Source organism: Oryctolagus cuniculus, chromosome 12, assembly GCF_964237555.1.
Source record: "Oryctolagus cuniculus chromosome 12, mOryCun1.1, whole genome shotgun sequence".
Lineage (NCBI taxonomy): Eukaryota > Metazoa > Chordata > Mammalia > Lagomorpha > Leporidae > Oryctolagus > Oryctolagus cuniculus.
The window spans coordinates 74,743,072-75,285,463 of record NC_091443.1 but is presented as its reverse complement, the minus strand read 5'-3'; the positions used below and the strand labels follow the sequence as shown (position 1 = coordinate 75,285,463).

At 45.0% G+C, this 542,392-nt stretch overlaps 7 protein-coding genes across 27 annotated transcripts in view; 6 read left to right on the top strand and 1 right to left on the bottom strand.

The window, feature by feature from the left end:
* The window catches only part of ATOSA (atos homolog A), a 144,914-nt gene extending 96,246 nt beyond the window's left edge, over nt 1-48,668 (top strand). For 9 of the 12 annotated variants that reach the window (XM_070054212.1, XM_051822367.2, XM_070054210.1 and 6 more), the window contains 11 exons: nt 10,473-10,657; nt 11,960-12,162; nt 12,444-12,569; nt 13,649-15,482; nt 19,415-19,528; nt 24,351-24,430; nt 25,495-25,603; nt 35,114-35,272; nt 43,104-43,172; nt 45,630-45,829; nt 47,695-48,668. In XM_070054212.1, coding sequence (XP_069910313.1) covers nt 10,473-10,657; nt 11,960-12,162; nt 12,444-12,569; nt 13,649-15,482; nt 19,415-19,528; nt 24,351-24,430; nt 25,495-25,603; nt 35,114-35,272; nt 43,104-43,172; nt 45,630-45,829; nt 47,695-47,848 — 3,233 coding nt within the window. In that variant the 3' untranslated portion in view covers nt 47,849-48,668. Of the gene's footprint in view, nt 1-10,472; nt 10,658-11,959; nt 12,163-12,443; nt 12,570-13,648; nt 15,483-19,414; nt 19,529-24,350; nt 24,431-25,494; nt 25,604-35,113; nt 35,273-43,103; nt 43,268-45,629; nt 45,830-47,694 lie in introns of all 12 variants that reach the window. The other 3 variants (XR_011380911.1, XR_011380910.1, XR_001794986.3) reach the window with 1 other exon arrangement.
* A 7,658-nt stretch (nt 48,669-56,326) lies between these two features.
* On the top strand, nt 56,327-72,484 carry ARPP19 (cAMP regulated phosphoprotein 19). Of its 5 annotated transcripts, XM_070054213.1 has the most exons (5): nt 56,569-56,621; nt 56,849-56,903; nt 59,573-59,817; nt 67,541-67,663; nt 71,179-72,484. In XM_070054213.1, exons 3-5 carry the CDS (start codon nt 59,674-59,676, stop codon nt 71,347-71,349), a joined length of 438 nt encoding a protein of 145 aa, XP_069910314.1. In that variant the 5' UTR covers nt 56,569-56,621; nt 56,849-56,903; nt 59,573-59,673; the 3' UTR covers nt 71,350-72,484. The 5 variants fall into 5 exon arrangements, with proteins under 5 accessions (XP_069910316.1, XP_051678330.1, XP_069910314.1 ...); XM_070054215.1 differs by lacking the exons at nt 56,569-56,621; nt 59,573-59,817 and adding an exon at nt 56,327-56,542; XM_051822370.2 differs by lacking the exon at nt 59,573-59,817 and having other exon boundaries at nt 56,529-56,621.
* Nucleotides 72,485-82,207: 9,723 nt separating this feature from the next.
* MYO5A (myosin VA) lies at nt 82,208-298,400 on the top strand. 4 transcript variants are annotated; one of them, XM_008268986.4, is made up of 41 exons: nt 82,208-82,429; nt 145,854-145,964; nt 155,040-155,211; nt 156,812-156,956; nt 170,172-170,328; nt 175,791-175,934; nt 178,891-178,972; nt 179,591-179,698; nt 182,062-182,168; nt 187,685-187,950; nt 188,662-188,743; nt 192,430-192,570; nt 195,989-196,114; nt 199,124-199,207; nt 206,394-206,555; nt 207,847-207,944; nt 209,874-209,960; nt 210,050-210,158; nt 213,902-214,113; nt 215,001-215,157; nt 222,231-222,470; nt 223,522-223,770; nt 231,515-231,608; nt 236,211-236,359; nt 240,906-241,019; nt 250,687-250,830; nt 251,070-251,123; nt 252,262-252,489; nt 258,107-258,207; nt 261,419-261,499; nt 263,372-263,570; nt 265,718-265,792; nt 267,562-267,655; nt 274,965-275,111; nt 276,915-277,069; nt 282,792-282,881; nt 284,489-284,639; nt 287,593-287,875; nt 289,343-289,517; nt 291,816-291,896; nt 292,167-298,400. In XM_008268986.4, the coding sequence occupies exons 1-41, from the start codon at nt 82,403-82,405 to the stop codon at nt 292,317-292,319; spliced, it is 5,634 nt and encodes a 1,877-aa protein (XP_008267208.3). In that variant the 5' UTR covers nt 82,208-82,402; the 3' UTR covers nt 292,320-298,400. The 4 variants fall into 4 exon arrangements, with proteins under 4 accessions (XP_008267208.3, XP_051678328.2, XP_008267211.3 ...); XM_051822368.2 differs by lacking the exon at nt 261,419-261,499 and having other exon boundaries at nt 82,257-82,429; XM_008268989.4 differs by lacking the exon at nt 265,718-265,792 and having other exon boundaries at nt 82,257-82,429.
* A 12,403-nt stretch (nt 298,401-310,803) lies between these two features.
* Nucleotides 310,804-406,020, top strand: MYO5C (myosin VC). The gene is made up of 41 exons (XM_008268992.4): nt 310,804-311,061; nt 322,382-322,492; nt 326,717-326,882; nt 327,307-327,451; nt 330,822-330,978; nt 332,704-332,847; nt 334,361-334,442; nt 336,212-336,319; nt 340,333-340,439; nt 344,218-344,483; nt 348,461-348,542; nt 351,203-351,343; nt 353,568-353,693; nt 355,792-355,875; nt 358,489-358,623; nt 359,034-359,131; nt 360,742-360,828; nt 361,322-361,433; nt 362,176-362,387; nt 367,184-367,349; nt 367,649-367,795; nt 368,640-368,804; nt 369,980-370,073; nt 372,882-372,945; nt 373,568-373,748; nt 376,414-376,507; nt 376,798-376,861; nt 376,943-377,023; nt 378,025-378,205; nt 380,180-380,273; nt 381,439-381,502; nt 383,321-383,489; nt 388,587-388,674; nt 390,518-390,616; nt 392,104-392,258; nt 394,968-395,057; nt 397,279-397,429; nt 398,166-398,448; nt 401,094-401,268; nt 401,790-401,870; nt 404,735-406,020. Exons 1-41 carry the CDS (start codon nt 311,035-311,037, stop codon nt 404,885-404,887), a joined length of 5,229 nt encoding a protein of 1,742 aa, XP_008267214.3. The 5' UTR covers nt 310,804-311,034; the 3' UTR covers nt 404,888-406,020.
* Nucleotides 406,021-415,042: 9,022 nt separating this feature from the next.
* Nucleotides 415,043-448,029, top strand: GNB5 (G protein subunit beta 5; the record flags this gene model as incomplete). The annotated part of the gene is given in 10 exon segments (NM_001082170.1): nt 415,043-415,154; nt 427,978-428,114; nt 431,841-431,882; nt 433,801-433,877; nt 436,188-436,320; nt 439,220-439,363; nt 441,394-441,485; nt 444,373-444,421; nt 446,965-447,061; nt 447,861-448,029. Coding segments are annotated over 10 exon segments (1,052 nt in total), but the record flags the coding sequence as incomplete, so codon positions are not given.
* A 9,565-nt stretch (nt 448,030-457,594) lies between these two features.
* Nucleotides 457,595-460,487, top strand: BCL2L10 (BCL2 like 10). The gene is made up of 2 exons (XM_008268994.4): nt 457,595-458,114; nt 459,813-460,487. The coding sequence occupies exons 1-2, from the start codon at nt 457,686-457,688 to the stop codon at nt 459,945-459,947; spliced, it is 564 nt and encodes a 187-aa protein (XP_008267216.3). The 5' UTR covers nt 457,595-457,685; the 3' UTR covers nt 459,948-460,487.
* Nucleotides 460,488-516,949: 56,462 nt separating this feature from the next.
* Nucleotides 516,950-542,392, bottom strand: part of MAPK6 (mitogen-activated protein kinase 6) — a 94,236-nt gene continuing 68,793 nt past the window's right edge. For all 3 annotated transcript variants that reach the window (XM_051822001.2, XM_051821999.2, XM_002717751.5), the window contains exons 2-6: nt 534,473-535,659; nt 532,647-532,791; nt 524,631-524,795; nt 520,551-520,752; nt 516,950-519,296 (exon numbers count right to left, since the gene is read on the bottom strand). In XM_051822001.2, the coding sequence (XP_051677961.1) occupies nt 518,195-519,296; nt 520,551-520,752; nt 524,631-524,795; nt 532,647-532,791; nt 534,473-535,027 (2,169 nt within the window). In that variant the 5' untranslated portion in view covers nt 535,028-535,659 and the 3' untranslated portion in view covers nt 516,950-518,194. The remainder of the gene's footprint in view (nt 519,297-520,550; nt 520,753-524,630; nt 524,796-532,646; nt 532,792-534,472; nt 535,660-542,392) is intronic.

The following is a 542,392-nucleotide window of genomic DNA, read 5'->3' as shown; positions in this document are numbered from 1 at the left end:
AATTCTCAAAGCAGAAATACATAATACATGTACTTTAGGTTAGAACTTATAAATGAGAAACCAGAAATATTTCCATTATTGTGAAATTTAATCTACCAGTAGATATACTTACAAATCCACAAAATGTTGATATTATTAATAAAGAATGGGTGGATTGGTATAACTATAGAGCTACTCACCTACTACTAAGTTTTACCTGACTTGCGTTGATTTGTCCTTTCCTTTTCTTTTTTTTTTTTTTAAAGTTAAGGTCTGACTTATTAAGATGGTACTGTATACTTATTTCACATACCTAATTCACTCCTGCACACTCGAGTGGGATTAAATGATGCAGAAACATGCCTAAATCCATAATCCTACTTTTATATCACCTTCTTTTTTTTACCTTTTATTTAATGAATATGGATTTCCAAAGTACAGCTTATGGACTACATTGGCTTCCCCCCACCCCCCCAATGACTTCCCTCCCACCCACAACCCTCCCCTTTCCCGCTCTCTCTCCCCTTCCATTCATATCACGATCCATTTTCAATTTTCTATATATACAGAAGATCAGTTTAGTATACATTAAGTAAAGATTTCAACAGTTTGCACCCACATGGAAACACAAAGTGAAAAATACTGTTTGAGTACTCATTATAGCATTAAATCTCAATGTACAGCACATTAAGGACAGAGATCCTACATGAGGAGTAAGTGCACAGTGACTCCTGTTGTTGACTTAACAAATTGACACTCTTGTTTGCGGCATCAGTAATCTCCCTATGCTCCAGTGATGAGTTTCCAAGGCTAGGGAAGCCTTTTGAGTTCTCCAACTCTTCTCTTATTTAGACAAGGTCATAGTCAAAGTGGAAGTTCTCTCCTCCCTTCAGAGAAATGTCCTTTCCTTTTCCATGGTCCCTTTTGTGATCATTGTCCAATGTTTTGGAGAATGTTGGCTGAAGTAATCAGTACAGTCTGTCCATAGACCAGAGTGAAACTCACCCAAGCAGAGGTGAAATTCTAATAACCTTAAAATTGTCTGCCAGCAGTAACCATTCATAGCCTAGGTGGCTTACATAAGTTCTGCAGAAGAGTACAAAGCAAGTGAAAGATCATTGTGGAAGGGAATTGGAAGAGCCTCTTTTGTGTAAAAGATAGTCAGGAAATCTCTTCAGAGAGCTTTGGATTTGGTGGAAGGGAGAAGTGGAAAGCATGGTGAGCCACAGCAAAAGGTGGGAAATGAATAGAGCACCATATAGACACCAATTTGGCTGGAACTGAAGAACTATGTAGGGATCAGTAAAAGATGAGTTCAAGAAGCAAAGGCAAAGTCAATTAATTAATAAGAGTCTTGAACTCATTCAGTTCTGTTTAACTCCAGAAAACAGCGTTCATATCAAAGTCTGAAATGTACAGTGAGTGTAGCTTGCTCTATCTATTGGCCCTGGCCCTAATGTTAGGCTTAAGAGCTTAACCCTGGTTTCAGTAGGCAGCTAGAGTGCAAGTAAATAAGCAAACAACAAAACAACTTTAAGCTGAGAAAATTTTGATAGAATGGCTTTTCAGGAAGATTAATCGACATTAGAGTACAAGATAGAAACAAAGGAGCCTGGAGTCCTAGACAATGGCTAGGAAACTGCTGTAGTAAATCAGGAATAAAATAATAAGAATCTAACTAACTTTACTGTTTTGAAGATAAAATGGAGAGGTTTATTACAAGAAAATGTAAAAGAACGAATGAATAGGATTTTAGTGACTGACTTTTAGGATCTTAAAGAGAATCCCCTGCCTCCATCCAATAGACTTAGAAGAGGAAGCATTTTGAACTTCTTTTCTTCTAGTTTTGGAATTCAAGAATAATTCTATATGAGTGATGATCTCATTTATTTAATACTTGTTTTTCTAGAAAGGGCCATTGTGATACATGAATGGCTGTTGTGCTGAGAGGACTTCAAGAGAGTAGGCCTTTGTACTTACCCATTTATAATCTTCAGAATAAGTGACAGTGTATGTCACATCTGTTTAGTCTTCCATTATCACCATGTACTGAGCTCACTACTGTCAAGATTACCAATGATTTTCTTATTGTTAAATCCAGTGGCCACTTCTTTGTTTATATTTTATTAACCTTCACCAGTGTTTGAGACCATGGACCATGCCCTACTTTTTTTTTTTTTTTTAAGATTTTATTTATTGAGAGGCAGAGTTATAGACAGAGAAGGAGAGACAGATCTTCCAACTGCTGGTTCACTCCCCAAATGGCTGCAATGGCCAGAGCTGAACTGATTTGAAGGCAAGAGCCAGGAGCTTCCTCCACATCTCCCACATCCGTGCGGGGGTCCCAAGCAATTGGGCCATCTTCCATTGCTTTCCCAGTGCACTAGCTTAGAGCTGGATCAGAAGAGGAGCAGCTAAGACATGGACTGGTGCCCATATGGGATGCTGGCACTGCAGGCAGAGGCTTAGCCTTCTACACCACCACACTGGCCCCCACATGCCCTACTTCTTTTTTTTTTAGGATTTATTTTATTTATTTGAAAGACAGAGTTATAGAGAGAGGTAGAGACAGAGAGAGAGGTCTTCCATCTGCTGGTTTACTCTCCAGATGGCCGCAACAGGTGGAGCTGTACCGATCTGAAGCCAGGAGCCAGGAGTTTCTTTTGTGTCTCCCACGTGGGTGCAGGGGCCCAAGGACTTGGGCCACCTTCTACTGCTTTCCCAGGCCATGCAGAGAGCTGGATCGGAAGAGGAGCAGCCAGGACTACAACTGGCGCCCACATATGGGATGCCAGTGCTTCAGGCCAGGGCTTTAACCTGCTGTGCCACAGAGCTGGCCCCAACACATGCCCTACTTCTTAAAATGATTTTTTTTCTTGTGGCTTCCATTGTATCATACTTCACAGCTACTCTTGCTGGCTAATCTTATTCTGCCAGATCCTGCTTTTTGGAGGGTCCCAGTGCTCTGCCATGAATTCCTCAATCTTCATTTAGCTATATATTCCTTCATACAACACTGTCCAAATGCCAGTTATCGGGCCAGCATTGTAGCACAGCAAGTAAAGCCTCTGCCTGCAATGCCAGCATCCTATATAGGCACACTGGTTCAAGTCCTGGCTGCTCCATTTCTAATCCAGCTTCCTGCTGATGTGCCTGGGAAAACAACAGAGGATGACCCAAGTCACTGGGCCCCTGAGCCCATATGGAAGACCAGGAAGAGACTTCTGGTTTCTATCTGGCCCAATCCTGGCCGTTGTGGCCATTTGGGGAGTGAGCCAATGAAGGAAGATTTCCTCTCTCTCTCTCTCTCTTTCAAATAAATAAAATAAATCTTAAAAAAATGCCATTAGTCTACAAAACTATACCCTCACCGTGAACAACTATAGTAACCTAACTAGTAAGCTACTATGATTCTTTTCCCCCTATTTTTGTTGACAAAGTACCCATGCTGATCATCTTACAATCTAAATAAAATTATATCATTTCTCTAAGATCTTGCAATATTTTTCTCTTGCAATATTTTTCCTTTGCAGTTAGGATAAAATCTAAACATATCACTTTCATGTCAGCCTTTTTTTTTTTTCCCTTTTTTTTTCCAATATAGGCACAACACTTAACACTCTTGTTTTCCTTATTAATCAGTTTTTGGTTTTTTTCGGGCAACACTAGAATATTTACTGTAAGTCTAAATACCTAGGAAAAGTGCCTACCACATGCTAGTTTTACAGTATTTGCTGAATGAATGAAATACTAGCACCTACATGCTGGTTGTCTTAATTGAGAGCCTAATTCTTTGAGCATCATCTTATTAATTGATTGTTAATATCTATTCTCAATAGCTTTGATTCATATCCATATATTTATTTCACATATTATCAGTATGACTGTATTCTAATTCTTACCTAACATTTTAAGTGTATTTTTAAAACAAAAATAGAAAATAAAGGTTTCAAATTGATGAGTTCCAATTTCTGAACTCCAGAACCAGTATACTGTTAGCTGTGTGTGTCTTAATAAATGCCTACATTAAGTAAACAAAATGTGACCTACTTTAAAAGAAATAGTAGTGGTTATAAGAAGTAATAATTATTTAAAATACAAAACTGGGCAATGCTTTTATTCAAACATTTTTTTGAGTTAGTTGCTGTTCTTAGTCTAAAATCAAAGAATAGTTATTTATAATTTAGTGTGTGTGTATGTGTGTGTGTTTGCTTTACAGGACTGATAATATTTTATTTTGTGTCTCCACATGTGTATGTACATGTGATCCCAGACACATGTTCATATACTTTTTTAAACATTGTGTTTTCACTTACATTTTAGACATCTCTCTTTGTGATAAAAAGATCTAATCATGAGTTAGACATAACTGTATCACAGTATATTTGATTAGACCCATATTACTGGACATTTAGATTGATTATAATTTTTTTTTACAGATGTGTTTACTTGAAAGCCAGAGTGACAGAGAAAGAGGGAGAAAAAAAAGAGGAAGAGATCTTGATTCTACTGATTCACTCCCCAAATGGCCGCAATAGCCAGAACTGGGCCATGCCAAAGCCAGGAGCCAGGTCTTCTACATGAGTGACAGGGGTCCAAATACTTGGGCCATTTTTCTGCTGCTTGCCCAGCTGCAATAACAGGGTGCTGGATTGGAAGTGGAGCAGCCAGACCTCAAACCTGCATTCCAGTGTGGGATGCCAGCTTAACCTGCTGTACCACTCACTCCCAAAAATAACATGTTTAGAGGAGCTTCTGTCGCTCCCCCTCTTCGTGGAGGAGCAACACAGGACCCTGCGCTGTTCTTTCGTCTGCTCGGCCCCCCCCGGGTTCGCTGCTGGTTCTTCCCGGGTTGGCTACTATCCCTTCCACCTCCGTGGAAGGGCAGTTCCCCCTGGCCGCATTCCCCACTTCCGCAGGGGAGCGGCACACCGCCGGCCGGTTCTCTCGGGGGCTGCACGGGTTCCCTCAGCTAGATGTTCCTGGTGCATGCCGTCTCTCTCCTCCTTTATAGTCCTCCTCCGCCAATCCTAACTCGGCTGCCCACACGCCGAGTACGCTGCTCTCCAATCAGGAGCAAGTCCTACAGTTTATTGGTTGAACTAGAGGCAGCTGGGTAGAAGCTGTTTTCTCCTCTCCCAGCGCCATATTGTAGGAGAGCAGATGCATAGAATAAGTCTTAATTCCAGTAACTTAGTCTAGTCCGAGCTGCTCCCCACAAGCTTCCTTGTTTTTTTTTTTTTAAATATTTATTTATTTATTTGAGAATCAAAATTAGAGAGAGGGAGAGATAGATCTTCCAATGATGTACTACCTAGATGGCTGCAATGGCCAGGGCTGAAGCCAGGAGCTAGGAGCTTCTTCCAGGTCTCTCACATGGGTAGCAGGGGCCATCTTCTGCTGTTTTTCCTAGGCCATTAGCAGGGAGCTGGATTGGAAGTGAAGCAGTCAGGACTCAAACCAGTTCCTGTATGGGATGCTGGCATTGCAAAGTGGGGCTTTATCCACTATGCCACAGTGCCAGCCCCTAAAGGAACTTTCTTATTAGTACTCCCTCAGATTGTTCCCAGGCTTCTTTTTTTCGTTTTATTACATGATGTAAGAGGCCCGGACTCTTTCTATGACCTTTCAAGGCTTCAGGAATCAGTATCACTCTCTCTGCTCCATCCTCTGTCTCCCCTACCCCCAGTAAGTTTTTAGCTAGGCTTTGGTAAACAATGTTTAGAGAAAAAATATATATTATTAATGGTATGGTTAGAGGCCTGCAGTTGGACCAAGGTGAGGATGCAGATATGGTCAGCCAACTGAGTATGGTGGTAAAAGGTTCTGGATTTGGATCTAAAAGAATTATAGATTGTTACAAAGTAAATTTCACAGTTTTTAAGATTGTTTAATAATAATGAAAAGTTTGGATGATATTTGAAAAGAGTAAAAGCTATATTATGTGTACAAAGAAATATTTGAGATGATGGATATGCCAGTTACATAGATCTGATCTTTAGACATTGTGCACATGTATTGAAACATCATGGGATCGGTGCTGTGGCATAGCAGGTAAAGCCACTGCCTGCAATGCCAGTATCCTATATGGGCACTGGTTCAAAACCCGGCTGCTCCACTTCCGATCTGACTCTCTGCTATGGCCTAGGAAAGCAGTGGAAGATGGCCCAGTGCTTGGGCCTGTGCACCCACATAGGAGACATGGAGGAAGCTCCTGGCTCCTGAATTCAGAATGGCCTAGCTCCGGTCATTATGGCCCTTAGGCTTGAGCCACTGGATGGAAAACCTTCTCTCTCTGCCTTTGCCTCTGCCCCTCTGTAACTCTACCTTTCAAGTAAATAAATAAATCTTTAAAAAAAAAAAAAAAAAAGATGATAAGCTTAAATCTGAGTGATTTCTTTAAAAAAAAAAATCATAGTGTACTCCATAAGTATGTTCAATTATGTGTCAATTAGATGTACAAAATATATATTTACATATATTTTAACAACCAAATAGTATGAACCTAGGTTTGTTTGGTGTGAGTATATTTTCCTAAGATAATGCTGCAAGGTTGATGATAAATATCTCTGAATAGAAATTGAGTTATTTTTACTTTTTATTTGTAGTCTGAATTTTATGCATTTATCAGTAAATGTGTTATGTTTAATTAGAAAAGAAATTCAAATTTTTGTAATCATATTTTTGAAGTTTTATTTTCTCTCTGCAATAGTCTATTTAGACTGACATAAGATACTGTAGACATGAGTGTTTTAAAGGACTGAAATGTATTTCTCACAGTTCTGAAGGCTGGAATTTCAAGATCCAGGTGCCAGCATGGTCAGGTCCTGATAAAAGCTTTATTTCTGGCTTGCAGGCAAATGGCCACTTTGTGGCCTAGAAAGAGATAATGAGCTAGAGATCTCTTTTTCATCTTTTAAAACTGATTTTACTATTGGCTATAAGGCTATGACTTTATTTATCTTTTTTTTTAATTACCTTCTGAAAGCCCTATCCCCAAATAGTCAGATTAGGGCATTACGGTAGCAATATAGGAATTTTAGGGGAATGCAATTCAGGACATAGCACTCAATAATTCTTACTCTTAAACTAGTGAATGCTTTTTGCTTTTGACAGATGCCTTCTGTAATCTCATAAAAATAATTTAGTTATTAATCAAGGTGCTTTTGATTACAAATTCTCAAATTATATTTGAAAAGCTTAAGGGAATTGATTAATAGGAATACAGAGTTCTCGCCCAGTAGACCTCCTGAAGGACTGAAACATTGTCAGGAATCAGGCAACTATTTTTTCTGGCTGTCTGTGGCCATAGATTCTCTAGTTTCTATTCAACCTCTAGCTTGTTTCATTCTGTTCTTTGCATCCTGTGGGCGTTGCATAGCTTCTGAGTATACATTGCCTCAGGTCAAGTCATAGCAGGTAGTGGTCAACTGACATCCCTGTATCCTAATTTCAGTGTACTGGGAAGGAACCTTTGACTCAGCTTGGGTCGGGTGCCCACTTTGAATCAGTTGGCTCTGGTGGGTTGAGAAAGATGGCCGTACCATTTAAAGAAAGTTGTCACTATTCACTGTTGGCATTGGGGACAGTATAACTGTGTGATCTTTCAAGTAAGCAGATAGATGTTTTCATTTTACAGAGGAAAACATTAAGTGATTTTGCTTTAGAAACAGTTTACTACTATAGAAACCTTCCTTACCACCATCCTCCACCACATATTCCTACCTATGATTTTAAGTTCAGAACTTTCCCCATATATTACATTGATACCGTAACTTTTGGGACCCAAGAATAATTAAATTACATCTTAGCCATTTGCTGATCATACATTAAGTCCTGTGCAGTGACTTAGTGTGTTCTTCCCTAGCACTTCCTAAGAAAAGTTGAGAACCTTTATTTACGTAAGCTTGAATGATGCTAAGGTCATTATGAGTTGTCTGGGTGCTCAGCAGCCATAACCAAACTGATAGATCCCTAAATGTGTCTTGTATCAAGGACCCCTAGTTGAGCTAAAAACTTAACAAACCCCCACTATAGGATTTTTACTTTTAGAATGCAGAAAAGATCATAACAATGTAAACATACTACTGATTCAATGATGTTTTATATGAATCTATATTTTAGTAATCTCAGTAATATCTATAGATAAAAAAAATTAGTATCACCTATACATGAGATATTACTTAGATGACATCTTGGCATTCTGCAGTTTAGAAGCCACTGCTCTGCTACAATTCTTAGCTCTCTGGGATTACAGCTCCACTTCTGTGCTGGTAGAACAAGGCGAGCCCAGAGAATCTCTTGGGAGCTGAAATCATGCTGTATAGCCTATGACAAGCCTGAACTACCCTTGAAAACCTACTGTGAAAAAGAATTGAGTCAGTTATTTTCTTATACCTTTTGCCTGCCTCTTTATGAAGGATGCTATGATTTAACTCAGTGAAGCCAGGAAACCCTTGATTTATGACCTAAGTTTGTTGCTGGAGAAGAGTGGAGACCCTCCTTTCTCTTTTTTCCAATTGGAACATTATAAATAAGGATTCTGTTCCTGGAAATGAATTCTGTGTCCTAAGAATAACTAAAATGTGCTGTTAAAATATAAGGGAGTTTCAAAAAGTTTGAAAAATACACACTGTCTTTTCATTCCATTTTTTAAAAAGATTATTTATTTATTTGAAAGTCTGAGTTACACAGAGAGAGAAGGAGAGGCAGAGAGAGAGGTCCTCCATCTGCTGGTTCATTCCCCAGTTGGCCGCAGCGGCCAGAGCTGCGCCAATCTGAAGCCAGGAGCCGGGAGCTTCTGCCAGGTCTCCCACTCAGATACAGGGGCCCAAGGACCTGGACCATTTTCTACTGCTTTCTCAGGCCATAGCAGAGAGCTGGATCAGAAGTGGAGCAGCTGGGACTCAAAATGGCGCCCACATGGGATGCCAGCACAGCAAATGGCAGCTTTACCCACTACACCACAGCGCCGGCCCCTCATTCCATTTTCACATAGTTTTTGAAGCTCACATGTTATGTGTCAAATATATATTTTCATTTATAGTTTTCCAAACATAAAATGTATAAAAATGTATTTTATAGCCCTAATGAAAGATAGAATGAATGGTATTTAATAGTACAGATTTGGGAATCAATCTGTCTTGAGTCAAATCCCAGCTTTGCTACTTAGCTGGATGATCTTGGGAAAGTTACTTAACCTCTATATGAATCAGTTATCTACAAAACAGAAGTGGTAGTCCTCCCCTTGTTTTAGAGCTGCTCTGAGGATTAAATGAGTTGATGTATAGAAAGTACTTGGAGCTGGTATTGCTTGACAATGATAAGTTACTATTTAAATGTTGGTTGTTGTTTTAGATAAACTTTTATAATTGTCTTACAATAACAGTTCAGTACAGTTTTCTCCCAAGGCTGCTCCTTTTCCTGATAAGCCTTCCTGAGGCTAGAAATAGGTATTCGTCATGTGCTTCAAGGATGTTGATAATCTGGCTCCAGTCTCTTCTTTTGTAAGCTTTAGCCACACAAATTCTCTGTTCAGTTTTTGCTTTTTCTCCACTCATTCCATGATTCACTGTTCTTTTTGTTTGGAAAATCATCTCTAATTCTTAGATTTTGATATTAGCAACTATATGTGTTCCAACTTTGTTCCTTTATTCCCTAATACTATGTAGCAAACATTTGAGATATTTGTTTCTTAATTGTTGGAGATAACAACTTTTTCAGGATTGCATCACAAATTGAATTTTGTGTGCACATTCGTGTACAAATATTCAACTTATATAGCAGGTTAAAATTTTTTAAAATTAAGTTAAAAATGAGACCGCTTGTGAGAAATTTTGAAATTATCACAACTAAGTGAAAATATTCACAGGTTAGATTGTTTCAAACCATGTAATAAACAGAATGTCTTGCTCCATGATTGCAAAACATGTCTCCGGCTGGATAATTGGAGCATTTCTCCCTCTGACACTATTACTGTCACAGAGCAAAGGCTGAGAGGACCCTGTGGCTGTGAAGGTCCACATCACAAAATTAGTTCTTCAAGAGCAAAGAACTGGTTGAAGAAGGCTGAGAGGAGAGATAGCCAGAAACATGCAGTTGGGTCTGCATCTTTTTCCCAATATGTAACAGCAATAAAGCATTTTAGCTAAAAATACAACATAAGACATTTTAACCTTTTGACTGTTAATTTTTGCACAAAAAATCGCTGTTCCTGACATCCAAAAATAAAATTATAGGATGACAGATTGCTAAATATTTAGTATTTTAACTAAAATTTTCATAAAGATAGTTTTATACCCCAATTTAAACAGTTCTGTTTAACTGGAATTATTCACCATTTCACTTCTCAATACTTTGTGAATCAAGGCTCTGCTCTTGTATTATTTCATTTTTATTCTCTCTTTAGTGAACATATAACTATGGAATACGGCAGCTATTTTAAGAGTACATTAAAGTGGGGACCCTTCTTTGCTTTTTTTTTTTAATACCAGATACTCTAGATGAATATTTTGAATACGATGCAGAGGAGTTCTTGGTCTCTTTGGCCTTGCTAATAACAGAAGGACGAACACCTGAATGTTCTGTAAAAGGTCGAACGGAAAGTTTCCATTGCCCTCCAGCACAGTCTTGTTACCTAGTAACTACGAAACATGAATGTAGTGACAAGCTGGCCCAGGTGAGCATTGTTGTGTTGCATGCTTTTTCTTTATCTTTTATATAAACTAGTTTAAATTCTGTCATCACTTTCATTATATCATAATTATAATTTTCACATTTAAATATAAAATTCATTGTAACTGTACAGAAAAACAGTCCTAATCCCAGACCATAAACATAACACTAGGTTTTAATCAAAGCTGTTGAAGGGAAAGCCAAGTAGCTTTGTTGATCAGCTGGGAGGGGCAGCAAATTTTTTTTTTTTTTTTTTTTTTTTTTTGACAGGCAGAGTGGACAGTGAGAGAGAGAGAGAGAGAGAGAGAAAGGTCTTCCTTTTGCCGTTGGTTCACCCTCCAATGGCCGCCGCGGCCGGCACACTGCGCTGATCCGATGGCAGGAGCCAGGTACTTATCCTGGTCTCCCATGGGGTGCAGGGCCCAAGCACTTGGGCCATCCTCCACTGCACTCCCTGGCCACAGCAGAGAGCTGGCCTGGAAGAGGTGCAACCGGGACAGAATCCGGCGCCCCGACCGGGACTAGAACCTGGTGTGCCGGCACTGCAGGGTGGAGGATTAGCCTAGTGAGCCATGGCGCCGGCCCAAGGGGCAGCAAATTTCATACCCTATCTTTAACTTTCTTTGCTGCTGTGACTTAGTATTCTTTACTTTTAGAATCTGAGCCCTGGCTTATCCTCTGTGTGTCCTTATTCACTTAGTAAATAGATAGTATGATTATATTTCCCATGTTGACCAATTTCCCTCTTGTATTCTTTACTTTTTTTTTTTTTTAAATGGGAAGATAACTTTTTACTGTCATGTTTTTGTATGATCCTGTCAAAAATATTTTGGTAGTAGCATATTATTTGCTTTAAGATTTTTTTCTTCTAGTTATTAGTTTCTCAAATGTAGTCCAAAATATTAACTTTTAAAATTCTTGTCTAGTTTGAACATTTAATGATAGTTCATTTTAATTTTCAGATTTAAGAATTAATCATCTCTATGAAATTTGCAGACTGGGTAAGGCCAGGCCAACTCAGAGCGTATCAGACATTATATATGACAGTTCTTATCTACTAGACAGTGCAAAGGTATCCTCCTCTAGCAAACTGAATCATAAATGTCAATACTAAGCCCTGTACTCTAGAGCTCACTCATATCACTACATTATTTAATGAAGAAACCTGAAGAGCCAAACCTAAGCAAAATTCTGTGATAGATGACTCATTTCTCATGTAGGTGTCAGCTTTACAATTATGATTTTCAAATTTAAATACAAAATTAGAGAGTTAATGAGACATTTTGCTTATATTCATTTTCTCCAGTGTCGCCAAGCCAGACGAACCAGGTCTGAAGTCACATTGTTGTGGAAGAACAACCTTCCGATCATGGTGGAAGTGATGTTACTGCCAGACTGCTGCTACAGTGATGATGGTCCCAGCACAGAAGGAATCGACCTAAATGATCCTGCAATTAAGCAGGATGCATTACTGTTAGAAAGATGGGTCTTGGAACCAGTTCCTCGGCAGTAAGTTGTTGACCTTAGTTTGAAGTTGTTCCTGGTAAATCAAGTTTTCTATTACTTCCTATAAATTATTTTAATAATATATCATCTCTCTGAGTTCCCCTGTTTATATAGTAAAATTGAGATATTTATTATTTAGTAATTGTGACTTTAAGTGACATTGGTAAGTGCATTTCTGTGTTTTTGAAAGCACTCATCCTGAGTGATGTGTTTGTTTCAGCTTCTGCCTTTATAAAATTCAGCCATTTTGTATTTGCTGACATATGCTTTGTTACTTCTCTTAGGAGTGGTGATCGATTTATTGAAGAGAAGACTCTCCTGTTGGCTGTCCGCTCATTTGTGTTTTTTTCTCAGTTAAGTGCTTGGCTTAGTGTTTCTCATGGTGCTATCCCACGAAACATTCTCTACAGGTATGTCCAGGGCAAGAAAAGCACAGTGTATTTTCACGCACATTGGTTAGTTATTGAATGATAACATACCTTCTAAATGGTTTATTTTCTTCATGTCTAAATATAATTGGATAAAATTTACTGAGATATTTTTGTAAAACAAGATTGAGAGATTTAGATTGGTACAATATAAATTTTGCTTGTTAGGTTAAATTTGGTCAGGAATAGTGTTCAGAAAACTTAATCTTCCTGTAAAGAACCAAGAATGAACTTGATGCTGCCATATCATAAATTGGAAATGTTTTCTGGAATGCCAAATTTCTATAATGCTAGTCTTAACTTTCAATATCTTGAAATATATAAAAACATACATGATTATTAACAACTAGCTGTCTCTTCAGGCAGGTGGCAGTGGGATTGTGTCTCTTAGAATTAGCTGAATTTGTTTACTTACTAGTAAATATGAAGTCCTTTTTGTTGATAAATATTTTTAAACTATAACATTCTTGAAGGTTCATATATTTTTTTAAAGATTTCTTTATTTATTCGAAAGTCAGAGTTACACAGAGAGAGGAGAGGCTGAGAGAGAGAGAGGTCTTCCATCCAATGGTTCACTCCCCAATTGGCCGCAATAGCTGGAGCTGTGCCAATCTGAAGCCAGGAGCTTCTTCCAGGTCTCCCACGCTGGTGCAGGGGCCCAAGCACTTAGGCCGTCTTCTACTGCTTTCCCAGGCCATAGCAGAAAGCTGGATCAGAAGTGGAGCAGCCGGGTCTTGAACCAGCGCTCATATGGGATGCCGGCACTTCAAGCCAGGGCGTTAACCCGCTGTGCCTCAGCACCAGCCCAAATGTTCATATTCTTAATACTGCTTAAGTGGTCTCATGTCCTTAAAAAGGTCATCTTGTCCAAGTACCCTATTGGGCCATTTACACTGGTTTTATTAGAGTGCTATTCATGGTAAAGTGGCTGAAAGTAATCCTTAGTAGTAATTAACATAAACAAAACTGGCAATTACTGTTTTACATTTTAAAATAATACACACTTATAAAGATATAATTTTTATAATCTATTGATTTCAGTATTTTTTGTGTGACTCTAGAATCAGTGCTGCTGATGTAGACCTACAGTGGAATTTTTCAGAGACTCCAATTGAACATGTGTTTCCTGTTCCCAATGTTTCCCATAATGTGGCCTTGAAAGTCAGTGTTCAATCCTTGCCCAGACAATCTAATTACCCAGTTTTGAGCTGTAGTATTCACACTAATATTGGCCTTTATGAGAAAAGAATTCAAGAACTTGAACTTAAAACCCATCAGCACCACGGTTCTAATGAAGGAGAACAATGTAGTACAAGCAGTTCACAGCATCCGTGTAGCAAACAAACTTGGACCATGGCACCTGAAAGTGTATTACATGTTAAAAATGGCACAACTCCAGAATATACTTCAGCTATCAAAAATGTCAAACTGTGTCCAGGCACTGGCAATAAATCTGACTATGGGACATCGCAGGCCAATATTCTGGGCTTTAGCGGTTTAGGAGATATAAAGTCACATGAAACATCAGGGAGAACTTTAAAGTCATTTTCAATGATTGATTCCAGCATCTCTAGCAGGCAGAGTTCCTGGAATTCAGTTGGTGAGACTAACCCTTTAATAGGCTCTTTAATTCAAGATCGACAAGAAGTTATTGCAAGAATTGCTCAGCATTTGATTCATTGTGATCCAAGCACTTCACACGGTTCTGGACATCCATTTAATATTCAAGAATCTAGTTCACTTAATTCAAAACTTTTCCTGGCTTCACAAGAAAATGAAAATGTGAGAAAATGTAAAGAAGCTTTCTCCATTTCTTTTGGTAGTCCAGAGTTTACCTCCTCAGAAGACAAGGAGAGGAAAATTCATGGAAAACCGGAAATTCCTCTAAGTGAAACTTACATTTCTAATAGAATTTATTCTCGTCAGTCTGTTGGAGAGACTAATCCTTTGATAGGCTGTTTACTGCAGGAACGGCAAGATGTGATTGCAAGAATTGCTCATCATTTGGAACATATTGATCCAACATCACATATCCCCCGACAGTCCTTCAACATACACAATTCCAATTTGAGACCTTCTAAAGTGTTTAGGAGTTCATATGAAGACAAAAACTTGTTGAGGAAAATTAAAGGTGAGGCCTCTGTTTCCATTTCTCATACAAAATTTTCCTTGTCAGGAGATAACAGTGATGGAAAAAGTTCAGTACCTGATAAATCTCTTAATTCTTTTAAATGCAATAGTAAAGAAAAGTTTTCTTTGAAGCCTCAAATAAGAAATCAGTGTCAGAACAATCCTAGCGAATTCATCCAAAGTGCATATGAAGAGACAAAGAACAAAGATGATAGTTTATTGACTTTCTCAAATATATCTACTTGCAAAGAAAATAACATAGATTTGATAAGCGGATTGGAAAACAAACTATCTAAGTCTCAATTTAAGGAACAAGAAATTGGCGATAGAATTGGTAAACAGTATTCAAATTGCAACAGTATTAACAAACAGATCTGCACAAATAAATACAAGGAAAAACTAATAAAAAGTGAGAATTATAATCCGGAAGCTTTTGACAATCTCCAACCTGATAATTCAAAAACTGACTCAAAAGTTAAAGTTACTATGTTGGAAACGTCAGAATATTTGAACAACTATGAAAATAAGTGCTCAAATAAAGATTCAAAAAGACCTAAAACGTGTGAACAAAATACCCAACTTAATAGCATCGAAAATTATCTCAACAATGATAATGAAGGTTTTAAATGTAAAAAACTAGACCAACTGAAAGATGAACAGGATAAAAAAGATCCAACTGATGAAAAATCTCAGACCTCTTCTCAGAGAAAAAGTATAAAGGACTCTGTCTCTACATGTGAACAACTGAAAAATACAGAGGTGTTGGTAAGTAACAACTGTCAAACAGTATTTGATATTTCAGATATAATTCTCAAGTGTTCAGTATGCTTTGAATTTTGTTCACAGGAGATGTAAATAGAAAAGCCCAAAGTGCCCGTTATGTATAGAACACAATCTGATATGATAAATCTACAGAACTATAAACATCCTTGCAAATATTCCACTCTCATAAGAGCAAATCTTGTTATTAGAATGAATAAGGTGATGTGATTTTAAAAAATAGTGTTATCTTTTTTCTTTTTAATTGGTAAACATTAGTAATTTTTTCATTATCTGTTAGGTCTGTCATTTAGATCTTTGAAGTCTGGTTTCCTCCTTCCCCTTCCTGTCTATAGGTGTATTATTCTTTCTTCTCAGAAGCACCCAGGTTCTTAATATTTAGTCTTTGGATTCAGGAGAATGAATGCTGTCTAATATGCATAAACAATATGTTGATTTTTCTATGTTCTGTGTATATTGCTTTCTTCAATATCACATGATTATAGAACATTTAATTCTGATATTTCACCATGGGACATGTATGACAGTTATGAGGAAACTAGGACTCAGAGAATAACTGAAATACTAGCAGCTTTACAAGTCCTTAGTGGCTTAACTGGCCCCCAGGCCCTTCACTTGATTTGCAGTCCTAGGTTTCTTCTGCTTCATAATAATCAGACAAATTTGTAGATCATACAAGTCCTTGTTTCATTTGAGTTCTTCCTGTTGTCCTTTGTTTATTTAAGTACTTATGAATAATTGCTGGAAAGTAAGTAGGAATCAGAAATTAAACTTTTGTTAACTTAATGTACTGTTTGTTAGCAGCTCTGGCCTAGTATAAGTAGAGTGCCCATAGTGTTAAGCTTTGGGTTAGTTAATGATTTCATAGACCTTTGATGTACTATATAAAGAAAAGATAATTTTCATTTTAATCAACTGACTTCTAACTTCTAGGACTTATTATTAGGATCAAATTTCCTTTATTTCTCTAAACAAGTATACATTTCGATTTTATGGAAGTCTAATTTTTTTTTAAAGATTTTATTTTTATTTGAGAGGTAGAGTTATAGACAGTGAGAGGAAGAGACAAAGAAAAAGGTCTTCCATCCACTGGTTTGCTCCCCAAATGGCCACAATGACTGGAGCTGTGCTAATACAGCGCCAGGAGCCAGGAGCTGCTTCCAGGTCTCCCACTTGGATGCAGGGGCCCAAAGACCTGGGCCATCTTCCAGTGCCTTCCCAGGCTAAAGCAGAGAGCTGGATCGGAAGAGGAGCAGCTGAGACTAGAACCGGCACCTATGTGAAATGCTGGCACCACAAGCAGAGGATTAACCTACTGCGCCACAGTCCCAGCCCCAGCCCCAGCCGACTAGTTTTTAACTGCCTTGAATCCAAATCTGAATGACCTTGATTGATCATCTTTACTCCCTCTGATTGGTTTTTATATATATTTATATATTAATATAAATATATCTTTATATATATATGTGTGTGTGTGTGTGTATATATATATATATATATTATTTCCAGTTCATTTTTTACAGTATTTTTGGGCCAGACCAAAGTTAGGAGCCTGGAATTCACCTACATCTACACGTGGATGGCAGAAACCAAATTACTTGAGCCGTCATCTGCTACCTCCCGGAGTGCACATTAGAAGAATCCTGTATTGGAAGTAGAGGAGCCTGACTTGAACCCAGGCACTATGATAGGGGTTGTGAGTGTCCCAGGCAGTTTTAACCACTGAACTAAATGCCTATCCCCCATGTTTCCAGTTTTTATCTACCTATCTGGCTCTAAGATAAGCAGTTTAATCAAATGATAGTTACTAATTTCTTAAAATTATAATTGTCCCAAAAACCTACCATGATCATAAGATTATATTAACTCTTGGGATGGGTGTTGTGGCATAGTGGATTAAGCTGCTGCCAGGAGAAATACATCTCATATTGGAGTGTCAGTTTAAATCCTAGCTAATCCACTTCCAATCCAGCTTCCTGCTAATGTACCTGAGAAGCAGCAGGTGATGGCTCATTTGCTTGAGTTCCTGCCATGTATGTGCAAGACCCACATGAAGTTCCAGGCTCCTGGCTATAGTTTGGCTCAGCCCAGGCTGATGACAGACATTTGGAAAGTAAACCAACAGATGGAAATTACCTCTCTGTCTCTGTCTCTTTGTCTCTGACACTCTGCCTTTCAAAAAATAGATATGTAGATGATAGCTAGATAAATAAATTATTATCTCTCTATCTTTTTAAGAAAGAATATATTAGCTTTTCATGATCCATTCTGATGTTAATAGGGATCTGACCATGTTATTTTTTTTTCTCCCCCCACCCAGAAACCTTTTATTTAGGGTATACAAACCTCATGCATCTCATAAACACAAATTTAGGAACATAGTGATTCTTTCCACCCTACCTGCCCTCCCACCCTTCTCCTTCTTCCTCCCTCTCCTATTCCCATTCTTATGGCCATGTTATTTTTCAAGCCATTAAGATTCTTTTTTGTGTGCGTGCTTATTTAAAGTATTTCATATGCCATTTTTACTGTATGCCTCTATTTACACATGTTGGCTTACTTAATCATCTTATGATTCTATCAAGTTACTTCAACTAATGTCAATTTACAAATGAGAACTTAGGCTAGAGAGGTTAAATAAATTGCACAAGGTCTCACAGCTAGTCAGTGGAGCCAAGATTCAAATTATTGCTTTCCAATTTTTACTCATGTGTTTTGTTTGAATTTCTGATGTTAGGATATACGTTTGCTCAATTCCTTCTTTTTTTTTTTTTTTTTTTTTTTTTTAAAGGACTTATTTGTTTTGGGGGCTAGCACTGTGCTGTAGTAGGTTAAGCCTCCACTTGTAGACCCAGCATCCCATTGGGCTCTGGTTCATGTCCTAGCTGCTCTTCTTCCTATCCAGCTGTCTGCTAATGGCCTAGGAAAGCAGCAGAAGATGGCTCAAGTGCTTGGGTCCCTGCACCCATACAGGAGACCCAGAAGAAGCTCCAGGCTCCTGGCTTCACATCCTCCCAGCTGCAGCTGTTGTGGCCACGTGGGGATTGAACCAGCCAATGGAAGACCATTCGCTCTCTGTCTGTAACTCTGTCTCTCAAATAAATAAATAAATAATTTTTAAAAATTTTATTTATTTGGGAATCAGAGTTACAGAGAGGGAGTTAGAAGTCAGAGTTAGAGAGGAGATACAAAGAGAGATCTTCCATCTGCTGGTTTATTCCCCAACCCAAATGGCTGCAACAGCCTGGGGCTGGGCCCATCCAAAGCCAGGAGCCAGGAGCTTCTTCTGGGTCTCCCATATGGGTGCAGGGGCCCAAGCATTTAAGCCATCCTGTGCTGCTTTCCCAGGTGCACTAGCAGGGAGCTAATTCAGAAGTGGAGCAGCTGGGACTGGAACTGGTGCCCATATGGATGCCAGTGCAGCTTTACTTACTATGCTATAATGCTGGCCCTTAATTTGCTCAATTCTTAAGACTTAGTTTATTTCCTATATCATGAACCCCCCCCCCCAATACATAATGCTGTGATTGGATTTTATATAAATTTGATTTGCAGTATTAGATTTCTTTATCAGGCCCTATCAAGTTGTATGCTCTGAAATCATAAATGATTTTAACATAGCTTTGTATTTTAGAATATTATACTAATTTTTCTATCTGTGAGTGGTTTTTATTCAAATTAAAGTAAGGTATTAGCTTATTAAATGCTTCAGAAAAACTTAGATATTATTTTCTACTTAGAATTATTTATGTGTGTGGATATAGACATCAGATACAGGTATGTATCTTTAGCTTCACCACCAGGGATGCATTACCCCAGAATGTATTAGACATTAGGAATAAGTAATGTAAAAAACTGCACAAATCCTTTAATGGTATTTGAGTATTACCATTAAAATAGAATTCCTTTCCTAACAGAGGACTACAGTGAAACATTCAAGTGTCTGGCAAAAACACAATTTTCATTCATTGGATGGAACTTCAACCAGAGCCTTTCATCCTCGAACTGGATTGCCTCTCCTTTCAAGTCCTGTAAGCATTTTCTTTTATCTCATGCTTAGAACTTGCAAGCCTCTGAAATATTTACAGATAATTTTATTCAAATTTTAGTTGAAAATACCTAAGTATCTTTAAAATAAATTTCCAATTGAAAAATACTTTATAGCATATTTAATGGCTAGGTGGTAATATGGAAGATAAGTAAAAATTGAATAAAAATGAAGTTTGTTCTATTAGGGATATGAAATTTCTCAAATTCTTTAGCCAGTTCTTTTAATTGTTATAAAACCTAAAAAGAAAAAAGAAGTACCTGGTTTCAAGTAGATTATATATAAATAGATTGTTATCTTAGTAAGTACTGACACCACCAAGTGGATCACTTGGGAAAAATAATTCATGACTTTTTTACTTGGAACTCATCTACTTAATCATCTTATTTCTATACAGATGAATATCCCTACTCCGTTTTTGCAAATAGATTTATAGATCTGAGTGCAGTGATTAAAAGTATCACTTTGGAGTCACACTGACTTCACTCTAGTTTGTGACATTAGATAGGTGATATAATTTCTTTGTAGCCTTGGTTTCCTTGTCTGTAAGTAAGGATGTTAATATCTACCTTAGTGTTCAGCCAATGATAAGTGTTATTCCTGGCACACAGAGAGCACTCACTGAATAATTGGAATGACTGCCTTTTCAGTTAAACATGAGGTAAGCAGTCAGTATCACTGCAGAACTAGAAACCTGATATTTTGTTACTAACATAAGGTAGTTTGTTGATGAGTGTTTTAGTATATTCAAAAAGTATAATGCCTAGAGTGTATTCCAAAAACAGTTACTGGGGCAGGTGCTGTGGCACAGTGGGTTATGGCACCAGCATCCCATATGGGCCCTAGTTTGACTCCTAGCTGCTCTGCTTCTGATCCAGGCCCCCGCTAATGCACCTAGGAAAGCAGCAGAGGATGGCTCAAGGGAGACCCAGAAGAGGCTCCAGACTCCTGGCCTCCGTCTGGCCCAGCCCTGACCATTGCAGCCATTTGGGGAGTGAACCAGTAAATGAAAGATCTTTGTCTCTCCCTCTCTCTCTCTATAATTCTGACTTTCAAATAAATAAATAAATCTTTAAAAAAAATAAGAGATCTGGAACTTAAAATTAAAAATTGGACCATGGCTGTTTATCTTAGAGAAATTAAATTCTAAACAATTTAAAACAACTCCAAATGTTTGTTTTACCTATGAGATCTTTAATCAGGAGAAAATTTATCAGCATTGAGCTGGCATAAAAACCACTATATACTTCTGGTCATTATTGAATACATTATTGATATTTCTGGACTGAATTGATACAGGAAGACCCATCTTTTTTCCCAAACATAGAAATTCTAAATGAAATATAACAACTTCTAATACATAAGAATAGCATAATAACAAGAAACATAAGTCCTGGAGTATGAATTTGGGGGAAAATTATGTCCCTTTAGGCCAGGGGTGGGAAATGTCTGGCCCATGAGTTATATAAGGCCAATGAAGTCATGTGGTTTGGTCCTGCCAAGGCAATTGCAGGAAGGACTTGAAATTCAGTAAATCAATAGCAGGCTGGTTTTTAAGCTGATAATTTTGTTTGGCCAATATATGATGTTGTAAATATCCAAATGTCCATTGGCAGAACAAAGATTCACTGCTAGACTATCTGAATCCAATGCAGTACTAGGGTTGAATGCCTTTGTTGGCATAAGAGACAAGGCTGCAAGTCTTGAAATCTGAAAGTGGACTCCTCGAGAAGCCAGAAATGGGGAGGACTGGCCTTCCATAAATTGAAGAAGAGAAAAAGATCCCCCCTGTTAACTCAAGCATGCATCAGTGAGGTATGGGAGGGGTAGGGAGGAGAAGCCCCCCCCAAAGAATTGGACTTAAACCCAAGACACCCTGGTAGGGTTTTGAATTTATGCTACCTCTGTGTTTAAAGACATCTAGCTAATAAATGGCATAAAAACTAAATTGGAACCCATGAAATAAATTCAGTACCAGCAGAAGAAATATGAAACTATTCCACATCTGTAATCCAGGACACCAAGGGTGTATTTTCATAGAAAATACCTCTTGCTAAAGATAATATCAGAGGGAGGCTTGCACTATGGTACAGCAGATTAAACTACTGACAGCAGCACTGACGTCTCATATGGGCACCTGTTCAAGTACTAGCTGCTCCGCTTCTGACCCAGCTCCCTGCTAATGTGCCTGGGAAAACAGTGGAAGATGGCCCTTGGGCCCCTGTACCCACATGGAAGACCTGGAAGAAGCCCTGGCTCTTGGCTTTGTCCTGGCTCAGCCCTGGCCATTGAGGCCATTTGGGGAGTGACCCAGTAGATGGAAGACCTCTCTCTCTCTCTGCCTCTGCCTCTCTGTAATTCTGCCTTTCAAATAAATAAATAAATCTGTAAAGAATAATAGGGGCTGGTGCTGTGGTGCAGCAGGTTAAAGTCCCAGCCTACAGCTCTGGCATCCCCTACTGGGGCACCGGTTTAAGTCCTGGGAAAACAGCAGAGGATGGCTGAAGTCCTTGGGCCCCTGCACCCATGTAGGAGGCCTGGAAGAAGCTTTTCACTCCTGGCTTTGGATCGGCCCAGTTCCATCCATTTCAACGATTTGAGGAGTGAACCAGTGGATGGAAGACCTCTCTATCCATCTCTCCTTCTCTCTGTAACTCTGCCTCTCTAATTAATTAATTTTTTTTTTTTTTTTTTTTGGACAGGCAGAGTGGACAGTGAGAGAGAGAGACAGAGACAGAAAGGTCTTCCTTTTACCGTTGGTTCACCCTCCAATGGCCGCCGCGGCCGGCGCACCGCGCTGATCCAAAGCCAGGAGCCAGGTGCTTCTCCTGGTCTCCCATGGGGTGCAGGGCCCAAGCACTTGGGCCATCCTCCACTGCACTCCCGGGCCACAGCAGAGGGGTTGCCTTGGAAGAGGGGCAACCAGGACAGAATCTGGCACCCCGACCGGGACTAGAACCCAGGGTGCCTGCGCTGCAGGCAGAGGATTAGCCTATTGAGCCATGGCACCGGCCTAATTAATTAACTTTTAAAAATAATAATTTTGTTTAAAATGTTCTGAGAAATACATAAAGTCAAAAATGGGGACTTAGATGAAGAAACATTTATTTGAGAAAAGGATTAAATAGAAATTCTAGATATGAAAATGACTTATTTGAAGTACACATACATACACATACATACACACATACATACATACATATACATGCAGGTGGGTTATACAGTGGACTAGAATCAGTCAAGTAGAGATTTAGTGAATGGGTAGAGAATTTTTAAGAAAGCATTTGAAGTATTTCATAGAGAGAAATAAAGATGGTAAGATGTGAAAGAGCTATGGAGGACAAAATAATATTTTTAATACATCTAGTTCCAAAGTTCCAAAAACATGCATTTTTTATGAACTATTTTCCATGAACTTTATAAGAGCTCCAATTATTCATGAATTTTAACATTTTTGCATGAAAATAAATCTACCTTTTTTAAAAAGATTTATTTATTTATTTGAAAGTCAGAATTACAGAGAGAGGAGAGGCAGAGAGTCTTCCATCCGATGGTTCACTTCCCAATTGGACGCAATTGCCAGAGCTGTGCCGATCTGAAGCCAGGAGCTTCCTCTGGGTCTCCCATGTGGGTGCAGGGGCCCAAGGACTTGGGCCATTTTCTACTGCTATCCCAGGCCATAGCAGAAAGCTGAATCGAAAGAGGAGCAGCCAGAACTCGAACCGGCACCCATTTGGGATGCCAGCGCTTCAGGCCAGGGCTTTAACCTGCTGCGCCATAGCGCCGGCCCATAAATCTACCTTTTAATTCCATTTTCCCCATAAACTTTTTGAAGTACCTTCACATTTAATATTGATTCTAGAAACAAAGCTTACTTACATGTTGTATATCGTTTTACCTTTAATTCACATTTGAGTCTTTTATTTTCAGGATGTTTTGAGTTAAGTGGTAGTTTTATTATTTTTTTTAAGTTTTTAAGTTTTTTATTCAGTGAGAGGAATGCACAGGAAAGTGAGGGCTTTAATTAGGGAAGAGGGAGAAGTCTAGAAGCTAAGTTGGGTCCATACCAGGCAGAGGGCAGAACAGGAGCGAGCCACGTGGAGCAAGCTTATGGTTATGAGCAGCCACAGGTGGCTGAGCACAGCAGCAATGCAAAGGCAGAGAGCAGGCCCTGAGCCACGTGAATGAAGCAAGCAACCAGGCAGGAAAGCAGAGTGGGCAGCCCAGCCGGGCAACAAGGGAAGGATCCACCAAATTCCAGGCCTTTTATTTACTCCCAAAGTGGGCATGGTTACATAGTCTGATTGGCAGGTGAGTGTACAGGTGGGGTAGTTTGTTTTAAATGCAGTTTTATATACAATTGTGAGAGCCTTAGCATTCTTGGAAATGTTGCAGTGGTTGCGATGGGACAGTTCTGGCAGGACCCCAGGTTCCTATCTGTGTTTAATTCCTTTTTTTCCCTTTTTAAAGATATGAATTGTGCTCTTTCTCCCCTCACAATAAAGAAGTACATAAAGCTTAAAAAATTACTTGCTTATTTAGAAAGAGTCCATATAATATTTTATTTTGGGAAAAAGTGGCTCTGCTTCCAAAACGTTGAAACCTAGTAAAAATGCTTTTATCAACCATCTATATTTTTACTAGTTAATAAAATGAGAACATAAAGAGAAATGTGTAATAATTAGTATTTTAGGTAAGTTGTTTGGAGGGGAATAACATATACTTAACTTTCATTTGGAACATGTTTCAGCAATTCAAGTAAAAATTGCAATCTTTAATGCTACAAATGATTATTTTGTCCTTAGGTTCCTCAAAGGAAAACACAATCAGGTTACTTTGATCTGGATTCTTCATTACCACATCTGAAAAGCTTATCATCTAGAAGGTATTTAGCTTTAAATTGTTTTTTGTATATAAAATGGAATTTCCAAAAATGCTGGTTTTTCACAATAAATAATTGTCACTCTAACATTCAAAATTGTAGTATGACTCTTGATTTTCTGTATGATATTATATACATATAGTTATTCAAGATGAGAAAGGAAGAAATTAAGACCATGAGTATCAACTGTGTATTGGTTATCATGATACACAAATGGATTGATTTTAGTATTTAATATTTAAGTGAATTTTCTGTTTCTGGTCATTAAACTCTACCTCTTATTCTTTTGCAAAAACAAAAAAACCAACCCAAACAAACAAACAAAAAAAGACAAGCCTTGACAGTTTCTTGCACATTGGAAAACAGTACCCTGATTGTATTCTTCAGTTACATAATCTTCTGAGATCAGGTGTGTTCAGGGTGGTATGACTGTAGACAGTTATATAATCTTCCTTTCTAATCTCATTTTCAACTGAAAGTGGGGATTGATACAGAAGCCTGCATTATTATGCAAATGTTTCTAGTAACTATGAGCATATTATAAATTTCACCTTGTAACCTTTTAGAATGATTTTTATGTATATACAATATATGTGCTTTATCAAATAACATTACAGATTATAAAATATAATAATTTTAAACTTGAAATTTTTTACTTTAAAATTTGATGACATTAATTTTATTATGGTTAGGTTGGGAGACATTGTTTGAATTTTCCTAATTTAATTTTGTGCAAAAGTAAATTAGGTAACAGACATTTGGCCTGGTGGTTGGGACACCTGCATCCCATGTGAGAGTGCCTGGGTTAAAATCTCAGAGGCACTCCTGATTCTAGCTTCCTACTAATGTAGACCCTGAGAGGCATCAGGGAATGGTTCAGATAGCTAGGGCTCTGCCAGCCATGTTTGAAACCAGTTTTAAGTTCCCAGACTCAGCTATGCAGGCCTTTGGGTAGTGAATCGGTAGATGAGAGATTTCTCTCTGTCTCTCAAAAAATAAGAACAAACAAAAGTGGGTGAGAAAGTATTATGGTTAATGTGTTGTTTTGCTGATTTGTTTTTTAATAGTCCTCAACCATGTTTAAACATTGAAGATGATCCAGATATTCATGAAAAGCCGTTTTTGAGTTCTAGTGCCCCACCTATAACAAGTCTTAGTCTTCTTGGAAATTTTGAGGTAATATGTTTTGACGCTATTTTATGATTTGAAATTTCTTAATTTCACCTGTGTCTAGGGTGTCATTTATGTCTTTAACTTTGTAAAATGGAATAAATATATTGTCTTTTTCCAAAACCTTGAAATTCTTTTTTCTTTTTTATTTTTGTGACAAGGGAAGTTGGAGCAATAGTTGATAGTGGTATCATAGAATTGGATTATCTATTAAAAGAGATAGAGTGCTTGGGTGAAATCACGTGGGATAGAGTTATCTGACTCCATAGCCAGGAAGTTAGAATTGACCATATCTTCTATGGGTGAAATTGTCTCTAGGACTCCATGAAAAGTTATGGTGGACTAATAGTAGTAGTTCCTTCATGACAAAGGAGGTTGATATGAAAAATTGAATTATTCTCTGTGTTCTGTTTGTAACTTTTCCATAAAGCTAAAATCTATTCTATAATCTTACTTCTAAAAATCAACTGATTGGCCAGCGTCGTGCCTCAATAGGCTAATCCTCTGCCTGTGGCGCCGGCACACTGGGTTCTAGTCCCGGTTGGGGTGCCAGATTCTGTCCTAGTTGCTCCTTTTCCAGTCCACTTCTCTGCTGTGGCCTGGGAGTGCAGTGGAGGATAGCCCAAGTGCTTGGGCCCTGTACCCGCATGGGAGACCAGGAGGAAGCACCTGGTTCCTGGCTTTGGATCAGCATGGTGCACCAGCTGCAGCGGCCATTGGAGGGTGAACCAATGGCAAAGGAAGACCTTTCTCTCTGTCTCTCTCTCTCACTGTCCACACTGCCTGTCAAAAAAATTTTTTTAAAAATCAACTGATAAAGATCTTAGATACATGTACTCCTTATTTAATATGAGTATTTCTACTTGGGATCAGTTGTGTCATTAATTCAGTTGTCTTTAGTTAAGAGTCAGGTTAACTTTAAACATGAATCTGTAAATAATATTTTAAAATTGATTTTAATTGGTGAAGTTCTTAGGAGAAAATAATTGAAATTTTGAATTTTTATTAATAATAAAAAGGAGTATTGTAGCACAGTGGATTAAGCTGCTGCTTAGGACATTTGTATCTCATATTGAAACTAGAATTAAGTCCTAACTACTTGGCTTCCAATCCTACTTCCTACTAATGCTTCTGAAAAGCAGTACCTGATGGTCCAAATACTTGGGTCCCTGCTACCCACATTGGAGTCCCATACAAATTTCTGACTTCGGACTGGCCCAGCCCTCATTGTTGTAGCCATTTGGGTAGTGAATCAGCAGATGGAAGATACCTCTCTCTCTCTGCCTTCCTTGCTGTCACTCTGCCTTTCAAATAAATAAATATTTATACATTAAAATAAATAATAAAAAATTGTCTTTTAATATATTAATAGTATGTTTATAGCTATTTTAATATTGAGGGTATCTTTCAAAGTTTTAATAGAAATAAAAAGGTATTTTGTGATAAATTTATCCCTCTTCCATGTCACCTTCAAGGTATCAAGTCAGATGTTTTAAACTATCATAGAATTAAAATTGCATAGGCCATTATAAGGACCAGGTGCTAAGCAACCTTTCTACTACAAGAAATTTAAGAGGTAAAAAGAGCAGTCCGATGTGTGAAAACCCTACAAAAAGGAAAGATGGTTAAATGATTGGTATATTGTTTTCAGAGGATTCTGTTTATGCAGATATGCATACATTTTTCAAGCGACTTAAGAAATTCAGAATTCTGAGACTATCCGTTTCATACATCCACTTATTTGTAAAGATTTGTTTATTTAAAAAACAGCATGACAGAGGAGAGACACAGAAAGACATCTTCTACCTACTGGTTCCCCTAATGGCTGGGGTTGGTTCAGGCGAAAGCCAGAAGCCAAGAACTCCATCAAGATTCCCATATGGATGGCAGGAACCCAAGTATATTTACCATCACCCACTGCCTTCCCAGGTGCATTAGCAGGAATCTTGATCAGGAGTGAAGTAGTCGGAACTCAAACTGGCACTCTTAATATGGGATGTAGGCATCCCAGTCAGCAGCTTAACTTGCTGTGCCACAGCACCCACCCCAAACATCCATCTTTTCATGAAGTTGATACTCTGCAATAATTACCATTGATATCTGCTTTACTTAGTGAAATTTTTTTCAATTTTTTTTAACTTTTATTTAATGAGTATAAATTTCCAAAGTACAGAATATTGATTACAATGGCTTCCCCCTCATAATGTCCCTCCAACCCACAACCCTCCCCTTATCCACTCCCTCTCCCCTTCCATTCACATCAAGATTCATTTTCGATTCTCTTTATATACAGAAGATCAGTTTAGCATACATTAAGTAAAGATTTCAACAGTTTGCTCCCACACAGAAACATAAAGTGAAAAATACTGTTTGAGTACTAGTTATAGCATTAACTCTCAATGTACAGCACACTAAGGACAAAGATCCTACATGAGGAGTAAGTGCACAGTGACTCCTGTTGTTGACTTAACAAATTGACACTCTTGTTTATGGCATCAGTAATCACCCTAGGCTCTTGTCATGAGCTGCCAAGGCTATGGAAGCCCCCTGAGTTCACTGACTCTGATCATTTTTAGACAAGGCCATGGTCAAAGTGGAAGTTCTCTCCTCCCTTCAGAGAAAGGTACCTCCTTCTTTGATGACCCATTCTTTCCACTGGGATCTCACTCACGGAGATCTTTCATTTAGGTTTTTTTTCCCCCAGAGTGTCTTGGCTTTCCATGCCTGAAATACTCTCATGGGCATTTCAGCCAGATCCACATGCCTTAAGGGCTGATTATGAGGCCAGAGTGCTGTTAGGACATTTGCCATTCTATGGGTCTGCTGTGTATCTCACTTCCCATGTTGGATCATTCTCTCCCTTTTTGATTCTATCAGCTAGTATTTGCAGACACTATTCTTGTTTATGTGATCCCTTTGGTTCTTAGTCCTATCATTATGATCAGTTGTGAACAGAAATTGATCACTGGGACTAGTGAGATGGCATTGGTACATGCCACCTTGATGGGATTGAATTCGAATCCCCTGGTATGTTTCTAACTCTACCATTTGAGGTAAGTCAGCTTGAGCATGTCCCGAATTGCACATCTCTTCCCTCTCTCATTCCCACTCTTATATTTAACAGGGATCACTTTTCAGTTAAGTTTCAGCACTTAAGAAGAATTGTGTATTGATTACAGTATTCAACCAAAAGTATTAAGTAGAACAAACAAAAAAAATACGAAGAGGGATAACATATTAAGCTGCTCATCAACAGTCAGGGTGAGGGCTGATCAAGTCACCGTTTCTCATAGTGTTCATTTCACTTTAACAGGTTTCCTTTTTGGTGCTCAGTTAGTTGTCACCTATCAAGGAGAACAAGTGGTATTTGTCCCTTTGGGATTGGCTTATTTCACTCAACATGATGTTTTCCAAATTCCTAACAGGAATCACTTTTCAGCTAAAATTTAAACACCTAAGAATAATTGTGTGTTAATTACAGAGTTCAACCAATGGTACTAGAACAAAAAAAATACTAAAATGGATAAAGTATTACATTGTACATCAACCGTCAGGACAAGAGCTGATCAAGTCACTGTTTCTCATAGTGTCCATTTCACTTCAACAAGTTTCCCCTTTGGTGCTCAGTTAGTTGTCGCCAATCAGGGAGAACATATGATATTTGTCCCTTTGGGACTGGCTTAATTACTTAGTGAATTTGACACCCTCTGGCTGTTTAAAAGGGGGGATGGTATTCTCGCTCCCCCCTTTCTCCCTCTGTAACTCTGACATTCAAATAAATAAAAAGTCTTTACAAAATAATTAAAGAGGGGCTGGCACTGTGGCATAGTGGGTTAAAGCACCAGCCTGCAGTACCGGCAATCCCATATAGGGCCAGCTGTTCAACTTCCAATCCAGCTCCCTGCTAATGCACCTGGGAAAGGAGCAGAGGATGGCCCAAGTCCTTGGGCCCCTGCACCCATGTAGGAGACCTAGAAGAAGATCCTGGTTCTTGGCTTTGGATCAGCTCAGCTCCAGCTGTTGGAGCCATTTGTGGAGTGAACCAATAGATGAAAGACCTTTTTCTCTTTGTCTCTACCTCTCTCTCTAACTCTGTTTTTAAAATAAATAAAAATAAATCTTTACAATAATAATAATAATAAAATAAAGAGAGGCCAGTGTTGTGGTGTAGCTAGTAAAGTCACTGCCTGCAATGCCAGTATCCCGTATGGGTGCCAGCTCATGTCTCAGCTGTTCCACTTCCTATCCAGCTCCCTGCTAATGTCCTGGGAAAAGCAATGGAACATAGCCCAAGTATTTGAGCCCTTGCCACCCAGAAGACCTGGAAAAAGCTCCTGGCTCCTGGCTTCAGCCTGGCCCAGTTCTGGCTACTGTGGCCATCTGAGGAATGAACCAGCGGACAGAAGATTTTTCTCTGGCTCTCCCCATCTACCTGTAACTTTGATTTTCAAATAAGTAAATAGATCTTAAACAAACAAAAAAAAGCAAGGGGGTGGAGGATGGACTTTAATTATTAACTTGGCATATTGGTCTTGTTTCATGAAACAGGGAAAAGTCTTAGTCCTATAATGTTGTTAAGGATAATCTTGATATTTTGGTGTTATTTGTGCAGCCTTAGATAATTTCTATAAATAAAATGACCAAGAATAATAGCCAAGTAAAAGGCTGTCCATCTGATTTCTGTGGCTAATTAGTCATCTTTTATTGCCACAATTTAGAGTTTTCTACTATAAAACCTGTCATATCTATTCCTGTGATTCCCTTCTTCTGTCAGTTCAGTCCAGTATAATATTGTCAATAATCAGAAATGAGTTATTTTTCCCATATTAGGGAATTGCACTGTCACTATAAAATATCTTGTATTTGCTAGAGTTTTATATAAATGGACTTATATTTTCTCTTGGAACACTGGTTTGGTGGCTTCTTTCACTCACCATCATTATTTTGAGATTATCCATGTTGTCCTGTGTATTAGATTCTACAAAATATTCCTTTTTATTATTGTTGTGCAGATATGCAACAATCTGTTCGTTCACCTGATTCTAGAAATTTAGGCTGTCTCTCTTTCTTGGCTAGCAAAAATAAACTACAGCTAAATTCATGTATTAATTTTTGTGTGGACATAAATTTTCATTTTGAAAAGAATATAAAGTCTGTGTAGGGGCCAGTGCTGTGGCGTAGTAGGTAAAGCCACCACCTGCAGTGCCCATATCCCATATGGGCTCCATTTGAGTCACAGCTGCTCCACTTATGATCTAGCTCCCACTTGTGTACCTGAGAAAGCAGCAGAGAATGGCCCAGGGCCCAAGTCTTTGGGCCCCTGCACCCATATGGGAGACCCAGAAGAAGCTCCTGGCTCCTGACTTAGGCCTGGCCCAGCCCTAGCCATTGCTGTGATCTGGGGAGTGAATCAGTGGATGGAAGATCTCTGTATCTCTCTGCCTCTGCTTCTTCTTTCTCTTTCAAATAAATAAATAACTCTAAAAAAAATCTGAGTAGTAGGGTAGTTGTATATATAACTCTTCAAGAAACTACCCAGGGGGAGGCACTGTGGCATAGCAGGTAAAGCGGCAGCCTGCAGTACGGGCATCCCGTATGGGCACTGGTTTGAGTTCCAGCTGCTCCTCTTCCCATCCAGCTCTCTGCTGTAGTCTGGTAAAGCAGTAGAAGACAGTCCAAGACCTTGAGCCCCTATACCTGTGTGGGAGACCTGGAAGAAACTCCGGGATCCTGGCTTCAGATTGGCTGTTGTGGCCAGTTGGGGAGTGAACCAGTGAATGGAAGATCAATCAATCTCCCCCCTCTCCCCCCTCTCCCCCCTCTCCCCCTCTCTCCCTCTGCCTCTCCCTCTCCCCCTTCTCCTTCTCCTCCTCCTCCTTTCGCTGTGTAACTCTGACTTTCAAATAAATAAATAAATCTTAAAAAAAAAAAAAAAACTACCAAACTATTTTCCAAAGTGGCTGTGCCATATTTTAATTGGTACAAGCATTGTGTGACAGTTCAAGCTCCTCTACATCCTGGCCACTGTTTGTAATAGGCAGTCGTTTTCATTTTAATTATTATGGTTTTAATTTGTATTTGCCTAATGAATAATCACCTTGAACCTCTTTTTCAGTGCTTCTTGCCATATAGGCATATATGTTTTCCAACTATTTTCTTCAAGACTGAAGTTTGGCTTTACGTTTTTGGAACACTGTGTTTTGAAGAACAAAAGATTTTAACTTTTCTGAGGTCTAATTTATTATTTTCTTTCGTGTATCTTGCTTTTGATGTTGTGTTTTGAAAAATCCTTGCCTAGGCCTAGTCTTTTTTACTTTGGCACTATTGATATTTTTGCTAGACAATTATTTATTACAAGGGGGCTGTCTGCATCCCAGAATGTTGAGCAGAATCTTAGACCTTAACTTACTTGATCCCAACAGTAGTATACTCTTGATGAGCAAGCAAAGAATGTTTCCAAACATTGCCCTGTGTCCCCTAGTTGAGAACCACTGGCCTAACCCAAGGTCACAAAGGTTTTCTTTTAAAAGTTTGTATTTTTTTTAAATTTTTTAAAGGTTTTATTGTTTGAGAGATGGAGTTACAAGAGAGGGAGAGGCAAAGAGAAAGGTCCTCCATTTGCCGGTTCACTCTCCAAATAGCTGCAACAGCCAGAGCTGAGCTGACCCGAAGCCAGCAGCCCAAGAGCTTCTTCCGGGTCTCCCATGCGAGTGCAGTGGCTCAAGCACATAGGGCATCTTCTACTGCTTTTCGAGGTCATAGCAGAGAGCTGGATGAGAAGAGGAGAAGCTGAAATGTGAACTAGTGCCCATATAGGAAGCTGGCGCCAAAGGTTTAGCCTACTACACTACAGCACTGGCCCCTAGAAGTTTTTTTCACGTGTAGATATGTGATCTATTTTAATCTTTGTATATGATATGAGATGTGTGGTCAAGGTTCATTTTTATGCATATAGATGTCTAATTCGTGGAGACCAATTTGTGGGAAATTGATATTTGAAGTTGTTAAGCCTACCAATCCATCAAGTTTATTCATTTACATATTCTTTTATTTATTTCATAAGTTTTTTAAAGATTTATTTTTATTTGTTTGAAAAGCAGAGTTAGAGAGAGAGAGAAAGATCTTCCATTTGCTGGTTCACTCCCCAAATGGCTGCAATGGCCAAGGCTGGGAGCCTTGAGCTTCTTTTGGGTCTCCCACATGAGTGCAGAGACCCAACTTGGGCCATCTTCCACTGTTCTTCAAAGACGCATTAGCTGGGAGATGGATTATGACTGGAGCAGCCAGGAGTCGAACTGGCACCCATATGAGATGCTGGGATTGCAGGCTGTGGTGTTACCTGCTATGTCACAACGCTGGCACCTTTCATCAGTTTTTTTATAGTTTTCAGGATACAGAATTTTGGCATACTTTCATAAAGTTATACATGAGCATTTCATGTTTTCTGATGTTATTATAAATCATACATATAAATTAATTCCCTGTTCATTGCTAGTATATTCAAATATGAGTTGTATGCATGTGTAACACCTGTGATCTTGCTTAGCTCACTTGATCTTGTTAAAGATTCTGTGCACTTTTTTTTTTTTAATGTGGACAATCATATCAATTACAAATAGGGACAGTTTTATTTGTTATCCATCTGCCTTTTGTTTCCTTTTCTTGCCACTTTACAGTGAGTAGGGCCTAGCATGTACTCTGTCCTAATGTATTAAATTCAAAAAGCTCTAAATTATCTTAGATAAAGTTAGCAACTATTATTAATTGTTCATTTTATCCACAAGCATTTCTCTATTTGCTTTTCCTAGGAAAATTTTTTCTGTATTTAGAATAGGTTTCTTATTTAAGAAACATTTTGTGATCACCCTACTATATGTTGTGCTATATGCTTGGAATATGATGCTAAATGATGAAGTTCCTGCCTTAGGTTTATAGTCTATTGGAGAAGAAGGAAATAGAAATAATTTATAAACCCAAGTCCTCAGTACTTACACATCTGCTGTTTTCTGCTAAAGGAATTGGGGAAAGCTTTACTGAGAAATGGTCAGAAAAGATATGCAGGAATTTGCCAAGTGAAATTATACATGACATGGGAAATAGCAAGAGATTTCTGAAAGAGGGAACCACCATATGCAAAGCTGCATGTGTAAAAGTAGTGAAAAGATCGGGTGGCGTTGAAATGCATGACCTGGAACTGGATCATGGGGCTCTGTGCATTTAAGGAGGTGATGAGGAGGTAAGGTGGAGTAGAGTAGCACTTAGATGCCTTGCTGTGGAGCTTTGACTTTATTCTACAGAAAACAGGAAAACAATATTTTTAAGCTGGTGAATGATATAAGACTTTTTTTTTTTTTTAAATAAAAGACTGTGATAGTAGTACAAAGAATTCACTAGGGAGTGACAGACTATAATTAGATTTTGCATTTGTTTGGATGAGGATCGACCTTGGTTAGTGGTGGTAGGGATAAAGAAGACTCCTTGAGACTGAGGGTAAAATCAGCAGGGTATAGATTGGATTGGTTGTAGTGCAGGAAGGGAATAATAGAAGGCTGGTTGTAATACAGGTCATTGGTCTTAGCTTTTTGACCAGATTTTAGTACAGCTGATGCATCACTGTTTCCAATTTAGATTGTACAGACCATTAGAATCATGAGTTTGTAGTGTTTCTATTCAAATAATTACTAGAGGAATGCTATTCACATTTCATAATATATACAGGTATGTGTTGAAAGCTTCTGAGGGTTTAAAGTGTTTCTCATATCTGGAAAGTCTTAACTATTGAAATGTGACTGGGCTAATGAAGGATGGATTAGGAACTTCTCTATTGTTTGTATTTCTGTACTCTTAAGGTTTTTCTAGTGCACATTTATCCTTTCTAAAATTAAGCAGTACAACACAGGTCACTGCAACTACATTTTTAAAAGAAGCAGTTATTTTTCAGCTAAGGTTCCAAGTGCTTGGCTTCCTCTTTTTATGGAACTTTGGCATGTTACCTGTTAAATTCCAAGGGCTTTTCTATGCCTAGCATCATGAATAGGCACTGTGAGAAAGAAACACCAGGTCATATTTTTAATTTACATACAGATATAAAAATAACATATTAAACAGTTAGGTCTAACCAGTGGTGCAGTTCTAAGAGAGAAATTGGAATTTCACTTGGAATAGTGTGGTTGAAGATTGATAGGAGATGGGGGTTGATGTCTAGATGAACACGATGTGAGGGCAATCTGGCTGCAGCATCTGTCACCCCATTGATCACCAGGATTGATTCGGCTGATCTGGCTGGCTAGGCGGGTGTCCCCTTCCTACTCCACCACTCCTCCATATGCGTCCCTCCTGAAAGCTGTGCACTTGTTTGAAGAGGACGATCTTGCCCACTAGAGGAGGACCGGTCTTCGGTCAAGGGTATACGAGTAGCTGCACTCCCTTGCTAGAACCTCCAAACAAGCTCTCAAGATAGATGAACAAATATATTAATTTTTCTAATTGCTTTTTTTTAACATTTATTTCTTCTAGGAATCTGTCTTGAACTATCGTTTAGATCCTCTCGGCATTGTTGATGGTTTTACTGCTGAGGTTGGGGCAAGTGGTGTTTTCTGCCCCACACATTTGACTCTTCCAGTTGAAGTGTCATTCTACAGTGTTTCGGATGATAATGCTCCCTCTCCTTATATGGCAAGTATTTTTAAAATTGTCTTTTTCTGCCAAAATGAACCTACTTAATGACAAATGTCTTTAAGTGTTTTTGTGCAATGCCTAAAAGTATAAAGTATTCCCTGAGGGAAAATTGTAAGCTGAATACAGAGTAATATATCAAAATAATACCTCACAACTTCTTTCTAAAGTAGCTCAAATATCAGATTACCCCTTTTGCATTTGAGAATGGTGCTTAAAATTTACTTGTTTCTATGTGATTCAGAAAAAAAAAATAAAAATTGATTAGTGAGTTTCAGTCTTGTGGCACAGTGGGTTAAGCTGCCATCTACAGCACCAGCATCACATATGGGCACCAATTCAAGTCCCAGCTGCTCTACTTCTAAACCAGCTCCCTGAGGATGCACCTGGGAAAGCAGTGGAAGATAGCCCAAGTAATTTGGGCCCCTAGACTCACGAGGGAGACCCAGATGAAGTTCTTGACTACTGCCTTTGGCCTGGCCCAGCCATGGCCATTGCGGCCATTTGAATGGGAGTGAACCAGCAGATGGAAGATAACTCTTTTCCTCCCTCCCTTTCTCCCTCCCTCCCTCTCTCTTTCTCCCTTCTGTAACTCTGACTTTCAAATAAGTAAATAAATAAGTCTTAGAAAATTGATTATTGACACCATAATTTCATTTTACTGCTTTCATGCAAATTCTTGAGAGCTTTCTGTGCACTCTCATCATACAAGGGTTGCCTTCCAATGTGACCCTTATCCCAGTGGAGTTTAGGTAAGAGTTTGTTGGCCTAAGGCTCATATAAGGGCTTCCTACTCCCCTTTTTCCTGTGTGGTTTTCAGATCTTTCCTGTCTAATCCTAAAGTTCTTTTAGAATACCACAGTTTCTGGGGCTGTTGTTGTGGTGTAGTGGGTAAAGCTGCTGCCTGCAATGCAGGCATCCCATTTGGGTACAGGTTCATGTCCTGGCTGCTCCACTTGCAATCCAGCTCCCAGTTACTGGGCTGGAAAAAGCAGCTGAAGATGACCCAAGTACTTGGACCCCTACCACCTACGTGGGAGACCTGGATAAAGCTTCTGGTATTAGCCTGGCCCAGCACTGGCCATTGCTGCCTCCTGGGGAGAGAACCAGCAATGGAAGATCTCTCTTTCTCTGTTACTCTTTTTTTTTTTTTTATAAGAACTTTTCTTTTATGATTTTGTTTATTTGAAAGAGTTACAGAGAGTTGAAAGAGACAGAGAGAAAGGTCTTTCATCCATTGGTTCACTACCCAGATGGCCACAATGGCTGGAGCTGCGCCAATCTGAAGCCAGGAGCCAGGAGCTTCTTCCAGGTCTCCCACGTAGGTGCAGGGGCCCAAGGACTTAGGCCATCTCCTACTGCTTTCCTAGGCCATAGCAGAGAGTTGGATCAGAAGAGGAGCAGCCAGGACTCAAACCAGCACCCATATGGGATGCCGGTGCCCATATGGGATGTCGGCACTTTAGTCCAAGGCTTTAACCCTCTGCGCCACAGCACCAGCCTCTCTGTGTAACTCTTATAATAAATAAATAAATCTTAAAACAAAGCAGAATAAATGAATCCTAACTCTTTCTGACTCAAGCCAATGTCTTAGTAGAAAGTTAAAGAGCTAAGAAGAATTAGAGTACAGCTTTGAACATTAAGATCAGTCCTATGATTTCACTTTTCCAGTGTTTTATTCCAATGTATTATAGGTAAAATAAGCCTTCAAATGGCAAAATGATATAGAATTCTGGTGTATGATTAGTATCACAAAATTTCCAAAAAGCAAAGAATAAGTGACTAGCAATGGAAGTCTATAAAAAGTTTACAGTGGTAGTATCATATTTGAAATCAAAAGTGAGTTTTTATGTTAGGCCTTACACTGGGAAATACAAATCACTATAGACATGGTTTTCTAACTTGTAACCTGGTCCAACTGGTTCCACTGCCATGCCTTCTAGGTTTTAGCAACAGTATCTTTTGTAATTAATAAAAACTGAGAACAGAGACTTCTGCATAATGAGGAGAGGGACAACAGAGAGGAAGAGAAACTACTTTTTAGGGACTTAAATATGGCCTCCTTGTTATTGGCCCAATTTTCTCAAGTAAGATTATTTAAATTTTCTCCAGTTTAAAGGTGAAACTTTTGAGTCAAGAACTTTGTCAGTTTCAGTTTGATAGGAAAAGAAAATTGATGTCTACTCATTTTTTCAAAGTTTTCTCAAATATATATGTATAGAGGATAATCCTGAAAATACCCAACATTGGTTATTATCAAATAATAACAGAACCTCCCCTCCCCCCGAAACTTACCTAAGTATCTCATTTACCAGCTGTTATTTATATGTTGTAGAAAGATGGCCCTACTTTTCCAGTATGCTTTTGGAAAAATTACTGCTAATTTTTGACAGTTAATAAAGTAGAAATTGCTACTAACATAAGTTAAGTACTAGAATAAATGCCTATCATACTGGGATACTTACAATACTAGAAATCAGCTATAAAGACACCAATATTTCTTTTCTAGGATACCTTGAAGTCTCATCAGTTTCACATTTTCTGTTGGCACATAGTAAAATGGGATAGAAAGTTAAAATCTTGAACACTATAATCTCATTTTTTTTAAAGATTTCATCTATTTATTTGAGAGGTAGAGTTACAGAGAGAGGAAGAAGCAGAGAGAGAGAGAGGTCTTCCATCCACTGGTTTACTCCCCAAATGGCCACAATGCCCGGAGCTGGGCCTATCAGAAGCCAGAAACCAAGAGCTTCTTCTTGGTCTTCCATGTGGGTGCAAGGGCCCAAGCACTTGGGCCATCTTCTACTGCTTTCCAAGGCTATAAGCAGAGAGCTGGATTGGAAGAGGAGCAGCCAGGACAGGAACAAGCACTTATGTGGTATGCTGGCACCACAGGCAGAGGCCGACTACACCAGAGCGCTGGCCCTGTTCTGTCATTTCTCAACAGAATCCCTGGTGACCATTAGGGTGATTTAGAAATAGGATAAAAAAGTGATTTGGCTTAAAGTCAGCCTAAGTAATTATCTTTGAGAGAAATTCATAAGAAAGAGGTAATTTGAACTGTGTATGAAAAAGCAACACATTAATTTTAAAAAAATTATCGATATTTAAAAAAATAAAGTATTAGGGATATAAAGTATGTTGTCACTATATTTATAAAGTATATGGATACATACAAATGATCACCAAATTTGAATAAGTATTGGAAAGGATATAAATGAGGTTAGTGTTTTGAGTTCATTTATCCTTTTAAGACTCTCTGACTTCCTTTTCTCTGATAATATTCTTTAATCAACTATCTCTATCCCTTATTTTTTTGCTAAGTCACTTTACTTATTAGAAATAAGTTCCCTTTGTGAATGGCCTTGTCCAAATCTCTTTAGGGAGGGTGGGGAGGGAGAGAGGGAGAGAGGTCTCCCACGTGCATGGCAGGGGCCCAAGTATTTGAGCCATCTTCTGCTACTTTCCTGAATGAGAAGTGGGGGCTGGATTGGAAGTGGAGCAACCAGGACTCAGACCACGCCCAGATGTGAGATGGTGGGCATTGCAAGCAATGAGCCACAGTGCCAACTCTGCAGTCCAGATCTTAGACCACAAATATTTTCTCCTGTAAATTAATATAATTACTTTTGTTCTTCAGGAAATATTTTTTATCTTTGGGTAGGTTAGTCTGTTTTCAAAGGACTTACTATGTTTTATAAGATAATATATACCATGGGCCGGTGCCGCGGCTCAGTAGGCTAATCTTCCACCTAGCGGCGCCGGCACACCGGGTTCTAGTCCCGGTAGGGGCACCGGATTCTGTCCCGGTTGCCCCTCTTCCAGGCCAGCCCTCTGCTGTGGCCAGGGAGTGCAGTGGAGGATGGCCCAGGTGCTTGGGCCCTGCACCCCATGGGAGACCAGGATAAGTAACCTGGCTCCTGCCATCGGATCAGCGTGGTGCGCCGGCCGCAGCATGCCGGTCGCAGCGGCCATTGGAGGGTGAACCAATGGCAAAGGAAGACCTTTCTCTCTGTCTCTCTCTCTCTCACTGTCCACTCTGCCTGTCAAAAGAAAAAAAAAAAAAAGGAAAGATAATATATACCATGGATCAGCAGAACTGAAACACAAAACTCCTTTTTATTACTCTAATAGTAACCTATTGCTCTATTGGTAACTTTGAGACTTTGCATCACAAATTATACAAATGAGTAACAAAGGTAAAGTTCTAGCACAAAAAATTCTATCTTGTGGTGTAAAGGTGGTATAGAACTTTTCATCAAGTAATTCCTTCAAGATTGACTCAGAGCCATGTAATTTCTCAGTTCAGAATGAATAGTAAAAATGTTTTGCAGTTGTTTTATGACAAGATTTAGCTGTTTAGAAGCTATTATATGGTGAAACCAGGCAAAATAGCTAAAGCAGATATGTCAATAGCAAATTTAGGCTGTGACATGTAGTTTTTCATACTATCAGGGCCATGTATGGTTTCCATTTCTAATGAACCAAATCAAGATCGACTTCTTTCAGGTTTCTACTTATTTTTTGCATATTCTATATTCAATAATTTGAGGAGTTTTAATATAAAAATGTGAGTAAAATTAGTTTATCTTATCCTTATTCTTCTATCCTAAAATGCAAGAAGAAAATACATTGCTACTTTTTGTGTTAAACACTACAGCTCTTTGTAGCTATAATTATTAACATGCTGATCAATTAAAATAGTGAAATTATGAAAATAAGAAATATCAAATGCAATATTAGTAAATTCTAAAAATTTCTTAATCCTTTTCTAAAATTTCTAACTTTCAAATGCTATTACCTTGTTTAGAAATTGTTTTAAAGTGCTGACTTAAAAGTTTTCCAGAACTGCACATTTATTCTTTATAAGTTGTTTTAGTTACTACTATTGTGTTCTGAAATCAGTCAGAAAATTTTATGTATTAAAGGAAATAAATGACCGGTGCCACGGCTCGCTTAGCTAATCCTCCACCTGTGGCGCTGTTACCCCCCGGGTTCTAGTCCCGGTTGGGGCCGCCGGTCCTGTCCCGGTTGCTCCTCTTCCAGTCCAGCTCTCTGTTGTGGCCAGGGAGTACAGTGGAGGATGGCCCAAGTGCTTGGGCCCTGCACCCCATGGGAGACCAGGATAAGTACCTGGCTCCTGCCTTCGGATCAGCGCGGTGCGCTGGTCGCGGCGGCCATTGGAGGGTGAACCAATGGCAAAAGGAAGACCTTTCTGTCTCTGTCTCTCTCTCTCACTGTCCACTCTGCCTGTCAAAAAAAAAAAAAAAGAAAGAAACTCGAGAAATGTCACTTGATGGGATAGTCCTGTTTTCTATTTACTTTTTTTTTTTTTTTAATTTTTTTTTATTTTTTGACAGGCAGAGTGGACAGTGAGAGAGAGAGACAGAGAGAAAGGTCTTCCTTTGCCGTTGGTTCACCCTCCAATGGCCGCCGCTGCAGCTGGCGCACCGCGCTGATCCGATGGCAGGAGCCAGGATCCAGGTGCTTTTCCTGGTCTCCCATGGGGTGCAAGGCCCAAGCACCTGGGCCATCCTCCACTGCACTCCCTGGCCATAGCAGAGAGCTGGCCTGGAAGAGGGGCAACCGGGACAGAATCCGGCGCCCCGACCGGGACTAGAACCCGGTGTGCCGGCGCCGCAAGGTGGAGGATTAGCCTATTGAGCCACGGCGCCGGCCTTCTATTTACTTTTATATAGATTGGCATGTAAATGTGTAATGATGGCATCATGTCATGTAGAGCATGCAGTTGTTCTACTTAACTGTTTAGGAAAAAAAGTATTAGTCTAGTTAAAGCAAACGAATCACTTTTTTTTTTTTAAAGATTTATTTATTTGAAATTCAGAGTTACACAGAGGAGAGGCAGAGTGAGAGAGAGAGAGAGAGAGAGAGAGAGAGAGAGAGGGAGAGAGAGGTCCTCCATCCACTGGTTCACTCCCCAGATGGCCGCAATGGCCAGAGCTGCACTGATCTGAAGCCAGGAGCCAGGAGTTTCTTCCAGGTCTCCTGTGCAGATGCAGGATCCCAAATAGCCATCCTCCACTGCTTCCCAGGCCACAGCAGAGAGCTGGATCGTAAGTGGAGCAGCCCGGACTTGAACCAGTGCCCATATGGGTTGCCGGCACCCCAGGGCAGGGCGCCAACCCGCTTTGCCACAGTGCCAGCCCCACGAATCACTGTTTTTTAAAGCTATTTGAAAATTACTAGCTGTAGTCATATGGTTATCTGGATTATTAAGATGCTTTCACACATTCAGTTTGAACTTACCTGGTATTAATTTATACTTAATTTATATTATTTGGACTTCTGCAGTATTTAGAGCATCCGCCTCAAAAAAAAAAAAAAAACCCACTTCACATACTAGAGCAGTCTCTTTCAAACTCTGATGTACATATATCATCTGGGGAGCCTTGTTAAAATATAGATTTGACTTGGTCGATCTAGGGAGAGACCAGACTTTCTGCATTTCTTATCAGTTCACAAGTGCTGCTGGTCTGAGCACCATTTTTTTAGTCTCAGAATAACTTGAGGATGCCAGTACCCTTTAGACAACTCTGTTGCAGTGACCCTAATTTAGCTTTAACATTAACTCAAACCTTAGCCCTTGAATCTATTGTGTTCTGATTTAAAATAAGTTTGGATTCTTAGATTCCTTAACTTACAGGTAAGTGGCCAAAAAAAGCAATACCTTAATAAGATTGTGACTAAGGTACAACATGATATGTGATTATTTATGAAGAAATACTAATTCTTAGAAAGTTGGGTTTTGTGGCCAGCACCACGGCTCACTGGGCTAATCCTCCGCCTGCGGGGCCGGTACCCCAGGTTCTAGTTCCGGTTGAGGTGCCGGTTCTGTCCCGGCTGCTCCTCTGCCAGTCCGACTCTATACTGTGGCCTGGGAAGGCAGTGGAGGATGGCCCAAGTGCTTGGGCTCTGCACCCGCATGGGAGACCAGGAGGAAGCACCTGGCTCTTGACTTTGGATCGGCACAGCACGTAGCGGCCATTTTGGGGGTGAACCAATGTAAGGAAGACCTTTTTCTCTGTCTCTCTCTCTCTCAAAAAAGAAAAAAAAGAAAAGAAAAAGAAAGTTGGATTTTGTAGCCTTTGTATAGAGCAAACCAGTCTTAAAAGTTTCTGATTGAACGGCAAAAGGAAGACCTTTCTCTCTCTCTCTCTCTCTCTCTCTCTCACTATCCACTCTGCTTGTCAAAAAAAAAAAAAAAAAAGAAAGAAAAAAAAAGTTTCTGATTGAAACTTCATTTTCTGTGTTGTCTCAAATGTCTGTTCTATAAAGTAATTCCCAGGTAGGGATCCTAAATTCTCAAATTTCCTTTCTGCTTTGTTTCCTGTCTCTAGTCAGAAATTCAGAGATATAATTTACTTCAGCTCCCTGACTGAAGAATTAACTTTGTTTTTGGCCACAACTTAGATCCTTCCACACTTGTGACTTTTTCTATATCCAAAGAGCAATGAATTGTTTGGCTTATTCATTCTCCCTTTCTTCCAAGCGACATGGGAATAATCCTATAATGTCCTTTTTTTTCTTTTAATTAGGGAACTTCTTATACCTTACTAGAAATTTTAAGCAGTGTGGCCACTGATATTATGTATTGTTTATTGCAACTTCTCTAGGACAAACAGTGAGTTGTTTTCTTAGAGGCAAAACCCTTACTATTTCATACTCATAGAAGGTATCTTTGTTAACTTCAACTTTTTATCCATAGAGATAGAATTATGAAATTTTAATAAATGTATGATTTATCCTTATTTTAGTCTTTTATATACATTATGCATCAGTTTGTACTCAATTTCTCTTCTTTTATTTCAAGGGTGTGATTACTTTAGAGTCCCTTGGTAAAAGGGGTTATCGAGTACCTCCTTCAGGAACAATACAAGTGGTATGTGTTTTATAGTCTACAATTGCAATAATCATTCTCTCACATACATATAGAACTTAGCCCTTTCTCCTGCTACTGCTGCTGCACCAACTTTGGTAAGTAACAGTGGGCCTGCAGCTTGGTTTGGAGTTTCCCTGCTCTGCCCCAGAAGTGACCATTTGGGGACCTCCATAAAAGGAAAGCATTAATAAGCTGATCAAGGTGAATGTTACAGAAAAATAATATATTACTATTTGCATAACTTAAATGAGCTCTTTCCAGTTTAATTAGAGCCTAACATTACTGTTTCCTTCTATTTAATAAATTAAGGCAGATTGAGATTGATATATTTAAAAGGGAAACCTGAATATTATTATTGCTTTGGCAGGAATACTAGAAAAAATATTATCCGTTGTGCAATATTTCCCAAATGTGATCTGATGAGATGATCATGTAAAACACAAATGTAACCTGACAAATGTCAGGGCAGAGAAGGCATCATTCCTTTTGATCTAGGCATTAATCTCATTTTGGCTCGGGAGAATTCTTCTAGCCCATAGCAGTTATTCTTGTAACTTGATATCAAGGCCAGTATGCAGTTGAATTCATATCCAGGTTTGACCCAGTATAATCCTGCAAGCCCACAAGTTTATCGAAGTTTGCAGACTGAAAGGAATCTCGCAGAGTGGAAAGGATCATAGCTGAGGCTTATTCTTTGCATTTAGTATAATTTCTAGTTCAACAAGCCTTTTTTTATTGTAATTGTAATTGTAATTAATTTATTGGAAAACAAAGGAAAGAGAGGCAGCCTGCGCACTCCCCAAAAGGCCACAACAACTCAAGCCTGAGTCAGGAACCTGTTACTCAATCTGGGTCTCCCATGGGTACTAGCAACCCAATCACTTGAGCCATCATCACACCATTCAGGGTCTGCACCAGCAGGAAACTGGAGTCAAGAGCCAGAGACAAGCATCAAACCCAACTACTCTTATATGAGACATGAGTATTGCAACTGGTGTGCCAGCTAGCAGGCCAAATATCAGACACCCAGCATGTCTTTTTATGAAGTTTAGCCTCAGTGTGTATCACCATTGTTCTAATACGACAAATAATCTGTACATTTGTTTATTTCATATTTTACCAGACTGAAACATGATACTGTACAATCAGTACACATATGTATATATTGTAATATATATATTTAATAAGAGTCACTGCACATTAATATATTAGTTTTATGTTGAATGGTTTGCTTGAACTAAAATAATAATCTTCTGTTCACTTGCCCCTGGCTGTCTGGCTCATGAGAAAGCATAGGTCATTGGAAAGCTAACTGTCTATTGTCATAATAATGAGACATAAACCCAGAGGTAGCACATTGAGCTTTTGTTTGGAGACTGTGATGTTAAAAGTTAATTTGAGTATGTCTTTCATTCTTTATATAGTTTAATAATTTATGAACGTGGTTTGAACTCCTGGCATGCTTGTTGTTGTGGTTTTTGAATGTATTAGCCTTAATCTTAAGACTCACTAGATTGCAAAAATTGGATCATAATATTGATATATTTCTTATTTCGATTCAGTGAGTGATGTCCAGTGCCACGGATGAGCTTCTGAAAGCACGGGCACCAAGTTACCTATTGATGTGTTGGTAATTTGGTTAAAGTTAGATCAGCAGCTTGGGGTTTAATTTAAAAATTAGTGCTTTTTAAAATAATGTTCCTTCATTTATTCATAGCCAAGTATTAATTGAATTCAATTCAGTGTTCATTAAGGATACATATTTTGCTCTAAGATGATATGTTTAAAAATGAAATCCTCACATTACTGCAGATTTTGAAATGATTATCAAGTGAGGACATGAGTACTTTGGCTCTAATAACAGTGAGCTTAATTTTCTAAACTTGGAAAAATTTCCAAATATGAAAAAAATCTCTTCTTTGAACACCTACTTTTAATTTTACAATAAACATATGTACCTAAAGCACCAAGAATTCTGGTTTATTGAACTGTTTTATTTAGAAAGTTCTGTTTACCCACAATTAAAATGTGAGGGAAAATGAAAACTCTATCTTGAGAATTTTGCAGCTGATACTCTTTAGCAAAGCTGATAATAACAATGTCAAATAATTGAACTGAAATAGCTTAACCCAAAAAAGGTGTATTTTGCTTAAGCTTGCAGAATTATTTCTTAAAAATCTGAATAAGGAATAAAAGTTATATATTGCTTTTAATATGAAATTGCTGACCAAAAATTTTGATTTGTTACAGGATTTTTTATTGTGATATAAAAACTTATATGGAATGTTTTTAAAAATATTTTTCAAAATTTTGAAATTTTGCTTATCTATGATACTGAATTATATCCAGTGAGATTCACTTGTTATTAAAAAGCCTACTTAATTATTGGTATGGTAAATTCTCATTCATGTCAACAAATCGCTGTTTTTAAAGTATAATTCTCTATTCTTTCTTCAGACCTTATTTAATCCTAATAAGACTGTGGTGAAGATGTTTGTTGTGATATATGACTTGAGAGATATGCCAGCCAATCATCAGACATTCCTACGACAAAGAACTTTTTCTGTTCCTGTTAAACAAGAAATGAAGAGAAATATTAATAAAGAGAACATCCGACATACCGAAGAACGGTTATTACGCTACCTCATACATCTGAGGTAATACTTCAAATTAATATGAAAATGTTATTTTAGGACAGCTCTATATAAATTTGTTTGTTTAAAAAAAAGAAGTGTGGCCGGAGCCGCGGCTCAATAGGCTAATCCTCCGCCTGCGGTGCCAGCACCCCAGGTTCTAGTCCCGGTTGGGGCACCGGATTCTGTCCCGGTTGCCCCTCTTCCAGGCCAGCTCTCTGCTGTGGCCCGGGAGTGCAGTGGAGGATGGCCCAAGTGCTTGGGCCCTGCACCCGCATGGGAGACCAGGAGAAGCACGTGGCTCCTGGCTTCAGATCGGCGTAGCTCTGGCCGTAGCAACTATTTGGGGGGTGAACCAACGGAAAGGAAGACCTCTCTCTCTGTCTCTCTCTCTCTCACTGTCTAACTCTGTCAAATAAAAAAAAAAATAAAAAATAACAAAATATGTATATACACAGTTAGCCACCAGATCTTTCAGTTGGTTTAGGAAAAAAATCTACGAACTTGGAATTTTTTCTTCTATGTTGAGGGAAAAACAAGAGAAATTAGTGTTACAAGGTAAACTGGTTTATCTGCCGGTAAATGTGTGCAAGTAAAGACTCCATCCTGGCCGTTGCCTCGGCTCACTAGGCTAATCCTCCGCCTTGTGGCGCCGGCACACCGGGTTCTAGTCCCGGTCGGGGCACCGGATTCTGTCCCGGTTGCCCCTCTTCCAGGTCAGCTCTCTGCTGTGGCCAGGGAGTGCAGTGGAGGATGGCCCAAGTGCTTGGGCCCTGCACCCCATGGGAGACCAGGATAAGTACCTGGCTCCTGCCATCGGATCAGCGTGGTGCACTGGCCACAGCGCGCCGGCCGCGGCGGCCATTGGAGGGTGAACCAACGGCAAAGGAAGACCTTTCTCTCTCTCTCACTGTCCACTCTGCCTGTCAAAAAAAAAAAAAAGAAAAAAAAAAAAGACTCCATCCTGCAGATAGTGGCAGGGGATAAAAAGAGTTTCATGTACAGTTGTGGTAGCCATTTTCATTTCATTGCTGACTTTTCTCTTGACTTTGGATAATGGTCTGGTTTTATTTTGATAGCTGCTGCTACTGCTGATAGCGATTCTTTCTCATCCTGTTATTATAATCAAGACTTGATTATGGCCGGCACCGTGGCTCACTAGGCTAATCCCCCACCTGCGGCGCCGGCATACCGGGTTCTAGTCCCAATCGGGGCACCGGATTCTGTCCCGGTTGCCCCTTTTCCAGGCCAGCTCTCTGCTGTGGCCCGGGAGTGCAGTGGAGGATGGCCCAAGTGCTTGGGCCCTGCACTCTTTGGGAGACCAGGAGAAGCACCTGGCTCCTGCCTTCGGATCAGTGCGGTATGCCGGCCGCAGTGGCCATTGGGGGGGTGAACCAACGGAAAAAAGGAAGACCTTTCTCTCTGTCTCTCTCTCTCACTGTCCACTCTGTCTGTCAAAAAATAAAAAAATTAAAAAAAAAAGACTTGATTATGTCGTATGATGAAATTTTTTTTAACGTGTGTAATCCATTTTAACTACTCCAGATGATCAGGGGCTAAACTGTGCAAAATGGGTCAGTCCCTGCTGGAATCACAGAGCCCATAGTGTGATTGGCTGATGGACCTGCAGATGAGGAAAGATTCATGTGCTATGAAGTCAGGCCTTAGAAGGAAGCTTGTACCTGAGACCCAGGCTTACTGGAAGGTGCATTACAGGCAGTGTAAGAGTGAAAAGGAATATGAAGTATTTAGCAAGTAGCCAACTGAATTAGAAGTTAGTGTTCACCTAATACTGTGTAAGATTAATTCTACCTTCTTTCAAATTTTGAATTACTTAGATTTGTTTATTTTAAGGACTAATTTCACAAATGACTCTTCTTTTTGTTTAGGTTCCAGAGTTCTAAATCTGGAAAGATCTACCTCCACAGAGATGTACGGCTCCTGTTCTCTAGAAAGTCAATGGAGGTTGATAGCGGTGCTGCGTATGAACTCAAATCTTACACTGAATCACCAACAAACCCTCAGTTTTCACCAAGATGTTGATAAGGAGTGACGGTTCAAAGTGTTGGCTCAGTACCTAAGTTTGAAAGTAAAAATTAGCATAGAATGGAGTGTACCAAATTAACAGGAGAGTGGATCCTCTCCCGTTTTCCTGGACCAGTTTTTAGCAGAAGATTCCTGAAATGAGATCTACATATTCCAAGTAGACTGGAAACACTCATGTCCTAATCCTTTTTGTACTGTTGAAACCACTTCATTGGACATGTTGCGATAGCAAACCCCCCTGTTAGATTAGTGTTTACACATTTTCTCTCTCAGTTATTTAATATTTAATGTTTTCCTTAATACTCAAGTGATGTTTGTCTCTAGTGTTCTAATGTAGCACAAATTCTATGTAAAATCATACTATGTATTTTTGACATTAATGTTGAAATATGAAATATATGCACAAGTCTTTAATTTTGTGTGATGTGTTTTAAGTGCTATTCATTTTAAGTTATTGAAAATGAGAATGAAATGTTGAGCTTCTTTAAGATTAACGCACTATGCAAGCATGTGTACTTTTTATATCTCTCAAGTTTAGTTTTTATAACACCATCCAGGTTGCTATCTCACGTGCTGAATTGGCAGTGCAGTGTGGATTAAGCTGCTTCACATTCCTCTTGTAAGTCAGATCCTCATGCCACTCATATGCCTCAAGGATTCCTCATCCCCAAAGCAGTTCTATTTTTCCTCACTCTTATAGAGGCTTTACATTTAACTGCTGTCCCTTGCTAGATAATTTTCTCAAATTGTTAAAAGAATATGTACTTTGAAAACAAATTAGTATTTATATTGTAAATATATGCAAAAACCTGAGAAATGTGTATCTGACTTTTATTTTCAGATGAGTCATGTATATTGGGTGAATTAGCCACCAGGAGGTTTCCATTACAGCTCTAAAGCTGCCAAGATGAGAGGGAAGATGTCTTGGGTCTTGTCCTAGTTATCACTTCCTTGTTAAAGATCATTTGGCAACTTGGAACACCACCAAGCAGGGGCACTAGCCTGCGTACATCAAAGTCTTCCTTCCAGCATCATTAGAACAGAGTGGTTTTAGTTTTATATCTTCGCACCAGGACAAAGGGCAATAGCACATAAGATAACAAGGCAAAAATATTGAGAATGCTGATAGAAATCTATGACTATAAGTTATAAAATGCATACCACATAACTAGGCCAAACCCAGCAGACCTGGGTGTCTAGAACCAGGTAAGCAGCCAGAATTGGGGTAGGGGATGATCTTGACTTTAGGACCCAACTAATGGATAGACTACATCTGGTTAGGTGATGATTGTGTGGCTGCAGGCTGTGAAGTGGCAAGCAGAAGCCTCTAATAAATTGTTTAAAAAATCCCAGTGAAAAGATTATTTGTATTCCTAAGAAGAAATTGTTTTCTGTGGTGTAAATTTATGAAGATTTACTGTTAATCTTAAGCCTTCATGGGACAAACCTAAGAGGACTCAGAGGTTTGGATTATATATAGACTTAGCTCTATTGGTATCCAAAGAAAGTGCCGGGGATCCTCTAACCATTCTAGCACTATTGATTGAGAAAATGGAGTGAGCATCTCTAGTATGCCTACTCATCTTAAATTCTGTAATCTAACGCTTATTTCAGTACATCACTTCTTAAAAATATGGCAAAAGTCAAAATTGATCATTTTAAAGTGGAATACACCAACTCGTGTTTTATGTCAGCTTCTTGTTACTTTACCTTAAATACTGAGAAAAGCTAGTTAGTAAGGAAAAAGGTTAATTCAGCCTACAGTTTCAGAGGGTCACAGTCCAAGGTCTGGTAGCCCCATTATTCTTGTATCTGATGAGAGTGGGTAATGGTAGAATGTGTTCAGAGAGAAGATCGTATCGCAAGCCAGGAAGCAGAGAGGGGGAGAGAGGAAGCATGCTCAGCTTATATAGCCAACACTTTCGTGAGAACTACCTTCTGAGGGCATACTCCACTGCCAAGGCCTTCCACTAGCTCTAACGAGTAGACTACTGGATCTCCTAAGCCTACCTCCTGGAGGCCATAGATAGATCCCACTAGGCCTGCCTCCTAGAGGTCATAAATAGATCAAATCTCCACCCTTAATTCATCAACTGTTATCAATAATGTAATCAATAATGTAAGACTTTGAAGTGTAAATATAGCATAACCTTGGGGAGCCAAATCCTTTTCAAACCATAGCATAGTTAAAACATCTAAAGTGTTTTTAGATTTCAAAACTGCTATTGATTCCTTGACTTCTTTGGTAAAGTCTACAAAACTAAAATAGTGGCAGTGTAATTGTGCAGGTGTTTTTTTGCATTTATACCACACTGCATTCGTTCCAGAATTCATTCTAGTATGTGGTCTCCTAACCTTTCTGAGCATTAAAAAAATTTGTTTGAAGAATTTGATTGAAGCACCTGGTGCATCTTTGTGCTTTTCCTGGCAAGTGTACTCAGTGGAAGCATGCTGATGGTCTCTCAAGTTTGTAGGACCTTTTTTGGTCTCTGTTTTTCCCGTGTAGGTATAGTCACCCAGTGCCTTTCTGCTCTTATCACACATATCTTCTATGTTTGTCCCTAGATTACACTATAAGGACTTTGTCACTATATTATAATCACAGTTAAGTGTTGACATTCAGATACTGGCAAACATAATGCACCTTGGAAGGCAGGAGAAGATGCCCCAAGTCCTTGGGCCCCTGCCACCCATGTAGAAGACCAGGATAATGTTCGTGGCTCCCAGCTTTGACCAGGCCCAGACCTGGCTGTTGTGGCTAGTCGGGGAGTTAACCAGCAGACAGAAGTTCTCTGTCTCTCCTTCTCTGTTGCTCTGGCTTTCAAATAAATCTGTTAAAAAGATACTAGCAAAAAACCAACATTTCTGCCTTTGGGAGGTAGATAAGAGAGATCTCACTGCAAGCAGACCCACTTGGCAGTTTCACAGATGAGTAAATTGAGTCATAGCTAATAACGCCTTTTAAAAAGGAACTGTCACAGGTAATCTACAGAAAGCCTATGGAGATTTTCTTATCAGAAGTTAATGCTGACATTTGTTAGGAGAATGAAGAAAATATTAACATAGTAAATGAGAACTAGCTGGAAGGTACTCAGCAGGGTGCTCCCCTCTCCTGCCATTTTTCACCCACCAGAAATGAGGATAAAAGAAGGGGCATATTTCTCCTTCAAAGACTTCATCTTTGGGGTCACCATTCTTTCCTAATTTTGTGAAGAAAGTGCTAATTTTTAAAAAGTATATAATATTGCTGTTACACAAATATTTAACAGTAAATGTGACCCCTCTTCAAGTCTGCCATTCCAGCTCCCACTTTACAGGGGTTGTCCCCTAAAAATTGGTATATGACACAATGTGGTCTAGACCTGGAGCACAGAAACAGTCGAGATGGAAGTTAAGACTCCCTATGTGCCAATGGAGTCAGCCCTTTCCACTCCATCACAGATTATCTGAGAAATGTGGCTAAACTGTGGACTCTTGGGGGAAGAAGAGACAATACAAGCACCTGCTGTGTGCAAGGCATTGTAGGCAGCTTGTTTTTTAATCCATACTTCAGAAAGCGTATGAATATACTGCAGTTAACCAAGACTTGAACCTTGCCCAAGGTAACACTGAGAGTAGAAGAGCTAAGATCCAAATTAGTTTAAAGCTTACTTTTTTATGTTCTACTGGCATTTTGCCTCCTTTTTTCCCATTTTTTCCACCAGAAATATACTTTTCATCAATATTCTTAAAAAACAAAGTTAATAATTTGTTGTATGATAAGTGGGAAATACAATAAGACAATGCCTATTGATCATTGGAAGTATTGTAGGGGGAGGGAGGAATGACTTAGAATTTCAGAAAGAAATGAAACAAACTTTGGAAAGGAATGTCCTAAATGAGGGGTGGGGAACATCAGGCCTGTGGCCAATATGAGACCCAGGAAATCATTTGGTCTGACCATGGTCCCGCAGGCAGCACCTGAAATAAAATGAAGTCGATAATTTTGAATGGCCCACAAATGATATTATAAGTATCCAAATGGCCTTTGGCAGAAAAAAATTCTCCATCCCTGTCCTAAAACTCAGAGGCTATTCAAGTTAGTATACTGTCAAGAGGAATGCTGGGACTGGTGCTGTCACATAGCGGGTAAAGTTGCCACCTGCAATGCTGACTTCCCATAGAGGAAGTTCAAGTAAAGGCTGCTCCACTTCCGATCCAGCTCTCTGCTATGGTCTGGGAAAGCAGTAGAAGATGGCCCAAGTTCTTGGACCCCTGCACCCATGTGGGAGACCCAGAAGAAGCTCCTGGCTCCTGGCTTCAGATCAGTGCATCTCTGGCCATTGCAGCCAACTGAGGAGTGAACCAGTGGATGGAAGACTCTTTCTCTCTCTCTCTGCCTCTCTGCCTCTTTGCCTCTTTCTCTCTCTCTCTGGGTAACTCTGATTTTCAAATAAGTAAATCTTTAAAAAAAAAAAAACCATTAAGGTGCATGGTTTATGATGATGCAGATGGTATTGCTAAAGGGGGATGGCTTCCTAGACAGGTCTCCATAATGGGGCATTGCCATGGGTAAATTCTCTATTTGACCAAACTCTGCCTCCCAGAAATTCAAACTTGCCCTCATGTGAATGTCACTTTTTCAGAAGCAAGTTTTTCCTTTTTTCCTTAAATTGATTTTTATGTATTTGAAAGGCACAGAGACAGATACACAGAGAAGAGAGAAAGAGAAAGAGATCTTCCCAAATGGCAGCAACAGCCAGGGCTGGGCCAGGCTGAAGCCAGAAGCCAGGACTCCCATATGGGTGGCAAGGGCTCAAGTACTTGGGCCATCCATCTTCTCAGATGCACTAGCAGGAAGCTGTTTTGGAAGCCAGGACTTAAACCACCACTCTGAGATGCCAACAGCAAGCGTAGCTTAACCCATTATGACACAACACCAGCAGGAGCAAATTTTTCTTTATCCAAGTTCACAAATATCGTTTATGCACCTGAATGCCAATTTATTAATAAAAACATAATTGTCAGATGCTACAATTAGCTTAGTTCCTCTCTCTCCTCTCTCTAGTTCTACATAAAGAAGCAGCAAATTTTCTGAAGGTTACTTTGTGAGTATGCAATGACAATACTATAAAAAGGTCATGGAAAATGGGTTTAAAGGTTTAAGTTTATTTTGGTGCAGATAATTTTAAGACTGATTTTATTTGAAAGACTGAGTTACAGAGAGAGGTAGAGAGAGAGACAGAGGCCTTCCATCTGCTGGTTCACTCCCCAAATGGCCGCAGCTGCCGGAGCTGAGCCAATCTAAAGCCAGGAGCCAGGAGCTTCCTCTGGGTCTCCCGCACTTGGGCTATCCTCTGCTGCTTTCTCAGGCACACTAGTAGGGAGCTGGATTGGAAGTGGAGCAGCCAGAATTTGAAGCCATAACCTGTATGGGATGCTGGCTCTGAGGGCCAGGACTTCACCCGCTATGCCACAGCGCCAACCACCACCCATTTTTTTTTCTTTTAAAGATTTATTTATTTATTTGAAAGAGTTACACAGAGAGGGATGGAGAGAGAGAGAGAGAGAGAGAGAGAGAGAGAGGTCTTTCATCCGATGGTTCACTCCCCAATTGGCCGCAATGGCTGGAGCTGCACTGATCTGAAGCCAGGAGTTTCTTCCGGGTCTCCCACGTGAGTGCAGGGGCCCAAGAACTTGAGCCATCTTCTACTGCTTTCCCAGACCATAGCAGAGAGCTGGATTGGAAGTGGAACAGCTGGGACTCCAACCTGCGCCCATATGGGATGTCAGCACCGCCGGTGTGGCTTTACCTGCTATGTCACAGTGCTGGCCCCCATGGTTTTTTAATAGCATGCATTTTCTGTGTATTATGAAAAAATACCAAAAGAAATGTATACTTTCCATTCTACTTTTTCACAAACTTTTTCAAGTATGTATTGCCTTTATGAAGTCTCTCAGCTAGTCCAGTTTGAGACATCCTTCATGGAAGATTTTTGTCAAAGAGGTAACCTCTTGATCCCTCTTATTTTAAATATGTCCTTGGCTAACAGACTCCTTCCTCCCTTTCTCCAAAAAGAGTTCAATATAACTCTTACTTTTCAAGTTGCAATCTCAGTACAATTCTTCCTGAGATTTTACACCCTGGTTGAGTTGTGTTGGTTGTTGGTTTCCAAAATTCGTTATCCAGACATTTGTGCTCTTTTGATTGCTTCCCTACTCTCCAGAATTTCATTCATTATCTGTGATTTTTTTTTACCAATTTAATTATTAGAGGGCGATCTTATTTCCAAGTTTCTGAGGGACACTTCATTGAAACCACCACGTATTGCTGGTAGTTACTCAGATGTCAAGTAGAAAGTATTAAATGTAAAGAAACTCAGCAACAACAATCCAGCCAAGAAATGGGCCAAGAATCTGAACAGGAAATTTTTCAAAGCTTGCAATTCAAATGGCCAAAACACACATGAGAAAATGCTCAGGATCACTAGCCATTGAGGAAATGCAAATGAAAACCTCACCAAGGTTTTATCTCACCTATCAGAACAGCTGTCATGCAAAAACGAATAACCAATAAGTGCTGGCAAGGATGTGGGGAAAAAGGTACCATAATACACGGTTGGTGGGAATGTAAACTAGTAAAATCAGTATGGAATAAAGTACGGAGATTCCTCCGAAATCTGAAAATAGATCTACCATATCACCCAGCCATCCCACTCCTGGGAATTTACCCAAACAAAATGAAACAAGCATATGAAAGAGTCATCTATACTCCCATGTTTATTGCAGCTCAATTTACAATAGCTAAGCTATGGAATCAACCTAGATGTCCATCAACTGATGACTGGATTAAGAAAATGAGATATATATCCACTATGGAATAATACTCAGCCATAAAAAGAATGAAATCCTATCTTTTGCAACAAAATGGATGCAACTGGAAACCATTATGCTTAGTGAAATAAGCTAGTCCCAAAAAAGAGAAATACATATTTTCCCTGATTTTTTTGGTAATTAATATACAGAGTACAACAATGTATGTGAGATTTGATTACTGTTTACAGCCCTTTTCTATATTCTTGAGGTTTTCCTACTTTCTACTTGTTGAATTCTTTAAGTGGAAAGTTAAACTTGCGATTATAAAGTAAACTGAAAGTATGCCATTGTAAAAATTGTGAGAAAAGAAAAGAAGGGGTGGGTGGGTGGGAGTGTGGGCAGGAGGGAGGATAAGGTGGGAAGGGCTAGAGAGAGAGAGAGAGAGAGAAAGGTTTTCGATCTGCTGGTTTGCTCCTCAAATGGCTGCAGCTACCCGAGTTGGGCCTATCCCAAGCCAGGGCCAGGAGCTTCTTTCAGGTCTCCCACTTGGGTCCAAGCACTTGGGCCATCTTCCACTGTTTTCCCAGGCCATAAGCAGAAAGCTGGATCAGAGAGGAGCAGAAGAAGAGCAGCTGGGACAGGAACCAGCACCACAGATGTAGGCTTAGACTACTATGCCACACCGGCCCCAGTATTATCCTTTTTTTTTTTTTTTTTGACAGGCAGAGTTAGGGAAAGAGAGAGAGACAGAGAGAAAGGTCTTCCTTCCTTTGGTTCATCCCCCAAATGGCCGCTCCTGGTCTCCCATGCGGGTGCAGGGCCCAAACACTTGGGCCATCCTCCATTGCCTTCCTGGGCCACAGCAGAGGGCTGGACTGGAAGAGGAGAAACCGGGACAGAATCTGGCGCCCTAACTGGGTCTAGAACCCAGCGCCGCATGTGGAGGATTAGCTTAGTGAGCCGCATATTATCCTTTTAAATCTGTATGTGTGATATACATGAAATTTGTTCACCTTAAATAAAAATTTTTTAAAACAAAAGTCATAGGATTTGGCAATTTAAAATCATTGGAGGAGCTGGATGCTAGCAGTTTCGGTAAAGTTATGGGAGGGGCAGAGCTGGCATCCCATATGGACGCTGGGTTCTAGTCCCGGCTGCTCCTCTTCCAGTCCAGCTCTCTGCTGTGGCCCGGGAGTGCAGTGGAGGATGGCCAAAGTGTTTGGGCCCTGCACCCGCATGGGGGACCAGGAGAAGCACCTGGCTCCTGACTTCGGGTCGGCATAGCTCCTACCGTGGTGGCCATTTGGGGGGGTGAACCAACGGAAGGAAGACCTTTCGCTCTATTTGTCAAAAAAAAAAAAAAAAGTTATGGGAGGGGTAGACAAAAGAATGAAAGTTGAATTCCTTTGTGAGGTATTTATTGAATAAATAGGAAATGCCGAGGCCTCACAGTGTAATTTAAGTAAGCACAGAGGAGCTCCCTGCCTGGGTAGGGTTTATCTGAGCTGGAATGGTGACATTTAACGTAGTCACAGTTATTGTCACGTTGTGGAAGAACCCGAGATACAACAGCCTTCAAGAGCTGACCCAGCGCAGAGGCTTGGAAAGCAGTTTGTCCGGAGACAGTGTCCTAGAGTTGGGCGTGTGCAGGATGCACGAAGTTAATTACGCAAAGGAGAACTGGGCGAGATTTGTGGAGGGAGGCAGCCCGAGAACCTTGCGTGGCTGCCGGGCACGGGGCGAGTAGGGTAAGAGGACTACGCGAGCCTGAGGAAGTGGAAATAGGTAAGGTCCCGGAAGAGCGCGGGGAGAAGCGGCACGCAAGGGCGGGGAGAGGCGGCTCCACTTGGAACTACCATTCCCAGGGAGCACTCGGCACCACGGGACGGAAGTGAGGTAAGGCGCGAGCCGCGACCTTTGAAGGGAAAAAGGAAGTGCTTAGGCGTCTGAAAGCCGGACGAGCGGGGTTAGGCAGGTAGGGGCGCGGCGCGCGAGCGACGGGCGGGCATCGGTGGGCCGCAGCCGCCGCAGCCGGGCGCCTTGAGCTCGGTGTCGTCATAAGGCGGCGGCCATTTTCGCGGGCGGAGGCGGCCCCCGACGGGCGCCGGGAGAGCGGGGGCGGGCGTCGGGCGGGCCTAAGGCGGCGGCCGGGCGGCCTCGGCCACCCGGTAATCGCGTCTTTTCCCGGCGTCTCGTCTGCAGAGAGAGCAGCATGTCCGCGGAAGTCCCCGAGACAGCCTCCGCGGAGGAGCAGAAGGTGAGTGCGCGCGGGGAGCGGGCCCGGCCTGGCGGGCGGCCTGCTCTGGCGGCGTGCGGTCCCGCGGAGCCGGGAGCCTCGGCCGGAAGGCGGGGCACCCCGGGAGTCGGCCTTCCGCAGTCCCCGGTAATGCGCCGGAGCGTGCTCGCTTCACACGCGCTGCCCCTCTCCCCGAAGGTCTGGGTGCGTCGCGTGTGCCCCGGAGCCCAAGTTCTGCGGGCTTCACTTGCCCTGGCAAGTTTTATCCGCCCCGCCCCGATCGCTCCCAGCTTCTGGTGAAGCGTGCGCTTAACCCTAAAGGCTGTCCCGCGTGGGGGGCCGTGGCGGAGACCTGGATTGCAATTGCTTCCAGAGTAGCCGTACGTACTTCCTACCCTGGTTGTGAGGCCTACCCGGGCCGAGGGAGTGCTCAAGAATGTGAGCGGCGGGATTCGCAGGGTTGATGGACGACGAAAAATCGAGAAGTAGGAATCTTCAAAAGTGGGGCTGCCTTCGTGGCTCAGACTTTTTTCGGAAACGTTAGGAGTGTTTTGTAAACTCAATTTCTGATGTAGGGGTGGGGTGTATGCCAGAAAAGATCAATATGGTTCAAATTACGAACACAACTCCCTTGTGTTTATGGAGGCTCGTGCTTGCCCCTTGCACCATGATTATTTTTGCTGCTGTCCTGGACTTACGGCTGGTTGGGAAACGAGGGAGGTCCCTGATTTTCTTCCCTTAATTGTTTCTGGGGAGTTAGCAACAGTTTTTCTTAAAAATGGCCCCGCCTTACCATAAAGCGGATTTGAAAAGGTTTCTGCCCAATGTTGCAACCACGTTCCCAGTCAGATTGGAAATTGGGTAGGTGTCTGTTCCAATCCATATGGTATTAACCATACTAACTTTGCCCAAGTCGGATGGTGTAAAACTGAAGAAAAGGAAACAGTAATATAAATAGTAGACCAAGAACTACGTTAGTTGGGGGATTTTACAGGGAAGATTATTGAATGCTTTTCTCATTTTACACACAAAAAAAGTTAGTCTAAGGTAACAATCTTAACTAATATTACATCTCATTTTATTGTAAAATGCTTGTTTTAGTGTTCCTTATTAATGAAATAATGAAAGCCTTGACTGTGGTGTCTTACAAATTGGAATCACACTCAGTGTGGACACCTGGTGCACAGTAGCATGCTTTATAATCTTTGTAAGATTTGTTAGTATGTTGCCAAAATGTGAAGTGTTGATTTCTAGAGTGTAAATGCTTTTACTAGAACAGCCTAATTGAGGATATCCTGAGTGATTTCCTTTTAATGAGTGTCTGTATTAAACATTTATTTCAGATCTTCTGGCTTCAGCTGCTGTCGTTAATACCTAACCAAAATGTGTTAGGAATATAATGTCCCTTCTTAAATTCAGGATTGGCTGGAGATGTTAAGTGCCTGTAGCATGGATACTGTTCCTGAACGTGAGGAAAATGTGCAGAGTCACTCCTCTCTTCCTATGAGCCAAATCACCTGTTTCTTCTGTTTGGAAGAACAGTTTAGATGACCTAAAAAAATTGGGTTATTGTCTCTTCACCCAGTTGACCTTTCAATTAAAGCCAGAAAATTGAACTAAAAATACTTGTATAGTTTTATGGTAGGTTTCACTTACTGCCTCTGAAATATTAAGGTAAATAACTGGGCTCTGCATGGAGTAACAACCAAGACATTTCTGTCTTGTGCATTGTATGCACCTATGTTAAAAGATATGAATACTACTTTTATTGGGATATTAGTTAGATATACAAACAAAAATACAAGTATAAACTATCTTGACATTTAAATTCTGCTAAAACTAATAATAAATACAAAGCCAGTTTAAATTTTTAGTGCAATGTATTTTGCTGAAACCAGATTTCCAAAATATGTTGTAGCAATTGTTAAGCTGCAGGGGCTTTTTGAGTATGGTAAATTAATGCCCTTCATTTCTTTTTTTACAAAATTTTTTTTAAGAATTTATTTGAAAGAGTTACAGAAGAAGAGGGAGAGACAAAAAGATTGATCTTCCATTCACTGGTTCATTCAGTAGATGGCCTCAGGGATCAGGGCTGAGTCAGGCCGAAGTCAGGAGCTTCATTCGGTCTCCTACATGGGTGCAGGGGCCCAAGCATTTGGGCCATCCTCTACTGCTTTCCCAGGCCATTAGCGGAGAACTGGATTGGAAGTGGAGCAGCTGGGATACGAACCGGCACCCATATAGGATGCCATACCTGCTATGCCACAATGCAGCTGGCCACACCCCACCCCACCCCCATTTTTAATAACACTAGCAAAGAGAGGCGTATGCACTCTGCTGTGGGTGAGAAGAAGCACATGGGAACTTAAAAAGATCATTCTAATTTCATTCCTGGCAGTTTGAGCCCATGGCCCCTGAGTTATGTGTATCTTTTTTCCCCCTACACCTGGTACAGTGCTTGACATTGTTCATAAATTGTTGAATTCATTTTCCTCAGAACTTTTCCACTGAAACCATTGTCAAAGAAATACTCCAGTGTAAGTGGCAATGTTGGTAATTAAGGAGGATTAGACAGTGGAAATACAGTATCAAAACCTTAACTTAAACCCAATCAAGACTTAACAAAAGTGGAGGAGTTGTGTCTATAATCATGTCTGTTGTGACTTTATTTTTTTTTTTTAATTTCACAGTTAGAAAGGTCGTCCTTCCGTTGGTTCACCCTCTAAATGGCCACTATGGCCAGAGTACGCTGATCCGAAGCCAGGAGCCAGGAGCTTCTTCCTGGTCTCCCATGCGGATGCAGGGCCCAAGCACTTGGGCCATCCTCCACTGCACTCACAGGCCACAGCAGAGAGCTGGACTGGAAGAGGAGCAACCAGGAGTAGAACCCGGCGCCCATATGGGATGCTGGCGCCGCAGGCAGAGGATTAACCAAGTGAACCACAGCACCGGCCCCGACTTTATTTTTTTAAAGATCTCAGTAGCAGATTTTATAGAGGTTATAAGGTTAATCAAGCTAAGATATTTTGGAAAGGGTAGAATAGATATTTCTGTTAAAACATACACTTGGTGACTTTGTGAGTGGTAGAAGAAGAATAGAACTTTTATTTAAATCTTAGTCTCTTTTAATTTTTAGAAGCAGAGAGAGAGAGAGAAAGAGCATGTGTGCATGCTCCCAGTGATTGTTCACGTCCCAGATGTCTGTAGCAGTCTTGTCTGGACCAGGTCTGAAGCTGAGAGCTGTCAAAGCAATCCAGATGCCCCATGTCAGTGTCAGGAATCACTTGAGCCACTACTGCTGCCTCCTGGGGAATGCATGCAAGGAAGATGGAGTCAGGAGATAGAGGTGGGGATTGAACCCAGGTACTGCAAAGTTGGATGCAGGCATCTTAACTGCTAGGTCAAATGTCTACCTCAGAACTGTTAAGTTACAGAGCAGGCATTTGGTACAGTGGTTGAATTGCCATTTGGAGTACCTACATCTCATATCAGAGTGTCTCAGTTTGGATTTCAGCTCTGCTTCTGGTTCCAGCTTCCTGCTGGTACATACCCTGAGGGGCAGCAGGTGATAGACCAAAACTTGGCAGACCTGGATTTAGTGATGGATTCCTGGCTTTGCTTTGGCCCAACCTTAGCTGTTTGTGAGCATTTGGGGAATGAAACAAATGAAAAATCTTCATCTGTCTTTGCCTCTGTTTCTCTGCTTTTCAAAAAATATTTTACAGGCATGCACTGTATAAAGATGCTTTGGTTAATGACTGGCTGCATATATGATTTTATCTTCTAGTGACATCCTCACCATCTTAGATTGTGTCAGAACACTTGGGATATTAATACGATGAAAAAAATCACCTAAAAGTCCATTTCTCAGACTTAATGATGTATCCCATCATTAAGCAATACATAACTATCCTTCCACATATCATCAGTATAGCTATAAGTTGTTTCCCTATGTATCCAATATATTAAAAATTGTGATTACTGTTGATTTTTTTTTTCTGGGACTGTTTTGAAACTACCTTTGTTTGCTAAAAGACTCAGTGTTTTCTCTTAATATTTTTAATGTCAAGGTTTGAAAAATACTTATTTTGCAAGACAGAGGAATGGACAGACAGGCATAATGCCATCTGCTGGTTTAGTCCCCAAGTGTCTGTTGTTGGAGCTGGGCTAGGCTGATTCCAGGAGTTTGGAATTTAATCCAGGTCTCCTGTCTGGGTGGTAGGGAGGGACCCAAGTTGCCTCTCTGGGTGTGCATTAGCAGGAAGCTGGGAATTCAGAGCTAAGCTGGCACTCCAACCCAAGCACTCCGATATGAGATACGGGTGTACTAAATGGTGTCTTAACTGCTGTGCCAAACACCTGCCCAGTGTTTTCTATTTCTGGTTGGAGTGAGCAGGAAATGTAGTTTGGTCTGGTACAACCTCTGCTTCTTAATAATCAAGTTAGAAATAAACCTCAGAGAAGTTCTAAAATGTTTGTTGGCTCTTAGAATTTTGTTGTACAACAGAAGCATTCCTGAGCCTTTGTGTATTATAATATCAAATGTCCCAAAGATCTGATGATGACCTATCAGTTGTATAAGCTTGCTTTTTTTTTTTTTTTTTTTTAAGATTTATTTATTTATTTGAAGAGAGAGAGAGGGTCTTCCATTCACTGGTTCACTCCCCAATTGGCTGGCCAGAGCTGTGCCAATCTGAAGCCAGGAGCCCAGCGCTTCTTCTGGGTTTTCCACGTGGTTACAGAGGCCCAAGGACTTGGGCCATCTTTCAGTGCTTTCACAGGCCATAGCAGAGAGCTGGATTGGAAGTGGAACAGCCGGGACTCAAACTGGTGCCCCTGTGGGATGCTGGCACTGAAGGTGGTGGCTTTACCCATTATGCCACAGCACCGGCCCCTAAACTTTTTTAACTTTAGGGAAATAAATGAAGTACATTGTATTTATTTATCCAGTGGACTTTCAGTGAACACTCATTAGTTGCCAGGTACTGGGCAAGCAGCAAGGACTTAAGACAACAGTGATTTTCCAGAGAGGTTAATACAGTATTGTTACCTTCCTGGCAATACCCCCAAAAAGATTTGTTGGCTTTCATTAATCCTTTCAACTTACTCATCAGTGAACATACTGCTGAACAGAGAGGAGAATTTGCTTACAGTGGTTAGGTTTTTATTGCTGATGTTGTATAACTTTTGCTGGAGGCTGAAGAATGGTAGCTGTCATTCAGATATAAATAACAGCAATCTATAGTGGACTACAGAATAATCCTTAATTAGTTGAATATCTGTGTATTTACAGCAGACCTGGGCTTCAGAAAGGTAATGAAGTTCATTTTTTAAAATCTGTTAATTGAATTTTTCCACAAAGCTTTAAAATCCCTTTGTATAATTCACGAAAATGCACATGCTTAACACTGATCAGTGTTAAACCATGTGCTGGATAATAGAATACAAAGAAGAACCTTTTTGGTTGTATGCACTTAAGAGAATACTGTTAAAAATACTGTTCTTTTGGGTTTTTTGTTTCTTGGTTTTTACTTTTAAATTTTTTATAAGGTTTATTTATTTTGAAAGAGTTGTAGAGAGAGATCTTTGATCCACTGGTTCACTCCCCAGATGGTCGCAGCTGCCAGCTCTGGGCCAGGCTGAAGCCAGGAGATAGGAGCTTCCTCCGTGTCTCCCACGTGGGTGGCAGGGGCCAAAGCACTTTGGGCCATCTTCTGCTGCTTGTCTCAGGCCATTAGCAGAGACCTGGAACAGAAGTGGAGCAGCTAGGACACGAACTGGTACCCATATGAGATGACAGCGTCACAGGTGGTGGCTTTACCTGCTGTATCACAACACTGGCCTATGAGGGGCCGGTACTGTAGCCACTTGGGGAGTGAACCAGTGGATGGAAGATCTGTCTCTAACTTTGCCTTTCAAATAAATGAAATAAAATCTTTAAAAATGAAACAAGGAAAGAATTCAGTGTAGATGAAATTTCTGCAGGCGAATAAGCACAAAGCAAGGTGTAATGAGAAAACACTGAGAACACTAAAGGGGAGCAAAGCACACTACACAACATCCCACAAGAGAAACAAAGTGTTTGTTTTGAAAATGGAAATTTAAGTGACATGAAAGCAGTATAGGAACTGGCATTGTGACACAGAAGGTTAAGCTGCCACCTAAGATGCAGGTATCCCATGTGAGCACCAGTTGGAGTCCTAGTCCCTGCTAATGCGCCTGGGAAAGCAGTGGAAGGTGGCGCAAATGCCTGGGCCCCTGCATGCTTGTTGGAGACCTAGGAGAAGCTCCAGGCTCCTGGCTTCAGATCAGCACAGCTCCAGCTGTTACAGCCATTTGGGGAGTGAACCAACGGATGGAAGACCTCTTTCTCCTCTCTCTGTGTGTCTCCCTTTCAAATAAATACATGCACATAAACCAGTTTCTTTGTTTACTATTTCCTTCTGTATCTGAAACGTTTTTCCTGATTTATTTTCATTCTAGCTGAAGTAAATGTTTAAGACTTTCTTTGTCCGGAAGCAAGGAATCAAACCAAATTCTGGTTCCTATTTTGCATTTTTATACATGACTACATGGATAAATTGCTTATTTTACTTGTTTTTCCGTGTTCTTTTGGGAGATGGGAACAGAAACTATTTTGTACATTTCAAGCAGAAAGAAATGTGATTTAGGAAATTAGGTAACAAATTCTTAGAAGGATAGAGGAACAAGAGAGGAGAAGGTGATGTTTCCAGAGGTGAATGATCGTAGAAAGCCTTTGATTCTTCAGATATGGGCAATGCTTTCTTGTCATTTGTTTTTTTAAAAATGTTATTTGAGAGACACAGAGATAGATTTTTCCATCTGCTGGTTCATTCTCCAGATGGCTGCAATGCCCAGGGCAAAACTGAAATCAGAGCTGGGGACTCCATCTGGGTATCCTGGGAAGAACTCACGTACTAGAGCCATCACCACTGCCTTCCAGGGAGCACATTAACAGGCAGCTGAATAGAAAGTGGAGCCTGGACTTGAGCTCATGAGTCTCCATATGGATGTGGTCTTAGCACAGTGTCATAATGACTGTGCCAAATGTCTCTACTCAGTTCTTTTTTTGGTTTGTTTTTAAAGATTTATTTATTTCTTTATTTATTTAGAAAGGCAGAGTTAGAGAGAGGTATTCCATCTGCTGGTTCACTGCCCAAGTGGCTGCAAAGGCCAGAACTGTACTGAACTAAAGCCAGGAGCCTGGAACTTCTGGGTCTCCCACGTGGGTGCAGGGGCCCAAGGACTTGGGCCATCTTCCACTGCTTTCTCAGGCACATTAGCAGGGAGCTGGAGCAACCGGGACTTGAACCAGCTCCCATATGGGATGCTGGCACTGGAAGCCTGCTATGCCACAGCACCATCCAGTTTTTTTTTTAATTTGGTGGTATTGTCATTGGCAGAACCTAGCAGGAACTCAGTGTGGGAAATGTAGTTTCAGCCTCTAGCTGTTGTGATTTAGGAAAGCATTTAGCAAAGGTTGAGTGTGGGCTGAATGCCAGCAGACACAGACTACCACCCAACCTGGATAGGCAGATCTGTAGGTATATCAAGATGTTAGTTAATACCCAGGTATTTGAATGTACTTATCAAGAAGGTCCTAAAACATGCTGGTGCTGTGGCACAACAGATTAAAGCCCCAGCCTGCGGTACCAGCATTCCAGCAGAGGATGGCGCAAGCCTTGGGGCCCTACACCCACAAGGGAGACCTGGAGAATGCTCCTGGCTTCAGATAGGCGTAGCTCTGGCCGTTGTGGCCATTTGGGAAGTGAACCAGCCAGTGGAAGACCTCTCTCTCCCTCCCTCCTGTCTCTATCTGTCTCTTTAACTCTGCCTTTCGAATAAGAGAAATCTTGAAAGCAATTACTGGCAGAATAATGTCTCTTAACTCTTGACTCAACACACATAGTTGAATTTTTGTGTATGTCAAGTGAGTGAATGATACGATCAATGTATGTAAAGAGACAGATATATGAAACTGCAACATAAATGTGGAAAGAATACTTGAAGCAGAAAAGAACTTACACATAAAAAGAGATCAGCCATAGCTCTTGGTCCCCAAATCCTCTAAGACTGAAAATGAGATGCATGGGGCAGGCGTTTGGTTTGCCTCTGTCCCATGTTGGATTCTGGCTTCAGCTTTTTTTTTTTATTTAATGAACATAAATTTCCAAAGTACAGCTTATGGATTACAATAGCTTCCCTCTCCCCTTCCATTCACATCAAGATTAATTTTCGATTATCTTTATATACAGAAGATCAATTTAGCATATATTAAGTAGAGATTTCAACAGTTTGCACCCACACAGAAACACAAAGTGTAAAATACTATTTGAGTACTAGTTATAGCATTAAACACCTAAGAGTAATTGTGTATTAATTACAGAGTTCAACCAATAGTTTTAAGTAGAACATAAAAAATACTAAAAGGGTAAAGTATTAAGTTCTTTTTGTTTTTTTTTGTTTGTTTGTTTCATTTGTTATAGTTTTTTTTAATTTAATAAATGTGAATTTACAAAGTGCAACTTTTGTATTGTTGTGGTTCCCCCCACCCAACCTCCCTCCCTCCCATGGCCCTCCCCTCTCCCACTCCCTCTCCCATCCCGCCCTTCATCGAGTTTCATTTTCAATTACCTTCATATACTGAAGATCAACTTAGTATATACTAAGCAAGGATTTCAACAGACTGCACCCACACAACCGCACAAGGTATAGGGTATTGTTCGACTAGTAGTGTTGTTTTTAAGTTTCATAGTAGAACACATTAAGGACAGAGATCCTACGTGGGGAGCATGTACCCAGTGACTCCATTGTTGATTTAACAATTGGCACTCTTGCTTATGATGTCAGCAATCACCCGAGACTCTTGCTATGAGCTGTCTAGGCTATGGAAGCCCCTTGAGTTCACCGACTCTGAACTTGTTTAGTCAAGGCCGTATCACAGTGGAGGTTCCTTCCTCCCTTCAGAGAAAGGTGCCTCTCTCCTTGATGGCCTGTTCCTTCTGCTGGGGTCTTGTTCACCAGAATCTTTCATTTAGATTGTTTATTCTGGCTTCAGCTCTTGATTCCTGCTTTCTACCTCCAGACCCTGGGAGGCCACCAGTGGTGGCTTAAGTAGTTGGGTCCAAACCACCCACGTGAAAGACTTGGATTGAGTTCCAGCTTCTGATTCCATTCCTGCTCAGCCAAGCCCTGGCCTTTGCTGGCATCTGGGGGAGTAGACCAGAGTCTGCCTCTTTCTGCTTCTCAAATAAATACATAAATATTTTAATTTTAGTATATGTGCTGCCGAAGCGAGCACAGCATAAATATTTTTAAAATGAGCTGTCGCAACACATGGGGAAAGCTTAAGATGAATAAAGTATTGACAGTATATGTATGAATATAATTTTGAGAAACATCTGTAAAAATTGTACAAAATTTTTTCAATTCCTAGATAATATGCTGCATGAAACAGTTAGTTTGACATTTGTAGATTTAGCAATCTTGTTTTTTGACTATTCATAAATAACCTGGAAAAAATGAAGATATGCAGAGAAGTATAATTTTACAGATCTCATAAGCAGAAAATAGGCCCATTAGCTAGAAAGTGTGTCTTACCAGCTGCCCAGCCTAGCCCTCACAGGAAAGCTTTGTTTTTCTTGATTTATTCTTTGTTTTGTAGTACTTAACATAAAGTAATAATACTGCTTCCCTGTACAATATGACCCTTTGACAGAAACTAAACTAAATCAAGATTGGTGTCAAAAGTGAATAAGCTTGGCCATTGCCGCGGCTCACTAGGCTAATCCTCCGCCTTGCGGCGCCGGCACACCGGGTTTTAGTCCCGGTTGGGAAGCCGGATTCTGTCCCGGTTGCCCCTCTTCCAGGCCAGCTCTCTGCTGTGGCCAGGGAGTGCAGTGGAGGATGGCCCAAGTGCTTGGGCCCTGCACCCTATGGGATACCTGGCTCCTGCCATTGGATCAGCGCGATGCGCCGGCTGCGGCGGCCATTGGAGGGTGAACCAACGGCAAGGGAAGACCTTTCTCTCTGTCTCTCTCTCTCACTGTCCACTCTGCCTGTCCAAAAAAAAAAAAAGTGAATAAGCTTAAGATATTTACATTCTTGTCAGAAAATAGAATTTTGCTGTATTAAAGAATGGGATCTTTGACATGAACAGAAATTGTCATTCTAAACAGAAGATTAGGCAATAAAATACACATATATGAGGACTTAAGGAGCTTCAAATCATGTGTAACTTCGAATAAACAGGTAATCAGATCTTTCAGATTTTAACAGTGCTAGAATAATTATCTAAATATAGGCAAAGAGCTGAAGAGTTCCATAGAAGGTGACTAACTATAAATATGTCATACATGACTGGAAAGTAATGGCAAGCAAGACTCCAGAGCTGAGCTATCTTGATATTTTTATCCAGTGTGTGGGGTGTTACACATGCATCACAGCTATAATAGAGCTATCACATGGATCATTTGAAACAAGACAGAGATGACTTAAAGGCTTCTGTGCTGGGTTTCTCAGTCAGATGCTGTGTTTCTTGGTACTTGACCAGTAGAATCAGTATCCAGTTGGTAAAAGGTGAATTATTTTAAATAGCTAATTGTAACGGAGAAGTAATTTATTTAAAATTATTTCAGGAAATGGAAGATAAAGTGACTAGTCCAGAGAAAGCTGAAGAAGCAAAATTAAAAGCAAGGTATCCTCATCTGGGACAAAAGCCCGGAGGTTCAGATTTCTTAAGGAAACGATTGCAGAAAGGGGTAAGTTGTCACATGTAATCTCAAATACTTAAGCCCTGTGAACTTGATTACCATCAGGGATTGTAAAACAAGTGTGTGGCTGTATAGATCTGTGCCTTTGTGTGTATGCGTATAATTTTTTTTCAATACTTTACACTGTTCATTTCATAAATGTCTGTAGGAATCTGTAATTCTTTAACAGTTAATTAAAAGCTATTTTAAGCATGTAGGTAGGATGAAATGCTACTTATGAAAGAGAATTATTTATTGACTGAGATTCCAAGTCATACTTATCCTTAAGTTGAATGCCTTAGAAATACTAGTATTTGCTGCTTTCAAGAATGTGAATGTGCTAGCTGTAATCATATAGGAATTATTTTCCCAAATCAAATCCAAAAAGAACTAATTATTTTTAAAGTGGAAAAAAAAGAGTGGGTAGTGTTTTTCTCTTATATGAAAGAATGACATTCACAGTTTTGAAATCATGAGATGACAGGGAGAAATGATAACAAAAATAAAATGTAAAGCCTATGTGCTGTTGTGACATGTAATGCAGAGGGAAAATATTACAAAAACGAAAGTTAAAATTTATAATGCATAAAAGAGAACTTCAAAATATACAAGAACACAGTGCTCTCGGATGCAGGATTTTATATTAAAAAATACCTGTGGAGGTTGAAATTGAGTGACACTGATGCGTTCTTTATTGTGTTTAAACATTTAAAATTACTACTTCTACTTTCAGAAGGGGTATGGAGCAGAATTTACAAAAAGGTTCACTTTCTCTGAGTAATCTTTTATGAAATATCTAAGGGTATAAGTCAATATGAAGAAACATTTTTAAGTTTGGAGATTTTTTATAGCTTTAAGTATAATTAAAAGCAATAACACTAATCAACAGCAAAGAAATGGTTAAATTAATTGTGGTAAGTCAGTATTTGGTAGTTTTAAATATTTTTGGAGTTAGAAAGGTCATAAGGGATAAGTAGAAAAAGCAGAATGAAAATTTAATTTTGGGTCTAGCTATGCAAATATAAATGTACCAGTTATGAAATAAATTATATAATCTTTATTAAATTACTGGATTTCTGATTTGATTATTAGTGTTTACAAAACTATTTCTCTTTGCTATTTGTATTATACCAGAATGTCAGTAAATCCTTTTATAGGATTGAAATAAAATTTTGAGTTTTTTAAAAATATGAACTATAGGGTCCTATGTTTATGTTTTCTTTTATCAGAATAGTTAGCAAGCTTGACAAATTACCTCAGAATCTTTAGTTTTGTTGTCATCTGAGAGGGTTGGATTATATAGTATTGTATTTGTGGAATTGGTGAAGTCCCAGGGCAGCTGCTATCAAGGCAGCTGTAAATACCATTATTAAGTGTAACCTCTAAATTTTGAGGGAAGAAGACTTTTATAAGATCACCATCTAGATGAGCTAGAAAATGTTTTGTTAATTCTTAAATATCTTCACTAAGAAATTGAACAAAATTTAGACATTGACAATTGTAGTCTCTTATCTGTGAATCTCAATATGAGAAACATTAATCTAGTTCAGTACTCTACCTAAAAGCATTGAGTTTTCTCTCTGACATCTTTGTCATGTTGTCTTTATTCATCTCTCTGTGCAGATTCCCTGCCTTTTGTAGTGATTTGTTTCTTTTTAGGGAAATTGTAATTGTCAAACATTAGTTTTAGTTTTTTCTCAGGCCACACTAAGTGGATTTAATTCCTTTTGCCTAAGCAGAGTAGTCTAATCTGCAGTTAAATGAGATCCCCTTTTCATGAACTTTTGCTTACTTGTCATCAGAAACTTGAATGTATTACATCGGGGAATCTGCCTGAAATTTGTACTGTGTTAACTCTCTCACTTTGTGCTTTTGTCAGATTGCTTTGCTCTCCAGAGGCTACTGAACTCAGAAGCAGCTCCTTAATATAATACAGTGCATCAAAAGTTCTTAGATTTTTTTTTTCCTCTACCCATTTTAAAATGCAGAAATGAAGCTGCAGTAAGCCTACAAAGAACCAGATCCAAGTTTCCTTGCTACTGCTTTGTATGGCACACATACAGTGACGTAATAAAATGATTTTTTAAAAAGATTTATTTTTATGAAAGAGTTCGAGAAAGAGAAAGATCTTCCATCTGCTCACTCACTCCCCAGATGGCTGCAATGGCTGGGGCTGCGCCAGGCTGAAGCCAGAAGCCAGGTGCCAGGAGCTTCATCTTGGTCTTCCACATAGGTGGCAGAGGCCCAAGCACTTGAGCCATCTTCTGTTGCTTTCGGAGGTGCATCAGCATGGTGCTGGATTGGAAGTCGAGCAGTTAGGAATTGAACTGGCGCCCTTGTGAGATGTTGGCCACAATGCCAGCCTGAAATCTATCTTTAGGACCTTTAGTTTATCAAAAATAGTCCCAAAGGAAGCAGCCAATGAGATGTTTTCCCCAGGCCACTTGATCTTATACTGAGCTGTGAGTTCCCAGCTGCTCCATGTAGCCACATGAGGTACCTCTGAAGATGCGGACCCTTCCGCCTTTCACCTGGATCCTCATTTCATACCTGTTTCATTCACTTTTGCCAACCCAGACTGAGGGTAGTTTGCCCTCCTTTGAGCATACATAGCATCTGACAGACTTCGGACAATGTTACAGCAGTTGATTTACTTAACTGTTCATTGTGTCTTTCTCCAGCTCTGACACACCAGTGCCTTTTATATAGAAGTCAGTAAATGTGGGTTGGCTAATGTAGTTGGTATAAGTCAGAACCTGGGCAGATTTACCCGTTTTTACTCTGGAACTCAAATAGATTAACTAATAGGTTAATCTTTAGGTCTCATCAGTTTATGTTTCATTGACAAAGGTTATGTTAACCTTATCCTTCCAGATAAAAAGAACAGTTTTACTTATTCAGTGTCTTTGCATGAAATATAAAGGAGGTATAGGGCATCATTTTAAATGATAATTTCTATTGAGTTTATTTCTTAAAAGCACTTAGATTGCTATCTTTATTTTTACCCATTGCTTATGTTCAAACAAATATGTTTTAAATTCTTGAGAAAATGTTAATCCTAGTTGACAGAGTACTAACAACTAAAAATAATAGTTGTTTGTGGTACATGGTACATCCTAAATAAATGCAAGTTGGTGAATAAAGTGGTTTTATTTTCAATATGAGTGGAGCAAGAATTTCGATGTGGCTGTTTGATTTACTAAATGAAAAGTTTGTATTTTAATCTGAATCCAGGACTTTTTATTCCCAGACAGCTTGTTGTCAATCTTGAGGGTTCTGTTAGCACTAGAATGGTTCAAGCAAGCTTTAAGACAAGAATCTTGCCTGATTTCCCAGTTGTTGAGATGGTAGAACTTGATACAAAGATACAGATGTTTCATCTAATTAATATTCCTGTTTAATTTGATTTAGACTAGCTTATTTTATTCTGGCAGTGTGGAGTCACATCTGCATCTAGAAATCAGCATAATTGCATATGAAAGCTTTTAAACTCTAATCAGTTTTTTTTTTTTTTTAATTTACAGCAAAAATACTTTGATTCTGGGGATTACAACATGGCAAAAGCAAAAATGAAAAACAAGCAACTTCCTACTGCAGCCCCGGATAAAACGGAGGTCACTGGTGACCACATTCCCACTCCACAGGACCTTCCTCAACGGAAGCCATCCCTTGTTGCTAGCAAGCTGGCTGGCTGATTAAAAGAGTTGAACTGCATGAATCTTCTAATTCCCATTATTTCTCTTACTATGTTACCTATCCACTTCTTACTTCCTTTCATTCTCTGAGTCATTTGAGACTGACAGCTTTGCAGGTAGCGGTAGTGTGTGCTGCTGTTGTAAGGGAATATACATGTGTAGAGTTTTTGATTAGTTAAACAGTGCACTGATAAAGACATGATAGAGCAACGTAATCTACTTGAAAATAATTGTATATATTACCTAACTCCTAGTGTAGGTTCCAACAAGTAACAAGTTTTACAATTTTAATGGTTTGGCTTTACTTACTTCATCTTAATTATAGCATTGTATGTTACTCTTATTTAACATAACCTCTTGTATTGATTTTTTTCTGTATTTTCCTTTTGGATTTTGTAAAACAGAAGTTTAAGACCACAAGTTGTAAGAAAAGTTACATAATTCAAACACAACTAGATGGGACTCCAAAAAGATTTGTATTTCTGTGGTTGAACTTGAATGGCCTTAAACCTGTTTCAGCTTTAACAGTAGAATTTTACTTGGGCAATATTTGCCCATTCTGGTGTAACTTATGTGACTCTAGTGCTTAACAGCTGCCGTTGAAGCTACTGTTCTTACTCAGTTCTATAATGGTAGAATACCTTTTGTCGTTGAAGATGTGAATGACGTATGCATGTGCATTGACTGTTGAATTCACTTTTGTGCCATTTTTGTAAATATAATAGTTTTGCACAACCTTTCACAAATGTCTGTATTAATTTCACATATTAAAAGGTAGTCAGTGTGCCAACCAGAAGCACAAAAGTTACTACACAAATCCTTTCATTACAGCTTTTGTATGATAAGTTTATAATCTTGGGCTTACAGAATACCAAATTGAAGTCTGCTTAATCTGCCATAGACTTAAGCTTTTTTTTGTTTGTTTCTAATATCCATGACATTCAGTGGCCTTGTGCAAATACGGTATGTTGCTTAGGCATATCTTTGGTCCTATGCAGAACATTTCTTTTTGACTTTTCTGAAAATAACAGTTCACATAATTTATATGAACTTTTTAAATGTAGATACTTTTTACTTCCACAATTCACTTTGGGTATGTTAGAATAAAAGGCTTTCATGCTTGGCCTTCTGTCCACCCCTATTGTCTGGGTTTTTTTTGTTGTTTTGTTTTGTTTTGTTTTTGCTTCTTTGATTCAAATGGTATAGGGCTGTTCAATCTGTATGGAAGCATAGGTGGCTGTATCCTTACTCTTTAAGAAATTTGCTGTGCTGAATGCTGTATTTTATAACTCAATGACTTTTGCTGTCTCTTTTCTCAATTGCTAATTAATCACTCTTAGGATATATCCTGTATTGTTACTAATAACTGATAATTGTTTGAATATAATGAAACAAATAGTTGAAAACATTGGCCCAGGAACATATGTCAAGAAGAGCTAAATTCTGGTAAATAACTTAAGTAATTATGGTCAATTAAGAGGACAAGCTTACTGACAATTAGAATATTTTACATGACAAATTTATTCATATTAAAAATACATATTCTGTCCATGTCACTTTAGTAAGATGTCAGTTTTACATACAGCTTATGTATTTAGAACTTCAGTAGACTATTGGAACAGCATTTGCCACTCTTAGCTCTTCCCAGGAATTGTTATAATACTGTAGAATGATAATGAGGATTGGTAGCATGAGGTTTATACTGGTTTTCTCTTTATCTTTGACTTGGATTCAGGCATCTTTTCTGGATCTTGGCTCCAAATGCATACTTGCTTTTCTGTAATCCCAAATTACAGTAGATGGTGCCTTGAACACAGCTCCTAAAGGCTGATCACCTTCCTGCTTGACCCATGCCAAAAGGCAGAAAGCAGCAAAATCAATACTGTGTTCATTGTAATTTTAAAGATCAGTTCTGTATAAATATATTTGTAATGACAACAAGTAGGTTATCCTGCAATATATGTATTTCTAGGATCGACTCAAGAATTCTAAAATATTCCAGACTAGAATTCCTATTATATATCTGTGTTTTTATTTTGTCATGAGTAGTTACAAGTTACCATTAAATTCACACATGAGACAAGATGAGTCCATGTTATCACTGGCCATGATAGGATTCCTGACGTTTGCAACAAGTGACATGACATCTGCCTGGCTTTTACTTTGTAAAATGCAATGCTAATATTTAACCTACCTCAGAACTTGATGAGGCTCTGTGAAATGCTAAGTGCCCAAAATAAAATATTGTTGATTGTCTTTTTATTAAACGTAAATTTCCTCATTACAAACCAACCTGCCTTTTGTAAAGTCACAGTGCTTACAAACTCAGGATTTTCCAGTGGGAAAGACCTGTCATTAAGGATTTGTATGTATTAGATTTGTATCTAATTGCTGAGCCTCCACTGGTGCTTGGGATAGATAGAGAGGTTTTACATTTTCTAATTTTTTTTGTGTGTGTTGCCTCAAAAGTCAGTTTCTTTTAGACATTTTAATAAGCTATTTGATCAAAACTTGAGTGAAGATTGAGTAGATGAGTTTAATTGCCCATTTCTATGATTTCAAAACCGGAGCTTGAAAAAGTGGCTAATGTAATCATTGTCCTGTTTATCATAAGTTAATGTTAGAGTACACTGAAGTTGGAGACAAATACTTCGTGAAAACTGGCTAAAGTCAAATTATTTCATAAAGTACTTTTTTTTAGTATAGTTTTGAGAAACATTTCTTTCTTGAAGTTGAACTGGATTGGTTAAGGATTGGTGGGTCTTCATGATTTGGAAGTAGCATGTTTGCAGTTGACAAACTGCTCTAGGACCTTTTGCTGCCAACCTAAAAATATTTCTTAACTTTATCAAAGAAGGCCTGATATCGTCTCTACTTGCTATTCAACAGCTGAAATTAGTTCCTTTCCTTGATACAACAAAACAGTACCTCTGAATATTTATTGATGCTTTCCACAAAAGCGGATGCATTCTTGCTCAGTCCAAATCAGTGATGTTTTATGAACACTAAGATGTGATATCTACTCAAGTTGGGTTCTGAAGTCAGTGTGTGGTGGGGCAGAAGTAGGGAGCATTTATGGGAAGAGCACTTGTGATGATAACCAACGTATATTTTTCTGGTGCCCTTTTGTTTTTCCAACATCTAAAACTTCCACTTTGATTTTCTTCCTTTTACCTCATTTTGTTTCACTCCCCTTTCCACATACTCCTTTTGTGTTCCTGAAGCCTATTGTTGACTTTCATTAAATGGTGTTTAGGGCTGGTAAATTATCAGTCCTTAATACCCTTTCCCATATGCCACAATTGAGGACATAATCTAAACCACCATTCAGTTCTGGGTAATAGCTAATAGGAGTCACTGTCCCAACTCTAATTCAGCATGCACTGCCAGTCTTCCCCTGAATCTCTTCCCTGATTCCCCACCATACCTTGTAGTACTGGGGTCAAATCTCTGGTTGTTAGTCTAAGAATATAAAGCCACTGGTTTGAGTAATGTTTTAGTTTCAACCAGTGGTCATGATAGCCAATAATGTGTATGTCATTTATCAACGAAATAGCAGTTGGAAGGAAACATATTCCTTTAATATATGGCCTTACATCTATCACTACATCTCCAGCATTTGTGATGCAATAGTATTCTTCACCTGTATTAAAAGGGCAAAAAGTGAATGCTCATTTTGTGTACACATGTGTATAGAGTTGGCAGTTAATACTGAAATTTTTCAAATAGCCCCTCCAAAATTATACTTGTGAGATAAGAAAATAAATTGACCTAACGTTTATTGATTTAGTTTGCAATTTTGTCTTATTTAAATGTTAGTGTTATTTTCAGTTTGTGTTGGAAGTTGATCCCTTTAGATTTCAGCTATTATATGCAGAAATTGACTCTTAGAGTCTTAGATTCTGTTTTAATTTAAATGTGTTAATGAAGTCTCGCAGTCTTCTTTATTATTAAAGGCTTTATAATTACAGTAAAATTGAATGTAGACCGGGTCTTCTCCATCCCATATAAAACACTGGTACAAGTATTGTTGGGTGTAAAAAAATGAGAGACTGATGTCTTGCATTTTGAGAAGTTGAATGTGTATATAGCTTAATGCAAGGTAGAAATACTACATTCCTTAAAAGAGGTAGAAATAAAGTTCAGAAGTATAGAGGAATGAGTCAGTGTGGGGAATAAATGAATGGTAGATCTGGTAAGAACTTCAGAGGTGGGCGTAGATGGGGAAAGGGAGGAAGAAAGCATTCTAGATACGGGGAATGATAACTCAAAAAAGGCAAAGATTTGGGGGAAATACCTATATATGGAAGTTGAGTTGGAGAACATGGCATATGAAGGTACTCTTGATTTTTCTGTTTTTCTCCAGTAAGCCTCTTAAAGAATTTTTTTAATCTTTTTTTTTTTAATTGAGAGGCAGAGATTTTATCTGCTGGTTCACTCACCACAACTCCAGCTGGGTTACAACAAAGCCAAGAGCCTGGAACTCAATGTGCATCTACAACGTAGGGGGCAAGGACCCAGGTAATTGAGTGGTCATTACTATCTCCCAGGACTTGGATGCTTCTCTGCTTGTTTTTGAGCACGCTAACCTTTTAAGCATTTCTGTATCTTGCTTCCAAAGGCCCCTTTATTGCTCTGTTACCCTATGACTTAAGAAGTTAGGCTGATCACTTTGCTTTTGTTTTGCATGTATACAATTTTAATATTTCTAATAATTTTATCTGTAAATGTAGGTTGTCAGTTGTTGAGTGTGTAAATGACCACTATGAAGACCTGAGGCAGAGACCAGTGGGCAGCTTTCTGCCAGGCCATGCCTGAAGTTACAGAAGACTAACGTCTCATATCATCCTTATTTGTAAACCAATATCCATATTAGGAGGAAGCTGCAATCACCATGGGTGTAGCTGGTGAAAGATGTTTTTTAACTTGCAGACAGTTACCACCAATAAAAACACAGATGCCTGATTCAGACACCTGTATACACATTAAGTTTATGGCTCAAGTGTAGCTGCTAGTCCTGGTAATTTGAAATGGTCATGAGGGGACGTCAGAAAGTTAATGGATAATTCCTATATCCTTGAATTTCATTTTCCATGAGCTTTTTGAAGTTGCACAAGTTTATAACTTCTGGGTGTAGCCTGTCCTAATATTGCCAGCTGATTGTAATATACTGGTATTTACATTTTCATGAGAGATCTGTTCTACAAGTGTAAGAAGCAAAGGGAGGGAAAAGTTTTAAGATCGCAGCGTGGAGGGTAGCAGGGTGTGCAGAGAGGCTCGTGGGTTTGGAAGATTGTATACCTGATCATTTGGACAGCGCGACATTACTAGAGGAGGTGAGTTTGGGCATGGGGCAGAGGAAAATCAACAACAAGCATCCCAAGATAATGACTGGTGAGGACACTTGGAGAGATTCTCAGATGCATGAGAAATTTTGGTAGGAAGTTCTTTGTTTTGCTTTTAAATTAGGAAAAATTTAAAATATGGCAAAACAAAAAGTATGGAACAAAAATGAAAGATGCAAGGAAGGCAAGAGCTGGGATGGACCTCAGCCTTGGCATGTCTTTCAGAGTGAGCTGATGAGTTACGAGCGCTCAGGCGAGAAGGGACACTGGAGGAGAGTGCTCGCCGAATGACTACTCCTATCCATAGTGGGGGCAGGGGCTTGGGGGTGGGGGCAGTTATTTTCCAGGAGAATATGAATGGGAAAAAACAGGGTTGAGAAATGTGCAATTTTTTATTCATATTTTTTGTTTTTAGTTTTAAAAATTTTTCCATTTCTGTACTTTTGTAAAAGCATGTCTGTACATTAACCAAGATCATGGTGGCACAGCAGGTTAAGCCGTACTGGAGTGCAGGGTTCCAGGCCCAGCACCCCCACTTCCAGTCTAGCCTTCTGCTAATGCACATGAGAGGCAGCAGATACTGGTCGAACTTCTTGGGTTCCTACCATTGTGTGGGAGACCCTAAGGGAATTTCTGCTCCTGCCTTAAGGCTGGCCCAGTCCCAGCTATTGCAAGCATTTGGGGAGTGAACCAGTCGATGGAAGATACTCGTTCTCTCTCTCTCTCTCTCTCTCTCTCTCTCTTACTCTGCCTGTCAAGTAAATACAAATCTTTAAAAAATGTTATTTTTTAAATTTACTTGATTTGAGAAGCAGGCAGAGTGCCCATCTGCTGGTTCACTCCTCAAATGCCTGTAACAGCCAGGACTGGGCCAAGCCAAAATTAGGAGCCAGGAACTCGGTCTCCGGGTCTTCCACATGCTTGCCAGGGACCTAACAACTTGAGCCATCACCTGCTGCCTTCCAGGCTACACATTAGCAGGAAGCTAGAATTGGAAGTAGAGCTGGGACTGGAATCCAAGCACCCTAATCTGGGATGTGGGTGCCTTAAGCTGTGTTTTAACCACCAGGCTAAATGGCTGTCCCATGTTTTCTAGAAAACTAAAGGAGCAAATGCCATAACCAGGGAGCTGAACCATAGGGTAAGAAATAAGGAAAAGAATGGGAGAACTGCAAACAAATTCCAAATTCCCTTTTTCTTTTCTTTCTCCTTCCATTGTGTGTTTGATTTAGTAATATAAAGACAATGAAAAGCCAAAAATCACAAAATAACACCTCTGGCACCAAGTTTAGCTTCCTAGTGAGAGAACCACTAGAGCTATTTTGTGTTTTTATAGTACTCACCTCCATAGCTCTCAACAGTATTTTATACCACTGCTTCTTGATTTCTTAATTTTTGACCTAAGTTAATGGCTTTTCAGACTGATAACTAAGAATTTAGCTCGTAGCACTTCCTACCTCTTCCCCATTCTATCCTGTCACCACTTTGGATCCCTTTACAGGCTTCCTGTACAATGTTTAATAACTGACTTTTACTTTTATTATTCCATTAGCTGTGGACAGTATTTCTTGGTTCTCATACCAATAGTAATACCTGTTCCCTCCCCTGTGTCCTCCCACCCTCAGTTTTTGTCACCTGTGACTTTATAATTACATTTTCAAGGTTCATACTATTTGCATTCCATTATTTTATAATAGTACCCTCCCATGGGTTGATGTAGTTCACTGCAGAACACAGCTTACATCACAATTACATTTTGTAACTTTTAGTTTCTCCTGGCATTTCTCGTTTTTCCCCTTTATACTTTTGACTTCTGTTATATCTAATAGCATATCCACCAGCTATAGAGTCTTGTAGGAAACTCTCCTCCAGGGGCCACTTCCCTCCTGTGCTTCAATCTGCGCTTGTCGCCTTACCTAGTGCATAGCAGTCCTCTTGGGACTTGGCTGCTCTCCTGAATCAAATATGCTGAGTCTTAAAAAAAAAAGTTCATGGTGGATGGGTGTTTGTTGCAGTAGTTAAGTCACCATTTGGGAACCCCATATCCAATACTGGAGTGCATGGTTCTAGTCCCAGCTCCTCCATTTCTGATCCAGTTTCCTGCTGATGCACACCCTGCAAGTCAGCAGAAGATGGCTCAAGTCCTAGAATTCCTGTCTCCCCCATGTGGGAGACCCAAATTGAGTTCCAGGCTCTTGGCTTCAGCCTCACTTAGCCATGGTTGTTGCAGGCACGTGGGGAGTGAACCAGTAAATGGAAGTACTTGAGCCATCACCTGCTGCCTCACAGCATGCGCATTAGCAGGAAGGTGGGTTGGAAGCAGAGCTCACTAGAACCCAAGGATTCTGATATGTGAGGCATCCCAAGAGGCTTCTAAACTGCTGTGCCAAATACCTGCCCCATCTTCTCTGTTTAATTTTTATTCACATACTATCATGTTGAATTTTGTTCCCTTCCGAAAGTGTTGAAATCCTACACCTAGCAATTGTGAATATGACTTTATTTGGAAATACCATCCTTGCAGATGACCAAGTTAAGATGAAGTCATTAGGGTGAGCCCTGTTCCCTTATAAACAAGGGGAAATTTGCAAGCAGACTTGCACACACATGGTGAATGCCATGGGAAGGTGAAGGCAGACAGCGGGGGTGACACAGCAGAAGCCAAAGAATGCCAAATGTGTGAGATAGCCAAGAAATTGCTAGAAGCCAGGAGGGACAGGAAGGAAGGCATGAAATGGATTCTCTGGCAGACCTAAGAAGAACCAGCTGGCACTTTGCTCTGCAACTTTTAGGCTCTAGGGACATGGGACAGTACTTTGCTGTGGCAACCCTAGTGAGCTAATGGCTAGGTTACACTTAACCACCCTCCCCTCTGACTTTATAATTGTTAGTCTCCCTGATGAGAATGTAAGCACCCTGAGGGCAGGGAATTTTATCTGGTTTATATGTGAATATTCAGCATCAAACAACAGTATGTGACACATGATAGCTCTCAATATTAGTTGAAAAATAATATCCAAGAATATGGTACTTTGGAGGAAAGGGATTTCTCATGTAAATTTGGACACTGTTTTCATTTGAAAACAACCTAGGAGTAGACATTGGGTGCAGTGGTTAAAGATTCCAGTTGAGGGGCTGGTGTTGTAGTGCAGCAGGTTTATCTAAAAAGATTTATTTATTTGAAAGCCAGAGTTAGAGGGAGAGACAGATCTTTCATCCATTGACTCACTCCCCAGATGTCTGCAATGGCTAGGGCTATATGAGGTGAAAGCCAGGAGCTTCATCTGGGTCTCCTGCATGGATGGCAGAGGCCCAAGCACTTGAGCCATCTGCTGCTTTCCCAGGCACATTAGTGGGGAGCTGGATTGGAAGTGGAAGAGCTGGAATAAATCAGCACTCATAGGGGATGTCAGCTTTGCAGGCCATGACGACCCACTGTGTGACAACAGTGACCCCTAAAATAAACTGAAGCAAAAATATTAAAAAATGCCAGTTGATGGCCACATCTCATGTTGAAGTGCCTGAGTTCATTCGCATCCTGATTGCAGCTTCCTGCTAATGTGCACTCTGGGAGGTAGACAGTGATGCCTCAAGTAGTTGGCTCTCTGCCACTCATTTGGGTTGTCCGGGTTTTCAGATTCAGCCCCCAGCCCTGTTTCAGGCATTTGGGGTGTGAATTACTGGATGGGTGCTCTCAAATAAATGCAAATTTTAGGAAAGAAAAACCCATAGGGCTGACGCTGTGGTGTAGTAGGTTAAGTGTCTGCCTTGGCACCAGCATCCCATTTGGGCACTGGTTTGAGACCCAGCTGCTCCTCTTCTGATCCAGCTCTCTGTTTATGGCCTGGGAAGGTGGTAGAAGATGGCCTAAGTGCTTTTGCTCCTGCACCCTTGGTTTCTGTACCTAATGACAAGTGCTTGAGCTGAGTAGCTGTGTGCATGGTGGAGCATCTGGGCTTCTCACTTTTTTGAGTCTCTTCGTGAATGAACAAAGGTAAGGTCAAGGATAGCAAACCCTTCTCATAACCACTGTGTCCCTCTTAACTATTGTCCCAAATAGTTGAGTGATGAAATGCTCATATTCAGCAATTATAAGGGAATAACTACTTTCTCTTTTAGTGATAAAAAAAAAGTTCCAGCAGTAAGAAACATTCAAACCCACGAGGTTCAGTTTTTCAAGTTTTCTTTCCTCAGCATCTTCAGCATTTCTCAGCAGTCCAGAGGGAGGCGTTATCTGAAGGGTGAGAAATGAGGCAGGGTAGTGGCCACATAACAGTGCTTCTTTCTGTTCTGCTGGTCTTAACTGCATGTTTTCTCTCTATATGCATGGGTTTTAGAGCTGGAAGGATCAGAGACAACTCAGTGGGACTTTGGACTCTGTAGCCATTCCCTCTGGCTTGTCTGCAGTGAGCAGGAGGAGAGCTGAGTTGCAGGGAATGAGCACTGGCCCCTGTCACCTTCAGGGAATGGTTTTCCTTTAAACACACAGGCCCTGTCCTGAGAGCTGGTCATGATCGAAGTGGCACCGAATTCACACAACGGGCACTGGGCACCACTTAACAGCTCATAGACATGAGAGATGAACACTCAGGCTGGGACTGAACGCGGAAGATTATTTAATGAGGAGCAAGGGTGTAGGGGTGAAGACAGCATGGAGAGGGGGTTGGAAGTATCACATGCCTGTGCTTCATGTGCCAGGACAACGGTTAGGCTGAAGGCTATGACCTTTTAATACAGAGTTAAACTGCAGAGACACTTTACACGAAGTCCGCTGCCCTTTGCAAGCTTCAAGGGGTGCCATGAAACCGACAATCCCCAAATCTGCAAGGACAGGAGATGGGGCTGGGGGTTTTGAGGGGTTGTTGCGCCAGGCAAATGCACAGAACTAGATAAGAGGCGCCCAGGCTGTCTCATGGGGCGCCCCCTTTATAAGGCTCTCTTCATTTTCTGGAGGTCAGAACGGCCCCTACCCTCTGTGGACACCAGGTGTTCCGAGTGACCTTGCAGATCCTTCACCTCAAATCCCCGGGTTACTGCGGTTACCAAGGCTCTTCTGGAGTTTTAGGTTATTCTAACCTTTCGAGAAGACTTTCCCTGAATGCCAGCAGGCACAGGAGAAACAGCCTGGAGGCTGCCGGCCATTTACCTGGACACAGCGGCAAGCCCCTGCTGCTGCCGCCCCTCCCTGCGGGACTGGGCTCTTCTGCATCGTTCAGGGTTCGCTGCGGACGTACCGGGGTCCCGGGGAAGGTTTGGGGTTTCACTGGCTGGCAGGCTGAGGATGCTGGGTGCCCGCAACCGATGGGAGGCAGCGTGAGCCCGAGAGAGCCCGGAGCAGCCGCGGTGGCAGCGCTCGAGCGCAGCCTCCTCCCGCTCCCACAATGCACAGGGCGGCGGCGGCGGCGGCAGCATCGCGGGCCGCCGAGGTGGCTGCGGCGGCGGCGGCGACCCCGAGGACCCCGGGCACGCGGAGCGCTCGCAGCAGCTCGCGGCGAGCCCGGGAGTGATGGCGAGGCCCCCGCGGGCCGCCAGTGCCTGAGGCGCCGCGCCCCGCCCCGCCCCGCTCGGCGTGGCCCGCCCCGCCCGGCCCTGCCCCGCTCCGCTCCCTGCCGGCCGCTGCCCCGGCGCTTCCTAGTCGGCGCGGCCGGCAGCCCAGGCGAGGTGCGGCCTCGGCACAGGCGGGGGACGTCGGCGCGCAGGGCCCCGCCATGGCCGCGTCCGAGCTCTACACAAAGGTAACGCGCCCCGCGGGTCCGCGCCCTGGGGAGGGGCCACCAGGCCCGGGCCTCGGGCTGTCAGGCGGGGCGGAGGCGGGGGCGCCAGGGCCCGGCCGGCGCGGCCAGCATCGCCCGCTGGCGAGCGTTTCCAAACCCCTGGCGCTGCCCGCCCGTGGGCCGCAGCGGCACCTTCCTCTTTCCGGCGTTGACGTGAGGGAGGCCTGTCGCGGGGGTCGCCTGGCCCCCTGCCAGGCTGCTCGGGCTGGGGAGCGCGGGTTTCTGGGTGGAAACGGGGCCCAGGTGGGTTTCGCAGGGCGGGCCGAGGCCCGGGTTGCCTCTCCCTCCCCGCTCGGCTTGCGGAAGATGGTTGCTGGGGTTGATGCGATGGTCCCCTTCTTGGGGACGCTAGCTTAAAAGAACGTCTCTGTGTGGGTCTGCGGAGGTGCTTCGCAGCCCCGCGTTGGGCGGCTCGTCGGGTTTCACCTTTAGCGGCCCGGTTTCAGATGGCTGCCCTGGTGCGATGAGCCCTTGGGTAGGATGCTGCCGGCTAAGTGGGAGCTGATGCGAGAGCTGTCTTGGTCCACGGTCATTGTCGAGTTTGCAGCTTGCTTGGAATCCCTAGAGCCTCGTTAGGCTCCATGTCTTCACCTCCTGTGGGGCCAGCTTTTTCCTTCTGGGTTTTGATTAAGGGAAGTGGCAGCCTTTTCTTTCTTAACACTGACACCACTGTTCTCTGAGTCTGATCATCTCGAATTGGCATCTTTCGGAGAACTGTCCTGAAAATTTGTTTTGGGCAGTGTGTAGTGCCCTTGGTGGATGTTTGTAATTCTGGCATTTTATGCTGTAACTCATGTGTAAGTAGGTGTTTTGACAGTGATTGATTACCTAATTCGCGTTAACAGAATTGCCCCAACTTTTTGAGTTTGTATTTGCAACAGAGTCTCCATTAGGATCTAGGAATTGTTGCTTCCAAATGCGATGCAAGGATCTAGGAGTCATTGCTTCAGTTGTGACTCAAGGAAGCCCGGAATCCAAGTTCTTTTTTTTTTTTTTTTTATTTTATTTGAAAGGCAGAGTTACAGACAGTGAGAGGGAGAGAGAGGTCTTCCTCTTGTTGGTTCACTCCCCAAATGGCCGCAAAGGCCAGTGTTGCACTGATCTGAAACCAGGATGCATGCTCTTCATCCTGGTCTCCCACATGGGCTCAGGGCCCCAAGGAATTGGCCATTCTCCACTGCTTTTCCCAGGCCATAGCAGAGAGCTGGATTAGAAGTGGAGCAGCTGGGACTAGAACTGGCGACCGTGACCATATGAGATACCTGCACTGCAGACGGAGGATTAACCCACTGTGCCATGGTGCCGGGCCCAGGGGCTACAAGTTCTAACGCTTTATAAAGGGAAGAGGTCTGGACATCAGGACACCTGGATTCTGGTCCAGATCTTTTCGCTTACAGTGTGACTCTCGGCAAGTCACTTGACCCTCTGGTTCTGTTCCTCTTCTGTGGAAGGAGTTCATTGTACCTGCTCTGCAACCCTTCCATGAGTTTGTGAGGATCAAACTTAGAGGTTGTGAAAGCTTTTTTGTAACTTAAGGATTTCTCTGCAGATATGAAGTATATGATTGATTTCTTCAACTGAAATGAGCTGCTATGAGACATTCTCTGGGACTTTCTCTTTTAAGATTTATTTATATATTTGAAAGGCAGAGTCACAGAGAGAGAAAGTGGGGGGGGGGGAGAGAGAGGGAGAGATCTTCCATCCACTGATACACTCCCCACATGGCTACAAGGTTCAGGGCCCGCCCAGGCCAAAGCCAGGAGCCTGAAACTTTAAACAAGTCTCCCACGTGGATAACAGGGGTCCAAGTCCTAGGGCCATCCTCTGTTGCTTTCTCAGTCGCAATAGCACGGAGCTGGAAGTGGGGCAGCCAGAACTTGAACTGGCACTCATTTGAGAGGTAAGAGATAAGAAATCAGTCCAGGTCTTACCCATGGGTGGCAGGGACCAACTACTTGAACTACTGCCTCCGAGGGACTACATTGGCAAGAAGGTGAAATCAGGAACTGGACTTAAAAATTGAACCTAGGGAGCTGGTGCTGTGGTGTTGCAGGTTAAGCTTCTGCCTGCGTTGTCCACATCCAGTGTGGGTGCCGGTTCGTGTCCTGGCTGCTCCTCTTCTGATCCAGGTCTCTGCTAATGGCCTGGGAAAGCAGTGGAAGATGGCCCAAATGTTTGGGCCCCTGCACCCACGTGAGAGACCCAAAGGAAGCTCCTGGCTCCTGGCTTTGGATCTGCCCCGCTCCAGCCATTGTGGCCATCTGGGGATTGAACCAGTGGATAGAAGACCTGTCTCTGTCTCTCTCCCTCTCTCTGTCTGCACCTCAGCCTGTCAAATAAATAAATAAATCTTTTTTTAAAAAAATTGAACCCAGGCATTCCAACATGGATACTGGTGTCTTAACCACTAGACCAAATGCCCACTGCAAACAGGCCATCTTCAAATTACCTAACAATGAGCTGCTTAACTAGAAACTGATTGGATAATGAATTTTTGGGGGTTTAGATCTGATTTTTTAAAGATATTGTGATTTTTTTTAATTGTAAGGTTTTGTTCTTCAATCATACCTTTGTTACATTTGTTTTGTTATTTTTTATTGATTTTTTTAAAGGTGTATTTATTTACTTGAAGGTCAGAGTCACACAGAGAAGGAGGGGCAGAGAGAGAAGTCTTCCATCCACTGGTTCACTCCCCAATTGGCCACAATGGCCGGAGCTGCGCCAATCCGAAGCCAGAGGCCCGGAGCCTTCTTCGGGTCTCTCACACGGGTGCAGGGGCACAAGGACTTGGGCCATCTTCTACTGCTTTCCCAGGCCACAGCAGAGAGCTGGATTGGAAGTGGAGCATCTGGGACACAAGCCAGCCCCTATATGGGATGCTGGCACTGCAGGTGGCTGCTTTACCCACTATGCCACAGTGCTAGCCCTTGTTACATCTGTTTTAAAATTCACCTTTTATTAGCCAGCGTGTGGCATAGTGGGTAAAGCTGCCTCATACATCGCCAGCATCCCATGTGGGTACAGGTTTATGTCCTGGCTGCTCCACTTCCGATCCAGCTCCCTGCTAATGGCCTGGGAAAAATAATGGAAAATGGCCCAGGTGCTTGGACCATGAACATGGGAGACCCAGATAAAGTTCCTTGCTGTGGCTTCAGCTTGGCTCAGTCCTATGAACCAGTAGATGGAAGACCTCTGTCTAACTCTGACTTTCAAGTAAATAATCTTTTAAAAAATAAAATTCACTTTTTGTCATAAAGACAGGCTGGCATAGACATTAGATCTGAAGTTTGGGCTAAAGCTGCCTTATACACAATACACATATGCCCAATAGTATTCTGATCATTTAGTTTTCTCTTGGCTACTTCTTTTTGTGAATGGGCCTTAGATTAGTGACAGGCAGAGAGATTTATGGTGCATCCGGTCCTCTGCTTACTGTTGGGAGGTTCCAACAATGAATAAGACTCAGTCTTTTCCCTCAAGGGGTACAAATGTACCTTTTCTTCTTCTTCTCTTTCTACTTCCTTTATTTACTTCTTCGAAAGGCAGAGTTACAGAGAGATAGAGATATGAGAGAAATTTTCCATCAGCTGGTTCACTCCCCAGATGACTGCAATGGACTGGGCAGGCTGAAGCTGGGAGCCAGGAACTCCATATGGGTCTCCTGTGTGGGTGGCAAGGGGCCCAAGGACTTGGGCTGTCTTCACTGCTTTCTCTGATGTGTTAGCAGGGAGCTGGATTTGAAGTGGAGCAACTGGGACTGGAATCAGTGCTCATTTGGGATGCCAGCATCGCAGATGGTGGCTTAACCTGCTGTGCCACAACCCCAGTCCTAATACAGCATGCTTCTTATATCCTTCCTCATTTTGAGTTTCCAAGAGCGTAAATAACCCACTGTTGCCATAACAACAGATAGACAGCTGGTGTATTTGTTAGTAGATAGAGAACAGGTTGGGATGTGGGGAACGTTAGACTGACTCTAGAGATGAAAACTGGTATAGTAATTAGGGGAAGAGTGAAATGATTAGAAGTAGTATCAGTGGATAAACACAAGGATCTTTCTTTTGCAGAAGATAATAGACAAGGAAGTTCTGGGGTAAATTACAAGGAAAGATGTATTGGTAACATGCCATAATTACAGTATTCAACATTGTGGTTAAATCTGAAAAAAAAGTGCCCTTTAAAAAATGCCATTCAGTGCTTGCAGGCAGATTTTGATGTGTGATACAGATCAGCTCCTGTTAGAAGGGATGAGGGGCAAGACACTGTTCAATTCTTTCTTTCTTTCTATCTTTTTGCTAAAGTGGGAATGGTTGTGCCATAGCAATTTGGCAGGGCTTCCATTTTATAAAATTTTCCAGCAGTATAAACATTTAAAGAGCAATAGTTGGATTCCTGGAATATAACATTTCTGGAAATTAACATTTTGGTTAAAATATGTTTGTTGATTTTTATAAAACTAACAGCTTTATTGAGACACAATTCGCATATTGTACAATTCACCAATTCAAAATGTATGATTAAAAACAAAGGAGTGTCTGATTCAGTGGTTTTTAGTATAGTCCCAGAGTTGTGTATTGATTTGGTCTTAGGTCCACTTGCCTTGCTCCCCAAATAATTGAAAGCAGCTGTGATATCCCAGTGCTTCTGATTTGGAAAGTGCTTGCTTGTCTTGACTTGCTGGTGGATGATAACATCACCCGTAGGCTCTTTTCAGCAACTGCAGATGATGCTGCGTTTGTGGTGCATGGTTCATCAATTAGCTTGGGAAAGGATCCCCAGCACTGACACAATAAGCAACACGCTAGTTCTCCTCACATGAAGTTCCCGGCATCATGGGTAGCAACTGGATGACCTGATGGTGTTTAATTATGAGTCCCTGTGGGTGCTAAGATGCTGAGTAGTGTAACATTGCAAAAACAGTTGTTTGCAGAGCCCTGCAAACTTTCCTAAATGAAACAGAGCTATCAGGCCAGTGGATTGTATATTTAGGATCTTCTTTTTGCACCATATTTTCTATACCCACTGAAGCCACATGGCCTAGGTTTTTTTCCGCAATACTGTTAGTTTTGTATTCTGTGTCATTGTCCCTTCAGCTGTCAGTTTTGGCAATTCTAATATTTTCTTGTATCTCAGGCTGTTTTCAACATCCTAAAGCAGAACAGAAATCTCATGTCTGATCATGTGCCTTGATTTGGATTTGGCAAGCACAGGTCTCCTGGCATGCCTCTTTCATTTGTTTCCCCCTGATGTCCTGGGGCCTGTGAATGGCACTGCTACCCTCCTCGCCCCTCAGATGGGAAACTGCAGTATCCTTTCCTTTGTCTGTCACATTCCACCTTTCTAATTCACTTAATACCCAATTGGCAGTTCAGATTCTGAACCACTACCTGCATTTTGTTCTGTCTTACGGTAGTTTGTTTTATATGCATTGACTGTTTTCACAACACTGTAAGCCCCCTGAGGGAATACTTTGTTCATTTGCTCTAGAGCCTAACACAGTGTCTTAAACAGAATGAATATTTGTTGACTGAATTAACACTGAAACAGGAAAGGCGCAGATTGAAAATAATGGTTTGGTGGGTTCTAGTCCCAGTCAGGGCACCGGATTCTGTCCTGGTTGCCCTTCTTCCAGGCCAGCTCTCTGCTGTGGCCCATGAGGGCAGTGGAGGATGGCCCAAGTGCTTGGGCCCTGCACCCCATGGGAGACCAGGAGAGGCACCTGGCTCCTGGCTTTGGATCAGCGCGATGCACCGGCTGCAGCGCGCCAGCCGCGGCAGCCATTGGAGGGTGAACCAACGGCAAAAGGAAGACCTTTCTCTCTCTCTCTCTCTCTCACACTGTCCACTCTGCCTGTCAAAAAAAAAAAAAAAAAAAAGAAAAAAAAGAAAAAAAAAAGAAAAGAAAAAGAAAATAATGGTTTGGGATGCTTAGTCCACTTGTAGAAACAAATCTGAATAAGAAGTGGTTAAACAAGTAAACACATTTTTGGGCATGTTGAACAGGATGAGTAATAGGGAGGAGAGCTGGGAGCCAGGGAGACTGAGTAGACATGTGAAACCATGAGGTCTGTAGACTGAGGCACAGGCAGAAAATGTGGGAAAGAGGGGGACAAATCTGAGAGACACATCGCCTAGATGGGTTCATTCAAATTGGGAAAGAGAGGGAATAGGATAAAATAATGCTGGTTTCTCTGGTTGGAAACTGGAAATTAATTCCTATTTCATAATGATGTTTTACTGACTCTGGAACTTGAAACCTTGCTCAGAAATACTTAAGCTGCTTGAGTGATGCATAATGCCCAGGATTTCCCCTGGACGTGTGTACTTGCTCTTGAAGTTTGAAAGTTTCATGTATTGCCTGGTGCTTAAAAGATTACAAAGAAGTTCTAGTTCTAATCAGATTTGCAACTTCCAGATAAATAGTTTAAATCTTGGTGTTTTCAGCTTTGTAGTGTAAGAGAAACCTGCGGAAAGGTCTGTGACTGGGGTCTCGGGATAGAACCACAGTCTCAGAGGAGGGGCCGAGTGCGAATGGAGGGCGAGTGTGAGTGGAAAGAGGTCCTCTCCCTTACTTCTTTTTTAATAGTGGGATTTATTTATTTATTTGAAAGGCAGAGAGAGAGAGAGAGAGATCCATCTGCTAGTTCACTTCCCAAACGCTTGCAACAGCCAGGGCGGGAGGACTGGGCCAGGCTGAAATCAGGGGCCAGCTTCTGCTGCTTTCCTAGGCCATAGTAGAGAGCTGGATCAGAAGGAGCCAGGACATGAACTGGTGCCCATATGAGATTCCAGCACTGCAGGCAGAGGCTTAGCCCACTATATCACAGTTCTGGTCCCATAATTATGTTTTTTTTTTTTTTATTTGACAGGTAGAGTTATAGACAGAGAGAGAGACAGAAAGGTCTTCCTTCCATTGGTTCACTCACCAAATGGCTGCTACAGCCAGTGCTGTGCCGATCTGAAGCCAGGAGCCAGGTGCTTCTTCTGGTCTCCCATGCGAGTGCAGGGCCCAAGCATTTGGGCCATCCTCCACTGCCCTCCTGGGCCACAGCAGAGAGCTAGACTGGAAGAGGAGCAACCGGGACTAGAACCGGCACCCATATGGGATACTGGCACCACAGGTGGAAGATTAACCAAGTGAGCCATGGTGCCGGCCCTTTTTTTTTTTTTTTTTTTTCAAAAGATTGATTTTTATTTATTTGAAAGGCAGAATTACAGAGAGAAGTAGATCGGGGGGAGGGGGGGTTCCATCTGTTGGTTCACTCCCCAAATGACCACAATGGCCAGAGCTGAGCCGATCTGCAGCCAGGAGCTTCTTCCAGGTCTCCCACAAGGGTGCAGGGGCCCAAGCACTTGGGCCATCTTCTACTTTTCCAGGCCCTAGTAGAGAGCTGGTTCAGAAGTGGAGCAGCTGGGACTCGAACTGGCGCCTATATGGGATGCCGACACTATAGGCTGGGGCTTTAACCCACTGCGCCACAGCACCAGCCCCTGTAATTATGTTTTAATTTCAAAATAATGGCTGCAGACTTGATTGACATCAAGGGAGAAGTGCATTATATATCCCTAAATGTTTATGAGGACCTTCTGTCTACCTCCTTTGGCCTGGTATGCTCCTCTGACCAAAAATGTAAGCAAAATGCAAGACTAGAGGGAGATTGGATACACAGAAGACAAGTTTGTGTGTCCTCCATCCCTAAAAAAAAACCCTACATTCTCTATGTAGGAATCCTATGTGTGGGGGCATATACACAAACTAGAGAAATTCCAGAATACAAGAAATAGGATTATGAAAGCAGTGAAGAGACTATTGAAGGATTAAAAGGATAGAACACTTCAGTTCATAAAGATGAAAGCTGAAAAAATGGTGAAGTAGTTGACATCAGAATAATAGAAGTTTATAGCATAGGATACTTGTTAGTTTTTTTTTTTAATTTAAAGATTTATTTATTTATTTGAAAGGCAGACATACCGAGGGAGAAGGTGAGGGTTGGTGGGGAAGGGAGAGATATCTTCTATCCACTGGTTCATTCCCAAATGGCCCCAACAGCTGAGGCTGGGCCAGGCCAAAGCCAGGAACCAGGAGCTTCTTCTGGGTCTCCCACGTCGGTGCAGGGCTCCAAGTACTTGAGCCATCTTTTGCTGTTTTTCCCAGGCACATTAGCAGGGAGCTGGATGGGAATTGGAGCAGCCGGGACTTGAACCAGTGCCCCATACAGGATGCTGGCACTCCAGGCAGAGGCTTAACCTTCTTTGCCACAGTGCCAGCCCCTCCTTGTTAGATCTTAAATAAATGTATGCCATTTAAAATTAATTTCTACATTAAACATTAAGTTTTACATATTTGAAACTTATTACTTCAAGTTACGGTATCAACTGAGATGTGGTATGCAAATAGAGAGGTCCTGGTTAGCCATGCATGATAGTTCTGACACACCAACTTCAGCTCTCTTTGACAGTGTTAAAGTGTTTACCAAAAACAAAAAAACAAAAAAAAAACCAACCAACCAACCAACCACTTTACCAGCCAAGGAAGTTTTAATTGGAAGTAGCAGAAACCAAACTCAAAGCCAGAAAGGGTTTTCTCTGTTTCTAAGACCCCAAAGGCTAGGCGTGGCTGGATTCAAGGCTCAGATGTGGTGTTTTGGGGGTGCTCTGTCACTGACTCTCCTGTGCTGTCTGACATTAGTTTCATCCTTAGGACTGCCCTTTTTGGAGTGAAAAGGTGGTCAATATCACAGACCACATGATCTTTTCTTACAGCTCTGGGCCTGGAAGAAGAGAGGCTGACAGGGGAATTCTGGTTGCCCTTGTTAGGAGTCATGTGCCCTCTCCTTTCTGTGTGCCCTATAGGCAGAGGGGGAAGGACACTATGAGTCCTTGTAAGATGGCTCAGAGCTGTTCCCATCAGAAGGAATCACGCTGGGTAGATGCAGTGGAACAGCCGCCTACAGTTGATGATGCCCACTGTCACAGAGATGACAGTGATGCTGTTCGACTCCTCCTCCTCTGACCTTGGTGCAGATGGGAGAATTTTGCATGGCCACAAGGATGTTATGTATCTTTCTCCCAGAGAGTCATTGTGAATTAAAAAAAAAAAAAAAAAAAAAAAAAAAAAAAAACCAGCCATGAAGAATAATACAGGCAAATATTGTATGAGTAGCACATCAGAAATAGAGGATATGAAGAGTCCCTTTTATTCAATCTTAATTAATTAGGGGGTCATGACTTCTATGTCACCTTTGCTGCTGATCTTTCTGCCATATTTCTTCACCATTCTGTTTCCAAGTATTTTCTTCAGATTCTCACTTCCATACTTTATTCTCTTCTTCCTGTGATACACAATTTCTGACTCTCTCTTTCTGACTGTCTGAGTCATCCCTTGTTCATTACTGCACCTCCAAAGCCAGGAACCTCCTCCAGGTCTCTCACATGGTTGCAGGGGCCCAAGGACTTGGGCCATCTTCCACTGCTTTCCCAGGCCATAGCAGAGAGCTGGATCAGAAGTGGAGCAGCCGGGAATCAAACTGGAGCCCATATGGGATGCCAGCACTGCAGGCGGTGGCTTTACCTGCTACACCACAGTGCTGGCCCCTTATTGTTCTTTGTTATAAGCCCAACATGTGCACACACACACACACACACACCCCACACACAATGGAATTAGTCTACTATTGATTTCTTTAAGTCTTTTATCTATTATTTATAATGATAGTGATCTTTTAAATTATTTTCAATAATACTTAAAAACTTAATGTGTGTTTTGAAATTTTAAAAAATTTGTATGCTTTTAGGTAATCTTAAAAACATTTTTAATTGATATATAATTTATAAATTTATAGGGCATATTGTAATAATAATTAAATGTATAATGATCAAATTGTGAGGATTTTTTAATCATTACGATATTCATTGAAAATATTTTTAATGGCTGCATAATATTCCTTCACCCAGTTGTGCTGTTCAGCATTTTTCACTCCTAGAAGTAATTATTATGGTGAGCTTCCTTTGTACATAAAACTTTGCTTGTATTGGTCCATTTTAGTCAATTTTAAAATACACCTCTCCCTGGCAAGAATTGGCATATTTGTTTATGCAGTGTGGGGCATTCACATTCATTTCATTTTAAAAATAGCACTTTTTATGTACATTGCCTCAGGACCAGGTTGACCGGATGTCCTACTTTTAGGAGCTACTTTCTGCCATTCAGTGTCTTTATTCTGTTTTGAGAAATCCTCTTACAGTCAAATTTAAACTTTTGGAAGTCCAAACTGTTTTCTTTTTCTTGCCATTTTCATTGCTGTTGCTCTTCTTTGTTTTTCCCCTCCCTCCCTCCCTCCCTTTCTTTCCTTTTCCTTTTCCTTTTCCTTTTTCTTTTTGATAGAACATTGTTATTGCTCTTGTTCAGTGTTTCTCCTTGATCTTGAAAGAAACTAGGCCAGAGAGAATGATTCAGTTGGAAAGAATATTTAAGAGCGAAAAACTATGCAATTCTTGCCTTATAGTACAGATGATCGAATTTTAACTTAAAAATTACCCAACATGGGCTGGTGTTGCAATACTGCATCCCATGTTGGAATTCCAGTTCAAGTCTCAGCTGTTCCACTTCCAGTGCAGCTTCCTGCTGATGCACCTGGGAAGACAGTGGAGGATGGCCCAAGTAGCTGGGCCTCTGCCGCCCATAAGGGAGACCTGGATAGAGATCCAGGCTCCTGGCTTAGCCCTGGCTATTGTGGCTATCTGGAGAGTGAGCCAGTTGATGGAAGATATTCTCTCTCTCTTTCTCTTCCTTGCTGTCACTCTGCCTTTCAAATAAATAAATAAATACATCTTAAAAAAACATAATGAAAATTACCTTACAATTCATCATTTTATTGTGGGCAACATATCGTCCTGATCAGAACAAACTAAAAATTGTCCAGAGTAGCCTAGGGATACATTTGCTCTCAAGGGAAAGTTGAGAACCCTGGAGTCTTTCACTACTTGCTTTAAAACAATTAGAATGGAGTGAAATACACCCAGTGCTGAAGGCAGCACTCTAGAATGAAATCTTTGTAGTGCTCAGAAAGTATGTTGGGGTGTGTGACGCCTTCAGGTCATTGCTGTGTGCGGCAGTCTTTCCTGTGGACTTGGATCACAGTGGCAGCCACAGCCTGGGTGAGGGTTGTGTGCAGCCTTAGATGCTGACAGCATAGGTAATGGTTAAAACCTTATGCTCCCTGTTAACCTCTCTCCTAACACTCAGATGCTACATTGCAGTTGTTTGTTTTCCCAGTACTTCTCTGAGCCCCTTAAGGATGAGTGAAGATGTTTGTTTTGTTTTAGTAATATTTTTATTGAGGTATAATTCACAAAGAGTACAATTCATCAATAAAAAGTATGGAATTCAGTGTTTTTTTTTTTTTTTTTTGACTCACCATTTAGGCCAGTATTAGGTATCTGATAAGTACCAAGTCAAAGATGAAATGAGTGAATGGATGAAATGACATTAAAGTATCATTGGAAAATTTTCTTCATCTTTCTTGTTTTTAATACTTCAGCACTAAAATAATGGTATTTATTCATGAGTAACTTCATGACCTTCCTATCCTGCAAGCACAGCAGTCCCAGGGAAGAGAACCCTTGATTCTCCTGGTCAGTTTTTTTTTTAAAAAAGATTTATTTTTATTTATTTGAAAGAGTTACAGAGAGGTAGAAACACAGAGAGAAGTCTTCTATCCGCTGGTTCACTCCCTAAATGGCTGCAATGGCCGGAGCTGCACCGATCTGAAGCCAGGAGCTTCTTCCAGGTCTTCCAAATGGGTGCAGGGGCCCAAGGACTTGGGCCATCCTCCACTGCCCTCCTGGGCCACAGCAGAGAGTTGGACTGGAAGAGGAGCAACCGGGACTAGAACCCGGTGTGCCGGTGCCACAGGCAGAGGATTAGCCTATTGAGCCGGTCCCTAGCATGCTTTTTTTAAAAAAAAATTATTTTAATTTGAAAGGCAGAGTTAGAGAGAGACAGAGAGAAATCTTTTTTATTTTAAAATTTATTTATTTTATTTGAAAGGCAGAGTTAGAGAGAGGCAGAGGCAGAAAGAGAGAGAGAGTCTTCCATCTGCTAGATTACTCTCCAGATGGCTGCAACAGCCGGAGCCGGTCCGATCCAAAACCAGGAGCCAGGAACATCTTCTGGGTCTCTCATGCAGGTGCAGGGGCCCAAGGACTTGGGCCATCTTCCACTGCTTTTCCAGGCCATAGCAAAGAGATGGATCAGAAGTGAAGCAGCCAGGATATGAAGAGAAATCTTGTATATCTGCTGGTTTGCTCCCCAAATGGCTGTAGCAAAAGTCAAAAGCCAGGAGCTTCTTCCTGGTCTCCCACAAGGAGGGCCCCAAAGACTTAGGCCATATTCTACCGCTTTCCCAGGCACATTAGGAGGAAGCTGGATCAGAAGTAGGGCAGCCAGGAATCAAACTGGCACCCATATGGGATGCTGGTGTTGCAGGAGGTGGCTTCACTTGCTATGGGATAATATTGGCCTCCCTACAAGGCTTTGAAAATGTAAATTTCTGCATCTTGCCTACAGAATCTGTCTCTTTCATTTGTTTAAAAGGCAGAGATCTTACATAAAAGGTTTCTTTTTTCTTTTTTTTTAAAGGAGGCAGAGAGACAGATTGGAAGAGATCTCTCATTCCCTGGTTCACTCCCCAAATACTTGCAACAGCCAGGGCTGGGTTAGACCAAACCAGGAGCTGGGAACTCAGTCTCGGTCTCCCACATAGGTGACAAGCCCAGACTCATCACCTTCCAGTGTGCATTAGCAGGTAGCTAGAATCAGGATCAGAGCTGGGAATAGAACCCAGACACTCTGATATTGGATTTTAGCATCCCTAGTAGCAACTTAATAGCTATGCCAAAAGCCCACCCCCAGAATCTACATTTTTAACCGGTTTCATAAAGGATCTAATGTAGTCTGTGGACTCCCACTCTAAGACACTGCACAGGCCTGTGTCTTGAGGGCATGTTCCAGTTTTCTTACTGTGTTTACCACACTTCCCTCTTGACCAAGATCCCCTCCCTAGGAAGTACTCAGTAAAAGTTAGTTGAACTGGGCTGTGTATTTAGTGGTGGTAGTGAGTCTTTTTAGGATTGTGAGATCATATTACCACAGACATATTGTCAGCCACATTTCTGGTTGTTCCCCTGACATGCTCCCCCTGCCCTACCCCAGCCCCTGACCGGATAGCCTTAAAGTCTCACTTTTAACAGAAAATGTCAAAAACCTGGTGCTTGGGAGTGACCCACTCAATCCTTTTGTATTATTAAAGACAACTGGAAAAACTGTCTCTCTTAGGAATATGTAATTGAGAGTCTGCTATGGCAAAAATGTTCCACTGCCTTTACTAATAATAGATGTGAAATAGTATAGGAAATGACTTGCAAAATTACTTGGGGAGCTATTTTCCTTTAAATATGCTATTAAAATAGTAAGAGTCCAGTGCAGCTTCTCAGGAAGTTTAGAAATACAAAAAAATTGTGTGTACTCTCACTGTTTGCAGAAAATCTTAACTTTTTATTATTATTTAAAAATTTTTTTATTCGAGAGGTAGAGTTACAGACAGACAGAAGGAGAGACACTGAGAGAAAGTTCTTCCATCTGCTGGTTCACTCCCCACATGGCCGCAACAGCCAGAGCTGAGCTGATCCAAAGCCAGGAGCCTGGAGCTTCCTCTGGTTCTCCCACGCTGGTACAGGGGCCCAAGCACTTAGACCATCTTCCACTGCTTTCCCAGGCCACAGCAGAGAGCTGGACTCTAAGAGGAGCAACCAGGACTAGAACCTGGTGCCCATATTGGGTGCCGGTGCCACAGGCAAAAGATTAACCAAGTGAGCCACGGCGCCGGCCCCTAAAGTATGTTTTTAATGGCTTCAAACTATTATATTCTATGGATTTGTCATGTTACTCTGCCATTCTTTTATGACCAATACTTTTAATTTCTTAACAGTTTATATTGAAAGTAAAGAGAACTGAAAGCTTTTTTGTATTCCTTTAAGAGGGAATTAGTTGTAGTTGTTAATGAATTTGTAGTTGTAAAACATCCCATTTTTCTGCAGTAACAGTATTGTCACAAAATCTTGGTGATTGTGATAATGATGTTAAGATTAATATAGTTAAAGCTTAGAGCACTAGGTCTGGCATGGTGGTGTAGCAGGTTAATCCTGTGATGCCAGCATCCCATGTGGGTGCCAGTTCAAGGTCTAGCTGCTACACTTCCCATCCAGCTCCCCGCTAATGGGTCTTGTAAGTGGCAGAAGATGACCCAAATGCTTAGGCCCCTGGAAGAAGCTCCAGGCTCCTGGCTTATGCCTGTCCCAGCCTTGGCCATTGTGGCCATTTGGGGAGTGAACCAATGGATGGAAGATAGTTTGTTTGCTCTGTCTCCCTCCCTCCCTCCCCCCTCCCTCTTCTTCTCTTTTCCTCTCTCTCCCTCTCCTCCTCCTCTCTCTCTAACTCTGCTTTTCAAATAAGTAAAAAAATCTTTAAAAAAGCTTACAACACTTAAAAAAAAAAAAGAACCACATAGGAATTTCAAAGTACTCAGCAATAAATCCTTAAATATATCTGTATATTTGGGATATCAAGGTGTGTCTGCCACAGCAGCTTACTAGAAGGGAATTCTTTAGACTACAGAGATGGGTCGATCAAGATTATTAATTGATGAACCAGGCAAATCAAGCTGTAGATTGGCTTTAATTGGAGAGAATAAAGGATCATTTCTTCTTCCAATATTTTGGAAGCCATGTGGCAGGATGAATTGTACTATAAGTCTCCACATTACTGTATCTGCCCACTCATAAGAGGCTATTCTTGACTAGTAAAAACCACTCAGGGGGTCATTGTTGTGTCCAAGAGGGTTAAACCATTGCCTGCAAAGCCAGCGTCCCATATGGGCATTGGTTCATGTCCTTGCTGCTTTACTTCCTATTCAGCTCCCTACTAATGGTGTGGGAAAAGCAGCTAAATATGCCCCAAGTGTTTGTGGGGAGACCTGGATGGAATTCCAAGCTCCTGGCTTTGGCCTGGCCCAGCATGTTTTGGCTATTTGGGGAGTGAACCAGTGGATGCAAGATCTCTTTCTTTTTTTTTTTCTTTCTTTTTTTTAATTTATTTTTTTGGACAGGCAGAGTGGACAGTGAGAGAGAGAGACTACCGTTGGTTCACTCCCCAATGGCCTCTGTGGCCGGTGCACCACGCTGAACCAAAGCCAGGAACCAGGTGCTTCTCCTGGTCTCCCATGTGGGTGCAGGGCCCAAGCACTTGGGCCATCCTCCACTGCACTCCCGGACCACAGCAAAGAGCTGGACTAGAAGAGGGGCAACGGGGACAGAATCCAGCGCCCCGACCGGGACTAGAACCCGGTGTGCTGGCACCGCATGCGGAGCATTAGCCTATTGAGCCGTGGTGCCGGCGGCAAGATCTCTTTCTAACTCTGCCTTTCAAGTACATAAATAAATGAAATAATTAACAAAAAAGATTTATTTATGTATTTGAAAGGCAGAGTTAAAGAGAGGCAGAGGCAGAGAGAGAGGTCTTTCATCCTTTTGTTCACTCCCCAGATGGCCTCAACTGCCAAAGCTAAAGCCAGGAGCCAGGAGCTTCTTCCAGGCAGGGGCCCAAAGATTTGGCCCATCTTCCACTGCTTTCCCAGGCACATTAGCAGGGAGCTGGATCAGAAATAGAGCAGCCGGGACTTGAACCGGCACCCATATGGATTGCTAGCACTGCATGTAGCAGCTTATTTGCTATGCCACTGTGTCAGCCCATATTCTTCTTCTTCTTCTTTTTTTTTTTTTTTTTTTTAAAAAAAAGCCATTCTGGATTCATCAAACTTCTGCATCCATATGTAATGGCAGAAAAGCCTGGTTGTTGAGAAGCTGTTGGCTTTAGAAATGGAAAGATTGACTTAGGCTAAAAGGAGGAGAAATAATGTAGGAGATTGAAGAGAATCACATTTAAGAGAAGAAATGTGAGAGACAGTCTCGGAGACACAAGACAGATCTTGAGAGCTCTGAAGAGGAGTCTTGTTGTTAATGCATGTCAGATCGGCTTCCTTGGTTTGCAGAGCCCATAATTAAATGTTTCTTGTAATGAGTTTACAACTGAGATGTGTCTGGGAAACTGCCAGAGGTTTTCAGGACCTGGTTCTTCATGAGATGTCCACTTCTCTTTGGACAGAGTTGGCATCTCGTGGAGCTCAAGAGTTTTCTGTGTCTGTGTGGAAAGCAGTGCCTTAGCCTCTGGAAAATTGAAATAGGACGTTTGGGACAGGTGCAAGTTGCTGCCTGTCCAGTTTGTCTTTTGGACCTGGGGCTGCCCCTAGAATATATTGAAGAAGAATCTGGACAAAATGTGTGGAGTGCAGCTTCCTTGGTTAGACTGAGGATTGGGATGTCTCATCTGAGTTCAGGAAAATCTGAGTAATGGGCACATTAAACAGAAAGACAGTACCTTTTTAACAAATCTGTAAGACTCAGTTGTTATTTGTGTCATCCTGAATATTAGAATTAGATCCTTAACATAATTGTTTAACCTTAAGAACAAAATTATTTTACAGTTAAGAATGTAGCCTATATTTTGATTTGAGTTGCTTATCTTCGGTTATTTTTAAGGGTTTTCTATGGTAACCATCATAGACTAATGAGAAATTTAATAATTCTGAATTGCCTCAATTGAGGCCAAATTAATTATTTAAAAATATATACAAATGGGGGGCCGGCACTTTGTCATATCAGAAAAGGTACCGCCCGCAGCACTGGCATCCCATGTGGGTGCTGATTTGACTCTCAGCTGCTCCTCTTCTGATCCAGCTCCCTGCTGATGTACCTGGGAGAGCAGTGGAAGATGGCTTAAGTCCTTGGGCCCCTGCACCCATGTGGGAGACCTGGAAGAAGCTCCTGGCTCCTGGCTTTAGATCAGCCCAGCCCTGGCCATTTGGCCATTTGGGGAGTGAACCAGGGATGGAAGATCTGTCTCTGTCTCTCTCTCTCTATGTAACTATACGTTTCAGATAAATTATCTATCTGTCTATCTATATATCTATCTTTGAATGAAAAAGCTGGATAAGTAGTTCATTATACATGAATCCAGCTTGACTATGGCTTCAGCTGGAGCCATCATTGCGCTGTAGCAGGTAAAGCCGTCGCCTGCAAAGAAGGCATCCCATATGGGTGCTGGTTCGAGACCTGGTTACTCCATTTCCATTCCAGCTCCCTGCTAATAACACCTGGGAAAGCAGCAGAAGATGGCCCAAGCACTTGGAGAGATCAAGAAGAAGGCACGTGGAGGATCTGGAAGAAGCTCCTGGCTTTGACCCAGTCCAAGCCACTGTGGCCATTTGGGGAGCGAACCAGCAGATGCAAGATCTCTCTCTATGTGTCTCTTCCTCTCTGTGTAACTTTGACTTTCAAATAAATAAATAAATCCTTTAAAAAAATGAAAAGAAAGAAAATGGCTTCAGCTTGGCAGCATTTAAGGTTTTATAATGAAACTGGATAGACTGAGTTTGTCGAGAAGGTGGTCTATAAGTAGACAAATGAAGTCTCAGCCTGAGCCCTAGGACTGCCTCTGTGGCTGCTTTTTACTTTAGGCAGCTTAACTCCTTCAATGGACAGTTGTCCTTTGATTTTCATTCTTCACTGCCTGAGCAGTGACATCAGATGCAGCTGGAGCTTAAGGCAGAAGGCTCATGTTAATTAATTCCAGCAAAACAAACACTGCTTCAAATAATTAATGCAATAGCAATCTTATTAAAAGACCTTAGAGCTCCCCCCGCTTTTTTCCAAGAAGCTAGAGAAGAATGGCACAGATTGTTCACTTGAGACCGTTTTAAGCTATTGATCTGCCTTACTGTCCTAGATGGTTCTGATTTCAACATGAATCATTCAGGTCAGGTAGTGACTTTCTCTTATTTCCTATTGAGGCTGCTCACTCTTTGCCTTTGGTGACAATTTTCAAAAGAGAAGAGCATGAACTTTGGCTTGTCAAAATCTAAAAATGGCCTCAGTTTTGTTGTTTTATTTACAGCTGTCATATTTTGGTTTGCATGTCGTTGACCCAGCAAGCAAACATTTGTGTATACAAATAGGGTGGCAAACGCCATCTGGGGTTGTCCGATGGACTATTGAAGGGAGGAGGAGGCTGTCTGTGTTTCCATCACTATTTTCTTCAGTTAATCACGCTGCCTGTCAGCTGACCTTGCTGTCATGCAGTTCATTTGGTTTTTTTCTTCGAAATAGTTAAAGAAAGATGCATTGTTGGACACAGATATTGAGAGTTAGGGAATGCAAGGTAGAGACATAAGTAATAAGAGCCTTTTCCTGTATGTGATCATCTTGGTTTTCCAACTCAACATGAGGACCCTGCCATTGAGAAAACTGGAAAGGAGTTTAATTCACATCTAATTTTAAAGATAGATGAAAAGAGACTAGGGACAAATTTATCTAAAACATATAGTTTGCAGTTTTTTAGTAGATAAAAAGGTATAAATCAGGACCAGTGTTGCGGCATAGCAGATTAAGCTATTGTCTATGATGTCAGCATTTCATGAGGGTACTGGTTTGTGTCCTGGCTTCTCCGCTTCTCATCCAGCTCCCTGCTGATGGCCTGAGAAAGCAGCAGAAGATCACCCAAGTGTTTGGGCCCCTGCCACCCAGGTGGAAGACCTGGAAGAAACTCCTGGCTCCTGGCTTCAGTCTGGTCCAGGCCCAGCTATTGCAGCCATCTAGGAAGTAAACCAGCAGAAGCAAGATTCTCTCTCTGTATCTGTGTGTGTGTGTGTGTGTGTGTGTCTTCTCTCTGTGTAATTCTGACTTTCAAATAAATAAATAATTTTTTAAAAAGGTATGACTCATTGAAAATATGCTCAGGTTATTATGTATGCTCAGGAGCTAAGTTTTCTGAGAGCATAATAATAACGATGTAAAGAAAATGAAAGTTTAAAAAGAAACAAAAAATAAAAAGTTGAGGAATTTGAGATTGGGGTCTTGGGAACAATTACCCAAATCTGTGTTACGAACTATGTGTGGGAAAAACAGGATTAATATCCCCTAGGTGAGAAGTAGGAGAGAACATGCCCAGTAACTCAGGGAACTGATGGCTCATCTACAAGTGTAGCCAGTGTGCTATAGAGGTAGCAAACTAAAAATAGATGGAACAGGAAATCAGGAAGAATTGGAACACATAGTACTTATACAGCTGTATCACTACATTTCTATTTTTATTGTTTATACATTATCTTCATGTTGTGGTGTCTTTTTTATAGTTTACTTTTGCTAGATTGATTGTAATTTTTTCTTAATTTTTTAAAGATTTATTTATTTATATGAAAATTAGAGTTACACAGAGAGAGAAGGAGAGTCAGAGAGAGAGAGAGAGAGAAGTCTTCCATCTGTTGGTTCACTCCTCAATTAGCCGCATCAGCAGGAGCTGCACCAATCCAAAGCCAGGAGCCAGAGCTTCTTCCAGGTCTCCCACATGGGTGCAGGGGCCAAAGGACTTGGGCCATCTTCTATGGCTTTCCCAGGCCATAGCAGAGAGCTGGATTGGAAGTGGAGCAGCCTGGACTCAAACCAGCGCCCATATGGGATGCCAGCACTGCAGACGGTGACTTTACCTGCTAAGCCATAACGCTGGCCCCTCTGAGTTTTTCTAAAGCTTACCAAAAATATCTATCTGGATTTTTTGACTCTAGGTTTTTGACAGATGTGCTTGCAATAGCTTTGCCACTTTGGGATTTGTGTGAATGAGATGTACTCTGAAAAAAAAGTAGAGGAAGACTATTTTCAGTGTGTGTTTGAGAGAGAGAGAGAGAGTGAGACAGAGAGAGAGCACTCTCATCCACTGATTCATTCCCTGAATGCCCATGTGGTTAGGGCTAAGCCAGGCCAAAGTCAGAAACAGAGACCTGAAGCCAGATCTCTCTCTCTCTTTTTTTTTTTAACTTTTATTTAATGAATATAAATTTCCAAAGTACGGCTTATGGATTACAATGGCTTCCCCCCATAACATCCCTCCCACCCGCAACCCTCCCCTTTCCCACTCCCTCTCCCCTTCCATTCACATGAGGATTCATTTTTGATTCTCTTTATATACAGAAGATCAGTTTAGCATACATTAAGTAAAGATTTCAACAGTTTGCTCCCACACAGAAACATAAAGTGAAAAATAATAGATGATTTTTTAAATGATGATGAAATCAGATCAGACCTATTGTCATGTTTAATCCCAGTGAGAGTCAAGTTGGGAATTGATAATTTCTTTTTTTCTTTTTTTTTTTTTTTTACAGAAGATCAGTTTAGTATACATTAAGTAAAGATTTCAACAGTTTGCACCCCCATAGAAACACAAAGTGAAAAATACTGTTTGAGTACTCGTTATAGCATTAAGCCTCAATGTACAGCACATTAAGGACAGAGATCCTACATGAGGAGTAAGTGCACAGTGACTCCTGTTGTTGACTTAACAAATTGACACTCCTGTTTATGGCATCAGTAATCTCCCTATGCTCCAGTCATGAGTTTCCAAGGCTATGGAAGCCCCTTGAGTTCTCCGACTCTTATCTTGTTTAGACAAGGTCATAGTCAAAGTGGAGGTTCTCTCCTCCCTTCAGAGAAAGGTACCTCCTTCTTTGAAGACCTGTTCTCTTATATGGGTGGCAGGAGTCCAACTACTTGAGCCATCAGCTGCTGTCTCCCAAGGTCTGTATTGGTAGGAAGCTAAAATCAGAAGCTGGAACCAGGAATTGAACCCAGGCACTGCATGGTGGGATGCAGGCATCTTAACCACTAGGCCAAATGCCCACCCAGAGTATTTTCAGTTTATAAAAAAGTAGGTTTCTGCATCTGAATGCCTAAATTATAAATATATGAAATGAGGGCCAGCGCCACGGCTCACTAGGCTAATCTTCCACCTTGCGGCGCCAGCACACGGGTTTCTAGTCCCGGCCGGGGCGCCGGATTCTGTCCCAGTTGCCCCTCTTCCAGGCCAGCTCTCTGCTGTGGCCAGGGAGTGCAGTGGAGGATGGCCCAAGTGCTTGGGCCCTGCACCCGCATGGGAGACCAGGATAAGTACCTGGCTCCTGCCATCGGATCAGCACAGTGCGCTGGCCGCAGCGCGCCAGCCATGGCGGCCATTGGAGGGTGAACCAACGGCAAAGGAAGACCTTTCTCTCTGTTTCTCTCTCACTGTCCACTTTGCTTGTCAAAAAATAATTAAAAAAAAAAATATATGAAATAAATAGAAAATACCAAGAATTATTGAAATAATAAAAAGTAATGAACAGGATTAAAAGCATGATCTCTATCATTAAGATTGAGCTTTTCCCTGGGTAACCATAGGCAAATTAGTGAATGTACCTACCTGATAGGGAAGCTGAGGTGGGGAAATGTATACGTGTGTGTATGTTTATAAAGCCCAGTACTTGGTCCAACATCATGGAGTCCATTCATATTAACATTTAGGATTGGCTTGTCTGTTTTAAATTATTTTTAAAAATTGGTTTATTTTTAAAAAACTGTAGCTCTAACCCTCCACTTATCATATCCTTAAAGCTTTTGGAAGATTTCAGGGTATCAGTTCTGTACATTAATAGTTTTCCCTTCATTCTAGCCAGGATTTGAATGGAGATACTGTCAGTTATCTATCTGCAGCTCAGCAGCTCAGCACCATCTGACATGGCTGTATCTTTCATTCTAATCCCATCATCAACATTTTCAACCTTTTAAAAAAATTTTTGCCTTGAAAGGGAAGCTGTACTAACTCAGGACTGTTAAAGCTTCTTTACCTAGTTATAATTAAGTAGCATCACTACTAACATTTTGTACATAATATAGATGTGTCATATTATGTTGGTGGAATTCCCAAAGCCAGTCCTATAGCCTTTTACCTGGCCACTATGAAGATTTGAAAGCCAAAAAATGCCTTTTTCTAACTTCACTTGTAGCGAAGCATAGGTGGATGGTTCAGTTCTGGCTAATAGGATGTAACTGGAAATCCTCTGGAGGGCCTTTACCAGGAAAAAAAAGTTTTATTCTCTGATAAAAGCAACAGAAAGATGGGAACAGTTTGAATGCATGCCCCCTTTTTTCTTCCAACCCTAAATGTGGTAGATGATGCATGGAGTTGTAGCAGCTGATTTGCCATCATTAAGCAACAGGCCTGAGTATGAAAAGCTAGAAAGGTTTTTTTTTTTTTTTTTTTGGACAGGCAGAGTGGACAGTGAGAGAGAGAGAGACAGAGAGAAAGGTCTTCCTTTGCCGTTGGTTCACCCTCCAATGGCCGCCGCGGCCAGCGCGCTGCGGCCGGCGCACCGCGCTGATCCGGTGGCAGGAGCCAGGAGCCAGGTGCTTTTCCTGGTCTCCCATGGGGTGCAGGGCCCAAGCACCTGGGCCATCCTCCACTGCACTCCCTGGCCACAGCAGAGGGCTGGCCTGGAAGAGGGGCAACCGGGACAGAATCCGGCGCCCTGACCGGGACTAGAACCCGGTGTGCCGGCGCCGCTAGGCGGAGGATTAGCCTAGTGAGCTGCGGCGCCGGCCTAGAAAGGTTTTTAAGCTAAGAAAAGAATCTGGGTTCTTAATGACATTAGTGACCCTGAGATAACCTTCTCTGGACTTCTTAAGTACACAATTAAATGCTTAATAGTTTAGTCTTTGAAGTCAGACTTTTCTGTTTCTTGTAGCTGAAAGCATTCAGCTTTAATGTGAATAAAGTATAAAATAGGATTTGTTCAATTCATACATTGTTATGTGTGCCTATAACAAGTATAGATAACACAGGAATATGATATAATGTGGAAGGTGAAAGATTAATTCTAATGATTCTTTGGACCTTGCAAAACACAAGTACTAACATCTAATAGCCCAGTCCTAGTCATAATTTCTGGGTTCTCTGCCTACTTCCTGAGTCCTGTACTTAGGGCTTTTTAAAGCCCTGCTTTCCTCAGGCTTAGAAACTTGAACATGTCAGACAAAGACTAAAGGTTCAATAATATGGGAAATGCTGGGTATGAGTAAGAGTGAGTGGGTGGAAGACTTCAATTAAAGGATGAGTGTTTAAAGACCATGCCAGTCTTCCTGCCAGGATTGTTCCTAGGATATCCTGAGTTTATTGTAGCTACGTGTGCTTGAATCTCAGTGACGGGAGAAGAAAATATGATATTAAATAGACAAGGGAGAAAAAGCACCAGTAGCAACCTTTAAAGACCTAGAAAAATTCATTGAAGAAACTTGAGGGTTCACTTTCCCTTCGTCTCCTAACCCTGATGTGAAGTTTGTGGTTAAGCCACACTGACTGCTTATTCCAGTCCTCTTGCCTTTTAGATTGTATAATGATATTAAGATGTTGTTACATTTTTGCATTTGGTGAGAAATTTTAAACTACAGTTAGATAAGGCAGGAAACACAGTTGAAAACTCACAGAGGGAGTTTTTACAAAAAAAGTAGTTAGAAAATTTGACCGTATCAGTAGATGAACATCATGACATTTTCCACAAATTTTATTATTTGCTGAGACTTAGAAGGCACTATCTCTTTTATATCTTTCTTTTTTAAAGATGATTTATTTATTTGAAAGGGAGAGTGACAGAGAGGAAGACACAGAGAAAGATCTTCCATCTGCTGGTTCACTCCCCAAATGTCTGCAACAGCTGGGGCTGGACTAGGCCAGAGCCAAGAGCTTGTAACTCCATCTGGGTCTCCCAAGTGAGTGGCAGGGGCCTAAGTGATTGGGCCATCTTCTGCTGTTTTCCCAGGCACACTAATAGGGAGCTAGATTAGAAGTGGAACCTTCAGGACTCGAATCGGCACTCTGATGGGATGCCAGTGTTGCAGGCTTCCTAACTAATGACCTAACCACTGTGTTCCCGTCCCTCTCCTTGCTTTAAAAAATATTCAAATTATCTGACAAGATTATTGAAATAGTTGCATATTTTCAAATATATTAATCATAGTTATTTAGAATTCTGTATTTGATCTTTCCAGTATCTGGGTCACCTGTGGATCCTTATCTGTTGTCTGTTTATTCGCTTGGGTCTTTTTTTGAAGTAAATCTTTTATTTCGAAAGAGCTTTAAATTTATAAAATAAATTGTGAAGTAGAACAAAGAATTCTCATATACCTATACCCCACATCCAGCTTCCCTATTTTTAATATTTTATATTAGTAATAAATATTTATCACAAGCAATAAGCCACACACAGCTTCCCCTATTATTAGTATCTCATATGGAACAGAATAAAGAGCCCAGAAATTAATCCTCAAATATATAGCCATCTGCTTTATGACAAAGGTACCAAGATTAGACATTGGAGAAAGGATAGTCTTTTCAATAAATTGTCCTGGCGCCAGCGCCGCAGCTCAATAGGCTAATTCTCCACCTGCGGTGCCGGCACACTGGATTCTAGTCCCGGTTGGGGCACTGAATTCTGTCCCGGTTGCTCCTCTTCCAGTCCAGGTCTCTGCTGTGGTCCAGGAGTGCAGTGGAGTATGGCCCAGGTCTTTGGGCCCTGCACCTGCATGGGAGACCAGGAGGAAGCACCTGGCTCCTGCCTTCGGATCAGCTCAGTGCACCGGCCATAGCAGCCACTTTGGGGGGGGTGAACCAAGAGAAGAAAGGAAGACCTTTCTCTTTGTCTCTCTCTCTTTCACTGTCTAATTTTGCCTGTCCAAAAAAAAAAAAAAAAATTTACTTTAGGTATGCTGCCAATCATTGTGCAAATGTGTAACCTTGTCTGTGTGCATGTCTATAGGTAAACTCCTACATGGCTTTCTTCTTTTCTTTTTTTCTTTTTTTTTTTTTTTTTTTTTTTGGACAGGCAGAGTTAGACAGTGAGAGAGAGACAGAGAGAAAGGTCTTCTTTCCATTGGTTCACTCCCCAAATGGCCACTACGGCTGGTGCGCTGCACCAATCCGAAGCCAGGAGCCAGGTGTTTCCTCCTGGTCTCCCATGCGAGTGCAGGGCCCAAGGACCTGAGCCATCCTCCACTGCACTCCCAGGCCACAGCAGAGAGCTGGACTGGAAGAGGAGCAACTGGGACAGAATCCGGCGCCCCAACTGGGACTAGAACCTGGGGTACCGGCACCGCAGGTGGAGGAATAGCCTAGTGAGCTGCGGTGCTGGCTGTGGCTTTCTATTTTTAAAATGGACTAATTTGTCCTAATATTTTTGAAATTTCATATTTTTGTTGGATGTTAGCTATTTAAATATATGCATTACCCTCTATACTTAACATTTGTGTTACTTTCTATACTCCTTTGTTAGCTTAGAAACCTAATCAGTCCCTCAGTTTCATATCTCTGCTCTTTTGTGCATATCTGTTATACAAAGTAAAAATTAATTTTCACTTGAATTCTTTTTATGACCTGTTTATAAAGAAGTTATTTTTTATAATAACGTTTCTTAGGGATAAATTTTAATTTGTTTAAAATTTTAAAATAACCAAACCTTAGCTATACATAATTTTCTACAACTAAATTTTCTATGTATTAGTAGTTACTCCTTTCAGACAAATTTAATTTCCCATTATAAATGTATTGGGTATATATTTTTCTAAAATACATAATATAGGGTATACTTTATTTTTATTTGGAAAATACAGAAGCTCTAGTGGAGAAAAGAAATCAAATAAAAAAAAATCTTCCAAAGATAACCACTGCTAATTTATGGATATATTTTTGGATATATATATATATAATGATTTTAGATATATTTTTGGATAATAATTTTGGATTCTGCTGTAGATATTATGCTGCATTTATCAGGACTTGTCAGCTCCCTCTTCCTGACTGCTGCAAAGTTACTCAGAATTTTGTCCGTTTAAAAAAGCTGTTTTACTCAAGGTAATTCCCTTGTCAAATGAGTGATTGATGCATGGATGTAAAGACCCAGCCCCCTTGTGCCAACTCGGGACAACTCTGAGGAACCTTCCAGTTTCACAGATCCTTGTGGGGTTGTTGGCTGAGGGCAGAGTTTTGTTCTCTTCCAACTATGTATTAATATTATTTAAACTTTTCAAGCATTGGGTCCTCAGTACTGCAATCAGTAGTTAAGCCCTTGTAGTCTACTGAGTCGTTGTTATGTAATGTTTGCCCATGTACAAAATTGCAGTCAAAATTTTTGGAGGATCTGCAGCCTTCATGATTGCAAAATAAACTCTCATTCTTTTCCTGTATTTTCATAGTTTCTTCTGCAATGGATACTTTTTGGAGGGAGGGTCTCCATAGATTATTATGCAACTTCTTTAATCCCTAGCCATTTTGTATAACTTGACATCCTTTCTCATGTTAGCTGCAAGTCTAGACCAGGTGTGGCAACCTGGCCATTCTGTGTCCAATTCATGAGACTTCGTCAGAGGAGGAAGCTCACTTCCTGTGGTTAGGCCCTGTGAATTTGAAGCCCAGGAGCTGTGCACATCTTGTCCAGCCATGTGACCCTGAGAGCAGAAAATACAGATATGCACAAAACAACAGATGAGAAACTGAGAGGGACTAGCTTTCTGGATCTGCTTCCAGTCTTGCCTGGCCCCCAGCATGTGAAATACCATCTTGTGCTTTTGGTCACATTGGATAAGAAAGTCTGAAAAGCTATTTCCACTTATAGGGCATGTTTTATTGATGATAAGTCATTAATGCTTTGTTTGGAGACTAAGGATGGCACCATGCAGTGATAAATATGTGTTTTCTTTACATACCTAAGGGAAGATGTGTGAGTCTGTGCTGCTGATTTGGTTTGGCCCTCCCTACCTCATTCTTTTCTCTTGTAGGTTGAACTGTTTTATTGAGGGATGTTAGAATGAGGGGCCAGGTAGTGAAGATTATGCTAATAGTTCACCTATGGGCTTTTAGTTGTTTTTTCTACCCTTCTCTGATACAAGCTAGAACAGTTTCATTATATTTGTATCTCAAATAATTATTATTAAATATAGCTTGTAGTTTTAGAGGAAAGGATATACTTTTGCCTGTATTTTTCCCATGGACTTCAGTTCTCCTGTATACTCCATGTAAGTAAATCAGCATTTAATGATGTCTTTGGAGACTGTGTAGCAGTGACTAGAATGCTCAGTATCTCTAGTGTTTGGAACTTGTTAGGAGTTTGCTTGTACTAAGGCTAATGTTGTGTGAGCATATACCAGTGCTTAAGAACACATTTTGAAATGAAAGAAATATTCTCCTTTCTTTGTTAATGTGCTAAGGGAAAGAGTGGCTACATAATTATTTTATAGCTCAGCAATTAATGATTCAAAGTATAATAAGTCTGATTTGCAATGCTTTATATATTTTTAAAGATCATTTTCCAGTCAGTTAATCTGTGACTCTAATTAAATTACTTTCAACTTCTGGCTCTGAGATATAATTTACCTTGGACCACCTTTTCTCTCTCTGCTTCCCAGAACATGTTAACTGATTGGAGTGTCAAGGCTCAAAGCCTTACTTACAACAGCCTGGAACAACCTTTCTTCCCTCAGACCTTGGTATCAACTCAGGGATTCTGTAAACTCTAATGCTCATCCCCATCAGCTTATAGTCCCTGTTGAGTCACAGTCTAAACACTAGTTCTGATTTTTCTTTGATGATTGAAGACATACAGAATTCTTTATTATGAAAAAATCTAAAGCATATACTAAGTAGAAAGAACTATGGTGGGATCCCGTGTACCCCCACCCTAATTTCAGCAATTATCAACTTGTTGCCAGTCTTATGTCATCTATACTCACCTTCTTTTGTCCTGTCATATTATTTTGGAGCAAATCCAGACTGACATTTTGTCGCAAATATTTTAGTGTATATCTGTGCAAAATAGAGTTACATAGCAGGCCTGACTGCTGTCCTTTGAAAGGCCTGTTTATAAGGTTGGTCATTGGGTGGTATCTGGGCACTTGGATTTGGGGAGAGTTCTCACTACACTGATTGGTAGTAGCTCTCTGTGCCTAAGTTTTGTGTATAAACCTTATGGTTTATGCTCATCACCGGCTTTTAAAAAAGACTTTTTAAAAAATGATTGATTTATTTATTTGAAAGTTAGAGTTAGAGAGAGAGAGAAGGGAGAGACAGAGAGCAAGAGATCTTCCATCCACTGGTTTCACTGGTTTACTTCCCAGATGAGCACAATGGCCAGCACTGGGCCAGGCCAAAGTCAGGAGCCAGGAGCTTCTTCCAGGACTCCCACCTGGGTGTCAGGGGCCCAAACACTTGGGCCATCTTCTGCTGCTTTTCCCAAGCCATTAGAAGGAAGCTGGATGGAAAGTGGAGCAGCCAGGACAGAAACTGGTGCCCATATGGGATGCTGGTGCCATGCGTAGCGGCGTAACCTGCTACGCCACAGTGCTAGTCCATGCCAGAGTGTGCCTGTGTTACCAGCTCCCAGTGAAAACTTTAGATACCAGATTTCTACTGAATTCTCAGATAGACAGCATTGCTAAAACTTATTACTGGCAAAGTTAAGCCCACAGCTATGTGACTTCATTGGGAGTGGACACTTGGAAGCTTGTACCTTGTTTTGTCTAGACTTTGCCTCATGTTCCTTTTCCCTTTGCTGGTTTTGCTGAGTCCTTATGTAGTAACAGTTTTTGGCCCTGAATACAATTGAATGCTGAGTCCTGTGAGCCCTCCTACCAAAACATCAAACGCAGGAGTGGCCTTGGGACCCCCTAGTACAGTATTTCTAACAGGTACTTAAAAAACAGATAAAATTATCATGCCAAGAAATGTTCATAATTTCTTAATATCAAATTAGTTTTTGCACTATAAGTTTTATCATAAATGTAATCTTTTTTATAGTTTGAATCAAGGTTCAGATATTGTAACTGGTTAATACTTTTTTTGTCTTTTTCTATAGATTTGTTCTTTTCCTTTTCTTTTTTTCCTTGAAATTTATTTTACTAAAGAAACCAGGTAATTTTTCTTGTAGAGTTTCCTGCAGTCTGATTTTTCTGTTTAAATTGCCATGATGGGTTTGGAGAGCAAGTAGGAGGTGGGACGGTTTGGGAGTGGGAGGGCGAGTGGTGGGGGGAAGAACTGCTATAATCCAAAAGCATACAGCTTTTTTTTTTATATTTATTAAATAAAAGCTTCCTTAAAAAAGGATATTTTATGTTATTATGAAAAAGTTGCCATGGTGTAGTGTTTTGTTTTGTTTTGTTTTTTTTTTTTTTCTTTTCATTTTGCCATGTTATAGTTTAATGTGTTGCTCTATAAATTGGTGGTTGGGCCTGGAGGCTTCTTGTGTGAGATTTTGAAAGCTCAGTACCTTCATGTGTCCTGAGGATATGCCTTACTTTCCATTTCATTAATGTTTGCCAAGTATTTGATATGTTTGGATGAAAGGGGCTTTAATAGTAAATAGCTTTGTTCTTATTAGTGTGAGACTAGATCTTCTGACACTTGGAGGCTGACTCATAGTTCCTGAGAGAATCCAATCAAAAGTGTTAGTGTTCATTACCTGCTTTTCAGGTACTAGCCCTGGCAGAGTTCCCTGAGCAAAACCTGACTTTAATTACCTAGGGTTGGAACAGTACCATGGTGATCAGATACATATGGTGATATAGGTGCAAGGGTAGGGTGTTGTTTTGTTCGGTCTGTCTGATTAATTTTTAAGACTCTAAAAGCTTAAACATAGAAAACGTCAGAACTCTAATGAAAACTCTAGGCCCCGACATGCATTAATTTGCTACACAGTAAAGTCTTTCAGTACCTCAAAAGCTAATTCTAATTAATAAGTTACTAAGTTCCTCTTAATTCAACTTTATACATATAATCAAATAACAAATGTCCAATATCGTTATTACAGGTCATCTTTGGAGGTGTGCCCTTTTGAAATGGCTGGGTGATTTGGCATTTGATAAACATTTGGAAAAATACTCATAACATGTTTATGAAGTTAAGTGTACAGTTAGGCACATTCACACTGTTTTGTAACTATCACAGTTGTCATCTACGGAACTTTCTAATCTTCTAAAACTGAAACTTTATATCCAACTCTCAATACCCTACCCTTCTGTCCTCACAGTCCCTGGCAACAGTTTTTACTTCATGTCTCTATAAATTTGACTACTATAGATACCTAGTGTAAATGGAATCATATAGGATTTGCCTCTCCATGACTGGCTGATCCAGCTTAGTGTAATATCATCAAAGTTCATTCTGTTGTAGCCTGTATCAGAATTTCTTTCCTTTGTGAGACTAAATGATACTCCTCTGTGAGGGTATGCCACATTTTATTTATTTGTCAATCCATCTGCTGACATGTGGGTTGCTTTCACTCTGCCTACTGAGAATTAATGCTTTTGTTAACACAGGTACAAGTACAAGGGTCTTTTTTGAGACCCTGTCTTAAATTCTTTTGGTTCTGTACTAATGTCATCGAGCCATTTTGAGTTTGCACATACAAAATGAAAGTCATAGTCTGTTGCAGGGTTAAAGTTTATTACAAGGCAGCTAAGTAAGGAGCCAGGATCAATACTTAAATTGGACTCCTTGAACAGCTTTTGCAACAGATACTTATTAGGAAGGAAAAAGGGGGTATAGAATAGGCATCAGACATGGCAGTTGATTGATTGACCAAAAAGGGGAGTTCTTGGTCTCTTCATATGTTCATGAAAACTGGCAATCTTAGAAGATTCAATGGATGGAGGTTTTTGGCTCAAAACATAGGTTTACCCAGCAGTCAACAGCACAGCATTATTATGTGTTGTCCATTGATTCTGATGAGTTTTAGCCAGCTTGGAAGATTTCAACAAAACTTCAAAACAAAAAATTAAAAAGTTTTGTTAATCCTTTTTTTTTTTTTTTTTTTTTTTTTTTTCGGTCCCAACCCCAGGAGCAGCCCCAGGTCTGAATTTTTTTTTTTTTTTTCCAGGTGGAGTTAGACAGTGAGAGACACAGAGAGAAAGGTCTTCCTTCTGTTTTCACTCTCCTAATGGCACTACAGCTGGCACTGCGCTAATCCGAAGCCAGGAGCCGGGTACTTCCTCCCAGTCTCCCATGTGGGTACAGGGACCCAAGCACTTGGGCCATCCTCCTCTGCCCTCCCAGGTCACAGCAGAGAGCTGGACTGGAGCAACCGGGACTAGAACCTGGGGTGCCAGCGCCACAGGCGGAGGATTAGCCAAGTGAGCCACAGCGCCAGCCTAATTCTTTGTTTCCTAACTTTGTAGGGTAGTTTCATCCAGAAAGGGGATTGCTAGGTCATATCATAATTCTTTCTCTCTGTCTCTCTCTCTTAAAGATTTATTTATTTATTTGAAAGGCAGAGCAACAGGAAGAGAGAGAGAGAAAGAGAGAGAGAGAGAAATCTTCAGTCTACTGGTTCACTTGGCCAAATGTCTCCAATAGCTAATTCTGGGCAAGGCCAAAGTCAGAAGCCAGGAACTCCATCCTGGTCTCCCAAATAAGTTGCAGGGGCCCACCTAAGTATCAGAGTAGCCTGGACCTGGACTGGCACTCCAATATGAGATGCAAGCGGTGGCTTTACCTGTTGCCCTACAGTGTCATTTTCCAAAAAACTATTATTTTCTGTTTTTTTTTTTATGTCAAGTATTCTAATGGGTAGCAAATGTTATCTCATTGTGGTTTTGATTTGCCTTTCCCTAATGATTATTGGAGTTGAGCATCTTTTCATGTGCTTATTGGTCATTTTAAGACATCTTTGTGGAAATGTCTGTGCAAATTCTTTGACAATTTTTAAGTCAGATTATTTCCTCCTATTCTGTAAGTTGCCTTTTCACTCTGTTGATTGTGTTCTTTGATGCACAGAAGGTTTAAATTTTCATGCAGTCCCGTTTATCTATTTTTTTTTCTTTTGTTGCCTATGCTTTTGGTGTCATATCCAGGAAATGTCATGAAGCTTTTCTGCTAAGTGTCTTACTGTTTTGGACCTTACATGTAGGTCTCTGTTATATTTTTAATTAATTTTGATGTGTGGTGTTAGGTAGGAGTCTATTTTTATGCCATGCAATTACACTTTTACTTTTTGGTTTAATAATACCTGAGCTTCCAACTAGAAGGTGAGGGAGAGCTCTGAAGTCAGTTACACTGTTGACAACTACTTGCTGTGGAAAGCTCTCCTTAATACTTCCAGCTGTGGGCAGTTGTTATGATCTACTTCATCCCTCCCAGAAGAATCTTTCTAAGTGTTAAAATAAGGGAAATGCTTTGGATCAGCTGAGCTCTGGCCGTTGTGGGCCATTTGGAGAGTGAGCCAGTAGATGGAAGATCTCTTTCTCTTTCTCTCTCTGCCTCTGCCTCTCTGTAACTCTACTTTTCAAATAAATAAATAAATCTTTAAAAAAAGTAAGGGAAATTGTTAAATATTTATTACCACATATTATTTATACTTTTTACTTTAGATTTATTATGAAACTTGAGAACTTTTATATTTGAAAACTTATGAGTTTTCAATATACATAAAGTAAATAAAATAGTAAAAAAGTCAAGCATGTAGCTTCAGCAAACAGCAGCCCTCTGCATATCTTGCTTCATCTTGTCCTTCTCCCAGCTTTTTTCTTTCTATGTTTTTTTTGAAAGATTTTATTTATTTGTTTGAGAGATAGAGTTACAGACAGAGAGAGGGAGAGACAGAGAGAAAGGTCTTCTATCCACTGGTGTACTCTCCAAATGGCCACAATGGCCAGAGTTGGGCTGATCTGAAGCCAGGAGCAGGAGCTAGGAGCTTCTTCTGGATCTCCCGTGCAGGTGCAGGGGCCCGAGGAATTGGGCCATCTTCCACTGTTTTCCCAGGCCATAGCAGAGAGCTGGATCAGAAGTGGAGCAGCTGGGACATGAACCAGCGCCCATATGGAATGCCGGCACTACAGGCAGCAGTTTTACCTGCTACACTACAGCACTGGCCCATGCCATTTTTTTTTTTAAGTTTTATTTATTTATTTGAAAGGCAGAGTTACGTAGAGGTGGGGAGTGGGTGGAGAAAGAGAAAGAGACAGAGCGAGGTCTTCCATCTGCTGGTTTACTCCCCAGATGGCTGCAGCAGCTGGAGCTGCACTGATCTGGGGACAGGAGCTTCTTCCAGGTCTCCCATGTGGGTGCAGAGGTCCAAGAACTTGGGCCATCTTCTACTGCTTTCCCAGGCCATAGCAGAGAGCTGGATCGGAAGTGGAGCAGCCAGGACTTGAACTGGTCCCCATAAGGGATGCTGGCACTGCAGGTGGCAGTTTTACTCAATATATCACAGCGCCGGCCCTGGCCCATGCTTTTTGAATCCTAGTAGATACTGTCTAACAGGAGCATCACCAAATCCATAGTCTTTTCCATTTTTTTTTCCTAGAGAATTTAATAGAGTTCGTTCAAGTGGAGGACGTCTTTGCTGAGAAGTGCTCAATACTTGAACTTGAAATGAGAGATAACCAGAGGCCTCATTCAAGATTAAAATGTTTTCTTCTAGCATTTGTGTTCCCTAATAATCTGGTACTGCTACAGGGTGGATGGCAGGTGGGTAAGTCATCTCAACAGGCTATTGGAAACAGAGCAGTATGGTAATGAGAAGAGAGGAGGAGGGGAGGGATGCTAGGAACTCTTGCTGTAGGTTCAGACTGCATCTTCACCAGTGCCTGAGATGAGGGTCAAAGAGAGTGCCAAACCAAAACCAGAAAAGAATCAAAGTGTAAAACCCACTCTGGAACACTGGTCCATATGTTCATTAGATAAATAGTTCTGGATTACATGACCTATTTCTCCTCTGACAGCTGAATTTTTACATAGGTAAAAATGCACTTCAGATGGGGGCTGGCACTGTGGTACAGCAGATTAAAGCCCTGGCCTGCAGTGCCGGCATCCCATATGGGCACCGTTTCTAGTCCTGGCTGTTCCTCTTCTGATCCAGCTCTCTACTGCAGCCTGGGAAAACAGTAGAAGATAGCCCAAGTCCTTGGGCCCCTGCACCCGTGAGGGAGACCCGGAAGAAGCTCCTGGCCCCTGGCTTTGGATTGGCACAGCTCCAGCCGTTGCGGCCATCTGGGGAATGAACCAGCAGATGGAAGATCTCTCTCTCTCTCTCTTTACCTCTCTCTGTAACTCTGTCTTTCAAATAAATAAAATAAATCTTAAAAAAAAAATGCACATCAGAGAATCTTCTGAAAATATATTTAAGAAGCATTCTTACATGACAAATAAGTACTGATTCATTACTTTCTTAAGAAGCCCACATCCCCACATCCCAGTGCTGACATTCCAAACTGAGTGCCCAAGGGCTATGAATGTCTTTGTTGAGGTCTTCTTCCTGGCTTAGAAGTACAGACAAATCTAGTGGGTTTGACAGTGGTAAAGTGTTTAGGTGTGGCCTTTGGCCTTTGGAATACCCATTCCTCTTAGCTTTTCAGTAGAAGAAAGGAAAGTGTAATGCCATTCTTTTTGGTAGCATCATACTTATTTTTCCTCTGTGTGTCATTTCCTTTCCTTTTATTTTCTCCTCTCTGGAAGAATGTTACCTAAGTGACTATTTGAAAAAAAAAAAAAAGTATGAAAAGCTTTTGTTTGTTTTCAACTGGAAAAGACTGATTTTCAGTATTTAGCAATGGATCCATTTTCCCTCAAAGTGTGAAAAAAATAAACCTACTGACTTAAAAACATGGCTTCTCCTAGAAGGTAACATTTGAGAATGAGGAGGTTTGAATAAGAAGGATGGAGTGTGTAATGGAGAGAGTGAAAACTGGGGCCAGGCATTCCTAGGTAAAATCCTGGCTCCACTCTGTCTCTGGCTATGCCATCTTGGCCAAATGACTTTTTTTTTTTTTTTAAGTAGGAAGTAAGACTATCTTTTTTTTTTTTAAATATTTATTTATTTACTTGAAAGTCAGTGAGTGTTACACAGAAAGAGAAAGAGAGGCAGAGAGAGAGAAAGGTCTTCCATCTGCTGGATCACTTCCCAGATGATTGCAACGGCTGTAGCTGTGCCAATCCAAAGCCAGGAGCCAGGAGTTTCTTCTGGGTCTCCCTCACGGGTGCAGGAATCCAAAGGCTTGGGCCATCCTCCACTGCTTTTCCAGGCCATAGCAGAGAATTGGATTGGAGGTGGAGCAGCTGGGTCTCAAACCGGCGCCCATATGGGATGCCAGCACTACAGGCGGCAGCATTACCCACTACACCACAGCACTGGCCCCTGCCAGATGACTTTGACACACCCAACTTCAGTTTCTCATCTGAAAAAAAAAAAAAAAAAAGATAATAATGCTTAGTGATAGTGTTGTCAGGACTGAAATGCACATGGCTCATTAGCCTCACTGACACTGATCAGGAAGAGAGGCCTGGAGCTGGCAGGCAGAGAGTAGATCTTGCCAGCACCCTCCTTGTTCCACGTGGATCCCAGTTTAACACAGAGCCTTGCTCATAAAAGGGACTCAGTAACTACATATTGAATTAGAACTTGACTTGAAATCAGGAAAAATATTGAAGAGGAATATGATTTAAGCAAGTTCAAGAAAGTGGAAAACAATTTGCCGTGGAAAGGTGGTTGAATTTTTTCTTCCTAATTGTATATGGTAATAATTAACAACTTAAAAATAATTTTATATAGTTGCTAATGTAAGGCTCTTCAAATCATTTCTAAGGTTCAGCCTAAAGAACTTACCATAGTGAGGTGGGTGTTTGGTATAGAGCTTAAGACGCCACTTGGGATCCCTGCATCCCATATCTGAGTGCCTGGGTTTAATTCATTGCTTCACTGTGTTTCCAATTTCCTGCCAGTGAGCACCATGGGAGGCAACAAATGATGACTCAAGCTCTTGGGTCCCTGCCACCCACATGGGAGACTTGGTTCCTGGCTTCTGCCTGGTCCAGCCCTACGTGTTGCAGGCATTTGGGGAATGAACCAGTAGATGGAAGATCTCCATGTCTGTCTGTCTGTATCTCTCTCTATGTGTCTACCTTTCAAATAAAATAAAGAACTTTAAAAAAGAATTTATATAGTATTTTCAAAGGAACAACATTCTGAACTGACATGTAGATTTGTTTGCTCTTAAAGGAAAAAATTAAGAAATTTAATTATTTGGAATTACCACAGTGCTAAAAATTAGGCAGTTGTCCTTTATTTTTTTTTCTTGCCTTTTCTATTAATCTATTAGGGCTTTTTCCTAAAAAAGTTTGCCTTTTTATGTTAAACCGTCCACCTAAATCTCATTCTTCTTCCTTGCTGTGATGTGTAACATTACATTAGCATAGAAGAGACAGATATGGTTAGTATCCAGATGAGAAGTTCCTTAACAAATCCAAAATAATTAAAAGATTTTTCTGATTTGTACTTTTATTCAACTTCAGTAACATTAGTCAATCTTACTAGGGTAAAAGTAAGATTTTCTAAAAAGAGACTTTGTTATTCTAGAATTCAGTATCTCATGATCTAATCAAAGGTCTCATGGAAAGATCAACTGACTTCTTTTAACCAGGCTGTTTAACTCATGTGACAGAAGATTTGAACTCTCCAGTAGTCTAATTGTTTTCTTAATTCCAACAGTGTTTCTGAATATGTTCTAGGTCGTTCCATACCCTAAAACATTTTTTGACATCAGAAATAATTCATCACCTGACATCTTTTTTCACATGGTGAACTCTTTATTCCTTTTTAAAGCTGAGTGTTCCGTTGTTTAAAGATCATTAGTAGCGAAGGGGTAATTTAAAATGGTAGAAACTTCAGTTGAAGATTGACTGGACATGAAACTCATTTACAGTGACTTAGGTATTTCCTAACTATGAAAAGTTCTGTAATTATTCAATTCTGCCTCTCTGCTTTTTTATGATTCAAAAAGCAGACAATTTATTCAATTAAAAAAGACAATATGGACCTCAAAGTGTTTGAAGCAAATAAATACATTCCTGCGTGTTCTGATTCTGTCTACAAAATTGTTTTGTTAATTTAAGAACATAAAGTATACTCTATATTCCTTGGGATTTCATATAATTTTCACTTTGGAATATTTAGATTTATAAAAATCATTTAAAGATTGAAACAGAGGTCAAGTTAGTCTTTTGCCCTGTGTTTTTCTGGTAATAAAAAGAAGTATGAGAGCAAAATGTTTTCCCACTGAATATTTACTCCACCCTCCTTAGCTACTGGAACAGATTCACACACTTTCTAAAAAAAGAGAAAGGGGTGTGTATTTGTTTTCTACCATAGCTACCAGCTAGTCAGAGCCTCTTGTGTTCTACTTCCTTGCATTCTAATCTGAGCATGCTTTTTAGGAAAAGGTAATATGTAAGCAAGGCACCCTTGTATAATGTTCATCTTGCTACAATGGCCATAGAATGTTGTTTGTATAGTCATTTAGTGAATGAATTTAATCCCTGTAATTTCTCCTAAACAAGCTGCATAGTTACCTTTTTTCTGGCTTGCTTGTCTTTTCAAAGGTGGTTGAAATGAGAGAGAGCAAGTGGCCTCCTTGGTGTCAGACCTCCCTAGAAGGCTTCCTGATTGGGAGGGGAGCTGCTTGCAGTTGCTTTGAGAAGGGATTAACCCTGCCAGAAGCAAGGATTTTGGTCATAATTATTCATTTCTGTAGTGTAACATCGGCTATATAAATCTGTTTTTCCAAATCACTGTGTTAGAATAACAGAAGTTCAAAAACCATAATAAGGGCTATGATAAGGATGTAGACACAGCCCATAAGCTAAGGAAAAGTTTGTCTAGTATGGAGATGAACCTTCAAATCCTTGCCATGCTTCTTTGAAAAATCTCATTTGCTCTGTCCCTAAAATCTTAGAGAGTGGGACACATGCTTTTCTACATTATGGGATTAGAGTGGACGGGGATAAAATATTCACTGCTCTCTATCTCACTGTCCACTCTGCCTGTCAAAAATAAAAAAAAATAAAAAAAAAAAAAAAGGGCCGGCGCCGTGGCTCAATAGGCTAATCCTCCACCTTGCGGCGCCGGCACACCGGGTTCTAGTCCCGGTCAGGGCGCCGGATTCTGTCCCGGTTGCCCCTCTTCCAGGCCAGCTCTCTGCTATGGCCAGGGAGTGCAGTGGAGGATGGCCCAGGTGCTTGGGCCCTGCACCCCATGGGAGACCAGGAAAAGCACCTGGCTCCTGGCTCCTGCCATCGGATCAGCGCGGTGCGCCGGCTGCAGCGGCGGCCATTGGAGGGTGAACCAACAGCAAAAGGAAGACCTTTCTCTCTCTGTCTCTCTATCTCACTGTCCACTCTGCCTGTCAAAAATAAAAAAAAAAAAATATTCACTGCTGAAAATGAGGTTTTCAGGAATGTCTAGGTCTGTCCTGGTTGCTAAAGGCCTTATATCCATATTTTTATGTTATTACGTCTCCAGTACTGTGCAGATTTCACTTTTTCCATTCCCTGTTCCCCAAACCTCTAAGGCATTGCCACCTTCAGTGTGTCATAAACAAATCCCTAGTGCCTGCCATACTCCTCGTTTCTTCTAAAGGTAGCTATATAACTATACTGCCCTCACCTAGGCCCCTTGCTGAGAAACCAAATTAACCAGCCACTCTGACTGGATTGAAGCCATGCTGACTGGATCAGGGGAGACCCAGACCACTGGACAGCTCGCTCACAAGCTAGCTAAGGGCCCTATGATGTGGCCTCATCTCATTAGTGCACAGAGGCAGATGTTCTGTTTGGAATTGAAGCTGAGGAGTATAGAACAGATAAACCAGAGAACAGTGGTATGGACGCATGGCAGGTAATGACCTGTTTAGCAGTGGAACATCAGAAAGGCCACGGATTGCTACTGCTGTGCTGCCTGGGCCTACCTTAGAATCAATAGTTTGCTTCGTTTTTCGCCTCTGTGAGATTGGTCTTCTCAGTTGCTTATCTTTTTGTTTACCCTGTAGTCTTTTTTTTTTTTTTTTTTTTTTTTTAAATTTAACAGTTAGAGAGAGAGACAGAGAGAAAGGTCTTCCTTCTGCTGGTTCACCCCCCAAATGGCCTCTATGGCCGGAGCTATGCTGATCTGAAGCCAGGAGCCAGGTGCTTCCTCCTTGTCTCCCATGTGGGTGCAGGCGCCCAAGCACTTGGGCCATCCTCTACTGCTTTCCCAGGCCATACCAGAGAGCTGGATCGGAAGAGGGCAGCCGGGACTAGAACCAGCACCCATAGGATGCCGGCGCCGCAGGTGGAGGATTAACCAAATGAGCCATGGCACTGGCTGCTTCTGTTTTCTTATACATGGGGAAAAACTACACTGACCCAAAATTCCTGTGTTTCAATGTATTCAACATGGAGTTGTTAGGGTATAGGTTGTGCTGACTCCTATTTTTCCCACCTCTGGGTGTCTGCTTCCTTTTTCAGGAGCAGCAAAAAACCCATGCCCACCACAAAACAATCACAAGGAATATGAATTTTACTCCACCCCAGTTCAGGGTTTCTTCCACATGATGCCATGAGAAAGGACAGGTGGAGTCTTACTCTGTGTGATCTCAGTCTGTGTCTTCTGTGCAGAAATCACTCCAACTCCTCTCTTTCTTGTGGTCACAAGAATATCAGAACTCTGCAGCTCCTTCCTCTTTATTATGCCTGAGTGCCCAAGTATCATGCTGAGTGAGCTATGTTCTTGCTGACTGGGTCATGTTCTTGTAACTACTGATTCACTGTATTCCGTTTCTGCTAACAAAATCTACAGAAAATACACCAACACACGTGACCATTTGGTAATAATTTTTACTTAATGAAAGCTCTAGCCAGTTCTTTCAACAGTTAAGTGTTTATTGAGTATCTGTTATGTGCCAGGCCTTTCATGATATGAACTTTGAGAATCTCTCTGGCTTCTTCTCATTTCTAACTACAGTGATTCTAAACTACTTGTTACTTTTCACATATATTTTATCCTGTTTTGTGTCTCTGTGGCTTTATTCGTTGGAACATGCATACTCCATTGCCTGGCTAACTCCTATTCATCCTTCTGTCTCCAGTCCTGGTACCCTCTCCTTCAGGAAGCCACTATGTGCACTTATTTCTTTGCCCAGGCTGGGTGAGGATTATCTCCACTGGGCTCTGACAGCACCTGTGTCTGCCTCATTCATGACACTTACTGTGTCATGTTGATGGTGCCTGTGTCCATCTCATCAGCAGGTCTTTGGAGGGAGGGACAACATCTTACACTTTTTTGTTTATGTAGTTCTTAGTGTATAGAATAGACTGCACAGACAAAAATTGCTTGTGAATCCAAAGAATCAGTGAGGGTATAAAGTTAAGTACAGTCTTATAGAATCTCTTAGGCAATCTGTGACTGAATTAAACACTTTTTCATTCTTAGAGACCATTTACTCAGACTGCCAACAAGGACAGCTCTAGCATCATACCGCAATGTGTCAGAGTTACAGCCCCACCACTTGGCTTTCAGTGTACCAGGGCTGGCTGGGATTTTGGTAATGTGAATAAATGTGCTTGAACATAATGCTAGTCCTAACCCCCAAAATCAGTTAGTAGACATTATTATGAAGACTCAATATGATGAACATATGCAGTGTGGTCTGATGCATGACCAAATACCATGGGTCCAGCAGAGCTGCCAGTACTCTAAGTAGATGAACATAAGGGAACCCACCCACTCTTACCCCAACTGCCATGCATATGCTAAAGTCCAGGAATTAGACCTGTACCTGGCAGAGTTGGTACTCGGTAAATCTTTGTTTAGAGAATGAATATACTTGGATAAATGGATTTAGCTGTCAGTAAAGGAAGCTATGGTTCGGCACTTTGTAGCTCTGTAGATTTTGATCATGCTGTAGGCACAACAAATGGCTGAAGCTAGGAGATCTTGCCAAGGAGTTTTCTTGTGGGCCTGCTCTTGTACCACCTGCTAATTCTGTTTAGGAAAAGAGAGTGGGAAACCAAGTTATTCAATAATGAACCAGATTTTTAGTTGTTTGTACTCAAAATCTGTACTGATTTTGCTTTCCTCTTTCTGTGTATTCAGCTGTACAAATAGGCTTGATTCTGGGGGGTGAAGGGAGCCAGAGAAGGCCTCAAGACTCAGGGCATCCTGGTTTTGGTGCGTGGTCTGGTCTGAGCCAGTTTTGCTCTTGGAGCTTTAGTGTCCTTGTGAATGAGGTGTTTAAAAACAGGTCTGTAAGTTCTCTTCTGATTCTGAGATTCATACTTTCTAAACACTGTGAGGTTTGAAGTAGGGGTTTTCCTAAGTTCTGCAGATGTTTCCTGGGTGTGTTAAAAGCTGAATATAAATAGATCAAATTGTAGATGACAGTGAGGTTCTTTGTGTTTTAGTTAGAGACTTTGTAGTTATTTGACAATCAGGTTTCCTTGGTGTTTAGTATTTGGTTCTGATATCTTCCTTCACATGTGAATAAGTAAATAGACATGCTGTACAAAATTAAAGGAACCAATTTCTTTTGAATTTTATTAATGTATAATTGACAAATAACAAGGGTGCAACATGATCCTGGGAGGAGATGTGGGGCTTGGGAGAAAGGGAATGGTATTGGTTAGAACAGTCACTTTCAGAGACCTCTTTACATAATCTTACTTTTATCACAGATACAAATAGCTGGCTTACTTTCCAGCTCTCTCCTACAGTGAAACAATTCTTACTCTTCAGGAGTGTACACACAAACTAGGAGAGAAGAATGAAGCTGCGCTGAGATAGAGGTCCAGGGCCAGTCCTCATTCTCTAGCTCTACTCTTGCTTTCCCAGAGAGGTTTTATAGGTATGATTCATTCATGCCTGAGAGAAATGATCACATGTCATGGACTTAACATTGTTCACAAAGAATGGAAACTGCAAATGATAATGGGAATTCTAAACCACTGTATTGTATGGATACATAAATACATACTATCTATATTAAATAGTAACAGGATCATATAATGATGATGTTTTGCTATTTTTGCATCATGGTTTATAATTAGTAGTATCTTTCCATATAGTACATGTAGATCTACCTGTTAGTATTCCTTTGTAGAGATAAATCACATTGAATTATGTATTAACATATTAATGTAGGTATACTAATTAACCTCTGTGTTCAGTTGGAATATTTTACAAATAATTCTGTAGAATTGTAAAACAATTCTTTTACAAACATCTTTTGGAATAATATTTATTTTTGAGTAACTCATGGGAAAATTGCTAGATATGGAACTTCTTTTTTTTTTAAAGATTTATTTATTTATTTGCAAGTCAGAGTTACACAAAGAGAGGAGAGGCAGAGAGAGAGAGAGAGAGAGAGAGAGAGAGAGAGAGATCTTCCATCTGATGGTTCACTCCCCAATTGGCCACAACAGCCAGAGCTGCGCCCATCCAAAGCCAGGAGCCAGGAGCTTCCTCTGGGTCTCCCACATGGGTGCAGGGGCCCAAGGACTTGGGCCATCTTCTACTGCTTTCCCAGGACATAGCAGAGAGCTGGATAGGAAGAGGAGCAGCTGGGACTTGAACCAGCGCCCATATGGGATGCTGGTGCTTCTGGCCAGGGCATTAACCTGCTGCACCACAGCGCCGGCCCCAAGATATGGAATTTCTGAGTCAAGTAGGTAAATATTTTAAAACTTTTTGTTTAATTATAAAATAATACTCATCAAGCAATGTAAAATATGGAAGTACATAAAGGAAAAAACTGAAAGTCACCTCCCATAGTTTGATATTCTTTACTGAAGTAATACATTTTTATGTTGTAGACAAAATTACCAAATTGCCTTCTAAAAAAGTTATTCCTTTGTATCCTGTCCCCAACATATGAAAATGCCCGATTATCCACTTTCTTTACAACACAAGTTATTTTCAGTCCTTTAAAGTTTTTTCAAATCTAATATGTAAAATTTTAGTGCTGTATTTTAAATTTGCATTTAATTATTAGTGAGATTGGATATCTTTTCTAATTTTTTTAGTAATGCACTAGTTGCCTGATTTTTTTCCTTTGCCTATTTGCTATTGAGTTTTTTTTTTTTTTCTTAAAACTTGTAAGAACTCTTTAAACACTAAGGGGATTCATTTTTTACAAATATATTTTTGGTCAATTTGTATTTTGTCTTTGTTTTGCCACACAGAAGTTTTAAATTTGCTTAAAATCTTTGAGGCTAGCCTTTCTTCCAAAAATAAGGCCTAGATCAATTTTTATAGCTGCTTTTCCCAGCTGAAATTCACCTAAAAAAATACTGTAAAGAAGGAGTGGGTGGAGGGGCTGCTCAGAAAACAGCAAGAAGGCCACAGTTTGCTGCTTCCATTCAGAAGCTAGCCAACAGGGTTTTTTTTTTTTTTTTTTTTGCTTAGGAGCTTCTCAATCACCTTCCTCCCAAGGCTCTTGTTTCCAGGACAGGAATCTTCCTTCATAAATGAGGCAACCCCACTTGAACATCCCTCCTGGACCCTGCACTCCAATGCTATCCCCTGTTGTTTAATATGAATGAAAGCATTATGTGTATAATAGATAACTCCTGTCTCCAGATAAAATGGAAATGACAGAATTGTGCACATCACTAGAAGGAGAACAACTAATCACAAGGAAGATTTGTACGAGATGTGCTTTTGATGATGATTAAAAGACTGCCCTTAGAACTAGGGCATTGGAAACATCTGGTCATTCATTGCCCTACTTAAAAACCCTTAGGTCTCTGCCTTCTGTAATGTAAAGGCCAAACTGCCTCCCGTAGCAGATGAGGTCTTTCACAATCTGCTGATAACCTTTTTTTTTTAATTATTATTTTCGAATAAATGCTAAGGTAAGCACTTCCACTCCATATGTAATTGTTGCATACATACTACTCACTCTAGATATTGTTAGTGGTGGTCCCTGCCCTTACAGGCCTTTGGACTATTTGGGAAGACAGATAATCCCAAATAAACAAAGCATTCCATAGTATGGTCAGGGAGAACTTTTCTGTGGAGAGATCTAAGCTGAGACCTGAAAACTGAGCGGGAACTAACCATAAGACGAGCGAGGCAGGGAGGGGAGGACGTTGTTAGGCAGAAGGTGGCCTTGCAATCACAAAGAGTTTGGCGTATCCTAGGAACAGAGAAGACTGGCACAGCGAGAGCTCAGGGAAAGGAGACAGCTCCCCAGTAAGATGGTTTTAAACCCAGGGCCAGGGGCAAAATCACACGGTACATGGTACATTGTACCATAAAGGAACTCAGATTAAGCACAATGAGATGCTTCAGTGTGAGGTTGGCATGTGGTAGGGGTGGTGACAATTTGAGTAGTCTTTAAGCTTTATCTACACAGAGACTCTCTGAGGTAGGTATTATAAACAACTAGTTTTATCGGTGAGGACCCTGAGGAAGGAAGTTGGGTGATTTGTTTAGGGTTACATAATTGGGAAATATTGGAGTCACTGATGTATCTGCCATCAAAGTTCGTGTTTTAATCTTGACTGCATATTCTGCACTAATTGGTTTACTTATAAGTAAGGAAATTGAAGTTTAGAGAAATGCTTTTGCCTCTCTGTAACTCTGCCTTTCAAATGAATAAATAAATTTTTTAAAAAGAAAAGATTTTTTAAAATAACCTTCAGTGAGTAACACAATGTGAGGCACTGTTCAAAAAATTTAGACTCTCCAATCTGCAAAGATAAAGAATGAACTTGTTATCTAGTGGTAGTTTGGAAAGTTAGGATGCACCTGAAGAGGACAACGTGGACCTACTCACTGTATAAAAAAAACTCAGGAACATCCTTTTAGGCTTCAAAGCAGTAATTACAAGTCAAGTAGAAGGAAGTACTCTTTACACAGTGGGTAGCCAATTATCCTAGACACAGACTGAAAAGAAAATAAGTTGAGAGTAGCATTTATGAACACTGTAGAGCAAGTTAGCAAAGCAGAGAACTTCTTTTGTGTTAAGCACACTAAAATACTTATGAATTTGTAGTATGAGCTTAAGTAAGTATTTAAGAAAATTAAGGAAAAACAAGTGTGGGGAAACTAATTCTTTGACATTTTATAATAAAAATTGAAAGCAGTTTTAGGTATGTTAACTATATTAAAATTATAGTTTTATATGCATTAAAATGTATATATAAACCCAAGAATACCTTTTTCTTATTAAAACAAGAAGCTCTCATAATAAAATTATATCCTTCATCCATCACTACAAGATAGAATGAAATTATTTGAGAAATCCATTTTGAGCTGCTGGAAGGGTATGGTCAGGTAATAGCCAGAATGGAGGGGAAAAGGCTGAGAGGCACAAGATTTTCTAGGACCTCTGCTTGCTTGTGCTGCATTTATCTTTCAAAATTCACTCTCAGCATTCACAGCTGAAGCAACTCTTGCTCAACAACAGATGTCCTGTATTTAGTTTGTAAGTTGTGATATTTTTTGCAACGTAAAACACACTGACAGTCACTTGTTGTCTTCCTGCTAGGACCCCCTGTGTCCTGTCAGTTCCTCTCAATCCTACTGAGAACTTGGGACCATCAGCTGGGGTAAACTGTTGATTCAGTCATACCATTTGCCTCCTGGTGGCTGTTGCAGTTGAGGGAAGCAGAGGGGAGGCTTGATTTCTCTAGGGGATTGGGAATTGCTGAGTCACAAGGTTTTCTAGTAATTATCTCACCATGACTGTGGTGCCAACATGGCTAGCCCATGGCTTGAATCAAACACCATTTAAAAAAAAAAAAAGATTTATTTATTTGCTTGAAAGTTAGAGTTACACAGAGAGAGAGGGAGAGGGAGAGGGAGAGAGAGAGAGACAGGTCTTCCATCACTGGTTCACTCCCCAGTTGGCTGCAATGGCTGGATCTGTGCTAATCCGAAGCTAGAAGCCAGAAGCTTCTTCTGGGTCTCCCAAGAAGGTCCAGTGGCTCAAGGACTTGGGCCATCTTCCACTGCTTTCCCAGGCACATTAGCAGGGAGCTGGATTGGAAGATGAGCAGCCAGGACTAGAACTGATGCCTATATGGGATGCTGGCATTGCAGATGGCGGCTTTACCCACTATGCCACAGTGCTGGCCCCAAACACCATTCTTCTGTGGTTGTCTTCCTTTAGGGTAACTTTTGGGGCATTTTCTTCCTTGCTACTGTCCTTTTTTGTTTTTTAAAAATTTATTTTATTTATTCAAAAGGCAGAATTACAGAGAGGGAAAGACAGAGAGAGGTCTTTCACCGGCTGGTTCACTCCCCAAATGGCCACAACAAAGAGAACTGGGCCAGGCCAAAGCTAGGAGCCAGGAGCTTCTTCTGGGTCTCCCATGTAGATGCAGGGACCCAAGCACTTGGGGCATCCTCCACTGCTTTCCCAGGTGCAGTAACGGGGAGCTGGATCAGAAGTAGAGCAGCTGGTACTTGAACCGGTGCCCGTATGAGATGCCGGCACTGCAGGCCTGGGCTTTAATCCACTGCCCGCCACAGCGCCAGCCTCTAGTTGTGCTTTCAATATAACAAAAAGCACTGAATTCTTATATTAGCATCCTAATCTGTTGTATATTCATTTTAATATATTAGTACTACAAAGTAGGAATTGTAGATTTTGTTCAAACAAGTTTTATGGGGTTTCTGTTGATCAAAAGTCTAGGTATAGGCAGAGGGATAGGTAGCATATAAAACGTAAATATGGATGTTTTACTAACTTTGAGGCCTTTCATGTCTATGCATGTTCTGTTCATCATCTTCAAAGCAATCCCCTGTTGTGAAATGCTGTTTCATTTGGGCAAGCCAGCCATGAATTTTAAGCTTGTGTGACGGGGCTGCTGTTTTTCACTTATGCTTATAGGTGATAGCTAATTAAACCCATTATGTCCCATCATCCTATATATAGGACATTTATAAAAACCTAAATTGTGCAATAAATATACCTCATATATAGTAACTTTGAAATCAGTATTGTGCTTTTAGATTTCTATTTTTTGGAGAAAAGTGCAGGCGAATGATTAGCGCATTCAAAAATATTTTTAAATTCATTGTGAAAATGGCATAACTATACTGTAGAAGTTAATTTTACTAAATGTTCAGCTACTCAAAAGATCATATTTGTAACTGATACGTATTACAAGAAATGTATTCATGAAAGTATTTCCTAAAACTAGATTGTCATTTTGTTTTGAGTAATGCACTAGTTCAAATGACCAGTTCTTAAATAGCTGTCCTGTAAATAGGACGCTGGGACAATGTATTGTGCATAGTAAAACAAGTACTGCCCTGCTGCCTTACAGACTGTTAACATGTTGCTACTTGGGTTATTTGTTGACAAGTTGTGACTTGGGAGCAAGGTAGTTCTACAAATTCTTGAAGTGCTAGAGAATCCACAGTCACACTGTTGTGGTTTTTGACGGTTGGCTCATTGGTTAAGTTATGACTTGTTGGTGCACTTTCCACCTAATGTATTCCAGGCCACATGCACCTTGAGGAAAAATAGAGTAAATAAGTGTCCTCTGAAACTGTCCTCCGCTATGCCACAAAATTGGCCCCAATACAGTATCAAACAGTATTGTTTACACATATATAAACCATCCTGTAAATAGGACATTGGGCAAATATGATACCTTTTCACATATTACACACAGTAAACAAATAAATGAATTTTAAGATCTGTTCAACAATTATTTTTGGTGGAAAGGAGCAAGGGAGGGAGAGTAGTGTGGAATGTATCACTATGTTCCTAAATCTGTATATATGAAATACATGAAATTTGTATACCTTAAATAAAATTTTAAAAAAGGAAAGGAGCAAAACACTTCAAACAAAGGGTTACATTACATTTTTGATGATATGTTGTCAGTTTTGTATAACATGGCTTATTTTGATATCGTCATTGTTCTTGCTGTTTGAGAATAATATCATGGCTTCTCATGTCAAATCTGGTATCATCTTGGACAGTAGTAACGTCCAGGGGTATTCATGCTTTCTTCCTTCTGGTGGTTTTCTATCACATAATTTTAAATATGCTAAGCAGATGTGTCTTTTGAAAACCAACAAATATGTGAGATCGTTCTTGTCTTTGTTCACAAATCTGTGAATAATTTATGCATTTCTGATATATATATCAATTATTTAAGTGAGCAAAAGCCAATACCATTTTTGATCTCTAATGGAAGTGGAATATTTGGAAACCAACCAAACATGCTTATCAACACCACATTGAAACTGTTTTAGGTACCCAATATTTTTGGTTGAGGCACACTGGTTCCATTCTTTGTTTTTCCATTGTTGAACTTTGTCAAGTAGTTCTCCTGTATCATAGTTTATTCCAATAATGACATATTTATTATCTAACCATTTTACAATGAGAATTTTGTCACTAGTTTTGAGTCTGTAATCACACAAACCTCTTGCTTGCTTTTTTCACCAGAATTACAGAGAGGGAGGGGGGAGGGGAAGGGAAGGGGAGGAAGAAGGAGATGGAGAGGGAGAGGAGTTTTTCCATCCACTGGTTCACTCCTCAGGTGGCTGATTCGAAGGTGCAGGGGCCCAAGGACTTGGGCCATCTTCTACTGCTTTCCCAGGCCACAGCAGAGATCTGGGTCGGAAGTGGAGCAGCCGGGATGTGAACTAGCGCTGATATGGGATGCCGGCACTGCAGGTGGCAGCTTTAGCAGCTATGCCACAGTGCTGGCCCTTAAATTATTCTTAATTCTGTTGTATAGCATTCTATTTACCATAGCATTCCTTCACATTTCAAATTTTTGGTTCCTAAAGACTTACAGATTCATGTACTCATTCACAAAACATCTCATGAGCATCTAACTCTGCTAAGCACTGGGCCTAGTTTGGGGGTGATGCCAGTGTATAAACATCAAATCATATCCTCAGGGGGGGTCCCACTATAGTTGGAGAGACAGATCTGTGAGGGGATTACAATAATAGAATGCAAGTGTGCATAGAGATAAAAACCAAATGTTTTGAAAGCTCTAAGCAGGACACCCTACCCTAACTTGTTGGCCAAAAAGCCTTTTCAGAGCTCACAAAATTTAAACTGAGTTTTAAAAACTAGATTTTTTATTTTCAAAATTCTGCCTTGTTTTAGAAAACTATCAGTTACTTTTAAACAAAATTTAAAGAGTAGATAAAAAGAGAAGAAAGGAAAATCTCAAATTAACTAGTCGGGATGCAGCTAAGAACAATATGTACCATAGTGATCTGCTTTATTTACTCAATTCTCCCATGTACATTATTTTTTTTTCACATTAGGAATGCATCATTTTTCTTTAAAGATTTATTTATTTATTTATTTGAAAGAGAGAAAGAAGGATCTTCCATCTACTGGTTCACTCCTCAGGTGGCTGCAACAACCAGGGATTGGCCAGGCTGAAGCCAGGAGCCTGAAGCTCCATCTGGGTCTCCCACGTGAGTGTGGGGGCCCAAGCACTTGGGCCATCTTCTACTGCTTTCCCAGGTACATTAGCAGGGAGCTGGATCGGAAGTGGAGCAGCCAGGACTAAACTGGTGCTCACATGGGATGCCAGCATTGCAGATGGAGGCTTTACCCATTGTGTCACAATGCCAGCCCCAAGAATGCATCTTACCCTTGATGGTGCTTTAGACTTGATGAAATAGGACACTCACTTATGTAATGGGTAATTATTTAGCATCTATTATAGACCACTTTGGTGAGCCTTGAGCATCTGTTCTGAACAGAACAGACATAGCCCCTGCCTTCAGGGTTTTTCTAATGAAGTAAAAGTATAGAGTTATGTAAGAAAATATAACAGGGGGCCTTAATTTAGCTGGAGAGGTCAGGGAAGGTTTTTCTAAGGAATAGATATTCAAGCTTGAGAGGTAAGGGTAAGCAGGAGTTAGTGAGAAAACTAGTGAACTAGGGGTTTCAAGCCAAGGAAAAGTCTTGAGACCCAGGGTAGTGTGGATGTTTAAGCAGCTAATGGAAAACTCCAGCAGATGGCCCTTGGTGGGGTGGAGAGCAAGGAATGTTATGAGATAAGTATGATTTTCCAATAGCTTCTGAAAACACGTGTTGAATAATGCAGAACTCTAGGGACATATATGAATGCTTCATCACAAATTATTAAGGGATTTTAAGCCAGGGTGAGAAATTATAGGATTTTTTCATTTCAAAAAGATCACTTGACTGACTGCTGATCTGAGAATGGGGGAAGGAAAGGTCCATGAAGAGCTGTTCTCAGCATCACAGTGATTGACAACCAGGTGGTGGCCATGGAGATGGAGAAAGGAGCACCGAATGTGACTATTTATTTCAGGTTGGACCTAGTGATGGGCTTGGTATGGGGGTGAAGGAGAGGGTAATACTAAGGGTGAGTATTCAGTTAGAGCAACTAATTAGCTGGGTAGAGCTCCTTGTCTAGTACTGTGATTGGAGTGCTACAGGAAGGACAAAACTCACATTTACAAGGAGATGGGACAAGAGTTCTGATTTAGACTTGTGAAATTGAAAATGCCATCCTGAGATATCTAATTAACAATCTTAGGCACTTAATGTGAGTCTGGGGTTCTGGATGTGGTAGAGTGAGCTACTGATGCCATCTCACTAGTCCAGGTGATCAATTTCTGTTCACAATTGATCATAATGATAGGACTAAGAGCCAAAGGGAGCACATAAACAAGACTAGTGTCTGCAAATACTAGCTGATAGAATAAAAAAGAGAGAGAATGATCCAACATGGGAAGCGAGATACACAGCAGACCCATAGAATGGCAGATGTCCTAAACAGCACTCTGGCCTCAGAATCAGCCCTTAAGGCACGCAGATCTGGCTGAAAAGCCCATGAGGGTATTACAGGCATGGAAAGCCAAAACACTCTGGCAAAAAAAAAAACAAAAAAAAAAAAAAAAAACACAACTACTAAAAAAGATCTCTGCGAGTGAGATCCCAGTGGAAAGAACAGGTCATCAAAGAAGGAGGTACCTTTCTCTGAAGGGAGGAGAGAACTTCCACTTTGACTATGACCTTGTCTAAATATGATCAGAATCAGTGAACTCAAAAGGCTTCCATAGCCTTGGCAACTCATGACAAGAGCCTAGGGTGATTACTGATGCCATAAACAAGAGTGTCAGTTTGTTAAGTCAACAACAGGAGTCACTGTGCACTTACTCCTCATGTAGGATCTCTGTCCTTAATGTGCTGTACATTGTGATTTAATGCTATAACTAGCACTCAAACAGTATTTTTCACTTTGTGTTACTATGTGGGTGCAAATTGTTAAAATCTTTACTTAATATATGCTAAATTGATCTTCTGTATATAAAGAGAATTCAAAATGAATCTTGATGTAAATGGAAGGGGGGAGGGAGAGGGAAAGGGGAGGGTTGCGGGTGGGAGGGAAGTTATGGGGGGAAATCCATTGTAATCCATAAGCTGTACTTTGGAAATTTATAATCATTAAATAAAAGTTAAAAAAAAGAAATTTGGAAAATACTGATATTTAAAGTCATGAGAGTAGGTGGGATATATTATAAAAACAAAAATAGCAAAAGCACTTTCTTTGTTAAAACTTCATTCTTTTTTTAAAGATTTATTTATTTGTTTGAAAGGCAGAGTTACAGAGAGGGAGGGAGGGAGGGAGAGAAAGAGAGAGAGAGAGGTCTTCCATCTGCTGGTTCACTCCCCAGTTGGCCTCAACAGCTGGAGCTGTGCTGATCTGAAGCCAGGAGCTAGAAGCTTCTTCCAGATCTCCCTTGCAGGTGCAGGGGCCCAAGGACTTGGGACAGCTTCTACTGCTTTCCCAGGCCATTGCAGAGAGCTGGATCAGAAGTGGAACAACCAGGATTTGAACTGGCGCCCATATGAGATGCTGGCACTGCAGGTGGAGGCTTTACCCACTTAGGCTACAGTGCTGGCCCCTATTCATTTGTTTTTATTTGAGGAGTAGAGAAAGAAAGAAAAAACAGAGATCTCACATCTACTGGTTCCCTCCCCAAATGCCTGCAGTGGCAAGGACTGAGCCAGGCTGAAGCCAGGAGCCAGGATTCAATATAGGTGTCCTATATGAAAGGCAGGGACCCAATTATTTGAGTCATTACATGCTGCCTCCCAGGGTGCACATTTGCAGGAGGCTAAAATTGGTAGTAGAGCCATGACTCAAACCCAGGCACTCCAGTATGGAATATGGTTATCCTAACTACTAGGCCAGATGTCTGCCCCAATAGTGCTTCCTATCATCATATTAATGAGAATAGGCAGTGGCTCTGAACTTCCTTCTGTGTGCTAAGCACTGCTCTGAGTATTTTACATGTATTAGTTGATTTGATCTTGATGACTGTGTGGTAGATACTATTGTTACCTGTATTGTAGATGAGGAAGCAGAGGAGCTACAGAGCTAGTAAGAAGCAAAACCTGGGGACTCTGGACCTAAAGCCCAAGTGTTGTTGTTTTTTTGTTTTGTTTTTTGTTTTTTGTTTTTTGATTTATTTGAAAGGCAGAGTTGAGAAAGAGAGAGAAAGATCTCCCATTCATTGGTTCACTCCCCAAATGGTCACAATGGCTGGGGCTGGTCCAGGCCCATGCCAGGAGCTTCATCTGGTCTCCCATGTGGGTGGCAAGCACTTGCACCATCTTCTGCTGCTTTCCCAGGCACATAAGCAGGGAGCTGGATAGAAGTGGAGCAGCCGGGACTTGAACTACTGTCCATATGGGATGCTGGCACTGCAGGCAGCAGCTTAATCTGCTGAGCCACAGTGCCAGCCCTAAAGCCTAAATTCTTTTTATTAGACAGTGAGAGAGAGACAGAAAAAGGTCTTCCTTCCATTGGTTCACCCCCACCCCCAAATGGCTGCTACAGCCAGCGCACTGTGCCGATCCAAAGCCAGGAGCCAGGTGCTTCCTCCTGGTCTCCCATGCGGGTGCAGGGCCCAAGCACTTGGGCCATCCTCCACTGCACTCCCAGACCACAGCAGAGAGTTGGACTGGAAGAAGAGTAACCAGGACAGAATCTGGAGCCCCAACCGGGACTAGAACCCAGGGTGCCAGCACCGCAGGTGGAGGATTAGCCAAGTGAGCCGCAGCGCCGGCCACTCATCACTAAATTGTTTATCAGGGTGATAGTCTATGGGTGAGGAAGACATCTATATACTGAGATCTGTACATATTTAATAGCACTCCTTTTTATACTTTTTTTCTAAACTGGGAGCAAGTATTGAAAGTGCTAGGAAAGTGTGAGTTGTTTTACATAATTGAGCCACTTTGGTCACAATCAAGAGAAAGTGATTCATTGGGGTTATATTTGCCTTATTCTTCCTTATATATCCTAAGCATTTTGAAGTCACAGTTCTTCCTGGGTTTGAATCCTGCTTCTGTAATTTGTTAGCTGAGGAGCCTTGGGCAAGTTATTTAACCTCTTTCAGACTTTTTATTGAATGAGGGACTTCTTTAGTAATTTTACAATTATAACACATGTTTTAAGACTTCTGTAGAAAGGACTGCATTCAAATCAAAGTCTTTTGATGAAGATAGTCAATGTTTCCTTTCTTTGTTGGTGATTATGTTTGACTCTTGATTATTTTATTTATGCAGAATTTTGTAATTTGTCCTCCAATGCCACCAGCTAATTGTAGATGGAAATAGTGAGTTTTCTTAATGTGCATGTTAACGCTGTTCTTTTAAAATGAGACCTAGTTCCAAAATTAGTCTTCACAGGAATATTGAAGACCTACAGTGTCTAAAAATATTCACTCCAAACTTCTGCCATCTCACATAGACTTGTAGAGAAATGAAATTATTCAAGTTTTACTTCTTATGGTGATAAACTTATCCATTAATTTGCAAGTTCTTGTTTTCTTCATAAATTTAGAATAATTTCAAGGCCTGCTGAAAACTGACTTAAACTTCATTTACTTTGAAGCCACACACATTTCATATTACGGACTGTGAAGGTAACTTGAAGAGTTATTAAGAAATTAAAAATCTAAGTCAACCATGTTTTGTTCATTTAGGGAAGCTTATGAAATAAACGGGAATCAGCAATGATTGTTTACAGCCCTTGTCTCTTCCTTTGAGGAACAGTGTGTTTTTTTTTTCTTCATACTATTTTTTCCTTCATACTATTTTTTTTTTTTTTGACAGGCAGAGTGGACAGTGAGAGAGAGAGAGAGAGAGAAAGGTCTTCCTTTGCCATTGGTTCACCCTCCAATGGTCGCCACGGCCGGCGTGCTGCGGCCAGCGCACCGCGCTGATCCGATGGCAGGAGCCAGGTGCTTTTCCTGGTCTCCCATGGGGTGCAGGGCCCAAGCACCTGGGCCATCCTCCACTGCACTCACTGGCCACAGCAGAGAGCTGGCCTGGAAGAGGGGCAACCAGGACAGAATCCGGCACCCCAACCAGGACTAGAACCCGGTGTGCCGGCGCCGCTAGGCGGAAGATTAGCCTAGTGAGCCGCGGCGCCGGCCTATTTCTTAAACACTTCTGCTTAGTGTAGGGTTAACTTGATGATCATTAAGTGAACTGAAAATAGATCTTTGTAAAAATTAAGAGTGGGAATGGGAGAGGGAGTAAGAAGATGGATTGGAGTGTGGGCGGGTGGGACGGTAGGGTAGAATCTGTATATATGAAATACATGAAACTTGTATAACTTAAATAAAATTAACAGGCTGATTCTTGCTATTACCCTCTCACCTCACGTTTGACAGATCCACATTCTGCGGTCAAAGTCAGTTGGAATGCGGTAGGGTGGATGCCAGACTGGTTGGGGTAGCTTTGATACATTGTCTTAGATGAGACATTTATAAATTTGACCTAGTGACATAGGCCAGTTTAATAGCTGCTTCCATTATGACCCCAAGAGGAGACAGCTGGTGGAAGGGAGGCAGAAACATTTCTTTGCTTCTGAGCAAGGAATTTGTGGTAGGGTTGGTGGTGGGGACTGAATCTTTGGGTAGTTTCCACTCTAAACACATGGATTATGAAGGGATGGAGATGAGGGGTTGTGTAGGGAGGAGATAAAAGGCTGTTTTTATCCATCTCTGCTCCCTGTTTGCCTGTTCTGTCACACCAACACGTCCCACCCAACTCAACTGTCAAATGCTTTCTGCATCTTTCTCTATTTCTGGAAATTACAGACACTTTCAAGAGATCTTGGGTTTGACAAAACCAGTAATTCTTTAGTCTACCCTCTTGGAGCATGTCTGAGGTCAAGAACATTCAAACAAAGTTTGTTGAGAAATGATTAGGGCACACCCTGTGTTAAGTGCTGAAGAGACAAAGATGAAAAAGATAGAGCCCTCCACCGAGGAACCTCACAGTCTCTGGATATGGGCACCCAAAGACATCATTTAGCAGGGGTAGGGAACCTATTTTTTGCCGAGGGCTATTTGGATATTTAAAATATCATTTGTGAGCCATACACAATTATCAACTTAAAAGTTAGCCTGCTACTACTGCTATTTATTGAAATTTGAGTTCCCGCCTGTGATTGCCTTGGCAGAGCCAGACCAAATGATTTTGTGTGTCGTACATGATCGGTGGGCTGCACATTCCCTGCCCCTGGCTTAGAGAGTTGAAGACTAGCAGGAGATTGTATGAGACAGTGGAGATATTGAGAATGGAGTTCATGTGTTTAGTTGAAGTCAGGAAAGGCTTCTTAGAGGAGGTGGCATTTACACAAACATACAAATAGGATTCTGCTAGCTGAAAAGGGAAGTGATTGTGTTCTAGAGGGAGGACATAGCTAAAGCAAAGACATAAAAGTGTAAAGCGTCATAAAATAGTTTGTGTAGGGAATAGCAGATCCATAGTTTGACATGACTGGAGACATCACTGGTGAGCAAAAATGGGGAGGAGGTTGGAAAATTCAAGTGTTAAAACTGTTCTATTTCTGAACCTAAGTATTGGGTGCTTGGGAGTTCATTGTGTCATTCTTTCATTTAACAAATATTTGTTATGTATACATGGGTACACACATATACTTCTGTATTTGCTTATACTTCTGTGTATGTCATATTTCATAGCAAATTTTAATAAATGAAATACTCAATTACTAGAAGTGATAATTTTCTAGATTTCCAAGTTTCTTTAATAACTTTTATTTCCTTGATCTGAGAAGCCATTATAGGGGTTGGCGTTATAGTGTGGCAGGTTAAGCCACTGCCTGTAGCACTGGCATCCCATATGGGTACCAGTTCAAATCGCGGCTGCTTCACTTTATTTTCTTTCCTACTTTCCTTTTTTTTTTTTAAAAAAAAAAAAAAGAAGATTATTTATTTGATAGGCAGAGTTACAGATAGAGAGATGGAGAGATAGAGACAGAGATCTTCCATCTACTGCTTCACTCCCCTGGATGGCCATCAAAGCTAGGACTAAGCCAGACTGAAGCCAGGTGCCAGGAGCTTCTTCTAGGTCTCCCACGTGGGTGCAGAGGGCCAAGCACTTGGGCCATTTTCTACTGCTTTCCCAGGCAATGAGTAGGGAGCTGGATTGAAAGTGGAACATTCAGGACTCGAACTGGTGCCCAAATGGGTGGCTGTGATGTATGCAAAGGCTTAACCTACTACGCCACAGCACCGTCCTGGCTTGCTCGCCTATGCTCCCCCCCACCTCTAGCTCTGCCTTTTAAATAAATAAATAAATTTTTAAAATTTATTATGTATCTTCAGAGTAGAAGTTTCTGAATTTTTTACAACTAAAATTATGCCATAAGAATTATGTGAATTGCTTAATAGCCACATGGATTATAGATATTATAGTCAGGTTTCAGAGGAGGGGATGATGATCATTCAGGATTTCTCATTTTAGTTCATATCAGAGGAACACCTAGTTTTTGTAAGATGTTTGTTTAAATTATCACACGAAGCATTCATTTTTTGCAAGCATTCACAATAGGATATCAAAAATGAACCAAGGCAGATTCCAAATCACTAGGCTGCTTGTGTTCTAAAAGGATTGCTAAGAAAGCTGTATACTTGTGCTGTATGAAAAGGGAATAATGTGCTAGTATGTGGAAATTTGGGGGAGAAGAGAGTTTTGTGCGTTGGATTCTTTAAGTTTCGAGACTGGTCGGTTTCCTCTGTCAGTGAGGTGAGATCAGTCTTGTTCCTGAAATGTCTGAGGCAACACGAACAGCTGCTTTACGTGTCCACGCCTCAGCGTTCCTTGACTGGTAAAATGCAAGTTAGCAAAACTTGCAGTGAGTCATCTGCATTCATCAAGAACGTCTGCAGGGTTGTCATCGCGGTGGGACAGAAAAAGACTTCGAATCCCTCCATATGCACGCAGCATGGGTGTAACCCCTGAGAAGGTTGGAGGGCTGTGCTGGGCTGCCCAGTACTGTTTGGTACCCTGCTGTGGTGTGTACCAGTGCAAGCTGATCCCCTGAACCTGCCTTTCCAGTGCCCTTCCCTTGACTGTCAGAATTACCTCATCTCGCCAGGCGGGCCTCAGTGATGTGTATTGTGGAAGGACAGATGGCTTTTATTTTCCTTGCAAACTATTATGCAACTTAAATTTGTGCTAGCATTATTTTCTCAGATTGCAACTATTATAAAATATAACTCAGCTCCATTTTGTCCTTTCATTTCAAATCAAATAGTTCATTTCAGTTGTCACAGATCTTTGGTATGGATTTTCACTTTATCTATTTTAAGCTTTTTTCTCACTTCTTCCTTCTGTGGTGTGTGTGTTTGTGTGTGTGTGTGTATGTGTTGCCTTTAATCACACAACCTCAAATCCCAAACCCTTATGTTTCCTTCTCTTACCAGTTCCTACATCACTTTTTACTCTTTCTTTGCTTATTACCTCAGGAATCTTTCTTCTCCAAGTCTCTGACTCATGTCCCATGTCAACCATGTTTTGTGGCCCTAAACTGCAGTATGGCTCCAGGGAAACTCCTGAGCCCAGCCTGTGGAATTTGCTTTGCTACCATTTATCCTGGTTTTCTTATCTCTTTCCCTCCCCTCCCCTCCCCTCCCCTCCCCTTCCCTTCCCTTCCCTCAGACTTAAACAAAATCAACATGTGCTACACACCAAATATGGGGAAGGAACTTGGCTAATCTTAGAAGGATTAAGAGATTGCTTTCAAAGAGAGTAGATAGTCTAATGTGAGGTAGATAAATCTATAAGTAACTAAAATAAGATCTGAAATTTCTTAAATGATATGTTTGAGAACTTTCACCAGATAGAGTATTGTGAGTGAAAAAGAAGGAATTAAGGGTGAGGTGTTGTGGTGCAGGGATTAAGCCACTGCCTATGACCCAGCAACCCATAATGGGCACCCGTTTGAGTTCTGGCTGCTCTACTTCCAATCTAGCTAACTACTAATGTGCCTAGGAAAGAAGCTGAGGATGGCCCAAGTGTTTGGGCCTCTGTACCCATGGGAAGACCCAGGTGGAGTTCTTGGCTCCTGGCATCTGCCTGGCCCACTCCTCACTCTTGCAGCCATATGAGGAATGAACCACCAGGTAGAAGATCTCCCTCTTTGCCTCTCCCTCTCTCTCTCTCTTTCTAATTCTACCTTTCAAATAAATAAACAAACTTTTTTTTTTTTTAAGAAGAAATGGGCAACATTACAAGAAAGTCTGATTCTTTAGCAGTGGTTGTGACAGAGCTGAGGTGCGGGATGGGATGGGGCTCCTTCTGTTGCCTTCTGAGGCTGTCTAGTCTTACTCGCTTAGGCCATGTTTATCTTTTCCTAACCGCTCTGTTGCTGAAGGCCTACAGCAAATGGAGGGGCAAGTGTCTACTCCTCTTTCTGGTTTCTACCTGATCCTCATTGTAGTGTCCCATGTGGTCAATGGGCCTTGTCTTCGGAAGTAGGAGGTAGGATAGAAGGGGCATATGGGGCTGAGATTTCTGTGTTAGAGCAGCCAAGGTATATACTCTCAGATTGACCCAATTCTGGGAGAGTTGTTTCTGCAGAGTCACAGATCCCATTTGTTAAGGTGGAAAAGAACTACACAAAGGCAATGGTAATAATAGGCTGGTTCCTGACCTGTTTCTCCTTAGTTGCTTTCCCAAGAGATAGAGCTAAGAAAAGGGGAAGTTGGTTATCAGGGTGGTTTATGGTGTTTAAATAGCATGCCACAGAAACTCTGAGGGCCTTAGCCTCAGCCTCTCTCTGCTTACCAGTAAGTGTTGCTAACACCTACCTTTCTTGAAATTTGGCCTTTGGTTAAGTACCTGCTCATTGTAAAATACTTGTGGAAGTCTGAGCTGGCACTTGCTATGATCACAAAAACACTTCTTGCTGTATTTAAAGTCCTATGTTTAGGCACAGGTTGGTGATACTTCTACAGACTCACTTGGACACATTTTGCTTTTTTGAATTTTCATCAGTCAAGGTAGTAGGTCATTTCATAGCTCTGAATATTTGCAATTATCTGTTTTTCCTGGAAGCAGTGAATACTTCCAGAGAAACTTACAAAAATATTGATTTTGTAAAGTGAGCTTCAGAGTAAGAGCAGTTGGTACATAAAAATGTGTCTTGAATGAGTAATATTTTAGTAATGTCTATAGATATTTCTCAGTTTATAGACTGTGTTCCTTGGGGGGGAGGCATAAAATAAATTTCCATAACATATTTGAGGTATGACATTAGAAATAATTTCTTAGAGAAAACAACATTCAGTAGTAATCTCACTTTGTACTGATATATATTAGTTTATGCTTTTCACAAAGTTTCTATAACTTGAAATAGACTAGATGACTATTATTGTCATCCCAATTTTACAGTTGTCTGGAATCAAGACTAAGACCAGATTAGAAGCCTCAGGTTCAAATCCTCAGTCTAGTTCAGTACTCTCGGCTGCTGACTGTTCAGATGACGGAGAAAAATGAGACAGTTGAGTGAGTTTTCTGCCATACTACTGATGCTCAATTTAAGGAGCTGACTTTTATTCTGAACTTCTTTCAACAAATACTTACCAAGTGTCAGCTGTGTGTCAGGGATTGTACAGGGCTGAACAACACAGACATGGGGTTTATGTTCTAGTGATGAAAGAGATAATAAATAAGTAAATAACAACAGAACAGTAAGTACTTTCAGAAGCAGTAAGAGCTGTGAAGAAAATAAAATAGAAAACAGTGGTGGTGACTGTGGCTAGAAAAGAAAGCTTGTCTGAAGAGATCTATATTTGAGCTAAAATCTAAATATTGTCAAAGAGGCAGGCATCAGAAGACCCGGGAGAAGTACACTGCGGGCAAAGGGGAAAGCACGGGCAAAGCTCTGGAGATAGGAAGGAGCCTGTGTTCCTAGAGAACTGAAACGAGGCCTATGGGAATGTGACTCCAGCTTCGAGATAGGAAGGGGAGGAAAGGACAGATCCTGAAGGTCCTTGTAGACTCTGGGAAGGGATTTGGGCATCACTCCAGTGATAAAGTATCCTTTATTTTATACAACGATGGTGATAGAAGATTATAGATTGCTTTTTAAATATCTTGCCTCTGGGGAATATGAGGCCTTTAACCTCCCTCAACTTATCTGACAGTTCTGTTAACAATTACTGGTTTTGTAATCTTTGCAAAACTAAAAGTTGATAACCCAATGGCAGTCCCTGAACATTTTTTGTTTAATTCTGTCAGCTGTGACATGTGGTAGTTTGGAAACCACTGCACTGTGTATCACAGCAGCCTCCTAACAGTACAATTTTCAAATCTTTGTGAGTGAAGACGTTAACATCCAGAACAGCAACGTGCTGAAATTTTTTTTTCTTTTTTTTTTTTTTGACAGGCAGAGTGGAGAGTGAGAGAGAGAAAGACAGAGAGGAAGGTCTTCCTTTTGCCGTTGGTTCACCCTCCAATGGCCGCCGCGGCCGGCGTGCTGCGGCCGGCGCACCGCGCTGATCCGATGGCAGGAGCCAGGAGCCAGGAGCCAGGTGCTTTTCCTGGTCTCCCATGGGGTGCAGGGCCCAAGCAGTTGGGCCATCCTCCACTGTACTCCCTGGCCATAGCAGAGAGCTGGCCTGGAAGAGGGGCAACCGGGACAGAATCCGGCGCCCCAACCGGGATTAGAACCCGGTGTGCCGGCGCCGTTAGGTGGAGGATTAGCCTAGTGAGCCTCGGCGCCGGCCCTGAAATGTTTTTCTTATAGGAGACATTTAGAATTCTGTTGAATCTCAGATCTTCCTCTACCTTCCTTCATCTGCTGTCTTTTTGCTCTCTTCCTCCCATCTTTGTCAGTTATTAGATCATATACATTTCTCTTTTTAAAGATTTATTTATTTATTTGAAAGTCAGAGTTACAGGAGAGAGAGGGAGAAACAGATATTCCATCCTCTGGTTCACTTCCCAGATGGCTGCAATGGCCGCAGCTGAACCAAACTGAAGCCAGGAACCAAGAACTTCCTCCAGGTCTCCCCATGTAGGTAGCAGGTTCCAAGTGCTTGGGCCACCTTCTGCTGCTTTTTCCAGGCCATTAGCAGGGAGCTGGATTGAAAGTAGAACAGCCAGGGGGCCAGCGCTGTGGCTCACTTGGCTAATCCTTTGCCTGTGGCGCTGGCATCCCATATGGGTGCTGGGTTCTACTCCCGGCTGCTCCTTTTCCAGTCCAGCTCTCTGCTGTGGCCTGGGAGGGCAGTGGAGGATGGCCCAAGTGTGTGGGTGCCTGTACGTGTGTGGGAGACCAGGAGGAAGCACCTGGCTCCTGGCTTCGGATTGGTGTAGCTCCGGCCGTGGCGGCCATTTTGGGGGATGAACCAACGACGAAAGGAAGACCTTTCTCTCTGTCTCTCTCTCTCTCTCACTGTCTAACTCTACCTGTCAAAAAAAAAAAAAAAAAGAAAAAAAGAAAAAAAAAAGTAGAATGGCCAGAACACAAACTGATCCCATTGTAGGCAGCAGCTTTACCCAGTATACCACAACACCGGCCCCTTAAATTTCTCTTTTACTTGCTTTACAAGCTCCCAGAATTTTTTTATGCCCAGTATTTACAATATCTGTCATATCACAGTTTGTTAGGAAGTAGCCTCCTGTGTAATATACTTAAATCTAAACATTCCTTATGCTCAAAGCTCCAAGTACATTAGCAACCTGGTCATTACTGAAAGTGACATCTAGAGGGGGAATTTATTTGAAATGAAGATGCAAGTAGGGTCCAGAGACTAGGCTCACTATGGCCCGTGTCAGCTGTGATTAAGACTTCCATTTGGCAAAAGATTCTAGCATGACCATGCAATCATCTGGTTTAAGTCCAGAGAGTATCTGGTTGAGGCTAAAGGTTTGCCACTTAGGAATCTCTGATACTTACCAGGCCCCTACCATAGTCTTGAGACTATGAAATCCAAGCATATTGCTGAGCAAACATGCCAACTTTACCATTTGCCACTCATCTTTATAAACTGGTGAGGTAGAGGCAAACCTTTGGCTCAGCAGTCAAGATGCTGTTTGCAGTACCTGTGTCCCATGTTGGAATGCCTGGTTTGAGTCCTGGCTCTACTTCCAATCCAGCTTCCAGCTAATACTCAACCTTGGTCACAGCAGTAATGGTAAATTTTTGAATCCCTGCCAGCCACCTGGGATTAGTTCCACAGGATCCTAACTTTGGCCTGGCCAAGCCCTGGCTGTTGCAGTCATTTGGGGGAGTGAATCAGCAGATGAAAGATGTCTCTCTCTCTTTCAAATATGGTGAAAATAAATAAGTTTAAGTTGTTTTTTTTTTTTTTTTTTTAAAGAATTAGAATTAACTATAGGTGCCAGTATTGTAGCATAGTGGGTTAGGCTGCTGCCTGCAATACCAGCATCCCATATGGGCACCAGTTCAAGTCCTGGCTGCTCCACTTTTGAGCCAGCTCTCTGCTAATGGCCTGGGAAAAGCAGAGGAGGATGGCCCAGGTACATGGGCCTCTGCCACCCAGGTGGGAGACCTGAATAAAGCTCTTAGCTCCTGGCTTCCTCTGGCCCAGCCCCTGCCATTGAGGCCATATGGGGAGTGAACCAGTGGATGGAAGCTATCTCTCTCGTTCTTGTTCTCTCTCTCTCTCTCTGTATGCCTCCTTCTCTCTAATTCTGACTTTCAGATAAGTAAATAAATCTTGAAAAATAATTAACTGTATTGTGAATTTTAAAAATAAGATAAAATGCTAAACAATATTTTTCAAATTTATTAGCAACAGAACTTTCTTCAAAGAAAATTCCAGATACCCAGTATATAACATAGCTGTGGGTCTAAGCCACAAGTCAACTCTTCTCTCTACCATAGTGGCTGCTGAGGGATATCTGAGAAATTAGCAAGGTTTTCAGGGCATCGGGTAAAAACCACAATAAAAAAATTCAAATTGTAAACCCTGCCATAAAAGATGGCTGTGCTGCAGAAACTAGCAGAGCCATCAAAGAAGAGCTTCAAACATAGATTTCATATATATATTTTAACCTAAAAGTATGCTTTTAGTGGCATTTCCTATTTAAAGCAGACTCAAGTTTTAACTGTAGCTATTTTTTCATAACTCAGGTTTTATATAATTTGGGATGATGGTGTTCCTGGGGCTAGAGTACTTTTTTCCTGCTAATTTAAAAAGTAGCTTTCATGTTGTCCAATTTTTTTTTTAAGTTAAAGTCATGATATATATCTTTGCAAAGTAGTTGACATATATATATATATTTTTGTCTTCTAGTTTGCCAGGGTTTGGATCCCTGATCCAGAGGAAGTTTGGAAGTCAGCAGAGCTGCTGAAAGATTACAAACCAGGAGACAAAGCCCTCCTGCTTCACCTCGAGGAAGGAAAGGTAAAAATTCCACCTTGATTTGCTGTCATTTGCTAAAAATAAAAATAATTCAAAAGTGTAAGTTACTGGGCTGACTTACCCCCAATTGGAAGGTAAATTTTGAACTCATCTAATATTTTTATTTATAAAAACAGCAAGCTTAAATTTTTGTCCTAATAGAGTTATCAGTGACACAGATTAATGAGAATAGCAGTACTCTAAAAATCTATTAGTTGGCCTATGAATTTCCTATGATTATCAGACATAGATACACTTCTAATCCTTCTAAAAAGATGTGCCTGTTTAATTGTATTTCTTTTGGACTAGCTGTAAAATCATTTTGGATTAGCCAAGAAGACATCATGTAAGGTGCTGGTCTAGTCAGGATCAGATCTTTGTGGCTATGGGTAGGAAACACTGTGCTAGTGACCAGAAAAGCTTGACCCTAACTGTGTCCCTGTCCCAACACTTTGTCTTCACTCACTGTATAAGTGGGTCTTTCTGGGTTCTTCTCGTTTCAGTGTCTGCACTGCCTGTGTCAGGGCATGTCACACTCTTTCCACTGAAACCTTTGTGACAATGATTTCCTTTAAAGAACATACAGTGTGTCCTGGAAAACTAGATATAAATACATGCAAAGCTAAGAAATAAAGAAGAGTTCAACACCATGATTCTGAATTTGTTAAGTGATTAGCTTCCAAATGAGTAACACTATCTTTATTTTTTTTTAAGATTTATTTATTTATTTGAAAAGCAGAGTTACAGAGGCAGTGACAGAGGGAAAGAGGTCTTCCACCTGCTAGTTCACTTCTCAAGTGGCCGCAATAGCTGGAGCTGGGCTGATCCAAAGTCAGGAACCAGGAGCTTCTTCCTGGTCTCCCAAGTGGGTGCAGGGACCTTAGGACTTGGGCGGTCTTTCACTGCTTTCCCAGGCTATAGCAGAAAGTTGGATCAGAAGTGGAGCAGCTGGAACTCAAACCAGCACCCAAAATGGGATGCTGGCTCTTCAGGCAGCGGCTTTACCCATTACACCACAGTGCCAGTCCCATAAATAACACTGTTTTAACTGTTAACATATGTTGAGTGCAACATACCAGGCAAAGTTCTAAGTGATTTATATGTTACAACTCATTTAATTCTCACAGCAACACTTTCAGGTGGGGATGTTATTCCCATTTTACAGATGAGGAAAGTGAGGCTCAATGAGTTTGAGTGACTTAATCAGGGTTATACAGGTATTAAAGACTGAAGCTATTATTTGAAGCCAGAAATTTGTCTTTATGGTCTGTACGCATAACCACTCCACTATACTACAGTAATAAGTTCTTTAGGATCCCAGCTGGGGAAAATACTATGGACTACTTGCTCTGTCAGGGAAGGCTTCAAGGAAGAGGGTGGCTTTTGGTCGGATCTTAAAATCAAGAAGGAATTTGGACTGACAAAGACAAAGGGGTAGACCCTGCAAGGATTGGGATATGTCATGGAGATACTGAATATATAACAATATGACTGGATTAGAGATGTAGAGACGTTTGTTCCAATTCAACAGATACACTTAAAGGTACTTGCACTGTACCAGGCTAAACGATGGCAAAAGGTATGATCTTATGATCTTTGACATCAATGTCAGGTAAGACATACAGATGGTACAGGATGTAATAAAAATGTAAATTAGAAATAAAGGTGGAGCAGAGGGATGAGTTGTCAGGGGCTGGTGAAGGTGAGACGTCCAGGAGGTACTGTCTGAAGAATGAGCAGAGGTGATGCAATTCAGACCTAGAAAAGCACATTCCAAGGCCAGGAGTGCACAGTCCTGTGTGCTTGGGTAACTACACATGTTCAGTGTGCTGTTGGCAGCCCAGCACCTGGGGAGTGGTGGTTTTAAAAAGTGGAATGTTGTCAGGTTTGTGTTTTAGAGAGGACTCCTTGGTGATAACCTGGAGAGCAAAGCTCAGAGGAGACAATTAGAAATAAGGCAGGGAAGAATTGGGCCAGATCAGGAGGGCCTTGGATGCCAAACTCAGAAATTAATTTACTCGCATTTTTTGTCATCTCCTGTGTTTATGTACAGTGTTAGGCCCTGTGGGCTATATTTTCTCATGTTAATTTTCTTTCTTTTTTAAAAAATTTTTCCCCAGAAACCTTTTATTTAAAGAATACAAACTTCATGCATTTCATAAATACAGCTTTAGGAATATAGTGATTCTTCCCACCCACACACCTACCCCTCTTCCTCCTCTCTCTCCTATTCCCATTCTTATTTTTTACTAAAATCTGTTTCAATTACCTTTTACACATATGATTAACTCTGTACTAATTTTCTCAGCAACCTTATGTGTTAGTAGGGGATAATTACCACTATTTTCCAGTTTGGAAGCCAGGGCTCAGAGACACTGAGTCATTTTGCCTGAGATCACCCAAACAGAAAGTAGTTTTTAGAGTTCAAAGTAGGATTTGAATGTAGGATTTTTAAAAACAATTTTGTGTTATTTTATTTTATTTATATTTTATTTGAGAGACAGAACTCCCATCTGCTAGTATACTCCTAACATGCCCCAGTGGTTGGAGATGAAGCTGGGAGCCAGGAGCCAGGAGCTCACTTGGGGTTTTCCTTGTGGGTGGCAGAAACCCAGTTACTTGAAGCATTACCACTTCTTCCCAGGATGTGCATTAGCAAGAGGCTGGAGTCAGGAATGGGTGCCAGATAGTGAACCCAGGTACCCCAATATTGCCTATGGGCATCTTAACCACTAGATTAAATGCCCATACCCTGAACATAGAATTTTTGACCCTAAAGCAAGTGCTTACTCTGTCTGACCACAGATTTTTCTGGATAGTTTAAAAAGTGAGTGGATATACATATGACAGCCACGCTAACTTTTTAGCTCTTTTTTTTTAAGAGATTTATTTATTTATTTGAAAGAGAGAGAGCAAGTGAGAGAGAGAGAGAGGGAGGAAGGGAAGAAGAGAGAGAGACAGAGAGAGAGAGAGAAAATCTTCTATTTGCTGATTCACTCCCTAAAAGGCCACAATGGCCGGAGCTAGACTGATCTTAAATCAGGGGCCAGGAGCTTCTTCCAAGTCTCCCATATGGGTGTAGAGGCCCTAGGACTTGGGCCATCTTCTACTGCTTTCCCAGGCACATTAGCAGGGAGCTGGATCGGAAGTGGAACAGCCGGGACTTGAACTGGCACCCGTATGGGATGCTGACACTGCAGGCAGTGGCTTTACCTGCTATGCCACAGTGCCAGCCCCGAGCTCTTTATTTTAAAATTGTTTTTCGTTTACTGTAGATTTGTGAAGGTAATGATATTCCCATCTCTGTGCTTCCCCTAATTCTAGCACCTTATTTAATGGTATAAAATAATCAAAATTAGGTCATTAATATTGGTGTAAGAATATTACTGGACTGTAGACTTTATTTGCATTTCATTTGTTTTTCTACTGCCTTGTTTTGTTTCCATCCCAGGTCATTGCAGTTTAATTGTAGTGTCTGTTTAGTGTCCTCCAATTTGTGATAGTCGTCAGTCTTTCTTTGTCTTTTATAACCTTGTCTCTTTTGAAGAGATGTTTCGGAGAATTTCTCTTCATGATGTTTTCTCATAATTAAAGATACTGCACTTTAGGAGAGAGCTCCCTAGATGATGTGACCCTCTCAATGTGTCACATCAAAGAATCTTTTTTTTTTTGACAGGCAGAGTGGACAGTGAGAGAGAGAGAGACAGAGAGAAAGGTCTTCCTTTTGCCGTTGGTTCACCCTCCAATGGCCGCCGTGGCTGGTGTGATGCGGCTGGCGCATCGTGCTGATCCGAAGGCAGGAGCCAGGTGCTTCTCCTGGTCTCCCATGGGGTGCAGGGCCCAAGCACTTGGGCCATCCTCCACTGTTCTCCCGGGCCACAGCAGAGAGCTGGCCTGGAAGAGGGGCAACCGGGACAGAATCCGGCGCCCCAACCGGGACTAGAACCTGGTGTGCCGGCGCTGCAAGGCGGAGGATTAGCCGCGGTGCTGGCCTACATCAAAGAATCTTTGATATCAGTATGTTTTGTTACTGTATGCCATGCCATCTACTGTAAGGTTACTATTTTTTCCTTTGTAATGAATGAATATCCCTGTTTTAGGGAGATGCCTTGAAGCCAAATGATATATCTTATTTTGCCTTGAGCTTTGCCCACTAAGTGTTCATTACTAGGTCTTGCCTCCAGTAGGTAGTACTATGATATTCAAAGGGTGAATCTCTAATTCCTTCTTCCTTCTCCATTTATTAATTGGAATTTATCTTTATGTCTTTCTCCCCCTCCCCATTGGATTCAGTTAGTATGTCATTATGGGGTCACAGACATTTATTTTATTCTTAATAACTCATTTTTTCACTCAGATTGTTCCAGCCTTGGCTATTGAGAACCCTCTTAGATTGGTTCCTTTGCCTTTTTGACATACTTTTATCTTTTTTTTTTTTTTTTAGCACTTCCTTACTTTCAGTTATCATATGACACTTTAGGCTTATCTTATATTTTTCCTTCCCTAACCCTGCCATCTTATTAGAAGGTGCTGTTTAGCAACCAAGATTTGGGTACTAGATATGCTCATTGCTATTGTTCTTACTATTGGGCTGGCACTGCCTATACGCTCTCTCAGCCTACAGAGCTATGAAATACAGATACACATGAGTATACAGATGCTAATATGAATGCATATGTAATTGTGTGTGTGTGTGTATTTTAACTACTAGTTCATAGTGACTCTTTTTTCTCCACACCAACAGCACATGGTTCATTTTACTATTATCCCTTTCTTAATTGTAACTTCACTCTTTGGCTTTTGTTATCTACAGTCTACTTGCTTATTTGTTACACTTGAGAAATTATTTCAGAATTACTAATCATACTCCTATAAAAATATATTTACCAACCAGAGTCTAGGTGTCTGTGTTTAATTGTATTCATCTTTTTTTTTTTGAAAAATCCAGAAATATATTATGTGCATTTAATAAAAGCAAATCTAGGAACAGGAAGCAAGTAAAAAGGATAGACATAATAAAATCTGTCAACTGTCCAAGGATTCTTCCCTTTTAGGAACTTTATTCTCTCAGAGTCCTAGATTAAATAGAGATATATTGCTTTGTATTAGAAGAGTGCATTTATTTAATGTGCTGTGATTTAGTGTGCTATCCCCATTCCCTGCCTAATTCCAAGAAGGAAATTTTCTTATGGAGGGTGTAGATGACACCCTCCCCACCATATTAGTGTCTTTAGTATCTGAACTCCAACTTCTTCCCTCACTTGCTACAGAAGAACCCCCTACTCTAATGAGGACCAAACAGAGAAGTATAGGTTGCTATTCTGCTATTCTGGAGTGATCCTGCTAACACCCCATGATGAAGTACATTACCAATTAATCCATGAAGATTCTGGACATTTCTAAAGATTCCACATTCCCTCAGGCTCATTGTCTTTCATGTCTAATGCTATATGAACATTACAGATGATAAGCATTAGAAATGAGCAAAAAAGGAGAATATACTGAGGAATATAAAAAAAAATACAAAAGCACTCAGCTGGGGGATGGCAAGGGAACAGACAACTGTGTGCTGATGGGGCCAGCACAAGGAGCAGTCCGCTCTGGGGATGGTTGTTACACTCTGATGCACAGGCAGAGGGACACACTGAGCCGCACATCATCAGTCTCTGTCTCCAGAGTAATTTGTTCTGCACTACCTGATTGCAATACATAATTAACCTCTGCAGATCTTCAATATAAATAAACTGGCTTAAAAAAAATAATAACTTGTCCCTCCTTACAATTGAATAGCATTATTTTTCCTTTTCATTGGTTCTGTATGGAAAAATAAACCAGTTTTTCCTCTTCTGCTCCCATACTACAGTCCGTACAGATGACTTCTGTGACCTCAGAAAATATGAGGGTTTCTCCCCAGCAGCAAGCAGGCAGTTAGTTCTGCAGCAAGCCCCAGTGGGCGTCCTCTAATTCCATTCAGTTCTGACACTGTCTACCTGGAGATGGCTTCACGTCTCCCAGCTCGCACACTCAGTCCATGAGGCTGGCCCCTACTCCCACTTTAGTGCCCATTGCAAGTCCCAGGTAGTTTTATCTGTGATTCTGACTGACCAGCTCTAAATGGGGATTCATATTATTTGCTTGAGTGACTCACAGAACTCAGGGAAACATTTGACACTTACTGCTTTTTTTTTTTTTTTTAAAGATTTTATTTATTTGAGAGGCACAGTTACAGCAGAGAGAGGGGGAGACAGAAAGAAAGGTCTTCCATCTGCTGGTTCACTCCTCAACAGCCAGAGCTGAGCTGATTCGGAGCCAAGAGCCCAGAGCTTATTCCAGGTCTCCACGTAGGTGAAGGGGCCCAAGCAATTGGGCCATCTTTTGCTTTCCCAGGCCATAGCAGAGAGCCTGGATTGGAAGAGGAGCAGCCAAGAATTGAACCAACACCCATATGGGATGCCAGCTCCGCAGGCAGAGGCTTAGCCTATTATGCCATAGCACCCAGCCCGAGATGTACTGCTTTATTATAGAGTCTATTACAAAGTATACAGATGAAGAAATGCATAGGGCAAGACACAGGAGAAGGAGCTCAGATCTTCCATGTCCTTTCTAGGCACACCACCCTCTAGGAACCTCTACTTGTTCAGCTATCTGGAAGCTCCCCAAACCTTATCTTTTTTTTTTTTTTTTTATGGAGACGTCACTTCATAGGTGTAATTGTTAATAGACTGGATGGAGAAACACAGCAAGGTCTCTTGGACTCAGCATTTGTCTTAGTGTCTCTGTGCAGCATTCCTCCCTTTAGGTATGGGGTACTGGGACTCCTCTGGAATACGGAGAGTGTCTTGACTTGCCTTGGGGAAGAAATTCTAGTTTGTATGACCTGGCTTGGGGAGTGAGTTATGAGCCAGGAACTGGGGATGAAAATAAAAACTACTCTCATAACATCATACTTGTCTTTTGTTATTTGCCCTTAATACATAGCTAACCGACTGTTTCCATGGTTGGCTCTGTTTTAAAGCAGTATGCCCAGGACTTGAAAGTGCATGGGACTTCTTAACTAAAGTGAAGCCTCAAAAGGCTAAGCACCTCATTAAAATTTAATGAAAACTATGCACTGTTTTTCCCAAAAAGTACACATCCGTGCACATTGAACATACATGGTGTTGGACATAATTTCAGCCTGTCTTCAGTCTGTCAGGGTTCAGGAGATCCCAGGTACTTAACACATTGTCTCATTGAATTTTTACCACAGCTTTTTGAGCTATTTCTGTTTTATATATATATATATATATATATAAAAATTATATATATATAAATTATATATATAAAACATATGTAACACATATATATGTATATAACACATATAACACACATATATGTATATAACATATATAAGTCATCTGTACGGACTATAGTATGGGAGCAGAAGAGGAAAAACTGGTTTATTTTTCCATACAGAACCAATGAAAAGGAAAAATAATGCTATTTAATTGTAAGGAGGGACAAGTTTTTTTTTTTTTAAAGCCAGTTTGTTTATATTGAAGATCTGCAGAGGTATATATATATATATATATATATTTAAAGATTTCGTTTATTTGAAAGGCAGAGTTACAGAGAGAGACAGGGAGAGATAGAGAGAAAGGTTTTTCCCTTATGCTAGTTCAATCCTCAAATGGCCACAACAGCCTGAGCTGGGCCAATCCAAAGCCAGGATCCAGGAGCTTCTTCTGTGTCTCCCATGCAGGTGCAGGGACCCATGCACTTGGGGGCCGTCTTCTACTGCTTTCCCAGGCCATTAGCAGAGAGCTGGATCAGAAGAGGGGCAGCTGGGACACGAACCAGTGCCCATATGGAACACAGGCACTGCAGGCAGAGGCTTAGCCTGCTACGGCAGTGTCAGCCCCTATACTTATTTTTACACATGAGGGATTTAGGTTTAATATCACACCCAAAGCCCCATAAAGTAGGTACCAATGTCAAGAATTGTACCTAAGTCTTTTTTTTTTTTTTTTTTTTTGACAGGCAGAGTGGATAGTGAAAGAGAGAGACAGAGAGAAAGGTCTTCCTTTTGCCGTTGGTTCACCCTCCAATGGCCGCCATGGCCAGCGTGCTGCGGCCGGTGCACCGCGCTGATCCGATGGCAGGAGCCAGGTGCTTCTCCTGGTCTCCCATGGGGTGCAGGGCCCAAACACCTGGGCCATCCTCCACTGCCTTCCCGGGCCACAGCAGAGAGCTGGCCTGGAAGAGGGGCAACCAGTAAAGAATCCGGCGCCCCGACCGGGACTAGAACCCTGTGTGCTGGCGCCGCTAGGTGGAGGATTAGCCTATTGAGCTGCGGCGCTGGCCCCTAAGTCAATTTGACCATAAAACCAAGCTTTTTTTTTTTTTTTTTTTTTTTTTTTTTAATTTATTTGAAAGAGTTACAGATAGAAGGAGAGACAGGGTTGGGGGAGAGATTGAGAGATCAAGAGATTGAAGTCTTTCATCCACTGGTTCACTCTCCAAATGGCAGCAATGGCAAGGGCTGGGCCAGGCCAAAACCAGGAGCCCAGATCTTCATCTGTGTCTCCCTCATGGGTGCAGGGGCCCAAGCATTTGGGCCATCCTCTGCTGCTTTCCCAGGTGCATTAACGGAGAGGTGGATTGGAAGTGAAACAGCTGGGACTGAAACCAAGGCCCATATGGGAAGCCAGTGTCACAGGTGGTGGCTTTATCTGCTACACCACAGTGCCAACCCCAGAACCAAGCTCTTGACCACTGTTTTATATTGCTTGTCACTTATCTTAGGTAAAGAAAGAAAGGAAAGCTCATTTAAAGATTGAAAACTTTTAGTCCAATTAGTAGGTAGAAAAGACCTAGTCTATGACTTCTCAAACTCTGTTAGCAAGCATTGTTAATACAAGTTGATGTGTCTCATGGAAAACTCTCTTTAATGTTTGCCATTTCCTTTAGTTTCTGTAATAGTAGAAGATGCCAGGAAAAGAATGTATTTAATCAGGAAGAGGAAATCAGCCTACTGAATGGACCTATTTCACATTCACTGTCATGATTTATCCAGAATTACATCTTGTGCATTTCCAGGATTTGGAATATCACCTAGATCCAAAGACCAAGGAGCTGCCTCACTTACGAAACCCTGACATACTTGTGGGTGAAAATGACCTCACGGCTCTCAGCTATCTTCATGAGCCTGCTGTGCTCCACAATCTCCGAGTCCGCTTTATTGATTCTAAGCTTATTTATACATACTGTGGTAAGTATGCCTTGCTGTTTGAGTGCACTCTAAGCTCTCCAGTGGACTCAGCCATGGGAATGTGGTACACGGGGCAAGCAGGTCCTCCAGAGTAATTTAAAAGATAGGCCAAGTTGCAGTTTAAGCTGAGTAAAGGTTGGAACTTATATAATTTTACTCAAAATAAGAAGAACTGGACCTGTCTTATAGATTCCCTCCCCCTCCATGGAAGTTGTACATCATACTCAGTGTCAGATTCACTAGTCATTTGCATCTCTTAAAATGCCTACTACCCAGTCAGCCTCCAAGGACTTATCTGTGGGGCAGGTACAAGAAGACTAGTGTTATCTTTTTCTCACATGCATAGACCGGCAGGACTGACTTCACTTTTGGGGACTCTCTTGCTTTCTCCTGCTGGCCTGTAGTCCTGCTTGTTGCACAGTTAGCTGCCAGCCACTCAGCCGGGGATGCCTCTATTCCACTGACAAACGAAGCATAAGCCCTCTGTGTACGTGTATATTCTGTTCCCCTTTCTTTCTTTTTTCTCTCTTTCTCTGTTTTAGTCTTGTTCTTTATTTTCTCCCCTGATCTCTTGTCTTCCTTCACTAATCACTGTCTCCTCTAAAGCTCAGATGTAGATTTCCATTCGTTTCCATCTAAGTACAATTGCTTTGTGTATCCAACTCGGTGCTTATTGTTTATTCATTACTCTTCTGTTTAGACAGGAGTAGCCACTTTGTTTTCTGAAAAGAATTTATATCCTTTATGTTCTTGATATTGTGTTGTCTTCTCCTCATTTTTTTTTCTCAATTTTCATCTTTTTCAGTTGATTTTTTTCTTGCACATGTTGCTTTCACAGTGATGCTTTCTCTGGCTGCATTATATAAATTAGAAATTCCTCCTCCTCCTCCTTATTATCTGTCTTCCTTGCCTGCTTTATTATTTTTTTTTGCTTTTTTCTTACTGTTATCTAACTTATGATATATATATATGCATGTGTATATACAATTGATATTATATATATATAATTGATATATGTATTTCCTTATTTGTCTTGTTAATTGTTTGAATTTTCCACTAGAATATAACAGGGGTGACAGTTTGTCTTTTTTATTTATTGTTGTGTAAACCTGACACTTAGACAAAACTTGAAACGTAGTTGGAACTGAATAAATATTTGTTGAACTTCATTAAATTATTATATACCTACTTTAAAATTTTTAGAAAATATAGAAAGTATAAAAAAGGAAAAACAATAACTTGTAATCAACCTCTAAAAAATTACTGGTATTATTTTGACTTGCACAAGCAGGAAGCTGGAGTCAGGAGCTGAATATCAAATATAGATATCAAATATATAGATATCAAATCCAAACCCTTTATTTTGGGACGCAGGTGTCTTAACCAATAGGCCAAAAACCCACCCTCTGGTCTCGTTTTTAAATGGTGTTTAACAGGTTCAGCAGTAAAGGCTGTGGTATATTTTGATCCTTGAATAACTTACTAGTTTATTATTTATTAAATTAAAATGAAGTTTTATGTTAACTGGCTCACTTTACCAGGTTTGAATGTCCATTAGAATCTCATCTGCTTTTTTTTCTTTCTTGGGTCCCTCCTCCAGGTATCGTCTTAGTAGCTATAAATCCCTATGAGCAGCTGCCCATTTATGGAGAAGATATTATTAATGCATACAGTGGTCAGAACATGGGTGATATGGACCCACATATCTTTGCAGTAGCTGAAGAAGCTTACAAGCAAATGGCCAGGTTAGTGGAAGCTGTCGTTGTTGTTTTGTGGCTCTTATTAGATGTGATTATTCCTTCTTTACTAAGTCATAGATATTTTAAAGTGAGTAGCCATGTGAATCAGTGCTGAATAAGCAGTCTTGAACAACTTGTTTCAGATAGTCTAAATTACTGTTAAATATTAAAATAATCCCACATTTATTAATGAACATATACTTTTTAACAAACTGCCTTTGGAATCTCTTCATGATCCTGTGACAAGGCAAGGACAGATGTTGTGTTTTACAGATGAGAGGGGCCGAGTTTAGTGGTAAGTCTCAGTGCTCTTTAGCTAGTGAGTTACAGACCAGAACTAAAGGCCAATAAGCTGGACGAAAACCTATTTGCATCCTAGACAATAAGCACTAAAGCAAAGTATGTGTTGTCATATTAGTGTTATTCCAAAGAGCATTCGTGATCATGAGCAGCACCTACAAAATGTGTCTGAGATTAACCACAGACCCTTGTGTTGTGATGGTAGAGAATGGGAGAGAAAAGTGCTTTCAAAACTAGATTATACCCATTTTATTCATTTGAAAGGCAGAGCTCAGACAAGAGACCTCTCATTGACTGTTGGTTCACTCCCCAAATTTATTTTTCTTCTTCTTTTTTTAAAATTAATTTTATTTATTTGAAAGACAGAGCTACAGAGAGAGGCAGAGACAGAGAGAGGTCTTCCATCCGCTGGTTCACTCCCTAGATGGCCACAACGGCAGGAGCTGAGTCAATTTGAAGTCAGGAGCTAGGAGATTCTTCCGGGTCTTCCCACATGGGTGCAGAGGTCCAAGGACTTGGGCCATCTTCTACTGCTTTCCCAGGCCACAGCATAGAGCTGGATCAGAAGAGGAGCAGCCGGGACTAGAACACCGCGGTACCCATATGGGATGCCGGTGCTTCAGGCCAGGGCTTTAACCCACTGCGCCACAGCGCTGCCCTCACACTCCCTAAATTTCTACAACAGAACTATGCCGTGCCCAAGCAAGAAGCCTAGAACTCCATCCAGTCCTCCCTCATGGATGGTAGGAACCCATGTGCTTCACCCATTATCTGCTGCCTCTCATTAACAGGAAGCTAGAATAGAGAGAAGAGCTAGGACTCCAGCCCAGGTGTTCTGATGTGAAATGCCCATGTCCCAGTAAGCATTCATCACTGCTTAAATGTCTAGCTCTAGATTATATTCTTAGTGTAAAATATGGTATAATATAATAAATACAGTGTAAAATTTTGAATGTATAGAAGAATAGTATATATTTAAATGTTTCTCCAGCTTACAAAATGGAACTTGGCCTATTATAAATATGATATAGGAAACCTTCAGGCAATTTATAAAGAGAAAACTAATAATGCAGAGGTTTTACTTTTTTTCCTCTTCAACTAAGAAGAGTATCTGTTTGTGTGAATGTGTATATATATATTTGTATAAACATAAGGCAGAATTTTAGAATTATTTCAATGACAGAGCCCACAGAAGTCATTGTGCCCTTTTTATAATAAAATTGTATAATACTAATCCTTTTAGTAGCAGCTAACAGTTATTATGTGTGCTCAATGCAAGGCATTGTTTAATGGCTTTTCATTTATTAACTATTTTTATCTTCAAAGCAACCTGTAGTTTGGCATTATTATTAATCTTCATTTTATGGATGAGAAAAAAGAGGCACAGAGAAGGTATGTAACTTTCCCAAGAACACATAAGTAGGAAGATTAGTCTTCATATTCAGTTAATCTGATACTAAAAACGAATGATATCAAATATAAAATGACTAAACATAGTTTAGCCTTATGTAATATACCGTAGTATTATACCAAATTCTGCTATATAATAGTACTCAGTATCCAGAGTTTAAGAAAAGTTACTTTTTAGCTTATATTAAGAAAATTGCATCAGTATAATTTTTCCCCTAAGTTGGAAAAGTCTACCAGTATTTGATTTGTACTGGAACATTGCACTACAGCTTGGCCATCACTCGGCATAACTTGAGAACCAGTGGGCAGAGAGAGAATCACAGGTTTCTGAATACTAAAAATCATCTCTGAAAAAATTTGTATTACTTTGAAAATACTGTTCTCAAGGTGTTTTGTTTTGTTTTGTTTTGTTTTTTTGACAGGCAGAGTGGATAGTGAGAGAGAGACAGAGAGAAAGGTCTTCCTTTTGCCGTTGGTTCACCCTCCAGTGGCCGCCACGGCTGGCGCTGCGGCCAGCGCACTGCGCTGATCCAAAGGCAGGAGCCAGGTGCTTCTCCTGGTCTCCCATGTGGGTGCATGGCCCAAGCACTTGGGCCATCCTCCACTGCCTTCCCGGGCCACAGCAGAGAGCTGGCCTGGAAGAGGGGCAACCGGGAAAGAATCCGGCGCCCCGACCGGACTAGAACCCAGTGTGCCAGCGCTGCTAGGTGGAGGATTAGCCTATTGAGCCGCGGCGCCGGCCTAAAGCTTGGCTCTTACAATCTTTGTTTCTGGTATCTTTGATTGGTATTAGATTTATTTGAATATTTCTGGCATTTTACTGTCAAGATTTAGTTTGGTTTCCTGTCATTCCTCTCCCCATTGCCTTTATGCCCTGTGACTTGGTCATTCAGTGTTAATTTCTTAACTGAAAACTTGTTTGTCTTTTTAACTTTGCTTTGTTTTTTTTAAGGCAGTTTTAAAATATGCTTCAACAACTTATGCTGTTTTATTTACCATTTATGAATAAATCTATACCCATAAAACTTACCACAGCAGCTAAGTAGACCAAATCTACTTACTCTAGTAGGTGGAAATCACGGCTGCAGAATCATTTTTTGCCTTATTTCAATTGCCAGTTAAAGATAACATCTTCCCAGATGTGAATTCTGATGTTTGACGTTACCACTGTTCCTAAGGCCTCTTCTTATATTCAGGGAAGGTACACTTCATCACTAAACCAATAGAGATCTGTAGAGCACATCCAAATGCCCTGCACTGTTCTGAACATAGGCATTAGCAGCGATCAAAGTAAGACAAAAATCCTTCCCCCTTACATGACGCACGATGAACAATAAAAATAAGTGAAACTGGTGTTGTGGCATAGTAGGTTAAGCCATCACCTGCTATATCAGATGCCATATCAGAGTGCCAGTTTGGGTCCAGGCTATTCTGCTTCCAATCCAGCTCCTTACTAATGGTCTGGGAAAGCAGAGGAAGATGGCCCAAGCACTTGGGTCCCTGCTACTCAAGAGGTAGACCAGGATGGAGTTCCTGGCTGCTGGCTTTGGCCTAGCCCCAGCCCTGGCTGTTGCAGCCTTTTGGGGAGTGAACCAGCAGATGAAAGATCTCTGTTACTGTCTCTACCTCTCTTTCACTCAGCCTTTCAAATAAATAAAATAAATGTTAAATAAATAAATAAAAATAAGTGAAATACAGTCTGTCACATGTCAGTGCTGTAGAGGGGACATTGCTTAATTGTTAATAAAATTGGAATACAAACTGTGTTTTGGTAGTGGTGTTATATCAATGTTACTTTTCTTGATTTTGATTATGGTAGATATATAAGAGTTGTAAGGCCCAGCTGTTAGTAGATCTTCTCTAAAAGATGTAGGAGTCATGGTCATCCTATTTTCAGCCCCTGCTCAAGTGTTTCACAAATATTAATTTAAGAGAAACATATTCATAAAACAAATATGCAATTGATAAGCCTGAATAAAGCATATATAGGAATCCATTTTTATTATTTTTATAATTTCCTGTAAGTTTGAAATCATGTCAAAAGTAGCTTACAAACAACTAAAAACAGTAGAGTACATGCGAAAAGTGTGGAAGTCAAGAGGTTAGTTAGGAGGCTTTTGTGTTCAAGCAAGAAATGATAATTTAGTTGAAGGGGATATTAGTGAAGATGGAAAGAGGTGGATGTGTTCTAGATATATTTTTAAGATAGAATTGGTGAAATTTGGAGTAGAAGTTTGGTGCGGTGGTTAAGACTCTACTTGAGACACCCACATCCTTCATCAGCTGCTTGCTAATACACACCTTGGGAGGCAGCAGGTGATGGCTCAAGTGCTTAGGTTGCTGCCTCCCATGTGGGAAAATGGATTGAATTCTGGGCTGCTTGCTTTGACCTGGCCCAGTCCTAGCTCTTGTGGGCATTTGGGGACTGAGACAGTGGATAGGAGCTCATTTGCTTTCTCCCCCTCTGTCTCTGCCTTTCAGACAAATAAAAAATTAAAAAGAGAAAAGAATTGGTGAAGTCTTGCTTACATGGGGTATGAGAAATGAAGGATGGTTAACGATGACACCAGGAATTTGGTCTGAACACCTAGTGGGTTGGTACTGAACTAGAGAATATTGTAGCAAAAGCAGGTTATATGTCTGTATGTGTGTGGAGGAGATGGGAAGGGGCTGGAGATCCCACTCTCAATTTTTAAGATTGGAATTGCATTTTAGACATATGTCCTCAAAGCAGAGCTGATACTAGGGACTCTTCTGAAACAGATACATGTTCTGTGACAGCTGCAGTAGCCAGGATCCTTAAGTCATGGCTGCTTTCTAAGCATGCTCCTTAGAGAACAATGCCCTCATAGTACTTTCACAGAATAGACTCCTAATTTTAATAATCCTTTTGACCTACCAGGAAGAAAAGCTCATTAGACTGCCTTGTCTGTTTTTCTTCTCATAGTCTTGTTTCACTTTCTTGTCAGTCATTTTCAATGCTGGGACTGATGATTCTCTCAAAGGGAAGTCATAATATTCTTTTCCTTAAAATGTCAGTTTTTAAATTTTTGTTTTCTTAAAATTAGGTAGTACAGGTAACTTTAATTTGCTGCATTTGTCTCTCCATTGTGAATGGTATGGTAAATCAATTTTACTGACTTAAGTTTGCTCATGGGTTACTGAAATAAGGTAGTTACATGAGGGGCCTCCAAAAAGCCCATGGAAAATAAAATTAAAATACGTTTATTTTGTTTATTTAAAAATTTATTTATTTATTTGAAAGAGTTACAGAGAGAGAGAGAGGCAGAGAGAGGGAGGGAGGGAGGGAGAGAGAGAGAGAACGCGAGTGAGCTCTTTGATTCACTGGTTCCCTCTCCAAACAGCTACAATGGGCAGGCCAAAACCAGGAGCCAGGAGCTTCATCTGGGTCTCCCATGTGGGTGAAGGGGCCCAAGTACTTAAGCCAAACACCGCTGTTTTTCCCAAGCTACTGGCAAGGGAGCTGGACCAAAGTGGAGGAGCTAGGACATGAACTGGTACCCATATGGGATGCTGGCGTCACAAGCAGTGGCTTTACCTGCCATGCCACAAAATCAGCCCCAAAGATAAGTTCATTTTGATACAAAAGTTTGATATCTATGTATTTTTTGTAATAGGTGTTTTCCACATACTTTTTGAAGATCTCTTTTATATAGTCAATCTTGGTATAGTACTAGTAACATTTCTTTAAAAAAAAAAAAAACTGTTTAATTCAGTGAGATAAATGCACAGGAAAGTGAGGGGTTTATTTAGGGGAGAAAGAAGTCTAGAAACTAAGTTGGATCCATACCAGGAAGAGAGCAGGCCAGGAACCACGTGGAGCAAGGTGTATGATTATGAGCAACCACAGGTAGCCTAGAACGGGCAGGAAAGCAAAGGCAGAGTGGAGGCCAAAAGGCTGCACACCCAAAGGCACGGGGCAACAAGGCCCATGGTATGCATTTGTTATCTTTCTGTTTAACGAAGACTAATGTGTCAGCATTAGATTCAGAGCTGTTTAAGCAAAGATAAGGAGCAGAGTGTAGACTTTCCCTGGAATCAGATGTGGGGTGTAACAAGCCAGCTTCTCTCTGCTACCCTAGTCATTAACCTTGGAAACTGTCTAACCTCTCTGTATTGTGTCTCACAAAGAGACTGCTACATCAGGAGTGAAAATTATATAAGGTGGCAAACACACAAGCCCTGAAAATACGGAACAGTATTTAAATACAAACTTTTCCTGTCATAGTCATCATCATATGGAATTGCATGTTTGCATTCTCTTCTTATCCTGTTTTATCATTCCTGACTTCATTTACTGCTAGCCCTTACCTTGGGGTACTCCCTGTTTCATTTGGTTACGTGTCTCTGACTGTTCCATTCTCTTGAGATTCCCTAGCCAATTAGAAGCTGGCCATTATAAATTAACATCTCTCCTGTTAGCAGTTGTGACTCAGCTGCTATGTGGTGCCGAGTATCCTCTTTGCACAAAAATACTTGAATCAATGCAATTCTACTTAATAAGAATTTTATAAATGGTATATAAAGATGAATTAATATATTTAATTACTGCCATGTTTAGATGCTGTGTATCAACATGATGTCAGGCTTGTTACCTCTGATCCTCATTGTATTCCTGGGAGCAGACAGTATCACTTCTGCTTTACAGAAGGGAAAACTGCAGAGAGTGACATGTTCAAGCCATGATGCCAATAAAAGGCATGTAGGAGCTGAGATTTGAAATCAGTTCTGAGACTCTAAGCCTTTTTTTCGTGTCATTTTGGTGGTTTATTTATTTATTTATTTATTTATTTATTTTTAAACCTTTAGTTGTTTGGCCCTAGTCTGACAGGCCTTCCCTTAATTAATATTGTCTAGTTTTGTTTCTGCACCTAAAAATTTATCTTTCTGTCTGTCTCTATATCTATGAGGCAGAGGGAGAGACATAGTCAAAAGTTTCCATCCACTGGTGTGGGGAGCAACTGGGAGCAACTCGGACTAGACTAAGTTACTGGAATTAAGACTTATTCTATGCATCTGCTCTCCCACAATATGGCGCTGGGAGAGGAGGAAACAGCTTCTACACAGCTGCCTCCAGTTCAACCAATAAACTGTAGGACCTGCTCCTGATTGGAGGAGAGCAGCGTACTCGGCGTGTGGGTAGCAGAGTTGGGATTGGTGGAAGAGGACTATAAAGGAGGAGACAACATGCACCAGGAACATCTATCTGAAGGAACACCTGTGCAGCCCCCGAGAGAGCCGGCCGGCAGCGTGCTGCTCCCCCGCGGAAGTGGGGAAAGTGGCAGGGGGAACCGCCCTTCCACGGAGGTGGAGGGACGGCAGCCAACCCGGGAAGAACCAGCAGCGAACCTGGGGAGGGCCGAGCAGACAGAAGAACAGTGCAGGGTCCTGTGTCGTTCCTCCATGAAGACGGGGAGCGACACACTGGTTTACTCCCCCAAATGCTTGCAGTGACTGGGGCCAGAAACCAGGGGCCAGAAAATAATACCAGTGTCCCATGTGGGTAGCAGGGACCCTCTTAACTTAAGCCATCACTGCCATCCTCCAAGATCTGCACTCTTAGGAAGCTAGAGCCTCGGGAGCCAGAGGCAGAACTCTGACAACACACTCTGTCATGGAATGCAGTCATTCCAACCTACATCTTTACCACTCGGCCCTCTATTTCTATATTTTTTATTCAGCCTAGGATATCATTCTCCATGCTTCTTTATCGACCCCATTTAAATGCATGCTTCTTTATCCCACTCATTATTTACTTTCAGACCACCCAGCTGACAGTAAAGGATTCATCTTTAGAATTCTTTATTATATGAGCTACTCATTTGGGACTTACTGAGTTCTATCCACTCCATGAGGTTGCAGTAGGAATGACATAGTGCATATTAAAGCACTCTAATGTGCAAAGTATGATTTCTGTTTGGCATCACTCTGTATTGTACATGCTTAGTACCAGTAGAACAGAAAACTCAGGTTGACATGACAGGCTTCTTACCAGGAACTGGGTGGTGTCAGTAAATGTTTCCAGAGGTCACTTGTTTTCATTTCTTTAATAGTTTCTCTGGCTTTCTAAAGCATAACTTTCCACCTTCTTTGATCATAAGTATTTACACTTCACAAATAAAACTGTGTATTGTAATTGTGAATTCATTGTCTGGTACCAACTTTAGAGTTTTAAGTTTTCTGTTCTTGGAAGCAGAAATCAGAGCAGAGCAGCTGGATTTTGATGAGTGGTAACACTGTAGAAAATCTTAGCATCTCTCTAATAAGAGAGAGAGGTATTATAATCTCAATGAATCCACACAGTAAAAACTCAGCTTTAGAAGAAAGCATTTTACTATATTAACTCAGTATTCTCTTTTTAATATGGGATCAAATAAAAGGATAAACAATTAAATTGATTACTTACCAAAAAAAAAAAAGTAAAAGTCTAGATTTTGTTTCACGTGAGTATGTTTGCTTATAAGCTAAAAATTTAGAGCTAGGTGCTTATACACTTTAACAAAGTACGTGGCAATACCCAGTGGGTGGTTATCAATGAGTTAACATCAATGTGGATGAAAATATTAAATTATGTCCTGTATTAGTCAGGTCTGAGGTAAGCATTACCTAGTGTCCTTGGTAATAACCTGGATATGAATTGAAAGTATGCGTATTACGTTACTAAGATGTGAGTAGTATTTGTATGACCATGATAAACTGGAGAGATTACATTTTTTAAAAGGGTAAAATTCAGAAGGGAAATGCATAAAATAATACAATAAAAAATTAAAACTTGATAGAGATCATAAAAGGAAGGACTGGATAGACCAAATACATAATGGGGATACTAATAACTGTAACAGGAAGATAGATTAAAGTGAAGCACCTCTCTCTCTTCGTCAACCCAGAGTGAGTATTCTGTTCTTCAGTGATTTGTTCTTGGAGTTTTAGGTTCTCTACATGCTTTAATTCCCATTCCCTTCTTCCCACATAGCCTAACTTTTCCAGATTATCATAAATTTGTTAAATCATGTGTCAGCTTCTCTAGAAAGCCTTTCCTAATATCTCCCCCTCACAGCAACTTCTGGGTCCTTGCGCTTCAGTGCTTTCATGGTATCCTGGGTAGATCTCCTTTCTAGCAGTTGCTCCCCAGTATATTTTTAAAATTATTTATTTATTATTTGAAAGGCAGAGAGAAAAAAAACAGATACAGCCCAACTGACAAAGGTATTCCATTCACTAGTTCACTCCCCAAATGCCCGAAACAGCTGGGGCTGGACTGATTCAAATCAGAAGCCATGAACTCGAGCCTGGTCTCCCACACGGGTGACAGGGACCTAAGTCCTTGAGCCTGCTCTTGCTGCCTCTCAGGATATGCATTAGCAGGAAGCTGGAACCAGAAGCAGAGTAGCTGGGACCTGAACCAGGCATTCTGATACGGGATGCAGGTGTCGTAAGCAGCATTTGAACTGCTGTACCTGTATTTTAACTTTGTACATTCTAGTCCCCTTCAATAGGCTTTCACCCTAGAGTCTTTTGTCTCCATAAAGTAGTCAGTGTGTTGTTCCTTATTACGGTTGTTGGATAAAAGAAGGGAGGGAGGGAGGGACTCAGGAAGGGAGAAAGAGAAAAAAGGAAGGAGTATTTTCAGTGGGACTTTGAGTGCACATTAGAGGCTCTGGGACAGCCATTGACTGAGTCAGCTCAGAGCTCATCTCTATTCCATATCACATAGTACTCAGTTTAGGAACACTGTATTGCCCTTTGAGGGACTCACCAATCTAGAAATGATAAAGTCTTTGGTCATGTGTCCACAGATTGCTTCAGTTTAACCTGTCCTTGGTGAAAGATGGAGGATCCCTGCTCCTTAGCTTGGTCTTTAAGCCCCTTGAGGTGCTATCTATGTCCCAAAAGTAGAAAAGAAGCCCAGGAGCACCCAAAGGACCTGTGATATATTCGTGATGTATTCATTCATCAAAATTTCAAGGAATAATAACTTATTATTTATATATAAGTAACATTCTGAAGCCTGCCCCTCACATAAATAGAAGGAAGTGAACTGTGGTGTTCACCTGAAACCATAAAATATTTATATGTGGTATTTTTTGCCTGCTTTCTTCCTATCTCTATCATATTCTTGTTTTTTGAGAAAAGCCAACATAAAGGGCTTTTATTACAATAATAAAACTTGAAACTCATATTTGGTACTAAGGGGAAGGAACAAGTTCTCTCACCAAATCACTGTATAAGATGACAAAAGAGTGAGAAGGGGCTCAGGGAGGAATAGCCAGGAAAATTTGAGATCAGCAGAGAGAGCCAAGCATCAAAGAAGAGGTGACACTGAAGCTATAGTGGCCAGCATCGTTTTCTTAAGAGGATTCTCTTGGATTTGTCATGATTGCTGGGCCTTTGTTGCATGTGAAGTCTACAAACAGCACCTTTGATTTTAAACTGTTGATTAAAGTTCTAAAAATTTAGGAAGTGTTGGACTTTGGATAATTATGATATTACTTAAGTCCTGACTATCCTTAGTAAAAACCACAGAATGGAAGAAAAAATAAATAAACTAAGTCACCAGAAGGTTTCAGTGATGTCTGCTAGTGTCCAACATTACAATGAAGTAGCCTAAAGTTTAAGGAGATGCTAGGATGCGGCTGGTGGAGACAGAAGCACTGCTCTCCCAACTTGAGTTTTGGAGTATGGCTTTTAATTTAATTTAGGAACATCTCTGAAGTTTGCTGTGGCTTTGCAGTGCAGCAGCAAGAATGTTTAATGTATAACAGGTAAATTTTTCATCCAGATAAAGATTCCTGCAAGCCCCGCCCCACCCTTACCAGTTCCTGTTCTAAAGTCCATCTATCACATGTTGTTGATACTTGACTGTGTACTCCCTTGCAAAGCTAGATTCCAAAAGCCTGAAACTGAATCTTCACCTCCAAATGAAAACAAAATCAACTGAATGACTTGAGGCTTTTGGCATATTGTTGAGGTAGCCACACACTTACATGGAGGAAGGGAAGAAGAAATGGAGGTGTCAGAAGCAAAGCTGAGTGACAGAACACGTTCAGTTAAAGTAGATGTTTGTGGAAAAAGTATAGTGGAATGGCAAGAAAAGCTCAATATGGATTCTTATTCACATGTCTGGAGGCCCTGAACCTCCATCCCCCACCCCCAGGGCAGATCTGTGAACAGGCAGCTAAGGAAGGTAACCATTTGTGTCATTCCATCTACGACAAGGACAAGAGTTGCATGTGGTGCTATGATGCCTGGGTGCACAGTGGCACTAGGGGTCATAGTCTATGGAAGGGGTCAGATTGGCTGTGACCCACACTCACCTGGGTAACCCCTTCTTTCCAGCCTTGGATCACCGCCTGCATTCCCAGGCTAAATATAAAGGGCTTGTTTCTGTCATAGGAGGAATAAGTCTTTGCATGTTCAGGCATCCCAGTGTAGTATACCACACAAGTCAGCCATGCTTTGGGAAGGCGGGTAGGTCTCCTGCACTCCCACACTGGTGATTGACACAGGCAAGTGGCACAGCAGATAAGATGGACTGAGAGCGGACTTGGCTCTCTCTTGTTTTTCCCCATGTGTGAGTCTTCTTCTCTTCTCTTCTCTTCTCTTCTCTTCTCTTCTCTTCTCTTCTCTTCTCTTCTCTTCTCTTCTCTTCTCTTCTCTTTTCGACAGGCAGAGTGGACAGTGAGAGAGAGAGACAGAGAGAAAGGTCTTCCTTTGCCATTGGTTCACCCTTTGCCATTGGTTCACCCTCCAATGGCCGCTGCAGCCGGCTCACCGCGCTGATCCGATGGCAGGAGCCAGGTACTTATCCTGGTCTCCCATGGGGTGCAGGGCCCAAGCACTTGGGCCATCCTCCACTGCACTCCCTGGCCACAGCAGAGAGCTGGCCTGGAAGAGGGGCAACTGGGACAGAATCCGGCGCCCTGACCGGGACTAGAACCCAGTGTGCTGGCGCCGCAAGGTGGAGGATTAGCCTAGTGAGCTGCGGCACCGGCTTTATCTTTTCTTATGCATTCCCCTTCTCCCTTCTGTTTGTCTTCTTGGGTTCCCCACTTCCATCTGTCTTCTGCTTTTGTCATTTCTTTTTTTGTTTCTTCCTGTGACCACATAGAATTTAAATATATGTTAAAGATTTTGTCGTACATATAAAGTTTCTATTTCCTGTTCTTAAGTTAAAAACAGGTTGTGGATTGTTTTATATTTTTGTCTTTGTAGCCCTCTATTGCTTTTGGTCACCTCTGATTCATCAGCCTTTCTCAATGTTGCCTTTCTGAATTAGAGCCATTCAAGACCATTTGAGTATCTTTAGATCTGGCCTATTCCAGTTATCCTTGACCTCAAGAATTCATTCTGACTTGAAGCATTGGCTGTGACCAACCCAACATCTGAAAAAAATCAAGTTACTTTGTCTTTCACAGTGCTTAGGAATTTGAGGGGAACTTAGATGCCATTTTGTATTTATTTATAAGATTTATTTATTTATTTGGAAGTCAGAGTTGCACAGAGAGGAAGAGAGAGACAGAAATCTTCCGTCCACTGGTTCACTCCCCAAATGGCCACAGGGGTGAGGAATGGGCCAGGCTAAAGCCAAGAGTCAGGACTTTCTTCTAGGTCCCCCATGTGGGTGCAGGGGCCCAAGGACTTGGGCCATCTTCTGCTTTCCCAGGGGCATTAGCAGGGGGCTAGATCTGAAGTAGAGCAGCCAGGACTTGAACTGGAACCTGTATGGGATGCCAGAATCATAGACAGCAGGTTTACCTTCTGCACCATAGCGCAAAACCCATGGCATTTAATATTAAAGATGAGAAAGCTCTGATCTAGAGTGGTCATGTAATTGTTCAAAGCCCTGAAACTAGTAAATGACAGAGTCATTGTGTGAATGTATTAGAGATGTAATATTAGTCAGTTTGGAGGCCTGAGAAGATTAGTGCATGGGTGCATACTCAGGGGGCCCTGTACTAACATGAATTGTGGCTTGATCTCTCTGAATGAAACCAGTCACAAATGGACTGTTTCTTCTATAGCAATGAAGACATTTAGTAGGAGCTAGAATTTGTGGGAGACACTACTTTACAGATTGTTTGCCAGTATGCAGTTTGAAACACTTCATGTGATTTTGTCATTTTAAGCCCAAAGAATATTCCTTTCTTTTCTGAGGTGGTTGACAATGTACTGTAAGATACCAGAGTACTTCTTTAGAAATAAAAGAATATGTCTGAGTTACAGACTTGCATAAAACTTCACTGTATTGTAGATTCATCCTTAGATGTGGTGCTTTTGATTTAATGTTTGGTATTGTCTTTTCCCTCTCTGTTCATTTTTAGTTTCTAAGTAGTTATTCTTATTGAGAAAAATCATTCTTTTGTTCCTTTCACATTGTTGCATCTTTGTACCAGCAGAACTCACTGTGCCTCACTGATGAGAATGGAAGGAAATAGTGTTAATCACATTGCAGAGTGTACAGCGCTGGCATTACTCTTCTTTGTTTTACAGAGATGAGCGAAATCAGTCCATCATCGTAAGTGGAGAGTCTGGGGCAGGAAAAACAGTCTCAGCTAAGTATGCCATGCGATACTTTGCAACTGTGAGTGGCTCTGCCAGTGAGGCCAATGTTGAAGAGAAGGTCCTAGCCTCCAACCCCATCATGGAGGTAAGAAAGCAGCATGCCCAGCCTTCTTACTGCATTCTCTTGTTAACAAACATAGTTAAAACAAACAAACAAACAAACAAACAAACTGGATGATGCAGCACATGTCAGAAAGTCTGCAGTCTCTCAGGCACTAAGATTGGGGAAATGCTTTTTTATGTGTTAGGAAAAATGAAAATTCAGTAAAATAGATATTTTGAGTAAAGCCCTACCAGAGGAGAATCAGTTAGTCCATAACTCTGCATTCTTCACCTACCAACTGAATTGTTGCAGGCAGTAGTACTTCATTTTCTGGAGTTTCTGTCTCCTAGTTAGTAGCCTTATATCCATTGTTCCTGGTATCATGAGTGCTTGTTGCTTATTTCCCATCAGTCTTGAGCTAATATTTATGCTCCTTCCAAAACATAGATTCACTGTGCCCAAGCATGAACAAGCTTCATATTCCTTTGCCCACATTTCATTTTCTGTGCTTAGTCCAACTCGTTTATTGTAAATTTAAGATTTCTCTGGATGTGAACTATAAACTGAACCTATGGTCTTTAGAAACATTTTTACTTCTGTTTCTGCCAAGCACATCACACAACTGTAGGCTAGCAGAAAAAATTCAAGAACTTTTTAAATTCCTGAGAGGGCAAAAACTTCATTGGTGTACTTTCAAAAGTTGAATACATATACAAAGTAGAAATGCCTATGCCAAAAAAATGGAAGCAGTTGTGTGAAAATCTGAAGATGGGAAGATTTGTAACTAGAGGACTATTTGTCTAATAATATGACTTTACAAATGTGATAGTTTTATAGGAAATCCCATTAAATAGAGAAAGTATGTTTAATTAGATGTCGAGAAATCAGGGCATGAAAAAACAAATTTTTGTTAAAAATGCAGATGAGTATTTTTTATTCCTGTCTTTTTTTCCCTTGTCAAGCCTTATTTGTCACCCAAAACACAGATGGAGTTAAAACTGGCCTGGTGCACCTGTGATACAAGTGGTTTTTGCAATAATCTATCCGGAGGTAATTGTGCCTGCTTTGCAGTGCTGTGTGTGACACTTCAAAACAGAGTGCTGTGACCCCTTGTCTACAGGGCTGCCCTTAACAGCAAGACGGCGATTCTTGGGATAAAAAGACAAGATAGAGAACTTGAGAGACTTTCTGGGTTGAGCATGCTATAGAAAGAAAACTAGAAACATTTCCTGAAATGGCATGGATAGGAAGGAACAGATGATTGTGGTGAAAGACAGTAGTGAAGATTTTTAAGCAAATTATTAAGATTTTAAAATAAATTAAATTACAGATATATCCCTGTTAATTATTGAAGCAGTTTTTGGTTTGGGGTCAGAAAAGAACAGGACTTTGTCTCCTACAATTGTTTGTACTGTTTTTGTTATAACATTGTTTTCTTGATATTTACCAGCAGTTCAGGCTATTCTACTCCCTAATATTAGAATATCCCAAAGGCCTAATTACAGTGGCATTAGGGAATCTCATCTCATCCTGGTCTGGACCATATAAAGGATTTGAAGTTGTTTTGAGGATAACTTAGGTCAGGAATGAATCTTCTAGAATATGTCAAAAGTCAAGTGAACTGTTTTATGACCTCTTTGAAAAAACAGTTTCATTGTTTTTTTCTTTTTAAAATTTTTATTTATTTAATTTGTTCAAACACGGAGAGATCCTAAGTAGCATCTTAATCACTATGCCAAATGCAGATTTGAACTGTGTTAGTAGGACTGATATTAAAAATTCGGAATGGCCACAGATAATTCATTACTACTTTTTATTGTGCAGTTATGAGGAATTTACTCTACTTGCTAGGATAAACAGAAAAAGATAAAGGGAGCAATTGTGCCTAGGTTCTTCTTTTCGTATTATCATATAATCCACGTATAGGAATTTGAATTAAGAAAAATTTGCTGAAGAGTTTGAAAACTGATTTTCAACAACTATAAAAGAGGACATCTCAATTTGAAAGACCAAAGTGGAATATGGGCCAAACAAGGATGACAAAAAATATAGTTCCTAGAAGAAAACAGAGGTAGAATATTGAGTATGTAGCTTAGAAAACTGGGAGCTTTAAACCTCCCTCAAGAGCATCTGCATATCAGAGCCTTTTGCTGGAGCGTCTGAGTCTCCAGCAATCTGCTGAAACTCTCATTGGGTGATGAGCATCCAACCAAGTTAATGAGAGAATCTGGCCATTAGGGGAATTTGCATATTATCTTTTAGAGAGGGAGCTTCTCCCCCTCAACATAGGCTCCTTTTGCAAAATATGAATGATGTATGAAAAGTTATTATTTTCACTCTATTTTCATCAAGTTTTCTTTTTCTCCTGGAAATTTTCATCATGAGATGGGGACAGAGAAGGTTCTTAGGGCATAGTGGATTGTAGTATTTTCTTTTTATCTTCAGTAACCACAGTTGAAGATTTTCAACCCTATTTAGTAAAGAAGAGTAACCCATGCAGCATTTCATTGAAATCAGTAGTAAGATCAAGATCACAAAACTTCCTTCCTTTCCATTTTCTTACTGTTTGATGAAAATAGCATTTGGGAGTCTGTTGTGAATTTAGCACTTGTAAAGCAAAAGTGACAATTAGGGAGAAGAGTCAAAAGAGAAAATTTTCTTTCTATATCATTTTCATGGTTTAGAATAATGATTTTTATTAAGATTTATTTATTTATTTATTTGAAAGGCAGAGTTACAGAGAAAGGGGAGGGAAGGAGGGAGAGAGAGAGAGAAAGAAAGAGAAAGAGAGAAAGAGAGAGGTCTACCATCCACTGGTTCACTCCTCACGTGGCCACAACGGCCAGGGCTGGGCCAGGCTGAAGCCAGGAGCCAGGAGCCAGGAGCTTCATCCAGGTCTCTCATGTAATAGGATCCTATGTACTAGGGCCATTTTCCTCTGCTTTCCCAGGCATATTATCAGAGAGCTGGATGGGAATCCAGCAGTCAGTACTTGAACTGGCACTCACATGGGAAGACAGTGTCACAAGCAGTGCTTAACCTGATGCACCACAATGCCGGCCCCAGAATACTGTGATTTGTTTAAATGTATTAATTATGACCTGCATGTTGTAACGCAGCATTTAAACAACCACTTGGTTTACCTGCATCCCATATTGGAGTGCAGGTTTGAGTTCCAGCTACTCAGCTTCTGATCCAGTTTCCAGCTAATGCACACTCTGGGAAGCAGCAAATGATGGCTCAAGTACTTGGGTCCTAGCTATCCACATAGAAGACATGGGTGGACTTCTGGGATCCTGCTTCAGCCTGATCCAGCTCTGGCTGTTGTGGGCATTTGGGGAACGAAGCAGCTCATGGAAGGTCTCTTTCTGTCTCTATCTTTCTGTATTTTAATAAAATGAAAATAAATAAATTTTTAAAATGTATTATGTATTTGAGACCAAGAGAGAGAAAACACAAACTAGCTTGTATCTGCTGGTTCACTCCCCAGATGCCTACCATGGCCCTCACGGGGGCAAAGATGGGAACTAGAAATCCATCTGGCTCTCTAATGTGGATGTCGGGAATCCAATTACTTGAGACATTCCTGCTGCCCTCCAAGGGTCTTCATTAGCAGGAAACTGGAGTCAGGAGTGGGAGCTAAGGATTGAACCCAGGCACTTGCTTCTTGTGGGATGCAGGTGATTTAACAGCTGGGACAAATGCCTGCCCCTGATTTTTTTTTTTTTTTTCTTCTAACGGACCCTAGAGCTCAGCCATCCTAGTCAATTTGTGATTGGGGTCACATCACTAATGCTTCTCAGAGACATGAATGATGGCAAGTTGCTAGTAGGGCCTCTTCTGATGCCCGGGTCTAGAGACTTCTGTTTCATTTGTTTCTGTTTTATTTGTTCTGTGTTTAAATACATTTTACCCAATGATGGAAAGACCTGCTTTAACCCTAGCCTGCTCACTGCCTTTTCTTGCAGGTTTAGTGTTGTTTGGCAAGTTGGCCACTCTGATTTCCAGTTTGAATAGCTGAGGGAGAGATGACATCTGGAAGGTGGGATGAGTGGGAAGGAGAAAGAGCTGTGGATCACCCCTTCCTCAGCTCGCTTGGTTACTGGCAGGAAAGTGCTTAGAACAGTGGCTAGCATGCAGTGAATATTCCTGTTGCTGCTACTTCTACTACATATTCTTTTGCTCTTAGACAGACTATATTGTATTGGGAGATAATTCCACATTTATAACTAATCTTTTCTAAAAGTCATAAAAATAGTGGGAATGTATGGAGACTTTTTGTTGTGCTTTTTGTAATATCAAGAAGGATAATACCCAAACCAACGTCTGCATAGTTAAATCATTTCAGGCTATGTTAGATCTCTATAATTTTGCTGGGAAGACAGCTTCCAATAATTCTTATTTTTCTTGAAAATAATTTAAAAATCTTTATCTAAAATATAGCAGTGTGTTCATTGCCAAAACAAAATAAGATGATATCTGCAATCTATTTTATAACACGAAAAAGACATTGTCTTTCATTAATCAAAGAATCTAGCATGTTGACTTTTGCGTTACTACTGCTTTTATTACTTAGATTTGTGTTGTTTTTTACCACTCTAGACAATTTTCACATCTTTCTCTCTGCTGCGGTTTCTATGTACTAACTCCAACACGGGCCTTGCTCTAGTGAAAGATTCTTATCTTACATGAAATTACTTTATTAATCTTTAATACATGTGTTGTGTGCTCTATTAACTACCCTTTGTTTTTGCTTTTCCTTAAAAGAAAAATTTATAGACGTATGTTACCTGAATCATAAGGAAGACATATGCCACTTTAATTTTTAAGGTTATATAAAAACCTCAGCAGAAAGTTATATTCTCTGAATCCTGCAGCAGATGTTTTGCAAGGTGGATATGACTATCAAAATTCAAAGCCAAATTTTACTTCCTCTGGTTTCAGAAAATGGCATTTAAATAGAGTGGGTAATACTAATATGTGTTAATAAGCAATTCCACTAGACACTTGTTGCCACAAGATCAGGTGATACAATCATCTGGCTCAAGAGATCCTGAATGCTAGAGTGACATTTCAGGAAAATATTAATATATGTTAACCATCTTACTTACATAAAACACTAAATTTTTCAAGAAATCAAACCTTTGATGTTAACCTAACAAGTCTGGTGTCCAGCCATTCTCTTTGTTGACATAAATGAGTATATTCAGGTACCCCAAATGGTGTATGAAAATCTCCTGTCTGCTGGACTCTGGTTTGCTGTTGCTGAAAATCATTTTTAGGAGACAAGCAAGACAAATTAGAACTATGGGAATATATCTGCGTAGTAGTACAGTGGGCAAAGCAAACACTTGTGCCTGTAGGGGCTAAGCTGGTTCTGTTCTTAAAAAAATCTGTTCTGAGGGGTTGTGTGCTGCTTTGCCCTCTCTCTTTCTGAACAAACTCTATAAACACCATGTCGTGAATTGCACTTCTAAAAGCTTGTTTTCTCCCTTGCTTCTTAGTCAATTGGAAATGCTAAAACAACCAGGAATGATAATAGCAGCCGTTTTGGGAAGTATATTGAGATTGGCTTTGACAAGAGGTATCGAATCATTGGTGCCAATATGAGAACTTACCTTCTAGAGAAGTCCAGAGTGGTATTCCAGGTAAGCCGGGCATGTACACATGTATACTTGCGGTAGCTTGCCATATAATTGCAGAGTTGCTGATTTGCATTTTGTTTCCATTTACTCTTGAGTATATTAGCACAATATTACTACTAACAACAGTTGGATTGAGCATGTAAAATAGTACCATTCAGAAGCACAGGACTGCCTCTTATACTAACAGTTTTTTGGACTAGACACTGATTTAATTGAATAATTTTGACATTTTCCTACAGATGCTTATTGAAACAATTAGTTAAGAAGAGATATTATTAGTGTAGTCTTGTCTCTCATGTTTTCCAAGTGATAGAAAAGGCATTCATCTATGCTTTCAGTGAGTTATGGTTTGAGCCCGGTTCAAGAAAAAATAATTATCCTTGTCCTCTTTTCTTCTTCTTTCTCTTCTCTTAGAATATGGTATTGTTTAAGCCAGCGCCGTGGCTCAATAGGCTAATCCTCCACCTTGCGGCGCCGGCACACCGGGTTCTAGTCCCGGTTGGGGCGCCGGATTCTGTCCCGGTTGCCCCTCTTCCAGGCCAGCTCTCTGCTATGGCCAGGGAGTGCAGTGGAGGATGGCCCAGGTGCTTGGGCCCTGCACCCCATGGGAGACCAGGAAAAGCACCTGGCTCCTGGCTCCTGCCATCGGATCAGCGCGGTGCGCCGGCTGCAGCGGCGGCCATTGGAGGGTGAACCAACGGCAAAGGAAGACCTTTCTCTCTCTGTCTCTCTCTCTTACTGTCCACTCTGCCTGTCAAAAAAAAAAAAAAAAAAAAAAAAGAATATGGTATTGTTTAGGTGAAGTAGTGAGGGTTAAAAAAGTCTTCACAATCTGGTCGCAAATTACTATCAAAAACTACACTCAGCTGATGCATCTGTGCAGCCATGGTCTCACAAATACTCTTAGTTCTTTTTCATAAAAATACCATACACTTACTGCACTAGTTGGGATATCTTTACACATTAACAAGTATACAAAGGGATTTATTATTTATCATTGGAAAACTCCCAGTGTGGGGCTCCTGGTGACACACAGCATGCCTCATGCTGTAAGATCTGGGGTTTCAGTAGCCTCTTAACCAGATGCCCACTGCACTGTGGTTCAAATACCCCTAGCAGTGCCATTAAGTGGGGTTCACAATATCCATTGCCCAAGTCTTTGTTTATGGTTTTGAAAGTGTCTTGAACATACTAAGTGTTGTGGGTTTGTGCAGACTGCCACTACCTTGGCATTAACTTTGGTGTTTTCCCCACCTCAAATATAATACTGGATTTATATAATGAGGCAATAGTCACTTCCACCCTTGTTTTAGTATCTAGGTACACATAGAGCAGTGTTATACTTCTATAGGTTTTTCTCTAAAGTATATAGCTTAGTAGCCAGAAAAAAAGAATGAGATGTGGTTAGATATAAGAGAAGATTGAATCCGAATAGTAGAGATTTGATTGCTTAGAGTAAAGATGAGTAGAGGGGTTGGCATTGTGTAGTGGGTAAAACTGACACCTGTGATGCCAGCATCCCACATGAGTCCCAGCTGCTCCACTTCTGCTCCAGCTTCCTGCTTATGTACCTGGAAAAGCAGCAGAAGATGGCCCAAGTACTTGGGCCCCTGCACCCACGTGCAAGACCAGGAAGAAGCTCCTGGCTCCTGCATTTGGCCTAATCCAGCTTTGGCCATTGAAGCCATCTGGGTTGTAAAGCAGCAAATGCAAGATTTTCTCTCTCTCTCTCTCTGCAACTCTTGAGTTTCAATTAAATGAATGAATGAATGAATGAATGAATGAAGCAGATAGGAAAAACTGTCCTTAGTTTGTCAGCCAAAGGCTATTAATGCTTAATACAATATGGTAAAACCTAATCTTTATTGTCTTGTCCAGAGATACTGAAGCAATTCTAGCTGTTCCTTAGTCCCCAGGGCTATAGACTATTATTGACGTTTGGTATGTCAAAATGAATCACCCAGTCAGAAAAAACAAACTTGATATTGTCCTTCATGTGTAAGAATGACCCCAGGGGCCGGCGCCGCGGTTCACTAGGCTAATCCTCCGCCTAGCGGCGCCAGCACACCGGGTTCTAGTCCCGGTCGGGGCGCCGGATTCTGTCCCGGTTGCCCCTCTTCCAGGTCAGCCCTCTGCTGTGGCCAGGGAGTGCAGTGGAGGATGGCCCAGGTGCTTGGGCCCTGCACCCGCATGGGAGACCAGGAAAAGCACCTGGCTCCTGGCTCCTGCTATCGGATCAGCGCGGTGTGCCGGCCGCAGCGCGCCAGCCACGGCGGCCATTGGAGGGTGAACCAACGGCAAAGGAAGACCTTTCTCTCTGTCTCTCTCTCTCACTGTCCACTCTGCCTGTCAAAAAATAAATAAATAAATAAATAAATAAATAAATAAATAAAAAAGAATGACCCCAGGACCTGTGCTGAGGCATAATAGGCTAAGCCTCCGCCTGCTGTGCTGGCATCCCATATAGGTGTCAGGTAGTGTCCCAGCTGCTCCTCTTCCAATCCAGCTTCCTGCTAATGTCCTGGGAGGGCAGTGGAAGATGGCCAAAGTCCTTGGTCCCCTGCACCTTTGTGGGAGGCCCAGAAGAAGCTCCTAGCTTCTGGCTTCAGATTGGTCCAGCTCTCATATTTGTGGCTATTTGGGGAGTGAACCAGTGGATGGAAGAGTTCTCTCTCTCTGTTTTCTGCTTCTCTCTGTAACTCTGTATTGCAAATAAATAATTTTATAAAAAATATTACTAATATTTTTCAGTGAATGTAACCAATACATACATATTTACACATATGCACACAGACTACAGTCATGAAGTTTAATTATCATAAATAATCATTAAGAACTTTGGGAAAGGACAATTTATTTCACCAAGTTAGATACTTAAATATTAAAATTTTATTTTATGATAGAATTTTCTGAGTTTTAAATTAAAATGCTATAATTGAAAACTCTTCTTATTTCAAAGGCAGAAGAGGAGAGAAACTATCATATCTTCTATCAACTTTGTGCCTCAGCAAATATACCTGAATTTAAAATGCTGCGATTAGGTATGAATTTGGGGTTAGATTTATTGTGCTAGTGTTGTTTTCTTTTAATTTCTGAGTTCCTAAACGCTGTGCAAAAGAAGTTTATCTCATACTGAAACACTTTTGGATGAAATGATACAAATCTCGCAGCTGGCTACAAAATAGCCATGAGGTAGGGAAGGAGTGAATGACTGTATAAATGGAACACATTTGGCCTTGAGGTGATACTCAAGGATGCGTGGTGGTACATAGAGTTGCATTATGCTAGTCTCTACTCTCGTGTGTACTGAACTTTGCCTTGATTAAAAGAAAAAAATAATCATAATGGAGTTTATTTCATAGAGACCAATAGGGTTTCTAATGAGGGAGTACAATGTCTGAGGAAATTGTCCTAACATGTAGATTAGAATTGATCCTTTAGAAAGGACCTATTCATTGCAACAGTTAAAATAAGTAAACTGTAAGCATTTCACTTCATTATTTAAGTTTGCATTTTATAGTAAAATATAATTGAAAGCTTAGACAGCCAAACTCTAGACCCTGTACATTTACCTGCGCTATTACTGGTTCTAAGAGTGGACATGATAGAAGTCAGTGGTTTTTCTTAGGCTGTAAAACTTTTATTTTCCTTTATTGTAGGAAATGCAAATAACTTTCATTATACCAATCAAGGAGGCAGCCCTGTGATAGAAGGAGTGGATGATGCAAAGGAGATGGCACACACAAGGCAGGCCTGCACGTTGCTGGGTAATGAAATGTTATTCTTCAGCTCTTACAAGCAGTGCTTTTTTGACTCAGGCACCCTTTCTTTGGAATGCTAGTTGGTTTGTGTTAAATGTGGGGTATTGCCGGGGGTTTAACCTTTCTTATACAACATGTTTAGATAGTAAATGGGCATAGCAATTCTTTTCAGGGCCATTGAATTGTTCTAAAATTAGATCACAGTGATGGTTGCATAACTTGGCAAATTTACTAAAAATTATTGAATTACATACTTAAAATGGGTTAATTTTATTGTACCCAATTACCCCTGAATAAAGCTGTTTTAAAAACAAATTATAGGCATCTGAAGAGGTAGAGTTAGCTGTAATTCTTTCCTTAAATGTTTACAGAAATCTGGAATCTAAAGCTAAATGAAATGTGTTCTTGTACAAGCTCATAAATGGCAGGAGGAAGTTTGTTGTTGTTCTTAGTTTTGGGGTCTTCTGCGGCTAGGAAATGTGGCTAAGATGACATGGTGGCCAAACATTCTATTTTATGTACTTCTGTTTTTAAAGTTTTATTTATTTATTTATTTATATATTTGAAAGACAGAGTTCCAGAGAGAGGTAGAGACAGAGGGAGGTCTTCCATCCACTGGTTCACTCCCCAGATGGCTGCAATGGCCAGAGCTGTGCTGATCTGAAGCCAGGAGCCAGGAGCTTTTTCTGGGTCTCCCACGTGGGTGCAGGGGCCCAAGGACTTGGGCCATCCATCTTCTGCTGCTTTCCCAGGCCATGGCAGAGAGCTGGATCAAAAGTGGAGTAGCCAGGTCTCAAACCGGCATCTGCAGATGGCAGCTTTATCTGCTATGCCCCAGCCCCTAGGCCAACATTTTTTTTTTTAATTTTTATTTATTTATTTATTTGAGAGAGAGAGTTACAGACTGAGGGAGAGACATAGAGAAAGGTCTCAGAGAGAATGGCCGCAAAAGCCAGAACTGGACTGATCTGAAGCCAGGAGCTTCTTCTGGGTCTCCCATGCAGGTTCAGGGGCCCAGGCACCATCTTCCACTACTTTTCCAGGCCATAGCAGAGAGCTGGATTGGAAGAGAAGCAGCCGGGACTAGAACTGGCACCCATATGGGATGCTGGTGCTGCAGGCGGAGGTTTAGCCCACTACCACAGCGCCGGCCCCCAGGCCAGCATTTTTGAAACAGCTCAGAAGTCACTGTCCTGTTTCTGGGATTTAAAAAATGTTGGGTCTACATGTGAATATATTAATCTTTGGAACTCTTTACAACTTCTAGAGAGTGGTTAATTATTATTTAAAAAAAAAATCTCAGAGTATAAATAAGTCTAAATACATACATTGTATTTGAGCAGTACTCTCAGATGAGTTAACTTAATTTGAAAGAATTGGTAACCACAATTGTGGTCCACAAGTACTGTGGCACTTATTGGAAATGCAGAATTTCAGCCCTATGGAATCAGAATCTTCATTTTAACAAGATCTACTGGTGATTCCTATGCATTTTCAAGTTTGAAAAACACTCCTTCTAGGCCTAAGTCTCTTTGTAAACAGATTAATTAAGAATTTGCAAAAACCATATTATCAGAGATTAGGAAAACATTCATTTTTTAAAAAATTCATTATAAGGTCAACTCCTAATTACCCTGTGTATTATAATTAGAAATAATTCTTCTGCTACTCTGGAACATTATTGAAAAATGAAGCCAAACTGAATGAATGCCAACACTCTCCAGCTTTCTTAGCTCACTTTATTCCTCAGGTGCTGTCCTAAGGCTCTGTGTGGATGCCTGGAGTATAACACCAACCTGAACACTTCTAATCATAGCATCTCTTTGACTTAACACTTGGTCTGTTGTTAGAAAAAGTAATTAAATAATCTGACTTTAAATAGCCTTATTGGACTACAATTTGCAATTGGAGTAGAGATAAATAGAGATATGATAGTGTTATAAATACTGAAGCTCAGTGTTTGGCAATGATGATGATCAGATCTCTGGCACTTACCATGTGTCACATACTGTATTAAGTGTAGTATGTGCATTATCTCATGTAATTTTCACAATCACCATTTAGAGTGGTAACTGGTATTCCCATATCTCAAATGAGGAAGTGGAAGCATAGAAGGGTGAAGTTACTTGTCCAGGTGAGATGGCTGGTATATAGCAGAGCAGGCCTCAAGCCCAGGTCTGTCTGTGATACTAAAGTTCTTAATGTGTTATTGTCAACAAAGATGAAAATGTTTTTAGCCATGGCACATTAAAACATGTCCAACATCTTGCAATAATTCAAGATTTGACAATAGACTTAAAATTCTCTGCTATAATTGTTTAGTTGATATTCTGAAATTAATCACCTGTTCATTTACTCTGTTGTTACAGGCATTAGTGAGTCTTATCAAATGGGAATTTTCCGAATACTTGCTGGTATCCTTCACTTAGGCAATGTTGGATTTGCCTCTCGAGATTCAGACAGCTGCACAATACCTGTACGTTCAGAAAAAGCTTACTTTTTTCAAATTTTTATAGAAGCTATATATTTTAACATTATTAATATTATCAGAGAGATAATTACCAAAGAGATATTTTTCAAAGTAAGATCTTAAACTGACAACAAAGAAAATGGAGTCTAACATCTGGTGCACATTGATTGTGTATGTTGGGGCTGTGGGAGCTGGGAAATTATCTATATAAAAATCAGGTTATTGAGTTTAGAAAGAAAGGCTCATTGGCCCATGGTACAGGTGCTAAGAATTGATAACTTTGTGTCTTCAGCTAAGAAAATGAATTATGCTTTAAAAGTTATTGATAAAACTTAACAGGGACTCTTGGAAAGAGAAACTAGATAGTTGGGAGGACTAAGAAACTGAATTAGTGTGGTAGATGTATTTGTCATCTATTAAAATTATGAATTTGTGTGTTATGAGACTTACAAGACAAATGATTGATAGATAGATAGATAGATTGATTTCCCATATGAGATGGCAGGTGCATAGCAGAGCCAGGCCTTAAGTCCAGGTCTGTCACACTCTATAAACCATGGTACTAAACTGCCTAATGTGTTAGCATCAAGAAAGGCACCCACACCTCCACACAAATAGACAAAATTAGTAGTTACGACATAAATAGCCCCACAAGATCAGACTCGTGGCAGTTAAAGCTATAAGGGGTGGTACCCCTGCTTAAATCCTTTGGGACTCCCTACTGTCGTCAGCAATCAACCAAACACCTTCCTGTACTTGTCCTCACGTGGAAAGGTCTCTGATTCCTATTTTTCACACTCAAGTCATTGACATGCCAAGCTACCTCTCCTCCTGCCTTTGTGTAGATTCTGCTAGGATAGACTACTTTTTTTCTGGCTAGCTCATATTCACTTCTGCCACACACATTTGGTAACATCTCTTCTTAGATACCCCTTCCTCTCCTTCTGCTTTCCAATATGGTAGTTCCAATCCCATTGTACTATAGGACTTTCCCTTTCTTATCTTTATTCCCTAGAATTTTGAGGTCTGAATAAATGGAGCTATACTATTCATTTTGGTATTATTTGTTCAGGAACACTAATATGGGATACAGACATCCCAAGCCACATCTTAACTGCTAGACCAATGCCCATTCCTGTGTTAGTGTTATTAAAAAGACCTAATTTAGATGGTTTTTATTCAGCTCACTCTTACTTTTCTTTTTATCATCTGTCTCTATAACTCCTCGTACAAAAACAGATTCCTTACTCTTACAAGAAAAAGATCTGTCTATTCCCTACCTTTCTGGATATAGTAGTTTTTTACTACCTTACATGTGTGAAATCTAATGTAATATCATTTATAATAAAAATGACTTTATGATTTGAGGAGAAACTATGCCATAAATGACTTATCAGTCAAAGGCCCAAGCACTAGGTGAGTTGGGAGTTTGCTTCGCAGAAACCTTGAGCATCTTGATTTCCCTTATGGACCATTCGTCATCTTCCTCAGACATAGATCCTCATTTTAGATTCATGATTCCCACATTCCAACCCTAGCCTGTTTTCCTTGTGGCACTCTTTTAAAAGGCAGAATGATGATTCTGGTTTAAACCTGAATTCTTTTGTAAAAACATCTTTGGTTTATTTATTTTCATTTTTTGGGAAAGACAGAGACAGACACCTAGAGAGCTCTCCCATCTACTGGTTCACTCCCAAAATGCATGCAGCAGATAGGGCTGATCCAGGCTGAAGCCAGGGGCCCAGAACTTTGTTCAGGTCTCCCACGTGGATAACAGGGACCCCAGTACTTGAGCCTTTACTGCTGCTTCCCAGGGTGTGCATTGAAAGCAGACCTGGGAGTCCTGCCAATATGAGACACAGTGGTGACTTCACAACTGTGCCAAATGTCTGCCCCAACCCTGAATTCTTGTGTGGAATATTATTAGCATTTTCTTTTCAACAGCTTTGTTGAAATTTAGATTTAAATTGTTTTTAGTATATAATTAAATGTTTTAATATATTCACATATGTAAGCATATCCATAGTTCAACTTAAAATGTTTTTATTACTTCATAAAGAAATCCTGTACCCTCACCTATTGATCTCTATGCCCCAGCCCTAACCAAAAATGATTCTATTTCCTGCCTCCATACATTCACCTGTTCTAGACATGCCATAAAAATTCAGTCAAATATTATGTGGTCTTTTGTGACTGGCTTCTTTCAAAATCCATCGATGGTATAGCATAAATAAGTACTTCATTCTTTTTATGGCTAAATACTAATAGACTAGTGTGTGTGTACGTGTGTGTATATATATAAGGGTACTTCAAAAAGTTCAGAGGTAGAAGGAATTAAAAGATTAATTTACTTTGATATAAAAATTTATTTTAAAGATTTATTTATTTATTTGAAAGTCAGAGTTACAGAGAGAGAGGAGGAGACACACACACACAGAGAGAGAGAGAGAGAGAGAGAGAGAGGTCTTCCATCTGATGGTTCACTCCCCAATTGGCCACAATGGCCAGAGCTGCGCTGACCCAAAGCCAGGAGCCAGAAGCTTCTTCTGGGTCTCCCATGTGGGTGCAGGGACCCAAGCACGTGGGCCATCTTCTACTGCTTTCCCAGACCATAGCAGAGAGCTGGATTGGAAGTGGAGCAGCCAGGTCTCAAACCGGCGTCCATATGGGATTAATTTAAAAAATTGATGTTGAACACATACTCAGGCAAGGCCCACAGAAGTTATCTTAGGGCATGCAGGGATATGTAAGTCATTCAAGAGATTCAGGTCCAAGAAGTGACACAAAGAAGTAACATGTTATTTGTTTCTTTTTTTTTTAACTTTTATTTAATAGATATAAATTTCCAAAGTACAGTTTATGGATTACAATGGCTTTTTCCTCCCCATAACTTCCCTCCCACCTGCAACCATCCCATCTCCCACTCCCTCTCCCATCCCGTTCACATCAAGATTCAGTTTCGATTATCTTTATATACAGAAGACCAATTTAGTATATATTAAGTAAAGATTTCATCAGTTTTCCCCCACACAGAACACAAAGTGCCAAATACTGTTTGAGCACTAGTCATATCATTAATTCATATTGAACTACACATTAAGGACAGAGATCCTACATGGGTAGTAAGTGCGCAGTGACTCCTGTTGTTGACTTAACAAATTGACACTCTTATTTAAGGCGTCAGCAATCTCCCCAGGCTCTAGTCATGAGTTGCCAAGGCCATGGAAGCCTCCTGAGCTTGCTGACTTTGATCTTATTTCGACAAGGCCATAGTCAAAGTGGAAGTTCTCTCCTCCCTTCAGAGAAAGGTACCTCCTTCTTTGATGACCCGTTCTTTCCACTGGGATCTCACTCATACAGATCTTTCATTTAGTTTTTTTTTTTTTTTTTTTTTCCTGAGTGTCTTGGCTTTCCATGTCTAAAATACTCTCATGGGCTTTTCAGTCAGATCTGAATGCCTTAAGGGCTGATTCTGAGGCCAGAGTGCTGTTTAGGACAACTACCATTCTATGAGTCTGCTGTGTATCCCGCTTCCCATGTTGGATCACTCTCTCCCTTTTTTATTCTATCAGTTGGTATTAGCAGACACTAGTCTTGTGTATGTGATCCCTTTGACTCTTAGACCTATCATTATGGTCTATTGTGACCTGAAATTGATCACTTGGACTAGTGAGGTGGCATTGGTACATGCAACCTTGATGAGATTATATTGGAATCCCCGGCACATTTCTAACTCCACCCTTGGGGCAAGTCAGCTTGAGCATGTCCCAAATTGTACATCCCCTCCCTCTCTTATTCCCACTCTTATATTTAACAGAGATCACTTTTCAGTTAACTTTAAACACCTAAGAATAATTGTATGTTAATTACATAGCTCAACCAATGGTATTAAGTAGAACAAACAAAAATACTGCAAGGGATATAGTATTAAATTGTACATTAACAGTGATGATAAGGGCTGATCAAGTCATTGTTTCTCATAGTGTCCATTTCACTTCATCAGGTTTCCTTTTTGATGGTTGGTTAGTTGTCACCTATCAGGGAGAACATATGATATTTGTCCCTCTGGGACTGGCTTATTTCACTCAGATGTTATTTGTTTCAAATCCTTCAGTGGCCTCTTGTGGCATGGCTCTGGAGAAAGACCAGTGGTGGTATAGCCTCTGTCTGTGTCAAGGCCTTCATCTGACACATTTTCTTCCTCACTCAGCCTCAGTTCCTCCTGTTGATGGTTTCCTTCTCATCACAGAAGGTTGTTCACCAGGACTTGCCATGATCTGGAAAACCCTTTCTTCTCTTTTTTACACAGTTAACACCTTCCATTCCTTCAGATCTCAATTCCATTTCTTAAGGCACTGTCTTCTGCCTCCCTACGTAAAGCACATTCCCTTCACATGAACTTAACAGAGTATCCTTCTTTGTGATATTTTACATTTTGGGAGCAATCATTTAGTTAGTATTCACCTCCCATGGTGATTGTAAACTCTGGGAGGGCAGCAACCACATGTGTTGTTTCCTGGCACAAAATAGGCACTCAGTGAATATTTGTAACTAGCTGACTGATTTTCTGATAGAATGAATGTGTCCTAAGAGAGGTAAATTTCTCTATGAAGAATCAAAGGAAACAGGAATTTTTTAAATGAGCTATAGAATACATTGCAAAATGCCATCTGTTTGCTGGTTTGATGGATAATTCTCATGATTATTATTGATCAGCTTTGGATGATCTTACTGTTTGTTACAACAAAGAAATTTCTAACTTTTATTTGTAGCCTGTCTTATTTTTCAGTATGTATTTATTTGAAAGACAAGTTTATAGAGAAGGAGAGACACACATCCACTGGTTCACTCCCCAACGTGGCCACAACAGCTGGGACTGTGCCAGGCCCAAGCCAGGAACCAGGAGCTTCTTCCAGTTCTCTCACATGGGTGATAGAGGCCAAAGTATTTTGGCCATCATCAGCTGATTTACCCATTGTATTAGCAGGGAGTTGGATTGAAAGTGGAGAGGGGCTGGCACTGTGGCATAGCAGGTAAAGCCACCACCTGCAGTGCCAGCATCCCTTATGGGCGCCGGTTCAGATTCTGGCTGCTCTACTTCTGATCCAGCTCTCTGGGCCTTGGGCCCCTGCACCTCTATTGAAAGACCTGGAGGAAGTTCCTGGCTCCTGACTTCAGATTGGCACAGCTCCAGCCATTGCAGCCAGCAGGGGAGTAAACCAGCAAATGGAAGACACCTCCCCCCCCCCCCCCGCCCGCCTCTTCTCTCTGTATGTAACTCTGAATTTCAAATAAATAAATAAATCTTTAAAGATAAAAAAATTGTGATCCTTTAAAAAAAGAGAAAGTGGAGCAGATGAATCTTGAACTGGCACTCATATGGGATGTCAGCATTGCAGGTGACTATTTAACCCACTGTGTCACCACACCAGCTCCTATTTGTAACTTCTTCGATAATATTTTTCAGGAAATTCTTATTGATTTGATCTTATCATAGGAAATAAACCATTCTGTTTTGGCAGCCCAAGCATGAGCCTCTCAGCATCTTCTGTGACCTCATGGGCGTGGACTATGAAGAGATGTGTCACTGGCTCTGCCATCGGAAGCTGGCCACTGCCACAGAGACATACATCAAACCCATCTCCAAGCTTCAGGCCACAAATGCCCGTGATGCTCTGGCCAAGCACATCTATGCCAAGCTCTTTAACTGGATTGTGGATCATGTCAATCAGGCTCTCCATTCTGCTGTCAAACAGCACTCTTTTATTGGCGTGCTAGACATTTACGGGTAAGTGTATTTGGCTTACTGTTATGCCAGAGTGCATTTCTTCCTACAGATTATCTAGTAATAAGAAGGAAAACCCCGACTGTGACAATTCAAGAGTACATTGATGATGGTGATATAATTACATATTACTTGAAACTTAGCAACAACAATAGCTCAAATCCTGAGCTAATTTACTAAGCTAGTGGGTGGAGTTAATTGATTTTTTGACTCATGTAGTAAATTATCACTGAATTTCTAAAAATCTGTTTCCATTTGCTAGTTTGCCTTTTCTAAGTCTCTTTGTCTAAAACCCTTCCTGTATACCGTGCTTCTCTGGAACCTAATTTTTCATTGTCTGCTTCTTTTTCAAAAGAACCTGTGAAATCCCTATTCTTACTTCCTTTTATGTGTGTAACACAGCCTGTGCATAAATTGCCAAGAGCAATGACTTCATGATTCGTTGTTCACCACTTAGAGATGAACTAGCTCTCAAAAAATCCTAGTGTTGAACATCCCTACATGCCAAGACCTTTAAAAGAATCTCTCTTCCCCTTGGCTGGTGCTCAGCTACTGGGTACATATTCCATGTTACTCACTTATAGACCTCTGTGTTCACTGATGTGGAAAAAAATCTCATTGTTGGTAAATTTCCCATTTGTTTCTTCCTAAAATGTACATTTTGGATATTTAAAAAAATCTATTCATTTTCTTCCCTGATTTTTGGTATTACAGATTTGAAACATTTGAGATAAATAGTTTTGAACAGTTTTGCATAAATTATGCAAATGAAAAGCTACAACAACAATTCAATATGGTAAGAATTTTCTTCCTTGAATAATATGCTGCTGTAAATTATTCTCTTTAATTCTTAGTCCTATTTAAAATCCTGGTTCCTGAAATGAAGTCCTGATTATAGTTATTATGTAGCATTTAAAACAACTAAAATGCTTAAAAACTGTTAATTAGTAAATAATGCAACATTAGAAAAATATTTTATTATCTAGGCAGAATTCAAGATCAATCCTGGATTGCTGTCCAAGAATAATGATAATTTGGGGCTGATAAGTTGTGTGAGCAAAGCAGGAAGTGTGTTAGGTAGCAGCTAAGGGAATATGAAGGTTTGAGCCCAGGAATATCCTTTAGCTTGTTATTCTGAAGCTCACTGTATGCGGACTGTCTTAACTCTTACTTGCTGTATTTGTAAAATGATACCTCAAAATCAGAACTTTATGTACTTTCTTTTCAACAGTCTGAACCATTCACTGAGACTATGGAAATGGGAATATTTTGAGAGTGGCTCTTGTGAACCAATAACGTCAGCATCTCTAGAAAATCATCATAGCATTGAGAGATTTGGAGGTGCTTAAAATAAAGGACAACAGGGGCAGCCATTGACTTAGCAGTTAAGACACTGGTTAAAATACCTGCAACCCCTGTCTGAGTACCTGGGTTCCATGCCCTTCTCCACTTCCTGCTAATGCAGACTCCGGAGGCTTAGGTAATTGGGTTTCTGCTACCCACACAGGATACCTGGACTGAGTTTTGGTTCCAGCTGTAGTCCCTGGCTATTGTGTATATTTGGGAAGTGAACTAGCTGGTGGGATATCTCTCTCTCTCTCTCTCTCTCTCTGCCTCTAATAAATAAAAATAAGGAAAAATAATACAGGGCAGGGCAACAACAGTTTGTAATGATGGCAGGCACAGACCCCAGAGATGAACTGCCTGGGTTGGAATCCCACTCTTTGTAGATTATTAGACCTGGGGCACATCAGTTGCTCTCTATAGGCTTTGCTTCATCTGTAAAAAGGAGAGAACACCTGCTGTCCATGGTTTTATGGATCAAGTGAGTTGAGGCCTGTATAGTGCTCATCACTTGCCAGGCACGGTTTCAGGTGTAAGATTAGGGGTGGTTATTAGTATCAAAGAAAGAATAGTAAAAAGAAGTCACCATGGGCATTAGAAGATCAAAGAGAAGGGAACTGGAGGGCAGCAAAGACCTCCTTAATGTCCTCATCTTATAGCAAGAAAGGTAAAAAAGTATGTCATTAGTGGATAAGCAAAAAAGGAGGTTTAAAGCTATTGTGTTGTTTTAAAATTAGTAAAAATCAAGAGAGGATCTGAAAGTAGAAATATTGGAAGGTTAGCAAAAGAGCAGAGGAGAGGCAGTGCATATGAATTTAGCCTCATCTACCTTATCATGAAATCATTAGATAATGTTTCAAATTGATAAATCAGAAATAAACTGATAAATATATCCCATAATTTCTTTATCCAGCCTTCTTTTGATGGGCATTTAGGTTGATTCCATGTCTTAGCTATTGTGAATTGAGCTGCAATAAACATTGAGGTGTAGATAGCTCTTTTATTTGCCAATTTAATTTCCCTTGGGTAAATTCCAAGAAGTAGGATGGCTGGGTTATGTGTGGTAGGGATATATTCAGGTTTCTGAGGACTCTCTAAACTGTCTTCCATAGTCTGTTTGCCTTCTAATTAAAAGAACAGAAGAAATTTGCTTTTTAATCAGCATGACATAAACATTCATACGAATGACCATTTTTTGACTGAAGTTTATTATAGCTGGTGAGACTGTAAGTACTGCAGATGAGCAAGGATGGCATGATAGAAAGTACAGAATCAAGTGGGGGTGTCCCAGGTGCATTAAGAGAGTATGTATCAGAAATCTCTTTGGTACCTCCGTTTCATGGAGCTAGGGATTCTAGAATATACATGTTTTCTGTCATAGCACAAAAGGCCAGTCTTCCCCCCCAAAATAGAAAGCTGTGTTAGAAAACCAGAAGAGACAAGTGAAGAAAGGTATGTGATGGAGCAGTGTGTGGGGAGCCAGGATTCCCTGGCATTGGAGGAGCCCAAGGCTTCAGATCTGATTGTTCTACCAACATAGAGGTGTCAGACAGTTTGGTCTGGAACAGTTCTGCATTGCTTCATTTTATTAAACTCATTCGGAAGAGATCCACTTAGTACTTGGGCCATCCTCCACTGCACTCCCTGGCCACAGCAGAGAGCTGGCCTGGAAGAGGGGCAACCGGGACAGAATCCAGCGCCCCGACCGGAACTAGAACCCGGTGTGCCACACCACAAAACACACCAAACACTGGAGTTAGAGGAAAGGTTTATTGTAGGGTGTGGGAAGCTTGATGGGCCAGGGGGAAAGGGTGAGAAGGTGAGAGAGAGGAGGAGAGCATAATAGAGAGAGAGCATGTGTTCAGGAACAGGTTCTGTTAAACCTTTGTGTAGGGGGGAGTGCGGGGCAGGTGGAGACTGGCAGGGAAAGAGGCATAGCGAATCCCATTAGGATGGGTGGAGCTGACACTGGTGGTTCGGCCATGGGGCCTAGAACCGGAGATGGGGGCCAGGGCCTAAGATGGCGAGTGAGGCATGGATGGTACCACATAGACTGTGCCATTTTACTAACAAGGTAGAAACCCCTAAGCATGAGCTGTAGCTGTTAACATCCACAAGGACTGGAAGTTGTGCTGCCAGCTGTGTGGGTTGGGACTGCAGCCTGAATCAGGGGCCATGGTTGATTGCCCCTCCCATCTTATCAGCTTAGCCCCCTTATTCATCTTCATAGCTCAGATCACACAGTCCTTGCTCAGGGAAACCTACCCTGACCACCTGTATCCAAACTAGATTAGAACTCTAGCTCCTGTTATTTTCCTTTAAAATTTTGTTACAGCTTGTAATTATATTCCTTGTGGTTATTTGATCTCTGTTTGATGCTCTCACTAGTCTCCAGACCCTCCAAGGGCAGTGGAGTCAGCTATGGACTTTGTGTACATAGCAGACAGCCAATATGTATTTTTGCTTAGAAGAGTGGATGGAGATGAGAAACAGCAGGGACAGTGGCTGAAGCCTTTAGCGTAACTAGCAATGGTTGGCAGTGGTTGCAGCTGCTTGCAGAATTGAATGTAGAATGCGGAAAAGTGAGCCACAGATTCTGACTGTGGAGAATAATCAAGACAGACACAAAAGACCAAGCATTATCTGGGACTGGTGAACTTCTGCACCACAGTCTGTTAGAATTATGTTGTCCTACTGAAAGCATTGTCCTGCACAGTTCAGTGGACTAGAGGGCATCCACTCTGCCTAGTTTTTCAGTGCCACCTTAGTAAGGCTTTCCTGTCCCTTTGTTAGCAGCCTGTGCAAAGTTAAGAAGCCAAAGTACACAGTGAAGTATTGGAAATATACATAATCAAGGGATCACAAAATGTTACATTTACATCTATTGAAATAATTTACATATCCCGATTTACTTGTTCACCAGGAACCTTGTGCAGCTGAGATTTCGCTCTGTGTGGTTTTTATTTACTTTCTCTGTGTGTAAATCATCCATCACCTCTGAGGCTGTTGTTGCTGGAAGCCATGGACTGTCTCAAATTATGTTGAATCCTCTTAGTATTTTACATAAATGCTGTTTCCTGACTACATTCTTTCTGAAAGTAGTCTAGTAATGGCTGCTTTTTTTCTTTTTCATTTCAGCATGTCTTCAAATTGGAACAAGAAGAATATATGAAGGAACAAATTCCATGGACACTGATAGATTTTTATGATAATCAACCCTGTATTAATCTTATAGAATCTAAACTGGGCATTCTAGATTTGCTAGATGAGGAATGTAAGGTAAGTATAATTTTCTACAGTACTTACTCTATCAAAATAGATATATCAAGGTCAAAAGATAAATGGGTTCAGGCAAAGATTTATTTGTATGACATGAGATGCCATTGTGGTAATAATAAGTAGGTGGTCACTCTGACCTTCATTCTGAAAGTTTGCCAAGTCCCAAGTGTTCTAATTACTAGTTAGCCTAGAAAAATATCCCTTCTTGGCTGATTCTAAATTACATGAAAAAATGACATTAGATAGAATTACTATCCCCACGTTTGTTATCAACTTGCTTATATTTAGTACTTTTTGTTCAATAATAGAATGTTTTTAAAGAAATGCAGGAAATAGGGGGCCAGTGTTGTGGCATAGCAGGTATAGCTGCTGCTTGCAATCCTGGCATCCCATATAGGCACCAATTTGTAGTCCCTGCTGCTCCACTCCCAATCCAGCTCCCTGCTGATGGCTTGGGAAAAGCAGTGGAAGCTAGAAGCCCCAGTGCTTGGGCCCCTGAACCCTGTGGAAGAGCTGGAAGAAACACCTGACTCCTGGCTTTGGCCTGACCCAGTGCTGGCAATTGCAGCCATCTGGAGAGTGAACCAGTGGGTAGAAGAAGCAGTGGGTAGAAGATTCTCTCTCTCTCTCTCTCTCTCTCTCTCTCTCTGCAACTCTACCTCTCAAATAATTAAATAAATTTTTAAATGTAGGAAACTGTGCAAAAAATATTTTGAGTAATAGTTCCAAATAGACATAATTGAAAAATTGACTAATTGTTCTTTATTACTGACATAAATGATAGAGATGGAATTTTAGCTTTAATATTTGAAGGTGCAACACATTGGAAATTTTTTTCTGCCAAGGGCCGTTTGAATATTCATAACATCATTCACAGGCCATACAAAATTATCCAATTAAAAATCAGCCTGCTGGGCCGGCACCGTGGTTCACCAGGTTAATCCTCCACCTGTGGTGCCAGCATCCCATATGGGCGCCGGGTTCTAGTCCCAGCTGCTCCTCTTCCAGTCCAGCTCTCTGCTGTGGCCCACAGGGGCAGTGGAGGATGGCCCAAGTCCATGGGCCCCTGCACCCACGTGGGAGGCCAGGAGGAAGCACCTGGCTCCTGGCTTCGGATTGGCACAGCTCCGGCCGTTGTGGCCATTTAGGGAGTGAACCAATGGAAGGAAGACCTTTCTCTCTGTCTCTCTCTCTCTCTCACTGTTTGTAATTCCATCTGTCAAATAAAAAAATTTTTTTAAAAATCAGCCTGCTATAGATTTGTTGAATTTCAAGTCCCACCTGCTGTTGCCTTGGCAGGGCCAGACCATATAATTTCATCGGCCTTCTATGCAGTGAGTTCCAGCTTACCACAGGTTGATACTCCTAAATATCCAGACTTCTTACAGCATAAAGAACCTGAGCTGATGGGAGCTGGCACTGTGTTTTAATGGGTAAAGCCTCTACCTGTGATGCTAACATCTCATATGGACACTGGCTTGAGACCCAGCATTCCATATGAGCACTGGTTTGAGAGCTGGCTGCTCCACTTCCTATCCAGCTCCCTGCTAATGTGCTTGGGAAACAACATAAGATTGCACAAGTGTTTGGGTACCTGTGCCCATGTGGGAGACCTAGAAGAAGTTCCTGGCTCGGGACTTCGGCCTGGCCCAACCCAAGCCCACTTAGAGAGTGAATCAGCAGATAGAAGATCTCTCTTTCTCTGTCTGTCTCTTTCTAAATAAATAAATAAATCTGGGCCGGCGCCGCGGCTCACTAGGCTAATCCTCCGCCTTGCGGCGCCGGCACACCGGGTTCTAGTCCCGGTCGGGGCGCCGGATTCTGTCCCGGTTGCCCCTCTTCCAGGCCAGCTCTCCGCTGTGGCCAGGGAGTGCAGTGGAGGATGGCCCAGGTGCTTGGGCCTTGCACCCGCATGGGAGACCAGGAAAAGCACCTGGCTCCTGGCTCCTGCCATCGGATCAGCGCGGTGCGCCGGCCGCTGCACGCCGGCCGTGGCGGCCATTGGAGGGTGAACCAACGGCAAAGGAAGACCTTTCTCTCTGTCTCTCTCTCTCACTGTCCACTCTGCCTGTTAAAAAATTTTTTAAAAAAATTAAAAAAAAATAAATAAATCTTTAAAAAAGGGGGGGGGGACCAGCGCCATGGTGTAATAGGTTAATCCTCTGTCTGCGGCACCCCATATGGGTACCAATTCTAGTCCCAGCTGCTCCTCTTCCAATCCAGCTCTCTGCTGTGGCCTGGGAAAGCAGTAGAATATGGCCCAAGGACCACATGCCAGATCTGGAAGAAGTTCCTGGCTCCTGGCTTCAGATCAGTGCAGCTCTGGCCATTGTGGCCACCTGGGGAGTAAACCAATGGACAGAAGACCTTTATCTCTCTCTCTCCCTCTCACTGTTTATAACTCTATCTCTCAAATAAATAAATAAAATCTTAAAAAAAAATAAAAAAATAAGAACCTGTACTGCACAGGTTCAATTGAAAGTAAAACAAAACAAAAATTGTCTACCACTTCTTACCTATCAAATATGTAAGCTTAAACTTGCATCCTTTCATTTGATAGCCCAGGTGAAGTATTCCTTATTTAAAATGCTTGGAACTAGAAGTGCTTCAGATTTTAAAACATTTCAGATTTCCATCTTAGGGATACTCAAACCATACTAAATTAATGTTGTACATATATTCTTGATGAAAGCCATGATTTTGTACAACATATTTTAGAGGAATTTGCAGAATTGTGAATACATACACAGGAATGGAACTGCTAGGAATTTAACCTATGAATAGATTTCTAAGAACATCCAAGATATGCATGAATAAGAAGAAAAATTTGGCAGCTATCATAATAACAAAAAACAGGAACTTAGCAGCCATAAATATGAAAGTGCTATTATTATTATTAAGAAGAAGGAGGAGGAGGAGGAAATACACAGAGTATATAGAATGGTCCCCTTCTTGTACATACCTTAAAAGACAGAAGGAGATAATGAAGTGGGAGGAAATGGTAAGAGGAGACTACTCTCCATTTTATACCTTTCTGAATTACAGAAATATTTCACAATGTGAATCACTGAACAAAATATTAAAAATATTAAAGCTGTACATGACAGTTGTAATATTTCATCTTTAACTTGTGGGCTTCTGTTATTTTAAAAGAAGATCAAATATTTCTTTGATGGTTTCTGGTATAGTTAGATTGAGCTGTGCAGAGATTGGGCTGAGTTGCCCATTGGGAAAGTCTTAGTTGTGGTCTTCATTAGTAATTAGTTTTAGACCTCTACAAGAGAAATGTGGGAGGAATAAATTTCTAAACTAAATATAGAAGTTGTTAAGTAAAGCTAAAAATTAATCTGTTGGCAGCTGACACTTGAGAAGTTTCTCAGTATTCACCTTATTTTCTTTCCTTGTTTCCTGAATGTAGATGCCTAAAGGTTCAGATGACACTTGGGCCCAGAAATTGTACAACACACATTTGAGCAAATGTGCACTCTTTGAAAAACCTCGTCTATCCAATAAAGCTTTCATCATCCAGCATTTTGCTGACAAAGTAAGGAAGCTTTATCTTTTTTCTTTTTGAATACTTAAGTTACTGAGGAGGAAAATCAGTAATCAAGAGGTATTATTTTATCCTTTGCTGATGCCTACATTCTGTCGACCCTATAAGGAAAGCAGTCTTCAGTGTCTGCTTGTTGGTTTTCTCTTCCTTTAACCTAACTTGAATTATATATGAATTAAATATGGGTTTATGATCTTCTGTCTATAAATTTGAAATCTAGGACATTAAAAACCCAAAGTCTTTTTATAAGTTATTTAGTGGCTAAACCTGATCTTTGATCTCAGCTAACTGTGGTGCTATATATAGTCTTTATTTATACAAGTTAGGTTGGTTATTTACTTCAGTCTAGAAATATTAATGTGTTGGTTACATGTAGCTGCCTTAAACTCTGCTGGAGGTATTAAAAAATGGTGTGTGTGCATACTGCAACTCTAAACACCTAAAAATTCTAAGTTCTAACGCACAGCATATTCTGAATCAAGAGATTCAGAATAGATGTGGACTTGTGTCATCCTTGGGGTTGATTCTCTGGGTCCCTCCCACAAGGCATGCTGAATTGGTAATTCACAAATTCTGTATTCTACTCAGAAAATCAGAACCATGAAATGAATTTATCTTGCGAGCAGGTTGTGGGATAAGTTTTGGAATAAGCTTCCCAGGGTCAACTTTGGGGATCGAGGACTTTCTGAGTCTACCTTCATCATTACCAGAAACTTCAGAATAACTGCAGGACCTCCTAAGTATTTTGTGCTACAGGCTGTGGAGCTCCCTGAGTAGCAGCTAACTGCTGGTGCTGTGGTTTGGGAAGAGGAACAATCCATTCTCACATAGTATGGTTTCACCAAATCCTGCGATATTTCTCTGCCTTCTACCTCTGTCTGTTTCAGACAGCCATTTGCTGTTTGTAATATTTTCTACTTTAATCCCTTCACTCTTTTTTTTTTTTTGAAAATTTTTTTAACTTTTATTTAATAAATATAAATTTCCAAAGTACAACTTTTGGTTTATAGCAGCTTTTTCCCCCCATAACCTCCCTCCCAACCGCAACCAACACATCTCCTGCTCCCTCTCATATTCCATTCACATCAAGATTCATTTTCACCTATCTTTATATACAGAAGATCAATTTAGTATATACTAAGTAAAGATCTCAACAGTTTGCACCCACACAGAAACACAAAGTATAAAGTACTGTTTGAGTACTAGTTATACCATTAATTCACATAGTACAACACATTAAGGACTGAGATCCTACATGGGGAGTAAGTGCACAGTGACTCCTGTTGATTTAACAATCACCCGAGGCTCTTGTCATGAGTCGCCAAGGCTAAGAAGCCTCTTGAGTTCGCCAACTCCGATCTTATTTAGACAAGGTCATAGTCAAAGGGGAAGTTCTCTCCTCCCTTCAGAGAAAGGTACCTCCTTCTTTGATGACCTGTTCTTTCCACTGGGAACTCACTCATAGAGATCTTTCATTTAGGTTTTTTGTTTTTGTTTTTGTTTTGCCAGAGTGTCTTGGCTTTCCATGCCTGAAATACTCTCATGGGCTTTTTAGCCGGATCCAAATGCCTTAAGGGTTGATTCTGAGGCCAGAGTGCTGTTTAGGACAACTGCCATTCTGAGTCTGCTGTGTATCCCACTTCCCATGTTGGATCATTCTCTCCTTTTTAATTCTATCAGTTGGTATTAGCAGACACTAGTCTTGTTTATGTGATCCCTTTGACTCTTAATCCTATCATTATGACCAATTATGAACTGAAACTGATCACTTGGACTAGTGAGATTGCATTGGTTCATGCCATCTTGATGGGATTGAATTGGAATCCTCTGGCATGTTTCTAACTCTACCATTAGGGGCAAGTCCAACTGAGCATGTGCTGAACTTACATCTCTTCCCTCTCTTATATTTAACAGAGATCACTTTTCAGTTAAATTTAAACACCTAAGAATACTAGCAGTCAGGGAAATGCAAATCAAAACCACAATGAGGTTTCACCTCACCCTGGTTAGAATAGCTCACATACAGAAATCTACCAACAACAGATGCAGGTGAGGATGTGGGGAAAAAGGGACATTAATCCACTGTTGGTGGAAATGCAAACTGGTAAAGCCACTATGGAAGTCAGTCTGGAGATTCCTCAGAAACCTGAATGTAACCCTACCACACAACCCATCCCACTCCTTGGAATTTACCCAAAGGAAATTAAATTGGCAAATAAAAGAGCTGTCTACACTTCAATGTTTATTGCAGCTCAATTCACAATAGCTAAGACATGGAATCAACCTAAATGCCCATCAACAGTAGACTGGATAGAGAAATTAGAATACTATACAGCAGTAAAAAAAATGAAATCTGGTCATTTGCAACAAAATGGAGGAATCTGGAAAACATCATGCTGAGTGAATTAAGCCAGTGCTAAAGTGACAAATATCATATGTTCTCCCTGATCGGTGAAAAGTAACCAAGCATCTAAAAGGAAACCTGTCGAAGTGAAATGGACACTATGAGAAACAGTAGCTTGATCAGCCCTTGTCTTGACTGTCGAGGAACAGTTTACTACTTTATTCTTTTCAGTATTTTTTTGTTCTACTTAATACTATTGGTTGAACTCTTTAATTAATCCCTTCACTCTTAAGAGGGAACACTCCTTTTGGAAAGTGAATTGGTTTAGAGATACAGTGCATTGGGTCAGCATTGGAGGAGCTCTCTCTGGCCACTGTGGGAGAATAGGGTTAGTGTCTTCTGACTCTGCTTACCCATGAATTGGGAGGATCTTTTAGTCCACACTCAATCAGCACCACCATTGTTTCCAAGGGAAACAATACTGGGAGTATCATCCTTTAGTATTAACATACTTACCCAGTTTCTCTGAAAAGACTAAACATACCACTTTGCTGAGAGGTGGTCATGGAGCCTGAGCCCAGTGAATATTTTTGTTGTTGACAGTGATATAATCTTTCGAAAAATTTTATTAAGGAGAGTTCTGTTTGTGTTTTCAGGTGGAATACCAGTGTGAAGGCTTTCTTGAGAAGAACAAAGACACTGTTTTTGAAGAACAAATTAAAGTTCTTAAATCAAGCAAGGTAACCATGGATGGACTACTTTAATTGGAATATATTTAATAAAATGTCAGTTACCTAAGCTTAGCATTTTAACAATAATAATGTCTTATCTAACAAAAACATAATTTTACTTTTAGTTTTAAAATTATCAAATACATTGCGGCGCCGGCATACCGGGTTCTAGTCCCGGTCGGGGCGCCGGATTCTGTCCCGGTTGCCCCTCTTCCAGGCCAGCTCTCTGCTATGGCCAGGGAGTGCAGTGGAGGATGGCCCAGGTGCTTGGGCCCTGCACCCCATGGGAGACCAGGAAAAGCACCTGGCTCCTGGCTCCTGCCATCGGATCAGCGCGGTGCGCCGGCTGCAGCGGCGGCCATTGGAGGGTGAACCAACGGCAAAGGAAGACCTTTCTCTCTCTGTCTCTCTCTCTCACTGTCCACTCTGCCTATCAAAAAAAAAAAAAATTATCAAATACATTACACGTACTGTATGTCAGGTCCTGTTCTAAATGACTTACAAATGGTAACTAATCTACTTCTTATAAGAAGGTATTACCATTTCTCTCGGGGTGTGCAGGAGGCACCTGAGGCACTGCAACCTCATGCCTCATGAGTTTCAAGTCAAATGAAAACCTAGGCTGTCTTGCTCAGTGTCTATGTCATTTACCACTCTGCAGTATTATCTTTCAGTCTTGCGTGAAAGTGTTGCCCCCGTGGTGGTTCTAGATTCTTGAGCCTTTGGAGAGACTGTGAGAGAAAATAGTCTATCTGCCATGTCACGTTCAAGGGCTATGCTAGAATCAGGGACTTCTGCACTGCATCCAGGCAGGGATTCGGTTCTAGGTTGTCTCCAAGTGCAGTTCCAGGTGTGGCCCAGACCACTTGGAAATTGTTTTCTTAGGCGGTATTATAACACTGCTTCCTAGTGCAAAAAGACTATTCCAGATGGCAAAGAACTGTGATGACTGTACTCCGTAGATTATTAAGTGGATCCCACCTTGACCCTTTGACCTTCAATCAGAAAGGATGGGGAGGGGTGTACAACTTATGTTCATTCTGCAGGGAGCAAGCCAGGGAGCCAGCTACTTGATTCAGCAAAATGAAAGTTCAAATATCCAGTAGAAAAGTAAAAATTAGGGGCTAATATCAAGGCACAGCAGGTTAAGCTGCCACTTAGGATGCCCACTTCCCATATTGGAGTGCTGGTTCAAGTCCTGGCTACTCCACTTCCAATCAAACTCTTGGTTAATGTGCCTGGAAAACAGCAGGTGATGGCTCAAGTACTTGAGTTGCTGCCATCCACAAGGTATACTCCGATGGAGTTCTTGGCTCCTGACTTCGGCCTGGCTTACCCCTAGCTATTGAGGCCATTTGAGGAGTGAACCAGAGGATGGGAGATAGCATGTGTACTCACTGTCTCTCTCTTTCTCTCACTCTGCCTTTCAAATAAATAAATCATTTTTAATTAATTTATTTTAAAGATTTATTTTATTTATTTGAAAGACAGTGTTACAGAGAGATGTAGAGCCAGAGAGAGAAAGAAAGAGAGGTCTTCCATTCCACTGGTTCACTCCCCAAATGACCGCAACAGCTGGAGCTGCACCAATCCAAAGCCAGGAGCCAGGAGCTTCTTCCAGGTCTGGCACATGGTTGCAGGGGCCCAAGGACTTGGGCTATCTTCTGCTTTCCCAGGCCGTAGCAGAGAGCTGGATCGGAAGTGGAGCAGCCGGGACTTGAACTGGCACCCATATGGGATGCCGGCACTGCAGGCTGGGACTTTAACCTGCTGTACCGCAGCGCCAGCCCCAAATAAATAAATCTTTTTTTTTTTAAAGTAAATGTTTGCTTATGAATTCTTCTTTATTCCTGACTAATTCTCTTTGTTTTTCTGGCTTATTGTGAAAGAATACTTCTATATGACATTTTCATATATGACTTTTGTTTTTAGAATTGAAAATTTTTATTTTCAGTTATTTTGATAGATATTATTATTTGATAATATCATTATTATATATAATAGCATTTGATTATTTGATAGATATTTGATAGTTATTTGATATTTTGATTGCATAAAAACGGAATCCAAGTTTCAGCCCTCAGAAAATGAGTCCAGATGTATAGAAAAAGTCAGTTTTTTCCCTTAACCTGTCAGGTGAACATTTTATGGCTTATAGGATTGATGTGTAAAAGAAAACTCTGATAGTGCCAGTCTCTAAGTATTGTTCAGTTGAAGTTCTCTATCGTTTTGACTTGCAGATAGTGATAGAAACCATGAAAAACTGGTGTATGTTACTCCTTTGCCCACTAATTTAAACAGAACATTAGCAAGCTCCCCTTCTCCAGGCATCCATCATCAGTTGTGTCTTTATTCTAACCTGACTGGCTACTGGGCCCTTGATCATCAGAAGGCAGCTTTGTGTTCTCAGGAATCCTGCATCAGTCTGTGTCCATTGCTGAGCCAGAGTGGGAAGTGTGTATTATTTACCTATCAAAGCTTGCAGGTAGGACTGGCGCCGCGGCTCACTAGGTTAATCCTCCGCCTTGCGGCGCTGGCACACCAGGTTCTAGTCCCGGTCAGGGCACTGGATTCTGTCCCGGTTGCCCCTCTTCCAGGCCAGCTCTCTGCTGTGGCCAGGGAGTGCAGTGGAGGATGGCCCAAGTGCTTGAGCCCTGCACCCCATGGGAGACCAGGATAAGCACCTGGCTCCTGCCATCTGATCAGCGCGGTGCGCCAGCCACGGCGGCCATTGGAGGGTGAACCAATGGCAAAAGGAAGACCTTTCTCTCTGTCTCTCTCTCTCTCACTGTCCACTCTGCCTGTAAAAAAAAAAAAAAAAAAAAAAAAGCTCAGTCTTAAGCAGTTCACAGCCTTGTCTTTAGAGAGACCAATCCAAAAAACAAGATGGATATCCAGACATATCTGTTTACTTATCTTTCTTGTTTACCTATCTATCTTTAAATAAGATTGCCCTCTCAGTCAGCAGGGAAATGGATATGTTTTTCAGAAAATGATTTAAGAAAACTAGAGATTTAGTATGGTGAACAAAACAAATGAGATAGACAGAGGTCCCTGTGCTTGTGGGGAGTTGAGCAATAACCTCTTAATCACATATTTAGATGTCATATCATACAGTAGTAAGTGCTATCAACAAAGTCAAGTGGAGGGGCCGGTGCTGTGGCAGAGCAGATAAAGCCGCTGCCTGCAATGCCAGCATCCCACATGGGTGCCGGTTGGAGTCCCAGCTGCTCCACTTCTGATCCAGCTCTCTGCTATGACCTGGGAAAGCAATGGAAGATGGCCCAAGTCCTTGGGCCTCTGCACCGTGTGGAAAACCCAGAAGAGGCTCCTGGCTCCTGGCTTCAGATCAGCACAGTTCTGGCCATTGCAGCTATTCGGAGTGTGAATCAGTGAATGGAAGACCTCTCTCTCTCTCTCTTTTTCTGCCTCTGCTTCTCTGTGGCTCTGCCTTCAAATAAATAAATAAATAAATAAATAAATATATTTTTAAGAAAAAAAACTTAATAAAAAGAAAGTAAAATGGGCCAGCATTGTGGCACAGGAGGTAGTGCCACCACCTGGGACAGTGGCATCCCATATGAGTGCTGGTTTGAGTCCTGGCTGCTCTACTTCCTGTGTAGCTCCCTGCTAATGAGCCTAAGAAGGCAGCAGAAGATGGCCCAAGTGTTTGAGACCCTACACCCATGTAGGAAACCCACGTGGAGACACAGATGGAGTTCTTGACTACTGCTTCAGCCTGGCCCAGTCCCACCCACTGCAGCTATTTGGAGAGTAAACCAGCAAATCAAAGATCTCTGTCTATCTGTCTGTCTGTCTCTGTGTGTGTGTGTGTGTGTGTGTGAGTGTGTGAGTGATTCTCTCTCAGTGTAACTCTGCCTTTCTAGTAAAGAAATAAGTCTTTTTTAAAAAATGAATTAAAAAGGTCCCAAGCAAGAGAGTGATTAAACTTGAGCAGAGGTGAGTTGCAGCATTAGGGTAAATCTGGGAAGGCTTCCCTGAGAAAGCTATATTTGGTCTGAAACCTGAGTAATGGGAAACACCAATCCCAAGGGAAGTGCAGGTTGGGAGAACTGAGACTCAATAAATGGTTTGTTCTTGAGCTGCAAAAGAAGGCCAACGTGAGCCTAGTAGGTGAATAGGGTGTGTAGGACAGGGGGGCCACCTCCTGGAGGGAATGCCTTGCAGACTTCACAGAGTGTGGATTTTGTTCCCGTGCAGTGGAGAGTCTAGAAGATTTTCAGGTGAGGAATGATCGCTGCTGAGTGGAGTTGATTTGTCGTGAGTAGAGACGAGCATTATGATCTCAAGGAAAGATGGTGGACTGAGATACTGAGGTTGTAGCAGTGGGGATGGCACATAGTTTGTGGATAGGGTCAGTGGTCTTGTTGATAGATTGGGTGTGGAGCAGGAAAGAAAGGCAGAAACTGAGGATGACTGCTGCGTATTTGCCTCGGGCACTGGATGGCTGGCAGTGCCATTTACTGGGTGAAGACTGGTAAAAGACCAGGCATTGGGGGAAAGATTCACAAGGTCAGCTACAGACATTTTGCTTGAGATGGCAAAAATAAGTGGACGTGTTATATAGAAAGTTAGAAATGCAAGTCAGCCTATCAGAGGAGAGCCAGAGCAGGTGGTGGATGTTTGGTAGTCTTGACAATTAGAGGGCGTTTGGAGCAACAAGACTAATAAGATTGCCTAGAGAGAACATGTAGATTAAAACAAATAGTAGATCTAAGCCAGTCTTTTGGCATTCCGTGTTTTAGAGACTGGCTAGAGGAGGGACCAGGGAAGAAGTCTGAGAAAAGTGGCCCGCGAGGAAGCAGGAACACTGCTTAAAGAAGATATTTTAAAGCAAATTCTGATACAATTTAAAATATACTTGTTTTTTGGGAGGGAGTGGGGAGTGGCGACAGGCATTTGATGCAGTCATTAAGCCGCTGCTTGGGACATGCTCTTCCCAAATCAGAGTGTCTGATTGAAGTTCAGGGTGTTCTGCTTCTTATTCACCTTCTGGGGAGGCAACAGGTGATAACTGAAGTACTTGGGTCCTTGCCACCCATATGGAAGTCCCAGACCCAGATTGAGTTCTTGGCTCCTGGCTTCAACTTGATCCAGCCTTGACTGGTTGGAAGATCTCTCGCTGTCGCTCTCGTTCTGGCTCTTGGTCTGGGTCTTCTCTGTCTCTCTTTCACATAAAATGGAAATAAGTTAATTTTTAAGAAAAAAAAATCAATGTACAGAATTTTAAATTTATAATCTCTATGAAGAGGAAGACATGTGCTTATCTTGTTTATTCCAAACTCCAGAAACTAATCCATTTTCTGGTAGATACTGTAGAATACTCAGTAAATTGTGTCACTTAACTGTTGAATGTGATATTGCAGCCCAGCTCTCTTAACCATTTCACACAGAAGAGAGAAAAACAAAGATTAGGCAATTGCCAGTTTAGAGCCAGCAATTTATGTGAGAATGATAAGATATCACAGATAAGATTATGGAGTACATTGCCTATTGCTGAATATCCTAGCATCTTTACTGCATGCTAAGTTTTCCGATCTGTTGGGAACTCTTATTTTTCTTCTTTTTAACACAGCTTTAATGATATAATACAATATAATTTTGAAACATTTATTTTATACTTTATAATAAGCAAAGCTAGAATATATTATTTATTCTGTGAAGCCAGGAATATACTTATGTGTAGCAAGCAACCATTGTTAGTACGTATATATGCCATGAATCATTTCCTAAATTACCCTTAGGGTTAATATGTATGTATGTAACAAATGAAATAGTATGGTTTTGTTTCTCAGTGAATGAACTCTCATAAGAAAATTGTTTGTTTGTTTGTTTTTGGAGACACTTTGTCATTTTTAGTTAACTAATTGGTAGTTATAAATATAAGGTGACTTATAAGAAAGATCAACTTCATTTATATGAGATGGGCACTGTTGTAAAGACACGAACGTATGTCAAGATGTTCCTGGGGATTAGTTTGAAGTCTTTTATTTCAGAAACTCTCCTAACCATATTGACTGGTGCCATCCTTGTTTAATATTCATTCAAAGCCTGGTAGAATGTCAACTTGATTATAGGATTTATGCAAATTACAAATCACTTGAAAACAAATATAAAAACTTACAGGATAAGGGCAGAGGTTTTTTTTTTACATATTTTTCTACAGTCTAAAATATTTTCATAAAATTATTGGTTCATAATTATTTAAAATCTTATAATACCGAAAAACATTATTTATGACACCCTGTGGAGATTTCCAGTGTTTTTTATTTTTAATTGGCATGTAGTAATTTATAAATCTTTATGGGGTATAATGTGATGTTTAATTTCATGTGTGTAGTACGTAATAATTAGATCAGGCTAATTGGCATCAGGCTTTATCCCTTCTTTATATTGGGGACATTTGTATTCTCTCTATTAGTGGTTTTCAGACATTTTATTACCTGCCCACTGTAGTGATCCCACAGTGCTGTACAACATTAGGAGTTATTCTACCCTGTGCCTATCCTGTCTCCAGCCTTCAGCCCCAACCATGCTGCCAGCCTGTGGTGACCACTGTGCTCCGCTTCTGTGTGTCAGCTGTTTAACTTGCACGTGTGGGTGAGAATAAACATTGCAGAATAAACATTGTGCGTGGTCTTTGTCTTTCTGTGCCTGATGTGTCAGTGCTACTTCCAAGTTGGTGCACAGCATTTGCGTGAGTGGGTAGACAAACGAAGCCGGTGAGTGGATGTTTGGCAAATGACTTACAAGTTTGGACCAGTGTTTTTCTCTACCTGATGATAAAACATTTTATGGAACTGAGGTAATAAGATAGGACTTTCAGTTAGAATGTTGCTTGTAAAATAATTCTGTTCAAAATCAGTAATGTGTTTAGAGTGGCTGTGTCCTGGAAATTTAGGTTTCCCAGTGAGTGTAATAGTTTTCCTCTTGTTTCCCTTAAACAGAGGTATCAAATTATTGCATTTTCCCACCTACATTTTTGTAGCAATTATCTCACTTTTCGCTCATATTTTTTGACTTTTAAACATAATGATTTCTGTAATGGGACTGTGACAGATTGCTTTAGGAAGAGTCTTTGTTGATTGGAAAAGCTTTGTAACATTTCTACTGTGAAGACTTACTTTTAAATTTGGGTTTAGAGTGTAATTTTTTTTAACTGTTTTTGGCTCAGTTTAAGATGCTCCCAGAACTATTTCAAGATGATGAGAAGGCCATCAGTCCAACCTCAGCCACCTCTTCAGGACGCATACCCCTCACCCGCACACCTGCCAAGCCCACCAAAGGTAGACCAGGCCAGATGGCAAAGGAGCACAAGAAAACAGTAGGGCACCAGGTGAGTTCGGAAACCCCTGCTGCCTCATTGCTTCCCTCTGCTTCTCCTGATGCCCCGGGTTTTCCTCCCTAAGCCTGCCAGCTGGGATCCTCAGGCAATGAGAGGTTAGAGCTTTTGTTGTGGGAGCATGAAACACTGGCCACTCGTAATTCTTTAGACCTGTGAATGCTTAGGCCTTTCGCAAAAGGAATTTTCCCACATCTTAATTCTTCTAGTGCACATCTTCTTTCTCATCCACTGCCATCTTTGTTTTGTTCTCTCAGCATTTGTCCAGAGCATCCGTTAGCTTGGTCTGTACAGGAGCAGCGCCCTCTCTCTTCTTGGATGTCTTGTGCTCTGTGGGGACTGGGGAACATTACCCACACGCTTACCACCTGAACAAGGGGTGGGGGCTCAGCATCAGTCGGCTTGTTTTCCTGTGTTTGGGACCCTGTGCCCACTGCAGACAGGAGCAGAGCCTGACACGGCTCGTCAGCCTCCAGGTCTGGTCCCATGTTCCTAGTAGTAAGTAATCCCTCTCTGCCTGTCTTCCCTCCTCCCACTTATTTCCCATACTCTTGTACATTATCTGCTTAAAAGTAGTATCTTGGGAAAAATTCCTGCCTTATGTGATACGGCCTTAATATTGTTGAACTAAGGTTATGGGGCCTGGCATTGTGGTGCAGTGGGTTAAGGTGCCACTTGTGATGCCTGCTCCTATATTGGAGTGCTGGTTTGAATCCTGGCTGTTCCACTTCCAAATCTAGCTTCCTGTTAATGGACCTAGGAAGGCAGCAGAAAATAGCCCAAGTACTTGGGACCCTCCCACCCACATGGGAGACCCAGATGGAGTTCCTAGCTCCAGACTTCAGGCTGGCCCATTTGGAGAATGAATGAATGGATGAATGATCTTTCTTTCTCCCTCTCTCTCCCTTTCTCTCCATTCCTCCTCCCTCATTCACTCTCCTTCTTCCTGCCCCTCTCTGTCTCCCTCTGTTGCTCTTTCAAAAAAAACTTTTAATGAGGTTATATTGTCACATACAGAAACCTTTTATAAAAGAGGAGTAGGGGGAAGAGTGGGATTACAGCAAATGTCTATTTAGCAGAATAAACATTTAAATGGTTTAGTCAAATTTTAACCAAAAATCCTACCATTCTCATTTAGTATCAGCTTCTCTTCTGAAGATGGGTCAAGTTCAGAGGTGGCAAAGTCATCTCCATTAGTTCTATGGGAAGAGAATTTTAAATTGTTGTGTATAATGTATGGCCATTGACAAAACTTTGATGCCCCTTCCTGCTCTTTTTCATGCAGTTCCGAAACTCCCTTCACCTGCTTATGGAGACCCTCAATGCCACTACCCCTCATTATGTGCGCTGTATTAAGCCTAATGACTTCAAGTTCCCATTCACGTAAGTATCTAACTACTAAACACAGAAGTCTCCGGATGTCATAAAGAGTGCCAAACTAACATAAAGGAAGAGGAGCAAAGAAATCCTAGTTAATAGGTTTTTTTTTTTCAGTTTCTTTTCCCATTTGAGAATATAGAATATGTGAACAAATTAGCAGGTAGCCGTCCAAGGATTTGAAAAGTTGAAGTCAGCTTAGCATTTCTAGTTCTTTTTTATTTTAAATTCACCTCTGTTCAAGGACTTTCTTGGCATTTTGATCATTTGGACATTAGTTAAAACCAGAGTCAGCTGGAGCATGCCGCTTTGACAAAGGCTTACCTGACACTTTTCAGCTCTTGAAACCATCTAAGTACTTTGGCTTTTACCAACCTCTGCTGCTGTAGTTACCACGTATGAGGGGAGAATGAATATTTCTGGAAGATTTTTTTCTAAAATGGAGTATCTATTTAATTTTAAAAGTAATAAAAGTGCATGTACACTGTAAAAACAGTTTCAAGAAATATACAATAGCATAAAAATACATGAGAAAGCATTCATCATACCCAGAGAGATCACTGTCACAGGTCCTTCCTCACCAACCAACATCCTTCTTTCCCTGGTCTACTTGGACACAGCTCGGGACAAGGGGAGGGGCTCCTGCTCTCATTGCTGTTTTGTCTTTGCTGTCAACTTGACAGACTGTGAACACTTTCCATATTGGCACATAAAAATCCACATCCTCCTTTTAATGGCTACAAAGTATCTCCTGGTATAGATGTTCTTTCAGCATTTATAGAAATTATAAACATTTTTCTTTTTTTTTCTTTTTTTTTAATTTGTTTGACAGGTAGAGTTATAAACAGTGAGAGACAGGGAGAGAGAGAGAGAGAGAGAGACAGACAGACAGACAGAGAGAAAGGTCTTCTTTCCATTGGTTCACTCCCCAAATGGCCGCCACAGCCAGTGAACTGCACTGCACCAATCCAAAGCCAGGAGCCAGGTGCTTCCTCCTGGTCTCCTATGCAGATGCAGGGGCCCAAGGACTTGGGCCATCCTCCACTGCCCTCCCGGGCCACAGAAAGCTGGATTGGAAGAGGAGCAACCAGGACTAGAACCGGGCGCTCATATGGGATACCGGTGCTGCAGGTGGAGGATTAACCAAGTAAGCCATGGCGCCGGCCCCATAAACATATTTTTCCAAAAACTTTAATTTTAGCTGCTGTTTGTCCAGCAGGGGTGGGGAATGTCCAGTCCCTGGCAAAATCACTTGATCTGGCTCTGCCAAGGCAGTCATGATGGGACTTGAAATTCAATAAATCCATAGCAGTCTAATTTTTAAGTTGGTAATTTTGTATGGCCCATGAGCTATGTTATGAATATCCGAATTGCCCTTGGCAAAAAAAAGGGTTCCCTACGCTCTTCCCTGAAATGAAAAAAATATTTAATTTAATTTAACACAAAATAATAATAGTTTTCATTGATGTAGATGCTGTAAGTGCCTAGTACAACAATTTAAAAAAAAATAACTGAATAGAGCATATCTAATTTGTCCTTCCTGTTAGAGAAGTTTCCAGGACATCCACTCCGTGTTCCAAGGGAGCTGTGTATGATGGCCTCAGGAATTCTAAGCACCTAAAGTCAGAAAAAGCAATGTAAAGAGCCTGGGCAAAGTGCAAGGGCATTTTCTTTTGCTTTTGTAATGGGCTCAGTGGACGCTCTCATAAGTTTGTGGTACTGTAGGGATCGTTACAGCTCTGTATTTTTGTCACTAATTGTCTTCTCTCAACTCTATTGCGGAGTTTTCTACTCTAATCACTGCTACAAGTTTTGAATGCTTTCCTTCCTGATTTGTCTCTTTGGCTATATAGGAACTCAGATTTTGATGGACTAGAGCAATTTGTGGCTACAGCAGGTTCTTTATGGATTATTGACTTTGGTTTTTATGTGTAGATTTGATGAGAAAAGAGCCGTGCAGCAACTGAGAGCATGTGGGGTCCTGGAGACCATTCGAATCAGCGCGGCGGGCTTCCCCTCCCGGTGAGTCTGATAGTGTTCAAACACAAGGGACCCTGATGGGAAAAGTTCACGGTTCTTCAAATAATCTGATAAGTTATTTCTTTTTATAGTTGGACTTACCAAGAATTTTTCAGCCGCTACCGTGTCCTAATGAAGCAAAAGGATGTACTGAGTGACAGAAAGCAAACATGCAAGAATGTATTAGAGAAACTGATACTGGTGAGAAAGATTTCCGCTTACCTCTATCTGTACGGATATTGGCAGTAACCATGTGGTTCTGACCTCTGAAAGCCCGGGAACCTCCATGTGAAATATTACCAATCCAGATGATGAGGGAGTGGGGACCCACTGTCTGGGAGGTCAGGCTCACTGTGGTCAGGATGCTGGAATCAGTGAGGAGAGGGAAACAGGACTGTGGGCCTGGGCCCAGACCACAGAGCTGGACGTTCTTGCAGAGTGTGATCATTGGCAGTGAAAATTTACCTAGGGCTTGCTTAGGGAAGACACCCGGCCAGGTGCTCTATGATGAAGAAAAAATAAGTGTTGTTCTCAGGTAACACAGTCTGCCTTGGCAAGGAACTCATTTCAAAGATAAATGTAATATACCTCAGTGTCCATATCAAATGCTGAGTGAGTGGGACAAGAAATCAGAAGAAGGGAAAGCCACTGCCAACTATGGAAAGGGAAAACAATTTCATGAAAGAGGTTTGTGTGGTGAGCAGGGTCCGTCTCCCGCAACATGGCGGGGCGCCCGGGAGACAAATAAGTACTGAGACTGTGGACTGAAACTAACTCTATGCGTCTGATCTCCCACCATATGGCGCTGAGAGAGAGTAAACAAAGCTTACACAGCTGCTTCATTAATTAGCTGATTCCTGACCCAACCCCTGTTTGGAAGAAAGCGGCATGCCCAGCATGCGGGCAGCAGAGCACGGATTGGTGGGAGAGGACTATAAAAGGGGGAGAGAGACAACATGCGAGGCGGCCCCCCTGAGAGAGTCGGTCTGAGAGCTCGCTGGTGCCGCTTCTCCGCGAAAGCGGGGGAGCGGCAGCAAATCCGGGAAGGGCCGGGGAAAGAAAACAGCGTCCGGTCTGGTGTCCTCCGCGAGCCGGGGAACGACAGTTTGTTTAGAGTCAGGCCTTGAATAATGGCCTAGATTACATTAAAATAATGGAAAGAGAGTCTGGCGGTGTGGTTTAGTGGGTAAAACCACTGCCTGTGGTGCCAGCATCCCACATGGACGTGGGTTCAAGACCCTGCTGCTCCACTTCCAATCCAGCTTCCTGCTATGGCCTGGGAAAGCAGTAGAAGATGGCCCAAGTCCTTGGGCCCCTGCACCTATGTGGGAGACCTGGAAGAAGCTCCTGATTCCTGGCTTCAGATCGGCTTAGCTCCAGCCGTTGCAGCCATCTGGGGAGTGAACCATCGGATGGAAGACCTCTCTCTCTGCTTCTGCCTCTCTGTAACTCTGCCTTTCAAATAAATAAATAAAATCTCCTCAAAAAAAAAAAAAAAAAAAAAAGGAAGGAAAATAATCTAGGAGGCAACCAGGTATGAATAAGTAGGAAAACAGAATTTGTTTATTTTTTGAATCTTTCTTTCTTTTTTTTTTTTTTTTTATCTGACAGGTAGAGTTATAGACAGTGAGAGAGAGAGAGAGACAGAAAGGTCTTCCTTCCGTTGGTTCACTCCCTAAATGGCTGCCACGACCAGCGCTGCTCCAATCCGAAGCCAGGAGCCAGGTGCTTCTTCGTGGTCTCCCACATAGGTGCAGGGGCCAAAGCATTTGGGCCATCCTCCGCTGCCCTCCCCGGCCACAGCAGAGAGCTGGACTGGAAGAGGAGCAACTGGGACTAGAACCCGGCGCCCATATGGGATGCTTTCGCCGCAGGCGGAGGATTAGCCAAATGAGCCACAGTGCCGTCCCCAGGATTTATTTTTAATCTAGTAAAGTAGTTTTTTGCAAGGAACATTTGTGTTTGGGAAGGAAGAGAACTGGTTATGAAATGTGGATTGGTATTAACAGAGTCTTGCATTCCAGGTTGAGGGGTTCTTTATGAAAATTACCTGCAGGGCTACTGCCCTATGCCTCTGAATTTCTGATTGAGTTTGTTTGAAGTGGGCCTAATGATTTGCATTTTTTAAGGTTTATTTTATTTATTTGAAAGGCAGTGTTATGGGGCGGGGGGGAGGAGATCTTCCAATCATCCATCTGCTGGTTTACTACGCACATTGTGGCACTATGGCTACAATGGCTAGGGCTGGGCCAGGCCAAAGATGGGCATCTAGAACTCCATCCAGGTCTCCCATGTGGTGGCAGGGACCCAAGCACCAGGGCCATCTTCCGCTGCTTTCTCAGGCATAAAAGCAGGGAGCTGGATCTGAAGCAGAGCAGCAGGGACTAGGAAACCCATATGAGATGCTGACATCACAGACAGCAGCTTAACCTGCTGCACCACTACGTGAGCCCTGACGATTTGCATTTCTAACAAGTTCACAGGCAAAGCTGGTGCTATCTAAGGACTGCAGTTTGAGAGCCACTGCTCTGGATCTTAGAGAATTTAAAGTTCATGAAAGATTTTTTAAAAAGTAATTTTTGTTTGTTTGACATTAGTCTGGATTACCTCACAGTGTTTGTTTGCAGTGTTATATTTGTATGGGAAAATCTAGAAATGATTAGGAAATGTAGGTTGGCATTTATAGTCTTAGATACCATCGAGTTGCTTAATTACTGACTATTAATTAAATGTGATACGTCTTCTTTGATAATGTCTTTTTTCTTTGAAAGAGCTAAGGTCACTTTCTTAGTCATGTTAAAAAATCTGGGGCTTTCTGAGTTTAGCTGAACCCTTTCCTAACCGGGGTTCAGATAGGAATGTGGAGATAGAGCGGAAAGTAGAGACAGCTGGCTTCCTTGCCAGATCACCCGAGGCCTGGATCAGGGCTTTGCAGGGAGGATTATGAAATGGAGGCAGGATTAATATGAGGTGCTCTGGGGAGAGCTGGGTGATGAAGGGATAGCTGCTTTCTAGCCAGGGTTTCTATGTAAACCTTATTGATTTAAATTAAAATTATTTTAGATGTATGTGGAGGTTTCCGATTTTCTGGTTTCATACACAAGATAGGAGAGACCGCTTACAGTGAAAAGTGCTTTTCTTTCCTTGTGTTTAGAATTTCAGAGTGCAGTAGTGAGTTTCACACATGAATTTCACTCTTCCTTTGATACAAGAGTAGTTGTATCTTACATGCTATAAGGTGAATCGTAACATAACACATCAGAAATATGTATGTCTATGTTTTCTGCTCAGCCTTGCTTATGATCAGAAGTCACTGACCAATGTAAGTGATTTTTTTTTGTGCAAAGAGTTTGAAATTTATAGGGTTTTATACATACTTATACAATTTTTATTTGTTTATTTGCATATACTGTTGATAAAGCCAAGACACAACTGTTTAGAAACTTAATTCTCAAGATGAATACCCAAGGACTTTTTTTTTTTTTTTAAACTTTTATTTCTGGTATGCTTCTTCCTGCCTTACTCTTCATCCTGGTATTTTTTCCCTTCAGCTTTCTCATGGATCATACAGCCTGATGTAACCCTTACAGCCTGGGCAGTCAGAGGGAGTGTCAGCATCTCCATTTCCTTGAGATGTTTAAAATACAAACAAGCAAATAATAGCTGCCTATAACCCACAACCAAGTTTTGGGCCTCAGATAATAATTCCAGGTAGAATTATTCTGGAAAATAACTCTTAAACTGCAGTTTTTCTTAAAATCCCTTCTATTTGCTCAACTTGCTTAGGATCAAAAATCTGCCTCCATTAGTTAATTGTGACATAGCCCAAATTTTAGCTAATAGATTCATCCCTTTACTGATTCTGCTTTTAGATATATTTTTTCTCTTCTTTAGTTCTCTTATATGGTCATTATTTCTGAGTATACAATTTCTTCCAAAAATAGGACAAGGACAAATACCAGTTTGGTAAGACAAAGATATTTTTCCGTGCTGGTCAAGTGGCCTATCTAGAAAAACTGCGGGCAGACAAACTGAGGGCTGCCTGCATCCGGATCCAGAAGACCATCCGGGGATGGCTGCTGAGGAAGAAGTACCTGCGCATGCGGAGGGCAGCTATCACTGTGCAGAGATATGTGCGGGGCTACCAGGCTCGATGGTAGGTTTCCTGGAGACCTCCACTCCAGCTCCCAGCCTCTAAGAGTAGGGTACCATCTGACTCTGTCCAACCTAAGACCGTGGTGTATGGCCACTGTACCTCAAGAGGCAGTATGTCCTCCCTTCTTATTTTGAGAGATACTGAATTAACTCATAAGACATTTAAATAGAATAAAATTTCACTTTGCCTAATGAAAGGTGCAGATTCATTCTCAAGAAAATTATAAATTGCTGCTGACTTAGGTCCTCAGAATTGTTTATACTTGCATGTGGTATTTGACAAAATTGTCTGTAAATTAAAATGACCATGGATATGAGCTAGTTAATAATGACTGTGAGGACTTTTGGGGCACAGTTAACTGGGATGGTCTGTAAGAGAATTATACTTCAGTATGATTATATACTAGGATAATTTTAATTTAGATGTGTAAGTAGAAATGAATTAAGGAAGAATTTAAACAGATTCAGGGAAAATGTGGTGCACTAGTGATGAGTATATCTAAGAAAGCTGGTGATGAAAAAGTGGGGGATTTCTGTGTATGTAAATCCTGTCTGCTCTATAAAAGGGACATAGCCTGAGTAATGAGCCTGTCCTAGAGAGAATGAACCTTTATGAGCTTCACTTTCCTAGTGTACAATCTGGCAGTGTGGGACATCCCACAACTCAGAGTTAGGGAAGGCTCAAATGAGGAAAACATCCAAAACCATTTGGAGAAACTATAAACTGGTATAAAAATATCAAGGTTGATTTAATAAATGGTACATTCTTAGAATAACAGTGGGAGTACTACTCATTTTTCTTAAGATAGTAACACTCTTGAGTTCCTATAAAATGTGTTATTTCCTTTTCCTGATGACTGACAATATGCCACTGTTCTCTCTGGCCAGCTATGCTAAGTTTCTGCGCAGAACCAGAGCAGCAACCATCGTTCAGAAGTACTGGCGCATGTATGTGGTTCGCAGGAGGTACAAGATTACACGAGCTGCCACTATCGTTCTACAGTCTTATTTGCGAGGCTACTTGGCTAGAAATAGGTATCACAAGGTGAGGCATTTGTTTTCAACTATGCTTTGTCATTCCATTAGTATTAATCAAATTTTACAGCTGAACAAGGTAACATAGGGGCTACTATGAATATAAGAGCTGCATGGAAACAAACAACAACTAAAATATGTTTTTAAGATACTAAATAATACCATATATTTATTTTTTAATTAATTTTTTAAGGAATACAAATTTCATAAGTACAACTTTAGGAATATAGTGATTCTTCCCACAATACCCACCCTCCCACCCACACTCCCATTCTCCTTCCTTTCCTCTTCCCATTCCCATTCTCCATTAGGATTCATTTTCAATTAACTTTGTACGCAGAAGACCAAGATTTCAACAGTTTGCACACACTCAAATAAAACTGAGAACTAGTTTTAAAGTTAACTCTATTATGAGTTAACTCATTGAGGACTGAGGTCCTGCATGGGGAGTTAGTGCACAGTGACTCCTGTTAATTTAACTATTAACACTCTTAGTATGATGACAGTGACCACCCAAGGCTCTTAACATGAGCTGCCTAAGCTGTGGAAGCCTTTGAATCCACAAACTCCATTAGTATTTAGACAAGGTCATAAGCAAACTGTAAGATCTCTCCTCCCTTTAGAGAAAAGTACATCCTTCTTTGATAGCCACTTCTTTCTGTTGGATTCTTATTCATAGAGAAATTCATGTAGAACATTTTTTGCCACAGTGTCTTGGCTTTCCATACTTGAAATGCTCTCATGGGCTTTGCAGCCAGACCAGGAAGCCTTAAGGGCTGATTCTGAGGTCAGAGTGTTACTTAAAGCAATTGTCATTCTATGAGTCTGCTGTATGGACTGCTTCCCATGTTGGAACATTCTCCCCTTTTTAATTCTATCTATTATTATTACCAGACACTTGATCTGATTTATATGATCACTTTAACACTTAATCCTTTATATATGTTTACTTTAACACTTAATATGATCACTTTAACAATTAAGGTGTCATTTTACCACCCAGCTTAATGGGATTTGGGGTCCTATGACAAGCTTTTACCCTAGTAAGTGAGTGAGTAGAAATCTATGCAGAACTATACAGCTTTACAGTTACAAATTTCCTCCTCCCTCACTTATTCCCACTCATTTTTTACTGAGATCCTCAATTGACTTTATACGCATATGATTAACTATGTTAGTAGAGAGCTCAACAAATAGTATGAAGAAGAAAATGAAAAAACAACATCAACAACAAGAAAATAAAACTGTCCCTCGACAGTCAAGACAAGGGCAGCACAAGTCATCCCTTCTGGAAGTGTCAGTTTCACTTCTACAGATTTCATTTTAGGTGCTCTATTAATTCTCATAGATCAGGGAAAACATATGGTATTTAGCCCTTTGGGACTGATTTATTTCACTAAGTATGATGTTTTCCAGATTAATCCAGTTTGTTGCAAATGACCAGTTTTCACTTTTTTTTTTACCACTGTATAGTATTCCATATAGTACATATCCTATAATTTCTTTACCCAGTCTTTGGTTAATGGGCATTTAGGTTGATTCCATGTCTTAGCTATTGTGAATTGAGCTGCAATAAACATGGAGGTGCAGATAACTCTTTTATTTACTGATTTCATTTCCCTTTGGTAAATTCCAGGAGTGGGATGGCTGGGTCATATAGTAGGTCTATTCAGATTTCTGAGATATCCCATACTGTCTTCCATAGTGGCTTTACCAATTTACAGTCCCACCAACAGTGGGACATCCTCGCCACCATTTGTTGTTTGTTGATTTCTGTATGAAAGCCATTCTAACCAGGGTGAGGTGAAATCTCATTGTGGTTTTGATTTACATTTCCCAGACGGCTAATGATCCTGAACACTTTTTCATGTGTCTGTTGGTCATTTGGATTTCCTCTTTTGAAAAATGTCTGTTTAAGTCCCTTGCTTATCTCTTAAATGGGTTGTTTTGTTGTTGTGGATTTTCTTGATCTCTTATATATTCTGGTTATTAATCCTTTATCAGTTGTATAGTTTTCAAATAATTTCTCCCATTCTGTCAGTTGTCTCTTCACTTTCCTGACTGTTTCTTTTGCAGTACAGAAACTTCTCAATTTGATGTATTCCCATTTGTTAATTTTGGCTTTAACTGGGGTCTTTTCCAAGAACTCTTTGTGCAAATATCATGCAGTTCTCTAATAATTTGATGGTGTTGGGTTGTAGATTTAGATCTTTAATCCATGTTGAGTGGATTTTTGTGTAAGGTGCATGGTAGGAGTCCTGCTTCATTCTTCTGCATGTGGAAATCCAGTTTTCCCAGCACCATTTGTTGAAGAGACTGTCCTTGCTCCAGGAATTGGTTTTAGCTCCTTTGTCAAATATAAGTTGGTTGTAGATGCTTGGATTGATTTCTGGCATTTCTGTTCTGTTCCGTTGGTCTATCCATTTGTTTTTGTAGCAGTACCAGGCTGTTTTGATTGTAACTGCCTTGTATGTCCTGAAATCTGATATTATGATGCCTCTGGCTTTGTTTTTGTTGTACAAGATTGCTTTAGCTATTCTAGGTCCCCTGTGTTTCCATTTGAATTTCAGCATCATTTTTTCTAGATCTGAGAAGAATGTCTTTGATATTTTGATTGTTTTCACATTGAATCTTCAAATTGCTTTTGGCAGAATGGACATTTTGATGATATTGATTCTTCTAATCCATGAACATGCAGTTTTTTCCATTTCTTTCTTTAATATTCTGTATTTCTCATCATAGAGATCTTTGACAACCCTGGTTAAATTTATTCCAAAATATTTCATTGTTTTTGTAGCTATTGTGAATGAGATTAATCTTAGGAGCCTTGGCATTGTCTGTGAATACAAAGGCTGTTGATTTTTATGTATTGATTTTATATCCTGCTACTTTACCAAACTGTTAAAGCCTTTTTTAATAGTCCTGGCATACAAGCCTCCCACAGCCACAAACACCCAACCCCCTGTTTGTTCTCCCCAACAGAGTCAGGATTCCTCACTTGGCTAGTTGCTGGGCTCTGACACCAGCTGGTGCAGCTGTTACATATAGCCAAAATGGCCCCTGCTCTATCAGCTTTTTACAGGATGCTGTTGTAAGGTGACCTGGGAGAGAGAAATGTGTCCCTCCTTTTTTTTTTTTTTTTTTTGTTCTCTAGTTTGGCAGGGACACTATCCCCCATTGGGCTCCAACTTGGGTTCCCTTTAGGCTCTTCCTGTGGCTTTATTGCCACTTGCTTTGGATGCTGCAGTCTGATCTCACCTCATTCCCCAGCACTGATGGGTATGCTCTCAGCTGCTGGGTTCCTGAGTTGTGGATGTCCATGCCCTACACATCGGTCCACTGTGTCCCTCTAATTTGTATAGAATTTCCTCTGCTGTTTTTTGTCTCTTACCTGAGACTGCACCCTGTCCATGTTTTTTAAACTGTCTTCTCCTAGACTAGAGCAGTAAGCGTCCTCCCTATTCTGCCATCTTGGAAGCCCAGTCAATAATTCCATTTATTTATTAACAAGAGAATGGAAAAGAAGATATACCATGTTTTCCCCTCTGGCTAGGAATCTGGAAAAAAAAAGAAAAAAACATATGTGTTAGTTTCCTATGACTTCTGTAATAAATAACCACAAACGTGGTGACTTAACAGATGCTTATTCTCTCCCAGTTCTGGAGGCCAAAAGTCCAGAAGCATCACTGGGCCAAAGTCAGAGTGTCTTCAGAGCTGCACTGCTTGTGCGGCCTCTAGAGGAGAATCTGCCTCTTTCAATTTCTAATGGCTGCCAGCATTTCCTTGTTGCTTGCACATCACTCCAGTCTCTGCCTCTGCCTTAACATCACCCTCCCTTCTGTGCGTCTCACTGCTCTTTTCCTGTCTGTCTCTTATTAGAGCAGTTACAATGGCATTCAGGTCCCACATGTGCACTCCAGTTTGATTTCCCCATCTCAAGGTCTTGTACCTGACCCTGTCTGTAGAGACCCTTTTCTAAGTAAGTTACATGGCAAATGGGTAGATGATTATTCCAAGAAGGAGGCGATCCTAGAAGAACTTACTATGAAGAGGAGGAAATAAATTAGATTATGAATGTGGTTCTCATTGTATTGATTAGAGCGTAATGCTCCAGAAGTTTCTGTCAAATAACTTGTATGTTTAACAGTAATAAACATGACCTTCTAGATGGTACATCAGCAGATTCATCTTAATCGTCCTCTGGGACAGTTGATGAAAGGATTTCACCTCTTGGATCTTCTTTAGGATGTGTTCCTGGTAAGTCAGGAGTAGAGTCTGCATGTTAGAGCTCTGTGGTGACACTGTAGAGGAACATTAATAGGGAGACTTGGGGTGAGGGGCGAGTCTTAGTCATGGGTAGAATGTGGATAATGACCTGAATTAATTAATTGGACATTTTACTTTGGAGTGATTTTATTCCAAAAAATTTTTGCAAAACTGGTGAGGGTTGAATAGCTGTGTTTTAAAGGAAATTTGAAGACAGTTACTCTAAGATCTTCTCTGTGTTTTGAAGAAAAGTTTGTGCTCGTGCCTCTTTTATAGTCTTGTTCTCTCTCTATGTAAGCATAAGGTTTCAACAGAAGGAAAAGCTTTAAACTTGGCTTTTCAGATACACTGAATTGTTACCTTCCTGTGTTCATCAGTACTCCCCTCAGGAAAATCTGAACTGGGGCTCCAGGCCATTGGCTTAGCAGTAGGAATCTGCCCAACTCAGACTCTCACTGTGACTAGACAGCGAGAGTGGCAGATTAGTGGCTTGTTCATCTATAGGCCAATAGCTACCCATCAGTGCTCTTTCTCACTGTGGTTCAAGTCCAAGGCTCCTTTTCATGGGGTTTGAAGATCTTAAATGGAAGTACTAGTATTCTTTCATTTCTCTGACTCACTGATGGAAATGAGATTAAAAATGGAAGCTCTGATTACAAGGTATTTCCATTTGGCTGAAATTAGAGAAATGGGCCAATGTCAGTAGTTACCAAAGAGAAGTAAGTGGAACAGAAAAGTTAACATGATAGCTTTGCCACTGTGGCTACTTGACTTTAAAGTCTGAAAGCCTTCAGCTTGCCACCCCTGAGTCTTATCCAGTTGTTCTGCAGTGATCCTGTCTTAAGACGAGGCCCTCACTCAGGATTGTGATGTTCTGCACGAGTTCAGATAGGATGCTGGCACTGCAAGCAGATGCTTTACTCACTACACCACAAGACCGGCCCTCCCCCCCAAAATATTTTAGAAATACTGAGGTTCAACATTATTTTATCAAAAGTAAGATTCATTTATTTCCCATGATTTTACTGATAGCTTTCCTTTTAAAGCCCCTGCCCACGACTCGCATTAGCAGATTCCTGCTGCTTTGGCAGATTCCTGCTGCATTTGCAACAGTAATGGGAAATCATACTAGAAAGGGATTCTTCAAATATGGCAAATAAGGATATCATTTTTTTGTGTGTTTCTGGAGGAAAAATTAATGAATCAGTAATAAGTTTTTTTTTTAAGATTTTATTTATTTATTTGAGAGGTAGAGTTACAGACAGTGAGAGGGAGAGACAGAGACAAAGATCTTCCGTCAATTGGTTCATTCCACAAATGGCCACAATGGCCGGAGCTGCACCCATCAGGAGCCAGGAGCTTCTTCTGGGTCTCCCACACAGGTGCAGAGGCCCAAGGACTTGGGCCATCCTCCACTGCTTTCTCAGGCCATAGCAGAGAGCTGGATTGGAAGAGGAGCAGCCGGGACTAGAACCTGCACCCATATGGGATGCCAGCGCTGCAGACGGAGGATTCACCTACTGCACCACTGCTCCAGCCCCAGTAATAAGTTTTTTACAGGCAGCTTACTGCTCTCACTCTGTCCTCATACACAGGCCTTACACACAGTGAGGTTTTATCAACAGTGAAGGTAATGGGGAAATCTGTTACTTTAAAAGTACATAATTTATGGGGTACCTACTTCTGCTAATTTTATGTTTATAGTTGCTGACAAATAATTTATTAGTCATCAGTAAGAGACCTAGTGTATTTCTTTCATTTTAGAGCTAGTGATAATCTGATGCCTTTTATTTTCCACATGTAAGCTGTGCCTGTAATCATACATATAACATGTGACTATAAACCAGTTTTATATGCTTCTAAATTCTACTTTTTGAAAATATTTATTTATTTATTTGAAAGGCAGAGTTATATATATAGAGAGAAAGACACAGAGAGAAAGTGAGACCTTCCATCTGCTGGTTTACTCCCCAGATGGCTGCAATGGCCGGGCTGGGCCAAAGCCAGGAGCCAGGAACTCTATCTGGGTCTACCACATGGGTGACAGGGATCCAAGTACTTGGACCACCTTCTGCTACCCTCTCAGGCACATTAACAGGGAGCCGGATCTGAAGTGGTGGAACAACCAAAACTTCAACCGGCCCGGTTATTAGGATGCTGACATCATAGGTGGTGATTTAACCTGCTGTGCCACAATGCTGGACCCTAAATTCTCCTTTCTAAATCATGTTTTAAAAATCTGTACATGGGGCTGGTGCCATGTGGCACCATGTGGCATGGTGGGTAAAGCCACTGCCTGCAATGCTGACATCCCATATGGGTGCCAGTTCAAATCCCAGCTGCTCCACTTCTGATATAGCTCTCTGCTTTAGCCTGGGAAAGCACTGGAAGATGTCCCAGGTCTTTGTGCCCCTGCACCCACATGGGAGACCTTGAGGAAGCTCCTGGCTTCAGATCAGTGCAGCTCCAGCCATTATGGCCATCTGGGGAGTAAACCAACGGATGGAAGACCTCTCTCTCTCTCTCTGCCTTTGTGACTCTGCTTTTCAAATAAATAAGTAAATCTTTAAAAAAATTACTTTAATGTAAATGAGCAGAAAACATGAGTTAAGCCATAACCTCAAAATAAGGGTAAAAGAGAAAGAATATCTAAAAAATAAAATAAAATAATGTACACCTCCGTATTTCTGTGATTGTTGACACGACTTTTGTGTCTTTCCCTTTAGGTGATATATGGATTCCGTCTGACAGGTTGATGGGGTTGAACTTCGAGACTAGTCCAGGGTCTGACATTATTTTCCATTACCCTGTCTGCAGATACTCCGTGAGCACAAAGCAGTCATCATTCAGAAGTGGGTCCGGGGCTGGCTGGCTCGCACACGCTACAAGAGGAGCATGCATGCCATTATCTACCTTCAGTGCTGCTTCCGGAGGATGATGGCCAAACGTGAGCTGAAGAAGCTCAAAATTGAGGCTCGCTCCGTGGAGCGCTATAAGAAGCTCCACATTGGCATGGAGAACAAGATCATGCAGCTGCAGCGCAAAGTAGATGAGCAGGTATGTTTTATAAAGGAGCACTTGATTCTACCCATTAGTCTTAGTGAAACATAAAATAATGACAGTAATGAACATCCAAATAATGATGAGCTTACATGTTAGAAGAAAATTGTGATGACTAAGGCATAAGTTATTTTTGAGAACACAGACAAGCTTACTAATGCTCCAAACATTTTTGATTGCCAGTCATATTGTACTTTATAGAACTCTTTGACCATTATCATTTATTTGCATATGGTAAAATGTTCATTTTGCAGATTAGTTATTCAGTATTGAAATGGCCAAACAAGCTGGAAAATGTCCATGTATGTCAGGAACTTGCAGTCTATTTGCAGAAAATTAGAATTTCATTGCTTAGACATGGTTTCCAAGCAATATTTTAGCATATGCAAATAATATAAAGGTAAGTAAGAATATATAAATGCTAAGGAACATAGAAAAATATGGATTAGAGTGAAATGGCATTTATCAGGAAATTTTTTTGAATGAGATAGGAGGCATTTTGAGGTGGTAAATTTACAAACCTGTAGATTTGTAAGAAACTGGTGACACTTTACACCATTTTTATCATTTTCATGCCTCATTTAGCTAGTACATGGTCTATTTTCAAAAGCAAATACGCATTCCCCTCTTTATGGATTAAGAATCAGGAAATTCAGGATTTATTATGTAACTCATTTTGTGATTATGAGAAAATCACATCTATGTTGCTCATCATGTAAATTAAAACATTGACTGCGCTATTCTCTCTTCTATTGGTGTCATTGAGAAGGCGTTGGTTTTGGTACTGTGAAGGTAGCTGAGAACTAATGTCCTCGTCCCCATCTACTCCTTACACAGAGGAAATGTGCTGTCATCTGGACCTCGTCCTGCAGCTCAGTGTTAGTTTTCATACAAAATATTGTGAATGTTTCAGCGTAGCAAATTTGGCTGGACACTCTTGTCATTGGTATGGTGATATAGCACAAATATGACGATGAGGCATGGTTTTTTCACTAAATACGTTGGAATATGTGCATATTTACTTACTATTACTTATGTCTGTTTGAAGAACAAAGACTACAAATGTCTCATGGAGAAACTGACCAATCTGGAAGGAATATACAACTCTGAGACTGAGAAACTACGAAGTGATTTAGAGCGTCTTCAGCTAAGTGAGGAGGAAGCCAAGGTTGCCACTGGACGTGTTCTTAGTCTGCAGGAAGAAATTGCCAAGCTCCGGAAAGACCTGGAACAGACTCAGTCAGAGAAAAAGTCCATTGAGGAACGTGCAGATAAATACAAACAAGAAACTGAACAGGTAGGAACTAAAGTCTGACTGCCATCTGTGTCTTCTGCAGAGGAAAGTTGCTATCATGTTGACTTGGCCCATGAGGTTTAGTGTTTGTTTTGAGGGAATAACATGGATTTTACTTGACTCAATGTTCTTTACTTGTGCTTTCCAAGCATTTCTCCCACTTGATCAACAAGGAAACTGCAAGGCTGTCAGTAGAAGCTTTTGACTCTAGTAAGAACAGAGTCAGAGCAGTATTTTAAGAATAGAATTAATGGCCAAATACCTGCCATCTTATTCTGATGTTTATTTATCTCATGGTTCTAGAGCAAGGATGAGGAACCTTTTTTCTGCCAAGGCCATTTGGATATTTATAACAACATTCGTGGGCATACCAACTTATTAACTTAAAAATTAGCCTGCTACAGGTGTTTTGAATTTCGAGTCCCACACCTGTGGTTACCTTGTCAGGGCCAGACCAAAGATTTTGCTGCCTATATGGCCCATGGGCCCAGTATTTCCCACCTCTGTTCTAAAGGCTGAGAAATAAGAGCAGTTGCACCATCCTCTGGTGAGGGCCTTTGAGACAAAGCAGGATTACCAGAGAGAGCGCACATTTACAGCAAAGACACCCCCCAATCATCTATTAATCCATGCATGTGAGGGTAGTGCCCTCATGATCCGACTGCCTCCCAAAGGTCCCACCTCCAAATGCCATTAACGTAGGAACTTGGGGACTAAATTTCCAACACATGGATTTTGGGATATGCATTCTAACGGTAACACTGACTATACAGTATTTTTCTTTAAAGAAGATCCAGATGACATGTAGGCTCCTTTTCCTTAAGATAAAGAAGTAAATGAAACAATGAGTTGTCAATACCTGATTGTATAGATCCTTCCAGAAACCTGAATTAAGGCTGTGTTAACTAGGCCAAGAAGGAGCAATCCAAATGTCTGCACAGCGGTCACACCCAAGAGCTACTATGCAGACAGAACCACCTCCCTCCTCTGGCAAAAAATCCAGAGTCCCATGAGTGCTGCAAACATGTATTAACCTGTATAAGAACCTCATTAGGTACAGATAATGCTAAGTTCTCAAGCTGTGATGGATGTGTATTGTTTAAATGTTTCTAAAAGTACATCTGTTTAGGGCTTACCAGAAAAAGGAATCAATTTTTAGAGATTCCACTGGGATTATGATCTTTAAGTGAAAGCAGATCTGTGTCAGCTGTAACTGCTGGGAGGAATCTTATGTGCCTTTCTATACTGGCTGCTGAATATTCGTGGTGGCGTATACAGTGAGGACCTCAGCAGGAGTTTATGGTTACAACAGAGAGCATAGTGTAGTCAGCAAAATTGCAAATCAGGGTCTGTATAAAACAATTCCTCATGTATCTCCAGGAGATCTGGACTCTGTGTATAGAAAAAGCAATGCCACCATGTAATATTGTCCTAACATAGCAAGCTTGTTCTGTCAAAATACAAACATAAATCCAAAAGGATGCTCTTGAGTGTTAAAGATTCTCCTCTCCATTAAATCTCCCTGGCCATGAAAACTTTGCAATTCCTTTTTTTTTAAGATTTTATTTATTTGAGAGGTAGAGTTACAGACAGTGAGAGGGAGAGACAGAGAGAAAGGCCTTCCTTCTGTTGGTTTACTCACCAAATGGCCACAATGGCCGGAGCTGCACTGATCCGAAGCAAGGACCCAGGAGCTTCTTGCTGGTCTCCCGTGCGGGTGCAGGGGCCCAAGGCACTTGGGCCATCCTCCACTGCTTTCCCAGGCCATAGCAGAGAGCTGGATTGGAAGAGGAGCAGCCGGGACTAGAACCTGCACCCATATGGGATGCCAGCGCCACAGGCAGAGGATTAACCTACTGTGCCCCGTCGCCGGCCCCCTCCATGTCCTTTGAATCAGTACAGTTTTTAACCCTGGTGGGAACAATTCCCCTTTCTTCTTCAAAGCCAAGTCCTTGATTTTGTCGTCTGATAGGCTAGTGAGCAGATTCAGATGTCTTTTTTCCTTTCATTTCATTATTTTCTGTAATTCACAGGGATAGCTGTAGGAACTGTCATTAACTCTTTGGATGAAGTATAGTAATAATGGACAAACGAAAATATTCCACTGTATGTCCAGCTTCATGGTCTGGACAGTGATGTTCGCTGTCATTCTGGTCAAGGAGCCTAGAAGTGACATAAGGGCTGTGGTTCTTAGCCAAGAGTGTATGTCAGAACATGCTGGAGAGATTTTAAAAAACTACCTACCCAAGCTCTGGGAATGGGCCACACAGGTATATTTTGAAAATGCACCACAGGTGATTTTTTAAGTAATTTTCTTTTTTTAAATTTTATATAATTTTTAGATTTTAACTTCAATTAATTTTTAAAAGATTCAGTGTGATTTGTAAATACAATTCCAAGAACGCGATGATATTTCCTTCCTCCCTCCCTCCTTATCCCTTTTTCCCTCCTTATCCCTCTCTCCCTCCCGCCCTTTTTCTATTCATTTATTTGTTTGTTTGTTTGTTTATTTATTTTGAAAGAGAAGTAGAGACGGAGAGAGGTCTTCCATCCACTGGTTCATTCCCCAAATGCTGCAATGGCCAGAACTGAGCCAATCCAAAGGCAGGAGCCAGGAGCTTCTTCCCATTCTCTCACTTGGGTACAGGGGCCCAATTACTTGGACATCCTCTGCTGCTTTCCCAGGCACATTAGCAGGAAGCTGGATTAGAAGTGGAGCAACCAGGACTCGAACCACCAATATGGGATTACAATGCCGCAGGCCAGGGCTTTAACCTGCTGCACAACAGTGGCAGCCCCATCACCTTCTTTCTTTCTCCTTTTTTTCATAGCATATTTTAAAATTATATTAAAGTAAAAAGGCTTACTGTGGCCAGCACCAAAGCTCACTTGGCTAATCCTCTGCCTGCGGCACCAACACCCCGGGTTCCAGTCACGGCCGGGGCACCAGTTTCTGTCCTGGTTGCTCCTCTTCCAGTCCAGCTTTCTGCTGTGGCCCGGGAAGGCAGTGGAGGATGGGCCAAGTGCTTGGGCCCTGCACCGGCATGGGAGACCAGGAGGAAGCACCTGGCTCCTGGCTTTGGATCGGCGCAGCGTGCCGGCTGCAACACACCGGCCGTGGTGGCCACTTTGGGGGTGAACCAACAGAAAAAGGAAGACCTTTCTCTCTGTCTCTCTCTCTCTCTCACTGTCTAACTCTGCCTGTCAAAAAAAAAAAAAAAAAAAAAAAAAGGCTTACTGCTTCACTGAATAAGAAGTTTAAGAAGTAAAAAGCAAAATGACACTAGTGAGAATATGGACATATATAAATAATAAATGAATGGAAAAATGACCATTTTACCCATATACAGTAAATCTTAAAGAAATCACAGATCATTAAAACTATAGTAGTATAATGATCGTAACCACTGGATTGACAAAATTATAAAACAAAATTTTAAAAAATTATATTTGCAACAATACTAAAGCACATAGACATTTCTTTCTTTTTTGTTTGTTTTTTAAATTTTAGCTCCCAGTTATAAGGGAGAACATGTGGTATTTGTCTTTCTGGGTTCACCTTATTTCACTCAGCATGATATGCAAAGTCATATCGATTTTGCTGGAAATGGTAGAATTTCATTTTTTTGTAGCTAAATAATATTCTGTTGTGTATGTATACCACATTTTCTTGTGTGTGTGTGTGTGTGTGTGTGTGTGTGTGTGTGTGAGATTTTAATTATTTGAAAGGTAGAATTACAGACAGAGGGAGAGACAGAGAGAAAGGTCTTTCACCACTGGTTCACTCCCCAAATGGCCACAACAGCTGGAACTGGACCTATCTGAATCCAGGAGCTTCTTCTGAGTCTCTTGGGTTCAAGGGCCCAAGAGCTGGATCAGAAGAGGAACAGCCTGGACACAAACCAGTGCCTATATGGAATGTTTGTGCTACAGGCAGAGGCTTAGCCAACTGCTCCACAGTGCTGTTCCCACCACATTTTCTTTATCCATTCATCTGATGATGGACACCTTGGTTCATTCCAAATTTTAGTTATTGTGAATAGCACTGCTATAAACATCATGATGTAGTTATCTCTTTGAAACGTTGTGCTAGAGTCTTTTGGTATATACCCAGTAGTGGGATTGCTGGATCATATGGCAAATCCATTTCTAGTTTTTTAAGAAATCACCATACCCACCAACAGTCTATAAGAGTTCCCCTTTTTATACATCCTCACTGGCATTTCTTACTCTCTGTGTTTTGGATTTTAGCCATTCTAACAGGGGTGATGTGATATCATATTGGTTTTGATTTGCATTTCCCTGATGGCTAGTAAATGTTGAGCATTTTTTCATATATTTTTGACCATTTATATTTCTTTTTTTAAAACTTTTATTTAATGAATATAAATTTCCAAAGTACAGCTTATGGATTACAATGGCTTCCCACCCCCATAGCTTCCCTCCCACCCACAACTCTCCCCTCTCCCACTCTCTCTCCCATTCCATTCACATCAAGATTCATTTTCAATTCTCTTTATATACAGAAGATCAATTTAGTATATATTAAGTAAAGATTTCAACAGTTTGCACCCACACAGAAACACAAAGTGTAAAATACTGTTTGAGTACTAGTCATAGCGTTAATTCACAATTTACAACACATTAAGGACAGAGATCCTACATGAGGAGTAAGTGCATAGTGACTCCTGTTGTTGACTTAACAAATTGACACTCTTGTTTATGACATCAGTAATCACCCTAGGCTCTTGTCATGAGTTGCCAAGGCTATGGAGGCCTTTTGAGTTCACCGACTCTAATCTTATTTTGACAAGGTCATAGTCAAAGTGGAAGTTCTCTCCTCCCTTCAGAGAAAGGTACCTCCTTCTTTGATGACGCGTTCTTTCCACTGGGATCTCACTCATACAGATCTTTCATTTAGTTTTTTTTTTTTTTTTTTTTCCTGAGTGTCTTGGCTTTCCATGTCTAAAATACTCTCATGGGCTCTTCAGCCAGATCCGAGTGCCTTAAGGGCTGATTCTGAGGCCAGAGTGCTGTTTAGGACATCTGCCATTCTATGAGTCTGCTGTGTATCCCGCTTCCCATGTTGGATCATTCTCTCCCTTTTTTTTTCTATCAGTTAGTATTTGCAGATACTAGTCTTGTGTATGTGATCCTTTTGACTCTTAATCCTATCATTATGATCAATTGTGAGCAGAAATTGATCATTTGGACTAGTGAAATTGCATTGGTACCTGCCACCTTGATGGGATTGAATTGGAATCCCCTGGCATGTTTCTAACTCTACCATTTGGGGCAAGTCCGATTGAGCATGTCCCAACTTGTACATCTCTTCCCTCTCTTATGCCCACTCTTATATTTATCAGGGATCACTTTTCAGTTAAATTTCAACACTTAAGAATAATTGTGGCCGGCGCCACGGCTCAGTAGGCTAATCCTCCGCCCTGCGGCGCCGGCACACCGGGTTCTAGTCCCGGTCAGGGCGCCGGATTCTGTCCCGGTTGCCCCTCTTCCAGGCCAGCTCTCTGCTGTAGCCAGGGAGTGCAGTGGAGGATGGCCCAGGTACTTGGGCCCTGCACCCCATGGGAGACCAGGATAGGTACCTGGCTCCTGCCATCGGATCAGCGCGGTGTGCCGGCCGCAGCGCGCTGGCCGTGGCGGCCATTGGAGGGTGAACCAACGGCAAAGGAAGACCTTTCTCTCTGTCTCTCTCTCTCACTGTCCACTCTGCCTGTCAAAAAAAAAAAAAAAAAAGAATAATTGTGTATTAATTACAGAGTTTGAGAATTGTCTGTTGAAGTCCTTTATGCATTTCTCAGCTGGATTGGTTGCTTTTTGGTTGCTGAGTTTTTAAAATTGCTTAATATTTGGGATATTAACCCTTTGTGGTTTGTAAGTATTTTTTCCCATTCTGTTGGATGTCTCTTCACTCTGTTGATCGTTTCCTTTGCTGTGCAAACGCTTCTGAGTTTGATATAGTCCCATTTGTTTAGTTTTGCTTTTGTTGCCTGTGCTTTGGGAGTTTTGTCTAAGAAGTCATCCCCCACACCAATGTCTTGGAGTATTTCCCTATGTTTTCTTCCAGCAACTTCATAATCTCAGGTCTTAAATTTATATCTTTGACCCATCTTGAGTTGATTTTTGTATAAGATGAGAGGTATGGATCTAATTTCATTCTACATCCGGTTTTGCCAGCACCATTTGTTGACAATCCTTAGTCCATGGTCTGGTCTGAGCACTTTGTCAAAACTCGGTTGGGGCCGGTGCCATGGCTCACTTGGTTAATCCTCTGCCTGCAGCGCCGGCAACCCATAAGGGCACTGGGTTCTAGTCCCGGCTGCTCCTCTTCCAGTCCAGCTCTCTGCTGTGGCCCAGGAGGCAGTGGAGGATAGCCCAAGTGCTTGGGCCCCTGTACCCGCATAGGAGACCAGGAAGAAGCTGGCTTCAGATCAATGCAGCGTCAGTCGTGGCGGTCATTTGAGGGGTGAACCAACGGAAGGAAGGCCTTTCTCTCTGTCTCTCTCTCTCTCTCACTGTCTATAACTCTACCTGTCAAATAAATAAATTAAAAAAAAAAAAAAAACAAACCTCAGTTGGTTGTGTGTACGCAGCACACCCTGACAGAGCAGTTTCCCTCACAGCCTGAAGAGAACTGGGCCTGTCCACTGAGTATGGATAAGGAGACTGGACCAGCCAAAGGGTCACTTTCGGAACTGACTGTTGCTATGGCACAAAGCTGTATCTGCTTTCCTGGTCCCAGAGGATCTCTCATTTCAGAGCCCTCTTTCCCTGTCTCTGAACCCCAACACAATGATGAGTTTCCCTGCCACCTTTCCCCTATTGTTAAAGCTCTTGCTTTGTGTGTTCCTTGAAATTATGCTCTGGAAAAGGAGATCCGATCTCACTCGTCAGAAGCACACATTTTATTCCAAAGGTGATCTGAGTAAATTATGTTCTGTGTAAAAGTTAACTTTGGTTTTGACATTTGTTTCCTAGGAATACTGATCCAACCAGAAAATAAAATGTAAGGAGTCATTACTGTAAAAAAAAAAAGTGATAAAATATATATACATAGCATAAAGTTTACCATTTTTTCCTATTTAAAATGGGCAGTTCTGTGGCATTAAGTATATTGGCATTATTGTAAAGTCACTGCTTATTTAAAGGGTAGACTTGTTTTCCATGTTGCAAAACCCTTAAAAGGAGATGAAAAGGAAATTCTGTTTCTCAAGACAAGTAGAAGGAAGTGTCATAGAAGATCTTTAGTGAATTTCAAAAATGATAAAGCACTCATGCTCTTCTTAACCTCCGTCATCTTTTCACTTGAATAACAGGTAAACATAAGCTTTGTGCTAGGTGTTAAGGTAAGAAGTTATTGCTTCAAAAATGAATGCTTACAAGGTGCTAGGCAATTGTTAAGTGTTCAGCATACAAAGAAAAATAAAACCCACCACCATTCTTGTCCTCTGGAAAATTTTAATCTATTTGGGAAGACAAAAAGGTAAATCATTTACATACAGGTACTATAAACTGGCATTTTAGGATCTTACAGTGGCCCACTGAAAAGACATCTAATTGGAAGGAGTTTCCTGGAAAGCTCTCTGGAGGGGTGACACTTGGGCCAGCTTTGGAAGATGACTAGACACAATGAGGCAAAGGCATGAGGCTCAGAAAAAAACAGGAGCAAGGAATGATTGCTGTATGGCCTTCACACACTTAGTGTGGCTTCCTCTGTTTTATTTTGTAGCTGGTATCAAGTCTGAAGGAAGAAAATACTTTGCTGAAGCAGGAAAAAGAGACCCTCAATCACCTTATTGTGGAGCAGGCTAAGGAGATGACAGGTAAGGCCCTTGGGGACCCAAGTTACTACACCCCAGTTAACCACACACCAATGTTTTATAAGTTACAACATTGTTTATCAGTGCCAGCACTGCTCAGAGCTCAAATGTTTTGAAATGCTGAGGCTGTCATCAGTACATTTACAAAGTTCCAAGAGGCCAGACTTCCAGATGTTTAGTTGGTGTACTTGTAAACTTGGTTTCTTTATGTGTAAATGTGAATTAATATTCAGTCAACATCAGAGTAATTTTTTAAAAATTAATTTGTTCTGCATGTGTGATTTTATCAGTTGTGGTTTATAGGATTCCCATTGATTTGGTAAGTTATTGAACTAATATGGCTATAGATGTGTGCATCTGTGTGGATTGATTGGTTGATTTTATTGAATCAGTGGGTTTATTCTAAGGTCAATCATTCTGTGTTATCAAACTGAAAAACTAACTCAATTTTTTTGAAAAAATAACAAACTGCTGGCGCCGTGGCTTAATAGGCTAATCCTCCACCTTGCGACGCCGGCACACCGGGTTCTAGTCCCGGTCGGGGCGCCGGATTCTTTCCCGGTTGCCCTTCTTCCAGGCCAGCTCTCTGCTATGGCCAGGGAGTGCAGTGGAGGATGACCCAAGTCCTTGGGCCCTGCACCCGCATGCGAGACCAGGAGAAGCACCTGGCTCCTGCCTTTGGATCAGCGCGATGCGCCGGCCGCGGCAGCCATTGGAGGGTGAACCAACGGCAAAAGGAAGACCTTTCTCTCTGTCTCTCTCTCTCACTGTCCACTCTGCCTGTCAAAGATTAAAAAAAAAAAAGAACAAACTAGATGTAGACATTTATTTTGTTTGCTATCTGTAAAGTTGATTTGAATGGTAATAATTTATAAAGAAATCACACGTACGAAGGATCTTCAAAAAGTTTGTGAGAATTAGTACTATAAAAAACTAACCATGAATTCCAAAAATTTTTACACAAAATAAACTTATCTTTTAATTCCATCTTTCCTGAATTTTGTGAATTATCCTCATATATTTAAATATAGCATAAGAAGACATATCTAAAAAACAGTAATTAGTGGTAGAAATAAAAGAGGGATTTGAATGAAGATATATAAGGAAATAATCATCAGAATGTCATTTTTATTGTGGTATTCAAAATAAAAAGCCGAAAATATTCTAAAGTTTTAAGATGTGGCATCAGAATAATGAAGGTGTGTTAGGAATAATGAGAACTCAGGGCCTGTGCTGTGGCGCAGCAGGTTAAAGCCCCCGTCCCGCAGTGCCAGCATCCCATATGGTTGCTGATTCGAGTCCCAGCTGCTCCACTTCCAATCCAATTCCCTGCTATGGCCTGAGAAAGCAGTAGAAGATGGGCAAGTCCTTGGGCCCTTGCACCTGTGTGGGAGACCTGGAAGAAGTTCCTGGCTCCTGGATTCGGATCTGCTCAGCTCTGGCCCTTGCAGCCATTTGGGGAGTGAACCAGTGGATGGGAGACCTCTCTGTCTCTACCTTTCTCTGTAACTCTGTCTTTCAGATAAATAAAATAAATCTTTTTAAAAATGAAAAGAATACAAATAATGAGCAACTTGAGAGAAAAAGGTAACTGTTTCTGAGGCAAATTAATGAGATCAATTGATAGAGTATTAGGGTTCTTCAGAGAAACAGAACCAATAAGGTATCTAGATTCAGATTTATGAGAGGGGCATTACAAAGGGATTGGCTTGTGTGATTATGGAAGCTGAGAAACCCCACAGTAGGCCATAGGCAAGGTTGAAGACAAGGAAAGGCAGGGGCATGATTCAATCCAAGTCAGAAGGCCTCAAAACTAGGGAAGCTGGTAGCTTAAATGTGAGGCCAGGGGGCCGGCACTGTGGCTCAGCAGGTTAACACCCTGACCTGAAGCGCTGTCCTCCCATATGGGCACCCATTCTAGTCCCAGCTGCTTCTCTTCCAATCTAGCTCTCTGCTATGGCCTCCTGAGAAAGCAGTGAAAGATGGCACAAGTCCTTGGGCCCTTGCACCCACTTGGGAGACCTGGAGGAAGCTCCTGACTCCTGGCTTCGGATCGGCACAGCTCCAGCTGTTGTGGCCAATTGGGGAGCGAACCATCGGATGGAAGACACTCTCTCTCTCTCTCTCTCTCTCTCTCTCTCTCTCTCTGCCTCTCCTCTCTCTGTGTAACTCTGACTTTCAAAGAAATCAATAAATCTTAAAAAAAAAAAAAAAAAAAGTGAGGCCAAAGGTCTGAGAGCCCAGGCGAGCCACAGGTGGGAGTTCCAGATTCCAAAAACCAGAGACTGGAGTTCTGATGTTCCCATGTCAAAAGGGTATTCCTACTCCACAGGGAACAAGAATACACCATTCCTCCACCTTTTTTTTTTTTTTTTTTTTGACAGGCAGAGTGGACAGTGAGAGAGAGAGACAGAGAGAGAAAGGTCTTCCTTTGCCGTTGGTTCACCCTCCAATGGCCGCCGCTGCAGCCGGCGCACCGCGCTGATCCGATGGCAGGAGCCAGGAGCCAGGTGCTTTTCCTGGTCTCCCATGGGGTGCAGGGCCCAAGCACTTGGGCCATCCTCCACTGCACTCCCTGGCCATAGCAGAGAGCTGGCCTGGAAGAGGGGCAACCGGGACAGAATCCGGCGCCCTGACCGGGACTAGAACCCGGTGTGCCGGCGCCGCAAGGTGGAGGATTAGCCTATTGAGCCACGGCGCCGGCCTCCTCCACCTTTTTGTACCAGCAAGACCCCAACCAACTGGATGGTGCCCACCTATGTTGTGGGTAGATCTTCCCTTCTCAGTCCTTAAACTCAATGCCATTCTCCTTCAGAAACACCCTTGCAGACGCACCCAATGATGCTTTAATCAGCTATCTAGGTATCCCTGAATCCAGTCCAAATCCACACCTGAAGTTAACCATCTCAAGTGTTGTATTGGGTGTCAAGATCTCAAGATGCAGGTGTTCTGAAAGCAGATCCAGACCAACAATTAGAAAATAAGAAATGAGCCTACAGGTACTCATTAGGACTGGGAACAGAATGCTCTGTGCTTTTCCCTACACTGCCCCTTTCCTTAACGACTAAGGAATAAGATGACGGAAAGAAGCCAGCAAAGGAAATTAAAAGAGGGGAGGAGAAAACAGGGTCACTAGAGATAAGGAAAGAAGGCTGTAGGTATATAAAATACAATGGAAGGATCCAGAATGACGAGACTACTTTTGGAAAAATTTTAATATTACTTGAAGTTGACCTCTAACAACAAAGAAATAACAATGCATTTGCCAAGGGAGATTTGTTGGTAGCGTTAGAGCAGCTCCTGCAAACTGGTGAGAATTAAAGGCAATATATAGAATGGTTTAGAGAGAAGGAATTCTGTTATTCATTTATTTATGTATTATGAAGCCCTACTCTAGAAAAGCACTGTGGTGGCCACTAGAGGGGAGTTCTGCCAGTTTGCAGCCCTGGCCTCATACAGCTGACCAACAAAGAAAGGGAGCTGCAGTAGAAGCGAGTGGAACAGATTAAAATTTAGCCTCAAAATGTCAGGGTTAAAATGGTGGTAGAAAGCTTAATATTATAAATGTGACTGGTTGGTTCACTGAGTTAAAATGAGACATGATTTTTAAAATCTGCCGTCAGGTGCTAATCTCCAGTATGCAGACTGTGGGCTAGGCAAGTACAAGCTACTGGTAACAGGAAGGGCAGAATGAGGTGGATCAATGCAAAGTCAGGTTCCTCCAGTAGCATATAGGAAGATGACCTAGAAGAAGCCAACACACAGATGTCTAGGCCTGAAGGTTTTATCAGGTTAAGTTAGGGGGAGTTTGCAGTGCTGGAAAGTTAAAAGACAGAACCACAGATCTTAGGAGAGGAGCAGAGAGAGACTGTGTAAAGCAGGACAGCTGAGTCCTCTGAAGTCAGTATACCTCTGAGAAATAGTTATGACTTTTTGAGTGAGTACACTGATTTGGGCAAAAGAATTTGGTGAATAGCCTAAAATACACTACCATTAGAGTAAAAAACATTAGAGTTTAGTTACAAGATGGTAACTAGTGGAAGTTTACCGAGGATATGCTGTACCAGTGTATAAACTAGTGGGATTAAAGCTGTAATACATGGAAGAACTCAGTAGATGATTATTGTTATTAATCATAAATTATTTCATTTTTTGGTCATTTAAATTTTTTTTTATTTTATTTAAGAAGCAGAGAGACAGGAGGGGCTCCCATCTACCAGTTCATTCCCTTAATGCCCCAAATGGCCCCAGGAACCCGGAACTTAAGCTAGGTCTCCCATGTGAGTGGTAGAAACCCAATAACTTGAGTCATCACTCCTGCTTCCCACAGTCTGCATTATCAGGAAGCTGGAATCAGGCACAGAATCTAAGTATCAAACCCAGGCACTCTAGTATGGAATATGAGCATCTTAGCGAGAATCTGAACTGCTAAGCTAAACACTTGACTCTGGTCATATTTTATCGTTGCCTGCATTCATTAAAAGACTGCATAGATCAGAGTGGTGCTAAAAGTTAAAATCTCATAGACACAGTCAGTGTAACTATTTACACTCTTAAACTCTATGGAACCATCTTTGGTATGCATATTCCTATTTTTTCTTTCAGAAACTATGGAGAAAAAGTTAGTAGAAGAAACAAAACAACTGGAACTTGATCTTAATGATGAAAGGTTGAGATATCAGAACCTTCTGAATGAATTCAGTCGCCTGGAAGAAAGATATGATGATCTGAAGGAGGAGATGACCCTGATGGTGGTGAGGATCGCTTTAAATAAATGAAAAATTTTAAGCATATACAAAAATGAAAATAACAGTCAGATGAACTTTCACAAACTCCATGTACCCATTACCCATTTCCAAAATGGTTAACATGGCTGCCCCTCCCATTCCTGCTCCTCATCCACCCCATCCAGTGGATAGGATTATCATAAAGTAAATCTCAGAAATCATATAACTTTATTCATAAGTACCTCAGTGAAGTAAAACACTGATGACTGGACTACAAAATAGAATAATGTCAATACAGCAGGATTTTATATGCTGAATGGCTTCTGTAAAATTTGCATATAAAGCAAATATTTATATAATTGAATATTTTCTCCCCTGGGTTTTATTATATTTTCAAAGATATATTCCTGGAATAATAAAATCCAGCCTCTATAACAAATGATCTTATCTATTTTAAGAACTATTCTGCATTTGCCAGTGTCTCTTTTTGTACTTGAAATAGTTCTGCACCCTCTCCCTGATCTACTTGTCCTGCTCTCAGGAAACAAAGTTCCCTAGCTCTCTGGTTCCCTACAGCTATCAGCCTTAAAGGTACCAGATGCTACAAATGGCCAGAAATGTTCTGAAATCTCTCTTATAAAAACCAAGATAATATCATATCTGTGGGGGTAGTATTTGCTTCGAATTTTGCTTTTCTCTAGATCTGCTGACAAAATTCTTTAGAATGTGATGCTTAAAAAGTCAAAAGAGATTATGTAACACAAAAAGAAATGTTCCCATCACCTTGCAGATAAGAAAATCTAGTTCAAAGAGGTTAAAAAGCTAATAAAAATCCCACATTGGGCCATTATTTCAAATCTCATTGCTCTACTTTGATTTATTTGTGACAAAGAAGAATCCAGAATAGGAGCAGGTCACCAGTATACCCATAAGTAACCAATCTGAAGGACCCTGTTGAGCCTTGTCTTCCTTGCTCTCCAGGCTCCACGTGGCCCCCTGGGAAACCTTTCCTCTTTCACATTCTGTCCTTCTCAGCTATCTCTAGAGTCATTTTCCTCTCCTTCAACATTCCTTACCCAGAGGTCCATTCTGCACTGTGTTTTTACTCACTGTATTTACTAGATAACCAGGCCAACAGTTACAGTTTACCTGTTTCAGTTATGCTAAGAACTAGGCTTTTATCCCACTGAAAGTTCCTTAGACAACTAGTCACTTGGGATGTTAATTAGTAAAATTGAAAAATGAATGATTTTGAGGTCTAATAAATGTGGTAATTTACCAAGTTAAGCAGAAACAGGTTTTTTTGCAGAATGTCTTGAATTCTTTAAGAGTGTGTACCTTGTGAATCTCAGAAAATAAGATGAGATAAGCATATGAGGTGTTTATGTCACTTTGGGAGCATATGCCAGAGACATCTGTGAAGTTACAAGGTGGCCATCTCTCCAGAAAAGACCCTGTAGTGATGGCCCTCCTCCAGCAGCCAGAACCGACTGCTCCTTCCTGCTAAACAGCGTCTTGCCTGCTGTTCACTCAGTTCCCAGCAGTGCTCTGGGGACCAATTAGCTGCTTGATTTTTTATTTCTCAACCCTTCGTGTTCTCCATTGTGTGCCTGTGACTCACTGTCATTCCTCTTGGGTCACAAATTGCTCAGAGGAAGGAAAAAGGGAAAATAATAGGGGAAGGAAGATCAGAGATGGCTTGCTTCCTACCAGCCCTTCAATAGGCCTCATTTCCCAATGAGGAAACTCCAGATGCAATCAGATCATACTCTTTGCTGAGAGTATTTACTGAAAATAAAATGTTGGGCCGGCGCCGCGGCTCACTAGGCTAATCCTCCGCCTTGCGGTGCCGGCACACCAGGTTCTAGTCCCGGTCGGGGACTATTAAAAAGCTAATAGTTGCCCCTCTTCCAGGCCAGCTCTCTGCTGTGGCCAGGGAGTGCAGTGGAGGATGGCCCAAGTCCTTGGGCCCTGCACCCTATGGGATACCAGGATAAGTACCTGGCTCCTGCCATTGGATCAGCGCGGTGCGCCGGCCGCAGAGGCCATTGGAGGGTGAACCAACGGCAAGGGAAGACCTTTCTCTCTGTCTCTCTCTCTCACTGTCCACTCTGCCTGTCAAAAAAAAAAAAAAAGAAAAGAAAAGAAAATGTTTGATTTTACAATTTGGGACAACTAAAAATATTCTTAAATATTTTAAATTTAAGTTTAAATGTTTTTAAATTTTTAATATTTTTCATTTAGGTTAACTTTAAAATATTAACAGCAATATATTATTTTAATATTTAATAGAACTTTACAGCTAACAGGTATTTGGCCAATATTTCTTTAACCCTGTTCTGCAAATGGAACTGTGTCTGTTGAAGAGCAGAGTTAATAAGGCATTTTGTAGTAGACTCTTCAAACGAATGGAGGAAACTCTAGGGAGAGGAACTGATAGACTGCAACAGGGGCTTCCCACAATCTGAGGGAATCTATATGACCATGAATGGAACAAAGACCACTGGTGATTTAATACTGTCACCAAGTAGCAGGATCTGGAGATATTGATCATAGTATAAGAGGTATTGTAGATTTTTTCTCCAAAGCATACAGCTGTACAGGGAGTATGGAGAGGGGCAGAGGCTATGAGGAAGAGACTGATCAGGAGTTAAGATGCTTCAAGCCAACCTTGAAAGGATAATGAGGCAAGGAAATCCAGACTTGTGAAGTGTTTAAAGACAAATTAATTCCAGAGTGAGGAAAGAATTCAGCATGTCAACAGTGGGGCCATTAGTCTTCACAAGAAGATAAAACAGTCTAGAAAATAAGGAATCATGGGAGAAATACAGATAAGGAGCAGAATACAGACAGTGAAATGCCGATCTTGAGGGAAAACATGGTGATTGCGTCAAATAACTATTCTTGTAATTGAATAACATGAGCAGGGAAGCAGAATCCTAAAATTCTGGAAAACTGAAAGATTATCAAGAAGGAAGTGATTGAGTTATTCCAGGGTCCTAAGAGTTACAGCAGCAGCATTTGACATTAAATGAGTGCTTGTTATATTCCAGACACTATACTAAACTTTACTTGCACACTCTTTTTAATCCTCACATAAACTTGAGAAGTTGCGTATTTTATACCTTTCTTGCCATTGGTGAAACTGAGGCCAGGAGCTGGGTAAGGACGAGTGGCAGAGCCGAGACGCCTACTGGTTCAGACCTTAAGCATCACCCTGTATCCAAAAGTTACATTAAGTAGCAAATAGCAGTTTTGCTTCAATTCATACCTTGTGGTAGTCATTGTTTCATAATAAATGCACATGGAAAAATAGGAATCTCATTTTTAATAAGCATATTAAAAATCTTTGAGCTAGTGTTTATGTGGACCTGTTTCTAATGAAGTATCCGGTGTATTAAATAAACTCCATCCCAATACAACTGTAAATGTGGTGAGAACTTTAATACGAAAGCCTGTGGAGGAAATCTGGGTGGGTATCTTTGACTTTTCATATGGTGATTTCTCCCTTTAGTGTACAACCCTGCTTCTGGATAGTTTCAGAAGTTTTGGGATTTGGGGCCAGGAGGAATCCCTAGATATTGGAGTACAGGTTGAACTGAACTGAGAGATTTTTAGCTGACCCTGAGTGAGTCTTCACTCTGTAAACCTGAATGTAGCAAAGAAACAGGCAAAGAAGCTCTTTGTGGCTTCTAGCTCTTTTTAGCAGCTAGGGAAGAGGTAAAGGAAGCGGATAGTTGGGAATGAGGCCTTTCTGACGCTCTCAGGCTCCGGAACCCTGTGAGATGCCCTGACAGGATCATGAGGCACCTCTTCTTCTAGGGGCACCCTAGGAGTGAGGGACACAAACCCAGCCTTTCTCTTCCTTCTTCCTTCAAATTATTTTCTGACCTTTCAGCTACAGAACAAAAGGGGCTGTAATTGCCTAACTTACCTATTCCCCATGAACTTTCTGAACACTGATTTCATGAATGCCCTGAATTAATAACCCAGGGGTCTTCATAGGATTCTTACAGCTTTCTTAACTCCCCTTTACTACCTGTCCTTCCACACTGTTCACTCCATAGATTTAGTTCATGCATAAAAGCTACAGAAATTATAGTTACCCAAAAGTTCATAAAATACATCGAATGACATGCATCATAATTTCACTACATAGTGATTGGGCACAAATGGTTTTTAAAATAGGGCGGAGGATGAGGGTTCACACAGGTAAGTGTTATTTGATAGCAACATTAAAGCCACTGCTAGGGTGCTGAGACATAATAGATGTGCTTTACTCCTCAGAACTAAAAACCTAAAGGGTTTTTAGCTGAAAATGCCAGGTGGTTTTCATTTGGGCATTTGACTTTTCAGCTGTCCCTGCTATCCCATGCTAGGTGCATGTTGCTGTTGCATTGAGGAGGTGGCCCTTTTGTGGCAATTTGGTCAAGACAACATGGAGCAGATCATTTGGGCATCAGTACAGTAGGTTTCAGGGTGGGGATTACAACCAAGTCAAGATGGGCACTGCCTTAGCTGTACCTAGTTTGATTATGTTGTATTAATTCTACCTGGGTTATTTGCCTTGCAGAATGTGCCTAAGCCTGGACACAAGAGAACAGACTCTACCCACAGCAGCAATGAGTCTGAATATACCTTTAGCTCTGAAATTGCAGAAACTGAAGACATCCCATTGCGGACAGAGGTACATGTTAGACATATATCACTACAAGTAGGATGTAACTCTGCTGTTGCTAAAAGGGTACATTTCCATTGCAGAATAGTCTAATTTTCCATAAACACAACATTTGTTTATTGTGTTTCTTTGTTCTTCTAAGTGACTTATGGCTGTCTAATGAGCTGTGCATATGCATAATTATTGCATATATTTTATCAATATACATTTTAATTGTATTTTAATGTAAATTTGATTATGAGATTTTCCTCTTGTAGTTTTCTTTCTATGCCTTAACATACTCTGTGTATTGAAAATATAGTCTATCAGGAATTTATTTCAGACTGAGGCAAATCATTTAAAAAGTTAAGTCCTTTGTCCTTGAATATTATAAATACTTGGTGCCTAAGAGTTTAGCAGAGCTGCTGTCTCAGTTTGATGTCAGTTTTTACCAATGTAATTTTTTTCTATAAAGATACATGGAAAATAGTTCAGAAATCCAAAGTACAGCTTATGGACTACATTGGCATCCCGCTCCCCGCCCCGATGACTTCCCTCCCACCCGCAACCCTCCCCTTTCCCGCTCTCTCTCCCCTTCCATTCATATCAAGATTCATTTTCAATTTTCTATATATACAGAAGATCAGTTTAGTATACATTAAGTAAAGATTTCAACAGTTTGCACCCCCATAGAAACACAAAGTGAAAAATACTGTTTGAGTACTCGTTATAGCATTAAGCCTCAATGTACAGCACATTAAGGACAGAGATCCTACATGAGGAATAAGTGCACAGTGACTCCTGTTGTTGACTTTACAAATTGACACTCCTGTTTATGGCATTAGTAATCTCCCTATGCTCCAGTCATGAGTTTCCAAGGCTATGGAAGCCTTTTGAGTTCTCCGACTCTTATCTTGTTTAGACAAGGTCATAGTCAAAGTGGAGGTTCTCTCCTCCCTTCAGAGAAAGGTACCTCCTTCTTTGAAGACCTGTTCAGAAAGTACAGTTAACTTTAGCTTATTCCCATCTAGTTCTCAGATCTTTATGAGTATGATATTAGTTTTAGTGATAGGTAATTCAGACACAGGCTGTTCCATTTTTATATTCTATTTTTTGAAAATGGCCACATTAGAAATAGACTGCTTCTGGCAGAACAGATGAAGAACACTGAGTGATTGTTATATTTCTTGTCTTAGTTTTACTTAAGAGAAGTTTCTGCCTACTCAGTCTATTAATTTTGAGGAAAATTGTCTTATGGTAGAAATATTGTATAGTTACAATCATGTATACAAGACTTATCTCCTCAGCAGCAGGTGAGTGTGTCTGGGAGTGTAAATCATGCCAAGCCTCTTAGAGCTAGGCCAAGAACTGGCTGTCTGTTCTGCCACTTTATGGTCAAAGCAAGTGACAGTGCCAGCCAGATTCAGGGAAGGAGAATAGATGTGAGGAAAGGCATGTGTATTGGGAGGAATCATTGGTGGTCAGCTTTGGCGATTACCACAAAGTTAGACATTGTCTATTTCAAAATTAGGACTTCGATATGAAAACCTTAGGATTGCATCCTGTTGGTCTTTGTGAAGTAGTTTCCAGTAACTGGAGGGATGTACATTTACAAACTGTACGAAAAAGAGATATAAACTAAGAATTATTCTGTAATAAACACAGGGCAAAGAAATCTCTCATTGATAGTTTTGACTGAGGTCATCACATCTTTAAACTAAAAAAATAATCTTATGACTTTACCTAATTTTTATTAGTAATGACATTTGTGAACATCTCTTTCAAGTTTTCTTCAGATTCTTACAGACTTGGAGAATAATCTTTTTGTTTCTAATTCTCATCTGTTTTCTGCTGAAATTATCTCAAGTTAACAGAGTGGGATTTTTTTTTAAAGATTTTATTTATTTATTTGACAGAATTACAGACAGTGAGAGAGAGGCAGAGAGAAAGGTCTTCCTTCCAACCCAAATGGCCACAACGGCCAGATCTGAACTGATCAGGAGCCAGGAGCCAGGTGCTTCTTCCTGGTCTCCCATGCCGATGCAGGTGCCCAAGCACTTTGGCCATCCCCTGCTGCTTTCCCAGGCCACAGGAGAGAACCAGACTGGAAGAGGAGCAACCGGGACCAGAACCGGCACCCATATGGGATGCTGGTGCCGCAGACAAAGGATTAACCTAGTGTGCCATGGTGCCAGCTTCCAGAGTGGGATATTTTTAAATTAATTTTATTTATTTGAGAGAGACAAGGAGAAAGACACAGATATCTCCCATCTGCTACTTTACTCCCCAAGTGCCCATAATAATGAGGTCTGGGTCAGATTGAAGCATTGAGCCAGGAACTCAAATCCAGGCCTCCCTTGTGTGTTACATGAACTCAACTAATCAAGCCATCACCTGCTGTTTCCCAGGATGGGCAGGAAGCAGGAATCAAGCAAGGACCCAGAACTTAAACCCAGACACTCATATGGGAGGCAAATATCACAAGTAAAGTCTCAACCAGCATACCAACTGCCTGCCCATTGAGTAGTAGCATTTCTCTCCTCTTTTGATAATGGAGTATGGATTGAACCCCACATGTTAGATCTTGACGTATTGTATATTGTCCTTCAAGGGCATGGATATAGCAGCAGTAGGTCATGCACCCAAATCAAATCATACCTGTGAACGGTCCCTTATGACTCACTCCATACATCTGAAATGTGGCTGCATTTGGTTACCAGTGCTGTCTTTATCATGGGACAGACTATAGTAACTCTTCTTCCCGAAGAAGAAGAGTCTATTACCTTAGCCTCAATCTTTCTGTGCCTCAGTTTCTTCAACTAGGAAGTAGAGATGCTGCTGCTGCCTTATGTTGCAGCCATATTTTCAGGACTAAATGAGTTATTTCCTAGAAAATATGTGGAGCAGTGTCTATTATGCACGTAGTAAGTGTTCTATACATAAATATTGTTGCTTGCTGTGATAAATAACTTTCTATGGATCACTCTTCAGTTCTGACTGGATGTGTTTAGGATCAGAAGGTATAAATCTGAGTAAGTCATAATAGGAAAAGAGAGATGGATTATCAGAGGGAAGTTGGGCAGGAAAGAGGTGCCAGGCAAAAACTGAATGGCTATGAATCTCTACTTCTATTACTTAGGACTTCCAGGTTTAGATTGCTTCCTGCAGCTACCTCTGTAATGGCCTGGTTTACAAATTACCCCTCAAAAACCTGGAGAAAATTTTCAACTTCTAAAATGTGATATTCCCAAATAACTCTTTAAAAACCTGTTTCCAGGAAAATAATAGACTCTTTCTTGTGTAAGGTTTTTTTGTTGTTAAAATAGGTATGACTGTTTCATAAATTTTTGGAACAGAATTCCTACCTTAATCATGTAGTAACAGCAAAATTTGGTATAGAAAAGGAATTAGGGGTAGGCATTTGGCATAGTGGTGAAGGCTTTGCTTGGGGCTCCCACATCCCATGTTCAAAGGCCTGACTTCAAGTCTTGGCTGTATTCCTGATTCCAGTTTCCAGCTAATGCATGCTCTGTGAGACAGCAAGTGATGGCTCAAGTACTTGGGTCTCTCACTTATGTGGGAGACCTGGACTGGGTTCTGGGATCCTGGCTTCGGCCTGGCCCAGTGGGAGTGAACCAGTAGGTGAGGGATTTCTCTCTTTCTCTGTCTCCCTTCCCCTCTTCTTCCCTCCCTCAAGCTCCCCTCCCCATCACCTCTCAAATAAATCAGTAAACCATGATTTTTACAAAGGAGTCAGTGTTTCCCTAGCTTTGCCAAGGCTGTGATTTATCGTTCTTGAGTCATGGTGGTGCCTCTGTTGCCAGTTCTGATTCGGAGCTCACCTGCCAGCCCGCCTGGCGGGGCAACCCTCCCACGTGTGCAGCATCTTTCCTGGGTTGGTTCTCCCTGCTTAGTCATGCCCCTTTCCTGACAGCCTTTTGTCGCTCCCCCTCTTTGTGGAGGAACGACACAGGATTCTGCGTTGTTCTTTCGTCTGCTCGGCCCTCCCCGGGTTTGCTGCTGGTTCTTCCCGGGTTGGCTACTATCCCTTCCACCTCCGTGGAAGGGCAGTTCCCCCTGGCCACATTCCCCACTTCCGCAGGGGAGTGGCACACCGCCGGCCGGCTCTCTCGGGGGCTGCACAGGTGTTCCCTCAGATGTTCCCCTTAGATGTTCCTGGTGCATGCCGTCTTTCTCCTCCTTTATAGTCCTCCTCTGCCAATCCCAACTCGGCTGCCCACACGCCGAGTACGCTGCTCTCCTCCAATCAGGAGCAAGTCCTACAGTTTATTGGCTGAACTGGAGGCAGCTGTGTAGAAGCTGTTTTCTTCTCTCCCAGCGCCATATTGTGGGAGAGCAGATGCATAGAATAAGTCTTAATTCCAGTAACTTAGTCTAGTCCGGGTTGCTCCCCACAGATCCCCCTTTCTTTTTATTTTTTGGCGTTGATACGCGCCTGTCTTCGGTGTCCCGCGGCACACACTCTGCTCTACTTGCTAGAGTTGCCACAGGTTCTTACAAGTCCTATCAATCAGGCAAACCGAATCCGGGTCCTCTCTTCGCCATGTTGTGAGGAGGTTTTTACGCGCTGATGCGTGCCTGTCTTCGGTGACCTGCGGCTCATACTCTGGTCGAGCCGCCTGCTGGTGCTTATCGCCCTAATCAGGCAGACCGAATCCAAGCTTTCTTATTGCCATATTGTGGGGAGGCCTATTGGTGTTGATTCGTGCCTGTCTTCGGTGACCTGCGGCTCATACTCTGGTCGAGCTGCCCGCTGGTGCTTACCGCCTTACTAATCAGGCAGACCGAATCCAAACCTTCTCATTGCCATATTGTGGGGAGGCCTATTGATGTTAATAACGTGCCTGTCTTCGGTGACCTGCGGCGCATAAGCTGCTAGCCGCCCGCAGGTGCTCATCACCTCACTAATCAGGCAGACCGAATCCAAGCCTTCTCATTGCAGTATTGTGGGGAGGCCTTTCTATTTCTCTATTTCTCTATCTCCGGGCATTCCTATTTCTCCTATTTTAATTCTATCTACCAGCATTCCTATTTCTCTCATTTTACTTCTAAACTTCTGTTTCTCTTATCCCCGCGGCTTCCCGCTCTCATTTTACTTCTAAACTTCTATTTCTCTTATCCCCGCAGCTTCCCGCTCTCATTTTACTTCTAAACTTCTGTTTCTCTTATCCCCGCGGCTTCCCGGCGCCTGCCCCGAGGCTGCTTCTTGGCGGCTTCCCGGCTGAGCCGCTTCAGCCCGCGCCTCTCTCATCTGTGCGGCTCGGCTTTGCGCACACACTCCGCGGTCTCGCACTTAGCCCAGCGTTCCCTATCTACTTGTGCCCCACACGCTCTCTCTGCGCACGGCAGCCTCCGCGAGTCACACAGTGTAGCTCACGTCTCCGCCACTAGCATTCAATCCAAGTTCCCCGGGCTAGCCTGGCGAATTCAACCCAGCTCACGTCTCCGCCCCACAATTTGGCTTCCCGTCCTTTGCTCCCCGGGCTAATCAGACGGATCCCAATCTGGCTTACGTTTCTGCTTCTGGTTTCAACTTTTCGCCCCCTATTCCCGGGCTAACTTGAGAATCCCAAAGTGGCTTTCGTCTCCGCCTCGGCCTGCCCCCCGCGGCTTCAATTTCCCTAACATTTTTCTCTACCCGGTATGTTTCCCCAAGCTTTCTTCCAACAATATTCCTCCCTCATTTCTCCTGGCCTCTCCCCACAGTCTGCATCCGAGTCTGTTTGTTCTAACTTTCACTTTCACTTTCGACCTTAGAGATTTCTCCCAGCTTCCCCCTGTAGTCCGTATCTGAGTCTATGCCTAGGCTTTCAATAGCTTCTTCCGGCACCTTTTTCGTCCGGCTTTTCCCTAGGCTGTTTGCTAGTCTCTCTCTCCGGTATTTTCCCATTTCTTCCCGTTTCTTCCCTCCTAAGTTTCCTTATCCGTCCTAGGTTTCCTATCCGAGTCACGGCACCATTATGTCGCTCCCCCTCTTTGTGGAGGAACGACACAGGATTCTGCGTTGTTCTTTCATCTGCTTGGCCCTCCCCGGGTTTGCTGCTGGTTCTTCCCGGGTTGGCTACTATCCCTTCCACCTCCATGGAAGGGCAGTTCCCCCTGGCCACATTCCCCACTTCCGCAGGGGAGCGGCACACCGCCGGCCGGCTCTCTCGGGGGCTGCACAGGTGTTCCCTCAGATGTTCCCCTTAGATGTTCCTGGTGCATGCCGTCTCTCTCCTCCTTTATAGTCCTCCTCTGCCAATCCCAACTCGGCTGCCCACACGCCGAGTACGCTGCTCTCCTCCAATCAGGAGCAAGTCCTACAGTTTATTGGCTGAACTGGAGGCAGCTGTGTAGAAGCTGTTTCCTCCTCTCCCAGCGCCATATTGTGGGAGAGCAGATGCATAGAATAAGTCTTAATTCCAGTAACTTAGTCTAGTCCGGGTTGCTCCCCACACCTTTGACTAAATACCCAGGTCAGCTTTTGTTCTCGAGCTTCCTCATACCTGTCTTATACCTTTCTCAGCTCTTGTTGGGAATATTCCAGAATGGCTGCCAGGCCTGCAGTGGGAATTTTGTGAATAAATTCTGGAATTTCTCAGGTGAGATACTGGTATTATTTTTTTAGGTCAGCTTCAAAGCTTCACTGTGAGAAAAGCCCTGGCTGACCATGTCCTTACTAAGGAAGGAAAGCAAAATCAAACCCCAAAAACACCTCTGAGCCAGATGGCGCAATCGTCCTCACCATGGTCTAGAGAGGACAAATGGTCTTTAATTAAATGTGTCATTAGGGACAAGAATGGTCTCCATCGAGAGCACTCTTAAATGATGGCCAATCTTTATCCTTCAGGTCATTTTGCATTTGTCAAATGTCATATTTTATATTCTTCCCGCTTCTATTTTAATATTCCTATCTATAGAATTTCATTCTTATCTAGCAATCAAGTAATTCTGTGTGGAGCATTATCTGATCTCTAACAAGTTACCCCATTCCATTTTAATAAGAGACTTTCTGGGGCCAGTGCCATGGCTCACTTGGTTAATCCTCCGCCTGTGGCGCCAGCATCCCATATGGGTGCCGGGTTCTATTCCCATCTGCTCCTCTTCCAGTCCAGCTCTCTGCTGTGGCCCAGAAGGGCAGTGGAGGATGGCCCAATTGTTTTGGCTTTGGGCTCCTGCACCCGCGTGGGAGACCAGGAAGAAGCACCTGGCTCCTGGCTTCGGATCGGCCATTTGAGGGGTGAACCAACGGAAGGAAGACCCATCTCTCTGTCTCTCTCACTGTCTAACTCTATCTGTCAAATAAATAAATAAATACAAGAATTTCTTTTAAGATGCCATTCAAAGCTCAAAGGAATGATTTCTAATTAACATTTTAGGTACTGTGAGTGAAATATATGTTCATTTGTTGGATGAAGGTTTCTATTATATAAAAAAAAAGACTAAATAGTTAACATTCAGGAACATATACTTCATTAATAAATGAACAAATATTAAAAATATGTAAGATGGAATGTATAAATTATAAGTAAGCTAAAATGTAAGTATTTGTGGGACAGAGAAATGATTTTTATGTAAATGAAATTATGTCGTATTTTCATGTTGAGGCAAGATATTATCTCTTTTCTGCTAGGTCAGGATAGACTTTATGGTAAAGGTGATATACTTACCATTTTCTTGCTATTGAGCCATACAAAGCAGACAGTAAGAAAAATCCAGGTATAGTTAGTTTGTGGGCAAATAACCTTGATGGCCTATAAATGCCCACTTACTAGTATAGTTGATTTGTCTTTTTTGTTTTGTTTTGCTTTAAGATTTGGAATAACACTGAACTTGGCACTACTCAGAATGCAAAAAAGACCAAAAGTGGCTAATGAATATAAAATTCCTGAAAATGAAAAATCATTCTATCCTATGAGAAGTCATAGAAATATAAATTAAAATAATAGTAAAATGCCACTGTTGGTCCAAAAGCTGAGCTAATTTTTTTTAATTGTAACAGTCTGCTGTTCCAGGCAATGTGGTAGTGGCTGATAGAAATGTAAATGGATTCAATTTAGAAATATGTATTTTGCCTAAATGTAACAGACTTAAAATTGTTAATGTTTAGATATTTATGTAGTAAGGTATTTACTTTAGTAATATTTCAGTAGCAAAATTGAGAAACATTCTCAATGTCCATCAGTAAGGTAGTAGCTAACTAAATGATGATATATTACTATACAGTTACAACTGTAATGCAGCACTAAGTGTAAAAGACAATACAAAATTATAATGAAATATTCTCCCAATTCTTTAAATCTATAGATTCATAGAAAAATGCTGGGTAAAAATTGGTGTTTTTCTCTGGATATGAGGTTATGTGACTTTTTTGGTCCTTATTTCCTACATTCTTCTATAAAAGCTTGTCTTGCTTTTATATCAATAAAACAAAACTAAACATTATTTTATGAATAATTGGAAAAAATGAGAATTTTTAATCATTTAAGAATTATATTTTGACCATTTAGCTAAGTGTTATTGTTACCTTTCCCTCCCTCTCCTCTACCAACACATACTCCTTATATTAAATTTAATGATGCACTTATTTTTATTTTTACATCATTAAAAATTAAAACCTCATGTAAACAGGGTAAAACAGTTAAGACACTCTGTGAACTACCATGATGATGGCTAATTCTTTCCATATATTAGTTTCAGTCAGTATGCCTTTATTTATCCTTAGCAGTTCTTCTGTTTTGGAACCAATAGAAAAACTTCAAATGCCACTAGGCTAGCCTTCAGTTGAAGGGCTGTCTAGTTTGGGTTTTCGGTTTTCTCTGTCTGATGTCAGTGTATGTCAGCTGGTACTTCTTCACCTTTTCCAGAATCATTTTTCATGATTACTGTCTAGTGCATGCTTATTGTAAACAATTCAGGGAAAGAAATGTGCAAAGGAAACGATGAAACTTTCCTATAGAACCTTGCATCCACCTAGGCAATCATTGATGGACTTCATATTGTTGTCTGCATATGCTAGGTTTGAATTTAAAAGCCACATATCTTTGTGTGGCTTTTTTAAAAGAAAAATTAGATCCTAATATATATTCTGTCCTACAGATTGTAACATTCACTTTGTACTTTATCTGGGACATATTTATCTATACTTGTGTAGATTTGCTTAAGTTTTTTAACAGCTATATTTCACAGATTGTCTATACTATAATTTATTTAAGCAATTTTCTTATTTCCTAACATTGAAGTTCTTGCCGAATTTTTGCAATTACAAAAATGCAGTGGTGCACATCTTTTTTCCACATATTTTTGAATGTTTACATGAGTGCTTTTATAGAATTAATTCCTAAATTTAGTTTTGTTGGATTAGAGGGTATACACACTTAAATTTTTAAAAATACAGATAAATCAGTCTTTCAAAAAGCCTTTTTGTATTTCTACCAGTATCCTGTTGCTAACATGTTGCTAACAGGGCTTTATGCATCTTTCAATCTTTGCCAGTCTGAAGAGGGAGAAGTAGTACCTCACTGTTTAATTTGCATTTCTTTAATTGTTAGCTAAATGACCATTTGTTTTGTATATTCTTTGGATGTTTATATTTCTTCCTCAGTAAGTTTTCCTATGGAACTATTCATAATCTTTTCATTATCTTGTACATGTCCTGGCTTGTCTTGACCACATTGTGATTCCTGGGGTTTAGGAGCCAAGTGAGAAGAAGGTGCCTCTGGACATGTCACTGTTTCTCAAGCTCCAGAAGCGAGTCACGGAGCTGGAGCAGGAGAAGCAGGTGATGCAGGATGAGCTGGACCGCAAGGAGGAGCAGATGCTGCGCAGCAAGGCAAAGGTATGTGGTGCGTGGTGTGTGGTGCGTGGTGCTGTCCCACCTGAGGGCGGAGGGCTGGAGCTGGAGCTCCCTCCCTGAACCCTCTTCTTTAGTAAGGACTCAGCCCAGAGGTACCTGAGCCAAGGCACATTTGGTTAGAGTAGTGAGAGCTAAACTCTGCTCCTGTAGAACAGGTACATATTCTAAAAGTAAAAATGAGACAATTAAAATACAAAATTCTTACTTTGTATTTTCCCCAGGAAGAAGAAAGACCACAAGTTAGAGGTGCAGAACTGGAATATGAATCACTCAAGGTAAGGGGAAATTTATGCCCAGGACTTTAACTGTTTCATTTTGGCAAGAGACCTGCCCAGAATCTCTTCTTTTTCTCAGAGAACATCCTTAATGGTCTAAAGGTTTGATCAGAGGTCCCTAGCTTAAACCTTCTTCAGGCATCACTTCTTGACTTGCGTTGTTTTCTTCTGTAGATTGTTTTTCACATAAGCTACACTTCAGTCCAAACAAGAACAAGAGAAGTAGCTGCCATTTGAGGCTGTAGTAGTAAAGGCATGAGCTCTGGCCTGCCTAGGTCCGAATACTACATCTGTCACTTAAAAAATGGGATCAGGGAAGCAGGCAGTTAGCCTAGCAGTTAAAATACCGCATCCCAGATCCGATTGCCTGGGCTCAGTTCCCGCTGTGGCTCCTGACACCAGTGTCCCACCAGTGTACACCCTGACAACCACACGGCAGACTTGGGTTGTGTACCTAGCTCCCAGCTTCTGCCTGGCTTGGCATTGGCTGTTTGCAGGCATCTGGGGAGTGAACCAGAAGATAGAAGCACACACACACACTTTCTTTGCCAGAATGTTTTTTTAAAAGATTTTTTAAAAATTTATTTGAAAGAGTTATAGAGAGAGATAGAGACACACACACACACACAGAAAAAGAGAGAGAGAGAGAGAGAGAGATCTTCCATCCTTTGATTCACTCCTCAAATGGCTGCAACAGCCTGAGCTGAGCTGATCCGAAGCCAGGAGCCAGTAGCTTCTTCCAGGTCTCCCACGTGGATGCAGGGCCCAAGCACTTGTGCCATCCTGTGCTGCTTTCCCAGGCCTGTTAGCAGAGAGCTGCATCAGAAGTAGAGCAACTGGAACTTGAATCTGTGCCTACATGGGATGCTGGTGTTGCAGGCTGGTACTTCAATCTACTGTGCCATAGTGTGGACCCCTCTCTTTCCCAGCTTTTTTTTTTAAATCTGATTGAGTGTGAGGAGATAAACCAAGGGCACGGACATAGGAATACTCCAGGATCCAGGATACTCTTTGGATCCTCTCCTGTCACACTCAAAAATAGACACATGGAATTCCTCTACCATCCTGGGGGAAGTTTAGCATTCCAATGTAAAGCTGAGTATAACACCAATGAGCTTTGCTTTATCTCTTCACACAGCGTCAAGAACTAGAATCAGAAAACAAAAAACTGAAAAATGAGCTAAATGAGTTGCGCAAGGCCCTTAGTGAGAAAAGCGCCCCAGAGGTGACTGCTCCTGGCGCACCTGCCTACCGTGTCCTCATGGAGCAGCTGGCCTCCGTGAGTGAGGAGCTTGATGTCCGAAAGGAGGAAGTCCTCATCTTGAGGTCTCAGCTGGTGAGCCAGAAGGAGGCCATCCAACCCAAGGTAAGCACACACAGAGGGTTGAAATGGGTATCTGGGGACCGGCCTCCATTTCTTATCCTTTGTAAGGAAGCAAACACATACAAGTATTTTTGCTCTGTTTGAGGATTCATCTTTTTCTTTCTTTTTTTTTTTTTAAAGATTTATTATTTATTTTTTTTTTTTTTTGAAAGTCAGAGTTACACAGAGAAGAGAGGCAGAGAGAGAGGTCTTCCATCCACTGTTTCACTCCCCAATTGGCCACAATGGCTGGAGCTGCGCTGATCCGAAGCCAGGAGCCAGGAACTTCTTCCAGGTCTGGCATGTGGGTGCAGGGGCCCAAGGACTTGGGTCATCTTCTGCTTTCCCAGGCCAAAGCAGAGAGCTGGATCAGAAGAGGAGCAGCCGGGACTAGAACCGGCGCCCATATGGGATGCCGGCACTTCAGGTCAGGGCGTTAACCTGAGCCACAGTGCTGGCCCCCATACTTTTCTTTTAAATCCCACTGTTTTTTTTTTTTTAACACTGTTCCAAGTATTCATTGAAGTTTGAAAAAATAGTAAACTCCAATTGTAAAAAGCAATGAAATCCTAAATGACCTTCAAAATTTCACCTCTCACTCATGAGCAAAGGACTTTTAAAATTAATATTTTTGCAGTAATCTGGCCACAGTAAATTATCATCTGAAATAAAATTCTGTTAAATATACAAATCCATAAGTTTTCTTGCTTGGGGAGGCATTAAATGCAACTTGAAAGTGATTTCTTTTTTCTTTTTTGACAGGCAGAGTGGACAGTGAGAGAGAGAGACAGAGAGAAAGGTCTTCCTTTGCCGTTGGTTCACCCTCCAATGGCTGCCGCGGCCGGCACGCTGCGGCTGGTGCACCGTGCTGATCCGATGGCAGGAGCCGGGTACTTATCCTGGTCTCCCATGGGGTGCAGGGCCCAAGCACCTGGGCCATCCTCCACTGCAGTCCCTGGCCACAGCAGAGAGCTGGCCTGGAAGAGGGGCAACCGGCACAGAATCCGGCGCCCTGACCAGGACTAGAACCCGGTGTGCCGTTGCCGCGAGGCGGAGGATTAGCCTAGTGAGCCGTGGCGCCGGCCGAAAGTGATTTCTTGAAAACAGCCTGTTTAATTGGGAAGGTAACATATGGAGATGATCTCTGCTCAACTTAGGGAGTTCTGTTTAATAGGGAGAGCTGTGCCCATTGAGAGTGACTATGTTAGGGGATTCCAGGGAAAGGGTTCCACACTGAGGATGGCCCCTTGAAGTTCTTCCCTGTGCTCTGCTACTTTGAGACCCAGTGGTACCATGTGCTAATGAGAATAGGCCTCTTTGTCATTTGCTGTCAGAGGGATTCTGAATAATCATCTTGAAAGCCTGACCTGTGTGTGTGGCCAAGTTTCTAGAAATCGTAGCCATCAAGTATCCCAGCTGCGTCACATGCCATGTAAAATGTCCATGACATAGCACGAGCTAGATGCTGGGAAAATCTGAGTATACTTCTCCGAGAAATGATATTTCTGTATGTGGTTTAGATTCTGTGTCTGACATGTACAACTGGATTTGGTCAAGGCACCTCACACCTGGGATCCACAATGATCAGAAAAATAGCAAATTCTGGGGTAGGTTTTGTAGTGCAGCTCGATTAGCTGCTGCTTGGGATACTTGTATTATATATCAAAGTGCCAGTTTGAATCCCAGTTATTCTGCTTCTGATCCAGCTCCCTTCCAATACATCCTGGAAGGCAAAAGATGATGGCTTAAGTACTTGAGTTCCTGCCACCCATATGGGAGACCCACATGGAGTTCCTGGCTCCTAACTTTGGCCTGGCTCAGCCCTGGCTGTTGTGGTCGTTTGAGGAGTGAACCAGTGGATGGAAGATCTGTTTCTTTCTCTCTCTCTCTCTCTTTTACTCTGCCCTTCAAAAAGTGAATCTTGAAATGAGAAGAAAAATAGTAAATCCAAAAACAAGATATCCCACTCAATCATTTTGGGGGAACAAAAAGTCCTGTAACAGGCAGGGTTGTGTAAAGACATGGGCTTCGTAGTTTTAAAACAAATCATTGACTGAGTCTGAGGTGACAAACTTCCAGAAAAGGACTCTCTCCCGTGGTTTAGCCATGAGGCCTCACTGTCCCCAGTTGATTCCCATAGCTGCTACGATGGCTGAGCCCAGAGACAAGGCTCTGCGTGCTCATCCACAGAGTCCAAAATGAGATTTGTCTCTCTGATTCCCTTGGGACAAATTGATATTCCTTTTAAAATTTTTTTACAGATCATTGTATATATTTATGTGATATAATGTAGTCTCACAATAAGCTTTAGAACCAAGGAAAAGAAGCCGGCGCCATGGCTCACTAGGCTAATCCTCCGCCTCGCGGCACCAGCACACCGGGTTCTAGTCCCGGTCGGGGCACCGGATTCTGTCCTGGTTGCCCCTCTTCCAGGCCAGCTCTCTGCTGTGGCCAGGGAGTGCAGTGGAGGATGGCCCAAGTGCTTGGGCCCTGCACCCCATGGGAGACCAGGATAAGTACCCGGCTCCTGCCATCGGATCAGCGCGGTGCGCCAGCTGCAGCGCGCCGGCCGCGGCAGCCATTGGAGGGTGAACCAATGGCAAAAGGAAGACCTTTCTCTCTGTCTCTCTCTCTCACTGTCCACTCTGCCTGTCAAAAAAACAAACAAACAAAAAAACAAAAAACAAAAATGAAGCCTTACCTAGCCTATATGCCCCTTGGGACAGCTGCTCACCTGCCCACAACAGGCTGGCCCTGTCTAACAAAGGTCTCTGCTCACCCAGCTCATAGCCTGCACATGCAGTCAAGTCCTCTCCCAGGAAAAATGCCCGTGACACTGACTGAGACCTTCCCAACACCCTGGGGCTGTTTCTAGTCAGATACTGGCCTCACGACTCCTTTGCAGGGCAGTGGTAAGTTAGGGATGGTCCAGCCCAGCCAAGTCTCCTTTCTCTGCTCTACCTCAGAGTATTCTGGAAGGGCTTATGTGGAACTGCTAGTGGGCAGTGCTGTAACTCTCACAGACCTGGGACAAAGACCTCACCCATGTGCATTAACAAGAGAGTTGTTCTCTCATATACACAAAAATATTTCATAACCAGAGAAACCAAAACAACTAAAAAAGAATTTCAAGCATTTTTTTCTTCTAAGAAATAAGAGTTATTATGACACAAATAAATGCTAGCCTCCATTTTATGCCAGTTCCATGAATATTGATTTACAGAGTTAGTTCTAGGAGAAACAGTTTGTGGCTGATTTTTAAATTTACTGTTACCTGTTATAACGGGGACTCGTTGAGAGAATTTACTTGTCGATCTAAAGATTTATGTTTTTTTTGTGCTTGCTGGCCTCTGATTTTCAGGATGACAAGGTAATTATAAGATTTCTTCCAATTTTTAGTAAATACTTCTATTTATTCCTAACTTTAGTATACCACTATCCCCTACTATACACAGTTGCTGCTTTCCAACTATCAAGTCTGTTTTGACATTTACAGATTAATTTCTTGTTTGATTCCTTCCTGTTTTGGAAAACAGTGGTGGTCATAGATTCCATCCTGGATCAGTTCTGTGACTCCCTTTATAGTTATGGCCAGTCAGGCACAAGCAGGGAGTTGGGGGGATCTCTGAACTTGGAGTATACTCAAAAGCAGAGGCTGCTGAGCTCTAGTACCTTCCAGCTATGGCTTTATTGGCTCATGATGCGCGAGGCGGGGCCTGAGGAGCACAGCACACCCGCCTGTACCGACTCTGACCCCCTGCTGCCTGACAGGTCGTGCTGGGATTTTCCTGCATGGTGCAACCCTTTCAGAACTTCTGGTCACTGACTTGGGGGAGAAAAACTGAGGAGTGAATGAGGGACTTCTAATGCCGCTGGTCTGAGTCCAGTCTCATCCCCTGGCTGCCACTTCCTAGCCTGAGGAGCCAGGATAGGGGAAGAACTGCCACATACTCCCCAGGACAAGAGCATTTAAGGATGCCTTGCTTTCCAGTGGGTTAGAGAATTAAATCAGGTTACTCAGTTTCCTAGAAGTTCAGAACCACACCAAATAGATCTCAGATATCAGAGCACACATCGAGGATTATTGACTTGAGTCTTTGAAAGTTACTACTTAAAGGTCTTAAAAAATCTGAGTATGATTCTTTATGGAATAGAAAAAGTTTTTTTTTCCTTTGAGAGAAATAAAAGGAATTCTTTGTAATCCATCTTAAATAGTTAGAAATCATAGCTGAAGAAATGTTATATGAGTATGTGGTATTTATGGAAAAGATCTTTAAAATGTAATTAATCCTAATCTTTATTAATAGTGTTTATCAGATTATATCTAACCTTATTGAATAATGCATTTCTAAACTCACAAAAGGATGACAGTAGGAGAAAAGTGGTTTTTTTTTTAAAGAATGTTTCTTACACACACTGAAATCTGAGCAAACATTGATAAGCCTATAGTTGGTATAAAAGTTATCCTGGAACTCGTCTCTAAGATCATGATATTTGAAGTGTATTCTCTTAAGTCCACTGAACTAGGAGACCTGAGTCTAGAGCAGATGTTGCTAGAGCCTGAGACAAATACAGTTCAGACAAGTGAAGTGCCATGGGGTTCTAAAGCATTTTTTCTTTCAAGGCTGTAGAGCATTGATTCTTAGTGTCTGGTCTAGAAAGGTGCAGAGTATCTGAGTAGCAGCAAGATTCTGAATTACAGTGGTTATCAGATCAGACAAAAAGAAAAACTTAAAGTAAGAATGTTGGTGTAAAAGGCCGTATTACATAAAATCATTAGTAATCCTGACCTGTCAGATTATTTCTGAAGCTTATGTTCCCTATTATACTGTACTGGAGAAAAAAGCCACTGAATAACAGCAGATGGTAGATACTTAAAAGAAGCTAAACTCTTACCATTTATATATATCTGAAGATGTGAGAACAAAATTTAATTTTGCTGAAGCATATCATCTGAACACCACCTTCTTTGCATTGAGCATTTAATTTTAAAAAATGAGCTGTGTGTCGTATTTTTAGTGTTTTATTGAGAGTGTTTGTTCCATTCTAACTGATCAGAAAGTAGTAAAAAGAACAGCTTTATGTATTCTGTTAAATTTTTGCCTTGTTATCTTTCTAATGTTATAAGTTCTACATTATATACTATATACTTTAAATGGAGTCTGTGTATATGTGTATATATATTAACATATATCTGTGCATATAAAACATTTATAGACATACAAAGGGTCTCAAAAAGCTCATGGGAAAGTGTGCTGTGAAAAATAACTATGCGCCAATAATTATCTTTTAGTTCTATTTTCCAATGAACTTGAAGTACCCTCGTATACTCATGTATGTGTGTATAAATAAATTTTTTTCACATAGTGTAAAACACGTATAGCCCATCAGTGATTTCCTTTACAGGACAGTGGTATTCTGGAATCTCATCACCTTTGTAATGGGTTCTCAGGAGAGGGAGCAAAAGTGCCTCATTGTCTTAACCTCTACAATTAACACAGGACTAGGGTGATGCCCTGGAGCACATAAACCCCCCTCACTGGAGGAAAGAAATAAGTTGTGTATAGTTCAAAGCATTTGAATTGAATCTTAATATGGAAATGTATCATTTCCCCTTCAGAATACAATGACAGATTCCACAATACTTTTGGAAGATGTACAAAAAATGAAAGATAAAGGTGAAATAGCCCAAGCCTACATTGGCTTGAAGGAAACAAATAGGTAAGTTGACACTTCCTTTATGCATTTGGTTCAGTTGTGTTGATTTTCAGTCTTCCAGCCATCCTTTTGTGCAGCAAGCCGAAGTGTTTATGCATGCTTTATTAGTCATCAACTGACTGCTGAAGAAAGTCCCAGGTTTCTAATGTATTCTCAGGTAAAATCTCATTTAGAAGGCAGTGTTATTGATGAATGCTATCAGGGAGAATGTTCTTTTCATCAAGGGAAAATGTTTTGTATATTTAGTGTCTTGTCTTTGAGGTGAGCTGCCTTGAGAAGAAAACCATCAACCCAGTTTAGACTGTCCTCATGGTCACTTTTATTTGTTACTCATCCTGGTTATTTGTGAAGGTTTGTAGGGGCAACTGTAGCTTTCATTCATTGAAACTTAGTGTGACGAGAAGTGAGGTATCTGGGATCACTTCACCTTTGGTCCTGTAACTCTAAAGTGGTTCCAGTGCTTTTAGGATGGAAGCATGAGGGCTTGTATTTGGAATTCCCCTCAGCTCTGTGACCACCTCCCTTCCCAACAGAGCCTTAGCGCTAATAAACTCTCAGCTTCAAAGATGGCATACCAGACCATTCTGAGAAAACATGGCCAGTGATGATCATAGAGGAAAACGTTATGGAGACTTGTCTTATCAGTGCATCATACCAGTATTGGTGTCCATAAATACTTCACAGACTAAAGAACAGTACTATGCAGAAAGTAAGGTATTTCCTACTTTCCTTTATGGATAAGGGTAGAGAAATGTTTTTAAAATAATTTGGTTAAACTTAAATTTTAATTTATGAATACAGGTTATAAATATACATTTATATCTAAGAAAATGTGGGTGTGGAAAGAGTTCTATGAGTGTCACACTGTCTCTTCATCCACTCAGCTTTTCAATAACCAGCTGTTTTGCATGCCTGCCCACTGCATGCCATACCGTGTGCCACATTTTGGAAAAATTGGCAGTCCCCACTCTGTCAGAGGCTATAGGCTGCTGGAGAGACAGCTAAGAGAATTTAAACTTAATTCCAAGAACAGTGGAAACCGCTGAAAGGTTTTAAGTAAAGTGACGTGATCAGGGTTGATGTTTAGGAAGCTAGTCTGCCTGCTATATTAGAGAACAGGTTGCAGTGGAACAATTATTGAAAGCTTATATACCAGTTAAGAGGTGATTACCACAATACAGTGACTGATTATGGAAACTCGGGCCTATTTGGTGGCTGTTGGGATTGAGAAAAACAGGATAATTTGGGAGATATGTTAGAAGATGAGGTTAGTAAGCCTGGTGGTGAGTTGAATATGTGGGAAGGGATAAGGAAGGTTCCTGCTATGGACATTTGGCTGGATGTGGCAAGGCCATTCTACAATTGAGGGACTGTGATGTGGAACAGTGCTAGTTGGGGATGATGAGTAGATTTACACAGAATGAGTTTAAGGAGCCAGTAGGGCATCCAAGGAGCGAAACCTCTTAGGCAGTTCTGTATATTGGTCTGAAGTCAAGAGAGATGTGTGGGCTGTGAGATGCATTTTAAAATAATCAGAGTATGATAATATGATTGAAGCCACACAAATAGGTGAGCTTCTAAGGGAGAGATGGTAGATAGAAAAATAGAAGGGAAATCCCTTTAATATGCTATGTAAATATAGCAAAAAAAAAAAAAATGAGCTGGCATAAGAACTGGACTCTGGAATCAGACAGCACTAGGCCGTACTACTTACCAGCTACATAACATCTGCAGGCATCTTACTTCTAAACCTCTGCATCTTCCTCTGCAATGGGGCACATGATAGAAATTGGGTTACTGGGAGGATGAAATGAAACAGCACAGTGAAAAGCTGTAGAACAAGTCCTGACATTTACCAGATGCTCCAAAAAGTATTATTTTTATACCTTTGGTGAAAAAAAAAAAAAAAACCTATTACCAACTTTGTCATCAGTTTATTAGTTAACATATTTTAATATAAAAATAACATAAAGCCACTTATCCAGGTCTTAAAATTAATTATTTTTATTTATTTATTTAAGAAACAAAGAGAGAAAGTGACAGAGTTCCCATCTATTGATTCACTCACCCAATACCAGCAATACCCAGAACCAGGTCTTACTGAAGCCAAAAATTCAATCCATGTCTCCCACATGGGTGGTAGGAACCCACTTACTTAAGTCATTACCACTGCCTCCCTAAGGGTTTGCTTTAGCAGGGAGTTGGAGTTAGAAGCTAGAGCTGCGTATCGAATCCAGATACTCTGGTATGGAACTCGACAGTCTTAACTGGTGTCTTAACCACTAAAGTGAACACTTGCCCCTTTAAGTTAATTTTTGACACAGAAAAATTTTTAAAATAATGTCATAAAAGCTGAGAGCTTTGGGCATTTTTTTATTTATTTCTTGTTTTTAAGATTTTATTTATTTATTTGAGAGGTAGAGTTACAGACAGAGAGAGGGAGAGACAGAGAGAAAGATCTTCCATCTGCTGGTTCATTCCCCAAATGGCTGCAATGGCCAGAGCTGAGCCAATCCGATACCAGGAGCTTCTCCTGGGTCTCTCACACAGGTGAGGGGCCGAAGCATTTGAGCCATCTTCTGCTGCTTTCCCAGGCCATCACAGAGAGTTGGAACAGAAAAGGAGCAGTCAGGACTAGAACCGGCGCCCACGTTGAATGTTGATGCCACAGGGAAAAGCTTAGCCTACTACAGGCACAGCACCGGCCCCATGTGTTACTTGTATAAGAATTTGAGCCACAAGCTTTTAAAGGGGATATCAGATTTATTAAGCTAAAACAGGTTCCTACCCAGAAGACTTAAAGCATAATTTAATATATGTTGTAAAGGTTGTCATAAGAAGACAATATCTGAAATAGTCATTGTGTATGTATCATGGATAGCCACTAATCTAATTCCTGATATGTAAGATCACTCTGCTAGCTGAATAAATCAATAAAACACCTCTTCAGTCCTTTCTTATTTTTGTAGGAAAAGTAGATATGGTGTGTTGGGGGGGTTTGGTTTTTTGTTTTGTTTTTTTTATTTCTACCCATTTACTTGTAATATTACAAAATCATTTTTATGGTAAAGTCTTAAAAGTCATCTGTAATTAATAAAAACAATCTTACTCATTGAATAAGATATTAAAATACCATGTGCTGCCTGACTGTCACCATCTCATCACCATCCTGTATCCCTTTGTGTTTTGCATTGTTGTTCCTTTTGCATGGAAGATCGTCTGCTATGGATTTCCATGAGTTGAATGAGGATGGAGAGCTGTGGCTGGTTTATGAAGGGTTAAAACAAGCCAACAGGTTATATTTGTCTCCTCAAATGGAATGTTGTTAATTTGTGGTTTTTCTTGCTAATAGTGGCTTCTTGACTTTAACTCCTGCATTTTTGTTCATTAATTGCCTTCCTGGGTAAATTAGGTACAGTAAAACTTAGCATATTGAGCCAAGTACCTTAAAAACCTTCTGCACTGAACAGAGAAATTGTTTGATGGTGCAAGAGCTGTCCTTCTTAAGTCAGGGGTGGGGAACGTCGGACCTGCAGGTCATAAAGGCCCAGGAAGTCTTTTGGTGTGGCTCTGCAAAGGCAACTGTAGGCAAGACTAGAAATTCAATAAATCTGTAGCAGGCTAATTTTTAAGTTAATTTTGAATGGCCTGCAGATGATGTTATAAATATCCAGTGGCCTTTGGCAGAAAAAATGTTCCTCACCCCTGCAAAGTAACTGATGCTATCAAGTGCTCCCTTTAGGAGTTGAAAACAGTCTTTGAATAAGAGCACAAATTAGTGGTGGTGGTGGGGAGTAATATTTACTACTTAGCCACTTAGGTCAGTCTACAGTATATAGATGCCTATGGCAATGTGGCTACGTTCTTATGTAGTAATACTGCCTAAAAGCAATATTAAATGCATAATTTGGCATTCTCTGTTTTTTGTGAAATCCATGTTTGTGAAGCAGCAAATCAGAAAGGCTTCCTGCCTGAGTATAGTTCAGAATGTTAAATATGTTTAGGGGGAATAAAATAAAAATGAAACAGCCACACTTTATAACACAGATACTCATTTGGTGTAGTGATATTCATGTCTTAAAAAATCATAAAAATTCCATTTTCATGATTAACTTTTATTAATATTTACTATACTATTCAAGGAGCTTCTGCTTATTTTGCTTTGTTTGTTCTAACCATAAACCACTGTCATTAACTTTGGGGTGTTATTTGTTCAAATCCTTTTGAAATTTTGTCATCACTGAAATATTTTTAGTCTGCTGTTAACAGTCTGCTTGCAATGCCTTCAGTACGTTTTACCCAGCAGTTGGCAACCAAGTGCATTCAAAAGTCATCTTTCTTCATGTTAGTTACTTTTTAACCATAACTCTGCTTTGCATTTGGAAGAGGAGTGTATGTAGAAGCAGGGGTGCATGGTGAAGGAAGGGTACTGTACTCTGTGGGTCCTCACTGCCTGTGCCCTGGTCTGCTCTGTGGGCACAGCTGACTGAATGTTTGCTCAGAGAAGCAGTAACCACTTTGTTGGTCTTTTTAATATTTATGTTCTAAAGCCACATCTTGTTGGGATTATGTTACTGCTATGTAAGCTGTTGGGGAGAGAAGATGACAACTCTAAAATATATATATATGAAATTTTAAAACTTCTGGATTTAGGTAAATGTATTTCATAGCAGCACTCTAAACTTTGTGTTATTCTGAAATAAGAGTAGAATATAAAAGTGGGACACTGGTCCCACCCTCTGCCTGGAATTAGTAATTTAGTAAAACTTAAAGGCATGGCTAATTAGATTGGGAGTTGGTAATCTTGCCCCTTCATATTGCAGAGTTGTTTTGTGGCAAAGGTACCTGTCTTTGCCAGTTCAGATGCTAGCATGCAAATGTAGAATGCCAGATTACAGCTGTGTCTCTTAACTGATTTTGTAAAATAACTTCCTGTGAGCCTTTCAAAAGAGCTAAAACTTTCCTCTTCTCAGAGCCTCTGGGAACTTTATACAGTTCAGAAAGACACATATGTGAAAGCATCTGTTCCCACTGCTGGCCCTTGTTTGAGATTATCTGATCAAATCAGAAGATACACAGAATCCGCTTGCAAAAACGAGGTGTCGCCTATATTAGGTGAGGGCTTGGGGTGTCATCCCCACTTCCAACCTGTGTGGCTTCTCTACAGACTCCTAGAATCGCAGCTCCAGTCACAGAAGAGGAGCCACGAGAACGAGGCCGAGGCCCTCCGCGGGGAGATTCAGAGCCTAAAGGAGGAGAACAACCGGCAGCAGCAGCTGCTGGCCCAGAACCTGCAGCTGCCGCCGGAGGCGCGCATCGAGGCCAGCCTGCAGCACGAGATTACCCGGCTGACCAACGAGAACTTGGTAAGGAGGGCTGCCAGGCCCCGCATTCCTCAGCAGGTAGCCCCTGCCCTGCAGGACTTCTGCTTTCCTTTTGACAACACAGTCCATGCTCACCACCCTCTTCTTCTAGCAGACACAGAGTAAGGAAAATAAGACAACGCTGATAGAAATGAAAAGGGCATGTGCACAGGTTGTGTTTCTCACAGAAGGCTCTTGAGTAGCTGAGCTTCTCGGTTCTACCTTGGGAGTCTGGAAGGGTGGCCCCTGCGCGCTGGGCTGTTCATAGTTTCTAGGCTCCATGATCTGCTCCCTCCACTTCAGCTGCAGGTTCTCTGCCCAACCAAGAGGTTTGTCGGCAAGAGGTGATTGTCACTACAGATTGAGGATAAGATTCGTTTACCATCGGTCCCCAGGCAGTCACCAAGGCTACTCCAGCCTCCCTCTCCAGTAGACAAAGGGAACTGGAGTTGAGAATAGGAAAAGCAGTTGGCAGAGCCACACAGGGGCTATTGGTTGACTTAGGGTAGAGCTCCTGGGTCAGAGAGGAGAGGCATTAAGGTCATGTTTACACAACAGAACTTGTGCACTAAATGAGGCGGTTTTATTTTTCCCTTGCCAGATTCTGATACTGTCATAGAGCCCAAGATTTTTCCTTTTTCCTTTTTTTTTTAACCAAAAACAGTTTCTAAAACAGTTCTTTCTCAGTCATATAATAAATTTTAGTGAAGATTTGCAGTTTTTAATCTAGGTAAGTTTGACAAATATATTAAAAATCATTAAAAAATTATTCACATTTCTAAACAAAAATCTGTATTGTACTGTTAGATTTTCAGAAAAATTTTCTGGGATTGGTGTTGATTTGTCTTTTTTTTAATTAAGATTTTTTTTAATGACCTGTAGTAAGATTGGGTTTTCTGTGAAGATTGGACAGTGTGAATCATTCCTCCATTACTACCTTAAGATTGTTTACAAGTCATCCCCAGTGTTATTTATGCAGCCATCTTTAAATGAATTGGGAGCAGAGCCCCAGCTGTTTTTTTCCTGATCTTCTGGAGGATTCCTGGTGGGCATGTGGGAGGAGGCAAGGGCAGTATTTGGACTCTTTCCAGACTGAAATCTCACTAATTCGGGAGGAAATCTTCTGAATCATAAAATGTCTTTGAAATACCATTAATTACTCTCAACTTAATTAAACTAACAATGCTTTGATGACTAAGAATTAATCAAGATACTGAATAATATAATAATGATTTATCAGTGTACAAATTCTTTATTAATGAATGATTATCTTAAAATACAATGTGAGACCGTGAAAGATGCTTCTGGGTGGTAGGTTCCCAGTTTTCACTAAGTTCGTGAAGCACTGCCTTTGCAATCTTGCTTGTAGTGTTACTTGGGTTGGCAGTTCTTGTACCGAGCTCCCACGTAGTAAGCTGTAGAATCTATTAGTGAGTTTGAATTTGTAATTCCGCTGCTTCTGCCATTACACTGACTCCTGATTCAAAAGAATGGATTCAAACGTAAGTGCATAAAATGCTGTACATTTTCAAAAATCATTATGGTTGTTCAGTCTTGCGCACTTCTTTAGGCAAGACTTGAGCAGAATAGTAAAGCAGCAGTGGACTTGGGCTCTGTGTTCTTGGAAACACAGCCCTCCTACCTACCAGCACAAACATAAAAGTGCTTTTTCTCCTCCTCTGGTGAACAGGCTTTGCAGGCTGCCCCCACACTGCCTTTCAGGGAGAGAAGGCACAGGGCTTCTCACCAGGCTTCTTGCATCATTTTTTTGCCTTCCCTACTCTTGCCACTGCTGCTGGTCTTATGAGTGTCATACATGGGAGAGGCTAGGAAGAAAAAGGCAGACAGGCCATCTGAGGAGTGAAAAGTCAGCCTCCTGTGGGCAGTGTGGACAGCCTCTCATTTACCTGCTGAATGATGGCCTCCTGGCCACTGCCTGTTTCCTGTGATCATGCAAAGAATGTCTGTATATAATTAGAATCATCTCTACTAGACAGAGAAGAGTTATGGTAGGTGACAAACCAGAGCCTTTTGAATGTATGCAGTTTCATCATTGTGTTTTGAAATATTTTAAGACTGATTTTATTGAGAAGTAGCATTCTCCTCAAAAACAAGAGAAAAACAAATATCCATTGTGCCTGTTTTTTCAGTATTTTGAGGAATTATATGCAGATGACCCTAAGAAGTATCAGTCATATCGGATTTCACTTTACAAACGGATGATTGTATGTAAAACCACAGAGCTTTTCGTTGTCTCGCTTGCTATTTTCAGCCCTCTGTAACTGAGAGCCCACTGCTGCCTGCCCCTCCCCAGGAAATCTCTTCAATAACTTTCATGAAGCCTGCTTCTCCCCACAGCAGTCTTCTAGCCAGTGGTGTCACCTCTATCAGTGTCCCGCGTCCACTGTCCATGTTTGGTTTGTTATTAACACTAGACTTACAGTGTGATGGAAGCAGAATGGGATTTGCAGGATGAAGTAGAATCCAGGCTGCACAGCTTACCACATTGCAATGTTATCTGGTATCTGAGTCCATTCCAGTCTAAACTGGAGAGTGAATATTTATATTTGCAAATACTTTGCTTTTCCACAGCCTGAATAACCACCACAGATATCACTGACTCACTTCCCTTCTAAGGTCTTGCTCAGTCTGTTCTTGTCCACCTTCATCTTAATTATTGAGTTTTAAACATTTGAGAGAACACACCAATAATCACAAGAGGTGTTTTCTTTATTTACCCTGCTACATATACTGCTTTTTTTCTCTTTTGTATAGGCATTCCTAATTACTCTCTTTGTTCTACATAAGCAATGTTTTATCACCTGTAAAATTTCATGGGTATTTTATTCCACCTGCTAAGACAGCAGACTTCTGTTCTTTGTGACTATTTTTTCAACTTTTTAACATCTCAAACCTCTTAGCTTTTCTGAAATTTCAGGATTTTAGAGCTCCCAAGGCTAGGTCTCATAGAGACAGTGCATCATATGTGGAGTGTCAATGTGCACCTAAGGTCAATGTCCTGTGAATAATCCCACCTTGTGCCTTCTTCAGAATTTGGTTTTGTCTCAGGAAGGAAGGAAGGAAGGAAGGAAGGAAGGAAGGAAGGAAGGAAGGAAGGAAGGGAGGCAGGAAGGGAGGCAGGAAGGGAGGCAGGAAGGGAGGCAGGAAGAGAGACAGGAAGAGAGACAGGAAGAGAGAGGGAGAGAGAGAAGGAACAAGAAAGGGAGAGAGGGGGAGAGAGAGAGAGAGGGAGAGAGAGAAAAGGAAGGAAGGAGTGAGGGAGGGAGGGAGGGAGGAAGGGAGGGAGGACATTCCTGGTCCAGCACTGTAGCACCATAAGTTAAACCACTACCTGGGACACCAGCATCCCATAAAGCACTGGTTCAAGTCCCAACTGCTCCACTTCTGATCCAGCTCCCTGCTGATGCGCCTGGGAAAGCAACAGAAGATGATCCAAGTGATTGGGGCCCTGCCACTTGTGTGGGAGACCTGGATGGAGCTCCAGACCCCTGGCTTCTGCCTGGCCCAGTGCCATCCATTACAGCCATTTGGGGAGTGGCCCAATAGATGGATAAGTCTCTCTCTCCCTCTCTCTTTCCCTCCCTCTCTCCCTCTCTCTCTAACTCTGCCTTTTGAAAAATAAAATCTTAAGGAAATAAAAAACATCCCACTGGGGGAAAACCAGTATATTTTACAAGCTTCCTGTTGTTTTCCTCACCTGGAGTCTCCTGGAAAAGACTCCACAGAGAGCCTGCTGTCCATCATCCTGTAAAGGATTTTACCACGTGGTGTATTTTAACATTTGGCTTTTATTGTAGCTGCATTTCCCACGCCTTCCGATTTTATCCAGGTGGTGGCTCCACCAACAAGCTTTTCTGGAGCTTTTATGTAAAACTAACAACATTATTTCTGTGATGTTACGTCTGCTTTCCTTTGGTGCATTTTAGAAAGCCTATTTTGATCTTTCTGTTACATATCTCATTTTGATTTCTAGGACTTGATGGAACAACTTGAAAAACAGGATAAGACTGTTCGGAAACTGAAAAAACAACTGAAAGTATTTGCCAAAAAAATTGGTGAACTAGAAGGTATTTAAACATTTTTTATGACAGTTGCTGAATCTTGATTTTGTGTTACTTGCTAGCAACCTAACAGGAGTTTGCACACAAATATTAGATGTGATAAAAATAGCTTTCAGCAAACCTGACCTCTGTGGTGTAGAAATTTCTACTTGTAGAATAGGTAAAATATTCTTTTCATGATAGTGGTAATTTACAAAGGGAGAAAATTCATTCATCAAACATCTAATGAGTATTATATATGTATTAGATATATGTATAGTATATGTATAGTATTAGATATTATATGCCGGACACTATCCTAACATATAGAGTGTAATTGTATGGATTCTGGAACTAAACTTAGATTCAAATCCTGCCTCAGAAGAGAATTAGAATTAGAATTAATTAGAAAATTAATCTGATGATGTTAGACAAGCTACTGAACTGCTCTATTCCTCAGTTTCCCCACCTGTTAAATAGGAATGATAGAGGTATCTATCTGACATGGCATATGAGGATTGATCACAATGATATGTTTAATGCATTTAGAATAGTTCATCTTTAGTTACTAATATTACTGGTAGCATTAGGGGTGGTAAAATGAATAACACAGAGTTTGTGTTCTCAAAGAATTCACAGTCCAACCCAGAAAGAGAAGAAAAGCATAAATTATGATTATAAAGCAATAACATATTTTGAACATCTTGTGATTTATATACATTGATGAGAAAACTTCTTGAGAAATCATCAAATATTAATTATTATTATATAGAGCTGAGTATTGTCTTGGGAGTTAGTGTTCTCTCATTCAGTATTTGTTGAGTTCCTGCTGTTTGCAGGTCATGGATATGAGTGTCAGGAATCCAGCCATGGACAGGACAAAGCCAGACACTAAGTTCCTTCCAATGCTGTCTTCCCTGCTGATCATGAGATTCTAGAGAAGCTCTTTGAAACTGCCTTCAATCCCACATGAACTATTACCATCTTGACCAGAGCAGATCCTGTAAAGTCCAACTGCCTGTCTTATTCTCTCCGTTACTCTGCGTAATTCTTCCTTGGCTTGAAGAGGAGAATAGGCCGTGATTAACTCTCGAGGCCCTCTCCGAACTCCTTTCTCCTTGGTCTCCCTGCTTCTCCTGGTCAAGACTTATACATCTTTGGAGACCAGAGTCACACGTCACATCCTCAAGAGCAAACTTTCCTGATGGCCCAGACAGATCTTACAGTTCTGCCTTCGGCACACCAGTCTGGCTCACACCTTTTGTGGTTTTCACCATGTCATATTTTTAGTAATATTTTTGTTTGACTTACTATGAATTAGATTATGAGCTTCCTGACCATAGAAGCCACCTCTTATTTCCCCTTATTTTCACAGCACCTAGTACAGTGTGTCACCTATGATAATGATTCCATAAATGTTTATGAGTTTCACAAATAAATTTCACAAATTCTTAAAATATTTTTATTTTATCTAATTGAAAGGCAGAGAGACAAAGATCTCTCATCTGCTGGTTCACTCCCCAGATGCCTATAACATGTTGCTAGGGCTGAGTCAGACCAAAACCAGGAAATGGGAATCCAATCTAGGCTTCCCACCTGAGTATAGAGATTACCTGCTGCCTCCCAGGGTGTGCAATGATAGGAAGCAGGAATCCAGAGCAGAGCCAGGACTTGAACCCACACACTCTTGATATGGGATACAGGTATCCTAAGTGACATCTTTTTTTTTTTTTTTTTAATTTATTTGACAGATAGAGTTAGACAATGAGAGAGAGACAAAGAAAAGTCTTCTTTCCATTGGTTCACCACCCAAATGGCCACTATAGCCAGCACCGCACCGATCCGAAGCCAGGAGCCAGGTGCTTCCTCCCGGTCTCCCATGTGGGTGCAGGCGCCCAAGCACTTGGGCCATCCTCCACTGCCTTCCTGGGCCACAGCAGAGAGCTGGACTGGAAGAGGGGCAACTGGGGCTAGAACCCAGCACTCATATGGGATGCCGGCGCCGCAGGCAGAGGGTTAGCCAAGTGAGCCACGGCATCAGCTCCCCAAGTGACATCTTAACCACTATGCCAAATGCCCAGCCCCAGAAATCCTTAAAACATGTCAACATGGATATTTACTTGGAAAAGGATATTACTCCCTTGGATATGCAAACACTGAAATACTTATTTAGAAGTCAGGATGATGACTTTGTAGTCATTTAGTATTCCATGATTCATAAACTGCATTAAAACCTCTGAACTTCCAGGCACTCAGGCTTTATTCAGAGGACTCTCTGCACTTTGCACTAATTATATCATGGAATGATAATCCGATGGCAGAATATTTGCCCTTGCAAGAAGCTGATTTTAAAGGTAGTGGCTTGTGAGATTATTTATTTGTTAAATCCCTAACAGTTTCTTTCCACACTTTTAGTACATTTTGATTAATGGAAAGGCCATTTGTTGTTCCAAGTTTTTAATCAGCTTTCCTCAGATATATACTTTTTAATTGAAGAGATGGGTTAGAATATTTCAATATGTTACTAATTTTAAGCTACTGTCAATCAGAAATCAACTTCTTTCATTAAATTATCCTGATAGCTTGAAAGCTATAAAGTGGCATTTAAGAAAGCAATTCATAGATCAAACAAAAAAAACCATAATAATTCTTTTTTTAAAAAGTTCTATTTTAGGTTAAGTCATACATATCTCAGTGGTACAGTGATACTGATTTATGTGTTGTGGACACTTGCTGAGGGCAGTCTCTCTGCTCCTTGCCTTTATTTTCAGGGAGTAAACATGCCAATCTGTCCTAACACATCTCTTTGTCCTGCTGTATTTAGGTTTTACAGAAAATACTGGCAACTTTGTATAAAACAGCATCCTCTAATAACTAGAAGTTTTCTTATATTGTTGAAGTATATTGCAACACACTTAAAATCCTTTGCCTTGAACTAACATGATTCTTGGCTCCTGTGGACTACATTTAATTAGGAAGATTTTTTAGAAGCCAACAAAAACTTTTTTTAAAAATTCCAACATCTTTAATTTTTAGCAGAAATTATATAGCTAAAAGGAGAGTGTTTGAAAATTTGATATGTTGTGTGCTATATTTTAACTCAGGAGTGGGTAGTCCCCGAAAATTTGCATAATCAAGACTTTTAGGCAGGAAAGCACTCTAGAAATCAGTTAATTATCAGTATTTCATAAGAGCAAAAAATTAAGGTTCAGAAGCCTTCAGTGACATACCCAAAGTCTTAGTATGTTGAAGGCAGGACCAGAACCCATTGGCCTTCTGAGGCCCATCAGTCTGTCTCCTTTGTGTCCTGTTTTTCCAGTAGGCCTTTTCTAATGATCAGAATTTATCTGGGGCTGGCGCTGCGGCTCAATAGGCTAATCTTCCGCCTGAGGCGCTGGCACCCCAGGTTCTAGTCCCGGTTGGTGCGCCGGATTCTGTCCCGGTTGCTCCTCTTCCAGTCCAGCTCTCTGCTGTGGCCCGGGAGTGCAGTGGAGGATGGCCCAAGTCCTTGGGCCCTGCACCCACATGGAAGACCAGGAGAAGTACCTGGCTCCTGGCTTCAGATCAGCACGGTGCGCCAGCCGCAGCGGCCATTGCGGGGTGAACAACGGAAAAGGAAGACCTTTCTCTCTGTCTCTCTCTCACTGTCCACTCTGTCAAAAAAAAAAAAAATTTTTATCTGTCCAGGTAAACTAAAATCAACATCTTCCTGGTGAGGAAAGTAAGTGAGGTAAAGTAAATTTTGAAAAGACATCTTTCCAGTATCTTTTCCTTTTCCAGGACAGAAAGGTTCAGGTATATAATTCCTTTAAGGTTAGTAGGAACCTAGAACATAGAAGTAGAGAATGCTTCAGGTCTTCCTGGAGGGGCGTCCTTAAGATGGAGCACCTGACTAAGTGACCACAGACTCAGCCCACATATGCTGCTGTAACCAAATGCCTGAAAGTGGGAAATGCATAAAGAACAGAAGTTTCTCTCTCCCTGTTCTGGAAGCAGACACTCAACACCAAGGCCCTGCTAGGGTCAGTGTCTGGTGGGAGCCCTGTCTCTGCTACTGAGACGGTGCCTTGTTGGGCACCTTGTTGCTGCATCCTCCAGAGATGAGGGGTACCGTGCACTTTGTTGTACAAAGTTGCCTGTATTTTCTGTATAACAGAGATGACAGGACAAAAAGAAGTGCTAGAACGTTAGCATCTTTAGTCCCTGAAAAGAAAGGGAGAAGATAGACACTGCCCTCAGCAAGTGCTCATGTCACATAAATCACACAGAGGTCAAAAGGCTGAGCAAGTTCCCTCAGCTGTTTCCTAATGCACTAATCCCATCGTGAGGCCAGAGCCCACATGGCCTCGGGAGCTCCTAAAGCCCCGCCTCTTCACCCTGCTGTGCTGCAGTCTCCTGCGTGTTTGAAAGCTGGGTGCTGTCCTGCCTCGTCTCTTTTGGGCTTTGTGTTTTCTTGATGCTCCATAACAGTCAGCACTTTCATTAGTGGATAATTTTGGTAAATAAGGTTATATTGAGCTGACCTCTGTATTTCCTCTCAGTTTTGTTAAAGGTTTAAGTCTCTAGGAAGAATGCAGAGGCAGAGAGAAAATTTTCAGTGACGGTATGGTAAATTTTGTCTCTCAGTTTTGTATAGAACAAAAAATAGGCTGGTTAGTGATTTTTCAAAAGGGAAATGAGGCTTTTTTTTTTTTAAAGAAAAAGCTCTCTTTGCAAAAATATTCACCATATTTCATAAATTCTGAGGTGCACAATGTTTCACACTTTTAACATCTCTGAAGTCAGGATATGTCTCACAGTTTAATTGGTAATGTTTTCCTTCTGTTAGTGTTATATAAAAATGATGTACTTTAAAGCAATAACATCCTAGATTTGATAAAATCAGTATATTTGAAATATCCTCTTTGGAGGGGGCAGCATTGTGGTACAACAAGATAAGCTGCCACCATTGATGCTGGTGTCCTTTATGAATGCCAGTTCAAGTACTGACTGTTCCACTACCCATCCAGCCTCCTGTTTGTCGCTCCCCCTCTTCGCGGAGGAACGATACAGGACCCTGCGCTGTTCTTTTGTCTGCTCGGCCCTCCCCGGGTTTGCTGCTGGTTCTTCCCGGGTTGGCTATCGACCCTTCCACCTCCGTGGAAGGGCGGTTCCTCCTGCCACTTTCCCCACTTCCGCGGGGGAGCGGCACACCGCCGGCCGGCTCTCTCGGGGGCTGCTCAGGTGTTCCTTCAGATGTTCCCCTTAGATGTTCCTGGTGCATGTTGTCTCTCTCCTCCTTTATAGTCCTCTTCTACCAATCCCAACTCTGCTACCCACACGCTGAGCACGCTGCTCTCCTCCAATCAGGAGCAGGATCAGCTCCTGCAGGTCATCACTCAAGTTGGCGAGAGGCAGCTGCGTAGAAGCTGTTTACTCCCTTCTCAGTGCCATATTGTGGGAGAGCAGTTGTATAGAATAAGTCTTAATTCCAGTAACTTAGTCTAGTCCGAGTTGCTCCCCACACTGTTGATGTGCCTGGGAAGGTAACGGAAGATGGTCCAAGTACTTGGGCTCCACTACCCATATAAGAGATCAAGTTGGAGTTCCTGGCTCCTGGCTTCAGCCTGGCCTAGACTGGCTGTTGCAGTCATTTGGAGAGTGAACCAGCAAATCAAAGTGCTCTTGCTTGCTTGCTCTGTCTCTCACTCTGTTTCTGCCTTTCAAAGTAAATCTTAAAAAAAAAAAAATTTTTTTTCTTTAATCTCTTTGGGTTACAGGAGTCCAAATATGTGCATTTATTGATAAGCCTAATATGTTGGGTGTGTTTCCTCCTAGTTTCTCCTCTTCAGGTTGTCTCTGTGACTTAAAGTGGCAGGGATTTTATTGTTTTTCTCACAGCTGCAGGTTCCTGTGCTCTGTAGCAGTGTCTGCTGCCCCAACAGCCCTGTGGTGTTCTATTTAAACTGACTCCAGCAGTAATTCATGTGAAACCATTTGAGTCTCCCCCTCTCCTGCGGAAAGGAATCCACTGCACGTCAGTCTTATGCTTTCAGGCTGCAGCAGGCATAGGGACCACTAGACTATGGGAGCTGGCTGATGTGTCCAATCACAATCTGATCACTCTTTAGATATCGTAGTGTGGATGGATGGTGGTGACTTTACCTAAACCAGGTTTTCAGCGCTCACAGTCCCAGTGTGTGAGGCTGCAACACGAGGTGGACAGTGTGTCACAGGCTCCATGCCACGTAAGCAACAGTGCTGGCAGGTATTGGTATTATCTGTGATAACCTCTTCCTGTGAAACTGGCTTCTCAGAACTAACACAGGAAATTGTCCAGAGTGACAACAGGAAGCACTACTGATGCTTCATGGAATCAGTGACATTAAATTTTCTAATGTGTTTGCATCTGACCTGCATTTTGTTTGACAAGTCTCAGAACTCAAACTTAATCTGCTCTTAAATGGATTTCTTAACTGCACCCCCTTCCTGTAAATAAGGATAACAGTCCTGCCTCCTAGCACTCACCTCCACAGTTGCAGTGACAACTCAAGATCCCCTTAGCTTTTTCCCTTGCACTTCCCATGCGGTTCTTAATTTTGAGATGAAAGTGGATACTTTTTTTTTTTTTTACCCTTAGCTCCACTCTTCTTTGGCTGCTGTCTCTGGCAATTTTTAACAACTGGTAGGGTTGTTACCCAGTGGTTGTACTTCAGTAGTTACAAATTCATGATCAGACTTTTATCATTCCATAAAAAACATACAAATATTTAAGAAGTCACATTAAAATACAATTGTTTAATCTGCTCACGAGTTCAGTGGGTTGAGGAATGAGTGCCTTAGGAGACCTGTGTGAAAAACAACACATTTTCACATCAATTGGTGTGAAGAAACACTGTTATTCCAGCCATCTTGGTGTAATTTCCACTGAGTGTAATGATATACTTAAAATAAAAGCTTTGCTTTTTATGATGAGATACATAGAGATCAAGTCTAAATATATTTATTTCTGATTGGTATAGGTTAATAATACATTAAACTGCATGCTTTTGAGGCATTTAATCATATTTCAAAATAAACCTTATTAACAAGTGAAAACTTTAAAATTTTGAATCACATAAGTTTATTTCATGTTAAGAGTAGTCAGTCACCAGTGGTTGTTAGGGTAACATCATATAATTTTGCCATCTATCCATCCAATTTTAGCAGAATAAAGTATTTTAAGAGGAGACAATTACATGGCAAAGACAGCAAGTTTGTCCTGTCATAGAGGTCATTTTAAATTATAGGAACATGCCGCCCTCTCATTTTTTCCATCTGGAAAACATAATCTTCTCCTTTTTGGTTTCTCTTGAAGTGGGCCAGATGGAGAACATATCTCCAGGACAGATCATTGATGAACCCATCCGTCCAGTCAACATTCCCAGGAAAGAAAAGGACTTCCAAGGAATGCTGGAATACAAGAAGGAGGATGAGCAAAAACTTGTTAAGAATCTGATTCTGGGCAAGTATTTTCTGCGTGGGATAAAAGGTCTTTATTGTGCATATGTCAGTGATGGGAACACTAGTCAGACAGCACTCAAGATCTTTACTCACCTGTATGCGCTGCCACCACAGTGCTCCAGCAGCATCCTTGTCACACTCTGCCTTATTAGCCAAACTGCAGGGACTCACCTGGGAGGATATCCGAGGCCAGGTCTCCTCAGTCCTGCTGCGTGTTAGAGTCTCCCGTGAGTCTTTGAGAAGTACTGTTGTGTGCCTCTCCCACCATTCCAGTCCAATTAAATCACAGTCTCTAGGGGGAGAAGAGCAGGCACTAGGACTAGCACCTTTCTGAAACCTTCTCAACGGATTCTTCACACACCCCTGTTCTAGGCCATTTAGCCTCCTGGATTTCTATTTTTCCTTATATTCCTAAAAAGTTTTACTAAATAAATTGCAGATGTCAGTTCAAAACATCTATTAAGAAAAAGACTCTAGCAAAGGAAGGAAAGGATAGGAAAGAGGGAGTAGAAGAAGCAGTTCAGGGCAGCCTGAGGCCTGTTAAAGTTGAATGTAAGCCCACTGAGTTTGCGAGGAGCTTCATTGAGGGGTGGTGCTAAATGCTGGGAGAAAGCACACATCTGGAAATTATGAACTGAAAGACTAAACAGTTCACCTTTCAGCCTCTGCATGGCACTTCTCTCCCCAGGTGCCAGGCTGACAGCAATGTGATTGGCAGTGACACCTGGTTGACATTTTTAGGGCTCATGCCATTAAACTTAGTACTGTGTACAGAGATGCTTATGTGTCAACAAGGTCTTCATTTAGCAAAAATGTTAAGGAGCCAGTGGTTGTGGAGGTAAAGCAACAGAGTGAAGGCAGGTGCACTGGCTTATATAAAATTGTCAGTGAAGTCTGTTTGATAAGTTGATCTGTGGACAGAGACCAGAGCAAGGAAGGGAACAAGTCATGCTGATATCTGAGAAAGAACATTTGAAACAGAAAAGTAGTAAGCTTATAGGTCATGGAGTTAGAAGCATGCCTAGTGTGTCCAGCCAACAGCAAGGAGAACCATTTGACCAGAGTGGAGTGAGCTGGGATTGGGGAAGGGAATGAGATAGATCATGTAGACTGGGGTAAGGATATTGGTGTTATAAATAAGAGAGATGAAAAGCCTCTTGGAGGGACTCACTGAACCCAAGTGACATTATCTCACCTATGTTTCCTAAAGATTTACCTCTGGTTATTGTGTGGAAAATGTACTACCAGGAGCAACAGGTTAATAGGGAGCCCAGTTAGGAAGCTGTTCAGCAATACAGAAGATGATGCTGGCCTCAGTTAGGATCCTGGCTAAACCAGGTGGTGACTACTTGGATTCTGGGTTAATTTTGTAGATGGAGTCACCAGAATCTATTGCTGGATTCAAAATGAGCTATGGGATAAGGAGCCAAAGATGATGATAAGCTGTATAACCTAGAAACTGCAAGACTGGAGCTGCCATTTACTGAGATGGGAAAAGCTCTCAGAAAAGCAAGTTCCTTAGGAAATCAAGAGTTTGGTTTGGGAGAGGCTCAGTTTGATGTTTCTAAACAGAGATTTTAGGAAGGTACATGAAACATGAGACTAGAGTTCAAAGAAATCAGGGCAGGAACTAGAAATTTGGGAGTTCTCATTGTTTAAACATGTCCCAAAATTTCTCCACTTAATGAGCTATTAAAACACCTTACCCTAAATTATTGAACTGTTGCATGACAATTGTGCTTTCATAGCTCACAAAGACTTCCAATGTTATATAATATCATTTTTCTTTTTTTTTTTCCTCCAGAACTGAAGCCCCGTGGTGTAGCAGTTAATTTGATTCCAGGGTTGCCAGCATATATCCTGTTTATGTGTGTCCGACATGCTGACTACTTAAATGATGATCAGAAAGTAAGGTCTTTGCTAACGTCAACAATTAACAGCATCAAGAAAGTGCTCAAGGTCAGTTCATGTTCAACAAAATTCTCATGATGAATATTAATGACAGCACCTACACAGAGGGGCTTACACTGGAACTGTGCTGATGTTGCTAGTTCTAAACACTGTCCAGTCTTTTTTTTTTTCCTTGAAAAGCAGAAAAATAGACACAGATGCTTCCATCTACTGATTCACTTCCTATATGCCTGGGGCTGGGCCAGGCCAAAGCAAGGAGCCTGAATGCAATCCTGGTTTTCAATATCAGTGTCACTGACCCAAGTACTTGAGCCATCACCTGATATCGCAGTGCATTAGCAGGGAGCCAGAATCAGAAGCAGAGCCGAGACTTGGACCCGGGCACTCTGATATGGGAGGCGGGCATACCGCACAGCATCTTAACTACTGTGCCCAGTACCCATTCTTACTATCCAGTCTTAATGCTTTCTTTGAAGGAAACATTCTTTGTAACATGTTTTTATGCCTTCTTTCAAATTGGACAATGGTCAAAATTACTTTTATATAATTACATTTAATTATGAAGTAAATTTAATTTCTTCATATTTGCTTTTAGGTTTTACAGCTAAATTTAAAATATTTCATGAAGGGCCGGCGCCGCGGCTCACTAGGCTAATCCTCCGCCTAGCGGCGCCGGCACACCGGGTTCTAGTCCCGGTCGGGGCGCCGGATTCTGTCCCGGTTGCCCCTCTTCCAGGCCAGCCCTCTGCTGTGGCCAGGGAGTGCAGTGGAGGATGGCCCAGGTGCTTGGGCCCTGCACCCCATGGGAGACCAGGAAAAGCACCTGGCTCCTGGCTCCTGCCATCGGATCAGCGCGGTGCGCCGGCCGCAGCGCGCCGGCCGCGGCAGCCATTGGAGGGTGAACCAACGGCAAAAGGAAGACCTTTCTCTCTGTCTCTCTTTCTCACTGTCCACTCTGCCTGTCAAAAAAATAATAAAAAAAAAAATATTTCATGAAGTCCATATATACAGGAAATATGCTGCTGAAATTAAAATAGATGGTGAATAAGTTAGTTCATCATATAAAATAACTGCTAAAACATTAAACTTTTCTTCAACTTTTATTCTCCTTATTCTCCAACTCATTCCATGATTTTTGCTGCTACATAAAATGTTTGGCTCCACGTGAAAGCACCAAGCAGATGCGAGTCAGAGAGGAAAGGCTTGGAAAGGGCAGCCACGTTATATAACCGAGCAGAAAGCACTGCATAACTCAGCAATCATGAGTCACCTTGCATAATCCTCCTCCTCCTCTCCACAAACAGGGAACGTCATACTTAGTTTAACCTGAGTGTTTCTTTGACGAACTAAGATAAAGTGCTCCAGCTGCTCTGCCTCTGATTAACTTTCAGGATGAAGATAAATGGACCTTGTCAAATGTAAAATGTCTGGGTCCAGCATTGTGGTACAGGGCTTAAGCCACTGCTTGTGGACACTGACATCCCATATTGGAGAGCTGATTTGAGTCCTGGCTGTTCTACTTCTAATCTAGCTTCCTAGTATGAGCCTGGGGAGGTAGTAAAAGATGGCCCAAGTGCTTTGGCCTCTGCCACCCATATGGGAGACCAGGAGGGAGTTCCTAGCTCCTGGCTTTGGCCTGGCACAGACCTGACTGTTGCAGCCATTTAGGGAGTGAACCAGTGGTTGGAAGATAACTCTCTTTGTTGCTCTGCCTTTCAAATAAATAAATCTTTTTTTAAAAAATTTATTTATTTGAAAGGCAGAGTTATAGAGAAGGAGAAACAGAGAAATCTTCTATCTGCTGCTTCACTCCCCAAATGGCTGCAATGGCCAGGGCTGGGCCAGGCCAAAGCCAGGAGCCAGGAGCTTCTTCTGTGTCTCCCATGTGAGTGCAGGGACCCAAACACTTGGGCCATCCTACACCACTTTTCCCAGGCACATTAGCAGGAAGTGGAGCAGCCAGGACTTGAACCAGTGTGCATATGGGATGCCAGTGTTACAGGTGGCTGCTTAACCTACTACACCATAACACTGGCCCCTAAAATAATTTTTTTAAAGATTTATTTTATTTATTTGAAAGGCAGAGACACAGAGAGGGAGAGAGTCAGAAAAAGGTCTTCCATCCACTGGTTCACTCTCCAAATGGCTACAACAGCTGGAACTGGGGTGATCAGGAGCCAGGAGATTCTTCTGAGTCTCCCATTTGGATATAGTGCCTTCCACTGCCTTCCCAGGCCACCAGCAGGGAACATCTGAGACTCAGACTGGCACCCATGTAGTATTCCAGCATTGCAGGCGACAGTTTAACCTATTGTGCTACAGTGACAGCCCCCAAAATAATCTTTAAAAAAAAGTCTAAGGTGTATTTTATGAATATTTTAAACATTATTATATAATAGGGTACTTCAAAAAGTTCATGGAAAATGGAATACAAAGGTAAGTTTATTTTGTTGAAAAAAAAATAAATCCATACATAGTTTTTTCATAATATGCATTTTCCATTAACTTTTTGAAGAGCCCTCATACATAATAGAAAGTTTACCATTTTAGCCATTTTTCAGTGTCCAGTTGTATGCCATTAAATACATTCACCCTGCTGTACAGCCATCATCCCCAGAATCGTTTCTTCTTCCCCAGCTGAAATACTGCACCTGCGAAGCCCCACACCCTGCCCCTCCCCCAGCCCCTAGAGGGGAACCTCAGACAAATGCCGGTTGTCAGACCCTCCAGATTGTGCAGGTGTTCTATGCAGTCACATTCTACAGTGGTTACTAAAGCGTGCAGTTTCTGAAGATCTAATGTGTAAAACGTGATCTGTGTCTTCTGAATGTAACTCGGGTCCTTTTTAGTGTACCGAAGCTTATTGCACTTAAACTGGAAGTATTGCTACTTCTTGAGACAACTACCAAGGCAAAGAGCAAGCAAAATAGCTTTGAGTTCAAAGTGGTTTTTTTTAATGAAATGGAATCAGAACTAACACTGAATTATTGTTTAATTTTAGCCAAATATAGTTTGTTCATAGTAAAAATATTCTTTTGACAAATTCCATCTGGAAACAACTTAAGTGCCAAGGTGACAGTTTTAATCTTTTAGAATTTCCAAAGAAGTAAATACTCTTGATTTGAAGTCATGTAGAGTTTCTCATTTTAATGAAGACAGAGGGCACCCGTAGTGTTCATGCTGGAAGAAATTGTGTTTGTAGAATGAATTTTTTTTTTTTTTTTTTTTGACAGAGTGGACAGTGAGAGAGAGAGACAGAGAGAAAGGGCTTCCTTTGCGAAGGTTCACCCTCCAATGGCTGCCGCGGCCGGCGCACCACGCCTATCCGAAGGCAGGAGCCAGGTACTTATCCTGGTCTCCCATGGGGTGCAGGGCCCAAGCACCTGGGCCATCCTCCACTGCACTCCCTGGCCACAGCAGAGAGCTGGCCTGGAAGAGGGGCAACCGGGACAGAATCTGGCGCCCCGACCGGGACTAGAACCCGGTGTGCCGGCGCCGCTAGGCGGAGGATTAGCCTAATAAGCCGCGGCGCCGGCCCTGAATTTGTTTTAAAAACAACTTAGCGAAGGCTGAAACCTCCTACTGAGAACAGATGCTGAATTATTTCTGGAGTGAGGTCTTTTCCTGAGGTTCTAATCAACTTTATCTGTTAATGCTTTAGTGCAGGTGCAATTACAAGCTTTGGACTGAGGCTATTCTGAGGATCTGTGCGACTGACTTGTCTAGACATGGATGAAGGCAGTCCACACAGTGCTTCAGGGACCCTCTCCCCAGGAGGCCTGTGGCCCCCACAGCCTCACAATCTGGTTGTCTTTGTCAGCGCAGCCAGAGAATCCACTAGGAACAGTTGTTGGAAGGAGTACAGCTATTTTATTGAAGCCATAGGATGGTTGCCATTTAGAAGTGTCCTAAAGTTGTATTTACTTTCTTCACTCTTCCAAAACCTGGAAGATGATAACCAGGTTTCTCAGATATTTACCTAGTGCTAAAGTCACACTTGAATGCAGTTGTCCTGTCTCACCTGAAAAGACTTAGGTTTGATATCTTCTGGAATGTTTTCTTGAAGTCTCTTTAGGAAAATATTCTCCAAAATTTAAGGGCTTTAGTTTGTTTTGTACTTGCTTAAGGTAGTAAATTTTATTTATGCAAAAAAATTGGTATACTTTTTTTAAAAAAGATTTATTTATTTATTTATTTGAAAGGCAGAGTTACACAGAGAGGGGAGAGGCAGAGAGAGAGAGAGAGAGAGAGTTCTTCCATCCACTGATACACTCCCCAGTTAGCCACAATGGCCGGAGCTGTGCCGATCTGAAGCCAGGAGCCAGGAGCTTCTTCTGGGTCTCCCACGTGGGTGCAGGGGCCCAAGGACTCAGGCCATTCCACTGCTCTCCCAGGCCATAGCAGAGAGCTGGATCGGAAGTGGAGTAGCTGGGACACAAACTGGCACCCATAAGGGATGCTGGCACTGCAGGCAGTGGCTTTACCCACTACGCCACAATGCCGGCCCCATGGTACACTTTTACTGCATAAAACCGCTACCAAGGGGGGCCAGCGCAGTTAGGGTAGTGAGTAAAGCCACCACCTGCAATGCCGTCATCCCATATGGGCGGCCAGTTGGAGTCCTGGCCGCTCCACTTCCAATCCAGCTCTCTGTTATGGGCTGGGAAAGCAGCGGAAGATGGCCCAAAGTCCTTGGGCCCCTGCGCCCTTGTGGGAGACCCAGAAGAAGCTCCTAGCTCCTGGTTCCTGGCTTCGGATTGGCCCAGCTCTGGCCATTACAACCATTTGGGGGAGAGAACCAGCGGATGGAAGACCCCTCTCTCTCTCTCTCTCTCTGCCTCTCTGTAACTCTGCCTTTCAAATAATAAATAAATAAATCTTAAAAAAAAAAAAAAAAAAACACTACCAAGGAACCAGACTTCTGAAAACCCAGGTTTTGTTGTGATATAGCAGTAGAGTTGTTAGAATATATGATATCATGCCCAAAATAAAAATCTCCCAAGATCAAAACATAGCTGTTTAGTGCTAGGCACACATCCTAGCACTGGGTTTTCATGTGCCAAGTTTTGTAGGAAAGATATAGGCAAACACTGATAGTTCTGTGACTTCTCATGCCCAGTCTAGTCAGTGGCCTAGTTCACAGGTACATAGTCCCCTGGGTTTGCCTGCCATTTGCCCCTGGGAAACATGTCCTGCCCCAGTGCTTGTTTCAAACGCAGTGAGGCAGCCCTCTCTGCCACCGTGGCCCCATCCTGCAAGAGGCAGCTGGCTTCCCTCAGGCTGTGCTGCTGTTCAGCATAGGACTCTCTCTCATCTCTGCTCACTGCCAGAAATTCTACGAGTTGACAAGATTTGTAACCTAATATGAGTGTGAGTGCCTAATCTTTCCTCATAGTCTTTATTACAGTGTTGGTTATTCCCTTCTGTACTTTAAGTTCTTTCTGATTTCCTTCATTAACCCCTGAGGAAGTGAGTTTGCGTCAGCTGAGTCTTGGTGAGGTTTTTCTGCTTAAAGGGACGGCTACATTAACATCAGCTGAATGGGAATACTTTCCTAATGGCAGGACGATTGGTGCCAAACAAAACAACCCACACCCCGTGAGGCCAGCGGTTGAAACTCTGCTGGCAATGATGGGAGACCGCCCTGTGATTTATTTCTGAAGTCATTCACAGTGGTCACAGAAAGAAATGGGCCTTCTGGTATTTGTTCAGTTCTTAAGTTGTTGTTTCTCTAAGAAAAAGGCAAATTGAGACTTACCCTCTCTTTCAGAAAAGAGGTGATGATTTTGAAACCGTCTCCTTCTGGCTCTCTAACACATGCCGATTTCTGCACTGTTTGAAGCAGTACAGTGGAGAAGAGGTGAGAAAACTTTGGTTATAAAACCAGCATGCTCTACTTTCTCTGGCCTTTTTAAGGAGAATTTTTAAAGCACAAAATACTTCACAATGTGTTAATTTAGAAACCCAAATTCAGAGGTAGCTTGGAAGTTCACCACTTTGTTGAGCGTGTATGCCTCTGGAACAGCACACAGAAGAGTGACAGTTTCTTCCCTCGGAGAGTTCATGTTATAAGAAAGTAAAACACAAGTAAAATGAGCAGCAGCCAAGGAAAAGTTACTAGAAATCAAACTTTTTGTCAGTGTGTTGAAATGGCTTGTTCAAGAACTAATATCAGAATGTTGAATAGTTAAAGAAATTCATCAATGTTGGCTTACCACATTAGACCTAGTGAAAGGACACGATTACAGATCATTTCTCTTCTGATTTTTCTAAACATGTACATTGCTTTTGTTTCTAGTGATATGTTCATTAGGTGTTTGATAGACTTCAGTGTATTTAAAAACTGTAAAATATGAATTACTGTTTATTGAGGCTGCTTAGTATGCTTCATACAACACTTTCTTCACATTATATTATTAATTTTTACAACATCTCTGTGCAGTAGGAATTATAACTCAATCTTACAGAAAAAAAGGAACCGGAAGCTCCGTTTGCCCAATCCTCTTGGCTGTAAGAACAAAGCTGGGATGATGGGCTGCTGACCTCAGCCTCTGCCCTGCACATCTCTTCATCCTTTGCCAGGAAGGCAGGCAGTAAAGCTAATTGGTACTACTTTCCAAGCACCCAGAGGCAAACACTGTCCTGGCAAGTGATGGAAACTCCAAAAGGAAGCAAGACATGGTCCTTGAGAAGCTGCAGCTGGGAGTCCAGAATCCTCTAGAAGGAAATTTAATTGTATCCTGTCAGTCCCTGCTTTGAAACTGTGAAACTAAGTGGGTTGTAGGGAGGCAGATGTTCCACTGTGGGCAGAATCCATCAAGTAAGCAGTTGACTTTATTAAGCACTGTCAAGTGAGCAGCATGTTTAATAGCAACTGCAGAAGCACCTGCCTTTGCAGTTAGCTTTCCATGTTAACAAAAAATGCTCGAAGAGTCTAAGTTCTGACTGAAACTCATGATGCGGATGCCATCAAATATATAAGGAAAGGACTTTTTGTTTTGTTTGTTTACCAGTCTGTAGAAATTGGTCTATTTCAAGAAGATCATACATGCCCTTTGGGCATAATATTTATGAATAGGACTATACTTAAAGGACAGAAATTCGGAGATTAGTACTTTGGATTATTTAGTGTTTGACAATAAATCTGCTGTTGTATAAGAGAAACACTCAACTTTTTTTGTTAGATTCCCCCAACTTGTTTCACTGATGTTGCTGTTGGAAAAGCTTAAATATTAGGCTGCCATGGTTAGCTATCATTCAAAAGCTAGGCAGACATAGAAGAAGATAAAAGCAAACAAACACACACCAGCATTTGAGAATGATTACTCTGGTAGTGGTAGGATGGATGGAAACTCCTTGGAGTGGAGGAAAAAAAAGCATGAATATGCTGGCCAACCTGGAGAGAGCTGATCAGACCAAGAGACATCTCAATTCTTGTGTATCACTTCCTTTGCATTCTAATTCTAGGGCTTTATGAAGCACAACACATCCCGCCAAAATGAACACTGCCTCACCAACTTTGACCTGGCTGAGTATCGGCAGGTGCTGAGTGACTTGGCCATTCAGATCTACCAGCAGCTGGTGCGGGTGTTAGAGAACATCCTCCAGCCAATGATTGGTAAGGCCAGAGCATCACCATCTGTCTCCCCTGTGTGCCCATCGCCAAGGACCAACAAGGGCACATGTTTCAGGGCACTTACTCATATGGAGAACAGAAAGTAGTAAATACAGCCTGAAAGTTGCAGAGGGTTCCCAGAAACCCAGCCCTGGCTAACTGGGATACTTCACATCATTGCTTGCTCATGATCAAAACAGCAGCATCTGGTTTCCCTCCCAGTACTTAATGCATCTCCCTGTGATTGGATTATGTCTTAGACTCAGCAATAGCCCTCATCCTTGTCCAGTTTTCAGAAACACTTTAAACTCTGGACTAGGACACTACAACAGAGTGCTTTCTAGGAGCCCATCTGAAACCAAGGAGCCTGGGGAAGGTTTGTACTTAATCTAAGAGGCCACAGTGAATGACTGGGGAAGTACTGTGGCAACAAGCACAGATCTGTCTCAGACGTTGCCATGCTGAGTTGTGCATCCCGTGGTCCCTGGGAAATTGTTAAAGGCAATTTGATTTAAAGTAGTGGTTAGCTGTTGGCTGAGTGGCAAAGCTATGTGTGTGTGTGTGTGTGTGTGCGTGTGTGTGTTTCTATTTATGAATGTTCAGCTAAATAGGTGATTCCATTTACCTCTTTATCATGTATATCATGTTACCTAGGTTCCTTTAGATTGTGTGACATGTGTGAATAGGAAGTAGGAGGCAGATATAAATTGTAGACTGCTAATTTTGAATGCATGAGAATTTTTTTTAAATGTTTTTTAAGTTACTTAACATTGTTATTTCAGGTAAATTATCAGCAGACTCTTAAGTATATTCCCAGCTGCCTGTCTCTTCCTGCCCATTGCATCATCCATGTTTCCATCACTTCATTCTCCTTCTGTGGACTCATTGTTAATCAGATATGAGAGGCTGAGAAAGCCATAGGAGATAACAGTGATTATCCAATTGTCCCTAAAAGATCATGAATTTGAAGCAAACTAAGTTGGGGCTGGCACTGTGGCTCAGCAGGTAAAGTGGCCATTTGCAATGCCAGCATCCCATATCAGAGTGCCTAGTTCAAGTCCCATTTGCTCCACTTATGATCCAACTCCCTGCTAATGCACCTGGGAAGGCAGCAGAAAATGGCGCAAGTTCTTGGGCCCCTGCCACCCCCATGGGAGACCCAGGTGGAGTTTTGGACTCTGGGCTTTGGCCAGGTGCAGCCCTGGCTTTTGTGGCCATTTGTGGAGTGAACCAGTAGATGGAAGATCTCTCTTTCTCTCTTTCTCTCTCTCTCTCTCTCTCTCTCTCTCTCCACCCCTCTCTCCTCCCTCTGTCCCCCTCTTCTCCCTCACCGCCCCCAGTCTGTCCCCTTTCAAATAAATAAATCTTTTTAAAAAAATAAAGCAACCTGGCCGGCGCTGCAGCTCACTAGGCTAATCCTCCGCCAGCAGCGCCAGCACCCCGGGTTCTAGTCCCGGTTGGGGTGCCAATTCTGTCCCGGTTGTTCCTCTTCCAGGCCAGCTCTCTGCTGTGGCCCGAGAAGGCAGTGGAGGATGGCCCAAGTGCTTGGGCCCTGCACCCGCATGGGAGACCAGGAGGAAGCACCTGGCTCCTGGCTTCGGATCGGCGCAGTGCGCCGGCTGTAGTGGCCATTTGGGGAGTGAACCAACGGAAGGAAGACCTTTCTGTCTCTCTCTCACTCTCTAACTCTGCCTGTCAAAATAAATAAATAAATAAATAAATAAATAAATAAAAACAACCTAGGTCAACTAAAATTTAGGTGGTAACAGATGCAAAGGTAGTCAGCTTCAGTGAATCTTCCCTCTGCTTTTGCCTGTTTTCATTCACTGCACAAGAAGTGTGCTACCAAGATGTCCCACTCTAAATTATGTCCCACCCAACTCCTAATCATGTATGGTAACAAAAACTTTTCAGTCACTATGAGGATCTTAGGGAAGCTGTTATTAGCACAAAGAGATGTAAAAATGACCTGGCTGTGTTCTTTGCTTGGAAGGCACTCATAGCCAAGGAGCAAACTTCTCAAAAATATTCTAGAGAAGGCATAAACCAAATACTATGAGAGTACAAGACAAGGAGCAGCAGTGCCACTGGTGAGAAGACTAAGTTGTGGCAGGCGGAGGCTAGCCCAAGGTCTCATTGCTGTTGTGGGAAGCCCAGGACAAGGAAGGGCCCAGCTCTCCAGCCCCATCCTTCTGCCCTCCCCCTAGTCTTCCCCTTGACCCTTTCCCAGTCTCCTGCAATTCTGTTTGTTTACCTCCAGGGCTCAAGTATCTTAGAGATTGCTTATCTTACCCCTAACTGCCACCTGCCTCTCTCAAAAACTACTCTTGTGCTATCACCAGGCTGTGGCTTTTCATGTTTAAAAATACATTTTTAAGATTACTTAATTTTTTTTTTTTGACAGGCAGAGTGGACAGTGAGAGAGAGAGACAGAGAGAGAAAGGTCTTCCTTTGCCGTTGGTTCACCCTCCAATGGCCGCCGCTGCAGCCGGCGCACCGCGCTGATCCGATGGCAGGAGCCAGGAGCCAGGTGCTTTTCCTGGTCTCCCATGGGGTGCAGGGCCCAAGCACCTGGGCCATCCTCCACTGCACTCCCTGGCCACAGCAGAGAGCTGGCCTGGAAGAGGGGCAACCGGGACAGAATCCGGCGCCCCGACCGGGACTAGAACCCGGTGTGCCGGCGCCGCAAGGTGGAGGATTAGCCTATTGAGCCACGGCGCCGGCCTAAGATTACTTAATTTCATGGGGAATTTTTGCAATTAAAAATATTCGTCCATCATGTTTAAAACCCAGAAGGTCTTTTTTGGGTAAATTCCTTTTCCCTCTATTTTGATACTATATTATTTTTCTAAATTGAATGTGTGTGTGTGCATGCTCACACCCACCCGCATGATTGTGCACAGGAAACAAGTTCCTTTCCAGATCTTGACTTCTAACTGTTGAAATGCTCCTGCAGTCTCAGGTATGCTGGAGCATGAAACCATTCAGGGAGTGTCTGGGGTGAAGCCCACGGGGCTAAGAAAGCGAACCTCCAGTATCGCCGATGAGGGCACCTACACACTGGACTCCATCCTCCGGCAGCTCAACTCCTTCCACTCGGTCATGTGTCAGCATGGCATGGACCCAGAACTGATCAAGCAGGTGGTCAAGCAGATGTTCTACATCGTGGGGGCCATCACCCTGAACAACCTCCTGCTGCGGAAGGACATGTGCTCCTGGAGTAAAGGCATGCAGATCAGGTGAGTGGTGCCAGCCCCGGGACAGCTGCTGTCTGCAGGCCCGCCAGCGTTGTGGAGAGCAAGTCAGTGCATCTGGCCAAGCAGCAGGGAAGGGACTGGCATGGAGCCACCTTCTCTTACCTGGCCAGATTTCTGCAGATCCCCATTACTGCTCCTTGTCTGTGCCTGGCCAACAGGGTCTTCTCTTACTCGATAGGGAAACTGCTCCACTGTAAGGCTGACTTGTTTGAAGGAGGGGAGAGATAATACAAAAATACACAAAGAAAAGCTAATGACTTCCTGTCCTTTTGTGTGTGTGTGTGTGTGTTAATAATACAAGAATAAAGTATTAAATACTGTGTTTAATTAATCTTAGAAATATATTTTAGCAAGAGAAGCTTTTTGTACCTCTGGCAAAAGATCCAATAGATCTTTTACTAACATTTGAAATATGTCTCCTCTATATTTTAAGAAAAGCTGCACTCAGTTTTATGCTCAGCTACTGTTCAGCACTATCTCATTATTGTGATAGAATTCATTTTGGGAGGAGCAAATATTTATTTTTAAATAGCTAGCATATTTGCCACAGGAAGGTGTTCTACAGAAATCTTTAGTTACTCAATCTCAGGAAACTTTAGTGTTCTTTTCAGATTTTTCCATTCCAAGCCACATGTAATTATAAGTAGTTAACTTGAAGTTGGAGATAATGCCCTCCATTCAGGTTGCAGAACTTCTTTCTCTGTAAGCTTTGCTTATAAACATGAAGTTAGAGTCACAATATCATCCTGGCTCCTCCTGCCCTGATTACTGAGTTCTCATTGTGTGTCCATTGCGTCAGTCTTAGTTTGAGAACCACTGTCACTAAGTTGGCCATCTCTTGAATGCTCAAGGTCTATGTGGCTTCTCAGTCTGTCTCTCTGTCTGGAGTCCTTTTCTCCTCCTGTCCTTGAGCTCTCACTCTTTCCATTGCCCATGTGCTTCCCTTTATAAAGAGGCCTGAGCACAGGTGTATGGGGTGGGAGGCAGAGTCCATTTATTCAAGTACCCAATTTTGAATTGGCTGTCAGAAGAGAGAATGCTTCAAGGATTATCAAGTCCACACAGCCAAAGGATCCCATCTCTGAAAGTGTAAGAGAAGTTAGTTTTCTGGTCAGCTTTCCTATAAGAACAGAGCTGCATCATGCATCCTGTTTATTACCAAGTCCTGTAACTTTTGCTGTAATGACTTCATTTTCATTTTCCAGTAATGGGAATTACATTCTCATGTCACTTAATCTTACATAATTATGATTTTTAAACCTCATGACTATTTATAATAATTTTTAAGCACAGCTGCTGAGATTTTAAAAAATTTAAAAAAATACTACCTGTCATTTTGATTGAAAATCCTGACAAGGCAGCATGCACAGAATTAAGACATTTATGATGATATCCAGCAAATTGCATTCTCTTTTTCATCTCTCGCTCTCGCTCTGTCTCTCTGCATAGGTACAATGTCAGTCAACTGGAAGAATGGCTGCGTGACAAGAATCTGATGAACAGCGGGGCCAAAGAAACTTTGGAACCTCTCATTCAGGCTGCTCAGCTTTTGCAAGTGAAAAAGAAAACAGATGATGATGCAGAAGCCATTTGCTCCATGTGCAATGCTCTGACTACTGCCCAGGTGAAGCAGCTTTTCCTATTAGGAGATGACTTAGCATTGCTAAAGGTGATCTCTAGGGAAATGGAGAAGGCTTCTGGTTCTTATGTTGTCTCTGACCTGACTTCCTTTATGTCAGAGAGGAGTGTATGACATAAAAAAAATGTATGTGGAAAATGGAATTTAAGGATGCTTTTATGTTGGTACAAAAGAATTTTGAAACCCATGCACAGATTGTTCATCATATGCATTTTCCATGAACTTTTTGAAGACCTCTCGTATGTCTATACAAATATTGAGGGAGGGAGATTGTACCAGGAATTAATACATTTCAGTGCTGGCCACAGCCATCTGTCTTCAATATGCAGCAAGTACTTATTGAGTACTCAAGTGTTTGTCACAATATCCCAGGAACTAAGATACAGCTGTGAGCAAAACAAAGCCCCTGTTCTCATGGAATTGAGTGATTTTTTTAGACTTCTTTTTTAAAGACAGATAATTCTTATTCCTTCAGTTCATCAAATGACTAATTGAGCTCCCATCTCAAGGTACCATACTTATTCCTGGGAGAATGAGTTCAATAAATAAGAAAAGAAAAAATTTCTGCCTTCAAGGAGCTTATGGTTTAGTAGAGAAGACAGAGGAATCTACCACAGAATTTCTAGAAAATTCTATGGTAAGAGGCCTGAAGGAAGTGTTGAGGGGTGATAACTGTGTTCAGGGCAGGTCCCCTGTAGCTGAACATTGAATTTAAGGAAGTAAGAGGATGAGGAGGGCCTTGGAAGACAACAGCAACAGCATGAGGTAAGCCATTGACATGAGCCTGCCCATTTAGCCTTTTCTCGATTATTTTCATTTTCTTTTGCTGACACTTGGACTTTTTTAATAAGTTCATCACATATCTGATAGTATACAAATCTTCACTTGTGCCCAGTACAATTAAACTCAGTTAGTTGGAGTCAATATTTGCTGCTTCTTAATGCTGAATTCATATTTACATGAATTCTTGCTAAGAATAAAGCAAAACCACACTACTGAGTAATGGACTGAGATTTTTTTTCCCCCTATTTCTGCCAACAGAAAGTAAGACTATGCTGGGGAAAACCTGACTGTATAGAAGCTTATATTATCAAACTTTTAAAGAATATACTTTAATATATTTTACTTTAAGCCTGTATTTCAGAGTGTGAGATAGATCTGCAATTTATGTAGCAAATCTTATTTATCAAAATATCATACCTTAGAAAGTTCTAGTATTTGTCCCTGACTCAGTCTGTCACCCAGAGATCTGATAAACAAGCCTACCATCTCATACTTCTGTCTTATATAAGCAACGAGTCATTTTTATTAGAAACAATTTTACATTTTACAAAAGAAACTAATTTGACAGTTTTTAAAGACCTTCATACCCTCTAATTAGTTCATTTCTTTAGAAGCTTTTGTTTTTGGCCGGTGCTGCGGCTCACTAGGCTAATCCTCCGCCTTGCGGCGCCGGCACAGCGGGTTCTAGTCCCGGTCGGGGCACCGGATTCTGTCCCAGTTGCCCCTCTTCCAGGCCAGCTCTCTGCTGTGGCCAGGGAGTGCAGTGGAGGATGGCCCAAGCACTTGGGCCCTGCACCCCTTGGGAGACCAGGATAAGCACCTGGCTCCTGCCTTCAGATCAGCGCGGTGCGCCGGCCGCAGCTCGCCGGCCGCAGCGGCCATTGGAGGGTGAACCAACGGCAAAGGAAGACCTTTCTCTCTGTCTCTCTCTCTCACTGTCCACTCTGCCTGTCAAAAAAAAAAAAAAAAAAAAAGAAGCCTTTGTTTTTGTTCATTTATAATAACATCTTCTGTCAAAATATGATTTATAAGAGATCAAAAGAAACAATATTTAATTCTATTATTTTTAATATGGCCAGATATATTTTATATGATGCAAGTATATTGTAGAATAATATTAATAGAATGACCCCCACTTATATAAAAGCAGATTATACCAGAAAATGTGTAGGAAATAACTAGATGGCCACTCAGGACAGCTGCTGCTTTGGGAGACTGGAAGGATGGGAGTGAGGGTGCTTTTGTTTTTCATGTTCTTGGTTCTCTGAATGTTTCTCTAAGTGCATATTGCTTCCTAAACATCATACAACTGTATACCAGCACATTCTTGCTATGAAAATTCAAACAGCAAAGGTAGCTGTGCTTCTGCTTCCTCTTGTCCCCACCCAACCAAAAAAGAATTGAAAACAGAACACATAGATGCTTTTAATTTTCCAGATTATATATTTCAGTGTGCATTTGATAAGATGCCAAAAACTTTGATCATTTCTTTCCTCACAGATCGTCAAAGTGTTGAACTTGTATACCCCAGTTAACGAGTTTGAAGAAAGAGTCTCTGTATCGTTTATTCGTACCATACAGGTAAGCACTCCACTCCCCGGCTTTCCTTTCCTTTGATTCACCAGCATTGTTCTTTGAATGGAAATTTCACAATTTATTGAAAGATAGTGTGTGTTTATCTTATATTATTTAATCCTATTTTATAGTGCATCAGCTTTTTTGATAACAGTTAATTGGGAAATGTGATTTTAAAAGAAATAATAAACATTCTGTGTTCACTGAATATGTTTGGTTAGACCTTTTAAGATGCAAAGAACTAATATGCTGTTGGTCTTCTTTTTATCTTCTCAGATGCGTTTACGGGATAGGAAAGACTCTCCTCAGTTGCTCATGGATGCTAAACACATCTTTCCTGTCACCTTTCCCTTTAACCCATCCTCCCTCGCACTAGAAACAATCCAGATCCCAGCCAGCCTGGGCCTGGGATTCATTGCACGGGTCTGAAAGTGATGTCCAGGCAAACGTGGACAGTGCATCTTTTGCCTGGAGTAAGAACCCATTATTTCCAGTGAGCTACTGAAAGTAACAGGTTTGAAGAGGAAGTACTGATTTCTGTCTCAAACAAGAGGCTGTTAACTGGAAACCCCCCTGGAATACTTCCGTCATCACCTGGAAAGAAAGATCGGCTCCTGTGTGCTATGCTGCCTTTATAGCAACACCCATCCTTGATCAGCTAGGTATCCTGAGTTTACAAACAGGTGAGTGAGTGAAGAAGGAAAGGAGAGAAAGAAGGAAGGAAAGGAAAGAAGGCAGAAAAAAAATGTCTTTAGCTGCCAGCATTTATTTCAAATCCTCAGTACTGCACTCACATGGTATGAAAAGCATAAATTCCAGATAAGAGCTGTTGGTCAGAAGACATCAACGAAGAACCTCCTCTGCACTGAACAGAAGACTTGAAAGAAAACTTGCCACTGAACACATATCTCACCAGGTTAGCAATCAGCTGTGTGGATACCACCAGACTGGATGAAAGAAATAAACTGGCAGTATGAAAAGTAATTTGTCAAATAGTTTCCTTATCTGTGCCACTATGATATAGAGATATTAAAAGAGTGTTGGTTTGCTATAGAGCATAGATGTCCATTGGTACTGTAGTTTACTGAGCATTTCAAATTGCTGCTACATGCTGTCTTCTTAGAATGTAAGCGATATTCTTATTAGATGCTGTAACAATAAGCTTCTCTTTTACCAACTGTTTACAGTTCCATCAGATAACAGTTTTAACTGGATTATATGCAAATGGTCTGCAGATTCATCTGCATAAGTAACAGGCACTGGATGTCATGTATTATTATGACAAAATGCTTGACACTTAGGAGTAGGGTCGGGCAGGGTGGCGATCGCTGACGTTGGTACTGATCCCGGATGCATTACCTTGATGTGCTCACTTGTTTTCCCTGGCTGGATATTGCATCAGGCTGCAGTGTTTGTGAAGTGACTTCAGTTACCAGATCTGATTCCTGCCCTGTACACTTTCAGTCTGGACAGGTTTTTTTTCTGAATTTATTAAGGATTGATCTCGGTCACTGTCAAGAAAGAATTGTCAGAATATTCATTATTCAGGTCTTAAAACTTTGATTATCTTATGAATTATGCAAAAGAAGGTATATAATAGGTATTTAGTTATGATTCAGGTTTTTTTAGGCTTTGCAACTTCTATAAATGTCCTCAAATACCACTAGATACTTTAAAGAGCATCATATTAGAAATACTTTAAGAAGATATAAGTATAAGAAAATTGTTGAATTTTATAGAGGATTTGGTTCAATAAGACCCAGATTCCATAAGTTTTCATTTGAAATTCTAATTAAACCTATTCTCCATTTTTTCTAGAAGTCTTATACAGTAAATCCTTCACGTTGTACAAAAACAAATTCTTAGCATTCATTAGAAACTCTGGTTCCCAAATACAAGCATAGATTTATATAATTTAACTGCTACATGGTCTATAAAAATGACATATCTTATTAAAATATGTGCAATATTATTTATGGAAGTCAAACAGTTTCACATCAGTGGCAGAGGTGGTTATTAAATGATGAATACTGTCTACAAACTTGTTTGGACCTCAGTTTCTGTGTTTATAAAATAAAAGGGTTGGATAACTGATTCTTAAGGTCCATTCCACCTCCAGAATTCTCTCTGAGTGCTTGGCTCATAGAGAAAGGAGCTGTGGTTGCTCAGTAAGTCCTTCCTCTGGGGGGAGGATATGTGTATAGTGCCTGTAATTCATTTAACAAAGCATAAATCACAAGTTCTTAAATGTACATGATTTATGAACATGCTTCTAGAAAGCCCTATTCTGTATGTGTTACTTGAAAGTGAATTCATTTAAATAATTTTTATTTTATCATGTACTGCTTTATTCCATTTGAATATATTTGTTTGTTTGCGACATCAACCAAAAACACTAAGTCAATCAGATTCTCAGTTTTTCCTGGTTGTCAAGGTGGTTTTTAGTGAACACTTAACTCTTACCTCCATTTGGCTGGTACCGAGTGTGTCCCAGTCTACCGGGATAGGTGGGACATGGGTGGGGCAAGTGCTAAGAACAGGCAGTCCTGGTGTAGGCGGTGCACTTGGGCCCTCTGCCTGGCTTAGTCCCCTGTGGAAAGACCCCCACGCTTCAGCACCTCGTCAGGTATTCAAGATCATGTGGCAGCTCCCACTGCCATTCCAGCTCTTGTCCTGAAGTGTGTCTGTTCTGAGCCTCGCTCTCTGTCCTGTCTGCTTTCTTTCTACTGTGCAGTGCTGGAGCTGCTCTTGCACGCCTGGGTGAGAGCCCCGTGGCCACCATGGGATTTCTCCTGCTCCGGAGATGGGAGCGCGAAGTTTCTGCTACTGCAGGCCCCACCTTCCTGCAAGCCCCAGATGGGGACCTGAATTAACTTCTCCTGGTGACCTGAGGATTTTGAGTCATTATGATAATCAATACCTTACAACCAGGGATTCCCGGCCTCCCCCAACCCCCCAGACCCGAAAAATGACCCTGTGTACTACTTTCTTGAGGATGCAACAAGATTCTGTTGACCATAGCTATCCTTTGGCCAGTCAGGGAATTGCACACTCTCCTGTCATCCACACTTTGTCACCCAGCTTCACATCCCCCTCTAGCAGCCTCTCCTTGGCCTGATTCTCCCTTTCCTCTCCCCTTACCCTCCTCCTGTCTGTCCCATCCCCTGCTGACTCTCCTGCTGCTGTGTGTTGAAGGCAGGCGGACAGAGTCGGTCCTTGGTTGACCCTGTTGGCCTTCCTAGTGGCCAGTTTTTGCACAACTTCTTGTTGCTCCCCCTTCTCTGCAGCAGTTCTGTAATGCTATCATGAACTGGCTTTTTCTTAGTTGCTCTGTGACACACAACAGGAATTCAGAGGAAGAGATATTGGAAGCCACAGTGGTTCTGGGTCTCACTAGCCCCTTCCCAGTGCCCTCCCCCACCATAAGCTCGGACTGTCTCACCCTTGGGGTGCAGAGCTGAAACCTTAGGAGCAGTGTCACTTTCTGCAGCTTTTCACAGGTTGAGGCTTTGCTCTGCCTGAGAGTCGCTCTAAGAGTGGGGAAGATGAACATGGCACAAAATCCAAAAGGCAGTTTCATGATTCCTCTGGAGTTTTGAAAATTCCCCACATACTTGACACTTTTTTCATCAAAAACATTTTCCAAAGGCAACTGATAGCAAATTTAGAAATCTGTGTTACTTTTGGTGGTTTGTCTTATAATTTTTTCCCTTCAGTTCTTTCATTCAGTAGAGAGTTGGCTCTTTCTGGGTAAGTAATATGTGTAATATAGATGGAATCTGTTGCTAATACAGTGGAGCGGACTGCAAAAGTATGTTATTAGGATTTAATGCAGAGATTGTGGATGAGAAATTACTTTCCTGATAACCCCAAGAATAGGGGCACCTGCCACTGTCCTGAAAAGTCCTCACAACTGTTCTCTTCTCTCTCTGCTCACTCTCTCCATCTCTCCCCAAAGCCACCAGTTCGCAGTTAGTCAAGCCACATAATCATGGAGCCTCTGGGCAGTGTTGACTGCTTGGCAGGAAATAAACAGGCTAGTGTGTGTGGCTCACCCAGCTCTTCTCCAGCTCTTCCTCTGTGGACCTCACGCCCTCCTCCCAGCAGCAGGGGCAGTAGGCAGGGTGCCCCTCTGCTCATTAGCTGATGGGAACTTGAGATGAACCTGCCTGAGGTTCCACAGTCCTTGGCCCTCTGGCAAACCTGCTGTCCCAAGTATGGCAGTGGCAGCGTGGGCAGACACCAGGCAAGGACTACTAAAAAGTCATGAGGTTACATCCTTCCCGTCCTGCTACCCAGGGGTGCCCCAGGCCTGCGAGGGTGCCCTTTTCCCTAGTCAGAGTTGGCAGCTGGCATTGGAGTAAGTGATGAGTACGAGGGTGTTTGTCATCCCAACAAGACCAAATGCCCGGTGCCAACTGATTTGCCTGTTTGTCCTAATTCCCCACCATAACTAGACTTGGCTTTGTCATGAATCAGTGCTACCACAGGAGGGGCAGCAGTCTGCATTTAAGGATTCATTAATAGCAGGCTTCCTGGGCCAAAGAGACAGGAAGCAATGAAATCTGCTCCCAGTGAAGAGGAAGGTCACTCGCCCTCCACCCCAACCCCCAGCACTCAGCGGCCCTCCTGGAGCCAGAGGTAAGCCGCGGGGGGCCTACAGAGACCCTACAGGTGCAGGCTGCCCAACCTAGCTTAGGTCCTCAGCACAGAGGAGCCCAGGCCCTGGGGCACTTCAGAGGGCTGTCCACCGGGCAGGCCAGGTACAAACTCGTGTGTGTTTGGACACTACAGTGTGTGCATGCTACAGGTGTCCACTTTGGAGCTAGGAGGTATGCTGTTTGCATGCGTGTTAGAGGCTCTGTGTGTTGCCATGGCCTCTGTTCATGGATAAGTGCATTGTAATGTGTTCTCAGGCTGTGCTGTGAGGGCCGCCTTAACCCTCGCTCCCTTCCCTTCTAGAGCTGCCTTAAGTTCTCCAGAACGTCTCCTCTGTGAGGGATATCTTGCCTGGAGAGGATAGCATGCCAATTTTCTAAGGTTCTGTGAGGGTTTGGGTTGGGTGTGGCCTCCAACCCCTAATTCCCTTCCTGCATGCCCTTCCCCTACTGTTACTTTCTCCGTCCTTGCCTTTCTGGTGTTTCCAAACAGGGCTTAGAACTAGGGGCAACAGCAATCTCAGAACCAAGGAAAAGTCAGTTTCAAGAATGTTCCTGAGTAATTGGGACTGTCATAAGTAAGTGATGAGTAGAATACACGGCAGAATACAGAGATCAGCTAAATTCTTGGGAATACTTGAATATCTTGTTTCCCACTAACCCTTTCTTAATACAGGTAAAGGAGACAATGCTAAAACTTCTTGGACATTCCATAAAAAATAAATTTTAAGAGCCCTGTACTATAAAAGATTGAATGAAAACAGGAATGAGTGCTGTAAATTCTAACCCAATTTATTATCCTAAATTAAACAAATCAACCTGGAATTACAGTAAATTTCTCAATAGATCAGGAACTGAAATGTACTATGTAAAATATCTTTCAAAATGCATTTTTATACATTTTTTATTTTATAATTTGGTCTTAAAATTTTTATTGGTTTAATGGATATTATTAAATTCTGAAAATGGCTAGCATCTCCTTAGTACCGTAATATTGCTTGAAACACTTGGAAGAAACTGTTTGGGTTTTCCTAAGTTGAGGTTGGTATATACAATTCAGTAGTTGGCAGTCAGTACATTTTCATGCATTTCTCAGAGTCAGTAGTTTCAAATATCTTATTATTATCATGTGGTATAACATTTTAGCCTCATTTCAGGCTCTCTAAATCACTTGAGCCATTATTTTTTTCCAACAAATGGTGAATTTTTCCTTTAAATGTGGATATGTATGTTGTAATTTATGATTCATAGTTATGTATTTTTGTGGGATCCTGGAGTAACATTGACTCTGTTATGTTCTTGGGAAATTTAAACTGCTCTAACAGTGTTACACAGAAAATGAGCTCATGACATTTAACATAGTCTAATTATTAACTTTATTTATTAATTTACTATGAAATGAACATGGCTTTTGTCTATAATGAAATTGAATGTTGCAGTTTTAAAATATTTTCCTCATTAATCTGGAGAAAGAATTCTTTGATATTCATCGAAAATAGTGATATAGTTAACCTTTGAAATGTTTTTAGGTGAAATACTCATTCATTAAAAGGAAGCAGAAGTACTGAGAAGTGAAAGGCATTGTCAACTCTAGTTTTAACTTAGCCCATTCCAGCATATCTCACAGGAAATCTGAAAAAAATAATTCACCTCATATCAACAAAAACCTGAAACCTGGGTTTTCACTGGATATCATCTAGTGCTAATATGAAAGCCAAAATAATATCAGAATGACATTTGTGCTCTAAATTTGTAGTTGTCTGATGTTGTACTTAGTAGGTGTGTGTCATTAATGCTGTATTCTCCTAGCTATCATAGAAAATTGTTCAAATAAAGATATGGATGTAAAAGGGTTTTGCCATTGTCTTATAAATAAATTCACTACACATTTTACAACACAAGTTGTTTTTCTGAAGACTGGTAAAAGTAAATGTAACTTCCTCATGAGAGTATTCTAATGAATCTTGGAAATTTGAAAGTTGGCAAATGCCTTCTATACTGCAACACATAGTGACGTATATGATACAGATGAGAACTGACAAATAGACACACACATCCCACACACACCTTAATGCCTTCTCCTGGTGGGGAGAGAGGGGGACAGGAACTGTGTGTGGCCCTGGGATTATGCACTATACTTGGCAGGGTGAGCCTGCTGGGTTCCAGGAGGACTTCATCCATCAGCATGAGTACACAGAGAAGTGAGTAAGCAAGATATCACACAGCTGAAGAATTCTGAAATAACACTTAACACCCTGGAAATGGACCTGGGAACCTATGTGGTTTGTCCAGCAGTTTGTTAATATGATGTATCAAATTGATTGATTTTCAAATGTTGGACCATCCCTGCATACCAGGAATAAATCCCACTTGGTCTGGGTGAATGATCTTTCTCATGTGTTGTTGGATTCAATTGCCTAGAATTTTATTGAGGATTTTTGCATTTATATTCCCAGGAAAATTCACCTGTTGTTCTCTTTCAATGTTGTTTCTTTTTCAGGTTTAGGAATTAAGGTGATGTTGGCTTCATAGAATTTGGGAGGATTCCCTCACTTTCAATTGTTTTGAATAACTTGAGAAGAATTGGAGTTGGTTCTGCTTTAAATGTCAAGTAGAATTCAGCAGTGAAGCCATCCAGTCCTGGGCTTTTCTTTTTTGGGAGGGTCTTTATTATTGATTCAATTTCCATCTTTTAAATGGGCCTGTTTAGGTTTTCTGTGTCTTCATGGCTCAATTTAGGTAGTTCGTATGTGTCCAGGAATCTCTCTATTTCCTCTAGTTATCCCAGTTTGTTGGCATACAGCTCTTTGTAATAATTTCTGATGATTCTTTTTCTTTCTGTGGTATCTGTTATTACATTTCCCTTTCATCTCTAATTTTATTGATTTGGATCTTTTCGTTTTTTGGTTAGTTGGGTGAATGGTGTATCAATTTTGTTTATTTTTTTTTAAAACCAGCTCTTAGTTTTGCTGATCTTTTGTATTTCTTGTTTCAATTTTTGTTGATTTCTTCTCTAATTCTAATTATTTCTTTTCTCCTACTAGTTTTGAGTTTGGTTTGCTGTTGTTTTTCTAGATCCTTTAGATGCATTGATAGATCCTTTATTTGGTGTCTTTCTAGTTTCTTGATGTAGGCATCTATTGCTGAAAACTTTCCTCTTAACACTGCTTTGGCTGTATCCTATAAGTTTTGATATGTTGTATTGTGTCTTCATTTGTTTCCAGAAATTTTTTGATTTCTCTTTTGATTCCTTCTATGACCCACTGTTCATTCAGGAGCATGTTGTTCATTCTCCATGTGTTTGCATATGTTCTAAAGATTCCTGAGTTGTCGATTTTCAGCTTCATTACTTTGTGGTCTGAGAAGATGCATGGTATGATTTGTATTTTTTGGATTTTCTGAGACTTGCTTTATGACCTAACATGTGGTGAATCCTAGAGAAAGTTCCATGTACTGGTGAGAAGAATGTGTGTTCTGCAACTAGGATAAAAAGTTCTGTAGATATCTGTTAGTTCCATTTGGTCTATATTGTGAATTAACTCTGCTGTTTCCTTGCGTATTTTCTGTCTGGTTGATCTGTCCATTGCTGAATTATTTTCTTTTTTTTTTTTTTTTTTTTTATTTTTTGACAGGCAGAGTGGACAGTGAGAGAGAGAGACAGAGAGAAAGGTCTTCCTTTTGCCGTTGGTTCACCCTCCAATGGCCGCCGCGGCCAGCGTGCTGCAGCCGGCGCACCGCGCTGATCCGATGGCAGGAGCCAGGAGCCAGGTGCTTTTCCTGGTCTCCCATGGGGTGCAGGGCCCAAGCACCTGGGCCATCCTCCACTGCACTCCCTGGCCACAGCAGAGGGCTGGCCTGGAAGAGGGGCAACCGGGACAGAATCCGGCGCCCCGACCGGGACTAGAACCCGGTATGCCGGCGCCGCTAGGCGGAGGATTAGCCTAGTGAGCCGCGGCGCCGGCTGAATTATTTTCTGTCTGGTTGATCTGTCCATTGCTGAAAGTGGGGTATTGAAATGCCACATTACAATTGTATTTGAGTCTATGTCTCCCCTTAAGTCCCTTAACATTTCTTTTACATAGCCAGGTGCCCTGTAATTAGATGCATATATGTTCATAATAGTGACATATTCCTGTTAAATTGATTCCTTAATCATTACATAGTGCCCTTCTTTGTCTCTTTTAACAGTTTTTGTGTTAAAGTCTATCTTTTCTGATATTAAGATGGCTACACCAGCTCTTTTTTGGTTTCTGCTGGCATGGAATATTTTTTTTTTATCCTTTCTCTTTCAGTTTGCATGCATCTTTCTTGATGAAATGTGTTTCTTGTAGGCAGAAAATAGATGAGTTTTATTTTTTAATGCATTCAGCCTGTCTCTCTTAACTGGAGAGTTGAGGCCATTTACATTCAAAGTGACTATTGATAAGTAACTGCCGTTTTTCCATAAATATTGCTATTTTTTGCTTTGGATTTCCTTTGTACTTTCACTGGGAGATTTTCTTCCTTCTTTTGTAGTGATGAACATGTTTCTGTGCTGCTGTGTGCAGCACATTCTTAAGCATAAGCATATTCTGCAGAGCTGGATGGGTTGTGACCAATTCCCTTAATTTCTGTTTGTCACCTTCATTCATAAATGAGAGCTTTTCAGGGTATAGTATTCAGGGTTGATAGTTCTTTTCTCTTAAGACTTAGAATATATCTCACCTAGCCTGTAGAGTTTCTGATGAGAAGTCTGCTATGAGTCTAATGGGAGATTCTCTGAGCGTAATCTGGCATTTCTCTAGTGCACGTTATAGAATCTTTTCTTTATGTTTTACTGTGGAGAGTTTGACTACATTGTGTCATGGTGAAGATCTTTTCTGGTCAAGTCTATTAGGAGTTCTATGTGCTTCCTGTACTTAGATGTCCCTTTCTTTCTCTGAATTGGGGAAATTTTCTGTTATTATTTCACTAAAAAAGCCTTCTAATCCTTTCCCTCTTTCCACGCCTTCAGGAACTCCTAGAACCCATATGTTGGGTCATCTGATAGTATCCTATAGATTCCCAACAGTGTTTCTTAGTTTTCCAATTTCCTCTTCTTGTGTTTGGTCTGACTGTATAATTCCCCATGCTTTGTCTTCTAAGTCGGATATTCTTTCTTCTGCTTTACTGATTCTGTTGTTAAGGCTTTCCACCCTATTTTTTATTCTATTGAATTCTTCATTTTCAAGATTCATTTTTTTATTTTTTTATTTATTTTTTGACAGGCAGAGTTAGAAACAGAGAGAAAGGTCTTCCTTTTCCATTGGTTCACTCCCCAAATGGCCGCTATGGCCGGCACGCTGTGCCGATCCAAAGCCAGGAGCCGGGTGCTTCCTCCCAGTCTCCCATGTGGGTTCAGGGCCGAAGCACTTGGGCCATCCTCCAGTGCCTTCCCGGGCCACAGCAGAGAGATGGCCTGGAAGAGGAGCAACCGGGACAGAATCCGGCACCCTGACCGGGACTAGAACCCGGGGTGCTGGTGCCGCAGGCAGAGGATTAGCCTAGTGAGCCACAGTGCCTGCCAAGATTTCATTTTGATTTCTCTTTAAGATCTCAATTTCATGGGAGAAATTTTCTTTCATGTCATGTACGGATTTCATTAGTTTCATGCAATGGCTTCTGATTACTTCTCAGTAATCCTATGATCAATTTTTTAAAATTCCATTTCTGGTATTTCTTCAATCTCATCATCTTCACGATCTAGTATTTAAGTGTTATGTTCTTTTGGGGATGTCATGTTATCTTCCTTATTCTTGTTTCTTGGTTCATTTGTTATTTGGCATTTGTGGAAATACTAGTTGGTTTCTTTGGTTTTTTGCTGTGGTGGCTTGTATCTTTGTACTATTCCTCTGTAGATTAGTGGAGTGCCTGCTTTCAGTGAATACCTGGAGACATGTGGTCAGTGTGACCAGGGAGCTCTGTTCAGTTCTCCAGGGTGAAGGGTGTGTCTGAGGTGACGTGTGTCTGTGGCATGGTAAATCTCTCTCTCTTTTTTATTAGAGGGGACATTTGTTCTTGTTTATTGGTGTACACTCAGCTGAACTCCTTTCCTCAAAAGAAAACAGTGCCTGAGCACTACATTATTCATCCACTCTGCCACAAGGACCACACAAAGGATCTGTGCAGTCCTCAGCATAAGCTCAGATTCCCCAGCAATGTCCCTCACCAGGTAACCAGGGAGCCCTGAGAGTATGGAGCCTCCCACAGTGAGTACCAAAAGTTCTGACCACACCCTGAGCCCTCCCACACAGCCTCAGTGTTTTCACAGTCCTAGCACATAAGCCTCCCATAGCCACAAGCACCCACCCCCTGTCTGTTCTCCCCACCAGATTCAGGAGTCTCCACTTGGCTGGTTGCTGGGTGCAGACACGGCTGGTACAGCTGTTATGTATGTCCAAAATGGTGCCTGATCTCTGTCAGCTTGTTATGGGACGCAGCTACAGGGTGATAAGGAGAGAGAAACGTGCACCTCCCCCTTTGTTTTTTCTCCTCTAGTTTGGCAGGTACACTATCCCCCATGGGGCTCCAAGCTGGATTCCCTCTAGGCTCTTCCTGCAGCTTTTTCACCAGAGGCTTGGGCTGCTGCAGTCTGGTCTCACCTCACTCTCCAACAATGGTACAGAGTCTCTTGGCTGCTGGGGTCCTGAGTTGTGCATGTCTTTAACCTCCACATAGGTCCACTGTATCCCTCCAATTTGCAAAGTTTCCTCTGCTGATTTTTCCCTAATTCTTCCCTGAGACTGCACTCTTTCCACTTTTTTTAAACTATCTTCTAGACTACAGAAGCAAACCCCCTCCCTATTCAGTTTCCCAGGTGGGTGTTTTCTGTTTGTTTGTTTGTTTGTTTGTTTACAGGCAGAGTGGATAGTGAGAGAGAGAGAGAAAAAGGTCTTCCTTTGCTGTTGGTTCACCCTCCAATGGCCAGTGCACTGCGGCCAGCGCACCACGCTGATCCGATGGCAGGAGCCAGGTGCTTATCCTGGTCTCCCATGGGGTGCAGGGCCCAAGCACTTGGGCCATCCTCCACTGCCTTCCCGGGCCACAGCTGAGAGCTGGCCTGGAAGAGGGGCAACCAGGAAGGAATCCGGCGCCCCGACCGGGACTAGAACCCAGTGTGCCAGCACCGCTAGGTGGAGGATTAGCTTATTGAGCCTCGGTGCCGGCCCCCAGGTGGGTTTTTAAAAATTTTATTTTCATCTGCTTGAAAGGCAGAGAGAGATCAATCTTCATTCACTCATTCTCTTCTCACATACCTGTAACAGCCTGAAGCTAGGCCAGGCCAAAGCTAGGAGCCTGAAACCTATTCATTCTCTTCTATGAGTGGCAGAGGCCCAAGCAGTTAAGCCATCATATGCTTCCTCCAAGGTTGCAGTAGCAGGAAGCTGGATCATAAGCAGAGTAGCCTGAACATGAACCAGGCACAGATAAGGCAAGTGAGCATCCCAGTGGTTGCTTAATCTGCACCAAATGCCCACCCCAGATCTCCTGTTTTATGATTCCAATTGGGTATTTTACATGGGTGGTTTGTAAGCAGCATGAGAATTGTAACTCAATAAAGATTTTTAAGTAGATTTTCACATCCAGAATGGCAGACTGAGGAGTTCGAGAAATTCTCTTTTTAAAAAAGCAAGTATGTGTGGGTGGTTTGCCTAGTGTTTAAGAAGCCTGGATACCATACTGGAATACCTGGGTTCTATGCCTGACTTCAGCTCCTGGCTCCAGCTTCCTGCTAATGCAAACCTTGGGAGTCAGCAGTAATGGCTCAAATATTGAGTTCCTGGTACTCCTGTGGGAAACCTGGATTGTGTTCTTGGTTGCTGGCTTTGGCCCTGTGCCCAGCACTGGCCATTGCAGGCACCTGGGAGTGGACCAGCAGATGGGAATTCTGTGTGTCTTTCTCTCTTTCAAATTAATGTTTTTTTAAAAAGCAAGGGCAACACTGCACAAAGTTGTCAAGACAATTTTAGGATTCTGCAAATTGACCAACAGCATACAGCAAATTGGTTTGTTATTTATTTAAAACCATTGGACTCTGGATAAGATTAGTCAAAGTCTAGCATTCTTGCATAAGGCTGCCCCCTGTATCTTCCACTTTTCCAGCTCAGCATTGCCAGGGTAGCTCAAGCTATGAAAAACAATAGCTTTGCTGCTTAAAGGGCTTGTGTGATTTGGAGAGAGATGCAGTAAAACCTGGCATTCAGTAATCATAGTAGCAGTCTCAGAACTGGGAGAATAACTGTTGTTTTAAGACATCCAGTTTGTGATCTTTTGTTAAAGCAGCCTCAGGAAAGTAATAAAAATTAATATCAAATATCTTTCAAATATCTTTGATAAGATGCACATTTTAATGCTGAGAGGAAGCACTAAAAAATTTTTTTTTCCTGGGGAGTGGGGAGCCAATGATGCATTAACAAAATAAAACAAACTTACCCAAAAAAAAACTATAAAGGAAAAATAGAGGAACACGAAATACATCTTCTATATAAAAATCCAACAAAACAACAGACATAAATTGAACCATATCAGTGATTGCATTCAATGTGAATGGGTTAAACATTCCAATCAAAAGACAGAAATTGTCAAACTGGATTTAAAAAAAATAAGACCTAATATATACAATTTATAAGGACACATTTTTGACTCAAATATACCTATAGGTTGAAAGGAGAGGAAACTAAAAATCAGTAACCATAAAAAGGCTGGTAGAATGGTTACAATATCAAACACAACAGATTTGAAACTACTGGCAACCAACTTGATCTGACATTTATGCAACACTGTTTTGAACAACAGCAGAATACATATTTTTTTCAAGTATGCATGAATCATTCTCCAGGATAAATAATATGCAAGACAATAAAACAAGTCTCAGTACATTTAAAAGCATCAAAATCAGACAAAGTGTGTTCACTGTCCACAATGAAGAAGAGATTTAAATTAGAAATAAAAAGCTGAGGGAAATTTTTTAACCTCCAAATATTTGGGAATGATTAAATCACCTCTGAACAAGCTTTGGGGTCATAAAGCAACAAACTGGAAATTAGGAAATATTTTGAACAGAAGAAAAACAAAAGCAGAACACTCCTAGTTCCTGACTTCAGACTGTCCCAGCTCTGGCTGTTGTGGCCATTTGGGGAGTGAACCAACAGGTGGAAGACTCTCTTTCTCTACCTCTACTTTGGAAATAAATAAATGAATCTTTTTAAAAAATTCTTAATATCAAAAAGAATAACATATCTAGGAAAAAATTTAAAAATAGTAAGACTTGAACATTGAAAATTACAAACCACTTCTGAGAGAAATTAAGGATCTAAACAGAGAAGCATACAGGAATTAGAAGAATTTGATACTGTTAAAATGAGATTTCTCCTCAAAGTGATCCACAGATTCAACACGGTCTCTATCAGAACCCCAGCAGGATCTGTGGTCGACATGAATGAGCTGAAACCATATGAAAACGCAGAGGACCCAGAATAGCCAAAATGTTTTAGGAAAAGAAAGAAGAATTACAGTTTATAATTTCAAAACTTACTATGAAGCTACAGTAATAAAGCAAGAATTAATACTGAGATTGGCATATAAATAAGTGGAAAAGAATAGGATATCCAGAGATTATGGCCAGTTGAGTTTTGACCAGATTGCCAAGACAACTCAATGTTGGAAAAGAGTCTTTTCCATAAATGATGCTGGGATAATTCAATATCCCTATGTAGAAAAAGTTTAATTGGGCCAGCATTGTGGCACAGTGGGTTAAGCTTCCGCTTCTGATGCCCGTATCCCACATTGGAGCACTGGTTCAAGTCCTGGCTGCTCCACTTCTGATCCAGCTCCCTGCTAATGTGCGTGGGAAAGCAGTGGAAGAGGGCCCCAGTGCTTGGAGCCCTGCACCCATGTAGGAAACCAGGATGGAACTCCTGGCTCCTGGCTTCAGCTTATCTCAGCCCTGGCCATTGCTGCCATTTGGGGAGTGAACCAGCAGATAAAAGACTTCTCTTTCTCTCTTATTCTGCCTTTCAAATAAATAAAATAAATTGTCAAAAGGAAAAAAAAAGTTTAATAAAGATTATTGCCTTAACAGCACATGCAAAAATTAATCCCAAATGGATGACAGTCCTAAATGTAAGAGCCAGAACTATAAAACTTTTAGAAGAGACTCTTGCTGATCTTAAGCTAGGCAAAAATTTCTTAAGTACAACACCAAAAGCATGAGTCACACAAGAAAAAATACTGATAAACGGAACTTCACCAACATTTAAACTTTTGCACTGTAAAATACATTATGAAGAGAACAAAAGGGCTTCCCACACACTGGAGGGAAATGCTTGCAAGGAATTTGTGACCAAGCTATACAATATATTTTTTTAAAAGATGGTATATGTATTTACCTACTCTTCCTCCTGGAACTCCAGGAGATTATAATAAACTCACAAGGAAAAATGAAAGAGCAGAGGAGTGACAGCCACACTTTGGAAGTGAAGAACAGGTGAGTGTTGTTTATTTTCATGAGGCGGAAAAGCCAAGGGAGGGGGACCCTGCTAAGCTCGGGAGTTGGATTCAGAGGCAGCCAGCAGCAGCTGATGGGAAATCTGCTTCAATAGCAGTTCCAGTGGACATTTCACAAAAGAGAACACCAAAGTGGCCAATACATAGGCATCCTGGAAATGCGAATTGGAACAAAAGTGAGATACCACAACACTCTCAAAAAGGCTATAATTTTTTCGGCTGCCGCTATCAAGTGGTGGTTGGGATATTAAGCCACAAGAATTCCCATGTTGTACACATGGGGGCACTGATTTTACAAAATACTTGGCAATATCTACTGAAGCTGGGCTTTGTATGCAAGTGATCCTGCAATTCTGCTCCTGGTGTGTAACCAACAGAAATACACATAGAGTTAGTCCTTGGTGTCTGCAAGGGATTAGATTCAGGACCCCTGCACATACAAAATCCATGCATACTCAGGTCCTGCATATGAAATGATGTGTTTGCATAGAACCTACACACAATCTCTTGTGTGCTTTGAATCATCCCTGAGTTATGTATAACGCCCAATACGATGTACATAGTTGTTACACTGCATTGTTTAAGGAATAATGACAAGAAAGGTCTGTACTCGTTCAATACACACACAACTTTTTTAAAACTTTTTTTCCATCTGTGATTAATTCTGTGGCTGTGGAACCCATGGATCCAGAGCACAATCGTAGTTTTGCATCGAAAGACTCAGATAAAAAAGTTCTGAGCAGCATTCTTCAAACTGAAACAAAGCAAGTATCTGTTAATAGGAGAATGAGTTAACTGAAGAACATGGAATACTATATAAAGATGTCAAACTACAGCTGCACGCAACAACAGAATAGAGAGTGTTAAAAGAATCAGGTGCACAGGTGGGCATTTAGCCTAGCAGTTGGGTCACCTACATCGCAAGTCAGAGTATCTGGGTTTGGTTCCTGGCTCTGGCTCTTGACTCCAGCTCCTTGCCAATGCAGACCCTTATAGGCAGCAGATGACGGCTCAGGGGCTGAGTTCGGGACCCCTACATGGGAGATGTGGATTGCATTCCTGGCTCCTGGCTTCCGCCCCAGCCCAGACCTGGCTGTTGTGATCATTTAGGGAGTGAACTAATAGACGCGAGCACTTTCTCCTCCCCCTCTCTGTCTGTGTATTCCTCTCCCTCTCCCTCTCCTTCTCTCTCTAGCTCCTCCTCTCCCTTTCTCTGCCTTACAAATAAAAATAATAAAAAGTCAAATGTGATGGGGTTACAAACATGAATTCATTTATTTAAAGCATCCAGAGCAGGTAGCATTAATCTGTGGTGAAAGAAGTCAAAACAGGGTTATCTCTGAGGGGCAGTGACTTGAAGACATAGGCAAATTTGGGGATGTTGGTAATCTTCTATGTTGGGATCTGTTGTTTCACTGGGATATGCTGACATGTTTTATGAATGAAAATACATTGACCTGTATACTTATTATTTCTATGCTTTTCTATATCTAAAGTTGTTCTTTGATTAAAAAAATTTATGCAAGGTAAAAAAAAAAATCAGCTAGGAGTGGGCACTTGGCCTGCAGGTTAAAATGCCAGTTGGGACCCCACATCCCATATTGGAGTGCCTGGGTTGTGGCTGGCTCCGCTCCCAATTTTTCAGCTTCCTGCTAATGCACACTTTAGGAGGCACCAGGTAAAGAAAGGTTCAAGTACTCGAGTCCCTGCAACCCATAGAGGAGACCTGGATTGAATTTCTGATTGTTGCCTTTGGCCTGGCTTAGCCAGCATTTGGAGAATAGACTACCAGATGAAATTTCTCTCTCTCTCTCTCTCTCTCAAAATAATTTTTTTACACAGCAGAGATTCCTTCTTAACGCTGAGCATCCAAGCAACAGTGCCATCCGCCTATGGCTTTTTCTTTTTCTTTATGCAATTACTTGGACAACTGGTGTACCACATCAGATCAGCCCCTACATCTGGGATACCCATCACTATTTGATCCACGCCATGCTGTTATGTACAGTTTTCTTTTTTTTTTTTTTATCTCCAATTCCATTTCCCTCCACCCCATAGATAACTACTCCTACATATTTCATGAATGACTTTGTAATCATTCACACCTTTATTTATATGCACCTGTATCCATGAACAGTATCTCCTACTGCAGTTGTGTGAGTTTTTAAATACATATAAACACTCCTGCTAGACATTTATTCAACACTGCTTTTTATGTCTATTAGTTGAAGAAGCAGACCGTGCCTACAAGCAGCGGTGGAGTTTCACACTGCATGCACCTGCTGGTTTATACAGTTGTTCCCCTGATCATGGATATGTAAGTGCTTCTGTCTCCTTGATGAGTAACCATGTTGTGGAAACACCGCCTTAGCTGTGTCTCTGAGTGACTCCATGAGAAGTTTTCTGTCCTTTTTCACTAAATATTCCCAAATCACTCTCTCCAATGACAGTATCCTATAATTCCCACCAGCTGTGTGAGCAAAAATGGTTTGCTTTTCTCACATCCTAGGCAGCATTGGATACCACACAATCTCAATAGTTTTGCCAATCCGATGGGTATGACGTCCTGCCTCATTGTGTTTCCATGTATAATTCTCTGCTTGTTCCTAAGTGGAAATCTCTCCGGAGGCTAACCTGTCCCGAGATTCCCCATGGAGGAAGAACCAGGATTTCTGTTCTCAGTTTTACAGCTGAACTTTTTACCTTCTCTTTAACTGATTTACCCTAGTTTTTCAAACATAGGAATCACAGTCATTCAACCTGTTAAAGATAGCTTCCCTCATTTTTTCCTAATATGTTCCTGGTTTTACTTTAAGTTTTCCTCATGGGCCCATCTGGTGTTTTGTTTTTATTTTTCCCCCCGGATGCAATGTTTGCCATGCAATGCTCTTATTTATTTATTTTCATATAATGAGCTCAACTGTGAAGCAATCTTTTCTCTCGGAGTCGAGTGAGCAGGGCTGCCTTAGGAGGTGGGGCCTTGTGGATTCCACTGGGGTGGGTTATTCTTTTTTCATTTTTATTTCTGCTACACCACAGCGACGGCCCCATTATTCCTTTGTCTGATCTCATGTGCTTATCAGACTGTTTGAATGACTGCAGCTTTAGCATAGCCCTTAGTCTATGCTAGAGCAAATCTCTCTTCTTTGAGAATGGCTTGCTAATACCCAAACTGCAAATCCATGTAACATATAAAATTACTACCCACAAGTTCTGCTAGGCTTTCGAGTCCCGTGTGTTAGGCTTCTGTATTAATTTGGGTAGAACTGGCACCTTTACAATATTGACTATCCCCAGCCATAAAAATGACACATCTCGCCATTTATTCAGCCCTCTTTCAAGTCCTGCAACAGAAATGTAAACATTGTCCCCACAGAAGGCAACTGTGTTTGGTTGGTATCTCTCGACCTTTAATATTTTCATTGATATTGTAAGTTTTTCTCCTATTTTTGACCTAGAAAACGCTGACATAAAAGAACCATTGCTCACTTTTCGATTTGATTTTGAAAACAGCCACCTTGCAGAACTCGTAAAAGTTCTAATAGTTGTCGGTTCTCTCCGCTCCCGGCAGGAAGCAGGCTGCGACCCAAGACAGCTCAACCCCCACCCCGCTCCGGCCGGGAACGCCTCCGGATACACACCTGTTACCTGCCGGGGAGCCAGCGTCCCGAGGGCGCCAGCCTTGCCCCGCCAGGTGGACCCGCTTTGCGCGCCGCAGCCCCCGCCCCGGCCAACGGCAGCGCGGAGTGGCCGCGCAAGGCTGGGCAGGACCAATCCCGCGGCTTGTCCCCTCCCCTCGCCGCAGCCCTCGGGCCAGCGAGCCCTGGGACGCCGCAAACTCCTGGGCAAGAAGGCCTGGCGCTGATTGCGGGGCCCGAGCCAACCACGTCCTGCAAAGCCGCAGGCGCAGCCCCCGAGCCTCGCCCCCTCGCGGCTGTGGGGCTCCGCCGCGTCCCGGGCCCATGGCGGTGGCCGAGCTGTACACGCAGGTAGGAGGGTCGGGAGGGCACGCGGCTGGAAGCCGGCCCGGCGCTGACGCTGACTGTCCCTGGCGCCCGGGCCACACCTGTACACCTGGCGTGGGAAGGGCGGCCGGGCTCGCACAGTGGGGCGCGGAGGGGCCGCGGAGTCTGGGGGCACGGGCCATCATCGCCCCCTGAAGGCTGAGGCGTGATCCGGCCTCTGCCCGCGTGGAAGGCACCCCTCAGAGCAGCGAAGCCCCAGGGAAGCCTCTGGGCACCGGGGGTCGCGCCTGCCTCCGCACCTCCTGCGACCGCGGCACCTCGACCCTTTCCTCACCCCCTTCCCGCCACCAATCAGAGCTGCCCACGCGGACGTGGGCCGCCCAGCCGCGGGCGAACACCAGCATCTGTGATCCTTCCGATATCCTGGGAGCCGCTTGAACAGCTGTGGCCGCATAGTCAGGGCGCGGTGTGGAGACCTGGGGCTTCGCAGTGCCTGCAGGTGCACTCCTCTGGTCCTGATGGTGGTCGCTGTCGCTGCCAGGGCCGCACGCTCACGGAGGGGAGCGGCCCGGGGGTCCTGATGTCAGCCACCTCCCCCTGGCTCCTCACTTGACGTGTCCACGGTGTTTAACAGTTTCCAAAGCACCTTCCACACACCCGGGCTCCGAGAAGCCCTCAGCAACGTCATCTCCCCTTACCTGGGAAGGGCAGTGTGTCCACACTGCGCCCAGAAGCCCCAGCGGTGAGCTTGGGGGATTTTGTGAGCAGCTAGGGTGAAAGCGTCAGTGTTTTCGCGGGAAAAAAAAATTCATTCCGACAGCCATGAAGCACCCGCTCCGCCCCAGCTGGAGAACATAGCGTTCCTGGCACTCAGGTCGTGGAGAAGAGAATCAGAGCTTTTCCCTGCCACCTGCGGGGCTTCCAACTCTACAAGGCACCTAAGCTGCCGGTGAACGAGATGGCTGTGGGGGATTAGGTTTCCTCCTCTACTCTGCTTACCTGGCAACAGCACTTTCCTCTCCAGGCCTCGCCATCAACTCAAGTTCGGAGTGGACAGTGTTTGGGTTACCCCAGTCCTGTTCGAGAAAATTTTTCCCAGCGACAGTGTGGTATCTGATATCCCCATCGGCTCGCCAACAGTGCTTTCTTGAAGTCTTCTGCCTACTAGAGGTTGAGAAACTTCTTGAGTAAAACCACACTGCAGAAACTTGGGAAGACAGGGAAAATTGGCGATTAACCTATTTTATGTAAAAGGTTTTTTCTGAGGCCAAAATACGAAGGTGTGAGCGTCCCTGTCATCAAGTGCCTCAAACCTCAAGGGCTGATGGATGCCCAGCAGGTGTAGAAACACTAATATGGAGGAGTTTTCCAGAGGCCGACTTGGGCGGACAGAGACTCCCAGAGACTGGAGACTTGGTGGCTGTCCCTACCAGTCTTGGCTCCAGGGACACTCCTGTCCCTAGGCTACCACTCCCCCATTTGTCGGTCATAGAGATGGGAAGCTCCCCAACCTGTGAAGCTGCCTGCCTGTGTGTTCAAGAGCTCTTGCTCTTTATTTCTGTAACTCATGCAAGGTCCGAACCCACTTCCCTGCTACCACCCGCCCCCCAGCTCCCAGTATAGCTGATTGCCTGGGTCAGAGTGTGTGAATGGGGACCCTTGGGGACGTGTAACGCCCTGGGGTGCTCTGGTTCCATGACAGTCATAGCCACAGGATGTTTTAGAACAGCCTGAAGCCCATTTCTCACCCAGAGGCAAATACTGACCCTGCAGCACGGGAATGAGGCAGTGGCAGAGGGGGCGCGTGCATTCTGGGATCCCCACACGGAGTCCGCTCCTGCGTGCCAGCTGTACGCACCCCCTCCGCACGGCTGTTACCTGCCTGGCCCCTGCCTACGCTCTGTTCCCGCAGCAGCCTTTGAAGACAGGCGTGTTACCCTCCATAAAACGTGTAGCACTTACTGAATGGGGAAGCTCTGGGGGAGGTTAGGAATTCCAATTTTAAAAATTTAATGAATTTGTTTGCCTTTATTTGAAAGGGAGAGAGAGGGAGAGGGGGAGGGGGGAGGGAGAGGGGGAGGGAGGAGGGAGAGAGAGAGAGAGAGATCGTCTGTCTACTAGTTCACTTCCCAAGTGCCTGCCAGCAGCCTGGGCTGAGTCAGGTACAATCTGGGTCTCCCGCTTGGGGTGGCAGGGCCTCAGGTTATTGACCCAGCATGTGCTGCCTCCTGGGATGCACAGCAGCAGGATGCTGGATCAGAAGTGGACTCAAACCAGCCACTCCAGTAAGAGATGTGGCTTTCAACTGCCAAGCCACAATACCCGCCCCAAGGTTCTTGAAGTGACAATCTTGCCTCTTGAGGTGTCTGATGAGTGAGAAGTGTCCGGAACTTCCATCTGCTGAGGCCAAGAGGGTCGGGGACACCTGGCAGGTGGTGGAGCTGAGCAGCCAGAGCAGAGCAGGGCAGCAGGAGCTGGCTCAGCGCTGGGGAAGTGGAGGAGGCCAGCGGTGCCCTCAGGACCGCGGGGAACGGAGGCTGGGGCCAGGCCCCTGCCTTCTCGGTCTTCCCAAGTGTCCGGAGACAACTGGAGCTGCACTGCTGGACGTGAGGGTGGGGGCAGGGAAGAATGGGCAGCTGGACTCAGGGGTGAGGTGCAAGAGAGGACTGGCGGGGGTGACGTGCCGGTTAGGTCTGACTGGTGGCCAAGGGGGAGACTCAGGAAGAGGAATCTTTCTTAGGAAGTCAGGAAGCAAGTTTTGTGCCTGCAGGGTGGTTGAAGTGGAGAGAGGGCTCCCCGGTGAGGTGCCCTGGGAGGGGGTAAGAGGTGGCAGATGGCGGGTGCTACAGAGGATGGGCGGGGTCAGGGATAGGAGTCTTGGGCCAGCAGTGGCCATTGAAACCAAGGTACTGAGAGCCTCACCAAGGATGAGAGGAGTTAGCAAGGCCAAGGACAAGACACGGGGGGCCTGTGTGGTCAGGGAATGAGAGGAGGCAGGGGGCCGGGGGAGAGAGAGAGGAGAGCCAGCCGCCCGAGGGGAGCGGGGCTGCAGGGGGCAGTAGCTGCTGGTCTAAGGGGCAAGTGACCCAGCTGTTGCCCCAGTTACCTGGCAACACTGCACCAGTGTCCAGAGCAGCACTTCTACTGGGAGAAAGCTCTCCGAGCAGAACCAGCCTGGCCGTTCTGTCTCCCTTCTCAGCAGCTCTGGCCCTGTCACTCACTGCTCGGCCCAGGCCGGTGCAGTCCCCCGGTGCGCACACCACGCCCTGGCATGCCATGCTTCCTGTCTGCAGTGGCTCATTAACTCCCCGTGCTCCCCACTGACCGAGACCTTGCAAAGAACAGGACCACTGCGGGCTCCATACCAGCCAGGACTGATGCGAGTGTGAGTGCGGCAGAAAAGGAGTGTCCTGGTGATGATTTTTATCTTGTGGTCTCTGGGTAACACTGAAGCACCAGATGCCAGCTTCAGAACTTTATGTGCCTTCTCTCCTTTAATCCAAATACAGGGCTCCATGGGAGATGCTGTTACCACACAGGTCTAGCATGTTGCCTAAGGTCACCTAGAAGTGTTGGCTCCAGGACTGTGTTGTTAATAACCTCCCACTACCACCAACTTGGTTTCACCACCTTGATGATCTTCCTCCTCTTCAGGGGTCTGACCTTGACCCCTCACACAGACTCCTGAGGTGTCCTCCACTGCCTAGCTACCTCCCCTGACACCTGCTGATGTATCCCACTGTTCTCTATAGTAACTAAAATGGAACCAGCAGCAAGAGTGGTAGAGCAAATTATAGAAGACCCACATGACCGAACGGCCTGAAGCTATTGAACGTGGTGTTTTTGAAGAGTTGATGACAACATGGAGAAAAGCTTGTGTTAGGCTGGACAATGGGGCACAGGAGTTGCATGTGCTATGTGATCCCAAGCCTGGGACAGTGTGCATGCAAAGGGGGAAAGACTGCATCCATCAGTAAAGACTGCACACCCAGCTGTGCTGCCGGCTGAGAGAGGCCATGCATCAATAAAGACTGGACACTCAGTTGTCCTGCAGGCTGAGAGAGGCCAGGGAGTGAAGGCAGAGGAAGGGACACTGGATTGAGCCACTCAGAGGCCCTTCATGCCTCAGTGGAGCGCGAGGGGAAAGGGGAGACTGGACATGGTCATGAGCTAAAGGGCCGATGGGAGTGAACCAGCGTGTCAGAAAAGCACCTAGCGTGGGTTAACCTCAGTGGAGTCGGGGACTGAGGCTACGGAGGCAGGGCTAGGAGGCGTGGAGATGTTTAGAAGGAGGAAGGAAGCCAGGAGGGCTGGACCTGCTGAGAATGAGGGGCAGGTTGGGCTGCCCAACTTTGTCTCCGACAGCATCCTTCCAGCCCTGGGTCTTTCTGGATGAAGTGCTATATCCTGGTGCCTATCTTAGTAGCACTGTCGTCTAGATCTGGTCTGCCCAGCCATGAGACCTGTGGACCTGCATGTCCCTCACTGCCCCCCAGTACTGGGTTAGTGTTTGGTGTGTTTTGAGCAGTGCTGGTACCTGCTCTGGCCCTGGAAGCTACTATGTGTGGCGGCTTTTTATAGTGATGCTGTTACAATGTGGTTGATTTTTGATTCCTAAATACTGGACTACATTTATCTCTATGAAGTTCCCCATCTTATCATTCAGTGCCCACGGTTTCTGCAGCTTTCCAAAGCCTTTCTGATTGGCCATCTTCTGCTCATTAATTCTTTCCTCATTTTATAGATACGTGTTCTGTTCTGCTTTTCATCAAAGATAGAGGTGAAAGCCAAGAATTGGGGTGGTGCAGAATCGAACTCTGGCTTCTAGAGACCTTGCGCACTGCTCAGGACTCAGGTTGTAACTGTTAGCCACTGGTTGCTAATTATATTATTCAGCTGTCCGATTCTCTGGCTTTGTATGAGGAACTCACTAATGCCCTTAGAGAAGTTCTGCGGAAGCTCAGACGTGCGAGGTGAGAAGTGACTTGACTGCAGCCCAGGGTCCCTGTCTAAAATAAGGTCAAGGTTCAGTGGACTGATTTTTTTTTTCCATTTGGCTCTCCTTTTTTTCATTTCTTTGTTTTGTTAAGATTTATTTATTTGAAAGGCAGATTTACAGAGAGGGAGAGACATAGAGAGAGAGAGCTTCCATCTGCTGGTTCACTCCCAGGTAGCCTCAACAGCCAGGAACCAGAGCATCATCTGGGTCTCCCACATGGATGCAGGGGCCCAAGCACTTGGGGCATCCTGCGATGCTTTCCCAGGAGCATTAGCAGGAAGCTGGATCAGTAGTGGAGCCACCAAGATGCGGCGGCTTAACCCACTGGGCCATAGCACTGGCCCCCATTTGGCTATTCTGCACAGCTTTAGACTTTTTTTAAATGATTTATTTATTTTATTTGAAAGGCAGAGTTACAGAGTTACAGAGTTACAGAGAAGTCTTCCACCCACTGGTACACTCGCCTAACAGCCGCAACCGCTGGAGCTGAGTGGATCTGAAGCCAGGAGCCAGGAGCGTCTTCTGGGTCTCCCATGCAGGTGCAGGGGCCCAAGGACTTGGGCCATCTTCTACTGCTTTCCCAGGTGGTAGCAGAGAGCTGGATGGGAAGGACTCGAACCAGCGCCCACATGGGATACCAGCACTGCAGGTGGCAGCTTTACCTGCTGCACCACAGCGCTGGCCCCTAGACTTCTGTATATCATTAACAACTCTGGGAAGTGAGATTTGTCCAGTGTATCATGTATAAGTAGCTCAGAAGAGTAAAACAGTACAAAAAGACAAAATACCAAATTTAGTCATTACCAAGTTCAACTGAACACCTGGGACCTTGAATTTTTGTTCACCAGAGTTTATAGAGCGCTAGCTATGGAAAGTCATTATACGGGGTTCCAGACCACAAAGGTGCGTCTCTGGAAGCTCAAGTGTGGGGGTGAGGGGGAGGTGACCTGGACACCTGTGGCAGGGGCTCTGAGACCTGTAAAGAGGGGGCCTCCAGCGCCACCTGGGCTGCAGGCGGCAGGGCAGAGACGCAGCTTGGAGTGGCACTGACTCTGGACTGCCCAGAGCTGTTTGCTCACGGATTCGGAGGCGATGGGCGGGGCCGCAGTAAAAGGAACAGAAGTGCCTTGGTAGAGAGCCAAGGAAAAGCTTGGCAGGTTCTGGAAACTGGTAGTAGTTAGGGGAGACCACAGGCACAAGAGTGGGCAGGAAAGAAGGTGAGTCCTACCGAGGAAGAGTGCTACCAGGGTGGCTCCCCAGGCCTGGCTGCTCACGTGAACCCCCGGGGGTGACTTCCTAGGCTTGCTTCTTGGTTCCTCCCCCCATGGGAATTCCGATCAGCTGTGATGAGGTAGTTCGAGGAAGCCTATTGCTCAGGCTGGTGGGTGAGGTGCAAGGCTGGCTGGGGCCATGGCAGGGAGAGCTGTTTAGAAGGTAAGCTCCCCAGCCCCAGGGGAGCACTACACGGTTGTGTGGGGAAGTGGGCAGGGTGCTTAACATTGTCCCAGCTTTCTAAAATGAGGGGCAGCGGGCTAAGGCCTGGGGAAGACGTCATCATTACTTGGAGCTGGCATCTGTGAGGACCCCAGGCCATTTAGGGGCTGATACCTGGGAGGCAATGGGAGGCGTGGGATCCACATCCCAAAGGGGTACAGATGCCAGCGCCGTTGTGTTAGCTGTGGGAGATGGAGCTCTCCAGAAACAGCCTGGTACCAGGAGAGGCCGGCAAGGGAACCTCTGGGAGGGGAGGAGGTAGGGAGGCCAGGGAAGGGGTCTGCAAGCAGAGTGGAGAGGAGGAGGAAGAGTGATGTGATCTCAAGCGTGGGCACCCCAGGCTCTAGGAGGGCACCGCCTACTGTGCTATATGCCACACAAGTCCTCAGGCCATCTCCGCGGCAGGCAACGCGAGAGGGTGTTGTTCTCCCCCCTGAGCACAGCTCCGCGGTTCTGGCCTTGGCCTCAGGCTCCCAGGAAAAGGCCTGGGAGGTGGCCCTGTCTGCTCCTTCAGCGCTGTGGCAGCCCAGGCCAGGCCTCCCGGGCAGGACGCGCGCGCACGCACGCGCAAGGCGGTCACAGGAGAGCACTGGGCACGGTGTCAGCCGTCTACAGGCCACCAGGTCAGCCCTTCCTTCTCTGGCTGCCAAGTGCTGCCTTGTGGGTAGAGGAATGTGAGCCAAGCGAGGGGCGGGCACCGCCTGGGCGGAGCTTCGCGGAGCTGAGTAAACCTTGGTGCTGTTTACCCAGCAGGCTGGGCCGCCTGCGGGGTGTGGGCCGCCCGGAGCCCAGGGGCGGCACTCCCCCTCACCCTGGCAGATTGGCGGACGGCAGGGCAGCCCCGTGCACCGACACTACCTGCCGTTTAGTGCGTTTGGTTTGAGCTGCATCGAAGGTAGAGCAGTGGAAGGGACAGCATGGCGACTGTCAGTTTCAAGTTCAGGATTGCATTCAGGGCCAGACTTGGTCTGACTGACAAGGTCAAGCTAGGCCCTGGCTCTGCTGCGGGCTGGGCCTTTGAGAACCTCTCTGTGTGGGGTTTGCCCAGTAATTGCCCTCCCTAAGCCTATGTTGGGGTACCAGTGAAACAAAAGGATTTGTTGGTTTGATACTTTTTACTTTTTTTTTTAAAGACTTATTTATTTATTTTGAAAGAGTTACAGAGAGAGATCTTTCATTGCTGGTTCACTCCCCAGATGGCCACAATGGTCAGCACTGGGCCAGGCAGGAGCCAGGAGCTTCTTCTGGATCTCCCACGTGGGTGGCAGAGGCCCAAGCACCTGGGCCATCTTCTGATGCTTTTCACAGGGCATCAGCAGGGAACTGGATCGGAAGAGGAGCAGCTGGGACATGAACCAGCGCCCATCTGGGATGCAGCATCACAGGCGAAGGCTTTACCCGCTACGCCATGCGGCCAGCCCAAATCTCAGAACCCCAGGCTTCTGTAGGGGGACCTCAGGCAGTTCCACTCCGGTCCCCAGCAGAACATCTCTGGCCTGCTTCACCCAGCGGGCCACCCCGGTTGCATTTGAAGTAAGCTTTCTGCAGCTTTGCAGAGGGACGGCCAGCAACCTGGAGTAGGTCATCTCTGAGGATCTGCTTAGCTCTGAGAGTCTACAGTGGGCAGTTCTTGGTAATTTGGGGCACTCCATTTCGTCACAATCTGAGCTGTGCATTTTCCATGGCAGACTCAGGGTAGGAAATGTGTAGCCCTGGGCAACAAGGATGTGTGTGGGTGTGTGGGTGTGGGTGTGGGTGTGTCTGAGAGGTGTGTCTGTGTGTTTGTGTGACTCTGTCCACCTATCTGATGGGAGGATTTGTCAACACCTGCCAGGTCATATTCCCTCTCCCTCTCCCCATCTCTCTCTCCCCATCTCCCTCTCCCTCCCCCCATCTCCCTCTCCCCATCTCCCTCTCCCCATCTCCCTCTCCCTCTCCTCATCTCCCTCTCCCTCTCCCTTTCCCTCTCCCCATCTCCGTCTTCCCCATCTCCCTCTTCCCATCTCCCTCTCCCCCTCTCCCCCTCTCCCCATCTCCCTCTCCCTATCTCCCTCTCCCTATCTCCCTCTCTCTCTCCCTCTCCCTCTCCCTCTAAGTCACCCATCCTATATCACATTTCAGCAAGCTCCTTCTCTTTCCTTGCCACTGAGGATGAAAATAAATAAGTTGTGCTGGTCATGACTGGTATCCACCCAACGGCCTTTATTTCCTGGTTAGTCAAGGCAATTTGTGTTCATCAATAGATATATCCCTCCTCCAGCACTGTCCTAGTCATGTGCCAGTGTCTTCAACTTTGTTTTATTCTCGTTCTTTATTTCCTCCAACAACTTCATATGAAAACTTGAAGCACCTTTCAAGCTGGACAGTGAGTGTTGTCCTGTACCTCGAGTCTAGCACGGCCATCTACCGCATTCGTGGGATCACCTGTTTGTTCATCACTGTATTCTTTCCAGCTTTCAATCCATCTTATATTTGGAGCATTTTTAAATTGTAGTCATCAGGACACCTCCTAGATATTTCAGTATATGTTTTTCACTAAACTTCTGTATTTGTTTAGCTCTTGATGTAAAGTTTATAGACAATGGAATGGATGAGTCTCAAGTCTACATTGTCTGAGATTGGAAAAGTGTTTAGCACAGTGCAACCTGAATCCTATCAAGATAGAGAATGTGACCATCGCCCCTGGACCATCCCTCCGAGGCTTTCCCGGGGCCCTACCTGCCCCAAGAGGCAAGCACTGTTCTGAATTTTCTCCCACCTTACGTTGGTTTCACCTGTCCCAGCACTCCGTGCAGAGCGACCCAGGCAGTATGTGCTCCCTTGGGTGAGGCTTCTTCGACTCAGAACGCTTTCTTTGCAACTTCAGCCATGTTCCTGCTAGTATCAGTAGTCCACTCCTTTATATTGGCTAGTGACATTCCATTGTATGGGCACACCACAGTTTTATTTGTGAAATTTATTAACATTTATGTATTTGAAAGGCGGGGAGGGAAGAGAGATTGAGAGAGATCTTCCCCATCTGTTATTTCTCCAAATGCCTGCAACAGCCAGGACTGGGCCAGGACAAAGCTGGGAGCCCAAAACTCAATCTAGGTCTCCCAGATGGGTAGCACAGAGCCAAGCACTTGAGCCATCACCTGCTTCCTCCCATGGTCCATTTAAGCAGGAAGCTGGATCAGAAGCAGAGCAGGAACTTGAACCCAGGTGCTCCAGTTTGAGATGCAACTGTCTTTTTTTAAAAAAAAGATTTATTTATTATTTTTTTTTTCACAGACAGAGTTAGAGAGACAGAGAGAAAGGCCTTCCTTTTCCGTTGGTTCACCCCACAATGGCCGCTGCGGCCAGCGCACCGTGCTGATCTGAAGCCAGGAGCCAGGTGCTTCTCCTGGTCTCCCATGTGGGTGCAAGGCCCAAGGACTTGGGCCAAGATTTATTTATTTATTTGAGATGCAAAGTTACAGAGAGGCAGAGAGAGAGAGAGAGAGATCTTCCATCTGCTAGTTCACTCCCCAGTTGTCTGCAATGGCCGGAGCTGCGCTGATCCGAATCCAGCAGCCAGGAGTTTCTTCCGGCCTCTCACGTGGATGAAGGCTCTCAAGGACTTGGGCCATCTTCCACTGCTTTCCCAGGCTATAGCAGAGAGCTGGGTCAGAAGTGGAGCAGCTGGGTCTTGAACCGGCGCCCATATGGGATGCCAGCACTGCAGTTGGCGGCTTTACCAGCTATGCCATGGCACCACTCCCCCCACCCTTTAAAGATTTATTTATTTATTTAAAATGCAGAGTTACAGAGAGACAGAGGCAGAGAGAGAGAGGCAAGCATCTTAACAGTTGAGGCAAATAACCCACCCCTCATTTATTTTTTTAATTCATCCTTGTATTAGTGAACATCTAATCTGTTTCTAATTTTGGACCATTATGAATGAAGTTAGTATGAATATTCATGTACAAGTATTTTTGTAGACATATATTTTAATATTTGCCTTTAAGGGGTACTATTTATTCTGATGATGAAAGTAATATATATAAATTGTAGAAAATATATTGGAGCTGGTGCTGTAGCACAGCAAGTTAAAGCTCTGGTCTGCAGTGCCAGCATCCCATAGGGGTGCCAGTTTGAGTCCCTGCTGCTCCACTTCTGATCCAGCTCTCTGCTATGGGCTGGGAAAGCAGTGAAAAGGGGCCCAAGTCCTTGGGCCTCTGCACCCGCATGGGAGACCCAGAGGAATCTCCTGGCTCCTGGCTTCAGATCGGTGCAGCTCCGACCATATTTAGGGGACTTTGGAGATTCCATTGCCTACAAAATGAAGCAGCTTCACCTGGTACCTTGCAGGTGCACTAAAGACTCCGTTGTCGGCAAACAATGGGTGAAAGGGTTCCTATGCAAGGACTGAGCTAGTGAACAGAAAGAAGCCTTCCTATGTTTAACCATCTAAAGACCAGTGGTTCCCTCTTTTTTTTTTTTTTTTTTTTTTGACAGGCAGAGTGGACAGTGAGAGAGAGAGACAGAGAGAGAAAGGTCTTCCTTTGCCGTTGGATCACCCTCCAATGGCCGCCGCTGCAGCCGGCGCACCGCGCTGATCCGATGGCAGGAGCCAGGAGCCAGGTGCTTTTCCTGGTCTCCCATGGGGTGCAGGGCCCAAGCACCTGGGCCATCCTCCACTGCACTCCCTGGCCATAGCAGAGAGCTGGCCTGGAAGAGGGGCAACCGGGACAGAATCCGGCGCCCCAACCGGGACTAGAACCCGGTGTGCCGGCGCCGCAAGGTGGAGGATTAGCCTATTGAGCCACGGCGCCGGCTTTCCCTCTTGAACTTGTTGAGAAATTAAGCTTGTCTTATCCTGTCGGTCAGTACAACAGGGTTTGGATTCCTGATCCTGACGAAGTTTGGAAGTCCGCGGAGATCGCGAAGGACTACAGAGCTGGTGACAAAGTCCTGCGCCTCCTGCTGGAGGATGGAACGGTGAGGGCCCTCGCTCTTCGCGCTGGCAGCCTTGTAGAAGCAGCAGCTGGGGTGTGTGGGGGTATGCACACAAGGGGACACCAGCATCATCATCCAGATGGCTAGCTTGGGGGGGGGGCGTCCTGCTGATGCACTTGTGCCATTCCCCCGCCCCGCCCCGCCCCAGCCCTGCCCCCCCAGCTACCCTGCCCCAGCCACACTTCTCTCTGCAATGAGGGCCCAGCTGCAGTAGCCGGTGTGTGCTGCACTTGCAGGTGTTCAGCATTGTTCGGCGACGGCTGCAAAGCTATGAGCCGTTTTGGCTTCGTGGGTCTCGAAGAGAATGGGCAAAGATGAGAATGTTGGAGAGAAGTAGTTTGAGCCCAAGGCATAAACTTTTAGGAGAAAAAGTGTCAAGAAGAAGGAGACAGAAAATTGGAAGGGACAGGTGGGTGAGGGGAGGACTGGGGGCCGAGAACGGCATCAGTGATGTGTGAAGGCTTGTTGGCTGGAACCTCCAGGAGGGCCCAGCTGTGTGTGGCCTTAGGAGGAGCCTGGCAGTGCTGGTGGGGCCAGGCCAGGCCAGGGACGAGCTTCCCCCTGCGCCTATGGAGGCTGTGCCCAGACCCCTCCCTCTGCAGCTTTGGAAGGCTTTACATCTCCTGCCACCACTGCAGAGACATCCTGTTGGCACCAGGTAGGGGGACACAGAGCCGGACAGAGGATCTGGGCACCACCTGGATGTCAGAGATGGTTTGGGGACAGCAGAGGACCGTGACGTGCAGGCAGTCTCTGTTGAGAATGGACACAGCATTTCTCTTCAGAACGCCTGGATTTGGGAAACACGTCATGAGATTCTGGGTGGGGAGAGAGACTTAGAGCATGCCCGCTAGACTCAGGCTGTCGGGATTGAAATCCTGGCACACCACCTGCTACATCCGTGACAGTGGCCCCTCGAGTCCTGGCGTGCAGAAGGGATCAAATAACAGCATGCCAACATGGGGTTGCTGCGGGCCAGGCAGGATGCGGCAGGTGCACGTGCGAAGGCAGGAGGAGGCTCCCGCGGCCATTCGGGCTTCCCTTTGCCAGCAGTGGGGCCTTGCCGCTCGGTGTGAGCACAGTCAAGGCTCTGATTAGGGATCAGGTGGCTTCCTCTGGGGAGAAAGAGCTCAAGGCGGCAGCTGCCCCCGAGGTTTGCGGCTTAGTGATAGCAGCAGGGTTTCAGGTGGCCGCGTTCCTGGCCTTGAGCCTGCTGGGTGTGAGGGGAGAGGCAGGTAAGGTGGCAGGCAGCCAGACCACTCTGTGACTTAACCCTCGGCTTCCACCACGAAGGACAAAGCCTGCACTGTGTCTCCTCTGCCTCCACCTGTCAATCCAGCCTTCTTCACATTTTCTCCGCCTTCCCTAAAGACTGCATGCCCTCCCCCTCCCTGTGTCTCTCCCATATAACTTAACACCCAGTGCCTGGACCAGAAAGAGGGGCAGTTGATTTAAAACAGAACAACTGCGAGAAAATGAAAAATTGGTTTTGAGAAGCATTTGCTTGATTTTATCCTCAAAATGAAAGTGTACAAGTTGACAGTGTTCTGGTTGGGGACACACTCACAGTATAACAGCACAGGCAACAGCAGGGAAGGAGGTGCTCTGAGCACCTGTGTCCCATCATCTGGGTGGGCCTGCTGCTCCCCTTAAGCAGAGCAGGGCAGCCAGTGACAGATGTTTTTATTTTTTAATTTTTTAAAAGAATTTATTTGAAGCAGGGAGAGAGGGAGGTCTTCCTTCTGCTGGTTCACTCCTCAAATGGCTGCAGTGGCCGGAGCTGGGCAGATCCAAAGCCAGGAGCCAGGAGCCAGGAGCCAGGAGCTTCTTCCAGGTCTCCCACATGGGTGCAGGGGCACAAGGACTTGGGCTGTCTTTTACTGCTTTCCCAGGCCATAGCTGAGAGCTGGATCGGAAGTGGAGCAGCTGGGACTTGAACCGGCGCCCATATGGGATGCCAGCACTGCAGGCGGTAGCTTTACCTGCTATGCCACAGCCCCAGCCTCTAGCCAGCAACAGATGAATGCCCCTGTCTACACTGAGAGAGGCATTACCAAAGAGAAGGAGCTCGGGCTTCTGAGTGATGCCCTGGGGTCTGTGTGATCCTGGACAGAAAACTCCATCTTTCTGCGCCTGTCTCATTAACTGCTACTGTCCTGTCCTCTGTGGAGGGTGGCTTGGAGGACTGACTGAAACCATCAGCGGTGAGCTCTGGGCTGTGCTCTGCACAGTGGCCCTTGCTGGAGCAGCTGGTTCACCTTGGGGTGCTGTCCAGGACCAGGATCCAAATGAAGGCCGAGGTGCTGACTAAATACCAGGACAGGAAGAGGAGGGAGCAGGTGGAGCCTGTCGCGGGGACTCAGGGCCCTGCTCCCGGGCGTGGGCTGGCCCGTCCCCTGTGCTGAGTGGATTAATGAGTCTCACCACGTGATGCTTGGCTCTACCTTGGGATCTGCCAGCAAAAAGGCCTTCACCACAAGCAGCCCCTCCAGCTTGGACCATGGCCATGACCCCAGATAAATCTCTTTTAAAAAATTATTTTTATTTGAGTGGTAGTCAGAAAGACAGTGTTCTCATCTGCTGGTGCACTCCCTAAATGTCCACCATAGCCAGGGCTGGGCCAGGCCAAAGCTGGGATTCAGGGACCCAACCTGGGTCTCCCACATGGGTAGCAGGAAACCAATTATTTGAGCCATCACTGGCTGCCTCGCAGGGAGCACATTGACAGGAAACTGGAATTGGGAGTGAACCAGACACTCTGTTGTGGGATATGGGGATCCCATCCAGCATCTTAGCTCCTCGGCTCACCACCTCCCCAAACCTCTTTTCTCTGTAGTTTAACCAGCCTGGAAATTGTGTCGTTAGCAATGGAAAATGGGCAAAGACACTCAGCTCCGTGTGGCACAGAGGGGTCAGCCTGGGAAACTTACCCTGCACCAGGCTGAGAGGGATAGGAACAGACAGCCGAGCCCAGGCAGCCACGAGCCCTTGCGTGCGTGGGCAGCTGTAGACCAGGGCCACCTGCCCTTCCACAGGGACGCCACCTCCCACGGGCTTCTGCACATACTTCTCATCACCAAGCACACCAACTTGGAGCAGCGATTTGGGAACCTTAAAGCTATAAGGGACGTGAGATCATCATGTCCTTTCAGCAGCAGCGTGCTGTTGGGAAACGGAAACACCCAAGGCCCAAGCATCTGTCTCTATTTTCTCATGTTTGTTCATTTATTTTTACCTGCTTGAAAGATAGGTAGGTAGGTAGATCAGTTGATCAATCTTCCATCCACTGGCTCGCTCCCCAAATGCCTGCCGCTGGGCCAGGCTGAAGCCAAGAGTCTGGTTCTCCATCCAGTTCTCCCACTTGGGTGGCAGCAACTCAAGCACCCACACCATCTTCCTCTGCCTCCTGGGATGCCTTTATCAGGGAGCTGGATCAGAAGAGCAGTAGCCGGACACAAACTGGCACTCCAGTGTGGCATATGGGCACGCCAGGGGGCAGCCTAACCCACCCGTGCTACAATGCCCGTGAACCACAAGCATGCAGAGCCGTGTGGTAGGACTGGGAGTGCGCTGCTTAGATCCCTACCACGTGGTTCCCTTCATCGAGGCCTCGGGAGCTCTGAGGGCCCCTCAGCTGGCTTGGTCCCTTTTCAGCTGAGAAGTCAGGCTAGGAAAGGCGACTCGCCTCGGGGCGCACACCAGCGCCCTGGTTCCCACCTTTGTTGCTTTAGGAGTCAGCTACGAAGGGTATTCTCAGGGCAGCTGTTGGTGCAGCCATAAAGCCTACTTGGGGTGCTTGCATCCCATCTCAGAGTGCCTGGGTTTGAGGCCCTGCTCTGCACCTGATTCCAGCTTCCTCCTAATGCACACCCTGGGAGGCAGCAGGTAATGGCTCAAGCCGTTGGGTGCCCACCACCCACATGGGAGACTCAGATTGAGTTGCTGGCTCCTGACTTCAGCCTGGCCCAGCCTTAGCCTTGGCTGTTGCAGGTGTTTGTGGAATGAGCCAGAGGATGGGCAATAGCTGTCCCTCTCTGCCTTTCAAAATAATTTTTTAAAAGTGATTTCTTGTTGCTCTACATGAGTTGTTGTTCAGTGTCTGCAGTGACCTCACTGCAGGGTGAACAGGACAAGGACAGAAAGCGGTTCAGCGGCAACACCAAGAACCTTCCACTTCCGCAACTTTGATTTCCTCTCTGTCCGCAGGAGCTGGATCATCCCATCGATCCCGGAGCGCTGCCTCCGCTGCGCAATCCCGACATCCTGGTGGGCGAGAACGACCTCACGGCCCTCAGCTATCTGCACGAGCCCGCCGTGCTCCACAACCTCAGAATCCGCTTTGCCGAATCTAAACTCATTTACACCTACAGTGGTGAGGAGGGCTCGCAGAGCACCCCAGTGCTGCTCTGGGCCGGGTTATTTGTTCTACAAGGAAGCATCAGATGGGGAGAGGCTAGGATTAGAGCTGTGATCACCCTGCTGAGTCAGGGAGATGGGAGGAGGCACCCGTTTGGGTTCCCCCATGGGTTTGATACATGTATTGCTGATTTGGGGTGTTGGTTTTAAGATGAGTTACATCATGAATGGCAAGAAAGGGCCTCTTGGTTTGGGGGTGTTCCCACCTGTCCTCTCATCCCACCACCAGAGCAACCTGGAGATGTAGGTGACCCGCAGGTGATCTGACCAGAGCCACACTGAAAGTTTGGGAAGTGGCAGAGCTGCGATTTTTTTCATCAGAACCTGGAGAGGTGGGGGACCATGAGGCTCCAGTAGCTGCATCTGCTGTCTCTCCCCAGGGATCATCTTGGTGGCCATGAATCCCTACAAGCAGCTGCCCATCTATGGAGACGCCATCATCCACGCCTACAGCGGGCAGAACATGGGCGACATGGACCCACACATATTTGCTGTGGCGGAAGAGGCGTACAAGCAGATGGCCAGGTAGCTTCCTGCTGCTTCTGGGTTTTCCAGTGTGCTATGCACCTGCTGGACTCCTGCCATGAAGGGGAGGTGACCTAGGCTGGGCTCCGTAGAAGAGGGGGAGCCTTGTTGAGTAGACTGACTGCACCTGTGACTGACCTGCAGAGACCGAGTTTCCTGGGGTTTGCTCCTTCCCGATGTTTCTCGTGCTGTGTGGTTGGTTGGAGGAGGATTGGTGTATTCACCACTGTGAGATGTTTAAGTGTTTTGTTTTTTCAAAGAACGTGAATCTAATGACAGACATGTTTTGGCTGCAAGAAACTGGGAGTTTGATCCTCATTTCGCCACTTGGTTTTTGGCTGCTGCTAGGGGTTTTTGTTTTGCTAGGGAAAATTTATGAGAAGCCTTGCAGGAGCCAGGCATGGTGGCCATGTCCCTGTATGTCACCTTGGGTCTGTTCAGAATAGCCTGGGATGCAGAGGCCTGGGCAGGCCACTGAGCTCCCAGGCGAAGCTGCCCGTTGCCATACAACAAGAAGGCAGAGCCCGTAATTTGTGGTCAGATTCGTTGACTACAAGTACAATTCATTTTCCCTGCAAGCATCCCCTTTGGATGTCCTCATTGGAGAGGTGAGGAGACTAGAAACACCGTCTCATCTCCGTAGTTTGTGGGAGGACTTTTCTGGCTGTGGTCTCCTATGAGTCTTGCACCACTCCTGTGACGTCAGCCAAGCCAACATTGCCCTCATTTCACAGATGCGAAGCCCAAGGCCCAGGACCCAGATCATAACCCTGGTCTCCCCCAGCTCTGCAGGGTCTATGAGCTGGACACTCACACAGTGCTCATTCCTGCTTCTGCTGCTTGTGATCTGGGGACCACAGGGTGGCTTGAGCAGGGAGCAGGTGTGTGGTTCTGTGCTGTAGAGGGGTCTGATGGGCAGTCTCCGGCTGCCCTGGACCTCTTCCCAGTCATCAGAGATCCAGAGCCATGCAGCTCCCCTGTTCCCTGGGTGGGACCTTCATCCTTAGGGCCTAGTGCGTGCTGGGCTACCTCCTCCACATGCTGAGTGACAGGGCGTCTTAGGGAAGGATGCACCCATCCAAGTTAGGGAGACTTCCCAGAAGCCCCACAAAGTGCTTCTGCTTGCAGCTCATTGGCCAGGACCTACTCACATGACCACGCCTGGCCACAAAGGAGGCTGGGATATGTAGTCTTCTGTCCAGCATATTGTTAGCATCAACTAACAACTAGGGCACGGTCTCTGGGAAGGAAGGAGAGAGTAGATGTTGGGTGGACAATTAGCGGTTTCTGCTGCACCACATTTTTTCTCACCCTATAAGACCCAAACCTCTAGGATTTTCCCCTGGCTCCTGCAGGTTTCCTAGGAACTTCTGTGATTAGAAACAGGATATCCACTGCTGGTCGGTCCTGGAAGGCGGTGCCAAGTTCAAGCTAGAAGAGACTGTTTTTCCCTTGGAGCTCTTTGTGTGACCGCAACAATGGAGCTGGACGTAACTGAGCAGTGTGGTTTACGCTGTGTACCAGGTTCATGTTGGACTTGCTTGAGGCTAAACTTGGAGTCAGAACACGCTGGTGTTAGTAACTGCAGCCCTGTGCTACCCACTTGTTCCACAACATTGGGCACCTTGTCCACCTGCCCATTTCCTCTTTGTGAAATGAAAGGACTGCACCAAGAACTCGGTCTCTCAGGTTCTCTCCAGCATTCACGTTGGACAGCTGTGCGCTCTGTGCCCTGGCACAATCATGTAGCCTTTCCCTTTCTGAGTCACTGTCTTATTCATCTGTCAAACAGATCTTCCAGGGGTCTTTAACACCTTCATGGAAAAAAAAAGAATATATAAAAAAACCCTGCTTAGATTTAAATTTTTGCATGAAAATAAACACATCTTTTAATTCTATTTTCCATGAACATTTTGAAGTACCCCTTGTGTATGTCATGGAATTTTTGTGAAACTTAACTATGAACCTGTGTGTTCACCTAGCACCTGGTCCGTAAGCCGTGCTAGATTTGTAGAACTGCAATCATAAGGCTCCACTTTCATACTCTTATGAGAAGTTTCATGCCTTATTTTAAACGCCTGGATTATGTAACAGGAGCGTGTTGACTTGCAGAGCACATATGTTCCCAAGCACAGTTTGGATAATTGCTCTCAAAATAGTGTCTTGAAAACGCTTTGCTGGAAGTGAGATGTGTGGGAAGGAGCTGACGCGGGCCTGCCGTGCCTGGGGCCCACGTGTGAGGCTGGCCCACGGCTGCCTCTGCCCCCAGCAGCCTCCCCATCACTTGCTGACTGATGACGGGGCTCGTCACGTCTAAACCTAATCTGCGTAACAACGCCTCTGTGCTGCGTGCCTGCCTTCTGGGAGTCTGCAATGTTGGTTTGTGCCAAGCAAACGGGGCCACCAAGTCCCTAGTGAGTCTCCCTGGCACACAGCATTTCCCAGGGGCCATCAGGTGTGGCCCATGGGACTGCACTGGGACAGGACCTGTGGGCATGGACACCTGTTCCTCCACTCCATATTCCCTCGGCTGATTGTCTTGTTTCCTTCTGATACTGTGTTACAGGAGGGCAACTCCTGGCCAACTCCTTCTAGTGGGCCATTGAACCTGGGCTTGAGCCAGGGGACTCTCGGCAAAAAGGATACAGCAGGAAACAGAGCTGTGTGTTCTACATGATCACCTAGGCAGGAAAGAGAAGGAAATTCACTGAAGTGATTAGTCAGGGGTGGGGAACCTTCTTTCTACCAAGGGCCATTTGGATATTTATCACATCTTTTATGGGCCATATATAATTATCTATTGAAAATTAGCCTGGGGCAGGTGCTATGGGATAACGGTAAGGGTGCCGCCTGCAGTGCCGGCATCCCATATGGGCGCCAGTTCAAGTCCCGGCTGCTCCACTTCCAATCCAGCTCTCTGTTATGGCCTGGAAAAGTAGAAGAAGATGGCCCAAGTCCTGGCTCCTGGATTTGCACTGGCCCAGCTCCAGCCATTGCAGCCATTTGGAGAGTAAACCAGCAGAAGGAAGACCTCTCTCGCTCCCTCGCTCCCTCACTCCCTCTCTTCCTCTCTCTCTCTCTCTGTAACAATGCCTCTCAAATAAATTGATAAATCTCAAAAAGAAAAAAAAAAAAAATGAGCCTGCCGTAGATCTATTGGATTTCAAGTCCCACCTGCAGGTGCCTTGGCAGGGCCAGGCCAGATGACCTCATATTCCTTGTACAGCCTGTGGGCCGGATGTTCCCCATCCCTAGAGCCACGAAACCAATGTTCCATTCCTGTAGTTCGAGGTCTTCTGATGAGCATATCGTATGGCCTTTTTCTGGGGAAGAAGTTAACGTTCAGACCCCTCTCGTGTGTTTGCTCCAGAAACAACCGCAATCAGTCTATCATCGTGAGCGGGGAGTCGGGCGCGGGGAAGACGGTGTCGGCTCGCTATGCCATGCGCTACTTCGCCACCGTGAGCAAGTCGGGCAGCAATGCGCACGTGGAGGACAAGGTGCTGGCATCCAATCCCATCACGGAGGTGCGTCCGCCGTGCAGCCGCGGGTGGGCTTGCGAATGTGCCGTTCTTGCCGCCACCAGCTCTCACTCCCCCGAGAGCACAGAGGTGGAGGCGGCACAGAGCCAGGGCACCTGTTCTGCGGTGGGCGTTGGAGGAGGCGGGGGCGGAGCACACTGCGTCCTGTCCCTGGCGCTCCTCCTTGGCTCCTTTGTGGAGCTCAAAGGCCCCAGTGGACGTTCGTGTCCCTGGGGGGAGTGTCCTCACGCACAGACAGAGCCGGCACCCTGAGCTCGCTGGAGCTCTCTTGAGCTGGCTGGAGAGCGAGCCTTGGTGGTTGCAGATCAGCCCCGGCCGGAAGGAGTACTCCACCTGGCAGGCCAGCAGGCACCCAGATCAGCGGGACTGATTTGCATTTATTTGGACACGTAGCTGACCACTAGGAATGTTGGACTCCTGGTTCTCTCTCTTTCTGCAAAAGAAAATCCTCAAGGACTCTTCGTCAGCAAAGAATGAGCTTGAAGTCTTAGTCCAGAAGCACGGGCCCACCAGACAGAAACCTGGGTTACACTCCCGGATATGGTGGGAAACCGTCCAGAGGCAGTGCCACGTTAAGTGGCCTGTGGGTCATTTTGTGGCTTCTCTCTCCTCGTGTCTCCTTTCTTACTGAGCCCTCATGCACACAGTAGGTGTTCGGTAAATACACGCTGGCAGGAAGCTTGAGGAGCTGGGCAGGAAGTGCAGCAGGTGTGTGCATGAGGGGTCCTTCCGGGAGGAGGGTCCTCGGGAAGGGGGCGGGGAAGCCGGGGAGAAGTGCCATTCCAGAGCAGGAGTCGGAGAGGGAGGGAAGGGGGAGGCAGTGTTTGGGTTGAATGGGAAGATTGCATAGGGAAATGGCAAGGAGTGGGGTTGGCGGTAAGGGCTGGGTGCAGGATGTCAGGTTCTGCTGGGGGGCCTGTAGTATTTGGGGCATGGATGGGTGGAGGCACTCGATATGATCTCACTGACTCCTCCACCTCTGCCAGTGTTTCAGTCCATTCAGGACAAAGAGCTGGAGCCGGGGTGGCTCGGCAGCACCAGAAAGGCGCACTCACATGTCAGGAGCCGGGAAGCCCAGGGCCAGGGGGCTGGGTTCTGGCCGGGGATGTCTTCCGGGCCACAGACTGATGGCTTCTTAGGGTAGCCTCAAATGCAGAAAGAACAAGCACGCTCTCTCTCTGGGCCCTTGTAGAGAGCACGTAAATCCCATTCACGAGGGCTGTACCCTTGGGATGAAATGACCCGCCAAAGGCACTACCCCCTCACACCAGTCCATAGGCTCGGGATCCCAACACGTGGATCTGGGGTGGGAGTAAGGGGGGCACATTAGCATTCAATCAGAGAAGTGCATGATTCGGTGTGATGTGTAGGATTTCCCTACCACAGACAGAGAAGCTGAGACTTGGACCAGGAGCTGCCTTTCCACCATTTCACACACAGCCAAAGTGGCGCCGGGGCCAGGCAACACCAGAGCCCGTTCTCTCGGGGATCCTCTCCAGTGTCTCCCCGTGAGGCTGAGGAAGGCCCGCGCCCACTGGGACTTGTGGTGCTCCCTGTAGCTTCACGCCGCCTTCCTCCTCCCCCGTCCCAGACGCCCCCTGCCAGTCAGACCTTCCCCAGCGTCTGGGATTGGATCTCGCTCAAAGCTGGTGGGGTCGTTTTGCTGCAAAGATCTTTGTTGCCATTTCAAGGGCTTCCGCTCTTTCGCAGGCTGTCGGGAATGCCAAGACCACCCGCAATGACAACAGCAGTCGGTTTGGGAAATACACGGAAATCAGTTTCGATGAGAGGAATCAAATTATAGGCGCCAACATGAGGACTTACCTCCTGGAGAAATCCAGAGTTGTCTTCCAAGTAAGAAAGACAGCATTAGCTGCATTTCCTTCCCCCAGCTTGTTAAGTATTGCTTACACTTGTAGTCTCATTAGACAATATGCATGCTTTTGTGACTTGAAGAACAGAGTTTTCTTTGTTTCATTTGTAGTTTGGATATGTTTTTCCCCATTTATTAAAAATAAAAATCGGGGGCTGCTGTCGTGGCACAGGTTAAGCTGCCGCCAGCAACGCCGGCTTCCTGTATTGGAGTGTTGTTTCCAGTCCTGGCTGGCTGTTAGCTGCCAATCCAGCTCCCCACTAATGCTTCTGGGAAATCAGTGGATGATGGCCCAAGCTGTTGGGCCCTTGCCACCCATGTAGGAGACCTGAATGGGATTGGCCTGGCCCAATCCCAGCCATTGTGCTCAGTTAACCAGAAGATGGGAGATTGATTCATTCTCTCCCTCTCCCCCTCTCCTCCTCTCCCCTTCTCTCCTTCCCCCTCTCCCCCTCCCTCACTACCCCTCTCCCTCTCTTTCCCCCACCCCATCACTCAGCCTTTCAAATAAATAAAATCAAGTTTTTATTAAAAACAAAAAAATGACAACAGGTCTAATATCAGTGGTATTGTATGACTGAGGGAAAAAATTAAAACTTTTCAACTTGGGGCTTATAAAAAAATCTTTACACTTTGAAAATCAAGTTTATCTTCCAAGAACACAGGAACTGTTTGAAACAAAGCTGTCACTCTGGGCAGTGCTGCAGCTCACTAGGCTAATCCTCTGCCTTGCGGCGCTAGCACACCAGGTTCTAGTCCTGATCGGGGCGCCGGATTCCGTCCCGGTTGCCCCTCTTCCAGGCCAGCTCTCTGCTGTGGCCAGGGAGTGCAGTGGAGGATGGCCCAAGTGCTTGGGCCCTGCACCCCATGGGAGACCAGGATAAGTACCTGGCTCCTGCCTTTGGATCAGCGCTGAGAGCCGGCCGCAGTGCGCCGGCCGTGGCGGCCATTGGAGGGGGAACCAACGACAAAGGAAGACCTTTCTCTCTGTCTCTCTCTCTCTCACTCTCCACTCTGCCTGTCAAAAAATAAATAAATAAATAAATAAATAAATAAAATAAAGCTGTCACTCTGGCTTTCCTCTCAGGAAGGGAATGGGATTAGCGCTAAGGAGGGAAGTTTTAAGGGAAAGGCCTTTTTTTTTCAGTCAAGGAAAATGGAGCGAATTGTCAGAGTTTGGGCCCAGCAGGAAGGTAGTCATAAACGTTGCAGAAGGTTTCTTGACCATGGTTAGAATCCCATCATTCCCACCCCACGGACTGTTTGGGTAGAATGACCTTTCCTCTGGGTCAATGCTTACAAAATGACTTTGGGCCACCCAGTTCCCACCCAGTAGAGAGGAAGGGCCCACTTGTGAGCTGGCTGGGGATCCCAGTGCCCATGACGGCAGAGTCGCCCTGCCAGGTTAGCCATCTAGGACCCCGAGTTTTAAACCTGGCGGTTTCACCTGGGAAGCGTTTGTGTGACTGTTGAGGCCTTTCCTTTGTCTTCCAGGCAGAAAATGAGCGGAATTACCACATTTTCTATCAGCTTTGCGCATCCGCACAGCAGTCGGAGTTCAAGCCTCTCAGACTGGGTACGCGCTGGGTGAAGTTTGGGAGGCTCTCTCTTCCGTGGCGGTTCACACCCTGCCTGGGTTTCGTCTTGCCGTAGTAACGCAACTTTCCAAGAGTCTTGCCCGTAGAAGTGAGACCCTTGGGTTTCAGGGGCGGAGTCAGTGCAGGTAACAAAGCAGCTGGATAAGACCTGAGGGGTCGGGGTGAGTGCAGGGAGAGGGGACGCTTCAGCCATAGGACTCCTTCCAAGGCTCGCTGGGTGATGGAGGGGTTCCAGGCAGAACCACCTACAGAAGGCCTCACAGCAGCTGGCGCTCCCCACTGGAAGCCCCAAACTTACCTTTTTACTTGGACATCCTGAGACTGTTTCCAGGATATGAGACAGATTTTCCTATCTTCTGAAACAAAACGTCTCTATCGTAATTTTTTTAACGTGATGTTTGGCTTTTATGATTTGTAATAAGTTTTTTTCTAAAAATATTTATTTTATTTATTTGAAAGAGTTACAGAGAGAGAGAGAGAGAGAGAGAGAGAGAGAGAGGTCTTCCATCCACTGGTTCACTCCCCAGATGGCCGCAACAGCTGGAGCTGTGCCGATCCGAAACCAGGAACCTCCTCCGGGTCTCCCACATGGGTGCAGGGACCCAAGGACTTGGGCCATATTCCACTGCTTTCCCAGGCCATAACAGAGAGCTGGATGGGAAGAGGAACTGCTGGGACTAGAACTGGCACCCATATGGGATGCCGGCACTTCAGGCCAGGGCTCTAACCTGCTGCGGCACAGCGCCGGCCCCATCCCTATCATAATGAAATTTGCATAATGACTCAGGCTCATTCGTTAGCTGTCATCATAACGAATTCTAGAGGACATAGCGCCAGCTGTGTCCTTGGGCGCCCATGGCTTGCTGTCCTGGCCATGTGTGCTGCGGTGGCAGACCACAGTCATCAGCCGTCACTCTTGGTGTGTGGGTGTTGAGCTTACCCTGTTTAGTTCTGGAGGAGTCACCACACAGGATATGAATAGCAAATGTGTTGAGTTTTCTGAAGGTCTTGTACTGTTTAAATGTTGGATGTACATAAGACTGTTATCTTGATTGTGGTGCTGGCTTTATAAGGGTGCAGGTATGTTAAAGCCCATTGGGTTTATTGTACAGTCGGTAAGTCCCAGTAAAGCTGTATAAAAGGTTAGGTGCGTGGGACCAGCATTGCAATGGCATAGTGGGATAAACGCCACCTGCAATGTCGGCATTCCCTGTGAGCCCTGGTTGGAGTCCCAGCTGCTCCTCTTCTGAGCCAGCTCCCTGCTAATATGCCTGGAAAGGCTTTGGAAAATGGCCCCAGTGCTTGGCCCCCTGCACCAATGTGGGAGACCTGGGTGGAGTTCCAGGCTCTTGGTTTTGGCCTGGCCCAGCCCAGGCTGTTGCAGCCATTCAGGGAGTGAACCAGCAGGTGGAAAGATCTCTCTCTCTCTCTCTCTTTCTCTAACTCTGCCTTTCAAATGAATAAATCTTTAAGAAAAAAAAATAAGGTGTAAAAACAGAAGCCACGCGCCCTCGAGTTAAGCCTGTATTTGCATCCATGCCCTGCTGAGAGCTGTGGGGCCGTGAGCAGCCACCCACTCTTCGGAGCCCCAGCTTCTGCCTCTGCAACATGGAGGTGTAAGGAATAAATGGAGTAACGTGTCAAGTACGGGCCATGGGTCCCTCCGTGTGAGCGCCCCCCCTGGCTTCTGATAGCCACGTGTGCTCACTTTGCTGAGTGGTGGGTGTGATGAATCTTTTTGTTCCAGGGAGTGCGGAGGAATTTCACTACACGAGAATGGGAGGCAGCACTGTCATTGAGGGTGTGAATGACAGAGCCGACATGCTGGAGACACAGAGGACCTTCTCGCTGCTGGGTGAGTGAAGAGGCGCCTCCAGGGATGTGGCCCCTTTCTCTCTAAGACGAAGAAAGCAAGCTTGCACGGGTTCTGAGGACTCCCGATATCTTTAGGATGAGCCAGTCAGAACATACGGCGGCATTCAGAAAATTCATGCAAGGGGTCACCCTTTGACCCAGCAGTTAGAATACTGCTTGGGACACCTGCATCTCTAGCAGAGCGAGTTGGTTTGAATCCCAGCTCCACTTCCAGCTCCAGCTTCCTGCTAATGCGCACCTTGGGAGGCAGCAGGTGATGGCTCAGGTGGTCCAGTCTCTGCCACCAGATCTAGACCTCTAGAGGTCGCTGTCAGTCATATCTTCTGATCAGTGTCAGACCACAGGCCATTTTCACATCCCAAGCAAATCTCAGATGTTATTGGTTTTCATTACTGTGGCCTGGTTAGCTATATTTGAATGTAAATGCAAAGAAACTGAGGTTAAATATATCATAGTAATGGGCAAGAGGAGCGCCACTGGATATTTAGGAATGAAACTGGGCAGTATGGGGTAGGGGAGGTGTTTGGCCTACCAGGTTAGATGCTGATTAAGGCGCCCACCTCCCATATTGGGGCACCTAGGATCCAGTCCCACATCCACACCTGATCCAGCTTCCTGTTGCTGCACACCCTGGGAGGCCAGAGGTTGAGGTCCTGGCTTCTGGCTTTGGCACCTCTGGGCCCCTCACCTTTGGAGGCATTTGACTGAATCAGCAGAGGGGACCTCTCTCTGTCCATCTCTCTACCTCCCAAATAAATAAATAGAATTTGAGAGACTAAAACCATGGTGGTTTAATTTTAATTTTTTTTAAAGATTTATTTATTTATTTGAAAATTGGAGTTGCACAGAGAGAGAAGGAAAAGCAGAGAGAGAGAGAGAGAGAGAGGTCTTCCAACCACTGGGTCACTCCCCAATTGGCCACAATGGCCGGAGCTGCACTGATCCGAAGCCAAGAGCTTCCTCTGGGGCCCAAGGACTTGAGCCATCTTCTACTGCTTTCCCAGGCCACAGCAGAGAGCTGGATCAAAAGTGGATCAGGCAGGACTTGAACCAGCGTGCACATGGGATGCCGGCACTGTAGGCGGTGGCCCCCAGTGTGGTTTCTTAGGCAAAATTGCCACCAGATTCTGCTTCCTCAAACCACTTCCAGGAGGAGGGCACTTTACAGATTTTGTCACAGTAAGATGCACACATTCACTACTGGTTAACGTTGTCTTGAAAGGAACACAGTCGTCATTTCAGTCTTCGTGTAACACACTCCGTTGAGGGGAGCGCAGAGAGAGGACAGGGAGCCTCGCTCTGGCCAGGCTCCGAGGGTACCTTGACCCACATCCTCTGAGTGCCCCTCCCCCATCTATAAGGTGACATGGGGGAGAAAGGAAGCTTTGGGGCCAAATCAACACGAATCCAAGTCCTAATGGGCATGATGCTAGGAGGTACCATCTCTGAGACTCAGTTTTCTCACCTGTAGAATGGCCATCCACCTTCCTTTCATGACCCCTAACTGGAAGGGAGCTGTGTTTAAACGAGCTCCTGACACCTGGCTGGCCACACAGCAGGTGCTAGGTCAGCATCACCCCCTGCCTTTCTCTCTCACTTCCTGTGTTCCCTGTTGCCCAAGGCTGAACCACCCAGTGAGTAAAATGATCTCCTCTTCCATGAAACCCTCCCTGATTCTAAAAACCACCAAGTTGCAGGAGTCTTTGCCATGGCCTCACACAAATTACATCACTGTCACAGGCTCCAGACAGCAGAGCGGGGTGAGGCTGGCCCTGGCCCCACTCCAGGCCTGGTTCCTGCAGACAGAGCTCCCCAGAGAACAGACCAGTGCTTCCCATAGCTGGGCCGGGGAAAGAGACTGGGGCAGCCACACCCTCCCCCTGCCAGACAGAACCCCAGCATTCCTGGATTCCAACGGACTCTGCCCCCACTCACTTCCCAACAAGAGTACTATGTCAAGATGTGGCCCCCTGGACCTCTCAGCTGATGGCCAGTGCACTGGCAGTTATGCCTCAGACTTAGCACTTAATTATCACTTGTCATATATTCTCTTCTCTTTTTTTCATGTGTCAAGACACCAGCCTGTGTCCGTGATAATGAAAACATAGTTATTCCGATGAACTAGTGCTGTCTCCCACACTTTAGTGGCTTAAAATGATGTTTCATATGAAGTCTCCTGATTCCTGGTAGAACAGGCTCAGCTGGGTGGGTCGCACTTGGGGGCTCTCATGGGATGGGGGCAGGGCAGGGACTGGGTCCTCTGATGGCTGCTCCTCTCCCCAGGCTGGGCTGGCCAGAACCACTGCTGCCCCCGGGCGTCCCTCTCTCCAGACGGACTTGAAAAGGCAGCAAGTGCATGGGTTCTCATTGAGTTGGAGTTCTCTGATTAGTTTTGATTTGAAGTATTTTTTTATTTTTATTTTTATTTTTATTCACTGTGTGTGTGTGTGTGTGTGTGTGTGTAAAAGTGAGAGAGAGACAGAGTGATCGAGCTGCTAGTCACTGGTTTACTCCCCATATGCCTGCAATGGCCAGGGCTGGGCTGGGGGCCAAAGCCAGGAACTGGTCAACAGGGACTCAACCCAGGCCTCCCACATGGGTGACAGGGACGCAGTCACTTGAGCCATCTGTGTCCTAGGGCTTGCATTCGCAGGAAGCTGGAGACAGGAGCCACAGGTGGGAGTGAGACCCAGGTACTCCAGTATGGGACGTGGGTGTCTTCACCTCTAGGCTAAATGCCTGCCTGCTCCTTCAAACCTTTTGGGATTTTGGTTTTATTCCATCTTTGTGGTAGAGAGGACAGGGTGGGTTCTGGAATTGTCGAAGCACGTGACCTGCCTGCTAATAGCGTCTTCCAGGTCTCAGTGAGAAGCGTGGTGGCGGCAGCAGCTCTGCGGGACCTGCTACATTTTGCTTGGAGAATGTCAGGGGAGGCACTTCTCTACCATTTTTTTTTCCTTTTAACATTTATTTCTTTTTTTATTTGAAAGAGTTAGAGGAAGAGAAGTCTTCCATCCTCTGGTTCACTCCTCCAATGGATGCAGCAGCCGGGGCTGGCTCAGGCCAAAGCCAGGAGCCCAGAACTCCATCTGGCTCTCCCAAGCACTTGGGCCATCTTCTGCTGTCTTTCCCGGCACATCAGCAGAGAGCTGTATTGGAAGTGGAGCAGCTGGGACTCAAACCCAGAGCTCATACAGGATGCTGGCATTGCAGGCTGCCACTTGACCTGCTGCACCAGCCCTGGCACTGGCTTCATTTCTAGTTTCCATTCCAGTGTGGACAGGAAGGCTAGATGCAGATGGGAATGTGCCCACCCCACCTGCCAGGGTGTCTCCCCGGGGTGGGGAACGTTTTTCTCTGCCAAGGGCCATTTGGATATTTATCACATCATTTGCCGGCCACACAATATAGATCTATTGAGATTTGTGTCCTGCCTGTGGTTGCCTTGACAGGGCCAGACCTGATGATTTCATGGGCCTCACATGGATGGAGGCTGGACGCATGCCATGCCTGTGTCCAAGCACTTACCTCATGGAGTGTCACTATGGTGCAGTGATGGGACCCGGCCCACGTGAAGCCGGGCTCCCAGTGGGAGCCCCCCACTACGGCTTGCAGGGATCCCATGTAATGCCCTCCTAAGCTGCAGGTTTCTTTGGTTTTCAGTTCCTGGAGATGTGCTCAGCATGTCCCATGTTCATGGCTTATATTCCATGTGTGTCAGCCAAGGTCCCAGCGGGAAGCACAGGGCACGCTCACAAAAGGACCACAGAAGGGAGGGTTTATTTCTGAAAGGACCAGCTGCAAAGACAGTGGGCCCCGGGGCTGTCCATGCGCAGGGCTGCTCCTGGAGCCCCGGAGGAGAGCGGGGCGAGGCCAGCACCGGGCCCGGAGCGGTGGCCCTGATGGCGACGAAGGTGCCTGGGAAGAACCCGGTGCTCACTCACTGCGGAGAGCAGAGACACAGTGCTCCTGACTGGGGGAATGTGTTCCCAGGTTTCAAGGAGGATTTCCAGATGGACGTTTTTAAGATCCTGGCAGCCATTCTACACCTGGGCAACGTGCAGATCACCACAGCGGGCAACGAGAGGTCCTCAGTCAGCGTAAGATGCATGCGGGTTTTGCCCTTCCTGGGTCTGGTTGGGGGTCACTGGTGGGCCCGGGGGTCACTGCCTGGCCCTGGAGGTCACTACTGGGCCTGGGGGTCACTGCTGGGCCTGGGGGTCACTGCCTGGCCCTGGGGGTCACTGCTGGACCTGGAGGTCACTGCCTGGGCCCGTGGGTCACTGCCTGGACCTGGAGGTCACTGCCTGGGCCCAGGGGTCACTTCCTGGGTCTGGGGGTCACTGCCTGGACCTGGAGGTCACTGCTGGGCCCGTGGGTCACTTCCTGGGTCTGGGGGTCACTGCCTGGACCTGGAGGTTACTGCTGGGCCCGTGGGTCACTGCCTGGACCTGGGGGTCAGGGCAGCACGGGCTCCTGGCTGAGCTGGCTTTGGATTTTGTGCCAGGCACAGGTGGGCACACTGGGCAGACTGGTTTAACAGGAAGGAGGAAGCAAGGGCTTCCCTGGGTCACCTGCAAAGAGTAAAGCTCCTTGGACTTATGAAGGCTGAACCTGTGTTCAGTAGCTTTTCTCTGAGGGTGACGTCGACCCTGCTTTTGCGTGGGTAGAGCTGCGGTACAGTAAGTGAAGAGTTGTCCTGAAGCTAGGTGATCAAATGATCATAAATTTGGTTTTCCTCTCAGAAACCAGGTAGTCATTAAGAATAAGACATGCTGGCGCCGCGGCTCACTAGGCTAATCCTCCGCCTTGCGGTGCCAGCACACCAGGTTCTAGTCCCGGTCGGGGCGCCGGATTCTGTCCTGGTTGCCCCTCTTCCAGGCCAGCTCTCTGCTGTGGCCTGGGAGTGCAGTGGAGGATGGCCCAAGTACTTGGGCCCTGCACCCGCATGGGAGACCAGGAGAAGCACCTGGCTCCTGGCTTCGGATCAGCGAGGTGCGCCAGCCGCGGCAGCCATTGGAGGGTGAACCAACGGCAAAGGAAGACCTTTCTCTCTGTCTCTCTCTCTCTCACTGTCCACTCTGCCTGTCAATAAATAAATAAATAAATAAATAAATAAATAAAAGAATAAGACACAAACATGTATAAGCCAAACAGATATACACAGAGAGTGACCATCTCAAAAAAAAAAAAAAAAATAGTAGAGAGGAGTGGGCGGTGCATTCCCGGTGGGTTTTTCTTTAATTCAGCAGAAGGTATGGGGTGTCTGCTACGGATCCGGGGGAACAGCAGTGACCATGCCTGTAGGCGGGGGGAGCAGGCACAGAGGGAGCAGCAAGTGGAAGGACCCAGGCGGGCGGCGGTGTTGGAGAAATAGCCGGGAAGCCAGGGTCTGCAGAGTGCAAGGAGAGGGTGGGGATGCTGCAGACCGTGGAGGACCCTAAGACCCTGGGCAGTCTGAAGCAGAAGGATTCCTGCCCCCTCACTCCACCCCACCTCCCACACACCCCCTGGGAATGCGGCCGGCTTCCTCTCTGGGCGTAGATGCCCATGGAAGTAGTGTGACAGGTTTCTCTGTTAATGCACGCTGAGGGCATGCGTGTGTCTCCTGCAACAAGTGTTATGAGGAATGGGCCTCGGTGGGAGGAATGCGTTTGGTGTCAGTGACGTCCATATCAGGAAGAAAGCCATTCTGTAAAGAAGAGCTCACACTGCTGTGCGGTGGGAGCTCAGGGTTAATGTGGCTGTCTCCATCAGCCCAGGCTGCCGTCAAGACTGCCAGGAGCGTGTCTCCTCAAGTTCCCTAGGCTGGAAGTTTGAGGCCACGGGGCCGGCGTGGTGGGGTTTGGGGTAGGGCTTCTAGATGGCCTGTTTGTCGCTGTGACCCTCCCGGTGGGGACAGAGCAAGCTCTCTGATGCCTCTTCTTAGAAGGGCACTAATCCTGGCCTGGGGGCTGCCCCCTGAGGACCATGTCTAGCCCTTAACCACACCTGATGGCCACGTCTCCAAACGCCATCCCACTGGGCTTACGGCTTCTATGGATGACTCTGGGGAGGACACGAGTGCTCCCCATGCCACGCTGTCTCTTTTCGTGTTCCCCGAGTAACTGATGGGAACAGCTGGGCATTCTGTGATACCCGGTGATACCTGGATCCCTGCTGCCTGTGGCTTAGGGGGAGAGAGCCAAACAGAATGGGGCAGCTACCGCTTGGCTCAGTGGTTCAGGCCTGTTGCCCTCTGACCAGGAAGTGATTCTCCTCCAGCGCTCACATTCCATCCACCCCATGTCCAGACAGAGCCAATCAACTCCCGAGCGACTGGGCAGTTGGAGGGTGGCGGTAGGCCTGGGGTGAGCAGGCCGTGTGCTTGAAGGGGCACCTCCCCTTCTGTTCCTTGCTCATTTGCCTCGGCACTTGCTCTTTTTCTTCTCAAATTCCCATAGACTAAAATGTGATTTCTACCCAACACATACCATCTCGCTGAGCGCTGTCGCCGGAAGTTTGTCTGAAGGCAGCGTGGTTTTTTTTTTTTTTTTTTTTTTTTTTTTTTTTTTTTTGACAGGCAGAGTGGACAGTGAGAGAGACAGAGAGAAAGGTCTTCCTTTTGCCATTGGTTCACCCTCCAATGGCCGCCACGGCCAGCGCACTGCGCTGATCCGATGGCAGGAGCCAGGTACTTAATCCTGGTCTCCCATGGGATGCAGGGCCCAAGCACCTGGGCCATCCTCCACTGCACTCCCTGGCCACAGCAGAGAGCTGGCCTGGAAGAGGGGCAACCGGGACAGAATCCGGCACCCCCACCGGGACTAGAACCCAGTGTGCTGGCGCCGCAAGGCGGAGAATTAGCCTAGTGAGCCGCGGCGCCAGCCGAAGGCAGCGTTTTGGAGGATGAACTAAAACTGGTAGATGAAAGACCCTGTGGAAAGCATCCTAAGCAGCTTGGTGGGACATTACCAGTCTTCTGCTTCTGCCCCTAGCCCTGTCATACACACGCCAACCATTTGTGTCAGGAGCTTGAACTGTTGGACAAGTTGAACTTGAATGACACCGTCATCTTGCCTAGCAAGCTCACTGGTGCCCCTTTGCAGCACCTGTGTTTTTGACCCAGAGGATGTGAACCCCCTGCAGATCCACACCCCAGTGAGGAGGGCAGGCACATCAGAGCCCCTGTGATTGCAGTGTGGGCAGGAGGGGTGCTGGAGGGGAGTGAGGAGGCAGCGACCTCCTAGGTTCCTGCCTGCTTTTTAAATGCGACCCCCTGACTTGCCCGGTAGGCTGTCGGGGGCCCTGGGGGTAAGCCCGCCCTGGAAGTTCCCCTGCTCAGTCACATGGGACGTCACAGCTCCTTGCCAAGTGGCAAACTTGTCCACACTGGCTGATGCAAAGCTGGAGCAGCCCTTCCTGCTCCTGTGCCTTCAAGAAAGTGCCCTGCACAGCCCCTGTGGAGCTGAGAAGCTGCCTCAGGCAAGGGAGCCCCACCAGATCTGCCCAGCAGTGACTCCTGGCACCTCCAGGGCCAGGCCACCATGGGAGGAAGGGTGGGACGAGTGCACCCCTGAGCTTGGGGTGATTCAGCAGGGGAGGGGGTTGCGACGGCATCCATGGCCTTCATCACTTGACCATTGTTGGCCGGAAGGACAACTCCCGGGGGACCCAACCCAGGACTGCCGGGAGTTAGGTCAGCACTGGCTGTCCAGGCTCAGGGACAGGGTGCGTGCTGTGTGTGTTTACTCCCAGGACCGGTCATCCTCAGGCCAGCTCTGCCCCTTCTCTTACACGGGCCTGAGCGTGGGCCCCAGGTACCCCATCCAGGTGAGGTTGGGGGAGGATGTGGCTGGTGGCCGAGCGGCCCGACGTGGCTTGTGCTTCTTTTTGAAGGAGGAAGACACTCACCTGCAGGTGTTCTGTGAGCTCCTGGGCCTCGACAGTAGCCAGGTGGCTCAGTGGCTGTGTAATCGCAAAATCATCACAAGCTCTGAGACAGTGGTGAAACCCATGACCAGGCCCCAGGCTGTCAACGCCAGGGACGCCCTGGCCAAAAAGATCTATGCGCACCTGTTTGACTTCATTGTGGAGAGAATTAACCAAGCGTTGCAGTTCTCAGGCAAGCAGCACACTTTTATTGGTGTTTTGGACATTTATGGGTAAGATTCTCCTCGGTGAGCCCGTCTTTCCTCATGTCAATGTTGGGGTATCTTTAGATGGCGTCATTGCTGATCCTTCTGGGGTGCCTCTCACGAATTGATAATGGCCAACAGCAAGAGCTCCTCCCGTGCCCATGGGTTTCCATTACTTTCTCGCTCAGTCCTGAAACAGCTCTATAATTATACCCATTTTGGAGATGGAACGACTAAGGCTTAGACAGATTCAATAACTTGTTGATGATGAACCTCATGCAGTGCAAGGCTCTCACCCACCTCTCTCTCCCCAACGGCCTGCTGAGGCCTGGAGCTGTCGCATACCCTTCCTGCTCCATGGGAGAAGTGACAGCCACAGCAGGCTGCCACTGGCCCATGCTCACAGGGCCCAGGGGAGGCTCCCATGCAGGCCTGTCCCGAGCTGCCTCCCCACCCCGAGTCCTTTTGCATTCCTGAGTAACGGGGCCATGTGTTCACCCCAGAGCTGCTCCAGGAGCCCTAAAGCTCCACCTGCCCTAGAGTTTGGGTCTTTCTCCTCTCTGCCCAGCCCTGCTTTTCTGCCAGTCCAACTCCTGCTGAAGCTGCTGGAAGACGCACGAAGGTAGCCAGAGTGCCAGCAGGCGTGGAGGCGAGCTCTGCCGGGCCTGTCAGCTTCTCAGCCCCTGGCCTCCATGACCCAGCCCTTGCTTGCTCTCCCAGGGCCAGCCCTGCTTTCTCCATGGGGGTAGGGGAAGACTGGTCCCAGGAAGGCATCGCAGGGCCTTCGGCCTGCACTGGAGAGTCTGAACCCTCTGTGGCTGCCCACAGGGGAGCCGATGGGAAGAGAGTGACAGCCAGGCTGCTGGTCTTTCAGCCAGGTGGAGAGAGTCTGTTCCTCCTGTGGCTATGGCAGATGAGACAATGGCATGAGGGAGTTGCTTTGTTTAATCTAGATTCCCAGTTCATGGCCCAGAGCTGCCAGTGTCTGTCAACAGTTATAAAAGGCTCAGGCATTGCTGGGCGAGTTATTTACCTTGTCTCAGTCCAAGGCAAGATGGGAGTGACTAATGCAAGTTTAAGTAAACTGCAAATATTAATAGTCTGCTTCAAAAACCGTCTCTTTGAGTATGGTGGAAATGTGGGACTGTTATGCTATTCCCTGTTCTTTTCTAGGTTTTAAAAAAGACCTCTACACATAACCGCCCTTTGAGGCTATGTCATTTCATATTTTTATCCAGCAAGTATTTCTGTGCCAGACTGTCTTGAGGGTGATGGGTGAATAGAATACCCACTTGGTCCCTGGCCTCTAGACTTTAATTTTAGGTGTGTCGGGGTCGGGGGCGGGCAGGCAGGCAGGTAAGTAGAGGCGGGATGGTTCCTGTGAAGGGAGTGGGAGGGGCATGTGCTAGAGGTGAGCTGGATGGAGACAGCAGGTGCAGGGAGCAGCAGGTGAGGAGCTGGCAGGTGGACGGGCACCACTAGAATAAGGAGTTTGAATTCGCTGGTTTAGTGGACAAACCTGAGATAAGAGTATTTATAAATCCACAGGGACTTGCCAACATTTTTTAAAATCAATTTATTTATTTGAAAGGCAGAATAATGAGAGAGAGACAGAGAGAGAAAGGTCTTCCATCCAATGGTCCCCCAAATGCCGGCAACAGGTAGCCAGGGCTGGGCCAGGCCAACACCAAGAGTCCATCTGGGTCTCCCAAGTGGCAGGGACCCGAGTACCTGAGCCATCCTCTGCTTTCTCCCAGGTGCACTAACAGAAGCTGGATTAAGAAGTAGAGAGTAGGCTGGTGCCGTGGCTCACTAGGCTAATCCTCCGCCTTGCGGCGCCAGCACACCGGGTTCTAGTCCTGGTCGGGGCGCCGGATTCTGTCCAGGTTGCCTCTCTTCCAGGCCAGCTCTCTGCTGTCGCCAGGGAGTGCAGTGGAGGATGGCCCAAGTCCTTGGGCCCTGTACCCCATGGGAGACCAGGATAAGTACCTGGCTCCTGGCTTCGGATAGGCGCGGTGTGCCAGCCGCGGCGGCCGTTGGAGGGTGAACCAACGGCAAAGGAAGACCTTTCTCTCTGTCTCTCTCTCTCACTGTCCACTCTGCCTGTCAAAAAAAAAAAAAAAAAAAAAAAAAAGAAGAGAGTAGCCAGGAACTTGACCTGGCACCCCAGTGTGGGATGTGGGTATCCCAAGTGGTAGCTTAACCTGCTGCCCTGTAACACCTGCTCCACTGCTGAAATATATTTAAAATTTTAATTTAAAAATGAAATACCCCCTCCGACATCTAGCAGTAGCATGCTTGCTGCCTCCCACTACTCAGTGCCCCTCCACAAAACGCTAAGCTCCCCTCCAAGGAGCCAGCGACTCCCTTCCAGGTTAGCCCCGGCCCAGGCGCTTCTGCAGCTGGGGCGGGGGCGGGAGGAGAGGGCAGAGGCTGAGCACCCAGGGCCTGAGACCCGGAAGCCTCCCTGAAATCGAGGAAAGCTGAGGGTGTGGGCTCGGTGGGCGGAGCCCAGAGCCCACACAGGCTGTGAGCACCTTGTGCCGCAGAGGCTGGGGCTCAGAACCCTGGGGTTGAGCTCCTCAGCGCACCGGTGGGGAGACCCTGACCAAGGCCCCGCACGTGGGCGGGGTGACAATGCAGAGGAAGAAGCCCTGAAGGCATCGGACAGCCCTAGGCCTCCCGTGGGCGTGTTGCAGTGGGCGTGGCCTCTGGTGCTCAAGGCCTCCGATGCAGGCCTCTCCGGTAGTTTTGAACTGCAGTGCCGAGTGCACCGGTGTTTGCCAGTCTGCCCTGATCTGGAAAGCCCTGTGCTCCGCCCCAGTGGTGGGCTTCCCAGCGCAGCGAGGCCCTGTGGGTGCCCCTCCCCCAGCCTCCACACTGGCCTACCCCCTGAGGGGACAGCTGGGACGCCCCGACTGCGGAGCTGTGAAGGTCCTGCTCTCACTCCCTGAGTCACTGGAGCTGCCGAGAGGACAAAACGGGCCCTTCACCTGTCCACTAAGGTGCTGGCTCAGCCAAGTGAGACTGCGTCCTCCCAGGGGACCAGGGCTGGTGATGGCGGTCACTTCTTAGGATCAAGGTGCCCGGAGCTGGGGTGCAGTTGGCTGTCGGCACCACCCTCTGCGGCACCTTGTCCTCTGCCCCCTGCTGTGATGTGGGGCCACCCCACAGGGTGGGGGGAAGGGAGCGTGCGCACGTGCTGAGGCCTCATGGCAGGTGCACTCCCCTGGCCAGTGCCTTGTGAGGAGCCTGTGCTTACGCTGTGTTTCACAGGGTGGCGTCATTCACCCAAGAGGCCAGAGCATCTGGCTTCTCTGGGAATCTCATCTGATGTCCCAGCCTCTGTTCCTCCATGGCCACCATGGCAGGAGCTGAGGGGCAGCTGCCCTTGAGGATGCCCCCGTTTGCCATGGACCACACACCCTTCCCCACCCTGCTGCTTCCCATTCCATCGCCTGCCTGGCTTCCCTGCCTCCTGAGTTTGTTTGTAGTTCCAGAGTTAGAGAGAGGGAGGGAGGGAGAGACTGAAGGTGGGGGTGGGGCCGTGTCTGTCCTGCACCTGTGGGGTCAGCCAGGCTCAGGGGGTTGGATGACCTTGCCCTCACTGTACACACAGGCATCAGGCAATCTCACACCTGTGTTCTGCCACAAGCTGAGTGGCCTTAGTTGGGCGAGGTCCTTAACCGCTCAGTGCTCTAAAGCGAGGATAAAGACAGTGATGCCAGTGTTGCTGTGTGCGTTAAGTGATTTGCCACCTTGTGACGTGCTCATTTCAATGCCTGGCTTGGGGTAGGTGTTTCACACATAACTGGATAAGGAACAATGCCACGTGTAAACTCACTGCCCAGATAATAAAGCCAGAAGCTCAGGGGGTACGTTCACAACTTGCAGAAGGCAACAGACTTTTAAGCTATGAAGTTGATCAAAAAACTGCACACCCATAAATGAATGCATATACCCTACTTCCAGTTACATTTTAATTTGCTAAAACTGCATTTCAGTTTTGAAACCTTCGACGTCAACAGCTTTGAACAGTTTTGCATCAATTACGCTAATGAAAAGCTGCAACAGCAATTCAACCTGGTAAGTGACTCTTCTGCCTTCTCGTCCCTGTGTGTGCGTGAACGTGCAAAAACACTCCTCCCACTTCCAATTTCCTGATTATTAAAGGAGCAGCAGGCCGAGCATGGCGCCATCTTGTGGTGCTACTGTGGAACCGCACCCTCCCAGCTCCCCGCTCATCTCTTGAGCTGCCGGCCAACTTGGGGCTTGAGTTGATCACGCGCCACCCTTGCATGGAGTTTCCCGAAGGTTCTGCTTTCTTGGGAGCCTCTGCGTCTGTGCCCTTGCTGCTCTCTCGGCTTCGACCCTGGCGGAGTCCTGCTTGTTTTTTGAGATTCAGCTTCCCTGAGCACCGTTCCTGGTGCCTCCCTGTCCCTTCCTGGTTAGGAAGCCTTCCTGGGTGCTCGCCTGTATCACAGACCTGTGATAACATGGAATTATCACTGTTTGCATGGGGTTCTCCAAACAGACCTGGTCGCTGGGAAAGCCCAGCCTCGCCGCTTTTGGTGCACTCTGCCCAGTGCCTACTGCGACATGTGCGGCACTGAACAGTGCATACCTTGTGGGATCCAGGAATGAGTTTCTCCAGTGTTAACTTAGAACCTGGCACCTTCCTGATTCAGACCAGACAGGCCCTTTCCTGGGAACACACAAGAGTTGGATTCCAGTTTCTCCCCAGTGGGAAAATGTGTTTATTCGAAAACGTTGCTGTTGTATTAAACACAACTTTCACATCTCAGATAAATTCCCCCAATGCGGCAACTTTATTGGACCTCTCACAGTGCAAACGCCTTGTTCCCAACCCGAGATGGGTGAGGTTAGATGTGAGCTGGATATCGTCCTGTAGCAGCTGCGCCGGGAAAGCAGCCTCAGAGCGGCCATGACAGCTTCCTTCCTGCACGTGTGGCTGCATCTCTGCAAAGCCACGCGGAGCGCTAAGATGCTCTACGAACTCAGGTTCTCCCTCCCCGCTGCTTCCAGTCCATGAGCGAAGTGACACTTTGACAACCTGAGTCCCTCCAAGGAATGGCTACACCCTGGCTGAGGTCCAGCATCGAAACTTGTTCTCCCTGACAGCCCCTGCGGAGAACACAGCGGCCGTGGGCGAGAGCCTGGGCCTCCGCTCTCACGGAAGCGGGTTTGGATCTCCGCCTCACCTCCCTCTCCACGGACACCTCGGGCTCTGGGAGCCCCAGTCTCCCCATTTTAAAAAATGAGTCACTAGAATCCGGCAGATGCTGTTGGGAAGGGGTGACCAAACACCAGGTCCACCCAGTAAATCGCTTCCCTCTTCCATGCGTTGGAGTTAATCCAGGCATGGGGAGCAGAATTTCTCCCATTGCTCACTTCTGTTCCTTCAGCATTCACAAGGTTTCCTGGCAGTTTAGCCTTTGCTAACTGCAGCTGAGGGTTCTTCCCAGCACGGAATCAGCATGACTCACACGAGGCCACACTGCACCTGCTGGGGCTGCCCGCCCCCTGCACTCCAGGCCCTGTTCTTCCCCAAGGCACTCAGCCGGCTCCAGTTCAAAAGAACGCGAGGGAGACTCTGGACTGACAGCCTGCACCAGGGGCTGTAATTCTGTTCTTTTTCCTGCCCCGCCCTTCTTCTTCCCTGCCCCCCCCCTTCTTTTTCCTCTTCTCTTCTGTTCAGGTCGCCTGTCGAAGTGCACACCCCTGGGGCCATCAAACACCTGTGCACACAACCTCAGGGGCACTCCCCACCCTCGAGGCCTGCACCCCTGGCTGCTGCCAGCCCTGCCTGGGTGTCAGGGGCTCAGCAGGACCAGGCTGAGAAGCAGACTCGCCCGTGCCCCTCTCAGCCTGCTCACCCTCGGTGCTCTTCATGGGTCAGCCACCACACTTGAGCCTGTGTCCGGAGTGTGACACTCATCCCATCCTCTTCCTCCTCCTCCGCCTCCTCCTCCTCCCCCTCCCCCTCCCCCTCCCAGATCCTCTCGCTTGCCTCCCATGGGCTGCTGACCACAAAGAGCGTGTGCTGAGCCTGCCTGCTCTCCAGGCCTCCAGCCTTGCCCTCTTCAATGGCACCCCGCCCCCAGTCTCACCCTCAGAGGGTCCTCGCTGCCCCTAGGAAAAGACCACAGGACCTGATGTCCCTGGAGGGGGCGCGAGGCTCCCGCGTGATCTCCCCTCTGTTGTTGGCTCTGGTCTCCTCCTGTCCCAGGGTGCATTGCTCAGCCACCTGTTGAGCTTCTGAGCTGTTCCCACTGGGCTGCTTCTGCAGGGGGCTGTTCTCCTTGCCTCTCCCCTGCCTGGCCGCCCGCCTGCCAAACTCTCCTCCTCCTCCAGAGGGAGCCTGAGCCACATCTTCCAGGAAGCCTCCCTGCTACCCTCACAGCCCAGCAAGTAGCAAAGGCCTCCAAGTTGGGTTCTCATCCTGGCCTGCAGCCAGCCCGGCTGCTCCAGCTCAAGTCTGGGCGTGTCCCCAAGCAGCACTGGGGCAGAGAGTGGGGAGCAAGGCAGGGCTCCGGGACCACGCTGGGTGTGCTAGGAGGTGGGGACCTACTCAGACCAGGGAGGGGGTGGCCTGTGCCCCAGGGTCCCTGTATCTCAGCCTGCACATATCACGGCCACCATTGCCGCAGGTTTTTCCAGACGCTTGCGTCCTGCTGTTCCGAAGCCCTTGGTAATACTGGCTCTTACTTTCTGTCTTGACTCAGCATGTCTTTAAGCTTGAACAAGAAGAGTATATGAAGGAAGATATCCCTTGGACTCTGATAGATTTTTATGACAATCAGCCAGTTATTGACCTGATTGAAGCAAAAATGGGCATTTTGGAGCTGCTGGATGAAGAATGCTTGGTAACTTTTTCAAATATTTGGGTTCTTTTTCAACTTCTAGAGCCTTGTTTATTGGAAAGGCAGAGTAAGAGAAGAGGAGACACACAGGGAGAGATCTTCCACCCTGTTTCACTCCTCAAATGCCCACCACAGCCAGGGCTGGGCCAGGCCGAATCCGGGAAACTAGAACTCCAGCTGGGTCTCCCACGTGGGTGGCAGGTGCCTCCCAGATACATTAGTAGCAGGGAGCTGGATCAGGAGCAGAGGTCAGCCTCGAACTAGACACCCTGATGTGGGCTGCAGCTTAACCTGCTGTGCTACAGTGCCTGCCCCACTTTTTGAAGCTTCTGAGTATTAACAGATGAGCGTTTTGTCAAGTGACTTTATGTTTAGAAGCCTCCTTAAGAAGTCTTGGTGGCGTTGCCCACTTGGTCGGCAGGAGCCTCAGAGGGCTGGGGACCCTCCCGCCGGGAGCACTGCCCCTGGGCAGCGCACACCACCTCTTAGCTCTTAGGTAAGACCCAGCAGGGAGATGGCCCTTAAGGCTGTCTCCAGGTGTGCGTAGGGGACCATGAAAACGGCAAGTGACTCCGCTCCAGCTGTTACTGAGTCATGGGCATTGATTTTCTTTACTTCCTGTTCTTGTGAGTCACCCAGGAGGTGCAGCTGAAAAGCCAGCATCCTGTGACTGGGGAGATGTCCCCGGGCACTTTCTCTGTGTCATTCCCCTCTGGGAGGGGTAACATTGTCTCAGGGCAGCCGGGCTGTGGCCCCAAGAACAAACAGCCCAGGAAGGTTTAAGGCGTGTCTTTTGATGCTCAATCGTGGAATTTCTCCCATTTCCCAATACTTATTTGTATAAAAATCATCGTAATGTTGAAAGCTTGTGGGTGATTTCTTCCTAGAATTCTCCATTCCATAGCTGTACTCACAGATTCGCCTTTCTGGGGTCACCTGTGTTTGATATAAGTTCAAAGACAGGTGTCCACGCCCAGCGTTCTGGAATGTTCTACAGGGGTAGGGGTGCAGAGATCAAAGGAGCCCCTAGGAAGTGTGTGTGTCCACTTCACCCGCAGGTGACCACTGTCACAGTGAGGTAGTGCAGGGGTCACTGAGACACCCTGGGTGCTGTCAGTCACAGGGTCGGGCTGAGTGCAGTTGATGGTTTCACATTCACTAGAGTTCAAGGGCAAGTTTTGCAGCTGACTTAGTTGCAGAGGTAAGGCCTTAATTCAAGGGGGTGGTTAGGCAGGTAAACCAACGAAAATGGTTTTCCTGAAGGGGTGGGGTTGGAGGGCTACGCTCCAGTGCAAGGAAGAGTTATGTTCACAGAATGGAATGCGTGCTGTGTCTTCCTGACATAAAGTACTGCCTGTCTTACAGAAGTAAAATTCTTCATTTTTTAAAAAGATTTATTTACTTGAAAGGCAGAGTTACAGAGAGGCAGAAGCAGAGAGAGAGAGAGATCTTTCATCCACTAGTTCACTCCCCAAATGGCCTCAATGGCCAGAGCTGGGAGGTCTGAAGCCAGGATCCTGGAGCTTCTTCGAGGTCTCCCATGTCAGTGCAGGGGCCTAAGCACTTGCCATCTTGCACTGCTTTCCCAGGCACATTAGCAGGAAGCTGGATTAGAAGTGGAACAGCCGGGACTCATATGGGATGCCAGCGCTGCAGGCCGGCCCCAAATTCTTCAGTGATTGTATGGACATTTCCATTTATCTAGAATGTTTTATTGTTCCTAAAAGACATTGATATGCCCGCTTAAAGGTCACTTATTATGTACAATTATTATTTGTTGACTACTTATTTTAAAATTACCCTAAGGATTGGTAGGATAAGGGACAGATATGCTTAGAGGAGGCCTCGGTCTAGAGCAGTTCCCTCCGAGGTGGCAGGTCACCTGCGTTTTGGAATTAGTGCTTTTGGTGGATGGTGTTTGGCTTAGCGGTTAAGACACCCGCATCCCATAATGGAGCGCCTGGGTTTGATACCTGCCTCTGACTCCTGACCAGACCCAAGGGGTCTCTGCCACCCATGGCCGAGACTAGGACTGACTTCCTGGATTGGGCTTTGGCCCCTGTGCAACCCCGGATGTTGCAGGTATTTGGAGAGTGAACCAATGGAAGGGAGAACGCTCTCTCGCTCTCTCTCTCTCTGCCTCATACAAATGCATTTAAAAATTCTTGCTTTTCTATTTTTTAGTTCTCGTTTCTTACTTGCTATTTGGTGTGCTTTTCGTTCCCAGTTACCACATGGAACTGATGAAAACTGGCTTCAAAAGCTGTACAATAATTTTGTCAACAAGAACGCTCTGTTCGAAAAGCCTAGAATGTCGAACACATCCTTCATCATCCAGCACTTCGCTGATAAGGTACGGTGAGCGCGCCGAGCCACGCCGTCTGCCCGGAGCTGGAAGCGTCTCCAGGGGGCGGGCAGGCGGGAGCTCCACCACAGACAGCGTAGGCTTAGCCTGCAGGTCGGAGGCAGGAGCATGCGCGTGGCTGCCTCTGGGTGTCTGAGGATTCTTTTGTTTTAATGACAAAATACCCGACTTAGCGTTTCCTGTGAAGTCGTAAACCTCTTAGCAGTTAGTGTTTGCGATGCTACTGGGCTCATCGAGGCAGCGTGACTGTTCCTACGGTGAACGCTGTGTCTCTCCCGGAACTTTCCGTATGTTTTAGAACGGGGATGTATTTATTGTAATAACAGCATCAGTTAAGAGGATGGGTTTTCTAGGAAATACTTCTTTTCTTTTATATATGCCTTATGTGTTTACTAAACAAACACAGCTTTTATTAAAATAAATTGTTTTAAAAATCACATTATAGAAGAAACACAGATAAATCGCCATGACTGCTTGCTGTCAAGGCACCGGCTCATCATCTTCTTCACCTCCTCCCCTCCGTCCACTCTCAGCTGAGCGTGGCTCTTGTGGCCTGCCCAGGGCCTGCCCAGGGCCTAGAGACCAGGAAGAGCTGTCACTCATCCATCGCAGAGACGAGTGCCCTTGTCAGATCTGCTGCTGCTGCCCCAGGTGGTGGCAGCGGCCTAGAGAGCTGTGATCCCCCTGTAGGCTCTAGGCACATATTAAATGAGATAGAACTGAATACTTAGAGCTTCCCAGAGGAGCTATAGAAAAGGTACCCGTGGAATGACTGGTGCTGTCGAAGTACGCGCACCAGTAGTTGTCTTTTAGAATGTCAGGGTTCTGGTCTCATAGGGAAAAGGAAGAAAAGACCAGATTCCACCAGTAAACATGTGGGGTCTGTCTAGTTCCAGGGTCTGTATGTTGAATTATCTCACCTGCTACTTCCAAGAAGCCCCCCCTTAAAAGAACAAGCGGCGTGGTGGATGGACGATGGGTGGGCGGGAGTACGCCTCGTGCTGTAGCTTGCAGGAGCTTCTCCACCAAGGTGGCCCCAGGAACGGGGTCATCTTGAGGACAAGGCAGCTGTGCTTGGGGGTGGCGACCCCACCCACCGCCCCTCCCTCCCAGAGTCCCCAGCTGCAGCCCCGTGCCAGGGCCCCCCGGCCAGGGCAGCTCTAGAGTTGCCCCACCTTCCCTGTCGACACCTCTGGCTCTCACCACCATTCTAGAAGACTGTACCAGTGTCCACACACTCCCTCCACCGGGAGTGCCTACACACAGCCAGGGCTCCCGGTTCTTACCCACTAGCAAGGACACCCTACCCATCGCGGGGAGCAAAGTGAGCCCAGATGCCAGCACCCACAAAAGCCTGTTTGCTCATAGCCAGTTTTTTAAAATGAACTTTCTCACAAGTTTTTTTAACTTGTGAAAAATGCCCATCCCGTATTAAAGCCCACAACCCCAAGACATGCCCTGTGGGGATCTGGACGTGAGCGGCCACCCTGGAGGGACTCTGGGAGCCTCACTGATCGGAGAGGCTTGCAACTCTCCAAGTTCTAAGTGAGACTCAGGCAGGACAAGCACCTGCCCCGACCCCGACTTGGAGGGCTCAGTGGCCCTTGAAAGCCCGGCGGCCAGCTGGCCAGTTCGTCTTTCCTTTCTACCATGTTAATGCTGGCCTAGGAACACAATTTCCTTCTTCCTGGTGGCTTCCAAGGCAAATTGGATGCCGTGAGCCAGCTCTTTGTTGTCACCGCACACTCTGCAAGGCACAGCGGGTTACCTGGGGCCAGAGGGAACCCACAGGCCAAGGCAGGGTGGCCCGTGGCTAGCGAGACTCCAGGCAGGGGAGAGCCTGGCTCTGGGAACCCACAGGCCAAGGCAGGGTGGCCCGTGGCTAGCGAGACTCCAGGCAGGGGAGAGCCTGGCTCTGCGTGGGCAGAGCCGTCCCCAGCTTTCTGAGCTCACGTATTGTGAGCTTACTGTGGAAAACACAAGGGAATCTTTTGGGGTGAGATTGCCTTCATAGCCTCTTTATTCCCCTTTCTTTCCAAGCAGTTAAATGTAGACGTTGTCTGCTGTGGCCTCTCTCTCTGCCCAGGTGGAGTATAAATGTGAAGGTTTCCTGGAGAAGAACAGAGACACCGTCTACGACATGCTCGTTGAAGTCCTGAGAGCCAGCAAGGTTGGTGAGGCCTGGGGGGTGTCTGCTGTTACTCATGACGTCACTGACAGTGACGTGGATCGGCATGTGTCACAGAGAAGAGTAACAAGCGTGCGTGTGCACACCAGAGTGTGGCAAATGGTCCGGGCACTGGCAGGGTGCAGCTCAGAGTCCAAAAAGTAAGCATTTGGGGGCTGGCACTGGGGCATAGTGGGTAAAGCTGCTGCCAACATCCCATATGGGTGCCGGTTTGAGTCCCAGCTGCTCCACTTCCAATCAAGCTCCCTGCAAATGGCCTGGGAAAAGCAGCGAGGGATGGTCCAAGTGCTTGGGCCTCTGCATGCACGTGGGAGATGTAGAAGCAGCTCCTGGCTCCTGGCTTCAGCCTGGCCCAGCTCTGGCCATTGCAGCCATTTGGAGAGTGAACCAGTGTATGGAAGACCTCTCTGTAATTCTAACTTTCATATAAATAAATAAATAATCTTAAAAAGGCATTTTAGAATTGAAATGACAATAGGTTTCTCTCTCTCTTTTTTTTAAGATTTATTTACTTGAAAATCAGAGTCACAGAGAGAGAGAGAGAGAAGTCTTCCATCCGCTAGTTCACTACCCAATTGGCTGTAATGACCGGAGTTGCGTTGACCCAAAGCCAGGACCCTGGAGCTTCTTCTGGGCGTCCCATGTGGGTGCAGGGGCCCAAGGACTTGGGCCATCTTCCACTGCTTTCCCAGGCCATAGCAGAGAGCTGGATCAGAAGTAGAGCAGCCAAGTCTTGAACCAGCACCCATATGGGCTGCCACTACTGCTTCACCCAATACACCACAGTGCCAGCCCGGCAATATGTTTCTAGCATCTGGAAACCTTGTAAATCACTTCACACAAAACCAGAGATCAAATATGCAAATGACAGGGGGAAGGGCTAGATAACATAACCAATGGGGGTTGGGGGGTAGGAATCACAATTCATGTTTTGTTCATTCATTACCACATATTTATATAGTCGCTACCTGTGCCAGGTACTGACCTAAATTCTGGTTCACCAGCAGTGAACCAGGCTGGTTCTGGTTCCTGGCCTCATGGAGCTCACATCCTAGAGTGAGAGATGTGTGAGGAATCCCACCCCCCAACAAATAACCCAGGGAGTGAGGGGTGTAGGAGTGGGGCTGCTGCTGTAGCTACGTAAGGTTCTGGAGCACTCAGCCCTATGTGATGGATGGTGTCACCAAAAGACTCACTAAGGCTTTCTCTTTGCCACCTCAAGCATTCCACTATTAAAAGATTAAACATGTTAGGCCGGCGCCGCAGCTCACTAGGCTAATCCTCTGCCTACGGCGCAGGCACCCCCGGTTCTAGTCCCATTTGGGGCGCTGGATTCTGTCCCGGTTGCCCCTCTTCCAGGCCAGCTCTCTGCTGTGGCCCGGGAGTGCAGTGGAGGATGGCCCAAGTGCTTGAGCCCTGCACCCCATGGGAGACCGGGAGGAAGCACCTGGCTCCTGGCTTCGGGTCAGCGCAGCGCTGGCCGTGGTGGCCATTAGGGGAGTGAACCAACAGAAGGAAGACCTTTCTCTCTATCTCTCTCTCACTGTCTATAACTCTCTGTCTCTCTCTCTCTAACTCTGCCTGTCAAATAAATAAATAAAAAGATTAAACATGTTCATACATAACCTTCGTTTTTGCGATGATTTTGTTACTACATTTGTTTCCCCTCTTTTAAGAGATCCCAGTTCTTTGCTGATGTGCAGGCTTTTTGACAATTTCCCAGATGAGCCTTGGCACTTGGCACTTGGCACTAATGATCACAAAAAAAGGCCAGGCCATGACCACTGCAGTTATTAAATCCGACTCACGATACGGCGTTTATCCTCCATGTGGCCTGCCTCTTCTCTACATAAGTGGCTGACTTGATTCGTTCATTATTCACTCAGCCCCATGCTTACCCTGGCATCCACTGTGGAAAGTGAAAGCAGAACCTGCCAAATCTCAGACGGTCTCCACCGAGTGCACCTGCCAATGGAGATGGGAATTTCAGATTCATTCATTCCCCAGGGCCATGCAGGGTGTATTAGGGAGGGTTCTGCCAGGAAGGACACTGCCAATGTCTGCTTTGAAAGAACAGAATATGAGATTCACTCTGAGAGAAGAGATTTCAAAAAATAAATGGGGCGAGGCAGAAAGCATAAGGTACCTCAAAGAGGTACACATCAAAGGCGAAGAGAATCCAGCGCAGCTGGGCGTCACTTGTGTTGGGCCACCAGGGAAGGTACAGTGAAGGGGGTGGGACTGGAAACTCTGAACAGAACCTTGATCGACAAGTAGGGGTTGGGTCTGCAGGGACGGGAATGTGGGTGGGAAGGCGGAGAGACAGAGTGGGAGCCCAGGCTCCCTGTGGGAGTTATAGTGTTTCTGCTCCCTATAGACAGGCATCCCTGGAGGGGTCCTCTCTGTTCCCATTCCTGGGAAAGACGCCGTGGCTCATCCCTAGTGAAGATGACCTTCCTGTGTGAGAGCTGGCGGGAGAGGGTGGCTGGGGCAGTCGCTTTAGCCACTACTGGCTTGGATGGGCTGTTGTGAGCGTTTGTCTGGTTCATGCCAGCTGAGGACTGTGGGCACTGAGGTCTTCTTCGTCCCCTCCAGTTTCATCTCTGTGCCAACTTTTTCCAAGAAGATCCGGTTCCTCCTTCCCCATTTGGTGCAATGATCACGGTTAAATCCGCAAAGCAAGTCGTCAAGGCTAACAGCAAGCATTTCCGGACCACGGTCGGGAGCAAGGTACAGCCAAGGTGTCCAAGGGCGAGGGTGCCGGGGGCCAGGCCAGTCCCCGAGGACTCACAGGCCAGGCCTGGACATGGACACTGAGCCGCTTCCAACCCAACAGACGCACAGATGAGGGCAGCTCCTGGTCGTCTCCCTCAGCCTTCAAGGCAGCACACACTGAGCAAACTGGCCCCTGCCCAGCACCGCGATTTACCACGTTCCGAGCTCTCTGGGAGTGGTGGACAGAGCAGTGTTATGTCCAGAGCAATGGGACGTGCTAATGAGCACCGTCATGGGCTGAAGCTTCTCCTAGTGGGTGTTTGTGGGGAAGTCAGCCTTTCTTCTTGCTGTGCTGGGCTCCCTTTGCCTTGACCTCAGCACTGAGTCATCTCCGAGCGATGCTGACCTCTGGCCCTGTTTCCCAGTTCCGCAGCTCTCTGTACTTGCTGATGGAGACCCTCAACGCCACGACCCCTCACTATGTCCGCTGCATCAAGCCGAATGACGAGAAGTTGCCGTTTGAGTGAGTGTCCTTGCACGACATAGAGCAAGAACGCTGCGGCAGCAACCTCTGTGTGGAGCTGGAGAACTCGCTGAGAGTTGTCTTGAAGTCTATTGGGTTTCTGGGTTTCTTTTTTTTTTGGCTCGCAATTGGAACTTATTCAACACTCTCCCAAACAAAAACATAGTATGCATACTTTGCAAGTACACATAGAACATGGACCAATATAGACCATATGCCAGGCCAGAAAAGAATTCTCAATAGGTTTATAAGTATCAAACTCATTAAAACTTATGTTTTCTGACCACAACAAATTGAATTAGGAATCAATGGTATGAAGCCATCTGGAAAATTTCAACAATTCAAAAGAATCCTGTCCTTTAAGTAAAGCGTTAGCACAACCCCTCTGGCTAAGCCGCCTCATCCGCAGGGTAAGCCTAGAAAGAAGAGTCTACAACTAAAAATCACTCAACTGATGAAGCCAGACCATTTACTTGAATATAAGAGTTTGTGTGAGTTTGTAGAAGAAAGGCTGGAGAGGGTTAGAGATTTGTCCTCACATGTGGTGGCGTTTGACTCTGGACTGAACATTGGTGCCCGCTGGGGTATAAACTGTGATGACTATGGCTGAGAGTCACCAGCAGGGTCAGACCTAAGCTGGAGAGCCACCTCTTGGGTGTTTTGTAAAGGAAATTAAAGCACCGAGTGGGCTCTTGTGTCAAAGAACCCCAAAGCCCAGGTCCTCTGACACTGTATGCAGCAGGCCAACCACTGACGCCTCAGCCAGGGGAGAAAGTAGGCGCTGAATTGCAGCACGCAGGCAGGGAGTCAGGGCAGCCATCGCTCAGTTCACAGACTCAGGTTAGAGGTGGTGAAGCTCACAAGTCAGGGTGGAGCAGTGCATGATTAATTTGTGTTCAGGTCTCTGGTCTGTCCACAGCACTCAAGGCTCCTCTTTGGTCAGTGATAGGAGGCCAGCAGGTTCTTCTGAAGAGGCCGTGATGATACAGTGGGCTCTGCTCTGTCTGGGGTCTCTGGGTAGATTGGTTATTATTTTGTGTGATCAGGGTCTGGGGTTCCAGGGAAGTTTCTCAAAAGAGAGTCTAGATGTAGGTGTTAACTCTAGAGGGGATCATTGAATTCTGAGTTAATCGAGTGACCTGGGGTCTTGTGGAGTTGGCTGATCCTTGCACCTCCTATAACTTAGTGAGCCTAACTTTATTTTGTAAGGAGTTGACTTGAATCATCAAAGTGAAGCTAGAGAAACTGCAAGCCAAGAGAGAAAGAGGGGGCCTGAGGAAGTCTACATCAAAGGCCTTCGCACTGGGGCTGTTTCCCTTGGGCCAGACGAGCTTGCCCATTTCTTTCCATTGACTGTCGTTGGGAGGTGCCCCCAAGGCCATCTCCACCACCAGGCCCTCTCCCTGTCACTTTCCGCATATCCCTACTGCAGAGGCACTGCCTTCCCTGGACGCTCACCAGCTGTTGATGCACCTGCTGAGTGCTTGGCGTAGGGAGCACAGGGTGGGCTCCTGCCATACAGCTCACAGCCCGGGCAGCTGCACTCCACCTGCTTCTGGGCATATTTGTCAATTTCTATGTCAGCGCATCACGAAACCGTCTCCTTTAAGGTTCGACTCCAAACGAATTGTGCAGCAGCTGCGAGCCTGCGGCGTTCTGGAAACAATTCGCATCAGTGCGCAGAGCTACCCTTCCAGGTATGTTGTTGGTCCTTGTTTTTTGGAGGAAAAAGGCCTGGCTTTAGTCTGTGCCGAGAACTGAGGGTGTGCCCGCCGTGTTTTTGGTCACACACTTCTGGTTTCCATAAGGTGCCCCCAAGCTTCCTCTAATGGTCCTGTGGGAAGACCAGAGAAGGGGAGACATGGGCCGTGTGGGGGACAGAGGTCATCATCACCCCATCATTCTATCTCAGCTGCACGTTATGGTCCCCAGTGTGCTGGGAAAGGGAGCTGAGGGCAAGGAAGAGGCTGATTGTTGGGCTCGGGTATGATAAAAGCAGTCCGGGAGCAGGTAGGTGGTGAGGGTGGCCTTGGTGGTGTCCAGGGTGTGGGAGTCTTAAAGGTCAATGCCATCATCACCAGAACAGACCCCATCCCTCCCCCCACAGCAACAGCAGCAACTGCTGTGTCCACAGATACAGGGAGCTTCCTGGCTAGCGCACCCAGCTTAGACTCCGCTTCGGTTTTCCAGGTGGACATACATCGAGTTCTACAGCCGCTATGGCGTTCTCATGACCAAGCGGGAGCTCTGCTTCAGTGACAAGAAGGAGGTGTGCAAGGTGGTTCTGCACAGGCTCATCCAGGTCAGTCTCCCTCGCTGCTGGCATCACAGGCTCTTCCCAACAAGCACAGCTCCCAAGTGTGTGTGTTCATCTTCACCTCCCAGTCATGAGTGCCTAAGAAGAGAATGCGCCCCAGGCGTGCATATGTGAAGGAGAGGGTAGCAGACTAGCTCTCTGGAGTGTGAGCTCCCGACAGCGGGAGTCTCCTGTAGCCACCCACATGTGAACCCAGTGTCCCCCAGGGTTCTCCTGTCCCTGTCCTTCTCCCACAGTCTAATCCAGTCTTCTGTGGACCTGGTTTATAGGATGTAAGCCAAGTAAGTTCCAGACGTGAACCCAGTGAGGATGTAGATTATCGCCAAAGTGATGAGTCATGGTGAAGAAGTTACAATGGCCAACAAAAGTGACGAGTCATGGTAGGGAAGTTATGACGGCCAGTCAGAAGGACAGTGAATGGAACCCAAGACGAAGACAGAATTTTTCCAGGTTCTACTGTCAAATCAAAGCACAGAGAGGCCCAAGTTCTCCAGCTGAGAGCACTGAGAACATAGACATCCCTTTTACAGCTGGCTCCTCACCCTAAGTTGCAGTTCCTCCTCCAAAATGCTTCAGATAACTCTGCGAATAAATTTCTAGACCATGATCAGAATTTCCTGCTTCATGTCGAAAGTTTCTGAGGCCTTTGGCTCTGTCAGTGTCTTTTGAAAATATTACGGAAAATCAGAAAAGCTCTATTTCTGATGACTTCATCTTTGTCCTGCAGGATTCCAATCAGTACCAGTTTGGGAAGACCAAAATTTTCTTCAGGGCAGGGCAGGTGGCTTATTTAGAGAAACTCCGGCTGGATAAACTGAGGCAGAGCTGCGTGGTGATCCAAAAGCACATGCGAGGCTGGCTCCAGAGGAAGAAGTTCCTGCGCGAGCGCCGGGCTGCCCTGACGATCCAGAAGTACTTCCGGGGTCAGCAGACCGTGAGGTCAGTGGGACAGGAGGGCTGGGCTTGCTGCACGGCGCCAGGGCGAGGGCGCCGGTAAGGAGGTAAGGACGAGGGACCTTTTTTTTTTTTTTTTTTGGCACAGCTTTTTATTTTTTATTTTTTTCTGTTTTGTTTTTAAGTCAGTAAAAGAAACTGGGTGCTAGAAGCTGCCGTGGTCTAAGGAGCAGCAAGTTTGTGCATTCTTCGTTTGTTTAAATATGTTTAAATGATCACACTGCTGGCAGACCTCATTTGCATGAAATTCTGCACCATACATACTAATTGTAGTAAAGTTATTTACCCACCATCGGGGGTGGGGGGAATTGCTCTGGAAGATAATTTTCATTGGAGTATAACCAAACTTCGTTAAGTGGATTGTGGCAACATTATAAATGATATGAAAAATAACATTTTTAAATATTTATTTTTATTCATTTGAAAGAATTACAGAGAAAGGTAGAGACAGAGAGAAAGGTCTTCTATCTGCTGTTCACTCCCCAATTGGCCACGGTGGCTGGAGCTGCACCTATCTGAAGCCAGGGGCCAGGAGCTTCTTCCGGGTCTCCCACGTGGGTGCAGGGACCCAAGGACTTGGGCCATCTTCTACTGCTTTCCCAGGCCATAGCAGAGAGTTGGATGAGAAGTGGAGCAGCCGGGACTAGAACCAGCGCCCATATGGGATGCCGGTGCTTCAGGCCAGGGCTTTAACTTGCTGCACCACAGCACTGCTGGCCCCTGAAAAAAAAAATAACATTTGACCATCAACTTAAGAAAATAGTTTGCCTATACAAATTTTTGTACTTTTTAAAAAGGCGATATAATCTACTTTCATATGGTCCTCAGAATTAAAGCATGATGAACAGGAAGGAAAGGAAAAGAATACAACTGAGTGCTAAGGCAAAATATCTTGCCAGAAGTAATGAAGGTAGGCCAGCGCCGCGGCTCAATAGGCTAATCCTCCACCTGTGGCGCCGGCACCCTGGGTTTTAGTCCCGGTCGGGGATTCTGTCCTGGTTGCTCCTCTTCCAATCCAGCTCTCTGCTGTGGCCTGGGAAGGCAGTGGAGGATGTCCCAAGTGCTTGGGTCCTGCACCCACATGGGAGACCAGGAAGAAGCACCTGGCTCCTGGCTTCAGATTGGCACAGCACGCTGGCTGTAGCGGCCATTTGGGGGGTGAACCAATGGAAAAGGAAGACATTTCTCTCTGTCTCTCTCTCTCACTAACTCTGCCTGTCAAAAAAATTTTTTTTAAAAAATGAAGGTAGAGTATACACTAGATATCAAGTGCAGAATTTCACAGGGCCAACAAGCTAACAGTCTATTTTTCACTTACACAGGCGAAGTGGATTTTGCAATTACCAGTTGTGTTAAATGCACCACATAAAGCTCCTAAAATTGATACTATAAGGCACCACCAAGTTTTCCAGGCTGCAATTGTGCATAATTTTAAAATGGTTTTCTTAAATTTATTTATTTTTTAAAACATAACTGGTGTACTAGCTCAATAGAATAAGTATTCCAGATTTGGGGAGGGATGAAGAGGGAGATACTCAGAAGCCTTCACCGAACCCCCCAACTTGATCATTGTGGATTAAGGGTGTGCTTTGCGCATGTGGTTAGTCAGTGACACCAGTCTGATGGATCTTCCTTTCTGCACCAAACCAAGACAAGGGGCCTTGGTGCCACTCCTGGAGCACAGGCGTGGGAGGAGCAGCCCCTGTGGGGGACAGGAGCCTCTTGAGGCGAGGAGGGTGCCGCCCTCGGGAAGGTGATGCTGACTCTGCCTGGGGTCCCCGTGGGGCAGAGCTGTTGCATAGGACCCTGAGAGGATGAAGCCCAGGTCAGGGTGGTGCTACAGAGGGTCAGCGTTCCCAGCGAGACCAGGGCGAGGGTCCCTCCCCCACGAGAGCTGAAAATGTCTGATGCAAATGGAGTCCCAGCAGAGCCCCTGAGTAAAGACATGGGGACTAGCTACAGGGCCTCCTGCCTGCAGCAGTGTGGGGCAGACTCAGCAGAGGGGGGCCATGGCAGGATCCCAGAGACCCCCTGGGTGAGGGGAGGGCAGCTCAGCAGCCACCCTGACCTCGCTGTCCTTGGGGATCCTGAGAGGCCCGCTGCAGGCCTGCGGTCATCCTGTGACTTTCTGTGGCTTTGCTGCGCCCACTGAAGGGCCTGGCACGGTGCGTTCCCAGAGGTTGCACTGCACGGGCCCACAGGCAGGCAACCTTCCCACCTACACCGGGTGTTTCTGAACGGCTGCCCCAGCCCTGCCTCGGGTACCCAGGGCAGCTGAGAAGGCAGGTGTTGACAGGTCAGCCTGCAGCTCTGAGCCTGGTCTTCCACAGTTTGGGGCCCACCTTCCAGCGACATCTGGGCTGGCACACTTCATACGGTCAGGCTTGTTGCCTGTGCCATGCTCCCGGGTTCAGTGGATAACAGCAGTCTGTAGGGCAGGAAGCTGCAGCTATCTTCTACACCAGCCCCACACTGCTCTCCATTCGGAATCAGCCAGATCTCATCATTCTACTCCTGCTGGCCTCTTGCTAGTGCTCTACTCATTCCATCGGTGCCTGCCCTGGCCTAGGCCTCCACTGCGGTCTGCCTGACTCTCTCCAGCGTGGTCCTCCACTTCTGCCTTTCTCTCCAGTCCCCCAGATTCAGGGCCTGGTGGAGCTACTGCTCTGCCCCTGCCTTTTGTGCTCCAGTGGCCCCTGTTTCCTACAGAAGAGCGGTCCTCTGGGCCTTCACCTGCATCCACAGGCATCAGTGTGTTCATAAGAGTGGGAGCTCCTTGAGGGCGGGACCATAGTTGTTGGCCTCCCCCAGGACCTAACGCAGTGGCCATCACAGAGTAGGTGTTCTCAGTAAATAAATGAAAACTTATTCGAGAGGCAGAGCAACAGAGCAAGGGGGAGTGGGGAGACAGACAGACAACAGAGCGATACCCCTTCTGCTGGTTTACTTCCCAGATGCCCGCAGTGGCTGGAACTGGGCCAGGCCAAAGGAAGGAGCCAGAACTCAATCTCAGTCTCTCACATGGGTGGCAGAGCCTCCGCCTGCTCCCTGAGGGTCTGCATTGCTGGGAAGCTGCAGTCAGGAGCCACACCCAGGCATCACACTCAGCTGCTCTGATATGGAATGCAGGCACCGTAACCAATGGCCGATGCCGGCCCCAGTTCATATGCTTCTAAAATAGGAGAATCCCCACTGTTTTTCTACCTTTATTGACTTAATTACCTCCAGGTATCCTATATTCTAGCAATTCCAAATCCCCTTTTTTCATTTTAAAAAAATTTTATTTCTTTATTACTTATTTGAAAGGCAGAGCAATACAGAAAGAGACAGAGACAGAGAGGAAGAGATATCTTCCATCTGCTGGGTCACTCCCCAAGTACCCACAACAGCTGAGATTGGTCCAGGCTGAAGCCAGGAGCCTAGAGCTGTATCCGGGTCTCCCACATACACAGCAGGAATGCAAGTACTTGAGCAAACACTCGCTGCTTTGCAGGGTATGCATTAGGAGGAAGCTGGATGTGAAGTGGAGCAGGGACTCAGACCCGGGCAATTCGCTATGGGAGATGGGTGTCCAAGCAAGGTCATGGCCACTGTGCCAGACAGCCGCTACCAAATTCCCGTCATCTGAAAATCTCCGGCACGGCCCCCGCGCCGTGTCCCATGCTGGTGCTTTCGCTGTCTACAGAAATGCTGCTTTCCATCAGGGCTGGCTCACACGCCAGCTCTTCCCAAGCAGAACGACTGTGCTTGTCCTGTGTTCTCGCTTACAGATCTAGCTAGCAGCTATTTTATTTTTCCTCTTTCTTAGCCATTTGTGAACCTGTCTGCTCTGTGACACCGTAAACTTCACTTGGCAGGAACTTTATCTTTTCCACCAGTTTTTTTTTTTTTTTTTAAGATTTTATTTATTTATTTGAGAGGTAGAGTTACAGACAGTGAGAGGGAGACACAGAGAGAGAGGTCTTCCATCCACTGGTTCACTCCCCAAATGACTGCAATGGCTGGAGCTGAGCCAATCTGAAGCCAGGAACCAGGAGCTTCTTCTAGGTCTCCTACATGGGTGCAGGGGCCCAAGCGCTTAGACCATCTTCTACTGCCTTCCCAGGCCACAGCAGAGAGCTGGATTGGAAGAGGAGCAGCTGGGACTAGAACCAGCGTCCATATGGGATACTGGCGCCGCAGGCAGAAGATTAACCTACTGCACCACAGCACTGGCCCCCCAACCAGTTCTTTAGACAAGGATCCACAAGCTTTTTCTGGGGCTGAATGGATAATAATTTCTTGAGGCTTTGGGGCTTCCAGTTCTGTTGCAAATATTCAGATTTGTCATTGCCTCCTCCAGTGAAAGCAGCCTTGGAGAAATATGTAAATAACATGTATGGCTGTGTTGTGGTCAAACCTGACAATGACAGGGGACATTGGATTTGGCCATCAGGCATGGCTTACATGCTCCAACCAGCATGATTTCTTGAATGAATGAAATGAATGAATGAGCAAGTACAGTGCCAGTGCACAGTGTCTTTTGTCACACTCACTGAGGGCGCATGAGGGAAGGGGGCGGATCCACCTACATAGGAAGCCTGTGAAAGTTCCCAGGTGCTCCAGATGGATCCATGTTCAGATCTGGGCAGAGGGGAGAGGTCACCAGGGACAGGCCTGGGCTAGGCATTAGGTAAATACTTCACGTGTGGCGGAGCTTGACATGGGAGCATCGCTTACGGGAAGTCGCTGCTCTGCGAACTCCCAGTCCCTCTACATTCTTTTTTTCTCTTTAAACCAAGGAAAGCGATCACTGCCGCAGCCTTAAAAGAAGCGTGGGCAGCCATCGTCATTCAGAAGCACTGCCGAGGGTACCTGGTTCGCAACCTGTACCAGCTGATCCGCGTGGCCGCCATCACCATCCAGGCCTACACACGCGGATTCCTGGCGAGGAGGAGGTATCGCCAGGTACCGCAGGGACCGCGTGCTTCCTCCAGACGGGTTTTCCAGGACGCTTGCTAGTTTCCATCAGCAGTGGTGCGGTCGCTTTTCTGGGTGCAGACCTGGCCGAGGAGCAGGGAGTTCTGGCAGGAGAGGGTCTGTTCAGATGTCTCTCAGCCTGGGGCCAGGGGCCTCCGAGGGTGGATGCCAAGGGTGCCTACGTTACACTGGGGACTCCTCTGGTCATTGCATCTTCCAACACGGGCGGGGTTGGTGCAAACCACAGTGGAGAGGCAATTTACATTTCCCAAAATCTTGTTCTGAAGATGCTGGAGGAACACAAGGCCGTGATCCTGCAGAAGTACGCACGGGCGTGGCTCGCCAGACGCAGGTTCCAGAACATCCGCCGATTTGTGCTCAACATTCAGCTCACCTACAGGGTCCAGCGTTTGCAGAAAAAGCTGGAGGATCAGGTAGGGGTTCATCGCGCATCCGTCATTTCTGCTTTCCCTAGCGTAGGTTGATTTTGTTCTGGACAAGTTCTTTAGCTATGCTGTGAAGACTTAGGCCTGTGGTAAGAGGTTCAAACAGTTTGGAAGGACCACCCAAGCTAGAAAGCAGAGCCACATCGTGCAGGGTTCGGGGCCATCACAGTGGCAATGGCATGGCAACACGAGTGTCTGAGGGGACATGCGCACCATGGCAGCGACCAGGGCCCGCTGCGAGTCCGGATGCTGCCCAAGCCCTGCTTTAGGTCTTCGCCTGCTGGGCGACTTCGGCAGTAGAAATCGATCATCTCGGCATCCTGGAGGTGAGACGTCCAGGATCAAGATGTAGGCAGGGTTGGTTTCTTCCCAAGGCCGCCCGCTCGGCTGGTGGACACCGTCTTCTCCCTGTGTCTGTTTGTGATCTCCCCTCTGTGTTCTCCAAGCCATCGGCTGTTCTGAGGACAGTCCCCCCACAGGGGGCGCTACCCCAAGGGCTGCCTTAAAATATCCTGAGGTTCCAGGGTTACGACTTCAATGTAGGAACTTTGGGAGGGACACGACTCGGCCTGGAACACTCGGGTTGTCCCGGAACCCCAGTATTACACGGGTCCCAGGCCAAAAGAGCCACAGCTCGGCAGGACAGTGGCCTACCAGGGCTACCTCCCTGCCTTCACTGTGGTGAGCAGGCTAATAGATGCCAGCACCGCTGGAAACCTGGTGGGCGTGAACCACCCTCCACCAGGTACCCGGTCCAAGTCTGGGTGCAGCGCATGGAGCAGCTTCTTGGTTTTGGGTCAACCTCTAACTGTCTGAGGTTCCTTTGCTCTAGAACAAAGAGAACCACGGGCTGGTGGAGAAGCTGACCAGCCTGGCTGCTCTCCGGGTCACGGACACGGAAAAGATTCAGAAGCTCGAAACAGACCTGGAAAGAGCGGCCGCCCACAGGAGGAATTACGAGGAGAAGGGGAAGAGATACAAGGACGCTGTGGAAGAGGTCAGCGCTGGTTTGTGACCGAGGAAATGCGCGGGACCCTGGGTGAGACGGGCGTGGCAAGTGGAATTCTGCAGAGCCAATCAGAGCAGCCAGCCGCTGACCTGTATTAAGAAGGGAGCCTGCCCTGTGCGGGGAGGGAGAGCAGAGGGCTAGGGTCCAGGGGAAGAGGAGAGGTACAGCACAGGTGCTCTCTTCCCGTCAAGATTTGCAGATGCTGGAAGGCCCGAAGAGCCCTGGCTGATGGCTCCCCTCTCTTACAGGATGACTTCGGTCCCCTGTCACTTGCCCACTGGGTCTGTGCCCTGGGAGCACCCTCCTCCAACAGCAGTTGGGGGTGTAGTGGAAAGAGCAGTAGACATCAAATTAGTTGTTCTGGGTTCAACTCTTGCCATTGCTGCTGTCTGGCTGAACAGCTTGGGTCCACTCTCTCACCCTCTCTGAGCCTTAGTCTCCTCAAACATAAATGGGAATGACAAAAAGGGGCTGGCAGAGCTGTTCTGAGGCTAAAACTGTCCGATGAAATCGTGATCTCTGTTAGCCCTCACTTTGTAAAGTCCTACAGCACTCAGGGTCGGCAGCCTGGAGCCCCAGAGGGCATCCCTCCACCCTCCCTGGGACCTGGGGCTTGGGTGCACTGGCTCTGCTGTTGCTAGCGTTGCCAGCAATGGCTGGTATCAACAGTGAGCACCATGGGGCCCCTACTGCCAGCCCAGTAGACACTTTACCTAGGAAAGATGAATTAATAGAGATTCTGCTAAGACCACATATCTGTCCTGAGCCATAGCAGTCTCAGAGTGTGACTCCACATTGCATCATAAAGCAAGTAATTGTGTCGTTTTAGGTATGTCAATCCTCCTGGCTGTTGAGACTCTCAAGCGAGGGACTGGCGTTTCCTTGATGTTGGGAAGCCCTTGGATTTAGTTGTTTCTCTTTGGTCTCAGCCATAGCACGGCCAGGTTGGGAACAGCACCTGCTCTGAAGCCACTGGGAGCCCTCGCACATGCAACCAAGTGCAGCGTCTTGCAGTGGGCTGGAGCCTGCTGTGACCTGTGGACGGGACTGGGAAACAAATGCGAATTTAAGAATATACAGCTTTCGCCGACAACAGCAATGGTGATAAAACGTGAAGCCAGGTTTTCAAACTTTTTTTTTTTTTTTTGCCTTCTCTTTGCTAGAAACTGGCCAAGCTTGAGAAGCGTAACTCAGAGCTGGAGCTACAGAAAGAGCAGCTGCAGTTGAAGCTTCGGGAGAAGACTGAAGAGTTGAAGGGTAAAGCCCCCCATGGCCAATAAGCCTGGCGTTCAGTTCAGAGTGGGGTGGGGCCCCGTGTGAGAATCAGGGTGTGGAGTGCACACTCATTCGTGCAAGCAGCAAAAATAGCTGAATTGAACTTGTCGAAATGACTCCCTGCTGACTCCAGCTTTTGTTGGCTAGCGTGGGAATCCCTGCCTGTGCCCCCGAGGCTTCCGGCCCCTTTACAAAGCACGGACGGTCCCAGAGCTTTCGCATCAGGAAACGTCAGTGTGTCTGCGTGGGCATGGGTGAGAGGGAGGCGTGGGGGCGGCAGGGTGGTTCCGACATCTGTATTTCCTTAAACTCCTGTGCCAAGACGGCCAGAGGCCCTGAGCGGCGCTGGGACGGCGCAGAGGCAGCGGAATGCTGCAGTGGTGTTTATGGACTTGCAGAACTAAGTGGTAGTCCTGGGGCTGCAGGAGGGGCCGACCTTGAAACCAGTGGGGATCCCTTTCCTTTGGGGGTGTGGGGAAGCTCCCCTGAGCCTCGCTCTGTCGGACTGTAGCTTTCCAGCTCAAAATAAGAACACTTGCAAAATGCCGGAAAAGGGGACAGACAGTGGCTCTTGATGGGATAGCGTAATCCGTGGTCCTGGGTCCTCTTATCCAGGGTTCTTTCCTTGAGCTCCACCACGGGGGCAGCAGGGGCCCAAGGGCCAGGCCTGGGGACCGCCCCTGTGGCTCAGGTCCAGCAAGTGGTGGATGCCGTAGGACCCAGGGCCGCACAGGGCCTGGAAGGAGCATGTGTTAGTGAGGAGGGAGTAAGCACCCTGAGCCCAGCTCCACAGAGCGGGAGAAGCCATCGAGATGCCCTCCCGTGGGCCTGCGTGCCCCTCCCTGCCTCTCCAGGAAGAGACCAGGAAAGCGTCAGTGATGACCGGAGATCCAGAGTAAACCTTGAACCTGAGTGAGGGAAGGGCTTGCCCATCCTCCACCCTCTTTGTTACAATACACTCCTCTTGGGTGGTCGTTTTTGGTTTTTTTCCCTCCTGATTTCTTCAGGTAGAATTTCTCACAAGAACATTAAATTCTCAGAGGTGTAACCTGAAAATATATACTTGATACCACTGGCGTGTTTAGGTGGGTAATGTTATATCCTCTTCTGCAAAGCACCTGACAACTTTAAACCCAGTGTGGATGAAGCTGCTTCTCGTGGGGGTCTCCCTACCCATGGCAAACCCTCCTCTGTGAACAGCCCCAACCTCGAGCTGCCCTCGTGACCTGTGACCCTGCAATGTTGGTGTTGCCTCTTCTCCTCGACTTCGCCTTAACCTGAGGCCCCTGCCCTTGGGAAGAAAGTCGCTACTGAGAGCTTCTTTAGCCCTTCTGTAAATGGCCCGCAATGACAGGAGCCAGAATTGAAGCGATGCTGTGGGGGATTCACCCCTGAAGTTGTGTGAAATATGCTGGCTTCTGGGGTTTAAGGTTTACGCATTTTCCCCGGGGTTTTCTGGTTTACTTGCCACATTCTGACGCAGTCCGTTTTGATTCAGCTGTGTCGGGCGCTGCATTAGACAAACTGTTAAACTGTTGGCTCTTTTTAAACCAAGTCATTTGGAGAACCACTGGCGCCACTTGCTCGCTGTGCTCCCCTCTGGGCTGGGGCTCAGAGGTGAGACAGAGCTCAGGATGAGTTGTCAGCTGAGTGCAGATAGGAATGTCATGCTTTGATGGGCTGCGTCCGCCATTGCCCCGGATACCCTGTGGTGCAGCCGTGGGATGCTCTGAACACTAGTGATTGTTTCCTGGTTGTCCACTGGCCCTTGACCTACCGACTTGGTGACTGAGACACTCCTGTTTCACTGTCACAGCTGCTTTTGTTGTTGTTATTTCCTGTTCTCCAAATGAAGACAGAAACTTTATTATTATTATTATTATCATTACTATTATTATTATTTAAGATTTACTTATTTATTTAAAAGCATTACAGAGAGCCAGAGACAGGGAGATCATCCATCCACTGGTTCACTCCCCAAATGGCTGCAACAGCAGAGCTGGGCCAGTCCAAAGCCAGGAGACAGGAGCTTCCTCCTGGTCTCCCACGTGGATGCAGGGGCCCAAGGAAGCTGCTTCTCCCAAGCGCATTAGCAGGGAGCCGGATGGGAAGTGGAGCAGCCAGGATTCAAACCAGTGTCCTTATGGGATGCTGGCACTGCAAGCAGCAGCTTACACCATGGGGCCGGCCCAGAAACTATATTATATTCTTGGTTTTCATAGGTGAGTGGTTCTCAGCAGGGTTCCTTGAGGGACAGCTCATGATGTCGGGAAGCATCTTGGCTGTCAGAACTGCAGCAGAGGTGCCCTGTCTCCAGAGGGTGGGACCCAGAGATGCTGTGCCAAACCCTACACGCAAGACAGCTCCCTGTCCTGTCCACTGTAGGAGTTATCCAGCCCAAAGTGGAATAGTGCTGCAATTGAGAATTGCATAGTTTGCTTATTTTCTTATCAAAGAATAGCTGTTTATTTTTAATACGAGTTACTCTCTGAGCCAACTTATCTACTTTAATAAAACAAATGGCATTCAGTAGCATTAAAGTACTATAATGAAGCTATTTATTCATAGATTTGAACATGGAAAATTTGTGAGAATTATTATTTTGAAATCCCCTTGTCTATATTTCTAGTCTCTTAAAAAAAAAAAAAAAAACGCTCTCATCTGCAGTCCCATTAGGCGTAAGTAGCACCTGATTATTCCTAACACTTCCCCTCTCATGAACTCCTCGGGAGACAATGAAGGCATTTGTTTGGCGGAGAAGCTTCAAGGGGCGTTTTCCTCTCTTCACAGAAAAGATGGACGGCCTCACCAAGCAGCTCTTTGAAGATGTGCAGAAAGAAGAACGCCAGAGAGTGTACGAAACCTCCCCGGCCTTAAAGGCGCCGCCTCCTTCCCTCTGCTGGCTTAGGTCTTGCTTCTCAGCTTGCAGACAGCAGAGCGGGCTCCGAGTGTTTTTAGGAAGAGAGAGACTGGCGTGTCAGCTGAGTCCCCCAGTGCACGCTCTCAGACGACGCGAGGCTCTGGAGCTGTCTGTCTGTCGCTGGCTGCATGGACGCCGTGGGCCCCCTGGAATTACAGGGTCGTTGGAACTGAGGAGGAGCCAGGACTTGACAGAACTTGCCAAAGTCCTTGCTGGGGGCAGTGGTCCATCCCTTCAGGGCACTGCGGGATCCCAGGGGCAGCTTCTAGAATCCGGTGCCCTCAGCGGGAGGGTGTCTAAGTTCAGCCGCCCCATCCCACACTCCCCGTGTGTGATCGTTGTGGAGCCACACTTCTCGGGTCAGAGGTGTAAGAAGTTGCCTTTTGCCTCAGGGGACTAGGGAATGGCTTGCTAAAAATGAGACCGGTGCCCCCCGGGACAGCCAGAGCAGCTCCTACTTCACCTGAGTCCGCCCTCCCCGGTCTCCTCTTTTCGGAATAATGTGTCCAGGCTGTAGAGATGATTCAACACTCTCCTCTCCTCTCTTGCTGCCTAGGCTTCTTGAAAAGAGTTTTGAGCTGAAAACACAAGGCTATGAGAAGCAGATCCAGTCTTTGAAAGAAGAAATTAAAGCGCTCAAGGACGAGAAAATGCAACTCCAGCAGCAGGTGGAAGAGGGGCGCATCACCAGCGATAGCTTGAAGGGGGAGGTGGCCCGGCTGAGCAAGCAGGCCAAGGTAGGGCTGCTCACCACTTTTTAAAATAAATTATTTACTTTTTTATTTATGTAAAAAGCAGAGTGACAGAGAGATCTCTGGTTTGCTCTCCAGATGGCCACAACAGCCAGATCTGGGCCACACCAAAGCCAGGAGTCTGGAACTCCATCCTGGTCTCCCACATGGGTGGCAGGGTTCCAACTACTTGGGCTATCACCTTCTGCCTTCCCAGGCACAGTAGCAGGAAGCTGGATCTGAAGCAGAACAGCTGGGACTTGAACTGGTACCCGTATGGGATGTGGGCATCCCAAGTGGTGGTTTACACCTGTCACTTTTAGGTTGAGTTGTTTGACCTTTGCCAGAGACAGTAGCTCCAGGTTCCCTTGGGGTCAGACAGTTAAAAGCATCTGTGTCAAGTCCAAAGGTGAAAGGAGCCTGGTTGCTCCAGTTCTCCCCAGGATTAACCCCCACACTGCCTCTGATTCAACAATGATTGTATTTCATAATTTAAATTCCACTTCCTTTTTTTCTTTAAAAAATTAATTTATATATTTGAAAGGCAGAGTTAGAGAGAGAGAGAGAGATTTTATCTGCTGCTTCACTCCCCAAATGGCTGCAGCAGCCAGAACTGGGCCAGGCCAAAGCCAGAAGCCAGGAGCCAGGATCTTCATCCGGGTCTCCCCATGGGTGCAGGGACCCAAGCACTTGGATCATCCTCTGTTGCTTTCCCAGATGCGATAGCAGGGAGCTGGATCGCAAGTGGAGCTTCTGGGACTTAAGCTGGTGCCCAAATAGGGTGCCGGTGCTACAGGTGGCCGCTTAACCCTATATGCCACAGCGCCAGCCCCAAAAGCCAGCTCTCTAACTTTTTTGAAATTACATTTGTATCAAGTTATTTAAATATGTTGGCCTAGGGAATACTTCTAAATGAAATTAAGAACTGAGGTGAGCCTTTATTATGTAACCCATCATGTTATAAGTCTATAAATACCTATATTAGAATTAAATTACCAAATTGTCTGACTCTTCCACTAAACTGCTATCAGAAAATCCCCTGGGGGGCCGGCACCATGGTTCACTTGGTTAATCCTCCGCCTGCAGCGCCGGATTCTGTCCCGGTTGTTCCTCTTCCAGTCCAGCTCTCTGCTGTGGCCCAGCAAGGCAGTGGAGGATGGCCCAGGTGCTTGGGCTCCTGCACTCGCATGGGAGACCAGGAGGAAGTACCTGGCTCCTGACTTCAGATCGGCGCAGCATTGGCCATACCGGCCAACTGGGGGGTGAACCAACAGAAGGAAGACCTTTCTCTCTCTCTCTCTCTCCCTCTCATTCTCACACTGTCTAACTCTACCTGTAAAAAAAAATAAAAAAGAAAATCCCTTGGAACAATGACCTATTGGCATAGTATGGTGAATAAGAGTAGGTTGTGCATCTCAAAATCATCAAGAGTAAGTTTCATATGTTTTCACTGCAAAAATGATTTGAGGTGACAGATGTTAGCTTGATTTAATATCACACATTATATTCATAAATCATAAATCGCTTTGTGTACCATGGGTATATATAACTATAATCTGCCAATTTACAATAAAAATAAATTATTAAAAAGTTTAGGCAAAGTCACACAGAAGAATTTTTTAAATTGCTTAATCATACATAGAATACTAGTGGCTACTTGTATTTATCATAAAATACATATAAAAACTTCTGGGAAATCTAATCAGAAGCTTTTGACAAAAATTAAAATAAAAAAATGCAAGGATCCATGGTTGGATAATCAAGGCTTGGCTGAATTGTTTTTCCTGCCCAGAAACTTCAACCTGTGTGTCCCTATGTTCTTAAATAGAAAGCTTTTCACTGTAAAATTACAAAGCTTTTATGCTTCCATAGACTTTCTATCTGCTGTTTCACTCACCAGATGGCCACAATGGCCAGGACTAGGCCAGACTGAAGCTAGGAGCTTCTTCTAGGTCTTCCACCTTGGTGCAGGGGCCCAAGGACTTGGGCCATCTTCTACTGCTTTCCTGGGCCATAGCAGAGAGCTGGATCAGAAGTGGAGCCCCCAGGACTTGAGCCAGCACCCATATGGGATGCCGGCACTGAAGGCGGAAGCTTTATCCGCTATGCCACAGTGCTGGCTCCAGGTCACAGCATTTTGAGCGGTTAGAAATGCTCCAGGGGCCAGTGTGTGGCCTACTGGTTAAGTCGCCATTAGAACACCCCCGTCCCACTTTGGAGTCCCTGGGTTCAATTCATGGCTCTGGTTCCTGACTTCAGCTTCCCGCCGATGCAGAGTCTGAGAGACAGTGGTGATGGCTCAAGGAATTGGGTACCTACCACCCACTTGAGAGACAAAGGTTGAGTTTGCAGCGCCTGGTCTTGGCCCTTTGGTCACTGAGGGCATTTGAGGAATGAGACAGCAGGTGGGAGCTCTGCCTGCCTCCCTGCCTGCCTGTCTGTCTGTCTGTCTAATCTATCTCTGTCTTCTGTTTCTCTGCCTGTCAAAAAAATTTCAAAGACATGTTTCAGGGCCAAGCTGTATGGGCAGTGATGGTCTAGTCTAGTGAGATTGTTCATGAAGAACGGCAGTGCGGACGCCTTGCATTGACATACGTCCTGTGACAGCCCTTCCTTGGTAAGCATAATCACTGTTTGTTTTCCTCCTGGTTCTGCCGCTGGTGTGATTCAGACAATCTCTGAGTTCGAAAAGGAGATAGAACTGCTTCAGAGCCAGAAGATAGACGTGGAAAAACACGTGCAGTCACAGAAACGGGAAATGCGAGGTAACAAGTGCGGGTCCCTCGGTTCATGAGGTGCAGACTGCGTCATGTGAGTCCCTTGATTCCTGTGTGCCCCGCTGGATGTGCCGCCCGGTTAGCCGCCCAGCTGGATATGCGGTAGATTTGGTTAGTGGGTGGGTGGGATAGCTGGTTAGTTAGATAGCGGAAGCTTGGTTGGTTGGTTGGTTGGTTGGTTAACTGGTTAATGATTTCCCTGGAGACTGTGTGTGGCCCTAGCGAGGCAGCGAAAGGAGAAAACCACACGCAAATGTGGTTTCTTTCTTTTCTTCCAGAAAAGATGTCAGACATCACCAGACAACTTCTTGAAAGCTACGATATTGAAGACGTGAGAAGCAGGTGAGCACTTTTGCATTGGCAGACATTTAAGAACACAGAGACCACGAGAGGCCTGATGGATTTCCTCTCATTGCTTTGCAGGCTCTCCGTGGAAGACTTGGAGCATTTGAACGAGGATGGAGAACTTTGGTTTGCTTACGAAGGCCTAAAGAAAGCAACACGGTTAGAAAGAAGCCTCTGGCCAGCGCCGCGGCTCAATAGGCTAATCCCAGTCGGGGCGCCGGATTCTGTCCCAGTTGCTCCTCTTCCAGGCCAGCTCTCTGCTGTGGCCAGGGAGTGCAGTGGAGGATGGCCCAGGTGCTTGGGCCCTGCACCCCATGGGAGACCAGGAGAAGCACCTGGCTCCTGGCTTCGGATCAACGTGATGCGCCGGCTGTGGCGGCCATTGGAGGGTGAACCAACGGCAAAGGAAGACCTTTCTCTCTGTCTCTCTCTCTCACTGTCCACTCTGCCTGTCAAAAAAAAAAAAAGAAGCCTCGACTCTCTCTTGGATTTTTCAGAGATAAGTAGATGATTGGAAAGTCAAAAAAGTTAATCTTAGAGATCTGACACAAAAAGCAAACTCAGTAGGATTATCTAATAAACATTGGAAACACTTCTCTGAGAATTAAGTAATGCATTTCATGATGAAGAGTGATCTCTTTATGGGATAAAACCATAGTAAAACCCTAGCCTGCATGGTGAAAACTGATTGTACCATCTAAGTCGGCCAGCATTACTGTGGATATATGAATATGTTTACATTTATACTTAAGGAGCCTGTTGCATTTATTTAAAGTAATATACTTTTTACATCAGTTTTAGACTCAAGGCTGTATTGGTGGAAAATACAGAAAATTCTAAGCCCATCACCCCTACCTTCCACCCCCATACACAGTTGCCCCCCATCGAGGCCCCCCAACAAAGTGGCAAGACTTATAATATGTGAACCTGCACTGAATCATCACCATTACCCAGAGCCCGTGAGCTCCATTCATGTTGTACATTCTGTGGGTTTTGACAAATGTATGATGACATGGATCCACAGTTGTAGTATCAGAGAGAACATTATTCTTCAAAACCCTTAGAGAAGAAAAGTGCAATTTCAACACTTTTTAAAGCAAATGGCAAAGAGATTTTATTTTAGAAGTTAATGAAATGGCCTTTTTCACTCTCTTGACCAGTGTTCTGGAGAGCCACTTCCAGTCCCAGAAAGACTGCTATGAAAAGGAGATAGAAGCTTTGAACTTCAAAGTGGTGCATCTAAGTCAAGAAATCAACCACCTGCAGAAATTATTTAGAGAAGAGAATGACATCAACGAAAGCATCCGTCATGAAGTGACCAGGCTGACGTCAGAAAACATGGTATGGCCTCAGCCATGGGTCCCAGGCATGGCTATTATGCCGGAGACATTATTCAACAGTGGAGGAAAATTCAGTTTCTTGGCAGTCAAACAATGGAGAGAAGTTATTTTTTCCAGGAGTGAAATAACTGGCTTAGAAGATAAAGCTATCAAATGCCCTGGGCTTGGAGAGCACCTTGATGTGAGGGTGTGTTGGCTTACTCCAGGATGGTGGGTCCAAGTTCTTGGTCGAGCAGGGGGCAGGGCAAGGAGAAAGAATGTTTATCAATCTATATATTTAAATCTAGCCCTACCCCACTGAGATATGGGCAAAAAGCTAAGGCAAAGTGGATCTCTCCAGAGGGCAGCTTGTTCAGAATGTCAGTCCTATGCATGCGCTAGATGGCACCTGTTCCCAGAATTTCCTCCTCCATGATGCCCCTTCCTTCCTGCTCATCCTTTTTTTCTGACTCATGCCTGCTGGCATAGAGAAGCGCTAAAGGAACTTCCACTCTCTGTCTTCACCCTGCCTCACGGTGGCCATTGCTCCCCGGGAGCCAGTCCGACTTCTCCCAGGTCACCTGCCTGTACTTCCTCCACCCCCATCCCATTGACTCAGCAATCGCCCCCCTCTGCCAGATGCCTGCCACCAGCACAGTCCACCTGCACAAGCCGAGCACCTGCACCTCGCTCAGTGTCTCCGCAGCCTCCTGTGACAGGAACCGCTCCCACCCCTTCCTTGTTGGGTTCTTGGCTTCCAGGATGTAACGCTCCTCTCTCTCTCTCAGCTCACCTCACTGGCTAATCCTTCTTGGCTTCTCCTCTGTCTCCTCCTCTGCCCAACCTGAGAAATCTCGGGGCTGTGTCACCAGGTGAGGAGTCAGGAGGTGGACGTGTAGAACAGTTGTCAAGGACTTTCATAACTGGCTCTGTTCCTTGGGTGAAACTAATGAGGGATTTGCAGAGACATACGATTGCGCCATCAGACCAGTGGTGTTCTTGGGGACTTCTGAGGCATGGGTGCACTTATCAACTTGGCCAGTGGAAAAAGTGTTTCACCTCACTGGGAGTGGAAGGGATGGACATTCAAAGAAATATGCAGGTCGTGCAAACAGCTGCTTACTAGTTAAGATGCTGGTTAAGGTGCCAGTTAAGATGCTCACATCCCAAGTTGGATTGCCTGGATTTTAAGCCTGGATCCAGCTCCAAATTCCAGCTTTCTGCTAATGCGAAGCCTGGGAACCATAGTGATGCCTCAATTCCTGCTACCCACGTGGGAGATGTGAATTGAGTTCCTGGCTCCTGGCATTATCGCAGCCCAGTCCTGGCCATTGCACGCATTAGGGAGTGAATCAGGAGATGGGTGCTCTCTCCCTCTGTTATCTGCATCTCTCTGTTTCTCTGTCTCTCAAATTAAAAAAAAATAATACAGATAGACAAACATATAGGATTGCAGAACATACAAAACATATTAAAATACTTTTCGTAACACCTGGCAAATAAATGTTATAAAAAAAACCTATGCATGTTTTTTAAAAATGTCTTTGCATCAAAATAAACTTTTAATTCCATTTGCCCATGCACTGTTTGAAATAACTTTATACTGGGTGATTCTAGACCTCTAATCACAGAGCAGGGCATGGCTTGGAGTTCAGAAGTCCCTTTGAGGTGGCCTCTTCTTTCCCAGAGGTGGAGGCCACATCTCTGAGCTGGACCCACAGAGGCCACCCACGTCTCTTCACACAGCCCCGCCCTCAGCCCAGCACAGGGTTCCGTTCCCACGGTGTGCATCCTTCTACCCGAGTTGTAGCCGGGAGAGAACCAGTCCCTCTGATTCCTTGATTCTGGAGTTGAAAACCAGAGTGGCGGTCCAGCCCTGCACCTTGGGTCCTGTTACTCAGCCTGTTCCACAGGCTAGACCCATCACTTGCATCTGAAACTGTAAAGTTGATGGTAGAGTACTTTATATTCTAATATTTATCATTCTTCTCTAAAGATGATCCCAGACTTTAAACAGCAAATTTCAGAACTGGAGAAACAGAAGCAAGATCTTGAAATCCGCCTGAGTGAGCAAACTGAGAAAATGAAAGGTAAGTGAAACTCTCCCGCGCTGGCTTTTAGGAAGAGTTCCCTGCATCCAGGAAGTGACGTAGAAAAGTCATTGCAGTCAGGGATTTTCAACTCTGACTGTCCCCAGAGGCAGACAGGTCACCTAAATGTGAGAGGTGGGCTGGGTGCAGGCTCTAAAAAGGGCCATGAGTCATTTCAAGGGGGCAGCTGCCTCCAAGAGCCATTGAGTGCTGCCAACTCGGAATGCAGGCACTAGTGTTGCTGGATTTTCCTATTTTTAAAGAAAATCCAGGAGCCCATATTTTCATGTGAAAAATAATACTTTTAGAACAACAGTCTACTCGGGTGGACACTTGGCTCAGTGGCTAAGACACCACTTGGGGTGCCGGCATCCCATGTTGTAGTGCCTAAGTTAGGGTACTGGCTCCAATTCCAGTTCCAGCTCCCTGCAAGTGTGCACCCTGGGAGACAGCAGGGCATGGTTCAAGTACTTGGCTTCCTGCCACCCACATGGGAAACGCAGATTGAGTTCTGGGCTCCTGGCTTTTGCCAAGCCGTAGCTGTCTTAGAAATCTGGGACGTGAGCCAGCACATGGAAAATCTCTATTTATCTGTCTTTTATTTTTTTCTTTCCTTAATAAGTACATTTTAATAATATTCTAACTTGCCGGCGCCGTGGCTCACTAGGTGAATCCTCCGCCTGCAGCACCGGTACTCCGGGTTCTAGTCCCGGTCAGGGTGCCGGATTCTGTCCCAGTTGCTCCTCTTCCAGTCCAGCTCTCTGCTGTAGCCCAGGAAGGCAGTGGAGGATGGCCCAAGTGCTTGGGCCCTGCACCTGCATGGGAGACCAGGAGGAAGCACCTGGCTCCTGGCTTCGGATCGGCGCAGTGCCAGCCGTAGCGGCCACTTTGGGGGTGAACCAACGGAAGGAAGACCTTTCTCTCTGTTCTCTCTCTCTCACTGTCTAACTGCCTGTCAAAAAAATAATAATATTCTAACTTTAAAAAATTAATGAATTAAATAGAACCAGGTATAAGAAATTTTTAAACAGTGTTCAGACCAAACAAAACCTAACCTCAGATGTAATATAGTGTACAGAACCTTTGATTACTGAAAATAACCCCAAACCCAAACCAGGATGCAGTGATGGGGCCCCTGCAGTACTGACAATTACTCTTGCCATAGGAAAACTGGAAGAGCTGTCCAATCAGTTAAATCGCAATCGAGAAGAGGAAGGGGCACAAAGAAAGTAAGTGTTACTGGGTTTGTACATCAAGTTCATGCTCACATAATGCTTTTGTTGAGATTGTACAATATACCAAAATGTGTTATTAAGCTAAAAAAGCCAGATGTTAATTCATGTGAGTGAGTTATTTATTTATTACTGTGCAATTGGGAAGAAAAGAGGCACAGTGGGTCCCCACTTGTCTGTGGTTTTGCTTTCTGCAGTTTCAATTATTTGTGGTCTAACACAGCCTGAAACTATTAAATGGAAAATTCAGGAATTAACAGCTCATACATCTTCAACAGCTTTCATAACTATTTTATGATACATTGTTGTGATTGTTCTTTGTTATGCTTTATTAATCTCTCACTGTGCCTAGTTTTTTTTTAATTTTTTTATTTTATTTTTTTTGACAGAGCGGACAGTGAGAGAGAGACAGAGAGAAAGGTCTTCCTTTTGCCGTTGATTCACACTCCAATGGCCACCGCGGCCAGCGCGCTGCAGCCGGCGCACCGCGCTGATCCGATGGCAGGAGCCAGGAGCCAGGTGCTTTTCCTGGTCTCCCATGGGGTGCAGGGCCCAAGCACCTGGGCCATCCTCCACTGCACTCCCTGGCCACAGCAGAGAGCTGGCCTGGAAGAGGGGCAACCGGGAAAGAATCTGGCGCCCCGACCGGGACTAGAACCCGGTGTGCCAGCGCCGCAAGGCGGAGGATTAGCCTAGTGAGCCACGGCGCTGGCTCACTGTGCCTAGTTTTAAAATTAAGCTTTATCATAGGTTTGTATGTATAGGAAAAAGCATAGTATAAATAGGATTCGGCACTATCTGCAGGATCAGGTGTGCACTGGGGACCTACGAGCATATTCTTTGGAGATCAATGGGACCACTGTACCTGTGTACACACATGCGTGTTGGGAGGAGACTGAGAGAAATGAAACATTGGTCTCTTCCAGGGAGGGTAGACGCGCAAAGGAGAGAAAGAGACTTATTCCCATGGTATTAGGGGGCTTCAGAAAGTCCGTGGGAAAGGTGTATTATGAAAAAACTCTGTGTGAACAGCAAAAATGTCTGCACTGAAACAAACACATCCTTGAATTCCACTTCTCTGTGAACTTGTTGAAGTCCCCTTGTGCTTGTTTTTGTACTCATGGAATGTTATACCCCATGCATGAATCATCTGTCCAAAAAGGGGTCAAAAGTAGATTGTGTGGGAGAGAACGGAGCTTTGGTTAGCAGACTACTTAGGGTAAGAGTTGAAGCTCACACTGATAGAAGATCTTCATTGCTGAGCCCCTCAAGGCCCTAGTGCCCTGGTGGAGCCCTGTGGGGAAAATGCTCGGCTTTCCTGGCAACCTGTTGAGCCGCTGGGTTTTCTAGAAGCATGAACGGACACTATGCATTCCTACAAGCACTTTTAGTCATGTGACTGTCAGTAGGATCTGGACCAAATGAGGACCCAGGGTAGCGGAAAAGGGGGGAGGGGAGCAGCATTCTGGAGCTCTCTGGAGATGCACCCTCTTTTCCTCTTCCCCATCCCTGAGCATCCGGGTCCCAGGCTGCTTACACAGGAGGTGGTGGCTGGGCTGTGGGTCACAGGGTGTGAGTTTCTGTGGGTGCCCCAGGGGGCTGCAGTCGCTTATCCGTCATGGTGGCTGGAGCAGGCCGTGGCATTTTTATATCCTCAGCTGTCCTGGTCTCTCTTCAGCCCCCATCAAGGACTCTCTATTTGGGTACTACCTGCTTTATGCAGAACTTGACCAAGGTGTTTTCCCAACTTGGAAATATCGGTCCTTCTCCACGGTGGTCATGCTGATGCTGAAAGTCCCTCCATGCCTCTCTCAGGGCCATAGAAACCCCAGGTGAAATGCACACCAGAGAGAAAGAGAAGCTGCTGGGTAGCATCCAAGAAACTCAGGCGGCTGGGGAGCCCTTGAAGGAAGGGCTTGAAGATGAAAGTGAAGCTGCCCGTAAGAGCCAGCAGGAAGCAGCTCGTCTCACTTTGGAAAACAGGGTGCGTTTTCTTTCCTTTTCTTTTTTTAAAGATATATTTATTTATTTGAAAGGCAGGGTTACAGAGAAGCAGAGACTTACAGAGAAGCAGAGGCAGAGAGAGGAAGGAAGAGATTTTCTATCTGCTGTTTCACTCACCAGATGGCCACAATGGCCAGGACTAGGCCAGACTGAAGCTAGGAGCTTCTTCTAGGTCTTCCACCTTGGTGCAGGGGCCCAAGGACTTGGGCCATCTTCCACTGCTTTCCCAGGCCACAGCAGAGAGCTGGATTGGAAGTGGAGCAGCCGGGACTTGAACCGGCACTCATATGGGATGTTGGCACTGCAGGCAGTGGCTTTACCCCCTACACCACAGCACCGGCCCCACAGGGTGCATTTCTAACTTGTGGGTGGATGGCTGTCTGGGCATAGTCGCTGCTCAAGGCAGGGCTGAGTAGCCCATAGCATATGATTGACAGTTGTTGATGAAAACTTGTTCCATCAGTCAGATTGACATCAGACAATCTCAAAAGACAGGAGGTCTCTGAGGGGGCTTCTGCAGGGGGCCTCGGGACTTACCAGCCACCCCAGGGAGGGTCAAAGGACAGGTGGCACAGTACAGAGCCCTTGGGTCTGAAATGAAGATGCCCAGCTTAGGGCGCATGGAGGCTAAGAAGGCTGCTGGGTGAGTGGACAAGTGCTGTGCTGAGCAAACTTACCCCCTGTAGAGCCCCAAGCTTTGTCTAGGGTACGGCTTTCCTGCAGTTTTCAGTCAAAGTACTCTTCTAGGACATGATCTTGATAGTAGGTGGACGATTTTTAAAACTTTTTAAAGTCTTCTCCAAACTTCTAAGGGCCTTACCAAAACAAAATGTGGTGACCCTCTGTCAATTCCCAGCAATTATTTTGGAATTGCATTGGCGTGTGCAACCCACAAGACTGAGAACCCTGAAATAATGGGGAGGGGGCAGGCAGGGTCCAAGGCCATGGTCAGCCAGGACATGCTCCCAGGCTCTTCGGGGTCATCTCACAGGCAGTCCAGGGGAGGGTGACATCAGAGTCAGCAGTGTGAGGATTTAACCCTGAAGAGTAGATGAAGTTACTTTCATCTCACAAGGAATCCGGGAGTTTAACATTCACTAGGAGGCGACACATTCCCATCAGTGATAACACCTTTTTGAGACAGGTGCAACTCTCTCAAAAGCTAGAGTCCTCACATCATGCCAAATAAGCACTGCTTGCCTTCTGCACCTGCACGCAGCCTGGCCACTGGGTAGAGCCAGCAGTGAGGGAGAGGCTGTTCTGTGGGTGGGGAATGCGAGGGTACTTCAAAAAGTTCATGAACAATGGAGTTAAAAGAGAAGTTTGTTTTGGTCTAAAATTTTTTGAAATCCATACACCAAAGGGGGTTCCAGAAAGATCATAGAAGATGCATATTGTGAAAAAATTCATGTTTCAAGTTATTTTACACCAAAAGAAACTTCTCTTTTAACTGTTTTCCTGGGAACTCTATGTTGCATGGGTTTTCCTTCCATCTCCAGCTGTGAGCTGGGCCAGTCCTTATGAGCTGTGTGGGAATGGGTGAGTGCTGCTGATGCCCTGGAGCACAGTGGGGTCCTGCGCACAGCCCTCCCTGGAGTTCCTCTGTGCCTCTGGCTCAGCTCCCAGGCAGGAACAAGGAAGCCATCTGTCCCACAGTGCACAGGGGAGGCAGCATACCTGCATGTTCATTTCAACAAACTCTCCCTGCACCAGTGAAAAGCCTCAGTGTTCCAGCTGAACACATGAATACAATTTTTGTAAATCAGGGAGTGGATTTTTTCTACACGTGAGACTTGATCGGCATTAGTGTACCCAGGACTGCCCTGACCGGGTGCCCTGGCCAGGTGCCTTAGAACACCAGCCACTTGCTTCCTCACAGTTGTCTGAAATGCAGGTGTCAGCAGGGCCACACTCCCTGCAAGGTGACCAGTCCTGTTTGCCTCTTGCAGCATCCAGAGTGTCTCCCGGCATCCTTTGGTTTGTGGCAGCTCTACTCCAACTTCTGCCTCTCTACATATGGCCTTCTCTATGTATACTCTTTTAGCTTATTTATTTCTCATTTTATGTGAAAGGCAGACAGAGACAGGTACAGAGACACAGAGAGATCTGCTGGTTCACTGCCTGCAATGACCAGGGCTGGACCAGGCCACCACGGGATCCAGGCAACTCAATGCAGGTCTCCCACGTGGATGTCAGGGACCCAAGTACTTGAGCCATCATCTTCTGCCTCCCAGGGTGCTCATTTTTGGGAAACTTGACCTGAAATAGAGGAGCCAGGACTTAAACCAGGCACTGTAGTGTGGGAGGTGTGCGCCCCAAGCAGTGTCATAACCACTGTACAAATGCCCACCCTGCTGTGTGCTCTTAAGGATGGTCTCGTGGGACTTGGGATCCACCCTAATCCACTGTGACCTCATAGCAGTTCTTAGTTACACTTGCAAAGACCTATTTCCAAATAAGCCATGTCCTAGGGTTCCATGTGGATGTGAATTTTCAGGGCACACTGTTTAAGCCCCTCTGTGGTCCTTTGAGTCACAGAAAATCCTTATTTAAAAAAGAAATGGAGAGGCCGGCGCCGCGGCTCACTAGGCTAATCCTCCGCCTAGCGGCGCCGGCACCCCGGGTTCTAGTCCCGGTCAGGGCGCCGGATTCTGTCCCAGTTGCCCCTCTTCCAGGCCAGCCCTCTGCTGTGGCCAGGGAGTGCAGTGGAGGATGGCCCAAGTGCTTGGGCCCTGCACCCCATGGGAGACCAGGAAAAGCACCTGGCTCCTGGCTCCTGCCATCGGATCAGCGCGGTGCGCCGGCCGCAGCGCGCTGGCCGCAGCGGCCATTGGAGGGTGAACCAACGGCAAAGGAAGACCTTTCTCTCTGTCTCTCTCTCTCTCACTGTCCACTCTGCCTGTCAAAAAAAAAAAAAAATGGAGAAAAAAAAGCTTAGTTATCTTATCATTTGTCAAATAAGTTCAAAACTAAAACTAGTTATTATTTTATCTGTCCAGTCCATAAAGATCTTTTTTTAAAGATTTATTTATTTATTTGAAAGAGTTACACAGATAGAGAAGGAGAGGCAAAGAGAGGTCTTCCATCCGCTGGTTCACTCCCCAGATGACTGCAACAGCCAGAGCTGTGCTGATCCGAAGCCAGGAGCCAGCAGTTTCTTCTGGGTCTCCCACATGGGTGCAGGGGCCCAAGGACTTGGGCCATCTTCTACTGCTTTCCCAGGCCATTGCAGAGAGCTGGATCGGAAGTGGAACAACCAGGACTCAAACCAGCACCCACATAGGATGCCGGCACTGCAGGCAGCAGCTTTACCCACTACACCACAGCGTTGGCCCCCATATAGATCTTATGATGCTGGTGAGGACTTCTCAAAATTGGCACCATCCTATGCAGTTATTGGGGTTATTAATTGGCATATACTGTTTGAGGGGTGACTTAAAGTCAGGTGTCATGAACTTCTGGAAAGTATACTTCCTTTGATTCAGTCATGCAACTTGTAAGATTCTATCCTAAGCCGATTCTTGTTCAGACTACTCATGCTCTGATTGCTCATGATGCCAAAAGAGCAGAACAAGTGGATGTCTCGCTGTAGGATGTAGGTTAAATTCTTGTTTAATATATGACTTAGCTGTTAAAGTGATGGTCTGGATGAATCATCAATGGCACTGGTGTGGGTGTTGCAGCATGGTGAGTTAAGCCACTGCTCGGGATGCCTACATCCCATGTCAAGAGTGCCTAAGAATGAGTCCTGCCCCTGCTTCCAATTCAGCTTCCTACTAAGACACCTGGGAGGCAGCGGATGATGATCCAAGTACATGAATCTCTGCCAGCCTCATGAGAGACCTGGATGCAGTTCCTGGCTTTGGCTTTGCTCAACTCCAACTGTTGCGGGCATTTGGGAATTGAACCAGCAGATGGAAGATCTCTCTGTATGTCTGTTGGTCAGTCTGTCTTTGTCCCCCTCTGTCATTTTACCTTTCAAATAAATTAATTAAACTTTAAAAAATACTATAGGAAAATTCTGCAAAATAATTAGGGGGAAATACGTGATTTAAAACACTGACTGTAGTACCAGTTTTTTAGAATATACATGTGCAATTAGGAAAAAAGGCAGGAATGAAATCAGAAGGTAAACAGTGGTTTCTCCCAGGGTATGGACTGATGGGTGATTTTTTAATTATGGGTATTATGACATGGGCTCACTGGAGGGAAGAAGCTGGCCCCACGACTCCACTCGTAAGGCCCATCGAATCCCTAGGCAGGGACACAGGATAGCAGCGGGGAGAGGCGGCCATGCAGTAGGGTCAGCAGTGTCCTCTCCACTCTGGGGGTCCCCAAGGGCAGCCAGTGGTGAGTGCCTGCTGAGTCCTGCCAGATGGGAGAATCAAACCTTCAAGATACAGGGAGAGGCAGATAGTCTGTGTCCTATACAGGGCGCATTTCTAGGTATTCAGAACGCTACAGGTTCTTGAGCCAAATCCGGCGTGGGCAAGGCATCCTCCTTATCAGGAAGAAAAGGCAAAACCAGGGCCCAGAAACCTGAATAATTTCTCTGGCTCCAGCTTCAGACATCCAGGGAGTCCACCTGCCCAGACTGATATTTTTGAGTTCTTTATAGTAAGGGAGAACTAGATCAAGAGAAATGCAGCCGTCCACACACTAGGATATTATTCTGCCCTAAAAAGGTAAGAAAAACTGATACACAGTATGGCATGGAAAAACCTTGAATACTTTATGCTACATGAAAAGAGCTGGACGCAAAAGACCATGTATTTGTAGGAAGTGTCCATAATAGGCAACTCTGTCGATACAGAAAGAGGATTCGTGCTCGCCAGGAGCTGGCCAGGAACAGGGGGACCAGAGAGTGACAGATAGATTCCAGTTTTCTTCTTGGGTTAACGGAGTTGTTCTGGGGTTAGACCAGCATGATGGCAGCACAATTCTGATGACACTAAAAACCACTGAGTTGTACACTTTAATCAGGTGCATTGCGTGGTATGTGAATGACTCAATAAAGCTGTTATAAAAAATAGATTGAAATGCTTCTAAGCTAATGCCCTTGTTCTGATTTCTGTAGGATCTGGAAGAAGAGTTATACATGAAAGACAGAGTGATTAAAAAGCTACAAGATCAGATCAAGACTCTCACCAAGACCATGGAAAAAGGTAGGAAGAACAGTCCTCACCTTCTTACTTTCAGCCTCCAGCCAAGGTCAGCGTGTGCTGCTGTGTTTGTTTCCGATCTGGGCCAAAGAGCATGGACCCCCAAAGGAATGATTCCCAGCTGTCAGGGCCGGGATCTGGTGACGAGCAGATGGGAAGATCCTCCGAGGCAGGAGGACAGCTCACCACCCCTCAAATCACAACAGATAAGCTCAGGTCACTGCAGGGGACATCCTGTAGCAAGTACTTCTGACTTCTTCCTCTCTCAGCTACTCCTTTTAAGAAAATGAAACCATGGAGTTTCAAAATTCACTGCTTTTAAATTTGCCTTCTCTCCTTGTCACATACATGGAATCCATAAGGACCCCAATAAGAAACAGAGAACTAAGAAGCCAGACACCCTGAACATGGCTGAACAGGACAGTTCAGATGTCCTGAGAAAATGCCCTCAGCCTTTTTCCTCTGTCTTAAAAAAAAAAGATTTATCTAGCTGTCTGTCTGTCTGTCTATCCATTCATCCATCCATCCATTCATCCATCCATCCATCCATCCATCCTCTATCTGAAAGGCAGAGTGACAGAGAGTAAGAGATTGGTCTCCTATCTACTGGTTCATTCCCTAGATACCCACAACAGCTAGGGCTGAGCTAGACAGAAGCCAGGATCCTGAAACTCTACCTCTCACATTGGTGGCCTGGCCCACGTACTTGGGTCATCTTCGGCGGGTTTCCCAGGAGCACTAGCAGGGAGCTCTGCTGATCAAACTGGCACTGTGACGCGGGATGCTGGCATCTTAATCCCCCCAGCACAACGCCGGCCTCTTGTTCTCCTTCTGCTTCAAGTCACTGAAGGTGCCCTGTCCCCTGCAATCCGCCCGCAATCCTCTCTCTTGACTGCCTTGTCCTCTTCCTCCCAGCCTTTATGGCTCAGGCTCTATCTTCAACTCTCTGTATTCAATTCAGTAAACACCTTCTTTATTCTCATCAACTCTTGTCTCAAATTTGAAATATCCAAAACCAAACTCTGGCTCCTTCCCCTTGAATGGTTAATGTCAGTCTGCCCCCGGATGGCAGGACCTGTTCTGCCCTTCCCACCCCAGTGACACGGCCATTGTGGGGGTGAGTGGACGGACTGCCACCTCTGCATAAGGGCCACCAACATCCACATCCTGTTCTCACTTCTCTTCCTAAGTCTCAGGTCCTTTTTTTTCTCTAAGATTAATTCCTTTGCTTTCTGTGATTATCTCCAACTCAGCATGTCTAAATTAGACTCATCACTTCTCTTCCTGTATTTGATATCTGTTGCCAACAAATTACCTCCAGACATCGCAACTTAAAACAACAAACATTTTAACAGCTTCTGCCTCAGAACCCCAGCAGTGGCCTAGCTGAGAGACTGCGCCTCAGCTTACAGACTTCTGACCTCCAGAACTGTGCAACTGTGTGGTTTGAAGCCACTAAGTCTGCAGGTACCTGTTAAGCAATCCTGGGAAGCAATGTGCAGTTTGGTGCTTCGCACACCAAATGTTCTGTGGGTCTTCTTCCTTCACTGGAGCATCTGCATCGTGAAGACTGGACAGCATCCTCCGCTGTGGGCATCCGTATCGGGCACTCACCGGGATTCCTTGCAGGGTGTCTGAGGCAGCTGCACTCACAGATATGCTCACAGATAGGAGTCACTGCTAGGACAGAGTCTTCAGGGTCCAATCAGGTTTTCATGTATCTGAAAGTCACAGAAGGTCACGTGCAAACTGGCCAGAACGGGGTAGAAGGAGACAGGTTGGCTCATTGTGAAACCTGTGAACACTGTTTTTGTGTATGTAGCTGATTGTTTGTGTCTGTCCACAGCCAACGATGTGAGCTTGTCCTCAGGACCCAAGGAGTACCTTGGAATGCTGGAATACAAGAGAGAAGATGAGGCCAAACTCATTCAGAACCTCATTCTTGGTAGTAACACCTGGAGCTCTGGATGCTTGTTTTGTCTTTGAAAACTTGAACGTTGGTTTGATGCCGAAGTCCTGGGAAGGGGCGGTCCCCTCTCTTCCTCTATTGCTTCTTTCCATACCCCAGAGTTTGTCAGCCTCAGCACTACTGATCAGAAAGTCAGGGGTGGCAGGTAGGGACTGTAGGATAGTGAACAGACCCCTTGACTTCTGCCTGCTAGAAGCCAATAACAGTCACTGCTCATGACAATAAAAAAATGCCTCCAGACATTGCCAAGTACCCCAAAATTGTTCTCAGTTGAGAACCACTGCCCTAACCTTTTGCCAAGTCTAATTGTAGGGTCAAGGTCAAGGTAGAGGACACCTCTCCTCCTCTTTGTGTCACAGCACAGGAGCCATTGTGGAAGTCATGGTGGCTGTGTGCTCCATTTGATGACCACTGAGAAGTTCATTTGCAGGCAGTGTTTCCAGCCACACCTCAGTTATAGGAAGGGCCCAGCGTGTGCCCAAGGGCTGTGGTCTTAAAACTGATGTTATTACCTTGTCTTCACCATGACCTTCGCATGGCCGTGTGGCGGGAGAGAGGAAAGCTGCCTGGTCCCAGCCTCTCCAAGAGAAAGCTGATGTGTAACCTTTTTCCTCTTCTTCCAAATGACCCCTCAGAGCACATGAGCACCCCATTCTTGCCCTTCCCACCTTCGTTGGGGCACACTGTTCCCCCTCCGAGCCTACCCTGTCCTATAAAGTTTCTCTCTCCCCTCATCCCCACCCAGCCTTCCTGCTGCTCTCTCCTACCCAAGGCCACCTAGGCTTTCCCACTCAGGGTGGTTTCATAGGACTGTTGAGATCCCAGTCTGTCCTCACCAAGAGGCTGGGGTAGGGGTCCATGGAACTGGGGCTCCTTTCTTTCACTGGGGATCTGGAATCCAGGATTGCACGAGGGAAGAGTACAATCCCTCTGTCACTTATGCAGCCTTTAAAAAAGAAAAAGGAATTTATTTATTTATTTATTTATTTATTTGAGAGGTAGAGTTACAGCAATGGCCAGAGCTGTGCCGAACCAAAGCCAGGAGCCAGGTGCTTCTTCCCAGTCTCCCATGTGGGTGCAGGGGCCCAAGGACTTGGGCTGTCTTCTACTGCTTTCCCAGACCACAGCAGAGAGCTGGGTTGGAAGAGGAGCAGCCGGGACTAGAACCGGCATCCATATGGAATGCCGGCGCCGCAGGCGGAGGATTAACCTGCACCATGGCACCGGCTCCGTTGCAGCCTTTTCAAAAAGAGAAGTCAGAGGAGGAGGTGGCACCTGTGGGTTTTTGCCAAGGAAGGAGCCACAGTGAGTTCCTGAAAGGGGAGTGAGATCTCCCTGCATTCAGGCATTGCGTCCAGAACAGAAAAGTGAAAAGACCCCTTGTGCACCCTGACCAGAGGTTCCCCAGGAGGAGAGCTGAGCTGCTCAGCAGCTGTAACCCTCTTTGGCGCTTTCTTCTCCAGACTTGAAGCCCCGCGGTGTGGTGGTGAACATGATCCCCGGGCTGCCGGCTCACATCCTGTTCATGTGCGTGCGCTACGCAGACTCTCGAAATGACGCCAGCATGCTGAAGTCGCTCATGAACAGCACCATCAATGGCATCAAGCAGGTGGTTAAGGTAGGGAGCTGCCCTTGACCCTGGCCCTTGATATTGGCTCTATTTTGGGAACACCTCGGGGAACACCTCACCTTTTTCTAATTCATCTTTGCCTCAGTCCTCTTGATCATTCAAAACAGTTTGAGGACCACTTGCTGCAAGAGGTAAAGCAGGCTGGTGCCGCGGCTCACTAGGCTAATCCTCCGCCTTGCGGTGCCAGCATACCGGGTTCTAGTCCCGGTCGGGGCGCCGGATTCTGTCCCGGTTGCCCCTCTTCCAGGCCAGCTCTCTGCTGTGGCCAGGGAGTGCAGTGGAGGAGGGCCCAAGTGCTTGGGCCCTGCACCCCATGGGAGACCAGGAGAAGCACCTGGCTCCTGCCATTGGATCAGCACGGTGCGCTGGCCACAGCACGCTGGCAGCGGCGGCCATTGGAGGGTGAACCAACGGCAAAAGGAAGACCTCTCTCTCTGTCTCTGTCTCTCTCTCACTGTCCACTCTACCTGTCAAAAAAAAAAAAAAAAAAAGGTAAAGCAGCCAGGGGAAGACAGGTGGACCACGATCTACCAGTAGACCTCAGAGCCTTACTAGCAAGACTGCACCCCGTAGTCAGTCACTACCTCCGCCACCTCTGTCCCCTTAAGGTCTGAGAGTAACAGCTGCGAAGAATATATGCAGAAACTACCAGAAGTGCACAGAAGGTAGGCTTGTGGCACAGCAGGGAAGCCAGTGCTTGGAATGCCTGCATCCCATGTTGGAGTGCCTGGGTTCAAGTCCCAGCTCTGCTCCCAATTCCAGCTTCCTGCTAATGTGCACCCTGGGAGGCACTAGGTGATGGCTCAGGTCCTTGAGTCCCTGCCACCCACATGGGAACCCCAGAGGAATTCCTGGATCCTGGCTTTGTCTTGGCCCAGCCCCAGCTGTTGTGGGTACTGGGGAGTGGATAGAAGAACTCTTTCTCTCCCTCTCTTCCCCTCCCCATCCCTCTGCCTTTGAAATCCATAAAAATAAATTTAAAATAGAAAAAAGTTTTATTTTGGTGCAAAAACATTTTGAAATCTATATGTAGTTTTTTTATAGTACACATTTTTCCATGAACTTTTTGAAGACCCACACATACATAGATTTCAAAAGATTTTTGCATCAAAATAAATTTTTTTAAGATTTATTTATTTATTTGCAAGTCAGAGCTGCAGAGAAGGAGAGACAAGGAGAGATCCTCTATTTGCTGGTTCACTCCTCAGATTGCTGCAACAGCCAGAGCTGAGCCAAGCCGGAGCCAGGAGCCAGGAGCTTCTTCTGGGTCTCCCATTGTGGGTGCAGGAGCCCAAGCACTTGGGCCATCCTCTGCTGCCTTCCCAGGCACATTAGCAGAGAGCTGGATTGGAAGCGGAGCAGCTGGGACACAAACCAGCACGCATATGGGATGCCAACACTGCAGGCAGTGGCTTAACCTGCTGCACCACAGCACCAGCCCCCAAATTTATCTTTTAATTCCATTTTTCCATGAATGCTTTTGAAGTCCCCTCACGTGTCCTTTCAGTGTAACAAATATGAATGAAGAGCAGTGGGAGGAAGTGAACAAGTGCTCATCTCTTCCTTTGGAAGTTGTGCAGTTCTCCCTTCAAAAACCACATTGTGGACTTTCTATTTCCAGTTCATAAGTGAAGACGAGCTGTGTGTTAGTGGGGGTAGTTACTTAGTAAGGCTAAGCTCTTCCAGCTGAGACACCAGCCTCTGTCCGCCCAGGATACACAGCATCCTTCCAGAAGGTGGAGGGTTTTCCTTTGCTCACAGCACTTCCACAATGAGGCTGGAAGGTGCTTGTGCTCCTCAGGTTCATGCAGGAACCCCGGTTCCTCCCAATTTGCTGTCTTCCAGCCCATAAGACATTGTCTTCATTGGAATGACTGGGCAAGCAACCATTGAATTATATATTAGAAATATATATCAAAAATCAACAACTGAAGTCTTTATGAGCAGTCTGTCTCTTCATGGTGTGCCATGGAGGTAGTGATCAAAAATGACAATGACAGAGAACGGGGCTGCCTGAGGGCTAATCCAACAGTAAGATAAAGTTCATTGCTAATTTCCTTTCCAGCTATACCATAACCCTGAGATCATTCTTAGTGTATTGATTTATTCCCCTAGTAACCCAGTAGGTGGTGAGTGGGTCCACGGCTGTCACTAGGCATCAGAGTCTCCTCCACAGACCTGGGTCCTCGTTTGTAGGGGCGGCTGCTCTGTATAAAGGGGTCTCCGGTGATGCTCGGCTCCGCGGGCAGCTGGGAACAGGCGGACGCCAGAGCGGGTAGGGAGGCTGGTTCAGCACAAAGCTGGATTCTGGGCTGGCCGGGGTGGAAATTCCGTTAGCCACAGTCTGTGAAGTTAGACCAAACCTGCTTTCTCTCTCCTTAGGAAATGACCACCAGGTTTATAGCTTCTGGCCCACATGGGACGGGAGTGATAAAATACAGAGCCAGTATCTGCCAGGCTCCTGCAGAAGAGATGCAATATTAATACTGGGATCTTTGAAATATGTTGCAAGTTGTACCTCACTATACACATATAAGCTCTTATCATTATAATCTAATTAGTTAGGGCTTTAGAGAGTAAAAGAAATTAATTTTGTTCAAAAGCCACCAAGTAGTAGACAAGTAAGACAAGTCTGTTCATGGCCCAGAGGCACAGGTGATCATCAAGCCTGATTTTGTCTTTCTTACCTTTTTAAAGGAACATCTAGAAGACTTTGAGATGCTGTCCTTTTGGCTCTCCAACACTTGCCATTTCCTCAACTGCCTGAAGCAGTACAGTGGAGAGGAGGTAGGGGCGCGGGCCTGCTTTGTGTTTGTGCTGAGTGTCCATCTGTGACCTCCCCCTGAGCCAGACCTCAACAGGGGGTTCGGGATCGGGGCTCCCAGCCCGGGCACAGCCTCGGTGCCACCTGGCTTCCTGGCCTCCTCTTCACCCAGGAGGCCATTGTACACTACCTTCTGGGCTCCTGGGTGTCCACCACGGGCAGGAGACCCCTGGGAGAGATTAGACCTGGGGCAGGATACCAGGCTTCAGCTTCTTCAACTGCATTTATTTGAGCATCGGGGGAGGAGGGGAGAGGGAGAGGGAGAGACAGAGACAGAGAACTTCCATTTGCTGGTTCATTCCCCAAATGCCTGCAACAGCTTGGGCTGGGCAGGAGCTAAAACCAGGAACCAGAAGCAGTCTAAGTCTCTCCCATGGGTGACGAGACCCAAGTACTCGAGCCATCACCACCAGCTCCCAGAGTCTGTGTTAGCAGGAAACTGGGGTCAGGAAACAGAGCTGGTGTCAGTGTACGTACTCCTTTCTGTATGAGACATGGGCATCATTACCAGCATCTTAACTCCTACGATAAGTGCCCACCCCAGCATTATATTACTCACCCATCCCAAATTGATGTGGGAAGTAATGGCCTTGTATGTTCTTCCACGTGGGTAGCCAGTTGGTTGTCCTAAAGGAAAGTAAAGTGAAGTGTGAAAGCAATCTGACTAGGGCTTTAGAACCGAGGAAGAGATGAGTACAGGAAATCCAGCCTCTGACTGAAGTACCCAAGTGGGAGGGGGCGCAGACCGGTTCCTCCATGAGAAGATAGGATCTGTAAGATGCCAGGGAATAGACTGTTGTCATCCAACACCATTTATCTGGCGGTCCCTTGTTTATCCCCTTCAGTTATGAGAGAATGTCCCTTTCTCTGGGTGTTTTGTTAGTTACTATGTTTTTAATTCTCAAATATCTATGGCACTTTTCCACCTGCGCTTTGTATCACAATGTCCTGTTCTTAATGTTCGCTTTCTCTTTTATCTCTTTGATCATGGTAAGCATGCTGTATCAGTTTGCAGAGGCTACTACAACAAAATATTGCACACGGGGTGGCTTAAACAAGGCAGATTTATTTTCTCGCAGTACTGGAGGCTATAAGTCGGAGACTGAGTTACAGCACGGTTGGTTCCTGGCCAGGGTCCTCCTGGCTTGCAGAGGGCGCCCTTCTCCCTGTATCCTTACATGACCTTTCCTGAATGTCCTAGGGAGGGGGGGGGAGGAGGGAAAGGAGGGCATGATCTAGTGTCTCTTCTTACAAGGACACTAAGGCTGTGGGATTAGGCCCTCATCCCATGACCCCATTTAACCTTAATTATGTCCTTAGAGGTCCCATCTCCAAGTACAGCCACCGTAGGGGTTTCAAGCTTCAACATATAAACGAGAGTGGCAGGGCCACCAATATTCAGTCCATAGCACGCATTTTAAATTCAACTGGTCTATGCCCTGTAACTGTAAGGATGTGAATCTCAACGACTGCATCTACTAAACCTCTTAGAGCAGCCTGTTTCTTTGGCTCCCCGCCTCTTTTTCTAGAAGCTTCCATGGCAGTTGTGTCTCACTTAGTCCATAGACTCTGGAGGTTCATATTAGGTGCAAGTAGCAGTGTGACGGACTGAGATGGTGGAGGAAATCAGTGCTGTTTCTTCTTGGAGAAAGTAGATGCTGGGGCGCACGTGGAGGCACAGCAGGTGAAGCTGCTGCTTGCAGCACTGACATCCCATACGGGAGCCCTGGTGTGAGTCCCGGCTGCTCTGCTTCCAGCTCAGCTTCCTGCTAATGTGCACGGGAAGGAAGCAGATGCTGGCCCAAGTGGTGGCTCCTGCCACCAACACGGGAGGCCAGAATGGAGTTCCTGGCTCCTGGCTTCAGCCTGAGCCCGACCTGGCAGTTGTGGCCATTTGGGGAGTGAACCAGCAGATGAAAGATCTCTCTCTGTCTCTCCCTCTCTCACTGTCACTCTGCTATTCAAATAAACACATGAATCTAAGAAAGAAAGGGAGGGAGGGAGGAAGGAAGGAAAACACTATCCCAAACATCAAAAACTCATTTGATACAAATTGGACATTCAGCTTTAAGCTGCAGGAATTACATACTGTAGAAGCTGATTGATTGGTATATGATTAGTATAGGTGGTATTCTAATTTCTTCCATGTCTGTATTATTCTCATATGTTTAAAATTACTTTCAGGAATTCATGAAGCATAACAGTCCACATCAGAACAAGAATTGCTTGAACAATTTTGACCTCTCTGAATACAGACAGATTCTCAGCGATGTGGCTATCCGCATATATCATCAGTTCATCATCGTCATGGAAAACAATATACAGCCGATAATAGGTAAGGAGAGAATTGACGACCAATAGTATTTATAGTCACATGGAGTGTTGGGTGTATAATTATGAGGAACACAGTAACATCGTTTAAAAAGGCACAAAAACATACTTACATAAATGTCTACCTTTTAATTCTCTGCTGGCTTAGAACGAGAACATAAATAATAGTACACTGCCGATAGTTTTCTCTCCATAGGGAATGACTTCCTGAATAAAACCACTTGGGAGCACTTCCGCTGTTGCCGTTTATGCGCTGCTGCTGGTGTGGCTACTCCTGAGGATGTGGCTACTCCTGGGGCTCAGCTAACTGTTTTTCCCGTCTCAAAACGCCATTCAAAGTCTTGTATACTTTCCTCAGCCTCCTGAAATTGAAAACACCTTAGACTTCAAGGCAGTGGTTCCAGACCACGAGTTCCGCTAACCGCCTGTCTTTCCTGTGAAGTCGAAAGAACAGCGCTTCAAGCCTAGAAGAGTTGCTACTGTCTTGTTTTGAACAGCTGCCCCTGCTACCCCCTTAGGCTGGCTGGCTGGCTGGCTGTCTCTCTCTCTCTCTCTCTCTCTCTCTCACACACCCTCTCACCCTCCTCAGAACTCTCAGATCCTTGATTCTTCTGTTTCCCCCATCACAGCTCCATCCACTGACACACAGACAATGTCCCGTATCCTGAAGCAGAGGCCTGAGCAGTGGGAATTGTGCTCGGGGTGACCCCAGCTCCTCCGTGTCCCCCCTCCCCCCGCAGTGCCCGGCATGCTGGAGTATGAGAGTCTGCAGGGCATTTCCGGCCTCAAGCCCACAGGCTTCCGGAAGCGGTCGTCCAGCATCGACGACACGGACGCCTACACCATGACCTCCGTGCTGCAGCAGCTGAGCTACTTCTACAGCACCATGTGCCAGAACGGCCTGGACCCCGAGCTCGTGCGGCAGGCCGTGAAGCAGCTCTTCTTCCTGATCGGGGCCGTCACCCTCAACAGCCTCTTCCTGCGCAAGGACATGTGCTCCTGCCGGAAAGGGATGCAGATAAGGTACCGCCGCTGAACCGCGCCTGCGCCGGGCAGGCAGGGCAGAGCCGGGCTGCCCTGCTTCTGGGTCCAACCCCCTGTGGGGCGGACCCCGCAGGTGTGTTCAAGAGGTGTTGGCTGGCGGATGTGCCACAGCACTGTGGGCGCGTGGCCTTACCTGAGGACAGATCATCAGGCACCTTAACCTCTGGCTCTCTGAGGGTCTCCTGTTCTCAGCCAGCACTCGCCATGTCCTTTGGGAGTAGCACTGACAGGTGGAGGGCCCAGGAAACAGGGGAAGTCTATGTGATTCCCACCCCTGAGACACTCAGAATAGCTCAACAGCAATTCCAAGCAAGCTACGATTAAGTTACAAACAAGTATTTCGGGAGATGCTGCAGAGATGCAGAGATGAGACTGACCTGGATGGGGAAGTTTGGGGAGCCAGAAAGGTGTGCACTGGGTGATAGAGCTGCAAGAGAAGCACGTTCCAGGCAGGGGCAGCGGGCAATCGCTGAGTGGTGGAGCTGATGGGGGACCCCTGCTCTGGGCTTCTCCTGGATGGCGCTGGGAGGTCTGTGTTGGGAGCTGCGGGACCAAGGTCGAGAGGGAGGTTGGATGTAGCCTGTGAGGGCTCAGAACCCCAGGCATTTGGAGTTCATCCGGAAGCCACACTAATCCAGTCCTGAGATGTGTCAGCCCTGCATCTCCATGTTGAGGAAACGCGGACTCTGAGCTGTCAATGACTTACTCATCAAGCGATTAGGAAGCATGTGATATGGGGCAGGTATTTGAGGGTTTTACAGTGTGTTTAGGAGTCTGGTACCTGTAGGTGATGTGAGAACCTGGGGTGCCAATGATGGTAACGATGCATGGGATGGTGCAGGGAAGCTGTATTGAGCCAAGAAATACATGTGAGGCATCCCTGATACCTTCCCAGCACCAGGGAAACCTCCAGTTGCTCAGCCCCACACACACGCTGGAAGGCGTATTCAGGACTGGCCTTGGCAGACGGGTTTCTGTTCACTGAGAGAGGAAAGAGTTGCATTTGTGTCACAGGCCCTGAGCAGGGGCCCCATCACGCTCCAAGGTAGCGTCAGCCTGTGTAAAGTAAAGCCATAAACTCCATTGTCAGTCTATCAGCGGGTCCCCCAAGAATGAGTAGGGACATGCGTGAAAAAGGGACATGAGCGAGACACGGGGCTGTAGACCTGGAACAACTCTGAGGACCAACATCTGCCCCCATCAGGGCGAGTACTTTTCCTTTCATCAACTGAACGTAGTCATTAGGGAAGCAGTGCCTTTGCAGTGCTGTGTGAGTAGCACATACATTTTGGAGGCATTCATTCATTCATTCATTCAGATAGATACTACGTGCCTGCTGAGAGCAAGACCTGCAGAGCACTGGAGGTAGCTTTATGATGAAGCCACAATCTGCAAAATAATAAAACACAAACACATGAGGAGTTGTTCATCTGGAAGGGCAGCGATGGGCCTGACCTTAGAGATCAGTGAATTCAACATTCAATTTTGTTAGCAGCCTTGTGGATGCATAACTTCCATATCACAGGGCTCACCTATTTAAAGTATACAATTTCACAGTCTTGGCATATTACAGTGTTGTATGTCCATCGCCATCATGCAATTTTAGCACATTTCCATCACTCCAAAAAGGAGCCACAGGCCCAGTCGCTATCCTCATTCCCCACTCACCTCCACACAATCCCTAACTCCCTGCCCTCCAGCCCAGGCATCCCCTGACCTGCTTTCTTTCTCTATAGATGTGCATGTTTGGGACTTATTTTTATAGAAATGGAGTCATGAAATATATTATCTTTTGTGAGTGATTTCTTCCTTTGACCCTAACTCCTTGGAGGCTTATCCATCTAACCGATGTCAGAATTTAATTCCTCTTATTGCTAAGTGCTGTCTCATAGTATGGGTCCACCACAACCTGATTCCCCATGCGTCAGTTGGTGAACATTGGGTTGTGTTATTTGGTGGGGGCGGGTAATGCTGCTGTGAACTTTGTGTATAGGTTTTTGTGTGGATGTGCTTGCCATTCTCTTGAGTCTCTTTCTAGGGGTGGAATTGCTAGGTCATGGAGTAATTCTGTGTGTAATCTTGAGAAATTGTTTTCCACAGTAACTTACCATTTTACGTTCCCACCGGCAATGTAAGGGTCCTCAGACTCCCAGTGCGTCCAGGGGCCTCACTGCTCAAGGTCACACTGTGCAGCCTGTCTCAAAATTTCCAAACCTGTGGTAACTATGACAGAAACAGGAATAAAAACCTCAGCCAACTGGAGGAACGCCTCCTGCCATGGAAAATTTCCGCCCATTCAGGGAAAGCAAATCAGCTTTTTATATCTGTGAGAGACTTCTCTTCAGCTATTTGTCCCCTTAATAAATTTTCAGAACTCCAAAACTTACCTCAATCACTATTGTTTGTTCAGATTTCCACGTTCAGTTCTGTTCACGGCCCCTCACTCCAGGCCACCGTGATGCTTAGAAGCCCAGATCTTGAGGACTGGTCTTATGGCCACTTCCTCCTGTTAGAGCCAGGCTGTGCCCCTGCGGCTCTCCGTGAATTCTGGGACACCCCCGAGGCACGCTGGGGGATTCAGGGAACCTTCCATAAGGTGTTTGCTCCTCTGGCTCTCACTGCAGGTGCAACATCAGCTACTTAGAAGAGTGGCTCAAAGATAAGAATTTGCAGAACAGCTTAGCCAAGGAAACGTTGGAGCCCCTGTCCCAGGCAGCCTGGTTGCTCCAGGTCAAGAAGACAACGGACAGCGACGCCCAGGAGATCTACGAACGCTGCACCTCGCTGTCAGCTGTGCAGGTGATCAGCCTTGCTGCGCGTGCCCCTGGCCCTTCGTCGTGGGCAGAGCCCTGTAATAGGCACTGCCTTTCCCGGCTGAGCGAGCAAGAGGCTGCACCTGACTCTGTGTTCTCAGGGGAGTGCAGCCCTCTTCCACGGCCCAGCCTTTTATCTCAGGAGTATTTATTGAAGACTAACTGTGGCCTAATGTGTATGACACATGCCCTGTCCTAAGCTCACAGATGTGTGTGTGTGTGTGTGTGTGTGCATGCGTGCACTTGGCAAAGGGGAGGAAGAGGCTGAGGCTGCAAGGAGAGTGCTCTCTTGCCGCCATGTCACTATGTGATTTCTCTCCGCTGCCTCCTAGACCCTTCTTCCCTCGTGTCCTCTTTTCTTGGAAATGGCTAACACACAGCGCCTGAGCAGGTTATAGCAGAAGAGAACCACCGGGATTCCCGGGCGTCCTCAAATCGCTAGAACCATTACTTCCGACAGAGTTGTGCTTTCTCATGGGCTGACACCATGTTATGTGGCGTTTGCAGATCATCAAGATCCTTAATTCCTACACACCCATAGACGACTTCGAGAAAAGAGTGACCCCGTCTTTTGTTCGCAAAGTGCAGGTGAGATCCTTAAGGATATGGCTCTTCATTTAACCTGCCATGGCCGTGCAGGACTTCCGTGCGGAGTGAACGTGACGGAGATCCAGGAGCGCAGTACCTCTGCCGCTCCTGCAAATAACAGGCACTCAGCTGAAAGGCAGCAGGCCTCCTTCCCTGCCAGACTCCCCGCTTATCAGAATCTCTCCTAGTCCTCGTGGGAAGAGAATGACATCACCAAGACCATGACTCGCTTGCTGTCTTCCTTCAGTGGATCTTGTTTCTTTAAAAAAAAAAAAAAATTATTTATTTGAAAGTCAGAGTTAGACAGAGAAGGAAAGGCAGAGAGAGAGAGAGAGAAGTAGGTTTTCCATCTGCTGGTCCGCTCTGCAATTGGTCACAATGGCCAGAGCTGTGCTGATCAGGAGCCAGGAGCCAGGAGCCTCCTCCAGGTCTCCCATGTGAGCACAGAGGCCCAGGGACTTGGGCCATCTTCCACTGCTTTCCCAGGTGCTTTAACAGGGAGCTGGATGTGAAGCAGAGCAGCCAAGACTCAAACTGGCACCCATATAGAATGCAGGTGCTGCAGGCGGTGGCTTTACCTGCTACGCCACAGCACAGGCCCAAGGATCTTGTTTCTTAGCGGGCTTGGGATACTATGCAGATGGAAACAGAGGGACTTGGGGGTCCATTTTTCTTATACAAGCGTACTTCAAAGCATTCATGGTAAGTGAAATTAAAAGTTAAGGGGTTGGTGTTGTGGCACAGTGGATTACACCACTACCTGCAATGCTGGTATCTCATATGAGTGCCAGTTTGAGTCCTGGCTGCTCCACTTTCAATCCACCTGGAAAAGCAGGGGATGATGGCCCAAGAGCTGTGTCCCTGGCATGCATGTGGGAGACCAGGATGGAGTTCCAGGCTCCTGGCTTCAGCCACCCAGCTGCGAATATTGAAGTCATTTGGAGAGTAAAACGAGATGGAAAATCCCTCCCCTACCCCATAACTCTGCATTTCAAATAAATAAACCCTTTCTTTAAAAAAGTTTATTTTGATGAAATTTAGAACTCCATGCATAGTTTTGTAATAATACCCACTTTTCATGAGCTTTTTAAACACCCCTTATATATATGCATTTCAAAATTTATCTGTTAATTCCCTTTTCCTTTAAACTTTTTTTCATTTGCTCCAATCAAAATAGTGTATCCCAACATTAAAATGCAGAAGAGATATGATAGCTAATAGATCTTATATTACATCAGACATTAAAGAGATTCCTAAAAATATAAAAAATACCACCTCTCATTAAATTTGTTTTGGGAAATAGTTATTTTCAATTAAAATGTTATATTTAGCATGTATTCATTTCTTTTAATAAATAAATAAATTTAATATTTTGTTTTAATTAAAATATTGTAAATATCAATCACCATAACCAAAAAACACCAAAGCTCCTTGGGCTCCTCAGTAGTTTTTATGAATATAAAGAGGGGGGCTGGCCTTGTGGTACAGCAGGTTGAGCTGCCACTTGCAGTGTTGGCATCCCACATTGGAGTGTTTGTCCTGATCCAGCTTCCTGCTAATGTGCCCATGCCCCAGCACCCTTTTTGAGAGACCTGGATGGAGCTCCTGGCTCTCGGCTTGGACCTGGTCTGGACCTAGCTGTTATGGTTATTGGAGGAGTGAACCAGCAGGTGGAAGATTGATCTCTCTGTCTCTCCCTCTCTGAGCTCTGCTTTTCAAATAAATAAATCTCAAATATGTATAAATATTATATTTATATATAATATATAATAAATATAAATGTTATATATAAAAACTATATATATAAATAAAAAAGTCCTAAAACCAAAAAGTTTCTGAACCACTGAATGGAGAAGAATGAGTTTATGGGGCTGGCATTGTGGCATAATGGTTTAAGCTGCCGCCTGCAATGCCAGCATCCCATATGGGTGCTGGTTGGAGTTCTGGCTGCTCCACTTCCAATCCAGCTCTCTGCTAATGCACCTGGGAAAGCAGCAGAAGATGGCCCAAGTCTTTGGGCTCCTGCATCCATGTGGGAGACCCAGATGAAGCTCCTGATTCTGGCCTGGCCCAGTCCTGCCATTGCAGCCATTTGGGTTAGTGAACCGCTGGTTTGGATTGGAAGATCTTTCTTCCTCCCTCTATCTCTCTAGTGCTGCCTTTCAAATAGATAAATCTAAAAATAAAAAGATGAGTTCATTAAAAATGTAATACTTGAGCTCTGCTTGCGTTTAGGCTTAGAATTATGCATGAGAATAGCTAAAAATAGAACACAGATTTGCAGTCCATCTATGCTGGGGAAAAATTAATTTCTGAAGTGAAACAGAGCAAGACAGTGTTCATGAAAGCTTACTCGGAAACCCGGATAGGCCATTTCACCTTAGACCTGTGCTGTGTGTCATCTCACAGGATATTTTTTCCCTTAATATGTATTTGTTTGAAAAGCAGAGAGAAAAGGAGAGACAGACAGATCAATCTTCCACCTGCTGCTTCACTCCCCAAATGGCTGCAATGGCCAAGTCTGGACCAGGCCAAAGCCAGGAGCCAGCAGCTCCACCCACGTCTCCTCTGTGGGTGACAAAGCCCAAGCACCTGGGCCGTCCTCTGCTGTTTCCCAGGCGCATTAGCAGGGAGCTGGATCCAAAGTAAAGCAGCCGGGATTCACCGCTGGCGCTGGTGTGGTTTGCTGGCAATGCAGGCAGCTGCTTAACCCGCTGCACCACGACGCCGGACTCGCCCGTGATGGTGACAGATGTTCTTCACGGGAGGCAGTGCTGCTGTACCTGCCCTGCTCTTGACTGCGGGGCAGCCGCAAAGCACTGCCCAGGCTCCATTATTCACCCCTCCTCTGGTTCTCGTTTCAGGCTCTCCTAAGTAGCCGGGAGGATTCCTCACAGCTGATGTTGGATACCAAATACCTCTTCCAAGTCACCTTTCCTTTTGCCCCATCTCCGCACGCTCTGGAAATGATCGAGATCCCCAGCAGTTTCAAGCTGGGGTTTCTCAATAGATTATAGACAGGAGGGAAAAAAAAAAAAAGTCAGCGCCCTTTGCTCTCCAAACCTGAATGAAGGTCCAGTACGAGGGATGGGTCTGTTCACTGCAACTGGACGTGATTGGAATGGGATTGAGGAAGGAAAGAGTTCTCGCACATGAGCCCCATCTTCTCAGGCAGTGGTGCCGGAGGGTGCTGGGATGTTGGAAGAATGAACACGCAGCAGCTGCGGTGGGAGAAGCCCTGCCTCGCCCCGCCCCGCCCTGCCCTGCCCTGCCCCGCCCTGCAGCCACAGCCGGCTCGGATGGAGCTCCTGCAGGGCTCCTGTTTGCTTTCAGCCGCCTCCTGGTCTGTCCTGTTTTGTGATGCGGCCGCTGGGAGGCAGGCCTGGGGCCCCAGTGGCTCCCAAGCTTTCTAAGAATCATGGGAAGCCCAGATGCAGTAGGAAGTCAGGAATGGTCCAGGGCTGAGTTTTCTAGGGAGTTTGGCCACCAGGGCCCCCGGAAGTCCTCTTGCCCCGTGACTGCAGAGGGGAGAAGGGGTGTGGAGAGTTTGCTGAGTCATTGCCTGAAAACAGCCCTGCATAAAAAATATCTCCTATTTCAGACCTCTCTGATTTCTAAGAGAATAGTCCATGTGAGATGGGGCGTATGAAGTATTTTATGTATACTTTTATTTAAAGTGAGCGCATCAGAACTGAATTGACATGCCGCCCACCGCCTTCTCTGAAAGATTTCTTTACATCTTCTCATCATGTGACTTCTCATTTTGTAGCATATTTTATGCAATCCCTTTGTTAAGAACTGTTTTAGTGATTGTCCTGATCTATTTATTTTTTAAATGTTCTACAAAAGGAATAGAAGAATGTGTGTTTCTCCAGTTTTACGGGAATCGGGTACTCCTGGGCGTCCCAGCCTTCTCGTCCACGCCCAGCCTGTGCCCTTGGACACGCTGCTTTCCTGTCCCTCCACCCTCTTCACGGGCAGCAGCCCCAATCCTACAGGCTCAGCTCAGGAGCCGGCGTCCCTCGTGGTTGTGCAGTTCTGCCTTTCACCTTATAAACTGCTCCCTCTAGTTCATTTTGATACATTGTATCTGAAACAATGAAACGCAGGACTTTCTAACATTTTAATCAATAAAATAAATTGCAAATCAGGTGGGTCAGAGTCTTTGCATTGCCCAGAGATGACATGCCTCTCAGGTGCACAGTGTTATGCTTGTCTTAAACGGTCAAATTATAGATTTGTTTCACCTGGTTTAAAGTCGACAGCCGTGTTTAGAGGGAGAGCAAACACAACCCCAGTGCTGGTGCAGATTGTGTCTCCGGGGAGCTCCCAGCCTGCAGCCCGGGACAGGGAGACCTGAGGAGGCAGAGGAGGGCAGAGGGGCAGCAGGGAGGGAGGAGAGAGGGAGGCGCTCGCCCCGTAGTCTAGGTCGTTTTACACAGTGGGCGGTGGGCAGGGCGGCAGCAGCCAGAGAGCCACAGGTGAATGTCTGGTGGCTCCTTGTGGTGGGCGCGCATTCACAGCGGCCAAACCTGCCCCACTCGGCCTCCTGCAGCTGGCAGAGAACAGGGCCCGAGGGGTGGGCCCCAGGGCTCTGAGTGGAACCAGCCGTGGGGATGGGCAGGAGGGGTGAGGGAGGGCCCCCGGGGTGAGCAGAGCCCGCAGGTGGGGAAGACAGGCAGCTGAGCCGTGAGGCTCAGGGGATAAGGAGATTAGAGGGCAGAGGCCTCACACCTTCGCCCTGCTCCTCCGTCCAAGTGCAGGCCGTGGACGGTGTGTGTGGAGCTTGCCTCAGCCACTCGGCCTTCCTTGGCACTCCGGAGTCCAGGTGCGTGCGTCCTCAGGTGTTCTCGGGGCGCCCTCTGTGGGGCAGGTGCTGGTGCTGATGGTGATGGGCGTTTTCCATCAATCTGTATATTTCAGCTTTTCTATAGCTCATAGGAATTTATTTTGAAATCGTTAAAACTTGTTTTGTTTTAAAAGTAGTACTGGTATCAGGGAAAAAATGAAGCATCTTTAAAATCATTTCATCGGTTTTGAAAAATGGATCCAGATGATGCCTTCCATGAGGACAAAAGCGGGGGTTTTGTTGCAGAGGGTTCTGTAGCGGCCCTGTGAGATGCACCTGCTTGGTTGCGTGTCTCCGCTTTTTACTCTTTCTTGTGTGAACATCACAACCTACTTATCTCGTCTGCTATTGATGAATGTTTGGGTTTTTTTCCCCCAGTTTTGGGCAATTATGAATTTGTTTGCTTTTGAGGAAATAGGCACTCATATCGGTTGAATGTATACCCAGGAATAGAATTGCTGGGTCAGAGAATGTGTGTTTAGCCTTTCTAGGCCCTGCGGATCGGTCTTCCACGGTGGTTGTACCAGTGTACGCTCCCACCGCTGGGAAGGCAGTCCTGTTTCAGGCGTCTGGCGGGGCAGCAGTGATCGCACACTGGGGTTTTAACTTGCATGTCTGATAACTAATGAGACTGAGTGCATGTTCACATATTTCTTCCATATGAATGTCCCCGTGTGCAACATGCCTGCTATGTCTTTTCCCCATTTTAAAAATAGCTTTTATTGAGGTACAATGCGTACAACATAAAACCACTTTACAACGGGCATTTCACTGCCCTCTAGTCTATTAACAAGGATGTGCAACCTTCACCACTCTAATTCCAGAGCATGGCCCCAAAAAGTGATCCCATACCCATTACACAGTCACTCCCACCCCCTCCCCTTCCCACAGCAGTACTAATCGGCTTTCTGTCCATTTGGATTTGCCTGGCCTGGACATTTCACGGAGGTGAAATCACATAATATGTGTCCTTTTGTGCCTCACTCCTTTCACATGTGGTATAGTGGTTTTTTTAAATTTTCATCCCTATTGGAATGTGTATTAGGGCTTCATTCTTTTTATTGCCAAATATATGACATTTTGTGTATTTATTCATGAATTGGAGGCCACTTGAGCTATTTCTATGTTTTGGCTAACATTAATGCTGCTACAAACATTGGTGTGCAAGTTTCCACATGACCATGAATTCTTAATTATCCCAGGCATAGGCCTAGAAGTGGACTTGCTGGGCCGTATGCTAGCATTCCGAGTACCTGCTGCAAGTGTTGTCCATGACTCAGCCAAGGTAACCCCGATTTACACGCTCCTGCAATGTACAGGGTTCATGTGCCCATTTTTTGAGTTACTGAAGCACCACTTTAAAAAGTAAAAACTGGGTATACCCTATCTAACCAACAACAAGAGGTTGCTTTAATTAATTCTGATACCCCTAGTATGGAATAATACTGAAGCAACTAGCAAAAAAGGCAGTGGATCTACAAGTAGTAACAGAATAAGCTAGGTGGGAAAAAAGTAGCTCAACAGCCCGGTTTGCATAATCAGTAATGTCGTATCTATGCGTTTGTGCCAGAAAAGTCCAGAATACAACACACCAGAACGACACACGAGAGTGGGAAAGCAGGACACTTGCCAAAGACTCTCAACGTTTGACTCTCTGACTGTGGTACTGGTCCTTTTAAAAATAAACATGTTTTTCGTTAGTCATTTTTAAGCCTAATATCCAGGCAAAACAGATGGCAAAGAAATGCGCTTGGCCTAGGTCAGTAGGGGAAGGTTTGAGAAGTCCTGTGAACCCCTGCTACAGAGCAGCTTCCTGTCAAAACTTGTTTAAGATGCGGACATTTGTGTGTTTTTCTTGCCCACATGCTCAGAGAAGTATCTGCTCGGTGAAAAACCCCCTCCTCCTCAAAATGGCTTGTTGATGATAAGTACACTAGAATGCACTACATTAAATTTAGCTCATGCTATAAATGCTCAATGAAAAACCGTAGGATCCAGAAATACAGTCACAGTGTGGCCCCAGTGCTCCTGCAGACAGAATGTGAAAGGAAGTCCTTCTGGGTGGCGGGACTGTAAGAGATCATTCTCTTCTCACACCTTATTGATGTTTCCAAACTCTCCGCCCTGAATGTATGTGACCTTTATAGGTTTTAAATACTTGAGTGTGTGGCTTGCCCATGTTTAACCAACCAGGTCTAATAATATTAGCTACGTGACAGGATTCAGGGTTGATAGGACTTAAACATCGCGGTCTCATTTAAAAGTGTATTTTCTGAGAATACTAATATAGAAGAACATGACATGCAACTTTTATAATTTGAAAAAACGGTGCAGTTCAGCCTTTATGAGCACCTCGCGCTCAGATCTGGGACATTCGCAAGCCTCCTGCCTCCCTTCCGCTTCTTCTGCACTCACTGCCCCGGTGCCTCCCGCCTCCGTGCCCGCGGCTGCTGCTGTCTTCCCAGCTCGCTTCCTGTGCTGCAGAGCACGGCCACCATCTCCGAGCGCCGCGATCTGCCTGCTGTCCCCTCTCTCTGACCCACTTCTGGAAGCGCAAATGCCGGAATAATCCCCCTGAATGACACTGCTCCCTCGCTTAAAACCCCCGCCTCCGTCCTAATGCTAATGCTTGGAGGCCTCAGTGTCACCTTGCTGCTGGCCATCTCTGCAGGGTTGGAGGGTGCGGACGGCCTTGACCTGCCCCTTCAAATGCTCGCTCTGCAGTAAGGGCTGTGCGGCCCCCCCATATACAGACTTGGGCCCCACCATTGACCTTGTACTCCTTGGTGGATTCCCCTCCATTTCTGAGCTGTGGCATAGCTGCCCTGCCTCCCTCCTGGGTGGTTCTGAGAGGCCAGGGCTGAGCACCCCGTGGCAGTCAGTGCCTGGTTCCCAGGGAAGTACAGTGGATCCCTGTCTTCCTTTGGGACCTGGAGCTTCAGTAACTGCACCAGCGGCTGCCCCTTTGTGGCAAGAGTTCAGCTCAGCTCCTAGGCTCCTGTTCTCTCTCCAGCCCAGCGGTGACTTCTGCATGGCAGGCATTCCTACCCTCCGAAAACACCCCTCGCCAGTTCAGCTCTGTTGGAATGTTCCGACCAGTGCCCATTACAGATAGAGGGAGAGACAGAGAGGTCTTCCATCCACTGGTTCACTTCCCAAATGGCCACAGTGGTCACAGCTGGACCAATCCGAAGCCTGGAGCCAGGAGCTTTTTCCAGGTCTCCCATGCAGGTGTAGGGGCCCAATCACTTGAGTCATCTGCTTTCCTAGGCCATAGCAGGGAACTGGATCAGAAGAGGAGCAGCTGGGACACAAGCCGGCACCCATATGGGATGCCGGCGCCACAGGCAGAAGCTAAGCCTGCTATGCCGCAGCGCTGGCCCCTCATCAAATTTTAACATGGGAACAGCGATTGTTAAATTGAAAAGGCAAACAGGCTGCTCCCTGCCCCATTAACCTCCTTGACCTCCCTCTCCAGCAACATACCCTCAGTCTCCCAAACAGAAACCTAGGCCATATGGTGGGCATCTCCCTTTCTTCCCCATGGTGCCAACTCCAGCTCCACTGCCTCCTTCCCAAGCATGCTCCCAGTCCTGCTGGCCAGGCCGTCATGGTGTCTTACCTGAACTGTTGCATTAGCTATCCTTGCTTTTTTCTCCACATCTCCTTCCTAAGGCTGCTGCTGCTCCTGCTGTTGCAGCCACTCACCTGGCAGCATGACCTCCAAGGTGTGCTCATATTTCCAGTCTTGAGCTCTCGGCACAGTTTCTTGTAAGTCTCCTGACAACCCTGTGAGGCACAACTTCAAGGTCTCCGTTTGACATATGAAACAGATCTTCTAAGAAGTCAAGTAACGGGGCCAGGATGTGGGCAACCAGAGCTGCAGCTGCAGGCCCCGGGAGGTTTGGTCTGCCTGGGCTGGCCACCTTCCCTGCAGGGGCCTGGCCGGGTCAGTCCGTGGACTTCTGTGAGAACAGGTGAGGACTCTGCTTCTCAGCTGTTCCATCAGTCGAATGCTGCGTGGCACGTACTCAGCCTCACGGCTTCGGCTGGGCTCAGGCTCTGCCACTCACTGACGTCTGTCTTCCAAAGTTCGCCCTGAGGGAAGGCACGTTTTGAAAAGTGTTAAGTTCAAGTCTCCATGACAACAATGGGTTTCATGTGCAACCCACACAGAATGGACACCAAGCTACAGAGCTCAACGGGGTGCCTGCCAACCTGCTGAAACAGCCCGGGCCAGGTCAAGTTCGGCAAACCTGGTGTCTGAGCTTTCTCCCTGAGCAGTGAGTGGGCTGAGCTGCCCCAGCCTGTTGCAATAAGGGGAAGGTTGGACACGAACCCCGTCTACCTGACCCAGCCAGCAGGGACCCCGGCAGCCCCCAGAGGAAAGGGAGAGGTTGGGGAAAACTGCAGCCACTGGCTCTTCTCCCCACCCACTCCACTCCCCTCTGCCTGTTACTGTGTTACAGCCTCCTCGTGGGTGAAGATGTGCGATCAGACCTTCCTGGTTAACGTGTTTGGCTCCTGTGATAAATGTTTCAAACAAAGGGCTCTGAGGCCCGTTTTCAAGAAATCTCAACAACTCAGCTACTGTTCAACATGTGCAGAAATCGTAAGTGCGACTTTTTTCTTTTTATAAGTATGGCAGTAGGTGGTTTTAAAATTTTTATTTATTTATTTGAGTGGCAGAATGACAGAGAAAGGGAGAGACAGGTCTTCCATCTGCTGGTTCACTCCCCAAATGGCTGCAATGGCCAGAGTTAAGCTGATCTGAAGCCAGGAGCCAGGAGCTTCTTAATGAGTCTCCCACAGGGGTGCCATCTTCTAGCGCTTTCCCAGGCCATAGCAGAGAGCTGGATTGGAAGTGGAGCAGTCGGGACTCGAACCAGTGTCCATATTGGATGCTGGCACTTCAGGCAGCAGCTTTACCCACTATACCACAGTGCTGGCCCCCCAAGTGCCACTTCTTAAAGCTTTGAGGGTGACTTGTCTTAAACTGGTGTTGCCTGAGAGTGCTGCTAACTGATGAGCTGCCCAAGAGCTTACAGGGTACACACATTTCCCGTGCGCCAGAGCTCGGAGGCACAGTCAGTGCAGAGGCCCAGGCAGTGGCCCCGGGGTCCACAGTTCGCGCCTGTCTCCAGATGGTTCAATAACAATGGTCACTGGTAGTGTGAGGGTCAGTCCATTTGCTTAGGAGTCCAAGCAGAAGCCTGCAAGCAAGTGCTCATGGAATGTTTGCACGGTCATTATTTCCTAGGGCTAATTCTTTTTCCTCTGTGGGCTTCTGCTTGGCAGGTGACCAAGCTAAGAGGCTGGAAGACAAATCTTGAGGGCACTTTTCAGGGTCCCTGTCCCAGCTGCATGTAGGTACAGCTCGATGGAAGACTCGCGGGATGAATTATACAGGGATTCAATAGTGAGTACAACGCTCAAAGAGTGCTTTCTAAGCCTTCAGGGAGATTGAGGAAGTGAAGACAAATGCTGGTGCTTTTCAAAGTACACAAAATCCAGTCCTCTCCAGAGGTGGCAATGCACAGGCTCCAGATCTTGCAGCAAAAAATAACGCACAGCATGGCTGGAGCCTTAGGAATCTGATTGGCAAAGCTAGGTTTCCATCGAGCAGCTCGGCAGAGCCCCCACCTGGTGAGAAGCGGTAAAGCACTCTTTCCAAAAACTTCCCGAAAAAGCCCTGAATCTTCAACAAATTGCAAAACCACACATCAAACACAGGAGAGATGGTGTTCGCATTTCATCCAGCTGAAAAGGAAAAGACATTTTTTATCCTCTGGTTCCAGTGTGATTACATTTTTAAATAAATCCTATAAAACAAAGCAAAGCAAAGAGTGCAAGGTGGCGTCTAGAGGCTTGGAGACGGCACAGTAACCCTGAGGTCTTGTCAGGCTCTGTCTGCAGGGCTCTTGTTCTGCCCTTGGCTCTGCAAATCGCGAAGCCGAGGACACCTGGGGAGGGCTCCCCCTACCTGCTGTTTGCTAATAACAGCGTCCTCCGGGAGCTGAAGGAGCCCAGCACCCCAGAGTTTGGGTCCACTGAGACACTGTGGTTTCTCCCCAGCTCGGAGGCCCTGCCTGCAGATCCTCTTTCAGGAGATGGTGACCATCAGGGGCGACAAAACAAGATAGGAGACAGCCAGGGATGGACAGCTGACTGTTCACAAAGGTGCCAAGGCCCCTGGAGGGGTATGGGGGTGGCCCCGTACCGCCCTGTACCCTGCAGAAAGATGGTGGGCCACGGCCTTCCCTCGATTTCTAAAAAGGAGTTAGCTCCCGGGCCGGCGCCACGGCTCACTAGGCTAATCCTCCGCCTTGCAGCGCCGGCACCCTGGGTTCTAGTCCCGGTTGGGGTGCCTGATTCTGTCCCGGTTGCCCCTCTTCCAGGCCAGCTCTCTGCTGTGGCCAGGGAGTGCTTGGGCCCTGCAGCTGCATGGGAGACCAGGAGAAGCACCTAGCTCCTGGCTTCAGATCTGCGTGGTGCGCTGGCCACGGCGGCCATTTGAGGGTGAACCAATGGCAAATGGAAGACCTTTCTCTCTCTCTCTCTCTCTCTCTCTCTCTCTCTCACTGTCCACTCTGCCTGTCAAAAAAAAAAAAAAAAAAAAAAAAAAGAAAGAAAGAAAAAAAGAAAAAGGAGTTACCTCCCAAGTGCAAGAAGGTGTCCTGCAAACCCAGCCTGGCCACCGAAGGCCACACAACGTCATCTCCAGGTGGCACCCCCCCCCCAAGGTGGGTGGATGCTCGGCTCTGCCTTAGGCGGAGGACAGCCGGGGGAGGGCATGCCCTCGTGTGAAGCAGGCTGCCCAGCCTTGGTCAACACAGACACACAGACCCCCAGCCACCCACCACATCTCATGGGGGTCTGACAGGTGCAGCCTGAGGGTGCAGAGACGCTGCTGCCATGCCGAGATGGCCCCTGGGTGGGTGTCTGCCACGACCCAGTTCTCACTCTCGCTCTGCTGTGTCATCAGGCTCCGGTGTGATGGCAGCCTCAGCCGTAACAGGCAGAGAAGGTCCTGCCTGCTCCCTGCAGACCAGGAGCCCCAGGCTCAGTGGAGGGACGGTCCCAGGCAAACAGCACAGCCAGGATTTGTCCCCCCCTCCCCGCCCCCACCGGCAGGCTGACTCATGCAGAGCCCTTTAGCACCTCGAACTCAGAAACACACATTTTTCCTTTTCTGTTTTACTTGTATACTGACATGAACAGTCATCATATATAAAAACACATGTATTAGTTTGAGTTGAAACGACATAGTTTATATAGTGATCTTTTATCAATTCTGTTTTGCACATCCATTTAGTAAAGTAGCATTAACTGAGCACCTGCTGTATACCAGCATTATGCTCAACGCTGCAGGAAACCACAGATCAACCTGTACCCATGCAAGGGAGCAGGCAAGTGGCAGCTAACAGACATCTGCTGTGTACGCAGAAGTCTGGGGAAGGTTTTCCTTCCCACGGCAACCGTCGGGTGCAGGGTTCCCAGAGAAGGAAACGGCAGATCCCAGACTCGAACCTGCACCACAACTGTGGATAGATCGAGGTAGATGATTTCCAGCTGTCCTGGGACAAGCAAGGAGAGTCCGGGTTCTCAGGGAGGCAGGAGCACCGAGAGAGTGGGGGCAGCACCCAGGAGTCTGCTTGTCGGGGTTCACTCCAGAATGCGCTGCCTTCCCATTTCTGCGCAACCCATGCCCGGTCACAGAGGAGGGCCCCGGCAGAAGGCAGAAGCTGGGTCACCCACGCCAAGTCCACAGGTCTGCTGGAGCCAGACTGCCTGGGGCCACATCCTGCCGTGCCTTCTTTCTAGGAGTGTGACCCCTGAGTGCTTAGTGAGCCTTGCCTCCCGATTGTCCACCATCTTCGGCAGGAGCCAGCTGCAGTCCCTCAAGCTCCTGATTGGGGGAAGGGGCGGGGAGTGGGGAGAGGAAGGGCTGCGTCGCTGTCCGGTAGCACACCACGTGCGCATCCGCTGGCATGTCACCTAGCATCTCCGAACCTCAGTGTTCCCACCGGTGAAATGGGCATGACACTCCCTCCCCCGCGGGGACGCGCGCAGCCGCCGCAGCGCGGCCAGGGCGCCGGGCGGTGCGCCAGGGCGCGCCCGCAGGTGCAGGGGGCGCGGCGGGACGCGCGAGCTGGCGCGGGGGTCGCCGCCTCAGCCCAGCCGTAGCGGCGCGCGTCACGGCCGGAGGGCGGGGCGGCGGGGCGGCGCTCGGGGCCGCGGGACCGGGGCTGGGGCTGCAGCGCCCGCCGCGGCTCGGCGCCCGCTCACCGCATCCCCGCTCTCGCTTCCCTCCGCGCCGAAGATGGCAACCGACGGGCTGCACGAGAACGAGACCCTGGCGTCGCTCAAGATCGAGGCCGAGAGCCTCAAGGGCAAACTGGAGGAGGAGCGGGCCAAGCTGCACGACGTGGAGCGTGAGTGCGGGCCGGGCCGGGGGCGGGGGCGGCGCGCCGGGAGGCGGGCCGGGTGCACAGGGCAGGCTGCGGGCGCGCGCCGGCGCGGGGAGGGAGGCCCCGGGCCCGGCGCGCGGGCGAGGCGAGGCGCGGGGAGCGGCGCCGAGGCCCGCCTGGGAGGCTCGGGATCCGCGGGCCCGGTGGCCGCCGCCGCCTGCCCGCCGCGCTGGGATGGCATCCCCGCCGCTGCCGGGCGCGGCGTCCGGGGTGACCGCGCGGCCTAGGCTGAGCTCGGGTTTTGTTTGCATCGTCGGCTTTCTGCAGCGCTGTGGCGTCCCTGGCCGAGGACCCAGACTGATCCCGAAGCTGTTTTTCGCCAATCTCAACCCACTCTCCTTAGGGGGCGGGAGGCGGATGGGGGAGGGGAAGCCGAGGAGCTCAGCGGACCCAGCCATTTCGGGCGTTTCTGGCCACTTCCAGAGCTTTTGGATAGATGCGCGTGGTCGGCCCAGGCGGGCAGTGGCAGCCCTGTTTGAACGTGCGTTGTTACTGCCCAGCAGCTCGGGATCGAGAACCGGCTCTGGGCTGGTGGATGAGTGCACGCGACAACAGCCAGCTTCGGTGGCCTCGGCCCCGTCGGCTGTCCTGAAGTGGCAGCTGGCTCGTCCCAGCCGAGGTGCAGCCCAGGGCCAGGCTTGGGGAGGTCGTCCTACCTCGTCCTACCTCCTCGCTCTGCAGCCCCGGGGGTGACTCGCTGAGCAAGGCCTCCACGAAGTGCCTGTGCACTCCCGCACCTTGTGCCTGGGCTCCCCTCAGCGCCTTTAGCGTTCCATTCTGTTTTTGGAAAATCACTTGGTGGAAACAGATGACCTGAATCTATGGCGTGCTATGTTTTCCTGGTGGGCGCTCTAAGCTCCTGTGTGGCGAATTAACCATAAACCCCAAATAGGTAGGCAAATTGCAAGTTAGTTTTCTTTCTTTTTAAGCTCTATTTATTCGAAAGGCAGAATTCCAGAGAAGGAGAAGCGGAGAGATCTGCTGGTCCACTTTGGCCAGCCTGAAGCCAGGAGCCAGGGGCTTCATCTGGTCTCCCCCGTGGATGGCAGGGGCCTGAGCACTTGGACCATCTTCTGCTGCTTTCTCAGGCTGTGTGAGCAGGAAGCTGGGTGGGAGGTGGAGCAGCCTCAATTTCAGCCGGCGCCCATGTGGGGTGCCAGTGGCACATCGCCCGTCACAGGAATTAATTTTCTTAATTGACAGCTTTGGTTCAGCTGCCCAGTGCACCATCAGGAAACCTGGTTCCTTCTGCCTTCTGCATACCTCCGAGCACTGGCATTTGCCACATAGTTAAGATATGCTTGCCACAGCGCCAGACATTTCTTCTAAATCCCAGGCAGGAAGAAGTGGGTGTGACTGTTTGCTCCTTCTTTTCAGGACAGCAGCACTTTGCCCAGAAACTCTCCTGTCTCCTCCCAAGATTTCTGTGGGCGCTTCGCAGGCAAGACCAAGGCCACGTGGCCGCTGCAAGGAAGGCTGGGAAAGGGAGAACTGGCTGGGCCAAAGCTGGGTCTCTGTTACCAGGAGAGGAGTGGGGAGTGGGTGTTGAGAAGCGTGAGCTGGGGCTGCCCCGTCTCCCCGTGCAGGTTTCTGCACTGTGCAGGTGATGACCTCAGTACTGGCCGTGCTGAGAAGTCCAGGGACCAGGATCCCCGCCCCGGCAGGCCGAGTGGCGCGTCTGCTTTCCTTCTTGTTTGTTTTGTTTTTGCCAAACTGCTTTAGCTGGATGCAGAGAACGTTCTTCAGAAGGGCAGTGGTCTCAGGGCTGATGCAGTGCAGCTGGATCCCGGATGGGCACTGGTTTGGGTCCCAGCTGCTCCACCTCCAACCCAGCTCCCTGCTCATGCACCTGGGAAGGCAGAGGAAGGTGGCCTAGGTGGTGAGGAGACCAGGATGGAGTTCCAGCCTCCTGGCTTCGGCCCGCCCCATCCTCAGCTGTTATGACCAGTTGGGGAGTGAATCAGCAGATGGAAGACCTCTGTCTCCTTTCTCTCTCTCTTCTCTCTCTAATTCCATTTTTCAAATCAATAATTAATCATTAATTTTAAAAAAAGTCATAGCCTCACCAGATGCCCAAATCACTAGGGCCACAGATCTTAGACTGTGACTCTCCAAAACTGTCAGCTGAAATAAAACTTCCCTCCTTTCTGAGTAGCTCCCCACGTGTCTCCAGTGTTTCTGTTAAAGTAACAAAACACTGACTAATGCAGTATGTAATTCTGTCAATTAAAAAATAAATAAAAGCTACTTTATTCTCTCTTTTAAAGACAAAGCCCCTCCCTGGGATAGTTCCAGCCTTCCCTGGGACTTTGTAAGTTGCTTACAGCATAGAGGTGGTGGCGGCGTGGCTCTGGGCCACCCCAGAGGGCCTCCCTCTGCAGAGCCTGATTGGCGCCCCCAGGGAAGGGTCCGTCCTCACCTGCGGGGATCAGAATTTTTGAGTTGAAAATTCCGGCAGCCAGGTGACTGCTCCCTTCTGTTTCCCTGCAGCTTCCAGACCATTGCTTTTCTCTTTTTCTCCAATTTTTCTTTATTTGAAAGGCAAAGAGAGAGAGAGAGAGATCTTTCATCCACTGGTTCATTTCCCAAATGGCTGGGGCCGGGCCAGGCCGAGGCCAGAAGCCCGGAACTCCACCTGGGTGTCCCGCGTGGGAGGCAGAGGTCCTGGTACCTGGGCCCTGCCTGGTAGCAGGGAGCCGGATCAGAAGCCGAGCAGCCAGGATTTAAACCAGGGTCTGACCCAGGATGCTGGCCCGGTGCCAACCATTGCTTTCCCTTTCCCCTGTTCCTTTAAGGCTCCTGCCACTCAGCTGACTCCTCCTGTCCGACCCGCGTAGTCTCCTGACCTCCCAGGCAGTCTTTCCTAGGACTGTGGCTTGGGTCCTCTTTGTGACCCTAAGCCCTGCCTCACCCTGGGTGTCTTCGGGGTCCACGAGAGTGACCCTGAGGACATGCGGCCCCTCACTGCATCCCAGCGGCCTACTCCACACTCCCCCCGGGCCTTGTCAGCACTCAGATGCGCACCTCCTCCCAGACCTCTCATCGCTGCGTCCTGCGCTGACCACAGTCTCTCCGTGCTCGCTCTTCCCCGAGTCCGGCGCTGAGACGTCGGGTATCTGGCCAGCTGGCCCTCGCTCCTTTGCCGTCCATCTCTTCTTCAGCACTGGCGGGCAAAACCTTGGCCCCAATGCACCTGCTGTCCTCACTCTCTTGCCTGCCCTTGAACCCCAGCTGCCGCTACCAAAGTGGCACCCGGTGGAGGTCACGATGCCGTTATTCACTCAGGGCTGCCCAGCGGTCCCTGTGGCCACTTCTTCCTGGTGGCGATTTCAGACTCTTTCCTTCTGCACAGGTCTCTGACCACCCCCCACCCCACTGCGCCCTTGCTCCCCGTCCGCAGAAAACAGAAGCTGGACGCTCACCCTTCAGCTGCACACTTTCCAAGCCACTGTCTTGTGTACCGACCCTGACACCTGTCCCCTGCCCGACGTGGTCAGTTCCCTCCCACACCAGGCCCAGGATCCCAGCGACCTGCAGCGCGAGCCACAGAGCAAGGAAGTCAGGCAGCAAGTGGGAAGCGAGCAAGGGGGAGCAGAGGGAAGTGTCCACAGAAGGTGGCCCAGGGAGGGGCTTTTGAATTCAGACCTGAAGGGAGGGAGGAGCCTGTGATGGTCACAGGAAAAGCACTGCAGGCAAAGGGAACAGCAATGCAAAGGCAGCAAGGGGAGTGGATATGGGGCATCTGAGGATGACCCTGGAGGCCCTACCCTGTGCCATGAGACCCCTTTGGAGCCATAGCTAAGGTGACTGACACATCCAGATTGGCACAGGATGCTGGGATTTGACATGGGAGTTCCTGCATCCTGGGGTGCCCTTTAGTCCTTGGCACACCGGCACAGTTGGTCAGCCTCCTGCTAGCTCGCACTTGCCCGGATTCACAGGGCAGTGCTGAAGCTCCGTGGAGTAACCACGGCTCTCGTGATGCCAGCCTCGCATATCAGAGCGCTAGTTCAGGTCCCAGCTGCTCAGCTTCTGATCCAGCTTCCACAGCTCACTAGGCTAATCCTCCGCCTTGCGGCGCCGGCACACTGGGTTCTAGTCCCGGTCGGGGCGCCGGATTCTGTCCCGGTTGCCCCTCTTCCAGGCCAGCTCTCTGCTGTGGCCAGGGAGTGCAGTGGAGGATGGCCCAAGTGCCTGGACCCTGCACCCCATGGGAGACCAGGAAAAGCACCTGGCTCCTGCCATCGGATCAGCGCGGTGCGCCGGCCGCAGCGGCCATTGGAGGGTGAGCCAACGGCAAAGGAAGACCTTTCTCTCTGTCTCTCTCTCTCACTGTCCACTCTGCCTGTCAAAAAAAAAAAAAAAAAAAAGAATTCAACACAACAAAATTGTAGAGCATTAACTTTTAGGGGGAAATGAACTGTTCCTGGCTCCACACCCCTGAGTTCAACTCCATCCCTCCCGCTGTCAGACCTGTGTCCATTTTGTTATGCTCTGCTACGGTTTAAGCCTGAGTTTTCATCCCAAACTCATGCAGGACTTTAAACCCCAAAGTCTTATGTGAAAGGTATTAGGAGGATGGAGGGGCTGGTGCTATGGCGTAGTGGGTAAAGCCACCACCTGCAGCACCAGCATCTTATATGGGCACCAGTTCGAGTCCTGGCTGCTCCACTTCTGATCCAGCTCCTTGCAGAAGATGGCACAAGTGCTGTGCCCCTGCCACCCACAAGGGAGACCTGGAAGAAACTCCTGGCTCCTGACCGCAGCCTGGCTCAGCCCTGGCCATTGTGGCCATCTGGAGAGTGAACCAACAGATGGCAAGATTTCTGTCTCTCTCTTTCAAATAAATAAATAAATCCAAAAACAAAAAAGAAGCTGGACACTTAATCCAATCGTGGTGTTTAGAGGAGGAGCCTCTGGAAAGTGATTAGATCAGACACTGGTGTGGGCCTCCTGTGATTAAATTCCAGTGGCTTTATATAAGGAGGGGGAGAGACAGATAGACACTGTGCACCCTGTGTCCCTTGCCATGCAATGCTCTGCCAGCCAGACATTGTCACCAGGTTAGGTCCCGGGACCTTGCGCCTCTAGTACCATGAGCCAAAACAGACATCTTTTCTTTAACAGGTTATCCTGCCTCAGGCATTTCAGTACAGTAACAAAAAGCTTACTGATAAAGGCCCTCATCCCCAGGTCAGGCCCTTGGCCAACACCAGCTACAGGAGGTAGCTTGTATGGACCATTTGATGGGAAACCGCACCTGGTGGAAAACCAGCCTCCATCAAGCTCTTTCTGCGAGGGGCCCTCCTTTCCCCCTAAACCTCCAGAGCTTGCTGCGTTTCCCTGAGTGTTTCTGTCACTTTCTGCTCATCTTCTACCACGGGGAAGGGCTCCCTTGCGTGATTCTGTAGCACCGTAGAATCCTGTACATGCAGTAAGTCTCTGGAAGGATGCCCAGAGAAACGTGTTATCCAGAAAGGATGGAGGAAGGCACTTGTCATTTTATGCATATCTGTACATTTACTGCCTTTATAGTAAAAAAAAAAAAAAGTATTAGAATGGAGTCGTGATTAAGAGGCAAAGGAGGTGGGGGGCAGTTCAACTCCGAGGAGTCTTAGATTTGAAATTAACCAAGGAATGATCTGGAAGCCAGACTAGAAGCAGCCGGGGCAGGCAGGGTGCCCTGTTCATTGGAGCTCACGTGAGTTGCAGCTTCCCCGGGGCTGACTGGGAACTTCCTCCAGATGCCCAGCTCCTTTGAGACAGGTTCTAATATTGTTAACGAACAAAGCAACCCCAGGCAAATTCTGGTAATTTCTCAGAGTGCAAAGCCACACTAAATCTGAATAAAGCATAGGATTAATTATCAGAAGCTATTGAGTTTTTTCTAAAAATGTGATTTTATGGAAGGTTTTATTCTCAAATGCCTTATGGCTGGGCCTTGGACTATTTTAATTGTATGGTTTAGTGGAAAATCTAGGAGAACCGAGCTTCTGGATTAGCCTGAAGCACCTCATGTGTTCATTTCCTTTTTCCGTGCTCTAAGGAATGAGGCCTGTGGGAAGTGTTTCCCAGGTATCCTCTTCCCTGCTGCTCTGCCACATGCAGCCTGCAGGGGGAGGCAGAGAGCCAGGCTGCCTTCCATTTCCTCTCCCCTTTCTTAGGCTCTGCAGTCACACCCAAGCTGGCTAAGCAAACAGGAGTTTCTAGAAGACCTTCGGAATAAGCTGGTGCTCACTGTGGGAACCTTAGACATGTAGAAGACAAGTCACTTTTAATTCTTCCGCCGAGAGCTAGCTACTTTTAGTGTTTTGATGTATTCCGCACCTCATGTTTTTATGTTTGTGTGTGTGTGTGTATATATATATATATATATATAATTTATAAACATACTTAAGATAATACTAGGTCTTAAGATTGTACTTTGAGCCTAGTTTTACATTCAAGACAGTAGATTGAATAGCTTCCTATGCAATTTACATTTCTCTTTTTTTAAAAAAGATTTATTTATTTATTTGAAAGGCAGAGCTACAGAGAGGCAGAGAGGAAGAGGTCTTCCATCCTCTGGTTCATTCCCCAAATGACCTCAATTGCTGGAGTTTTGCCGATCCAAAGCCAGGAGCCAGGAGCTTCTTCCAGGTCTCCCACATGGGTGCAGGGCCCAAGTGCTTGGGCCATCTTCTACTGCTTTCCCAGGCCATAGCAGAGAGCTGGATCGGAAGAGGAGCAGCCAGGACGTGAACCAGTGCCCAAATGGGATGCTGGTGCTTTAACCTGTTGCACCACAGCACCGGCCCCTTTCTTACTATTTTCAGCGCATTTACCTCTATAGCAATATAAAAAGCATTAAAAAAAAAAAAAAAAAAAAACCCTCTCCCTGTCCCTAACCCCCTTTCCCCTCTCCATTCTCTCCTGTCCTAAACACAGTTCATTTCCTTGTCCCTTCCCTTCCGGAAGCCCTCTTTCCCCCCAGATTGTGTTCATCAGTCCCCAGCCCCTGGCTCCCCACCTCTACAGTTTGATTCCTGGCTGCCAGGCACCTGTCAGGTGCTTCAATTTGCCTTCCCAATTAAACCTCAGAACTACCAGGGCTAGTGCCATGGCTCACTTGGTTAATCCTCCACCTGTGGTGCCAGCATCCCATATGAGCGCCGGGTTCTAGTCCTGGTTGCCCATCTTCCAGTCCAGCTCTCTGCTGTGGCCCGGGAGTGCAGTGGAGGATGGCCCAAGTGCTTGGGCCCTGCACCCCATGGGAGACCAGGAGAAGCACCTGGCTCCTGGCCTCGGATCGGCGCAGCACTGGCTGTAGCGGCCATCTGGGGAGTGAATCAACAGAAGGAAGACCTTTCTCTCTATCTCTTTCTCTCTCACTGTCTGTAACTCTGTCAGATAAATTAAAAAAAAAAAAAAAAACAACTCAGAACTACCACAGGGTTTGGGTCATTTGTAGTCTGTTGTACCAACACACAAACAAAAATGGACACTAAGAGCCTAACTTCCCACCTGCATGTTCCCTACCCCAACTCCTATGCATCCTTCAAAACCAGGCTCTGGTGCCATGGCCTCTGATGGCCACATCGCCCTCTGGCTCCCTGACACGGGTGGCAGCCCCTGTTAGCTACCACCAGGCTTCACTGGGCTTGGTGCCACGGCCTCTGATGGCCACATCGCCCTCTGGCTCCCTGACACGGGTGGCAGCCCCTGTTAGCTACCTCCAGGCTGCACTGGGCTTGCTCCTGGGTGCCGCTGGCCTGTCTGCCCTCTCCACCCTGCGAGCTCAGTGGGAGCAGGGGATTCTTGGCATGTGCTGGGGGCCCTGGAGACCTCACACCAGTGCCCACTCCTCCTCTCAGTGCTCCTCGTGGGTTCCAGCCAGCTGTCAGCTTCTGATCCCAGAATACTGAGTGGCTCAAGCTTCCTGGGCTCCGGCCAAGGAGGCGGCTGGACTCGCAGCTCCCAGACACGGGAAGGAGAGCATCCGGGGGCCAGGGAGCAGGCCCTGCTGGAGCAGCTTCCAGGCTGTTCCAGGCACATCTTGGAGGGACCACGGCCAAGTGTGACGCAGCAGGTGGCTGTTTGCTGGAGAGTCTCCTACTAGGTTCTGCAGTACTAGCTGCACCATCGCTGCCTTCCACGTCTGTGGGAAGGCCGATCGACTGTCAGTGCTGTGGGGACCGCGTGCGAGCAGGCTGCCGTCACCCGGGCATGCGTGAGCTCCGTTAGGGTGTGCGGCACCGTGACTCAGCCTGCACAGTCTGTTCTGATGCAGATGTTGATTTCATACCTTTGGGGCTTTGGGCTTTCCGCGTCCTCAGTGTGGACAGCCCACTTCCTACCCCGCTGGTCTGACGCGTCCTTTAGGCTGAACTCCAAATCACCCCAAAAAGCCCCGTGCAGTGCTCCCTGTGCCCACACTCCCAGCCCAGCGAGGCACACGTTGTATTGAAATCATCTTTGTAGCTCCATCTCCTGCCGTTGATCCTCAACTCCAGGGGGGGCCGGGAGAGACTCGCACGTGGCCCCCGAGCCTCCACACACCGAACTGGGAAGAGCTCAAGCTGTCGTCACATGGTGGTAAGATTGTGTGTAGTAAAGAAAACTCTGGTTGTTCAGGGCCAAAAAGGAAGACAAAGGCTGGATGCTGGGCTCCTTGGCTCAGGAAACGTCAGCCACCACTGCATCTCCCCCAGCGCTAGTGAGTTCACCCTGATAAACTGATGAGTAGCTTGGCACCCGCAGCTGGGACGGTGGGTTGGGGGTAGGGAAAGGAGAGGTACAGAAAAAGCAGAGAAAGGGGCTTGGGAGCTCTGTTGGCTCTCCTAGAACTGCTGCCTGCGACTGCTGCTGATTGAAATTCAGTAAATAACCAACGACTTCAAAAAGCTCAGGCAACATTGGGATCAAGAGATAGGCTTGTTTTAGTGCAGTATTTGGAAATCCATGCATCATTTTTTCATAGCACACATTTTTCTGTGAAGACCCCTTGTACTAAGCATTTCTCATTTATTCTTTCAATAAAGATGACTGGGTCCCCTCTCCGTGCGCACTGGCAAAGACCACAGCTGACACTCAGGAAGTGTTCCTGTGGGGCCAGGCTGGAACAGGCGTCCCAGCAGCCCCACCAGGGGAGCCAGGCAGCCGGACGGTGGAGGAGGCGTGCAAGGTCATGTGGCTGCTGTGTGGCCCAGCCAGGCAGCCCCGGTCCAGAACCTGGATGCTTAACTGCTCTGCTCCAGTTATGCCTCCTGGAAAAGCAGTGCAAAACAGCACCCCTGTCTCCTCAGTTCACCACGTGGTGGAATGTCTTACCGGGTACCATTATGTTCTGGCAGAGTCTTCTTATAGAAACCCACAGACGGCATTCAGCATCTCTGTCGAACATGTACGTCCTGGAGGGATGGCCTATCAGGAAGGCCAGGAAGAAGCCACGTCCGCCCTGAGCTGTGTTCCCACAGATAGCACACAGGGGTCGTCACCTCATCTCCAGACTGTTGTTCTGCCTGATGGGTGAATTCCTTTTTTTAAAGGATTTATTAGTTGTTTATCTGAGAGGTTTTCCATCCACCGATTCACTCCCCAAATGGCTGCAGTGGCCCTAGGCTGGTCCAGGCCAAAGCCAGTAGCCCACACACCATCCAGGTACCTTGCTCAAGGCAGGTGGGTGCAGGGGCCCAAGCACTTGGGTCCTCATCCACTGCCTTCCCAGGTGCATTAGCAGGGAGCTGGATGACAGGCAGAGCGGTGGCGACTCAGATGTGGGATGCTGGCATCCCAGGTGACAGCTTTAACCCACTGTACCACAGTGTCAGCCCCTGAATTTTTTTTTTTCTTTAATTCAAGATATATAAGTTTTGGCAGATAGAAGCAGGATGGAGTGGGTTGGAAGTGAATCTCTCTGTGGGAAGGGAGAGTGTGGTGAGAAAAAATAATTAATAGTTGGGATGTGTTCAGATTCATGTTATGTAACAGGAGCCCTATTTTAGTTAGAATGAATCATCTTTTGTTTTTTTAAGACGGACATTAAAAGCTACGGTTATCTTAACGCTAAATTGGAGGAAGCAGCAGTAAGATCATCTGAAGTTCCAAAGTAAGCCGCCAAATCGAATGTATTCATGACTCTGAGCCGAGCCGGGCTGTGGAAGAGGCCTAGAAGAGTTCAAAGAATTCAGTCTTTTTTTAAACTTCAATCAGTGTATTTTTGTGAAGAGAGTGTTATAAAAGGCTAACGCACTATTGGTGGCAGTAAATAATGCAATGTTTTAGCAAAAGCAGTGGCATCATAATTGAATATTCTCGAAGCACTTCCGAGTTTAGCAAGGATTGCTACAGTTTGTGTTTTCACAGAGACTGTTTTGCACACCTGTGTGCTTTCATCTTAAAAATGGGGCCACTAAAGGGAACCAAGACCTTTTGGAGAAATGGCCCCTTCCCAGGCCAACGGACGAGCAGGAGTGTGGCGGGCCGGTGCCCAGGGAGAGTCACAGAAACCTGCCTGATGGTGCTCCTGCCAGCCCACCAGGACACCTGGCGCCTCCGGTGGATGCAGTGGGAATGCAGGTTGAGCGTTCCTACTCTGAAAATCCAAAGTCCAGAGTGCTCCAAAACCCAGAACGTTGTGAGCTCCAGCATGACGTCATAGGTGGAAAATTCCACAGCTGACCTCATGTAGCAGGTCACGTTCAAAATGCAGTAAAAATAGTATCTAACGTTATCTTAGGGTGATGCATGCAAACACAAGGCATTTCTTGCTTAGCCCTGGGTCATCCCACCCACAAGATATCTGATTATATTTATATATATATGTAAATATTCTAAAATTCAAAAGAACCTAAAAATCTGAAATAATTCTGGTCCCAAGAGTGTAAGGGATTACAGTCTGTTGGATAAAGTAGGAATTCGTGAGTTCAGGCCAACATAATTAAATAAATAAGTAAATAAGAGACACTCCCCGTTATGTTGAAGCCATAGATGCAGAAGGAATGATAGACTTCACAAAATCACCACTTGCCAGTCACCGTCACAATAGCTGGTTCAAGCAAAAATCATTAATGGATGTTGAAATAAGGGTATTCAGGTGTGAAGGCCAACACGCTATGTATATATTCTCAGAGCTCATCCCCACGAGATGCTTGTTCATAACAAGCGGTAGATGGGTGGCTCTGTGATGGAGAAACCTGGCAGGTGCCGCCTGAACCCAGCGACCAAGTTCGCCTCCCCAGCAGTGGGCTGCGGCCCTCAGTAGGCTGCAGAGCAAGAACTCGGCGTCAAGTCTGCCATGTTCCAGTGATGGTGCCGTGCCCAAACCTCCCCATGAGGAAGCGTCAGATAAAACCAACCCAACCCAGGACACAGAGTGACTGGGCCTTAAAGACGCGGGGTAGCTGAAATGCGACATGTGGCGCTGGGAAGGGCAAGTGTCGTGGACCGGGGCATCTCGGTGACGGCCGTCGCATGGATGGTGTGGTTCCAGCGTGGATTTTCTGGTTGTGGTCATTGCACTGTGGTTCTATGAGAGTTCTTTGTTTTTCAGAAAAGTCACACCGGAGTGTTTAAGGGGAGAGAAGGGCAGAAGAAGGCAGCATGGGAGAAGGTGGGACAGGGAGTAAGGGGAAGCGAGAGGGCTTAGATCATGACGTGAAACAAACGAACAAAGGAGAAGTAAGAGAAACCGCGAGGGGAGCCCCCTCAGCCCTGTCCGTCCACTGCAGGAAGGAGGACCACTGTCCCCGGAGCTTCCACAGTGCTTTCCTGGGCTGACCCTGTTAGAGTGCCCTCGGCCCTCCTCCCCACCTGCCTGGAGCAAGGCCCAGCACAGAGGTTTCAGGAGGGAGAAGAGGGGGAGGGAGTTCGGAGCCCTGGCTTCTCCACCTGCCACAGCCGCAGACCTGATCCCCGGGAACTGCAGTTCCCCCACGGGCTCTGTGCAGGGCCAGGGCCCGCCAGCACCTGCACACAGCAGGCCCTCCCAGCCACAGCCTGTGAACTTGTCGCTCTTCTGCTCATCAGGCACACCTCCCCATGAGCCCCCACAAAGCCCTCCCTGGCCTCAGGATGGGAGCTGAGGTTGACACCCAAGCTGCAGCTGGTGCAGCTCCCTACCCTCCAGGGTGGTGGTGGTGGGGGGGGCTTTTAGGATATTGCACTGATCACTGTGGCTCCTAAGTTTTTTAATAAATTCACCATTTGCTGACAGCTCACTCGGTGTTTTTGCTCACTCATTCTCTCCCAGAGCAGGCATGTGCAGCACCTGTCGCATCATGGGCCTGTGCCAAGCTCGGAGGTCCCATAGACACAGGACCTGCTATTGAGCAGCACGTTGCAGCCCTAACACATGGTTTTGTCCAGTCCAGCTTCCCTCGTGACTGAGCACTAGGTAGAAGAGCCAGAAGTCTCAGCCTGGCTCCCAGCTGGTTGCCTGAACCTGTATTAGCCAATGACATCCGAGCTGCCGACTTCCCACCTGTCCAGTGGAGACCACACCTCCCTCTGCCGCCTGCCCTGCCTACCTCTCAGAGCCTTGGCCCTTAAACTGGAGAACTGAGTACAGCCCTTTTACAGTATGAGGTTGCTCAATCCGCACTATACATACGGGGAAGGGTTTGGAAAACATAGTCTTAAACAAAAGGGTAAAACAGCTATGTTCTGTCCGCCCTCTACGGCGGTGTGTTGTTAAATAGGGGATCACGAACCGAATGGTGACACTGAGGTCGCAAGTGGGACCGCCTCCTGTGGAGCCTGGCCCTTGACAACGTGATTGACATGATTGACGACGGCCTTATTCTTTCAGTGCACCAGGTGGCGGAGCGGGTGGAGGCCTTGGGCCAGTTTGTCATGAAGACGAGGAGGACACTCAAGGGCCATGGAAACAAGGTCCTGTGCATGGACTGGTGCAAGGACAAACGGAGGATCGTGAGCTCGTCCCAGGTATGGCCACCATGGAGCAGGTGAGCAGGCTCCGCCCACTACAGCCGAGACGCAGGGCACTGCCCCTCCACTGAGCCTTATGACTTGGGTTCTTGTCTGAACGACCCGATTTGACTAAAGAGTTCTCTTGCATACTGTCGACCTCACCCAGGCAGGTGGGTTTGCAATTAGCAGTAGTTGAAATGCTCTAGACTGCATTTGACGTCTTAATAAACCGCTCAAAATTACTTTTTTTAAAGATTTTTTATTTTTTTTTTTTTATTTTTGACAGGCAGAGTGGACAGTGAGAGAGAGAGACAGAGAGAAAGGTCTTCCTTTTGCCGTTGGTTCACCCTCCAATGGCTGCCGCAGCCGGCGCACTGTGGTCGGCGCACCGTGCTGATCCAATGGCAGGAACCAGGTGCTTCTCCTGGTCTCCCATGGGGTGCAGGGCCCAAGCACTTGGGCCATCCTCCACTGCATTCCCAGGCCACAGCAGAGGGCTGGCCTGGAAGAGGGGCAACCGGGACAGAGTCCGGCGCCCCGACCGGGACTAGAACCTGGTGTGCCAGCGCCACAAGGTGGAGGATTAGCCTAGTGAGCCACAGCGCCAGCCTAAAGATTTTTTTAAAGATTCATTTTGTGTATTCGAGTCCCAGCTACTCCACTTCTGATCCAGATCCCTGTTAATGGCCTGGGGAAAGCAGTGGAAGATGGCCTAAGTGCTTAGGCCCCTGCCACCCATGTAAGAGACCCAGATAAAGCTCCTGGCTTTGGGCTGGCCCGATCCTGCTGTTGTGGCCATTTGAGGAGTGAACTAATAGATGAAAATTCTCTGTCTCTTTCTCTCCCCCTCTCTCTCTAACTCTGACATTCAATTAAATAAATAAACCTTTAAAAATTTAAAAAAAAAAGAATTAACATCCCCAAATGGCTGCAATGGCCAGGGCTGAGCCAGACTGAAGCCAGGAGCCTAGGACTCCATCCAAGTCTCCCACATGGGTGGCAGGAGCCCCAGCACTGGGACCATCTTCCGCTGCTTTCCCAGGCACATTAGCAGGGAGCTGGATTGGACATGGAGCAGCGAGGGCTCAAACCTGTGCTCAAATAGGATGCCCCCCTGCACCTGACAGGCAGCAGCTTAACCCCCTGCACCACAACACCAGCCGCAAAGTGAATTTCTTCATGAGCACATTTCAAGGTCTCATCTGTGAGTGAAACCTTTTTTTAAAGCATTTATTTTATTTATTTTAAATGCAGAGTTACAGAAAGAGGGGCAGGAAGAGACAGAGAGAGGTCTTCCATCCACTGGTTCACTCCCCAAATGGCCGCAACGGCTGGAGTTGGGCCAGTCAAAGCCAGGTCTCCCATGTGGGTGACGGGGTCCAAGCAGTTAGGCCGTCGTGTGCTGCTTTCCTAGGCATGTTAGCGGTGAGCTGGATCGGAAGTGGAGCAGCCGGGATCGGAACCAGCACCCATATGGGATGCTGGTGCTGCAGGCTTTACCCACTACACCACAGCGCTGCCCCCTGATGAGCTGGCATTGGCAGTGACAAGCCATCACTCTGTCTTCTGCTGGTCCCTTGGACCAACCTTATATAAAGCAGACGGAGGTTCTGCAGCATATGAGCAGCCCAGGGAGCTGGAATGATCAGGGACTCTTGGAGGCTGGCTCCCACGGCTTGGTGCTTTTTATGTCTGTTTTTCGGGTACTTGTAGAAGACATAAAGCCATAAACAGAAGTCCATGAGACAGTCTATAAATCACAAGCAGTGTGGGTTTCCTCCCACCCTGCCTTCTGCCCAGCTTTTGTGAAAGAGGGTTTGTTTTTTAAAATAACCCTGTGAGCACTGAACTGTCCACATTCCAGATAACCCACAGGCTCTGGCATCCCCGTCAGTTTTGTGTTGAGTAAGATGGAGGTCACTGATTTCCTGCATTACCTGCAGATCCCAAATACCACATTGCTTTGCCTTTCATCTTGCACCCATGATCCACTTATAGTTATGTGTGTCACCATTTTTCCCCCACTGCCCTGTCACAGTCATTACCATTTTAGAGCATTTCTTTCTAGCGCCTGTATTTTTTTTCCAAATGCTTGTTTTCACAGAGTGGCTATCGAGATGTTCTCATTGCTCCCTAGCTTTTCTGACTTTTTAAATCCTTGCAAGTATGCTACACGCTGGGTTTTCTGTGGCTCACACAGCACACTTACTTGAGGGGGGCAGGGAGGTTGCAGGGAGGGTGCCCGTGGTGCCCTGGTATGCCCTGTCCACCCACCTCTGCTCCAGAGAGCTGGGACGTGGGTGAGCGCAGGGAGAGATGGGAGAGCACAGGAAGGCTCTGGAACAGACTTGACTCATCAGCCACCTTCTCCCTTACAAGGCAGGAGGTGAGTCACCCTGTCCAGGTGGGCTGAGGCCCGTTCTCTCCCGGCATGTAGATCCAGGATCCCAGAAGGCACGTGGTGGGTGGGCGGTGGGTGGGCAGGCAGTGAGGTGAAGGAAACCACCGACATGGGCAGTGTGCTGTCGATTCCCTTGGCTCAGGGAGCCGGGGCTCTAAGCAGGAGCACCCTGGGGTGCAGGTGCTGAGTGCCTGCCCTGTTCTCTGCACGACAGCCTTACCTGGTCTGCCCCACACATCGTGTGTGGCCGCCGAGTCAGAGACATCGATGAGAAGAACCAGTGTGCTTAGGAAAGGTTCCAAACCAACTTTGACTTACTCTGTGGCCCTTCTGCCGCATACAGCATTAATGTAGAAATCTCACATCACATCGTGCAGAGCAAGCAGCCATGTCACTTGACAGTCGGCCTGGCATCTGTCCCGGAGGGGTTTTCTCCAGCCTTACCTTCTCTGCCTTAGTCACCAGATTTGACGCAAAAACCAAGCCTGCTGTAGAAGCTGCAGGTTGACCTTCACTGAGGGTGCGCAGGGATTCACGCACAGACACAACTCAGCTGCCCGGAGACCCTCTGTCTGCCCGCAGATCCCCTGTGTCATGTTCTGGACAGGTCCCTGCTTTGTAGGGGTCAGGGCTTCTGTGGGCTCCCCTCTGGTGGGTTCGTGCTACAAGCAGATGACACTGCTGTCTGTGTGTCACCAGCCTGGCGCTCACCCAGCAGGGAGCGCTGTTTATTTACAGAACAGCTGCCTGCGGGGCTCCCAACCATCACAGGTGCACGGCACACCTCGTCCTCCATGTGAGTGGGAGCTTCAATGTCTCCAAGCACCAGCAGGCGGGGAACTGACCCGGGACCCACTCAGCCCTTACCAGAGCTGTCCATGAAGACAGTGGACAGAGAATGGGGGCCATTAGGGTGCGCAGCTGCGGGGAACCGAGACCGCACAAGAGGACAGCATAGTGGGGATGGCGTGGGAGAGAGAGCTTATCACTTCCTGTCCAGTGCCCACAGGTGATCTCGGGTTTTTTTCGCCCTGTGTAGCTGTTTGGCATTTAGGGGGTGGAGGATAACAGTGATGCACCAGCCGTCTGTGCTTGGCTGATGAATGGTATTAACCGAGGATCTGGGCCCTGTTGTCTGTATGCGTAGCTCTAAGAAATGCCAGGCTGCAGAGCCCAGCGCCACCTCCCTCCCTGCCCTTTTAGAGAGCAGGCTGAAGGGTCTTGATTCACAGAAACTTACTCTGGCCTTGCACTCCCCACTCGTGTTCGTGAGGAATTCTGGGCAGCTCTTGGTAAGACCCTGTGGACAATTCCTGACCTCTTTTCTCTTCTCCCTCCAGGATGGGAAGGTGATCGTGTGGGATTCCTTCACCACCAACAAGGTGAGGCCTTGTCCCTTTCTGGGCTGACAGGTGCCCTGCGGTGGTCACCTTGCAGCCCAGCCAGCCCTGTGTAGCCTTGGTTCCTTCTCCATATGCCACCTCCCACCCAGAGAGATCCCCCTACCCCATGAGCCTGCAGGGCCACCCTGGAGGGGGTGGATAGGAAACGGGCCATGGGCGAGCCGTGGAAAACTTGTCACCTGCAGACGTGCAACTGCATCGTGTATTTTCCTTCTGAATGAAGACAACAGTCCCAAGACCCTTGGTTGTGTCTCCCCACTCTGGCTTTGACCAGGCTGCGTGGCACCGTGGAAGTGAGCGTGCGGTAGCAGGGCAGGGAGAGGCCAAATCATCCCAAGCCCCTCGTAAGGCCCGGGCCTGCACAGCTCAGATTAGATCTAAGTTTAGACTCTTAGGATCAAGGCTTCGGTCTACGCATGGGTTCACCTGTAGAGCTGTGTGCACCTCTGGGCATTCACAGTCCGCAGTGTTGCATATTCAGTAGGATCCCAGTGTTTACTCAGCAGCTCTTCCTTCTCACCCTGCATTTAAAAAACAAAGAGGCTGTATCTGTCCCAGCGGAGCAGGGTCCCAGCTCTCCCTTGCTCTGACTGGTCAGGTGGTGTCACCGCCAGCCCAGCCGCTGTTCCGAGACCCAGTCAAGTGGGGCTCCAGAACCGCTTTGCAGAGCAGGGTCCCTAAGCGCAGGTGCTTGGGAAATGATAAAAATAAGCACTTGCTCATCAGCACAGGGCTGTCTCACAGGTGCCTGCAGCCACGGGGAAGCCCATGCAAGTGTCTGCCCCTCCCTGTACCCCCGAACCCCTTGGCATGCTGGACTGTGTGCTGTTTTGTTGTTTCTGTGTACATGTGGGTGTGGCGGAGAGCACACACTGACCACTGGAGCACTGCAGGGGCGCCCCATGGCCGCTGGCAGGGAAGGTGGCCATTACCTGTAGGGAAAGGGGTATACCTCCGGGGTGTCCTGGGAGGGAGCAGCCACCTCCACACACACACACAGGGCGGCGGTGGCAGCATCTTGACGTCCTGAAAGGCTTCTGAATGTGGTGTGTGAGTGTGATGACAGAATCGTGGCAAAACACAAAACCTGGAAAAGTACAGAGAATCCTACCAGAAAAGAAGCCCTGCCCTTGAACATGGCTTGGGAATCAATGCCAGCCACGCCGCAGAGGCAGCACGAGGGCCAGGCAGGACAAGAGGCCAGCCTGCATGGGGTCCCATCCCGTTAGTGTTAGAACCAGGAGCATGGGCCACACCCCCACAGAAATAAGACCACAGGTGTGTTTGAAACATGGTTTTCATGCAGGGGGATGTGGGTGCCTCAGCCGCAAGCCTGGGGCTGGTGCGCCTAATCCTTAGTGCTCTGGTTCAGCTGGGTCTCTTTCATGCAGGAGCACAGCCCAAGGCCACCCTCCCCTTCCCGCCCCTCCTCTTCAGACCTGCCCAGGAATGGTGCCAGGACCCACAGCTAGCAAAGGCCTTGGTGTACCCACACGTGAACAAATAGTATCCATAGAAAAAGCCACCCAAGAACCTATCTGGAAAATAGGACTCCAAGTAAATTAGGTCAAGTCCGTCTCAGCAAGGGGACCTGGAGCTGGCTTTTAGAGACAGGAGCGCTGGTGCCCGTGCATTAGGGACCAGTGGTGTGGCTGGGCTGAGAGGTTTCCACACAGCCTGTACGTCCGTGACGTACTCCGTGGTTGAGGGTGGGGAGGCTGGGTCTCCTCGTCACCCTCCAGCCCCTCTGCACCACACACTTCCCTCTCCAAGCAGAGCCCGAGTGCATCCTGCAGGCAGGAACTCCGATGATTTCGTTTTGTGAGACTTACACGTGAAGCGTGGAGTGTGGCGGCCCGCGTCGCTCTCACGCTCACCCCTACCTGCTGTGTTTCAGGAGCACGCGGTCACGATGCCCTGCACGTGGGTGATGGCCTGTGCTTACGCCCCATCTGGATGTGCCATTGCTTGTGGGTAAGTTGGGGCTGCAGCGGCTTGAAAGGCCTCTTGATAGCCACAAAATACCATTCTCTTGGCAAAAGCAAGCAAACAGGCCAGAGCTTGCAATCCAGTTGCTTACGAAGCAACGTGTTAAGTTTCTCCTTGAGCTTCCGGAAAGAAGAAACCCCAAGACCCTCTCATGGGTTTTTTCATGACAGAGTGACAGGAGCACAAATTCCAGGCCTGTCCCCTGGCTTGCTTTCCCCGATGCCATTGGTGGGACTGTACATTGCTGTAGACATTTCAGAAGGCAGGTTGGTAAGTGGCCAGAAATGTGTCAGCTTTGATCTAGTGACGCATCTAGGAACTTGTTTGAAATGAATGACCCAAAATAGAGAAAATGCATACGAACAACGTTGATTGCAGCATTTTTACATTTTTGATTTGTTTATTTTCATTTTATTTAAAGGGCGGGGGAGAGAGACAGCGTGATCTTCCTTTCACTGGTTCACCCCTCTTGATGCCTGAAAAAGCCAGGGTTGGGCCATGCCAAAGCCAGGAGCCAGGAACTCAGTCTGGGTGCACCACTTGGGTGGAAGGGGCCCAGGTGCTCTTCTGTCCCCTGAGGCACGTTAACTGGAAGCTGGAATCAGGTGCAGAGCCAGGGCTGGATCCCGGCATTGCCGTGTGAGATGCAGTCATGACAAGCAGCAGTGCTACCGCTGCCCCGGATCCGAGTTCCCACTGGTAACTCCGGCACAGCACTTCCCAGCCTTGGCTCTGTGGCATCTTGCCATGCCAGTATCGCACCACACCTGTGCCACATTCTCTAAATGTCTTTGAAGGGTAACAGGCTATTTTATCTCCATCTGCCTGGCTACTGAGTCCATCTCTCATTTGGGTCCAAACTTGAAAGCTAAACCCCCTCCCCGTAGTATTAGCATAGTCCCCTCCCCCCACCAAAAATGTGTCAGTTGATTGTGATCATAAGTATTTCTCATTTGTCACACACTTACTGCAAGCACCTGTGGGCAAGGCAGGGGCTCAGGTGTCAGTGGAACTAATGAATAAAATTCCTTCCTGCAAGCAAGAAGAGACATTAAAAATGGAGAATGACCACGACCTGTGCACCCATCAGGTGCCAAGAGTCCCTCTGACCTCCTCCTATAATCGCCACAGCAGCCCCATGGGACCCATGGATAGGCTTTGCTCCAGTTTATTGCTGGGGAAACTGAGGCCCGGGGAACCTATGAAACAACCAAGATCATAAAATTAGGTCCTACAGCAGCCAGTCAACAGCCAATACAAAACGTCTCATAGCAATGCACATAACCCTGAGTGATAAGTATGCCAGTAGGGCTGCAGAGAAATGCATCTGAAAGTGCAGTGTGGTGGGGAGGGGGAGACACATCCTACCTCGAGGGCCAGGGGAGGCATAGGCCCCACTGTGCTTCTTCGTTATCATGGCCCAGGGGTGGGGAGCGTTCTGCCCAAGGGCCCTGTAAGGCCCGCAAAATCATCTGGTCTGGCCCTGCCATTGCAACCACAGGTGGGACTCAAAATTCAACAGACCTGTAGCAGGCTCAGTTGTAAGTTGATAATCTTGTATGGCCCAGGAATGACGTTCTAAATTTCCACATGGCCCCTGGCAGAAGAAAGCGGTTGCCCAAGTGCGAATCCTTCTCGCCCACGCCATCTATAAATGAGCCTGCCAAGGCTAATTACTGATGACAAGCGCTCTCAGTTGCACACTGGCAACTCCAAACAGGTGGAAAGGCCAAAGGGTCCCCTGGCTTCCCCAGGGCTGCGGGAAAGAGCAACCATCCGGACTATCCCCACTAGAAGGAAGCGGGGCTCTTCAGACTAAGGCTGATCTTAGGGTCTGGGGCAGGAAGAGAGTAAGTGAGCCTGAGACGTTGTCTTATTCCGGAAGGTAGGGAATGTTTAGGGACCAATAGGGTCACAGGAGAATGAACAGGAGCTGGCTCACAGGGGTCCCCATGTCCACATTTGGGGCAGTTTGAGCATCAGATGAAATCATTAAAGAACAAAGAATCTGTTGGTGTACAGTGACCCTGGGGGAGGGTGAATCTTCTTAGAAAACATCAGCCAGTAGGTACAGAGGGCATTATCAGATGAGAGGGCCCTATTTTGTATCCCCCAAAATAGAATTTGATTCACACAAAGGTAAGCAAGTATGAAAGGAGGGTGGAGAAAATAATTTTTTAACTTTTCTATTTGTTTGAGAAAGTTACAGAGGGAGGGAGAGACCAAGAGAGAGGTCATTCATCCACTGGTTCACTCACGTCTCCTAACCCCAAGACTTCTGTCTTCCTGTGCCAGGGGTTTGGATAATAAGTGCTCTGTGTATCCACTGACATTTGACAAAAATGAAAACATGGCTGCCAAGAAGAAGTCTGTGGCTATGCACACCAACTACCTGTCGGCCTGCAGCTTCACCAACTCCGACATGCAGGTAAGGAGCCGCGTGGCCCGGAGCGCTAACGAGCCAGGAGAGGAGGCTTCTCCCGGGTCTTGCTTAGGACGGCTGCACCCCAGCAGGTTGCTCTGAGAGGAAGCACCTGTTGCTTCTGTCTGGCTTCAAGGATGGCTTTTAGTGAAATCAGAAATGAGAAGCCAGGGCTGGTGACGCTGATAGAGCTGAGATAACCTACCTACCAGACTGAAAATCCTCCTCTGGCTTACTTGGCTGGGGGGTGGGGAGAGAGGGGTGGGGAGAGAGGCACGGTCTCCTGGGCTGAGTGGTGGCGGCGTGATGAGCGCCCCTGTGCATGCGTGCGTGCCTGAGACTTCCCTGAGCTGCCATCCACCCGCCTCTCTCTGCACACCTGACACTCAGTTTTAACAAATGCAAAAAATAAAACAATTTCAGTTGTTACATCAGTGCCCCGCTTCAAATGAGCCACAGTGAAAACGACACAACCTCAACACATTCACTAAGCTTTTTTATTTTTTAGCAAGTTGTAAAGGCATCCGTCATTCATTTAATCAGCAAAACCTCATGGGCACCTGCTACCCACATTGCCAGACACCATGTGACCCTGGCACTGAAAACTCAGATGTGGTCCTCAGAGACCCCAGAGACAGACGCCAGTCATGATGGGACCGTGGGGGGAACTGGGAGCTCGAGGCAGGATGGCAGTCCCAGCGTTGCTGCTACCAGTGAAGTGGTGGCCAGTGTAGCAGAGAGCACAGCAGGGGGCAGGCAGTCTGGGGGGAAGGGGGTGGACAGAGCCAGATTCTATAACACCCTAAATGCCTGGGCTGGGCTCCGTAGGCATCTGGAGCCTCTGCAGAGGTCAGGCGGAATTGAGTTTGTTTAAAGGAGTTGGGTTGGCCAGTGCTGCAGTTCACTAGGCTAATCCTCCACCTGCGGCGCTGGCACACCGGGTTCTAGTCCCGGTCAGGGCGCCGGATTCTGTCCCGGTTGCCCCTCTTCCAGTCCAGCTCTCTGCTTACTGGCCCGGGAAGGCAGTGGAGGATGGCCCAAGTGCTTGGGCCCTGCACCCGCATGGGAGACCAGGAGAAGCACCTAGCTCCTGGCTTCGAATCAGCGCAGCACCAGCCGTAGCGGCCAGCTGGGGGGTGAACCAACGGAAGCAAGACCTTTCTCTCTGTCTAACTCTGCCTGTCAAAAAAAAAAAAAAAAAAAAAGAGTTGGGTTAAAGCCAGTTCCGAAGCTGGCAGCAGGGAGTCCAGGTGCCAGGTTGTTGTTCAGTTGCTGGCCAGAGGCTTGCTCAGAGTTGGAGGGTCTCCAGTGGGCCATGTGTGCACCTGCCGTTTCAGCCCACCTGGGAGCTTTGCAGTGACCACGCCCAGATATCCTTGGGCAGACACTTCTCTCTCTTTAGCTGGTTCACTCTCCAGATACCCACAACAGCCAGAGGAAGCCAGCAGCCAGGAACTCAGTCCACATCTCACATGTGTGTGGCAGGAACCCAAGTACTTGAGCCATTACCTGCTGCCTTCCAGGATCTTTATCAAGCAGCTGGAATTAGGAGCAGAGCTGGGGCTAAAACCCAGGCATTCTGATATGGAATGTTGGCATCCAAAGCCGCAACTTAACCATGACAAACACCTGCCCTCCCATACCCCCTCTCGCCTCCAGGCTCGCCTGTCACTCTGTGCAGACCCAGCCTTCTCCTACAGTACCCTCCTCTCCCCTTCCCTCTGCACGGCCAGCTCTCATCCTTTAAGATCAGCCCAGATGTTGCCCTGCTGGGTTTGGGACTCCTGGAGTGTAGCGCTTCTCACAGCAGGATAATTCATCATGGTCTTGCCTGCTAATTGAGGTGCAGTCCCCAAGCAAGCATCAGAAAAAGTGGCCATCAAGCAAAGCTTAGTCCATTAAATCTCCTGCATTAAGGGAGATCCTGAACTCCATGGAACCTGTGTAGTGCCTCACAGTGGAGACATAAGGGAAGGGTGTGCATGCAGGGTTTCAGAGGCCAGGCTGGGTGGTGGGAGGTGGGACTTCAGGGCAGGTGGGAGACTGGTTTAGGACGCGGTAGTGAGCCTGCAGTGTTTTGCAGTGAGCAAGCTGCTGGTCTTGATGAGTCAGCTGTCGGATTCGCTCACGGTCTTTTCCTCCAGGAGCAGATACTTCCTAAAGCAAGCAGCTGTGTCGTTTTGGCTTGGCCTCAGTGTTGTTGAACGTGGTACCAAGGAGGGCAGTCCTGGCCCCAGGATTGTGTGAACACAGGAACAGGGAATTAGATGGGTCTCCGTATGACTGCCAGTCCTATTCACCCAAGTGTCAGGAGAACAGAGACCAAGACGCGATCTTGCTGCAAGCCCCCAAGTGGCCGGATGTGGTCAGCATGCAGCAAGTGGCTGTCGAGTCTGTGCCAGGCATGTGGGAGCCAGTGGCCCTGGGGAGCCTCGGAGGCTCTGGGAGAGGGGCAGCAGGAGGAGGGCGTGTCTAACAAGAGGCCGCTTGGCCGCCTCTGTCCCAAGTGAGGTCCAATGCCCAGCATCGCTGTCACCGGGGGGGCTTGTGGGCCCTGCCCCAGCCCCTTCCTGTTGGCAGGCAGCCCAGTGATTCTGTGTACGTGGTGTCCAAGAACCTCTGTGTGTCTGGCTTGGGTAACGGTGAGAGGTTCTGTCATCCTACACGCCAGGCAGGTGTAGGGCCCCGTAGGTACCACCACGAGGACACGGGGGCTCCAGCTCCCCAGGGGGACTGATACCCGAACACATGATCTAGAGACAGAGAGGGTATGTTCGTGTGGGAGAGAGTTGTGTTTGAACCAGATCGAGCAAGGGTGGGGTGTGTGCTCGTGTGTGTGTGTGCACGCGTGCTCTTCCCTGCCCCACACTAAGCCTCTGACAGGCTCCCCTGCCCCTCACTGCAGATCCTGACAGCGAGTGGCGATGGGACATGCGCCCTGTGGGACGTGGAGAGCGGGCAGCTGCTGCAGAGCTTCCACGGCCACGGGGCTGACGTCCTGTGCTTGGACCTGGCCCCCTCGGAGACCGGCAACACCTTCGTGTCTGGGGTAAAGACCCATGGGCTCCCCACGGGGGTCTCTGTCCACTCTGGAGGTTTATGGTGGCGGCTGCTATCCGGGCTGCAGTAATTGTCCTCAGCTCTCCACGGCACCCCCAGTACCTGCAGCCGTGGTGGCGCTGGCTCCAGGCCCTGACAGGGGCTGCCTCTGTTCTGCCGCTGTCACTCAACAGTCCACCGAGGTTCTGGAATGTTCTCCCATGTGAGTGATGCCATGCAGGGTGCACATCTGCCACGTTGCAAGGTGTCACCTTGCAAGTAAATAGCAGCGACTTAGCCTCTGAGAGCATTGCAGATCCCAGGGCACCGAGCAGGTCCCGGGGCCACTGATGAGACGATGGCACTAAGCCATCCAGGCTTTGCGGCTTACGGAACACTCCCCCACTCGTCCCCTCCCCGCCACCCCAGGGAGCAGGGAACAGAGTACGAGGCCACTTCAGAAAGTTTGTGGAAATATGGAATTGAATGATAAGCTTCAAAGTGTTTTTAGATCCAGCCATAATTTTGTAATAATACGCTTTGTAAAGTCCCATCTTACCTGAAGGCTAAGTCAGCCAATGTGGCCATGGAGAGGCAGGGGAGCCCTAGCCCAGGCCCTGAAGCCCCTGGGCCTAGCTCTGCTGTCATCCACCACTTGGGTACGATGGCCAAGGCCGACGGTACCTGCCGTCGCTCTCACCAGGGGATGGTGAGCAGTGAATGCGGGAGTTTCTGTTGTCACCAGTTGGGAGGCATAAAAATCTCTGTGGATGGCCCGGGAGCTAGAACAGAGAGCTAAACATCTCCACGCGGGGAGCAACAGGGCTGACCTGGCCCCCAGTCCTGGGGCACCCCAGTCAGGAGACAGTGGTGAGGCAGGACGGTGACCCACACACTGGAGGAACTCCTGCAGCTGGGAGACACAGGTGCTTTGTGCTGGGCTGCCTGGGCCCCGGTCCTGGAATCAGGCCAGGGCTCTGTGGCCTCGGCTTTCTTGACCGTCTGTGTGCCCTCCCTGTACCTTTGTGCAGCTGTGTTTCTCCTCGGCTACACTAGCTGTTTGACTTAGCAACATCCCTGTGCAGTGCCTTGTCTCTTGCGGAGCACTAAACGCCGTGCTGGTTAGTGTCTGCAGATGTGAGGACCGTCCGGTTTTCTCTGACCACATCTCAGTGAAGACACTCAGAGGCCCAGGCCCCAGGGTGTTGAGGCTTCCTGTGCTGTCAGCCACGGTCCTTCCTTCCACCATTGGCTCTGAGTTGAATTGACAACTTGAACACTCATTTTAAGCCCTTATTTCTTCTGTGACTATTGAGAGCCTACAGTTTTCTGCATAAGCTTAATAACAGGACTGCTTTGCCAGAATCTATCAGAAACACTCTGGAACTCTGTTGGTGGAAAACTTCATGTTTGGGTCACGTTAGCAACCCAGGGACAGCGTTTATTTCACAGGTGTCAAGGTGGAGGCCCAGGGAGGTGACCTGCCTGAACCTCCCAGCTGATGGATGGCAGGGCTGTGGCGAGGGCCATGGTGCTGAGGGTGCAGGTGGCCCAGAGGCACGTGGCTATGGACCTTTGTTCAGGGCAGCCCTGGGCACCTCACACAAAGCTGGAGCTCCTGGCTGCTCAGTTTTGGCACTGGCAACCCACTCATGAGTATCCCACCCACGTACCACCATCCACCTGCCTGACCTTAAGGAAGCAGATGGAAGAGGAGAGAAGAAGGAAGGGAAAAAGGAGAGGGAATTCCCAGGAGGAAGGCAGAAGGCAGACTCGGGGCTGGATGGGGCGGGGTGGCCTCCGCTCAGAAGGGCATCCAAAGAAAGAACACTGAAGCGGGCGGCAGCCTGCCCTGCTCCCTCCCATTCTGTGGCCTAATTCTGGCTTCCCAAGGGTTCAGTGGTTGAGGAGAGGGGCCTTAGGTAACACGAGTCTCAGAAAAGTGGGAAGGAATGGTCTCTGTTGCATGCCAGGGACTCGTTCCACCTCCCTGGATGGTCCCTGCAGTGGCCGTAACTCTGGGTACCTTTGCATTCATAGGGCTGTGACAAGAAAGCCATGGTGTGGGACATGCGCTCCGGCCAGTGCGTGCAGGCCTTCGAAACACATGAGTCTGACATCAACAGTGTCCGGTCAGTGAGTACGATGCTCCCGTTTCCCCTCTGTCCTGCAGCGTCGCCTGGCCTTGGGGAATCCTTAGCCCAGGGACCACCTCCAGGCTCCGATTCCTGGACTGAGAAAGGCCTGCCCGGGAAGAAAGGCTGACCCATGGTGGAACTGAACGGGGCTCCAGATCTCATGAAGAATTTTGGCTAAACTGCATGAGGAGCAACTGATATCTCCTTAAATCAGTATTTCTCATCCATTCATTCAGCAGGTGTTCACCGAGGCTTTATTTGTCAGACAAACATTTGTATTTGAATTTGGGGATACAGCAATGAACAAGATCGATAAGGTCTCTACACCCCTAGAGGATCCAAGTAGACAAAGCCCAAATAAGATAAACAAATGTATACTTTAACAGACTCATAAGTGCTATGAAAAAATAAAACAGGGATATTTCTTAGAGGGAGGTCAAGGAATCCCTTTCTGAGAAGGTAGCTCTCCAGGGGCCAGGATGATGAAAGAGCCAGGCTTGCAGAGTTGGGGGCAGAGCACAGAGGCGAGGTGTTAAGGGGCTACAAAAGGCCAGGTGCCCCCGGAGAGTTTTGAGTTGAGGGGAGGTATGCGGCCAACTTGATCGTGATTTGTTGTTTAATGATTATTTGGGCTGTTTGGTGGCTAGATGTCAGAGATGCAAGAACGGAAGTACGATGGCCAGTTAGAAGGTGGTTGTGTGAGTTCAAGAGAGAAATGCTGGGGCCGTAACTAAGGAAGACATGGCCGAGACAGAGAAATGTCAGGAATTATGAAGGTCTTGAAATCTGACCCACCTGCAAGTTAACACGTCACAGGCTGCCATGGCTCACGGATTCCGGTAGAGGACAGGAGACTCCCGGGTCAGAGATGAAGCGCAGTGTAGCACTTGCGACAATGGCAAGAGCCAGAGTTTCATGCTGGTGCTGGTTCCTGGAGGCCCAATCCCACAGAGTGACAAATTGGGGCAACTGATGCCCCGTTCCAGAAAATACTAGCCTGGAAAGATGAAAGGGAATAAATCTAGAAACTACCGTGATCATCAGTTAAGTTAGTAAGGTGCAGGATGGGGGATATATTGGCTCATGTACTGAATTAGTGGCACGCGGGCTCAGGTGAGGCAGGCCCTCCAGACAGTGACTTAAACGAGGTAAAAATTCCTCCTCATACTGAGGCGTGAGCTGCTATGAAGGCTCGTTCTGCCTCTTGCGGTTCTGTCCCTAGGATGATGCTTTCAGCTTCCTGGCCCACCAGGAACTTGATCACAGGGACACACCTGGCTGCAGGGAGGTCAGAACTGCAGGTTTCATTCTGCCATGAACCAGTTTCTCAGTGGGCCACCCTATGGGTATTTTGGACAGCACATTTCTTCTTTGTAAGGGATTGGTCCATGTCATACATTTTAGCTGCCACAGCCACTGAATTGCAACAGAATCCCCTGGGCTTGGTAACAACCAAAAGCTTCCTGCTTGTATTTACCCACAGCTCTAAGGGAGAGGGGCGTGGCTGCTAGAGTCACCAAAAGTCTCTTCCAGGTGAACCCCGGAGCCCACGCTGGGTGTCTGAATTTCCTGCCAGCAGCAGGAAGTCGTAGCCACCGTGGTCCCAAATGGAGTACAATGTAGAAATCATTTTCATTTGACATTGGAACATGACTGTGTCTGATGATCCATGAATTCATAATGCTTCCAAAAACATAACGTGCCCACACCATGAAGGACTGACGAGGAAGAGCTGAACTGTTTTTAGCATTCTTCACCCAGCCTTTCTGTTCCCACCCCCTTCTTTTAGACCTGTCTAAGTTAACCACACAAAAGCAAGCCACCCCCTCCCTGGCCGAACATTCTGTTCCCTCCCCCAGGTAGGAGAGGAGGCCTCCACCTCTCGATTTTGTGGAGCTGAACCTGGAGGTCATTTGGAGCAGTGGAAAGGGAGGGAACACAAGTGGGCATGCAGAATAAAAGCTGTGCAGACCTGTGTTATAATCCTGCCCCTGGCTTACCATCTCGGACCTGTATTTCCTACTTGTTGTTGGCCAGAGCCTGGCCAGAGCCTGACCAGAGCCTGACCAGAGCCTGACCGGAGTGCTAGTAACCACCACTTGGTAAATGCACCATGCCTCCTCCTTTGCATGTCCTGGCTTACTCTTTGAGATGGGCATAGACTTTAGTGTCCTCACTTTTCAGAAGGGGAAACTGAGGCTGGGCAAGATGAAGTCACTTGCCAAAAGTGTCACCTGTCGTCAGTGGACAGTGCAGATATCTGGATGTGGCTCTGCACGGCTGCTCCCATGGGGTCTGCTGCTGTACCCATCTTCTTATCCCTGAGCTCACAGCCACATCTTAGGAATTAGGAATTGAATCAAGGGAAGCTACATGTACAGGCGTCTGCTCTGTTTAGTGCCTCAGGCAAATAAAAGAGTACTTCAAAAAGTTCATGGAAAATGAAACTAAGCTTGTTTTGCTTCAAAAAAGTATTGAAATCCATGCATATGAGGGGGTCTTCAAAAAATTCATGGAAAATGTATATTATGAAAAAGCATGGACTTCGACATTTTTTGCCCCAAACTAAACTTACCTTTCAATACCACTTTCCGTGAGCTTTTTAAAGAACCTTTAAACACATAGCACCCCATTTACTTCTCACTAACACTCCACGAGGCTAGTGTCACCGTCCCCTTTGTACAGGGGCAGAACTAGAGACCAGCGGGCCTGCCTTGTGAGCCGCCCCTCTGTCCTCTGTAGCACATGCCCCTTGTGTCTGTAGAAGTGGAGATTCTGGTTTTGAGGGCCCAGCATGGGCCCAGATGTTCCTGATGGGTGTCCAGGCTTGAGAATGACCACTCTAGATAAAGTATTTTCTGCCCGTACTTTCTCTCTGCAGGTACTACCCAAGTGGAGACGCCTTTGCTTCAGGGTCAGATGATGCTACGGTAAGTTGCTTTTTAAAATTATTTTTTAATTTATTTATTTGCAAGATAGAAGGAAACAGAGCTTCCATCTGCTGGTTTACTCCCCCAGTGCCCACAATAGCTGGGGCGTTGGTAGGGACTCAAGTACTTGAGCCATCACCTGCCGCCCCCCAGGGTGTTCATTAGCAGGAAGCTGGAATTGGAAGTGGAGCTGAGACTCAAACCCAGGCACTCCAGGTGCCCAGGTTCAGTGTGGAATGCAGGCGCGTTAACTGCTAGGCCAAACACCCACCACTAAGGTAAAGTTTGAAATTATTGAGAGCTTTTATTTGAAAGACAGCTTTGTTAATTTTATTTTGAAAAATATCTATTTTCTGGCTACAGAAGTAATGTATATTAAATGGAGAAATTTGGGGGAAACATTTACTTGAATCTTTCTACCCAATACAGCTCACAATTGGATTAATTCCTGTCCTTTTTGTTTTAAACAATTAGCTTTATAATTTGCCTTTTTCCCTTAAAAACAAAGATTGTGAACATTTTCCCATGCTGCTAAACACTCTTCTCCATTATATTTTCTTAGTGGTTGAATAGAATTCCATGTGTGGACATGCCATCGTTGCTTAACTAGTCTTCAGTGTGGGGACATTTAGCTTTGCTCAAGAATTTTTTCTCTTCCTCTTGAAAACATTGTTATAGGTAAAGATTTTGCACCTCTCTTATTACTTCCTTAGAATTCTCAGGCAACTTGCTGAGCCGAAAATAAACCCAGTTTTAAGCCTTTTGATATTAATTGCCAAGTTATGCTGATTTTTCAAGAGAAAAATACCACATATCTTATTAGTAATGAGTTTTAATGTGATTTGCTGCAATGGAAGAAACTACAAAGTAATAGATTGAGAGCTTCGATAATAATGAAAGCTTTGAACTTTTGTATATCAAAAAAGCATTTAACAAAACGGCATACATTTGGGTAATTCTTGCCATGTGTATATTAGACCAGCTAGAAATCCTTTAGATATTAGTAGGGCTGCATAGTCAATAAGATGAATGTTCCAGTTTTTTTTTTTTTTTAAGTTTTGTTTATTTTGTTTGAAAGGCAGAGTTAGAGGGAGAGAGAGAAATCTTTAATCCTCTGGTTCACTCCCCAAATGGCTGCAACAGCCAGGGCTATGCCAGGCCAATACCATGAACCAAGAGTTTCTTCCAGGTCTCCCATGTGGATGCAGGGGTCCAAGTACTTGGGCCATCTTCTACTGCTTCCCAGGCACATTAGCAGGGAGCTGGATTGCAAGTAGAGCAACTGGGACTTGAACCAGTGCCCACATGGGATGCTGGTGCTGCAGGCCATGGTTTTAACCCACTGAGCCACAGTGCCAGCCCTGAATATGGCAGTTTTTAGGAAGATAACACGAAGATTGTTTACAAAGCAGCAAATTCAGAATTATGAATGAATACCTGGAAATGTTTTCCAAGTCACCTGTGATCAAAGACATGTAGCTGTAAGTGATCACATGCCCGTTTTGTGTCTCGTCTCCATCCCAGGGTGGAGACGGTGAGGGTCCTCACCCTGGACCTGGAGTCAGGTTTGCCACTGAATGCAGAGTTCTCCAGCATCCCCGCCCTTGTACCTGCACGTGCCGTTTCTTAGAAACTATTCGAAGGATTCTGCTCCAGCTACTCTAAGGAAAAATAGACGTGTGTACATATTTGAATATGATGAATAGTCATCATAGTATTATTTCTAAAAGAAAAATTAGAAACAACCAAAGCAGTTAACAGGATATAGCTAAACAGATCTTGATATAGCCACAAAAGGAATATTGAACAACCATAAAAGTCACCTCTTTTGAGGGTTAATGATGTGGGAAGACGCTCATAACAGGTGTCCGTTCCTTTTTTTTTTTTTTTTTTTTAAGATTTATTTATTGTTTTGAGAGGCAGAGAGAGAGAGAAAGGGAGAAAGATCTCTCATCCACTGGTTCACCCCCCAAATGACCACAACAGCCAGAGCTGGGCCGATCCGAAGCCAGGAGCCAGGAGCTTCTTCTGGGTCTCCCACACGGGTGCAAGGGCCCAAGGACTTGGGCCATCTTCTACTGCTTTCTCAGGCCATAGCAGAGAGCTGGGTCAGAAGTGGAGCAGCCAGGACTTGACCTGGTGCCCATATGGGATGCCGGCACTGCAGGCAGAAGCTTTACCCGCTACGCCACAGGGCCAGCCCCTGCCCATTCCATTTAAATAGACAAACAGTAATAAGATGGAAGGAAACAGCCCAGACATTAGTAAGTGCCTCTGGGATGGAAAGTGACTCATTTCTTTATGCGTTTCTGGGTACTGTTCAGTTTTCTACAATGAACATATGTCCTTTATTGGAAAAGAGAAAAAGTGGGGTTTCATTTTTGGCTTTGTTCTTCAATGCTGAGCTGATCTGTGGAGACGAACAGGAACCAGGACTGAGGGGTGAAATGGGAGAGGAGGCTATTTCCCCTCGAGCTCCTGGCACTGCCCGCGGCACAGCGAGCTGGGACTAAGGGCCGCCTCGTGTGTCTGTTTGCACCCAGTGTCGGCTCTACGACCTCCGCGCGGACAGGGAGGTGGCCATCTACTCCAAGGAGAGCATCATATTCGGAGCCTCCAGCGTGGACTTCTCCCTCAGTGGTAAGGTTTTCTTTTAGAAACTTACAGGGGAACAGGAGCCAGGCCCTGAGTGGGACCCCACCCACTCTCAGCAACTGGCGCTGAGCTGGGCCCTGCCGATGGCTTCCCCACCCCATCCCCCACGGCCACCCCGCCCCATCCCCTCATGCTGTCCGTGATGTCAGCACCTCTCATCAGCCCTCCCTCCTCTCCATACTCACGACCCAGAGGTGAAGTGTGTGGGTCCCTTTCTCAGAGCTCCTCGCCCCACCCCCTGCAGAGCAGGGGCGACAGTGGGTGGAGCCAAGGCAGAGAGCTGCCAGGCGCTCATTGGACCGGCTCATTAGACCGGACACGCCCCCACCGGGATGCTGCTCCTGCCTGCTGGAGCTTAATTTTCTGCCTTTCAGCTGTAGCTGGACAAGGCATCAACTTCAGCACACCTGACAGCGATGGGTCTGCGCTGGCAGTGCCTTCCTCCACGGCCCCTCACACTGTGCACGCGTGCACACACACACACACACACACACACACGGCACTTCCGTGGCGCTGTTCCCAAGTGGTGCCACAGTGATCTGCCCCTCATCTTGCACAGGCGGCCTTCTCCCTTTGAATGCCCAGGGCCAACACCGTGCCTGGCACATGGTGGGCCCCCGTGGCTGCTTACTGAATGCAGGGATTTCTGAGTGAGTGAGTGGGTGGGTGAGTGAGTGAGTGAGTGGGTGGGTGGGTGAGTGAGTGGGTGCGTGGGTGAGAATCATGAAAGGAACAAGAGGAAAGAAGGAAGGGGTTGCATAACCCTCCTCCCATCGCTTGCAAGGTCGCCTGCTGTTTGCCGGCTACAATGACTACACCATCAACGTCTGGGATGTCCTCAAGGGGGCCCGGGTCTCCATCCTCTTTGGCCATGAGAACCGCGTCAGCACTCTGCGGGTTTCCCCGGACGGCACTGCTTTCTGCTCAGGATCCTGGGATCACACCCTGAGAGTAAGAGCCGTGTTTCTGTTCTACTCTGTGTGAGGAGAGGGAGGGCTCAGAGGAAGCCGGGGTGGGCTGGCGAGCCACGCAGAGATGTCGGTCCAGCCCTGCGCTCACCGCAGGAGTGGGCTGCCTGGGGAGGCTGTGAGTGCTGTGTCAGAGCCGGCAGCTGGGCCCCCAGGAGACAGCCAGGAGGGCGCTGTGCGACCCAGGGATCCAAGAGGGGCCCCTTGACCCTGAAAGTCTGAGCCTTGAGATTCAAGCCTTTGGCAAATCAAGGCTACGCCTCTCTCCTGTCTGTGTTATGAGGATTGCGTCACGACTCCTGTGAGGCCCACAGAGATTCCAGAAGGCCATGAAGCCCCTGAGATGCTATGCTGGTGTGTGTGTGTGCGTGTGTGTGATGATATGCTGCCATGTGTGTGGTAATATGCTGACGTGTGTGATGATATGCCAACACCTGTGTGTGTGATGCTACATCAATGTGTGTGCAATGATACACCGATGTGTGTGTATGTGATGATACACTGATCGTGTGTGTAATATGCTGAAGTGTGATGATACACCAATGTGTGTGTGATGATAACACTGATGTGTGTATATGATATGCTGATATGTATGTGTGATGATGCACATCCTCTGTGTGTGTGATGATACGGCACTTGTGTGTATATGTGTGTGTATGTGATGATACACTGATCGTGTGTGTGTGTAATATGCTGACGTGTGATGACACACCAATGTGTGTGTGTTGATGACGCCTATGTGTGTATGTGATATCCTGACGTGTGTGTGTGATGATAACACTGATGTGTGTATGTGATATGCTGACATGTATGTGTGATTATGCACCAATCGTGTATGTATGTGATGATATGGCAGTCATGTGTGTATGTATGTGATGATATGCTGACGTGTGTGTGATATGCCAATGCCCTGTGTGTGTGATGCTACGTCAGTGTTTGTGTAGTGATACACCGATGTGTGTATGTGTGGTATGCCATGTGTATGTGATGATACACTGATTGTATGTATGTAATATGCTGATGTGTGATGCTACACCAATGTGTGTGTGTAATAATGCTGATGAGTGTGTAATATGCTAATGTTGTATAACACTGATGTGTGTATGTGATATGTTGATGTGTATGTGTGATGATGCACCATCATGTGTGTGTGTGTGATATGCCAATGCCCTTGTATGTGTGATGCTATGTCAATGTGTATATGTGTGATATGCTGATGTGTGTGTGTGTGTGATACGCTGACGTGTGTTTGCATGTGTGTGTGTTTCTAGGAAAAGTGCCCTCTGGCTTCCATCAGATTTCAAACACAGCTCCATGAGCTTGTCTCATGTTGACTCCCACCCCTCCCAAAATACCACCAAGTGTCCTGTTGAAGTTCCATGCTTCCCTCCGTGTGGAAGACCCGAAACTCGGCAGAAGCTCCATGGTGTCTCAGACGAGGAGAGCAAAGTGTGTGTGAGCCCAGGGGCCTGGCTGAGGGCAGGTCTTGTGCCGGAGGGTTACACGCATTTGTCACAGGACAGTTTTAAGGCTGCTGGTCACAGCAGGAGGAGAGGGGGCATTCCCAACTGCAGCTGCGTGCTCTCTAGGTTGTCCTGAGACATGGGAGTCTTTTCTCAAGGGGATGAGTGGAGTGGCCTAGTATTAGGGCAAAGAGAAAAAAGTATTTTTGCAAAGTTCCTGAAAATAACGCGAAAGTTGCCTGTGAGTTCACCTGCCCTGGGCAAGAGAGGCCTAAATTAGCTCCGTGAGCACAGCAAACTCTTTGCGTTCAGATGGTTCCACTCCTCAGTCTGAGACTTGCCTGGGAAGGAGGCCACAGACGGCCTGCAGACCAGGAACCAAGGGGGCGGGGGAGTCAGGCCCCAGCAGCACCTTGGAGGTGCCAGGGCCCAAGCATTTTCCTTGTAAGGCATGTGAGTGCCCTTTGAATAGAGTGTGTATATGTGTGTGTGCACACACGTGCATATATGAGCAGACCCATTTAATCTCTTTAAACTCAAGTTCTATGAGCTGCTAAGTCCCAAGAGACTAAAAATGATGTGTGTGTGTGTGTGTGTGTGTGTGTCTGTATCTTCACAGGTCTGGGCTTAATCATCCTCCCTCGACGCGCACATATGCACCTGAGGACAGACGTGAGCGCTTCCCTCGCCAGTCCGCGTCACTGCCCACGGAGCTGAGCGCCTGCTGCGATTTCGCTTACGGGAGCAGCTCCCAGGCTCCCTTGGCATCCCCAATGTTATTCTGCCAACTCGCGCCCCGGAACATGGCCGTGCGAGCCCAGACAGCACGGTATTTCTCACGTTCGAACACCTTGGGACGTTCGTCTGTTTTCACGGCTATTCCGAATTATCCTGCGCCCACTTGTGAGCTGCCCGTAGGATCCAGGAGTTAGGATAGTCTGCAGTGTTTCCTTCCATCAGATTCCTTTGTAGAGCACTTTAGGAGCTGCTGGTTCTCAGCGAGCGCCATGATGTTTGGCACCTTCCTCTGAAAGTGCTGATTTTACGAACTGTGTAAGCCGGGCTGTGTTAACTTGTCTGCAGTAGAAGAAAAATTTCCATCTGAATGTATTTAGACAGAAGTCGCTTTTTAAAAAACGTGGTTTTTTTGTCGTGAAATATCTTTTTCGGACTCCTGTCGTCTTTTTTTTCAGATAGAACATCTTTGGCCCCATGAATTTATAAATGCAGCAGAGATATGCGAAAAAAAAAAATGTGTACGGGTGTTTGATCCATGAAACGTATGCCAGTGTGCCCTGTCCCTGTGTCCCTGGGACGTGGCATGCACTTCATTTGAGGGCATGTTTGTGACACAAGCACTCCTGCGAGCGAGCAGCTCCTTTCTGTGTGGGAACACGAAATGCAAATGCATTTACAAATCTCTGAGTAGAAACACTCCGGATCAAGTGCATCTGATCCATATAAATTATATTCGTACATGCTGCACTGCCATTGTAATTATATACACAGATTGATGGGTAGGTCTGGAATAATAATAATAATCCTTGTTGCTCCTATTATTGAGACAAAGATTTTTTTTTTTTTTTTTTTTTTTTGACAGGCAGAGTGGATAGTGAGAGAGAGAGACAGAGAGAAAGGTCTTTTGCCGTTGGTTCACCTTCCAATGGCCGCCATGGCCGGCGCACCGCGCTAATCCGAAGGCAGGAGCCAGGTGCTTCTCCTGGTCTCCCACGGGGTGCAGGGCCCAAGCACTTGGGCCATCCTCCACTGCACTCCCTGGCCACAGCAGAGAGCTGGCCTGGAAGAGGGGCAACCAGGAAAGAATCCGGCGCCCCAACCGGGACTAGAACCCAGTGTGCTGGCGCTGCTAGGTGGAGGATTAGCGGCGCCGGCCAAGACAAAGATTTTATTTTAAATTGAGCAAGTTTTTCTGGAAGAGACCAAGTGCTTCTTGTTACTGGCTTCCTTCTTGTTTTCTTTTAGAAAACTCCTCATTCAAAAAGATGGCATGCATTCCTTAGGGGTCTAAAAATCACCTCGAACAGCAGACATCATTCCCAGGTGAAGCTTGCCCAGGGCGGCTGGGCCCTTGCCATGGGCTGTGTGTGTGTGTGTCCCGCGGATGGTCTGGTCTCTCTCGGCCCCACTCTAGTCCTGCCCGACTCCTTGTAGCAGTTGTGGCTTTGCAGGCCCAGCCCCAGGCCCTGGTCCGCAGCAGCCCCTCCAGGGTCAGAACCAGCACAGCCTCAGACAGGCCTGGACCTGCGCTCCTGTGAGCGTCGCGGGCTGGGCCTGGCCACCCTCTGGCCCGCTTGCTCCAGGACTCTAAGGGGCAGGCCAGCAATGCCATCTACTTACTTTAAACAGCCGTGGGAATTCTTTTCAGTCATTTGCCAGACATGTCCTGAGGGTTTTGCTCAGGGCCTGGGGCAAAGGCTCCTGGGAGGCAGGCAGGAGCGTGGTCCAGAGCAACCCTTCGTCAGCCCCACCCGACCCCTGGGGATTCCATCTGGGCACTGTGTCTGCCCGCTCCTGCAGCTGCCGCCAGCTTGGGCCCCAGCGCGTGTCCCGTCTGCTTGGGGACGACCTCAGCACGCGTGCCTCCCCTCTCTCCCACAGCCCCCTTTCTGTCTCTGCACTCCACCCTGGGCCCTGGCTTCCTGAAGGCAAGGCCGCCTGGGTCAGGGGAGGCCCAGCCAAGGCTCTGTGTCTGAGGACACAGAGCATCTGCAATGCTCGTGCTGGATCGCCCGTGAATGTCCAGCCCACGAGTGACGCAAGGGCACCCCCCTGGATGCGTCCTCTTGCAGCGCGAGGTGTTCAGCACCCACGGGTGGAAGCCTGGATTTGGGTTGACCTATGCATGGGGAGTCTCAAGGGAAACACGCTGCCATCACTTGTATTTTGCATGTTGCAAATGATGCTGATTGTAGCTTTTCCAACAGTTTTTCATTCTTTATTAGAAGGCTTGGGGCAGACCTAGCAAACCAGTAGTGGTGAAGGGGCTAAACGGATGGGCGCCAGGGATCCTCCCCAGCCCGAGGAGAGAAGGTTTAGGCAGAAGGAAGGGTGGGGGAAGGCAGTGCATGGGAACAAGATTGTGAAGCGGAAGCCAAACATCAGCTCCTCTGAAGTGGGGGCCACAGCCGCGGCACCTGTTCCAGACGAGCCGGGAGCAGGCTCTGTACATCACCCCCTACCCCTCAGCCTCTCCGAGGTTATCGGGCTCTAATGGAACATGAGGCTGTGGAGGCCTCCATGTCCCTGGCTAGCAGGTGGCCCCATTGGCACTGGGACCCATCTGTACACTGCAGCACCTCTGCGGCATACTTGGTCACGTGTAAGTTCTCCCAGCCTCAGTTTCCCCATCTGTGAAATGGGACAGCATTCAAGTATGTTCAAATACATCTGAACAAGGGTCAGTTCCCAGATTCCCCCTCTCAACATTTCCCAGTCCCTTTGCTATTCCCTGTCCCTTCTCACTCCTGCCCCTTGTATCTCTCTCCCCTCTTTTCTCCTCCTCTTTCCTAGCCCCCTTCTGAGCCTGCTCCTTCTTCCTCCTCTCTCTACATCTCTCCTTGTCTCCTTTCTTCTCCCCCTTCCTACCCTCTCCTCCCATTCCTCCTTCCTATTCTTCCCCCACCATCTCTCTCTCTCTTTCCCCTAATCCTCCCCCCCACTCCCCACTTGTGCATCAAATTAGTAATCATCAATTTATCTGGGTCAGTGATTCTCAAGCTTTTTGGTCTTGGAATCCCTCTGCACTGTTAAAAACCAAGGACCCCCAAATAGCTTTTCTTAGTGGGGATTATCCGTGTGCATCGTATGAGAAATTACAGAGGAGAAATACCATAAAGGGCAGGACTGCAGAAGCCTGCAGAGTGACAGTCTGTCCCAGTCAGTTATGAAAATCCTTTCAGTAGGACCCCCAGGGCTGTGCACCAGTCATAGTGTGAGGACAGCCCCTTTGAAGCACCTCTGTGTGAGACCTCCCTGAGGCCATTACAGAGCTCAGGAAAGAAGGAAGAGGGGGAGGGAGACCAGGACAATTCAGAACTGGCCTCAGGCAAGGCACCCCCAGGAGGCTTTGGGCACCAGCGTTTTGAAGGTCTGGAGTCCAACTCCAGCCCGACATCCTTTCAAGGAAAGCCTGCAAGCACGGCTGATGGGATAGAAGGTGAAGGGGGAAGGGGCCTGCATTGCTTCTCCCAACCTGGGGGCGCTCATTGAGTAGGGATGGGTAGATCCTCATATTCCAAACTAACCTGCCAAGAAAAATCATCCAGGTCAGGCCAGCACCGTGGCTCAATAGGCTAATCCTCCGCCCCGGTCGGGGCGCCGGATTCTTTCCTGGTTGCCCCTCTTCCAGGCCAGCTCTCTGCTGTGGCACAGGAAGGCAGTGGAGGATGGTCCAAGTCCTTGGGCCCTGCACCCGCATGGGAGACCAGGAAAAGCACCTGGCTCCTGGCTTCAGATCAGCGCGATGTGCTGGCCGCAGTGCGCTGGCCGCGGCGGCCATTGGAGGGTGAACCAACGGCAAAAGGAAGACCTTTCTCTCTGTCTCTCTCTCTCTCTCTCTCACTGTCCACTCTGCCTGTCAAAAATAAAAATAAATTAAATTAAAATAAAAAGGAGTTATTTAAAAAAAATCATCCAGGTCAACAGCAGGTTCAACACAGCTCCTTCCGGCCCCTCCCCTGGGGAGCTGGACCGAGTGGGACGGAAGTGGGCCAGGGCTTCCTTTGTGAGGATGATGCTAAGCCCCCCGCCTCATCCATCGCTGGGCCACTTTTCAGACTCCTCCCTTTGCATACGTCCTTGTCACGTAACCCTTGTCACAGCCCTGTGACAAGGACACTGACTCCACTTTTTAGGTGGGGGAATTGAGGTTAGGAGAGTTGAAGAACTGACCTACGGTTCCACAACTTCAAAAGTGAAGGTACCGGATTGTTTTTTTAAAGATCTACTTATTTATTTGAAAGGCAGAGTTACAGAGAGAGGGAGAAAAAGATCTTCTATCTGTTGGTTCACTTCCCAAACTAGGGCGGGGCCAGGCCAAAGCCAAGGGCCAGGAGCTTCTTCTGGGTCTCCCACATGGGTGCAGGGGCCCAAGCACTTGGGCAGTCTTCTGATGCTTTCCCAGGCGCATTAGCAGGGAGCTGGATCGGGAACCAAGCAGCCAGGACTCGAACTGGCACTCATACAGGATGCTGATGTCACAGGCAGCTACTTAAACCACTGCACCATAACCCAGAGAGCCAGGATTTTAACCAAGTCTGGTTACAAGCCGCCTCCTTACTTTGTGTGGATAGTAAATTCTGTATAAACGTTAATTATTCATTTGTTACTTAGTTCTACTAATTTCATTGAGAGTTAACGATGGCAAGGCCAGAGAATTTACTTACCACTCACCCGCAACCAACAACAGCACATCTAAGAAAAAACTGAGAGCCTGCTGCTCGAGTATGTTCCAAAGACAAACTCATGGTCCTCTTGTAAATAAGATGTGACCCTACATCCAAATGTTTATTTAACTCGCTAATTCAGATTGGAACAAATAAGATGTTCAAACCAGTTCAAATGGAAGGTTTTATTCTCTTGAAACAAAATTTGTCTGATTCTATCAGGAAGCATTTTTATTACTGGGTTGGGCACACAGCTGTAGCAGCTGGCTAAGCCTTCAAGGAGAGAGTTCCATGCTGATGAGCCCTTATACCCCCTGCATCCCTGCTGCTGTGATCTCTCTGTTCAGGGCTGTTGAGCAAGCGTTGCACCACTGGGTAGAGAGCCTGCCCGACACCCATGCGGCACACAGTTCTGTCCACCGGACTGTTTCCTCTGCAGCAGAGAATGCCCCCTTTGGTGGGAATCCCATGGGACATGAATATCTTCACAGTTTATGCCCATGAGAGGGGCCCAGCCACAAACAAGATTTCCTGGTCGCCAAGCTTTCAAACCTGTTCTGTTCAAGGCCCTGACCTTCAATAGCTGCCCATGGATCCATGTAAAGCTGTACTCTCGCCCTCTCTCCATGCACAGTGGACAAGCGAAAATATGGCTTGACTTTCTGCCCACAAGAAGGAGTGGTGGGCATCTGTATGATGCCCACATCATACAGACCCACTTGTAATGCAGGCTTGAGTTTTTCTGTCTCGGCCAACTGTCATAAGCAACATCCCGAGACCATAGACATGGGCACGGGAGGCAAAGCCACAGAAATGGTGTGGGAGGGTCTGAGACTCCTGCTCGTATGATTCGCTTGCACTTCCTGGGCTTCCTGCGTTCCAGCTCTAATACACCATTCCCATTCGATGAAGGATTGGTGCTGTGCACATTCCAACTCTATGGCAAGGTGGGTCAGACAGCCTCTAGTTCGTGGCAGACACTCAAGCTGTGTGGTCGCCTGATAGCCCGTGGTCAGGCCATCAGCTCCCACCATGACCCAGGAGCAAGCCAGAGCCTGCCTCTCAGAGAACGGTTATGTTCAGAGCAGGCTTTGACTAGCTTCAGAATGCGACATCGTGTCCTCCTACGAGTGCTTGCCAGCCTGCTTCCTGTAGCAGTACCTGACACTTCATGTGCCATTGGAGCCATGGGATCCTACGACCCAAGGGTAGAGCAGCTTTCGGCATCAGCTGCTGCAGGCAGAGAAAACTGAGACACCTTCCATGCTGAGCCTCTCTTCGTGTAGTTGCTCAGGCTAAGAGGGATATCTCAACGTACTCCAGGCCCCTGAACACCCGGCAATGTCACAGTACCAATTCTGTATCAGTCTGGGTCCACGCACGAGAAAGAAGCCATAGAGTCATATGAACAGAGGAAGTTTAACATAAGAAGTGTTTACAGGGCTGGCACTGTGGTGTAGCAGGTAAAGACACCACCTGTGACACCGGCATCCCATATAGGCGCCAGTTCAAGTCCTGGCTGCTCCTCTTCCAATCCAGCTCCCGCTAATAGCTTTGGGAAAGCGGTGGAAGATGACCCAAGTCCTTGGGCCCCTGCACCCACGTGGGAGGCCCAGATGAAGCTCCTGGCTTTGCACTAGCCCAGCCCTGGCCATTACAGCCATCTGAGGGGAGAACCAGCTGATGGAAGATATGTCTCTCTCTTTTTTATTTAAATAAATAAATCTTTTCTTCAAAAAAAGTGTTTACTATAGCAGGGGATTGTAATGAGGGGCTGAACAGCAAAGTGTGAAGAGAACTCTAAGATATGCGGAACGGTAGTATAAGGAGGAGCCACTGCCCTAGAACTGGATTGCCCTTCCTCTTCTATTACGGTGAGAATGAAACTCTACTGTGATGGCACATCCCTTTGTCTCCACCCACCACTTGACTGTAAGGCCCTTGAGAACACAGCCTGTTCTCCCTTCTGTCTCCAGTGCTAACAAAGGAGGCCTAGCACCCCAAAGACTCCTACTAAATGTGAGTGAATGAAGGAACGCAGCCCCCCCCCCCCCCCCGCCCGAGAACTCCCCTGTCTGCTGCCGCTTGTACCACATCCAGATCAACGCATCTCCAACACACCTGGATGCTTCTGTTGGGACAACATCTAGAGAGGACGAATAACTGTGGCCAAGGCCTCCAGGCAGGGCTGTGAGGAACCCTTGTCAACTTCACCTTAAGAGGAGCGGTGGGGGGAGGGGAGGTATTCGGTGCAGGGGTTAAGATGCAGCTTGGGACACCCACACTGGTACTGGAGTGCCTGGGTTCCAGTTCCGGCTCCACTTCCGCTTCCAGCTTCCTGCTGATTCGTGCCCTGAGAGGTAACAGGTGATGGCTTATGTGTTTTGGTCCCTGACACTCATGTGGGAGACACGGATTAAGTTCCTGGCTGCTGACTTCTGCCTGCATTGTGGGCAACTGGGAAGTGAACCAGCAGGTGCAAGGTCTTTCTACCTTTTAAGTAAACTTTTTAAAAATTATTTTACAAAAGCAGTCTAAAGCCGGGCTCAACTTGATTGTCCCTTAGATTCTAAGGCCCCAGGCCCAGAGCCGAATAATAAGCCCAAGTCTCACACTGCGCCTGATTGCTACACGACACAGGTGAACACGCGAAAGGCTGGGCCTCGCCCTCCGGACTATAACAGGTGCAGCTGGGAGTCCCATCAAAGCCTCCTCTCCCGACCTTGAAAAACAAGGGCTGGGAGGGAAGTGGAGGCCCCAGCGGAGGCTGGCCATGGCAGACGCTTTGGAGGAGCGCACTGCGCGCCTGCTCACCGACTACCTGGAGTGCTGCGCCCGCGAGCCCGGCACCCCTGAGCCGCAGCCGTCCACGCCCGAGGCGGCTGTGCTGCGCTGTGCGGCCACGCAGCTTCGGCGGGTCCACTGGCCCTTCTTCTCCGTCTACCGCGGCTACCCCGGCAACCGCATCGAGCTGGCGGCGCGCGTGGCGGAGGCCGTGCTCTCCGACGGCCACGACCTCAGCTGGGGCCGCGTGGTGACGCTCGTGACCTTCGCCGGGACGCTTCTGGACAGAGGGCCGCCGGTGACCACCCAGCGGGTGAGGAGGAATGAAATCGCCCGGGACTGCCAGCGCTTGGTGGCCTTGCTGTGCGCTCGCCTCGCAGGGCAGCACCGCGCCTGGCTGCAGGCTCAAGGCGGCTGGGTAAGCACGACGCGCGCGCGTGGGGACACGGGGTGTGGGGCAGCCGGGGATGCGCCCGCGAGGCCAGCACTGGGTGGAACCCGGCGGGGCCAGTCTCTCCAGCCCCCGAACAAGATCTCTTGAAAGCAGAAAGGCTGGTTTCAGAGGGGCTGGAACGTTCCGTGTGGAGGCCAGGGTGCCTCCTCTCTGGGCAGCCATACAGGCAGCCGTCAGCCTTGCTGGCTGGCTCTCTTAGGCACCCCCATCAGAACCAGCCGCGCGCGGACCGATTGATCGCAAAGTTGCGGGTAACCGAAAGCCTTGGAAATAGAAAAGCAGCCCCTTGCCCAGCCCCACAGCACTCAGAGAGGAAGGCCAAGGGATTAGGAAGTGCGCGCGGTCACCAAGAGGGGGCGCTGACTGGGGCTGCCGTAACTACTAACTGACCGGCCACCGGCTCCCCCCGTTGGGGGATGTTTCCCAGCTACTACCTTCAGCTGAAGTCCTTCGTCTGAGGGCTGAGCTAGAAGGGCAGGTCCTTCGGGGCGGTAATGATCGAGGAAAGCCACGCCTTTGATCCACACCAGACCTGTTGGATTCCGAGCTAGAACCCCTGTTTCTTCCGTGTTGCATGGCTGAAGTGACCTGAGTTACAGGGTACATGTAGCCACACTGTTAAAAGCATTGGCTTCAAAAACCATCCAAAATGTAACTCGGGCCTCCTTTAGGTGCTGAGCTGGGGACCATTGGAGGAGGGCAGGGCAGTATAAAGTGTCAGCCGGTTCGTGATGTCTGGGCTGGTCCACAGCCTTCTGGGGCTGTGAACTCCCTTCAGCTGAGTTTCTAAGAAGCCCCCCTGAGCCTCTGGTCTTAACAAGGCATCTCCAACACCCCCACCCCCACCCCCACCACGGCTCTCTGCACCTAAAGGGCGCTCTGGGAGGTGGACATGGTTCAGTTTCCTTTGGGGAGGATAATCAACATTGTCTCAGGAATAATCTCTCCAATCAAGAAGCAGGAATCTCAGATTGGGGAAACAGAATTCTCCCTAGCCTCTCTCCACCATCATGGAGTTCAAGTCCCTTCCTAAACAGAATGGCCTGCTTAGTTGCCTCAAGTGGTAACTTAATACAGTGATCTGTTAGCTTCCCAAAGCGCATCTGTCCTTTGCTCAGAACACAGTGTCCCTCTTGGTTGGGAGTCCACATGAATGTTCCCGCTCTAAGTGACACAATTAAACGGTGGCGTCGATCCACAGTGTTGGACTACTTTGTAAAAATCCTAATCCACCAAAGGTTCTTAATTACAGGTTGCTTGTTGGTCAGAATCTTTTTATGTTTTAAATTTTTAATTTTCATATTATTTGAAAGACAGTTCTTCTGCGGGTTCATGCCCCAGATCTCTGCAATAGCCAGGGTTTGGCCAGACCTAAGCCAGGAAACGCAGAATTCAATGGAGGTCTCCCACAGGAGTGGTGGGGACCAAGCCCTTGAGCTGTCACCTGCTGTCTGCCAAGGTGTGCATTAGCAGGAAGCTGGAATCGGAAGCCAAGGAGCTGGCACTCCAACCTGACACGGGTGCAGGTAGCACAAGTGGCCCCTTACGTTGTGCCGAATGCCTGCCCCTTCTTTACTTTTTAAACCCAAGAGCTCTTTTGTTGTTCCGTCTGGACTCTCCTGCCTGGGAGCCATCTAATTCTCGTCTCCCCACCCCTCGTAGGATGGCTTTTGTGTCTTCTACCGGACTCCCTTACCGCTGACCTTCTGGAGAAGACTGCTGGTCCGCACTTTTCTGTCCTGCTTTGTAGCTACAGCCTTACTCTTCGCCTGGACGCGCGTGTATCGTGAGTTGTAAACTTTTCTACTTGCCCAACTGTGGCCAACTGAGTGATGGCTGAAGATGTGAGAACGAGGCGAGCACCTTCCTGAGACATGGTGGATTCCACGAATACAAGGAGCCCTGGGGCCATGGTGTGGTCTGTGGCTTAACCCATGGCAAGAACTCGGAGGTCTTAGGACAAGGACACAAATGGTTCTTAGAGTGAAGGAAATGGGGATTCCAGAGGTTCACTGCTCCAGAGCATTTCAGAACAGACTGCATTCCATCCAGTAGAAAGGAGGGTGCTATTGCTGTGTGTTGGATAAGAGGGAGCTCAAGCCTGTGGCATTTCTCTGTGATTTTATGTGCTGCTGACTGACTTTGCAGGACCATGGTTCAGGGTCAAGATGATCTCCCAAGGCAGTCTGGGTCCCAATTAACAAGGACTATAACGTAAAACCTTTTATAAGGAATTCTTTGAAATCAAATTCCTGGGACTTGAAATAGGTTTTATATAATTAATATATTAACTTTTATGACCCTAATTTTTTAATAAACTTATATCTTTTTTAAAAATGGTTTTCCTCTGATTCAATCTGCCTTTATTGTTCTTAAGAATAGCAAATTGATGACAGTTTCCTTTTTATTGTATCTCTTTTTTAAAAAGACTTATTTATTTTTTGTAAAGCAGAGTTACAGAGAGAGAGGGAGAGGTACAGAGAGAGATCTCCCACCTGCTGGTTCCCTCTTCAAATGGCTTCAACAGCCAGACCTGGGCCAGTCCAAAGCCAGGAGTTTCTTCCAGGTCTCCCACATGGGTGCAGGGCAATTGAGCCATCTGCTGCTGCTTTCCTGGGTGCATTAACAGAGAGCTGGATCAGAAGTGGAGCAGCCAGGACTTGAACAGGCGCCCATATGGGATGCCAGTGCCACAGGCAGCAGCTTTACCCACTATGCCACAGCACCAGCCCCTTTTTATTGTATCATTAAATAAAGAATCATGATTTATTTTAAACATTGCTGAGGTGTGTTTGATGAAACAGGATGTAAGCCTCAGCCACCTTTAGTTCCTTGCCTGGAAAGGAAATTAAATTCCCTGACAGACCCCTTTACCCTTGCATTCTGTCAAGAGACCTGGTCAGTCCCACACTGTACTCCCCCCCGATCCAACCTTCTGCGTTCTTTTCCAGGTTTGTAAGCCTGCAAATAACCTGTATAAAGAAACTCTCCCCAAACTGCTGTCTCCCACCTCCAGACCCTTAGCCCATCCAAAGATCTATAAAGCCCAGCCCACTGGAGGACTGGGCCCTCAGCCACATTTCTGGTTTGTGTGCACGCCGGCAGTTGGCCACCTCTGCAAATTTATTTTTGCCTGGATAAATTCATTTTGGCTGCAAGTCCTCTCCTGTCTCTGTTCTGCACCCCTTTTTCTGATGGTGCTTAGAGTTCCTTCTTGTCTTCCTCCTTCCATTCCGCAGTCAGCCCTTCACCTGCAAGGTGAACAGCGCGGTGCCCTCCAGGGCTTCGTGGCCTTGACTGCACCTGGATTTTACAGAACGAAACCAGTGCTGGGCTCTTGCCGTCTGAATGAGTTGTCTTCAGAACGTGAAGCTCTGCCTCACTCTGCTGGTGTTTGCCAGCACGTCCTCTGTTGTAGGATATGCTCCAGCACTCTACATTTTAGGGTGTTTTCCCTTGTTTCAGGCTATTAGAAACAACGTTGCATGGACATTTTCTGTGCCTCCTCTGGCACACGTGTGTGATTTAGCTGTCAGGAGAGCTCTGGAATGAGAAGCTGAGTCACAGTTTAGATATAAAGCTGGGCTACTACCCAATTACATTTCAAACAGAGTCCACCAGTTGACATTTAGACCAGGACCAGGGGGTGCAAATGTTTAGTCTTCACCCTCTTGCTAATGTGCAGTCTTCCTAAACGTTTGCCTTTATAGATTTGGGCCATCTTTAGGAAGATCGTCTTTGTCCCAAGACTGTAACATTCTATGTTTTTAGTGTAGTATGAAATAGGACTCACCCTTTCCAGGAGCTGGAGCAGACATTACAGCATTGTCCTTTCTCCCCCTACTGATGAGAACATACCCTGTACTTTATTCTATTGACTATGCTGAGTATCTCAATGACTGTGTTCACAGTATGTTGAAATCTCTGATGGAATAAATCTAACTCCTGCCATTGTTCTCTTTAAAAAAAAATACTTGGGGGGCCAGCACTGTGGTGTAGTGGTAAAGCCACCATCTATAGCACCAGCATCCCATAGGGGGGCCGGTTCCAGTCCCGGCAGCTCCTTTTCTGATGCGGCTCCCTACTAACATGCCTGGGAAAGCAGCAGAGGATGGCCCAAGTCCTTGTAACCCTGCACCCATGTAGAAGACCTGGAAGAAGGTCCCAGCTCCGGACTGGCTCAGCTCCAGCCATTGTGGCCATATGGGGACTTAACCATCAGATGGAAGACCCCTCTCACTCTGTCTTTCAAATAAATAAATAAACAATTTGCTTATTTTTACAAGTTGATCCTAAAAAAGAATGCATTTAGACATTGACTTTTGGATTTTGATCAGAATGGGATTGGATCAACCTAGACATACATAGTAGCTTTACAATATTATGTCTTCTAAGAACAAGGACTGGGGCCATCGTTGTGGCGTAATGTGAACTGCAATGCTAGCATCCTGTGTGGGCACCAGTTTGAGTCCTGGCTGCTCCGCTTCCGGGCCAGCTCGCTGCTAATTCGCCTGGAAAGTGGCACAGGAGGCCCAAATCCTTAAACCCCTGCACCTACATGGGAAACCTAGATGAAGCTCCTGGCTCCTAGCTTTGGCCTGGCCCAGCCCTGGCTATTAGCCATGTGGGGAGTGAACCAGAAGATGGAAACGTGCCCTTGCTCTCTCGCTCTCATTCTCGCTCTCTCTGTAACTCTGCTTTTTGGATAAATAAATTTTTTTTTAAATGCATATTTTATAAAAAAGAACACGGACTTATCCATTTATTCAGGTCTCTGACAGCTTTCTTCCTGTAGGTTCCATGTTCTTGCCTGATGTGTTTCAGCTTCGGCTTCTGTGGCTATAGGGCATAGAATATGTACAGGATGTTGTGAGCCTTCCAAGAAGCCATGCCTTCTTGTGGTGACCCCTTAGGTTTCTCATGGAGTTCATTCCTCCTCTGTTCTTAGACCCCATGATCCTGGTAGGGTCAACTCCACATTACCCCAAGAGGGGGCATGTGACTCAAACTTGGCCTAATAGAGCCCATTGCTAAGCAGAGCTACCAGGACTCAATGCCAGGGTTTCTGTGGACACTCTTGGATGAGACCCTCTTGGCTGGAGTCTCTTCTGCATGGACAGAGGTTGACTGGAAGACAGGTGCACAGAGATTCACAGGCAGAATGGAGTGTAGAGTGTGGAGTTTGGGTGCCATTGCCTAAATCTCACAATGTGGTTGTACCCAAAGCTACTTGGAATACAAGTTTCCTTTTCTGCTCAACCAATTTTTATTGCAAGTGAAAATCAATTCAGTCCTGAGTCCCAGAATCAATTTTTCCCTATTACATTTATAATTTGGTTATGGCTGCCATAAAAAATTTTAATGTAGATTCTAAATCTGGCTATCTTGAACTCTCATTAGCTCCAATTAATGTGTCTCTTTCAACAATTATGCTTAATTGTTGCTTCCTTGATTAATTGCATAAGTTCACGGATGGTGGTGACAGCTGCTTTCTAACTAGCAGGAATTCCCTTGATTTCTGGTCTGTTGATGGTTGTCTTTTCTTCTGGAACTTCCCTTCACTCTGACAGTTTGGGAGGACAGAGCTGCAGTGGCATTGCTCAGACCACCCTAAAACCTGGCCTTGCTCAGGTTCTTGGAGTCAGCTGAGGCTTAGGGACACCTGTGTGCATCCTCCGAGGTAAGAAACCGTCTCCTAAGAGTGAAAGTGAGCAGGAGCGGAATGGTGGAGCGGTGAGGACCTCCAGTTACAGACGTGTTTTTGGCTAGGATGTCTAGCTGCAAGGAAATTGTTTTTTCCCATATGGTAGTCACTTCATTTTGTTCTATCATGTGGATGTTTATTCCACAAACCAAGATTTCTGGGCTCTTGAGGGGAAGAATGGTTAGCACCATGGAGCACTGGCTGCCATGGTGGTCCAGTCACCCAGATGCAAGTTCAGAGTGACGTCGTCATCATCAGCCTCCAATAATCATTCTCATGGGGTAAGAGTCCTGAAGTCTTGGAGAGCAAGAACTTTTGGCCCAGTGCCCTACCCCTGCCTGCTTTGAAGGACCGTGCATTTATCTTAAGTTCCTCCTGCATCTTCAGCCTCCATTTTTCCTATTCTCTTGTAACCCCTTGGGAGCCTGTCCCCTCTTTCCCAGCTGCTTTTGCTGGCCCACACCACTGCCACTCCCAGGATGTATTTCCTCTCCTGTCATGAAGCGTCCTCTGCTCCATCAAGCTGCCTTTCCTGCCTCCTGTTCTTCAGGACTTAGCAACTCCTCCCAGCTCGCCAACGGGGCTTCATTTTCGCATGCCCCCAATCCGTCTGCAGTTCTGCTCCCGGGAGTGTGCTAGCCAAACACTCAGGGGCAGCTTCTTGTTCAAGATGGTGTGGGTGCCTCATCGCCTCCACTGGGAATGGTCCAAGCCCCCTGAGCTGGCTTTCCTGCCTTACTCCCCCTCCTCCTGCCAGTCTACCTGCTGCCCTGGGATTCAGCCTTTGAACCTTTCATTTGTTCACACATTCTCCATCTCTACCCACCCATCTCCGCTTGTTGAAACCCTCCAATGCCTACATTGACTGGGATTTCAAGAGTGTATGTCCTTGGTGCTAAGCACTGAGCACCATAGTTGGTTTTGCTGTGAGCATGAGGATATTGTATTCATTTCCAATCCAGGTTCTTGCCTCACAGAAAAATTCTAAGTGGAGACACCGATAGGGTCTCAAGTGATACCAGATTTATTTAATAGAGAGAGCATAGTTACGCCTGCTCTGGGCCACCCCACACAGAGAAACACCTGTCCTGCGTGTGCCAGAGGAATGCACAAGGCTGGGGGAGAGAAAGGAAACCTGAGTAGTACCCCCAACTGTGGTCAGCACTCTCCCCATTGGACATCTTCATAAACTTCACATAGAGCTTAATCTCCATGTATCCTCATGACAGCTCCCATTCTTGGTCTCGGATAAGACACAGGGACATCTGGGAAGGTGGACATCTGATTGACAAAGTTAACCTGCCTGGCTGTGAAGATGCCAGATCACTCAGACCTATCTAGCTGCCAGCCTATCACTTTCAATTGCTGCCTTGTATTTTAGTTTTTCCTTATCTAACTGTCCCTCTTCCATTCTCTCATCTCCCTCACATGAACTACAAATTATTGACAGCAACACAAATCCTTGTCTTCTACCAAAGCTCATTACCAATACAAAGCCAAGCATGCCTGGAATCAGACACCTGAAGGCCTTTGTTTTTTGTCACTGGCTCTCTGCTTAGAGAATCCCATTAGTCCGTTGGTTCATGACATTCTCACCATTGCTGTCTGCGTGCATGGCCATCTTTATTTTTAAGAAAATAATCATGAACCCGCCACTCATCTTTATTATTTGGGATGGCTGCCATAACAAGAGACGGGGTGTAGATTCTAAATCTGGCTACCCTGAACGCTCATTCGTTTTAACTCATGTTGCGTTTTTAACTCTTACACCTCTCTTCTCCTTGATTAATTGTGTAAGCTCGTAAATGGTAGTGATCCCTGTTTCCCACCTAGCAGGAATTCCTGCCTTGACCAAAACATATTTGTGGGGAGCAATCCGGACTGGACTAAGTTACTGGAATTAAGACTTATTCTATGCATCTGCTCTCCCACAATATGGCGCTGGGAGAGAAGAAAACAGCTTCTACACAGCTGCCTCCAGTTCAGCCAATAAACTGTAGGACCTGCTCCTGATTGGAGGAGAGCAGCGTACTCGGCGTGTGGGCAGCCGAGTTGGGATTGGCAGAGGAGGACTATAAAGGAGGAGAGAGACGGCATGCACCAGGAACATCTAAGGGGAACATCTAAGGGGAACACCTGTGCAGCCCCCGAGAGAGCCGGCCGGCGGTGTGCCGCTCCCCTGCGGAAGTGGGGAATGTGGCAGGGGGAACCGCCCTTCCATGGAGGTGGAAGGGACAGTAGCCAACCCGGGAAGAACCAGCAGCAAACCCGGGAAGGGCCGAGCAGACGAAAGAACAGCGCAGGGTCCTGTGTCGTTCCTCCATGAAGAGGGGGAGCGACATAATGGTGCCGTGACTCGGATAGGAAACCTAGGACGGATAGGAAACCTAGGACGGATATGAAACTTAGGAGGGAAGAAACGGGAAGAAATGGGAAAATTTCGGAGAGAGAGACTAGCAAACAGCCTAGGGAAAAGCCGGACGAAAAAGGTGCCGGAAGAAGCTATTGAAAGCCTAGGCATAGACTCAGATACGGACTACGGGGGGGAGCTGGGAGAAATCTCTAAAGTCGAAAGCGAAAGTGAAAGCTAGAACAAACAGACTCGGATACGGACTGTGGGGAGAAGCCAGGAGAAATGAGGGAGGAGTATTGTTGGAAGAAAACTTAGGGAAACATACCGGGTAGAGAAAAATGTTAGGGAAATTGAAGCTGCGGGGGGCAGGCCGAGGCGGAGACGAAAGCCACTTTGGGATTCTCAAGTTAGCCCGGGAATAAGGGGCGAAAAGTTGAATTCGCCAGGTTAGCCCGGGGAACTTAGATTGAATACTAGTGGCGGAGACGTGAGCTGACGCTGTGTGATTCGCGGAGGCTGCCGCGCGCAGAGAGAGCGTGCGGGGCACAAGTAGATAGGGAAGGCGGGGCTAGCGCGGAGACCGCGGAGTGTGCGCGCAAAGCCGAGCCGCGCAGAGCCGCGAAGTCGCGCAGATGAGAGAAGCGGGCTGAAGCGGCTCAGCCGGGAAGCCGCCGAGAAGCAGCCTCGGGGCGGGCGCCGGGAGGCCGCGGGGATAAGAGAAACAGAAGTTTAGAAGTAAAATGAGAGAAATAGGAATGTTGGCAGACAGAAGTAAAATGGGAGAAATAGGAATGCCCGGAGATAGAGAAGTAGAGAAATAGAAAGGCCTCCCCACAATACTGCAATGAGAAGGCTTGGATTCGGTCTGCCTGATTAGTGAGGCGATGAGCACCTGCGGGCAGCTAGCAGCTTATGCGCCGCAGGTCACCGAAGACAGGCACGAATTAACATCAGTAAGGCCTCCCCACAATACCGCAATTAGAAGGCTTGGATTCGGTCTGCCTGATTAGTAAGGCGGTAAGCACCAGCAGGCGGCTCGACCAGAGTATGAGCCGCAGGTCACCGAACACAGGCACGCATCAGCGCCTAAAAACCTCCTCACAACATGGCGAAGAGAGGACCCGGATTCGGTTTGCCTGATTGATAGGACTTGTAAGAACCTGTGGCAACTCTAGCAAGCAGAGCAGAGTGTGTGCCGCGGGACACCAAAGACAGGCGCGTATCAACGCCAAAAATAAAAAGAAAGGGGGATCTGTGGGGAGCAATCCGGACTGGACTAAGTTACTGGAATTAAGACTTATTCTATGCATCTGCTCTCCCACAATATGGCGCTGGGAGAGAAGAAAACAGCTTCTACACAGCTGCCTCCAGTTCAGCCAATAAACTGTAGGACTTGCTCCTGATTGGAGGAGAGCAGCGTACTCGGCGTGTGGGCAGCCGAATTGGGATTGGTGGAGAGGACTATAAAGGAGGAGAGAGACGGCATGCACCAGGAACATCTAAGGGGAACATCTAAGGGGAACACCTGTGCAGCCCCCGAGAGAGCCGGCCGGCGGTGTGCCGCTCCCCTGTGGAAGTGGGGAATGTGGCAGGGGGAACCGCCCTTCCATGGAGGTGGAAGGGACAGTAGCCAACCCGGGAAGAACCAGCAGCAAACCCGGGAAGGGCCGAGCAGACGAAAGAACAGCGCAGGGTCCTGTGTCGTTCCTCCATGAAGAGGGGGAGCGACAATATTCAGTTCTGTGATCTTGGCCAAACCCTTCCCTCTGCAAACACTGAAAACCAGAAAATGAAATCCACATTATGAGCGCGAGCCGGTCAGCTAAATGGAAGATTCCAGGCCACCTCCCTGTGGAAGTGATGCTCGAGCCCCAAGAGGAGTGGAGAGCCCTGAGGAGCAGAGGGAGAGCAGAAGCAAGAGGCTGATGGAAAGGACCAGGAGGCGGTGCTTATCAAGTCCGAACACCTTCACGGCCCAGGCCAGAAGCCACCAGGGTCACAGGGTCAAACTGCTTTCTGATCAACACCTATGTCTTCTGCCTGGAGTGCAAGCCCTCCTTCTCCCCAACATTCTCTTCCTCACACTGGCAATGCCATGACACACGGGTGGCAGGGGTCTGCTGTGTACCCAGGCGCCATGTGTTGGCAGGGGCTACCGTGACAATGTGTATGGATAGGGCAGAGGGTCTCGCCTTTCAAATGGATGGATAAATCTTTTTTTAAAAAATGAATAATGGGGCCAGAGCTGTGGTGTAGTGGGTAAAGCTGCCACCTGCAGTGCCAACATCCCGTATGGGTGCAAATTCGAGTCCCGGCTGCTCCACTTCCGATCCAGCTCTCTGCTGTAGCCTGGGAAAGCAGAAGATGGCCCAAGTCCTTGGGCCTCTGCACCCATGGGAGACCCAGAGGAAGCTCCAGGCTCCTGGCTTCGGATCAGTGCAGCTCTGGCCATTGCAGCCATCTGGGGAGTGAATCAGCAGATAGAAGACACCTCTCTCTCTCTCCTCTTCTTCTCTATGTAACTCTGACTTTCAAATAAATAAATAAATAAATATTCAAAAAATGAATGAAATACATCCTTAAAAAAAAAAAAAAACACCAAACTGTGGATGTCAAGCTTCCCATGTTTCAGTCCTCTCAGAGTGCCCTCCGGCTTTGTTGAGTTTAAGTGGTTAAAATTCAGCCTCAAGGCCCTGTGTGATCAGCATCTTATCCAACTCCTGGCCTTCTGTCATGCTGTGCACAGATCTTCCTACCCATGCTCCCCCTTCTCCTGCCCCTTCCCTACTGTGTTCCTTCTTTGTAGAAGAGATTATAACTCCCCCAACTGGAGGGTTTGTTCTGTGTGTTCCTATCTTTCCATCTGCCCTCTCACTATGGAAATTTTTTTTTTTAATTTGAGTGGCAGAGTAAGAGAGCTGGCTCCCACTCTCTGACTTACTCCGCAAATGCCCACATGGCTGGGGCCGGGCAGGCTGAATCTAGAGCTCAGGAACTCATTCCAGGTCCCCCACAAGCATGAGAGAGATCCAGCTACTCACGCCATCCATCACCCACTTCCTGGCAGAGTGTTCATCTGCAGGAATCTGGAGTCAGGAGCCAGATACAGGATTCAAACCCAGTTATTCCAATAGGAGTCTTAACACGTAAACAAAACACACACCACTGGAATTCTTTATGCGGCCAAATCCTACTGGCTATTCCAGACTCACCCAAGTGTGTTCTCTTCTAGAAGCCCCTTGGAAGGACCTTCTGCTGCCCCACATCCCATCCTATGTGCATGCTCATGGCTCAGACTGTGGCTGCTGACGTGGGTCACACAACTGAACCATACCTTCCTTGAGGGCAGGGACTCCGACCTGTGCACTGCACATGCGCGCCCTGTGCTCATCACAGCGTCCATGTGGGAGAGAGCAGGGAGACTATGGAACCCATCTGAACACCGAAATGAATGAGACACTCCCAGTCCAAGGAACTCTGGGGCTGTTGTGGACCCCTGTTCAGATGTCCCGGGGGCATCTTTTGTTACCAGTTATGCAGACCCACTATTAGGCAGCCTTGACTTCTGAGCTGCCTTGGTTAATGGTCACGATGCTGCCTCTGTGACCCACTGCCAGAACTTGCCTTCTGCCTCAGACACATCCTGTTCTCCAAACCAACCCAGTTCCAGGATGGGAATCCAACACGTGGTCTGGGTTTCAGAAGTAATATTAACGCGACAGAGTTAGGGAGGTGAGAATCATGTCACCACTATTCACCAGGCTGTTGTCCTGGATGGTAGGTGAAAAAAGCTTGCACAGTAGGAAGAGTGACCAACGGCTAAATCTTGCTGATGGGTCATGCGGGGTGAGTCTTGGAAACAACCATTGGATTTAATGATGTGGAGGTCATCAGTGATCTTAAGAGAGGCAATTTGGGTGGAATGGTTCGGGGGAGCCTGAATGAGAAGCAGTGGAACTGGGACGATTATCTTCCCCTTTTCATGTACAATGTCAAGTGCGTATAAGAACACAGAGGAATAAAGTGAACCCACATGTATTCATTAATGCAGATTCAACAGCTATTAATTTTTAAAATTTTTTGAATTTATTCAAAAGAGTTACAGAGTGAGTGGGAGAGAGAAAGAGATTTTCCAACTGCTAGTTCACTCCACAAATGGCTGCAATGGCCAGGGCTGGACCAGGCCACAACCAGGAGCCTAGAATTCTATCTGGGTCCCCCACGTGGGTGCAGGGGCCAAGCACGTGGGCCATCCTCCGCTGCTTTCCCAGGTGCGTTGGCTTTCCCAGGTGCGTTAGCAGGGGGCTGGATCAGATGCAGAGCAGCCAGGACTTGAACCAGCACTCATCTGGGATGCTGCCATCACAAGTGGCAGTTTAACCCACCAGGCCATGGCACCGGCCCCAGCTACTGATATCTCACAATCTTCTTTGGTCTACAACCACTTTCCTGTTTTGTTTTGTTTTTTTTTAATTTTTTATTTGTTTTTTTTATTTATTGGAAAGAGTTACAGAGAGAGGTAGAGACAGAGAGAGAGGTATCCGCTGGTTCACTCCCCAGATGGCCACAAACGGCCAGAGCTGCGCCAATCCAAAGCCAGGAGCCAAGAGCTTCCTCCAGGTATCCCACGTGGGTGCAGGGGCCCAAGGACTTGGGCCATCTTCTACTGCTTTCCCAGGCCACAGCAGAGAGCTGGATCAGAACTGAAACTGCCAGGACTAGAACCAGCGCCCATATAGGATGCTGGCACTTCAGGCCAGGGTTTTAACCTGCTGCGCCACAGCACCAGCCCCATTTTCCTGTTTTGATTGCAGTATTTTAAAAATTATTTTACCACTGGCAGTTTCCATATATTGTTCAAAGAGGAAAGCTTAAAAGCCATAATTACAATATCATGATCAAAGTAGCAACATTAACTGTAGCACCTTAGTATGATTTAATGATTCATCCCTACTCAACTTTTTCCAGTTGGAGGGAGGGCTTGTTTTTACCTAAAGAGAGAAATGGCAGCACACTCAATCACTGATGGGGCTGGTGCCCGAGACGGAGCACGTGCTGGTGTGGGAAAGGTAAGAGACGGGCTCCAGAGGTCAAGGACAAGGGGTCTTCACGAAGCTCACAGAAAATGCAGCTCATGAAAACACCATGCATACATTTCAAATTTGCACCAAAACACGCTTATATCTGCATTCCCTTCTCCGACGAGCGTTTGGAAGCCCCTTGGCAGGAGCTCCCTGATGCACAGGGCTGGGATGATAGAGTGGAGAGAGCCTGTGTGTGCGTGCGAGCTGGGTGCCGATTCCTGTCCTTTCCTCCATGAGCTACAACGCCAGGGCCCCAGCTGAGAGCCAGGCTGGGAGGGGCATTAGAGGTCTGGCGAGGAAGGAGGAGGTGCGCAGCAGCAGGGGCTGTGCGCCAGTTCCCGGCCACGCTCTCCTCAAGCTGCGGAGGAGGAGGAAGAGGCAAGTCCACCAGCTTGGCCATCACCACAGAACAACGCCAAGGGGGCTCTGGGGCAGGGTGTGCCGCAGTCACCCCTGCTCAGCCCAGGGCTCAGGAATGCATCTCAGCTTGGGACCCGGTCCGATGGCCAAGGCCCTGGACATTTTATTTTTTTTAAAGAGTCCATGTTAGTCTGATCCGTCTCAATGCCTCACGTGCTAGTCATGGCAGAGTTCCTTCTGGTGGGCTTGAAGGGCCAATAACTGCTCTTGGCCCCACTCAGTTTAATCCCCTGAGCTTCTGCTTTCTGACTTGAAAATTTATAAAATCAACTTGGATTTTTCCCCAAGTGTTTCATGGGTAATTGGGGATTTAACATCTAAATGATCCTGCGTATACAGGGCTTTTTCTTTTTCCTCCTTTACCTTTATCTAAACTGTCCTCCATGTGGTCACTCCTGCCGAGACCCACAAGTATCAATAACAACTTATAGGAGTGAGGGTTTGCTCAAGAGGATAAGCCACTGCTTGGGAAATGCATATCCCATATCAGAGTGCCTGATTCAAGTCCTGGCTCCTCCACTTCCAATCCACTTTCCTGCCGATCTGCGCCCTGGGAGACAAAGGCAATGGCGCAAGTGCTTGGGTCCCTGCCACCCTTTTGGGAGACCCCAATGGCTTCTAGGCACGCTTGCTATTGGGGGCATGTAGGGAGCAAACCAGAGGATGGAAGATCGTTCGCTCTCCCTAACTATCTCAGGCTCTCTTCCTTTCAAATAAATAAAAATAAGCAAATAGAATATGTTAATTAAATAATTTCTAATGGTTAATTATCACTTGTTAAGACTCTGCTGAGTCTTGCTCTTTTGAGGAAACTGAGGGTTTGGCAGATTGAGTGCCTGGCCCAAAGAGAGGCAGTTGCTTAGCGGCCACATTTGGAATCAAGGTCACCTGACTTCCAAAGCATCAGTCTCTGCCATCACCCCGCATCCCCCGACCCCGGGTCTCATCCCGAGGCTTCCTCACAGCTGGCAGCCAGATGTCCAACTGAGAAGACAGGCCGGCAGGCACAGAAACACAGGCACTGCACATTCTCTCTCCTACGTGGAAGCTGCAAACGCTGAGCTGAGTGGAGGAGAAGAGTGGTTCCTAGAGGCTGGGAAGGCCTGGGGAGGGGAGAGTGGATGCCGGCAGAGCCGGAGGGAAGGAGCCAGGGTCAGCTCCGCAGCACTGCTGTGCGACGAGACCTCACATCACCCAGGATGTGGTTTACGTGAACCAGAGGAGAAGAGTTTGAAGGCTCCAAACACTGAGAAGACAATGGATATGGAAATGCTAGTTACCCAGATTTGATCAGTATATGCTACATAAAAGTCTTGAAATATAACTCTGTACCCCATAAATGTGTACAACTATTACATGTTAATCAGAAATGCATTAAACCTTCTTGGAAGGAAAAAGCAATAATTTTTTTTTTTTTTTAAGAAAAAAAAGATGGGGCCGGTGCCGTGGCTCACTTGGCTAATCCTCCACCTGCGGCGCCGGCATCCCATATGGACGCCAGGTTCCAGTCCCGGTTGTTCCTCTTCCAGTCCAGCTCTCTGCTGTGGCCCACGAAGGCAGTGGAGGATGGCCCAAGTGCTTGGGCCCTGCACCTGCATGGGAGACCAGGAGGAATCACCTGGCTCCTGGCTTTGGATCGACACAATTCTGGCCGTAGCAGCCAATTGGGGGGTGAACCTACAGAAGGAAGACCTTTCTCTCTGTCTCTCTTTCTCACTGTCTATATCTCTACCTGTCAAATAAAAAAGATGGGGGCCAGCCCTGTGGCGTAGCAGGTAAAGCCGCCACCTGCCGTGCCAGCATCCCATATGGACGCCGGTTTGAGTCCCAGCAGCTCCTCTTCCTATCCAGCTTTCTGCTATGGGCTGGGAAAGTAGCAGAAGATGGCCCAAGTGCTTGGGTTCCTGCACCCATATGGGAGACCAGGAAGAAGCTCCTGGCTCCTGGCTTCGGATCGGCACAGCTCTGCCTGTTGCGGCCAATTGGGGAGTGAACCAGTGAATGGAAGACCTCTCTCTCTCTCTCTCTCTCTCTCTCTCTCTCTCTGCGCCTCTGCTTCTCTGTAACTCTACCTTTCAAATAAAGACAATTAATCTTTAGAAAAAAAAAGAAGAAAAAGATGGGCTGGACCCCACGCCACCTGCTGCACTGTCAGCCCTTGCACTTCTGAGTTGAATGGCACTGGTCACATGTCAGAAGTTTGCTCAGTGCAGTCGTTGGCACAGCATCCATCTTCAGGCCTGACCTAAGTTGTTGGAAACCCAACTGGGCCCCATCACTACCAGGCACCCCTTCACATAGTTGCAATTTGGCCCAGCCCAGCCCACAGCTGCTGACCATGAGGAACAAGAATGGCCAACACCGGGGTCAAAGAGGCAGGCCCCGCCTTCACACGTGCTTTCTTTAAGCCAACCATGCCCCGCCTTCCCCTCTGGAAGCCTCAGGGAGAAGGACCCTGACCTTGACAGAGGCAGGTCCCACAGCTCCCGGTGTCTGCGGCCCTGCTCCCCGCTGTGTGCAGGTTCTTCGCCGGCCGCGGTCACTGTCATGGACACCACTCACTTCGCGAGCCATAAGTAATGAGCTGCTTCTGCTTCATGCATTTTGGTTTCACCTCCTTGCATTTTGCCGGACACACACCCCTGAACCTGACCTTCCCCCAACCAAGGCTCTCAGAGAGTGGCTGGCTGGGTGTAGGGCCTCTCCCAAGAGAGAGCACCCACACCTGAGCAAGAGAGAAATCACTACGTTGAGTTATGTCATCTCCCTTTGAGTGTTACCCCCTCAGAGGAGGAAGTGCTATTGGTAAGAGTTTCCAATGTGGAGCTGTCGGGGAACTGAATGATCTTGTACGGAGTCCTTAGCCACAGCCTGGCACCTAACATGCACCTAACAGGTGTCACCTGACGCCACTGCTGTGCCTGCTCAGCTGCAGGCCGGGGCTCCCATCTGTGCACAGCCTGTGGCTGCTGTGTGAGGTGAGGCCACCGCCTGCCCCTGCTCTGCCTGGTAGACCCTGCAGGCCAGCAGGTACTCCGCAGGTGCCTCTGACTCCCGGTTTTGCGTTGTAAGAATGATAAATTCCAAAAACAGCTGACTTCCCTTTCCCCGGCCACCCTGTGAGACTTTGCTCCTCTTCTGGGAGTGGCTGCCTTCCTCTGGTCAGCGGTCACATCCCACTGGCCTACTCCCGGGGGCTTCCGTATGGAGGTTTTTAAAGATGCGTCATCAGGGGCCAGCCCTGTGGCACAGCGGGTTAACGCCCTGGCCTGAAGCGCCGGCATCCCATATGGGTGCCTGTTTGAGTCCCGGCTGTTCTACTTCCCAGATAGCTCTCTGCTATGGCCTGGGAAAGCAGAAGATGGCCCAAGTCCTTGGGCCCCTGCACCCGCTTGGGAGACCAGGAAGAAGCTCCTGGCTCCTGGCTTCGGATCGGCACAGCTCCGGCCATTGCAGCCAATTGGGGAGTGATGGAAGATCTCTCCCTCCTCCCTCCTCCCTGACTTTCAAATAAATCTTTAAAAAAGCGTACGGAGGCTTGTCAGTGCTGCCTTGCCACAGAAAAAGGTTGAGTTATGGAAATCAGCCACACAAAGGAAATTTTTAAAAAGCTAAGGATGCTTTGGGGGAGAGAGGTGTTTGCTATTCACGTCCCCGGACGCTGGAAACCTACCGCAGGAGTTCGGTGGTGCCCACCTCTCTACCATAGTCAGGTAGGCAAGGAATGGGGTGTAGGGGCCGGGTTTCACGTCAGCTGCTCCTGTTCCTCCCGCAGTCTGCCTGGGCTTGGGCGGCAGCGCCCGTGGGTCCGTCGTGCGTCTCCCTGTGGAGGGGCTACCTGGGGCAGGGGTGCTTCGCGGGATCGGGGGAGCCACATCCCGCTCTGTCTTGAGCAGTGACTTTGGAATGAGTGGTCATCCAGATGGAAGCATGGCGCTGTGTTTCAGTGGAGAACTTGGGAACGGCCGGGTGTCTGTCTTGTTAGCCACCTTGCTCCTGGTCTTTGTGATACTAGAAAACACTCAGGTTTTGTTTTTTATGTTTGTTTTTGTTTTCCTTTTTTTCACTTGGAGAGGTAAGTCTACATTTCTAATTGAGCGTTCTTATATTTCTCTTGAAGCACTGATGCTTTGGGTCTAAATTCCTCTGCCACAGATGTATGGAGAGAGCTAATGGCCTTCATTAGTTTTCTCGGGACTTTGATGTTTGAATGTCTGAATTCTGTAGACCGATTTCCTGACAGGTGGCTTGATGGGCTAGTGTGTGGAAGCCAGTAGCCACCATTACTATTTTGAAATGGGAGAAGTAGAATTGTAGACACTGGGAAGATAAGTACCGATTATATCTACATGGTTGCTGTAGCAAATCCAAACACCCTGGCAGTTCTCCCTCAAGTGCCATCAGTGTGACCTAATAAGGGACGAGGCAAGCTCAGCGGTCATTGGCAACTCTGAAAAAATGAACTCTCCCTGTATTTATGCACTTTGTGGACATTTCATTGCAATTTGTGAGTTCTGAGGAGGAAATGCTGATATTGTTCTGCTAAGCCGGTACAGTTGTCCACTGCTTGGCTGAATCCCAGTTGCCTGGTGTGTCGCCTTCATCCTTATCTGCTCACTCCGCTAGAAGAGGGACAGTCCGAGCATCACGTGTGTATCAGTCATCAGAGATGAGAACCTGTTCATGACGTGAGAAACATGAGCTCCCATTGCTATGAAGAGGGGAGCGCTGTTCCCTCGGGCAGCCCTGTGAGTGACAGAGGGGTTCACGTCTCACCTGCGTTGTATTTCCATCTTGCACCTGTGATCACTTGAGGGTTTTTGTTTTGTTATAAACACAAGGTTTAATGGGGGGGGGGGGACTTCTTATCCTCTGTGTTTTATCATCTCCCTCTCAAACGTTACTTGAAAGTGTGAGTTTTCATAGGAGATCAACTGTGCAAAGTTCTCAAACGTTATGGGCAAATGACTGCATATGCATTTTTAAGCGTAAATATTTTAAACATAAATAGTGAGTATCTTAACCTCCTCCTTCCTGCCCCAGGAAGGGCAGAGTATAGTTGAGTAAACAATAGTAGCATTAGGAAGCTGGGAGCCATGCCACCAGCATGTGGAATTTCTACATGTTGGGTCAATGGGAAGAAGTTTCCGGAAGCAGCAGAGCCGAGGGAATCTCTAGCCCACTTCATGGAATGAAGAGCAAATCCAGGGGCGTGGGCGTTTCTCCCACAGAGCTATGGAATAATGCCCAGCCTGGGAGCAGAGGAAGGAAGAGTCCTTGGGAGCTGGCTGGACATGAACTAGAGTTGAAGCAGCTGGGCTGGCTTCCCGCCCCCAAGCATCTGGCTCTGGCTGGGGTCCCAGGAGAGGACGGCATGATGGCAGCACCTGGGGATGGCGCTGTGGTGCGGAGGGTTGACCTGCAGCTTGTCACTCCGGAATCCCATTCGGAATCCCATTCTAGAGTATCCGGTTCAAATCCCAGCTGCTCTGCTTCCAACCCAGCCCCCTGCTAATGTGCCTGCGAAAGTAGCAGATGGCAGTCCAAGTACTTGGGCGTGTGCCACTCATGTGGGAGAACGTGGTGGAGTTTCTAGCTCCTGGTTTCAGCCTGGCCCAGCCCCAGCTATTATGGCCATTTAAGGAGTGAACCAACAGATGATAAATAAAAAATTTAAGATTATTTAATTATTTATTTGAGATGCAGAGTTACAGAGAGGCAGAGAGTGGGACAGATCTTCCCTTCACTGATTAACTCCCCAAATGGCTACAACAGCCGGAGTTGGGCCAATTCAAAGCCAGGAGCCAGGAGCTTCTTCCATGTCTCCCATGTGGGTCCAGGGGCCCAAGTACCTGGCCTGTCCTCCGCTGCCTTCCCAGACATATTAGCAGGGAGCTGGATCCAAAGTGGAGCAGCTAGGACTCAAACCGGTGCCCATATGGGATGCGGCTTTACCTATACTACGCCACAGCGCTAGCCATTTTATTTTTTAGAATTTTTATTTATTTATTTGAAAGGCAGAGTCAGAGAGGCAGAGAGAGAGAACAAAACAAAATTAAAACAAATACTTCCTAAAGGGACGCTTCTGACAAAAGTCTCCCAGAGGGAACTGTGAAGCTGGGCGGGGCTGAAAGTAGCCACAGCCCAAAGATGGCCAGGAAGCCCCAGGCCAGCGACCTGACCCCTCCCCTGGTAGCTCTGTTCCCAGCCCCAGCCCTCTAAGTGTTACCGATTTGCTTATTAATAATTCACAATATTAATAAGCCTTGTGGTTTCTTGCCTCATATTCAGAGAATTCTGAATACTAGCACAAATAGACCAGGCAGCATAAGTTTTTAAGCTTTTTGTTCAGTGGGGAAAATGCATAGGAGAGAAGACCCCATCTAAAAGAGGGAAATCTGGATTCATACCAAGCACCAGGGCCAGCCTTGTGGAGGAGCAGGCAGGCCAGGAAGCATGGGAGTGGGTGGCCCGAAAGCCACAGGCCCCAAAGGCACGGGCCAGTAAGGGGATTCAGGGCAGCAAGAAACAAGAAGGGCAAAGCGGCAAAAAGGGCCGGGCCCACCGTGCCTCAGGCCTTTAATCCACTTCCAAAGGGGAGTGACTAATGAGTCTGATTGGCAGGTGGGTGCACAGGTGTGGTCAGTAGGGGGATGAGGTCACACAGAGGGCGTGGTGAAGGCGTGGCCTTCCAGTTTACAGACCTGATGGATTTTTTCTTCTATGCCTGCCTACAACATAAGGAGTGGAGTTTGTGCCAGGAAACAGGTTCACACTTGGCCAGAGGAGGTACGGTCAGCTCTCTACTTGTGTAGCTCTCGACTCCAACTGCAGTAGAACCACTCTGGTAGCTTGGGCCCCACGTCCAGGCCTCCCCCAGCTCCCCTAACATTCCCATGAGGTTGATCTATGCACCACCTGCAGCTTGGCCAGGTGACGCGCCAAGACAGCTGGGATGAGGAACTACTGAATCAGAACCTCATCAATAACTGTGAACCTACCCCAAGAGTCACTAAATACAGACACAAAATTCTAACTAAACAGAAGTAAAAACTCAACAGAAAGAACTTGCCTGAAGGAGCAACTAGATGAAGCCTTCCAAGGAAATGCGGACATCTGAGGACTGCAAGGCTCTCCAGGCGCTTAAGATTGGGGCAGGCAAGGTGGCGCAGCAGGTGGAGCCGCCGCAATTAGCTGCTGCTCGCCCGCCCGAGGCCTCCAGCCTGCGCTGTCTGCCCTTCAGCTGTGTCCCAAGTTCCACTCTAGCAGCTCATCAGCTGTGAGCTGACTTAGCCATGACTTTTTACATATTTGAAATGCAAAGGAATTGAGACTGTGGGTGACTGAAGTTGATTAAAAACCCTGAGGAGTCGCGCGTTCCTGTCCCCATGGGGTTAGGCATTCTTTGGGGGCAGGGTCAAGTCCATCCACCCCCTGAGCGTGGCTCTTCAAAGAGTACATGCAGACTTGCCGGCTCCGACTTTCAAAGACTTGTGGCTACCCGAGGACAATGTCAGGATCCCAACGCCCCCGGTCCAGACAGCACTGTGCTTGGAGCTAGTGACCTCACAGAACCGCATCTGCAGCTCAGCTGAGGCCCAGGGTTTGGCCAAGCAGCCCCATGGCATTGGGAGCCTCTCGACTGCTTCCAGCTGCAAAGCAGCCACCTCCCTGCAGCAGTGTGTCCCCCCCCCCCCCCGTCTGCTGGCCCCACGCACCTTGCAGCAGGGCGGAAAGCTGTCTGTCTCCCGCTGCACATGGAGACAGCCATTCATTCACGTGCTGAGTGTTTGAGTGCTCTGGCTGAATGCAAGGAGAGGAGGGCAGGGTTGAGAGAGGGAGGAAAGAAGCGTGGAAAGGGGCTACCTGGCATTACCTTGTCCTCCACCTCCTGGCTGCCCTCCTGGCCTGCTTTTTGGATTAACTTTGCTTCTGTGAATATTTAACTTTTTTGCTATCCAAGCGGGAGGCTTCTACCACGAATTTTGCTCTTAATCATTGTTGGCCTTTGGCAAGTGACCTAACATGACCTACCCAAATACCTGGGGCTGGTAACCTGCCCAGAGCACTTTGATCACAACCCACAGAGAGAGCCTCTGGAGTGTGAGCAGCTGCTCCCATGTCCCCATCCCGGGTCCCAGGGCCTGCCCCAGGCAGGTCTCAAATGCGTGGGGGGAGGGACGGGGTGCCTGTTTCTGGGAAGTGGGGTCCTCATTTTGCTCACAAGTCCGTTTCCATCCTGCGCCTTAGATCAGGGAACCCCCTCAACTCTTGAGAGCTGCGATACGTTGCTTTGTGACTTGGGTTGTAACGGTAGTGACCTTGACTTCCTGACACAGCCCTGAGTATCCCGGCACAAGCTTGCCTCCAAGTATTTTCTGCATTTAATTTGTGAAAAACACCAAGTGGGGAGGAAGTTGCTGCTGACCTAATGCTTTCCTGTAAAGTATATTTTTAAAAATAAGCAGGCCTGATGAATCATGAAGTCATCTGCCTCCAAGACTAATAAAAAGTAGTCATAGCAGCAGCCCCAAGAGAGGCACAGGATTGAAAAGAGGTCACGGGTTTGCATTTGTCATAGGCTAAAAATAATTGTTTGGAAGGTTGGGTTTTATACACTTGTGTTCCTAAAAGTCACAGATTAACTTGCTCTCTGATTGTCTGATGAGGAAGAAACATTTGGCCGTCTTTAGGAAGAGTTGAAAATGGACAAAGAACAAAGTGAATCGACCGGTGCCCTCACCCTCACCCCTCACCCCTCACCCCTCACCCCTCACCCCTCACCCCTCACCCTGGGCTGAGGCCACGGCTCTTGGGCCGTTAGGATTGTGGCAATGCTGGCCTGGACTTGCCCGTCCAGTCTGGGTGCTCTATCTGGTCCTGCCTCCAAAGTGCATCTTCCCTATCACCTCCCACTCCTCACCGTGAGGCCCCAACTCTTCATTAGATCCCATGCCCCTAATAGACTGTCCTACAATTTGCTTTTGTAGTAATCCAGGGGTATATTTCATAATAACTCCTCAGGTCTCATTAAGCCAGCAGTTCCTCATTTTGATATGCATTAGAATCATCTGAAGTATGACAGGAATTCAAAAGGTTCATGGAAAACTGAATTAAAAGGGATCTTGAGAAAGGTTATGGAAAATGTGCATCATGAAAAAACTGCATGGATTTCACTTTTTTTTGGCTCCCAAATAAACTTTTGTTCCATTTTCTTTTTTTCTTTTTAAAGATGTATGTATTTGAAAGGCAGAATTATGTAGACAGAGTTCTTTCATCTGCTGGTTCGCTCCACAAATAGCTGCAAAGGCTGGGCTGGGGCTGGGCCAGGCCAAAGCCTGGAGCCAGGAGCTTCTTCCAGGTCTCCCAAGGACTTGAGCCATTTTCTGCTGCTTTCCCAGGTGCACTAGCAGAGAGCTGGATCAGAAGTAGAGCAGCTGGGAATCTAATCAGCGCCTATGTGGGATGCTGGGATGTTGCAGGTGGCAGCTTTACCACCATGCCACAACACCAGCCCCTAATTCCATTTTTTATGAACATTTTGTAGTACTCCTGTACTTTTTATTTTATTTTTTTAATTTTTTTATTTTTTTGACAGGCAGAGTGGACAGTGAGAGAGAGAGACAGAGGGAAAGGTCTTCCTTTGCCGTTGGTTCACCCTCCAATGGCCACCGCGGCTGGCGTGCTGCGCTGATCCGATGGCAGGAGCCAGGTACTTATCCTGGTTTCCCATGGGGTGCAGGGCCCAAGCACTTGGGCCATCCTCCACTGCACTCCCTGGCCATAGCAGAGAGCTGGCCTGGAAGAGGGGCAACCGGGACAGAATCCGGTGCCCCGACTGGGACTAGAACCCGGTATGCCGGCGCCGCAAGGCAGAGGATTAGCCTAGTGAGCCACGGCGCTGGCCACTCCTGTACTTTTAAAATTAAGGATACCTTTGGGCTGGTGTTGTGGCATGGAGGGTGAAGCCACTGCCTGCAACACTGGCATCCCTTATGGGCACCAGTTTGTGTCCCGGCTGTTCTACTTCTGATCCAGCTCCCTGCTAATGGCCTGGGAAAAACTTCAGAAGACGGCTGAAGTGTTTGGGCCCCTGCCACCCACGTGGGACACCTGGAAGAAGCTCCTGGCTCTGGCCTGGCCCAGTACTGGCCATTGCAGCCATCTGGGGAGTGAACCAGCGGATAGATCTCTCTCTCTTTCTGTAACTCTGACTTTCAAATAAATTTTAAAAAAATCTTAAAGCGGAAAAAAAAAAACAACTAAGGATAGTTCTGCAAGCCTTAGACATTTTGTTGCATTGGGACCAGCGCCGTGGCTCACTTGGTTAATCCTCCACCTGCAGCACCAGCATCCCATATGGGCACTTGTTCTAGTCCCTGGTTGCTCCTCTTCCAGTCCAGCTCTCTGCTGAGGCCTGGGAAGGCAGTGGAGGATGGCCCAAGTGCTTGGGCCCCTGCACCCACATGGGAGACCAGGAGAAAGCTCCTGGCTTCGGATCAGTGCAGTTCCAGCTGTGGCAGCCATTTGCGGGGTGAACCAAAGGAAGGAAGACCTTTCTCTCTGTCTCTCTCACTAACTCTACCTGTCAAATAAATTTTTTAAAAAATTATTAAAAATTTTTTTGTTGTGGACTTAGGTAGTCTAGTCTCTCTTCCAGGTTCTTGTTGCACACAGAGAATTCCAGGTAGAGACATATATAAAGGTATACAAAGCAAGAACAAAATTTATTTAAAAGATGAGAAAGTGAACATTCACTCACGCATGAGTATTGGCTGCCCCCAATAGAAAAATACCCTTCGTGCATGGGACAGAGGGATGACCATGAAAGAGAAGAATCTGAGTAGCACCCTGAGCTGTGGTCTGTGGTAAAAAGAGGGCTCTCCTAAACTTAGTCTCTTATGAGGTAGGCGTGGTGTCTGTGTGTGTGTGAAGCCATCTGGGAAGTTGACAGCACCTCCATAAATTCCATGTGGAGCTTAATATCCAGATGAGATACAGGGGGATCTTTGGAAGGCGGGCATTTTGATTGACTGGTAAGGACAGAAAATGCAAGGCTGCAAGGAGTCCAGCTCACTTAGTCTAAACTAGCTGCCTGCCTGTTCACACCTCATCAACCTGACTTTGGCTTAGGTGGAACATGGCATGAGGAGGTTTTAAAAGTTCTGCAGGTGGTGCTAATGTGCAACCAGGGCTATGACTCATATCATCAAATGAGCATCTAATAGCTAACACTTCATGGTATTGCCACACCATTTGTGCTCCATCAGGTCAATTGACCCAGTAAAGGTTTCAATTAAACTTTAAATTAGATGAGTGTTCACTTTGGTCATTTTTCTTTTTTTAGTTATTTATTTATTTTTTATTTTTGACAGGCAGAGTGGACAGTGAGAGAGAGAGACAGAGAGAAAGGTCTTCCTTTGCCGTTGGTTCACCCTCCAATGGCCGCCGCAGCCGGCGCACCACGCTGATCCAATGGCAGGAGTCAGGTAGCCTCCCCCTTGTCTCCCATGCGGGCGCAGGGCCCAAGCACTTGGGCCATCCTCCACTGCACTCCCGGGCCACAGCAGAGAGCTGGCCTGGAAGAGGGGCAACCAGGAATCCGGCGCCCCGACCAGGACTAGAACCCAGTGTGCCGGCACCGCAAGGCAGAGGATTAGCCTTAGTGAGCTGCTGCACCGGCTCACTTTGGTCATTTTTCTAAAGTATACAAATAGTAGTTGGTGTTTATCTAGTTTCAGTTTCAGATCTATGGTGATTGTGTTCAAATAACTCTTCTTATACATAATAATGGCCCCAAAGTGAAAGAGTGGTGATGCAGACAATTTGGCCAAGCTAAAAAATAAACATATAGCACTTCTTTAAGTGAGAGAACACATTCGTGTAACTTCCATTACTGCATATCATTAGAACTGTTTTATTTTATTAGTTACTTTTGTAAGTCTCTTACTGTGCATAATTTATAAATTAACTTTTATCAGAGTTATGTATGCATAGGAAAAATCATAGTATATAAATAAGGTTCTGTACTACTCATGGTTGCAGGTGTCCACTGGGGAGTCTTGGAATGTGTTCCCCCTAGACAAGGTGGGATTGCTGTGGTCATATATTTAAGAGTCAAACAGTTCAATGAGGATTGTTAGGAAAAACAGTAGTTCCTAGCCTCCCTCCATTTCCCAGCCCCAGAGAAAACTTTTTTCAACTCATCTGATTGAGTATTTGCTTCTGTGTTTAATGGTTAGATTACTGTTTCTGGGTTTTTCCCTACAGTTTTTGTCCCTTGTACTATGATGAGAATTGAGCTTTCTCACCTCCCACTCACCAACACATTTATTTTTTTAAGATTTATTTTATTTTAAAGAGTTACTGAGAGGTAGAGACAGAGAGGTCATCCATCTGCTGGTTCACTCCCCAATTGGCCGCAACAGCCAGAGCTGCGCCAATCCAAAGCCAGGAGCCAGGAGCTTCTTCCGGGTCTCCCACATGGGTGCAGGGGTCCAAGGACTTGGGCCATCTTACTGCTTTCCGAGGCCATAGCAGAGAGCTGGACCAGAAGAGGAACAGCCGGGACTAGAACTGTGCCCATATGGGATGCCTGCGCTTCAGGCCAGGGCTTTAGCCCGCTGCACCACAGCACCGGCCCCTAACACACATAGTTTATATATATGTAATTTTTTTTTTTTGGAAAGGCTCACTTTCTAAATATGCAACAGCAAAGTTGAAGACAGGAGCTTGGATTCCATCCAGGTCACCCACTTGGAGGGAGAGGCCCTTCTCTGTGTGTGTGTGGTGGAAGGGGGGTCATGTATCTCAAAGAAGACCTTTCCAATCTCCTTCGAAAATGAGTGATCAAAACACAGATCCTTGCCCTCATGAAGCTTGCATTCTAGCGGTAAAAGACAATAAACAAAACCAGCAAATACACAGAATACTGGAGAGCTACATGTGCAATGGGTGGAAAGGGTAGAGCAAAGTAAGAAGAGGGGGTGTCAGGAGAAGGGGGATGGTTGTTTTCATAGAAAGCTGGATATTTTGACAAGTACTTGAAAGGAATTAGCCAAGCAAATATATGGGAGAACATTCCAGCCAGATGGCAGAAACTGATAAAATTTTTTGAGAAATGAGCATGTGTGGTGCGTTGAGGGATCATATAAAAGTCAATGAGGTTGGAAGCAGCCTGAGCCAGGCCTGCCTAGCAGGAGCTGAGGTGAGAGAGTAAAGGGTTGAGGCACTAAGGCGGTCGGGGACTGTGGTTGGCACTGTGGTGCGCTCTGGGAGAGGAAGGGTTCCTCCGTAGTCCAGAGGCCAGCAGGGACTTGATTTTAACTGTATTGCACTTCGCTGACACAAAACGTCTAGTGAGGAGGAAGCTGTCATGATGGACACATCATACATGAGCTTTGATCATGCTAGTGTCAAATGGTCACGTTCAAGGTGTACTTTGAGGTTGGAAGTGAATAAGAGACAAGAGTCAAAATGACAAGGCATTTGGTCAGCTCAGCTAGAGGAATGCAGCTGTCACTATGAGATGGAAAACACCAGGAAAAGATGATTTGGGATGGGAAGGGGTTATCAGAAGTTCAGTTTTAGAATAGCTTAAAAGACAAAATGTAAGGGATCATTTCAAGCTCGGATGACAGACTGAGGGAAGGGTAGTAACCGAGAGACTGGGAAGATGTGCAATGTTAATAGCAGAGGAAGGTCTAGCAAAGACGACCAAGAGGGGTGGGCATTCTGCTCAGTAGTTAAGATGCGGCGTGATGGCCAGCGCCGCGGCTCACTAGGCTAATCCTCCACCTGCAGCACCAGCACCCCGGGTTCTAATCCTGGTCGGGATGCCGGATTCAGTCCCGGTTGCTCCTCTTCCAGTCCAGCTCTCTGCTGTGGCCTGGGAAGGCAGTGGAGGATGGCCCAAATGCTTGGGCCCTGCACCTGCATAGGAGACCAGGAGGAAGCACCTGGCTCATGGCTTCGGATCAGTGTGCTGACCGTAGTGGCCATTTAGGGGGTGAACCAATGGAAGGAAGACCTTTCTCTGTATCTCTCTCTCTAACTCTGCCTGTCAAAAAAAATGAAAAGACGTGGCGTGAGATGCCCATTGGAGTGCCTGGGTTCCAGTCTGGACTCTGCTCCTGGTTCTGTGTCCTGCTGCTACGTACCCTGGGAGACAGCAAGTGATGCTCAAGTAGTAGGTGTGGGTCTCACCTACTCACCTACGTGAGCTACCTGGATTGAATTCTTGGCTCTGGACTTGGACAAGAGCTATTGCAGGCATTCTGGGGAGCAAGCCAACAAATGGAAGGTCTCTGCCTCTCTTTCTGTATCTCTGTCACTCCGCATTTCATTGTGGAGATCTTTCCCACCCTGTGAAATATTGTTGTCTTTTTGTTGTTGTATAGCTATCGGGAAAGGGATTGCTCTTCTAGTTGTTTGCTCAGCAAGTTTGTTATTGGCATGTAAAAACACCGATTTTTGCCTGTTGATTTTTGTATCTTGCAACTTTACTGAACTCATTTATCAGCGCTAATAATGTTTGGGTGAGTCTTTATATTTTTTTATATGTAGAATCATGTTGCCTGTAAACAGGGCATCATGTGACTTCATCCTACCCTATTTGTTTGCCTTTTCTTTGTCTTGCCTGATTTCTGACTAAAACTTGCAGTATTATTTTAAGAGACTGGACATCTTTGATCCCAGATGTTAGAGGAAATGCCTTCAGCTTCAGTATAATATTGGCTGTGGGTTTGCCATATGTAACCTTTATTATGTTGAGGTGTTTTCCTTGTATAACCAATTTGCTCAGGATTTTTTATTATATATTGATGTTGAATTTTATCAAATGGTTTTTCTGCATCTATTGAGATCATCATGACTTTTTCCCCTTCGTTCTCTGTGTGATATTTTTATGTTTATGTATGTTGAAGCATTTCTGCTCTCTGGAATAAATCCCACTTGATCTTGGTGAATGATATTTTGATGAGTAGTTGGTTTTATTTGCTCAGATTTTGTTGAGAATCTCTGCCTCTATATTCAATGAGGAGACTGGTCTATAGTTTTCCTTGTTGTTGCTGTCATTCTGCCCTTTACTGGTTTTAGAATCCAGGTAACACTACACTGCCCTTGGAGTAGGTTTGGAATGGTTCCCTCCCTGTCATCTCATGGAATAGAGAAGAATTTGTATTAGTCCTTTCTTAGAAGTTTGGTAGAATTCGGCAATCAAGTCACCTAGTCTGTCTTTTATTTATTTAATTTTTTTAGGGGGGAGGCTTCTTATTGATTTCCTCTCTTCACTCATTATTGATCATTTCAGATTCTCTGTCATCAGAGGTCAATTTTGGTGAGTTATATTCAGATGAACCTACCCCTTCCTTCTAAATTTTCGGGTGTGCATCTCCTCATAATACTACCTAATGTTCTGTGGTATCAGTTGTAATAGCTCTTCATTCACCTCTGATCTGGAACCTTCTGAATCTTTTTCCAAAGGCTATTTTTTCTTGGTTCATCAATTTTGTTTATCTTTGGAAAATCAACCTAATTTCACCTTATGTATTTTTTTAGTTTTGATTTGATTTCTGCTTTGATCTTTGTTTCTTTTGTTCTATAACTTTGATTTTTTATTCTCTAGGGCTTTGAAACTAGGTTAGATTGTTTAATAGCTTTGTTTTTTTGATGTAGGTGTTTATTGGTATAAACTTCACTATTTGCTGTGTCTCATAAGCTTTGGTATGTTTTGTTCGCTTTTGTTGAAGAAATTTTTAATATTTCCCTTTTGATTTCTTCAGTGATCTACTGTTTGTTCAGAACTGTGTTGTTCAATCTCCATGTATTTTTTTTCTCCCCCAGAAAACTTTGATTTAAGGGATACAAACTTCATACATTTCATAATTACAACTTTAGGAACATGGTAACTCTCCCCACCATACACACCCTCCCACCCCTCTTCCTCCTCCCTTCTGTATTCCCACTTATTTTTTACTAAGATCTATTTTCAATTAACTTTATATACATATGATTAACTATGTTAAGAGTTCAACAAAACTATTTTCAATAGTCAAGACATGGGCTGTTCTAAGACATTCCTTCTCAAAGTGTCAATTTTACTTCTATAGATTGTCTTTTAGGTGTCCATGCGTTATCACAGGTCAGGGAGAATGTATTGTATTTGTCCTTTTAGGACTGTCTTATTTCACTAAGTATGATGTTTTCTAGTTTCATCTATTTTGTTGCAAGTGACTGGGTTGCAGGGGTTTTCTTTGTTTTGACTGCTGTGTAGTATTCCAGGGTGTGCATATCCCATAATTTCTTTATTCAATCTTCAGTTGATGGGCATTTGTGTTGATACCATATCTTAGCTATTGTGAAATGAGCTGCAATAAACATGGGGATACAGATCACTCTCTTATTTACTGATTTCATTTCCTTTGGGTAAACTCCCAGGAGTGGGATGGCTGGATCATATGGTAGGTCTATATTCAGATTTCAGAGGTATCTGCATACTGTCTTCCATAGTGGCTTTTCAGTTTACATTCTTCCCAACAGTGGATTAGGGTACCTTTTTACCCACATCCTCGCCAGCATTTGTTGTTTGTTGATTTCTGTGTGAAAGCCATTTAACAGGTGAAGTGAAACCTCATTGGGATTTTGGTTTGCATTTCCCTGACAGCTAGTGATTTTGAGCATTTTTTCATGTGTTTGTTGGTCATTTGGATTTCCTCTTTTGAAAAATGCCTGTTTAAGTCCTTGTCCCACTTCTTGACTGGGTTGTTTTTGTTGTTGTGGAGTTTCTTGATCACTTTATATATTCTTGTTAATCTTTTATCAACTGCCTAGTTTGCAAATAATTTCTCCCATTCTGTTGGTTGCTTCTTCACTTTGCTGAGTGTTTCTTTTACAATACAGAAGCTTCTCAATTTGATGTAATCTCATTTGTCAATTTTGGATTTGACTCCCTGTGCCTCTGGGGTATTTTCAAAGAATTCTTTGCCTGTGCCAATATCTTGCAGGGTTTCCCCAGTGTTCTCTAATAATGTGATGGTATCAGGTCATAGATTTAGGTCTTTAATCCATTTTGAGCGGATTTTTGTGTAAGGTATAAGGTAGGGGTCTTGTTTCTTACTTCTGCATGTGGTGATCCAGTTTTCCCAGCACAATTTGTTGAAGAGACTGTCCTTGCCCCAGGAATTGGTTTTAGCTCCTTTGTCAAAGAAAAGTTGATTGAGATGCTTGGATTGATTGCTGGTGTTTCTATTCTGTTCCATTTGTCTATCCATCTGTTTCTGTACCAGTACAGGAACTGGTATAACTGCCCTGTAGTATGTCTTGAAATGTCATATTATGATGCCTCTAGTTTTGTTTTTGTTGTATAAGATTGCTTTAGTTATTCAGGGTCTCCTGTGTTTCCATATGAATTTCAGCATTTTTTCTGTGTCTGAGAAGAATTTCTTTGGTATTTAAATTGATATTGCATTGAATCTATAAATGGCTTTTGGTAGTATGGATATTTGATGACATTGGGTCTTCCAATCCATGAACATGGAAGATTTTTCCTTTTTTTCTTTTTCTTTAATGCTTTGTAATTCTGATCATAGAGATCTTTGACATCCTTGGTTGAATTTACTCCAAGGTATTTGATTTTTTTTTGTAGCTATTCTAAGTGGGATTGATCTTAGAAGTTCCTTTTTGGCCATAGCATTGTCTGTGCATACAAAGGCTGTTGGTTTTTGTGTGTTGATTTTTATATACTGCCACTTTATCGAACTCTTCTATGAATTCCAATAATCGCTTAGTGGCTTCTTTCGGGTCCCCTTTATATGGAATCATGTCTGCAAATAGGGATAGTTTGACTTCCTCCTTCCCAATTTGTATCCCTTTTATTTCTTTTTCTTGCCTAGTGGTTCTGGCTAAAACCTCCAGAACTATATTGAATAGCAGTGGGGAGAGTGGGCATCCTTGTCTGATTCTGGATCTCAGTGGGGATGCCTTCAACTTTTCCCCATTCAATAGGTTGATTGCCATGAGTTTGTCATAAATTGACTTGATTATGTTGAGGAATGTTCCTTCTATACCCAATTTGCTTAGTTTTCATCATGAAAGGGTGTTGCATTTTATCTAATGCTTTCTCTGCACCTATTGAGAGAATTGTATGGTTTTTGTCTTTCAATTTGTTAATGTGATGTATCACATTGATTGATTTGCAAATGCTGAACCATCCATGCATACCAGGGAGAAATCCCAGTTAGTCCAGCTGAATGATCTTTCTGATGTATTGTTGGGTTCAATTAGTTAATATTTTGTTGAGGGTTTTTTTCATCTATGTCCATCAGGGAAATTGGTCTATAGTTCTTTCTCTGTATCTTTTTCAGGTTTAGGAATTAAGGTAATGCTGGCTTCATAGAAGGAGTTGGGATGATTCCCTCTCTTTCAATTGTTTTGAGTAACTTGAGAAGAATTGGAGTTAGTTCTTTAAATGGTAGAGGGTCTGGCGCTGTGTGCAGCCAATTGGGGAGCAAACCAGAAGATGGAAGACCTCTCTGCCTCTCCTCTCTCTGTGTAACTCTGACTTCCAAATAAATACTTTTTTAAAATCGATTCTCTTTTTAAAATAAATAAATGAATGGTAAAATTCAGCTGTGAAGCCTTCCAGTCCTGGGCTTTTTGTTGTTGTTGTCGGGAGGGTCTTCAGTACTGATTCAATTTCTGTCTTTAATGGGTTCGTTTAGGTTTTCAGTGTCTTCATGGCTCAATTTAGGCAGATTGTATGTGACCAGGAATCTATCCATTTCTTCTAGGTTTCCCGGTTTGTTGTCATATAGCTCTTTGTATTAATTTCTGATGATTCTTTTTGTTTCTGTGGTGTCTGTTTTTTTTTTGTTTGTTTGTTTGTTTGTTTTTTTTGACAGGCAGAGTGGACAGTGAGAGAGAGAGACAGAGAGAAAGGTCTTCCTTTGCCATTAGTTCACCCTCCAATGGCCGCCGCGGCCGGTGCGCTGCGACCGGCGCACCGCGCTGATCCGATGGCAGGAGCCAGGATCCAGGTGCTTTTCCTGGTCTCCCATGGGGTGCAGGGCCCAAGCACCTGGGCCATCCTCCACTGCACTCCCTGGCCACAGCAGAGAGCTGTCCTGGAAGAGGGGCAACCGGGACAGAATCCGGCGCCCCGACCAGGACTAGAACCCGGTGTGCCGGCGCCGCAAGGCAGAGGATTAGCCTAGTGAGCTGCGGCGCCGGCTGTGGTGTCTGTTTTTACGTTTTCTTTTTCATCTCTAATTTTATTAATTTGGGTCTAATGTCTCCTTTTTTGGTTAGTTGAGCCAATTGTGTCAATTTTTTTTTCCAAAAAACAAGCTCTTCATTTTGCTGATCTTTTGTATTGATTTTTTTGTTTCAATTTTGTTTATTCTCTAGTTTTAATTATTTCTTTTCTCCTACTAGTTTTGGGTTTGGTTTGCTGTTTTTCTAGATCCTTGAGATGCATTGATAGCTTATTTGGGGACTTGCCAATATCTTGATGTAGGCACCAATTGCTATAAACTTTCCTCTTAACACTGCTTTTGCTGTATCCCATAAGTTTTGCTGTATCCCATAAGTTGTATTGTCATCTTCATTTGTTTCCAGAAAGTTTTTGATTTCTCTTTTGATTTCTTCTATGACCCACTGTTCATTCAGGATCATGTTGTTCAGTCTCCATGTGTTTGCATATGTTCCAGAGATTGCTGAGTTGATTTCCAGTTTCATTCCATTGTGGTCAGGGATCATGCATGGTATGATTACAATTTTTTGAATTTGCTGAGACTTGCTTTATGGCCTAGCATGTGGTCTACCATAGAGAAAGTTCCATGCACTGGTGGGAAGAATGTGTATTCTGCAACTGTAGTATGAAAAGTTCTGTAAATATCTGTTAGTTCCATTTTATCTATAGTGTCAATTAGCTGTTTCCTTGCTGATTTTCTGTCTGGTGGATCTGTCCATTGTTGAAAGTGAGGTACTGAATTCCCCATTAATATTGTATTGGAGTCTGTCTCCCTTTAGATCCATTAACATTTTTAAAAGATTTATTTATATGAAAGGCAGAGTTAGAGAGGGATGGAGGAAGGGAGGTGTCTTCCATCCACTGGTTCACTTCCCAATGAGCCATAATGGTCAGAACTGTGCCGATCTGAAGCCAGGAGCCAGGAGCCAGGAGTTTCTTCCAGGTCTTCCCACATAGGTGCAGGATTTGGGCCATCTTCTACTGCTTCCCCAGGCCATAGCAGAGAGCTGAATTGGAAGTGGAGCAGCCAGAATCGAACTGGTACCCATATGGGATGCTAGCACTGCGGGTGGCAGCTTTAGCCACTATGCCATAGCACCAGCCCCAACATTTTTTTTAAATAGCCAGGTGCCCTGTAATTAGGTGCATATACATTTATAATAGTTACATCATCTTGTTGAATTAATCCCTTAATCATTACATAGTGCCCTTCTTCGTGTCTTTTGACAGTTTTCGTATTAAAGTCTATTTTGTCTGATATTAGGATGGCTATACCAGCTCTTCTTTGATTTCTGTTAGCACGGAATGTCCTTTTTGATTCTCACTTTCAGTTTGTGTGTACCTTTGAGATGTTTCTTGTAGGCAGCAAATAGATGGGTTTTGTTTTTTAATCCGTTTATCCAATCTGTGTCTTTTAACTGGAGAGTTGAGGCTATTTACATTCAAGGTGACTATTGATAAGTAGCGCCTTTGCACTGCCATTTTTCCATAAATTTTTCTATTGTTTACTTTGGATTTCTTTTGTACTTTTACTGGGAGATTTTCTGCCTTCACCTTCTTTTGTAGTGATGACCATGTTTGAGCTTCTGTGTGTAGCTCATCATTAAGCATCTTTTGCAAGGCTGGATGGAAGGTGACAAATTCTTTCATTTTCTGTTTGTCATGGAAGGTCTTTATTTCACCTTTAGTTACAAATGAGAGTTTTGCAGGGTACAATATTCTGGGTTGGCAATTTTTTTCTCTTAAGACTTGGAATAAATATCATCTTTCTCTGCTAGCCTGTAGGATTTCTGATGACACATCAGCTGTGAGTCTAATTGGATATCCTCTGAAAGTAATCTGGAATTTCTCCTCTGCGCATTTTAGTCTTTTAGGTCCACAGTGTGGAGCTGCTTCTGTTTTCTCCTTAACTCTTCCCTGAGCCCACACTCTCTCCACTTTTTTTTTAACTGTCTTCCCCTAAACTAGAGCAGTAAGCTCCCTTCCTATTCTGCCATCTTAGATTTCCCAATCTCCATGTATTCATAGGATTTCTAAAATTTCATTTGTTGTTGACTTTTAGTTTCATTCCATTGTGGTCAGAAAAGATAAATGATCTTGATTTTTAATTGGTTGAGACATGTTCTGTGGTCTAATATATGCTCTGTGCTTGAGAATGGTCTGTGCTGATGAAAAGAATGTGTTTCCTGCAGCTGCTGGGTGGTAAATGTCCGTTACATCCACTTGGTCTATAGTACAGTTTAACTCTGGTTTTTCTTTTGTTTGTCTTGATGGTCTGGATGAAATCTCTTTTGATAAATGTGGGGTATTGAAGTACCCCACTATTTTTTATTAATTGATTTGAGAGGCAAGAGAAAATATGCCATCCACTGGTTCATTACCCACATGCATGCCATGTCCACAGGCTATTCCGGGGATTAAAGCTGAGAGCTGGAACTCAACCCAGGTCTCCATTGTGGGTGCTTGGAAATCAATTACTTGAATTATCACCATTGCTTCCCAGGGTCTGCATTAGCAGGAAACTGGAATCAGGAGTCTGAGACTAGTTATTGAACCCAGGCATTCAAGGCATCTTAACCAGCATCTTGACCACCACCCCCACTATTAATGTACGGAGCTTATCTCTCTTTAGATCTAATGTTTGTTTTATAAAATGGGATGTCTATGCATTTATAATCACTATAACTTCTTAGTGAACTGATCCCTTGATCATTGTATATAATAACTTTCTTTGCCTCTTTTCAGTTTTTGCCTTAGTCTATTTTGCACCCCATGGGAGACCAGGAGAAGCACCTGGCTCCTGCCTTTGGATCAGCACGATGCGCCGGTTGCAGCACGCCGGCGGTGGCGGCCATTGGAGGGTGAACCAACAGCAAAGGAAGACCTTTCTCTCTGTCTCTCACTGTTCACTCTGCCTGTCAAAAAAAAAAAAAAAAAAGAAAAGAAAAGAAAAGAAAAGAAAAGAAAGAAAAGAAAAGAAAAAGAAGTATACCTAATCTTGCTTGCTTTTGGTTTCCATTTTCTTTCTTTCTTTCTTTCTTTCTTTCTTTCTTTTTTTTTTTTTTGACAGGCAGAGTGGACCATTTTCATGGAATATCTTTTTCCATCCTTTCACTGTCAGTATGTGTGTGTCATAACAGGTGAAGTACATTTCTAATAGGTAGCTCATCACTGGGTCTTGCTTTTTTATCTTTTTAATCCATTCAGCCAGTCTGTATCTTAATTGAGGAGTTTAGTCCATCTACATGTAAGGTTATTATTAAGTTGGCCGGCACCATGGCTCACTTGGCTAGTCCTCCGCCTGTGGCGCCAGCACCCCAGGTTCTAGTCCCGGTTGGGGCGCTGGATTCTGTCCTGGTTGCTCCTCTTCCAGTCCAGCTCTCTGCTGTGGCCCAGGAAGGCAGTGGAGGATGGCCCAAGTGCTTGGGCCCTACACCCGCGTGGGAGACCAGGAGGAAGCACCTGGTTCCTGGCTTTGGATTGGTGCAGCGCGCTAGCTATAGTGGCCATTTGGGGGGTGAACCAACGGAAGGAAGACCTTTCTCTGTCTGTCTCTCTCACTGTCTAACTCTGCCTGTCAAAAAAAAGTAATGACTAAGTGCTGGCACTGTGGCACAGTGGGTCAAAGCCCTGGCCTGAAGTGCCGGCATCCCATATGGGCACCGGTTCTAGTCCCAGCTGCTCCTCTTCCAATCCAGCTATCTGTTATGGCCTGGGAAAACAGTAGAATATGGCCCAAGTGCTTGGGCCCCTGTACCCATGTGGGAGACCAGGAAGAAGCTCCTGGCTCCTGGCTTTTGATCAGTGCAGTCTGGCCATTGCGGCCAACTGGGGAGTGAACCAGTGGATGGAAGACCTCTCTCTCTGTCTCTACCTCTCTCTGTAACTCTTTCAAATAAATAAATAGTTTAAGAAAAAGAATTAATGACTAAGTTCTATCATTTGAAAAAGATTTTCAGGGCCAGCACTGCGGCATAGCAATTAAGTCACCACCTATAATGCTGGCATCCCATGTAGGTGCTGATTCTAGTCTCAGCTGCTCCACTTCAGATCTAAGTCCCTGCTAATGTGCCTGAGGAAGCAACCACACAAGAGCTTGGGTTCCTACACCTATGTGGGAGACAAATGAAGCTTCTGGCTTTGGCATGGCCCAGGTCCAGCTATTGCAACCATTTAGGGAATAATCCAGTGCGTAGAAGCTCACTCGCTCTCTCTTTCTCTCTCTGCCTTTCAAGTAAATGTTTTTTATTTATTTATTTTTTGTCTGTTTACTTTGAATACCTTTTGTTCTTTTGTCTAGTGTTTGACAGTTTTCATTATGGTTGTTACCTTTCTTTTGCTCCTACTTGTAGGTCTCTTAAGCATCTTTTGTAAGGCTGTTTGGTGATGCACTCCCCCTCAGTTTTTGCTTATCTCGAGAAGTCTTTGTTTCTCTTTAATTTATGAAGAATGGCTTTCATGGGTTTGACATTCTTTGTTGGCAGGTTTTTTTTTTTCAAAAATTGAAATGTATAATTTCATTTCTGTAAGATTTATGTTAAAATTTGTAAGTCTAGTGGAGGCTCCATTCGGCTTTTGCAGATTTTAGTAGTCACAACACAAGTCCATATTTAAGATTGGAGAAGTATTCGGTTATTTCTTTGACTACAGTTTCTATGCCTTTACTCTTCTCCTTTAAAGATCCCTGAAATCAAATAGTTATTGATTTCATAGTATAAAAGTCTCAGACTTCCTCCATTATCTTTTTCTTCCTTTGGGGGTGGGTAGATGGGAGAGTTTCTAGGGATATTTCAAAACAAGTTCAGCTACTCATTCTTCTGCTTGATCTAATCTGTTGAGACTTGGAATTGTAGTTTTTGACTTAGTGAGCTCTTCATTTCTGAAATTCCTGTTAAGTTCTCTTTCAAGATCTCTATTCCCTTTACTGAATCTCTCATTCATATCACACATTACTTTCCTAATTTAATTAAATTAACTCAGCCCTGTTGTCTTAAACTAATTTCCATAAGCCCTTGTCCTTTCCCTGTTTAGATATTTGCCACCAATTAACTCAAGTCCATGCCCCCATGTAATACAAAAATACATATTAAGAATTTACCGGGTGGCAGCACCGCGGCTCAATAGGCTAATCTTCCGCCTTGTGGCGCTGACACACCGGGTTTTAGTCCCGGTCGGGGTGCCAGATTCTGTCCCGGTTGCCCCTCTTCCAGGCCAGCTCTCTGCTGTGGCCCGGGAAGGCAGTGGAGGATGGCCCAAGTGCTCGGGCCCTGTACCCCACGGTAGACCAGGAGAAGCACCTGGCTCGGCCTTCAGATCAGCACAGTGTGCCGGCCACGGCGGCCATTGGAGGGTGAACCAATGGCAAAGGAAGACCTTTCTCTCTCTCTCTCTCTCTCTCTCACTCTCACTGTCCACTCTGCCTGTCAAAAAAAAAAAAAAAAAAAAAGAATTTACCGGGTGGGAGCATCAAGCTTGTGATTAGAAATTCAAACTATGTCACTGCAAAAAATAAAAGGGGAAAAAAGGAAGAAATGGAGGGAGGGAAAGAGGGAAGTATAATTATACTCTTAAAATTGTATCTATGAAATCCACTCTTGACTCATGTGCCTCTTTTAAAATTAATATGCCGGCGCCACGGCTTACTAGGCTAATCCTCTACCTGCGGCACTGGCACACCGGGTTCTAGTCCAGGTCAGGGCGCCGGATTCTGTCCCGGTTGCCCCTCTTCCAGGCCAGCTCTCTGCTGTGGCCTGGGAGTGCAGTGGAGGATGGCCCAAGACCTTGGGCCCTGCACCCCATGGGAGACCAGGATAAGTACCTGGCTCCTGCCATCAGATCAGCGCGGTGCGCCGGTCGCAGCACGGCGGCGGTGGCGGCCATTGGAGGGTGAACCAATGGCAAAGGAAGACGTTTCTCTCTGTCTCTCTCTCTCACTGTCCACTCTGCCTGTCAAAAAAAAAAAATTAATGTAACAGTTACTTTTGGAATTCACAGGGGATTGGTTCCAGGTCTCCCAGGGATACCAAAATCCTTGGATACTCAAGTCCCTTATATAAAAGTCTAGGATTTGCATTTAGCTTACAAAAATCCACTTGCATAATTTGAGTCATCTGAGATTACTCATAATAAGTAATTCAACGAAAATGCTATGTAAGTAGCTGTTTGACTGTATTGCTTAGGAAATGATGGGAAGAAATGTGTGCTCATGTTCAAGAGAGGCAAGTTTTTGAGAGTATTTTCGATCTGTGGCTAATTGGAACCACTGTTGTGGAACCACAGATAGGTACAGCCCACTGTGTTACACACTATTAGTGTCACTTACAAATGCCCTGTGATGAAAAGCTTAACAAGCTTTGTTGTTGCTCTTGTTTATTTCTTCTTAATGTCTGGAAATAATATACCACTAGATTAAGAGGCACTTTGACATTTTTACAGAGAAGTAGTATTAGACACGTTCATGATACTTATTTATTATAAATAGATTTCATGTCCACTTCTACCTCTGAAGAGCCTGTCAGAGATTCTTCAATATGTAAGAATTGTAACTTATTGGCCTGGTATTTGACAGGAAATTTTCTGGGAATGTATTTCATTTCAATTTTAATACAGTCTTACTGGCATAATTTTAAAGACTTTGAAAAGATAAAATTTGATTAAAAATTTTTTTGAAAAATTAGGGTGTAGACATTTTTGTGCAGTGGTTAAAATGCTGCTTTGGACACCTGCATCCCATGTTGGAGTGCCTGGAAATAAGTCCTGTCTCTACTTTGAATCCAGGTTCCTGCTAATGCATACCACAGGAGGCAGCAGATGGTGGTTGAAACACTTGGGTCCCTGCCACACACGTTGGAGACTTGGAGTGAGTTCCTGTGTCCTGACTTTAGCCTGGCCCAGCCCTGGCTGTTGCCAGTGTTTGGGGAGTGAACCAGCAAATGAGATTGCACAATCTTGTGCATTCTTTTTCTCTCTCCCACCCCCCATCTTTCTATTCCTGACTCTCAAATAAAACAGTTTTTAAGAATTTGGTGACAGTGTAACTGACAAAGGGAAGGTCATGGCTAGAAACAGCCTGAGATGTATTAAATCATTCCTGCAATATAAAGGCCACAGGACACATTTTTCAGCATACCTAAGATTTTTAGGGAAGATCTCTGATGGACCTCTCTTGTCATATGTCAATCACTGTGGCCAAAGAGATGGGTATAATATGTTGAGTCGAGACAGGATTATATGCCCCCCCTTTGATCAGGGTGGTGAGTCCTATTTTGATTGGCAGGCCCTTCAGGACCACAAGGTGCTGTCACGGGATTCCTTCCCAGGAAGCAGTGATACCAGAAAAGTAGCTAAGGAATGCTGGCATCCAAAGCCAGTGGAGACTGGCACATTTGTGCGACAGAAGTCAGTGGAAATCTGATAGGGCTAGATGCTGTACCAGAAACTTTGATGTATGATCACTTGCACTAATTATTCTAACCACGCTGCTCCGTAAGAAGTGGTCAGAACTCCATCACTGGTGAAAATCTGAAAGCACAGGTAATCCACCCCCAGGTGGTAAAGCTGAGCCGTCTGGAGTTTGGACCGCAGTGACTTGTTTACTGGCTGGAGGACGAGGTGCTGCCCACTCCACTCTGTTGGTCGGGATGAGTCTGCAGGTGTGAACTCCTAACGGGAGGCAAGGAAAGGAGCTGGGTGAAGGGGCAAGCGGGAAGGAGATGAGGAGTCGGAGGGTAGGAATGCTGATGCTGACTTTGGACAGGCTGAACTCCAAGAGGAGACTCAGACTCTCATCGCCGACCCAGCACTTCGGCTGATCCACGCCCATTCCCAATTTCATTCTCCTCTCCTTACTGTGCATTGGATGGCTGAGTTGTTTTTTTTTTTTTTTTTAAAGATGTATTTACTTATTTGAAAGGCAGAATGGAGGGAAGAATCACTGTATTCCTAAAGTTGTACTTAGGGAATGCATGAAGTCTGTATTCCTTAAATAAAAGGTTTCTATGGGGGGATTTAAAAAATTTAAAATAAAAAAGGCACACAGGTTCCTTTAGTGTCCTTAGGATATCCACAAAAGGGTTAGGAGAAGAAAGAGGAACTGTTAGAAACAGACAGAGAAAGGTGCCAGGAGAACCTGAGGAGAACAAGACCCCAGTGTGATGGTGGTGAACAAGCACGTGGGATGTTACCACACCCAAAGCCACCTCTTCCCTTCACAGCCCTGGGGCATCATGCTGTTTGCACAAGAGATGGCACTTTGTCAACATTTTTATTTGAAAGGCAGAGAGACAGATTGTCCCATCATCTACTGGTTCACTCCCTACCTGCAGCACTGGAGTTGGGCTAGGCTGAAGTCAGGGGCCCAGAGTGTGGCTGGCAGGGACCTACGCACTTAGCCACCATCGACTGCTCAGGCCTCCCAGGGTGTGCATTAGCAACAATGCCGGACTGGAAGAGAAGCCAGAACTTGAACCAGGCACTCTGCTGTGGAGCACAGGCATCCCAAACAGCAGCTCCACACCTGCCCCCATGGGGTGGCATTTAAAAAAAAAATACAGAGTAGAGGAACTAAGAAGCCTGGCAGAGCCACACCTGGTTTTATCTAGAATGTCATATTCATCTGTACTTCCTCTCTTAGATTGGTGGAGCCAAAATAATAAGCAGCCTGTAGTTGTGTCCCTCAAGTATACCAGCCTAGAGTGGATGTTTTAACAGGGAGCAAAAGAATGCATTTAAAAAAAAAATCATTTCATTTCCAAAACCAGATGCTGAAGTGTTCTGGAAACAAATGCATTGCAGCGTGATTGTAATTGTATGTTTCCATCGCCCAAAAAATCAAGCGGCTAACGCAAGAGTAAATTTAATTTAAAAGCTGTGTATTCAGCACTGATTGTAGGCCAGAAAACGCCCAGTCTGGCTAAGGAGCTGGTTTCCTGCTGAAAGACAGAGGCAGGTTCAAGCGAGCGGGAACGGCCTTGACCCAGCCCTGGTGTCCTGCGGGCCGCAGCCAAGGGAGGAGGCGGCTCTTCATGGGGAGGGCCCTGGGAAAGAGAAGTTGGGCAGGCAGAGAAGTTGGGCGTGCAGTAGGGCGGCGGCTGCGACCGCAGTCCTCACCGCAGCTATTCTGGTTCTCTGAGGCCGCTTTCCAGTAACTGCGAGCAGGCCTGGAGGCTGGCGATGACAGCGAGGGCCCGCCCCCCAGAGCAGGTGAGAGGTAGGCGCTGGCTGGGTGGCGCTGTAGAGGAAGAGGGCGCCCCTCCGGCTCGGTGCAGCCCAGACCCCCCGCCTCCAGCCTTTGGGGCGGGCTGGCAGGACCCTCTGATAGAGCCCGGCTCTCCCAGCGCAGCCTGCTGGGGGAGAGGCAGACCTAGGACCAAGCTGCCCAGAGGAATCCTCAGGAGCCCTGCTTTTGCTGGCGGTGAGCGTAGCTTCAGGGGGACCCCGGGAAGCCCCCAGGAGCCCTGCATGTGCAGCACCTGCCCGCCTGGGAAGGCTGCCTCTGGCGCTGGTCTCACAGCAGCTGGTGTCTGGGGACCCAGGTTTGTCTCCTATCCTGGAGGCAAGACCCCCAGGGGCATGAGCAGCCCACCCTCGGCCATGGGGTGGCCGGGCTTCTGCTGTGCACACTTTAATCCTCTCTTAGCTCAGCTCTTTGGTGAACTAGAGTCTTCAGCTCCTTACTCACTTACACTCAGTGCATCATATGGTCCCTGCAGCTTTGCGTGACTCGGTCTTGATACTCAAACTGCAAACTCTCAGCTTGTATATTTAAAAGAATGGATACCTAAAGAATTGACTTGGACATGTCAAGTCCATGTGAGCATTTACAAGTTAGGTTGATTTAAAAAATAAGTAAAAGAGTTAGGTTGATTTTACACTCTGCCTGGAGGGAATGGAAATTGATACAGCCACTTATTTTTAGATTTTCTTTGCTATAGGCAATTGTAAGTACAAAAATTTTTTAAAAGATTTTATTTGTTTTACTTAAGTTTTACAGAGAGGGAGAGAGCACCAGGCCATAGCAGAGAGCTGGATCAGAAGTGGAGCAACAGGGACACAAACCAGCGCCCATATGGGATGCTGGCACTGCAGGCGGCGGCTTTACTGGCTACGCCACAGCACCAGCCCCAAGAGTGCAAATATAGAGAACATTACAATGAATCCTCACACCCATCTCCTTGCTTAAGGACCAATGCTAGGCTTCATCCTTGTGCTCGCTCCCTCCCCATCTCAGCAGCATAGGCCAGGCCCTCTGTGCAGGCTGCTGAGCTCTGTGATGCGGACATGGCGGCCTTCAACATCTCCCTCGCTTGCTGCTCTGACAGATGGTCCAGGCTCCCGCGGCTCCCTACCTGGGCGATGGTGTTGACCAGTCTTGGTGTCTGGTGTGTTACCATTCCTGAGCTGGTCACTGTGTCCAGGCAACAGTACCCACGTGGGGTTGGTCAAGGGCTCTACCCGACTTGTAACTCACATGGCTGCACTGGGCCACAGGGGCACTGGCCCCTCCTGGAGGAAGGCTGCGGGGACAGGAAACAGCAGGTCAGCAGGAGGTAGTAGCAGGTGTTTGCTGTGGGGTTGCCAGGTAACACACAAGGTACCCAGCAAGACCAGAACTGTAGGGACTCCAGCAGCTCGAGCCTCGGTGCACGGTTAGGGACTGATGACTCTGGTAGGAGTCTCATGGCAATGGCGTCCAAGTCTCCTCAAGGGCCCAGCTCAGCTCCAGGAGCCTGAACGGTGAGAACTCTGCAGCCGCAGCTTCCCGCCAGGGCTTTCTCAGTCATCCGCTGGCCCCACTGCCCAGAAGCAGCGGGTCATCCTTGCCTCCTGTTGCCTAGTAACACGGGTGGCAGCCCATGCCTGGCAGGCTTCCGGGAGAACGAGAAAGACGGTAAATGTGCGCGAGAGCGAGAAATGGGGTCTTGCTTAGCCCATCCAGGCCTTTCCACGGGTCAGAGCTGGGGAAATACAGACGGAGAGATGAGAGACGCAGACATTCATACAGAAAACAGGATGTGGTTCATGCTTCCTCCATTCCAGAACCGCCACTTCGCAACACACAAATGCCTATTTGCTTTTTGTTTTGTTTTGTTTTTGCATCATGTGTGTGCAGCAGTCTTGAGATAAGAATATAATTGCCACTGCTTATGGTATGATTACTGAAAACAACTTAGGATGTTTTTACAGTTCTTTTTATCTTTAGGGTAAATTCTACTAGGAACATATAGGGAGTCTTCAAAAAGTTTGTAAAACAACAGGCTTGTTTATTTTTAAAGATTTATGTATTTATTTGAGAGGTAGAGTTACAAAGAGACAGAGAGGTTTTTATCTGCTGGTGCACCCCCCAAATGGCTGCAATGGCCAGAGCTTGGCCAATCTGAAGCCAGGAGCTTCTTCTGTATCTCCCATGAGGGTACAGGGGACCAAACACTGGGCCGTCTTCCTCTGCTTTCCCAGGTCATTAGCAGGGAGCTGGATTGAAAGTGGAACAGCTGGAACTTGAACCAGGGCCTACCTGGGATGCCGGTTCTGCAGGTGGAGGCTTATGCTACTAGGCCACAGCCTGAACCCATCCTAAATTTTTTGAAGACCCCTAATATAGTCACGTAACTGTATTGTTTGTGTTTCTAGATATACTTATTTGAAGGAACAACAGAGAGGGGGAGAAACAGATCTTCTATTTGCTACTTGATTCCCCAAAGAGCTGCAACAGTCAGGGCTGAGCCAGGCTGAAGCCAGGAACTCAATCCTAATCTCCCACACGGGTGTTAGGGACCCAAGTACTTCTGCCTTCCCAGGCACAGGAGCAGGGAGCTGGATCGGAAGCCGAGGACCTGGGACTTGAACCAGTGCTCTGATATGGGACGCTGGAGTAGCAAGTGGTGGCTGAACCACCATACCACAGCACTGGCCCCCAGCTGACTCTGGTTTACAGTTGCTAGAAAGAGTTCTTCTGCACGTGGTTATGCCTCCAACTTGATAGGCATTTTCATTTTGCTTTTAATTGCTTAGGGATTCGTTTTCTTGAGTTTTTAAAAAATGGTGCACACATCTTCGTAGTCACAAAGACAAATCTAGGACGTCTATTTGGAGGGTTCTTCCATCCCTCTTCAGCTCTATCCCTTCTAGCTTCCCATGTGTAAAAATGCATTGTATTTGACTTGATCTTTCTATTACGATTTTGTACTATAGTTTTATCCCCCACTGTTAGGAAACCAGTGGCACACTATATACTTCGCTACCTTTTTTTTCCAGATTCAATTTGGAATAGCTTTATTGAGCTATAATTCACACATTTAAAGTATACAACTTAATGACTTCTAGTGTTGTTGTGCAACCATCACCACAATCAATCTTAGAACTATTTTTTTAACCTCAAAAAGCAACTGAGCCCATCAAGTCAGGGGTGGCGCGTGTCAGCCCACGGGCCCTGGGAGGCCCAGGACATCATCAGGTCTGGCCCTACCATGGCAGCCCAGGCGGGACTTGGAATTCAACACATCTACAGCAGGCTCATTTTTAAGTTGGTAATTCTGTATGGCCCACAAATGATGTTATAACTCTCCAAACGGCCCTTGGTGGAAGAAAGGTTCCCCACGCCTGTAAGAGGTCATCCCCTTTCTCCCCACTCCCCAACCCTGAGTAACAACTACCCTGCTGCTCTTGCTATGGCGTCGCTGGCATAGACAGGGACTCATAGCACACGTGGCCCTTTGGCCATTGCTTTTGACTCGGCACATTTCCCAGGCGCATCTGTAGCATGGCACGTGCCCGCACTTCATTTCTGTTCACTGCCCGATGATACTCCACCGCATGCACACGCCACATCTTACATTTCCCTGCTTCCTTTGTAAATCGCTTCATGTATTATATTGTTAGTATTGTTCATTACTAGTACTCCTTAGTGTAGCTTTGCCGTGGTTTTAAGTGACAGGCACTATTGGTATATTTATGGGGTACAAGGTGATACTTCAGTCCTTGTGTACCTGGTGGAATGATCAGATGAGGATAATTGGCACATCCGTCACCTTGCATAGGCTCCATGTCTGCAGTGAGAACACTTCAGATCCTTCTAGCTATCTTGAAGTTTGCAAGACACCAGCTACAGTCACCATGCTGTGCAAGAACACAAGCACTTAGCTCTCCTCTCTGAAACTTGGTACTGCAGACCAAGATCTCTCCTCCTTCCATTTACCCCCTAGCCCCAGCCTATAGGAAACTCCCATTGTACTCTGTACTCTGAGGAATTCCAATGTTTGAGATTCCACTTCTGAGATCGAATGGTATTTCTCTCTCTCTCCCTTTTCAATGATGGATACAACTTGCCCTCTATTGATGGATATTTGAATTATTTCCAATTTTTTTCAATAGTAGTGTTAAGAAAAAGCTCTGCATGTATGCTGTTGGGGCAATGGGCAGGTGACTTGTGCCTTCCTGTCCTCCAGCTTCCTTACCTGTGTGATGGATGCATTGGCCCTCATAGCTGCCAAGGGGCCTTTAGCTTTCTGAAGGTCTCAGGTGAATCCAGATGGTGGCGTGCACACCCTTCGGGTTCGGGGCTGTGGAGTTGACTCCCTGTCTAACACACAGTGAATAGGTCACTTTGCTTGTTCTCATTTGGATGGTCTTTTCTCAAAGACACTTCTGCATGGGGAATCCCCTGAGATGAAGGTAAAGAATGGTTTTTGGGCCCAAACCCCTTCCCCTCATTCTTGCCATTGTGGGAAGATCCAAAGGCTGGTGGAAATCCCTTCTGCTTTGTCCTCAGTTTAAAATGTGGGTGTTTCCTGGGACCCAGCCCACTAAGCCCGGGGAAGGCAATGCTGCTGTTTGCTGGCATAAGTCGTGAGTGGGCTGCTGCAGGTGGCAAGAGGCACCACCCAGGGAAGCAGAGGCAGGACATGAGAACACCTCACAAGGTGCCTCACGGTGAAATGTGGGGTCGCTGGTTCATATTGATGGAATCAGTGAAGAGGAAACTCAACTGTATAGCTCAGTTTCTGTTCCTTAACTATTGGGACTTCCCCCTAAGTCACCTACAGGAGCAGGCAAGAAAATAAGTGACATGGGGCAGGTATGCAGCCTGGCAGTTAAAACATCCGCATCCCCATCAGAGTGTCTGGGTTTGATAACCACTTGGACCACCTGACTCCAGCTTCCTGCTAATGCAGACCCTGGGAGGTAGTGAGGATGACTCCAGGAAGTGAGTTCCTGCCACCCACGGGGGAGACCCGGATGCAGGTTCCAGATCCCAGCCTCCAGTGGGGCTCATCTCCTGCTGTGGTGGGTGTTAAGGCAGTGAGTTCTGTCTCCTTGCATTTCAAATAAAGTGTTTTAAAATAATAAAAAGTAAAGTGGGCCAGGGGACATAGGACCTGTCTAAAGGGGAGTTTCCCACTGGTTTTTACCAAGTAGGAATGCCCAATGTGGCTAGATACTCTGGATTTTTAAAGACAGGCTGGTAATCTGGAAGGGGTGGGGTGGCAGGTTGTGGGCTGGGCGGGCTTGCTTTAAGGCCATAGGACTGTCACCACCTGTAGGAGTGCTCTCAACCATTAAACTCATATTTTAGCTTCTACATCACATATATGTCCTCTGTAGGTTGTTTACCTATTTTCTTTTTTAAATTTAAAGATTTATTTATTAATTTGAAAGTCAGAGTTACACAGAGAAAGGAGAGGCAGAGAGAGAGAGAGAAGTCTTCCATCCACTAGTTCACTCCCCAGTTGGCCGCAACGGCTGGAGCTGCACCGATCCGAAGCCAGGAGCCAGGAGCTTCTTCCAAGTCTCCCACATGGGTGCAGGGGCCCAAGGACTTGGGCCATGTTCCACTGCTTTCCCAGGCCACAGCAGAGAGCTGGATCAGAAGTAGAGCAAGCCGTGTCTTGAACCAGTGCCCATATGGGATGCTGGTGCTTCAGGCCAGGACGTTAACCTGCTGTGCCACAGTGCCGGCCCCTTACCTATTTTCTTAATAAAAAAAATTATTTATTTGAAAGAGTTATGCAGAGAGAGAGAGGGGTCTTCCATCTGCTGGTACACTCCCCAACTGGCCACAATGGCTAGAGCGGGGCAGATCCAAAGCCAGGAGCCAGGAGCTTTCTCCAGGTCTCCCACACAGGCGCAAGGACCCAAGGACTTGGGCCATCTTCTGCTTTCCCAGGCCATGGCAAAGAGCTGGATCAGAAGTGGAGCAGCCGGGACTTGAACCGGCTCCCACATGGGATGCTGGCCCTACAGGCGGTGGCTTTCCCTGCTACACCACAGCACTGACCCCAATTGTTTACCTATTTTCATAGAAACAATTATGGCTGTGTGGAAAGTGGGATTGTGTTGATTTTATTGGATCGTTTTTATAATTTGATAAACTCTATATAACTTGAATAGGCCAGATTTATCAGGAATAAGCCAACACACACTTTTTAAAAAGCAGAAGAAATGAATCATCCTGTAATCGCAAGGATTCTTGGTCATCGTGTACTTGACCTTCCTGAGAGTGCTCTTCCACCAGGGGGCGCCTCGTATTCAAGCAAGGAGACCATTAGGAGTAGGTTTCTAGGGGAGAGCTGTGTCAATCCACACAATTCTGTGTTGCCAAATCTACAGGGTACTTGCGCATTTGCATCTTGGGTGGCTGCTCAGTGGCACTGGGCCCTCCGCAACCTCTCCCCCTCTATGCTGAAGTGTCCTTATCTTTGACTCCCAAGTTGCCCTGTCCGATTTGCCTGTCCACCACTATCATCACTTCCTCCCAGCTTCCATTGCTAGCTGCTTCTCCCCTCTATGGGCTCTGAACATTGGAGTCCTACAGAGCTCAGTCCTGGTTCCGTTTCACTAATCTCTTCTGGTCTCAGCCACCTCGTTTACTGCCATGTCTTCATGGGCACCCTTTATGTGTGATAGTGCTGGGCAAAGGAGGGGGTCTGGAATTGAGCAGCTCACAGCTGCAGGGTGGGGGAAGTTGTGGGAGGAGTGGGGGTGGGTAGGGACAATCCCTCTGGGCTAAGCAGAGGCATGTGTCAGCTTGCGTCACATGCTGATCGGTGTAATGAGTACCTTGGGTCTGAAAGCAAGCAAGCATCCAGGACGCAGCGTTCCCAAGAGCAGAGTGAGGCAGGAACACTGTGCTGTGGTAGACAGAGTCCAGTGGCAACGCCACAGATGCAGGGAGGCACAGGAAAGATGGGCAGGCCCCGCAATGGACTCCAAAGTCTGGAGAGTTCCCAGGGCAGGAATCTAGGCCAGCAGACTGGGCAGTGACCTCTGGTCTGGCTTGCATCTCTGGGCAGTGTGGGCAGGTAGTGTCCAACAGCTGTGCTCCCAGCCTAGGGAGCAAGGCCTTGAGGCGGAGTCGGGGAGAGTGGTGGTGGGTGCTGTGTGTAGACCAGACCACACAGGCACACCGACCGCAGAGGCAGGGCAGTGATGCTCGTGTCCTTGCCCCTTGTTTTCCAACTTCCATCTCAGCAGCAAAGAGGACTTCCCGGGACTCCGAAAACACAGTCCTGGCGGCAGCAAAGCATTTTGTGCCTCGTAAGGAATAAGGTTACAGTCAAGACGCAAAATGGTCGAAGTTGGTTAGTGCGGCATTATGTATCACACACAAAATAAACCTGATGATGAGTTTATTGTAAGTTTTATTTGAAAGAGACAGCTTTTCCATCTGCTGGTTCACGCCCCAGTTACCTGCAACATCTGGCTAGGCCAGGCCAAAATCGGGGACCTGGAGCTCGGTGCGGGTCTCCCTGGTGGGTGGCAGGGATGCAGCTACTTGAGCCATCACCTGCTGCCTCCCGGGGGCCTGCATTAGCAGGGAAGTGGAACCGGGAGCAGATCCGTGACTGTAACACAGGCATTCTGACACAGGTATATATAGGAGTCGTAACCACTGGGCCTAACGCCCAACCTGAAAACTTGACATTGATGATGTATATCATGTGAAATGTGACTTAGAACCTCTGGTGTTATTTCATGCTAAATGATCATGATGAACACGACAACTCAAAGGACATAAATGAACCCAGATGATATGTAAGTTAATTCTAGCTTGTCAGAAGTCTCAGGACTCCTTTCCGCTCTCCTGTTGTGCAGGAGGGTAACCCAATCAATGACAAATTAGTACGTACAAAAACTTCAGCAGCATCTCCGCTCTCACAAAAACAAACCCTAAGGTTAGATCACCTGTCAATACGCCACATGATCACACAACAAAATCACCTAACAGGTTTCTCTAACATGGTTTACTGTCATTAAATGACCCGCCACTGTGTACATGTATATACTCATGCACATCAGTGTATGTTTGCAAAACAGGAACACTGCATAAGGATATGTAAGATTACCTGGCATGGGTGGTGTAGGAAGTAGACACTGGAGAGAGCCAAGCACAGAAAATAAAATGCACCAAAAAATGTGTTCGATCACATCTGTGCATTTCTGTTGAATCAAAAAGTATCACCTATTTGAGGGTTGATGCTCTGTACACCCTGTCCTTGGTCTGAGGCCCATCAGTGAGTAAGATCTCTACTCTCATGGAGCAGATATTCTGCAAGATGATGAACTGCAGGCAGTTGGTCAACTGATAGTTGGTCAATCATGAATTACTCAACTGTGATGATGTATAAAGAAATACAAACATTAAGTGTGTACAATTTGAAACATAATCGACTAATGTTCAAAGCTGAATCCTTTATTTCTATTTGAAAATTGCTAAATCAGTAGTTTAAAAATTAGGTGTTGCACCAGTCTACATATTTTGTTGCTAACAGTTCATTTTACCAGTTTAAGAAAACTGGAAGAAGAAAAAAGCAAAAAATAAGATTTCAGTAGCCCGGCTCCTAGTCCTGATCCCACCACTAACTGAGCTTGGGCAAGTTACCTAATGGCTGTATCCTTAACTCAGGTGGGGACGATAATTACCTACTGACTTCACAGTATCACTGTGAAACTCCTGTAGAGTAAAGGAATAGACCGTAAGCTGATGTTCGGTATAGTAGTGAGGAAGACACTGGAGACACCCACAACCCTACTCTGCATCCGATTCCAGTTTCATGTTAATGACACTTGGGGAGGCAGCAGATGGTTCAAGAACGTGGGTCTTTGCTACCCTTCTGAGACCTGGATTGTGTTCCAGGCTCTTGTCTTCAGCCAGGCCCAGTCCTGGCTGTTGCAGGCATTTGGGGAGTGGGACCAGCAGATGGCGGATGTGTCTCTCTGCCTTTCAAATAAATAAATAAAAAAATACGCCGTAAGAAATCATCAAATACTATAGACAAGTCAAGGGACTGTAATTGATGAAGCTATCCCTAGATTGTTGTAGGCACACTTGGGGATAGCCAGCTAAAAGTGACCTTCCGCCTGCCTCCTGCCCAACAAGGGCTGACTCCTGGCAGCAGTGTGCCCTCAACCTAACCGCCACCCACCATAGCAAACTGACTGGGGGTGGCCATAGCACTTCCTTTCCTAGAAACACTACACTCGGAGAGAAATCGAGGAACGGGCAGAGCTCGACATTGCGGGGATGTCACATTTGCAGTTGGAGCTCTTGTGCTGGCTGTTGGGATCAGGACGCCCACTCTGCTGAGAAAGAGTGAAGCAGAGTCCTCACCGGGCTGCTGTGCCTGCCTCCTCCTCATCTTGGTACTGATTACTCCTAAGCCCTGGTTCTTGGGCTCCACCTTTTTGCAAAGGCTAGCTTAATGGCCGGCACCACGGCTCAATAGGCTAATCCTCCGCCTGCGGCGCCGGCACACCAGGTTCTAGTCCCGGTCGGGGCGCCGGATTCTGTCCCGGTTGCCCCTCTTCCAGGCCAGCTCTCTGCTGTGGCCCGGGAATGCAGTGGAGGATGGCCCAAGTGCTTGGGCCCTGCACCCGCATGGGAGACCAGGAGGAAGCACCTGGCTCCTGGCTTTGGATCAGCGCGGTGCGCCGGCCACAGCGCGCCGGCCATTGGAGGGTGAACCAACAGCAAAGGAAGACCTTTCTCTCTGTCTCTCTCTCACTGTCCACTCTGTCAAAAAAAAAAAAAAGAGCAAAAGCTGGCTTAAGTTGGCATCTTTTGCCCAAGATCTCTAACTAGGAGCTAGGCCTCTTTTGGCAGGACCGTGCTGAACAGGGACAAAAACAAACCACTATGCTGTCGTAACTGGGTCAGGAACAAATTGTGCAATGCTACCAGGTACAGTCAAGCAGCTGACTCAGGAGCAGCACAATGGTTAGCCACAGCTGCACCCAGTCTTGACAATATGATTCAGGATAATACACCAGCTGGGCCAGACTTGCCTTGTTCTGAGAATTTCTAACTGGGGACTGCAACTGAGAGCCGGGTGGTTTTGGACACTCACATCTAAGGATAGACTTCGCCTTGCAATTATGCAAAGTTGTGAGAACTATAAATCCTGCAGAGAGACACTCCCTGCTCCAAGGCACCATCAGTCTAGAAAGAAGCCAGAAAACAGCAGTCACTGTTGGTTTTCCTTCATGCCGACGCTGCCTTCTTCCTATGTGCCAAGCACTGTGGGAGGGCAGTGAACTGACAAAGCCCCTGCTTATTCCCAAGTGGAGGGAGACAGACAAATGAGAGGATGACCTGTCAGAGGCTGTGTGCTATTTCACAGATGCAGCTCCCTGAGCCAGCAGCTTCCCAGAGAGTGAGAAGAGCCCACAGAACCCCTGAGATGGGAGCGGGTGTGGGCCCGTGTGGCTGGGAGCATGTGAGGTCAGTAGGCTGGAGAAGAGTGAGTGGAGAGGCGCCTCGCATGCCTCAGTAAAGACGTTGGTGTTTACTGTGAAGAGGGGAGTCGTGTAACTCCAGGAACGGCATGGTGTGACTAGAAGTGCTGGCTGCTATTGGAGGGATGCAGCAAGGCAGCCAGCCAGGAAGCTACTGCCATAATGTAGAGACACGTAACGAAGACTGGATCACTGAGTAGCTGAGGAGACGGTGAGAAGTGATCAGATTCCAGGAATGGCCACAACGCGGGCATGGACTGGACGTGTTTCAGAGTGTATAGTGACCCCATTGGTTTTGGCTTCCAAATGAAGATGCCTAGTTTCACACGAGAAGAAAGTAACCATGCAGGCTACTCAAAGCGCACACAGAAAGTGGACACGAACTCAAGCTGGTGTTCAGGGGTCTGAGAACTGCCTATACTGCACTAGTTCAGGGACAGGTCTGTGTGGGTGAGAAAGGACAAAAACTGGAGCCAGCAGGTGGGTAGGGCTGATGGGTGTATGTCAAGGCCAGGGTTCAGTGTTGGAGTCCAATTTGGGAGGCACAGCCAGTAAATCAAACAGGACAAGGGCACTAACTTAGCAGGTACCATAGGTCAAGCTACAAGGCTTTGTGTAAAGTATCTCATCTAATCCTGACAATGACCCTGAATTAGCAGTCATTAGCTCTGTCTTACCAATGAGGAAAATCAAGAACCTGAATAACCTACACAGGACTGCTGAGCCAGGGGATGCAGTTCTAAGCCTAGATGGGATCTGACTGCAGCAGTATGCTTAAGAGCTCTACGATGCTGTAAGTTCAGTGTCTGCTGGCGGCTGAATCACCTCAGTTCAGGGCAGGTGAGGGCAGTCTAAGCATGCAGACAGGAATCCAAATGTGTGGTTTTTGTTGGGCATGAAGAAACAGGCTTGGCCTGGAGGTTGAACCAGGAGATTGGGAGTAGCACCTCAGATCTGGCACCACCATCCCCACCAAAGCCAACTGTCAGGCTGACAACTGTAATGGAATGTAGCAGCCCGCCGAGTGATACCACCACCGCATTTTAGCAAAGTACTGCAGATATGAACATTGCGTGAAATTTCACTGTTAGATCTGTGTTGTAACTTGATCATCTGTCTTAGAGCATGGTCTTACATGCTCCCTTCTCTAAGATACGTGTTACAGACCAGGCGCAGGAAGAGCTCATCATCTTCACCTAGCTTATTTAAGGGGCCTGGTGAGGCTCAATGATGAAAGAGCTTGGTGAATGTGCCGTCTCTTCGAAATGTAAACAACTGTGGGGTTCCAGTGCTTCTTGCCTTTTCAACTGGTCCGGGTATGCTGAACATACAGCTTCGTTTTCAGACTGCCTCAGAGGCAACTTAATGCACCCAGTCCAGTGTCAACACAGATCTTTTAAAGTGCTGCATGATGGCAAAGCTGGTCACTGTGCAACTAGAACAGGTTAAAATGCAGCAAGACACAGGACTCTGCAGGAGGTGTTCCAGTAGGCTGTATTGTCAGGCCAAAGTCTCAGAAAATGTTGGACTTGAATGAAAAGCAATCCTAACATAAACAGGCCTAACAGGCTGTAACTACAATCGACTAACTCTGTATATGTGATAGACCTATTTAGAGTATAGGCTGAACTGGTTTTGAATTCAACTGTAAAGAGAAATGGAGGTTGGTGCCGCAGCTCACTTGGCTAATCCTCCACCTGTGGCGCCGGCACTCCGGGTGCTAGTCCCGGTTGGGGCGCCAGACTCTGTCCTGGTTGCTCCTCTTCCAGTCCAGCTCTCTGCTGTGGCCCAGGAAGGCAGTAGAGGATGGCCCAGGTGCTTGGGCCCAGCACCCAATGGGAGACCAGGAGGAAGCACCTGGCTCCTGGCTTTGGATTGGCACAGCCCACCGGCCGCAGCAGCCATTTGCGGGGTGAACCAATGGAAAAAGACCTCTCTCTCCCTCTCTAACGCTGCCTGTCAAATAAATAAATAATAGAGAAATGGAAAAAGCTGAGATTGGGAGTGACTGCTTCAGCCCACTAATGGCTCTGTAGGATAGCCAGCACAGCATCTGATGGAAAACGTACTTAGAAATGAAACAAACTTGTAAAGAGTCAATGGTATGCAGTAGCCTTTAACCTAGAAGCAAAGGTCTATGTTATATCTTAAGAGCACAACTCGGGGCCAGCGCCATGGCTCACTTGGTTAATCCTCCACCTGCGGTGCCAGCATCCCATATGGGCACCGGATTCTAGTCCCGGCTGCTCCTCTTCCAGTCCAGCTCTCTGCTGTGGCCCGGGAGTGCAATGGAGGATGGCCCAGTGCTTGGCCCCCTGCACCCACACAGGAGACCAGGGAGAAGCACCCAGCTCCTGGCTTCAGATCGGCGTAGCGGCCATTTGGGGAGTGAACCAATGGAAGAAGACCCTTCTCTGTCTGTAACTGTCAAATAAATGAAAAAAAAAAAACACTACTGGATTCATGCTCCAGTTTTATTCGTTTTAGTTATGCTATGGGACTTGGGGTTTTAAACTATGTAATTGGCTCAGCCTTTAAGATTTAAACCTCCTGTTGCCAAGGTGCAGTGACTGGAGCAATGGCAAATGTGAAACACAACATTCCCATCACTGAAGTGGTGATGGAAGGATTCCAACACTGTAGTCACGACTTTCTGTCATGTACTTGCTTGGAATTAAAAATCCTGAATCCCAGCGGAGCCAGGGTGGTACAATGAGCTGAATGGAAAGGCCTTGTTCCTTGTTTGGGAGGAAGTGAATGAATAGCAACTCTCACACCTGTATACCCAGAATTGGGACTGCTGGGCCATAGCGTTCTATTTTTAATGCTATTTTCAAGCCATATTGTCTTCCATAGCTGCTGGCAGGACCATGAATAACAGTCACCTTTGGCCAGAAACATGACATCTCACAGGCTTGAAAATACAGATTCTCTGTGACCCAGCAATTCTGGGTAGACATATACCATGGAGACACGCTTACATGCGTTCTTAAGAATTCTCACTGCAAAGACATTTGTAGAAGCTAAATTTTGGAAAATGTCACGTAATGAATACTACTGCAATGCAGTGATTAAAATTAAACATGCAATTAAATTTAAATTTCATAGACATGTTGAATAAAAAATGGAGGTTATAAACAGATAACAATGTCATGAGATTTTCAAACACTACGTTTACAAAATTCTATATATTAGAAGCATTTTTAAAAGGAAACCTTCAAGTTAAAAGGCTGGTACACAGCAACTTGAAAGCATACAAAACTATGAAGCTCTCTGCGAAAAGCAAATATACAAATACAGAATCCTATAATTGTGTGTAATCACTTCAAGTATAGAATTTCAAAAATTATTAAAGAACCATAAAATGTAATGGGTATAAAACATTAAAATCTAATTTATGACACAACATAAGTGGGAGATGCAGAGTTCTTGGAAGCAGTTTAAACTATCAGTTTAAAATAAGTCTGTATTTTATGTAATCCCCATGGCAACCACAAAGAAAACACCTTAGAAGATACCCAAAGGCAAATGAGAAAGGAATCAATGCATTTCATTAAAAATACATAAATAAAAATAAATGAAATACAAAGTGGGATGAAATAACCATAAGACACATAAAACAATGACCAAAATGGCAGTAAGTCATAGCCTATTAGAATTACTTTAAATTCCCAAGACACAAAGTAGCTGAATGAATTTTTAAGATTTTACTTAATTTGAAAGGCAGACAGTAGACAGGCACATACATCTTCCATCTGCTCTTTCACTCCCAAAATAGCTGCAATAGCTGGTCCAGGCCAATGCCAGGAGCTTCATCCAGTTCTCTACCTGGGGGCAGGGGTTCAAGCTCTTGAGCCGTCCTCTACTGCTTTCTCAGGTGCATTTCCAAGGAGCTGGAGTGGAAGTGGGGCAGCCAGGACTTGAACCAGTGCTGCAGGCACAGGGGTTAAGATGCTGCTCGACAGACCTGTATCCCATATGGAGTCCAGAGCCCTCCACTTCTGACCCAGCATCCTGCTGATGAGCACACCGGGAGACAGCAGTGATGGCTCAAACCACTGGGTCCTGCCACCCACATGGGACACCTGGATTGAGTTCTGAGTTCTTGGTGTTGGCCTGGCCTAATCCCAGGTATTTCAAGCAACTGGGAAGTGAACCAGCGATGGGAAAGCTGTCTAAGCTATTTTGAATAAAATGAAGAAAAAATTTTTAATGAGCCAAGAACTTGAAGATACACAAATGGCCTCTAACTGTATAAGGAGATGCTCAGTATCACTAATCGCTAGGGGAAAGTTTATGAAAACCACAGTGAAATCAACCTGCCCTTTAGGTCAGCCACTGTGTGAAAAATGGAAAAGAAGTGTTGGTAAGGGTGTGGAGAAACGTAAACTCTATTGCACTGTCGGGGAGAACACACAATGGTACAGCCATTAATGGAAAATGGCAGTTCCTCAAAAACTAAAAATAGAACTATGACTCCCCCCCACCCCACCAGCCACCCCTATCTGGGTTTTAAATCCAAAGAATTGAAAACAAGGCACTGAGGAGAGATTCGCATACCTGTGTTCACTGTACCATCATCTGCAGTAGCCCAAGAGGTAGAAGCAGGCCAAATGTCCCAACAGATGCACAACGAAACTGAGGTATAGACCCATAATAGAACAGCACTGAGCCTTCCAGTCTGCCACACAGTAGACACGGATGAACCTGGAGGATGTCTGGCTAAGTGAAGTCAGTCACCAAAGACAAATGCCATGATTCCTATATGAAGTATCTGAAACAATCCAATTCCTAAAGTAAAATGGTGGCTGTCAAAGGCTGGGGACACAAGGAGCTTCTTGCAGGTCCCCCACATGGGTACAGAAGCCCAAGCACTTGGGCTATCTTCTGCTGCTTTCCCAGGCGCATTAGCACAGAGCAGGATCAGAAATCCCCATATAGAATGTCAGAGTTGCAGGTGGTGGCTTTACATGCTACACCAGAAATGCTGGCCTTAAATTCTAATATCAGCTAATTATTTTCGAATCTTAAATACTAGCATTTAAAAGTATATTGCTTTTATTAACACAGATGACATCAAGATGGCAAGAGGGAAAAGAAATGCCATTTACTTGTATAGTTCTTAGTGGAAACTGACTTTACAAGTTAATATCCAGCCTAAAGCAGGTATACTTGATAAAAAGGACTTCCATGTACTTACCTTCTAGCTTCCTTCTTCAATGGCCTGAAGAAGTCAAAACACAGTTACCAGTCAGACTGTAACACATACAGCCGTGCCACTGGCAAAGTGAGTACTGCATGGGATGAAGTTCAGGAGCTAGATTCTCAGCAAAGAAACTTCAGGCCTCCCTCCCTCAGATGGGACAGCATTTTAGACTGAAAGCTAACGCTGCTTGTCAGAAGAACAAACACGGTCATGATGGAGCAGACCAATGGCTGCTGCACGCTGCTTTCCTTGCCTCCCGTGCGTGCCGCCCTCCTGAGGCTCCAAGCCTCTGTGCCCAGCTCCAACCCCCAGAGTCCCATCTTTTTCCCAATTGCTCCCTCGTTTCCTTTCTGCAACTCCTTGGCTTCAGAGCTTGCTTTTTAAATGGACAGACAACATGTGATGGTTTCCATCTGGAAAACACTGAGACTTTTTAACAGCTTTCTGAGTCCCACTGAAAGCAGTGAGCAGCTCACTGGGAAGGTGGAAGTCGAGACCTCAATAGAGTTGGTGTGGTACACAAGGACAGAAGGCAAACAGCAAGGTGAAGGTAAGGAAGAAGTAGAGCAGATTTAAAGGTTTTTTTTTTTTTTTTTTTTTTTTTTTTTTGAGGTAGAGTTATAGACGGTGTGAGAGAGAGAGGTCTTCTCTCCATTGGTTCACCCCCCAAATGGCTGCCACGGCCGGCGCTGTGCCAATCCAAAGCCAGGAGCCAGGTGCCTCCACCCGGTCTCCCACGTGGGCACAGAGGCCCAAGCACTGGGGCCATCCTCCACTGCCCTTCTGGGCCACAGCAGAGAGCTGGACTGGAAGAGGAGCAACCGGGACTAGAACCTGGCGCCCATATGGGATGCTGGCGCCACAGGTGGAGGATTAACCAAGTGAGCCATGGTGCCGGCCCCTAAAGATTTCTTTCCAAAGTTTCTACACATATTTTTGTGTGATAGTTTTGAAATACATAAAGCCTTACACCCCTTTAATGTGAGAAGTCACCAGAGATTTTGTGTGTGGAGATAAAGAATTTTTATTACCTACAAAGTGAAACGGGAGAAAAATTTTTGCTGGCCATGTTTTATTTGTCCTTTTTCTTCAAACAGGAAAACCAAAGATACAGACAGTATTCAATAAAATAAAATAGATGAAACAAATTCTAAGAGACTGCGATGCCACATGCTACATTTAACCTAATTTTATTCATGCTTGCCTTGGGATGGGGAATAGATCATTCAGTAAAAACATACAGTAAAAACAAAATGTCTTACCATGTACAACTTTTAAACTACAATAATGATGTACCTTAATTACTTCCATGCACACAAGTCTAACATTACAGTTTCTTTTTTAAAAATAAACACAATTAAGACTTCTAGGAGCATTTTATAATAAAGTAATTCCTAATTTTTCTTTGTAGATAGATCAAGCACCTCCAAAATACAAATTCCTATACACAGTGAGCACTTTAATTAAAACGAACAGTTAAGTAAATTAAGTACGTGGACAGCCTTAGGCCAAGCTGACATGTATTCACCTAGGTAGGCAACAAACCATAGTGCCAAATGGAGAAAGTGTACTTGCAAATAAATTTTTTAAAACTAAGTTAACTTTTATAATTAAATACAGAAATACGATTTGCTAAAATAAATAAGATGTGATGTATTAACACTTGAATGAATCCCAGAACATTGCGGAACGGTGAATGAGGCTCACTCGGAAGAGCTGACTACACTAACGCTGGCTGAACAGAAGTGCAGACTGTGAAGCACTAGGGGGAGGGGTGTATGCTTTGCCACATACTCTTGTTACCTTGAGGTAGATAACACATGTGTACCAAATTCGGCATTCATTTTCAGTTGCTGCTGGTATCATGTGTTTAAGAAATGTGTACAGTATGAAAAACTTGAAAATACTCATGAATGAAAAATGTTTTAGGAAAAAAATAGATATTTTCATGCAATTATGTACAGTCTCACTGTGTAAATTTCAAGGCAAGATTTGTTTCCTGTAAAACAGATCATTGTTCTATGAGAATGTTTTTTACTTGTCTTAGTGCATTTCTTTAGTCTCCTCCTGCATTGCATTATTTTGCTCTATTCTTTATTTTGTGTGCAAACGACATGCCAGTTAAAATGAAAGCTATCTCACATGTAGAAAAAAAGTCTGGATTTTAAAAACCAAGAACTAATAAAAATCCTTACTAAATGACACCATCTGATTCAAGTAAAAAAATGACTTAAACACTAGTAATAAAAAAAGACAAAACACATTTCATGAAGAATACAGAGATATGTCTGCTGAGTGTTTTAGTTGAGATGTTTCAGAATGCTGCTGTAGGTTTTGTGAGGAATCTGAGGGGAAGATTTCATGGCAGAAGGGGTCAATGTGGCCTGTATGGACTTTAGTGGTGACCCAACCGGGCTGTGAAACTGTGGGATGCCTATGGATTCAAGCTGTTTGTTAAACAGGAGCTCACCACTGTTGCTCAGAAATCCTTCCTCACTTGCTCTCTCCCCAAGCTTCCCCTCCTCTGCTGGCTCAGTTTCTAGCATTTCAGTATCTTCCTTCCTGCTAAAGAACTTATCCAAGTAACTGGTGTAAGTGTTCTCCTTCTCAACTTGTTCATCCTTCCTCACCTCACAACAAAACTGATTGATGAGAAAGCAGTCCTCCCCGCCACTCACAAACTGGCTGTCCCACGAAGACTGGTACAAGGCTTCGAGCTGAGCCAAATTTGCCATTCCCTTTTCCTGTTTTTCTCGGCTTACTGACTTTGAGATCAAACTTTTCAATTCTAGCTGGGACACTGAGCTATTCAAGTCGTTTAATTTATCAACAACAGCAGTAGGCTCGTGTTGTGAACTAAGCTGAATAGTTCCTGCAATGAAGGAGTCAAAATCAAATCCCTGATTCTTTTCCCTTTCCTTTTCAGCCAGTTGCTGTGACGCTTCCTCTAGAGCTATCTGGGCTTTCACTAATCCATTCCTTTCACATTTTGACTTGCCTTTCTTGTCAGATTTTTCTTTGCTCTGCTCTTTCCAATTGGAAAGATCTATAATAAGTTTGGGTTCATAATAATGATTAACTTCACTCTCCCTCCAAACTAAGTTATCTAAATATGATGATGACCTCGTTTTGTAGTTACAAGTATGGCTACACTCCAGGTCACAATATTTGTTTTCATGATGATCTGGGTACTGCCAACAAGGCTCAGTAGAGTAATTGGTATCGAAAGCTGGATCCTCCAGATACTTTTCCCGATCTCCATCCAAATATTTTCGAGGGTCAACTTGTACTTCTTCTTCGTCCGTGACATCAGACAGAGCTCTCGGGTCAAGCTGAACTTCATCAATATCAAAGTTGTTATGTATAGGCCAATCATGCTCCGAAAACTGACAATCATGGTACCTGAAAAAATTTAGTACATCACACTACTACTCCATATGTATGATTTTCAAATTGACTGAGGCTTACTTTTCTGTGTTAGGTCTCTGAAAGGAGTAAGCCATGCCCTAAAGGAAGATGTGTTGCTACACAGGGCATGAGGAGGCAAGATACCTGGAACTGGCCAGTGACCACATGAAGAACTGCTAGTCTTCCACTCCTATGACTACTTATCATCTACCACAAACACAACTGCAGATGAACCGAAGTGGCTGGATAAGACGACTGGTATAAGGTACGGATGTAGTTCAACTCCATCATCATTTCACGTAAACAAGAAAACTTTGAAACATAGATAGCTGAAGAAACTACTAAAGCAGACCAGAAGAGAGAGGAAGGTTTGCACATCACCATGATGAATACAAAAATCTCTCTATGTGGCGGCACTACCAAATGCAGTATCCTCTTTGTGATTTCTCACAGCAAAGTGACCACACCACGCCAGGCAGATGGAGACACATATAAAAGCAGTTGACAGATCAAGAGGGTGGTAGAGAAAGGACCTTAGACAAGGACCTTAGACTCCATAGACAATCTAGAGGTTGTGAGATGTCTGGGAATGTGTGAAAAGGAAATACTTATGGGCTAGAAATGGACATGTGGAGAAAAACTGGAAACAGATGTATATAAACATGCCACAAATACCTCAAGTTTTAGGAGGTGGAAAAAATAATGAATTACATGAATCTTAAAGTCTGTCATTAGACTGCACAACAAAATCAATAAATAATATTGACTTATTATTATATGCTACCACCCTACTTTGCTGCAGAATTATATTTAAGCTTCTTAAGACATTTAGAAACTCTAAAAATTCTTTCACGTTAATGAGTATTTTTATCCTTTGTGATGCTTCACTCTGTGTAAGAATAAAATGAAGTAAAAGGGAACTTTTCTAAGCATTTAAAAATTAATTTTGCCATTAGGAAATTATATGCCCTGGGTCATAAAAACGATAATGTAAAAAGCAGTTACTCTGGATGGATAAGACATTGTTGTCATCTACAATTCAAAAGTCTAAAATGGTTCAGATTTCCAACCTTTAGATACTCACTTTACCTCCAAACCAGTAACTATGTGATTAAATACTTAGAGCACATGGAGCCTATTTAAAGATACTCAGCTTATGAGAAACTCATATATAATTTTAGAACAACTCATTGCATTATGGGTCCCTGAAAATTCCATAAAAGATGTTCTAATGTAGGATCTACTTACCTTTCCCAGTTATAAATGTGACTATGAGTCTCATCCATAAGCAAAATGTCATCAACTTCGTCTTCAATATGAAAAGGATGACTTGAAATTGGCTCATCCATTGGAAACGAATAGATGCTCATGTAAGGATGGGAGAGCGCTTCTTCTGCAGTCAGCCGGTCCATGGGGCTAAACGTCAGAATTTGTTCCAGGAAATCTAGTGCTACAAAAGGAGGGAGAGTTTTGAGGGGAAAATTATTTAATGACCAGCTGGATGTTTACTTTACCTCTTCCCAACAGGAATAGAGCATCTGAATTATACTAAGAGGTCCACCAACTCAAAGGGGAGAAAAAAGGACCACACAACTAAAGGTAAGTCATGTCAGCAATAACTTACCTGATTTATAGATGAAAAAGAAAAAGATATTTCTTCAATATGGCATTTGAAATACAATCCAATCTCATTACAGCCAGTTAAATTAAACAGCAGCAAACTGTTTTGGTCAAACAGCATGTTCACCTGGCTCAACCTGATACTAATCCTGGCACATCAGAATTACCAGCTGTGTGGGTAGGTCAGGCTGAACTTGAACTTCAGTTCCTTCATGTATAAAATGGGTATATAAAGTAAAGCATAAGGTCTAGAGGTGCTAAACTCCAGCGGCACTTGAGCACCAGATCTAACCACACCCCCCATTTTCCTCATTCTGCTGGGCCTTCCTAAGCTCTCTACCCCACTGGAAGGCTATCCTTACACCACCCACATATACTTTGATGCCTTAGCACCAATACCATTCTTCATTCAACCCTGGATCACCTCCACCATCTTCCTTCTCTGTTCCCTAATCATAGAGCACTGATGGAAAGTAGATGCAGTATCACACCCGGTTCCCCTCTCTGTACCCTCAATCTTAACAGGCTGAGAATGACAAACTTCACATTAATCTCAATCCCTACCACCTCACTATGGTCTCTCCCTCAACCTCTTATCCTACCCTCTGGAACTAACCAATACTCCAGAAAGGATCCTCTTTTTTTTTTTTTTTTTTTTTTTTATTTTATTTTTTGACAGGCAGAGTGGACAGTGAGAGAGAGAGACAGAGAGAAAGGTCTTCCTTTGCCGTTGATTCATCCTCCAATGGCCGCCGCGGCCAGCGCGCTGCAGCCGGCGCACCGCGCTGATCCGATGGCAGGAGCCAGGAGCCAGGTGCTTTTCCTGGTCTCCCATGGGGTGCAGGGCCCAAGCACCTGGGCCATCCTCCACTGCACTCCCTGGCCACAGCAGAGAGCTGGCCTGGAAGAGGGGCAACCGGGACAGAATCCAGCGCCCCGACCGGGACTAGAACCCGGTGTGCCGGCGCCGCAAGGCGGAGGATTAGCCTAGTGAGCCGCGGCGCCGGCCAGGATCCTCTTCTTAACTGACTCAGGTTGGTTCTTCCTTGTATTACTCTCATCTAGGAAGTCTTTTCAAATGGTTCCTGGTTCTTCTGCCAGAGAACTGTTCAATTAGCCCAGAGGCCAGTGTCTCAAGGCAACAGAAACTTGAAGAGTTATGTTCTCTAAGCTATAAAATACCTTAAACTGACCAGCAGGCAGAAAGAAGAGACAAGAAACAAACGAGCCTGGTGGGGCTACCATCTGTATGTATATATAGACTGTTTCCATCACTATATAAGTCCCAGCTGTCCCCCAGCAGAAGGAAGATCAATCTCTCTCTCTCCCCTAACTCTTTCAAGAAAATAAAGCTTAAAAAAAATAGTATTATTGGACAGTACTGCTCTCTCTGCTGTAATAATGCTAAATGGTGCTGAGTCCATGGTAAACTATAGAGAAAGGATGAATGGAAAGTACAGAGGGAAAGGATAAAGAATTCTTCATTTAAAAACATTAAGCAGGTGTCTGATGTAGCAGGTAAGTGGCCACTTGGGGCTGCATGCATTCCCTATCAGGGTGCCAGGTCTGAGTCCCAACTCCTAATCCAGCCAATTGTACCCCCTGGACTAAAATCAAGTTCCAGGCTCCTGGCTTAAGCCTGGCATTTGTAAGGCAGTGAACCACCCGATGGAAGATCTGAGTTTCAAAACAAGGGGCCAGTGTAATGGCACAGCTGGTTAGGCTGCCACTTGTGATGCCAGCAACAAGGATGGAGTTCCAGGCTTTGGCGTGGCCGTTGCAGCCATCTGAAGAGTGAACCACAGGATGAAGATTTCTCTCTGGCTCTGCCTTTTAAATAAAGAGTTCAGTTCCTTGTAGTTTTATGTGTTTTTCATATATACTTAATTCTGTTTGCTTTTCTCCTCTTAAGATCATAAGCAGAGTGTACAGGAGAATATTATTTTTACCACATGCCCACTGCCTCAGACTGGGCTCTGCCCAGAAAGAAAACTACAGTGTTACTCAACAGCAGCCCAAGGGCAAGTGTTTGACACAGAGGTTAAGCCACCACTTGGGCTGCTTGCATCCCATATTGAATGCAGGCTCTGCTTCCTACTAATGCATACCCAGGGAGGCAGCAGGCAATGGTTCAAGTAGTTGGGTCCCTGCCCCTCACGTGGGAGACCTCTGCCTTTCAAATGAGTAAAAATAAATTTTTAAAAATTGAAACACAGTCTCTCTGCAAAATAAATTATCACTTGCAGGCACTTCACCACTGTGCATCACACTTTTATATGAACACCAAAGATCTCTGCTAAATGGTTAGCTTAATCTGAGACAATATATACATATGAGAAAGCCTGACTCAAAACTTCTGCCCTAATTAAGTAGAAGAAACAGATTAAATAGCATTATTTACACGTTCTTCAATCTCTTAGTAAGACAAAGCAGTAGTGACAATGACTCTGAAACAGATCCAGGTATTCCTTGAGCAGGCAGTCAACCTGGCTGACCAGGGGCTATCTCACCTACAGGGCACTAATTCCTGTCATGGTCAATGATGTTTTAATTCTAACTTTCTACTACCTTTAAGCTTGCACAAACTCTTCATATTTACCACTTAGTTCTCCTAACACAAACCCACCTCTTAAGTTTCACTCTTTCCTCCATCTCTTCCTTGCCCTGAAGATCTTTGCTTTCCTCTGACTCAATTTTTTTAAAAGATTTATCTTATCTGAGAGGCAGAGGTAAAGAAAGGTTTTCTATCCATTGGTTCACTCCCTGAATGGCTGCAACAGCTGGAGCTGGGCTGATCCAAAGCCAGGAGCTTCTTCTGGGTCTCCCAGGCGAGTGTAGGGGCCCAAGGACCTGGGCCATCTTCTACTGCTTTCCCAGGCCATAGCAACTGGGACTTGAACCGGTACCCATACGGGATGCCAACACTGCAGGCGGGGAAACTTTACCCACCAAGCCAAAAGGTCAGCCCTTCTGACTCAATTCTTTCACATCTAAATCACATTCATATTCATATCCATGTATTCCTCATACAACTCCAGCTTGGCAAGAGCCAGTGATTCAACATTCAAATGTAAATACGGCAGGTAATCAGAAATACAAGCTGGAAGAGTACATGAGGTTAGAACCATCCAGAGAGAGGTACACTATATTTTCTGGAATCTAGAATTAGAGGAACAAAGTAACAGATCCCAGTCTAAGCATTCAGTCAAAAAAGGGGACATCAGAGTTGATGTTTGATGTAACAACGCAGAATGTCTGAAGACTATCTAGAATAAAAGTCTTATCTAAGGGCCGGCGCTGCGGCTCACTAGGCTAATCCTCCGCCTAGCGGCGCCGGCACACCGGGTTCTAGTCCCGGTTGGGGCGCCAGAGTCTGTCCCGGTTGCCCCTCTTCCAGGCCAGCTCTCTGCTGTGGCCAGGGAGTGCAGTGGAGGATGGCCCAGGTGCTTGGGCCCTGCACCCCATGGGAGACCAGGAAAAGCACCTGGCTCCTGGCTCCTGCCATCGGATCAGCGCGGTGCGCCGGCCACAGCGCGCTGGCCGTGGCGGCCATTGGAGGGTGAACCAACGGCAAAGGAAGACCTTTCTCTCTGTCTCTCTCTCTCTGTCTACTCTGCCTGTCAAAAAATTAAAAAAAAAAAAAAGTCTTATCTAAGAATCTAAAGCATCTCTACACAGACTGCTGCTTACACACTTGCATCACAATACCTTCTCGACTAATTCCTGGAAGCAGCTGAGTTAAAGGTTTGTGTGGCTCAGTCATGTCATTTCTAATGTAAACTGGAATTACGCTGAGAAGCTCCTGACGATCTTCCTCATGTACAACAGGAATAGATTCCAAAATCAGTTGCATCTGTTCAAGTTCATGTGCACCTGAGGAAAAAAAAACAAATACAACAAATAAAACATAGATGTTTACTTATCAGACTATAAATACTATGTCCAGGAGTAGGACAGTTTTAAATGAATCATTAATCAGTTACTTTCACCGCTTTGAATCTCACCAACCTACTTCAAAAGCATATCCATATCAATTTCTACTCACTGATGTAGTTTAATTCCAAGGGGACAGACTCTTGAAATTTGGCATCATACTAAGAATTTTCTCTGAGTAGCGAACAAAGCAATGAGATCTGAATTCTGGCGTTAGCTGTACTTGATTTCTTCAGTGAAATAGAAGGATGGACTAGTTTGTGAAACGACTAGTTGTAGAGTAATGTGTTAGACTCAGCATTTCTAATTCACGATTACCATTAAAGAATTAAAAGGAGAAACCTTAACCCCAATAGGTGTCTTTAAAAAAGATTGTATTTGCCTTCCCACTAATTTGTACAAATTATCTCAACAGTTTTTTGTTGTTTGCTTTAGACCTTACTATTAGGGCACTTGGGAAAACAGCTGTGAAACAAAACAGAGCAAGTCCCTGTCTTTGTGGAGTTGCAACCTAGTAGACAAACCTAACTTCCTAAGCATATTTAGGGTATGTCAAATGGTAACAAATCCAATGTATGGAGAAAAGTGGGATAAGCTAAAAGGGTCAGACAGCACTCTTGGGAGTATGGACATTAATTTATAAAGGATGATCAAGGAAGGCCTCACCAAAAGCTCAAACTTAAGGAAGACACAATACTTTTATATGGAGAAAAGAAATTCTAGAAAATAGGAAAAGGACAGAGGAGAGAAGCAACATGGTGTGTCCAAGAAACAAGTCCAATTGAAGTGGAGAAGCTGGGGTGAACAGCAGTTGAGATCACAGTGGTACCAGAACATAAAGGGTTTGCCTGAGGAGTCTGATGGGAAGCCGTTACACAGTTTGAGCAGAGAAATGACACGATGTATTAGGACCACTTCTGCTGCTAAGTGGTAATGAGCCTACAGACAGCAAATAATGAAGCAGGAAAGCCAGAGGGCCCTATGTTAGACCGTGACACACCTAATGGCTGAATGGACTAGGAGAAGGAAACCATAGCAAAGGCATTAACAAGCACTTAGAATCCAGATGTATTTTTATAAGGAAGAGCCCACAGGATCTCATAACAGAAGTGAAGATGATATTTTTGCCTGAGCAACTGAAAGATGGAACTGTTAGTTTACTGAGATGAGGAAGGCAACAAAACATGAGGGAGAAATATCAGAGGGTCAGTTTTGGATAGGTTAAATTTGAGATGTTACTAGACATCCGAGTAGACATTAAGCACAAGATAATGATCTAGAATTCAGAAGAGGTGTCAGGCTTTGTGGTGGAATGAGAAGGCCATGCCAAGATGGCTGCTGGCAAGCCAGCATCAGTTACTCAGGAATGGCTTTGAAACCCACCTGGCAATGGAGTCTGCCTGGCAACAGGCTGTGATTGGTTGGGGCATAGACCGCCCCTTGACCGGATTGGCTGGTCTTGGCTATATAAGCTGTTGTACTACCTGAAACAAACGAGCCTACCCGCTGCTTGCCTCAAGCCTGTTTTCACCCAACTGCCGGGGTCTGTGTGGTGACTCCACGCCTCTTGCCCCCACCACACTCCTCCTCTCAGAAACTAATCCACCGCAACATTGTTGAGAAATCAACTGCAACAAGGCTTGAAGATAAAAATTTGGGAGTCATCAGATTTGGATGGTACTTAAAGGAATGAAAAAGAGTGAAATCTCCCACTGAGTAACTCCAAGGAATGAACCAATGACAACTGAAAGAATCAAGAGAGTATTAAGCTGAAAAACAAGGAGAAAAGTACTACAAAAGAGAAGGAAATACCAGGGTGTTTTGTTTTAAAGATTTATTCATGGGCTGGGGCCAGTGCTATAGCACAGTTGGGTTAATCCTCTGCCTGTGGCACCGACATCCCATATTAGCACCAGTTCTAGTCCTGGCTGCTCCTCTTCCGATCCAGCTCTCTGCCATGGCCTGGGAAAGCAGTGAAAGATGCTCCAGGCACTTGGGCCCCTGCACCCGCAAGGGAGACCCAGAAGAAGCTCCTGCCTTTGGATCAGCCCAGCTCTAGCCGTTGTGGCCATCTGGGGAGTGAACCAGCAGATGGAACAACTTTTTCTCTGTCTCTCCCTCTCATTGTTTGTAACTCTACCTCTCAAATAAATAAATAAAATATTTTTTTTTTAAAAGATTTATTCATGGGGCTGGAGCTGTGGCATAGTGGGTAAAGCTGCCTTCTATGGTGCTGGCATCCCATATGGGCACCGGTTTGTGACCTGGATGCTCCACTTACAATCCAGCTCTCTGCTGTGGCCTGGGAAAGCAGTGAGGATGGCTCAGGCCCTTGGGCCCCTGCGCCCTCGTAGGAGACCCAGAGGAAGCTCCTGGCTCCGGGTCGGCCAGATTATGCCTGTTGTGACCATTTGGGGAGTGGATCTTTCTCTCTCTGCCTTTGCCTCTCTGTAACTCTGCCTTTCAAATAAATAAATTTTTTTAAAGGCAGCGTTTTACACCTGAGCATTGATGTCCCTCAAATTATTAAAAAAAATTATACAAAAAACAGGGTAACATAGATATTCCATCTTCTGGTTCACATCCTGAACATCCACAATGGCCAGGGCTAGGCCAGGTGAATTAGTAAGAAAGCTGGATCAGAAGGGGAACAGCTGGGACTCAAATCAACATTCCACAAACAGCACTTGTAACACAACACTAGCCCCAGGAAAGACCAGTTCTGACCCATGCTGGAGATGGCTCAACATGAGGATGGAAACTGACGAGAAATTCAGCATTCTGGAGGTCACTGGTGACTTTATGAGAACAGTTTTGGTGGAGGTCAAAGCCTTATGGGAGAATATTCAACAGAGGATGGAAGAAGAGAAATTAAAGATGGCAACAATGCACACATCTTCTGAGTAGAAAAACACAGCAGTAGTTGAGAGGGATGTGTGGTCCGAAGAAAAGGATTTTATGTTCTAAGACTGGGAACACTATCAATATTTGAATACTGATTAAAAAATGATTTGATAAGAAGTAAAATGAAGATGCAAAAGAAAAACATGTTGGAGTGAAGGCCTGGGTAAGAACACAGCATAGAAGGACTGACCTTGAATAGGAGCACCAACAAAGTAACGATCTGGAAACACAACAGAAATGCACTTTTGAAAAACAAGACTAGGATACTTTCTATGGACTAAAAAGACATCAACCTCAGTAACACCTAGTCCGTCCATGCCCTCAGATGCTCTTTTTTCCTAGTATATACTTAATAACCAACATACCAGTAAAGCATCTAGTTAGAAAAAAGGAACTACAGGGAGCCAGCATTGTGGCACAGTGAGTTAAGCCTCCACCTGCAATGCCAGCATCCCATACTATGACAATAGTTCGAGTCCCAGTTATTCCATTTCTGGTCCAGCTTCCTAATGATGCACCTGGAAAAACAGCAGAAGTACCTGCCACCCTTGTGGGAGACTCAGAGGGAGTTCCTGGCTCTGACTGTGGCCATTTGGGAATGAACCAGTGGATGAGACCTCTTTCTCTCTGGCTTTCAAATACAGAAAAAAATAAGGGGAGGGAAACAACAATCTAGAACTCTCAAACAATTTCATAAATAGTTCCTAGTGTTTACAATTTACATTGGTTTAAGATCAAAATTAAGTGGGCCCTGGCTCACTTGGTTAATCCTCCACCTGCAGCACCGGCATCCCATATGGGCGCCGGGTTCTAGTCCTGGTTGCTCCTCTTCCAGTCCAGCTCTCTGCTGTGGCCCAGGAGTGCAGTGGAGGATGGCCCAAGTGCTTGGGCGCCTGCACCCGCATGGGAGACCAGGAGGAAGCACCTGGCTCCTGCCTTCGGATCGGCATAGCTCCAGCCGTGGCGGCTATTTGGGGAGTGAACCAACAGAAGGAAGACCTTTCTCTCTGTCTCTCTCTCTAACTCTGTCAAATAAAATTAAGCTACTTAAGAGTTTTTTAAATCCAGTTCTTCCTATGGCTATATTGGAACAATATCTGAACTGCCAAATTACTATCTTAATATTAAGTATCTTTGTATAATCCCATAGCAGTAAAACTAAACCGGTTTCTTCGACTTGAATCATGATGTAATGATTTTAAATTATATAGATTTAAATTTGTTTTCATTTTCTGACTCATTATTGAGATGGCTTTAAAATATGTCCACAAATTCTTTGATACTATTCCTTTCAAAAGGTAGACTCAACTCCCTTCTCCGTGAACATGAGGTATACTTAGTAACTCACTTTTAACACATACAACAAATCTGAGGTGACAGTGTGTACATTCTGAGACTAGGTCCCACAAAAACATTTTGCATTTACACTTATGAGATTTCTGACAAGCATGCCAAGGTAATTCAATGGGGAGAGAATGTGTTTTCAACCAGATGTGCTCAGACAATTGGCTACCCCCATGCCAAAGAAAGCGGGTTGGCCCCTTACATCATACACAAAAATTAACTCAAAATATAAATCTAAACATAGATGCTAAAAAGAACTCTTAGAACGCAATAGTAAAAAGACAACCCTGGAGGCCAGGGTTGTAGCATAGCAGGTAAAGCCACAGCCTGCAATCCCAGCATCCCGTATGGGTACTGGTTCATGTCCCAGCTGCTCCACTTCCCATTCAGCTCCCTGCTAATGGCCTGGGAAAAGCAGCAGAAGATGGCCCAAATGCTTGGGTCCCTGCCACCCACATGAAAGACCCAGGTGAAGCTCTTAGCTTCTGCCTGGCCCAGGCCTAGCCATTGCTGCCATTTGGCAAGTGAATCAGCAAACGGAAGATCTAAGATTGCATGCTCAGCAGAACATTAGGATGCTTTGAAGAAAAAAAAAAACAGGTAATCCAATTTAAAAACAGAAAAGGATCTAGATATTCTCCAAGGAAGGTACACAGTCAAGAACTACATGAGAAGATATTCGACATCGTTAATCACTAATGCAAATCAAATGAGGAAATGCAAATCAAAACCACAGCCTATACTTCACACCTACTAGGACAGCTATAATCAAAAAGCCAGACACCATCTTAAATGTTGGTGGAAATGTGGAGAAACTGAATCCCCCAAAACACCGCTGGTGAGAATATAAAACAATAAATTTTGCTTTTCTCCTTATTCTCTTCTGTATCATTAATTTTTGGGAAGCAAGTTACCATATTGTGAATATGCTCAAGTAGTCCTATGGAAAAGCCCACATGGTCAGACACTGAGGCCTCTTGGTGACCGTCATGTGAATAAACTATCGAAAAGTAGATCCTCTGGCCCTGATTGAGACTTTAGATAGTCTGCAGCCCTGACCTTTATCTTGACTGAGACAACCTGAGCTAGAAATGCCCAGCTATGCCACTCCCAAATTCCTGAGCTACAGAAACTCTAAAATAATAAGTGTTGGGCCAGCGCTGCAGCTCAATAGGCTAATCCTCCACCTGTGGTGCTGGCACACCGGTTTCTAGTCCAGGTCGGGGCACCGGATTCTGTCCTGGTTGCCCCTCTTCCAGGCCAGCTCTCTGCTGTGGCCCAGGAGTGCAGTGGAGGATGGCCCAAGGACTTGCACCTGCATGGGAGACCAGGAGAAGCACCTGGCTCCTGGCTTCAGATCAGCGCGGTGCACTGGCCGCAGCGTGCCGGCAGCGGCGGCCATTGGAGGGTGAACCAACGGCAAAGGAAGACCTTTCTGTCTCTCTCTCTCACTGTCCACTCTGTCAAAAAAATAAATAAATAAAATAAATAAAAATAAAAATTAAAAGAAGATAAGTGTTGTTCAATCTAAGTTTTGGGATACTTTGTCACACACCAACAAATGCAGTACTTATTTTAAACATGCTGAAGTTACCTGAATATCAGGAATGTAGCTTCCACTCTCAGCACTAAGAAATTCAATTCACTTTACCATTTAGTGTCCAAGAATCACTGATGTTTTTCCACATTTTGTAAATTAAAATTCAATCACTACCACATACCATAGAAAACATTTAAGATAAATATAGGGACAATTATAATGGGCTGCTATCTAAGCTGAGACAAATATTGGCATTAAAAACAGTGAAGGCCTTTATGCCTACCATCCTTTCTTCAGCAATGCTCTCCTGTGCAGACTAATCTCTAGCTTTCTTTTGCACAACAATCTGCACCACGACTTTCCTCCTTTTAGCAGTCTGAGAATGGTGGCAGGACCACTCTGAACACTAAGTATACAGAGAAAGTAGCATCAAAAGCAAGAACAAGGCCTCATGAATCATCACATCACTTCCCTAATTGAACAATCTTCAAGACTCTACTGGCCGATGCTGTGGCGTAGCAGATAAAACCGCCGCCTGCAGTGCCGGCAACCCGTATGGGCACTGCTTCGTGTCCTGGCTGCTCCTCTTCTGATCCAGCTCTCTGCTATGGCCTGGGAAAGCAGAAGATGGCCCAAGTCCTTAGGTCCCTGCACCACGTGGGAGACCCAGAAGAGGCTCCTGGCTTCAGATTGGCCCAGCAGTGCTGTTGCGGTCATTTGGGGAGTGAACCAGCAGATGGAGGATCTTTCTCTCTCTCTCTCTCTCCCTCTCCCTTTCTCTCTGCCTCTGCCTCTCTGTAACTCTGCCTTTCAAATCAACAAATCTTTAAAAAAAAAAAAAGAAAAAAAAAGTCCATACTAATTGCCTACTTTTCCAAATGCAAACTCCTCTGTTGACTTACTAAGTACTTTGACCCTATCTTAACTAGTCATAATATAGTTTTCATTATTTGAAACCTTGTTTTCATAAAACTTTTCTCACTCGTTCATGAATGTACCACTCATGCCTTTATTTATATGGGTACCTTTAAGTAAATTATACTTTTTCTCTTTTCACTGCTTCCGATATACTGAAAAAATCTGACTCCATCATGCCTACCTTTTCTGCCAGCACTGACACAACCTTTCTAAGTTACAGCTTTTATGCTACACTAAATACTTAACCTTATTTAGTCTTTACAAACTCATACTGTGCTTTCTGATACCTAATGTTTTCCATGGATTATTCACCCTGCCTCTTTCACATACTTCCTTCAGACCCTTTCACAGCACCAAACTTAACAAAAAATTCCTTGTTTGATTTTTCTGAAAGGTCATAGCAGTCAGGCAACAAGATGTGGCAGTTCAAGCAATAGGGAGGATTGGCAATGTGGAGGAGAGAGGTAGTATAAAAATTTGAATTTTCAACAGTTTAAAAATCCTACCAGAAGTGACAAATACTGACAAAACAATATAACTCAGGTACCATTTTGTGGATCTACAAATCATTTTGACTACATTTATAAAGTGACCCATTTATTGAATATGTGAATAAATTTTCTCAGTTTTAAATAATAAAAACACCATTTTATCTTTTCATTTTAATATTCTGGACTACAATTTTTTTTTAAGTCTATATAGATCTAGGAGCTGGCATCATGGCATGGTAGGTTAAGCTGCAGCCTGAAACATCCACATCCCGTGTGAGAGCTGGTTGAAGTCCCAGCTAGTCTACTCCCAATCCAGATCCCTGCTGATGCATCTGGGAAAGCAGTAAAAGATGGCCCAAGCGCTGGGCCCCTGCCATCCACAGGCAACCCTGCTGGAGTTCCAGATTCCTGGCTTGGGCCTGACCAAGCCCTGGCCACTACAGCCTTTTTGGGAGTGAACCAGCATAAAGAAGATCTCTAAGTTTGCCTTTCAAATATATAAATAAATCTTTAAAAAAAAAAAACTTTTACAGATCTTCGTCCATAGATAAATGAAAAATACTTTTCTTTCAGATTTTTTTTCTAAATACTAACCTGCAAAGAGGGTTTTCCCAGTCAGCATTTCAGCAAAGATGCAGCCTGCAGCCCACATGTCAATGGCTTTAGTATAATTATTAGGAGAAAGTAAAAGACGTGGAGATCTGTACCATTTAGTAACCAACCCTTCAGAAAGATGACCCTAAAAAAGAAACAAAAAACATACTTCAACTTTATTTCACTAAAGGGCAGTACATACAACTTTATTCATTCAAGAACCCTTGACCTAATAATAAAACCAAAACGGTAAATGTGAAATCATAAAACAACATATTGATTTCTAAGCTTATTTTCAAGGTTCTTGCCATTTGGGAAGCTAATGAAGTTCAATTTCCCTGGAGTATACAACCTATAAGATGTTCGCAGGAATTGTGTTGACCAAAACATACTCTAACTAGTCAAGGCTAAACTCTCAACCACAAAAAAACATGCTTCAGAAGTTTCAGAAGAGGAGCCATTTTTAACTTCAAGTCTTAATATAATTAAGGTGCACAGACGCTTGCTCCTTGCTTTGAGCAAGGAGACCACACCAGAGGTGCTACGCATAAACCAAAGCCTACCCCCTTACCGGCAGCCGATGGGACCTGGCTCTATTACATATATATCCCATTTGTAATCAATCTACACTGAAAACATGACAAAAATACATATACTGCCTTATTTCATACTCAAAACAACCTCCAAAAATTCTGATGGTAAATGCCAACTCTCCTTTATGGGTGAGAAAACACTGAGATGAAGGGATCAGCTTACAGTCACACAGCCAGAGGTAGAAACGGAAGTCCAGGACAGCGTAACTGTAATTCAGTGTTCTACCTACAGTCTCTGACTGTAGCCCCTAGAAAGGACGTGGCCACTCATTTCATCTCACTACTCAAGTTCCCTGTGGTTTAAAATTAAATAAAAATATCTTTAAGGTGGGCCAGTACGAGTGTATATATGTACATCTAAGATTTGCTTATTTTAGATAGGTGCTATGGGAAGCTCAGCAAGCAGAGCTCCCAGGAATTCTTTACAACTAAACAGCTCCACTTATGTATTTTAAACATCAGATTCCCACTTAAGATTGCACCTGAAATCTTGAAAAATACTAAATTCTTGTGCAAGAAGCAGCTACTATCTAAGGGAAAGTTGCTATGATTCCTTTTAGTTATACTTACTGCCAATTGTTTATGCATATTTGTATTTCAAACTAAATTAGGTTTTCTTAAACTAGGCATAACTGAATAGTATGGACTCAAAGGGCCAACAAAGACCTAAAAATCTAAACAGCTTATCATCTTACCTTCAGGAAGGATCACACTTCTGTCCCAAACAGCTAAGAACATATAGCTGTCTCTTGGTATCCATGGGGAATTACTTCAGGAACACCATCTCCCCCCACTCCCCAAAACAAAAATCCTCAGACACTCAAATCCGTTGAGTAAAATGGTGTGGTGTCTGCATACAATCAGTGCACATCACCCTATGTACTTTAAAGCACATCTAGATTATTTACAGCACCTAAGCCATGTGAATGCTACCCAGATAGTTAGGGAAGCCATGGATAACAGAAGGCTGACTGTATTTCACTTACAAATAACTAGAGGAAAGTCAGTTATAAATACAAACTAACCATATACTTTCAGGAATTAGTATTTAATTAGGATCCCATTCTACTTCAAACACATGGAGACTGAATGAAAGTAGATCTATATCAGGAGAAAGGTACTATATAAAGTTGAACAGAATTAACTATAAATAGCATATAAATGAAACACAAGGAGCTGTTCCTGAAGATGTGAATTAGCTTAAAATTCCAGCTCAACTACCTTTCCACATACCTTATGGGAATAATGAGGATCCATGATCCGTGCAAGACCAAAGTCACCTATCTTCAGCACCAAGTCTTCAGTATTAATGAAAAGATTAGCTGGTTTGAGATCTCTGTGCAGTACGTTTGCAGAATGAATATACTTGAGCCCACGTAGCAGCTGATACATGAAAAGCCTGGCATGCTCTTCCAATAAAGGGCCCTGCTCCAGCACGTTGGCCAAGTCTGTCTCCATGTACTCCTGAACAATGTAAACACTGTTCAGTTCGGTAAGAGAGCCCACATCGTCTGTTAACTGGCTTCCACTGGGACCAAGAATTTCAAACACTTTCACAATGTTATCATGGTCAAGTCTTCTAATAATTTTGATTTCACGTAGAGCATGTTTAACACTCTGGGGATCAGTAAGGACAATTTTCTTGATGGCTACTCTCTTGTCACAGTCATTGTCTACAGCAGAAAAAACCAAGCCGTTGCCTCCACAACCCAATGGTTTTAAGTCCATATACCTAGAGCCCAGATCAAAACCATGAATGTTCATGAGACTTTCAAATTTCTCTGCCATTTTGAAACCCTTACTATTGCCTTTTCCTTTCAAATTGTTGAACTTGTGTAAACAAGGAAGAAAACTGGCATCAAAAGGAAAGATCTTTCAAAAAGGGAGAAGAAAAATAATTATGCTTCCATAGCAAGATGGTTTCTTGATGTTCATTGCATATGGCAACCGGGCCTGTTGAGTTCCCCTTAGATTTAAAGCTCAAAAAGCTCTACTCATACTGAGAATTAAAAAGATTGCAGTACTCATAGTTCAAGGAAGGGGCAGCAACTCTGCAGACATCTAAAGAAAACACTCAAGAAACTCAAACGGAATGAAATGACATACTATGCACTCAGATTTACTGTGCTAAACGATTTAACATTTAACAAAAATGTGAATAAATATGCACACAACAGGCTTCTATGAACATTCTCCTCACAGTGCAGATACATTCAGTGTTGGACTGGTCCTGAGCAGCATCATTCTAAGGTGCTGGTAAGCACTATTTCCGTTTTGCTTCTTTTCTTCCTTTGTTGCTATATATTTCAACAGGAAGCCCTGGTGGCTGTTGGTTAACAGATGTCTTTTGTTAGTGATCAGGTGGCTCCAGCTCACCACAATCACAATCAAAGCTACCGTCCATCTTACTCCGATACAACCTGGGGATGAGAAAAAGAAGGAAGAGTCACCACTGCAGGCAATATTCTTTTCTTTAAATGTGTGAAGTGACACAACCGGCATTTGGCTATACACTACCCATGGTCCATGAAACTTAATCACAGACAAGTGATAAATCACCTTTAACCAAAAATAGCCTACAAAAATGTTGTCAGCTATTCACACGTGTTGGCCAGGGTTCCAAATCTCACCACACTTGATTCCTTTATCACTTAAGACTTGGGGCTAGCACTGTGGCATAGTGGATTAAGCTGCCTCCTGAGACATCGGCATCCCATATGGGCAACGGTTCACATACCATCTGCTCCAATTCTCATTCAGTTGCCTGCTAATGGCCTAGGAAAGCCTGGAATGATGGTCCAAGTGCTTGGGCACTACACCCACGTGGGAGACCTGAATGAAGCTCCTGGCTTCGGCCTGGCCCATCCCTGGCTGTTGGGGCCATCTGGGGAGTGAACCAATGGAGGGATGATCCTCACCCCCCAACCTCCACCTCTGTTTCTCCCTCTTTCTGTGTAACTCTCCCTTTCTAAATAAGTAAACAAATCTTAAAAAAAAAAACAAAAAACACTTAGACTAAGTTATGCCATTTATTTAATGCCAATAATAATGAAAATGTTCATAATATGTGTATAGAGTTCTTTAGACTTTTTTTAGGCTAAAATATTAGCAACATTTCTCTAAAGGAACATATAAGCCCAAAATATCTTTGTTCATTATGGAACATTTTTATTTACTATGACTATCAGTACCCAGTGAATAAAAATTTAGCCACACAAGTAAGATGAATTCACAGACCATGCTCCTCAATTCATGAAAACATCAACTCGAACAACAAACACACCCACAAGAAGTGTGTAATGTCACTGATAGAAAAATCAAATTAGGGGCAGGCACAGTGATGTATCCGATAAAGCCTCAGCCTGCAGTGCCGGCATCCCATGTGGGTGCTGATTTGAATTGCTGATGCTCCACTTCTGATCCAGCTGTCTGCTATGACCTGGGAAAGCAGCAGCAGATGGCCCAAGTGCTTTGACCCTTGCACCCTTGTGGGAGACCTGGAAGAAGCTCCTGACTCCTATTCAGATCAGCCAGCTCTGGCCATTGCGGCCATTTGGGGAGTGAACCAGTGGATGGAAGCTCTCTCTCTCTCTCTCTCTCTGCCTCTCTCTCTGACTCTCTATAACTCTCTTTCAAATAAATAAAATAAATCTTTTTTAAAAAAATCAAATTAACTTGAGATAACATGGTTTGGAAAAACATTTCTAGAATATGTGAACATTATGTCTGAGGAAGATAGTGGAAAAACTAGAACTCTCATACAATACTGGTGGGATTTTAAATTAGTAAAATAACTTCAGCACTATCTAGCATAAATAGATAAATGGATAAATAAATACCATGCCCTATGACCTGGCCACTTTTCTTCAAGGTAAATTCCTAGAGAAATGCTTGAAAATAAATATACAGGCAGGCGCTGCGGCTCACTAGGCTAATCCTCCGCCTTGCGGCGCCGGCACACCAAGTTCTAGTCCCGGTTGGGGCGCTGGATTCTGTCCCGGTTACCCTCTTCCAGGCCAGCTCTCTGCTGTGGCCAGGGAGTGTAGTGGAGGATGGCCCAGGTGCTTGGGCCCTGCACCCCATGGGAGACCAGGATAAGTACCTGGCTCCTGCCATCGGATCAGCGTGGTGCGCCAGCCGCAGCACGCCAGCCGCGGCGGCCATTGGAGGGTGAACCAACGGCAAAGGAAGACCTTTCTGTCTCTCTCTCTCACTGTCCACTCTGCCTGTCAAAAAAAAACTTAAAAGAAAGTAAATATACAAATGCTTGGGGTTTTAGTTAATAGCAAAAAATTACAAACAACCTAAACTTCAAAAAAAAAATAGAGAATAAGTGAGTTAAGAATTTTACATTCATACAGGGGAATGCTATATAATAGTAAAAATGAGTAGATGGTTGACATTTCCAAAAACAAATTAAAATTAAACTGCATATAAAAACCATTTACAGGCTGGCGCCGCGGCTCACTAGGGTAATCCTCCGCCTTGCGGCGCCAGCACACCGGGTTCTAGTCCCAGTCAGGGTGCCGGATTCTGTCCCGGTTACCCTCTTCCAGGCCAGCTCTCTGCTGTGGCCTGGGAGTGCAGTGGAGGATGACCCAAGTGCTTGGGCCCTGCACCCCATGGGAGACCAGGATAAGTACCTGGCTCCTGCCATCGGATCAGCGCAGTGCGCCGGCCGCAGCGCGCCGGCCACGGCGGCCATTGGAGGGTGAACCAACGGCAAAGGAAGACCTTTCTCTCTGTCTCTCTCTCTCACTGTCCACTCTGCCTGTCGGAAAAAAAAAAAATTTACATCAGATCCAAAAACATGTAAATAATGCTATTTTATGGCTGCATACATACATAGCGAAAATATAAGAAACACCTGCAATTATGAAGGTCATTAATAGCAGAACTGCCTTGTTTTACTGTAATAGAAATAGTGTCTTCTGTTTGCAAGGTTTTGTCTACTTCTCAAAATGAGCCCCAAATAAAATACCTCAAAAAAATACTGTTATTTACCAGCCTATTTGTAGCAAAGCATTTAAGAGTTAAAATCTGTAAATAAACTTCTGAATTAAAAAATATTTATGATTTTTGGGGCTGGCATTGTGGAGTAGTAGCTGGAGCCACCACCTGTGATACCAGCATCCCATGTGGGTACCAGCTCCTGTCCCAGCTGCTCCACTTCCAATCCTGCAGGTGTTCATGGAAGGGCAGCAGAAGATAGCTCAAGTGCTTGGGCTCTGACACCCACATGGAAGACCCAGAGAAAACTCCTGGCTTCTAGCTTTGGACTGGTCCAGCTCCAGCCCTTACAGCCATTTGAGGGGTGGACCAGTGGATGGAATCTCTCTCTATATAAGTCTGCCTTTCAAATTAGTGAATATTTTTTAAAAATATGATTTTAAAGGGTTTTAATATATATCTTTCTCCCCTCCAAATATTCTTGTATTTGTGCACATCTTGATTCTTCTTGCTCTCTACCATACTCCCTAGGAGAACCAGTGCTTTTCAAAAGCTCTACTCTTTCTGAAATTTCACATTTCTAGTCTCCACCTGAAATAGTAATGTTTGTTCTCACCCACCTTTTTGCCTTAATATAGACAACTGCTTAAAGCTCATCAAACTTTAAAGTGCTGATATATGAACATTTGAAGTCATTTATACACACTTAAATAAGAACAGTTAAATCTCTAATTTCTCTTTTAAGCTTCTGGTTCACTAATAGAGCAATCTGGTCAAGTACAAACAATGCATCGTCAAAACTGACACCACTATTATCAGACAGACCAGCACTACAGCAGGAACAGCAATCGGATTAGAGAAAGCTGTGAAAATCAGAGGTCCTCGCTCAAGACCTCCATCTGTATCTGTGCCCTTTAAACCAAGAAGCATCACAATCCAGAAATAACTACAAGGACAAAACACCCTTTTCAGACACCTCAAAGACTGATCAGTAGACTGTGGAAAAAATATATTAGGAAGGCAGAGGCTTGTGCCTAGGTTAAGAACTGCAGAGTCGTCATTATGTACTCAAGATGAAGACTATGCAAAAGGCCAGTCTGGCATAGTCAGTCATCCCATTCTGAAGAAGGGGGTATAATTATCAATAAAACTGTAATTTCATCAGATGGTCAAAACTGTACCAACAAAAATCATACAGGGAGGGAATAAAGAACAGAATACTAGGGGCCAGCTCTGTAGTGTGGTGGGTAAAGCCGCCACCTGCCGTTCCGGCATCCCATATGGGCACAGATTCAAGTCCTGGTTGCTCCACTTCCAATCTAGCTCTCTGCTATGGTCTGGGAAAGCAGAAGATGGCCCAAGTGCTTTGGCCCCCGCACCCAGTTGGGAGATCCGGAGGAGGCTCCTGCCTCCAGGCTTCGGATTGGCACAGCTCTGGCCATTGTGGCCAATTGGGGAGTGAACCAGTGGATGGAGGACTCCCCCCACTCCCACTTCTGCCTTTCTGTAGCTCTGCCTCAAATAAATAAATCAATCTTTAAAAAAAAAATACAATTAACAACAGCACTGCATGCTTGGTGACTGCCCCACTGCCTATGAGCTGTATTCTTCAGATTCCTTCAGTATCCATTAGACCAAAGACTACCAGAGTGCTTTTTCAGCCAGGAGCTTGGAAAGTCAGTCCACCTTAACCAGTCCATTGTGGGTATTCTAAACCTCTGCATCACACGCTGCATCTAGTATTGCCAAGTCAATCGTGCTCCATTTAGCAGCTATTTGTAAAGTATCTGTTCTGTGACAGTCAAATATACAAGGCATGGGGGATAAAACAGTGAGTAAAAATAGACTTAGGCTCTGCTCTCATGGAGTTTACGTGTGACTAAAGACAAACAGAAAAAAAAAAAAAAAAGGAAGGTGGGAGTGCCAAGGGGACAACTGGTACCAAGGAATAGTACAGAACATTGTAAGAGCCCATCCACAGGGGGATTTGACCAAATCAGGGCAGTCAGAATGTGAGTCTCTGGCAGCCAGCCTTAAGAACGTCAGAGGACTCCTGTGGTCATTCTCAGCATTGAGCATCTAGAGCAAAAACAGTTCCTCCTTAGCACCTTGATCCTTATTACACCTATATCCCAGATTCTGATGTCCCTAACCACCTCCCATCTTTCACATCAGTCATGAACTCCCTATCTATCAAATGTACCTGATGAAGGTGTACAGGTACAGCTCAAGTGGACCAGCAAACTACTAGTCAGAGTAGCCTTGATCTACATCAGTGACCTGTTGAAACATCCTGTTATGATTTTCTCCACCAGCTTTCACACATGCTTTCATAAAAGCTAAGTTCAAGGTTTCTTTCTGCACATTCCACATACTTCAAATACATATCCACATACTCCAAATAAACACTATCCATCCCAATCTACCAGACTGCTGACTCTGTTGTGTGGAAGGAGACCACAAAGTCTGAATTAGCTATTTCAACTCTGTTCTGGTTTTTAACAATTTAGTCAACAAGACGAGGCACAGAGACTGTTTATAAGGACAAAGCTGGCTTTTGGCTATACTTTCAGACTTCTTTCAGTGACCCACCATAGCATGGAAGTAAAAGCTTTTTATACAGGTCAGGCTGGGTACCACCTGGCTGAATGCAGAAGGCAATTTCCTGAAACTGATGAGCAGAAGGTAATTTCCTGAAACTGATGAGCAACGTTGCCTTCTGCTTGCCGTCACCTGGTCTACCCACATGCCAAGATAAACACAGCAGTGCTGAGGTCACGCCTAAACGTATACAGCTACAGAACAGAAAAGACAGAGTAACTTCCCTGTATCCTATCTCCCCATCCCTACAGAAACTGGATTTCCTACCTCTGCTTTTCCAGGAACAACTTAGCCTTTGTCAAAAAGGAAGTCTGGGCCGGCGCCGCAGCTCACTAGGCTAATCCTCTGCCTGCGGCGCAGGCACACCGGGTTCTAGTAACGGTCGGGGCACCGGATTCTGCCCCAGTTGCTCCTCTTCCAGTCCAGCTCTCTGCTGTGGCCCGGGAGTGCAGTGGAGGATGGCCCGGGTCCTTGGGCCCTGCACCCACATGGGAGATCGGGGGAAGGCACCTGGCTCCTGGCTTCGGATCGGCGCAGCGCGGCAACCGTAGCGGCCACTTGGGGGGTGAACCAACGGAAAAAGGAAGACCTTTCTCTGTCTCTCTCTCTCACTGTCTAACTCTGCCTGTCAAAAAAAAATAAATAAAAATTATAAAATAAAAAAACAAAAAGGAAGTCTGGATGTGCAAAGTAATTTTGAGGTGAGGACCCAACACACAAAGCTTACTTTTCTGGTTTTCTCTTCCACCTTCCATTTTGCTGCTCCATACTCACGGACAGCACCAGCCCTCCTCCCTCGTCGAAGGCTTCTGCCCATGTTGCTCTTCTCCAGAGTCAAGTGAGTAATCTGAGTTAACTAGAATCCAGCTAGCCTCACGTCTCCTCAGCCAAAGGGAAAGGTTGAGCTCTACTTACATGTACCTATCTTCTAACCCTGGCTCAGAGAGAGGTTGTTACAGCAAATTTGTTTTCCCTAAGATCATGTCTCGGGCTCTCATCTAGGCTACTAAGTTTCTAGGTCAGAGAAGGCCAAGGGTTACATCTTAGCTGCTTCCTCATATGCATTCTTGGCAAAGTCCTTGAGTATCCTAATGCTGGATGACCCTAGGAGCAGAGAGCCCTTTCAAGATTAGGACCTCACAGGGGCCAGCAGTGTAAACTAGCAGCAGCCAATAATCTTAGGAATCTATGGACAAAGAGGGACCTAAAAATTAAAATATCAAGCCCTAACACAGTATCAGTAACTAAGAAAAACTTTCAAAGCAGCATTTTGTGCTGCTCACCATATCTGTTGTTGCTATTTACTCTAAAATATCCACATGAGAACATCAAAACTTCACAGATCACATAAACTAGTCAACGAATCTGAAGAGATCCATGTAATCCTAACAGTTTATGATCTATAAAAGCAGAGAATAATACATCTTTCATTCCACTGGTTTTGTTCCCAAGCACTTAAGGTGGGTGGTATGCCCAGATTGGGAGAGACACAACTGAAACTGCAGTATATTAAACGTCAAATACAATTCTTTTGACAAATGTATAATTATAAGATTATCAAATATAATAGCCCTTCATCTTCTCTCCTATCTTTCTACTGCC

What these genes read in the sequence shown, in the direction of transcription:
- BCL2L10 (XM_008268994.4), top strand. Translation starts at nt 457,686, where the DNA reads ATGGCAGACGCTTTGGAGGAGCGCACTGCGCGCCTGCTCACCGACTAC. An exon ending in TGCAGGCTCAAGGCGGCTGG is followed by an intron (nt 458,115 to 459,812) that starts GTAAGCACGACG and finishes CACCCCTCGTAG; the next exon opens with GATGGCTTTTGTGTCTTCTA.
- MYO5A (XM_008268986.4), top strand. Translation starts at nt 82,403, where the DNA reads ATGGCCGCGTCCGAGCTCTACACAAAG. An exon ending in GCAGGCCTGCACGTTGCTGG is followed by an intron (nt 179,699 to 182,061) that starts GTAATGAAATGT and finishes CTGTTGTTACAG; the next exon opens with GCATTAGTGAGTCTTATCAA. An exon ending in TCCAGCATTTTGCTGACAAA is followed by an intron (nt 196,115 to 199,123) that starts GTAAGGAAGCTT and finishes TTGTGTTTTCAG; the next exon opens with GTGGAATACCAGTGTGAAGG.
- MYO5C (XM_008268992.4), top strand. Translation starts at nt 311,035, where the DNA reads ATGGCGGTGGCCGAGCTGTACACGCAG. An exon ending in TCCTGCTGGAGGATGGAACG is followed by an intron (nt 322,493 to 326,716) that starts GTGAGGGCCCTC and finishes CTCTGTCCGCAG; the next exon opens with GAGCTGGATCATCCCATCGA. An exon ending in GTCTCACTTTGGAAAACAGG is followed by an intron (nt 383,490 to 388,586) that starts GTGCGTTTTCTT and finishes TGATTTCTGTAG; the next exon opens with GATCTGGAAGAAGAGTTATA.
- ARPP19 (XM_070054213.1), top strand. Translation starts at nt 59,674, where the DNA reads ATGCGGATGCAGGGCCCAAGCACTTGGGCCATCCTCCACTGCACTCAC. An exon ending in GCAGGCAGAGGATTAACCAA is followed by an intron (nt 59,818 to 67,540) that starts GTGAACCACAGC and finishes AAATTATTTCAG; the next exon opens with GAAATGGAAGATAAAGTGAC. An exon ending in GGAAACGATTGCAGAAAGGG is followed by an intron (nt 67,664 to 71,178) that starts GTAAGTTGTCAC and finishes TTTAATTTACAG; the next exon opens with CAAAAATACTTTGATTCTGG.